We start from the raw sequence: 461,576 nt of genomic DNA, 5'->3' as shown, positions 1-461,576 counted from the left end.
GGGACGTGGCTGCCAACTTGTTTAGTTGGAACTGCTCATGCCTGGGCACACAGACATGGGTATACCTACTCCTAGAGGGCCGTCAGTGACATTTGAAATTCAGATAGTTTCTAATCTAATGCCTGTCCAATTGTCACAGGAGGTGTACTTACACTAAGAAATTGTCATTTATCAGTAATCCAAAGCTAACCAAGAGTCCTAAATTTTACCTGATGACCTTACTTGTAATCGGAGGCTTTTCTCTGTCCTGCATCATCCCATAGCAGTTTCCAAATAATCACTCAGAGGCTTATATTAGTTATAAATGTTTGTCTGATGGCTCCAGCTTATTACTGGCTAGCTCTTACATTTAAATTAACTCATTTCTATTAATCTATGTATCGCATGTGACCCGTGGCTTACTGTTCTCTGACATCTTGTTCCTTGGGTGGCTGGATTGCATCTGCCCTGACTCCACCCTCCTTCCCTCATCTCTCCATTTGGTTCCCACCCAGCCTTATTCTGCCTGGCTATTGGCCAAAACAGCTTTATTTATCAACTAGTGAAAGCAACACATTTTCACAGCATACAGAAAGACCATCCCACAGCACCAACTTGTTCTATAAACTATGCCACCTGGACTCATTTCTCAGGGAACTGGCTAAAGACACTCTTATAGAAAGGGGTAAGCTTAAATGCCAACCAGCCCAATGCAATGGGTAGGATGTTCATATTCCTACACATTTTATATACCGAGACCCCAACTCTAAGGTAGTATAAGAAAGTGGTTGGGTCAGGCATAGACTAGAGTCCTCATGAATGGGACCAGTGTCTTTGTATGAGAAGGCCAGACCCCTAGCTCATTCTCCATTGTTATGTGAGAATACACAAAGCCTTGGTCATCTGTATGGCTCCACTGGAGCCCAGCTGTGCTAGTACCCTGATCTTGAACTTCCAAGATAAATTAATTTATCTCATTAATTAAGATTTAATGAGAGGGCTTGGAAGTATAGTTCAGTGGGTAAGCACATGCTTAGAACACATCAGACCCCCAGGACAAAAGCCAAATCAGTAACAACAACAGAACCCACAAAAAAATAAACTCTCAAGTGGGAAATAAATTTGTTTGGGTTACAAACTACTCAGTTTATGGTGGTGTGCTTCATCTGGCCTAATGGACGCCAAGGAGTGTGGAGGGAGGACATAAGAGAAAAGAGAATGTGGGGGTGGGGTGGGGGATGGGACAGGGGTGGGGGAAGGGCAGCCACCAAGAGGAGGGAGTAGAGTTGGGTTAAGACTAAAGACTGACCTGTGGCCTGGCAGGTGGAGGGGATAGTGACTTTTCTTAAAAAAAAAAAATTATATGACTATGTATATGTATGTATGTGTATATAGATGTATATATGTGTGTATATATATATGTGTGTGTGTGTGTATATATATATATATATATATATATATATATATATATATATATATATATAATTTTGCCTGCTTGTGTATATGTGTATCATGTGCATAAAGTGCTCAAGGAATCCAGAAGGATGTTGGATTCCCTGGGAATGGAGATACAGATGGTTATAAGGCACCTGTGGGTGCTGAGAACCAAACCTGGGTCCTCTGCAAGAGCAGCAAGTGCTCTTAATCACAAAGTCACCTCTCCAGCCCCCCATGGTGTCTTCTTGTGGATAGTGGTGGCCTCAGGGACTAGAGGTTACGGGAGACCCTGGAGAAAAAGGTTTCCACACAGGAGTGCAGGAAGAGACTGCACAGTAGCTCCTGCCCATCATCATGTCTTCCAGTGCAGGCCTCTTTCCATGCCTGGAGACGTAGCACTGTCCAGTCTGTGCTCTAGGGAACGCTGTCCCGGAGATGGGGTCCTGTGGATGCAGACAGCAGGGGAGAGCCTATGAGGCTCAATAGAGCCTCAACTTCCCAGATCTGAGCTGAGGCCCAGAGAGACTCCTTTCCCCACCTACCACCTATCCCTGACAACTACCTGGGAGTCACCCTACTTTCTGGTACTCTCTTCTCCCATCATGTCCCAACCTGGCCTGGCCACTGGGACCCACTGCAGGGATGGGGGGTGGTGGTGGGGTAATGACAATGTCAGCACCCGATTGGCTGGCATTGCTTTGCTGCGGGTAACAAGTGGCCCTGCTGGGTTGGTCCCAGCAGAGGACACTGTAAGCTAGCAAGCTCTGTGGTGGGCAGCAGGAGCCCTCACCCTGGATTTGAACCTGCTCCCTGAAGCTGTTTTCTCCCAGGCTACCCTATGCCTGCCCTAAGAAGACTCAGCCCCTGACGGTCTGCAGGAATCAAGGTTAGCATAGGCAATGCCCTGTTCACGTGACCAACACATGCACGCACACACTGGGGCAGACACGCTGGCTGCCTCCTGAGTGCCACACACTATTCCAAGCCAACAAAAAGGTTCTGCTCAGTGGGGGGGGGGGTACCTGTGGCAGGCAGGTGGGCTCCACCTACCCCCGTGCACAAATCAGGTACTAAGAGAAGCACAGCCTGCCTGTTTCTTTTGCCAATGATTGGTTAAGTTGGGGCATGTGATGCTGTCTTGATCCATGTGACAGAACCCAGGGGGCTGAAGGCTGGGTCTGAGAAAGGCATTTGAGCTGTGCTGAGGATTTGGGACATAAATCCCATGAGCCTGGTTTAGTCTGCCACTAGAAAATCAGATCTCTGCACAGACTCCTGGCTAAAGAAACGTTTGAGATATTAAGGCGAGAACTCATTTCTAGCTGCCACGAGGTAGGCAGGGATTCCATTGTCTTCAAATCAGAAGATGTGGTAAAGGCATCACATGGCATCACCTGAGGAGCACCTACTGCCTCCAGTATGGGCTTCCTTCACCACAGGCACCTGTGATGGTGGAATATGGTGGTGGCTGGGATGCAGGTTTTGGTACCAGATGGCTTAGGTTTAACTTTCTGCTTTGCTTCCCCCAAGCTAAGGTACTGTAAACAAATTATTTAGCCTTTGTAGGCCTCTGTTTGCTCATTTGTCAAATGGACTAGTATCAACCACGTGTACCGGGGCCCCCGCCGTTCAAACCAGTCACTTGCTCACTCACAGTGCCGGTTTTGCAGCTAGTGACACAGGGCTCCAGTTCCATGAAGGTAGGTTGTTTAGGAGGCTGAATCCCAACCTAGGAAATGCATCCGCATGCAGCAGTGCCTTTGGAGGGAGACAGTTCTAGGATGCCAGAACATGGCTTATTCTTAAGGAGGCCACATTTATCCTACTCCAGCTGTTTGGTCAGGGAAAACGGTAACCAGCAGCTGGCTGCTGAGCGGAGGAAAGCTCTCCTAGGAAAACACTGTAGGCATCGGAAGGACGGGGAGGCCTGACAGTGGACCAGCCTGGCTCTTCTGCTTGTGTGGTGGCTAACTCTACATATCGACTGTACCGGGCCATGGTGGTAAGGCATTATATCTGAGTATGCCTAGGAGGGCATTCCTGGAAGAGAGGGGCATTTGGATTGGTAGACTGAGCACAGCAGAGGCTCATTTAGGTAAGAGCCTAAATGGTGCCAAAAGGCAGGAAGCCGAATCTCTCTGTGCTGACCACTGGAGCCAGGATCTCCTTGTGCTGCCCTTGGCGCTCTCGGGTCATGGACCAGAGTCAGCACTGCCCTCTCGACTTATAGGCCTTCCTCGGCCTCTAGCTGGCTGGTGGCAGCGTGAGACTTGTCAGCCTCTGTAACACATGGACCAGATCCTTAAATCAATCCCATTCCATATCTGTTGTCCCCCTGGTCCTGTTTTTCTAGAGAACTCTAATATGCCCTGGTGACTATAACTAGGAAGTAGATTCTACCATTGTTAACGAGGAGACAGAAACAGTGACAGTGGTGTGCAGAGCCGCCACACACTGGTGCCCGGCACAGATGTTCCTCACGTGGCGAGGAACTGCAGATGTGGTTAGGGTTAGCAGGGGTTGTGAGAGGGGAAGAATCATTAATAGTGTGTCTGGAGTGCCCCAATCTACCTATGGACTCTAAAATCAGAGTTTCCCTAGCTGCAGAGGGCCAGGGGGAGACGCAGCCATGAACAACAAATTGGTGATATTCTTCAGTGACATTTTTCTAAACTACTAAAAATATGCCATAAAAAGGTTAGTTTGGACAGGTGAAAGGGATGGCCAAAAGCTTTATCACACATTGGCTTTAAGACAGAGGAAGAGGTCATGAGCTAAGGAATGTGGGAGACCGAGAAAGGCAAGGAAACTATCCTCACCCAGGGCCTCCAGAAGGGGATATTACCCTACCTGCTGAGGCCATTTGAGCTCCAGCTTCCCATGGCTGTAATAAAATACTTGAAAAAATGAACTTAAAGGGAAGAAAGGCTTCACAGGTTTGGGTCCACAGTCACTTGGCCCTGCTACTTTGGCCTTGCAATGGTCTGGCACACCACTGCAAAAGTGTGTGGTACAGGAGGCTTGTTCATGTCACGGCATCTGGGAAACACACAGAAAAGGGGTCAGGGTCTTAGTATCTCCCTGAAGGCCACATCCCCAAGGACCTACCTTCTTCCCACTAGGCTCCACCCCTTAAAGAGGTTGCTGAACAAGTCTTTAACCTACTGACCTTTGAGAAATATTCAAGACCCAAAGTATGGCACCCAGCAAGTCCTGCTCAGGTTATGTCCTAACCTCCGGAACCGTAAGACAACAGATGTGTTGTCTGTAGTAATTTTTTACAGCAGCAACAGCGACAAATACTAACCAACAGCCCAACAGCCATGTCATTGGCATGGTCCTTGGACTCCAGCTTGTGGGAAAAACAGTGCATGTTTCTTTGGACTCCAAAGACCTGAACTTGGCACTAAGAAGGTGGGCTCCAAAGTCAGGGCAGAAGCTGGATATCCTCTCTTGTTAAAGATTCCACTGTGAACATCTACAAAATTGCTTCAAGCTGAACATCTATAAAATTCCTTTAAGCAGGCCTATCATAGCCATATGCTCTCCAGGATGGGCAGAATGTTAGATGGAGTTGATCTGCAGTTACAACCTGTTACACACCAAAGCTCTAAACACGGAAATCACACTCAGGGCCGAGTGACCCGACACCAAGCCACACACAACTGCTGTAGGGGACAAAACAACCGTGTGCTCACTTTGGGCACACGGCTGCAGACTATGAAGGCAGGTGACCAAAGACAGGCCTCCCCCCCCCCCCAAACAAAAGCAGCTGGATTTGTGGGCAGAGAGAGTCTGCAAGGCTTCCCCAGGCTGAGTAAGACACATCCTCCTCATCACTGGGGCTGCCATCCCTGTTTCCTGGTCTGATGCTCTGGGTGGTGAGACTTGGCCTTTCTCAGGATGAGGTCCCTCTCCAGCCAGATGTTTTCTAGGATCAGCCTTCTTGAAGAGTGGCCAAGCCTTTTGAAATCACATGGAGCAGGAAAACTTTTCCCATGTCCTGCTATCTGTTTTGCCTCATTTGTCAGATACAAGGGAAATGGCCACACTGAGGAGGATATAAATAGCAACCCAGATGGACGAATGCGTGTGTTGACAGGCCCGCGGCCAACCTTCTGAAGTGTCCTAGGCAAATAAATCTATTCATGGAATTTTTTTTTTCATGATCTAGAAAATACTCACTGAAGCAGGTGAATTAAGTTAAAATGAATTCATTTAAAGAGCCCAGAAGACTCCAGGGCTCTGAGGGGAATATACTAAGTCATTTCATTCATGAGACCAGACGTAATACTATTAAAGGAAGAAGGGAAGATGAAGGCCTGGGGGAGGTCAGGTTTCAAGTTTCTCCCCAAGGCTTTCTTCCCCACTTATCATCAAGCTGGAAAATACTGGAACAGATTGTTCACAAGAAGGGCCACAGGCTGGATGCTGTGGTATTCATTCCGGGAACTGACCTCCAAGTCTGAGGGTGAGTAACCGGCAGCTAGACCAATTAATCAAATGACCGGTGTAACCACTATTTCATAGGCTCAGGCATCATGAGCACAGAAATCTGCACTTGGCCCTTAAGGAGCTCAGACTGAAGTGTACACAGCCCAAGAGCAAAGTCCTTCTCACCCAGCAGAGGGAAGGGGGCTGGGAGCCCAGGGCTCTGTGCTTAGGGCCACGAATAGCAACCCATGCTAATCATTCATTTAATTCAGCTAACCCATGAGCCTTCTCCCTGCCATTGATGCTGTGTCTTGAATGTATCTCCCCGAAGTTCACGTGCTAGAAACTTAATGGTCAAAGTTCATGCGTTAGCAGGTTTGGAGGTGTTATTTTTGGAGGCAACTGGGATTGAGTCATGAGGGTCAGGCTCCCTGTGGTGGCATTGGTGGCTTCAAAAGAGTTAGGGACCAGGGCTAGCATGCTTACTCTGTCTCCTCGTGTCCTCTGCCAAGTCACAATGTGGCAAGAATACCTTACCAGACAGCAGTGCTGGGCTCCTGGAGGGCCCAGACTTCAGAACTGAGAACTAAATAAACCTCCATTCTTTATAAAAGTACCCAGTCTGTGGTACTGTGTGGTGGCAACAGAGACTACCCAAGACGACTGTATGGGGATCTGGGCCCAGGTTACCCTACCTGTAAAGTGCATGTGCCCACTCACAGAATGCCCATGGATGGTGCTTCATTCATGTAGAGAGTCAAGTCCACAGGACAGAACCTGTTTGATGAGCCTCAAAGATCAGTAAATATGGAGATCATTCCCAAGTGCAGAGTGTAAAGGCCATCTGTGAAATGCTCACTCTGCTTGTGCACGAGCCAGCAGGGATACGCACACATATACAGCCCAAGGCACTCGGTACAAAACAAGATGGCACAGGGCAATCAGATGTTGAGTAACCAAGACCTGGTATCTCCTGGCACAGCTTTTCCTGTCCCTTCAGACCGAGAGGGAAGTGGTAGCCCCTGAGCTGACTCAGTGTTTGATAAGTCTTATCAGTGACCATTACCCTAAGAAGCTGTGCAGGCCCTCAGGAGAAGGCCAGGCACTTGAGAGGAAAGAGCAATAAAGATTTTAGGGTGGCCCTCCTCTTCTGTGGCCTCACTAGTCCATGACTGGTGGCTTCCAGGTGATGCTTAGTGACACTGGCCTGCTCTGCTAGCCACATTTTTAACTGCCTGTCTCTTCAATCTTGTTATAACTTTTAAGAACACTGTGTGTAGTTTCCAGGGTCCAGGCAGTCCACTTCCCATCTTACGCACGTTTGTACAGCTTGGCAGCATCCAGGTGCTGGAAGGTGACCCACGGGTGCTGGAAGGTGATCCACAGCCTGCAGCCACAGCAAGACAGCTGCGGATGGGAAGGTCAGAGGTGCCACCTGTAAAGCAGCTGCAGTGGGGACTGAGAAGGGACAAGAGCATGCAGGGAGATCGCTTTAAGCAAACTCAAGGCAAGTTTGGTGCTTTGAAAAAGATGCTGATAAATGGCACTGGGTGAAAGAATCAAACTGAGATAGAAACAAAATATATTTATTAGAAATGTTACATAGTGGCACACCTCACACTTAGGAGCCCTGTCCGCCTCTGGCAGTACGTCACATCTGGGCAGTGCTTGGCACTGTCTAGGGTGCTCTTGAGGGAAAGGAGGCCACACATGGATCGAGTGCATTCAACTACTGTGGTTAAAGTCAGTGAGTTACTCAGGGTGTTCCAGAGTTGGTCAGAGGACCCAGACGTCCAGGGGCTTCAGCAGACGCTGGAGACACTTCTCTCCCATTGCCAGGGGGTGCTCTCAGATGTCAGTGGCAGGACATCTCACACTGGAATACTTAGGAACTGGTGGATTTGGTGAGTGGGTCTGTCCCTAAGGGTCTCAGCTCTCCATTTCCATTGGCCAGTGACAAGTTGCAGGAGAGAGACAGGTCAGAGACCAGCATGAGGCTGGTGCTCGTGGGAGATAGGAAGAGAATATGGCCAATATTCATTATTGCTAGATGGCTGATTTCTTTGGGACAGCCCCCCACCCTCTCAGGGGCTCTTCTACCCAGACTGGTTCCAAATTCTCAGGCTCAACTGATTCTCCTGTCTCCATCTCCAGGATACCTGAAGCCACGGGCGGTGGCCCTATGCTAGGCAGGACATGGGTTTCTGTCTTCTAGCCATGGCTTGTATTCTGGATGGTCTACAAAAGCTGAGGAACAACTGGATGAAGAATGAGAACTAAGGAAAGCGTGGCTGCTGAAGTGAGAAGGGACTAGGAAGAGGGACATTCCTTGGGACACTGTCACTGTGGGCAATGGCCTCAGCACTGCCACCCGCCAACAGTTCAGACACACTGAGTGCAGAGAACCACAGACTTCTCAACACGTCTGAGCTTCCCAGGGCCTTGCATTTTGCAGTTCTCTTTGTGCTTAGCTGAGGGCAGATGGAAAGAAACGTGGCTATGGAGGCCTCTGATGGCCTCTGAAGGGTGGTTTGCAGAGAAGCAAAGAAAACAGCAAGAACAAAGCACCAAAGCTGGGCATGGAATCCAATGTCAGCACCCAGGAGGCAAAAGCAGCAAGACCAGGGGTTCAAGGCCAGCCCGGGCTACATGGGATCCTGTTTCACAGAACTCAAAACAAAGCAAAACAAATAAACGACAACAAAACCAAACATGAAACAAAAACAAGAAAAAGTAAGGTGCCCCGCTCCCCGCAATGCTTCTGTTCTTAGCTGGTCAGTTTTCCACATTCATTTCTGTTCCCTGGAGCTCTTCCCAGACCCTGCACCTCCACCCGCAGTAGTACGGCACCTTGGCAGAGGGCTGGAACTCTGTCAGGCACGCATCCCTCTGCCTCGCCCCCAACCGCCAGCAACAGCTGCTTCTATTGAGAGGGCATGGTGTCCCTCTTCTGTGCCCCCTGGCAAGAACGGCAGCAGTCAGGGGAAACCCCAAAGAGAACACAGACAAGAGCAGATGTGGCTGGCCGGTCCTCAGCGCCCTGGGGCCCCGAAGTGCCTCTACTTACAGACACTGCGAGGTGTCTGGAGACCAGCATGGGGACGGCTCTGCTGAGAGCTCTAGGTTCTTAGACAGCACCCCGAGAACAGCCAGGGACAGACTAAACTCCCGTGCCTTAACTGTGGCCTTTCCTACACAACTCCAGAGATCACCCCTGAAGAAACAACACCCAGCTGTGTGGGCAGCACTCCTCCTGACCCCACCCCGCCATGATGGCTGGGCAAAGCAGACCCATGGAGGCAGTGGGGAGGGGAGGGGGGCACATCATCAATTATGTCAACACATGGGGATGGGAGGCAGCCCAAGCAGCAGCCTTGGGAGGGACCCATTTATCAGCAAGGAGGTTCTGAGGCCTCAGTTTCCACTTGGAGATGAAGGGACCAGCAGCTCCTGTGGGGAGAATGAGGGGCCAGGAATAGTGTCCTACCCCTCTGCAGGGCTGCCCACCAGTTCTGGAGAACTGTGAGCATGTGCAGACTCCATCTCTGCTCCGTTCCAGTTATTCTAACTCACCTGATCTGAGGGTCAGGCATGCAGTTCCTAGAGGAGTCCCAGGGGATCTGTAGGGAGCCACAGCCAAGCACTTCAGATAGAGCCTGAAGGTGGAGTCTGTGGTCCCATGAGGCTACATTAGCTTGAGAATCAAGCTGCTATACCCAGCTGCCACCCATCAGAGGGAAGGGCTGGAGGGAGGGACAGAACCCAGGTCCTCCAAGGATAAGGGCTGGGCCAGCAGACTGGCTCAGACAAGCAGGCAGATTCACTGTAACTATGGCGGTCATTCTCAGGGGTTGCTGTGAGCATATGGTCCTTTGTCCAAGGGCCAGTTCAGGGCTATTTGGCACTTAGAACAGGAATGGGTGTTTGTGCATACCCAACTGTCTGAGAGAGCGGCACCCTCATTTGCTGTGAAGTGCACATTTGTTTGTCTAAGAAAATAGCAAAAAGTGTCTAGAGCAGTGGTCTCAGCCTGTGGGTTGGGACCCCTTCGGGGGTCTCATATCAGATATTCTGCATGCCAGATATTTACATTATGATTCATAACGGTAGCAAAATTACAGTTATGAAGTAGCAATGACATAATTTTATGGTTGGGGGTCTCCACAACATGAGGAACTCCTAGCATTAGGAAGGTTGGGAACCACTGTCGAGAGCCACCTGGCTTGAGCACTCACGGAGAGGGCCGTGCGCTGCTTCTTAGGGAACCAGCGGGGTTTTGGGGGACAGAGCCACCATCTCCACTCCTAACAGCTTCTTTCATTAGGCAAATGTAAAAGGCCCAACAAGTACCAAGGGTCAAGGCTGTTTGGAGCCAAAACGTGGTTTATATTTCTTGTCCACCCAGGATCCCAAGGGGCGCACCTCTCAGCCTGCGGAACTGTGCAAATGTAAAGGGAGCTCGCCATCACAGGCCGCTTCGCACGCGAGACTTGTGTTGAGTTCTCTGTGTTCGGCAGATGTGTGTATGAACGGGACTGTCAGTCAATAGCAGGGCAGAAGGTGCCGTGGACAATGGTCACAGTTCTCATCAGCCAGGACACCAGCGCTGCACTCAGGCTGTGTGGTTAACGAGCATGCCAGCTGGTCTCCCATGGGCCCTCGGCAAGGTCCCTAAGTGTCCCTTTGCACTTGTGAGGAATCTAATAGGGACAGTGAGATCTATATAAAGTGTTATTTAGCCCTCGGTTATACAGAACCTAGTGAGCATACTATTTCCCTAATCAGTGTGTTTCCAGGTTGCTAAGAAGCAAAAGCTGCTTTTGATTTTGTGTTTTGTAGGGTTGTTCTTTTATTTGGGGGGTTAGCAGCTGATAAGGACAAAGTTTTGAATAAAGCAAAGCTAGAGCGGTTTTAGTGAAGGAGGGAGGAGGAGGAGGAAGGAGAAGGAGAAGGAGAAGGAGAAGGAGAAGGAGAAGGAGAAGGAGAAGGAGAAGGAGAAGAGACACGGTGATTGACGGGCTGTTTGTCAGTGTGTAGGCCACATGTGGGCAGCGAATGGGACTGGCAACACTCGGGAATCTCACAGAGGAGGGCCTGGGTTTGAGACCCAGTGTGTGAGAAGCCAGGCCTGCCTCTCTAGAAACTTCCCATTGGGAACAAGGATTCCTGAGCATGGGCTCCAGACACGTTTGCATCTGAGATGGAGCCAGCTCTGCTTCTCCACGGAGTGCTGGTCCACTTGGCTTAAGCCTTTCTTGGAAATCCAGACGGCTAGGTGGTGGGCACAGCAGGTGTGGTGGACAGTGAGCAGGTGCTTCCGGGGCTAACTTCAGGCCAAGAGGCCGCGGCTGTTGTTGGGTCTTCTGTTTATGTCTCAAAGTACTTGTAGATCTGGGCCACATACTGCATCACGCTCTGCCAGTCAGGCCGGTCCGTGTACAGCATCTCACTGAGCTCCTGCAGGGGAAAGGCAACAGTACAAGAGCGACACCTCAGACCCCTTTTTACCAAGTGACTCTGATCCAGGTCAGGACTGGTATTGACTGGAAACCTTCCGCTGACAGGAACCAAAGTGTAGGCAAACACAGACCACGCTGAAGTGCCGAGCTAGGCTTTTCGGCAGCTTTACCTGGGAGATATGCCTCTTTCAAAGACCAAAGACATGGCTCCCCATTGCTTTCATCTTTAAATACCATCACAGCGTTTTACAATCCCCTGAACTTCCACGTTAGAAAATGGTTTCTAGTTTTCTAATGCACATATGAACGTAAGTCCAGTTTCCTAGGCTCCCACCACAGTGCACATGTTTTCACACACCTGCGTCTTTCCAATGGACATGCTTGTGTATGCTTTCTCACGCACACCGCGCTGTCTGTAGTTTCCTTCGCTTCCACTGCATTGCACTTTGCACTGGGTAGTCTTATCTCTTTCTGTCAAATCAGTTCCTTGAGAGCTAGTCATGGGGTTACCAGAGATGCCTTGAGCCAATTCAAACCATGTGCTTTACTAGTAATCACCACTTAGTGGCTGGGCCTTTCTTTCTTTCTCTCTCTCCTTCCTTCCTTCCTTCCTTCCTTCCTTCCTTCCTTCCTTCCTTCCTTCCTTCCTTCCTTCCTTCCTTCCTTCCTTCCTCTCTAGTTGAGTGAAATTTTTTTTGGCTCTTTATTTAGTTTTATTGATTTACTAGTTTTGGGGGCTAATTTTGCAAGGAAGCTTGCTTAACAAGCACACGTAAGGCAAGGCCAAACGGCGAGAAGACAGGTGAGAGGACTAGGTGCCTGCAGGATACTCACCACGCTCTTTAGAACACGGTTAATTATTAACGCTGGGGTCGGATGTGGAGTCTTTTGTGGCTGTAACAGAACAACAGCCAGGAGCAGAGGTGCAGAGGGAAAGGCGGCTGAGGAGCGCACATCCGCTCCTGGGTAGCCGCCAACTGGCCGCCAAAGGAACACTTCTCCCCTGCTCTGTTCCCTGGTCACGCTAAAATGACCAGCATATCATAACCCACCAGCAAGGGCACTTAGGACACAAGAGGGACCTTCCACACAGTTCTGCCCAGAAAAGTTTTTGAAGGAAAAAAAATGAAGTCTTAGAGCAGGGGTTGCTGACGACAGCACAGACTGTGATAAAGACTGACTGAGCACACAGGGGGGCAGAGGCAGGTGGATCTCTGAGTTCGAAGCCAGCCTGGTCTGCAGAGTGAGTTCCAGGACAGCCAGAGATAGGGAAAAAGGTCTGACAGTGTTGATCTGTTGAGGCAGATGAGCTCTGAGAAGGCATGCCTATGAACTCAGGAGAGACAGAAAACGTTCCTTTCTGTAGAAGAGGCGGTCTGTAGTTTCAGATGATTTGAAAGTGCAGTTACTAGTCACAGTTTAACTCAGACCATTTCACACTAGCAGTTACTGAATCAAAAAATATTTTGTGACATACTTAACATCACATCTGAAAATTTTTGGAGAAATGTTTTGCACGTTTCAGGAGGGAGGGAGGTTGTCTTAGTAATAATTTCACCACACATGAGATTTGCTTAAATTAGCAGATAACAGCCCAAACCCAGGTCCATATGATTCCACCAAACACATAGAGGAGATCTAATACCAGTTATTCAGTTTCCAAAAATGGAAGATGAGAGAATATTTCACAACTCATCCTGTGAAGCCAGATTAGCCTACAATCAGAGGTAGTCAAAGACACTTCGAGAAAACTGTAAGTCAGTTTCTCAGATAAGCAGACACAAAACTGCTAGCAGATTGGAAAAATATTAGTAAACTGAATTCATTAATCTATAAAGTATCATGATCAAAGGAGGCTCATCCAAGGAATGTGAAGCTGGCCCAATGCTTTTAAATCAATATTAACAGATTGAGAAAAAATATGTTCAACAAACTTCAGAATCTATTCATGATAAAAAAAATTCTCAAAAAGCAAAACAGAGAAGTTAACTTATTTTACATAATAAGGGGTATGTACTGCCCCCCAAACCCAACAGCTGGCACCATACTTAATTGTATAAGATAATGCTTTTCCCCTCAAATCAAGACTGAGACAAAGATGGACTCTCTTACTTGTCCTGTTTAATACAGTAGTTGAAACTTTAGCTAATAAGGCATGAAAAAGAAATAAAAAGGCATACAGATTACCAAGGAAACAATAAAACTGTTTTGCAGATGTTGTAGAGGCTGAAAAGCAAGCCTGCACACAAGGCCAGCAAGGTCCCACTACATAGTCCCACAGACGCCAGTCACTTTCCTGTCTGCCAGAAACAAGAAGCAGGGATTTTTAACCAGAAAAAAATAGTACTCACACCCCCTTCTAAGTTTGTTTAGTTTTAATTTTCTGTGTGTGAGTGTTTTCTCTGCATATATGGGTATGTACCACATGTATGCCTGGTACCCAAGATGAGGGCCTTGGATCCTCTAGAACTGGAGTTCCAGGCCATTGTGAGCTGCCTTGTGAGTGCTAGGAACCAAACCTGAGTCCTCTGGAAGAGCAGCCAGTGCTCTTCATCACTGAGCCAGCTCTCCACCTCCCACCCCTACTTTTAAAGCCTAACTCTAACATAATATGTACACATTCTATCTGCAGAAAACTATAAATCATGACAGAAAGCAAATATCTAAATGAGTAGACATGTATTATATATTTGAGTTAAAACACAATATTGTTAAAACTAATTATTCCAAGTTTGATATATAGATATAATATAATCCTAATCAAAATCCCAGAAAATCTTTTTTTTTTTTTTTTTTTTTTTTGGTTTTTCAAAACAGGGTTTTTCCTCTGTGTAGCCCTTGCTGCATTGGATCTCACTTTATAGACCAGGCTGGCCTCAAACTCACAGAGATCCTCCTGAGTGCTGGGATTAAAGGTGTGCACCACCACTGCTCAGCAATCTCAGAAATCCTTAATTTTTGGTATTGACAAATGACTCTAAAATTTATTAATGCAAAAAAGCAGCAAAAACAGTCTAGAAGAAGAACGAAGGGTCAAGATTTCAGCTCTGGGAAGGGAGAGGTAAGGATGCTCTCCTCAGTACCTGGTACTGCACTGGACGGCCCTACCTAAAACACACAGCAAACAAGCAAGTAACGCATACTTCACAGCTCACGCAAAAGCAAATCAGAGACCACAACGAAAGCTTTTGAAAACTCTAGAAAAAATACAAGAGCAAATCTGAGTTTGTAACCTTGGGTTGGGTGATGAGCTTTGAACTATATCAAAACATGGACCTTGAAAGAAAATGAATTATTAAACTGGGTCAAAATTAAAACCTTTGCTGAGGAAGATACTGTTAAGAGAATGAAAAGATAACTCTCAGACTGGGAGAAAATATCTGAAGATCAAGTATGATAAGGACTTGTTTCCAGCCTCTGTGTGTGTGTGTGTGTGTGTGTGTGTGTGTGTGTGTGTGTGTGTGTGTGTGTGTCTATGTGTGTGTGTATGCGTGTGTATCTTTTACAAACCAACAATAAGAAAACAGATTTAGAGAGGAGCAAAGACACCATACCAAGGAAGACAAGCGGCCAACAAAGAACTGTGAGCAAATCAGAGCTCAGCATAGTTTTCCAGCAGAGAAACTCACTGAAACAACAGTGAGGGGTGTGGCCATGCACTCTGATCTCACTTTCTGGAGAGTTAGGCAGGAGCATCAGGAGTCAAGGCCAGCCTTGAGGATGCAGTGAAGCTCTGTCTCAAAGACCCACTCCCACAACAAAACTAATCAAAACAAGACACAACAAGGAGACAGGTGCTACAAGAAGAGCTAAAGCCAAACAATGACAATGACATTACTACAGGCCCAAGTGTCAAAACACTCTTACCTTAAAGGCACTCTAATAAAATGGTCATACCATTTATGAATAACTGCTGTGATTCTACCAGAAAATATTCATTTACCCAGTGTGTGTGTGTGTGTGTGTGTGTGTGTTACATGTGCATGTCATGGCACACCTGTGGAGGTCAGAGAACAACTTGCAGGAGTCAGTTCTTCCCTTACATCATGTGGATCGCAGTGACTGAGCTCAGATGATCAGGCTTGGTGGCAAGAACCTTTACCTACCGAGCCATCTTGCTGGCCCACAAGGCAGTTCCTGACAAGAGGAAACTGGGGGTGTTTTTTGTTTTTCTTTTAAATTTCATTTTATGGTGTTCTGCCTGCATTTATGCCTGTCCTCCATGAGTGTGGATGCAGGTGTTTTTTGAGCAGGAGATAAAAAGGAGCTCCAGGTAGCATTAAATCTAGAAGATATCTTCTTCCCCTACTTAATGCTAAGACAGGCCTTTTTCACGGGGGTTGGGGGGGCGCACTTTTGGCTAAAGGCAGTGGTTAATCCTAGTCACTGAAAGTGAGGGGAATTCAGTGACATTCCTGTACCTGTGTGCTGGACAGCTGTAGATGCACAGAATAAGAACCCTTTGCAACTGGTGGTCAGAAGCAAAGAGATGCTTCTCCCACGTGGTTTGGTGTGACTAACCTAGGGATGGATTACTATGGGTTAAGCACCCAATTAATGGGATGCAGCAGACAGAACACATACAATGGAACACAAAAATTCCCAGCCAGAATGAAAATGAACTTAACTTTGAAAATACTGGATAAGAATTTCTTTAGTACTCTGATGCTGGAGAGATGGCTCAGTCGTCACGAGGACTGGTTGCTCTTCCAGAGGTCCTGGGTGATGTTCCCAGCACCCAAATTGCCTGTGACTCCAGTTTCAGGGGATTTGATGCCATCTTCTGGCCTCTATGGGCATCAGGTACATATGTGGCTACTGCACGCACGCACGCAAGCACGCACACAGAGGCAAAATACTTCTACACATAAAATAAAAATAAATGAATCGAACAAACAAACCAAAAGCCAGAAATGTACTATAGTTTCCTATTTTATTCATTTCCTAGCACATACTTGCTACTAACAGTGTACGACCTGGCACTGTTCTAAGGGCCTTTAGTAATAAAAAGAGAAGGGATTTGTGCATCCAGGCTCACAGCAGCATTTGCTGAGAAGAGCTAAACTATGATGGTACCCTAATATTCAGTAACGAATGACTGGATGAACAGAATGTGGTATAACCACATCATTTACCTTAAAAAGGAAGGGAATTCTAACAGATGAACTTTGAGGACCTTATACTATATCACATAAGCTACACATGAGACGGATATGGTGGAGCAAGTACATTTACATGGGGTGTCTGAACTAGGTGTGTCTGTCTGAGAACACTGGCTGCCAGGCTGAGGGTGGAGGTGGCGAGTTAATGTTTAACAGACTCAGAGTTTCGATTTTGCAAGTTAAGAATTCTACGTGGGGAGGGCGGCAATGATTGCACCACATTGTGAAGGTACTTCACCCCACTTAAAATGATTCAGACGGTAAAACTTATAAAAAGTAACTGACCTCACTTACCGGACTCTCAAATGTTCAGAAAGACAGTGGGTAAGGCTTTTGAGAGTTCAGTCCTGTGCAGTGACTATCCTGTACAGGCCCTGAGTAAGCAAGCATGTCATGGACAAAATGACTAAGGCCACGGTGAACCCTCACCAAGCCACAGACAGTTAGTCCTGGAGGACATGACACAGAGGCTCTGAAGCAGTAACAATGATGCCATGGACGTTTGCCCAATTCTTTCTGTATGGATTGTGACTGGTGGCTCAGCAGGAATGTGTTCTAAAGTTCGGGGTATACTACAGAGCTTCACTTGTATATGCTTATATAGATATGGATACACAGAAACTTAAGGCTTGTTTTTATTATTTTGAACTTTGTGTACCTTGTGTGTTTGAATGTGAGTTTCTGCACAAGAGTGCGGTGACCGCAGAGGCCATTAAAGGGGTGTCAGACTCCCTGGAACTGAAGTTACAGACAGTTGTGAGCTGCCCATCACAGGTGCTGAGAACCGAACTCTGGTCCTCAGCAAGAGTAGTACGCAGCCTTCTCTCCAGCTGGATTTTATTTCTTAAATGTTTAGTATTCTATTTTTTGAGCAAGGTTTGGAGAAAGCGGTTATATGTGATATGTGGAGGATACTGGTATTTCTACAAAACTGTCCATTCTGTTTCAAATTTGCATCGGCATGCTATCGCCGTTCAGAGCACGCCTTTCTCCACAGCTCTTCCACTTCATTCTCCAACTCCTCCGTCCTTGGAAGGCTATGGACTTACACCTCACTGCTACTTCAGCTTGTATTTTCTTGACGGTTTTTTCTTCCTGACTGTATGTGGATTAAAACAACCAAAAACAACTTTGGCCAAGCATAGTGGTGGTGCATGCCTCTAAACACAGCGTTTGGGAGGCCGGGGCAGGAGGATCAGAAGTTCAAGGTCATTCTCAACTATATAGTGATATCAAAGCCAGCCTTGTGTTTTACACACACACCACGTATGTAATACATTGGGTTACATGTGGCATTTTTTAACTGCACCCAACCAGAAGTAACAACAGTAATTAATAACCTTTGGAAAGTTCTATTGAAAGATTATGTAAGAAGTTTCAAGAATGGGAAAGCCAATTAACAGTGGCTTAAATCAGATTTTCGTCGTTGTAAATAAGAAACCCAAAAGCTGACTCCAGGTTGGTTATCACTCAGTACTGTCTCTTTTGTCCACTCCATAACATTCATTCATTCATTCATTCATTCATTTATTTATTTATTTATTTATTATTTTGGAGGCAGGGTTTCATGTGACCTACAGTGGCCTCCAACTTACTGTGTTCATTGGCTTTTCCATTCTAGAGACTGACTACACATTAACCAGTAAAGGTTCTCATGGTTCTTCCAGCCTTTGCTGTCTATTCAGTCTGTGGGGTGGCTTCCTGATGTTCGCTTTCTGTCCACCATCTTTCTCGCTTGCTGTATCTAACCAGTTTGGCAACCCATCCATTGTGTTTTCTTATTCCAAAATTTCATTTCTAATAGCTTTGTAACCGTCCTGGTGGCACAAAAACATTCTAAAAAGATACTTGTGCTGGTCCCTTTGGATATTGGCCTCTTTAAACATTGGTCCCCATGGAATTGTAATTTCTCCAGGAATCTCTTGCTGGGACAAGAGAAGGATCTGGCTTGTCTCAGTGAACTATTCATACAGTTCTGTCAACTTGTGAGACCACCTGGCCGGGGAGACCTGAGACGAGACAATGATGGGTACCGATGGGCAGGACTGCTTAATTACGCATCTCTTGCCCTGTTTAAGTCTAAGCCTCTTGTCAGGGCCTTAAAGATGGACTGGGAGTGTTTGTGTAGGGGTCGCTGCGCCTCTACGTTCCTAGTATGGCCACACTGTATAACTCCCCCCACCTCCTTTCACCATTAGTTATCTGTTTAATTGGCTTCCCAAGGATAGTCAAGCTTAGCTTGTTAGGGCTAGGAGGGCCGAGGCTCTGGTTCTGACAACTTCAGTAACAGGCTTGAGTCCTTCTGAATCTCCCTCCCTTTATATTTATAGCACTGTGTCCCTCCCTGGTTTCTGTTCCTCTTTTTGTCTTTTTTGTGCTCTCTCGCTCTCTCTCTCTCTCTCTCTCTCTCTCTCTCTCTCTCTCTCTCTCTCTCTCTCTCCTCCCTCCCTCCCTCCCTCCCTCCCTCCCTCCCTCTCCCTCCCCCTCCCCCTCTCTCCCTCTCCCTCTCCCTCTCATTTTTTGGAGCTGGAGGAAGTCTCACTATGTTGTACAGCCTGGGCTTGACCTCATGAGTCAAGCTAAGCCTCAGCTCCTGGAAACGAATTAGATATGTGCCACCACATATGTTCTCTTAAACATTTTAGCATGTGTGCATGTGCTGTGTGGGGGTGCATAGGTGTGCTGAGGTCAAAAGTCAACACCCAGTGTCTTCCTCAGTCCCTCTCGACTTTTTTGTGACAGGTACCCTCAGACTGTCAGGAGCTCACGGGCCAGCAGGACCCTCCCGTGCTAGGATTACACACTGGTCATCATGCTTGCCCAGCAGGCTCTTCACCCCCTGAGACAACTCTCCAGGGTCCCTCATCTCCCTGACAGAGTTAAACAGTTAATACCTGTGACCCGGTTCTGGCAGGTAATCCTCTCTCTCACTGGGTGTACCTGCTGGCTGGCTCAAGTCAATCTTTTCTTGTCTGCTCTGTAATTTTGGCTTGTGCATATTTCAGAAGTCATTAAATGTCAGGAGCTTCCTGCACTGCAGTTTTAGCTAGGTGCTCCAGACAGAAATCTGGATTCCAAACCTTATCTGGTCTTTGTACCCCATCCCACCCCACAAGGCAGAGACAAACCTCATCACCTCTCCAGGAGCAGGTGGAGTTTTCACATCTGACTCATAGCTCACAGCTTCACTTTTCACTTTGTTTTAAATTTCTGATATGTGTACACACACACACACACACACACACACACACACACACACACACACACACATACACACATACACACACACACACACACACACACACACACACACACACATTTTTTAATTTTAATTTTTGGAGACTGTCCTGGAACTCACCATATAAACCAGGCTGGCCTTGAACTCAGAGATCCACCTGCCTTTGCCTCCTGAGTGCTGAGATTAAAGGCCTGCACCACCACCATGCAGCTCTTTTTTATACTTTCTTGAGAGCTCAGTTATACTTGATATTTTCTTTTTGCTTTTGAAAAAATTATTACATTTTACATTTATTTTATTCAGTTTGTATATGTACGTACAGCCCAGGCACATAAGGAGAGGTCAGAAGACAACTTTTGGGACTTGGTTCTCTCCTTCCAACATGTGAGAACCAGAGACTGAATTCAAGTCATCAGGCTTGGAGTTAAGTGCTTTTTCCTGGTCCCACTGGCCCAAAATTTGATACTTCTTTATTTTTATTTTATTTTTTTTTTGAGACAGAGTCTCACTACATAGCCTTAGCTATCCTGGAACTCACTATGCAGACCAGGCTGGTGTTGAACTCATAGAGATCTGCCTGTCTCTGCCTCCCAAGTGCTGGGACTAAAGATGTGCACCACAACACCTTGGTGTCATTTTTTTTTTAAAGACATTTCACTGAGATTTCTTGGTGATACAAACAAGAAAATTTTAATAATAATCTAGCTCACTGTTTTGCCAGAACTGAAATTTATTCATAATGAAATCTTAATTTTGAGGACTCTGAGTCTAGAGCTAGAGAGATGGCTTAGCAGTTAAGAGCACTGGCTGCTCTTCCAGAGGGCCTGGGTTTGGTTCCCAGAGCCCACGTGATGGCCCATAGTCACCTCTAACTCTAGTTTCAGGGGATCTGGCATCTCTTTTTTACAGGCACCAGGCACACATGGGATACATAGAATACACGCAGGCAAAACACCCACAAACATAATAATAATAATAATAATAATAACAACAACAACAACAACTAGAAACAAACAAACAAAACATCCTTTTCAGACCAACTGGATCACTTTATATTAGAAATCCTGAATAACAGATCAGCAAATGGATCTGAGTATCCTTTATTGGTTACTCAGTGGGTAGCAGGAAGTTCTTTCTCATGAAGCAGAAAAAAATATCAAAAAGATACAAAATAGGATACTTACCAAGCTGGGTTTGATGCCTACACTTTCAGCTGCTTCAAATGCCAACAAGAGGTTCCTTTTCTGTATTACAAAGACAAAGACAACAGGTGAGAGAAGAGCCAGCCCTGACATCCTACAGACTGCTCACTATGAGAAAACAAGTAACCATGTCAACTGTGCAGACCAGCTCTGTCTCAGGAAGGAAAGGTTAGCAGCTTATGACTACCACTGCAGAAAATGACATCGACTGACTGCTGTGGATTATGCTCATTGTTAATAAAAGGCTGATTGGGTGATAGCTGGGCAGAAAGAGATTGAGCTTGAGAGCCAGACTAGGAGAATTCTGGGAAGAGGAAGGGCAGAGTCAAGAGAGATGCCAGCCAGCTGCAGGGCAAGCAAGATGTGTAGAAAATGAGGTAACAAGCCACGAGCCACGTGGCAAAGCATAAATAGAAATATGGGTTAATTTAAATGTAAGAGTTAGCTAATAACAAGCCTGAGCTATTGGCCGAGCATGTATAATTCATATTCAGCCTCTGAGTTGGCTATTTGGGGACCAGGTGGTCGGGACAGGAAATATCCAATTACACATAGCAGCCCAAACGTGCGGCATGTACATCCATATAAAAAAAGCTTTAAAAAGGGTTCTAGACACATAAAAACAGAGCTGACAGCAGCTTCATAGTTCATGTCTGTTATGTGGGCTGTGGCATGGAGACTTGTGCCCTGGCTGCTGCAGGCAGGCCTGAGCAGCAGCATGGCTAATTCTCGCAGTCTCACACAGGCCCAGTACAGAGAGGTATCTCCCAGCTGAGGCAGCATTCCCAATGGGCTACTCCTGGGCTGGCTCCATAGAGTAGCACCTAGCCCTAATCCATCTTTTGTTCAGCAGCTACCCTTTGTTTCTCTTGTAGCCCTATGTGAATCTTGTCTGAGAGTTTCCCAAGGATACAAATCTATGCAAAACTTGGTTTGGAAACCCGGAAAACTGTGGTACCTGATGAATTAAGAAATTTGCATTTGGCACTGTATTTTTGGAAGCTCCTTTCAGGTTGTTTTGAACATATGGAAATCAACTGGCTAAAGTGTAAATATGTAGAACAATAAAAATGCCTGGGGCGCAGGGAAAGCAAGTCTTTAGTCCTTAGAGGCTGGATCCCCCTGTAGCCGCAAAAGGCTAGCTTCATTCTTAAGGTGCTTCTGAGTCTTCTTCATTCAATGGACCGAAGTGAACTCACACACCCATGCTGCCAAAATTGAACCCCAACTCATAGCTTGAAGAAGGACAAAGGATCCGATAAAGAAGGACAGAGGAGCTGGCCATCTTAAGAACTGGAAGGAAGCGCCCTCAGGGTAAGGGAACTCCAGGATTGGCAGGGTCATGGGAAACTTCCCGTCTCAGAAGCAGTGGTGTGTGCAGTTATTAAAATGCCTGTTAAAAGTAAGCAGAGTGAACGTGAAGGAAAAATAGCTTACAGAGCTTTTATATTAATTAAATGGCATTGCCATTGGTTTCAGGCAACTCCTCATGTTCAACTGAAACCGAAGGTATGGAATGAAGTATTGAAAGCTTTGGGGGGAGCTCATCAGAAAGGAGAGCCCATACCGTTAAGAATTTGGTCTTTATGTATTTAATCAAATTTATGTATCAAATGCTCTGGAGCTGTTGCAGCATGAGGAATCGCTGAAAGCTGTATCTTAAGTAGAACAGGAAAATAAAAGGGAAGACACTCAGGCTAGAAATTGTCAGTCAGCAGAGGAGAATGCTCCTTCACAGATCAATAGGAAGGCTGTTTCAAAGGTCAATAAAACTGAGGAAAGCCAGGACACTGGAGATGACTCTCTTCCTTCATCAGATGAAACAGATTTAGAAGAAAGGCTGAAAGGTTAACTGCACGTTAAATACAAGACCCCCGAGGCAAAAAAATAAAAAAGGAACTCCCCAGTAAAGAAAAGGGAAAGCAAAGAAAATAAAAAAGGAAATCTTCTCAATAGTAAAGAGGGAAGGAAAGGAAATAAAAGGAAATTTCTCCATGGAAAAGGGAGAAATGTTTACTCAAGAAAAAAAAAAAAAAAGGATTTTCCCAGTAAAGAGGGGAAAAATATTGAAACTAGTCCTAAAGATTAAAAGGCCCCATAAAAGAAAAATAAAGAAAAGAAAAAAGCCTCTTCCTAGTAGAAACAGAGGAAGAAACAGCTCTTTCCAATATAAGAAATTGAAGATAGCTAAAACTCTGAGCTCTTGCACCGATCTGCCTGCCAGCACAGAGTGGCAGCATCTGAATTACAAAGAATCGACTGGTGGGCTCACTGCTGCAGCCTGAACCAGCCAGCAAGCCCAGAGTTTGGAACTGGGTTGTCTGTTTGCTTAACTTTGGTTCAAATGTTTTCCGTTTTTCCCTCAGAGCGGAAACAACTCAATATTAAAGATCCTTCCATGGGAAATGTTTTGTTTTTCCCTAATGGTGGGAATAACTCAATATTAGTAGTCCCTTCATGGGAGAAAGAGGAAGTTAAAAAAGGCCCAACTTCTGGTGAAGAATGGTTGCGGTTGGGACATGAAATGCTAAGTCGATGCTGTCTGAATTTCCAGAAATATTAATCATTCATTGTATGGAGGATGTTCTCGTCTTTTGATTGTCTAATAAATGTTTGGATGAATGTTTGATTTCCATGGTAGATAAACTAAAGGAACAGGATTCATAATTTAAACTATATATTGGGTATGCTCTTGTCTGTTGATCATTACTGACAATTTGGCTCTGCTCTTTAAGTTGCTTTCTGAAAATTCTTGGTTAAATTCTATAAAAATGTAACACCTGAAACAGAACGCGTTGTTAGGTTAATAGATAATATGGCTACTAAGATGAAAACTCACGGAAAGTGATCTCTTGCTGATGGAGAGCTTATAAAATTATTTTTCCACTAAATAAAATACAGGTTAATTGTTTGATCCACACTGTTAATAATCGGCAAGTTGCATTAACGTGTTACTTAGGATCTACAAAAAAGGGTTCTCTTTTTAAGATTTTATAAAAATACTCTAAAGTTACCTCTTAAAATCCTATAGAAATTGTCTTTAATGCTTTTATAGATGGCATATGTAAAAAGGACCATGGAAAAAGAAGCTGGTGATAGAATTGCTCAATTATTATTGCTTCCATAAAATATCTTTTTTTTTTTTTTTTTTTTTTGGTTTTTCGAGACAGGGTTTCTCTGTGTAGCTTTGCGCCTTTTCTGGAACTCACTTGGTAGCCCAGGCTGGCCTCGAACTCACAGAGATCCACCTGGCTCTGCCTCCCGAGTGCTGGGATTAAAGGCGTGCGCCACCACCGCCCGGCCCATAAAATATCTTAAAGACAAAGTGGCACCTATATGTAGAACTGGAGGATTTGGAAGTACAGAAAAAAAAGGTTTTGGGGCAAACAGTTATCAATGATGAACAGCCTAAATGAAAAGTAAAATTAAATGGGATTAAGACTGGAGGATTATTGGATTCTGATACTGATATATCTATCATTTCACAAGAATCCTGGGATTCCAACTGGCCTTTACAAGAAGCCTCCACTCAATTTGTAGGCATGCTTGTTAAACAGAAGGGGATATGAGGACCTCAGGGATAGACTGTATAATACTTTACTAAGCTACTAAAAAAATTGGATTGTGGAAAACTGCTAAACTGAGTCAGGCCATGTATTATAAATCTTTTAACATCAAAACAGTCCAGGGACAGTCCTGTGGGATATCTTTCTGTACGCCGTGAATATATGTTGCTCTGGTTGGTTGATAAATAAAGCTGCATTGGCCTATGGCAGGGCAGGATGGAGCCAGGTGGGAAAATCCGAGAGAGAGAGAGAGAGAGAGAGAGAGAGAGAGAGAGAGAGAGAGAGAGAGAGAGAGAGAGAGAGAGAGAGAGAGGAGAAAAAGGAGAAAAGAGAGTGGGAGGAGATGCCTACCTGCCGCCCAAGGAGAAGTAGGATGCCGGCAGACAGGTAATACCACGGCTCTGTGGCAAAACACTGACTAATAGAAAAGGGCTAATTTAAGATGAAAGAGCTAGCTAGCGAGAAGCCTGCCACAGGCCATACAGTTTATAAATAAGATTAAGCCTCTGAATGATTATTGAATGAGTGGCTGCAGGACCTGGGGCCTAGGCGGGACCAGAGAAACCTTCCGGCTACAGGAAAGTGCCAAGTTAGGGTCAAGGTCATGCTTATGTTTCCACAGGAGATAACAAATTGTGGATAACATCAAAAGTGATAAAAATCCGGCATGAGTAAGAGACATCTCCAAGATGCTGTAGATGGAGAGATGCCTCTGCCAAAGTCAAGACACAGGATTCCTTTGGAGCAGACAACTAAGCCCCTAACCCGGGGACAGCTTGAGAGTTTGTGTGACAAAGGGGAGATGATATTTCACATGACTCACAAGCCTTTAAATGCTACAAACTTATTTCTTGGGAAGATATGGATATCTCTGTAGTGGTTAATGAATCTTCTTGGCTACCTGGTCCTTAACAACTGAGGTTCTGCTCAGCCAAATGGAGGAGGGTAAAGTGATTGACTTATTACACTGTTGGAGAACAAGGAATTCCTATTTGATTGGGAAATGGAATTCAATGCCTAAATATAGCCCCTCAAGTATGGCTATCCATAGTCAATACTACCTAAGATTATCGTCGTAAGTTTTATATGCTTCATGCATCTGGTTTTAAAGGACAGAGATTAATGCTACTAGTTCCATAAATCTACTGTTCTGTGAGATGAGGGTTACCAACAAGGAGTCTGACTGGGTGCATTGGCAACAGTGTAAGAGTAGGAGGCCTTGAGTGCTAACTAATACCTCCCAAGGAGACGTCACTGACTGGAGCCCTTATGGCTCCTCTAAGGGAAAATATTCTCACTCAGAGTTAAGATGCAAATGGTATAATTTGAATGGAACTATGGAAATCAGTGCTTCTGTTAATGAACCTATTTGGTAGCATGGAGTTGGAATGGCAAGTCCTCTCCTGCAATTTGGCAATTCAATACAGACTCACTTGTGGAAATTGGAAAGTGCCTTCTACCCTCTTAAGGCGAGGGAAGGAAAATTAAACACTAAGGATGATAAGCACACTCTGTCTTTTAGACTAAATCAAAGCCATTTTTTTATGGCATGTATACCATTACCTTCCTGGCCACTAAAAGGGTCTGTACAATGGCACCATATTCATTACAGCATCACTTGTGAATGCTGTACCCTTCATACCTGTGTTAATTCAAGTATGATTTTAAATTTGACCTTTGAAAGTTTATATATTCTTAGAACAAGGCTAGCAATCTGGGTACTAGTGAAATTGTCAAGGCCATGGCAAGACTCTCCTGTGATGATCATGGTACAAAATCTCTCTGAAAGAATATTAAAAAGAATATGCTGAGCCGGGTGGTGGTGGCGCACGCCTTTAATCCCAGCACTCGGGAGGCAGAGCCAGGCGGATCTCTGTGAGTTCGAGGCCAGCTTGGGCTACCAAGTGAGCTCCAGGAAAGGCGCAAAGCTACGCAGAGAAACCCTGTCTCGAAAAAAAAAAAGAAAGAAAGAAAAAGAAAAAAAAAAAAAAAGAATATGCTGAATGGCTGGACTGGTTGTTGCAGTAATTCTGGGAATCACTGCATTGGCGGCCACTGCAGCAACAGCTGGAGTAGCACTTCATAAAGAAATCCAGACCACTGGATTCATTAGAGGCTGGCATAGGCATTTAGAAGAACTTTGGACTGAACTAAATAAGATTGATAATGAGATAGTGAATGAATTAGCCGAGTTAAGGTAAGCTATTAGGGGATCAGTTAGAAATTCTAAAGGAGCAGATAAAATTACAATGTTATTGGAATGTCTCTTCTTATTATATCATACCCTTAAGATTTAATGATAGCAAGTATGATTGGGATAAGGTTGAGATGCATTTAATGGGTTACCCTAATTCTTCTCAAATAGTTTATGATTCACCGAAAGAAATTAAAGAAACTTTTGCAAAAAATTATCTGGTATGACAGGAATGGACATTATGGAAAGTCTAGCAGATCCCATAGCCTCATTCAATCCTATGAATCACTTTAATAGATTTCTTATCCTAGCAGATGTTGTTCTTGTTCTAGCAATAGTAACTTTATTGGCTTTAAAATGTATTTTGGGGGCTGGAGAGATGGCTCAGCCGTTAAAGGCTAGGCTCACAACCAAAAATATAAAATGCATTTTGGTCTACTTACATAATATTCTAAGACCAATAGAAAAAAAGGCTGTGTATGCTGTGAAGCTGCATAACCTTCAAGATAATTAACTTCTGTATGAAGGAAAGGGAGATCTGTAGCAGCATTCCTGCTGAGCTACTCCTGGGCTAGCTCCAGAGAGTAGCACCTAGCCTTAATTCTTTTGTTTAGCAGCTACCCTTTGTTTCTCTTGTAGCCCTATGTGAATCTTGTCTGAGAGTTTCCCAAGGATACAAAGTCTATGCAAAACTTTGTTTGGGAACCTGGAAAGCTGTGGTACCTGATGAACAGAGAAATTTGCATTTGGTACTGTATTTTTGGAAGCTTCTTTCAGGTTGTTTTGAACCTATTGGAAATCAACTGGCTAAAATGTAAACATGGAGAAAAATAAAAATGCCTAGGGTGAAGGGAAAGTGCTTCAGTCCTTAGAGGCTGGATCCTCCTGTAGCTACAAAAGGCTAGATTCATTTATTTTTAAATTTTATTATTATTTTTTATTCACATGCATTGGTGTTTTACCTGTATGTATGTCTGTGTAGGGTGTTGGATTCTCTGGAGCTGGAGTTATAGACAGCTATGAGCTACCATGTAAGTGCTGGGAATTGAATCCAGGGTCTTCTGGAAGAGCAGCCAGTGCTCTTAACCACTGAGCCATCTCTACAACACTATAGATTCATTCTTAAGTTCCCTCTGAGTGTTTATTCAATGGACCTGCGTGTGGCAGATTTAGGATTTTTGCTCATACAGACAAAAAATGGGTTACAGTGTGTTTAAAAATATATGTAGGCTTGGGAGAGAAAAGAAAATGCACAAAGAATGTCCTTAAAAAGAAATAGAGTAATAAAAAATGTAATAAACCACAAAAACATGGAAAATATACAAAGAGTCTGGATTATGTATATTATTGTGTTGTCTTTAAAATTTTTTGGCTACTAAAATATTTTGGATTATGAAAACTGCTATATTAAACCAACCCATATATTTTAAAATTATCTTGACTTCAAATTTTAAGTCAAAAGATATGTCACTTTGGGGGAGAGGTTATGCTTTTGTTTCCAGAGGAAATGACAGGCTCTGGATTCATTCTGGGCTTAAGAAAAATTAGGTTTGATTAAGGAAGACCCCCTGAAAAATCTCTGATGGGAATGGATGGCCTAGATGATTCAATGTTTCAGAGCACCTCTGTTGTGCTTCAAGACTGCTAGCTGAGATGATACAGCCTCACAGAATACTCCAGTCAGGACTTAACTATAATCCTAATTTTCTCAGGGTACCCCAAAGATTACCAGCACCCTCAATCAATAGGAAGTAGTTTAGAAAACTACACCCACATTCCCCAAAAATGAAATATGGATATTTTCCATCATTTAGGGAGGTTGGTTATAAATTGTTATTGGTCATAGTAAAAAAGAGGCTAAACAAAAGAGTTAAATTCAGAGATCTCTTTCTAAAAGAAGAAAGGGGATATGATATAGAAATGATATGATAAAAGGGCAGATTAACCTAAGAAATAACTATTAATCTTAAATATTTTTATATTAGTATGGATTTTGGTTTATTGATACAAATTTAAAGTTAATTTTGTTATACTGTATGCATTTTTCTACTCTTGTTTAGGGTATTATGTTTATATAGTTTATTTAAAATGTAATATATAATTAAGAAATATAGATTAATAGTCATCTATAATAGCAATATAGTCATATTAAGTATGTTTTCAAAGTCATACAGCGATATATTTCAGATAGATAGGCAATCTTCAACCACTTCAAAGACCTTCAGAATATGGCATTTAAATGTTTTAAGAACTTAGACTTTTCTTGACAGTGAGACACATCAGCTCCTGGCAGCACCAATTAGTTCAAAGAGAATGATGGGCATCAAAAAAACTTCGTATGGAGTTTGTTTTCTTTATGGCAAAAGCTAGCCATGTGGGCAAAGAAACTGCCTTTGCCTCAACTGCTGACAGTTACTGCTGAAACTGACCAGCAGGATGCAAGAAAGGTGACTGATGAACTTTGCCAAGACAAGATAGGACAGTCCTTCAGAATTCCCTGCTTCACAGAAAAAAATCTATCAGATATGCTAAGCCTATAGGCCAAAGTTGGATGCCCCAACATTATAGAGGAACTTTGGGTGACTGTCCAGCCAGCCTGATGTCCCTGTCATTAGGTAATATTTTACCCTTCTGGGGTCTTTGACAGAGTTGAAGACTAGATAGTTATAGCTATAGATTTTCTTAGTTATGATAAAGATAAATTAGATGTGAAACTTTAGACTCACCAAGTTAGGACAGGTAATAGAGTATTTTCTCTAATTTTGTCAAATAGAAATGGATTGGATATTGTTACTGTAATTCTTACTTAATAAGTGTTTTTGTTATATATAATTTTATTATTCTAAGTTTAAAACCTTCCTTTTTAATTTGACAAAAAGGGGGAAATGCTATAGATTATGTCATTGTTAATAAAAAGCTGATTGGGTGATAGCAGGGCAGGAAGAGATTGAGCTCAAGAGCCAGACTAAGAGAATTTTGGGAAGAGGAAGGGCAGAGCCAGGAGAGATGTCAGCTGCAGAGCAAGCAGGACTATGTCACAAATCATAATCAAACCGGGTATGGCATTGATGCACTTCTGACTGAGGCAGGAGGATTAGGAGTTTGAGGCCAGCCAGGGCTACATAGTGAGACCTAGTCCTAATCTAAACGATCAAAGTCATACATGAAGGCAGTTACATATAACCAAATGAGAAACTGTTTCCTCACCAATCCTAGTTCTCAAGACTAGGATTTCTAGTTTGTCTTTATTTCTTCTAGTGATCTCTTGGTGACTGTAATTTTCTTACACCACTGTTTCTTTCTAAAATTTACTTCTGTGTGAGTGTACTCACACCATGGTGAGTCTGTGGAGGTCAGCGGACACCTTGTTGAGACTGAGTCCCCATCTTTCTTCTGAGGTTTGTTTTTCCCTATAGTTTGTGCTGGCTCCTGACTTCTCTTCCTGACAGAACTGTCCCTCATCATCTGGTTTTTGTTTTTGGTGCATTCATTCTGCTGCTTGTGTGAAATTCCTAACTTCCGTAGCCTGCTGCTTTTCTGTCCTCACATGGAGCCTCTGCCTCACATTTGGACAGGGTGTCTTTGTATCCCTTCTCACCTTCTCCTCTGAAGCTCTTAGTCATTACCGAAATCTTTCTACCACCACAATTTTCCAGAACCTCTTATCAGTTGTAGGACTATACCCCATCTCTTTGAAGTATATTCTTGAGAAAGGCCATAGAGAAAACATTGTCCAGATGCATTCATACAGAAAAATCCTCTTTCTACCATCATGCTTGGTTAAGAGAATTCTTGGACTGGGAATTCTAAGCTGAAAATAATTTCCCCTGAGAACATGAATAGCACCATTCCCCGGAGTCACTGAGCCCTACTTTGGGCTTTGTTCCCAGATTCTCCTTGGCTATTCTCTGACATCTCTTTGTACAGATAATCTCAATTACTCGTCATGTCATCCTGCCTCAGTAGTTCATATGAAAGTCATTAAGTTTTAGAAATTTAACTAGATGTTTTAAGTACCAGTGAGAAGCATGTTCATGCTTTATGTCCTATGTATAATTTTGCAATATGATACATATAGGGTTTTTTTCTTCTTCCCCAGTACTGGGGACTGAACCCAGGCCTTATGTATGCTAGGTAAGCACTTTACCACAGTGATATTTAAATTTTATACATAAGCCGGACGTGCATTTGTGGTCCCCGTTATGTAAGAGGCTAAGGAAAGAGGATCACTGGAATCCAGGAGTTCAAGTCCTTTTCTATTTTCTATTTTTCCATTTTCCCATGGTCTTCACTCTGCCTCATCTGAACATCTGGCCCTGGACCAAACGGTTCGGCTTGACACTGGAGTCATCTTGCTGATGTATCAACGCTGTCAGAGGAAAAGCAGACACGTCTCTGCATGCTTTCTTCCAGCCTGCGGTGTCACCTTGGGAAGGGGCTGATCTCTGGTGATAGTGCCCAGTCCGCCATCCTTCTTCTTTGACACTTAGGGAGACTGATGGACAAGAAGTGGAAGCCTTACCCTTGCTGCTGTGATGCTGCTCTGTTTGCTGAGCAGAAGTGAGCAAGTGGGTCCTTCCAGTCCACGCGAGTGGAGCAACCCCCATTTTGGTGCTGATGGGACCTTTGTTCTTATTTTAGAATCCCTTTCGTTAGGCCAGTTTTTAGGTTACATTGCTCAGGAAGCTGAGACACAAACAGTTTTTATGGCTCATGAGATTGCAATGCCAAACTGGTTCCTAAAAAGGCACACCATTTTCAGCTCCAATAATCATGCTCTTTTTTTCCCTTCTGTATCCTTACCTGCCAAATGTGTCAAGCTAAACACTGTATTTTTTTGTTTTAGTTTGTATTATTGGGTTACTAATAAAGTCTAAGGAGAAGGCATTTCTAAACCAAATATTTTAATTAGAATTCTGCTAAGACCCTCTTGTAGGATTCAAATGAAAGTATATTTTCTAAGAAATTAAACACAAAATAAACGGACTGTACTGGAAAACTGCCTCAAAGAGCTCTGAGACAGCATAACATGGAACATGATAGAGGTGATTTTTTTGTTTATAAAAATGATTTTTTGCTCATTTTGATGGAGGCAGGACACTAGTGTCCAGGGGGTCATCATCCTAATGCCTTTCCACTCTGCACTGTTGTGGTTGCTGTGCTGAGGCTAGAGAACAGAAGAGGGCATGCCCAATGAAGAGGCTGGGCAGGAGAACCAAGGTCTTCAGGCTGTGAGCTCTGCCTCAGTGGAGGCTCTGTCATACAGGTGCGGACAGAGTGAGAGGCCATTCTTCAGTTTCTGCCCTGTGTGTAGGGTGGTGTGAGCCTGGACCTACTAGTTCCTATCTGATGCAGAACTTGGTCCCAGCTTGGCTCATAGGACCGTACTGGTGTAGCATCTTTCTGCAAGTAAGTGGGAGAAAAGCTCTGACTCACATTCATATTCAGTTTCAGGTACCAACATAATCAATCTCTACTCTATAACCTGACTTTTGCCTCCATGGAAGAGCTTCATAGGCTGACATCTGAAGACTGTATTTCTAATGAAAACAAAATACCTCACCTAAACCTCCTAGCTACTGTAATGTACACCCTGTGATTACATATCCCTTCAATACCATACAAGATATTCTTGTTTATTTGAGACAGTCTCGTGTAGCCCAGGCTAGCCTTGACCTTACTGTGTAGCTAAGGACAGCACTGAACTCCTGATCTTCTTGTTCCTGCCTCCCAAGTGCTGAGTTCATAGGCATGCACCACTGTGTCCAGTTCTTATTTTTAATTCTGAACTAGTTTTCTTTGGTGCTGGGGATAAAATCCAGGCACTCATCTATGCTAATCACAGGCTCTACCACTGAGCCCAGATCCTTTATCATATAATTTTTATATTTCAATTTTAACAGATTTTTACAAATGTTCTATTTCCCTTAGTGCCCTTTTGGGTATTCCACAAAGTACAACCAACCAACAACAACCCATTCATACTGAGTACATAAGACCACAGGGCAGAGTCTTAACCATGTTAACTCATCCAAAAGGGTCTGTAGTAGTTATGCTCCCTTTGAGGCCCAACCTCAAACATGTCCCTTCAGGGAAAACCTGCCCAGTGGTACTGTCACCTCAGGGAAGTTAACCTCATTAAAAGCTCCATGCAAGCTCAACTGATGCTGCATCAATGGGCTTCTATTGGCACATCATCTTGACAACCCTCCTCTGTAATGGATGGATCTGGCCTCTCTCAGTGCACCCCCACCCCTACTCATGACATCCTGAGCTGTAGCCATTGCTTCTCTACTTAGGGTGCGGCCAGGACGGGGCCAGATACTCCTTCAGGGAGTAGTGGGCCAGGGGTAACTGAGAGTCCCAGGTGCTAGAACTCAAACTCAACTGGAGTTGACAGGGGAGCTGTGAAGTCAGACAGATTGGGACATGACACTCCTGGTACGTGATGCTGACTCCTTATAGTGGTCCTTCACTACTGGCACTTCTTGATGACATCAGCAAAGACCCCCCAAAAGAAATCAACCAGATGTGTGGGAAATAGGGACCCCTGTCCTATAAGGATAACAGAAACAAGAATACTGCTGCCAGCCTACCCTGATGCACATTTGCACATCTGCAGAGGGCCACTAGGCAGCTGGCAGGGTGCCTGGTGTGGGAGTCTCAGGGGTCCAGAGTGAGGCAAGGGGTTTTGGTCACCAGGAAGCAATGCTCATGATACAAAGTGTGAGAGCAAGCATTCGCAGGCCCACTATTTTCCAACAGATCTGACTTGACTGGAGGACAGAGCAGCCAGGCCTGTTGACTACAAATAAACACATCACTTTCAGGAAGACTCAGGTTTTAGAATGTGTATGGCCATTTTAGGAAGATCTGCTGATTACTTTGAAATTTGTTATGCTCATTATTTACATAATTATTTTTGTAACATCACACCAGAAAGGAAGGGAGTGGAAAATCAAGAGAGTGGGGAAGGAATGACTCCTGGGTCACAATCAGATGCCCTGCTGTGCCCCTGGCCTCTGTGATGGCTGATGGTCCCGACTCTGCTCCCCTCTAGGTCCCTCTGCTGGGCCCGCTCTGTGCTTCTACTGTGCTGTGGGCAGGGCCTGAGTGTGTCCCAGAAGGTTCAGGTGCTGAAAGCTCGGCCAACAGTGTACGTGTTAAGTGATGGAACCTTTGGGATGCAGAAGCAAAGCAGGTGTCTGGAAATCTTACTCTGAAGAGATCAGTGCAGTTCTCCTGGGATGCTGATTACTTCCTGTGAGAAGAGCAAAGCTGGCATCTGGATCTCTCTGGCTTCCTGCCTCACCCTGCATTCCCCTTCCACACATGGTCTCACTGCTGGAATGCGACCCACTATGAGACCCTCAGGAGACTGCCTCGATTTTGGATTTTCAGCTTTCAAAGCTCTAAATGAATCTCTTTTCTCAACAACATACACAGTCTCAGGTATTTTGCTATAGTTATGAGAGTTGCTTAAGTCCCAATTAAGACCAGGGGGACTGGCGAACCCTCAATTTCACGGCTTCATACGCCATCTATATCTGCCCTTCCAACATTACCGGGAAAATTCAGAACACAAATCTTCCTGGATTCCTCCCACACCATTCCTCTTGCTCTGATGTCCCATCTGAACTCCAGCTTTGCTGTTTGCCTGCCTAACATAACACTGGAATCATTTTAGACCTCTCAGCCTTAACATGATGCACTGTGTATTTTTTCTCTTAAACATTACATGACTTTACTCAGCTTGTTTCACACTTTATAAAGCACTCCACATGGAAATGCTTTGAAAAAAAAAAAAATCACGTTTCAATGCCAGAGATTAAACCCGGGCTTTTACACTGCTGGATTAATGCTCTGCCATTAGCCACACCGCCGGTCCTGTAAGATACTCTGGGATGGTTATTATTATTTTTGTGTGTGTGCTAACTTGGCTATGTCTGGTATCCAAATATTTAGCCAAACATTCTTTCTTTCTCTATTTAAAATGTTTCTCGCATGTATTTATCGTGTGTGTGTGTGTGTGTGTGTGTGTGTGTGTGAGTGTGTGTGTGTGTGTGCAAGCGTGCGCGCGCACGAGGACTCACGTGTGGAGACTAGAGGACACTTGTGGGAGTTGCTTCTTTCCTTCCACCACCCCGGTCCCCGTTACTAAACCCAGGTTGTCAGGCTTGGGAGCAAGTGTCTTTACCCACTGAACCATCTTGCCAGCCCTCTAGGCAGGCATTTAAAGGATGAGATTAGGTGAGACATGGCGTCCCATGCCTTTGACCCAGCACTTGGGAAGCAGAGACAGGCAGGTCTCTGTGAGTTTGAGGCCAGCCTGGTCTACATAGTTAGGTGAGATTAACATTTACATTGGTGGACTTCCCATAAAGCAAATGATTCTCTGGAATGTGGGTGAGTCTAGTCCAGTCAGCTTAATAGAAAAAAGACGGACCTCCTTTAAGAGAAGGGAATTCTGCTACCCCTCCTAACTCCCCTCTCGGCACTGAAAGAGACTTTGAAAAATGAAGGTCACAGCTAAACCAGGGTTTTCTGTAGAAAGCAGGCGATAGGATCTTATCAGCAACCACAGCAAACTGGGATTCACTGTTTTTCTTGGTAACAATTGCATTGAGAAGGGTGGCTGACACATTTGCTGAGGATAGGACCCCACACTGCAGTCACATTCTGTCCCCTGTGCCCTTCCTGGTGTCCACTTTAGCTCTATTAAGCCTCCCTCACTGTCTCAGTCAATGTCCTATGGCTGTGAAGACACTATGATCACAGTAAGTCTTATAAAGGAAACCTTTTTGTATTTTTTGAGACAGTGTTTCCCTGTGTAGCTCTGGCTGTCCTGGAACTCTCTTTGTAGACCAGGTTGGCCTTGAACTCACAGAGATTCACCTGCCTCTGCCTCCCAAGTGATGGGATTAAGGGCATGTGCCATCATACCCAGCTAAAGGAAAACATTTAATTGAGGCTTGCTTACAGTTTCAGCGGTTTAGTCCGTTATCGTCATGGTGGGACATGGTGGCATGAAGGCAGACATGATGTTGGAGAAGGAGCTGAGAGTTCTACATCTTACCCACAGGCAAGAGGAAGTGAACTGTACTATACTGAGCACAGCTTGAGCACAGACGATCTCAAAGCCCATCCCCGCAGTGACACACTTCCTCCAGCAAGGCCGTATCTACTCCAACAAATCCACACCTCCTAATGTTTGGGGGCCATTTTCTTCCAAGCCACCACACCTACCCTCCCAGTTATACACTGCCTCAGAAGTTCTGCTGGCTCTCCCGGAGGAGAAGTGGGTGGCATAGGCAGTGACTTACTTTCTCCTGACTGTTCAGCTCCTGGTATGGGATGTGGGCAGGCAGGTAGGTATGGAGCAGAGCACAGAGGGCCAGTCCGTCACTCCAGCTGCTGCTGAAATTGGTGATATCAATGTTCTGTGGAGAGAGAAAAGCCAGTGTTAACCCACACTGCACTGTCAAGGACAGGATCCAGACAGTGAGCCAGTGTTAACCCACACTGCACTGTCAAGGACAGGATCCAGACAGTGAGCCAGTGTTAACCCACACTGCACTATCAAGGACAGGATCCAGACAGTGTGCCAGTGTTAACCCACACTGCACTATCAAGGACAGGATCCAGACAGTGTGCCAGTGTTAACCCACACTGCACTGTCAAGGACAGGATCCAGACAGTGAGCCAGTGTTAACCCACACTGCACTGTCAAGGACACCAGACAGTGAGCCAGTGTTAACCCACACTGCACTGTCAAGGACAGGGTCCAGACAGTGAGCCAGTGTTAACTCACACTGCACTGTCAAGGACAGGATCCAGACAGTGAGCCAGTGTTAACTCACACTGCACTGTCAAGGACAGGATCCAGACAGTGAGCCAGTGTTAACCCACACTGCACTGTCAAGGACACAGGCCAGACAGTGAGCCAGTGTTAACCCACACTGCACTGTCAAGGATAGGATCCAGACAGTGAGCCAGTGTTAACCCACACTGCACTGTCAAGGACACGAGCCAGACAGTGAGCCAGTGTTAACCCACACTGCACTATCAAGGACACGAGCCAGACAGTGAGCCAGTGTTAACCCACACTGCACTGTCAAGGATAGGATCCAGACAGTGTGCCAGTGTTAACCTACACTGCACTGTCAAGGACATGAGCCAGACAGTGTGCTACAGGTGTCTATCTTTATGTTTGAGTAAGGCAACATAATGAACTGGATTTTTTAGAGTGTATTTAACTTTGGTAGCAGGAATGGCTTGTTGTGGTCCACATCCATTTATAGGAATATGTGTAGGGAAGATGAGACCATGGGGAATTCTTGCTTAACCCCTGGGGGAGCCATTAAAGCCTCATATAAATCTTGTTTCAAATTACTCCCCAGATGAGCTTTGTATATCCAGCATTTCCCAGACTTACTGGCCAAGGGAGCAATCACCACCACCACTACCACCATCATCATCACAATCATCATCACCACCACCACCATCATCACCACTATCACCACTATCATTACCATCACTACCACCACCACCATCACCATTATTACCATCACCATCATCATAACTACATACAACCCAACAACATGCAGACCAGACAAAACATGACCATAGAGCCCAAGCTACAATTGCTTCTGTTCTATATTCCCTTCCTTAACTAGAGAAGCTTCTTAGGGGCAAGAGAAGCCTCAGGCTCAACAGTCTCCCTGCCAACAGAGAGAACAAGCAAGAATCATTCCTCTGGAAGGGAATGAGGCTCCTTCTGCATTACAGCCAGTGAGTGGGGGTGGCTGCTTTGCACACAGTGATAAGTGAGGTTATCTTCCCAAAGATTTGAAAGATGTCCACAGGCCAAGGAGTTGGTACTGTAGCATAAATCTTAAAGTATTAGGGTGAATGCTGGAAGATCGGAGAAACAGAACAAGCCACAGCCACTTCACCTTGCCAATTCCTCAGCTGATCCTGTTTCCTCAGAATGGATGCCTCTGAGTCCTCATCCGAATGGGTCTCAGCTGAACTGTTGCTCAAAAGCCTAAAAGCTGAACCAGCTCAAGTTCCTGGTTTTCACGCCTTATATACCTTTCTGCTTTCTGCCATCACTTCCTGGGATTAAAGGCGTGAGTCACCATGCCTGGCTGTTTCCAGTGTGGCCTTGAACTCACAGAGATCCAGATGGATCTCTGCCTTTGGAATGCCAGGATTAAAGGCGTGTGCTACCACTGTCTAACCTCTATGTTCAATATTATGGCTGTTCTGTTCTCTAACCCCCAGATAAGTTTATTGGGGTACACAATATATCAACCACATGGTACAGTGGGTAAAGGCATTTGCAGTCAAACCTGACCACCTAAGTTCAATCCCCAGGAAGCACACAGTGGAAGGAGAGAAACAATTCCTGAAAGTTGTCCTCTGACCTCCACACACCTACAGTAACATACCCATAATTATAATAACAGTAATGGAGACAAGGGTTTGAAGTCTGGGATCCCGACCCAATGGACTCAGAGGTTAAAGAGCGAGACATCACAGGAGCACAGTCTGAAATGATAAAAGCCAGGCTGAGTGTGTCCTGAGTCTCTGCCAATCTCTTGGATAAGTTCTTTCCTTTTGCTCTATTAGATCCTGACTGCCCTCATCCTTGCTGTTCATTTACTGTGGACAGACTTGCCTCTATGAGTATGGAAATGATTCCTCTGTAATAAGGCATTTCTCCTGAGCATCAGATTCAAAGGAAAAACCTCAATCCACCCATACTTCTAATCTGTGTGGTCATTTAAAATAAGAAGACCAGGGGCTGGAGAGATGGCTCAGTGGTTAAGAGCACTGGCTGCCCTTACAGAGGACCCAGGTTCAATTCCCAGCACCTATGTGGCAGCTCACAACTAAGGCAAAATATCAATGCACATAAAATAAAAGTTGAATAACAAAAGGCCAAAGCTATTCATACACTAAGTCATAGCTTGTCTAAAATTGTAGCTTCACAGTTCAGACATTGTTTTGTTTTGTTGTTATTTTTTTCTTTTCATTTTTGTTATTTTTTTTAAAGAGCTTCTTAGGATAGAGATCTTATTCCACTGAGGATTTATCTTCAGAGAGAGAAAGAAGCAAATGCAGTATATTTTAAATAATGCCCAACAATGGGGTCACATAGACCCCAAAGCATTCATTATAGGCTTTGCCAACCCCCTTGGTTATATTCCAGAACTTGACATTAAGCGCTATTGCTGAAGACACCACATACTGGAATCAGAACATGGAGAAATCAAGCTGGTACTCAACTGGAAGGGGCTAGGCATACTTTCAAAGGAGAAAAACCACCATCATTCTCATCCAGTTGTGAGCCCCGCAAGCTACAGTGAATGATCAGTCTGACAAAATCCACCTGCTGGTGCAATAGTGGCAGAGATGTTATAGGAGTGACCAACGATTTTCTGATTAGCTCTAAAGCCCACGCCATGAGATGGAAGCCATATCTAACACTGCTTAAGGAACTAAGAACCTGAGGTTGGGTAAGTCACAGGCCTTGGAGACCCAATTCTATTACTCTGCCAAATGGACCTAGTATTACAACAACTCCTAATGGCATATTGCTATACCCACAGATCAGAGCATCTCTCAACCCTCATCAGAGAGGCTTCCCTTTACAGTGATGGCGATAAACACAAAGACCCTCAACTGGTCAATGTGTAGAGAATAAGAAACTGTGGAGTGCTTAGTGCTAAATGGGACATACATATCATACCCTACCTCCAAAGCTCAGGGTCTTCATGGAAGAGGAGGTGGAAAGATTATAAGAGTCAAAGGTGATGGATAACATCAAGAAGACAGTGTTTCCCAGACACAACAGGGCAGCTGCACACATGAACTCAGCAATTATGACGGCATGAATAAGATCTTCTCAAGGTCCAGCCAGACAAAATTTCAGCATGGGGTTGGGTGGGCTGGAAAGTAGGCATGAAATCCCACCACTAGCTGAAGAGTTGCAGGTACTGGCAGCTGCTGGATGAGGGAGAGTCAGTTTTCTTTAATGATGTGAGCTCTGGTAGGTTGACTGTACCAAGGCAGGCCCCATTCCCAGGACTAGCTAGGCAACACAAACCGGACTCCATGGGGAAAGGGGGAGGGGGGAATCTTTGCTGGTTGTTTCTCATCAACTTGACACATACCTAAGAGTTATCTGGAAGGAGGAAGCAGTTGAGACAATGCCTTCATTAGACTGACTACCTGTAAACAAGTCCGTGAGAAATTTTTTTCTTTTCTTTTTTTGATGAAGGATTGATGTGGGACAGCCCAGCCCGTTGTGGGTGGTGCCATCCCTGGGCAGGCGGTCCTGGATTATATAGGAAAGCAGGCTGAGCAAGGCAGTAAGCAGTGTTCCCCCACGGCTTCTGCTGCAGCTCCTGCCTGACTTCCTTGGATGATGGGCTGTGAGGAGGAAATACGAGCCAAATGGACCCTTCCCTCCCCCAGTTGCTTTTGGTCATCGTTTTTATACAGCAATAGAAACCTAACTTGGAAAAAAGATTTCTCAAAGTTGGGTGGCAGGGTAGAAAAGGTAATTATGGGATGAATGGAAGAGGGTGGTAAATGTTCAAAATGAATTGTATGCAATTGTATGAAACTCAAAGATTTAATAAAAATATTGTCAACCCCTCCCCCAAACACACACACACACACACACACACACACACACACACACACACACACACACACAAACACACACTCAAGATATTTTGGCTGGAGGAAAAGTAAGACCAAGAGCATTTGGAACACAGGCTAGTTTTCTTTTTAAAAACTGTCTTATTTTCTATGTATTAGTGTTTGGCCTGCATGTATACATGCATGCCTGGTGCTTGTGGAGGTTAGAAGAGGGCATATGACCCCTAGAACTAGAGTTATGGATGGTTGTGAGCCACCATGGGTGCTGGGAATCCAACCGAGGTCCTCTGTACTGTAAGAACAACAAGTACTCTAAACGACTGAGCCATCTTTCCAGTCCACAAAATCAGTGTTTCTAATTCTTTTGTAGCTATACTCACGTGTGCCTCCACAGATGCTTGGGGACAGAGTGTGATGACAGGAAGTGGGGTGCTCTGCCTGGACTCTCTGAGGAGGCCCCTTTCCAGTCCACTGGAGATGCTCTTCTAGCACTTGTCTCTATCTCCTTAGGATCATTCCGGGAAATTTGCCTACATATCATTCTGGGAAATCTGTCTTCTATTTCCTTGGACTCCAAGCTACTACATAGCCTCAAGAGTTGGGATAAGCTTGACCCCAAGGAACAACAACAACATAAAAAAAAAAAACCCAAAAAACAAAAAACCAACAACAGAGGTTAATGTTTTACTGGAATACTGTCTGGCCTCAACACAGAGAGAGGGGGAAATCAGCCAAGAGATAAAATCTTAAACTCTAATATTATCCTACAGCTGGACCCACTTTATAAAAATCAAGGGAAGTGATCTAAAGTGCCTTATATAAGGGTCAATATGGCTGTTGGTAAAATTCCTCCCTGGAGGAGATAAACAATGTCTACCCCTCCTCCAAAGATCCCAATAACACATTAAGAAGGTGCGATTCCACCAACACTTATTACGAGAAACCAATAAGTTAATTAGGCTTGCTTACAGAGCAATGTGTGAGGGGTGGTGGGCAGGAGCCACACTGGGAGGTCTGCACCCAGTGGGGATGACCACTCTTCTATGGCCACTTACATGGAGCCCTCCTCCCTAAGTCCTCTCCAGTCCTATGTACTACTTGCCCTTCCCTGACGCCACATGCAATTAAGGCAGAATTGCCTTCACCTGGTTGGGAGGAGTGGCCAGCTACTCCGATGAGGGTCCCCTAGCCCTCCCTAGCCCTCCTTCTATAAGGGAGAGGCAGCAGTCCATGAGCCCAGCTGGAAGGATCCTCTGCAAGCAGGCACAGCCGACCTCATGGGGAGGGTGGCAGTCTGGCTCCGAGGACGGCTCTGTACAACAGTGACTCCCCACCAGGATTAGTGACAATAAAGAAAGTGACGAGAGGAGAACACCAAGCCTCACAGGGCACGCAGGAGTAAAGCTTCTTGTCACCTGTCCACTCTTAGGTTTACGGCATGCCTCTAAGGACAAGGCTGCGACATTCAGGAACCACCGGACTCCACGTTCAACCACAGACGGTGATCCTTCTCTGGGGACCCCTGAAACAGCACTAGGAAACGAGTACACCCTGGGCATGCCTGCCTGTCTCCCATGTGGATTCTATCTTGTCTGATGGGGACTCCCAAACCCGACTCTGTCCTTCTTTACAGCAGCTCTTGTCTTCCCGCAGCCTTTCTGAAGGAACACAACTTTCACGTATGTCGGTCCTATTGCTCTGTTTTTCCTTGAAGAATTATTTCCAAACCTTCCTAACACAGAGAGCTGTCAGCCTAAGAACTTTCGATAGTACGGGAACCTCAGGCTCCACACACTCAAAGAGACCTGGAGGACCCATCCCAGACACACCCACCTTACAGGACTAGAGGCCCTCAAGGCAGGCTGACAGATGACCAAAAGGCAGACAGACTGACCGACCCCTTTCCAAAGAAAGAGATTAGGGAATTTCTTACCATACTATGTAATTATGTCATGAGTGTTCATATGTGTTTCCACGTAATTCTTTACATATCCTCCTATGTTGGGACAATAGGAAATAGGACTCAATCTGACCCAGAATTTCCCCCAAATAAGTAAACCATTGGCACTAAATGTTTGAGACAGGGTCTCTATGTAGCCTTGGCTGTCCTGGAACTCACTATATAGACCAGGCTGGCTTCTAACTACCTTAAAAGTGTATGGAAATGTGACTATTTGGGGGATGTATTAAAAAGTCTTACAAGCATATACTTACAAAGTAAGGCATTAACTTTCTTTCTTAAAGCCCATTAAAATAGTTTCTCTGAGTCTATTAAATGTTTCATAAAATCTTACAATGCTATTTGTTTATATAAAGCAACTTTTATTGGAGTCATAAGATAAAAGTTTCATTAGGTTATAAAATTTGATATTGGATACAGAGATTTTAAATAATGATTTCTTTCCCCCAAACCTCTTTAAAATAGTATTAATCTTAAAACACCAACAGCACAGACCCTGAGCACAACAATTAATAAATGGGACCTCTTGAAATTGAAAGCTTTTGCAGGGCAAAAGACACAGTCAATAAGACAAAAACACAGCCAACAGAATGGGAAAAAGATCTTCACCAGCCCCACATCTGACAGAGGATGATCTCCACAGTATATAAAGAACTCAAGAAACTAGACATCAAAATACTGAATTAAAAAATGGGCTAAAGAGCTAAACAGAGAAGTCACAAAACAAGAATCACAAATGGCTGAAAGACATTTAAAGAAATGCTCGACATCCTTAATCATCAGAGAAATGCAAATCAAAACGACTCTGAGCCGGGCGTTGGTGGCGCACGCCTTTAATCCCAGCACTCGGGAGGCAGAGGCAGGCGGATCTCTGTGAGTTCGAGGCCAGCCTGGGCTACCAAGTGAGCTCCAGGAAAGGCGCAAAGCTACACAGAGAAACCCTGTCTCGAAAAACCAAAAAAAAAAAAAAAAAAAAAACGACTCTGAGATACCACCTTACACCTGTCAGAATGGCTATGATCAAAAATACCAATGACAGTCAATGTTGGAGAGGATGTGGAGCAAAGGGAACACTCCTCCACTGTTGGTGGGAATGTAAACTTGTACAACCACTGTGGAAATCAGTATGGCGGTTTCTCAGAAAATTAGGAATTGAACTACCTCAAGACCCAGCCATCCCACTCTTGGGCATATACCCAAGGAATGCTGATTCATACCATAAAGATAAATGCTCAGCTATGTTCATAGCAGCACTATTTGTAATAGCCAGAACCTGGAAACAACCTAGATGCCCGTCAATGGAAGAATGGATGAAAAAAATGTGGTACATATACACAATGGAGTACTACTCAGCAGAGAAAAACAATGAAAGCATGAAGCTTGCAGGCAAATGGATGGAACTAGAAAAAAATCATCCTGAGTGAGGTAACCCAAACCCAAAAAGACAGTCATGGTATGTACTCACTCATAAGTGGATTCTAGATATAAAATAAAGAACAATCAGACCACAACCCATAGAACCATGGAGGCTATATATATAGCATGGAGGTCCCTAGGACAACTGTGGCTTATAATAAATTTCGGTTTTACTCAATTATTGAAAAAAAAAATAGCCAAACGAATGGAAACACATGAACTATAAATCAAAGGCTGAGGGGCCCCCAGCTGGATCAGGCCCTCTGAATAGGTGAGACAGTTGATTGGCTTGATCAGTTTGGGAGACAACTAGGCAGTGGAACCGAGTCCTGTGCTCATTGCATGAGTTGGCTGTTTGAAACCTGGAGCTTATGCAGGGACACTTGGCTCAGTCTGGGAGGAAGGGACTGGACCTGCCTGGACTGAGTCTACCAGGTTGATCGCAGTCCTGGGGGAGGCTTTGCCCTGGAGGAGGTGGGAATGGGGGATGGGCTAGGGGGAAGGGGAGGGGGTGGGAAGGGGGAGAACAGGAGAACCCATGGCTGATATGTAGAACTGAATGGTATTGTAAAATAAAATAAAAGGAAAAAAAAAAAAGAAACAAAAAAATAGTATTAATCTTATTCCATTTGTGAAATAGTCATAGGTAACAAAAAATAATAGGACATAAAAATGTTTCATGTTAGTTGAGATGCCCTGGGTAAAGTACATTGTAAATATGTACTGGACTAATTATAGTGGATTTCTTTTTCAGAAACATTCTTAATATGTTCAATGTATAATACAATGGCTAAATTATTAAATATTAAGATGATGATAACATCTTACATTTCTAAGATGAACTTTAATTTACAGTTATAACATTGAGATTAAAATGTATTGCCTTAGAGCTGGAGAGATGGCTCAGCACAGGCTGCTTTTGCGGCGGACTGGGTTTGAGTCTCAGCACCCACACAGTAGTTATCAATGGGTCAGTAACTGGAGCTCCAGGAGGTCTGATACCCTCTTTGGTCCTCCAAGGATACCAGGCATGCATGTGGCAAATATGCATAATGTTAAAACACTCATACATATAAAAAAATAAATAAATCTAACAAAAAGATTGCTTATTCTAAACAAACAAAAACAACCCACTGCCTTTCTACGCTCGTGCTCTCCACCTTCAAAAAGAGGGTTTTCAAGATCTTTATCATGTGCAATCTAAACTAAAGGTTTAATATTATCTTTTTTTTTTTTTTTTTTTTTTTTTTGGTTTTCCGAGACAGGGTTTCTCTGTGTAGCTTTGCGCCTTTCCTGGGACTCACTTGGTAGTCCAGGCTGGCCTCGAACTCACAGAGATCCACCTGGCTCTGCCTCCCGAGTGCTGGGATTAAAGGCGTGCGCCACCACCGCCCGGCGGTTTAATATTATTTTTAGCCAGGCAGTGGTGGTGTGCGCCTTTAATTCCAGTGCTTGGAAGGCAGAGGCAGGCAGATCTCTGAGTTCGAGGTCAGCCTGGTCTACAAAGTGAGTTCCAGGAAAAGGCGCAAAACTATACAGAGAAACCCTGTCTCAAAAAAACAAAACAAAACAAAAAATAGAAAAACAAAAAGTTTTGATTTGTTTTTTAAAAACCAAGCCATTGGTGTCTGCTTGGCCTGCTTTAATCCTTATCAATAATTGAGCTAAACTCCATGTCCTTAAATTATTGATTTTCTAATTTATACCAAAATTATTTAAAAATAATTTTTAAAAAGTTTTTAAAAGTACAGATTTTTATGTCAGGTATAGTGGCACGTCTTTAATCTCAGCACTCAGGAGGCAGAAGCAAGCAGATCTCTGTGAATTTGAGGACAACCTAGTCTACATAGAGCGTTCTAGGCCAGCCAAGCCCACATAGTGAGATCCTGTCTCAAAAAAAAGGTACAGATTTTGGACTAAGAATTGCTCATGCTTTCATAAAATAGGATCTAACCAACTGTCTAACCTAAAACTGACGACATATACAAAATCCTTAGCATTTTGAAAGAATCTATGTTTCTATATGACTATATTTATATATATTATTTATAAGTTTTTATGTTTACATAAAAACTAGATTATAAGTAAATGGTTATATTAATTAAAATAGCCAACTTAGCTCCCATTCCTTTTAGGGCATAGTGCAGTTAAAGTTTTAAAATAAACAAGTCCCATAAGCAGTCTTTGTCAGGGCTGACACAGTTCTGATCTACTAGTGGGACAAAAACATCCTGTTGCTTGGAAGAACTGATTGGTTACTACATGATGGCTTTGGCTCAGGGAATAAGCCTCACAGGCACAGACAACTGCCTGCATCCAGGGATGATCCTTTAGGCCAGTGGTTCTCAACCTTCCTCATGCTGTGGTGACCCCAACCATAAAATTATTTCCTTGCTATTTGATAACTGTGGTTTTGCTGCTGTTATGAGTCATAATGTAAATATCTGTGTTTTGAGATTGTTTTAGGTAACCGCTGTGAAAAGGTTGTTCAACTCCACCAAAGGGGTCAGAACCACTGCCCTAGGCTCTGCTACTCCTGGAAGCTGAGGAAGGGAATAATGACTTAGCCCTGTGCATTCAACTTTCTTTAAGTAAGGTTTTTTAAAAAAAGATTTTATGATTTATCAAAATAATTGCACATAGTTACTACTAAGTGTGTCAGGCTTCTCATTAACAAACTGAGTGTTACATCAAGTTTATTAACATTTGTCCCTGTTAGGCTTTATCTAAGTGCTATACAACAGCTAAATTTTAAAGAATGGTTTGCTCTCCAGTACTGGTGTAATGGGCTTTCTGGGTACTTAAACATACTTGGAGACCTATGTTAATGTGGAGAGAGACCAATACTTTGACCCTTGCCCTATAAGGTCAACCTGGTCCCAAGGGCACTTCCCAAAGGGTCTTGCATCTCTGGGAGTCACTTGTCCTCTTGACCAGAGAGGCCATGGGGAACTAGACGGCAGACTCTCACCAATGTACACTCTGCAGAGGGGAAAGTCAACACAGGGCTATGTTCCCTGTGCTTCCAAAGGCCAGGCCACGGTCAGCAAGACCCTGGTTCATCCCAGAAGATGGCAAACTGGTTAAACAAAAGATGAGAGGAGCCAGTCTCCTCCCTCTCAAGTGGCCCCGAGAACCAGATTCTTAACTGGTCTAACAGTTAAAAAATTAACTTTTGGATACCTATATGGTCTTATTAAACACCCAGCAGGAAAGTACAGGAAACAAAATGATCGGCACAATAAAAAACTCAAAGGTAAACTAAACTTTAAAATATGGTAACCAATAACTCAGGGTTCATATCGGCCTTCCCATGAAATCCTGTATATGTGTGACTGACATACCAGATGAGACATCTGCAGCCACCCAGCTATAAGACAAATGCAGCTAGCTGTATTTATGGAAATCTGCTTAGGTAAATGTATGTAAATGTATTAGCAGTAGTAACCTTGCTTCATGCTCTGATTTTCTATTTTTCTTTTGATACTGTTGGTTCTCGGTGGTTACATCCTCACACTACCTTCTTTTTATTCTATTCACTCTCACACTCACTCTGTTTGTTTGTTTGTTTGTAGACAGGGTTTCACATATAGACCTGGCTGTCCAGGAACTCTCTATGTAGACCAGGCTGGCCTTGAACTCACAGAGATCCACCTGCCTCTGCCTCCTGAATGCTGAGATTAAAGGCCTGTGCCACCACACCTGGCACATTCATTCTTAAAATATAACCATATATATATATATGGTTATATTTTATATAAATAAATATATATATATTTGGTTTTTTGAGACAGGGTTTCTCTGTGTAGTTTTTGGTGCCTGTCCTGGATCTCGCTCTGTAGACCAGGCTGGCCTCGAACTCACAGAGATCCGCCTGTCTCTGCCTCCCGAGTGCTGGGATTAAAGTCGTGCACTACCACCACCAGGCCATAACCATCAATTTTTAAAAATTAATATAAGAGCAAGCTACAAAGGATGCTTCTCCTGGGATAAGCATGGCATGGCTTTCCTGATCATCGCCTTTTCTGAGATCATGGGTTGGCATAATCATGTACTTACTTAAAACTTGTATTTTATTCTTGTAGAATGTGTGTCTTCTCCAATATACAAACATTTCAAAGTAAACTCCCGTGACACAGGGATTCTAGAAACTCCTATTGCTGGAAATCCAAAGTCTATTCTCCAACCATCAGACATACCTTTGTGGTCCCTTTTAGGTGGGGACTATGCCCTCATCAGCATGAAAGTAGTATAGATAATTGACTGATCATCACTATTCTGCTCACCAAAAAGATTTTTGGGACCACAGCTCTGGAGTGGGAGTGCATTGGGACCGTGGCAGGCAAACAGACTGAATTGTAACACCGAGGTTAACACACGAAAGAAGAAAGCTTGCAGAAGATTGAAGCCTTCACTGATCTAGGCTTGTCTAACAAAGCATGACCTGGGAGAGGGGAAGCACCCCAAAATACAACCAGAAAACCCTTAGGAAAGGTGGGGCTATGCCGGCCCGAGAGAGACTCTAGACCACCAGTGTCACCCGGCTTTCCCCTCGGCTCATAGCCTGTGTGCATTCTTGGGAGTGCTCTCCGTTTCTTCGGAAGCTGTCTCTATTTCTATTTCTGACCACGTGACAGTCCTCTGCCCTTGAAAACAAGGGCCTGGGTGCTCTCTGAACTCAGATCCTCTGCTCGGTACTCCTAAATCTGCTTTACCTGACACTCTGGGCTCTCTCAGTGTTTCTCTGACCTCCATGGCTGAAAGGCATGTCTGTTTCCATCTTGTTCTGGTGAGGACCAGGATTTTCAGCTTGCCTGTACTGATGTTTTCCCCTTAAACTCTAATAAAATTGTCCTCAAGCTTCCTTCTGAGTCCATAAATTCTTTTATTACTGAGCTTAAGAACTCAAGGCAGCTTAGTTTTCCCAGTTACAATGTGAAGAATTGGGCAAGTGTGGAGACCCTTTTTAGGATCTCCCTACAGACACTGTGGATTACAGGGAGGCCTACTGGCTCCCCTTCAGAACACCCTAACTCTGGAGAAACTGAGCCCCCGAGCCAGGCAAAGACCAAAAGGGGTGATCGTGGCTTGTCGTAAGAGAGCAGACTCGGGCGGCCCCTCCCCCACTCTGCACATGGGCAAGGGCAGTGCTGGCTTTGGTCGGCTCTGACTGCCCTGGATAGCTGGCCTGGAGTGCTTCCATCAGAAGCACTGTGAGTCTTAAAAGGAGAGGACGGGAGAACACGGAGTTAAGCTGCAATAGGGGAGAAGGCTCCGTGGGATTCTTCTCAGAGTGAGGGAGGGCAAAGACGACTTGGAGACTACAGTGTGGGCGGGACCCTGAGGGAAGACACAAAGTTCTACTCCTGTGATGTTTAAGGCCCTGGGAATACAGGGCTGTGGCTGCAGCCGAGCAGAACCCAGGTTTCTAGTGTCTGGACTAGTCAGTGAAGCACTAAACCGATAAGGCTAGTCCGAGGCTTTGATTGACAGGTCAAGAAACCAAGGCTGGAAGAGGTGGTGAGTCTGTGGTTCATCCAACATCAGAGACACCAGAAACTCAAGTCCCCAGATTTCTGTCAGATTGCCTCTTTCCACCAGCCCGAGTCCAACATGAGCCTAGTGGTCCTAGATGTTTCCCTCCCAGCACAGGCTGTCAGGGGTGTTCTCCAGTCTCCCCCGAAATTACACTCAGTCAGGATAGACATCTGGCTGAAAGCAACAGGCTGCCATGGCAATCCCTCTCCATGCTGGTTCTTAGGACTCGTGCACTCCTGCCTCAGAACAGCTTCCGGGCATCCCTGCTGCATAACAGTCTAGAATGGCCTTGTTGCAGGGCCCGTCTCAGTTCTCAGGTCAACTGGGTAGTAGTCAGGGCCACTGGAAAGAAGAGCATTTGGACTGCTGACCTCCACATCTCTCTGAGTCCAGGCTACCCACTGAGTCTGGAAAATACTTGGGTTTTACATTTTCTAAAGAAATGTATGTGCTACAAGAGCAGAGAAAAGACACGGGCCTTGGGGTTGGGGATTTAGCTCAGTGGTAGAGTGCTTGCCTAGCAAGCACAAGGCCCTGGGTTTGGTCCTCAGCTCTGACCAAAAAAAAAAAAAAAGACAGAGGCCATGACAGTATACACATCTACTCACCCTAAGACTGAGTATTTAAACCCTGCATGTGGCCAACAGGCCAGGAGGGGAGCTTCAGGAGACACACAGGCCAGCCCGGGGAAGGCAGAGAACCACTGCACTCAATCAAATCCCCTTCCTTTTCTTCTTTGCCAGGCAGTCACATTTATTTAGACATTTATTTATTCATCTGTGTGTGTGTGTGTGTGTGTGTGTGTGTGTGTGTGTACACACGTGTACGTGTGTGAACATGTGTACGTGTGTGTGTACGTGTGTGTGTGTGTGTGTGTGTGTGTGTGTGTGTGTGTGTGTTAAAGCACATGTGGCACATCATATGACATGGTGCACATTTGGAGGTCAGAGCACAAGCTGCAGGACTCAGATCTCCTTTACTGTGGAATATTCCTTTACACTGTGTGAATACGTGTCACTGGGATTGGTTAATAAAGAAGCTGACTGGCCTATAGCTAGGCAGGATAAGGGAGAACCAGACTAAGAGGACACTGGGAAGAAGAAGGGCAGAGGCAGAGTCACGAGCAGAAGTAGAGAGAAGCAAGAGGAACGTGCTGTGTTGAAAGAAGGTACCGCCACGTGGCAGAGGGTAGCTAAGAAACAAGGGTTAATTTAAAATGTAAGAGCTAGCTAGGAATAAGGCTGAGATATCGGCTAAGCATTTATAATTAATAATAAGTCTCTGAATGGTTACTTGGAACTGGCTGGTGGGACAGAAAAGTCCTCCTACACTTTACCATCTGGGGATCAAGCTCAGGTCATGGGACGTGGCAGCAAGTGCCCTTACTCACTAAGACATCTTGCTGACACAGTGTACAGCGTTAGTCTGAGCCAGGTGAGCCTTTAGCCTTATACTTAGAGCTTCTAATTTTTTAATTTATTTTTTAAAAAGTTAAAGTTTTTATTTCGTTATTTTATGTATGTGTGTTTTACCTGCATGTATGTATGTGCACCGAATGCATGCCTGGTGCCTCTGAAGGCCAGGAGTAGGCTTTAGATCCCCTGGGACTGGAGTTACAAATGGTTGAAGCTGTAATTTGGGTGCAGGGAATTAAACCCTGGTCCTTTGGAAGAGCAACAAGAACTCTTACCGGTGAGCCAACTCGCTAGTGCCTACTTAAAGCTTTTTAAAACTTGCTGTATCTCTTTCTTTTCCAAAGCACAAGAACATTTTATACACACAGGTACCTGAGACCACAGCTCCACACCCATCTCATGTGCCCACGACTTGGAGGAAGGAAAGCCAAGGGAATGAGATGAAAGCAAAGGAAAGCTTTCATTTCAGGAGACTTCTTGCTCATTCTTTATGATGACCCCCGCATCTGAGTCAATGGGGGCAAGCAGGACAGCACACTGTCCTTCCACAGGCAACACTACCACCCACCACATCCTTTCCAACACAGCATGTCCATCCGTGAGGACAAATGCTCAGTGATCAAGGGAAGAGCCGCTTACATCTCAGGCTCCAAAAATGGAGGAATGGCCAGGGTAATAACACAAGTTGAGCCTCTGATGTGCCTGCCACTGATCACATTCTCCTTTACTCTTCAGAACTGCCATATAGAGTAAGTAGTGTCACACACATTTTATACACACAAAAGCTGAGACACAAGGAAATATTGCTAGTGTCAGAGCCAGACCGGAATTCCAGGTCCACGGGACTCTGAAATTCACGTGCTATTTGCCATGGACACCACCCTGCACAATGGCAGTGGGCCAGGGCGAGGGCAGGTCGACCTCTGCAGGGACTCTGCCTGCGACAACACTGGCAGCAGACCCAGCAGCTTGCTCTACTCCCATGCAGGAGAAAAGAGAACAGAACGTGGAGATGGGAGAGGGTCTACCCTGAGCATTCGTTCTTTCATCCTGTGAGTTAGAGAACTAAGAACCATGGCCGACCAGAAGCAGGCTGGTGGGGTGGAGCACAGTGGTCTGCTGTGGTGAAGTTCACCTGGCTGAGGAACAGGTGAGTCCAAAGTGGCCACATTCTCCGTCTGCCTATCTGTCCTTCCTTCCCAAATTTATACCTAGATTTTAATAAACTTGGTACATCTTTCTCTTCCCGAAATGCTACGTTGATTCACATGTATTTTATGCCATTTGTAATTCCGTGATGCAAGAAACAGATTGAGATGGTCCATTTTCAATAGGAGGTGTGTTTAAGGGTTCCTCAGAGTCGCAGAGAAGCAGGAGGCCCAGGCTTCTCCCTCCCCTGGCTGGTGGCTGGCACTGGCTTGTCTCAGAACTCCGAGTTGGAAGGCTACAGGTACTCAGCTACATGACTGAGCCCATGATCAGAGAAGAGGGTGCCTCAAGCCCCAAATATTCATTAGACAAGGTCGTATGTTCTAAACCAATGAGATGGGGAATTTGGGGAGGGACAAGTTCTGGACTATGAGAGAAGAGGACAGGGATTTCTCCAAATCTGGAGACTTTAGAAACTAGTGCTGCACCAAATCTGCACAGCAGCCATTTTTGCCCTTTCTCTTTGATGGCATCCCTTTCTGCAGAATTGTGTATTAAAAACTCTGTTTCCGCCGGGCGGTGGTGGCGCATGCCTTTAATCCCAGCACTCGGGAGGTAGAGGCAGGCGGATCTCTGTGAGTTTGAGGCCAGCCTGGGCTAGAGTGAGTTCCAGGACAGGCTCCAAAGCTACACAGAGAAACCCTGTCTCGAACCCGCCCCAAACAAAACAAAACAAAACACCTCTGTTTCCACTGGTCTCTTGAGTTTGTTGAAAAGCACTTACAGTAGGTCCCCGCAAGCACTAGTTAAGTCAAAGAGAGACAACCACCCAGGGGCTTCCCAGAAAGAAGGCCTGCAGTGTTGGATGTCAGTGCCCGAGCACTGTTGTTTACACTGGTTCCCCTGCCTCGGTTCCACCTTACACAACCACCAGTCTGCCCATGCGGCTCGTGCTCTGTTTTGAAGAACGGAGACTGTTCTGAACAAAAATGGGTTAGTTCTATAATGACATTGGTGGTAATTGTGTCTTTTGAAAGACAACAATATGAAACTTCATTTTTCCTTCATTGGCATAGTCTTCAGAAGCATTCTGAGAGGACAAATACAGCCCAAAGTCATCCAAATACTAGGTTAATGAGATCCCAATTAAGAACAGCTCTTGATCTATGACCATGAATGAGTAATACATCAGGACTAAAACTTCACGAGCATTTTCTTTCCCTCAGGAGAGCGGGGCTGCAGACATTTCAGAACAGACCTGGCCAGCAGACCCTCCTGGGGAGACGAGGCGTGTTTTGTTTCCTGGATTGATGAACCGAGCGACTGTACTGGAGACGGAACTCAGAGCTGGGGTGGTTCAGTGATAAACTACTTGCCTCTCATGCATGAATCCTCAGGTCCTGGCCCCAGGGTTGCCCCCTAACCCTCACCAAAAATAAATAAATAAATAAATAAATAAATAAATAAATAAATAAATAAATAAATAAATAAATAAATAAATAAATGAAAAAAGAAAAAAAGAAAAGAAAAAGAAAAAGCAAACCCTAGACATTTTAATGCAGACACACATCAGAGCAGGTAGGTATACATGGAAACCATGCATGAAGAAGTGTCCCTACCTTTTAAAACAAGGGCTTGTTTTAGAAATTCCAAATCTAGTCAGAAGTCAAATCCAACATCTGGGCCGGGAAATGTTTTCCTTACATGTAAACTGTTCCCCATGTTTGAGACTTTTTATTGTTCTGACACTGGTAGAGATGGAGGCAATGCAGCTATGGTGTATATTATTATTTATACACACTCCAGGATCATCAAACCATCACATAAAAACCTCATCCTTTTTATTACCAGGAGAGCCTCAATCCTTCCCTGAATGCTTTTTGGAATGGTCCTAGCTTTTAGGAGTTTAAGAGAACTGAGAAAGTGGGTTTTTGTTAGTGATGGCTCTGTGTGTGTGTGTGTGTGTGTGTGTGTGTGTGTGTGTGTGTGTGTGTGTGTGTGTTTCTTTTCTTTTCTTCAGTTCTGGATATTGAACCCAAGACCTTGTGCATGGTAGGCAAGTGCTCTACCACTGAGCTATACCCCAAGCCCTGAAATGGTCTCTAATTCCATTTGAGTACTAAGAGTGTGAACAATCCCCAATCCAGCATACTAGCTAAACAGCTGAAAAGAGGTTTATTTATATATATATATAACTTAATAACGAGATGACCATCAGCCTGTGAAGAGCAATAGGCATCTCAAAGGTTCCTTTCTGTGATCACTGCAAAAGTGGCCTCACTACCAATCACTGAGGCAGGCTTCCGTGAATGAGGCAGCCCTTGGTGTGGTGTGGCACAGTTGGTTCATGTTATCGCTTTATGTGGATGGGGATAAATCAACACAGGTGAGCTGACGAACGCTCTGTCAGACATTTTCCCTTTGTGTCCTGTTGGAAGAGCCACAAGGCTTGCACGACTGTCCCCTGTGGGTCCATCTACGGACTGCTGTGAGCTGTAGCTCTCAGTGAGGCCTGGGGGGCAGAGGATAGGAATGGGTGGTCCTCACTGAGCAGAAAGGAAAGGGAGCAAAATAGCTGGGTGTCCTGGTTACTTTCCTATTGCTGTGATAAACAACACGGCCAAGGCAACTTATAAAAGAAAGCGTTCAGTTGTGCTTATGGTGTCAGAGGGTTAGGGTCCATCATGGGAGACAAGGAACAGCTGAGAGCTCACATCTTGATCCACAACCACTTCATATTGGGAAGCATTCTTTTGAAAGACTGGCCCCAGTGACACACCTCCTCCAAGGCCACACCTCCTAATCCTTCCCAAACAGTTCTACCAACTGGGGACTGAGCATTCAAGCATGACCCTGTGGGAGCCATTCTAATTCAGATTACCACATTGGGCTTCCTGAGGTTAGTCCAGTTTTTATTTTCAGAGCTAGAAGCTATATAATTCTGGCTTTCATGGAACTTCCTATGTCTACCAGGCTAGCCCAGAATTCACAAAGATCTACCTGCCTCTACCTCCCAAGTGCTTTTTTGTTTTGTTTTGTTTGAGACAGGATTTCTATATGTAACCTTGGTTTTCCTGAAACCCTCACTCTGTAGACCAGGCTGGCCTTGGACTCAGAGACATTTGCCTTCCTCTGCTTCCTGAGGGCTGGGACTAAAGGTATGCACCACCACCATCTGGTTTCCAAGTGCTTATCTATGAAAGAAAATTTCAGATGTAAGAAGAGTTAACATTCCACACATCTCCAAAGTAGGCTACTTTTCTAGAGATTCTTTTTAAAAGATGTAAAGTACAGAATTGTTCTCAGTGAAACAAAAACATGAGGAAAATGAACACACTGACTATACACAAGAGGCTAAGACCCTAACTAGTATCCAAGGGCTGCCCTTGGAGCAGCTGAGTGTGGTCCCAATTCCAGAAGGGTGAATGCAGTGGGAAAGCAAAGCAAATCCTACCACCCAGACGGTGTGCTCCAACAAGATTCAACTTACTTGCTTTGTGTTGCCTAGAAACACCAACATCTGGTGGAAACATTAGCCACAGGGAAAGAAGCTGCAGAACATGATTGAAATGTGCCCTGAGCTCAATTCCACTGAGGACACAGCTGTGTCCTTTTTCTCCACCACATCTTCTCTGAGGAGCTCGAAGCTCCTCCCCTTGATTCCTATGTATGCACTGTGTGCACCATTAAGGGCTGAAGCTGAAAAATGGACCAAAAGAAAAGAGCAAAGCTTCTGCGGGGAAGGCAGGAGGCAGAGTAGAACACACTGTACACTCATTCCTCAGCAGCTGGCTATCTCAGGCCTGTGAGCTAAACGTCCTCACTCCTGGCATGTCTCAGGGAGACAGAACTTCACTGCCACAACCCTGCTAACGGACTGAGTGATTTTATCTTGGGGTCTGTAAAACTAATACTTTATAGATATAGATGGTAAAAGTTGTCCAGTCCTCCCTGAGACGGAACATATATAATAACAGCCTAGGGAGACCAACCCTACTTTGAAGATGCAGTAAGAAGACAGGGTAAGCACAAATAGCTAGCCTCCTGTGAAACAGAAACCAATATGGCCTACACGTGTGTCAGCAAGCCAGTCCTTGTCTTGGAGAAATGTATGTGTCTGTTCAACTCTAGTTCCTCTGCTTCAGTCTTGGGTTATCTAGAGAAGAGTGAACCTGCCCTGCACATCTATGACATAGCCCTTTGCCACGGACTTACGGACAGCTGTGTGCCCCCTCTCCGCATGGCCCCCTCCTTTTGACTGGTCCTCCCGTACAATGAGCCGCCCTGCTGCCCCTGCTGGCTATAGTTTCTTCTACTACCTTGTCTTGTTAGGCTCCCATGCCAACTCTCCACGCTACAGTGTGGAAACTGGCCAGGCAGACAGGAGTGTCCCTTCTCTTGCTTAGCAGCAGGCTGCCAGTGGATAAATTTTTAAAAACCCGCCGGGCGGTGGTGGCGCACGCCTTTAATCCCAGCACTCGGGAGGCAGAGGCAGGCGGATCTCTGTGAGTTCGAGGCCAGCCTGGTCTCCAAAGTGAGTTCCAGGAAAGGCGCAAAGCTACACAGAGAAACCCTGTCTCGAAAAAAACCAAAAAAAAAAAAAAAAAAAAAAAAAAATTAAAAAACCCAAATTTCAGTGTATTAGGAGAAAACCATTAGCTTCATAATCCTAGGGAAGTAAGCCACTGAAAGCACAAAACTGTAACAAGTAAAAGGTCTGAGAAGTCTGACTATATAAACTATATAATTTTCTGTATAACAAAAATTAAGAACAGTGTAGGCAGCAAATGACTAGTAGCTAGAACATTTCCTTGTAAGTGAAAGCCAAGTCAAAATTGGCAGAATGAACCAGTGATACACCAAAGAGACAATCTGTTGAAAACACAGAAAGTGATGTTCTGTCTCATGAGGGGCGAAGACTCATGGTTACAGAATCGGAAACCGACAGTTCAGAAGCACAACATCACTCTCCTTGGATCTAGAATGGCCTTAAGTAATGGGTCTGCGTATGCAGGAAGTGACTCCTGGGACTTTCCAGGCAGATCATAAGAAACCTTGCTGTTTCTACCCAACACTCATGGAAAGCTCTGTCTGGGTCTCTGAGGTGTGAGGAACTCTTAGGAGGCCAGCACAATCTAACTGTCCTAGCCTCTGGCCATGGAGGTTCCAGACATTGTGGAGCAAAGAAATCAAGTCTAAATTGTGGATTTGTTGGGAAAAAAAAAATCAATACTGGTGTTTTTCTAATCCATCAAGTTCTAGGTGGTTTGTGATTCAGCAACAGATGACTAGAACACGTGTACTATGCTTCCTTGATACTTGATACAACTTAGAATCATCTGGATCTCAGTAAGATTATCTGCAAGGGGCTGGCTTGTGGGCCTGTCTGTGGGAAGAGCTAGCCCATGTGGATGGCATGGCAGCAGGGAGTCCTGAACTGTGGCAGAGTAGAGGAATCGAGCTGAATGTAGGCAAGCCAACAAGTGGGCACACATGCATTTATTCTCTCTGCTCTTGACTGTGGGTATGACCAACTCCCTTAAGTTTCTGCTGTACTGACTTCCCCACATGTGGAAACCCAAGGCTGATGTTGGGAATCATCCTTGAGTGCTTTTCCACCTTATTCACTGATGAAGGGACTCTCGATTAAACTCAGAGCTCTCCGATACAGCTAGTCTTGTCAGTCAGTTTGCTGTGGGAATCCCTGTTCTTCGCTTCTGAGGCTGGAATTGCAAGCAGGACACTTCTCCAGCATTTATGTGGCTTCTGAGGATCTAAACTCTGGTTCTCAGACTTGCAAAGTGCATGATTTAACCTCCGAGCCATCTTCCCGGCCCCATGGTGTAGCTCCAACCAAAGTAGGGGGAGACTACGTCCATCACAATTCTTTTTAAAAATGTATTTACATGTGTATAAATGCGTACATCTGTGTGCTGCAGCACGTGTAAACTTGTGGGGATTAGTTCTCTCCTTCTATCATATGGACTCCAGGGAATGAACTCAGGGCACCAGGCTTACTGGTGAGTGCCTTTACCCACTAAGTCATCTTGCCAGCCTATTTTAGCTGCCCCCCCCCAATAAATTTTTAAAACAATTTTGTTGAATTTGAGAAGGAAATTATATATCTATATATATATCTATATCTATATATATATATATATAGTCAGAATTGCATTAGAGTTAGAGGTTAATATGGACAAGCTCACTGTTAACTCCTCTCAGTCTTTGTTCCCATTGGAGGAGCAGAGGGGCTGAGGCCTGGGAGAGCTGACCACTGAGCACAGCAAGTCAGTCTAGGAAGGGCTGTGTGTTTGTTGCCTTACAGGGCAAGAACCGGCGGGCTAAACACAGGAATTGTGGAGAAGGGACCCCCCACTGAGGATGGTTCTGTCACTAGAGATGTTTAGAGATACTGCACAGCCTATCACTGAGAGGGGAGCAGTGGCTGAATGGTTGGGATAAAATGGTTCATTTTAGATGGCAGCTTCTGGAAGTTTGCCCGATGAACCAGTGGGCATTACTGCTGAGTGTTCCTGGTGTTTCAGAGGAGACTGGTCTGTGAGTGGAGATCTTCCCTCAGCACAGCTGGCACCACCTAATTCACTGGAGAACTAAGGACAAAAAAAAAAGTCCAAAGAAAAGATCAGTCTGTGATCTATGTGACACAGGAAGTTTTCTTTTTCTGCCTTCTTCTGTGGGATGCCTCAGTAAGAAGACCCCACTGGATGCTACCATGGTGTGCGTGTACACGACCACTTCTAGAACTGTGATTTAAAAAAAAAAAAAAAAAACAAAAAAAAAACAAAGTGCTGGGAGGTGGATCTCTGTGAGTTCGAGGCCAGCCTGGGCTACAGAGTGAGTTCCAGGAAAGGTGCAAAGCTACACAGAGAAACCCTGTCTGGGGAAAAGAAAAAAAAAAACAAAAAAACCAAAAAACAACCCCCCCCCCCCCCCCCCCGCCCCGACTGTGGCTTAAAAATAGCGCCATGGGTGGTATTCTGATGAAGCAACACAGAGGGATTAAGACAGGACTCCAGCCTTCTTACTTCTCCCTCAGGTTCCTCCTTTGACTTTAAAACCAGCAGACCCCACCCCCATTTCCTTCCTGAGGTTCTCTGGCCGCCTCAGCTTCTCACAAGCTGAGTGTCACCGTAAGCTCTAGGCCCTGCTGTCCAGTCACTCCAGACCCATACGGCTGGTCCAAACACTGACAGTGCCGCCTCTCCCTGTGCTGGCTGCCTCTGCACAGCCAACCCTGGTGAAGGAAGATGACAGGTCTGACCTAGGGCATCCTAATGATTTTCTACAAGGAATGCCCAGGCTAGACCATGACCTATGCCTCCAGAGAAGCCTGGGATTTTCTTCCCCCCCAATTTCTTTCCTCTCTTACTGTAAGGATTAATCCTGATTGTGAACTCGATGAGATTTAGAATTCTAATGGAAACAAATCTCGAGGCAAATGGGTGAGGAGCTTTCCAGAGCAGGCTTACTGAGGTGGGGACAACCCTACATCTGAGCGGCACTGTTTCCTGGCCTGGGGTCCCGGTGAGAAAGAGCTAACAGCGGCATTCATCCCTCTGTTTCCCAACTTTGGACTGAGTGTGAGCAGCTGCCTTCCTGCTGCCTTGACCCCACCATGACGGACTGCACCCTCGCAGTGTAAGGCGAGAGCAAACCCTCCCTCCCTTCCTTTACTTTGGTTAGGCGTTTTGTCAGGGGAGAGACAGTAACTAACACAGCCACCCTTCTATGAAGTCAGTTACCTAATTTTCGCTAACTTTCCTCTTCTTTAGTTCCTCTTTCTAAAAACCACACGGTTATCAGTCCGCTGTACTGGTCTCCACCTTCCAGGGTCAGTTATGGGCTAGCATCCCAGAACTCCGAAGCACCTCCTATCCGAGGCCTACCTCTACATCCACTAATTCACCCAAGGAATGGAAAAGGAATCTTAGGAACCATCTTCACTAATGACTCAACTCTCTAGGCGGGGAGTATTCATCGGTCAGCTTTAACGGCGACATAATACTGGAGAAAACAATTTAAAGGCACAAAGGTTCGCTGGGGCTCATGACCTCGGCCCACTGTTTATGCCTACGGCAAGGGTACAGCAGAGGGAGAGCTACTCACTTCTGGGAAGTCAGGATGGAAGGGAGAGTCCAAGGTAAGGACAAGCTACACTCTTCAAAGTCCCGCCCCCATGGCTGACTCCTCCCACTAGGCCCTACCTCCTAATGCCCACTCAGCCATGAGCTTGGCCATACGTCCATAATTCAATCATTACTTAACAGCACCACCAACTGGGCCACAACCATTCACACTTGAGCCACTGAGGACACTTAATATCCAAACCACACAGGGTGGAATCTGCCCGTGGCTACTGTATCTGTCGCTATAACCAGCCTCTTTGTGTATAAACATACAAACATAATGAAACACGGTCCCTGTCCTGTATGGCATACCAGATGAGAGACAGTAGGCAGGACAAGACATACTGGAGTCTGGAAAGTAGAGGGGACAAGATGTGGCTGCCCTCAAAGAATGAGCGAGTCACTGCCAGGGTTCCCTGCACAGTTCTGGGAACCAGGAGACAAAAGTCTAGGCTTGCTCTTTCTTTCCTTTATTACCTAAATGAGGGAAAAAGCGACTCAGATTGTGACCTCTTTCCTCTGCCATAAAAGCAGTGGTGTGACTATGACTCCAGGAAGATGACTCACCATTTCTGGCCGTCACTGTCCTGTCTCTTACCAAGTGGCTGGGTTCTATCAGTGGTTTTGAAATAGCTAGAATCTATTCCTCCAACTACCATTTCTGCAGAAGCTTTGTAAAGGTAGAGTTGGAAAGCCACACCATTCAAATCCAGTCTTTTCTTTTGCTTCCATGCACACTGGCCAATACAATAGTCACTAATTAATTGAAATTATCACATAAAAATTTTAATTCCTCAGTCCCATTAGTCACTTTTGAAGTGCTTAGTAGCCTCATCTCCCCTATGGCTCATAGGGACACTGAGGATAAAGACCATCATCCTATGTTCCATGAACAGCACTGCTTGGTGAGCATGGTTCTCTCTCTCTCTCTCTCTCTCTCTCTCTCTCTCTCTCTCTCTCTCTCACACACACACACACACACACACACACACACACACCCCTAGCTTTTGTGCAAATACTAGCATGCTTTGCATGCTTATCTAGAGGTAGGTCCTTTCACTACACATGGATAAAACACTCCAGTGAAGAGCCTGGGAGAGTGGACCCAAAGCTTTGTCACTTATTAGTGACTCTGACTCATTGTTTAACCTTTTAAGCTTTAATTCCCACATCTTTGAAATGCACATGTGTGGTGCTTAATTTTGATTGTCAACTTGTTGGTTTAAGAAATGCCCAGGGCACTAGTGAAACACACCTTTGGATGTGTCTCTGAGGATGTTTTAGAAGAATTTTGAGGAAAAGTCCTACTCTGAACATGGGCAGCACTGGTGTCCTGCACTGAACAAAAAGAGAAAAGAGAAAGTCAGCTAGGCACTGGCATGCCCTTCCTCTTTTTTTTTTTTTTTTTTTTTTTTGTTCCAGAGATGTAAGGAGGTAAGGGGCCCTAGTGGCATGCTCCTACCCCCACGGGCTGCCTGTGGCCATGGTCATCACAGTACCCTTCCTCCCTTAAGTGGCTTCTTATCAGGCATTCTAGCACAGTACCAAGAAGAGCAACACAGTGTGGAACACAGGGGACTGTAATCAAGATAACACTTGATTACAGTCAGCACAGTGCAGCACAAAGCACTCAGAGCAGCATCTATCACGTGGCCGACAGCTGACACCCTCTCTCCCATCACCAGTGTGCACCCCATCCCCTTCTGATAACAAGAAGGCCCGCTAAGCATGCTCAGAGCTGCTCCTGTTGCTGCCAGGCTCCCCTAGAGGCACTGTTGCAGTAACTACCCTGACATGCACAGGTTGCTACGTATGTAGAGTAACTTTTGATGGACTCTGCTAAACTGCCCTCAGAGGTTCTTCCACCTTCTACCCAACCTTCAACAACACGGAGACCATTTCTCTCTGCTACACAGTATGTGTCCTTCCGAGACTGGATGATTTCACTTAGCATAATGTCCTAAGGCTCAGCCCACATGTGTCAACGGTTCACCTTCTTCCTCCACACATCCCCTACCCCATGATGGTTCAGACATCATCTTTCTCGAGGGTGAGTTCACAGTGATGGTACCACAGGCTTCCAGAATTAAAACTCCACTGGAGCAATGACCTGCTATTACAGCCTTAAAAACCCTTAAAGATCTCGGATCCAAATGAATTAGACCCACATTGCTGGCTTGTGTGGAAAGACAATTTTGTAGAAAACAACATAATTTGCTCAGATTATGAACTAGAACTTCAACTTGGATAACCTTTTCCATCTACACTGTGTGTGCGTGAATGATGTGGAAATCAGAAGACAACTTCCAGGGGTCATTTCTCCTTCCACCATGCAGATCACAGGGCCTGAACTCAGGTCAAGCACAAGTTCTGACCACAAGAACCTTTACTGCTGAGCCATCACACTGACCTTTGAGGATTTAGTAAGAGAAAAAATACGTGAAAGTAATCTGTTTGTGATGGTCAGTTTTAACCTTCAACTTGACAATATGGAATCACCGGAGAAGACAGTCTTGATGAGGAATTGTCTGGATTGTGTTGGCCTGTAGGAAGACCTGTGGGAGACTTTCTTAATTGGGTTAATTAAACTAGAAAGACCCACCCTGAATGTGGGCCTGGATGGAGTGTAGAGGAGAGCCAGCTAAGCACAAGTGTGCATGTATTTATGCATTCTTCTCTGCTCTTGACTGAGGGTGTGATGTGAGCAGCGACGTCACCTGTAATGATGGCCTATAAAACTTGGACTTAGGAGCTAAAACAAACCTTTTTTCCCCCTAAACTGCTTCCATCAAGGTATCTTATCACAACAGAAATGACACTAATACACAGCTCTTCTATATTTCTGGGCATGCTTACCAGGAAAAGAGTAACAGCTGAAGAGTTTTAAGAAATTTGATTGCAGCCAGGCAGTGGCACGCCTTTAATCCCAGCACTCAGGAGGCAGAGGCAGGTGGATCCCTGAGTTCAAGGCCAGCCTGGTCTACAGAGGAATTTCCAGGATAGCCAAAGCTACGTAGAGAAATCCTGTCTTTAAAAACAAACAAACAAAAAATAATACAATAAAAAAGGTAAAAATAAAATAGAAAAAATGTTCAACACAGATTCATTCAGGGCGGTTACTATCTAAGCAGACACATGCACTCAGAAGGAACAGTGACAAGCATCAGACCTTTTTAAATCCCTGACAGTGGCCTCTGGTCTTTGATAATGTCAGGCTACATACCAGTGGCCCACATACGTGACCTGCAGTGGCATTAAGTCCAGGTCAAGTGGCCCATGGAAAGGACGAAAGTAAAGGCACTTTAAATCAACTTTAATTCCTAGTAGGAGATTGCATTTTTTGACAACATTTTCTTTGACTTTTTAAATTTTTTGTGTGTATGGGCATTTTGCTTGCATGTATGTCTGTGTACCAAGTGTGGACAGTGCCCATGGAAGCCAGAAGAGAGAGTCGGATCCCCCGAGACTAGAGTTACAGATGGCTGTCAGTTGTCATGTAGGTGTTGGGACTTGAACCTGGGTCCTCTGGAAGAACAGTAAGTGCCTCTGAGCCATTGCTCTACCTAACATTTTCTTAAATACTTTTTTCTCTGCTTGAGACTGGCATCATGTCCAAACTTTTGTATACATGCAGAAAAATTCACCAGAAATTCAAGTTTTGTTTTTTGTTTTACTTTTTTGAGATAAGCTCTCATGTAGCCCAGGCTAGCCTAGAACTACCTATGTAGTTGAGGATGACCTTGAACTCTTGATCTGCCTCTTGCTCCCAAGTGGTAGGATTACAGGGGTAAGCCACCATGCTCAGCAACATTGGTGATTATCTGTCTATCTGTCTGTCTGCCTGCCTGCCTGCTTGTCTGTCTATCTTTGAAGACAGGGTCTCACTAAGTAGTTCTGATGGTCCTGGAACTCCCTAGACAAGAGATCTGCCTGCTTCTGCTTCTCAAGTGCTGTGATTAAACACCACCACACCCAGCATTTAAATTTTATTTTTAACTCCTGTACCTCCTTATGTGATGCCTATCATAGAGTATTGATATATTCTGTGTGCTCAGATCATGAAAAGCATACCTACCTTCTCCAATGGCTATCTTTTCTATGAGGTAAACATATTAAAAAAATCTTTTCTTCTTTCTGAAACATATAGTGATACTCCCCACCATGAGGCCTTTAGCAGACTGAGCTAGGCTGATGCTGGTACGTTCTGTCCCTCCAGAAGTAAATAAATGAACTGCTTCTGTGTGTGCTACTTGTGTGCATGCATGTACACATGTGTGTGTATGGAAGCCAAAGACTGACCCTGGATGTCTTCCTCAGTCATGTTTCATCCTTATTATTTTTAAAATTCTATCTATCTATCTATCTATCTATCTATCTATCTATCTATCTATCTATCTATCTATCTGTGTGTGCGCGCCTGTGTGTGTATTCAGACATGTGTGCACCATGGCATGTAAGTGGGGGTCAGTGGAAAACTCTGGGGACCCTAAAATCAACTCAGGCTGTCAAGCCTGTGCACACTTGTCTCTACCCACTGAAGCATCCTGCCTGTCTATCCCCCCGCCCCCTTTTTTTTTTTTTTTTGGTTTTCCGAGACAGGGTTTCTCTGTGTAGCTTTGCGCCTTTTCCTGGAACTCACTTGGTAGTCCAGGCTGGCCTCGAACTCACAGAGATCCGCCTGGCTCTGCCTCCCGAGTGCTGGGATTAAAGGCGTGCGCCACCACTGCCCGGCCCCCCTTATTTTTAAGACAGTGTTTCTCGCTGCACTCAGAGTTCACTGATTTAGGTAGGTAGGAAAACTGGCTGGTGAGCTCCAGAGACTCTCCTGTCTCCATACCCCTGCAATACCTACCTCCTTGCTTTTCTTTATAAAGTGCTCAGTCTTGGGTATTTTATTATAGTGACAGGGAATGGACTAATGGACCTGAGGAGAGATGCCTGTTGATCTGGCATAGACTCTAATTCATCTTCCCTGGAAAGTATCCTTGGCAAGAGCCTAGGTTTTGCTTGCAATTCTGATTTCTGACTACAACAGGGCCAGCTGAAATAATAGAGACCAAAAACCAGAAAAATAAATAAATATGTAAGTAAGTAAATGAGGAGAGAGAGAGAGAGAGACCATTTCTCATTAATGCACTGGCTCCACAGATCTACACACAAAACAAAATGAACAATAACTGCTTGATTAGAGAAGACCTGCTTATTCCACACAAATTTGACAAAAATTGAACATCAGCTTTAAACTTCAAAATTCCTCCCCAGGGTCCTCAGCTTCTCAGGCAAGACTGCTTAGACATTCCTTCCCTCTCTCCCAGCTCCACATCTCATCACATAACTATTGGATGAGTAGAAATCAGGAAAAAGGAAACCAGTAAGAATGCTAAAAGCAGAATTAAGATAGCAAGAATTATAGAAGACGCATTAATAGCCATAAAAATATGAGTGAACTAAGCTTCACTTAGAGGGATATTCAAGTTAGCTGTTCACCAAAAATAACTGTCGGAAGAACACCAAAAACAAGTGATCGGGATAGGTGACAATAAGTGAAGTACCAAGATGTCACACAAATGAAGCACAGATGACAGTGTTCGTTTGGTGCTGTAGACACCCATGTCAGAAGTATTCACTGAAATGAAGGATAAACCCACAAGGAAGCTATACAAGCTAGGAATCTTTAAATGTAGTTGAAAGTATCTACAGCAAAAACTCTAGAAATTAAAGATTAAAAAAGAAACCAAACTCACAATCAGAGTAAAAGACCTTGCCACACCTTATTCAGAATCAATGGGTCACACCATGACAAGGTCAGATGCCACTCCTCCAGGGACCATGGGAGGGTGGGACGGAGGGGCAGGCGCTTCCAGCACACGTGGGGACAGGTAGGGTATGTCAGGGATCTGTGATATTTCCCAGAAGAAAGGATATTTAGTATCAAGCAGATTTTAAGTCTTGAGTTTTAGAGAAACACCAAAACTGTCTGGAACCTTCAATTGAACCTTCCCAACTGTTACCAGAAGAGAGAAAAACAGAACAAAATAAAAACAGCGAAGAGTTTCTCAGGCTGGAGATGGCAGTGGACACTGGCACTCAAATGTGAAGAAGACCCAAGTTTGAATTTCCAGAACCTATTTAATGCTAGGCACGGCAGTGTGCAACTGTAGTGTCCAGTACTCCCATGGAAAAACGGGAGGAGGTGACAGGAGGCTCCCTGAAAGCCTGTGGGCCAGCTGGCCTGGGGTACACAATTCTCAACACAAGTGACATGCGGTGTAGGTAAGGCACCTCTTTATTCCTTGACACAAGGTCTCACGTATCCCAGGCGTATGTAGCTGAGGATGACCTTGACTTTCCTGATCCTCCTGCTTCTGCTTCCTGAGTGCTGACATTACAGGCTATGTCATCATGCCTGGTTTATGCAGTCCGGGAGATCAAACCCAGGACTTTGTGTACAGCAGGCAAGCCCTTGACCAATGAGCTGCACCCACCAGCCCACAAATTAAATTCCTATCATCTCACTTTGCTATGCTGACACAAGGTCTGGGCAGCCCAGGCAGGCCTTGAACGAAGTGTGAAGCTGAGGTTGGTCTTGATCTGATGCTTCTGCCTCCACCTCCCAAGTGCTCAGACTCCAGGCCTGGACCACCAGACCCTGTTCATGCTGACCATCTCCATGTGACCTCCATACAACTGTGAGTGGATGAGATGCTAGGAGAGCGGCGACAGAGAGATCAGTTCTCATCTCTCCTAGGAAGAGATCAAGAGACAACTAAGAGAAAAACCCAGCTTTGCGCACGCTATGTGGCAAGGTGAAGGTGACTCTCACAGAGCCAGCGGGTGGGCACAACAGTGCTGCCGCCCGGGAGTGGCAAGTGGCTCCGAGGGCAGTCCAGATGCTTGCTCCCGGGGGCTTCTTCAGATCTGACTATAGATGCATGGAATGTTGACAGACATAAAATAGAAAGTAAGCCACAAAGATCGCTTACAAATTTTGAAGAAAAAAGTTGACCAGATGAATTTTTCTAACCTGCCAAGCAACTATACCAGCATCTCACTGAAGCAATATATAGAGGACCACACGCCCAGGAAAGAGGCCCACTTCTACTAGCAAAGGAAAAACTAAAAGCAACGTCACTTCCTCAGGCTGCACAGATGGGGTGAGTCCATCCAGATATACCGGAATACGGTCTGGAAGACGCAGACAGAAGTGTGACAAGAATGGCTGTACAGGACAGCAACATGAAAACGTGTATCAAAACAGAAAAGACAGCATACTCTTCAGAAAGCAGGTTTACCAGGAACTTACTTTACTAAAACTAAGGACGATTTCAGACTTAGTGCAACCATCAAAACGGCCGACAAATGATAAACACCATCAAAACACTTCAAAAAGGGTTTGGGGTTTTTGTTTGTTTGTTTTTTGAGATCAGTTTTTACCATGTAGCCCTGGCTGACCTCCAACATAGCAATCCTCCTGTCTCAGTCTCTTCAGTGTTAGGATTACAGGCATGTACCTATCATGGCTTTTTAAAAATTGAGGTAAAATTCATATAATATCAAATGTATCATTTAAAATTAGTTTCAAGGGTCTGGAGTGGTGGCTCAGTGGTTAAGAGCACTTGTTGCTCTTCTAGAGGACCCAGGTTCAATGCGCATCACCCACACAGTGGTTGACAGCCATCTGAAACTCCAATTCTAGGAGATCCAATGCCTTCTTCTGGACTCAATGGGCACCAGGCATGCATGTGTTGCATAGACATACACTGAGGCAAAACATGATACACATAAAATAAAAATAAAAATACATCTAAAAAACCAGAACCACCACCAAGTCGTTTTCATGGTAACTTAGTGTCTATCACTACTATCTAATTACAGAACAGATTTTTTAAAGCCCAATAGGATTCTCTGTACCTCTTAAACATTCCTTCCCGCCTTTCCCCTCCCCCACTCCCCCACAAGCTCTTGGTAACCACTAATGCTGTTCTGTGATTTTCCCATTCTAGACCTTCCATGTAAACACAATCATGTAACATAGTTTTGTTTTTTTTTTTTTTTTGACTCACCTTGAATTCACCTGGTATAACATCTTCAAGCCACAGCATGGATGTGTGGCCTGTATTGGCGCTTCACTCCTCAATATATTTAAATAACAGTGATCACCAGGAGGACTCAGGCCTCAAGAGAGTCCCAACCACTCACAATTACTTCTAGTTACAGAGGTTTTGTTTGTTTGTTTTATTTTAATTTTTCGAGACAAGAGCCTCACTGCCTGGTCCATGCTGGCTTGGAACTCTCAATCCTCCTTCCTTAGTCTCCCTAGTGCTGGGATTTTAGGCTTGTACCACTACACCTGGCTCCTAGTCACAGATATATGGCTGAAAGGCTACAAAGCAGAATGATCAGAGGGGGAAAATGGCTGATGGGCCAAAGTCCAAAGGAAGGCAGGCTTCCCCAGAGGACAGGCTTCACCCTTCACAATGTGCAGTGAACGGTGCCAGCCAGGGAACCGCACAAGAGGTGCCATGCCTAGGGTTTTCCTGGGGCCTGGTCACACAGGAGCCTTTGCCTAGCACAGGCTACATTGCAGGTACTCAGAAAGAGAGGAGGTGTTCAACATGAACCAGTATTTGCAAGAACAGTGCAGACATGGTGAGCTACTCTTATCTATCAGGGTAGGAGGGGCCCTCCTGAAACCTAAGCTCCCCAGTGCCAGCCCAGGGCCAGTCTTGTTCTCTTTTTCTTTTTCTTCTTTTCTTTTCTTTTTCTTTTTTTTTCTTTTTTCTTTCTTTTTTTTTTTTGGTGACAGGGTTTCTCTGTGCAGCTTTGGTGCCTGTCTTGGATCTTGATCTGTAGACCAGGCTGGCCTCGAACTCACAGAGATCAGCCTGGCTCTGCCTCCTGAGTGCTGGGATTAATGGAGTGAGCCACTGCCACCTGGCCTGCTTCAGCTTTTAAGATTAAAGCCTGGGCCATTTCACACATCTTCACAACCCACTGTATCATAGATCACAGGCGATGGGTGAATACAGCTCTCTGGCAAAGACCATATGGTTATTTTCCACTGGGAGTCTTTTTTTTTTTTTAAGTTTTAGTTTTATTTATATTTATGTGTGTAAGGAGGGGTGTGTGTGTGTGTGTGTGTGTGTTGGGGGTGTCCAAAGAGGCCTGAAGAGGGTGTTGAATACTTAGCACTAGATTATAGGCAGTTGTGAGCTGCTGAAGTGGGTACTGGAAACCAAATTTACTTTCCTGACACGCACAGAACCATGTCTGCAGCTTCCTGGGAATCTATATTTATAATGAAGTCAAGAAAAGAGTCTCTCCGAAGACAATAAATAAATCAGAACATTTTACATTCTTTGAATTGTAGCCCTCAAGAGACCTGTCTCAAAAAAGAACACACACACACACACATACACACACACACACACACAGACCTCAAAATGGCCTGATATTTCAGAGGCTGCCTGCTACTGGATTAGCATGTTGCACTGCTTGTCTGTGGGAACTCAGAGATGCAGTAACAGAAGTCGTCTGCAACGTGGGTGTTCTGTCCAGATTCAAAACCAGATGTTTCCAGACTGACTTTTTTTCTCCAAAGGAGAAGATGAAGACCTTAGTTAACAAGTCCAAACATAGCTCAAACATAGCTATCTGTCTGTCAATGACTGTGTGTGTCTGTCTGTCTGTGAATGACTGTGTAGGCATCTTCTGCTTCTTGAATTCCTAACAATACAAAACAAGAAACAGAATGGATTCAGATAAAACTTCAAGCAAATCCAAGACACTTGAAGCCTTGTTCCTTGCTGTTTGAAATGCAAGAACCAAACAGGATTTGAACAACGAATCTTTCATGGCTTTATCTAAGCCAAGGGTCAGCACACTTCTGTAGAGGCCTGGGTTGGAAACAACTCTGGTTGAGCAGGGTGTCTAGCTAAAGGTCTCTGTTGTGCTATGTGACCCCAACATGTGCTTTAGAGGATGGACCTGGAACTTCTCTTAAAAAAAAAAAAACACACACACACACACATGGTTGGCTAGAGTTGACCCGTTCATCTGAGACAAGATTTCGCTCAGGTTCAGCAGTGTCAGCCTGATGTTATTATGGTTTAAGGTGGTAAGAACTTTGATGATAAAAGTTCATCTTGACTGTCTTTCTAAAATTAAGGACGATGAGAAAAGGAGCAAACTGAGTTACTCACAGTATGTATAAATCACAGAAAAGACATTGGAGTCTTTTTATGAAACATGCTTTATTAATACTTTTATGTCTATATATTATTTATTTATTTGAGACAGGGTTTCACTATGTAGCTCTGGCTGGCTTGGAACTCACTATGTAAATCAGGTTTCTGTCTCTGTCTCTCCAAGTGCTGGGATTAAAGGTGTGGGCCACTATTCCCAGTTTATATATTAATTTTGAAAGGTACAGTTTAAAAGGAAATTATTAGCTTGTTAACTGCCTCACAGCCTTGAAGCAGGAGAGCCGAGGTGAGAATGGACCCAAGTCAACAGAACTCTAAAGTGAATTCTGAGTGCTGTAGTTCCAAAAAACATGCTTCCAATTGTTTTCCACTTTAAGTTTTTTTCTTTCCAGAAAAGACCTGATTTAATTATTGACTGTAATGCATTTTTATGGCCTTTCCCTCAGACTTCCCATCCCCAAATTACACGCCATAATATAACATTCAATACAAAGAATATGTTCATTATGAATCATAATAAGAAGATGAATATTTGTGAAACTCATGTGTTAAAGAAACTCTAGATTAGCAATCCCTGGCCTGTTTTACTTTATTGCTTCATTTCAATGAAACCAAAAAGCTTTTGCACAGCTAAAGAAACAATCAACAGGATGAAGAGGAAGCCTGGTGAATGGAAGAGAATCTTTGCTAGCCATGTATTTGACAGAGGTTTAGTACCAAGAATATACAGAACTCAAAAACAACCCCCCCAAAAAAACCCAAACCAAAAAGTCTAAAAAGTCTCTCCCTCTCTCTCTCACTCTCTCTCTTTTCTGAGACAGGGTTTCTCTGTGTAACAGCCCTGGCTGTCCTGGAACTTGCTCTGAAGACCAGGCAAGCCTCCAAGTCCCAGAGATCCACCTGCCTCCTGAGTGCTGGGACTAAAGGCGTGTGCCACCGCTCTCCAGCTTCATGGGTATTTCTTATAGCTGTAGTTTTTAATTAGAACTGAATTCAGTCCCTATCTTGTTCTCACCTTCTCTCGTCCACCATCCCCCAGTCCCTGCTTTTGAGCTAGTCTACCTGCCTTTATTTTTAAGACACAGTAGCTTACTGAGATAGCTCGCTTACCATGAAGTTTACTGTAAGCATCACTATTCAACACTTTAGTACATTCACGAGGGTGTGCAATCAGCCCCACTACTTCCAGAACTTGACTTCATATCCAAAGCCACCCAATCCCCTGACCAGTCATCTACTGTTCCCTCTCTTTCCCTCTGAAAGCACTAACTTACCTTCCATCCCTATGGATTTTTCTAACGCAGAAATGAAATATAAATGGAAGCACACAATATGTGTCCTTTGTGTCTGACTCTTTTACTCAAAGAAGACATTTTGGGGGTAGGGTTTAGCTTGGTGAAGAACCCCTGAGTTCAGGACCCAGTAGTGCAGCTCATGTTTGGTGTGAGCGAGGCTTCATTCAATCCTCACCACAATACAAAACAAAGCCCCCAAAGACGCCATTTAAAATAACTGTTTTCTAGTAAAAATGCTGCGTGCTCATTTAGAAGACATTTTTAAATGCATGAACAAATTTTAAATACCCAGAGATAACCCTGATTATTCACATGTATTATTTTAAAAACTGAAGTACTATGAAATTGTCTTAGGTTGGGTGTGGTTGAACACATCTATAACCCAGCATTTGAGAGGCTGAGTCAGGAGGATCGCAAGTTTGAGGCCAACCTAGGCTGTATGATAAAATTTTATTTTAAAAAGAAGTGACTTCCTTTGGCTGCGTCACTGGGTCTTCCACGTACTTGTGACCTGCACACTGCTGGAACCACATCCTTTTCTCCCAGAACTGGGAGGACGTTGGTGTGGAGGACATTTACTATTGTGACTTCCAGTGCGGTGTGGAAACTTCAGGTGTGAGGTCTTCTGGCCAAGTGTCTGCAGGTTCATACTGTTGGTGTATTCACTGTGGCCCTGGGAGTTGAATTTGAAGATACAAGGAAGGTTGGTATCTTTCAGAGGGCAAAGTGATTTGAGAATGTAAAGAATTCTTTGGATTGAGCTCCACAGAAGTTCATCACTAACCTGTGTTCCTGAACTAGGAGACATGAACATGTGGACTAAGAGTACTTTCTCTCAAGAAATAAACAATTAAGAATTATATGGACAAGGAGGAGGAGAGGGGAAAAGAATTATGCTATATGAGAATTTGTTTCTTTTTCTTGTTTTTGCAGTGCTAGGAATGCAACCCCAGCCTTGTACATGCTGCACAAACGTTCTCCCATGGAGCTACACCCTAGCCCTTTCTTCAGACACGATGTTTAAGGGCTTGGTAATATCCGGTCACACTCATACCATAGTCTATTTGATTCTCCACTGTAAGCAACTTTTATCTTTTCTGATTTTTAAAAGAATTATAAACAAAAGTATAATAAATCTGTAATTACATCTTTATAGGCATTTACTACTATTCTTTGACATAAATATCTAGGTATGACGTGTAGTTTTATGTTAAAGGGCATAATTGTGTTTATAATACCTGCACACATTTTAAACTTCCTTTCCCAAGGCTGGTACTCATCTGCTTTGGGTAGGATTCTCATTCTGACTACTTCATCATAAAAAAAAAAACAAAAAAAACAACCAACCAACCAACCAAACAAACAAACAAACAAAAACTTCCCACGTGGTAAGTAAAGAAATGGTATCTCATTCTTCCAATTGTACTGCTTTGATGCCCAATGTTCAGTTTTAAACATTTAGTTTAAAACACAATGCCAAGAATGAGTTCTCATGTGAGGAGAATTCTGAGTGCTTGTGAGAAAACTCCAAGAAATAAGACAAGAATCTTGTGACCTCAATTTCTTCAAAAACATGGAATTGTTCTTGGCATGTGCTTTCCTGCCCCTTCCGAGTGTAACAGACAGGAAGGAGTGAGTTCACTTTAGATTATTCATTAAAACTGGCTACTGTTATTTGTTTATATGCCTATGGTGGAAAAATACCTTTTGCCATGTGTGGTTTGTCCTTGTGATTGTATACTTTACTCAGGTGACTCTTCTTAACCCTCACAGTATAAACTGTCTGATGTTCTGAATAAAGTTGGCTATTGCAGGAGACTTTAGTCTGTTTCATTTTTAGGCTTGACTCCTAGGTTTACAATGCCAACTAGAGCAGTAATCAACACAATGGTAGTATTTTTTGAGTACCTGTAACTTACTTATTTATTTACTTAATTACTTACTTACTTACTTATATTTTTCAAGATAGGGTTTCTTTGTGTAGCCTTGGCTGTCCTAGAACTAGCTCTGCAGACAAGGCTGGCCTTGAACTCACAGAGAGATCCACCTGCCTCTGCCTCCTAAGTGCTGGGATTAAATGTCTGTGACTTATTTTATTAGTTTGTTTTTGAGTGTGGAAGTAAGACCCTCACAAATTAAGGCAAAAACTTTCCAACCTCCATCTCCTGCTAGATATTTTTTGGATATCCTAGAATTCTCTATGTAGACCAGGCTAGCCTCTATCTCACGGAGACCCGCCTGCCTCTGCATCCCTAGTGCTGGGATTAAAGGTGTGTGCTACTACACCCAGACTGCTAGAGATTTAAAAGAAGCCATTTACATGCAGCTCACTCTACTGCGCTCAAGGATCTGGAGCCACAGGTGATCATCAGGGCTTGTGCTACAGAACAGACACTAAAATCTCTGGGGAGGCAAGAGTCAGTTCCCTTCTCTTGGAAACAAGTGAGGAATGCAAAGAAAGGCACAACTATGCTGTGCACATCTTCACTGTACATACATCTATGTACACATCTTTAGTAACCACGTTCCAGCTGGGACACAGCAGAGGCCAATTACCATCTCTCCTGAGTGGGACCGCCTACACTAGCTGCACTTCCAGCAGAAACAGCCTGTCAATTGCACCTGGACTGCCCCTCGCCCCAAACATCATCCTCTGCTCTGTCCTACCTCAGCCCTGTGCACCAACTGTTCCTCTGATTGGGACCCCTCCACACCTGTCTGCACAGGCCGACTGACTGACTAGAACTGCAGTGATATGGGGAGGTTGAAATGTTGCAGGTCCAGAGCCTAAAGTTTACTTCCTCTTGGGCTAGCTTTAGCCCTCTAAATAGCCATTCCTTGCCCATCTCTGTGTCAGACCTAACATCCTGTGATTAACAGACAAAAATCTTTTGGAAATTACTGACTTTCACCAACCCAAAGCTAAGAATGTCATCGGACAGCATCTGAGGCCTATAGGAGAGATTCCCCCATCTTGTTCTAACTGCCTCTCTGATGTTTCCACCAATGTATTTTCAAAATACCTTGATTTATAACGCTCTTTGTTTTGTTACTATAAAACTCTATTGTGGGATAATCTTGTAGACTGTGAAGATGGGTCTTTGCCAAGGCAACTTCTGATTGGTTGAATAAAGAGCTGAACGGCCAATAGCTAGGCAGGAGAGGTTAGGTGGGACTTCCGGAGAGAGAAAGGAACTGGGGGGGTGTTCATGGTAATGAGCCATGTGGTAGAACGTAGATTAATATAAATGGGTTAATTAAAGTTTTAAGAGCTAGTTGGGAACAAGCGTACGCTAAGGGCAAGCTTTTATAATTAATAAGAAGTCTCTGTATTATTATTTGGGAGTGCTGGCAGCCCAGAAAAAGTCTGAATATAAAACTCTTCCACCCTAGAACTTGGAACCTGGGGTAGGGTAACTGAGTTCTGTGTTTCCTGGGACATGCTCACTCAAATTTGGCTGTGGGGTTTTTTGTTTGTTTTTTCCATCAACAGTATGACTTATTATTTGGGTGACCTTCTACATGTAACCTAAAACGAGTTTCTTTACTTCATGTTCAATACTCAATTGTCTCCCAGATCAGGTTGGAAGTTTCCCTATGATACTCCACCTCCCCCGTAATCACCATGAATCAAAACTATCAGAAGTGCTACTGATGCTGCTGGCCTCAGGCTGATGCAACACTAGTCTCTGCTGAGGGCAACATTCAGATCCCCTCCTACCAAAGTGGTGCTGGGGACTGAACACAGGGTCCTGCATATGACACCACATAACATCCAAGACACAGCATCCAGTTTTTAACTACTGTTCTCTCACAGTCTTTCAGTCTCACTCCTCTCTGGTTCCAGCACCTATGAAATAAGCAGTAAACTTTGCCTGGGCCTTGGTGAAATAGGAAGCTAAAATGTGAACCATGGTGACTGTGGTAGAAGGCCCTGGGAGGAAACGATCTTGGTGATGGAGTTTTCTCACCTTTCGTAAGACATCTCAAATTATCCCACTCTGCAGATCTCCACAGTGATGATTTTAGTAGGTGGGCCTTTGGAGATGGTTGGGTCCCTGATGGGATTAGTGTCCTTACAAAAGGGAGCTGAGAATTGTCTCACCACTTCCACCATGCAATGACACCACCAAAGGTGTCACCTATGAAATCGGAATAGGCTTTCCTCATCACATATCTTCCTTGATCTTTGAGTTCTTAACCCATAACTGTGAAAAGTAACTTCCTATTGTCTGTAAACCATCTCATCTGTGGTATTTGTATTTTGTCGCAGCAACCTGAAAGGGCTAAGACAGGTATTCAGGCAATTCCAATATGTGGGCAGCATGGAGAACCACCGTCTAAATGGTACTCTTGACAGTCCCTCAAGATGCTAAGAGCCTGCATGCTGAAAAGAAGTAGCATATACATGAATGACAGGAATGGCTAGAAGACAAGACTGTCACCTGCCCATCATTTAGTGGAAGCAAACGTCTGAATCTGCAGGAGGAGCTGTGAGGTTCGTGTGTGACCTGACTACAGACGGAGCAGCTTAAACAGCATTTGCTTAGCAGCTTTCTCTGTTTCCACACACTGGGAGCAGGGCTCTTACCTAGAGGCTCTGGAAGAAATCAGCTTCCAAATTCAACTAGCCTTAGCAGACTTCACAACTTGTTAATTTTGCCTTGACCTGGACTGAATCGCCAGCGTCCAGGACACGGCAGGGCCCGAGGAACACAGCCAAGGTCCCTGGGAGCCAACTATGCCTTGTGCTGCTTAGGAGGTAAGCGAGGACGCTGCAGAGATGTGGGGTGAATTCCATGCAATCCAGGTCGAGGTTCTTGGCGAAGGAAGGCGGAAGAAAAAGCAACCTCACTCCTCAGCCCAGCTGGCTGCACCTGTAACCACCAACCTCACAAATACAGAGCACCCCAGGAGGCATGCTGAGGGTGCCAAGGAGACCTCAGTACTCTAAGGCTTAATGTTATTTAACGGCTGCCGGACGGGATCCTGAGCCAGAGAACTGGTGTTGAAAGGCCTCCCTTCCGCACCGCCCATTTCAAAGCAACACCTGGCCAGGTAGAAAGACATCAAGGTAGAAAGTTATTTGAAGTAAAAACCCATATGGCTATTGGTCTTCAAAGAGATTACGAACCATCTGAACTTTCAACAATTGGTTCTGGCCTCTTAATTCTGAGAGGGTAAGTACGGAACAGTCCAGAGAACAATCCATACAAACTGGTCTAGCTAGAGAATAGTTTGTCAAAGGTGTAAGAGAGACACATGTGTGATTTATACTTCTTTCTAAACTTATGGACATTTAACCATGAGTGAAAAATATTCTTCACACACAATAAGTTGTGGGTTCATCAAACATAAAAATATTTTGAAAACTTAATCCAAGATATTCACAAAACAACAAAAAGTTTTCTGTAGCAGGAAATGCTTTTCTCTCAATTGACTGGAAATATACTGTTGATCTCCTTCCCTCCATCTACTTATCACATCACACCACAAACGGCCAATTTATTCTGAAACTTGAAATTGCCTTTTACCTCCTCTCGGCTCTTCCCTGGATCCACTTCTGTAGTAGGGAAATGACAGCACCCAGCCAGAGGTGACCGCGCTGGGCTCAGCTGCAGTCGAGGCTGATGACTCTTTTTGATTGTTTTCTTCCATTTTCCGTGACCGTATTTTTTGATGTTAACACACACCTCCCCCGCCCACTGCCACACACAAACCGTCAGCACTCTCTGGCTGCTTTTGCTGTCCCATTTCCTCAGCAGCAAGGCTGACACGTGGAGAGATGCTGCCACTGGAGTGGTTCCCATCTGTGGGACAGTTCATCCCTTAGCACGGGCTTACATGGGGTAAACAGAAACGCTAAAAGAATAAGAATGGGCTAGAAGAAAGTGTGCCCTCTGGGAACCTTAGTTAGTGGTCATGAATATGACCATGTTTTAAATTCTGTGACATAAAAGGAGAATTTTTAAAAATACCAATATAAAGGCAATGTGATTCTTGGGTAGACTCTGATTTTAAACTATTGTATGGTTAATAGGACAGAGAGAATCTCAGCTCTGCTTCTCAGCCACCTGAGCTGATGAGTCTTAGCCAAGCCATGGTTTCTTCTAGTTTCTTTCTCAGTCCTGGCTGAGAAAAGCTTGACCTTAGGAAGGTGTGCTATAAGGTCAGAATCTTCCAAAGTTTTAGCAAAAAGGAGAAATGAAATCAAGGAAAAGAATTTAAAAGGAGTATCCACTTAGTGTTAACTATAGAAAAATAAAGCTTCACTATGTATTCCTGGCTGGCCTGGAACTCAGAGATCAGCCTGCCTCTGCCTCCAGAGTGTTGAGATTAAAGGCGTGCGCTACCACACCTGGCCCTCGGAAAAATGATTCCTAGACAGAACACAAAAGCACTTAACCACTAGGGAAAAGGTTAGTAGAAATGGAGAGCTCTGGGCTGGCCAGAGACGGCTTGGCAGGAAAAAGCACTTGCTTTGATTCTTGAAGCTCACATAAAACCGGAGAGAACCACTCTACAGAGTTGTCCTCTGATCTCCATGGTGCACTGTGGTGGCAGGCATGTGTCCACATACATGCACACATTCACAAACGGAAAAAATAAACACAAAAAAATTCTACTGAGAGTTTTGCTTCTCAAGAGTGAAATATCAAGTAACATTAAAGAATCTGTGATACATCTATTTAACAAATCACTTATATACAGGATATAGAAAGACCTTTTAAAAATTAGAGCTTATGTTTTACTTTATCTATAGATGACTGTTTTGCCTGCATGCTTGTATGAACATCAGAAGGTGTCAGATGCCCTGGAAAAGAGGGTTGTGAGCCACCATGTGGGTGCTGGGAACTGAACTCTGGTGCTCTTAACAATGCAGCCATCTCTCTAGACCATATAAAGAACTTTTAAAAATAATAAAGACAAAAAAAAAAACAGAGAAAACTATTTAAAAAATGGGCAGCAGGAGCTTGGCAAGCAGCTCAGTGGCAGAGTGTGTGCTTTGTAGGAGGCTCCATGCTCCATCCCGAGGACCAAAAATCAATACAAAGTAAATAGATAGGGATGAAAGGCCTGATCAGGTACATCCCCTCAGAGAGGCTGTCCAAATGGCCAGTTAACATAATGCTCAATCTCATCAGCCAACAGGCTAACAAAAATCAAAACCATATCGAGATACCATGACCCCTTTACCCAAAGACTGTGAGTGAGGAAGGCAGAATGCTGATGAGAACTCACAGGAACAGATCTCCCCTAAACTGCTGGTGGGCTGGACCTAGCAATCTGCTTGGCATCCTCCACTCTATTTGAATATGTGCGTGCAGTAAGGCCTAAGCACTCCAGTCCTACGAGCATATCCAGCAGAGGTAAGAATATCAACAGAGTGGATAGTAAAGACAAAAACCACATAGTGTCTTACTAAGTAGTAAGGAAAATAAATTGTAGCAATAAAGGACAAATCTTACTAGCAATACTGTATGGAAAGCCAGATGCAAATCTTATACAGCTTTTTGTTCCTTTCTCTAAATGCTGAGAAAAGGCATCACTATTCCAGCACTCACACTTCCACAGAGAACCGCAAGGAGAAGAAGGGAGGCAGACAGGTACGTGGGGGAGCGGCGAGGGGCTGGCTGGAGAGTCATGACAGGTTTGTGGGACCCGGAGATGCTACTTCAGGATGGGGTTTCTGACTGGGTTTTCATTTCACGATTAATGAGACTAATTCATGCACTTTTATCTTAGTGTATGTTATTTCATAATAAAAAGTTTAAACCTGTATCAGGTATCACTTCCTTGTCTGCTCATCTCAGAAAGTAAACACCACCCTAGACAAACAAAACTAGACTAAATGAAAACTCTTAAAGGTACAAAAACAGAAAAAAACGGAAGACCTTTGGAGGGCTTTATGCAAATGAGGAGGAGCTGCCCTCTTTGGGGAGATGCTTTAGCAGCAGCTCTGTCCAGGGCGGCGTGAGGGAGAAGGCTCCCTTCCTGCAGCAGATGTGAGTACTCACAGTCTGTGGGGTGGGCTGCAGACTGCCCTTCTGTCCTCCCACCCCCTTCTCCTCATCGAGGCCTTTGCATAGTACAGTACACAAATATCACACCCTCTCTGGAAGTCACGGCTGAGAGAACAGAGATGATACTCCATGCAAACCAAACACATGCCCACATGGAACATGTCCTGGCAAAGGACCACAAATGCCCAGCACCGTGCCTTACCGCATAACCTTCTGTCTTCTTCTGACACCATTTCAGGAGTGCATTACGCTTAGAGCCGCCGTACTCCCGGGCCAGGGCTGCCAGAGGGTCTCTTCTTTCAACACTGATTACAAAGAACAACACACAGTTAAGGAGGATGCTGGTTGAATGGTTGTTTCGTTTTTCTTTTGAGACAAGGTCTCATAATGCCCAGGGTGGCCTTGAACTCACTATAGGCAAGGATGACTCTGATCTTCCTACCTCTACATCCCAAGTGCTGGGATTACAGGTGTGTACTACCACATCTGGCAAGATGCTGGCTTTTTTGTTTGTTTGTTTGTTTTATTTTTCAAGACATGGTCTCTCTGTATAGCCCTGGCTATCTTAGAACTTGTTCTGTAGACCAGGCTGGCCTAGAACTCACAGAGATAGGCTGGCTCTGCCTCCTGAGTGCTGGGATTAAAGGTGTGCGCCACCAACTGCCTGGTTAAGGTGCTGGCTTTTAAAACCCTCAAATATATATACAGAAAAAGCCAAAGTGTAGGTTTATTCAAATAGTACTCTAAAGAAACAGCCAAATTAGTCACATTAAAAATACATTATGTCAGCCAGGTGGTGGTGGAGCACACTTTTAGTCCCAGCACTTGGGAGGCCAAGGCAGGCAGATCTCTGGGACTAGGAAGATGGCTCAGTAGGTAAGTACACCTGCTGTGAAAACAGAGGACCCAAGTTCAAAACCCCCAACACCAAAATAAAGGGCAGACATGGTTGATCATATCTGTGACCCCAGGGGTCGGAAATGGAGACAGAGGACTCCTAGAGCTTACTAGCCAGCTAGCTTGGCCAAAACGGCAAGCTTCAAGTTCAGTAAGAGAGTCTGTCTCAAAAATAAAGTGGAGAGCAAGAGAACACCACCCAATGTTACACAATTAAATGACTGCCCTCACAAGAAATTTAATAATAGAGACTGAAAATTTATTTTGAGACAGGGACTCATTATGTACCCCAGGCTGGCCTTGAACTCATCTTCCTGCCTTTGCTTTTTTTTTTAGACTAGGTTTCTCTGTGTAGCCCTGGTTGTCCTGGATCTCACTCTGTAGACCAGGCTGGCCTCAAACACAGAGATCCACCTGCCTCTGTCTCCTGAGTGCTGCGATTAAAGACGTGTGCCACCTCCGCCTAGACTGCCTCAGCTTCTTAAGTGTTGGAATTGTAGGTGTGCATGACTATGCATAGCTATATAAAGACTGAGTTTCTAATGCAAGGAATTCCAGGGCTGGCAACACAATCCAGCAGGTAAAAGCACTTGCTGCCAAGTCCAGTGACCTGCATTCAAACCTTGTTGATACTTATGTTACAAGTTATATTAGGTAGAAGTTGTCCTTAGACTTCCACATGCACATTGTGGCACATGCACACACAAATAAAAATAAATGCAATTTTAAAAATCTAAAAAATTCTATTCTGTCACAGGTTAATCTTAATAATACTAATGTAAAAGAAATAAGAAATTGCCGGGTGGCACACACCTTTAATCCTAGCACTCAGGATGCAGAGCCAGGTGGACCTCTGTGAATTTGAGGCCAGGCTGGTCTACAGAGTGAGATCCAGGACAGGCACCAAAACTACACAGAGAAACCCTGTCTCAAAAAAAATAAAAAATAAAAATAAATAAATAAATAAATAAAGGTCACTAATCTGACCTTTTATGAAGAAAAGTATACTATAAATAGCATATTAATATACATAAATTTCCTGTGTGTTTATGGCATTGATTTGAGAGTAGCACTAATTCTGGTCCTTCAAACTTGTTTCTATGCAGTTAATATGCAGATGATCTATATCTGGGACTTTTATAAACCTCTTGAAATATCTGGATTTACCTATTTGGGATCAAATATCAGTTATATCCAAAGATACAAGATACATCTGATCTGAATGTGTTCAGACTCAAAGCCCTCCCCTAAGACATTCATGGATGCTTATACTACCTACTATAAAGCTCTTATCCCTGAACTAGACAGCTTCTTAGACTCATCTGTGGGTAAACTGTTAGGTGGAGCACAAGACAAGGCACTGGGAAAGATACCCAAATGTAGGATGAAATATTTATTATCCATGAAATGACAGCAAGTTATTCATACTACAAAAGAAGTGCTGGAGTTACACACACAAATGAGTGGAAGACACCAAAGTAGAATTTCAACTAATGTCCTCTGCTTTCACAGGAGATGGTCTTATCTACTGAGCCACCTCATACTTACTACTTTTAATGGTAAATTCTTTTTTTTTTTTTTTTAAGATTATTTATTATGTATATACTGTTCTGTTTGTATGTATCCCTGCAGGCTGGAAGAGGGTGCCGGATCTCATTACAGATGGTTGTGAGCCACTTTGTGGTTGCCTGGAATTGAACTCAGGACCTCTGGAAGAACAGCCAGTGCTCTTAACCATTGAGCCGTCTCTCCTGCCCCAATGGTAAATTCTTTAGTCTTCCACTTATCCAGGAGTGAAGGGTGAAGCCATCATCACAGGTGAGTGGGATGGAGCTAAACTATGCAGACCCAGAAGAGCAGAATGCAGAGTGATGACTGCTACAAGGGCTTCTGGGAGGTCCACAGCAGGACACTAGGTGCTTCATTCAGAAGACTAACAACATGGGAAAGCAGGGAAGACTCCAGGCAGAAGAGAAACAGATGGGATAAGTTTGCCGGGACCGTGGTAGCCAAGGGCACTGGCAGGGGGAGGTGGCAGACACGTGGGGGCAAAGACAGGCTTTTGGCAACCATCTAGGCCCACTGTTCATTTCCTCCTCTGCTAACGCCCCTTTAAAAGCTGATCTCAAAAACGTCTCTAATCCTCCTTCTATGCCACTGTGTTCTCAATAATCTTCCTTAAATAGCAGGTCTGCTCTTAATCACTACTCAAAAACAAAAACACAATCCCACAGACTTAGTGGTTCCCCACTGCCTTACCAAAATAAGTATGAAGCTCTTTTTGGCAATGCAGACTGTTTGCACCAGGGCTCCAACCTGCCTTGACGGCTGTAACTCCCCAGCCGTCTACTGTGCTGGCTGGGGGCCTGCTCTATGTTTGGCAGGGCCTTCTTGAGGCCCTGGGTTGAGTTCCATCGCTCACTCACCCTGGCACCTTTACAGCAGGAATCCTACTCCTCTCTAGACTTCCTGATCCAAACAACCCCTCAAGTACTTTTGCTTAAACGTTAAAGATTGATTGATTGATTTTATGGGTATATGTGTGTGCCTGAGTATCTGCATGTTCACCACATGTGTGCATGTGTTTCTGGAGGCCAGAAGAGGATGGAGATCCCCCTGGAAATGAAGTCTTAGGCAATTTAGAGCCATCTGATGTGGGTGCTAGGAACTGAACCTGAGTTCTCTCTAAGAGCAACAAGTGTTCTTAATCACTGGGTTACCTCTCCAGCTCCTCTTTGCTAAAATTTTAACTTTTAAAAAACTCTACCATTACTGGTGTGTGTGTGTGTGTGTGTGTGTGTGTGTGTGTGTGTGTGTGTGTGTGTGTGTGTGTGTGCTGGTCAGAGGACAACTTTGTGGAGTTGGTTCTCTCTTTCACATGGGTTCTGGTGATTGAACTCAGGCTTGCATAACAAGAGCCTTTATTCACTGATCCATCTCAGGGCCCCTGCTTAAAAAGGTACAGCTCTTCATTTGATTTTGTCCCAAACCACTCTGTAGCACCTTCTTATCAGACCTGTTGAAGGTGTCTTCTATATCTTAATCACTGTCACTCAGAAGGAAGCTGACTGGATGAGACAGAAGGAAGAGGATGTTCATCTCATTTCTCAGACTTTAAAATTCATTACCTGAGCTTGCTTGGTTTCAGACCCCCGGTGGACGCACTCAGCAGTCTGGTGTTCCCAAAGCCCAGGGAAGGGGGTCTGCTCAGGGACTCCAGTGAGGGACTCTTTCGGAGGTAAGGGTCTGACTTCCGGTCCTCGGCCCTTCCCTTCAGAAGATCTGTGTGAATAACAACATTGTCACCCATTTCTAAAGGGGAGAAATCTGATTGGTTATCATACTTTATTCTCAAGTACGAAGACATATCTACATAGGTATATGCATATGTTCCTAAATATACATATACACACAATTTTTTTCTTTCTGGAATAATAAAAATGTAAATAGGGACATGGTATTTTCTAGAAAGAATTCTCCGGGCAGGACTACCTATATAATCTATAAAACCTTGTACCAGGGTGGATGGATGGCTCAGTTGTTCAGACTACTTACTGCACAATCGTGAGGACCTGAGTTCAGATCCTAGCAAGCTAGGTGTCCTGCGCACATCTATAACTCCAGCTCTGATGAGAATGGAGACAAAGAGAATTGCCGGTGCTTATTAGCACACAGCTTAGCCAAGAAAATGAGAACCGCAGCTTGAGGGAGAGACCCTTCTTCAAAAGGATTACGTAGTAAATAACAGGAACACTCAATATCCTCGTTTGGCCTCCTCTTCTGTTCACAGATGCACAAATCCACACTCATATTCACACACACAAGACAAACAAATATAAAATATATCTTTAAAAAAGGATCTACTGGGGCTGGAGAAATGACCCAGTGGTTAAAAGCACTGGCTGGTTTCAATTCCTAGCACCTGCATGGTAGCTCACAACTGTCTGTAACTCCAGTTATGGGGGCTCCAATACCCTCTTTTGGCCTCCACAGGCACATAAGTGGTGCACAAACATACATGCAGGCAAAACACCCATACACAAGAGAATAAAATAAATAAATAAACAAACAAACAAATAAATGAGGGAGAGAGGGAGGGAGGAAAGGAAGGAAGGAAGGAAGGAAGGAAGGAAGGAAGGAAGGAAGGAAGGAAGGAAGGAAGCCTAGTGCCAAGGCAGTCCTTTGTTCAAAAATGATTCTAAATTTTCAGGCAGTGATCAGAGTATTAAGTATGGCCTTTCTAAGAGCCTTGTGCAACTCCCCAGTTAGGACGCCCACTCCTCTCGCTCTGTCTCTAGCTAGTGTTGTTTGCATTATGCTGTGGATATCGGAGGAAAAGCTGGTAGGAAAATGTCTCATGTGACTGTCAGGTCACAGACAGCAGCAGACAAAAAGCTGGGAACAAAGAACAACAGCCCATAGGAGAAAAAGTTGCTCCAATTACAGGCTTATCGTTCACTAAAAACTGAGCACAACCCCCTCTTTTTAAGGCGCCTTTCCTGTCCTATTAGTATTAGTGAAAACAGGCACAAAAATGAGCGGAAGTCTCCAGATGTCTCTGAAAGGGTCACAAAAGCAGAGCAGAGGACATCTGAGGCTGGCTTATACAGAGTGGGAGCTGGAGCTGTGAGACTTAGGTAGTTGGCTGAATATCACAGGACAGCTGGGGCCAGGCTGGGGCCACCTCCTGTCACCCACAGTCACAGAAGAAAACAGTAACCTCTTCAGCTAATAGCCACCAATTATGGGCATCAAGTTGGGGGTGAGGCCAATTAGGTCTAAATAGCAGAGAAAAACAGTTCTACATCACCGAAGAGCAAAACAAAAACAGAACATTAATCTGCAGTTAGGGATGACCTCAATGTTGACAAGCAGTTGCTGGAAATGGCTGGAAGCAAACACTTTTCACTAGGCAGTCCTTTATTACAGTAAATAGAATCATCACCAGGAGACAGGTGCCTGGAGGGGAAGGAGGAGAAGGTCAGCCAATGAGCTCCACAGTGATAATTGTGGTCTCAACTTTATTATTTATCTTGTCAATCAAAAGAATGGTTCTTTAGATAATTAGCAAACTTGGAAGTTAGTAGAATAGCCTGAAAAAGACATAAAAGCTATGATCACTCATAGAGTTCTAAGTTTTATGTTGTATAGCTTTTCCTGCAGTTAAAAAAAATTCACCTAGCACTATTCATGCGAGGAAGTTACTCCCTATTTTATACTGCATAATGAGTGTGTGCTATGATATTACACAATGATGCATAGATTTAAGCCAGACAGGTTTTCAATCTTATGTTTTGGCCTCCACCCTGCATTTCTGGGAAAGAGGTGCTCAGACTTGAATGCCTTGAAGTTGCATGCAATATTCATTTACCAAGCCCTAGGATGCTTAAAAATGATATTAGCTCAATTCTGCCTATACTCTGTAAATAAAACAGTAAAGACTAGAGGGCAATGCATCTCTTTACAACACTATGTATGAAAATTTTAAAGTCCAATGCTAAGACCTACGACTCTCAACACACAAAAATTCTTTTCAAAACTTCTCTGTGGTGCTGGGGAGATAGCTCAGGTTAAGAATACTAGCTGTTCTTATGGAAAACCTGAGTTCAGTTACCAGCATTCACACAGCAGCTGTACCAGTCTGTACCAGTTCCCTGGGATCTGAGCCCTCTTCTGGCCTCTTAGGGCACTGCACATGTGGTGCACACATACACAATACATACACATAAAATAACAACACTCTGTCCTGGGCCTACAGGATATATGAAGCAGACTTTCTTTTGGGCCACCAACCAGCTCCCAAATCATGACATGGAGACTTCTTATTAGTTATGAATGCTCAGTCTTATCTTATGCTTGTCCCACTAGCTCTTATAACTTAAATTAACCTGTTTCTTTTCATCTATGCTTCGCCTCGTTCTGGGCTTTTTACCTGTCATTCTGTATGTTCTACTTTTCCTGCTTCTACCATGTCTGCTGGCTGGTGGCTGCCTGGCTCCAGGCATCTCCCTCTTTTTCCCCTCGTTCTCTTTGCCCTTCTTTATTCTCTCTGCCCGCCAGCTCCACCTATCCCTCTACTGCCTAGCTATTGGCTATTCAGCTTTTTATTAGACCAATCAGGTGCCTTAGGCAGGCAAGGTGAAACAGTAACATATCTTTACACAATTAAACAAATGAGCATAAACAAAAGCAACACATCTTCACATTGTTAAAAGTAATATTCTACAACAGATATATCAGTGAGTAAAGGTGCTGATGACCTGAGTTCACTCCCTTGAAACCATGTAAAAGTAAAAGAAAACCAACTCTGAGAAGGTGTTTTCTAACCTCCACCTATGTGCTGTGGTACATGCATATTGAAATAGCCATTACCCACATGTACAGTAATAATAAACAAAATCAACAACACCACCCTCACTGCTCACTGAGATTGCACCTGGTTGATCACTCAAGAATAGTGATGGAGTTTTGTACAAAATTAATGTTCTTTTATTAACTAACTTTTTTTTAAAATCTCCTGACACAGAAGCCATTGCACAGTCTAAGGATCAAGGAGCAATTCTCATCGAATGTTTATTAAACAAACATTTCACAAGCTGTAGCTGCCACAAATAATGATTCCTCCCACAAATCTGAGCAAAATAAATAGAAAGCTTTCTGAAAAGATTCAGGACTCCAGATGCCACTAGGAGCAGAGTAATTCATGGGAAGAAGTAAAAATGTCAGTATCAGTGGGAGTTTGGAAGCAGTGGATCCCAGCCCTCAGTGATGACTTTGAGAGTTTCCAGATGTCGGTGGTGGGGATCACTGCAGGTGTGGAAACAGCAAAGGCACTAGACTGGCAATGGAGGGGGTGACTGAACCGCCACCATCTCAGGAAAAAACATTAGTGGGTGGTGAGTTGTTTCTTATGGAGGAGCAAAGAAAGTAATTCCTTGAGACAGAATCCTTACCTGGTGAAGGTGGTGTGAACACTCGAAAGGATAACAAGGGATTCAGAATATGACATGAACTCAGGGGGAAAGCCATGTTTTGAGAGGAGTGAGTCTGATTTTGAAGGAGGTGCTATGTGGGAGAAAGCCCTTGGGAAAGGCAAGGTAAGGAGACTTGGTAAACGTCACTGGTATCTTATTTTAAGAATTGCCACCATTAGCCCAGTTTCAGCAGGCACCACCTGACCAAAGTCAGCAGACATCAACATCAAGGCAAGACCCTCTGCAGGGAAAAAGGTGCTAAGTTGCTGAAGGCTGAGATGATTATCTGTGATAATGTAACTACTAAGCAAGCTATGAATATTTTTAGATGTAATGCTGTTGCATACTTAAATTACAACACAGAGTAAGCATAACTTTTTGTGTCTTCCCTCACTGTGATATTAGCCTGGTACAGGGGACTGGAACCAAGCTTGCAGAAAACTCATTAACATTTACTAGACCAAAAGCACTGTTGCTCTTTTCTCTGAGCATGCTAACAGGCTCAGCAGACACCAGCAAGGAAAATGATTAGCAGCAAGTATTTCTATGATGCCCAAGGCACACCAGGCAGTGTCCTGTAGGGAGCCGCCATTCAAAGATGGTGCTGGCTTCCTGGTAGCCTAGTTGTAAACAACTCCATATTTGGCTATGCTCTTGGGACTACGTGTCCTGTGACCTGCGCATGCACGGGTATGGTAATTGACCTTATATCCTCAGCCTATCCCGTGGCTCCCCGTGCTTGCATTCTGGCGGGACCCAATCACAGTACGGCACGTTTGCCTGATTCCCTATATAAGCAGCTGCAATTTAGTTCTCGGGGCCCCTCACCTCCCCGCTCTCCCTTAACCAAGAGGCGCTCCAATAAAGTGTGATCTGAAAAGAATCCTCGAGTGGTGGTCGTTCTTCCTCGCTGGCCGAGGGGCGCGCCGCAGTGTCCTCAGTGTTTTAAATGAATTAATTCAATCCTTCAAACGACTCTATGAAGTAAAGTTGTTTCTTTTTCTTTTTGACTTTTTTTTTTTTTTCTTTTTTTTAAGATTTATTTATTTATTATGTATACAGTATTCTGCCTACATGTGTCCCTGCAGGCCAGAAGAGGGCACCAGATCTCATTACAGATGGTTGTGAGCCACCATGTGGGTGCTGGGAATTGAACTCAGGACCTCTAGGAAGAGCAGCCAGTGCTCTTAACCACTGAGCTATCTCTCCAGCCCTCTTTTTGACTTTTTAAAATTAAGTTATGTGTATATGTGTGAGTGTGAGTTTGTGCACATGAGTGCAGGTGCCCGCAGAGGCCAGAAGAGAATGTCACATCCCTGGAGTTACAGGTGGTAGTAAGCTACCTGATGTGAATGCTGGGAAGCAAGTTCAGGCCCTCTGAAAGAGCAGCAAGTGCTCTTAACTGCTGAACCATCCAGCCCCAGAAATGTTTCTATCTTAGAGATGAAGAAACCAAAGCACAATAAAGCTAAAGCTGGGGTGGAATGGCAGGGCCAAGAGACTCAAGGCCAAGCAGGGCTTCGCTTACCTCCCTTTTAATGGCTACAGCTCTGCATCATCATCACTGGAGGCCCAGCAGGAATGAGAATGTGACCTATGAGACCCACTAATTACAACCTCCACTTCACTGTCACGATTTGAACTTAAAAGGGACACTGTGCAACAAGAGGAAGAGGGTAATACTCAAAGGCCTAAATATGGTGCATTGAAGGACTGTGGAATCAGTGAACAAACACAAAACCAGACAAGGGTTTTGTATAACATAGTAATTTTTAAAAAAGAATAGAATATACTGTCTTGAGATTCAGTTTACTAAGAAGAAGAAGGAGAAGGAGAAGGAGGAGAAGGAGAAGGAAAAAGAGGAAGAGGAAGAGGAAGAGGAAGAAGAAGAAGGAAGGAATGAAAGGAAAGGAACAGAAAAGGCCAGGTAGTGGTGGCGCATGCCTTTACTCCCAGCACCCTGAGGCAGAGGCAGATGGATCTCTGAGATCGAGGCCAGCCTGGTCTACAGAGTGAGTTCCAGGATGGCCAGGGCTACACAGAGAAACCCTGTCTCGAAAAAACCAAACCAAAGCCAAACAAACAAACAAACATAAAATCAAATCCAGCCAAGTCGGCATCTCGTTTGCATCCACACACACTGAAGAAGGAAGCAAGCAGGAGGCATGTCTTCTGGCATGAGCTGCTCATTTGCATCTAATGGGCAAAATGTGCACCTTGAGGGGATGAAATCAGTAGAAATAAATACCACCAAATTCAAGTTCATGCAGCAAAAAGTGAACACCACTAAAATAGGACAAAAGTATTTGTGTTTTCAGTCATCTACCTGAGAGGGGAAGGTCCGGCAGATCCAAGCGCTGAGCCATCCCTTTGCTGGCAGGCCGCATGGTGCTGTAAGTCGAATGTCTCTGTCAAAACCAAAGGGCACCTCAGCATGATGAGCTTGCAGTGTGAGCACAGCAGAGCACAAGGGTACACTGCTGTGCCTGGCCACAATTCTTAAACACATCGTAATGACCTAGGGAGCTTTTAAAATAACTTATCTTTTCAAACGGTATTAAGTCCAACTGGCTTAAAGAGAACATTAATGAAAGGATAATCCCCAGTTTACTTCCACCACCTATTTCTTTTTCCCAGTGGCAATTGTTACTAATCTGCTTCCTGAATATCCTTTCTGGAATATTCCATACATTCTTAAGGATATCTTAAGGATATCTGTAAACATAATGTTTTAATGTTTAAATGAGGTGGAACAGCATGCCTATGATTTCAGCACTGGGAAGTAAGAGGCAGGAGAATCCTGGAATGATGGGGAAGGGTGCAGAAAAGGGGGAATTGGTTGGCCAGCTAATCTAGCAAATTGGTCAATTCCATGTTTACTGGAAGACTCTGTGTCAAAAATAAGAGGGGAAGCTATGAGGAAGACACTTAATGTTGACCTCAATTCTTCACACATACACGCACAAATATGCACACCTACAGACAAACATAGACCACAAAAGCACATACTACACACACACACACACACACACACACACACACACACACACACACACACACACACACACACCTTTTGGATTTCAATGGTCAAAGAGTATATGCAAAGATGATCCACATCACCAATCAGGAAAACACAATCAAAACCAGGAGACACCATTACATTCTAACTCTTAAGACCATTATCTAAAAACAAAAGAAAAAAAAAGTAGCAAGTACTTGGTGACAATATGAAAAAATTAGAATCTGTGTGCACTATTGGTGAGAATATAATAATGCTAGAGAAAATAGAGTGAAGGTTCCTCAAAAAATTCAAAATAAAGTCACATGTGGTGGTGCACACCTCTAAGTCCAGCACTTGGGAAGAAGAAGCAGGCAAATCTTTATGGGTTTGTGGCCAGCCTAGACTTTGTTTTGAGTTCAAGTTCAGCCAGAATTGCATAGCAAGACACTGTCTCAAAAAATAAAATAAAACTTCAAAATAGGTCTATCATATGACTCTACTTGTAGGTTTTTAACCAGAAGAATTGAAATCAGGATCTTCAAGAGGTATCTGTATACTCATGCTGATTGCAACATTATTCACAACAGTCAAGAGGTGGAATCTGCCTAAATGTTTGTCCAGCAAATGCTGCTGGATGGCAGAGTCTATCCTACTTCTGGAAAAAGTTCTGGTGATCTGCAAACCAACAACTCATTTATAGTTAGCAATACTTCGCTGAACACTAGAAAACCCCAGAGTGTGATTATTCTAATCCATTTGACACTTGAGTTAAATACCTAGTATCATCCCCATAGATACAAGTGCAGATTTCATCACACACACACACACACACACACACACACACACACACACACACACCACCACCACCACCACCTACTACTATTACTACTACTACTACTACTACTACTACTGTAAACAAAAACACCATGTCTATAAAAACACAAATGTTAACACATCACTATACTTATTGGGTGCCATTTGGTTTTGTTTGTTGAATATATCTTGGAGTTAATTCTATGTGGGCTTGGAGCTGCACTGGACTCTGCCAGGCTGTATCCACCACCCTGACAGATTTACATGAGAACTGCAGTATGAATGGCCATATGATCCAGAGGGGCCTCTGCAGCCTGAATTCTACCAACGGCCATGTGCCTTTGGGCCATGTGGTTGATTTTCTGTGCTTTAGCTAGGAAACGATGTGACATTGATAGTCATGGAGATTGCTGAGAGGATTAGATGACTAAAAATTAATTCAGAATAATTCAAGCATCTCATAGGTTAGCCACTATTGTTTTGAAAGTTCATTTGACCCACCCTCAGTGAACAGCAGTACTGACCTTGATACCTGTGTTATGAACACTGTCTATACACAGGGTACACAGAACCGTCTTGAAACTTTCTAGAGCACTGTTTAGGGGTCCCACTCTACATTGATAATAAGCATGAAATGTATGGTTCCCAGTGGTCCTCATAAATAAAAATGTTGTAGAATACAATTTTCAAAAAACATTCTGAAATCTCATTTTGAAGTCAGTATGTGAAGTAAAAGTTTCCCTAACAATTTAGTGTTATGGAAAAGCATCCAAAATTTCCCCACTAAATGTTATTACTGGCAATATATCAAATTAATGTATTTCCCAGAGAGGGGCTAGAGATATTGTTCAATGGGAAGAGTACTGGCTGCTCTTCCCAGAGGAGCAGGATTCAATCACTAGCACCCATATGGCGCTCACCACCACCTGTAATTATAGTTCCAGAGGATCTGACACCCTTTTCTGGCCTCTGAGAGCACTAGGCATGCCCATGGTACAAATATATAGAAACATGCCAAACACCCATACAAATAAAATTAAGAGAAAACAACTTGAGAGAGAGTTGCACATGAATTAACACTGGCACCTGTATGTCACAATTAGGAAAACATAGCTTACATAACTGACTGTGCTGGCTAGTTTTGTGTCAATTTGACATGAGCTAGAGTCATTTAGGAAGAGGGCACTTCAGCTGAGAAAACGCCCTCACCAGATTAGCCCATGGGCAAGCCTGCAGTGCATTTTTGTGATTAATGACTGATGTGGGAGAGCCCAACCCACATGGAGTGATGCCACTCCTGGGCTGGTGGTCCTGGATGGCATAAGGAAGCAGACTGAGCAAGCCATGGAAGCAAGCCAGTAAGCAACACACCCCCATGGCCTCTGCAAGGTTCCTGCCTTGCCCTGAGTTTCTTCAATGATGACTCCAAGCTCTAAGATGAAATAAACCCTTTTCTCCCCAAGTTACTTTAGGTCATGCATGGTGTTTTATCACAGCAATAGAAACTCCAATTAAGACACTGGCATAAAGAGAAAGTATGGTGATCACAGGACAATATAGCACATGCAGAACCACAAGGCTGGTTCTCTCCTACCACTGTGGGTTCTAGTGATCAAGCTTGGTTAGGCTTGCAAGGCAAGTGCCTTTACCCACAGAGCCATCTCAACAACCCAGGGATTTTCTTTTTTATTTGTAGAGCTGGAGACTGAACCTGTGACCTTGTCTATACTAGGCAAGCACTCTACTACAGAACTATACTCCAGTTCCTAAGGTTTTTCTCTTTGTTTAAATCAAGAAGAGTAACCAAAACTCATGGTAACCCCAGCTACTCAGAAGGTTGATGCAGAAGGATTAAAAATTCAAGACTTATCTGGGGCCTGGGCAACTTATCAAGACCCTATCTCAAAAAACTAAACAAGAGCTTGGGACTAAACAAGTGATAGAGAGCTTGCCTAGCATGTTCAATTGCCAGTGTCACAAAGATATTTCCCAAATACACTTGGCTGTTACCCACTAAGATGAGAATACATGTTTTCTTTCTTTTTTTTTTTTTAAAGATTTATTTATTTATTATGTATACAGCATGTATGACCAGAAGAGGGCACCAGACCTTATTACAGATGGTTGTGAGCCACCATGTGGTTGCTGGGAATTGAACTCAGGACCTCTGGAAGAGCAGTTGGTGCTCTTAACCTCTAAGCCATTTCTCCAGCCCCATGTTTTCTTTCTTTGTTACTATGGTAAGTTCCTGATTCTTCTCAATAGTTAAAACCTTGCATTCTTGGAATAAACCCCCTTTGACATGTTTTTCATATGCTGTTCAATTAGGTTTGACAAAATTTTATTCAAGAATTTTACATGGAGGTTAATGAGAGACTCGCCTTTTAATTGTCTTATCTTTTTTGTTCTTACCAAAAATAATAAAACTACCTTGGCTCATGAGTTGAAAAGTTTATCCCTTTTTTTCTAGTCTTTGTTTGAATTCATGATTAACATTGATGTTATTCCCTTCCTTAAGAGTTTGAGATTTTATTATTAAGCATTCTGGGTCTGGTGTTTCCTTTGTAGACGTAATTTAAACTCCAGACTACTAAAATAAACATAAACTTTTTCTAAGACTTTTTTCAAAGTTATCAACACAAACTAATAATTTATAATATTTCATTCTTATGAGATTTTTTTTAAAGATTTATTATTTAGTTGTGAGTGTGTGTGTGTGTGTGTGTGTGTGTGTGTGTGTGCGCGCGCGCGCGCGCGCGCGCGCGCACCATGTGTGAGTGGAGGTCAAAAGGAGTCCCTGAAACCAATGGTTCTCCTTCAGTTGCTTTGGCTTCTGGCTGCTGTCACTTTATGGAGAAGCTGTGGTCTTGTCCTGGCTCCCTTGACATCAGAGGCCCGGCCCTGAGTATCCTACAGTGCTTCTTTTTGTCTCTAGCAGTTTTAACTGATGTGCCCACTGAGGCTCTCTTTGTACACTTCTAGCTTGGGTTCACTGTCATTCTTGCCTGTGGCTGGACTCTACCAGCCCTGGAATCTCTTGGCTTTCTCTCTTCACATTGCTCTCCTGCCAGATCTAATCCCAGGAACTCCACAGATCTTTCCATTCTTCCCTTATTATCTGCATGCACTTCAGCTGAAATAGTTCTGCCATCTTGTAGTCAGTCCCTCGAAAGTCCCTAGTAAATGTTTAATTTATAACTTAATTTATATACTTGAGTCTTTAGTTAAGTCATGTGTTTGTTTGTTTTTTAAATAGGGATTCTCTGTATAGCCTTGGCTGTCCTGAAACTTAGTCTGTAGACCAGGCTGGCCTCAAACTCAGTGATCTGTCTGCCTCTGCCTTTATACCTGAGTGCTGGTATAAAGGTGTGTGCCACCACACTCAGCCTAAGTCATGTAATTTTTAGTGGGTTCTTTTTCATAATTGTTCTTTGTGCTGGTATGTATTTTCTTGACTGCATTCATCTCTTCTTTTAAAGTCTGTGTCTAATACCATCAATATATGGACCTTCCATGCCTGCTTCTGTTGTTTATTGTTTGCTGTGAGTTTTATATAGTCTTTTGGTGTCACTTAGCCTATGTGCCTGGGATTCTATAAACTGACTAGAGGACTCTATATGGAAATGAATAGCTGTGCCAGGTGGTAGGAGCATATGCCTTTAAACAGCAGCACTTGGGAGGCAGAGGAAGGCACATCTCTGAGTTCAAGGCCAGCCTGGTCTACAAAGCAGAGCTCCAGGATAGCCAGGGCTACAAAGAGAAAACTTGTCTCAAAAAAACAAAACAAAAATACAAAAAAAAAAAAGAAAAGAAAAGAAAATAGCTGTAAGATAAGATTCCCTTATGAGATTACCTTCCTCAAAATATTTACTTCTGCTTCCAGGAGGTGGTGAGAGTGGGGGAAGAGCACCCAGACACAAACTCATGGTTCTGTGGGTTTTTAAACTCAACAAATAAGCCAGCATGGTGGTGTACGCTTTTGATCTCAGTACCTAGGAGGCAGAGTGGGCAGATCTCTGTGAATTCAAGGCCAGCCTGGTCTACATAGGAAGCTCTCGGCCAGCCAGGGCTACATAGTGAGACTCCCCCCTCCCCCCCAAAAAAAACTTTTAACAAAATAAAAGGCTTCTTTGATACTAAGGAAGAATATTTTAATAAGCTAATAGAAAGATATTTAAATGATGCAAAAATCTTAAAGCCATGAAAGAAAACACAGAACAGTATTTTCTTAAGTAAAACATTTCAGGAAAAACAAACAAAACCACCTCTTCGGTAAAAGGAAATTATGATGTTGCAAGATAAAACAGTCACTTCTAAAAGTCAGGTGGTTTGCTGTGTGTGTAGTACACATGCATGAGTATAGGTGCCATTGAAGGGGCCAGATTCATCAGACTCTTGGAGCCGGAGTTACAGACGACAGTTGTGAGGCTCCACATGAGTGCTGGAAACCAAACCTGGTCCTCTGTAAGAGCAGTAAGTTCACTTAACCACTCAGCCATCTCCCAGCCCCTAACAGAAGCATTCTGTATAAAAATAAAGGTTAAAGAGAATGCATCAAAGTGTCTCACATCAACAGGAAAAAGCTGAACCCACATAGAAAAGTGCTCAGCGTGAATGTAAGTACATACGTGGAATATGTAAAGCCACATTACATAGTCATGTATGAAGAAGTGCACAAGCCCCAAAAGTGAAATCCTCAATGTGTATGGGATGTCAAAATTCTCAGGAAACAGCACTTTCTATGTGAACAAGTGTATGTGGAAGGAACTCATCTATCAAGCGTTTCAATGTGCGAGGACAGAGCCCATCCACCTTCCCGTTTTAGTGGTACTCTTCCCACTTCTAGGGATCGGTTTCTAGAGCTCTAAGGACTAGCTCCCTCATTGCTCACAGTTAGCAGAGACTGGAAAGCTAAAGGGTATGCTTCCTAAACTTCTTAAAGCTTGTTCACCATGTCACTTGGCTTCTGTCAGACAGGCCCACTCTCAAAACTCTGCAAGGTGCCAGGAGGGTGCGGCTGCCTGCTCCTGCTTCTGCTGGCTGTGGATGCATTTGCTTTCCCAATGCAGAGGAGCTCTGGGGTCTGATCCCACGGCTGTGGTATTACGAGGCATGTGTTTTGCTGTCCTGGATGCACATGTGGAAGTAGATAGCCCTGAAGCATGATCTTTAGGCCATGGTCCTAAAGAAGTCCTTAGTGAAAGGTGTTCTGAATCAAGCAAAAACAGAAGCACGTTTAAGGGCCAACTTGAGATGTTAGAAAGCCTTTCCCACGAGCTCACCAAGGCTTTAGTTATCTCTTCTAGTCCCGAAGTACCAAAGTCTCTGAACGAAATTCCTTTCTAACTAGAGCAATTTCTAACATTTTGAAATGAATCCCGATATGCACTCATACAGAAATAGTGCCTCAAGAGGTCAAAAGTTTGCACAAGGACCTTTACTGTATTGTTTTTGTACTAAGTTAAATCTACAGTGACCGAAAGCCATCAGGTGTGACTAAATAACTGTGTATGATGTAGATGTGGGCTTTAAAAAAGAATTGGCTATGTCAACGGAGATTAACATCTGAAGTTCCTTTGATATATTCCTTCACGGGATCAACAGAACTTCATTGAGCTCTACTGTGAAGTGATGTAATGACTGTCACCCACTGCTCTAGCCAAGAGACCTAGTAGTGAGCAAAATACCAAATATCTCTGTAGTCACAGGTCTTATACTCCAATACTTAAGTGGAATGAGTATTGGAGGGATGTACGTTCCAATTTATAAGTCCTCTTGCTCCATAGGCACACACTCATTAAGTGTTAGGAACACCTGGAAGGTTACATGAAGAACCCTGCCTGTCTCTGGGTTCTTCTATACCTGCATTGGAGAGACAGCAGCTGCCGGAGCAGTCCTCACTGGGATCCCACTCAGGGGACTTCTGGGAGTCTTGTGGACGGAAATACTCTGTCCAGCTCCACCTGCCAAGAAGAGATTGGAACATAAATACTTAAATCCAGTTCAAAACTGCAAATAATGTTTTTTGATCTGTTACCCCTTTTTGGTGACTTAAAAAATCTCATGATGAGCTATGTGTGGTGGTGTACACTTTAGTCCCAGTACTCAGGACTTGGGACTGGGGAGGGAGGCAGAGGTCAGCCTGGTCTACATAGTGAACTCCAGGACAACCTGGGTTATGTAGAGAGACCCTGTATCAAAGCAAAACAAAACGAAACAAAGCAATAAACCCTCCCCACACACACACATACACAATGTTAGGTGTAACATTTACTCTAATATCTTTTTGTCCTCTTCACTAGAGCTGGATTGGAGAAATAAAAGGGGGAGAGTTAGCTGAGCAAGAACTGGTCTCAGATGTTGATACTGGAGGAAGAGGAAAAGGAATATGCGATGAGGTTTCTCTTGGTGGGGAGTAACAGGAACGTTAATGCACAAATCATTACTGATGACTCATGTGCTATCTACAGACTGACTCACTGGGTTTTCCTGCCTCTCAATATATTGTCTAATCTTAATCTAAGCAATTGGAAACTATTTTAGCAGAGACAACCAGATCATCTTAGAATTAGCCCACTATTCCAGTTTTCCAATACATTTGTGGCAGTCAAAACAAGCAAGTTATCTCTATTATGAACAGAAGCGCAATGTTTCTTCAACAGACTGTATTTGTGCATATGCTTAAGGTCTGAATGTGTAATTGCCTCCTGTGTGGAAGATGCACAACCAAAGGGAAATTGTGAGTCAGACTACAGCAGGAAAAGCTGGCAACAAACCCAAGATCAGAAGCAACAGACAAATCAGTAGGAAAGCTCACATGTAAGACTAAGCAGAAAGATGTCTAACAGCATATTGCAAGTGAGGATGATTGAGACTCCTAACAAATGCACACAGGTGATGCTCATTTCCTGGGCAATAATGCTGCTGACTCTCCTTGCCAGTTCTCAGAACACAGGAAGGTGGCCCTGAAAGTGATGACTCTGTGAGGTAGGAAAGGCATGAAGAGGTATGACAGCAAGTGGAAGTAGGGACGAGGCTGCCTCAGCATTACCCATGGCCTCACAGCCTCATCCTGGCTCCCTGCAGAGTGAGTGGCATTAGCTAGAGTGAGCCCTTGGTTCTATCAGCTTGGGGCCAGTGTGGCAGAAACGGGCTTGCTACGTAGGCTAGGGTTTGAATGTGTAGTTCTGTAAAATACCTGAGTGTCCTAAGTCAAATGACTTGATCAGAGACTTCACAGTGGTTGCCGAGTCTGAAGGAGCTGGAGGTGTTCTGTTGATGTAGACTCCACGCCACCGGCCAGCAGCATCAACCTCCGAGGGCTCTGTCCCTTCATTCACAGGTCTGTATGGCAAAGAGCACACCAAATTGAAAAGGTGGAGGGTGCCCTCACAGGGGGAAAGACAGATGGGAACAAAACCAATGTGGATAAAATGCATGAAGATGGAAGGGGAATCCCAACTTTAAAACTAGCTTTCTGGATTTTAAGTTATCTTTTATACTTTCTTAGTTAACAGTCAGAAATAACATATTTATAAATCGAATGATATCTCTAGGTGGAAAATACATGACTATCTCTGCAAATGTGAAGAAACATGTAAATGTTACTTATCATAAATAACTGTCAGCAGTGTGCACAGTGGACTGGCCTGTTGGCACGTGCTCCAAACCTCACGTGGCACACTCAGAGGATGGAGAGGTGAATCCCAAGACTCCTTTTTAGCTAAGGTCTTAGCTAAAAGTCTAATGACTTAGACTCCCCATGAGAGACTTGGCAGAGCCAGGACATGAGGCCTTTACTATGTTGACTCAGATTGTAACAGAGACAAGGTGCTCCTAGGTTAGGAGCTATAGTTGCAGCTTTCTAAATAGGCAGGCAACCTATGGTTTAGGGTTCCCATCACGGTGAGGGCCACAGGTCTTCTGGTAGCCTGGTTGTGTTGTAACTTCAGACAGCTGTTCCTGGAAGTTCAGTCTACAATCTAGTTGATTCAGTTTTCTCAGGAATTCCGCAAGTTACTTAACACTTTTCTGCCTAAGCCAACTAAAGTGCAATCCATTACATACACCAGAGCCCTTCTTCGTATGATACTTGCCCTCTGAGAGTAAGACGGAAAATTCTGTGCGAAGCTTCCACTCTCATGCAAATTTTCTAGTATGTTGTGTGGTTTCTAAACATCAGCAGAGACTCACAGGGTAGACCATTACAAACAGATCATATGATTCAGCTCTCATGTGTGGCTTTCTTATCTAGAGGATTTTAGGATGTCATTTAATCTCCTTGTGAATGAGCCAAGATGAGAATTCCCAACCTCCCTGTTGCTAAATCACTGCACTTTTTATTATATCATATTGCCACAGCTGTTATGCAAGATGACTAATTCATGAGAAAGGCTTAAACAGAATATTTCTGGAAATATATTTTAATAAGGTCAGTGACGGTTTAAAATATTTCCCAACTTTTTGAAACTAATCTAGCTATGCCTGAGCACCGATGGTTGAATTTACTTGTCCTTAATTCTCTTAGCTTTCGTCTACTGCTCTATGATCTACCCAAATAGGCTAAGTTTAAGTGAGGCGCAATTAAAGCACGTCAACTGCTCTGCCGTACACTCCTCACTGCATTGTGATTCTTTTTGAGGGAAAAAAACAATCAGCAAACTGAAAACTTCCTTGGGAGAAACTACTAGGTATTTCAGAAATGGTAAGGGACTGATTTTTTTTTTTAAGTAATTTCTAGTGATTTGATGATGCCAAGAGGTGGTTGTTTTGTTTCGCACCTTGTGTTGCACGGTATAAAATCAGATGGTGAGCCAGTGTGCTCATGTGACCTGTGGCCCCAATACTTAGGAAGCCAAGGGTCACTTGAGCCCAGGAATTTGAGGCCATGCTGCACAAAATGGGAAGAGTCCACCTCAAAAAAAGAAATAAATAAAAGAATTAAAGAACAAAGGAAAATCAGCAGGTAGATATGCAGAAAGAAAATGAAACCAGGTTAAGAGATCAGGTCCGGATAGAAAAAAAAAATCTTACTCCCACATTAGTGACTCTCAAGCACATCAAACAGTGGGTCACCATCCACACCATTTACCTGGTTTATTGCCAAGGAGCAACCAAGGCAGGTCATTTTAAAAATTTTACTTAAATGTCATTCCTTGTTAATTTTATAAAATGGAGGCTCCCACACACTGCAAGTTATTCTTTTTAGGTGTCTAAGTTTCCCAGTGATTTGAAACATCAAATGGGTAAGTGGAAAGATTCATTTAGGTCTCATAAGGACATAGCAATACAAATTAATGTAAAGGATGCCTGTTTTCACATATCCAAAAATGATACTCACTGACCAATCAGCTGTCTTGGCTTTAATAGTAAGAATAAGTCTAAACATTATCATCTGAAAATCTGAAATTTGAAATGATCAAACATCTGAAATTAGGGACTAGAGAGATGGCTCAGCTCTGACTGCTCTTTTGGAAGACCCAGGTTTGATTCCCAGCACCCACACAGCAGCTCACAACTGTCTGTAACTCCAGGCATGTGGTATATATACATACATGTAGAGAAAAATTCATATATATGTATATATAAATCTATGTATAGATAGATAGATAAATATTCTTTACAAAAATTCTGTAGTCTTTTGAATGTCAATATGGTGCCACTAGGAAATTCCGTACTTGAACCCATATGTCAGATTGTGGGTACATTAAAGGCATAATACAAAGTCACCTTCAGGCTATGTAAAGTGTATATGAAACATCAGTAAATTTTTTTTTTTTTTTTTTGGTTTTTCGAGACAGGGTTTCTCTCTGTAGCTTTGCGCCTTTCCTGGAACTCACTTGGTAGCCCAGGCTGGCCTCGAACTCACAGAGATCTGCCTGCCTCTGCCTCCCGAGTGCTGGGATTAAAGGTGTGCGCCACCACCACCCGGCATGAAACATCAGTAAATTTGAGGAAAGGGAATGGGTCACAATCCTCCAGCTATCTAATTATACATATGTAAATATCTAAAAGAAAAAAAAAACTAAGAAAAAAATCCTGTAATGTAAAACACTCAAATAGAGACTACTTGACCCACACTTTAATTGTAAATAAGCCTGAAATTCCTTTTACTAGATTGTCTAAGAGTTATGACCTGAGCAATAAATAAATGATTTATTGTGTTCCCAAGAGGAATATGAATTCTGGATCTTATAAATGATATTAAGAAATATTTAATCATACAGCCAGGAATATCTTAGCAAATTCTGTAAATAAAGGGGAAAGTACAAGATTACACACTTGGCTAAGCCAACTGTTCAAGGCCAACTCTAGCCTCTAGGTTGTATCACATGTGGAGTCAAATATGCCTTGAAAATCTAAGTCACCCAAAAGCTCAGCTTCTGATGGTTTCAAACATGAACACAAATACTCCAGTGTTCAGGAAGTCCAACACATTAGTTTATAGCAGTGTGTAGTTTGCTCTTTTCCTTAGCCATATCCTGCAAGAAATGGCCAGCTTCTGTGCTGTGGGATGTTCTGTATGTCCTGTGGGAGCCTGTTCTTGGGTTCCTTGTGGCTTTACCCAGCAGGTCCACATAGAGGATGATTAGGACCATGGGCCTGAGTGCAGGTGTCTGAGATGGTCTGCACTTGGCTGTGCTGGGGGATGGTCTGTATGTCAAATTGCTCTGATTGGTCAATAAATAAAACCTGATTGGCCATGGCTAGGCAGGAAGTATAGGCAGAACTAACAGAGAAGAGAAATAAAAGAACAAGAAGGCAGAAGGAGACACAGCCAGCTGCTACCCTGACAAGCAGAATGTAAAGATGCCGGTAAGCCACGTGCTGCGTGGCAGGGTCTAGATTTGTGGAAATGGATTAATTTAAGCTATAGGAACAGTTAGCAAGAAGCCTTCCATGGCCATACAGTTTGTAAGCAATATAAGTCTCTGTGTTTACTTGGTTGGGTCTGAGCAGCTGTGGGACTGGCGGGTGATAAAGATTTGTCCTGACTCTGGGTCAGGCAGGAAAACTCTAGCTACACATCTGGTTAGGAATCCCATCTAAAACAGAAACAAAACATGTCTGCTACCACATAGAAAGCTGTAGTAGCAACTTTAGTAAAACAAATGCACAATAGATCTCTACTGCATATGCCAGGAAGTGTAATGTGTCACAAAAACCATTATCTAAATCCTAGCCCTGGGGAAGCTGAGGAAGGAGTATCTGAAAGCTTAATTTTCTACAGAAATCCCTTCTATTATTAATTTTTTAGGGAAACCTTGCCAAAAGCTACATGGTACCTAAGTGGTGAATCCGGGCTATCCACTGATTGTGGAGTAGTATGCTTTTGTCAAATTCCCTGTAGTATGTGAATGTTCTGGGAGAAGTACACACATTTTATTTCAAATATACCTAAGAACAAAGGCTACCGACATTCATTACAGTACTCTTTTAGTTCATTACTCTGCATGTAGGAGTTGGCAGCCCATAATCTAAGAACAGAAAACCAGCAGCCAGATACTCTGGTGCATGAATGCAAAAGGGTTATGTCTTTGTCAAAAGGCAACATTTCCCATCAACCACTGCAGATGCCTGATCGGGTCCACTGGTTGGCTGCAGGTCCACCTTTGTGTCTCATGTTGTAATTTAACATATGTATACATACATCTGTGATGACTTTCCCTTCAAATCTCCCCCTGGCCTCTCTAACCCACTGCTTATCTTGTGTGGCTGTGGGACAGAGCTTTCAAAGGGTGTTGATTTTCTGTACCACTTGGTGGCATTGTCTATTTTGGTCCAAGTACAGGTGAGCTCTTGAGGATTATGATTTTTTTAAGTATTTAAATGTTAACTCTACTTGGCAACTATCACATCACAAGGCTGATATGCTTTCCCAATTAGCAGACTGTTTGTAAAGAGGAGTGGTCCTGTCAACCACAAGCTTGCACCTGCCAAGCTGGAACAATAGAAGAAGGGAGCCTGGCTCCAGGCTTCTCACAGCACCACTGTGGGCTTCTATTATTCCCCTCTGTCCATCTAAGCTTTCAGGTTTCAGCTCAGCCACTGAAGTTTTGTTCCTTTTTATGTCCTGACTCAGTGCCTTGGTTATTCTTTGCCCTTATCTGGGATGTCATTTTCTCAAAATTATTAGTGCCTGCCTTCCTTCCTTCCTTCCTTCCTTCCTTCCTTCCTTCCTTCCTTCCTTCCTTCCTTCCTTCCTTCCTTCCTTTCTTTCTTTTTAACATGAAGTATTTGATCTCAGGCATCAAATGGTATCTTCTGAAATTCACTTTTCACATTTCAGTACTAGCACACGGAACAAGAGAAAAATACCAGGTAAAATGGTAACGTAAACACATCTTACTTTCCAAATCCCATCAAGAAGAATCAAAGCAGTTAAGCATCTTCCATCAGCAATGGAAACTAAGGAAGGGTACCATCTCCATGGCTTAAACTTGATAAAAGGTGTTGTGTACACCTTTAATCTCAGTACTCTGGAGTCAGAGGCAGAGGCAGGCAGATCTCTGAGTTTGAGGCCAGCCTGGTCTACAGAGTGAGTTCTAGGCCAGACAGGGCTACATAGTGAGATCCTGTCTCAACAAACAAACTTTTAAGACTCTCTGCTACATAGAGAATAAGGGTGTATATGTGTATGGGGGGGGGCGTGTACCAAGGGCTTTCCCCCAATCCCCTTACAAAGAGAAAAAAGACAGGGGTCTACCTTGCTAGGATCCTCTACCTACAAGGCCAGGGCTAGATAGGAGGATGAAGCCAAGAACATAAAGCACTTCCTTACAGAGCATCAGAGATATGAGCACTATCTGTGGAGTCCATGGAAGGATGATCCTAGGCACAGGTCAGGAAAAGCTATGGACTATATCTAACACAGACAATGACTAAGCAAAAGCAGACCAGAAATATGGCTTCCACATCCAGGTTTCTCCAGATAGGAAACTACTCACCAAGAAATTTATTATTCTTTTTCTACTCACTATGTAGACCAGGCTGGCCTCAAAATCATAGAGATCCACCCGCCTCTGCCTCCTGAGTGCTGGGATTGGAGGGGTGTGCTACCACACTCTTACTGGGCACCTTCTCCCATTGCACACTATTTGAACTTCAGTTTACTTGGAGAGCTTTACCTCTAGTTTATGAGAGAGTTGATGATCGGCAGCATCGATAGGCAGAGTAGTGTATTCAGGCATAACCTACAAATACTCAGGGAAAGGTCAGGCCCTGATTTATTTGTAGCTATTTAAGCAAGAATCTATGATGAACAGAAACATCCCTTCACATAAAAACATTAAAAAATAAAAAAAAAAACTTTAAAGTCCTAATCAAGGAAAATATTTCATAAATAGAACAGACCTTCAAAAGTTTATGAAACAAAAGAGGCACTTGATAATATCCACTTTAAAATTTCATAAAATAGAATAAAAGATGAAATAAGACAATTTTACTTATTGATGTTTTGTTTTTTTTCTTTATTTCTTTCTTCCTTCCTTCCTTTCTTTTTTTTTTTTTTTTTTTGAGATAGTAGTTCTAGCTGGCTTCAAACTCATTGGGTAACCAAGAATAACCTTGAATTCTTGATCCTCCTGCCTCTACCTCCCAAATGCAGAATTTACAGACATGTAGCACCCATGGCTAGCATGCCGATAATTTTAAATGAAAGGCTGAGCTTAAATATGTGTGTGCGCGTGCGCACACACACACACACACACACACACACACACACACACACACACGGTATAATAATCCCATTAAAATATTCTGAAGCAGAACTAACTCAAAAGAAAACCAAAGAAGGGCATATTTGGAAAGGCCTCCCTGAGCACAGGAGGCACAGATGAAATCAACAATGAAAAGTGACATTTCCATTCAGTAGGAAAGAATTATTGTGGTAATAAACTGTGCTGGTTGGACTGGCCATGCATATGGAAGAAAAAGGATTGCATGTTACAGCAGGTGCAGTAAACACAGGTGGATCAAATGTCTGGGTGTAAATGTTCACATATGTGTGAAATAAAGAAAACTCAATAAACTATTTACAAATACTGGAGTAGAAAAAAAATCTTACACACTCTTACACACACACACACACACAACCCCACCCAAGAAACAAAGGAAAACACAAACAGACTCTATTCTATTCTATGAACGTATTAAGGGCTTCAAGTGGTGAAGTGCTTGCCATACACGTCAGTCTCTAGATTTATTCCCAGAATCATAAAACAAGAAAGGTTCTGAAATTATATTCAGGGAAATTTTTCAACAAAATTTATCACAAGAGCCCTGCAGAAATGCAACCAGTGATTAAAATTCAAGCCACAGACTCCTCTAAATAATGTTTATTTAGCACATCATAAACACTTACATATAAAAACATTCAATAGTATCCAGAGTAAAGACAGATCAATACACAACTGCAAATATAGTTGCGCACTTGAAATTGAGGCTGCATTTTTCTCAGTTTAAATATGAAAACATTCGGCACGTAAATTTTAAGTCATTTTAGAATTCCCAATCTGAGGAAAAGATCTTTCAGAACAAATTCCAGTCCTACGTGGACAAGCCCAGCTAGTGTCTATATTATTTTTATAGAAGATATCAATGTCTTTTCTCTCTCACACCAAGGTAAATTTTTCTAGTAAAATCTGTGCTCTTGAAGTTAATAACCTCAAAATGTCTTCCTGAGTTTAAGAATAATTCTACATCTTAATTTTCATTTTATTAGAGATCAACTCATGTCTTCTAGCCAGATGTAGCTAGAAACCCTACATGGATACACTGGAGCTATCCCTCACTTGAGAGTACAGCAGGTAGACTTCCACTTTAGTTGCCCTTCACATAAGAAGCATGGTAGATTTTCACTGGAGCCGCCCTCCAGAAAAGAAGCACAGTAGATTTCCACTTTGGCTGCCCCTCACACAAGAAGTGCAGTAGGTTTTGCCTGATAGATTTGCTTAATCAGATACAGGTCTTGACACATACATACATTTCCAAAAGTCAGATCATATGCTGCATTCCAGACCACTCTGAGCTGCGTGCTTCTGCACTGAAAGTCTTTTAGGTTTCCAGGGTGAGTTCCATTGATGAGGCTTTTGTTGTAAATTGTCCTTCATTAGTTTGTTATGTTTCTAACTACATCTTTATCATCAACCAAACATGTTTATGGTTAGCCCATCAAAGACTCTAGAAACCAATCAAAGCTTAGGGGCGGCTTCCTTCAGATGAGGTAATGAAATGAGACCATGGCTTGAAAAAGGCCCAGGGAAGCCTCAATGTTAGGAGCAGAACTGTAACTTCTCTGGTCTAAGGCATCATGCAGATGGCTTTTATTTTGCTTTAATTAGCATGAATTCCAAGACTACTGGATCCTATACTCAAGTAGGCAGCATAAAAGTAAACACCAGAAAGCAGAGTCCACATGGGCTGCATTCACCAATGCCTGGGGCTTGCTATGCCACTATTCTCTTTATGTACTCTAGTTACATATAAAATACTTTTTTTCCACAAGACTTGTATTCTGTTTTTTAGAACTTCATTTTGTTCTCCAGAGAGAGAGAGATGGAAGGAGAAAGAAAGAAAGAAAGAAAGAAAGAAAGAAAGAAAGAAAGAAAGAAAGAAAGAAAGAAAGAAAGAAAGAAAGAAAGAAAGCGAGCGAGAGCGAGAGAGGGAGGGAGGGAGGGAGGAAGAGGAGGGAGGGAAGAGGAGGGAGGGAGAGAAAGAGGGAGGAAAGAGAGAAGGGGAGAAAGGGAGAGGGGGAGGGAGGGAGGGGGAAGAGAGAGAGAGAGAGAGAGAGAGAGAGAGAGAGAGAGAGAGAGAATACTGAATTTTCTGAGGGAAACAAAAAAGGAAGTAAACATTTCTGAACATGTGATCATGCAGTGAGTTGATTCCAACGTGAAGGGGGAAGCTAAAGAAACTGGCTGTAATGACTTTATGTGGAATAGTGAATGGCATGGACACAAGTGAGCTCTTTACACAGTGGCAATCTCCTCTACAGATTCCCCCTTTCATATAGAAATGGCAGTAGTTTCCAATCATGGCAAGGGCTGGGCTGTCTTTCTTCCACCAAATGCTCTGCTAGCTGACAGAGACCATGGAGCTGTGAAGATAGAAATGGGAGGGAAGGCTGGTAAAGGAGTTATATAAGTCAATGGGATCTTTGCTTACAAACGCAAGAGCTACCAGCTTATCTGTCTCACAGGGAGGGGCTGATACCCACAATATGGCCACCATGTTTTCACGTCTATTGCTGCAATTTTTATTTTTTTGAAGCCAACGCTCTTTGGACAGATAAAATGGCAAAGACTTCAAAATGCCATTACTCGGCTCCTTCCACTAGACCTTCTCCAAGAACTGTCCTGATGAAGTAGAGACATCAGAATGCACACCAGCCCCTGACATTTGTAGAGTTTCATGCGTCCCTCCATCATCAATGCAAAAACAAACATACAAACAAACAAAACCAATTTTTTTTCTTTTTACTGTTCCAGTCTAAATATTCTAAAGACTCAGGGAAGAATACCTCTATATTTTTCCAAAACAAATCTGTAAAAATAGGGGCCAGGGAGCAAAGAGGCATACATAGCCCTTTAGATTATAGTCTAGGTTAGGCTGTTAGCTCAGTGATAGAGCACCTGCGTAGCATGTGCAAGGTTAGGCTTAATCCTCAGAATCACACACACACACACACACGCACACGCACACGCACACGCACACGCACACGCGCGCACACACACACACACACACATATCACTGACTATGTATCAAAAGTCACAACTGTATATCTTAACTATGAAAACATACACAAGTGACTGTATTATGCTTGCTGAGAAGACCATAGGAGATGATCAATTTCTACTTTAAGGGCCAAATGAAATGCTTGTAGCCCCAGGAATGCTAAAGTAAATAAGAAACAGCTTAGGAATTTCCATGGGAATTGGTCTGTCCACCAAGGCCAGAGACTCAGTATCACAGAGAGTTCCAAGAGACATCTTTGTCACCCAAGAACATTATACTTCCGTCATATGCACTTCTCTTCCAGAAGCAGCAACAGAAAGAACACATGCTGTGTGGCTGTGAAATGTTAAGAGCTTTAAGGACGACACAGGGCGGCACAGGTACACATAATGGACGTTAGCACACAATGCAGATGTGCACACTCAGTTAAAAGCCAGCTCCAGCAGAGTCTGTATGGGACAAGCTACAATGCTGCTCACTCAATGACAACAACATGTGCACTGAGGACAATGTGTGATCCAGGGGAGATTCAAGGATCAACACACATGAATCTGAAACATTTTATTTTGGAAGTTAATACTATACATTACAAGCAAGCTATTTAATATTTTTAATAGGTTCTTTCTTTTGAAGATGTCTTCCATGGGTGCCTATTGGTACTATTATGATAAACTTTATAAGAATGGGACAAGTCATCCTAGAAATAATTCCTGCTATTATTCATGACACCTGTACATGTCCTGTTCATCATCAACACCTTTTGTTAGAAGGGTTGTATATGGCTCCATGAAATCCAGACACTGAGATGCCTATGTGTCTCCCTGTATCTGCTGAATTCCAGCACTCAACTTCTTAGGAAACAGATATGATGGCTTGCTTTATTCATCCATCCATTCATTTATGCTGGATATTAAACCCAGATCTGATGGCTTTATTTATTTATTTGTTTATTTATCTATTTATTTATTTAGATGCTGGAGATTAAACCCAGAGCCTGGTACATGCTAAGCAAACAGTATACCAACGAGGTACATCCTATCCTAGACATGATGTTTAAATTTCAATGAGTTTTCATTTCAATGCCTATCTCCTAATTGTCCAAACATAGAAGAAGCCATGACTGAGAAAATTAACTCTTACACTTTCATTCATTAATTTATATGTCCAGTAAAACAGAATATTTTCATATCCATTAATAAAAACACATAAGCTTATTCAAATTCTGGAAGAAAAATATCAGGCCTGAAAGTCACAGCTAACATTTGGAGATGGCCATCCTTGAAGTTCCAAGGACTGCACAGGAGAGATGGCAGGGCTGGCCCTTGGGTTTCTGACTCAACAGAGAAAGGCCAGCTGACCAAGCAGCCTCAGAATGGGAGAGCTTGAAAAGTACCTCAGAACACTGCCTACTCATAGTTCCTAATCTAAACAGAGGGTAGAGCCACACAGGAAAGGGGACAGTGCCAGCTGGTTGCAAGAATGAGTTTACAGAGTGTGATTACTCTCCGTGACTTTTGCATTATTTCTCTTTATAGCTCATGCAATTTCTGTCTTATGATTGACTATTGCTGTTAGAATAATTCATGCATGAATAGTCACAATTGCTTTATCTTATGCATTAAACCCTTTGGCATCATAAAGAAAAAGGAATGAATTAACAACATCAATATATTAGTATTAAGATATTGAGATATATGGGGACAACTATGCATGCATGTATGTATATATATATGTGTGTATATGTATATGTATACACACATTTGAGGGGTAGCTGTATGTGGTGTGCATATATGTGTGTGCATATATGCTCATTTGTGCTTATATGTACAGAGGCTAGCAGAGATGTCAAGTGTTTTTCTTTATTGCTCTTTGCCTTACTCTTGTGAGACAGGATCTCTCAATGAACCCGAAGCTTGCTGTTTCAGCTAGGCTGGCTAGCCACTGAAGTCCTGGGATCTACCTGATTGCAATCCCCCACTTTTGTCCATGACCAGCCTTTTTACATGGTTACTGGGACTTTGAATTTGGGTCCTCACACTAATAAATCAAGCATACTTACATACCAAGCCATTTTTATAGGCCTTCTTTTTTTTTTCTTTTTTTCTTTTTAAGATAGGGTCTCATGTAACTCGTGCTAGCCTCAAATTCACTATGAAGCCAAGGATAATCTTGAACTACTTATCTTTTTGTTTCTACCTCTGAAATATGGGATACAGATGTCACTAGCATACCTGGCAATTCCCTGCACAAGATAAATTATTCTGACTCTAAAGAAGTGATGGCATGTGCCTATAGTTCTAAATACTAGGGAAGATGAGGTGGGAGAATTACTTGAGTTCAAAACAAAACACTCTCAACCCATTCAAAGCACTGGAAAAAAAAACACATTTGAAAATGTAATGGGACTAAAGATTACTAGTGAGTTAAATAATATCCCACTTGGTTGCGATATTACTTAGTTGTAGACAACATGCTGCTCTGGACTCTTACACGGGCTTTTCATTTGCTCCCCCTTCAGCCTCGTTCTATAGTGATTCCTTTGAATGCCCACTTACACAGAACGAGAGTATGAATGGCTAGCTCCATGTTACAGTTGTGCTGCATTTTGGATGCTCTTATCCTCTCTCAGCTGTGCTTGGAGGACCTCATCAGAGACCCCTCTGCCAGTTCTTTGGCTGTATCTCATTCATGACTGAGCCTTGGGTTCTTATGAGATGACTGCCGAAGTCAAACTGAATGCCAGGCAAGAACTGATTCCACCAAGATGGAAACATTAAGTTGCTGCAGAAGCTTTGAGGGTGGGCTGGCTTCCACTTTTGCTCATATGGTAGGTTCAGGAGGGAGATAAGTTACCAGCACACAAAAGCATTTTAAAAAAGTCAATTCTTCAAGGCTTGTGAGAAGTACAAAATCAGATAAGAACCTATCATCAGCAGTTGTCCTATGTCTTGTGAAATGCAATGACAAGCAAGCCCACTCTGAAACCTAACGGTTTTCAGTAACATGTCCTCTCTGTTGTCAGTCCTAATGTTTTTAAAGGTTTTGTGATAAGTTGATAGATTTGGGTGGTTGGTTTAAAATATTTAGGAAAATAAAACACAATTCGTATTTTTAAGGGGACAGAATGTAGGATACGGAGCCCTACACTGTCAGGACACAGGCAGAGGTTTCCTATGACATCAGAGAACCTACACAAGAAATGCCACATCTTGTACAATAATTCATGCATAGTCACCACAGAAATGTAGAGCCTGTCTTTTATAAAACATTCATCTTTAAAATAACACAAGTGGTAAGCAATGCAAGTTAGGACATGATTCCTCTTCCAAAGACACACAATGTGGAAGCAAAGCAGGTAACAAAAGCAGGCACAAAGGCAAACAGAAGGATCATGTGATCATCTCAGTAGGGGACATCAGGAAACCTCCATTTCCTATTCTCCTTCTGACCTAAATTAAACAAAACAAAACAAAACCTCACATTCTTTGGTAGCCAGAAAGTAAAGCTGCTACTATGAAATAATAGTCTCGACTTTTCAAGAGAACTGTAGATCTTACTACAAATCCTTCTGTAGCCAAAGGAACAAGGCATAACTGGAACAGATTTGACGGGCAATCCAATAGAATTCTAAGGAACAGAATTCTAAGGAGAAGAATCTAACTTGCCCAGTGTTGTCAAACTCATGATCACTGATCAGACCCTAAGGCTCAGAAGCAAATCAACAATCCAGGGCAGCACAAAGATTAAGGCAATCTCCATAGACTAATATTTAGAACCCACTAAATTTTATTTTAAAAGACAGTATTTTATATGTGAAAGACATTTGGAAATTCAACATTAATTTCTGAACACTCAAAATTCTCTAAGTTAAAGATACTGACTCCCAATTAGGGAAAGATACCACACTACTGAATGCCAAAAATGCTATTTATAATTAATTTTGTCTGTAAATTCCATGTAAACTTTAAATTTTATTTTATTTTATGAGTATTTTATCTGCATGCATGCTGGTATATGTGCATGCCTGATACCCTCTGAGACCAGAAGAGGGCATCAGATCTCCCTTGGGGCTGGAGTTACAGATGGTTGTGAGCCACTGTTTGGTTGTTGGAAATCCAACCAGGGTCCTCTGAAGAGCAGACAATGCTTGTAACCACTGAGCCATCTCTCCAGCTCCCCACTTAAGTTTTATGTAATAATCAACTTCAAGTTTGCTTTAGGGACACCTTCCTCTTAAACATGGCTGGGCTAACGTCTTGTGAGTCACCTGATACTGGTGCTGGGAACCACAAGCTCAGTGAACTCACTATGTAGCTGAGGGTGACTCTGACTCCTAATTTTCCTGCCTCTGTCTTTTCGGGATTCCAAGTGCTGGGATTACAGGTGTCAGCCACCACTGGCCCCAGCAGAAACATGACTTTTGTTGCTTCTTTGTTTTTGTTTGAGGCAGGGTCTCACCATGTAAGGTAGCCTTGGCTGGGCTTGGACTCGCTGTTTAGACCGCGCTAGTCTCACACCTGCTTCTACCCTTGTGCCTCCACCTCTGGAGCCAAGGCCTTTTTGAAATAGCCCATGATCTCCCAGCAGGAGGCACAGCCCTGGCTGGTAGGAATGACTCCTTTATCTGGTGGCATTTCTCCTTCAAAGTCATTTTAGCTTTTCCTGATGGATGAGACCTAGGCAAATTAGTATTCATGAGTGTGTTCTCACATATAAGTGAAGCATTTTTTTTCTAAAATCCTATGCAGAACTTTGACAGAATGTCTTTAGTTGTATAGTGCTGATGGTAGTGGTATAGTGATCAGTGATCCTAGAAAAGACATAACAAAACCTGGCACAGAGAGACACGAAAGCATCCCATCCCTCCATGACTCAGCAGCTTACACGCATTCGTGCACGCACACACAGATCGAAAGAGAAGCAAAGCACTGGCTGTGTGCTGTGTGCCCATTAGACTCACAGAAGTGTGGCTCTTCCTGTGACCCACCTGCTGTGTCCCTGCATGTCCCCCAGCTCCTTCTGCAGCCTGGCATTTTTCTCTTCCTCCTCCAACAACCTCCTCTTCACAGTGCGCAGCTCCTGCTGGGCCTCACACTTGATGTCATTGGCCACCACCACTGCAGTCTGCAGGTCTGCCTGGAACCGCCTCCATTCCTCAGTTTCCTCCTAAGAAACGACAGAATCCATATGTCCCTCAGACCTGGGCTGGGTGCTGGGGTCCTGAATCCTAGTAGCAGTCACTAAGGAAGAAGATTAAGCAGGAAGACTTGGCTTTCATGGTGTCTCACTACTTGGAAGAGACACAAGAAATAACTCCTTAGAGTCATCGAGTTCTTTAACTGAAAACTGAATGATTGCTTTAGTTTCATTTCCTGTCGGAAAGAATGTACGACTCAGGTTTATGGCCTGGAGATGTTCTAGGATAGTGGTTCTCACCCTGTGGATTATGACCCTTTGGGGGGTTGCATATCAGGTGTTTACATTACGATTCATAACAGTGGCAAAATTACAGTTATAAAGTAGCAATGAAGTAAGTTTATGGTTGGGGTCCCCACCACATGAGGAACAGTATTAAGGGGTTGCAGCACTAGGAAGGTTGAGAACCACTGTTCTAGGAGAAGCTGGCTGGAGAGAAGGACAGGGTACTTTCCCAATGTTTGCGACTCAAGCAGGAATAATGTCCAATAAGAGACTGAGGAGGCTCCTTGTGGTGGCTTACCTTTATCTGTTTTGTCAGGGTCTTCAACTGCCGTTCTAGGTCTGACTTCTGCTCCTCCAGCTTGATCACACTGCCTAGAAGTAAATGAGTTAGACAGGAGTTAGAAAGTTACAAGGCTCCTGGACAAGCGAAGCTGCAAAACAAGAGGACAGCTCCAGAGACCACAGGCTTAAAGCCCATCCCTCTACAGTACGCTATGTTGTAAGGACTCTGAAAACAGAGCTAGAAGCAGAGGCCTCCAAACGGCATCAGATGACGTGTCCATGGTGCTCACTTAGGTTATAACCTCGGAAGGTAAGCTGTACATACTGTCATGTAGCACTATGGGAGGAGGCTTCAGCAGTCATACAACTGACACTCTGGCCTCAGGCTTCCCTGACAGCCTTTATTACTGAGATTTGGAGGGCTTTGGTGTAAGAGAGGAGTCTACTGGTGACTACTCCTGTGACTTGGAAACTCACTTCTAGAGTCACCATTCTTAACCGCAGTTAACCCTGAGACTCATGAGACACAGGTGTGCAAGCATAAGCGCTCGATGGGTTCAGAATCTCTGAAGACAGCCAGGATCTGGGCCCACATATACCACAGCTCCACAGGTGGCACAACCACCTGTCACTAATGAAGAACACATTCTGACCTCTGTTCTCCCTGCCTCTAGCTCTCTCCACACTGCTATCAAAGCCATTTAAATGTAAGTAGCAATGTATCAATCACCAAGCAAAAATTCCAAGTATTTGTCTATTCAGGATATGAATTAAGCCAGGCATAGTGGTACATACTTGTAATCCTAGTACCTGAGTCACCAAGTGACTCTGTCTGAAAAAAGAGTAAGAACCCCCTCCTTTGTTTCTGGTTGTTTTGTCTGTCTCTTTCAAGGAGCTCATGGCAGGAAAGGATTAATCTAAGGCTGGATTTGAGTGTCCCTGTCTTCCTGACATAAATATACTTTAATAATACCTTGATATTCCTAGCAGGAGTTTAAAAGCTTCTCAGAAGACGGTCCGTGTTATTTTCAGTCTCAGATATATTATGATATAATCACTAGATGTGGGCCTGAAATTTGCTCTGGACATTAATTATACACTGGTTTTCTTAAAGTGTCTGGGCTGACTTTGAAGGATTTAGGGACAATACAACCACATTCTCCACAGTGCTAAATCACAAAGCAAAACAAAACAGGACTTGTCTCCTTTGACCTGATTCTTTATAAAGAGGGTGCTATGTTTGGAAACAGACAGTGGCCAGATATTTAATTGTGTTCTCAAGGATGACTATTAAGCCTGGGTGACACTGAATGTCAATGCTCTACAGTCCGTGACAAAGGCAATGGGCACTGTCACTCTGACACTAGCCAGCTAATCCAGGCACAGAACACACAATCAGCTCCCCTCAGAAACCACCATGCTCATTCAACTAGAGAACCCTGAGCTGCTGCTTTCCAAGGAAACACAATATTGGACTCCTGAAAGCCTCCAGTCATATTCTTCATCACCTGAAATACTATTTACATGCTATAGTTCTGCATGCCAGAGTCCTTGTAAAACAAGCCAGTCCCATAAGCATCAGGAACCTCATCTGCCATCATTTTCCCCCCAATACCAAACAGGTACTTTTTTTTTATTTTTATAATTAATTTAATTTTACATATCAGCCACAGATTCCCCTGTCCTCCCTCCTCCCACCCCCCAGTCCTCCCCCCCCCAATCCACCCTCCATTCCCACCTCCTCCAAGGCAAGGTCTCCCCTGGGGATTCAGCCCAGCCTGGTAGATTCAGTTGAGGCAGGCCCAGTCCCCTCTTACCTACACCAAGGCTGAGCAAAGTGTCTCAGCATAGGCCCTAGGTTCCAAAAAGCCAGCTCATGCACCAAGGACAAGTCCCGGTCCCACTGCCTGGGGGCCTCCTAAACAGTTCAAGCTCATCAACGATCTCACTTATCCAGAGGGCCTGGTCCAGTTCCATGGGGGCTCCTCAGCTATTGGTTCACAGTTCATGTGTTTCCACTAGTTTGGCTATTTGTCCCTCCAAACAGGTACTTTTAACATTTTTCTGTAGCTTCCTAACCTATGCAACCTTCTTGTACTTTAAGTATCCTTTCTCTTATGCCTTATGAGTATACAATGAGAAGGATTTAACATTCTCCTGGCCCTGGACTATGTGAGAATGAATTCCTTTGTCTTTGGCATTCAGACACTGTTGTCCATGACACAGTCGGCTACTGACCTTCATTCCATGAATTTATAAGGCTCCTTTCCTTCCCATCCTTTCCATAGCTTCAACATCAATGAAGATGTATCACTGTGCATAACGGATATCACCCTAGCACTTTTCAGAGAAGCCTTAAGTTAGGATTGGAGAATGACCTTCTCCTCTCTCTGGATACTGGACTGCTGACTGGTGACACTGAACTCACATTCACCATCACAAAAGCTCAGACCTGACCACGGTTCTCTAACACATCTATATTGCTGCAAACCACAAAAATATATGAAGTAGGATTTCAGTTGATTATGACAAGCTAATATCTGGAAGAAGCCAAGGGCCTTCCAAAGGTCAAGCTGAGGCTCAAGGAGTCTTGGTGATATTGGCTTTCAATTATTAGTCATTTCCTACTATGAATTTCCCGTGTGCTACTGTAGCTTTTCCATCATTCTTTGGGCACAATTTCCCCTCTACTAAGGAATATTCAGATAACCTTCTGAGCAGTAACGCAGCCAGGATCCCTAATTTCAGGTATTTCTGTAATTATTGTCATTAGCAGCATCGGGCCAGGACCATCCCCGGAGGGACAAAAGTATCTTATCAGAGATACCTCTGTACTTTCTAAGAACAGACATAAGCATCCAGACTGTTTGAGAAGACCTGGCAGATGTGCTAATTAAACTTAACCTTCTCCTTTCCAAAGTCTTATCTCTAGTTTTAGATCCACCCTTAACAATTAACTCAGAACTAAAGGGTTCCAACTTACAGGTACATCTAGCTGTGATGGAAGTTGCCTAGCCAAGTTGCCTAGTGACCGGGCACACTTGCCAGAAATGGCAGAAGCAGAGATAGCTTGGAGAGATAAGGGCCAAAGGGATAAAAGGGCAGTTTTATTTTCAGAGAAGGATAAGATAGAGAAGAGAAAAGAGAATGGAAAAACTAGATGGTTAAGAACTGGAGAGGAACGAACTGAGATGGGAAGAACTAAATTGAAGAGATGAAAGAGAGTACTAGAGGAACAAGATGGAAGATGAGGAAAAGCCAGATAGGGAAGAACAAGATGAGAAAGAAGGAGATAGGAGAGGAGCTGATGTGGGAAAGAACTAGATGGATGAGAACCTAGATGGGACAGAACTAAGATGAGAGAATTAAGACAGAACTTAGAGGACAGCAGATAAATGTAGAGAGAAATCAGGCAAGAAAGAAGCTAGGCACGAGAGCAGAATAGAATCAGTGTAGAGAAAAAAACTGACTCAAAAGAATAGTGTATGGGCTAAAGAGTTTTGTGTACGCAGATTCATTTCTTATCATCAAAGATTAAATTATCAGCTGGTTTTAGATTCTTCCCAGACCCTGGGAGGCAACTATCGAGGGGCTGGGCCCCCACAGTCACCAATACTATTTCTGTAGGTATGTCACAGCCTTCCTGCACTTAGGGACAGTAGGCAGCAATTTAGCATCATAACAGAGTATTTAAAATATCAAAAACCATGAGAAACAAGTACAGATAGGTTTTTGTTTGTTTCTGTTTGTTGTTTCTGGGATAGCATGTACAGAACACTTGTGGGCTGGTGAGATGGCTCAGGGTAGCGGCACTTACCACCAAGCCTGACACCTCTGGGTTTGACCCCTGGGAACCACATGGTAAAAGGAGAGAACCAATACCCACAAGCTCTCCTCCGACCTCCACACCCCAAATAAATAAAATGTAAAAATGTTTTTTACCCTGTCTCGAAAAGCCAAAAAGCAAACAAACAAACAAAAAACATTTTTTTTAGGAAAAAAAAAAAGACACTTGTACACAGATCAGAATTCAGACCAGAAAGCAGACGTCTCTTTAGCTGAATCTCTGCTAATAACAGAGATTTTTCTGACTTTTTGGCTGACCTTTCACCTCTTTCTGCATGTCCCCACACCAGGAAGGTGTTCTGAGTGCCAATCTGGCGAGTACACGTACATCTGAGTGAGTAGGTGAATTCAGGAACGCAGAATCTGTGAGTAATGTGGAGTCTGGCTGTGTATGCATGGTAGCAAAACTCAGGCAACTAAGCAACTAGTAATAACTAGTGCTACACAAAGCTTTGTTAATTAAGTGTTGTTACAAAAGGCAAAACTCATTAGATGTGATATTTGATAAGGATGATCTGAATAAAAGCAAAGCATGTTTAATCTCTTAAAAAATGTCCATGTTGTGTCATGGTGTCGTAGCGGTCCCCACCCCCCCCCCAAGGTAGTGGTGGTGCAGGCAGATCTCTGTGGGTCTGAGGTCAGACCTGGTCTACAAAGCAAGTTCCAGAACAGCCAGGGCTGTTATACAGAGAAACCCTGTCTCAAACAAACAAACAAAAAAGGCTCCATATTCAAAGCAGTGACTTTACAAAGCCATATACCAATACCTCTTTGGAAACCAAGTGTCTAACATCTGTGAGAAACCCCATGTCCCTCCATCAGTGGAAAGCACGCTGGACTTGACCACAGGCACATATTATTTGTTTCACTCTGGGCAGATCACCTAGCTCTCGTGCATCAGATCCTGAAGACAGCATACCATAGACACAAAGGCCGTTGACAATTTACTCTGAATAACACTCTTAAACCCTGAAGGTCATCCTTAGGTAAAAACGCCTCTCACAGTCACAGCTGAATTCAAAGTAGGTCTGGTTGTCTAGTGACGGAGGCCTCAGGATGTTGCACACGCACATTTAACACTTCCAAAATGCACCTGCCCTCTTGCAAGAGCTGTGGTCATCTATCTCCTGTTACCCAGCGTTTTACTTAATTTCAGAGATTACTGCTTGTCTCAGAAGTGCTGCTCTCTGGGGAGATTACCGAGTGCTCGAAAGGGGACTCTCCGACACCCTGGCCAGCACCCATGTCCTCAGAAACTCCTCCCACCTGTCACCCACCCTGACAGCGTCCACTCACACCACTGCACTTCTCCAGGCTTGACTTCACTTACTTTCCAGCTCGCTAATGAGCTGATTGTTGTGTAACTTGACAGCGCGGTGCTGTTCCACCTGATCTTCCAATTCAAATATGGTGTCTTTCATGTCTTTGATTTCTGCGTCGCTCTCCGAAGCTTTCTCTTGTAATTTTAGGCTGGTTCTGCTCAGTTGTTCTGCTTGGTGATCACAGACCTCCTTCAGGTAAGAATAATCTTTTTCCATCTAGAGAACAAGGAGCACTGTCAGTTTAAAAACAACAACAAAACACTCTCACACATCTGAGGAAGACTTGCTGGATGCTCTGGCATATGCCACTATAAATGTTAAGAGAGACACAATGTGTCCAGAGGGCTAGATTGATTCTGTGCCCCTTTTCACAAGCAGAAAGAAAAGGACTTTTAATATATGTGACTTTTTCCTTTACCAGGGCAGAGCAGGGAATCATGAAAACCTGAGTGGCCACCCTAACCTCACATTCTCTATAGAGCAGCGCCCTCTGCTGGTGAAATTCAACGTCCAAGAAGCCTGAGCCACAGAAACCTCAACCTTAGGACACTAGATTATGTTTCTTTGGAAGACACACTACATAGAAATCTGAGTGCCCCAGAAACAGAAATTCATCCCAGCAAACTAATTTCACCTGCTCAACTTTAATTACACACTTGCATAGTAAGAAACAATATAACGATGCACTCAAACTTAACCATTAAATTTTGCCATATTTGCTAAATCTTTTAATTCAATAAAATGTGTTAATGCCTGAACCTTTCCTTCCATTTCAGCAAGTAACAGGCATTGTTCTCAAGCTGGTGTGTACTCATTCCTTGAAGGTTTTCCCACACTTACTACATATGTGTTTAAGTCCTTGATAATATACAGGCTTATTCTAGTTATTTTGAGACTTTACACAACTGATCGTATGTGTGCGTTGATTTGGAGGCATTACACTGCAGTATGTAATATGCCTTTGTCTTGTACTAGACAATGCTTACTGCACTATTTTAACTTAATTTAAATGTTAGTATATACAGATCGATACATATTACAACATGTTATTGTGTGTGGTTTGTGCATTTTCGCATGTGTGTGGGTGTATGTGTACATGTTTGCACATATGTATGGAGGTCAGAGTCTGACATCAGTGTCTTCCTTATCACTCTCTGCCATAGATACTGAGGTAAGATCTCTCACTTGAATCCAGAGCTAGCTAATTCAACTACTCTAGCCAGCTGGTTTGCTCTGGGGAGTCCCTGTCTCCACTTTCTGAGTACTGAGATTAGGCAGGCTACTATGCTTGCCCCACTTTACCTGGGTGCCAGGGATTCAAATTCTGGTCCTCATACTTACACAGAAAAGGCACTAGATTATTTTAATTACTACATACTGGAAACCCACTGCCTGAAAACACTATTCTGTTATTATGAAAAATGCTACAATAAACACTGTCCTTTTTCTATAGCAACTTAACTGACATTAATAAATAGGTATATATTTACCAGGCAATATAAGCTTGATATGCAATAGATTTCTTCCTTTTCTTTAAGTGGGGGGCATGGCGGTAGTCTTCACATCTAATTTTGTTTCCAGTTGCAGTTCTGGCTGGGGACTCTATAGGAACAGGGACCTGGTCTACTTTATTCAGCACAGTACCCAGCACCCTCTGCACCTGTAGGGGGCTCGGCATGGAGAAACTACTTAATGCGTATTTGATGAGCGAATGAATAATATACTACAAGGCGGTTCTGCAGTATTTTCCACTTGGGAAGGTGGGATGGATAGACAGATGAACGGATGGATGGGAGTAGGAAGAGCAACCTCAGTATCAACACAGGTCATACTGCCTGAGTTAAGGACCCACATTGATTATGTAGAACTTGTATTTCAGTTACAAAAGTGTGTGTCTCTGTGTGTGCTGTGGATATACATCACTGCAGGCTACTGTCAAAACTGAAAGCTGATGGAGTATACCGAAATGGCTCAGAGCACAGAATCTGAAGCTAGACTGCCAAGATTTAAATTCCAAAACTATCAAATCAAGATTTGTGGGGTTTTATTTTTTAATATTTTATTATTGTTATTTGGACAAGGTCTCTTTATGTAGCTCAAGCTGGCTTGGAACTCAAAATTGTTCTGCCTCAGTCCCTCCCCCTAGTCATGGGATTACAGGCATGCAACATACACAGTTGAACCTTGTATTCTTTTATTTTCCTCATTTGAACAATGGAGGAGGTTTAATGAAATAATGTATTACAGTTTAACAGTGCCTGGAAGATAGTAAGCACTCAATAAAAATTCCTCCCTTCTTCCACAATGGCCTTATGTATTATGCATAAGACATTATAATGTGAAGAATAATATAATACAAGTTCATTCAACCAAAAAGTTACTTACAATTAGTAGAAAATAGAAGTCTTCTATCTTATCAATAGTTACATTATAATATATAGAAAATGACTTTTTAAAAAATGAGACACATTCTGGGGGCTGGAGAGATGGCTCAGCAGTTGAAAACATTGGCTGCTCTTCCAGAGGACCCATGTTCGATTCCTAGCACCACATGGCAGCTCATAACTGTCTGTAACTCCTGTTCAGGGGGTTCAACACCCTCACAACAGACATACATGCAGGCAAAACACCAATGTATGTAAAATAAAAAAAAATGTTTTTTAGATGAGACAATTCTATTATATTTTCTTTTTTAAAAGATTTACAGAGGGTTTGATGCACTGTGTGGGTGCTGGGAACCAAACCCAGGTCCTTTGAGAGAGCAGTAAGTGCTCTTAGCTCCTGAGCTATCTCGCTAGCCCTAAAGCACTGCATTTTAGATGCTGGAAAGCTAATACCTGAAAGGCAGCAATGGAAGGCAGACTTTTGAGTCCTGCAGGTTCATGGCTGGACTTCTCAAGCAGAGGCATGTCACCGGAGCCCAGGTATATGCATATGACTAGTGGGAAATACTATGGGTGTATAAACAAAATGGGAATATGATGAAGGGAGTGGTTAAGCGTCCTGAATGAGGTGAGACTGCTGACCCTCAGAGACTCTGGTTTTATTTCCCATACACTGATTCATCATGCATCGGAGGGGACAGATATGCAGACTGTGATGAACCTACAATCAGTACTATCTCAAATGCACTCATTTCTTCTTTCTTGATATAAAATTTATCCTCCAAGTCTAATGAAATAGTCCAAAAAACGTTGTTGTTTTTGTTTGGCTGGTTTTAGGGTTTGTTTGGTGGTGGTCGGGTTTTTGTTTTGTTGTTGTTGTTGTTTTTGTTTTTTTGTTTTGTCATTTATTTATTGTTTTTTTTGAGACAGGGGTCTCATTTTCTTATCTACATAGTCCTGACTGTCCTGGAGCTCACTATCTAGACAGACCAGGCTGGCCTCAAACTCACAGACAGCCACCTGCCTCTGCCTCCTGAGGGCAGAGATTAAAAGCGTGTGCCACTATACCCAGCCAAAAAACTTTGTTTTTTAAAAAAGTAGTTTTACCATTTCATCTCCTAGGGACACTCACTGGATCAACAGGAAGATGTTAATTATTTTCAGGTTATATTCATTTTATGGACTGACAAACATATATAGGGGAATTACTCAAAAAGAAGAATGTGGGCTGGAGAGGTAGTTTAGCAGTTAAGAGCACACACAGTTCTTCCAAAGGCCCCGAGTTTGTCTTCCAGAACCCACACTGGGTGGTAATTCCAGCTCCAAGGGATCTGATGCCCTCTTCTGGCCTCCATGGGCACATTCACATAAGTGGCATGTCCATACTCACAGACACAAAAAGAAACTATTTTAGAAAATTCAGCATACCAAGCAGCAGAGAACAAAGCTCCATGTTTTATGATTACTGGAGTTCTAAGATGCTTTTTTTGTGTGTGTGTGATGCTGGCCTTCTGCTGCCCAGCAATGCAAACTTTTGAATTTAGTTTTTCTCATTTGGGAATTACACTATCAGAAACCCAAACATGTTTTTTTGGTGTTTCCCTTGAAAAAAAGAAACCACTTCTAAGCACTGCAAGCATCTTTTATCTTCTTCAGTCAGATTCAAACACACAGATCACCAAGATTTCTCAGAGAGAGGACATCAAGAGTCCCCCTGGATTCACCAACAATGACAAAATCCAGGTAGCAACCTAGTCAGCCACGATCAGACCAGGCTAGAATCCTAGCAAGTGTCACCACCTCTTCCAAGCTTGTGACATTGAACTTGGGGGAAATGCACTGCTCCAGGCCAGTGTCCTTGGAAATGCTTGGAGAAGGGCATGTGCACACAGGACATTCTTTGAGGAGCCCTCCCAATCCTCACTGTGGGAAAGACAGGGAAGCAGGAAGGCAGAAGCAGCTCTCCACTGACCCCTCTGGGTGAGGGCCACACCTAGCGTTCCCTTCATACTGCACCAGCTGCAAAGGCCTGGTCTTTATTTTCTCAATGGATTAGCCATGTGAAGCACCACCCAGGGAGGGCCATCTTGGAAGGGGCTCCAGTTGGGTGCTATCAGCTGCCAATGATTCCCAAAAGCTGGAGTAAAAGAGGGGGCTTTGGACGTGGGAGCCCTGGGTGCAGATATCAGAGGGTTGTATTGCCATATACATTATCTGGAGTCTCTCCTGCAGGAGATGTATGAATAACTGGCTATGATGGCTTTAGCACTTGGTAAATAGGATTACATGGAATAACTATTTCTATATGGTGAATCCATATAGTCTTCTTTAGTTTATCATGGTAAAAAACAGCACAAAGAATATCAAGAGAAGATAAACTATGAACCCAGGCCTTATTGTAACACAAATAATCCCCAAGACAGAGAATGCTGAATAAAGCGAATAAGGAAACAAATGTTTAGCCAATACAACAATATCACCAATCCATAAGGAAGCAAGAATCCAGTACATTAAAAGTAAAAACACGATGTGAGGTGCAAATGGAGTCATTTTAGTTTACAGCTGTGTTTAGTAGGTTCTGAGGGCAAAGATAGCATCTTGGAAAATCAGGCCCGCCTTTGAGAAATCATTTTCTCTCCTACTCAAATAGTGACACACCGATAACAGAGACCAGGGTAGGCATAGAGCTAGGTCAATCAATTCTGAATGAATCCCAGCAACACTGAAGTTGTTCTGTCAGAAATGAACACAGGGAGCTGGTGCTGCCCAGAGAGGAAGCCTGGCTTCTAAAGCTACTGCTTCTTGGGTCACGGTGCCAGCTTGGAGACTGTTTTGGCAGTGTTGAGGGTGAACCCAGGGCCCTGAGCATGCCAGGCAAATAACCTACCACTGTGCAACACACCAGCCAGAGTTGGTCATCTTACTGAATTTGGTTATTATACTGTCCATTAAATAATTGTGAATACTAAAAAAAAAATTAAGAATGGAGAACAGTCAAAGATGTTAAGAGTCCTCCCTACCCTCTTCTCTTCTTTAAAAATTATTTTATTTTATGTGTATGGGTATTTTGGCTGTATGTGTATCTATGTACCATCAACATGCCTGGTGCCTGCAAAAGTCAGAAAAGGCTATCAGATCTCCTCGAACTGAAGTTACAGACAGTTGTAAGGACCATGTGGGTGTTGGGAATTGAACCCGGGTCTTCTGGAAGAGTGGTCAAAGCTCCTTCCTAACTGCTGAGCCTTCGCTCTAGGCCTCATCTGCCCTTTTCAATAGTACTCCTCCAACAGAGTAAAACGTTATAAAGCTAAGAATGTGCATGCATCAGGACATTATCGTTACACACATTTTACTATGTCTAAGGGAAGGGGGGCAGAGGGAGACAGAGGTCTTGACCTAGGACACACTTGGCCTAGAAACTGAGCAGCCATCAATATCATGTCAGGCAGGAGTTGATGAAAGCCTTGGTGAGCAGGTCTGAATGTTGTTCCTGCTCCCAGATAACTCTCCTCACGCTGCTCTGGGGTCTCTGTGCCCTCTCGGGAAACAGCGCAACCATAGATACAGCCACCTAGGCCTGAGTCTGTGCAGGGAGTGAAAGGCCTCTTTCTGCAATCCCCAATAACCAACCAGTACTCACCAAACCCTACTGGATCAAACTCCTAATCATCTAAATGTCTCTCCATTCCTTACCCTCCCATCCCAACCTGGTCAGCCCTTGGCTTTCTAGTCTGTGGTCAGATAATCTTTCTCAACTGTAAATGTGACTCTATAATTATTTTTTCAGATTCCTCAGACCAGGCCATCATCAAGCCAACAGGCAGGTGAAGGTACCTGCCACCAAGCCTAACCTGAGTTTGCTTCAGAGGCCCCACAGAGGAAATAAACTCTGACCTCCACATGTAAGCTGTGACGCATGCACCCAAAGCAAAATAAATAAATTAAAAATGTAAAACAAACTCAAACCAAAAGATTTAAACAACAAAACAAACTGAACTTCATAAAATTAAATAGGAAAGTGTGACCCTCAAGAGACATTATATAAGACAGTGAGAAATAACCCTAATTATTGAATGGAGCAGTATATCTGTACAATGCAATATTAGCCAGAAAAAATTCTGACACATGACACACATGGATTTACCGTGAAAAAACCATGCTAAGTGAAGAAAGGCAAAGGCAAAAAAGGCCCCATGATGAATGATTCCTTGAAACGCCTGGCAGAGTCAAATCTGAAGAACCAGAAAGCAGACTGCCAGGGACTAGGAGGGACGTGACTTGGGGAGTCAGCTGTCACTAGGTTCAGTTTCCTCATGAGAGTCATCAATCAGACCGGGGTGGGGCTGCACAACCACTGATTTGTTCACTTTTGAATTACAGTTCAATAAATGGCTTTTAAATCCCTTCCCTTCCCCTCCTCTTTTCCCTTTTTCATCCCCTGTCCTTTTTTTTGGAAACATAGTATTTAGCTCAGACTGGCCTCAAATACATAATCCTCCTGCCTCGACCAACCAAGTACCTGGGATTACAGGTGTGTACCATCATGCCCAGCCAAAACCACTTTCTTCATGGCTCTGTGTTTTGCTGCAAATTTCCCCCACCTTACCAAAACAGAGTAAAATTCTCCTAGTATTGGGGCTTTGCTTTCTCTGAACCAAAGGCTGTTGGTTTTAACAGCGGTATATAAGTTAGATCTGTTCTGTGCACATTTTGTCTTTCATTTCTTTTCTTTTCTTTAGAGACAGGGCTTCTGTGTAGTCCTGGTTCTCCTAGAACTTACTCTGTAGACCAGCCTGGCCTTGAACTCAGAGATCCCCCCGCCTCTGCTTCCCAAATGCTGGGATTAAAGGCGCGGGCTACCACCACTTGCTGTCTTTCATTTCAAGAAGCAGTGTAAGTCCATGTAGGTATGTGTAATACATATGGTCTGACTAGCTTTGAACCCTAACTTCAGTAATTAACAAACTGGGCTAATAATTGTTCTCTGCCTTGGTCTGTACAATTGAAAAAAAAAAATAGATAGGGGCTGAAGAGATGGCTCAGAGGTTAAGAGCACTTGAAGTTCTTCTATAATACCTGAGTTTGGTTCCCAGCACCCACGTTAGGCAGCTCATAACAGTCTCAATCCAGGTCCAGGGTATCTGACACCTCTGGCCTACATGGGTACCTGCACTTATGTGAATAGACACACACACACACACACACACACACACACACACACACACACACAATTTAAAACAATAAAAATAAATCTTAAGAAAGAAAAAAATAACGTGGTGTCTACAGTAAAAGCTATAGTTAAATGATCCAGAACTTTTTTTACTCCGTTGGGACAGAAATCAGGAACAGACAAGATGCCTGTCAGACCTGACATCAGTGGCTCTGGACTCTCCAGTGTACAGTATGCTCTTGATGTCAGCAGCTCAGGATCTAGCCTCTGCTGGCCAGTCCTCAGCAGTCAGAGCTCCTCGATCTTGGGGCCTCTCTGGAGCTCTCCCAATGGTAGGGGCACTTGTCTCCCTGCAGCTCCTCTACAGTCTCCCTCTTCGCTCCTTGCCTTTCTCAGTTCTCCGTTCTCTACAGTACTTCACCGTCCACAGCTCTCAGCTCTCCTCTGCTCCCAGGAGTCCTTTAGACATTTTTAGCAGCCCTTGGTGTGATCTGCTCCTGGTGCAACTACCTCAGCCTACTCTACCCAAGATAGAAGCGTGAGTAGCTAATAAAATGACAAAAGCTTCACTGGAGACTATGCTGCAGCACAAGAGCACACACAGTGTAGAAGAGGGAGGTCTCCTGGACTACCCTCATAGACAGAGCAGGGAGGACTGTGCTTACAGTTAGAGAAGGAAGGGCAGGACCAGACCCACATACAGTCGCTGGTCCACCAGTCTGCGCAGGAAGGCCTGTTTTAAGGCCAGTGTGTAAGTTGTTAGATCTGCCTTAGGTAGAAGTGTTCCTCCCTGACCAAACTGGGAACATCTGCAAAGTGGGTGGAGATAGAAACAGCAGCTTGCACAGCAGCCGTGACAGAGGAGGCTGTCTTTGCAGCTGGAAGAAAGTCTCTCTCAGAGTTGTCAGGATGACGGTCTCCAGGTAACTGGAGAAGTGGCTGCTTGATGGGCAGCGGCAGTGATTTCCAGAAGTGGTGGGGAGGGTAAGAGGGGCAGGGGGGAAGACACTGAACCTCACCACAAGAGGACAGTAGTCACCAGCTGGCTTGGGTCTCTGCCCAACCTTGAACTGCTGCTTTGCTGAGCTTCAGGACAGGTGCCACTGCGCTGGTGACAAGGGAAGGGTTTGAAAGCTGTCAATCAAGCAGCTCAGCTACTCATTTTTACCAACTCGGGCAGCTTTAGTCATTTAAGAAGTGTCTGTAACCAATATCCAGCAAAATTAACATTCCTCTCCAGTAGACTTTATCTAGTACTTAACTCATAGCCATTGTCCTTGTGGGAAGAAAACAAAAAAGATAGTCTCAAGAGTATCTAGAACACACAAGAACACTACAGTATTAGTTGTTATTAAAATATTATAAACTTTCACCCACCTATATGACAAAATCTATTAAATATCTAATATGTGGAAAAACCATAATGCTAAAGAGTATAAAGTATACAGTAAAGCACAAGAATGACAGCCGGAGAGTTCTGCCAGGAGGAAGAATATGTGTTTGCTGTTTTTATTTTGACAGCTAGTATGGCTTCTGCAGAACTCTTCTGTTTTATTCTACTGAAAACAGAGGCAGCCATATTGCATCATATTGCATCCTTATTGACCTAAATCTGGTGGGGATTTTGTTGTTGTTTGGGTTTTTTTTTTTAATGCTATTCTGCTTAGGAATGAGTTATGCTAGTATATTTATACTTCTGCTATTTAAAAAAAAAATGGCAGGCCGGAGAGATGGCTCAGCAGTTAAGAGCACTGTCTGTTCTTCCAAAAGTCTTGAGTTCAATTTTCAGCAACCACATGGTGGCTCACAACCATCTATAATGAGATCTGATGCCCTCTTCTGGCATGTAGACATGCATGCAGACAGAACATTGTATACATAGTAAAATAAATCTCTTTTTAAAAAGGCTATAGAAAACCCAGAGATGAAGCTAGAAATTTGAGTTTTGCCTTGAGAACTAATATACAGCTGCAAAAACAGGGCTGTATCTAGAGAAGCTGTAGAGAGTAGGTGCTGCCGCCAAGCATACAAAGGGCAAAGAGGTGGAGGCATCACTGCTCTCACAGACGAGTTCTGAGGTCAAGTTCAAGGAAGAGAATGGTGCAGTGTGTGACCTTACCTCACTAGAGATCGTAACACACCTAAGAAAATAAACCCATCACCAGAAAAGGAGGTTAGAGAAGGAAACTGAGGTAAGGGGTAGCCAAGATCTGTCCCCAGGGAGAAGTAGCACTCTCCAGTGGAACTACATGTAAGCAAAGGAGCAGAGCCCCAAAGAGGATCTGGCTCCCACTGACAAAACCAACCTTCCTTAATCCACCACTTTTCACGGGGCTTTAAGATCAGAGACCTGCTGGGGTAACCAGGCCCAAATGTCAAAAGGCATGTGATGAGGGATGCACAGACATGCTGGCTGTAGTTTAATCTTCATGTTCTGTTTTCCTTGGGGAATGGGTTCCTTCAGTATCATTACTGGAATGCATGGTTGTTAGGGCTTAGTTGATATTCTGCCCTGGGGACATACTGAGTCATCAGTCTGTGCTACAGTTTAGATATGGTTTGTCTTCACCCAGACTTATGTTGAAATTGTATTTCCAGTGTGGTGGTATTAGGAGGAGTTATGAATAATCTTAACTGTCAACTTAACTAGAATTGAAATCACCATGGAAACACATCTGGTATGTCTATAAAGACATTTCCAGAAAGGTTTAACTGAAGAGAGAAGACCCATCCTAAATACAGATGGCACTATCTCCTGGGCTGGGTCTAGGGCTGAACACAGGGAAAGCAAAATGAGCAACAGCATTCATTCATCTTTCTCTGCTTCCGGATCACGGGGTGAGTAGCCATCGCAGGCTCCTGTTGCCATGCTTTCCCTCTTGTGATAGACGGTACCCTCAAACTGTGAACCAAAATAAATCAATCTTTTCACACAGCCACGAGAAAAGTCATGAATAGCGCAGGTAACGCCGTTTGGAGTGATTAGGAGGGGGTACTACCCTCGTGAGTATACAGGTGCAGTCTCATGGGGTCTCTCTTGCTCAGGGGACGGTTATAAAGGAAAGGGGCAGCTCTGCTCACTCTCTCATCACATGAGGTAGTGTCTCCTTCCCATTCTACTGTGAGTAGAAGCCACACGGAGCCCTCACCACACACAGTTGCCTCACTTCAGACTTCCAGCATCTTGAACTAGCACCTTAAATAACCTTTCTTTTCTGAATTACGGAGCATTACACTAAATATGAATGTTAAGTAATTTGACATCTTAAATAGCTTATGTTTCTAAACAAATGATTATATTCATTATAGAAGATTTAATAAAGTACAGAAAAGCATAGAAAAGAAAACAAGCATAGTCATTTATCCTACCACTTGGAGGGAAATCTGCCAACATTTTGCTGTATATCTTTTAGACATTTTTTTCTCAGTTGATATATACCAGGGTATGTATACAAACCTATATGGACAGAATTATAATATTTCACTTTCTGTGTAAAAGAGCAGAGTACGTGTGGCACAGTCCACAAATACAGTGAACTAGTTAGGTTAATGTAAAAGTTCCACTTGTAACCTACCTCCCCCAACCCAAGACAGAATTTCTCTGTGTAGACCTGGATGTCCTGGAAAACTCGCTCTGTAGACCAGGCTGGCCTCGAACTCAGAGATCCACCTGCCTCTGCCTCCTGAGTGCTGGGTTTAAAAGCCTGAGCTACTATCGCCCAGCTTTGTAAAAGAGTTTTTATAATTTGTTTTCCTTCCTGATTTCTTGAGTAAAATTCTTTAACTTTACCCTACCCTGTTTGGATTTAGATGTATAAATTTGGCCTTTCTTATTGCTTATTCAAAGTAAAGGCAAGAAAATCTAAAGTTTCTTTTATAAATATAATCTATTTGGAGGACAGAGAAAATGCATGTTTTCTGTGGAGCACAACACACAAATGCACACTTCAAATAAAGCTGTTTTTAAATAATTAAACTGTTATCCACACAGCCCATATATTTACTGATTTTCTGCCAACTAGAATTATTATGTACTGATTGTAGGAGTCTAGCCAGTGTTTAGTTAAGAGTCGAAGGGAAAAAATACATGAGCTGTAATGCTACTAACACAGGGTTCCTTTTGTAGGTCTTAAGACTCCAGGTCTGTGATATTGCACTGCCATGTACACAGAGTACTGATCTATAAGTCTTTTACATCAACACTGGAAAAGCAAATCCCAGACCTCTTAAACTTTGTTTTCTGTTGCTTAAACAGATACTTGGCACTCAGTAATTCAGAAAGAGAGAAGCTGCTCAGCATTCAGCAGCAGCTGAGGAAAGACTTCAAGAAGATAAATGGGGAGCTGGAGGTAGCTCAGCATTTTAGAGTACCTGAGAGGACACAGGTACTATTCCCAGCATCCACATGGCAACTCACAACCATCTGTAACTCCAGTTCCAGGGGATCTGATGCCTTCTTCAGACATCTATGGGCATTAGGCACAAGGGTGATGCACATACGTACATACAGGCAAAACACGCATACAAATTAAAATAAGTCTAAAAAAAATTTTTAAAGAAGGTCCATCTGGGAGATTAAATATTTTATAGAACAGGTAATGAATGATCTTTAAACAACAAAAGAGAACATTCTTACTTTACAAGGTGACTTAATGCAAAGCTTCATTTGTCAACATACAATTCAAACGAGCATCTGGCTCATGACCACTAATGCTTCCACTCCTTCAATAAAATACCTGTGGATTTACAACACGGACACCACAACCTACACAACCTCCCACCAAGACCATAAGACATCTGAGTACAGAACTGGGTTGCAACTGACTGACCCTAAGACAGACAGGCAACAGGTAGAAATCTCCCCAGGAGCTCACAGCTTTAACTGCTTTTTGGAACACCAGCAGCCATGAAATAAGGTGGGAATGCTTTCTCCCTCTCTCCCCAGCAGCACCCCAAGTCATGGACCCAACGCTGGAAAGACAGGGACAAGAAGCCAGCACTGTGAGGCAGATGACTGTCACACAATCACCACCAAAAGGCTTGGATCATCACATAACAACATTCCAGCCAAATCAAAGAGTTATTTTAAAATGAAAGCCAGGACCACTTATTTCCTCTTGGGCTCTCCGTTAAAATAATTTCAGGAAATGATTAACAGATCTGAATGACATAATTTAGTACCAAGTTTTGGCAAGGGCTCAAGGAAGCAAGTACTCTCATGAACTGGTGGGAACAAATTGGCATATTATTTCTGGCGGGCAATCTGGCTAAATGTGATGAAAGTCTTTAAAATGTTTATACTCTTTGACTCACTAAGTCAACGTCTAGGAATTTTTCCTGAAGAAATAATCAGAGATATAAAAAATTTACTTTTAATATTCCAAGACCAGAAAGAACATAAACAACCAACAATACACACATGGCAATAACAGTGGACTAGTGAATATATAAAACAGTTACATGATAAATACTAGCTGGCATTTAAAACAACATTTAAAAGAGCCAGTGCTGAGAATATGCTCAGAAAGCATTAAATGCATCAAAAAGTCAATCAATGTATACAGGATGGTTCTAAATTTTATTTTATCCTATTTTTGTGTGGTGCTAGGAATCAAATCTAAAGCCTCAAGGATGAGGCCATGAAAGGGTCTACCACCGTGATGCATCCCACCCCTGATATTCTTCCTAACTACATCACACCATCTGATATGATTCACTATACTTCCATTAAACTTTGAACTACCTGTACAGGAATCTGAGTGTTTTCCCTTGGAATCCCCAGTGCCAATCTGTCTAAATTCTAATAGATCTTCAAACCACAATGCTGGATTCACAAACACATTTGGACAACTGATTCTCTTTGCTCCATGATTTTAAGGTCTTGAAGAGAAATGTCAACAAACACTAGTGGAGAGCCCTCTCCTTACCTTCGCTAGCAGGCTGGAAACGTGTTTAATTTCACCATTTGCCTTTAGCAATTCTTGTCTGAGCTCCGTGCAAGACAGTTGCAATTGGTCTTTCTCAGCTCGGGCCGCCTTCAGCATTTCCTGAGCCTCGAAGCTCTCTGCTGTCTGCCCCACGGTACCGCTGGCCTCTACGGCCTTTTGCTTATCAGCCTCCAAATGAGCCTTCAAGGACCCATTCTCCATTTTCAAGCCTTCCAAGGTAACTCTACACTCCTCCAAAGTTTTGGCCATCACACTATTATTACACCGTTCGTGTTCTAGGAACCCATTCAGCTTCTCATTTTCCTCCTTCAGGTGCTTGATCATGTCTATAGCTCCTTGGTTTTCTTCCTCAACCTTCCGTAGGCTACAGGTCAGCTGCTGCTGAATGTTGAGCAGCTTCTCTCTTTCAAAGCGGCTCTTCTCAAGAATATCCGTGCACTTCTGCTCCAGCTCAAGGATTTTTCCTCCTTGGGCACTAGGCTCCTCGTTCTTCACTCGCTCTTGTAAGAGGTTGATCAGTTTCTCGTTTTCCTGACTCAGTTGCTCTGCCCTCTCTCGGTGCTGGTGGAAGGAGGTCTCTAAAATGGTCTTCTCATCCACCAGCTTCTCGTTCTCGGCTGTCAGCTCCTGCACCATCTGCTGCTGGTCTGATAATTCCTGCAGGGTGGCCTGCAGCTCTTCCGCGGTGCTGTGCTGATTCTCCTCCATCTTCTGGATCTTCTCAGTTAGCGATGCCAACGACAGCTCACTCGCATTGTTTGGGGAGCTCGCAGCAGGGGAGCCCTTGGAGCCCTTAAAAGAGTTGCTGGTGGCCGACAGGGGCCGAGATGGGGTGTCTGCAGTGATGTGCTCAAAATCCGAGGCATCTGGTGACAGAGAGGCTTTAGTGACATCACTGCTTGAAGACCCCGATGTCCGTAATGCGCTGCCATGTGCGCTTCTTCTATACTCATCGGCCTCACTGGACAACTCATTGCCAACTGGGCTTCCGAAGCTGGACTCCTGGGTTATAGAGGTTGGGCAGCTGCTGTCACCAGTGTGACTTGCTGCCCCTTCTGAATTTGGTGACTGTTCAAGGTAAGTCAGCTTCTCCTTCAAGGCCCTGTTTTCTTCCTCTAGGTCAGCAAGCTCTTTCTGAAAGGTCTTGTTCTTCTCCTCCAGGGTTCTTATCAAAGGTTCTGTGTCGCCTACTGGGGCTGACGTTCCCTCTGCACTTGGGTCTGATGCACTGGTGTCCTCAGTGCTTAGGGCCCACCTTTCTTTACATTTTTTTAGTTCGCTTCGAAGCCTGTTGATTTCACTGTCTTTGGTTTTGGCTTCTGCCAGAAGTTCCCGAACCTGAGACTCGAGTACAGACTTCTCTGTGCCCTCGTGCTCTTGCTTAGGTTTCGCGGAGGTGCTCCTCAGGTGCTTGGTGGGAGTGGGAGTGCAGGAGGAAGTTGGACTAGAGCCCAACTTCTTTGAGCTGGAGGGACCACGTGGCACAGACCTCTCTCTTGAGATAGTTACTGAGAGTTCCCGTGGGGCTGGAATGCCTGTCCGTTTGGTTGTTGGAACTGCCCCTAGAGACAAAAGACAAAAAAAGAAAAATTGAAAAAGAAAAAGAAAAGCAAGCATTTTCATAATGCAACTCAAATGTCTTCAAAATATGGCTGTCACCATTCATCCAATTCTTCCTCCTCATAGGTAGTTGCTCTGTCTTGAGTAGGGTTTTTTATGGGCTTGTGTATCAAGGAAAGCAGATACACAATCTGCTGAGCAATCCAGAACAATCCCAGCTGGTGGTTCAAGGCAGAGACATATAGCTCAATTAAGATCTATGGACACAACCAGGAACCCATAACTACCACACTAGGCAGGGACTCAGAGCAGAGAACTGCTTAACCCTCAACAGAGATGCTTCTTCCTGCAGTAGTAGATGGTAGTTAACACAGAGACCCTCAAATGAACAATGTGCAGAGAGTGAGCAACTTTGGAACAGTCGGCCCTAAACAGGATGTCTTTACCAAACCCCTCCCCTCAAGGCTAAGGTATCTATTCGAAAGAGGAGGTGGAAAGATTTTAAGAGCTGGAGGTGGTGGATGACTCCAAGAAAATGTTTCCAGATCTAACAGGACTATTGATAGACATCTGAACTCACACAGAATGACAGCAGACATAAGTTCCACACAAATTCAAACCAGACAAAATCCCAGCACTGAAAAGGAGAAGTGGGCACAAAGTCCCACCCCTAACTAAGAAACTATCTGCAATTGATATCTGCTGGGAAAGGGCAAATTAGTTTTCTCCAACACAATGTCCTTGGGCATATCAATCACACTCCAGAACAGGCTCCATGACCATGAACTCCATGTTTTTTTCATATACTTTTTTTTTGTCTTAATGACTTGTTTGTTTGCTTATCTGTTATGATTTCCATTTTCATTGTTGTTTTTTGTTTGTTTGTTTTGGTTTTTGTTTTGTTTTTGGAGAGGGATCTGGGAGGAGCCGGGAAGGGGAAAGAATATGATCAAAATGCACTGTATGAAAAATATATAAAAATTTTCAGAAGATCTATAAATACTAGAAAAAAAGATATTTTTAAATATCTTGGCCTATTGCTGATCTTTCAGTTACAGCAGCTGATTTACAGGTTTCTGTAAGTCACTCTGAACTAGGCCCTCTATAACTTGCAGCTTAATATAGCTACACAGATAATGTTGCTGGGATTAAAATACAAGCCTATTTACATTTCCCAATGACATACTTTAACTGAGTGCAGCTCTGAGGCAGGAAGAAGGGCTGGAGATAGCTGAGCAGTAACAAACTTGCTTAGCAAGACCAAGGTCCTATATTTCATCCTCAATGAGGAAGTGAAGGCGGGGGAAGGAAGGACTCTAACAAGGAATTAGAAAACAGAATTGGCACTCAGGGGGCAGAGGCAGGTGGATTTCTGAGTTTGAGGCCAGCCTAGTCTACAAAGCAAGTTCCAGGACAGCCAGGGCAACACAGAGAAACCCTGAATTGAAAAATCAAAAAGAAAAAAAGAATAGGAAACAGAATTGGTGTGCTCATTTATATTCATAGAGAGACAAGAACAAATGGGATAAGGATGTAGAATAGCTACAAATTTGAAAGAGATTCATAAAACAGGGAAATGAGACAGAATTTAGAATATTATTATGAGAAAGTTAAGTTCAAGGAGTTTTTTTTTTTCTATATTCTAGAGAATGCCAATGATATCTAGGGGTAAAAACATTAAAGTTCACACAGGGGTCACAGGGAAACAGACTCTGGACTTAAACTCACTTAACAATTGCAAAGACCTCTGGAGTCTGGGCTGACTGCTATAGCCTGGTCTCTAATCAGGAAAGATCCCAGATACGACCCATCTTTCCCTCTCTGTAGTCTAGAAGGGGGTGTAGAATGCACCCTTGGCTGGTCACAGCCTGGTGTTAAGAGACTCAGAGTCCATCCTGGCCTAGGCAGCTAATCAAAACACAGCAATGATGATGGGAAGCAATTGCTAAGTCCTGGAGAGGCTCAGCCACGTTACAATATAGAAACCCTGGTTCTTTAACTTTGAAATTATGTTGGTGCCATAGAGATGGATGAAGACATGTTGCTCTTGCAGAGGATCCAGGTTCAGTTCTCAGTACCCACATGGTGGCTCACAACTATCTGTAACTCTAGTTCCAGGGGATCTAACATCTTCTTCTAACTTCTGCAGGCAAAGCACTAGGCCCTCATGTGATGTACATTCATGAACATAAAATAAATCTAAAAAAATTAAATTATGCTCTTCAGACACTGAGTACTGTGACAGACTTCTAAAACTTGTACTCATCCAGTTAATTTGCTTACATCACACTAAATTACTCAATAAAGAAAAGGTTTAATTATTCTTATAAAATGAAGATTGTAACCACTCAGCAATAAAATGTTTTTGTAACACCAATCCTCTAGAATGAGGTCATCTTGGAGAGGGCCATACTAAAGACTGGAAGATCACTAATGTTTCATAGTAACTGCGTCCATCCAACAGGCAGACCTGCAGATCGAGGATTATCACAACAGTATCTGCCATTCCTCAAACATCACATAAGTGAGGCTCCTCTTCCTTCCTCCCCCCATTCTCTTTCCACCTTTAGTCATTTGTTGCTTTTCCTTCCTTTTGCTGCCAAAGTTTGGTCTGTTCTCCTTATAATTATTACCTGCGCCTTGTACAAACCACTCCGAATTAACAGCAAACCAAAGTTTATTTATGAAATATACCCAGTATGTTGTGAAACATATAATGCAAATATTTGTTGCATCTGTTTTTTTTTTTCTTTTCTTTGTTAAAACTGCACTGCTCTTTTCTCTAAGGCTTTCTGAACCTCTGTATTCTCTCCATTCTGTCTAAGGGCCTTCAAACCACATTTAAAATCTCCTTCCTCTTTTCTTTCTGCAGCCAGACAACTAGCCGGAGAATCCTATCAACAGCTTTGGAAGTGTTGCTATATTGTTCCTTTCCTTTGTTTTGGTCTGAACCTAGAATATTTTATGTAAATGTCTTAGACCTCTTTTTCTCAGGTCTTCTCGACTCCAACCTCCCATACCTTTGGGACAAACTATCAGTTAAGCATCTCATCTGTATTTCTGTCCCAGAATCTGTGTTTCATTTTTGTTTTGTTTTCAGCTAGGATCTCACTATGCACCCCCTAGCTGGCCTTGAGCTCTCTATGTAGACCAGGCTAGCTCCAAACTCATAGAGATCCCCCTGCTTCTGCCTCCCCAGTGTTGGGATTAAAGGTGTGCGCCACCATGCCCAGCCAGAATCTATTTCTTATCCAAGTCTGTGCCAACAGCAGACTTCTTGTCCTGACCATTATACTCAACCTCACTCACTTCTCCTTGACTCTTAACACACCCAGGAAACTCTAGTCAGTATCCTCAACATTATGCATGGGCTGCTTTTGGGTACCCACCCTCCTGACAGTAGCCCCTCACCCAGGCTTGGTAAATGAGCCCAATAAACTCATCAGTTTCCTAGGGTGAACGCTGATGTCTTTAGGACTTTATCAGAGGGGACACATATTGCTTAGCTCCTCCTCCCCACCTGGGAGAAATTTCTCACAACAAATAGTAAATTCACTTGTTAATGCTATTATGTCTTATGATATTCATAAACAGTAAACAAAATAAAATGGTAGAAGGATGTAATAATGTAAACTGTTTTACTAAAGAGGAACTTAAATATATGAAAATTAAGATGGCTGGATGTTTTCAGAATGGAAAACTAGGAAGTTTACACAAATTATGAAGGTCTGAGTAAGTTATTTAAGGTACATAAAGGATGAAACTTAGAATGATGTATATGGTTATTAAAAATTTCAAAGATCAACAATTAGAAGGACTGGTTAAAATATGCATGTCTAATCAAAGTTTATTTAGAAATGTTTGGTTATTGAAATATTATACAGTAGTTAATGTGGTGATATTGTGTTCCCCAAAATGCTGTGCACCCTAATAAACTTATCTGGGGTCAGAGAACAGAACAGCCACTAGATATAGAGGCCAGAAAAGGGTGGCACACACATCTTTAATCCTAACATCCCGAAGACAGAGATCTGTCTGGATCTCCTTGAGTTCAGTGTCACACTGAAAAAATAGCCAGGCATGGTGACACACGCCTTTAATCCCAGGAAGTGAAGGCAGGAAGCAGAAAAGTATATAAGGTGTGAGGACTAGGAACTAAAGTCTGTTAAGCTTTTAGGCTTTTAGCAGCAGTTCAGCTGAGATTCATTCTGGATGAGGACTCAGAGGTTTTCAATCTGAGGAAACAGGATCAGCTGAGGAATTTAAAAGGTGAGGTGGCTGTGGCTTGTTCTGCTTCTCTGATCCCAGATAAGTTTATTAGGGTGCACAATATTTTGGGGAACACAATATCACCACAAGTTAAAAGTACCAGACTGGTGTAACTGATCTTCTGGCTGTTCAATAACCAGACCTGAGGCTATACTAATGTGGTCAGAGGAACTAAAAAGGAGAATAGTTTCTTCTTGCCTTCCAAGGTCACTGAGGTCTCAGGGGACTGTGAGCCAGCTCTTAAATGTAGAGTTACATGGTCTCTTGTTCAGGGAAGCCTTTGTATTCTAACCAGCATCAAGTCTACAAAGAGGAGGATCAACACAGAGAAAACATTTCCTCATGTTTCCCTTCCAAGGGAAGGCATAGTTGGCTAAGCCAGGCCTTTGACTTATCCTCACAAATAAGGAACAACTGGTAAAAGAAAAATTAGAGGGGCCAGAGGTTTCTCTCAAGCCCATACGACCCCTGAGGGCTAGATCCTCAACTAGCCTTGACAGTCCAAAAATAAAATTAATTTTGACCACGTGCATGGTCTTAAACATTCAGCAGAAAAGAATAACCTAGGTTTATTGGTACTAGTCTCCAAATACCAGACATAGGTCTACATGAGACATTATTTACACAACTCTATCTAATCATTTGCTTCTTGATTAAAAAAAGAAAAATGTTGCCCAGATACAAGATTCAGAGCACTGCTCACTGCAACACCTGTCTATAGCCAAGGAAGACTGGTCCTCTCTTGTTTAGAGCTCATAGCCTGGTCGCAGTTCTAGCTGAGTCTGCCTCTGCTTCCCATCTGGCACTGTCATGTAAGTAGCTGAGGCCAGGGCCCCAACCACCATGCCTCCCTGCTGTGAACCTGGGGGCTATGGTAAACCCTTCCCCTCAGTTCTTCTCTTAGACATCTGGTCAACCAGCCACGTGCAGAAAACTGGTACCACTGCTATGATAATCTGACCACTCTGCTTGAAAGCTTTTGGAACTGGTTTGTGGGAGAAATGTGGAAGAGTTTGGAACAGCAGGCTAATGAGAAGCTCTAGAATCCAGTCAGTGATTAGTCAGTGATTTTAGTGGACATTTATATGACCAATATCAAAAGCAATGCAGACAGTAAACTATTTCAGAGGTTTCAGAGTGGAACATGGATTCTATCAGGACCTGGGCTAGAAACCATTCGTGTTCCATTCTGGCAAAGAATCTGGCTGCATTCTGCCTGAGTCTTGAAAATTTGAGTAAAACTGAATTCAAAAACTTATGGACTAATTTGTTTTGTGGGGCACATTTCAAGAGATCATAGCATTCAGATGGTAGCACAGCTACTGCTCACTGCATTTACCCAGATTTATAGTGAGTGGAAAGTGGAGAGGAAAGGAGTTCAAGTTTAGGACAGGGAGGAAACTGACAAGGGGGATGCAGTTGTTTAAGACCAAGATCAGTGACAGCAAGAAGAAGCTTCTGGCTTTGTGCTGGGACAAAAGGGGAGGAGCCCTACCTCATCAACTGAGAGCTCTAAGGCATAATGTAAACTTCTTTTGAGAGTGCCTGCAGAGCCTTCAGGGTACCTTGGTGGAAAATGGCTGCCTAGGGAAGTGTTTGGGCAGGTCTAGCTAGGAAGGCAGAAGCTTCCGAGGACCCAGCAAGCCAGGTTACATCTCAAGCTCTAAGCAGCTTGTCATTAACAAGTGGTGCTGGTTTTGCGGACATGCAAAATGCAAGAAGGCGGGGAGGATCATGATGGCTTGTACTGAGATTCCAGAAAGTTGCCCAGGCAAGTGATGTGCAGCAGGGTCAAATTCCCTCCATGGAGCTCCTGAACTGTCTGTGAGTGAAGCTGTGAAAGTGAAGCCTGAGTCACAAAAGTTGTGGAAATTCTGGGATGTTGTGAAGGTCAGGAATGTGGGAAATTCACCAAGGAAAGCTGTAGGTACCAAGGCTTGGAGTCAGGCTTGGAGACAGGCCACATGTCCCCTATACCCCCACAATAGACTTGAAGAGGTAGGGCTATCCAAGCCCACTGGAGCCCCAAAGATGCCATCACAAACCCCAGATACAAGACACAAAGCTACAGGTTTGTGGGTCTTTTGATCCTGTCTTTCCTTGCTGTGCCCTGCCCCCCAATTCCTTCCTTTTAGAACAGAAATGTTTACTCAGTGCCTTTGTACACTGGGTGTAACTTTTTTTTTTTAATTTTACAGAGGCTCAAAGTTATGAGTTTACCATTTTGGACCTTTGAACAGTATCAAAAATATAAGATTATGGGGACTTCAGAGAATGAACTGAAAGCATTATTGTATTATAAGCTAGCTGTGAGCTTATGGGGGCCAGAGGTGGAATGCTAGGTCTTAAATGTAAAATGCCTCCCACAGTATCATGTGTTTGAACACTAGGTCCTCTGATGGTAGTTCTGCTCTGAGAGGCTGTGGCACCTTTAACAGGTGTGGCTCAGCTAAAAGAAACAGGTCACTGGGGACAATTTATGGGCTATATGGCTAGCCCTGGTTTGGCCTGGCCCTTCTTTCTCTCTCTCCCCTTCTCTCTTCCCATCACTAGTGCCAAGTTCAAATGCCAAGGCTAAAACTAATAAACCTTCCCAAAAGCTGTTTTCAAGTATTTGTGAAAAGAAATGACAATGAAACAGTCACAAGAAAAATAACTACCACAGATACGCAGACACAGGTATGGAAGCCATGTCTAGACCAGTTCAAGGGGTCGGAATGCCACAGATGGAGTTTCTTTTACAGAATATCTAATTGTATGAAAAGCATGAAAAAAAATTAAGATAAAACAAAAATGGTGAAAAACTAAAAAAAACTTTACTCAACACAAGAGCTATATAAAATAGGCAACAAAACTATAACCCATGACTTCACCCTGCAAGAAAGAAGAGACAGAGTCACAATAACATCATTACTGCATAAACTGCCTAAACACAAAGCACAGGAGACTATTCCCAAGGTCATTTGAATATTATGCTTAAAGGTGAAAAAATGAAAGAATAGATAAGGAAATTAAGAAGCAGGTGACAAGGTAGAGTTGGCAGGCAGAGAAAATAGTAGCATTAATAGCTACTCTGGCCTTACAGATACAGAACCAAAGATACTACATACAGTTGACACAACTAGAAATAAAGATGTAATGCATTATTAAAAGTGACAACCAGCTGGGGGGGGGGGTGGCACACACCTTTAATTCCAGCGCTTGGGAGGCAGAGGCAGGCAGATCTCTGTGAGTTCAAGGCAGCCTGATCTACACAGTGAGTTCCAAGACAGCCAAGGCTACACAGAGAAACCCTGTCTCAGGGGCTGGGGGAAAGAGTGACAACCAAAAAAGAAAAAAAAAGACTGAAAACAGTGAGATTATGACATTCTGAGAAGGTACACAGTTATGAGTCAAATCCTCATCTATCATAACAAGAAAAAAATCATAAATTTGAAACTTCAACAATAGCAATATCAAGAGAAAACAAGCCACAGCCAGAGAGATAATATTTGCAAATGACATCTGATAAAGGATGTTATTCACAGTATAAAAAGAACTTTTAAAGCTCGATGAGAAAAAGCCTGCTTAACAGTGCACGAAAGATCTGAGTAGATACCTCACCAAACAAGATACACAGGTGGAGAACTAGCATCCAAAAAGCTCCACAGAACATTATCAGTGGATTGCAGATCACAGCAGTGAAAGCTGGGCGTGGGTGTTCACACCTGGAATCTCAGCTCCTGGGGCACTGACACAGGATGCCTGCCTGCCAAGTGTTTGAAGATAGCCTGAACCACATGTGAGACCCTGCCTTATAAAGAAAACAAAAACCCCAAGCAACAGTGTGATACCATTATGCACGAATCACAGTGGCTAAACTCTCAATCAGTGAAAACACCAAATGCTGGCGAGAGCATATATCTTAGTTTCTTTTCTGTTGTGACAAAATACACCGATGAAAAGCAACCTAAGGGAGAAGAGGCTTATTTTAGCTCACAACTCCAGGTTACAGTTCATCCTTGTGGGGAAGCCAAGGCAGGAACTTGAAACAGCTAGTCATATCCACAGTCAAGAACAGAATGAATGCATGCATGCCTATCCAGGTTCAACCCCCTCTCTACACTTACACACCAAGACCCAACCCCTGAGAATGTAGAATAATCCTTTACACTGTGTGAATATGTCACTGTGATTGGTTTAATAAAGAAGCTAGGGGTTAGGGATTTAGCTCAGTGGTAGAGTGCTTGCCTAGCAAGTGCAAGGCCCTGGGTTTGGTCCCCAGCTCCGGAAAAAAAGAGAAAAAAAAAAGAAGCTGAGTGGCCAATAGCTGGACAGGATAAGGTTTGGTGGGAGAACCAGACTAAGGATACTGAGAAGAAGAAGGGCAGAGTCAAAGGAGTACCCAGCCAGACATGGAGAGGAAACAGAAGGTGCAAGATAAAAGAGAAGTAACACCATGTGGCAGAATGTAGATTAATGTAAATGGGTTCATTTAAATTTTAAGAGTTAGCTAGTGAAGCCTGGCGGTGCACGCCTTTAACCCCAGCACTCGGGAGGCAGAGCCAGGTGGATCTCTGTGAGTTGGAGGCCAGCCTGGTCTACAGAGTGAGACCCAAGACAGGCACCAAAATTACACAGAGAAACCCTGTCTTGAAAAGCCAAAAAAAAAAAAAAAAGAGTTAGCTAGTGACAAGCCTGAGCTATTGGCAGAGCATATATAATTTATATTAAGTCTCTGTCAGTTATTTGGGAACTGGCAGGTGGGAAAGAAAAGTTTGCCTACATGAGAATGCAGCAGCCCACTTTTAGGCTGGAACATAAAACAATCCCCCACCCCCAAACATGCCCAGCTGAGCTAAATAATCTCTCATTAAGACTCTCAGGTGATTCTAGACTGTGTCGGTTGACAAAAGTAGCCATCACAGTGTGGAAACAACAGCAACTCTCATTGCTGGTAGAAACCTAAATGTTACAGTAAAAGATACCTCAGTGGTTTCTTACAAACTGTATTAAATTAAACAATACTTAAAATTATGTAGTAATTGTGATCCTATAATACACTCCCAGTTTAACCAAAACGTTAAACCCATACAAAACTCATACATAGATATTTTTAGTAGCTTACTCATAATGACCAAAACTGGGAAGCAATCAAAATATCCTTCTGTGAGTGAATGTATACTATTTAATATTATATAATGCTTACAAAAAAAGAGCCATTGAGCTGTGTTGGTCAGCTATCTGTCACTGTAACAAATCCCTATGATAGTCAACTTATTAAGATAAGAGACTTATTATGGTTTAGTCTTTGGGGTTTTGGTCTATGAGAGGTTAGCCCTATTGGTTTTGGCTCTGGCAGCCTGTAACCATAATCTCAGGTAAAAACATTCATCTAGATAGAAAACAAGTGAGAAGGGTTAGAGAACAGGGCCCACAATCTCCTTCCAGGGCACACCCCCATCACCTGAAGGCCTCCTACCTTTTCAGTTTCCACCACCTTTCTACCAAGCTAGGGACTGGGCCTTCAACGTGGAATTTTAGGGGACAGTTACCCAAACATGAAGCACATGTCAAGAAAGGGCATGGGAGAACTTGTTAGGACACACCAGTGAGTAAAAGGAGCCAATCCGGTAAGGCTGCATTCTGTATGGTTGCCATATTTAACATTCCAGAAAGCACAAAACTATGACAGCAGGAAACAACAAACAAACAAAAGCCCTACTATCAGTAGGGCTTAGGAGGAGGAACAAACAGGCAAAGCACAGAAAATGTTCTGCATGTGCTAAAATGATGGATACACGTTATTCTACATTTGTTCAAGAACCATATACCACCCCAGTGTAAACTATGTGATGTATCAACACAGGCTCACTAATATACTGGAGGCTGTATACATATGTGAGCAGGAAGTGCTGTGCTTAAAATTGATCTAGAAAATAAAATGTATGTGCACATTTATTTATTGTATTGATTTTTTTACTCATTTATTTATTGGGGTGCACATGCCACAGCATAAGTGTGGAGGTCAAAAGACAAATTTTAGGAGTTTGTCCTCTCCTTCATTTGAGACTTATAAGGGGTGAGTGTGTTCCAGGAAGCAAGCTCAGGTCATCAGGCTTGGTGGCAAGGGTCCTTCTCCGAGCCACCTCTCTGGCTGCCTGTGTAAGTATTTTAAATGGCAGTAATCAGCATAGTCAAATAGATGCCTCCAGAAAGGACAAGACATGAAAAAGTAAGGCAGCTCTGCTCTGGGTTCTCATCAGCTCCTGCCCTCTTTCATTCTGACCTGTGCGTACATCACCTGTACAATCAAATTAAGGAAAAGCAATGTGAGCACTGGAAACCAGTGTAGAGGCAGGCAATCAACAATCATTGGTTTTACAGGCAGCACTGAGCCTTTGGACTTAGAACAAATGAGATTAAAAAAAAAAGTCTGAGACAATTCAGTGGACACTCTGCTATAAGGAACTACGTTATCACCCTGCAGCCCCACCTTAACTTTGTAAGAAGGGCTTTTCCAGGGCTGGACTGCCTTTCAGGAGTCTTCGTGTAGTGCTTTCTAGAGATACACATTCTCCAACTAAAGTTAGTAGAGACTGCTTTGAAAATCAAACAGAAGGGTAAGCATAAGAGTTCTACATTCATCTAAAAGAGCTAAATTACTTTCTCACTTTGTTAAAAGCAAACAGTAGCTTCAAAGTTTAGAGTTGGTTTTATAAAAAGATAACTGAATCTTTTTTATGAATGCAAAACTAATTTCACTCATTCTGCTTACACAGCAATTTGGGTTAGAATGTAAAACACTTGTAAATCTACATGCTTCTCTATACCAAATGCTCACTCTACACCGTGGCCACTATGCCAGCACAGCACTCCAGAAGCAGGGGGGTGGTAACACAGCTTCTGAACAAAAGACCCCTAACACTCAAAAGGGGGCTCCAGTCTGAAGAGGACACAGTGACTGCTCTGTGCTGGGTTACAGTAAGACACAGGAAGACACAAAGCAGCAGTGTGTGAGCAAAGATAATGCTATGGTCTGACCACTCACAGGGAGCCCACACACTGGCTGCTCTTACTCATCTCCAGAAGCCAAAATGCAAAATGGCTCTGGAAAAGCAGCTTCCAATGTGCAAAAGTCTGAAAAGTGCAGGGGCGCCTAGCCCCACAATTCACCCTGCAAGGGCTGGCCCTTCCTGAGCACTGTGTAGGCCAATAAGATCCTCATTGCCTGACTCTAAAGCTTGGCACCTCTGAACAGAAATCCCTCAGCATTGTGTCAAGATAAAGCGCATGGTCTCCAGGCAGCAAACACCAAGAATAAGGGGCTGTGTGTTTGGGGGTGGGGGTACTTTAGTAAATGAAAAGATCTGCTTCTCCACATGCAGCCTTGCTTTAAGGAGAGATGGGAAAAGCCTGACCCCCAGTTTTGTGATGCTCCATGCAAGTCAGAGCTAACCAGTATAGATAGATCACAATGGAGTTCTATGCCTCAGCTCACAGTAGCTATGTATGTCAAGATCACCATGAACTACACCCCGTCTGGCGCTTTGGTTTTCAAAGCATTTCACACACACACTTACTTGAGGCTCATAAAATCCAACTGACAGAAGAGATTTTTGTCTTGCTTGGGTTTGTTTTTGTTTTGAGGCAGGATCTTGTTAAGTTGTCCAGGCTGGCCCTAAAACTTTTAGGTGCATATGATCCCCTGCCTCAGATTTCCCAGGAGCTGTGATTACAGACAAGACTACCATGCCTAGTTTTAGAAAAGCATCATTAGCATCATCTTACAGATGATAAAATTGGGGCATCTAAAAGGTTTCACCATTTGCCCAAGGGCCACACAGTAAGTCTTCTGATACCTAGGAAAGTATAAAATTGTGTTAAGTTCAGAACTGGAAGAGACAGAAATAGCATAGCCCCATCTTTCATACAAAGTAGTATCAGTGCATCTAACTTCTGCTATTTGCTGAACCCTCATGGTCCAGTAACCACTGAGCACTGTGAGTGAAAGAGAACCCAGCCTCAGGTTTGTCCAGCTCACAGTTGGACAATCCTTCTTTATCTGAAGCTGAAATCTGTCTTCCTTATCATGGTACACACTGGTTCCAGTTCTGAAAGAACCTGGAACCACAAAGAATTAACCAACTGCCTCTTCCATATGATCTCTGGGTTTATGGAGGTAGTTTTGTTTCCTGTTCATCTTCTACTCTTCAATCAAAGCAAAGCATTCCTAATTCTCCCCATAAGACCTCACAGGACCCAAGGTTAGTTCACTGAACTGCCTAGAGATTTTTTTTTTTTTTTTTGGATTTGCCAAAATCCCTCCAAAACTACCCAGAACCTTAAAATGCTTCTGATATAGTCTTTCTGAGTTAGAAATCTTTTACAACAGGAAACATTAACAAGCTTGCAATAATACAAAGAGAAGGTTTATTTGGCACAACTGAAAGTCTAGCATCAGGACAACTTGAGTCTGCTCAGTAGGTGTTCTTGAGGTCAGTTTTTCTCTATCTCTTGCTCTGGCCACCTCCCACAGTCACCTTTATTAGTACACTGCCTCTCCTAACAGCAGAGATGCAGTTCCAGAAGCACTAAGTTTCACACATTGTAACGCAGCAATCAACTGAACAAAGGCTCTTCTGAAGTTTCACCAACTCATTCTCTTGGACCTGAGACATCCTTTAAACAATTAACATTGAGGCCAATGTTTAAGTGTTACCCATTGAAAAGAAGAAAACTATTAGTTATCCAAGAATTTCAACCCTGGGAAGAAAGTGAGGTAGAAGCCAAGAAATGAAACAAGTATTCAAATAAGGTCTGACCAAGGCTAAATCAGTTCTCTATTACAGTCTACTAACAGTAATACAACAGATAGGAAATGGGACAGTAATGTATTGCCTCTAGACTCCCTTTATCGATGAGACCATTTGGCGAGTGATTGAATCCACAGATACTGAACCCTACTTATGCTCTCCCCGCCCCAATATACATACAGTCCTATAAATTTAATTTGTAAATCATGCATAGTAAGAGATTAACAGTAATAAAAACAACTATGACAATATACTGTAATAAAAGGTGTATGTGAATGTGGTCTCTTTTTCAAAATCTTGTACTCTTCCTTCTCATGATGACTTGAGATAATACAATGCTTACACTATGAGATAAAGGGAGGTGAAGAATGTGGAGACTGTAACAGAACTAGGCTGCCAGGCAAGGGTTATTTCAACACCCTCATAAGTCTGCAGTTCATGCGACAACCAAGATGTAGATGAAGTGACTAACGGGAGGACAGGTGACACAGCATGGCTAAGGGAATGGTGAACATCCAGGTAGAACCGAGTACGATAATGGGAAATCCCATGGTGAGCAACTAAAACTTGGGGTTTCTTTCTGTGATTCTCAAGAGTATTTGGGACCAAGGTCAACTCTAAGTAGTTGACTAAAAGCATGGAAAGCAAAATCAGGCTTAAGGGGGTGAGGGTGGGGAGCCACTGTACACTAAGCCAATAGAAAAGAAACAAAGGACTTTAGGTTCCAGTAGACACTATTAAGCAACAGCTGAAAAGGAAAATTATATAAGCTATTTAACATATAACACAACAATTAAAAGACATTGTTAAATATGGAATGGCAGCCGGGCGGTGATGGCGCACGCCTTTAATCCCAGCACTCGGGAGGCAGAGGCAGGCGGATCTCTGTGAGTTCGAGGCCAGCCTGGGCTACCAAGTGAGTTCCAGGAAAGGCGCAAAGCTACACAGAGAAACCCTGTCTCGAAAAACCAAAAAAAAACAAAAACAAAAAAAATATGGAATGGCAGGATGCTAACTTTTAAGACTATTAGAACTGTGATTAGGCCAGCATTTCTGGGTGCAGTGAACAGCTGGGGGTGTCTATGAAGGCTCTTCCAGCATGAGTGAATGGTCTCACCATGGCTGCATTGCTAAATCTACATGTCTCATCTATTACCACTGTTTGAGAACAAGCGCCCATAAATTCACAGCTTAACAGAACTATCTTGTGTTCTCATGATTTTAATGTGGGGAGAGCTTGGTTAAGCAGTTCTCAGATGCTCATGTGACTTCAGTCTGAAGTTAACTGGCCTATCGTCATCTGGAGTTGTGGCTGGACTGTACATCCTGTCTGCCTCACCAACATAGTGGTGTCAGATGGAGCTCAGCTAGGGGGCTGTCATGGTGACCTCTCCAGTATGGTTGTCTCACAGGAACTACATTCATTACAGAATGTCTCAGAGCTCCTGCAAACAAGAAGCTGCATGCATGGCCTTTCACAGCCAGTCTTAGCAGCCATTTCTGCCCTATCTGTCCAACTCAGACAATCCTAGGCCTGCAGAGATTCCAGATGCACACCCCCCCGTGGGAGAAACGGTGAGGTGACACTACAGAAAAGCATGTGGTTACTTACGGCTGTCTCTGGAAAATCATCTGTCACACTTCACTGGACATCCATTGTGCCTCTACTTCCCAGAATGAAGTCTGAATCACTGAACACCCAAACATGGAAGCAGACGTGAATTCTATTGACACCAGGACAGTCCCAGAGATACAGTAAGAACTGTTATTAAGTTTCCTCCTGGCAAATACAGGATCAGCAGTGTTTTGTATTCTACAGCTAGCTGGGCCCTCTCTTCACTCCAGTGCCAAGGAGGCAAAGGAAGTATGAAGAAACACTTTGTGTACCAATGTATTCTTCAAAACCAAGCTCTTTTCCTAATGAAATGTCTAAGGGGAAATTAGTCTCACATCAGGCCAAGTGGAAAAATGGTAGAACATTAATTAAACCCGCACGTCTTGGAGCCCTGTGTAGCTTCTGCATTATTCCAGCTCTTCTAGGACCACAAGCAGCTCTCTCTAATACATTTGATCTTCTACTGTGTGATATCTAGTTAAACGTACACCTAGTTCACTTTGGATTTGTAAACTGGAATGGTTTTTTTCCCTTCATTTCCCAGTGCTTGCCAGTTGCCACTAGTGCCCAGATACACATCTCTCATCCAAAAGCCTGAGATGCTCCAAATCCCAAAGTGGCTTACAGATTAAGAAATCTTACTTGGTAGAGGTATACTTGTTTGCTCTGAGTCTAATGTAGCCCAGGCTGGCCTTCCAACTCACTCACTATGTAACCGAGGCTGGCCTTAGCCTCCCAAGTACTGGGATTACAGACATGCACCACCACACTCAGCTTACCAGATAAAGTTCACTTACGGACTTCAAATTTAGAAATCAGGAACACTTTTCTGCATTTTATAAAAGGTATGCTCAGGCTGGAGAAATGGCTCAGAGGTTAAGAGCACTGGCTGTTCTTCTAGGTCCTGAGTTCAGTTCCCAGCAACCACATGGTGGCTCACAACCATCTGAAATGAGATCTGGTGCCCTCTTCTGGCATACAGGCACACATGCAGACAGAATACTGTATATATAATAATAATAATAATAAAAAAAAGAAAGATATATTCAACCAGAACAGGAGAAAAAACTATTTAGATTTTTATATATTTATTTTGCCATAGCTTACAAATTCTTACTTTCAGAATAAACTTTCTTTCATGATTTAAGCAAAATAGAGAATTTTTTTTTTTTTTTTGAGACAGGTTTCTCTGTATATCCCTGGCTGCCCTGGAACTCACTTTGTAGATCAGGCTGGCCTTAAACTCATAGAAATCCACCTGCCTCTGCCTCCCGAGTGATGGGATTAAAGGTGTGTACCACCACTGCCCAGCTATTTTACTTCATTCAAAATAATATTAAATAATAGCAATAAGGACCAGTAAGATTACTCCAGAGGTAAGGACTCTTGCCAGAAAATGTGACAACCCATGCTTGATCTCTGAAACACAAAATGGAAGCAAAGATTCCACTCCCACAGGTTGTCTCCTGACTTCTACATGTGCAGTGTGGCGAGCACACACTCACATACATACAGACATACAAAAAATAAATGTAAAATTAAACCAATATATAGGACTACACTACAGTTTTTATATTTTCTTAGAAATAATTTTGTGAATTTATATTTTAAAAGAAAATTGCCATTTCCTAGTTTTCCAAATGAATTATTATAGACTTAATTCATTTTTTTTCACAGATACGCTCATTGGTGCTTAGTATTTTTCTTTTAATTGTGGTTAATTTTCAATTTCTGTCTTTTCAACCAACAGTATTTGGGTTTACTTATCTATCCTCTTGTTTCTATTTTATTATTTTTACTATTATTAATTTACTATTTATTTATTATTTATTTATTATTAATTTACTATTATTAATTTCCTCTTGCTTCTTTGTTTTATAACTGGATAGTTCACTCATATATATACTGTCTTTCTTATAGCAATAAATGCATCTAAAGTTAAGCATTTCATCACAGCTTTGCTTTCTTTCTGAAGATTTTGCTACAAACTCAATTTATTACAAGGAAATCTATAACTCCTATTTTGACTTCCTTTTGATACACAGATTATTTAATAGAGTCTCTTGATGCCAGGCTGGACTTGATGAGGCACACCTTTAACCCCAGCTCTCTAGAGGCAGGCAGATCTCTATCAGTTTGAGGCCAGCCTGGTCTACATAGTGAGTTCCAGGACAGCCCAAGCTACATAGTGAGATACTGTATCAAAAACCAAAAACAATCTCTTGGAGTTCAAGGCCAGCCTGGTCTACATAGCGAGATCCAGGACAGCCAGAGCTACACAGAGAAACCCTGTCTCGCAAAAACCAACCAAACAAACAAACAAACAAAAACAAAACAAAAAAACAAAAAAAGAAAGTGTATCTTAATTCCAAGGTACTTTCTTCATAATCATTTTTGTTATTAATTTCATTGGATTAAGATGAAAGTATTTGCATACAATCATAATTTTTATGTTTTATTTTTGTTTTCTGTGACAAAGTACATGATCCAATTCTATAAACACCTCCTAGATCTAGGACAACGGGTATACTCCTTGCTCCAAATGAGCATATTATTTATGCTGTCTATATTTTGTGTTTTAAATACACTTGCAGCAAAGAGTGAAGTTGGTGGTCTACGAGACATAGGAAGGTTTTGTCTTAAAAAATGTTTGCTTCAAAATGTAGGGATCTCACTACCTTCAGGCAAGGGGTGCTTCTTCCAGTTCATGGTATCTCCCTCATCTTTTCTGTCTTCAACATACTCTTGCTACCCACGAGCTCCTGTGTGCATCCAAATTCACAATCAGGCCGGGTGGTGGTGGCACATGCCTTTAATCCCAGCACTCGGGAGGCAGAGCCTGGCAGATCTCTGTGAGTTCGAGGCCAGCCTGGGCTACAGAGTGAGATCCAGGACAGGCACCAAAACGACACAGAGAAACCCTGTCTTGAAAAAACAACAACAACAACAACAAAATTCACAATCAGTGTACTTGACTGTCAAATTAGGGAAGATGTGTAATGAACATCTCCTTAGTATTGTATGTTTTTGGACAAATTCTCTCTTCTCTCTTTTTTTTTTTGTTCTATTTTTTTGGTGCATAAAAGTTAATGACAAACGTTTTGGGGTTATTGTATCAATTTATGGTGTAGTTAATATTTCTATTTGTTCTGTTCAATGCTTCTGTTCTTGAATTCAGCTTCTTCTGGTACTAATATTGCTGATTTTGACTTGATAGGGTGGAATTAGCTTAAAAATATTTATAACAGTACTAATATTTTGGCTTATTTCTTCCACTTTATTTTATTTTCTGTTTATTAACTCAGTTCAACTTTTTCCTCTCCTCATTTTGCTGTTTGGTATGTTTCTTTCTGGCCTGTTCATTATCATAGTCAGTCCCTGGTATTTGGGAAATACAGTCTGAGTGTCCCTTATCTGAACACCAGAAATGTTTCATACTTTATGACTTTTTGGAGTTTGAAATATTTGCAAAGACTTTACAGGTTGAGCAGCCCAAACCAGAACAGCTAAACCCCAAAATGCCCTGAGAAGGGTTCAGTCTTGGATTTTTGATTTTCAAGTTGGAGAGGTTTAACCTATGCTATGTTGGAATGTACCACTCCTAACAGCCATAGCCAAACCTTTATCAATATCCCCAGTCACATCAACAACAAAAATGATAATTTTTAGAGAAATTTTACATCCCAAGGTCTGGAGTGTTCTCACCCTCAAGCCTATACTGAGACTGTCCAAGTTTAGCCAGGCTAATCCCTGGGTTTTCCCTGCTAAGCCCATCCTTCTCAAGAATCCACACTTTACACCACATCTGCATTTTCATCCACTGGTGAATATAATTTACACAACTTATTCAGTGTTTCCCGCTGCAAAATTCATGGCTCACCACAGTGTCTTACAGTCTCCATTTTTCTCAATTTCATATTTCTATTCTGACCCAATGGCCAACATCTAGTTTGATGTTTAATTATTTCTTCAAATGGGATAAACAGTTTATGTCTAAAAAGATCTCTTGGGCCTTAATTCACTGAATAGTATCTTGACAGGGGTATCTGATGTCTGACATATGATTATCTAGTGAACCTTTTTCTTCCTGTTTGTGATTCCCACCTCCCATACCTTATAAGTCTCAGCAGAAGGCAGATTCCACCTCCCACTATAAACTGAACCTGCTACCTCCTTGCTCAGTAACTCCTGGCAGCCAAGAAGGCTCCTTTACTTTGCCTGGCCCCAGGAACTAAGGCTACAAGCAAGGATGACCATAGGAAATGTTCACTAGCAGCGATGGAGGTTGCACTATACCAAAATCCTGGTGCACAGAGGACCAAGACACTGAGAATGTCAGTGCCAGTTAGAGGCGGTAAAGGCTGCACCATCTGTGACCCTGAAGCAGTGAGTCCTCTGCTTGGGTCAATTCTGCATGAATGTGCAGCATTGCAGCACTGTTCCTGGCTGCCTGGCCTTACCCATGCAGCTAGTAGCTTAGCAGCAGCTCTCCAGCCCTCTTGACAATTCCCTTTTCTCAAAGGAATTATCATATCACACAAAATCCTTTTTCTCCCTAAATGAACCAAGACCAGCTCCTGTGACCTACGGGAATGCAAGCTCATATGGGTAGCTAGAAGACCTGTATTTTGTTTTTATTCCCTACAGACTTCCACTTTCTTCTACTCTGGCAAAGATGAAAATTCCAGTGCCATCGTACTTCCTCCAAACTCTTCTGCCTTTCCCCTTAAAGTCAAACACACTGTTTCTTTGCTAAATATGCCTTTGGCCTGTAGTATCCTAATAAATCCTCACACAGAGGAAAACTTAGAAGTTCCTATTCTAGAGCCCTGGAACGAATGAACTGGTTCTTGGACCCTTTTCCTAGATGTAGGGGAATACTTCTGTCTGGTATTAGATCTCTGAAAATAAAAAAAAGGGAGATGCACTCCTAACCGAAGGAAATATTTAAACATATAAGCACATTTTCTGCATTAGCATTATTTAAAATAGAGACACATTAGAATCTAACAATAGAAAGATTACATTATGGTAATATTATATACACTAGAATGTTAAGAATACTTGGGAGTATTTACAAGAAGAAATGTTATGATACACTGTTCCAATTTAAAAACTGATTTTGAATATACAGTGATATATATTTATATTACAATTTACTTATTTTTATGTTTTATGAGTTTTTTACCCAATGGCGAGAAGAAGGTGCCAAACTCCCTGGAACTGGTGTTACGGACAGTTGTGAGCTGTCATATGGGTGCTGGGAAATGGAACCTTAGTCCTCTGCAAGAACAGTGAGTGCTCTTAACCACCAAGCCATCTCTTCAGCCCCCATTACAGTTTGATGATGTAAAAGGGTCTATGTATATCTGTACATATACATAAACTGGAAATACACACAAACATTAATAGTCATTATTGCTGGGTGGCAAGATTATAAAGAATTTTATTTTCTTGGTACATTCCTTTGGTTTCTTCATTTTCTACTAGAAAATGAGCATGTATTACTTCTGTCATTAGACAAAAACATTGAAAACCCACTCAAGCCGGGCAGTGGTGGCACACGCTTTTAATCCCAGCACTTGGGAGGCAGAGGCAGGTGAATCTCTGTGAGTTTGAGGCCAGCCTGGTCTACAGAGCTAGTCCAGGACAGGCTCCAACACTACAGAGAAACCCTGTCTCGAAAAACCAAAAAAAAAAAAGAGAGAGAGAGAGAAAAAGAAAAAGAAAGAAAACCTACTCAAATAGTCCACTGGTCTGCCCCTCTTCACAGTATTGATTTTCAATCTGCTACCTGACACCTTCCTGTTTAGCCTATCAATTTTCTTGCCTGCTGCTCCCCCCAGTATACTCTATGTCCTGACAACATCAAAGATCTAACTACTCCAGTGAGAAATGGTGACACGTACCCATAATCCCATCAAATCCCATCATTGTGAGTTTGAGTGCAGCCTAGGATGCAGAGTGACATTCTGTCTCAAAACCCAAGACTTAATCACTCTTCAAAATGTCTAGATTCTGTCACACCTTGACTTCTCGGTAAGTACAGTTTCTTCCCACTCCCTAGCAAACCCCTTTCTATTCTTCAACACTTGGTTCCCAGTCTCCAGTTCCTATGTAACTTTCCCCAATGCCATGGGAAGAAACGATTCCGGGTTCACGTCTCTCTGTTCAGGGCACTTCTGTGGAGGGACCACCTACTCTGTACTTCAGTCAGTCTTACCATGCCCCTCCCTGTGGTAAACTGAGCGGCGGCTCTCTGAGGAGGTCTATAATTTACTCTCCCGCGCCCTTATCACCTTGCACGACCAAGGAGTTCTGCAGACGTGGTTGAGGAACTTGAGAGACCGAGCCTACGCTGGATTGTCTGGTGGGTTCAATGTAACCGTGTAAGTCTTTCTTACCACAGTGGGACAGCAAGAGTAACAACGACAGCAGAGAGACGTGACAAGGCCAGAGGCTGGAGTGCACAGCACATGTGTGTTTGAACCGCTGACTATGGTCGTTTGTCACAGAGTGAATAAAAAATACATTCCATACCAATAGTGGCTTATACCGGCAAAGAAAGACACATGGAAGCAGAAGCACAGGTAACATCTGGTGAGAGATGAAGTGTCCACATCAAGGAAAATAATGAAAGGATGATGGAATCCAAGGGAAAGCAGAGACAAGGAAAAAAAGAGTGTTGGAACATATCTGCAACTTCAACGTTTGATGTTAATTTCTTTAAATATTTGTTGAGAATCTACTAACTTACATTGTTCCAGAAACTCTCATAAGGAAATACTATTACCCAACTTTACAGAGGAGGGAAATAAAGCAAGAAATTTTGTAACTAGCCCAAGACCCCTCAGCCAGTAAATAAGGAAGCCAGGATAATAATCCAAGGATAATAACAACCATCCAGAAACATGCTCTGAACTAGTAAGAAGAAAGTGCTTATATACTGGAGGATTTGCAGAAATTTGCCCATAGCTATAAGGAGGCTGAATGTAGTCTTTTTTAAAGACTTATTTTATGTGAATGAGTTTTTTGCCTGCATGTATATTAATGTACCACGTGCATGCAGAGTCTGCTGGGGCCAGAAGTCAGCACTGGATCACCTGGAGCTGGAGTCACAGACAATTGTAAGCCACAATGTAGATGCTGGGAACCCAACCCATGTCCTCCACAAGGGCAGCCAGTGCTCTACATCACTGAGCTATCACTCCAAGTCCCTTGAATGCAGTTTTAAAAGACTGAATTTACCAAATGAATGCTCTTGATGTTCAGTAAGGCTGTCTCCCAAGTTGTGGAACTCATTCCTGACTTCAAGTCCCGTGATGTGCTGTGAAGAAGGAGAGCTCAAGGCTCATCATGCAATGGGGTCTCTCCCTCTACACAGACAACTCACACCTCTGGCCCGAATCGGTGGCCTGCAGATGCCTGCACTACACACACAGCCTGCAGCAGGGCCTGAGCCTGGTAGGGTTAAAGGAAGTCCCAGCAGCTATAAACCATTTATCCACTGATGTTCCTCCTGATTAGACTGCTGCTGGGAGGGGGAGGGGGACAAAAAGCAGGCAACTGCACTTAATTTCAAGATGCAAAACAGTTATGGCTCTAAAATACTCAGCTGTCTGGAATATGGTCTTTCGAAAAGTTTCTTACATATCTGCAGTAAGATATGAAAAAAAGACACTCAATAAAAGAGAAATGTGATTTCAGGAAGGATTGTTTCACACTTGCTATAGTTGGATACGGTCCCTTAAAGGCTGTGTTAAAGACTTTGTCTCTAGTCTGACTGTACTAGAAGGGCATGGGGCTTTTAAGGGACAAAACTTAGTGACAGGCCTTGAGGTCATTGAGGACATGGCCTTGAAGGTCACTGTGAGATACTTGTTTCTTCCTCTTTCCCCTCCTTCACACCCAGCTATGGTGAGTGGCTCTGCTCCACCATCCATGCTGTCCCATAACGATATGCTGTCCCAAAACGACTGCTGCCTCGTCACAGGCACAAAAGCAATGAGGACGACTGACCACGGACCATCAAAGCTGTGCACTAAAAGAAATATTTCCTCTTTGTAAGTTCATTGTGATAGTAATGGAAGCCTGCCTGACAAAATGTGCAAAACATCATTGATCACTTGCAATACCGAAAATATGTAAAATCCTGTCAACCAATAGTACACATTCACTCAGAGTATCCCCAAAATAATTCTGAGAAATAAAAGTATTTTTAATTTAAGATACACAAGGACTAAAAAGATTCAGCTCCAAGTATAGGAAAAGCTAGATACACATGCAGGGAAGAAAAAGCAATAGGAGAAAAAAGCTCAAGGTGAAGAAAGTGCTAAACTTTAAATGGATCACAAATAGTACTAGACAAAAGTAATCAAAAGAGATTCACAGCCAGACGTTCCATCAAAGGGCTGAGTTCCAAGCACTGTGCTGACTTAGAGCAAATGTTTTCAAAGGGGGTAAGGCGTTTTGAGGGTACAAGAACCAGGAACCAAGGGATGCCTGGGTCCTGTTTAGGGGCCTAAGACTAAACGTGGTAAGCCCATGGTAAGTGAGTCACATAAGAAACAGAGAAGCACTCTCTTCATGACTCTGCCTCTCCAAGGCTAAACAGAAGTGGCGGGGAGCCCAACATATGTGAGAGTCCACTGACCTCCACTTAGCCCTCTGTAAAGCAAGCTATGACCTGGCCTCCCCACCCTGATATCTGCACAAAAGAGGTGGGGAGAAAGGCCTGGCCCGATGAAGTGCAAGGAAACAGGCCCCAGCAAGGTCTACAGCCAGGAGTGGGAAAGAATGAGTGAGGCCCGGGCCTGACCTCCTGAGTCAGCCAGGCTGTGTGAGGGTAAGACCTGTGGTCAGCCATGGAACCAACTTCCTGAGTGCAAACATTTATAAAAAAGAAAATACTGGAAAAAACAATTTGTTTTGAGGCTATCAGAATTCATAAAGGAAATGAAGAGAACAATTGCTAGAAAAGGTAAATTCTCCCTAAACTTTCCTAATTTTTACAACTGCATGATGGAACAGAGGAGTCTGAACACCCAGACTCCGTGTGGGACGCTGTGAAGGGCTGCCCTGGCTCGAGTTCTTTTGGGACGAGGTGGCTAAGTATCCCATTTCAGCACCACCTGCTTCCTTCACCAACACATATAGACTATTCCCATAGTCACAAATCTGATCTCAAGACCTATTTCCCCAGGCAGCAACTAGGACCATCAATTATAACCTCATTATATATTCATTTATTTTTTTTTGATTTTCTTTAAACCTCACCTTTGAGGGCTGAAGAGATGACTCAAACGTTAAAAGCATTTACTGCTCTTGCAAAAGACCTAGTTTTGATTCCTAGCCATACATATGGTGTGGCTCACAACCATCCACAACTCCAGTTCCAGGAGATGTGATGCTCTCATCTGACCTCTGTGGGTATCAGGCATACATGTTGTTCACAGACACACATGCAAGCAAAACATTCATATACATAAAATAAAATAAATAAATCATTTAAAAAATAAAGCCCAACTTTAATTAAAATTTAATTCCCCTATTAAACTGTATTTATTTATTGTGGTGCTGGGAATCAAATCTAGGATTGTAAATATGTTACATATGTGTTCAACCATTGAGCCCCTAGCATTTATTTTAGGTTTTAAATCAGCAGTCAAAAATTCAACTGTGAGCCTTCAGGGTGGTTCAGCAGGGAAAACATTTTGCCATGCACTCTACCCTGTTCATTTATCTGAAGAGCATTTTCCCATTCCTGGGTATAATCCTGACAATCACAGTTTGGTCCCCAGAACCCACAATGAAGGTAAAACCTGCTCCTGAGAGTTGTCCCCTGACCTCTACATGGAATGCACACTTGTATGAACACATAACACATACACAAACACACACACACACAAACACACACCTCCTTTCCTCCCTCCCTCCCTCTCTTACACACACAGATATACACACAAATAATAAAATATGCTGTTCAAAAAAACAACTGTATAAAGAATCAGACGGGCAAATAACCATAAAGGGCCAAGTAAAGAACCAAGTGAATGGTAGGAGCTGTGACACATAGAGATCTCAGGCCCAATAAAGATCTCATTCAAAAAAGTAAAGACCAGCCGGGCGGTGGTGGCGCACGCCTTTAATCCCAGCACTCGGGAGGCAGAGCCAGGCCGATCTCTGTGAGTTCGAGGCCAGCCTGGGCTACCAAGTGAGTTCCAGGAAAGGCGCAAAGCTACACAGAGAAATCCTGTCTCGAAAAACCAAAAAAAAAAAAAAAAAAAAAGTAAAGACCTTCTGTAAGACAGCAGGCTATGCCAATTTGTGTTCTCTGGGTTACCCTTTTACAAAAACACAATGAGTATACGTATCACTCTACACTCCTCCCTGTTCATTTATCTGTAGAGCATTTCCCTATCCTTGCGTATAACCCTGAGAGTCACAGTTTAAAATGGCAGTGTGCATATTATCAGTGAATCAAATTGCTATCGTTACTTCACCATTCTTTTATGTTTAGATGTCCAGAAAACTATGCAATGAGGAATGTTTGTGCTTCTATTAGATAAAAGTATATACTGACTGTCTCCCATGGTCATTGTGAGCTTAGATTAATTTCTCTGAATTTAGTTTCTCAGCACTTTTCATACACACAATTAGCTTTATAAATAAAACTGACCACAGTGCTGCAAAGATAATATAATCATCTTAACATTGTGTAAATATTTTAAAGTCTTAAAAGAAACTTCTTTGGAAAACACGGTCAGAGCTGACCGTTGCACCTAAATATGAAATAAAACAGAAACCTTTAGGTCAACCAACAGACTGCATTCTTTTCATTCCAGGGCAAAGGCTAGACTTGCTTTTTAGTTATTGTTTCCTTTTGTTCCCCAGACTCATAGAGCCTTATTTGGAAGTTTCCCTTCCTGGCCTGCAATTGTCAGAGGGGTATGATGGAGATACAACAGTACTACGTAGAAATTCTGGAATAATCTGGATTCCCCAAAGCATAAACACAATCACACACTTCTTAAAATTGGAAGGGTCTTTATGATGTAAGTGTAACTCAAATCCTTGTTTTATCAACAATGAAAACCTATCAAGTTGAAGGAAGAAGAAAGGAGCTGAGAGTGTCTGAGTCCAGGGTTTTGTCTCTTCGTCCACCCTACTGCCTAGAGAAAACAGGATCTGTTTATTTAGTTGAATCCATTTCTTATTCCGCTTTACCAGAAGTCTCCCCCAGCATTCATCTCTTCAGGCTAGTCCACATTCCATTTTTCAAACACACACCTCTGACTCTTACAGCCTTGAGGGGTGGTGAGCAGACAAGACTCCTCCAGGGACCAGGAAAGCAATCACACTGTTAAGCCCCACACTGTTAGGCCCTCCCGTGCTTTCAAGCCTAAGCAATCTCTGGGCTCTCCCTCCCCCTTATCTGCTCACCATCTCTCCCCAAGTCCTCCTTAAATGTCCTCCTTAAACACTTGACTGCCTTTTTTATTTTATTTTTTTCTGAGACAGGGTCTTACTATGTAGCTCTGGCTGTCTTGGAATTCACTATGTAGACCAGGCTGGCCTCAAACTCACAGAGATCCACCTGCCTCCACCTCCCAAGTGCTGGGATTAAAGGAGTGCGCCACTACACCTGGCTACCTAGTTGCCTCTTAATAAACGTTCAGGGGCTGGAAGACAGCTCAGTGGTTAAGAGCACTGGCTACTCTTCCAGAAGACCCAGGTTCAATTCCCAATACTCACATGGCAGCTTACAACTGTCTGTAACTCTAGTTCCAGAGAATTCGACACCCTCACACAGACATACATGCAGACAAAACACCAATACATATAAAAATAAATTTTAAAAAAGAATAAATGTTCATTGTGTTCCCCTGAGTAAAGTGGGAATAATGGTCAACCTGTGGAGGTTCAGCTATAAAGGATTGTGAGGAAAAATGTATGAGTCTAGAGACAAGAAGTACAGTATGGTGTGTAGGGACAGAAGGGCGGCCCAATTAGCTTCCCTGGGTGCTACAGGAATGCCACCTGACAAGGCACATGTACAATAACGCTAAGGAAAATAAACAGTTATATGAGCTAATCCAAGCCAGGGACAGGAAAAGATCTCCAGGAAAGGCAAAATGTCTATGGTCTAAACATTACACCTTTTTGTCTGTGTGTGTGTGTGTGTGTGTGTGTGTGTGTGTGTGTGTGTGTGTAACCTGCACTTTATTGTAGTACTAGGGCTAAGATCCAGGACCTCACAAGCATCTCTAAGCCAGTGTTTCTCGATCTTCCTAATGCTGCAACCCTTTAATATAGTTCCTCATATTGTGGTGGCCCCCAACCATAAAATCATTTCATTGCTACTTTATAACTGTAAATTTTGCTACTGTTATGGATCATAATGTAAGTATCTGATATGCTACCCCCATGGAGGTCTCACAGGTTGAGAACCACTGTTCTAAACCATGTAACTGCCATCATAGGGAGTGCAGTTGCATCCCCTTGGAAAAGGATTATCCCAGCTGGCCTTGTTATGTTTACTTCTCCTCGTTGAGGGGCAAAGAGGACCACTAGACCCTCATCTATATGCTCCCTACTACCTGTTGTACACAACTCTGCGCTAATTGCACATGGCCTTGGGGATGGGCTAATGCATATGGACTGAGGAAGATTAGGGGAAGGGGGTTCCATCTATGTGGCTGATGGAGGGCAAAGCTTTTCCAAGTGTGGCCTGTTGTGGGAGGAATACCCACACTCCTGTAAGTAACCCCTCGCCTATGTTCTGTTAGTTCCTCTGAGTGAACTTTGGCAGAATCATGCTTCAGTTTGTTGTTGGGTCCTTAGTTTTAGGAGAAGGAATAGACTTTGTTTATGTTTCCCCCGGAAAGAATTTTAACAGCATGCTAGGTAAGCACTCTGCCACTGAGTTTCACCCCAGCCCTATATTTTCTTTTTATAAACAGGAGAAACAATAACTGGTGTATACATAGTCTGGCAGGTTTGGTTACAGTTTCCAGACACCAGGAAGAGATCAGGAGCAAGGGAGAGGTAAGGAAGGTCCAGAATGCTGACAAGCAATACAAGCTGACTCCAGGCATCAGGAGGCTCTCGAGCTTCACAAAGTCAAGACCAATGGCAGAATTAGCATTAATAATGATGACATAAAAGGGGATAAGAAAACAGTTAATGAAAGAGATATCTTGCTTGGTGGTGGTGCAAGCCTTTAATCCCAACACTTGGGAGGCAGAGGCAAGGCGGATCACTATGAATTCAAGGCCATCCTGGTCTACAGAGTTAGTGCCAGAACAGCCAAGGCTGTTACACAGTGAAACTCTATCTCAAGAGAGAGAGAGAGAGAGAGAGAGAGAGAGAGAGAGAGAGAGAGAGAGAGAGAGAGAGAGAGAGAGAGAGAGACCTTGCAATACTTAAGGACAATTTTATATACAAAATAGCTAGCACAAAGTTCGGGATACCACAATGATATAGAAGATGTGAAAGTGAATATTCCAAGTACCCACATCAGACAGCTTACAACCTCCTACAACTCTGGTTCCAAAGGATCGAATGCCCTCTTCTGGCCTCTGCAGGCCACCTGCACACATAGCGCACATATACACATGCAGGCCCACATACACATAAAACAAAGTAATGCAAACCAAAGCATAAAGCACAAGAACAAAATGCCCCAGAAAATTAACATGCCAGGGAAGTTGTGAGGAGCACACACACAATCACACAATCATAATCACAAAATCAACATGTAAGCACAGAGATATGTATCTTCCCCATACACTTTGTTTACCTACAACAAGACTTTCCTTTTATTAGCCTGAGGTCCATTTTGTAAGCATATAATTCCACGTAACTTTGGCACACTGAATGTTTTCAGATTGAAGGAAAATGACAGACCAAAATATAACTATCATCAGATAATTTCCTAATACTTTTATGACCACTGTGAATAGTCTCTTTGTTTTATCTATTTTAAGATCAGAAAGTTAAACTGCTGATAATTTGACCTTCAATATTTTTTTTCTATTTGGCTGTTAATGTTAGGGAGAAACACAGGACCTATCAGAGAAAAGAGATGAGTTTGTTGGCACATAAAACAAAGAGGATTTTTCAGGGCTTCGGAGGTCACTGGCACTAGTTCTTTACTAACTATAGTTTTGGGTCAAATTTGTGAGTTCACTTTTCCAGGTTTATCATAAGCCCTTATTGTTAATATTTATCCACAATAAGGTTACATTTGGGACAATCAGACAGAAATGAGGGGAAGTTGGAGGAGACAGGACTAACTGTGCTGGACATGAAGGTACATGCCCGTAATCCCAGCACTTAGGACACTGAAGCAGTAGGTTTGCCAAGAGTTCCATGCCAGCTTGGTCTATAGAGCAAGAACAGGCTACCAGGGATACAGAACAAGACCTTGTCTCAAAACAAACTCACACTCATTGTTCTAAAGTAAGAGGATTAAAAAAAAAAAAGAAGAAGAAGAACAGAGGAAGACACTAATAAAAGGGCATCTCTAACCAGCATGAGTTACCAAAACCCAGGGAAGCAGGGGTCCTCTGACAAGGATGAGAGGCAGTGGGCAGGTTACTCATGACAAAATAAGGAAAACCTACTACACACAAGCTTTTCTGAAAATTGTAATATTAGAGCATCTTTTAAAAATCTAATTTTAAACATCTGGCCAATCACATTAGACTATCTTAAACCTACCTTCTTTTCCTGGGAATGCAAATGTTTCCTAGGAATATGAGGGAGAGTTGCCATCAGCTCCTTCACGCTCCACCCAGAGGACTATGCGGAGAATTAAGGCCCCACTGGGCACTCCATGGGAAGTAGGTGCTGAAGGTGCAGGTAGGAAAAAGATGGCCAGCAAGGAAGAGACTAACAAGAGGCTGAGCTAGCTGGGGTGTGTCCTGGGAGAGACACTGTCACAGCAGCCTTCACAAGGGTCCCGAGCCCTGCGTATGCTTCACAGGCATCAAAAATGCTGCATAAACCACTCTGACCTCACTACAGCTAAAGGAAAATTTCCTTAAAGTAAAACAATTTGGGGATGAAGAATTGGCTCACTGCTTAAGAACACTTCTTGCCCTTGCAGAGGGCCCAGGTTTGATTCCCAGCACTCACATGGCAGCTCACCAATGTCTGTAACTCCAGTGCCAGGGGATCAGTGCCCTCTTCTGACCTCCAAGGACACCAGGCACACACGTGGTACACATATTTATACATAGGAAAAACATTCATACACATAAAATAATAAATCTCAATGAAAGAGTTAAATAATTCAAAGGATTATAAATATCCAGACAACATTTCTAAAAGCAAAATCCAAACCCTTCTTTGAGTTAGAATGTATATTAGTTACTTTTCTGTTGCTGTGATAAAATACCATGACCAAAAGCAACTTCAGAAAGAAAGGATGTATTGTAGCTTATGGCTCCAGGGGAATAGAGTACATAATAACAGGAAAGGCCCATTAACTCATTTCCCTTTTTATCTGATTTGGTCCTACACAACAGATATAAATTTGATGGTCATTATAAGCTTTCTGTTAATACCAAGTAAGAAATAATTTACATATATATTAAATCATTACTTGCCCCCTCTGAAAGACATCTTTACAAAAAGTGCCACACTACTTTTTAGCATAGAAAAGTCCATCTTCCTCACAAGTGAAAAATCTCACCTAAAACCATCTGGGCTCAGGGTGTTTTGAAGTTATTTTCTGATATCTTCCAAGATTCCTTGTGTGTACAAATATTTAATTTCTTTTCTTTTCCCCCAATCTCCTTCCCCTCCCCCTTCTCTCATAAGGATCAAATCCAGGGTCTCACATGTGCTACTCACAGACTTTCTCACTGAGCTCTACTCCCAGGCCTGTTTCTTATCCTCATAAATTGATTTTTGTTAAATTTGGTTTTTCTGTAAAATTTTGATTTTGTCAAAATCCATTTTTATTTTTTATTCTACCTAAAACAAACAAAACCTGGCTCCAACATTCCTTATAACGTGAATTCTGTGTGTGTGTGTGTGTGTGTGTGTGTGTGTGTGTGTGTGTGTGTGTGTATGCACACATGTTTAGACCACAGGTCAAGATGACCTTGTTTTCTGAAACAAGATCTCCACTTTGGGACTCTGCTCTCCACCTCAATTTTTGAGACAGGGTCTCTCACAGAGCTTGTGGACTCAGCTGGACTGGCTGGTCAGCAAGCCCCGGAGACGTTTCTGAACAATCTTCCCAGTGCTGGGACTGCCGGCGCATGCTGCCATGCCCAGCTTTTTCGAGTGGGTGCTGGGGATCTAGTCAGGTTCTCATGCTGTAAGCACTTTACTGACTGCCCCTCCCCCGTGTGTTCTTATACAGTTAATTTGGGGGTATTTTTTCTGGATGAATCTAAATGTAGCTTTACCTACTTCATTGTTTTAACAAAAACTCACTTCTGCATTTTTTTCACTCCAGTTGTTTTCTCTTTTGTTCTTTTATATTTATTCAACAAACACTAAGTGCCATCCATGTGCTACATGCTAAGGACAGAGAAAAGCAGAAAGGACAGTCTTTTCTCTGCTGTCCAGCCTGGCTTGCAGCTCCTGGGCTAAGCAGTCCTCCCGTTGGCTGGGACACAGGTTCTGCAGCACCGAGCCTGCTCTGCCGGCTGTTTCCTGATGTTCTAGTACTGACTTCATTCCTTTCCATTTTTTCTTACTTGTTAATAAAACCTTTCAGAAGAATGGATCTGCTTATTGTTTGTAACTCCATCAGTATTTCAACTACTTTCCTAAATGACCTGAAAGAACAGTTTTCAACTCCTAGTGAGTCAAAATTTTCCAAATGGTTTTTAAAATTTCAACTTTTATTATTTAGTTTTATTGCATTATGATCACAGAGTGACCAGTAAAAATTCCCCTAAAGATTCTAATGATGTTTTCTGTCTTTAGAACAGGTCATCATTTTAACCATTCTATGAACATCCTGGAAAAATGTTTGTGTATGACACATGGGTAAATTCTTGCAGTGTTTTGTCAGCTAGCATACTAGTTTAGGATTATGATCTTACGTTGGGAAAGGTCTACCCTCTCATTTGAGAAACTTTGTGTCCTGTGTTTTTAACTGACCCTTTCTATTATTTCAGTAGAGTGACCTTATTAGTCAGATGAAGCCAAGAGAGAACCACAGTTAAATCAAAACTCACGTTTGCTTTACTATCAAGAAAGATACTGACTTAAGATACAGGAAAACATACAAAAAGTAGGCAATGTGTCAAGTCAAAGGTCTTTGGAGTTAGGCGGGGAAATATCAAGACAGTGTAAATGCAAAAGAAGTACAAATTCATCGAGCGGCATGCAGATTTCAATGTGGGAGGTGACCAGGCTAGGCAGAGAAGAGTGGCACAAGTCTTGAAGCCCAGCATGTGGGAGGCAGAAGCAGTAGGTCTCTGTGAGTTTAAAGTCAAGCCTGGTCTACATAGCAAGTCCAGGCTAGCCAGAGTTACATAATAGAGACTGTCTCAAAATAAATAAAGTAATGACCAGAATTAAGTAAAATATAACTTGAATCTAGACAGAGAAATGTCATGACCACCTCCTTGTTTAAGTTCTGATATCTATACTATGAAGAATTTTAAAAATCTGAATTTAAGTAGGGCAGTGGTAGCATACACCTTTAATCCCAGCACTCAAGAGGCAGAGGCAAGCAGATCTCTAAGTTCAAGGCCGGCATGGTCTACAGAGAGAGCTCCAGGCCAGCCAGGGCTACACAGAGAAGCCCTGTTTCGAAAAACAATTAAAAAAAAAAAAAAAAAAAAAAAAAAAAGTTGACTGGGAACTAGTGAGGCAGCCTAAGAAAAAGGAACTGGAGAGTCACAAGCACCTAGTACAAAGCCAAGCACACTGCCTAAAGTTAGTCAAGAAATATAGATGGTGAAGAGTAGATTGTTTTTTTTAAAGTTTTTAAGTTTTGTTTTAGGCCAGGCGGTGGTGGTGCACGCCTTTAATCCCAGCACTCGGGAGGCAGAGCCAGGTGGATCTCTGTGAGTTAGAGGCCAGCCTGGGCTACAGAGTGAGTTCCAGGAAAGGTGCAAAGCTACGCAGAGAAACCCTGTCTCGAAAAACCAAAAAAAAAAAGTTTTGTTTTGTTTTGTTTTGTGGGAGGAGGAGTCTGTTGGGAGTTGAAACCAGGGTCTTGCACATGTCAAGCATATGTTCTTACAATTAGCCACATGCTTTACCCCTTAGGTTTTTAAATATATACCAAAGTTTATAAAAACAAATTTGGTATAAAAATATACCAAAATTTAGCAGTGAATATCTGTACAGACACCATGTGTATTTTGATACTAACAATGAAATTAGATTTTTTCCCCTTTCAGACAGGGTCTCACTATGTGACCTTAGCTGGCCTGGAATTGCTATATAGTGAAATTACAATTTATATATGGCTTAATATATAATATAATAGTGAAATATAATAGTGAGATATAATAGTGAAAATTTAATTCCTCTACTTTCACAGCAAGGATTAGTGGAGAACCATGAAAGTTAATTAAAAACAGTAAAGATACAGAGTATTATGTAGATTTGTAGAGATAACCACAATGTCTTTGAATTATATCAAAAAATAAAAATGGAGCCAGGCACAGTGGCATACAACATTAATCCTAGTACTAGGGAGGCAAAGGCAGGCAGATCTCTGAGATCAAGGTCAGTCTGGACTGTGTAGGGAGACACTGTCAAAAAGAAAGAAATAGGGAGGGAGGGAGAGAGGGAAGGGAGAGAGCGAGAGGGAGAGGGAGGGTGGGAGGGAGGGGGAGGAAGGGGGCGGGATATGGTTGGGTAGTTGGTAGTGCTTGCTTATCATACACACAGCCCTGGGCTTGATCCTCATCACTGCAAAAAACCCAGAAGTGGTAGCATGCACCTGTAAGGCCAGCACTTGGGAAGTGAAAGCAGGAGGATCATAAGTTCAAGGTTCAGCTACACAGTGAGCTCAAGGTGAAGCCTATAGGACCCTGTCTTAAAAGCAAATCAAAACAAAAAGAGGGGCAGATGAGTAGACAGATGAATAGATGGACAGAGGAATAAAACAAATGTGGGTAAAGGAGCATTCATGATGCCTTTCAGCTATTTAGATTTTTTTTTTTTTTTGGACAGGGTTTCCCTGGCTGTCCTGGAACCTGCTTTGTAGACCAGGCTGGCCTTGAACTCAGAGGTTCTCCTGCCTCTGCCTTCTGAGTTCAGATTAAAAATTTTATAATAAAATATTGACACAGATACAGTTGAGAATGTCCATGCTTGCAAAGAGACTTCGAATGTTCACCACTGGCCATGCTGTCCAGAGACACTTCTGGTCTCCTGGTGTCTGGAGCTGTGTGGCCGTTGAGCATACTGAGTGTAGGTAGAAATGGCATGTACCACTTTCATCCTTACCCCTAAAACCTCCTGCAGGAGCCACCATACTCTCTGAGTGTGGACATATCCATAGCAATGCAGGAGCCAATAACTTCCTTTAGGGTCCCTAGATCACAGTTTACTAAGACAGGAGAAAAAAAATAAACCAGTTGTCTTAATGGTTATTTTGGAAATTCAACTATAACAATAGTTAGCAATACCTATAGTAAACAGCATGTGACCCAAGAAAGGTGCTACAGAAGGAAACTTCTTTTATTTTAGACCATTTATATTCATTTTTAAACTCTCAACGCAAATTTAAAACAAATATTAAACAGATACCTCAGCTTGTACTATGACTAGGAAAAGTCTTCTCAGCTCACCTTCGAGGCACAATTATAAAATGGCACCCCTCCCTCTGGGTCAATACAACTCCAAGCTGGCTGGGCTTGTCCATCGCTTTACCCAGAAGCCTTTAAACAGTACACAGATGGTAGCCCTATGGCAACCTGCCTGGAAACAGAAGGGCTGTTAACTAGACCCTGTAGCAAGTAAGTGATGTAGCCTTCATCTTTTAAGTGCCCTTGAACATGGAACTTCTGTCATTTATTTTAAATAAACTTTTTAAAAAATTTACTTTTATTTTATGTGCATTGGTGTTTTGCCTACAGGTAAGTCTGTGTGACAGTGTCAGATTTTGGAATTATAGACAGTTGTTAGCTGCTATGTGGGTGATGGGATTTGAACCCAGGGCCTTTGGAAGAGCCATCCGTACCCCTAACTACTGAGCCATCTCTCTAGCCCCAGGAACTTCTGTCTTTAACATGATCATTTCTCTTACTATCCTGCCAATACTACAGTTACAATGAACTAACTCAGAAGACAACAGACAGAAGGAGAACCTTGTGGCCATTGTGGCTGCCACAGAGCTACAGAAGCAGCAGCCACAGCAGCTAAAGAGGTGGGTTCTGTCTAACCCACCCACCCCCAGGAGGGAGGAGCACCGTCTGAAGAACGGGCCTATACAATCCGCCCTCTCACGCCTGCAGAAGGGGTCTGAGAGAAGAATGCGTTCATCTACTCTTTATTAATTTATTTGTTTACTTGTGTGTGGTGAAGGGAAGGTCAGAAGACAACTTGCACAAACTTGTTCTCTCCTTCCTCCATCTAGATTCCAGGGACTGAACTCAAGCTGTTTAGACTTGGTATCTAGCCGGGCGGTCCTGGCATACTTCTTTAATCCCAGCATTCGGGAAGCAGAGGCAGGATGAAGTTTGAGGCCAGCTTGGTCTACAGAGTGAGGGCGTTCCAGGACACCCAGGGCTACGCTGAGAAACCCTGTCTCAAAATAATAAAACTAACTAAATAAATAAAAATAAAAATAAGACTTGGAGCCGGGCGTTGGTGGCGCACGCCTTTAATCCCAGCACTCGGGAGGCAGAGCCAGGCGGATCTCTGTGAGTTCGAGGCCAGCCTGGGCTACCAAGTGAGCTCCAGGAAAGGCGCAAAGCTACGCAGAGAAACCCTGTCTCGAAAATCAAAAAAAAAAAAAATAAAAAAAAAAAAAAAATAAGACTTGGTATCTAGCACTTTCATCCCCTGAACCATCTCACTCACCCCATTTACCCTTTAAATAGAACCTCCTCGTCCAAACATCTGAGGTACTGTTGCCAACTAGCCCTAAAGGGACATGACTAAAAGCCCTAAGAAAGAACATATCATTCAAATGCCACCAGGATCCTAGGATTCCACTCGGTGCACACATGTGTGAAAACACACACACACACACACACACACACACACACACACACACACACACACACATACCAAGCAGCTTCTGGTCAACGACCTCCCATAGACAGGTGGGTAGAAAACTTAAAATCTCCTCCAGTGGTCAGCATTGCTGCAGACCCCATCTGCAGGCTAAGACTTCATCTGATCAGCATCATTCTGAGGCTCTCCCTGGATCTGTATTACCCTCTGAGGGTTTCCTAACCAATTCTGCTTCCTCTTTCCTTTGTCTTCCTTTGGTCTTCCTTCCTGTAACAAATCTCATGCAATCCTGAGTGTCACTTCCCAAAGGATACAACTAACTCGGTGGCGGAACTTGGTGACATTCAGACTCAGGAGTTCTTGCCTCCTCCAGCCTCCCAGCTCTCTCCTACCACCCCCACCCTTGTCTTTGGTCCTCTGCAGAAGTACTTGTTCACATTCTAGCTCAAAGCACCAACAACTGCACATTCATCCTGCACAGAACTCTGCTTTCTAGAGTCTCACTGGTAAGTTTCACAGCATTTCATAAAGGCGTTGTTGAAGTTACAGTCATCCTTTCAGCCAGAGTCCAGGATTTAAAGCCTTTGCCAAGATTCCCAATCAAGTATCTTTCCTTGCGGCAAGCTAGACTGAATTCCCATTCTGAAATTATACTCACTTTGAAGACCCACAACAAAGGGCTGGGGATGGAGCTCAGTGGTGGAGCATGTGCTTAGCATGTGCAAAGCCCTGAGTTCCATCCGAGGGATACAAATATTAAGATAAAATAAGCCACTGGCATACACATATCCTTTGACTTCCTAGTCATTGGAGAGCTTTAAAATGTAAGGGCACTTGGAAATCTTAATACCAAACAACTGATCAACAAAAGCAACAGTCTCCTCATATTTTTTTAAGTAAAGGAGATAATAGTCTCTCACAATTACTTGGCATTGACAGGTAATTTTTAAATGTTGTATCTCCTTTACCTAGTTCATCAGCAAGTTAACTCATCCAAACTTTTCTCAGTAGAATAAACAACAGATTACCCTTATTTTCATTTATTGGTTATTCTTGGATAACTGCTGTGTGAGACTCCTATGTAATCTACACTGTAACCCACCCCTAAGAGTGTTCTTTCTTCACCCTCAGATTCCAGTGTGGCTGTCAAAGTTTTGAGTAGTGGCTGGTCTAACAGTCCAATGTACCACAAGTGTCAGGAAGGCAATAGTGTCGGTCCAGATCCAAAGGGGCTAAGGTGTGAGTGAAGAGCTATGGATGGAGGTTAAGACGACTGGGTCATACATGGAGCACCGCTCCGGAGTCAGAGAGTAAGTCATTGGACAAGTCACTTCCCCTTAGAGCCTCTATAACGTCCTCAAGTTAAAAGTTTCAGCCTTGGTGATACAGTGGGAAGCATAACTGCCTTCCAAGTTAAACACTTGAAAATTGCTACTGTGATTGCTCTTCCTTTTGCAGGGGGCTGCTTTTGAGGCACTGAGAAGGGTCCTGTGTTGGACACATCAACCTGGGCTTTCCTACAATACAACCTCTGACAAGACTGGGCTGTCTCGAACCCTTACTCTACCTAGTAAGGTCAAAATAGCACCCAAATTTGCATGTGTTGTGTGCCCAGACAGGGGGGCTCCCGCTGTGAGACCTAAGTCTAAAACCAACAGAAAATGAGTTAGCGCCGCCTAAGGAGGTTTCATGTGCACAAAATGTGACCCAAGGGTGTATTCCTTCCTTCCTAAGGAACAGTAAATGGAATAGTGGTGAAGGCGTAAGCGGAGTCAGAAAGCTGAACAAACGGGAAGCTTTTTTTTTTTTCCAGATAGTAAAAAAAGGCTTGATCTATGAAAAAAAAAATCACTACTACTTTGAAAAAACTTTAATAGCTCTGACTGGTCAACCTGCCACAAAATCTTCCCAATAGGCCAGAGTGCCATTTTTGCGGCTAAATTAAATCCCATTTAATTCACATGACAGTTCTGCTGTTTTAAATACACCCGTGGTGTTCAGCATCTAAACGTGAGCGGAGGGAGTCCCGTCAGAGCAAAGAGAGGATGAAAACCGGAATCCAGCTGACTCCCCACCGAGCTCCCTTCAGCCGCAAGCAAATAAAAAGTTGATACACCGGTAAGTTTCTGGCATCCTAGAAGAGACCCAGATTGTTTTGGGTCAGAATCAAGTCACAATCAAGTCCTCGGTCTGAGCACGAGGAACAAAATCAGCTGACGGGCCGCCACCTTCCGTGGGACTCCAGAAAGTGAGTGGTATGCAAATGGCACACTGCAAAATGGACAAAGAACCAGAAAAGCACTGCCAAGTCACACTTTTCATCTCGGATGCCCCCCTAGCTTGTGGGGGGGAGGGGTGGGGACCAGGGACACAGGGAGGACCCCCGCCGGACCGCCGCCGCCTGCAACGCCCGCCCCGCCCCGGCTGGTGGCCCGGCGAGCACAGGTAATTTCACAACCCCATTAGCGCATTCCAGAGCGGAGACTCACGGGCCCGGGGAAGTTCACCTTGCCCCGCGCCCCTGCGAGGCGGGCCGCGCGCGCGCGGTGGGGGGAAGGGCGTGGCGCTAAGGGGGCGCGACCCGCACCCCACAGACCTGGCTCGGGCTCCTCCAGCTTCGCCGAGTGGTTGCCCATGGTCGGCAGACTCCGATGGCCGCGGGCTGGCGGGCCCCGGACCGAGCGGCTGCCGTGCCGTGCCGCAGCGCGCGCGCCTGCTCGGGCGAGGGAAGCCGGCGGCGGCGGCGGCGGCGGCGGTGGCCGCTGGTCCGCTCCAGTCAAAGAAAGAGCCGAGCGCCTTCCAGTTCCCGGCGGCCAGGGAGCCGCTCCTCGCCCGCGGGCGGGCCCCGCCCCCTCATCTGCATACGCCACGCCCTCCGGGTGCCTCGCGACCCGCCTGGTGCGACCCGCCCACCTCATCTGCATCCCGCCTGAATGACTCGACCCGCCCGTGTCCCACCCACCCCCAACTCCTTGTAGTCTGTCAGGCGAGACCCGCCCCCCCCTTGGGCTCCTCCAAGTCGGCCGGGCATGGCCCGCCCCTCTCATCTGCATCCTGCAGCCCGCCCCCTTCAACTCCTTGCTGTCTGTCAAGCGAGGCCCGCCCCCTCATCTGCATACCGCTCCTAGTGTCCAAAGAGCCCTTCCAGGCCCTTTGTGGGCTGACCGACTTCAGGCCTCTCTCCACCCGCCCACGCGGAGAACTGCGGCTGGACAAGGTAGGCTGGAAAAACCCCAGTGTGGAAGGTTGGAAGCCAAGTGCCATGGGCAAGGTGAAGTCTTGCACGTGAGAAGTAAGATCTATCTGAACAAGAAAGACCTAGAGTCGACACACAGGGCAGACGTTCGATAAATATTTCTAATCGGAGCGAATGAATGAGTTTGGAACAACTCTCAGCGACCAAGGGAAGAAAAACCAAGCGGACAGTCCTGCCCACGATCCAGGGCCAATCAGTAGCAGAAACTGGTATCAGAAATGAATGGTTTTTATGGAAATGACCCTGTCCATCTTCCCTCCTACAGTTGAAACAGTCAGACCTAACCAAACCTCACAGTGACAATACTCAGGAATAATAAAGTAATGAATAGAATGACTGGTCCTCTCCCCTGCCTGACTGAACATAGCTTGGTTGGTTGGTTGTTGGTTGGTTGGTTGGTTGGTTGGTTGGTGGTATTTTGTTGTTGTTTTGAGACAGGGTCTCTGTCCGTAGCCCTGGCTCTCCTGAAACTTGGCTATATAATATAAACCAGGCTGGCCTCAAACTCAGAGATCTGCTTGCCTCTGCCTCCCTAGTGCTAGGTTTAAAGGCCAGAGCTACCCATACTCAGGGGACATGGCTTGGTTGGGTTTTTTTTTTTAACTTATTTCTTATTTTTATCAATTCTCTGAGAATTTCATTCAATGTATTTTGATCACATTCACCCCACTTCCCTACTAAAGTCCCCTAACTTCTCTTTTGTCTTTTCTTTTTTTCTAATAATCCGTCAATTTGTACCGCCCGTGTACTTCTAGATGTGGGGCCCCCATTGAAGCATTTCTTCAAAGGCCACACCCTTAAAGAAAGCCATCTCTTCCTCCCCTTGAAGCTATGGACTGTCTGTGGTTTCTCAGCTGGGGGACCAGCCCCTCTCCCCTCCCCGCTAGAACGTTGACAGGCTTGATCTTGGGCAGGCAGCTATAGTGCCTTGAGTTCACGGGTGTCCAGAAGCCACTGTTCTCCCTTGGTCCTCCATGACTGACCTCCAGCTCTCAGACTCTTCCCACCCCTTCTTCTGCCAGGGTCCCTGAGCCTTGGACTGGGGAAACACGGACGTCTTATCTTCCGCTGACGCTCTGCACTCTGATCAGTTTTGAGCTTCTACGTTAACCATCATCCACACAGAGAAACGTCCCTGGTGAGGTCTGAGGGCTGCGGACCACTCTACAGATATAGAGATGTGGGTTTAGAGAGCAGTTTGACCCTCTGTCCACCTGGCAGAATAATATGTTCACCCCAGCATGGGTTCTTCCCACCCATCTCGTTAGGGCACTCTTGGTCACTCTCTGCATCTCAAAACTCATGTGTTTTCGGGCCCTACATTCTCCTAGGTTGCAGCTTCTGGGTGGCCTCATTCTTTCTGTTGGTCCTTCTCCTCTGTCACCTCCAGACCCTGGAGCGACCCAAAGCTCCACTATATGACAATTCTTCCGCTCTTCACTTCCCGACTTGGTAGTCTTTAAATCCCACCAGTGTGGGGCCAGCCTGGCCCCTCTTCTGAACCAGACTTGGGTGAGTTCACGGCCTCCTTGACGCCACCTCTTGGCAAGTGTTCCGAAAGGTCTAAGAAGCAACTCGACTTTACCAGAACAAAATGGAATGTCTGGATTTTTTTTGCCATAGACGTGTGTCTCTTGTAGTTTCTTATCTCCATATTTTAAAAACTCCATCCTTCCACTCACTCAGGTCAACAACTTCAGTTCCTCTCACATCAAGTCTATCAGCAGGTTCTGTCATGTAGACTGGATATTTTGTAAAGCTCACCATGTCTCGGGACTCACCAGATCCCTGCTACCTCACGGTCTCAGCAACTGTCAGCTCCTCCCAGCATTTCTGTAACTACCTCCTAAACAGTGTCCTTTCTTTCTCCTGCCCCTGTTTGTAATAAGGACATGGCACCTTTTCAGCCTAGCCAACTTGAATAATTCTTCACTCTCCCCTGCAAGGGACCCCCTCCTCCGCCTCTTCACCACTCCCCAAATCACCAAGCATGCTCCCACCCATGGGGCCTGCATTACTGTTTCCTTTTCCTGGACCGCACTTCCCCCAGACGCTCCTGTTGCATAGACCCTATGACTCATCTCCTAGATCTGGGATTGAAAGTCCCATTTGGAGAGGCAGCTCTCCTCACACCAACAGCAGACCAATAACTGCACTCCCTCACTTGGTGAACCCCCGTGGGTATAGTAGCACTTATCCCATGGAGGGATAAGTTTCAAACCTCCAGTGAACGCCTGAAACTGCAGGTGATACCAAGTCCCATTTATACTGTATTTCTTGTAGGACAAACACTTCTGATAAAACCTTATTTATAAATTAGGCACAGTTAGAGACTGACAATACTTTATAACCGTAGAATATGTTTTTTTTTTCTGTTCTTATTGGGAATTTTCAATTTTTTATTTAAGGGAAGGAAGCGCTTTATTGTATCTGTTTGGCATATCCATATTACCAATGTCACTACTCTCAGGCTTCTGGGCCATTATTAAAATAAGGGTTACTTGTACACAACATTGTAAAGCTGTGACAGAAGATCTGATAAGGAAGATGGCTGCTAATTGACCAACAGGAAGGCAGTATAGGGAACATGGACATTCTGAACAAAAGAATGATTCACATCCTGGAGTTGTATGCCATGAGACTTCATTGTGTTTGCTACTCAGGACACTGCACAGTTTAAAACGCATCAACTGTTAGTTTCTGGAATTTTATACTTCATATTTTCAAACGATGGTTGACTATAGGTAACTGAAATTTAAATAGTCCCCATCCACAAATGGTGAGGAGCCCTGTACACTAATTATTATCCTCCCACTAAACTAAGTTTCATGATATCATTGAATCAGTGAATGAATGAATAAATGAATGAATGAACATATAGGCTCTACCGTACATAAATCATCCCTTAAATATATAGTACTTTTTATTAGTGTTTACTATTTACAAAAAATATTACTTCTTTTTAGTGGTAATGCCATGAACTGATTTCTTCAACAAAACCATTTTGTCGAAGACAAGCATCACATTTACTTCTGTAATCTACAAAACTTAGCAGAGCATTAAGATACATGGACTAAGGAAAATAAATTATCCAAGACAATGTTGGAGCAAAAATCCACACAGGATCATGTTCAAACCCCCCTCCCCATTTTTAAAGAGGTGAAAAATGGATGCAGAAGAGATGACCAACTTCTCCAAATCATTCTCTAATGAGAGACAAACCCTGAGACTATGAAGATTTTAAGAGTGATACAGCTTCTGTTTACAAAGCAGTCCCAAGCTTATCCGAAGAGTCTGGAAACGGATGAGTCATTTTATTAATTCTGTAAAATGTCAAGCACGCCATTACCAAACCTCTTTATGAGAGCCAGACAACAGCCCAACCTGGCCTCCTCTGGTTCTCTCAACTCCCACATCTGGTCACATCGGGTCAGTTCTGTATTTCAGGTTCCCAACGTGGGCTAGCGTTTACCTCTTTGCTGGCTTTCCTGCCTTCTGTTCAATGCAGGCCTTGCTTTCAAGACTGACTGCATTAGCTTTGCAGCTCCAATTGCTCTTCATTCCACTTTTAAAAAATGCAAATGCTGGAGAGGTAACCAGTTGAGAGCACTTAACGCTCTGGCAGAAGATCTGGGATCCATTCCCAGCACCCATATTGCCGGTTCACAACTATCTCTAACTCCAATCCTAGATGATCCAATGCCCTCTTCTGAACCCTTGCTGGCACCAAGGACACACATTGTATATAAACATACATGCAGGCAAAACAGTCTCACATGAAATAAAATATATAAATCTAATTTTTAAAATTAAAAATAAACTAATAAATTAAAAAATGCAAATCTGACTTAATGTCGTCTGTTTAAAAGCTCCTCATGACTCCTGGATCTCACTCTGTAGACCAGGCTGGCCTTGAACTCACAGAGATCTGCCTGCCTCTGCCTCCCAAGTGCTGGGATTAAAGGCGTGCACCACTGCTGCCCAGCAAGTCCTTCTTAAATTCTAGGACTTCACCCGTACAACTCTAGCTCCATCTTTCAAAAGTGTGACATGCTTTCTACTTTATATTCCAGCATCTTCAAGCCCAGTTGTAGCTCTAAAAATATAGCCTGTCTTAAGCCTCTGTGCTTTTGACCTGACACTACCCATCCATGGCTGCCCAGCAGGCGCCTATTTATCTGCTATGAACCAAATTGTGGCCCCCATCCCCACCCCAAAGGAGCCTGCTCAAGTTGCATCTCCAGTGTGATAGTCAAATGAAGCCTTAATGGTGGGACCCTCCTCTTACTGGTAGCTTAAAAAGGAGAAAGACATCTTCCTTCCTCTGTCATTTACAGACATGGTAAGAAGTAGCTTTATTTAAGAAAAGAGCCATCATCAGAACTGGGACTGGGACCTCAGACTCCCAGCCTCTAGAACTATGGGAAGTTAATCTCTATCAATTGAGCCACACAATATAAGATATTTGGTTATGGTACAATTTTATTTACTAAGTGGGCACAATTTAGCACCTTTAAAATTCTTGCTCAGGCATCTCCATGGCAGAATTCAGTATTTCCTTTCACTGGACTTATGGACTTTGTAAATGCTTACATTCCCCCCACATCCCTACCCTATTCTAACCATCTTTCCTTGTGAGACTGGGGTCTCTCTGAGCAGCAATGACCCCTTGGAATCATCTTTGCATCACCAACACCTAACACGTAGTCATTCAGTTATGTCCTAATTGGCTCTTCTGTTGATGTGTTAGAACAGTGAACAAAGGCAACTTGAAGGAGGAAGGTTTATTTGGCTGCACTTCCGGGTCACAGCCCATTCCCGAGGGAAGTCTGAGGAGAAGCAGAAATCATTGAGGGACACTGTTTACTGGCTTGTCCCCAAGCTCGCATTCTACTCCCTTTTTTATATAGCAGAGGTCCACCTACCTACAGATGGTACTGCCCACAGAAGACTAGGTTCCCTGACATCAATCAGCAACCAAGGCAATACTCCACAGACAGGTTCACAGGCCAATTTTATGGCAACAGTTCTTCAGTTGACGTTCCCTCTTCTTGGTGTGTCAAATTGATAACTAAGGTTAGCCTCACAGGTTAGCAATTTATTTACTCACAATTTGACTAAAGCATTAATTTCTCAAACAAAAACTGTCATGAGTATTTGAATCTCTAAAGAATTATTTGAGGCTGGGCGGTGGTCGCGCAGGCCTTTAATCACAGCACTTGAGAGGCAGAGCCAGGCAGATTTCTGAGTTTGAGGCCAGCCTGGTTCAAAGTGAGTTCCAGGACAGCAAGGACTAAACAGAGAAACCCTGTCTTGAAAAACAAACAAACAGACAGACAAAAAGATTTGAAACTAGGTATGATGGCTACATCTGTAATCTCAGCAGCTGGGAGACTGGAGCAAGAGGGCTGTGATGCATTCAAGGCTATCCTGGGCTCATAGTAAGACCCTGTTGTTGCTGTTGTTACTTTAAAGTCTTTGCTATCCATAAAACTTCTGTTGTTAAAATGAGAAGAAAAAAAAATCAATCTATAATTTTATTTGCTTATTTTTGAAACAGGTCTATCTATGTAACCCTGACTGTCCTGAAACTCACTAGACTGTAGGCCAGCCCGGCCTCAGACTCACAGAGATCTGCCTGCCTCTGCAGGCATTAAAGGTGTGTACCACCATGAAGAATGGAGCTATATCTCTTTGAAAATGGGCAATAGATCTGAACAGACATTTCTCAAGAGAGATGAGTAGCCAACAGACATTTGACAAAATGCTCAAATCTCTAACTACCAAGAAAATGAAAATTAAAACTGTGATATATCATCACATCTCTGAGGATAGCTATTATTACCAAAAGGGTAATGTTAAGTGTGATAAACCACAGATGGTGGTGAGGATACAGATTAAAAGGAACCTTATACACCTGTTGGTGGGGTTGTAATTAGTATAGCCACTTTGAAAATCGTATGGAGGTTCATCAAAAGCAAAAAAAAATTGAGTTACCACATGACCCACAATCCTATTTCCTGGTATGCAAATAGCTGAAATTGATGTCTTGAAGAAATATCTGTACTCCATGTTCATAGCAACTATACTGACAGCAGCCAAGGAATAAGAGTCCATCGGTGGACAAAGGAACTGTGGAAAAATACCTCTCTATGTAGCCTTTAACGAACTAAATTCTGCCATTAAAAACGGAACTGTAGAACTGGCACATTATGCTAAGTGAAGCAAGCAGACACAGAGAAATGCTGCATGATCTCACTTCTGTGTGCAATATGGAAAAGATGAGCTCAAAAGAACGGAAAACAGGAGCTGGTTGGTGGCTCAAAAGAAAAAGCCTGCTACAGGCTGGAGAGATGGCTCCGTGATTAAGAGTGCTCTTCCGGAGGCCCCAGGTTCAATTCCCAGCACCCACATGGCAGCTAACAACTGTAACTCCAAGATCTGACACCCTCTCACAGACATTAACTGTCTGTAACTCCAAGATCTGACACCCTCTCACAGACATACATGCAGGCAAAACACCAATGAACATAAAATAAATAAATTTTATATATATATATATAACAAAAAAGTGGTTACCAAAGGCTTCCCCAGACTTGAAACCTATATACCATTGAGAAAGATGTTTAGAAAAATAATCACCATGTTTTAATACAGGTTACTCCCAAAAGGGAGTCTTTTAGATAATGTTTTAACTTTAAAAACACTGTTTGGTTTTTCCCTACAAATCTCTTTTCAGAATTTATCTTATATATAGGAGTGTTTTGCCTGCACGTATATAGGTGTACCTTGTGTATACCTGGTGCCTGCTGAATTCAGAAGAGGACATAAGGTCCCCAACAACTAGAGTTACAGATGTCTGTGAGCCACCATGTGGGTGTTGGGACCCAAACCTGGTGAACAAGTGCTCTTAACTGCTGAGCCATCTCTCCATCACATTTTTCAATCTCTTTTTCATTTATTTTAGAAATTAGGGTCAAACCAGGCAATGGTGGCGCATGCCTTTGATCCCAGGATTCGGGAGGCAGAGGCAGGTGGATCTCCATGAGTTCAAGCCCAGCCTGGTTTACAGAGTGAGTTCCAGGACAGCCAGGGCTACACAGAGAAACCCTGTCTTGGAATAAAAAAAAAAAAGGAGGTAAAGACACATACCATCTTACCCATGTTTAACTGTGTGCAGTTCCACAGTCTGTTTACACGGTTGTGAAATCTCCACCACTGGCCATCTCCAGAACGCTTTTCATCTTGAAAAACTGAAGTTCTCTAGCCGTTAAACACCGACCCGCTGTTCCTCCTCAACAACCCTTGCAACCACTGTTCGACCTTGTGTGTATAGATTTTTCTCTTCTAGGTACCTCACAGGAGTGGACTTACATCACATCTGCCATTCTGTAACGGATGTGTTTCAAAACAATGCCTTCAAGGCTCTTCCATGTTATAAGAATGTGCCATGATTTCCTTTTTTTTCTTTTCAAAAATTGGGTGTATGTAGGCCTGATAAGGCAATACATACCTTTAATCCCAGCATACAGAAGGCAGAGGCAAGCAGATCCCTGTGAATTTGAGGTCAGTCTGAATTACAAAGCAAGTTCTAAGCTAATCAGGGCAACATACTAAGAACCTGTCTCAAAAAAAAAAACCCACAAATGCACGTGTGTGCGTGTGTACAACTGTCTGTAATCCCAGTTCCGGGGGACCCAACACCCATGGCAAAACACCAATACACATTGGAAAAAAAAAAAGGAAATAGTTAAAAAGACATTATTTTGTTCTATACTTTTCAAGCTATCAAGCATGAATTGTTTTAGTTAAAAACTATGCCATTTTCCTTATCAAAATTAAAAATAATAGTTGGGCCATAGTTGGGTGTGGCAGCACACACCTTTAATCCCAGCACTTAGGAGGCAGAAGCAGGCAATCCCTGTCTGTGAGTTCAAGCCCAGACTGATCCACATAGTAACTTCCAGGACAGTCAGATATAGAGAGACCCTGTCTCTAAAATAAAATAATATTAAAGTATCTTTATGTGTACTATGCTCAAAATCCTAGAAGGTAAGATAGTCCACACCTTAGAGGCCATGGATTCCTTTATTTAGTAAATAATTTTCAGTATCCATTTTGTACATAACATTATTCAAGTTTCCTACCTTCTGGAGAAGGGAAAAAAAGCTCAGCTTTCCTAATGAGCCTAGCCACCTTGTTGAACAAGGAGCAGGTTCACACAAGAAGAAAGCCAAGAGAAGCTTGAGCATGAGCAGAAGGTGGTAAAGTCAAGTGACCGACTCAGACAGAGAGCTCCCTAGGTGAATGCCTGCACACTGGACCAGAAATACTCCAGCTGTAGGAAAGTGTCAGGTAATGAGCAGGGGGGTTCTATCCGGACAAAAGCAGATCAGTGGCTGGCCTGAGCTAGTGGTCAAAACCGGGTGACTAGAAACAGAAGGGAGATTTGAGGACTGACAGCGTGTTTTATCACAAATAAGTTTTAACATTCATAACTTGGCCATTTACTAAAAATCACTGGCTTGCACACCTTAGATGAATTTTATATGTTAGTGATTTTTCCCCCCAAACAGTCAAGTAAGATAAGTGCAAAAACCTTAGGACTGTATTGTTTTCTAGCTAAAAGAGGCTGAGCCCTCACTGAATTTAATCAGCATGATTGCAGCCTGGCAGTCTGTGAAGAAGAGAAGGGGGTGGGTGATCTGACCCAGGAGGTGCCTGGCTCCACAACTGGACTTTATTCAAAGCAATCAAGGATTATTAAGCAGGAAGGAGCAGCAGGCAGGGCAGGATACAGTGAGTGTGATTTTAAAGGGAAAAGCACATCCTGTCGTGGGGTGACTCTTAGGAGCTGATCTCTTCTCAGTGAACCGCATTTCCGTTCATGTCTGCAGTAGCAGGAGGGCACGGAGGGACAGAGGGACAGGGAGGCACTTGGCGGGGACACCCGCATCCTGAACAACAAGGCTCCCGCTCTGGGCCCTTCTTTGTTCAGGAGGGTGAACAAAGGCTTGATTGTGAGAAAGTCACAATCAAAGCACCAACGGGGGAAGGAGATACGGGTGCAGAGGGATCACATGAATCTAGGCAAGAGGTTGTTAAGGTGTCTTACCTAGTGAGCAGGCCGCTGAGCAGGGAAATGGTCTGGTGAGGGGTGTGGCTGGAGAAGACAGTCTGTTAATACATATACCCTCATTGAACACTTTTCTGATGACCAATCCACCAAAGCCGCCAACAAGCCCCAAGTATTCAGGGATACTCACCCTTGGCAAGGGGAATACTTTGGCTGAAAGTAGATTCCCCTCAAAGGCACCTGTGAACTGCTGCCCCCAGCACTGAGCTGTCTGTGTCTTAAGAGTCAGGTGTGTTTGTCCCCAGACACATGCTAGTTGTATTTAAGTTGTACAACTCGATTATCACATGAACTAATGAAAAATGAATGGGGTGGGGGAGGCAAGAATACGCTGGATTTGTCAAAAAGGTGAACCACTAAAGATGCCTGCCCGCTCTAACTATAAACTATGAGGAGGTGTCAATAAGTAAGTGAAAGGGTTCCACATTAACCATATGCATCTCTAGTCTTCCTCATGGTTGAGAAGAAAACAGGCTCAGCCAGCAGCCTGCCTCCAGCAGTGGTGACTCCCACACTCTAAGCTATGGCTTTGCCTGTAGCTGGGAGCAAAATTCTATGTCTTAAATGTGTGAAAGGGTTCTACATTAACTGTATGTATCTATATTCTTACTCATGTTTGAAAAAAATGCCTCTGGCCGTAGTGACTGTAGCTGGAAGTAAAATGCTAAGCCCCCTCCAAAGCTAAGTCCCCAGCCTCTCAAGCCTCGCAAGCCAAGAACAAGAGAAAGAACACCCAGAAGTAAAAGGCAGATGAGAAGAAAGGTACTACCTCTTGGAACCAAGAAAACAGCTGTTGAGCTGGACTGGGTCTGTGTTGCCCCTGTTGCGGCACCATTTAAACCCAGGGCAGTACCACTACTGCGACCTGCTCGAATGGGCTAGCCTCAGCAAAGGAGAGCCCCTAATTTCCTGCATTTGACTCCTATGGCAACTGGAGAACCCTGTGGGCTCATAAAGACTTCTGTCCAAGTGGCCAGCAATAGCGTAGCCATGAGAGAAAGGAAGCATTTCCAGTTGAAATAGACACCGCGGAAGCGTGAGCATTAACCGTAAAGTATGGCTTCCACAATGGCTCAAAGGAAACAGCAGCCGCCAAGAGAAAAGGAAGACTGCTCAGCAAAATATAGACAGGGCATGACTTCTTCTCCAGGCAAACTATAAGTTCTGAATCAACTTCTGGGCCATGGGTATTGACCCAGGTCCTCCCGAAGCTGTCCTGTGTTTCCGTCTGTCTCCTCTCTGCTCTCTCTCTCTATCTAAAGGTTTCTTATTCCTCTCTCCTCCTCATAGGAACCCTTGAAAAGGTGGGAGCTGGCCTCTCACAGATGGTCCCCTGGACAGGGACTTAGGTTCAGGGACCCCCATAGTACCCTTAGAGATACAGGTCAGTCAAGGTATTTATATAAAGTACTAAAAATTGTGTTCTTTAACCACTGTCAACATATCTGATCTAAGCTGAGGGTGTCCTGGCTGGTAAAATGAATAGAAGATGATGGTGTCACTGCCTAAAACTCACATTTAATGAATATCATTGAATGGTACATCAAGACGGTAAATTTCCTCAGGGCCAAGGCAATAAGTCATTGTCAACTCCAGGAAGCCTTTAAAACAAACAAATAAAGAAGTGTTGATGCTGACTATGGCAACATCTTTACTTTTCAGAATATGGCTAAATCAGGGTCAAATGTTGGTGAGATTTTATGATTTGTGACCTGACTTAAGTCATTTATGGTATCAAAAAACAAAATTTGGGGTTGGGTGTGGTGTCACATGCCTTTAATCCCAGAACTCAAATTTAGAGTTTGAATTGAGGCCACCCTAATCTTCATAGTGAGTTCCAGACCATCCAGGGCTATATAGCGAGATCCTGTTCTCCCACTTCCCCCCACAAAAAAAATATTGTACCAAAAATTGACAATCTTTTAAGTGGATTTAGCTGCTCATTTGGATGAGTTAAACAAGTATCTTCAAGGTGAAAAACAATTTATCAATGCAATGTTTCAAATCATAATACTTTCCAAATAAAATTAAATTATGACAAACTCAGATAATTTTTATGTATTTCTACACATTGGCTAAACACAGTCCTATAAACAGCAGAAAATATATATCTCTCATTTTTTTATTTGACACAATATGAAAACTGATTTCAAGATTTCTGGGAAAACATTTGAGACTCAATTTTTAGTCAACAAAAAATATATTACCTCCCAATCTTTAAATGCAGAGCTGAAATCTCATATTCAACTTGGAGGATAATTTGGTCACATCTCTTTTCTAGACCTTTGCAGGTAGGTCCTTTCTCCCCAAAGACAAATATCCCCCATTTCAGAATCACGTCTGTCATCCCATCACTCTTTGGCCGTACCCACATATGTGAACAACTATTTTCAAGCACACTAAGGGAACCAACATTCAGACCAGAATACCTAATGAGCACCCTGAAAACACACTGAGAATCACAACCACTTCCATCGAACCAGGGATCGGTGCATTGCTTTTCAAATACAGAGCCAAGTATCCCGCTAATGTTAGGTTTCTCGCTTGTTTCTTTTTTATATCAAAAAGCCATAAACCTGGAAATTATAGAATATGCATTCCAGTGTGGAAAGATATCAAGCTACTTCAGCAAGCCTAGTCTAAGAACATGTCTGATCCTAACTAAAGATCAGGAAACAAACTCACAAGTTAGTATTTGATGGCAAACAATGTTTAAAATCTGTTTATCATCCTTTCTCGGTCCTCCACCCTCCATCCCTCCTTCTTTCTTGATTGAACAAGTTTTTCCAGTTAATTGACCCCAGATGGGCCCCAATTCCACATAGTGAAGGAATAATAAACTGTTCATGTCCAGTGGTGACGGAGACCAGGAAGCTGCTGTGGTTGAGGGAGGTGCTGTGTGGGGGAGGGCCAGGGGAACCCCAAGGAAACAGACAGCCACATGGAACTGCTAAAGATGATCACATGTGGAAGGAAATTCGCTGCTGAAGAAAACTCAGAACCAATCTGGGCAACTAAAACGTAACTTCAACTAGGAAAAATCCAGATGCCAGGTGAAGTCGCTAAGGGACTCTAATGAGGATGCTGAATTTAGTTAGAACTTGTTGAAAAGACTTGTAATCCACAAGAACAGGGACTTCCACTGTCTATTCATTGCTGCTTCCCTAATGCTCAGGGAGAAGCTTGGAACACGGTGGGTAGACACTGATGACTTATGAATGAATGTGGATGTCAAACATCTATGAGTCATTTTTCAGCCAACACTTGGAGACAAATCAGTTTTAGGACTAAGAGGAGCAAGTTGAGGCAGGCACCCACTCATTAGGAATGGAGTTTGTCTATCTTGTAGCCCTAGGACTGGGACCAGTAGTATCTTCCACATGAGGGGTTAAAAGATACCTACAAAAAAGTCTTCAACCTTAAAAGAAATGGAAATGATGAACTTTTAACCCTATCACCCACAATGCCTTCATCTATTTAGCAATAACATGGATTTATTTCCAGTATGCTTATCTCTGAGTTTCTAGAGCTACTAGGAAATTCTTCCAAACATTTATTTCAAATCTGGTCCTAATTTTCATGCTGGGAACCAAAAAAGAAAAGTTTCATTTTGAAGGAACTGGCTGATAAAGTGCAAATAATAATAATAATAATAATAATAATAATAATAATAATGATCCTAGAGGAAAAAAATATCTCAAGACAAGGCTTCATGGGTATAACTAAGTACCTTTATTCATAATTGCTAAAACTGAAATAACCAAGTGAATGATAAGCTGTGGTACATCCAGACAATGGGATATTATTCAGCCCTAGAAAGAAAAGAGTTACCAAGCATGAGAATACACAAATAAATCAATTTTTAAAATTTATTTATTTTTATGTGTGTGGGTGCACGTGTGTCTGTGTATCACATGTGTACCTGGTATCTGGGAAGGGCAGAAGAAGGTATCAGACCCCCTGGAATTGGAGTTGCAGAGGTTGTGAACTGTCAAGTAGGTGCTGAGAATTGAACCTGAGACTTCTGAAAGAACAGCCAGTGCTTTTAACCACTGAGGTTCTTTACATAGCCCTGGCTGTCCTGGAACTCACAGAGGTCTATCTGCCTGCCTCTGCCTCCCTAGTGCTAGGATTAAAGTTGTGCACTACCATGCCTGGTAGCCTGGAGAATAATGTACATTACTAAGTGAGAGGAGACAATCCGGACAGGCTGCCTGCTGTGTGGATCTAGTTGTCCAACATTCTTAAAAAGGTAAAACTGTGGAAACAGAAAGTAAACTAATGGTTGCCATCAGTTAGGTGAGCGGGACAAACAGGCAGACCACAGAGGATTTTTTAGGACAGAGGAACTACCCTGTATGATATTGTAATGGCAGACACATCGTTTGGCATTTGATCCCCAACCTAAGTTATAGGATTTGGGTGATAAATGAGTCAATATGGGTGTGCTGTAACTTGAGCTGCACTGTGTAGAGGTGTTGATAACAGGGGAGGGGAGGATGTCTGAGAGACACATGAGGAGTCTCCGTACCCTGCTCTCCACACTGCTTTGAACCTCAACATGCTCTAAAATAATAAAGACTTCAAAGAAGGAAGGCAAAGCCTGAGAATTCTGGGTGAGATGTTCCAGAGTCGAAGATGTGGAGTTTTGAAGTTTGGTTTTTGTTTTCTGCTCTAACTCCAGGTGTGGTGACATACTACTATAATTGTAGCTACTCAGGACTGAGAGTTTGAGGCTGGCCTGGTCTGCACAGTGAGACACCAATATCAGGGAAAAGAATGAAAGCAACATGGAGGGCAAAAGCTACCCAGTGCTCTCTCAGCCCTGATTATATTTTGCTCTTCTCTCAGGCATGTGCCCCCAAATGGCCTTTGCCCTAGACAAGCTTTAGTTGGGGAAAGCCAAAGTTCAAGTGAAAGTTTCTAGGCCCAGAGACTCTGTACCCCAAAGTCCCAAGGTGACCTGCAAATGTGTAAGAACTACTCTCACACTACCAGGAACTATGGGACAAGTGCCAGAGATGGAAACCAGAGTGAGAAGGACACTTTGTTATCTGTCCCCTCCCCTACAGGATCTGACTGTGAACCCCAGGCAGGTCTTGAACTGAGTTCAAATCTCAAGTGATCCTCCTGCCTCAGTCTCTTTGGTCCAGAACCTGACAGCTCCTGGCCCTTTTCACTAGCTTTCATCTAGGAACCCACAGGCACGGCTCTCCCGGCAGCGGTGGACAACATGCTCGGAGTCCTACTGCCAGGATGTACCGAAGGGACAGGCAAAGCTGTGCCTGTGCCTCCCTCACACTTCACAGGTGAGTATTCTCACAATCTCCACATGGCTGCACTGGCTGCGTGCAAGTCTGTTCTGGACATCAACCCTGAACACAGTCCTTACCTGATACCCTGCACCCTTCCATCCAGTGTGACGATTCTGAACCAGACCCAGAGAAGCAGAACTTACAAAGCCAGTTCTTTGGTAGGACTCTACAATTCTCTCTGTTTTCTCCTCTTCCATAATGCAGCCTGGAGAACTGGCACCATGCAATGTTCAGAACACAAGCCAGCTCAAACAGAGGAGCTACATTCATGATCACTGTCTTAATGAATTAATAAATCAACATACATGCAACACATACAACATTCACATGCAACATTATTCAATGTGTTGATTTAATTTAACATAGGTCTCTTGGCTTAATGTTCCAAAACTTCTTCCCACCACATGAAACTGCCTTTACTGCTTTGTCTTTTGGGGTTGAGCATGTGAGGATAAAAAGCCCATCTGGAGAGCATTATGAAAACTTCAGCTTGAGTCCACTGAGGAGAGGTGAGCTAGCAACACCACACACTTCTATTTGACCATCTGTGTTGTGATTTGCTTAGGAAAAATACTTCCCATGATGGCAAGTTAATTTTTGAAGTAGAAATTAATAGGCAAATGAAGACAATTCAACAGTAAACCCAGTCATCCAAACAAGCACTCAGAAGGGTCAGCATAGCACTGAGAATCCACTGTGTGCCAGCAGCCAGGAACAGCAGTGCCTGATCTGATCATGTTTTCCATTGGGGGCCTTGAACATTTCAGAAGGTCACAGCCAAGTTCAAGGGCTGGAACTTTATAATATTCCATGAATTCAGTGGAAAGACTTCCAGTTTCCCTTCCACCCAGGGTGATGATTCTGAAGCAGAATTTTTCATCTGGAATATAAAGCCAGTTCTTTGGTAGGACTCTACAATTCTCTCTGTTTTCTCCTCTTCCATAATGCAGCCTGGAGAACTAACTGGCACCATGCAATGTTCAGAACACAAGCCAGCTCAAACAGAGGAGCTACATTCGTGATCACTGTCTTAGCGAGCTAATCAACACACATTTACAAAAAGAAGCAAATCATGCCGGGCGGTGGTGGCGCACGCCTTTAATCCCAGCACTCGGGAGGCAGAGGCAGGCGGATCTCTGTGAGTTCGAGGCCAGCCTGGGCTACCAAGTGAGATCCAGGAAAGGCGCAAAGCTACACAAGAGAAACCCTGTCTCGGAAAACCAAAAAAAAAAAAAAAAAAAAAAAAGAAGCAAATCATGCTCAAGGACTTTAGTTCCTGATGTCCTCCAGGAACAGTTGCAGTAGAAAACATCCTGTATCTTTAGTGCTACAGTCACACAGAACCTCCTGAGTTTTCACAGTGCTACTTGGCATATTAATTTGCAATGCTCCATCTATATGCATTCCAATTAATAGATGCTATTTAGTTAATACAACCATCTATTATTGGTACTATGTCCATCCTTGACATTTATTGCTTTATTATCCCACCAATCTCCCGATTCTTCCTATTCAAGCACAACTCTCAGCCCTTACTGCACTATGGTTCCAGCATACCCTCAGCCTTTCTGTATTGTGCAGAAAGGCCTTATATATTATCACTCCAGCACACCTTGCTGGAGCACTTAATACTTGACTGTACTGCTACTTCAGTGCATTCCATCTTATGCATGTTGATATTATTACTCCAACACACTCCTCAGCCTCACTGTGTTACTACTCTAGTATACCTATTAGCCTCACAACACTATTACTTCAGTGCAATCCATCCCTTACTATGTTACCCCAGAATATCTCCAGATTTACTCTATTATTACTCCAATGCATCCCCAGGCTTACTATGGAGTAGCCCATAAGTCCCGTGTGAAAGCAGCTGGTTATTCCCATAACAATGATGCCACTATTGCCAAAGTGGGTATATCTTGCCAAGGAGGTTGGTATGGAAATTCATAGATTTCACAGCTGAGTAAGGCCATTGATGTCTTTTCTCCTCACCAGTCTATATAGTATCTTCCAGCACTATGAAAGCTTGTCAGCAGGAAGTTTGTAGCTCATTCCCACCTTGATTTCTCCAAATCTTGTAACTGAGAAATGAGGTGTCTGATTCAGCAATAGGATCTTATCATTGGGTTCTGGTGGGAATGGAAAAAAGGCTGTATTGTTTTGGGGGCTTCGGATAAGTTTCCACACAGCTGTTTCACACAGTCTTGGATACGGTTAGTCCTACCCCCCTCTCCTCTTGTATCTTCCCACTTCCCTCCTCCTCAAGCCTCTTCATCCCCAAGATTCCGTCTCTATTGTCATTTCAGCTATGTTCTATTATCCATCCCCCCATGACACCTTTATAGTTCAGCCGGGTGGTGGTGGTGGTGGTGGTGGTGGTGGCGGCGGCGGCACGGCGGCGGCGCACACCTTTAATCCCAGCACTCGGGAGGCAGAGGCAGGCAGATCTCTGTGAGTTCGAGGCCGGCCTGGTTTCCAAAGCAAGTTCCAGGAAAGGCACAAAGCTACACAGAGAAACCCTGTCTCGGAAAACAAAAACAAAAACAAAATTGAAGCTAGAATTTGTATATAAGAGAAAATGTGAGGCATTTGTCTTTCTGGCCTGGGTTACTACATTCAATAAAAATTTCCCAGTTTCATCCATTTACCTTCTAATCTCTTTTCTGTTTATTTGTTGTTTGTTTGTTTGAGACAGGGTCTCTTTATGTAGCCTTGGATATCTTAGAACTCTCCTGGAACTCACTATGTAGACCAGGCTGGCCGTGAACTCACTGAGATCTAATTGTCTCTATCTCCTGAGTACTGAGATTAAAGGCATGAGACACCATGCTTGGCTCCAATCTCATAATTTTATTTTTTATACATCTAAATAAAATTCTATTGTGTATATGTGCTGCATTTTCATTTTCCAGACATTAGTTGACAGACATCTAGGCTGATTACATTTCCTAATTTCTGTGAACAGAGCAGTAACGATCGTGGATGCACAAGTATGTTTATGTAGGACACATAGAGTATATGGAGTCTAGGCCCGGGACTGGTATAGCTCAGCCAGACTGGAGTTCTAATTCTAGGTTTTGGTAGGGTTTGTTGCTATTGTTTTGAAGGTAGCTTCACTAGTTTACACTCCCACCAACAGTGTGGTCCCCTTCCCCACACCCGTACCAGCATTTGTTGTCATTTGTATTCTTGATGGTGGCCATTCTGACTAGGGTGAAAGCAGTTTAAATTTGTATCCCTCATGGCCCCTTCCCACATGCCAAGAGCTCAAGGAAGAGGCGCCCGGCCCCCAGCCTAAGCCAAGTCTCTGCAGAGAGAATAGCATCATGCTCTTCCTTCAGCCTTCACTGTACCTGTGTTCCCAGCTATGAGAAAAGCTTTTGCATCAAAGGAGGCATGGCAGCCAGCTTTTGACAATGAAAACAAATAAGGGACAGACCTGACTGGCTGAAGTACTTATCATACGGGGAACACTCCTAGTTGGACTAGATAGGGCCCGTACCTAGCAGGTATGAGATCTTGGTTTGAATCTTCAACACTGGAGAAAAGAACAGAAAAACAGGGAGGGAGGGGAGGAAGTTTGTCTTCCTTCTGGTCCCATCTTTCCCTCCCTTCCCCAAGTGAAGGGGGGAACATGCTAAGTATGAAGCAGGAGGTCAGGGAACCATGAGGACATGCAGGGTAGGGCTTGGAGGCTAGAGGATGGGCAGTTGGGGGAAGGATTTGAGAGGATAGTTACATTAAACACATATGCAAATAAACTGAAGATAGACAGAGTAGTGTTTATCACTCCCAGAAACGACAGGGGGCAAAGCAAGGAAGAATCTGACATATGGTATTGAAATTAAAGATGTGGCTCCATAACATACACTGTATTGACATATTTTATAATAATTCCATATGCTCAATGTATAAATAAAATTGCTATGTATTTATAACATATAAAGATAACATTTATATTACATATATAAATATTCTGAGTATATATAATACATGAATACATATTTACAATGTGCTGTACATGTATCTGCACAGCAAAACATGTAACCACCCACATGTAACACCACCATGTAGACCCCAGCTAACTATCTCACATCTTGTTTCTTTGTCCTTGAGATAAGAGGAGGTTGCATCAGGATGCTACAAAGGCCTGCAGGTTGTACTGCAGCACACACTGAAAAGGGAACCTGATTCACAGTGCCAGGGAAAAGCTTCCTGAGCTAACACAGATGATTCAATATGCTGAACTGGTTTTAGATCAGATAAAGCAGATTCTGCCACTCAGCCAGGGCGCCATGTGTCCTGTCCAGTGTCCAATTTCTTTCTTTTCTTCTAGTCCATGCGGGTGGTTCTTGAATGCTTATAACTCTCTATGCTCTCTGCAACAGATGTCGGGGCCTGGGGAGCATTTATAAAACCAAACAATTCTTCTATTGATGGCTCAGTGCTTAAGAACACCTGCTGCTCTTGCGAAGGACCCAGCACCCACATCACAACCAGCTGTTACTCCAATTTCAGGGGATCCAACACCCTCTTCTGGCCTCTGAAGGCACCAGATATGTGAGTAATGCGTAGACATACATACAAGGAAAGAACACCCCCACACATAAAAAATAATTAAAGTAATTTTTAAGGGAGAACGGGGAAATCTGTGGCTGATATGTGAAATTAAGTTAATTATAAAATAAAAATATTAAAGAAAAAATAATAATTTTTAAAAGTTTATATATACTTAAATTTAGACATGAGCCAAGTATTGTAATTTTGTGGAGAATTTTTTTTTTTATAAAGGCAAAGCCTGGCAAGGTGCACTACACACTAAGGCAAGTTTTCTAACTATAAGTCCCGAGAGAGAGAGTCTACTATGGGAAATAGTTCAAAGGGAGAAACCACCAAAGTTATAATCACATCTACATTCAGGCTCTGTGCTAAGTACTTATCTATGCCATTTCATTAAATTCTTGTGGTTATATATTAGATAAGTCAGATAGCTTCATCATACAGCTAAGGAAATAATATAGGGCAAAAATCAATGAAGTCACAAACAAAAAGCAATAGAGAAAAAAATTAATGAAAATGTTGATCATTAAAAAGTCAGTAAGATTGGCAAACCTCTATTAAAACTAACAAAGAGATCAGGATGATGCCTCACTTCTATAATGCCAGCATTTGGAAAGCTGAGGCAGGTGGACTGCTGTGAGTTGGAGGGAAGTCTGGGTTCCATAGTAAGGTATGGGCCAACCTGTGCTTAAGGGAAGCCCTGTTTAAAAACAACCACAGCAAAAGGACTAACAAAAACAAAAGAAAGAGAAGAAATACCAATGATCAAAATCAAGAGTTGAAGAGAAGACATTGCCAAGGCCCCGTGGACTCAAAGCAGGCAGGGCAGGATGAATAACTGCACTCCACGCCCAGAGAACAGAACAACGGAGAAAGAGCTGACTGTTCTGTACGTTCGCCGCATTCAGCGTGGCATGGGCAATCGGGACAGTCCTACAAGCATTAGGCAAGTTTGCATTTGTGGTTTTAAAAAGAAGTCTCCCTCTGACTGGGGAGGCAGCTCGGTTAGTAGAGCGCTGGCCTCAGATGCACAAAGCCCTTGGTCAACCCCTAGAACCACATAAACGCAGCTGGTGCTGTGTGCCTGTAATCCCACCTGTGGGAGGTGGAGGCAGCAAGATCAGAAGTTCAAAGTCATCCTCAGCTACATACAAGTTTGAGGACAGCCTGGGCTACATAAGACCCTGTCTCAGAACAAACTTTAAATGTCCTTAATTTAAAAACAAAACAAAACAAAAAAAATGAAAAACAACTCTAAGCACAGAAAGTTTTATCAGAGAATTCGCCAGTTAATGAGGAGTCAACACCAACTCTAGCAACTTCTTCATGAAATAGAACGGCTTATTTTCTGAAGTAGAAGAATCTGATACCAAAACCATACAGAAAATGAGAAAACAGACCCAAGAACCATGGAGAAAAGAATCCCTTTGGTTGTTGTTAAATCAGGGTCTCACTAGTAGCCCTGGCTGGTCTGGGACTGTATACATAGATCAGACTGACCTCAAACTTGCAGTGATCCTCCTGCCTCTGTCTCCTAAGTGCTGGAATTATAAGGGCACAACACTCTATCAGGCTTGCTATTTTGAGATAGTTTTTTTGTTTGTTTGTTTTTGTTTTTCAAGACAGGGTTTTTCTGTGTGACAGAGTTGTTCTGGAACTTGCTTTGTAGACCAGGCTGGCCTCGAACTCACAGAGATCCTCCTGCCTCTGCCATGCCCGGCTCTTGAGACAGTATCTTGATACATGGATACTCTCTCCCATCTCTCAGGACAGCCTGGAACTCCTGTACCCCAGTGTCGTACACACAGTCCTCTTAGCCCCAGTGCTGAGATTACAGGTATGTGTCATTATGCTCAGATGGTGAAAATAAAGATTCTCAAAACACTATTAGCAGGGGTCTGAAGAGACAGCTCATCAATTATGAGCACTGACTGCTCTTCCAGATGATCAGTGTTCTATTCCCAGCACCCCATGACTGCTCTAAACTATCTGTAACTTTAGTTGCAGAGGATCCATCACACTCTTCTGACCTCTGCACTCAAGAGGCATGCACATGGAACACAGATGTTTATGCAGGCAAATATGCATGCACATAAAATAATTTAAAAACAAACATTACTAACAAATAGAATTTGGCAATATGAAAAAAATATATAGCATAACAGATATGCAAGGCAAGTTCAAAACCAGAAAAGTAATTAAATGTAATGTTTTATATAAACAGGCAAAAAAGAGAATTTTTTTTTAAAAAAAGAGAAAAGGAAAGAAAAATATAAGATCACATTTATTAAAGCAAAAAAAATAGTTCACAAAATTAAAATCCCTCTCATGATTTTTAAAAATTACAGTAGGGAATCTTTGTGAGTTCTAAGTGAGCCTTGTCTACATAGTGAGTTCCAAGCCAGTTAAAGCCACATAGTAAGAACCTGTCTCAAAAAAATCAAAACAAAAATGGAATAGAAAAGGTCAGGTGGTTCACACCTGTAATTCCCCTCTGGGGATTTAAAGACAGGAAAATCACAAGTTCAAGGCCAGCCTAGGCTAGGAAGTGAGTTCCAAGCCATTCTGGGCTACCTAATAAGACCTAGTCTGAAAAGAAAAAAATAAATAAATAAAATAGAGAAAAATTCTTCAGAAAAGTCTCATGAAAACTGGGTTAGAGGGGAAAGTATTGGATGGATAAAGAATGTCTAAAATCTCCTACCCCAAGGCTAACATTAACACTAAAGAGTAAATGCTTTCAGCCTGGGATCAGGAACAAGGCAAAGGAACCCATTCCGTCCAGCCAATGCAGTAAAGCAAGATAAGACTATGCAAGGCAAACAGATCAGAAAGGGGTAGATAAACATGTCTCTATTTGTTGATGATTCCTTACATAAAAATTACAAGGGATCTAAACAGATAAAAAAAACCTCCTAGAACTAAGAAGTTTACCAACGTTAAAGACACAGATGAGCAGAAGCAACTGCCTTCCACTGCACTAGCAGTGACACACTAATCCCACAATACAGAATCAACGACAGTTCTTCACAAATTAAAAACAAAAAGAGATATTTATAATATTCAGGTGTAAACCTTTTTTTCTTTATTTTCCCTCTCTTCCTCCCTCAGGTATAAATCTAACCAAGTACAGGTTTAAAACATTTTTTACTTTTACTGATTTATTTATTTGTGTGTGTGTGTGTGTGTGTGTGTGTGTGTGTGTGTGTGTGTGTACATGTGCCATAGCATCTCTGTGAAGACCAGTGTGTGTGTGTGTGTGTGTGTGTGTGTGTGTGTGTCTGTGTGTGTGTGTGTCTGTGTGTATACATGTGCCATAGCATCTCTGTGAAGACCAGAGGCAACCTGAGGAGTCAGTTCTTTCTTTCTTCATGTGGCTTCCAGGTACTGAACTCACGTCCTTGGGCCTGGCGGTAAATACCTTTACCCACTGAGCCATTGTGTCGGTCTAAGCACAAGATTTGTACATTGAAAGTTACAAAATGTTAATGAAAGTAATCAACCATAGTAAAAAGATATCAAGTCCCCATAACTGATATACAGGCTGAAGGCCATTCCTATCAAGTCCCAGATGTTTTTTTTTCTAGGCACAAATAAAATTATTCTAAAACTACTATGGAAAAGAAAAATAAAGTAAGGAGAATAAGTCTGCTTGATCTTTGGAGGTATGATGGAGCAATGAAATCAACACTATGAGAGATAATGGCAGAAGACAGAAAAAAAATGGTACAAAATAGGAAACTCAGAGATAAACCTATACCAATATGCTCAGCTGACTGATTACTGATGAAAATGCAAAGTAACTCTATGTTTTCGGCAAATGGCACCTCAGCAATTGACTAGTCAGAGTCAGAAAGTGACCCTTGACCCACATTTCACAACCTATACAAAATTAACTTAAAATGATCACACACATAACCTAAGGGTAAGTGTATGACATGTTTAGAAAAATGTATAGGAGATAATCTTTTTTTTTTTTTTCTTGATTTTCAAGACAGGGTTTCTCTGTGTAGCCTTGGCTATCCTAGAACTCACTCTGCAGACCAGGCTGGCCTCGAACTCACAGAAATCTCCCTGTCTCTGCCTCCTAAGTGTTGGGATTAAAGGTGTGTGCCATCATCATCATCATCATCATCATCATCACCACCACCACCACCACCACCACCACCACCACCTGGCACAGGAGATAATCTTAATGGAAGGCAAAGTGTTTTAAAAATCTAATACCAAAAGCACAATTTATAAAAGTAAAAAGTTAATAAGCAGAGTTCATAAAAATGATGAACTTTTGCCCTGGATGTCATGCCTGTGACCTCAGTTACTTGGGAAGCGAAGGCAGGATCACAAGATCAAGATCTGATGGTGCAACACAGTGAGTTCAAGGTCACTCTGGGTAACTCAGAGAGACCCTGTTTAAAAGTAAAAGGTGGAAAGAGGGCCGGGAATATCACTAAGTGGTAGGAAGTGTCTGACCAGCATGCTCAAGCCCTGGAGTAAGTCTCCAGAACTGTAAAAAGGAAAAGACGGTTTGAAAACAAAGCACAGGCTGGGTGAGCACATTTGCAAACCACACATTGAGCAAAGAACTAGTACCTAGACTATCCAAAGAACTCACAGAACCCTGCAGAGAAAACATCACGTTATTCACTCAGAAAGTAGGCAAAAGATGTGAACAAACACTTCACTGAGGAAGACACACAGGATAGGAACATGAAAAGATCATCATTAGCCAATAGGGGATTGCAAAGTGATATCAATGGGGTGCCCATCCTAAGGGCTAAAATAAAAACTAGTGAGAATCAGGGCTGGAGAGATGGCTTAGTGGTTAAGAGCACTTGCTGCTTTCGCAGAGGACCGGAGTTCAGTTTCTAGCACTCACAAGGTGACTCACAACCACATATAACTCCAGTTCCAGGGAATCCAATATCTTTTTCAGAACTCCGTGGGTATGTGGTGCACATACATGTATTCAGGTGCACATACATATGCACAAATTAAAACATAATAAATAAATCTCTTTTTTCTTTGAGCCAGGTGTGGTGACTCATGACTTGGGAGGCAGAGACAGGCAGACCTCTGTGAGTTCCAGGACAGCCAGGGCTACACAGAGAAACCTGTCACCCCCTACAAATCTCTTTTTTTAAAGCAGTATAGTGAGGACCGACTGCTGACAAGTTTGAATAAAGCCTGGGCCATCTACACACTGCTTATGGTATGGATGCAGAAGAGCAGAGCAACTAGGGGTACACATAAGGCAATTTCTTAATAAACTATATGTAACAGGACCCAGAAATTACACTCCTAGACATTTTCCATAGAAATTCTCCTGCAAAATGTTCACCCCGCCACCACCACCAAAAAATGGCTGGGAATGGAACTCAGTGTCTTAACATTTGCAGAGCACGCACATGGCTCTGTATTAGATCCCCAGCACAAATGAGATTTTTTTTCACACGAAAACCTACACACAAATGTTTGTAACAGCTCAATTCATCACAGAAAAAGCCTAGGAAGAACCCAGATTCAAGGAGCGGACAATCAAAGAAACCGTGGTGCAATTCACACTGCAAAAAACTGGGAAGTAACAGATGAACAATGTTCAACACACTGAGCAGCCTGGATGCGTGTCCAGAGAATTATGCAAAGTGGAAAAGGCCAATTCCAAGGCCTTACATGCTGTGTGGCTCCATTCACAAAACCTCTTTGAAACAACAGAATTACAGAAGCAGAGAACAAGCTGCTGATAGATGCAGAGGAGACGGTGTGGCTGTGAAAAAGGGTCATGTGAGGAGTCCTTGTGCGGGTGGAAATGTCCTATGACCTCATGATATCGGGGTCAATGCCTTGGTTATGAGGTGTTCTATCATTTTGCAAAATGCTAACATCAGGAAAAGCTGGTAAAAGCCATGGGGATCTACACATATCACCCGTTATAACTGCGTACAGATCTATGACTGCAAAATAGAAAGCACAAAGCACATTTAACTTGGTAACACATAGACTATATTTTTCTTAAATTTAAAAACATATGAAATATATTTCAACATTCATATTGATTTTACATTTTGATTTTAAAAGTGTTTATTTTGGAAACCATTTTCCAAACTGGAAAGGGTCACAAGTTGCAAAGTGACAGAAACGAGCAAATAGTAAAGCAAAACGCTAGGAGAAAGCTGAGAGGTAAAGGTTTGGTACGTAAACTACATCCTCCAGATGGATCTCCGTGAGTTCAAGGCCAGCCTATTCTACCCAGAAATTTCTAGCCAGCCAAGGCTACACAGTGAGTCCCTGTCTAAAAATAAAGGTTTTTTTTTTTAATAAATAAAATAAAATGCGTGGTCCAGGATTCCTTGGCTTTTGACTACACTTCATGGAAGATCATGCATGGGAAATAGCCATAGCTGACTAATGAGAAAAATACAAGCTAGGGCCAGTGAACACCAAAGGTAGAGAGCACCCCCCCCTTCACCCTCCACCCCAGATTAAAGAGGGAGGATATCCTGACACAGGTGATAAGTTGGATGGACCTTGAGAACTTTAGGTCAATCACAGAAGGACATACAGCATGATCCCAGAAAAGCTAGAAGAACATCCTCACAGGGACAGAAGATAGACCAGGGGGTGAGGGGTTGTGAGGAGGAGACAGGGAGCTGCAAGTCAGTGTCAGTGAAGCCGTGGCCGCAGGAGTCTGAGGAGGCCGCTGGTCTCACTGCATCTGCAGGAATGACACAGAGTGCCGGGCTGGAGAGGCAGCAGTTCCGAGAGAGCTCACCCCACAGTCCTGAGGACTGGAGCTGGCACCCCAGCACCATTAACAAGCCAGGCACCCCACATATGCCTGTACCCCAGCTCCAAGTGGCGTGGGAGATAGGAGGGTTGCTGAGGTTGGTTGAGTTCCAGGCCACCTAAGAAAGCACGTGCTCCAGGTTCAGGGAGAGCCCTTGCTTCAAAGGAATAGGCAGAGAGTGATAGAGGAGGTCACCTGATGCCTGCTTCTGATCGCTACAGGCCCACAAGGTGTGCTCATGCATACACATACAGGCACACACACTCCAGAGAGCCACAGTCAGTTTAGATAAATACATCTTTAAAAACAACAATAAAAAGAAGCAGAGAATGACCAATGCTTGCGTTCAGCGGCTTTCCCCTTTTTAATGCAGACCAGAACCCAAGCCCAGGGAACAGTACTGCCCACTTTCAGGGCGAGTCTTCCTACCTTGGTTAGCCTGATCAAGATACTCACTAATGCCTAGGATCCTAACAATCCCTCAAGGGTGTGTCTGGAGGCTTGTCTCTAGGTGATTCCAGATTCTGTCACAAGAATTCGGGTCTTGCCAAGTATTCTTCTCATAATTCGAGGACGAATCAATTGTAGAGAAATGAAAATACTGAATTTGAAATTTTTACTTCTCCGTAAGATATATTCATGAATAAGTGGTCTCTCTGAAGTTACGAAAACAACAAACTCATTCCTAACACGGCTATTGTGCAGACTTTCCAGATGGACTATGACCCTTGACCCCGCCCCACCCTCTCCCTCAAGCCTGCACCAGGGCCCCTTAAAGCTCAGAATGAACTCAGCAGGGCATGTCCTCCAGCTGAGCTCATATCTGCTCTGAGCCCAGGTCTGTGCCTGTGCGACCCTATCACCACCGCCACTGCCTGTGACCTTCCTCTGCGGCGCTATCTCTTCCGGCTGCTAAGTGGATACCTTCCATTTTTCACATTCCTAGAGCAGAGCCTGGTTCCTCTTCTCCCTGTCGTCCACTGCTGGCCTCAGCAAAGTTCTTTACTGCCGACACCCCTGCCTCGGGCGCTCCTCCTGTGGGGGGGGTTCTAGGGTCTGGCTCCCCACCTCATCCTATGGTCTGTCACCCCCAAGACCTCCGCTGTCATTTTTTCTACACCTGCCCCTGCAAGCTACCATGCCCTGGTTTTCTCTCAGTGTCTGTGGCCTGGTCTCAGCACTTCCTGAATGTGAAGACAGTCGGCTCTTTCTGATCTGTCTTCTGGTCCAAGGGACGGAATGGCACCGCCCCATGGGGCTACAATAAAGGAAAACAGAGGCGGCCCACAGTAAGCAGCTTCGGCATGGGGGCATGGGAGTAGCGAGTCTACCGCAGGGGAAGAGAATCAGGGTCCCGCCCTGCAGTGACCTCGGCAGCAGGAAGAACCCAATTATCAGATTTTTGGCTCTGAGTCTGGGAGTGCTACCCAGCCTGCCTGAGTCTCTTTCTTTACTCCTCAGGGGTGGCGAGCATAGCTACCTGCTCCGGGGAAGGGATCAGCACTGCCAGGAGCATAGGCCAGTCCTCTCCCTTCGTCAGCCAGGACAGGCATCACAGGTCAGAGCCAGTTCACTACAGAATGATGGGCATGTGTTCTTTGAGGCCACGGATACCTCCTAAAAGAGGGCTGGTGAGATGGTTCAGCAGGGAACGGCACTAGCCACTAAGCCTGATCACCTGAGTTCAATTCCCGGGACCCCCATGTAAGAGAGAACTGACTCTCACTATTTGTTCACGTACTATGGCAAATGCATGTACACATTCACAAAATAAATGAACAAGATGCGATTTTTTTTAAAAAAATGTCTAAATGAGCGAATTTTATGTGTATTTTACTACAGTAAAGAAAAGGATCAGGGCATTAGGCTGGTTAGCCTTCAAAATATACCCAGAACCTGCCTGCTGCCCCCAGCTCCCAGCCTAGCCCAGGCAATACAACTTATTTCCTCATTTATGACAGCGGCCACCCATCATGTCTCCATCCCACCTGTCTACTTTCAACAAGCAGCCAAAGAGTTCCACAGGGAATGAACTCGGAAGCTGTCCCTATTCCAGAGAACCCTGCAGAAGTCACCCACGCCTGCCTACCCAGCTGTTGGCTCGCCTGTGGTCTGTCTCTCTGCCCCCAGGCTGTGCTGGACACTGGTGGGCACGGGCAGTCAACCCTGCCACAGTGGCCCTGCCCGGTCACCACCTGGCCTCCTGTCCTTCTTGGTCATGATCTGCTCAGGTGTCTCGATGCAGGCAACGGTCTTTGTCCTGGTACCTTTTCCGCAGGACAGTGCTTGAATTCACATGGAGTAAGTGTTCAAAATTATTTGTTGGATTAAAGAAACATCATTTCTGAGGTCAACAGTTCTTCATCAAACCAAGACTCCAGCACCTCAGTATTTTGGACAAGGCTGCCACCTGGTGGTTATATTCCACCACAGCAGGCTCTTCCCCGCGTCCTGTTGACTTGAGAAGCCCGCTCTTGCCAGAAGAGCTCTAAAAACTCCTTGCTTTGCCATCTGCGTGGCTGGGGAAGAAGAGGCACATGTCAAGGGCACCCCAGGGAGAAGAGGAGGAGGAAGACATGACTTACTCAGAAAGTCCAAAAGTGAGCACCCAGGGTGGACATGACATGGGCGAGGCTGATTGGAACCCCAACCTCTCTGATGGTTCAGACCCAACGAAACAGTTAGAGCCCTAAGTCTGTCTGAAGAAGAAGTGCCAACAGGCTTGAGAGGCCGGGGACCGAGGGGAGGCGGGCAGGGCAGCAGGAGGCAGGGCAGCAGGGGGCAGGGCAGTAGGGGGCAGGGCAGCAGGTGGCCGGCTTGGCCTAGTAGATGCTGCATTCTTTGTTCCCGTTGAAACAAATTCTGGCCATGCACCAGGGCACAGGGAAACTAGACAGTCTTTGAAGGAATGAGAAGGAAGGCTTCTAGGGGCCCCTGCTTCCTTCCCAGCTTGAGCAGCTCCCCTCCCGCCTGCTTGAGATGGATGCTGGCCGAGTGCAGGTTTAGAATCACAGCGCATGGCACACCTAAATAAGAAATGACTGGCAGTGCAGGTGATAGGCCCGTGGCCAGATCTGATCACATGGCACACGTGAGCGGCCTCTGCATCTGTATCAGCAGTGGCTTTCCTCGTCCCTGTGACCAGAGGCCTGACAAGAAGCCACTTAAGGGAGAAACGCTGACTTAGGCTCAGGCATTGCATGGGCGGTCCATCATGGCAGGAAGGCACGGCAATCGGAGCGCCAGGCGGGCACGCTGCCCTTGGGAAGCAGCGGGATGGGTACCGAAGCTCGGCTCCACTTTCTTCTCTCTCCCTCTGTATTTAGCAGAAGACCTCACCCCATCTAGGTGTCTCCCAGATTATTCCAATCCAGTCAAGTTTGACCACAAACATTAATCATTACATTACTCCATAGATGTGTGTGTGTGTGTGCGCGCGCACACACACACACACAGAGTTTAATTCCAGCACTGGGGCTATAGGTATAGAAGAGTCATTGGTGCTCACTGGCCAGCCAGCCAAATGAAAAAGCTTCAGGTGTCACCAGGTTGTCCAAACTGTTCCTAAGGAGTGTGTCTTCTCCTATTACCCATAGTAACAATAGTGTTGCTTACCTATTTTGATTTTTCTAAGTTGGGGGTATCACATATAGGATTTTTGTTCTGATTAATAGCTCCTCAGCTACAAATGAAGCTTACTGTTTTTCTATGGGATATCTATTTCTTTTTATGTGAGCTCCATATTCTACAGTTTTCCTTATGGGTTTGAATAGTCTTTGTAAACTTGCGTGTATTTTGAATAATCCCTTCAGCATCCTTTAAAAAGTATATATATGTATATATATATATTATGTGTATGAGTGTTCGCCTTCATATGTGTGTGTGTGTGTGTGTGTGTGTGTATGTGTGTGTGTGTATGTGTGTGTGTGTGTGTGTGTGTGTGTGTCTGGTGCTGGTGGAGGACAGAAGAATGTATCAAATCCCTTGGAAACTGGAGTCACAGGTGGCTGACAGCTGCCATATGGGTGCTGGGAACAGAGCCCAGGTCCTCCGAGAGAGCAAGCGTTCTTCACTGCTGAGCCATCTCTCTCGTGCCCTTAGGAGCTTGTTAACGACGGAACACCTCTCTCCATTTCCTTAGTGCCTACTACAGGTTAACTCTCTGGTGTCTCCTTTATTTTTATTTTTCAAACTTTCACTATATCTATGTATGTACAAATGTGGATGTGTTGTATATGTTTGTGTGCGTGTGCATGTGTGTGCAGATCAACACTGAGTGTCATCTGTGTTCTCTCCACCTTGTTTTGTGAGACAGGGTCTCTCGTTGAACCTAGGACTCAGCACTCACCAGGCTGGCCGGTCAGAAAGCCCTGGAGATCCAGCTGCCTCCACTGCCCCGGGGCTGAGGTCACAGGTAAGCGCCTGCCTCATTTTCCTTTGCACATGGGCACTAGGGATGGAACACAAGCCTTTGTCCTTGCACAGCAAGTATTTTACCCTCCCACACACCCCTGTGACTTATTTCTGTAAGGAAGAATGAGATAGGATCCAATTTTATTTTTCAGAGTTACCTGGTTTTTACTTAACTTACTTTAACTTCTTTTTTCAGGGATTGAACTCAGGACCTCTCACCTGCTGAATTCGAGCTTGACCCTAAGCCACGCCCACAGGCTCCAACTTGACATAAACCACCTTTACCCTATACCAAATGTGTGTGTGGATCCTGGCCTTCCTCCAGGGCTCCACTGCGCTGTCTTCGATTGCTCTTCTCCAGACTTTCCCTGGTTATCCCGGGATGAGACTAGATCAGGGCTTCCCAGCAGCAGGTCTACCCAGTCAGGCAGGACACTCCTGCTCTCCTGCAGGCTATGACTAGCAGCATCTCTGTCTCTATCCACTAGGTGGAAATATAACCTCCCAGTCAGGACAACCCAAAATACCTTCCCCGGGGCCTAGTGCTTGCTGGCTGGTGACTGAGTCCTCAGTATCATTTTACTCAGGGCTGCTCCCAGTTCCACATTGATATGCTAATTAGGATGAAAATGAATTGATGGAATAATTTAGACACCCTTATTACATTTAATATATGACACGACCGAATTTAGTCTCTACTATATTTAATCTTCCTATCCCAAACCCACACATTTCCTCCCATTTATTCACAAGGACATAGCAGTGTTCTTCAAAAGAGCGTTAGATTTCTTTTAATATACAGGCTCTTACTTACCTAAGTTTATTGCTAAGTGTTTCTCCTTTCTTTCCTACTTTTTTGTTTGTCTGTTTGTTTTGAGGGAGGGTTTCTCTTTGTAGCCCTGGCTGTTTTGGAACTTGCTTTGTAGACCAGGCTGGCCTCAAACTCACAGAGATCCACCTGACTCTGCCTCACAAGTGCTGGGATTAAAAGCGTGCGCCACCATGATTTGGCTCCACATCCTTTCTTACATGAGATCATTTCTTCCAATATTATATTTTCTAACCAGTCACTAATCAGAGAACTATTTAATCTTTTTCTTTCAGACAAGGTACCGTGGAACCTAGGCTGGCCTGAACTCCCGATCCTCCCGCCTCCACCTCCACCTTTACTTATTTTTTGAGATGAAGTCTCTGTCCTGCTTAACCAGCCTTGAACTTGCGGGTTCAGGTGACACTCCTGTCTGAGTATCTGGGACCACGGTTAAACGTTGCCGAGTGCAGCCAGATAACATACTTCTTTGCTAGAGGTGCCCCCCCACCCCCCCACCACACACACTCTCATTGTCTATCAAGAGTTTGTTACTAAACTGACATGGTGGTTAATTCTGACAGTTCCATTGCCCAAATCTATCAAGATGGCTATGTGGTTTTTCTTTGGCCTATGATATGCCTGGCAGGCATATAATGATAACATTCATTCATTTACTCATTTAAAAAAAGATTTCATTTTATTTTATGTGTATAAGTATTTTGCCTGCATGTATGTCTGTGCATCACATGTGTGCAATCCCCATGGAGGCCAGGAGAGAGAGCTGGATCCCCTGGAAATGGAATTACAGACAGTTGTGAGCCACTATCTGGAATCGAACCTGGGTCCTCCGGAAGAGCAGCAAGTGCTCTTAACCGCCCAACCATCTCCCAAGTCCCTCATTCATTCATTTTTAGATGGCACAACTCCACTTGGTGGTACTGTCCGCTACTGTCCTTCTAAAATTTCTTGGACAGCATCTGCTAACATTTTAATTTTTTTTACATTAATATGGAGAATAAGGCTGGCATTAATTTTTAATTAATGAACGGCATCTGTTAACTTTGGAATCAGTAGGAGAGGCTTGCTTGGTGAAAATAAGCTTTACTTTCATCTGTTGTCTTTAGTATGAATTCAGTCTTTAAAACAGCTAAGTCATCCCGTAGAAACACAGGCCCCTCTCCTGACGCCCAAAGCCACATTCTGTCCTCACATTAAACTTCTTGAAGGCCAAATAAATGTCGATATATCTTTGGAATGTGATGTTTTTGTGAAATGGGTTGAAAAGCGGTAAGAGGAACAACCATGATGCTCAAGGAAGACCTCAGCTTTTCCTCACCTTGGGCCTTTCCATGACCCACTGCCATCCACTGCCATCACCCAGGATGACTCCGGAGCTCCACCACCTTGCTAAGAGGATTCCGCACACACTAGTGACCAGCGGACTCCTGGGGCGACAGGGCAAACCGCTGCCTTTCTCTCCCCCCACTCCCCGGCTGTACAGTGTCTCCCCAGTGCACGAATTCCACAGGTGAGGACTACGCCCCCAGAGCAGCTCCAGGCCAGGGTGAGCGGAGGAGGGATCATGAGTCAAAGGGAGCTTCCACAGGACAGGAGGCCACGGAGGCCCTTCCTACCTGCGGTGCTTCTCAGGCGGCTCTCAGTGAGCTCGGAGATGGCTCCGGAGGTGGAGGTCTTCTTCAGTCGCACTGCCCCGGCTGAGGCGGTTCCAGGTTTGGTGAGCATGTCCTCACTGCTGGCCCTCTTGAGCTAGAGAGAAGTTGGAGGGATGTTGAGAGGACAAAGACACAGCGAGGAACGGTGTACCCCACCAGCGCCCAGGAGTTTAGAGAGAATCACAGGAACTGCATGGAGGTGCAAAGGCTCTTAGCCCAACCCCTTACAGCACGGAACAGCTGTTATTGGACAGAGGCGAAGAAGAGTGTTTATCCTGGACCAGGAAGTCACTCTCTGCCCTCACTGAATAAGCCAGGGGGCTAAAGACATTATAACATGCCCTGCTGTGTGTGCTCTGACACACTAACACTGACGTTTAAACCTATAAAACCTAACACAATGACTAGAACACACGAGGAAGAAAAACCTCAGGTGACTCCATCAAATTCCTGCATTCAAGATAGAAATAGCTCCTTTACCAAAATGTGCCCAGGGCCCTGTAGCTTGAGCTCAACAAGCCACCCGGTTCAGCACAACATAACCATTCATATATGTGCTCATGGCATTCAGTCCCAAAGTATTAACAGTCCAAAAGTCTGAAGTCTTTGCTGAGATCTAGGGTGCTCTCTCTAGCTGTTGTTCTGTGCACATGTTCATGTTTGTGCACGAGAGTGCACATGTATGTGGAGGTCAGAGGCCAACCACTGTGCACTTTGTTTCTGTTGGGGGGTCTCTCACTGGCCTAGGACTTGCCAAGTAGACTAGGCTGGTTCATCTTGGTTGTCAAGTTGACACACCCAGAAAGCAGGGCCCTCGACTGGCCCATGAGCACGCGTGTAGGGCATCAGATTGGCCCACGGGCATGTTTTTGGGGGGGCATTGTCTTGATTGCTAGCTGATGTAGGAGGAGCCAGCACACCACGGGCAGTGTCGTCTTTATTCTGTACATGGCCCTGGGCTTCCTAAGGAATCTAGCAGAGCAAAGGCCAGGGGGCAAGCCAGCAAGCAGCATTCCTCTGCCGTCTCTGTTTTAGGTTCCCACCTGCAAGAGTTCCTGTTCTAGTTGAGCTCCGGCCAGGACTTCCCTCGGTGATGGACTACAAGCTGTACTGAAATAAACCCTTTCCTCCTCAAGTGGCTTTTGGTCACGGTGTCTACTACCACGGCAACAGGAAGCAAACCAGGGCAGCTGGCTGTCCAGCAAGCCATCGCGGTCTCCCTATCTTTGCCTCCCCAGCATGGGGATCCCTACCACCTGCCTCATTGTTTTGTGTGTGTGTGTGTGTGTGTGTGTGTGTGTGTGTGTGTGTGTGTGTGTGTGTCTTGCATGTGTTCTGGAGCTCAAACTCAGCTGGGTCCTCCTGCACAGCAAGCACATTACTGACAGCCATCTCTCCCCACCCCACCCTGCTGCCTGTTTCTCTGAGACAGAGCTTTCTCTGTGTAGCCCTGGCTGTCCTAGAACTTCCTCAAACTCAGAGATCCACCTGCCTCTGCCTCTCAAGTGCTGGGATTAAAGGTGCATGCTGCTGCCACCACCTGACTCTTTTTATTTTTAATTAGTTAATTAATTTTTTATTTTTTGTGTAGGAGTAGTTGCCTGAATGTGTGTCTATATGCACCACATGCGTGCTTGGTGCCCATAGACGTCAAAAGAAGGCATTGGAGCTCCTGGAACTAAAATAATAGGTGGTTGAGAATTGAACCCATGTAGGGGCTGAGAATTGAACCCAGGTCCTCTGGAAGAGCAGCTAGTATTCCTAACTGCTGAGCCATCTCTCCAGGCCCTTTGCAAAATCGAACCACAAGTAGAAACCTCTACTATACAGTGACATGAGCATCACTAAAGGGAAGGGATGGGAGAACAGCAAGGCTTAAGGACCAAAGAAAACCAAAACCTGGCAAGGCAGACACAACCCTGTGCAGCGCCATGGCTGGCATCTCGGCTTCTGCTGGCATCACTTGGCCTCCCACAGGCAGCCCAAGCCCTCCAGGTCTGACGACTTGAGAATGGAACTGTGCCTCTGTCTTGAACTTGCTTCACCGGGTCCCTGAGACTTTTCTCAGCAGTCTCTCATATCCCGAGGTCTCTAGAACCGTAGATGTTTCACCTTTACAACTTCCCACAATCAACTTAGGAGCTCTGTGCAGCGACTTTGACCCCACGGCACATGGCCTGGCCTCTCCTAGAACCTTGGTACAAGTCTCCAGGACCCCTTCACTCTGGCATCTTCTGTGTCCACAAAACCAGCACCACCAGGACGACAAGTTCAGCGGCCAGCCTGAGAGGCAGCCTGGCCCTTCTGGGCAGCTGCAGCAACAAAACGCGCTGAAGGCTCTACCTTTCCAGCACTCTGAAATGAGTTCGCACTGCTACACCCTGCAGCTCTCAGATGAGTGGGGTCTTCCCTTCATGGCACTTGCCTATTGTTCAACTTGTCTGAACCCATCCATCCTCAACTTGAAGCAGGTTCAAACTACTTCCCTTGCAAAATGCACATCTTCACATCTTTCTGCTCTCATTGCACATCTGGGTAGATGCAGAAGGTAATAACCAGGCTGGTAGGAGCCATGTGTTCCCCCAGCCTGCCTTCAGCAACTCAGTGCCAACAGCCATGTCCTTACTTGCCACCAAATGGGACACATTTCCACTCTTGTCACGAGTTGCATACCCTTCTAAGGCCTCCACCACAGTGGCCCCTTTCTCTCTGTCTCTTTCTTGTCTCCGCTCAGAGGTGGCCTTTTGCCCCCACCCCCAATAAATCTCTTGTATGAGATCTGTTGTGTGGTATGATCTTTGTGGCATTCTTTGTCCCCCATCTGCTAAGATACTCTTCCTCTGAGAAACTCTAACACAGGGCACAGCTTGCACGTTGTGCTGGCTTAAAATCTCCTCTGTCAAACAGTTAGCACATTAGTTTGAATTTAACCTTGCTCAAGTTTTCAGAAGGTGGGCAAAATACAGCCAGATTTTCTTGCCAGAATATAACATAAAGGTCCCTAACCCAAATCCTAATAGAGTCCCTGTTCCTCTTTGAAACCCTGTAAGCAGGGTCCTTACTGTCTACATACCTGCCAGTTTTCTGGTCTCTGAACTCCCCACCAGACTGGTTTATTAAGCTTGCTTCTAACATTTGAGGGCTTCTCTAGCTCACATCTCCAAACTCTTCCACATTCCTCCCACAAAGCAGTTCAGAATGCCTAGGAGCCACACGGTCAGGTTCCTCACTGTGACCCTACTTCTCGGTACCAATTTTACGAATAAATGACATTTTCATTGCCATGACCAAATAACTGGCTAGAGGAAAATTAAGAAGGGATTTATTTTGGCTCACTGCTTGGGGGATACAGTCCGTGATGGCTGGAAAGGACCAGCGGCAAGAGGCTGCTTGCTTATTCCTCAGCAGCTCCGTGTGGGGAGGGGGGGATGGTGGGAGAGGTGGAGCTCAGCTGCCTCTCCCCTTTCTTATCCAGTGGGCCTTCCTTCCTCAGTTAATCATTTCCAGAAAAGCCTTTACAGACATACCCAAAGGTGTGTGTCTCGTTAATCTCAGGAGTGCTCTAAGCACTGGAGGCTGTCCCCTCCGTGTGCAGGTACACAAGCTTGGTTGCAGTGACACTTGCCCAAGATGTAGGACATAAAGATTTACAAATGACCCCACCACCCCTTGGAAAGGAAGCAGCGAGTTACTGGTGTAGGAAGCATAAGCTGGGAGAGCACCCGATCCGGTTACTGCCTCATGTTCTTTCTGCATTTTTTGGCTTTGTTTCCTGTTACCCAAAGGCAGCTTGGCACCTGTCTAGGTTTCTGGCTTGCTACGGAAGATCCCCATGAAGGTATGTGCTCAGGTCGGTGTGTGTAGTCAGTGCTCTCACTAAGGGTTTCTCTCGGATTTAAGCTGCTGAGCACCTGAGCTCACAAAGGAACAGGTTTAAATGCCTCACTGATCTAAGTAACTAAGAAACTCCTCTCCATTTCACAAAGATGAGAGCAAGACCTCAAAGCTCCATCATCAGCTGCAACAAAAGCTAGTCTCTAGCAATAGGTAACTCTCTCTGTTTGTGGTCCTCAAAGACAAGCTGCTATCAATTATGGCGAGGGTTTGTTTAAATACAAACACCTGACTATATCTCTTCTTTTTCTTATCTATCTATCTATCTATTTATTTATTTAATGTGCATTGGTGTTTTGCCTACATGTAGGTCTGTGTGAGGGTGCTGGATCCCCTGGAACCAGGGTTATAGGCAGTGAGCTGCCATGTGGGTGTTGAGAATTGAACCCGGGTCCTTTGGAAGAGCAGCCAGTGCTCTTAACCTCTGAGCCATCTCTCCAGCCTGTGACTTCATCTCTTCTTGAACTCAACACCAACCACCAAGTTGCTGAGTCCCCAGGTCTCAGGCAGACATTTCTAGGGACCGTGACAATGTTTAGAGCAGCCTGTCTGTGGAAATCGAATAGGACTCACCTCGTAATTTTACACTGTCTGAGAGCTACATTCAAAAGTAAACTAAAGCAAATAAAGGACCTTATGGCAGCCTGGAAGATGGCTCACTGGGTAAAGTGCTTGCTACACAAGCCTGACAATCACCTGCCAGAGCCATGGTGGCAGGAGAGAACAGACTCCCCTCCAGACTCCACACACCTGTCCCAGGACCAGCATCACCATCACCACCACCATGACAATAATATACAATAACAATAATTTTTTTAAAATTAAACTTTATACAGCGTGTGGTAGCACATGCCTTTAATCCCAGTACTTGGGAGCCAGAGGCAGGCAGATTTCTGTGTGTCTGAGGCCAGCCTGGCCTAAACAGTGAGTTCCAGGACAGCCATGGCTACATAGAGAGACCCTGTCTTAGAAAAGAGAAAGACAGACAGACAGACTTCATAGGCAATGGCTATAGGTGAGGATTATGTCAGTAAAATCCCTGCTGCACAGGCCTGAGGACCTGAGCTCAGAACCCCAGCATCCATATAAAAACGCAGCAACATCCTTGGGAGAAGAGAGACAGGTGGATGCCTGGAGCTCATTAGCCAGCCAGCCTAGCAAACTAGTGAGCTCCTGGTTCAGTAAGACTGTATTAACATGCAAGGTAGACAGCAATCTAAAGAGATCCCTAATGTTGACCTCCGGCCTCCACACACACATGCATGCACACCCACATGTGCAGCCAAACGAATAAACACTCATACAAACAAGGGGAATTTATTTATTTTTAAATGAATATATAAAAATAGTATCAATGTGATCAATATAAAATGCTCATAGTCATTTAATGAAGAGATATTCTGAGAAACGCACAGCTAGGCAATTCTTTCATGGTGTAAACGTCACAGAATGTGCTTCCACAAACCACTGCACAATAAGTTATACAGTATATAGAGAGATTATAGAGATAGTATACATATATGCATGTATGTATATAGCGACATTGTTTCTGGGGTCATGATAAATAAACAGCACATCAAGACAAGAGAAAGGACCAACTCAGCAGATGTGGTCAGCAGCACTTGTGAACGAAACACCTGCAGCCTCACACAGCCTCACACAGCACATTTCTGTCTTTGTAAGTAGGCACGCTCCAGAATAGTTATTAAAGGCATGGCAAATACATAAACCAGGGACACAGCTGGTTACCAGCTTTTCAAACTTTATCATACTGATTAGAGAGCTGGGTATGCCGTTCCCTCATAGGACTGGCAAAGCAGTCACACAAACATGTTACCACACACACATGAGCAACGCACTGTGCTCTGACCTTACAACGGCTATGCCACTAGGGTATCGAAAGTCCTCAAGCCCACTATAATGTTATAGAGCCATTGCACACGTGTCCATCACTGGCTGAAGCATCATCTCATGGCTCATGCCTGTATGTTAGTGGGATCTCCTGAATTTCGGGTACTAACTCTTTAAAGGGCTCCATGCCACAGGTGGCTAGGGGCAACCATATTGAGAGCATTTTATAGGAACTATCACAGAACACTACTTAGGACTCAAGACTCAGACAATGAGCCCATGCTGGAAGACTGCTCTTCCCTTCAAGGATGTAGTACTGTTACAGTACATGCTGGGAAGATTCGACGTCCCCAAACAGGTCCCTAGCTGCAAGGCCCAGCAGCCTGTGCAGGGCCAGCATGGGACCAGCATCTAACCACTCTCAGTTATGGGTTTTTCTTTCTTATTTTTCTTTGTTGTTCTCCTTTCCTTTTATTAACAAATAGGAAATGGCCAGGTGGTGGTGGCACACGTCTTTAATCCCAGCACTCGGGAGGCAGAGGCAGGTGGATCTCTGTGAATTTGAGGCCAGCCTGGTCTACAGAATAAGATCTAAAACAGGCACCAAAACCACACAGAGAAACCCTGTCTCAAAAAACAAAACAAAAAATAAAATTAAAAAACAAACAAACAAATAGGAAATGAAGAAAAAGGCGATTCAGCCTTCCCAGAGATGCAGGAGGTCAGCAGACTGGCCATATACTTCACATATGTTCTGGACCAGGCTGGGCATCAGGAGATGACACAGAAGCAGTGGGCAGAGTGGGCAGAGACCAGCTAGAGAGTCCAGTCCTCTTGGACCAGCCTCTCAGAGATGCAGTCTTGAGCCCTTGTCCCATAGAGATGTGGGAACCTTAGGATATATTCATTTTACCATCATCCTTGGGCTTATCCAAACTATACTCAAAAATAGTAGGAAAAAAAAACAGCATCTGTTCAGAAAATACAGATTATTTTCCTCATCCTTATTCCTAAAACATCACAGTGTGACAGCTAATTTATGCTCAATTAGACATTATAAGTAATCCAGAGATGCTAGAGGCATCCAGGGCTCACAGGGCTCACAGGTTCTATGAAAATACTACCCTGTTTCAGATGAGGCCCTAGAGCACCCACAGGTTTTGGCATCCACAGGAATCCTAGAAGAAGATGCCTGTGGACAGTGAGGTACAACTCAGATTTCTTTTCTGCTCATACAAACTCAAACCAATGTTTTGTCGACTGTAACCAAGTGAGCTCTGACTCACAGCCCTGGGTTCTTTGGTGCGGCTGGAGTGATGTGGCCTGTTGAGGCCAGAGCATGCATGCTGCTGCTTGCATACCAAGAAGAAGGTTTACAGCAGCATCCCTGCCTGTTCTTCCTGCATCTCCTGCAGCTCAGGCAGCATCTGAAATTAGGGATTCAGCTCGATTTTGGGTGGGTTTGATTCCATTTCCTATTTGTGAACAGTTAAGACGTCCACATCCACTTACTCTCAAACATTACCATGTTGACTAGTCCAGGCAGGGCTCTAGGGATATTTGCTATGGGTTGCAACTTCCCTATCGGCTTCTAAGTTTTCACTGGGGAAGGAAATCTACTTGCTTTTCTGATCATCACCATTTCCTCCTCTTCTCTTCTGCTCTCTGGAGTTTCAGTGATCCACTGCCCACCCTCAGCTGGAAAGGACAGGGCTAGCAAGATTCAGGCATAGTTCAAGTCCTCCTACCACCTTTCCCAGCCCCTGGTAGCCTTGTCATAATACCAGGCCAAGAAAGCTCATGGCTCAGAATGGAGAACAGGGAGCCTACCACATGAGTGTGTGCTTCTCCTTAACACTCTCCTATGGCAGGAGCTTCTGAAGCAATGACCTTTGCTGTTGGAATGGCCAGCATCACACTGTCCCCAGAAACACTCTTTTTTTTTTTTTTTTTTTTTGAGACAGGGTTTCTCTGTGTATCTTTGCGCCTCTCCTGGAACTCACTTGGTAGCCCAGGCTGGCCTTGAACTCACAGAGATCTGCCTGGCTCTGCCTCCCAAGTGCTGGGATTAAAGGCATGCGCCACCACCGCCTGGCCCCAGAAACACTCTTGTACCTTCCTTAAATACCGTCCTGACACCCAACTTCTCTATCTAGCCCAGCATAGTAGATCTTACACCTGGGCCCAGCCAGGTAAATGGGTGGAAGTAGAAAATATTATCTCAGCCAGGTGGTGGTGGTGCATGCCTTTAATCCCAGCCAGCACTCAGAAGGCAGAGGCAGGTGAATCTCTATGAGTTTGAGGCCAGCCTGGTCTACAAAGTGAGTTCCAGGATAGCCAAGACTACACAGAGGAACCCTGTCTCAAACAACAACAACAACAACAAAAACAAACAAACAAACAAAAAGGAAAATATTAAACAAAAAATCAAAATATCAAACAAAAATCTTGAGTGAGATAATCCAGACACAGAAAGACAAACAGAGCTAAAGTTCCTAGCTCCAAATATTCAGGTGTGAGTATAAAATCCTCACAGCCCTGCCCTGAAAGTCTGTACCTTACTAAGCCGAGACTCAAAGGCCAGCGAGGTTGAAGACTTGGAACTCTTCATGCCGGAAGGGGTCCCAGGGAGGGGCCGGGTGCGATCAGGGCCATGGCTGCCTGCTTTGGCAACTGGACTCCAGGGCTTGGTGGCACTCCGCATGATGTCCTGGAGAGACCTTCTCTCTGTAGAAGGGTACAAAGGAAAACACTTGTTTCCAAAACAATACTTGTGAGTGACATGATAAAGCTTTACAAACTCCATTCACTGAGCTTACAGTTGCTACCACAGAGTGAGTGTTAGGATTTAGCCAGGTATAGAACACTAAGATGCTACTTTTGCATGCTGCTCATTTTTATTACCTCTGAACGGGTGTTTACCAACTTATTATAATGTATATGCAATATGATTGATATTCTGATATTGCTTTCCAGCAAATGATACCTTATTCTTGTTACAGACACCTAACAGATCCGTGTCACACTACATATCTATAAACACACACATGCACACGCGCGCACACACAATCCAGCAGCTTGCATCAAGATATAAATGCCCCCATGCTTTGCAGCTTCAGAACGATCAAAACAATCTCCTTAATTTTTAAACACATATAAATGAATTATGGAGAGTTAAATTTCACAGAAATACAAATGACTCCTTTTTGATAAAAATGAATACCATTTAAAAATTAATGAAGTGCATTTTAATTGGTCAGACCTGACATGCAGGCTTATTTCCTTAGTTAAATAATTTATGAAAGAAAAAAATCATTCAAAGTATCAGACTGCAAAACTAAGCTATGTACATCTTTAATCCCGGTATTCTGGAGGCCGAGGCAGATGCTTCTCTGTGAGTTCAAGACCTGCCTGGTCTACATAACAAGTTCCAGGACAGCCAGGGCTATGTAGAGAAACCCTGTTTCAAGGGGGGAAAAAAGTAGCAGAAAGACCTGGAAGAAAGCTTGACTCTGGGGACAGAAGAGCCGGCAGCCCAGGTCCAGCCATCAGCTGTCATTTATGACCCCTTGCATCCTCCAACCCTCAGCCTTGCTGTCAACATCTCAAGGCTGGATCAAAAGTTCCGGTATCTTTGTACAGCCACCCTGCCTCTGTCTATCCCTGTGGGCTCTGGTATGACAAGACACTAAACCACAGTGTTCTATCCTCTCAAAGGACACCCACAGATGACAAGCAATTCTGAAGCCACTCTCTTATGGGGCACAAAGGCTCTGGTTAACCTAGTTAACTCTAGCTGGTGCCAGAGTAGAGGGCCTCCTCTGCCTCCTAACATCCTAGGGCGATCTGCAGCCCAGGTCAGGCTGCTACCACCTCATGCTTCTGTCCCTTCCCCGACCAGAAGAAACCATCTCAGCAGACAGTATCTGTCTCTCCATGAGTCACTGGTTCCTCTTCCTGTTTAAGCCAAATGATTACATAGAGACATGTGTCCTATCTAGCTGCGGCTACGTGGATGTGGCTAATGATTAGAGATTCAGCGGTACTGCCTGAGCATGTCCATATGTATAGCATGAACCAGGCCTTAGGTTCCATTCCTAGCGTGCACACACACACACACACACACGTACATCTGAGTTCATTATTGGTAAAAAAGGAAAAAAGGGGGCTACTATTTGTTTTTCATAATTTTTCCTAAGGAATGGTATATGATTTCATTACATGATTCACTCAGAACCTTCTCAGTCTCAGCATGGTTCCAGGTCTTGTGATTTCTTAAAAATTCAGTATTAAAAAAAAAAAGCAGCTTATTGCCAATGTATTTTGCTGATGTTTAGCACTGATTATTTTTCTTTCTCGACCCGTGCTTTTTCTTTCTGGTTTCCACAGCAACAGTGAAAGAACACTTAGGTTAAGACCTGTGCAGTGACTAATTTCATTGGGATGCTCTCTCCCTTAGTATAGAGTGAACTAACGCAGTCCAAACGATTCAAGAGAATCAGTGAATTTTGCCCCCAACCACAAGATACCCAGGACCACGTCAAGCTGACTCATGCAGATCATTTTAATAAAATATCCACTTGACCAGCATCCCCTTTTATGCTATTAGAACTACTTAGAAATGAGCATTGTAGGGCTTACTGTCTGAAAGCACTGGGTGTGTGCTTTCCAAAACCTGCCAAGGTTACCCTTAAAATAAAAATGCCTCTAATCTACTCCCCAGAAAAGAAAACCATGAAGCTAGAAGCAGCAGGAAAAGGATGGACATTTTCCCTGTCGATCATTCTCTTGACATTTTAGGAGGACTCAATCAGTTAACCAATCAGTATTGATCCAAATTCAAATATATAAGCTCGGCTCTTAATTTCTGGAACAGATCTGATGGGCTGGATGGAGTTTAACTTTTCTTTTTTTTAAGTCAGCAGGTTTCTTGCTGTGTTTTAAAATTCTCTGGTCACTTCTTGCCATATCACTTTATGTACTCTCCTCAGATGTTCTGAATTTGATAAAGTTGTTCACAAATAAATGTCCCCAGGTAAGGCACCCACACTACCTTCTCCGCGAGCTTGTCATTCTGTTCCCTTATATTGTCTTCACTGGACTCGGGTCTCCCTGCTGTGCTTACCCACCTGCTAGCCTCTTTCCTTCCAAGTCCATCTTTCAGAAGTCAAAATGCTCAATAATGAATCATTAGTGTCCTACCCGCCATAACCAAGAGTCATTTCCAATGATGAGGGCAGAATATCAAAACTGGCAGTTTAGAGATAGGAACCACCATTCTTGTCCTCGGCCATAAAGCCCACAATGTCTTTGGTCTTGTCCTGGCTAGAGGCCAGAAATGCCAGAAGGGGGCTCTGTTTCCTGGTCTGGTTTCTTGTCAGTTTTCTTCCCCTTTTACACAATTGCAATGAGCCCTATTGCCTGGAAACTATACGTGAAGACATAATGGAAACTATGAAGCATAGACATCTCATAGGTAGGTCAACTGGACTGACCAGCTCACCTCCCCGTGCAGTTTCTGCTCTAAGTTCTACAAGAAGCCCTTGGCCTAGCAGCTTGATGGTGCCCCATTTTCTGGGATCCCCTCCTGCTATACAGGAGTTCTGCCTTCCTTTTTTCTCTTAAGTTCCCACCGAAAATCCTATACTAACACTGCTTTCTAAACTCAACCTCCCATTATCTGTGAATTTCATTCTTTGAGTTCATGAGAAAAGGGACCCGGAAGCCATTGGTGTAGGATAGCTCTGCTGTTCCTTGGTCTGTCTGGTACCTTAGCTCTACAAACCAGGCACACGTGAGGTGGGAAATCCTCCATCACTTTTAAGGACCTTCGCTGCTTTGTGTTTTACAAGTAGGGCAAGTGCCAGATGGGATGTCCAGGAGTAACCTCTCACCATCAGCACAGAGAATGGACCACTCAGCTCTGTGAGATCCAAACAGGCACGGCAAGGAGTAAGTGAGGAAGGAGGATCGGTCCCTGTGCCGCCTGGTAGAGAGGCCGCCGTAGAGTCTGTCCCTCAGGCTCCGTGTCTTAGGAACTTATTTAATTTCACCCTGTCCTCCACTCCAACCCTAATGAAGGTCCTCTGTGTCCTGGAATCCTGGCAGTCCCTGGCCACTCCTAGCCTGGGGCTCTTCTGAAACGGACTTGAGAGAGATGTATCCCCTGAGCTGTCTGTATAACTCAGGCTAACATTGGCCTTGCCTTCTCTTCTCTTGCAGGAAGGCAGGCCTCCTGCTGGACAGGGAGCAGGTGCACTCCAGGTCCATCCTGTCCACAGGCTTCCACCCACCCAACCTCCCACTGCTTCTATTGCCACCCCACCCCACCCCGCCCCGCCCCAGCACCCACCCTATCCCTGGCTCTCCGACACACAGAGAACTGGCTAGCTCCATAAATGCTGCAGTGACTGATAGCATCTATCCCATTCTACTTTGAGTAGAAGGTGCTGGCAAATGCCCCGTGTGGATGGTTCCTTAAATTACCTCAACCCTGGGAGGTGTTGTCCTGTGCTTTAGTCGGAATATTGGGTATCCCCCAAATTCACATGGCGAAACCGAAGCCCCAGTGTGGTATCGTTGGGAAGTGGGACATCTGGGAGACAACTGGGTCAGGACAACAGAGGTCTTTCAAAAGGGACTATTGCTGTCCTTGCAGAAATGGCCGAGGGAACATTTTTGCCCTTCTACGAAGTGGGGACACATGAGAAGGTAGCACCATGAACCAGACAGAGAACTCTCACTAGACATTGAATCTGCTGGCCCTGATCTCGGGCTTGCCAGCCTCCACAGCTGTGAGCAGTAACTGTCGGATCTTTATGAGGTACCCACTTCAGCTCTAACCAACTAACACCCTCCCGTGTCTAGAAGATGACATTTCCTTTGACTCAGTGAGGTCATGCTACTTGCCTAGAACACAGAACTCATCTGCAGCCAAGATTGAAACCAGGGGCAGATAGGCCATCCGGATAACCTCTGCCCGCATGAGAAACAAGAGGGCTGTGGATCGAATCCCCCAGCAGGTCTAGCTCCTTGATGACGGGGAGCCTGGGCACGGCTGTACTCTATGCCTCTATGTCAGATGGCGTTACAAACGGTGACTTCACAAACCAGTGAAGGGCTCAGGAGAAGATGTACATCACCTGCAGGGCACACAGAAGACTCTTCACAAATACAAGCTGCCTTCTGTCAACGATGTCAATCAGGCCACCGCTTATTAGCTCAACAATACACAGCCACGAATCAATTAAGTCTTTGGGACTGTAGGCGGCCAGGCATACCAGGCAAATGTTCTTCCTGTATACAGAGCAGCCTGTTTTCAACTGGAAAAATGGACCCGGAGAAGCAGAGAGGAAAATAAACACCGAGGCGGACGCCTTACAGTCTTAGGTTGGGTTTTAGAAACTCTGGGCTGCCGCAAGATAAACACAGGTGGGCACAGTCGCTGAGTAATGGCTCTCTCCCGAATGTGAATTAGTAACAGAAAGAGAAATAGGTGGCCTCTGGCCAAGCACAGAGTAGCCAGAAGGAAAAAGAGTTTCTAGCCTTAATTCTCTGATTTCTTAAAGTCCTCATAAACAACACAAAGGGCCAAATCAATTAAGGAATTTAGGGACTCATTCGAAAGAAGGGATGGGAGACGGAAGGAGGGCGTGGGGGGAGGGTCTTCCCAGGAGTGTTTTCTTTTTAAAATGTTAAGCGTTTTTACTGTGATGCCAAGCTTCATTCCTGTTCGGAACAGCGTACGACTTCCGTTTTAACCATCTCCCATGAACTGCACAGCATAAAGCAGTGAAGGAAGGAGAAAGGGAGGCGAGGGGGGAGGAGGGGGTGGGCAACAGGGGACTGCAAAGGTTTAGGAACTGCGATCTTCCCACTGTGTGCTGGGGTGAGCTGGGGGGCTTATCTCGATTTCCCTTTTAAGGCAAGAAAACTGGAAGGCGACTGGGAAGGCATTCTGGATGAACAGAAAATAACGAGTCTCCAAGAGTGGGAGGGCATTCGGGTCTCAGCGGCAAGCACAATAAGCTGTAGGAAGCAGAAAGTTAAAGCATTCAATCTGGAGAACTAGGAAAATAGGAATGTGCACATAGCTCAATTACCATGGGACCTGGCAGGAAGTGCAGCGCCAGGGATCAACACACTGAAAATATCTAGCCAAAGACTATTCGGACAGAATTAAACTTGCTCCAGACACTTGGATGGGCCTGTTCCAGGCCTGAGATAATTCTGCCCCCAGGGCACACAAGGCATCGGCAATGGCACACCTTGGGGTGCCACCGCCTACAGAGGCCAGAGGTGCCATTGGGCATCCTCCCCACCAAAGGAATCCTGTGACCACGAAGCATCTAAGCCAAGATGTCAGTGATGCAGTGGGGGAAGAAGCAGTGTCGGGGTGGCAGGGTCTTGGACAGGCACCTGCTGAGCTTCCCATGGAACACAGAACTGTGAACTGCCCTCAGACTTCAGTGGCGGTCACAGGAAATGCTTCCCCAAATGATTATTTCCTGTAGCCTGGAGATGAAAGAAATCATCCCAACAGCCTCAAATGCCTTCGTGGTCAATAGGGGAAAGAAAAGCTTTCCACACAGCATCAGAAGAGACGCTGAAAACTAGGACTCCCTGGCCCCCATCCGCAGGCAAAAGCTACAGCGGGGCATCTGGAGCGTTGGCATATGACAAAAAATTAATGCTGTCAGGAACTCAGAAGTCACGGCGCTCTGCCAAGGGTGGGAACCAAAAGTAACAACAGAGACAGGGCATAACCTGGAATGAGAAACCAAGGCAGGGGCAGTCAAGATTATGAAATGCAGGTGGCGGAGGCCGTAATCTGCGGCTATATTGAGATCAAGCGTTCAGAACGACTAGTCTGGGGTGTCCTTCTGGCTCCAGAGCCAAGCCAAGAAGCTGGCAGCCTGTAGAGTGGGGTGACCACTAATGGGCAGTTATTTCCTTACTTATCATGTGGCTTCACAAAAGAGACTTGAAGTGAGTGAGCCAAAGCTGCAGGAAAAGGAGAAGGAAATAAAATCCCTCAAGAGCCCTTTCTCTGGGAACAGTTTCAAAGAACATACACGGCAGAAGAACAAAGCAAGAAGAAGAGAGGGAGCCGGAGGCTTTCATGCTTATTCAGGCTGAAGCATCCTGAGTCATATTTGTTCCGTCCTGGTTTGGGGCATCTGGTGCAGGCCTCCACCTCTGCTTGGAATGCCTGCTGGGAAACTGAGTTGAGCTATGAGGAATGAGGGCATGGCAGAGTTTGCAGAACCCAGGGGCTATTAGCACCTCTAGCCTGCAGGGGTCAGTGGAGGAGGCAGCTAGGACCCAGAGGGAGCTGGACCAGGATCCAGTGGGCGCAGAGGATGCAGCTGAGGGAAAGAACCCCTTGTAGAATCCACTTCTCCCCTCCCCACAGGGTGCCAGCGAGGCTGGAGTGTGAGCCCAGTGTCTCTGGTGGCCTTGCATGGCACAAACACAGGAAACCAAGGACACCCGCCCAGCTCCCTTGGCTGGCTCCCTTAAACACTACCTTCCAAAGTGAACTTAAGTCTCCTCTCCCTAGAATCTGTTTCTCTAGCCACAGAGGGCTCCTCAGGGCTCCTAGGCAGTCTGTCCCCTTACCCACCTGCCCAACAGATCTGCAAACCTACCCGGAGGAAATCCTCGTGGGGATTGAGTTTACCACAAGCTTTAGCAGAGTCCTGAACAGCTCCTCATAACCAGTCTCACTCACCCCGATGTCTCCATTTGTCTTCGGCACCGTCTTTCTCTGAGCCACCCAGTCTCAGCCCTCAGCATCATTTTGCACTCTGCCCTGGGCTCTCACTTCTCAAATCCATAGCAGTGCACATGGGCAGACTGGGTCCCTGCAGTGTTTCTGGTGGGCCTTTATACCCAGCAGAAACCTCTGCCAACACCCCTCTTGCCCCGCCTTGTATCCCTGCCAGACTTCTACAGGTTCAGGTGGCGTCAGTCACTTTCTCTTAAAAAACCCGTCACGTTTCCTTATTTTTAAGCCGGTATTTATCAGCACCATGCGCCAGCATAATGAGCCACGTTTCCTTTTACTGTCTCTCGTGTTCCTGACTCCCTTGCTGGGGAGCCACCAACATCTACCATTGGCACATCAGAACTAAGGAGTAAGAAGGCTAACTCCCTGAGGCCGGCCAGGCTGTGCCACCTAATCTGTGGGCCGCTGTTCCTCCTCACCGGCCGTCTTAGTCCATTCCAGGCATTACAACACAGTACGTCATGGCTGGGCTGGGGTGCAGCTCGGGTGTAGAGTGCTTGCCTGCCATGTATGAGGCCCTGGTTCAAGCCCCAGCAGGGCTGAAAGGGAAAACAAAACAAAAACCCCTTACACTGGGCAGTTAAGGGGCATTTTTATTTGCGAGGGCATTTCCAGACACTGGGCACATGTGGGAACACAAATGGGGGGAAACCATTCGGAGTAGGTGGCGCCATCCAATAGGCTGGGCGTCTGAGGGGACAGACCTGGGAAAGGGAAGCCAGCAGGTGCCGGTGCCTCCTCTGACACACACTCCCAGCACTACGGTGCTCTGCCAAAAGCAATTTAGCCAACCAACCATGCCTGGAACCTCTGACGCTAGGACCCAAAATAAGCCTTTCCTCTCTGTCCTAGTCAGGGTCACCATTGCCGTGACGGGACACCATGACCAAGGCAACTTGGGGAGGAAAGGGTTTATTTCAGCTTACACTTCCAGGTGACTATGCATCACTGAGGCTTTGAAGTCAGGGCAGGAACTCAAACAGACCAGGGACCCGGAGGAAGGAGCTGATTGATGCAGAGGCCATGGACGGGTGCTGCTTACGGGCCATGTCCTCGGGGCTTGCTCAGCCTGCTTTCTTATAGAAGTCAGGACCACCAGCTCAGGGGTGGCCCCATCTACAATGGGCTGGGCCCTTCCACATCACTAATAAAGAAAATGTCCTACAGGCTTGGCTGCAGCCCAGTCTTTTGGTTTGGTTTGGTTTGGTAAGGGTTGTTTTTTGGAGACAGGGTTTCTCTGTGTAGATTTGGCTGTCCTGGAACTCACTCTGTAGACCAGGCTGGTCTTCAACTCACAGAGAAGGCCTGCTTCTGCCTCCCGAGTGCTGGGAGCATGTACCACCACCACCACCACCACCACCACCACCACCACCACCACCACCACCACCACCGCCTGGCCTGCAGCCCAATCCTACGGAGGCATTTTATCAACTGGGGCTCCTTCCTCTCACATGACTCTAGCCTGTGTCAAGTTGACATAAAATTACCCAGCATAGTCTCTTAAATTGTTTATCTCAGGTGTTTTTGTGACAGTAATGGAAAACCTAGCCCACAAGGGGGCTGGGGCTGTTGTTCAGCAATAGAGTACATGCTAACTGTTTACACGCAAGATCCCGGGTCCAGCCCTAGCAAAGAAACACACACACCACACACACACACACCACACACACACACACACACACACACACACACACACACACACACACTACATTGTGTCACATCCTACACAGAACATGCTGGCCTCTCACTTCTCATTGCATTTGGAATACAAAGCCAAGCCCTGGTCGTGACCCCCACGGTCTTAGGCCGTGTCCAGCTCTCTACCTTGACCCCAGTGCTAGACAGCTCCTGCTCACTCCATTTCAGCCAAACAAGTCGCTTCAGCTCCTTGAGACATCTGCTCTCCCCCAGTGAACTCTGTGCCTGCTGCTCCCCTGGGCCTGCTGCTCCCCCTGTGCCTGCTGCTCCCCCTGTGTCTGCTGCTCCCCCTGGGCCTGCTGCTCCCCTGGGCCTGCTGCTCCCCCTGGGCCTGCTGCTCCCCCTGTGCCTGCTGTTCCCCCTGTGCCTGCTGCTCCCCCTGGGCCTGCTGCTCCCCCTGGGCCTGCTGCTCCCCCTGGGCCTGCTGCTCCCCCTGTGTCTGCTGCTCCCCCTGGGCCTGCTGCTCCCCCTGGGCCTGCTGCTCCCCCTGGGCCTGCTGCTCCCCCTGGGCCTGCTGCTCCCCCTGGGCCCGCTGCTCCCCCTGGGCCTGCTGCTCTGTGTGAATGTCCCCCAGATGCTCACATTTCAGGGCTGCTCATCCTGGCCCCCATCTCTGTTTAAGAACATTTCCTCTGAGAGTGTCTACAATAGTTCTCCCACCTAGCTGACGGCCCCCAGTTTCTCTTTAAAGCCTTTATTGACAAACCACAACTAGCGCCGCCATTGATCACCTCGCACTGGGCCCCACCCCTATGACAGGGTGCTAATCTCTGGTTATGAATGCACACGAAAGGTCTGTGTGTTGAAGGCCTGGTCTCCAGCCTGTGTTCCTACTGGGACATGGTGAGACCTTCCTGAAAAAACACGTCACTGGGAACATGCCCTGGATGGGGCCATTGGGACTTCTCTTTGCTTCCTGGACACTAAATGGACAGCTCCCTCCTCCACATGCTCCGATCATGCTGTGCTGAGCTGCCACAGACCCAAAAGTAACAGGGCCACACAATCACAGCCTAAAAGAGGATGTGCAGGTGAGTGGCCCCCTGTTCTTGCCCCATTCAGCTCTCAAGCTCCCAGAAAGCACACAGGCCCTGCATAGGGCACCGCAGTGGGACAGGGTCACTAACTAAGGGACCTAAGGACAGGGTGCTGAATTAGCAGGAAAGTACAAACCAGAACTAGAAAGCACTAGCAAGCCTCTTCTGAAAGACTTAGGAAAGTCTCCAGACAACCACCCAGAAGGAGGCCCAAACGGCTCTCTGAACAAGAACGCTGTTGCTAAAGATCCGGTGTTCTGGTACCGTCGGCAGCAGTAATATCCACGTGGATACACATCCGTGTACATCCTAAAACTTAATTCCAATCACTCATTATTGGCAAGGTGGCTCAAAGGGGGAGGACACCTCCCACCAAGACTGACCACCTGAATTTCATCCCCGGATCCCACACGATGGAAGGAGAGAACCGACTCCCACAGTTGCCCTCCGACCTTCACAGGTACCCCACAGTCTGCAGCACACACACAACCTCCCACAGCGCACACACAGAGGTAAGAAAAATACTTAAAGAAAGTGGTTCCTAAAGTTAGTCAGGGCCAAATCTCTAAAAATAACCCACGGTTCCTTATCATTTCAACAATTTAGTTTATGGGGTTTTAAAAGTTCTTTTCTAAATTACATTTTTATCTGTTGGTGTAAGGACAGGCCACAGTGCATGCCTTGAGGTCGGAGGACAGCTTTCAAGAATCTATCCTCTTCTTCCATCGTGTGGATCCCAGGAACTGAACTTGGGTTCTCGGCCTGGCTGCAGGGACTGGTATCCTGGGTCCTGTAAGTCTGGGTACTGTGTCCACACTTTTCTTCGTCCCTGAGACCCCTGTGTAACTGGGTCAAGTAGCATGGCTTCTGAGACAACTGAGGCCAATTCTGTCTCAGTTCGCAGTGTTTCCTCTTAGAGACAATGCAAGGACTTCCAGGCACACTGCCCCACCCAGAGAAAACCCTGCGCCCTCCTCCTCCACCTGAACTACCGACACTCAAGAGCGAGGGGACAAACCTCACCCACTGTGCTGCTGAATGTAGACCCTCCGTGGCAAGAGCCCCCACCTAGGAGGGGCAAGGCCACCTGCCCTCACCACATCCACTGTTTTTTTCTTTTTCTTTTTCCATCAATAAGAAATTTACTTATAGCCAGGCTTGGTGGCGCACGCCTTTCATCTCAGCACTCAGGAAGCAGAGGCAGATGGCTCTCGGTGAGTTCGAGGCCAGCCTAGCCTACAGAGAGAGTTCTAGAACAGCCAGAGTTACATACCAAGACCCTGTCTCAAAAAGAAGGAAGGGAGGGAGGAAAGTGTGTGTGTGTGTGTGTGTGTGTGTGTGTGTGTGTGTGTGTGTGTGAGAGAGAGAGAGAGAGAGAGAGAGAGAGAGAGAGAGAGAGAGAGAGAGGAAAAGAAAACAGAAATTTAGCTTTTTTTTTTTTTTTTTTTTTTTTTTTGGTTTTTTCGAGACGGTTTCTCTGTGTAGTTTTTGTGCCTATCCTGGATCTCGTTCTGTAGACCAGGCTGGCCTCGAACTCACAGAGATCCGCCTGCCTCTGCCTCCCAAGTGCTGGGATTAAAGGCATGTGCCACCACAGCCCAGCTAGTAATTTTTTAATTCAAATTTAAAATGCTGGCATTGTCTAGAAAATTTTACCAGGTTTATTTATAGCTGTTACACAGCTGAACTATTGAAATGCATTTATTAAAACATTCTGACTTGTATTAATCCTTTATTTACATCCCACACATATACTAAAATTTAACACAAAGATGAAAACAGAAAAACAGCCAGTACCTGACCCCTGTCCCTTTCCTGCTCACAATTGTATACTTAGGTACCTTTTGACCCCATGGGGGGAAAAATGTAACATTCAGAACTATTGGAAACAGGAAGAAGGGGCAAAAATTTTTTTCAGAATGAAATGTTTCCCCTCATAGTGGATTCTTAAGCATGTGTGTGCAGCATGCTAGCTGGATATGTTCTGAAATGATTGTTACCTGTTTAGCATGGTTAGAACACAGTTTGGAGTCGGTGGCCTTTCAAGAGCATCCGACTTCACAAGTGCCACAGCACCACACATCCACTGCTTTCGTCTTTCCCCACGGCCTCTCTGACCACAGGCAGACATCCGTAGAGAAATCAACACCAGTCCCGCAAGCCCAGAATGGGCAGGCCTCCTGCCACGTGCCTGCCCTGTGCTGAATATATTGCAAAACTATATTGCAAATGAAGATCACAAGAGAGTTCACAAAGATCATCCAGACTGCCTTCAGAGTTAAAGGAAGCAGGGTACTATAGAAGTATCCCACCCACACCCACACCCACACCCACACCCACACCCACACCCACACCCACACCGTGTTGTTGCTGGAGCCCATACTGACCTCAAAACCACTGTCTTCTCAGGGCGTGGTGGCCCCATGCCTTTATTCCCAGCACAAAGGAGGCAAGGGAAATCTCTGAATTTCAAGTCAGCCAGGGCTATCTAGTGAGACTGTCGGTGGATGGACAGACAGACAGACAGATGTCTTCCTGCCTCTGGAATGCTGGGATTGTAGTCATGCACCACTATACCCAGCTATAACCTCTTCAGAGTCAGAGAGCTGGGGTCAACTTGTCATCATGGAGGGAGCATGCTACCGAGACAGTAAGCTCCACAGGTCACACGACGAGACAACCTCAGATGGTTCATTGAGTCTGACACTTTAACCATGACTACCTTCTCTTCCCCAGGAAGGTACATACTCAGCTCCGCTACCCTCCCCACTCATCCGTACCTTACATCAAATGCAGGCAGAGAACGCAAAGGAGAGGGTTCGCTGAACAAAGGCCCAAGCGAACTGACTGCTGACTTTGTGCCCGCATATCCACACATCTAAGCTCACACAATCCACGTATCCACACATCTAAGCTCACGCAATCCGCGTATCCACACATCTAAGCTCACGCAATCCATGTATCCACACATCTAAGCTCACGCAATCCATGTATCCACACATCTAAGCTCACGCAATGCTAGGCATCAGGAGGAGATATGCAATTGAATAAAGTACACGCTGAGCATGGCGAAAGTCAGAACTGTAAGAGAGAAGGACCAGACTGGCCTTCGGCTCCTCCTGCCTCCTGCTCCAGGATTACCATTTCTTCGACACGATGCCTTCAGAGTCCTACAGTCTCGGACCCATTCACGAAGGCCTCCTCCTATCAAGTGGGGAAGAACCTTCAATGGCATTTCCGTATTTGGCAAAGCAGCCCAAGGTCCTGTAAGCTTGAAGGGCTCACCATTGAGGGTCTCAACTGAACCCCCACCACATGGCATGCTGTGGCCCAGTTGCCAAGGAATCTGTCTGTCCGTGTGAGGCTGCAAGGCTTCTTGGGAGCACTATCAGTCTAGGATGAGAAAGGGAGGTAGGAACTGGGTTGCAAGATACTGAAAGACTCTTTCCTCGGGAGAGTCAGTGCTCTCCCACCATACTCTCTAGGCCTGCTGCGGCTCCTTGGCAACCTGGCTCCAACATCTCGAAGCTACAAAGGAGCATTTCGGCAACAGTGGCACTGCCCAGGTGGTGGAGGTAATATGCCCGGGGCTGGCTCCCATCTGTGGTCCCCAAAGCCATGGAGATAGATGCCTGTAGGACTGTGAACAGCAGAGGCCTTGGGTGCAGTGGTCACAAAAACAGCATCCACCCCAGGAAGTGTGCTGGCTGGGAACAGAAGCCACATGGAGCCTGTGTGGTAATTAACATCACTCCTGGGATCGACCTTAAACAGCAGGGGAAGGCAGAAGATAGCTGAAGTTTCTACGGACATGGAGGATCATGGGACCTCATTTGCAGCTACATTATCACCATGGTGCCCCAAGTGCCGAGGACACCCACCATTCCCTGATGAACCGTGAAAGTCTAGCCCTCACACACACATAGGGCTGTGGGTGGCTACCATTGCTCAGAGCACCGCGAGTCCTGGATTTCTTTATTGTTGCCGGATTAAGTGAAATCAGCGACACAGCTATTTCTTTTTTGTTCTCGCATTCCTGAATTTCTTTTTTCTAACCCACGGGCTTTAGCGATCTTCCTGGAGTGCCAGCTGGCTAATGAAAGCAATTGCTGTGCTTTGCAGGGTTAATGCATTCAGTGCCTGCAATATGCCCCATCTCAGCATCAAATGCTTCTCAGATTGTGTTTTAAATACACAGAAAACCCACACTGGAGGCATGATTTTGCCGGCTGCTCCTGGGATTACCTGGTTGTAACCCACTCTTTGCCCAGTCCCCAAAAGTAACTACAGGGGGAGCAAGTACAGCAACCAGCTGCTCGATCTGTGCCCAGAGTTATGTTACAGCCCTCTTTCCTGAGGGTGGACTTGTTATGATAGGGTCGCACCTAATCTTCAATGAGCCACCCAGCTCTTCTTCATTTCAGGATAGGGGACACTGAGTGTTCCACACGTGGCCCCGGTTCCCTCTGTCCACTGCTCCTGGCACACAGACCCCAGGCACAACAGTTGCAGGGCACCATCACCCAGACCCTGGCCTCCCTAAGGCCACTTAAACCCTAGAACACCAGGCTTCCCTTCCCTGCATCCTTTCTTCCTGACTCCCTTCTCTGGGGACAGTGCTGAGACAGCCAGTCCTAACAGTGCCCTGTTCCCAAGCTCCCAGCCTCACTTCACCTCAGGAAGGTCCCCACCCACGGCCCAGACGCCCTGGAGGGAAGGCCTCTTTAGTGGTGCAGCCTAACTGAGCCCAGCTTCTGCTCCACAGTACATTTTAAAGATGGATCACAGACTAAAATGTGAAATCTAAGACCAGAAAATATATGAGAGAACAAGAGGAAATCTTCGTGACCACGAGTGAGATAAACGTTCCTTTGATATAAGGTAAAATAAAATCTGGGACCCTCCTAGTGCCCGGATGGTGGAGACAAGGAGGACCAGAAGTCCAAGGTTAGACTGGCCACATAGTGAGGCCAGCCTGGACTACATGAGACCCTGTCTCAAAATACCAAAAAACTAAAACAAAAACCCTCACAGATTGGAATTTATCAAATACAAACTTCTGTTCTTCAAAAGATGCTGCCAAGAAACTAAAAGCCACCCAACAGGAAAACACAGACCTGGAAAGGACTTCAGTTTTAGGTTTGCAAAGAGCCCATGAGACTCAATTATAAAAACTAAAAGCTGTAAGAATAACGGCAACACGCACAGTTCAAGAAAACATGATCAAAATGTAAACAAGCACTTCAGCAACGAACATATCTGGTTTGTTTGTTTGTTTGTTTTGTATTTGAGATAGGGTCTTTCTATGTAGCCCTGGCTGTCCTGGAACTCAATCTGTATGTAGACCAGGCTGGCCTCGAACTCACAGAGATCCTCCTGCCTCTGTCTCCAGAGTGTTGGAATTGAAGGCACGTACCACTATGTCTGGGCTGCAACAAACATACCTGAATGGCAAACAGACATAGAAAAGATGCTGAATGCCACTAGTCATCAAGAAAGGGCAAGGGAGAGAGGCTGGGGACGAGCGCTCATCCTCCTAGCTGAAATGGAGGAACTCACATCAAGAGCAGACATGGATTGTGGGAGGTGCAAACTGACACCACCATAATGCATCAAAAGTAAAAAGATAACCAAGCTCTGGCAAGGCTATGAAGCCGCCACGGCCCCTGATCTGCCGCCCATGGAAAGGGAGGCACTTCTGGAAAACAATGAAACAGTTCCGTAAAAACTATACTCCGACATAAAATCCAGGAATCCACTCCTTGGTGCTGACTTAGAGAAATAAAACTTTCATTTAATTTAAACAAATGTCCTTGGCAACACTGATATCCAAAGAAGCTTGATTCCCATCATCAAACCCCAGAAATAACCATGTTACCCTTCAGTGGTAGGTAGAGAGAGAGACTGGCATATCCCCACAGTGGAATACTACAATAAAAAAGAATGAAACGAAATGAAATTTCTCAGTGGTAGGGGAAAAAAAAAGCACTTCTAAGTAAGGCCCATGGTTCAATATCCACCACCATACCAGTTGATAAGAAAGAACAAACTGAAAATATGACAATCAAAAGCAAAGAGACGGGGGCTGGAGAGATGGCCCAGTGGTTAAGAGCACTGGCTGTACTTCCAGAGGACCCAGGTTCAATTCCCAGCATCTACATGGTGGCTCACAACTGTCTGTAACTTCAGTTCCAGGGAATCCAATACCTTCATACAGAGTATATACAGGCAAACACCAATGCACATTAAATAAATAAACAAGTCTACCTTTAAAAAAAGTAAAGAGACAAGATACAGCACAGGAGAAAGTATTTGAAAACTATAATGAACATACAATAATCCAAGAAGGCATTAATGTCCAGAATACACAAGGAACTCAATTCAACATCGAAACAAACACCAAATAATCTGATTAAACAATGTGCAAAATACCTGAAGAAATATTCCTCAAAAGAACACATACTTGAGAGGCAGAGACAGGAATATCTCTGTAAGTTTGAGGCTAGCTCTACATAGTGAGTTCCAGGACAGTCAGGGCTCTATAGAGAAAACCCATCTCAAAGAATAAATACACACACACACACACACACACACACACACACACACACACACACACACGGCCAGTGGTTCTATTTTAAAACACTCAGTGCTGGACAGATGGCTCAGTGGATACATCGCTTGCTGTGCAAGTGTGAAAACCTGAGTTCAACTCTCCAGAACCCAGGTCACGCGTCGTAAGCGATGGGAGTCAGATGAAGGCGAATCGGCTCCTACTATTTCCTGTGCTCTGGTACACGAGGAGATGGGAGGTCGGGCCCTAGAAAAACCCAAGAGCTGGACGGCTTCATTCTTTCGCCTGTTCAGCAAGCATTCTGGGACTACCTCATGTACCTCAGACACCGTAGCCGGCATCATGGCACAAGGGCAGGCAAAATCAGCCCCACCCCTCCCACCTAGGTTCATGGTCCAATACAGGGAACAGAAAACACAGATCGCCAAAAAAAAAAAAAAAAAAGGGAAACAGCCAAGAAGGGACCTGCCCAAATCAGGAGGGGAGGCCTCTGGGTGACAGTGTGGTGGTGGCAAGGGCGGGGGGGGGGGGGGGGGGGGGGGCGGGGGGGCGGGGGAGGGCTGAACAGCATTAGGGACTGAAACATCAAAGCCAGAGGAGGGAAGCCAGTAGGTGGGACTCGGTGGACCTGGAGCATGCTGACCACATCATCTATCTGTCCTGTGTGCCAGGCAGACGCAGCCCTCTCCTCAGGGACGGTCTCCGAGACCATCAAAGCAAACATCAGCACAAGCTGGGTCACCAAAGCTGCCGCACAGCATTTCTCCATGGAGGGTCATTCTCCACCAAGGCTCCATGTACCATGCAAAGCCGGAAGGATTTACTTTACCTCATCAGAAAGAGAGACTGACCACAGTTCCTTGGAGGCCTGAGTATCCCAGAGGTCCTCACAATGCTGGACTCAGTGGACCCTTACTTACAACCTAAGAGCATCTCCCAGGACCCCATCCTTTCACCTGCCCCTCCGTCCCCTCCCCAGCTCCCCTGCTCGCTTCCCCTAGGGGAGGTGGGAAAGGCCCCCTGTGGCTCGTTCTTCTGAAGCAGAGCTGCCTATTTCCGGCCCTTGCCGTTCTTCTCGTGAGGAGGCCGTTACCACAGCAACCAGGTATGGCTTCCACACACACCTGCCTCGGGGGACCCCAAGTTGCTCCCCAAGTTGTAAGGCATTACTGACTTACCTCATGCACTCTCAGAATTACCCCAAATCAATCCGTGTCCCCAAGTCTCTCTCTCATCTCTCCGGCAGCCTTCGTACTGACAGCACAATCAGTTTCTGCTTGTTAATGTCTCAGCCTGATACATTTCCTTCCTCCCTATAAACAGCGGTCTCTGTGACCTAACCCACCCTGCTGCAAGCCTTCCCAACAGGGCGTTTTAAATCTTAATTGTTACACTTGGCTTCATTTCACTCTCCAGGTTTCTTACCCAGTCATTTGGCGTTTCCGCCTGTTAATAATGTAAGCTGGTTTGGGGGAACTGCAGAAGTCTTGGTGGCTGGGGATGGCAACGACTATGGGAAAAGGAGCTGATGACTAAATTCTGTAATCCTGGAGGAAAAGAACACTGAGGTGGGAGCAGAAGAAAAGACAAGGCAGGAAGGACTGGAGTGATGATGGAATTGGCACGGGGTGAAAAGGGACTGGATGTTGGCCAAGGAGGGGCCCCAACAAAGATGCAGACACTCTGCAGGTGCTTCCCAGAAGAGCCACAGTTTTACGTCCCTCCTGGCCCAGTATCCAAAGGACCCCCTCGCATCCTCAGGGTGGCTTCATAGCTACACTCACAGTCAGTGACATGACTCTTGCGTGTGTGTACGTCTCTTCCTCATCATGGCCTAGACTCCCCCGGTTGGCATCTCTGGCACGTCCTTATCTCCCAGGAGCATGCTGCTGCCTGCTTCTGATTAGGTACTGATGGGTATTTAACTAGATGCTACAGTTTGCAAGCATCCTTCAAAGGTCTGTGTGCTAGAAGCTCGGCCCCCAGTATGATGGCATTGAGTTGGGGGGATCCTTTAAGAAGCCGGGTCTGTCAGGGGTGATTCTACTACAATCATTCTGCTCAACAGACACAGTAATCCAACCGCCCTCCAGACTTAGATCTCTTTATTAATACAGGCCTCATCAGAGTTTCTTTGTGTGGTGGACAGCAGTTAATGTAGAAGCCCACAACTGACCAAAATGTAGGGAATAAATGTCAGGGAATTGCTCATCCACAAATGGGATCATATAGAAGAGGAGTGGGAAGACCCTAAGAGCCAGAGATTAGGGAAGACCAAAGCAGAGATGTGTCTTCTGGATGAGTTCATGGCAGCTGTGGTGCCTACACCAGACCAGCATGAGATCAAACTAGTCAACACTGGGGCATGGAGGGGGAGGGGTGCATAACCCACCCCAGTGTGGAGTCATCTAGACAGCTGATGACTTCCAAGGGGAGGAGACTCAGTTTTCTTAAGGGTATAGACTCTGATGTGTTGACTATGATCCAGTGAATGGCCCCACACAGGAGTGTGTAAGCCGCACAAATTGGACTCAATACACAGTTGTTTTGTTTAAAGAATTAAGGCAGGCTGGGGACCAGGACGTTAATCCTAGCACTAGAGAAGCAGAGGTAGTTGGGCCTATGTGAGTTCAAGGCCAGACTGGTCTACAAGTGAGTTCCAGGCCAGCCAGAGCTACACAGTGAAACTCTGTCTAAAAAAAAAAAATGGAGGAAAGAAAGATGGATGGATAGATGGATAGAAGGAAGGAAGGAAGGGAGGGAGGAAAGATGGGAGGGAGGGAGGGAGGGAAGATGGGAGGGAGGGAGGGAGGGAAGATGGGAGGGAGGGAGGGAGGGAGGGAGGGAGGGAGGGAGGGAGGGAGGGAGGGAGGGATCTTAAAACAAAAATTTTAGGAAGTGGGGCCTGGTGGGAGATGGCTAGGTGGCTGGAGGTGCCACCTCTAGAAGCAATTGGCATAGCACTCCTGGGACTGTCCCACACCCTCCGTGATGCTGTCCTCTACCATGCTGTCATCTGAAAGCCCTCGGCAGAGGCTGAACACACAGGGCTGCACATCTTGTACTTCTGCCTCCAAAACGATGAGCTAAGAACTGCTTTTGAATATATAAAGTACTTGGTGTCCCTTCTTCTGTTATACCAACAGAACACAGATTAAGAAATCGGATGAAAGGTTATTTTGAGCCTTGGCTGGCAGCTTTGAACCAATGAGATAAAGGACACGGTGACTCTGGGGGGGGGGGGGCACTGAGCTCAGAAGGTCGTCACCACATTAACCCCGAGAACAGGGACAGAGCAGGGAAGAGACCAGCATGCATCGGTCCAGCAATGTTTCCTCCAGTACTTGGTGCTCAGCTTTCTCAACAAGTTTCATGCCTCTTCTTCTATAACCTAATTCAGGCTTCTGCTGCCTCGCAAATACTCAGTGCTGTTAAAATCTGTCATCTACTTTCCCAACTCTACATCTGGGATCCTGTTCCCAAGAATCTTCTCATCTGTAGGTCTGGGACATTTCCTGATTATCTATTTATGTTACATGAATGTACGAACACAGACTCACAAGAAATTCTAGCACTGAAGCATATTTACCCCCAAAGAGAGACAGGCCCTGCCCTGGGTCTATGTCCCTTTTTAGGGGGGAACACCACACACAGCTTGGTATCACACACCCAGTGCCTTTTACCATGAGTTTGTATGTATATATGAAATAATTATGATTCTTAACACAACAGTAAGAATTTAAACATCCGTTTGATCACACTGTATATTCTTACTTTAAAATGTGCACTCTTGAGTAGGAAGATGCCTCATTGGGAAAGTGCTTGGCATGCAAGCCTGGGGACCTGAGTTCAGATCCCAGCTCCCGGGCACAGTATCATGTGCCTGGAATCCCAGTGCTGGGGGTGTGGGGACACGTCACTCTGGGGCTTGCTGGCTATCCAGACTAGCTGAATCAGTGAGCTCCACATGCAGTGACAGAGCCTGTCGCCGCTGAGGAAAATACTTGATGCTAATGTGTGGCCTCCAGATGCCTATGCAAAGGAACCTACACACACACACACACATATGCACATGCGCACACGCACGCATGCACGCGCGCGTGGACACACACACACACACACATGCACACGCGCACACATACACAATCACACAAAACGTATGGTCTTGTCTTTTTCTTTTTGAGATGGGGTCTCACTATGTAGCTATGACTGTTCTGGAACTCACTATGTAGACCAGGCTGTCCTTGACCTCAGAGATCTGCCTGCTCCTCCAGAGTGCTGGGATTAAAGGAAGGCCTGTGCCACCATGGTATTTTCTAAGACAAATCAAGAAGTCCGTGGTATTTCCTAAGATAAAGCAAGGGTGTGCATTATGCATATTTTACATTTTGATCTATTTTGTAAATTCATCAAATACAAACATTTCACTCATTTTTGTTCCTGTGCATTAAGATTGCTAATCTTCACTTCCATATGTTCTTGTCATTGGGTATGACTCGCGTTGTTAGTGGTTTGCCAAATGGCGTTGCATGCCTGTGCACACCCACTATGACTGTGAGACTGAACACCGTGTACTTATCGGCCTCCTGTATTTTTCCAGGAGTCACCTGTCTAGAAGCTTTCCCATTTTTCTAGCTTATTTTTTTTCTGATACGTGGGAATTCTTCATTACACAACAGTCTTTGTAGCAAGTGTGCCCCACATGCTTCTCTCTACCAGCCATTAGCCTGTCTTCACGGTATAGCAGTTCCTAACCTGTGGAGTCTCCAGGTTCCGTTCCTAACCTGTGGAGTCTCCAGATTACAGGAAAGGTTTTCTTAAGCCAAAAGGATGACACATTTGACTCTATAAAACACATACAATGTACATTTGTACATACAAAATACATATATTTACACTTTACATACTCTATACATCTACACACACCAGACACTTTCTGTGTGTGTTTGAAAGTGTAGTTTTTATTTCTTCACCTCCCAAAATCCACCTTATCTAGTTTCTTCTGACAGCTACTTTACACATTCCACTCTCCCTATATGTCACAAAAGAATAAATTACCATGATGTGCTAATGAGACAGAAATACACCCCCACACACACACACACCAGATTATCCCAAATCTTACAATGGAAAATGTTGAAGACATAAAGATGATTATGAAATCCCAGCACTTGGGAGGCAGAGGCAGGTGGATCTCTGAGTTCGAGGCCATGCTGGTCTACAGAGCGAGTTCCAGGTCAGCCAGAGTTGTTAACACAGAGAAACCCTGTCAGAAAACCAACCCAACACACAAAGATGATGAGACAATTAAAAAGTGGGGCTGGAGAGAGCACTGCCTGCTCCTACAGAAGATCCGATTTCAGCTCCCCGCACCCACGTCGGACATCTCACTACCGCTCGTAACTCCAGCTTCAGGAGACGCAAGCACCCCTTACTGGCCTCTGCAGACACCACACTCACATGCACAACCCCTCCCCCCACATATATACACAGATACAAAAATCTTTTAAAATATATCTGAGAGCATGGGGTTCCTTATAAATGATACTCGAAAAACAGTTTAGTATTATTATTAAATGTCACTCAAATCCAGCATCCACATCAACCAGCAGAGTAAATGGTAGAAGGAAATAAATCCCATAAAGGAGAAGACTCAGGGGGGAAAAAAAAGTAGGACAGATTCAACTGTGGAAAAAAATACTAAATAGCACCATGTTTTTCCAATAAGTCATTTTTATTTTATTTATTTACTATTTATTTTAGGGGTTTTAGGGATTAAACCCAGGGTCTTGTATATGGCTAAGCAAGCATCTACCAAATTCATTTTTTCACCCCTTTGGTTATTCGAGACAGGGTTTCTCTGTGTAGTCCTGGCTGTCCTGGAACTCACTCTGTAGATCAGGTTGGCCTCTAACTTAGAGGTCTGCCTGCCTCTGCCTTCCCAAGTGCTGAGATTAAAAACGTGCACCACCCCCACCACCCCCACCCCCTACCCCCCGGCCTTCCCAATTCAATTTTTAAGATTTATTTTATTTGAATTATGCATGTGTGTGTAGGTGGGTGGGTGTGTATACTTGGGTGCTGGTGCCGGCAGGGGTCAGAGGGAGGTATCAAATCCCCCGGAACTGCTGTTCTAGGCGGTTGTGAGCTACCTGGAGTGTGTACTAGGGGCTGGAGCAGAGGAGGTGAGCAGAGCCCTCAGCAGGGTCAAGAAGTGCGCTTCACCACTTGGCATCTCTCCAGATCCACGAACAGCCTTCAGAAGGTTAACAATGAGCTGGAGAAAGTAACTGGCAAAAACATGACAGACATCATGCTGTGAGCGACAGAAACGGCCTCAGGCCTCAGGAAGGAAGGCCTCTCTGTGCACTCATGGCTTTGCAAGTTTCAGACTGGGTTGGGGGTGGGCGGGGTGTGTGTGTGTGTGTGTGTGTGTGTGTGTGTGTGTGTGTGTGTGTGTGCGCTCCTCTCATGAAGGAATCACAGCAAGGGTGACAGGAAAGGGCCCCTGGAGTGAGGCACACCTCAGGCTGTGGTCCTCCAACTAAGCCCACTTCCCACCTTCCCACCAAAGCCAATGTCTCCTCAATTCTGGATCTACCGGTGGATGAAGGCATGGGTTAAGTCTGAATCCTCATCTAGTCATCTGTGGGAACGTCCTCACAGAACGCCTGGAGTATTGCTTTATGAACCCCTTAGGCATCCTTGGTCGGATCAAGTTGACATTCAAGATTAACCATCACGTATAGTCCACTAAAGCCTCATGAAAATCAGCAGAGACAAGATGGATGCAAGACCTTAAAACACAGTCCAAACAAGCATGTGAAAATGGAGGTGTTCAGCCTCACACCTTGTTATCCCCATGGTGGCAAATAGGTGAGATTAAGATGGAATGCTCGCACACAGTGGGTAGGAAGTAACCCAGAAGTACCTATCAGGCACCATGAAAAAGCTCACACCGGGTCTGGAGCAGCTCGGGGGTACAGCCTGCGCTTCATGCTAGGCTCTGTGTTCAGGCCCCGTGACATACACCAAGTGTTCACACCCTTTGACCCAGTGATCCCACACTGTCAAGTTTTCAGATGTAACCCATAAACATGGGAAACATTCTTTGACCAAAGAAAGTCACCAAAGTGTTATTTATAATGCAAGAAACGGAAGGAATGAAGAAGAGGGGGAGGGGAAAAGACAGGGTGGAACGGAGGAGGGGGGGAGACGGGGGGGGGGGGGGGGAAGCAAAGCAACCTCATTTTTTAGTTTTAAATTTTTTTATTTTTACAATTAATTGATTGATTATTGAGACAGAGTCTCACTATGTAGTCCTGGCTGGCCTAGAACTCACAGCGATCTACCTGCCTCTGCTTTTTGAATGCTAGGGTCAAAGGCACGAGTCACCACACTTGCCTTCTTTTTTTTAAACCTAATTTTTAGAAACAGACTAGTTAATTTATTGGGTGATCACACAACAGGATGCTATGCCTTATTTAAAACAACTGTAAGAGCACACCACACTGAAATGCTCTCAGGCTCACTTACAAGCAGAAACAGGGAGACACTCACAGCTGACTTGGAGTGAGGGCAAGTCACTGTTCTTGCTAACTTCCAATTGCTCACGGTTGTATCGGCACATAGCTCTGGACCAGGAAGTCAAGACAAGGCTTCCCACTTTGCCTGCACCATCACCTGCCTGACCTTGCTGTGCCTCCACCCCCTCACGTATGAAGTAAAGGCCACAAAGCTAGCTACCTCGGGAGCGACTGTGAGCCATGAATGGCTGGAATAGCACAGGACAGCATTGCCTGTTCCAGGGTGAGAACTCCAGAACATTACTTTTGTCGTTTAACATTTGAAAAATAAAACTGAAGTGAGTTGTTTTTTTTAAAAAAAGGATGGCTTACATGCAAGGGTTCTTTTCCAATTCCGGAGTTTTAAGTGAAAGCCGAGCGCGGCTCATTTTGCATTCTCCTCTGCCTTTAAGGGGTTTCTGTCTAGATGGCACTTGACAGTAACTTGCTTGGCAATGGGAAGGTCCTGGAAAGTGCAACCCAGCTACTCTAGAAAAGACCCCTGGCCGGGCAGCGGTGGCACACGCCTTTAATCCCAGCACTCGGGAGGCAGAACCAGGCGGATCTCTGTGAGTTCGAGGCCAGCCTGGTCTATAGAGAGATCCAGGACAGGCACCAAAACTACACAGAAAAACCCTGTCTCAAAAAACAAACAAATAAAAAAGATCCCTGTGTGACATAGGGAGTGTAGAGAATGGAACTTTCCTGGGACAAAAGGAGCCCCCTGGATGAGAACTCCAGCAGAGACTGCAGAGATACAGCCTTCACCTTTGCATTCTGAAAGGGAGGATACACTTTGCAACTTAGATATGAACCCCTCCAATTACTGAACTAAACCATTCCAATAAAAAGTTAAGAGTCGACCGGAAAAGAAAATCAAAACCCAAAGCCCAGAAAACAGAGTAGAAACTAAGAATAGAAATCCAGGCTCCTTTGTAAGATATATCAAAGTATTGACAGCCTTCTGCAGGGTCTGGGAAGAGGGTCACAGAAGAAACCACAGAACACATAGCTTCCTAGAAAAGCCACGACCATTGTCCTGTCTTTACTTTGAAATTCTCCCATCTGGGATTTCAGACCCCAGAACAAAGTTTGGCCCAGATGTTGAGCACTGGGATAGAATCCACCCTCCGCTAGATGCAAGGTCACACTCCACATGCTGATGTCCTCCAGGAGAAATGACTCTAGATCCTTCTGTGGACCAAGAACCTTAGCTAGAGGTTTTTCTCCACAGGACTTTAGACTTCTACCCCAACCAAAAGAACGCACCAAGCAGGCCTAGTCTCCGTCCTTATGAGGAGACCACTCTGCATTTCTAGTGACTAGCACCCAAGGAGAAGGCTTCTCCGGAGAATTTTATACAGTAGCTTCAGCATGAATCATCCTGACTTTGCACGATGGAAAAAAAAAAAAGTGACTCACAAGAAGACGGTTCCTCCCAAGATAGTATATGAGTTTCAAATGCATTTTCAGCCCCCAAAGCTCCTGTGGTCCACACCCCCAACAGAAGAAGGCAGTGCTGCTGTGTAAGTGGCGACCTCTTCCCCAGACAGAGCCATCTCCTAAGACTTTCCACCCCCATCTTAAACGATAACCAGCTTCGTACTTACTGCAAAGCCCCTGAGTCCTGGGAGCCGCTGGCCTCAGTCAGGAAGCCCTCTGCACTGTTCTGAACCAGTTGCTGCCTGGGAGGAAAACCACATTCAGCGAGCACTTGGGCAAGGCCTGCTCAGGAAGCAGGCGGGCTCTGCTCCCCACGCCACTCCCTCCCCGCCCCCTAACACACATACTTACAAGTTCACATCTATACGTGATGCAAAATCAAATTTCTCTCTGACTGACTCCCACGCACTTAATTTAGACTACTCCAAAATTAAAAATGTAAGGATGTTGGCTGGCTAGGAATAAAAGGGAACTCCAACCCACAAGGGACACAGATACAAACACCCTGAGATATCTAACCAAAAGAAAAAGCCAGTCTGGTCTCAAGCTTCAGCAGCCCCCCCCCCCATGAGTGCGGCTGGCTGTAGAGTTCTAGGTTGAGAGGAAGTCAGGAACCAGGAAGCTCTTCAAAGCACGCTGCTCCCAGGAGCCAACTGAAAGACCTCAGCAGCCTCTTAACCACTGGGCTTTCAGTAATTTGTTATGATTTCCTTTTTTCATCCTAAATAAATAGGTTCATACTTAATTTTTAACTCAGAAAGCTCCACAATGATACACCCACTCTCATAAGACCTGGCTGGCCTGCCCCCTTCCACTCTGTGGACTCAGCAAACCCCTGTGACCACTAGCTGCTGCACCAGGGGCAACGACACTTTGCAGGAAACATGCGCAAGAAATTCTATGATGGTAAACACCAAGGAAACAGCCTGGGAAAAGGAGGCAGAATCCACTATAAATAAAATGTAAAAGCCAATGATGGGCGAGCGTACCGGTATAGCCTTTGGTTCCGTTGTCTGCTGGTACAAGGCAGACTAAGAAATAATCACAAGCAAGCATGTCATCACCTCAGTGTGAGGTGTCCGCTGGAGGCTCCTGTGTTTGGGCACATGGTCCCCAGCTGGTGGCGATGCTTTGGGAGGGTGTGAGACCTGTAGGGCATGGACCCTGACTGGAGTCACTGGAGGTGGGTCCTTGAACGTTCTACTGTATTCTGGCTCCAGATGGAGTGTTCGCTAACACTTGGTCCTTACCATATGGAGACGTAGCTATGGGCTCCTTCTGTGCCCACCCTTGATGAACTGAGACCCTCTCAAACTATGTGCTAAATCAAGGCCTTCCTCCCCTCAGCCACTTCTATCAGGCGTTTTATCACAGATGTGACCCCAAAAAATAAAACAATGGGGGTCAGGATAACCTTGGTTACAAACAACAATAAGTAAAATACTTAAAAGTCTTATTGGTCACATTACAGTGTGTCCAGATCATTCACCCTTACGCCACGGTCAGCCACGATACTTTACCCTCTATCTGCACTGAATGCGTTAGTCTGCTTTCCATCCTGTCAAAACACCCGGCAAACTCAAATGAAAGAGGGAAGGTTTGCTTTGACTCAGGGCCCTAGAGGAGTCGATCTACAGTTGCTTGGAGTCATTGCTTCTGGTCCTGTGTGGTACGGCCCACCGTACATGGCAGAGCCAAGCAGCTCACCTCATGGCAGCTGGAAAAACCAGAGAACCAGAAGGGCCAGGGTGAAAATGTATCCTCCAAGAGCAGGATCCCAGAGCCAGTGAGATAGCTCAGCAGGGAAAGGCACTTGTCACCCAGCTTGACAGGTGGATCCCCAGAGCACACACATTGGTGGAAAGAACGAACCAAATCTACAGCATTGTCTTCTGATTTCTATCCCCTCCAACAGCATTAGCATGTACACACTCACACACATACACACACATATAAATACATATACACTGGCACACAAACATACACAGAGACATACACATATAAACACACCACTCACATATACATACATACACACTCACACAGATACATACTCACATACACATTCATACACACACAAACACAAATATGTATAATAATAATAAATGACTTTTTAAAAGAAAAGAAAGTGCTGTTAATGACCTAATTTTTCCAATGAGGATCACCTCCTATATTTTCCACTATCTACCAGAACCTCTTCAGTTATCAAAGCACAAATCAACTGATCCATCCACAAGATCAGAGCATCCACAACCCAATAAACTCCCAATAAACTTCTGGACTAGAGGTGAGGCTTTTGACACGTGAGCTTTTGAGGGTCCTTTAAAATCCAAAGAATAGTGGCTGGGGACACAGCTCAGTGGTAGAATATTTACCTGGTGTGGTGGTTTCAAAGAAAATGGCCCCCAGAGGGAGTGGCACTATTAGGAGGTGTGGCTTTGTGGGAGTAGGTGTGGCCTTGAAGGAAGTGTGTCACTGTGGAGGTGGGCTCTGAGGTCTCATATGCTCAAACCATACCCAGTGTCTCAGACCACTTCCTACTGCTTGCAAGTCAAGGTATAGGATTCTCAGCTCCTTCTCCAGCACCATGCTACCTGCATGCCATCAGGTCACACAATGATGATAATGGACCAAACCTCTGAAAATGTAAGACACCTCAATTAAATGTTTTCCTTTATAAACATTGCCATGGTCCTGGTGTCTCTTCACAGCAATAGAAACCCTAAGACAGAAGTTGGTACCACTGATTAGGGTATTGCTGTGATAGGCCTGACCATGCTTTTGTTTCAAGAAATATGGACCTTGGGACTGTGGATAAGAAAAGCAGTTGAACGCTTTAAGTGCTGCTTAATGGGCTGTCCTAGTAGGAACATGGAAGTCAGTGGTGCTGAGCATGATTTGAACTGTGGGTGCCTGACTCAAGATGTTTCAGAGGAAAGAATTTTAGTATGTTGCCTAGACACCATTCTTGTGATATTTTGGTGAAGAATATGACTGCTTTTTGCCCTTGACTGAAGAGTCTGCCTGAGGCTAAAGTGAAGAGTTTTGGATTAATTCCATTGGCAGAAGAAATCTAAAAAAAATCCAAGTATAGATACTGTGGTTATTAGTGGTAACTCTAATGAAGATTGATAATGAAAAGGAGCAAGCTGAGCAGAGTAAATTACAAAATGTAGAACAATTTGAGGAGAAATGGACACCAGGAGTGGAGTTAACTGGGATGGAGCTAAGTCCTGTGTTCCAGGAGATAAACAGATTAAGAAATGAAATAAAGAGAGTGATGACCTTGGGGCAAGATCCCACCCAGTCAATTTTCGACTTGTGAAAAGGAATTAAAGAAAAGTTTAGAGCCAGCACTGGGAAGGCAGAGCCTGGTGGATCTCAGAGTTTGAAGCCAGCCTGGACTACAGAGCAAGTTCTAGAATAGCTAAGCTTAGGTAGTGAAGGACACTATTGAAAACAGAAGGCTGGTGAAGATGTAATTGAACAAGGGGGCCATGTTCTAGCCCCAGTAAGCAGCAGAACTTGTCAGCTTCAGCCACATAGCTCTGGCTTCAAGGATAGAAGAAAGGCGTTATGGAACCTTTCTCCGTGACTATGGAAAGCCGCTGAGGTCATATGTCAGGGGTGTCCCTGAATGGAGCCTACAGAGGCCACTGTGAAGCTGTATAGTTGAAGCCTGGATTGTCTTGGAGACCCCAAGATGTTGGAGATATCAGAGCCATGGGATATCTGCTGAGGAAAATCGCTAAAAGGGAATAGAACCAGCCCAAGGGAAAGAAGTGTGTTGCATTCAACAGAACTGAAAGGAGTTGGAGATCTGAAGAGCCCTTTGACATCAGACATGGAAATGCAGAGTTTGGAGCTTGCCCACCTGGTTTTTGGTCTTCCTTGGTCCAGTATTTCCTCACTTTCTTTGAAACTGTTATAGACTATGGGGACTTTTGGAGATGGACTGAATGCATTTTTGCGTTTTAATATGGCTATAAGCTTTTGGGGATCAGGGAATAGAAGGTGGTAGTTTGAAAGAAAATTGCCCCCAAAGGGTGTGGCACTATTAGGAGGTGTGGCTTTGTTGGAGGAAGTGTGTCACTGTGGAGACGGGCTTTGAAGTCTCATATATGCTCAAGCCACACCCAGTGTTTCAGACCACTTCCTGTTGCCTGTGTGTCAAGACGTGGGATTCTCAGTTCCTTCTCCAGCACCGTATCTGCCTGCACGCCACCATGTCGCACAACGATGATAATGGACTAAACCTCTGAGGATTCAAACCACAGAAATCAAATGTTTTTCCTTTACAAGAGTTGCCATGGTCATAGTGTCTCTTCACAGCGATAGAAACCCTATCTAAGGCACCAGGCATTCACAAGACCCTAAGTCCAATCCTTAGTACCTAAAAATAAATCTAAACAGTAAAACAGACTCTTTAATGGAACAAGAGTAAATTAAATCTAGCAACACATACAAATGATGCTATGCCATGATCAAAGGAGATTTACACCAGCAATTTTAGATTGATATCACAAATGAGAACCAGACAACATAATTCACATTAAGAGAATAAAAGAGAAAACCCACACAACCATTTCAACAAATGTAGAAAAAAAAAAAACTTGACAAAACCCAATAGACTTTTATGATTAAAAAAACATTTAACCACTAGGAATAAAATGGAATTTCCTCAACACAACAAAGGGCAACAACAAAATGCCCACAACCAGCATTGTATGCAATGTGAAAGTCTGAAATCTGTCTCTCGAGGCCAGAAATAAGACCAACGTTCTCTGCTCTCCTGACGTCTAGTCAGCACTGTCCAGGAGACTTTAGTCGGGGCATTTAGGCAAGAGAAGGAAAGAGAGGGTACCGAGAAGGTTAGAAAGCTAAAACCATCTCTACTAAAATAATGGGACCTTGCGAGATATAAAAGGGGATGTCTACGATTTAGAAGGGGATACCTATGATTTAGAAGGGGATGTCTCCAGCTCAAAGGCTAATGAGAAGGGACCAGCAAGTTCACAAAAAAACAAGATCAAGGCACAAAATCTATTGTGTTTCTATACGCTTGCAGGAGTAACTCCTAACACACCCAGAAAACAATTCCATTTTCAGCAGCAGCCCCACAGTAAAGCGCTTGCCTCAAAAGCATGACAATCCGAGCCTCATCCCCAGAGCCAATGTACAAATCCCAGGCATGCTGGCTAGTGCTTGTAATTCTAGCACTAGAGAGGCAGAGACGGGAGAATCCTTGAGGCTTGCTGGCCAGTTAGTCCAGCCTAACTGGTGAGCTCTGAACTAATGAGAGACCCTGTCTCAGAAGAGGTAAACCATGCTCCTAGGGATAAAACACAAAGCTGTCCTTTCACTTCCACATTCATGTGTACACACCATACACAAGCATGTGCACTCACACATGAACATTCACATGTACATACATATTCATGCATGAAAAAACTCTAAAGTGTTTACAAATAAATAAGCAGAAGATGTGTTCACTGCTAAATGCAAAGCATCACTGAAAAACCTGAAAGGGTGGGCCCAGCATTCAGGGTTAAAAGGCTTGCCTGATCGCCTGAGATCAATTTCCCAGAAGTCATCTGGGAGAAGGAGAGAACCAGTTCCTGCAGGTTATCCTTTGGTGTGCATGTGCCTATACACATATACATACTCACCTAAAATAAATGTTTTTAAAATTAAAATTGAAAAACTAAGGTACATGGACAGACATTGGTATGTGTCACGAAACAGGAGGAGCTCTGTGAGGTCCAGGCCAGCCTGGTCTACATATCAAATTCCAAAATAGCTAGGGCTACATAAAGAGACCCTGATAGTTTTTTTTAAATCCAGTTATGGGCTCTCTGTTGGAGGTCACAGGGTAGGTCTAAATCTGGGCCCTCTTGGGCTTCTGAGATGGATCCCTGACCACCTCCCACAGATGGGACAGTTCACAGAGTAACACAGCTGCACAGAGCTTGGGAGGCACATAAAGGCTGAAGACACTTGCTTTGGGAATGTTCCTGAAGATAGGAGCCTTAGTTGTGCTCTGACTGATGAACTGTTTTTAAAAAAATTATTTATTTTACTTTTATGTGTGCATGGGTGTTTTGTCTGCAAGTGTGTCTGTGCATCATGTGTGTAGTACCCACAGAGACCAGAGGGGGCGACAGATCCTCCAGTCTTGGAGTTACAGTGGTAAGCTGCCATGGACAACACAGAAATGAACTGTTTCACTACCAGCAGAGTATAACTACAGCCTGTCTGTGTGGACAGTACGCAATTCCTGCACAGACCTGCTCTGCACTGCATCACAGAACACCAGCCAGAAATCTCGCTCTCATAAAAAAAAAAAAAAAAAAAAAAAAGAAAGATTTTTAAAGTATGAATTACTTGGCAAGTAATTTAAAAGATAATATTGGAAGTAGTTTATGATATAGAACAATGACTACATATTTTTGGAAAATACATATCATAAATGATTAGAACCTACATTTATATTTATTAAGAATTATTTTCACTGACTAGTAAGATGACAGAAAATTTTAAGTTTCTTTATGTTTTTTAAATTTTCTACACTACAGTAAATATTTGACAATTTGGGGAGTCAGCATAAAATAACATTTATTTACATAATTTTTATCTACAGAACATGACTGCTTGCTTGCTTTTTGTTTTGTTTTGTTTTCCTTTAGTTTTTGAGACATTTTAGTTTTCTCTCTTTAGCCCTGACTGTCCTGGAACTTGTTCTGTAGATTGGGCTAGCCTCAAACTCACAGAGATCTGCCTGCCTCTTCCTTCTGTGTGGGCCACCATGCCTGACAACTGCTTTCTTTAGAACAAGAAAATCTACAAATGACAGATACTGCTTCTTTTGTCAAAGACTTCTTCAAGAAAGGCAGTATGCATGGTCATTTGCATTTACAATAATATAGTGGTAAACAGTGGATATTAATATTTTTATCTGTCTCTTAATCAACACTTAGACTTCTAAACCACGGTATTGGCCACTTTCTAAGATGTAAGTGTTCAAGAGGACCAACAATTTTGAAACAGTGAAAACTATACTGGAAGCTTGCGGTTGTGCCCATGTACCCGACAGCATCAGATGCTGTTTGTACAGTTCCACGGCTTACACCACAGAAAGCAAGCTCAGCCAGACTAAGAAAGGCTTTCTTAATTGTAGCTGTAGCTGATTTCCTCTGCAAGCACTGCAATCATGTTCTGGATCCCTGAGCAACAGAGTGAGGAGACTGATTACCATGCCACTCAAAGGCATCCATGAGCATGGAGGCTGGAGAGTGCCCTAGAGGCCAAGCCCAGATGCACCCTGCAGAAGGAGGAACCTCCACCTGGGCTACGTTCATGTCTCAATGAGAAACCTGCCAGCTCTCCAAAGAACAAGAATTCCCTAGATCTTTGCCCAAACCAAACCTTAAAAAAAAATGCTCTATTTTGCTGCTGAAAAATAAATTTATCAACCCTAAAAATAACTAGGACAAACTCAAGAAATGAAAGTGATTCTGAATGAGTGTCAAACAGATGTTGGACTAATTTTACAAAGACGGAAAAAGTGTCCTGGAGAATTATTCATGACAGCAGAGGGGAATCGAGAAGAATCTGAGGATATGGGATGGCAGGGCACACTCGGGGTAGGGGAGCAGAGTAAAAACCTTCGTGAGCTGCTAGGTTTCATCTAGTCCGTAATGGATCTGGGGTTTATTAACAGATGATGGTGAGCAGATCACAATGGTCACCCTAATATACTAAATGAAATCTGGAAACTGACAGAGTATAGAACGAGGTTTGTTAGCCAGCGTTCTGTTGCCATAACAAAATACCCAAGATAATCAACTTAAAGGAGAGAAAGGTTGACCTTTGGAGGCTTCAGCCCATGGTCAGTGGGCCCATGGCTTCCCAGCCTGTGGCAAGGCAGTGAGGCATGGTAAGACCTTATAAGGGAGCATTGCTACTCCCATCACAGCCAAAATGCAAAATGGAGGAAGAGTAGGAGCTAGGGCTTCTCTAGGGCGTGCCCAGTGACTGGAAGACTTCCCTGCCTCTGGGTTTCCCTTTTCCTAACAGTGTCTGTCACTCTCACAGCCGTCAACACAAGAGACTTCGGGGGACATTTAAAGATCCAATTACAGCAATACTGCTCTTTGTGATATCCATAATGTCTACCTACAAACACTTGTTCTACTAAGAGGAACTTGACTTCTCCGTGAACCAAAACATCTCTTCAGATCACTTTAATTTCATTCTAAAGCATCACATTTCATGGTACAAAATTACATAGAGAGGACTAATTACAGAGGGAAACGCCCCACACTGGGCAAGGGATGGCTGGTGAAGCCGACGTCTGAAGAGCTAGGAGACGGGGTTCATCGTGCAGGCAAAGCTCTCTCTATAAATACACGACTAGGAACAAGAAGTATGTCTACTGACAAGCCACAATATGTTGGGAGGTTTGCATCTTTTAAAAGCACCACTGTAATGTTAGGTGAATTCCCATACTGAGGTCATGTGGCTAGCACTACCTTCAGAGGTCATGTGGGGACCTCCCACCCAGCGGGGGCCACCCTCTGCTCCTGATAATCCACACCTGCCACCTACACTAAGCTCATGTCCCAGGCTATGTAGATTTGAGGGTTTGTTTGTTTTTTAATTAGCCAGGAATAGGAGATCAGCTACTTTTTTGGATTCTAAAACAGATGTTGAACTAATCTGGGGAGAGGGCAAACTAGAAAGGCTCAGCCTGGTCATGTGACCACCATCACTTCCTGACTTTTAGATCCGGGTCTGGGATGCCTCCCTCTGCCCTCCTGCTGTTTTTCTTACCAAGTCCCATACACACCCTGAGCCTGGATGGTTGACCAGACTTGTGGAGTTGAAGCCTCTGGCCCCTCCCTCCGTCCTGGTTCTTTCCCTCTCCTGCGGGACCCACATACCTCCCTGATGACTCCAACTCGAAGATCGCCTCCTTCCACCAATATGGCCTCATTTGTGACCCCCACCCCTTTTTATTGTTTATTTTTATTTTTATTCGGGTCTCCAGATAGAAATGAAAGGTCAGTCCTCCCCGAGGTTCTCTTATCTCAGGGGAAAAGCCACCCACTTGCTGTCGCAGGTCAATCACTATTTCAGAGTTAGCCTTATCATCAGTGAAGACAATAGTCTCACCTCAGGTTCTCTGGCTCCCGACACCTCATGTCGTGATTGATTCTGAACTATCTGTACTTGTCCAGAGGTTGGTCAACTGGTTGTCTCCTGTCTCAGGCTCTTGAGTGCTGGGATGACAGGTGTGATTTAGGGTGCTAGGAGGGCTGGAGGAAGGAGAGGGAGAGGGAGTGACCTAACACTGTTCCTCTCAATCAGGGACACCTGTATTTGTGCCTCTGCTCACACCTGTTGACATGCAGAAAGGGACTTCAAAACCCCCAGAAAGGACCAGAGCCGAACAAGGATGCCGGCAGTTATTAACAAAACAGGATGAGATTTTAAAAACACTCTTGGAGATTAATAGAAGGACAGGCTGCTTCAAAAGGATTAACCAGAGATTACCTCTCAAAAATCTAATCAAGGAAGAAGGAAAAAAAATACCCAAATTAGAAACAAGAAAGAAGGCATAATTATATACATGGATTTTAAACTAAGCAAAGCTAATCATTTTCTATAAAAACATAGATTACCAAAATTAACTCAAGAAGAAACAAACAGTCCACCAGAAAAAAAGGCAAAGGATATAAAAACAAAAAAGTACAAACGGTTACCAAGTATACAGGGACCTGTTTTGCCAATAGCCAACAAGCTTGAGCTAAGCAATAATACACTTTAAAGTCTTTAGCATGGGTTAATATTTTTAAAAGAAATAGCAATGTTAACAAAAATGGGAACTAAGTCAGTCACACCTATAAACCTAGCACTCAGAAGGCTGAGGCATGAGGGTCCCCATGAGTTTGAGTCATCTTGGGCTACATACAGAGTTCCAGACCAGCTTGGGCTACAAAGTAAGATCCTGTTTCAAAAAAATAAATAAATAAGTAAAAGAGAGAGAGACAGAGAGAGAGGCATCAGGCTCTCTGATGAGCTCATCTGTGTAGACTTGGGGGTCAGTCAGAGCAAGATTGGTAAAAGAGACGTTTCACATTTCACTGTTTCTATATTTGACTTGTTAAAATTTTTATTTTTTTTAATTACTTTAAATATTTATTCATGTTAATTTTTTTACACACTATGGTAGTTTGAAAGAAAATGGCTCCCAAAGGGAGCGGCACTATTAGGAGGTATGGCTTTGTTAAAGTAGGTGTAGCCTTGTTGGAGGAAGTGTGTCACTGTGGGGGTGGACTTTGAGGTCTCCTATGCTCAAGCTACATCCAGTGAGACAGTGCACTTCCTGTTGTCTTCGCATCAAGATGTAGAACTCTCAGCTCCTTCTCTAGCACCATGTCTTCCTGTATGCCATCATGTCCTGCCGTGATGATAACAGACTAAACCTCTGAAAATGTAAGCCACCCCAATTAAATGTTTCCTTTTATAATAGTTGCTGTGGTCATGGTGTCTCTTCACAGCAATAGAAATCCTCCCCCTCTTACACACACACACACACACACACACACACACACACACACACACACACGTATTCTGCCAGCCTATATGTCTGTGTACCATGTGTATGCCTGGAGGCCAGAAGGGCTGCTGGGTCCCCTGGAACTGAAGTTAAGGACAATTGTGATCCAGCATGTGGGTGCTGGGGATTGAGATTGGGTCCTCTGTAAGAGAACCCAGTGCTCTTAATCATTGAGTCATATCCCCAGCCTGTATTTTTGAATTTAAAAAAATGTGTTTTCATGATTTGAAACTGAAAAAAATAAAATAAAATAGAACTTTTAAACCCTTGTGGAAAGAACTGATGCCACAATTGTTACTATGTTCACACTGGAGAACAGGTTCGGGAAATAGGAAATATTTTCACATAGACTGAAAACAGTTTGTGGTACTGAAACACAGTGGGCATGAAAAACAGAAGAGACAGAAAAGTAAGCACCAGAGAGCAGAGTGAAAGCCATACAGTGTGATAGCCTAAGGGCAAAACTACTACCCTGCTTCAGCATGCCCAGCGCTTTGCAAACCTACTCAGTGTTTGTTGAATAAATGAAAGAGAGACCAAAATCAGTGCTCTATATGTCGGAAAGTGTTGTATGATCAGTACTAGGAAAAGCTTCCAAAAGATTCTTAGGGAAAAAGTCTCAGGGCTGGAGAGCTGGCTCAGTAGTTAAGAGTATATACTGCTCTGCCGGGCGGTGGTGGCCCACGCCTTTAATCTCAGCACTCGGGAGGAGAGCCAGGTGGATCTTTGTGAGTTCAAGGACAGCCTGGGCTACCAAGTGAGCTCCAGGAAAGGCGCAAAGCTATGCAGAGAAACCCTGTCTCAAAAACAACAACAACAAAAAAAAAAGAGTATATACTGCTCTTCCAGAGGACCGGGGTTCAGTTCCCAGCACCCACCCTAGGAGGCTCACAATGCCTCCAAGGGGGTCCATTGCCTTCAGCTTCTGTGAGCAGCTGAATTTACCCCCCCACAGACACACACAGACACACACACACACACACACACAGACACACACACACACACAGACACACACACATAATTAAAGAAACAAAAGCCAGTCAGTCCCTCACAGCCTTGCTGGTGAGAGATCCTGAGCAATGACTGACTAGGCTGTTGACTAGATAACAGCTGAGGACCTAAGGATCCCAAAGGGCATCTCTCTCAGAGTCTACCCAGCCTGGCACAGATGGCCGGGGTGGGGGTAACTGAAAACCTAAAAAGCACAAACTCACAAGCCATAATCCTAAGTGCTGGCCTTGAAAGACCAAAATCCCAGAAATCCCCAATCTCAACTTCCTGTTTGTAGTTCAAGGTGTGAGCTCTCAGCTGCTGCTCCAGCCAACAAAGCCTGCTGCTTATGTCCCTGCTAAGATGGACTCCTCTCCCTCTGGAACCATAAGCCAAATAAAGCCTTCCTTCTATAAGCTGCTTTGTCATGGTGTTTTAGCAACAGAAAGTAACTAATACACCCAACTATACAGTGAGACTCTGTCTTAATAATTAAAGTATGAATAAATAATAAGTGGTATGATGTGAATTTCTGTTCAAAAGAAACGTGTGAAACAAATTCGTTCACACATATTTCACATATTTAGGTGTAAAATTTAATTCATTTGAATCTTGTTATACTCTTTAAGTGTTTTTCATTATGTTCAAGAATTTCATACATCTGCCAGGTGATGGTGGCACACACCTTTAATCCCAGCACTCAGGAGGCAGAGGCTTGTGTGGATCTCTGAGTTCAAAGTCAGCCTGGTCTACAAAGTACATTTAGGACAGCCAGAGCTGTTTCACAGAGAAATCCTGCCTTGGGGGAAAAAAAAGACTTTCATACATCTATACAATGAAATATGATCAAATGTAATCGCCATTCCCCGCCCCCTCCCCCCCATCCCACTCCAAGCACACACACACTCAATGTTATGTCTCTCTTGGAAGAGAGACATTGCTGTTGTGTCCACAGTCTTTATTGTGTGTCTATTTAGGGTTTTTTTTTTTTATATGTGTGGATGTTTTGCCTGTGTGTGTGAGTGTGTGTGTGTGTGTGTGTGTGTGTGTGTGTGTGTACCATGTACAGAAGCCAGAAGACCAGTGTTCAAACTGGAATTACAGGCAGTTGTGAACAGTCCATTGTGGTTACTAGGAACTGAACCCAAATCCTCTGCAAGTGCTTTTAACCATTGAACTATCTACACTGTGAATATAACCATTATGTTTAAAGTTTAAAGTCACATTACAAATATTAGTCATTTGTCTACAGCCGAGCTAAAATGATGTGGTCATAATATTTGTTCACTGGCATTTACATATGAGTTTGTATTCATGTTTGTTAAAATTCATTGTTTTCAACTCGCAATTTTGCAGTACTACATCAGTTCAGAAAGACTACAATGTGCCTGGGTGTGGTGACGCATGCTTTTAATCCCAGCACTCAGGAGGCAGAGGCAGGCAGATCTCTGTGAGTCTGAGGCCAGTCTTGTCTACATAGAAAGTTCCAGGACAGCCAGGGCTGTTACACATAGAAACTGTCTTGGAAAAAAAAAAAAGACATCAATGTGGTTGACAATGTATAAAAGTCACATCGAGAGTAATAAAATTACAGTCTTACCATGTGTAAGATCACTGTTGACTAGAACTCAAATGTGATGGCTAATCTTGGTTGTCAATTTGACTGCATCTAGAATCAACTAAAATACAAACCACTGGACACTCCAGGGAGACGTTTTCTTGATCAGATCATCTGAAGCAGGAAGACCCACCTCAAATGTGGTTGGTACTTTCTGATGGCCGCCCTGATAACAGGACATGGAAGAAGGAAGCTCTTGCTCTCTGCCTGTGTGCCCTCACTCTCAGGTCAAGTTCACCTCTCCAGATGCTGCATCATTCCTCTGTTGCTATTAGAACCAGTGTCCTCAGGCTTCCAAAGTAGACTGAAGATCAGCAGTTCTCCAGAATCCTCTACTCCTTCAGCGGCAGAAGGGTACCACTGAGACAGCTAACCTCATAGACGAAGCAACTACCAGATTCTCAACCTCCGTAGTATGAGACAACCATTGCTAGATTACCTGGACCACATCCTGTAAGCCAACCTAATAAATCCCTTGAACGCTCACACACACACAAATACACACACTCATTCTATCAGTTATGCTACTAAAACGGGGTACATCTCTGTGTATCTCCAAGTGACACATCAAAGTACTGGAAGCCACTAAATGAGACAGACACCCGTAGCAGAAAATGCTTATGCTAACATACATTTAAAAGGCTTTTTTTTTCCTTTTGTTTCACCTGAACCTCTCAGAGAAAAGTGAACATGTCCAGAGGCATTCTTTTATTATCCCTATAACAGAAGCTAAAAATGCCCCGAAGTGTTCTTTTCCACCATTTTAATCTTTCAAAGGTGTCACTGACCTAAGCATGTGTCTGCCATCTTGCGTTCTTGAACTATGACCTTAAAATGAGCATGCAGTCATGTATATATTACACTGAGTATGTGCAGGCATGTTCCTGCCCCTAACCCACTTTCCTAAATGAACATGAGTAGGTTCCTTCAGGAATGCCCCCACACATCCTTTGAGAGCATTGCTTTGGAAATAAGTCCTGCACTCTCTCTTGCCACTGAAGGCAATACATTTTCTTCACTCTTATGTCTTGGCCATGTTTGTTTCTGGCTTTTGTGGTATGATAGAAAGTACTGAAAAACTGGGACTTCCAGGTAAGAGGGCAACCTACAAACTGCCTCCTTGTGACCTGCTGAAAAAGAGTCAGAAGAGAAAAAAGCAATTCTGTTCCAAAGAAAGAAAGAAGGAAAGAGCCTGGGAATGGGATGATAATGATGGGACAACGGATGAGTGCCTAGAAGAAGCCAAGCCCAGCCCAGCTCCAGCCACACAGTTCCCTGTGGGGAAGGGAAACAGAAACCTCATCCACCAAGTCAGGAGGCCCTGGTCCGAAGAGATGGGCATTTCTGTCCCTGGGACAAACCCACAGCCCTCATAAGCCTCAACCCCAATCGCAGGTTTTGGTGAAAGAGTGATTCTCTAAAGGCAGATTCAAGCCAAATTAACAGATCCTCCTGGAAACAACAGGCCTGGGCCACAGGTCGGATCCTGTGCAGGAAAGAGTTTATCAGTGTCAATGCAGTTTACTGGGACTGGAAAAACAGTTTGTCAGTCATATGCAGTGGTTAGTTATTGCTGCGTAACAAATTGCTCACAACCTTTGACAGCTTAAAACAAAGTATACAGGATCTCATAGTTTCTGTGGGTCAGAATCCTAGGAGAGGCTTTGCTGACTGGGTCAGGGTTTTCTGTGATGCCATTCATACTCAGCGGCCTCATCTGGAGCTGAAGGATCAATCCAAGTTCACATGCCCATAGGTAGTGCTGGCTACTGGGAGATCTCAGTCTCAACTGTGGTTGTTGGCTTTAATGTCAACTTGCTATAAATTAGAATCATCTGAATGGGGATCTTAATTAAAGAATTGTCCTTTTTGCCTTAATTACTGTGGGGAGACCCACCCAAGTGTGGGCAGTACTTTTTGGCGGCAGTCCAGATCAAGAAGGGCCAAAGAGGAAAATGACTGTCTTTTGCTCACTTGACATTCCCTTAGCTCACTTGACCTTCCTTCAATGACAGAAGAGCCAGGCTTACAATATTGGCTGAGGACCAGTGGCTCTCCAGAAGCCCTCCAGGTTTTCAGCTGCCAGACTGGGACTGCTGAGACACCCAGGTCCATGGACTAAGTCATTACCAGGCTCTTAGCGTCTCCAGCGAGAAATAGCCACTGTGGGAACTCTGATTGCTGAGGTACCTCACCTGTGGACTGAGCAATTCCTGGGTAGCTGTTGCTACTATTTCAGTGGAAGCTGATTTAATAAAGTGTGTGTGCCTGTGCGTACGTGTGCGTACGTGTGTGTGTGTGTGTGTGTGTGTGTGTGCGCGCGCGCGTGTGCGTGTGCATGTGTGCGTGTGCGTGTGCTGTCGGTTCTGTTCCCCTGGAGAACCCTGACTAATGCGGCAGCCGGGAAAACCTCCCTATAGGGTTGCTAAGCTGGCATCTGTCTTCCTGACTGGCACTTCACTTCCCAGAGACAAAGATCTAGAAGAGCCGAGAAAGCCGCCATGGCATAATGGCGGAGTGCCTAACGCTTGCTTCCACTACTTTCTATTTTCTTTTAGATTTGTTTGCTTTGATTTCCTGTGCATGGGTATTTTGCCTGCATGCACGTGAGTGCACTAGGTGACCTTCTCAATCTACTGAAGCTTGCTCTGACGTCATGCTCCGTGTAAATGTAGCGCCTCTCTGCTGCTATGCAGGACTGCAACAAAATCTGGCCAGCACGATGACATGGGCGCCAAACTGTGACGACTCACGGAAATGAAGATGCTGATTCCAGCAGTTCGCATCTTAGCAGTTCCCATGGTGACAAGTGGCACCAACAGCTGTCTAAAGGAGCTGTCTTTGAAACAGCACATCTTATTAGCCTCATATTAAACATATAGAAATCATGGAGTAGTTTTTATTTAAGAAATTTAATGAACAAAGCAATTAAGCTAGCAATATTGTAATTAAAAATTAATAAAGTAACTGTTAAGATCTAACGCTTTTCTGGTTTTTTTCCCTCGTGTGGTCACATCTAATTATTTTTAGAAACAATATTCAGTCTTTACATTAATTTGTGGGAGACGTGAGAGTGTACATTCATGCCACTGTGCAAGTGTCGAGGTAGAGGAATTAGTTCTCCATCATGTAGGTCTGAGAGTCAAAACCAGATCAGGTGGTCAGGCTTGGTGGCAGGTCCCTGTAACCACTGTGCCATCTTTCTGGCTCTCACATTAAATCCTTAACAATCTACTAGGAGCTACATATGATGTCTTCCCCTCTGAGCTATTGAGATCCTAGAGGTTAGCAATCTGCTGAAGGCCACACAGCTCGCACCTAGATAACCTGCGATAACAGGGCTCTTGGGGAAGTAAGATCCGTGCTTTTTCTTTCTCCCCAGGCTCTCTTGATGATAATGTGCGAGATGCTAACTAAAGTTGATTATTAACTATGTCAACCCCTTACTAGACTTGACCCAGGGTGCTCCAATATAACACCCATGATGATTCATTTCTCTACAGCGCTGATTACAGCCTGAGGTTATAGTGCAGAGAGAGCATGTCCCCCCTCTGATCTGTCTTGTTCTCTAGCACACATTAGTACCTAGAACACTGCCTATCATGGGTCAGGTATCAATCAATAGTTGTTGAATTAAATGAATAAAAGTATCAAAGGGGGCCAGGCGGTGGTGGCGCACACCTTTGATCCCAGCACTTGGAGGCAGAGGCAGACAGATCTCTGAGTTTGAGGCCAGCCTGGTCTACAGAGTGAGATCCAGGACAGGCACCAAAACTACACAGAGAAACCTTGTCTCGAAAAACATATATATATATATAATATATATATAATATATTATATATATATATATATATGGGGAAAAGCACTGAAACAAATGTTCATATAAACATCACAGTCTAAGAAAAAGAAGCCGACAAGCTCAAGATGGAACTTAAGAAATAAGCAAACGTCGACCAGGCACAGCGGTGCACTGATGTGGGATGCCTTTCTGTATGCTGTGAATATATGTGCTACCATTGGTTAATAAAGAAGCCGCTCTAGCCTATGGCAAGACAGGTTATAGCCAGGTGGGAAATCCAAACAAAGAGACAGGGAGAAGAAAGGTAGAGTCACGGAAGACGCTGCAGGCTGCCAGGGGAGTAAGATGCAATGGAACACAGGTAAAGACATGAGACACGTGGCAATACATAGGTTAATAGAAATGGGTTAATTTAAGATGCAACAGCTAGCTAGCAATAAGCCTGAGCCATAGACCAAACAGTTTGTAATTAATATAAGCCTCTGTGTGTTTATTTGGAACCAAGCAGCTGGGGACACAAAAAAATTTCCAGCTACATTTGGCGCCCAGCATTTGGCAAGAACTTCCACATAAAACCTGAGAGCTTAAAAAAAGGTTCTAAGCCGGGCGATGGTGGTGTACACCTTTAATCCCAGCACTCAGGAGGCAGACGCAGGTCGATCCCTATATGTTCGAGGCTAGCCTGGTCTATAGAGCAAGATCCAGGACAGGCACCAAAACTACACAGAGAAACCCTGTCTTGAAAACAAACAAACAAACAAACAAAAAAAAAACAAAAAAAAAAAAAGGAAAGAAATGAAATATAGGGAGGGGTGACCTCAGGGTAATCAGTGATGATCCCACACAGCTAAATTTTCAACTTGTGAAAAGGAACTAAAGAAAAGCTTAGAGCCAGGTGTGGTGGTGCAGGCCTTTAATGCCAGCACTGGGAAGGCAGAGGCTGGTGGATCTCTGAGTTTGAAGCCAGCCTTAGAGCCACCAGAGAATGGCACTACTTGAGAAGGATTAGGAGATGTGGCCTCGTTGGAGTAGGTGTGGTCTTGTTGGAGGAAGTGTGTCACTGGGAGTGAGCTTTGAGATTTCAGAAGTCCAAGTCAGGCCCAGTGTCAGTCTCTCTCTCAGCCTTCACATCAGGATGTAGAACTCTCAGCTACATCTCCAGCACCACACTTGCCTGTCACTGTGCTCCCCACCATGATGATGATGGACTAAACCTTGGAAAATGTAAGCCAGCTCCCAGTGAAATGCTTTCTTTTGTAAGAGTTGCCTTGGTCATGGTGTCTCTTCATAGCAACAGAACACAGACTAAGACACTAAGGGCCGGGAGATGACCCCTTTTGTAAAGTGCTTGTCCCATGAGGACACGACTTCAGTCACCATCAGGCACATAAGAGCCAGGGATAATTTCAAACATTTGAAACCCAGTGCTTGGGGGTGAGGTGCAGGTGGGACATGCTGACCCCTGTTGCTCAGTCTTGCTGAATTGGTGAGTCCCTGAGTCAATGAGAGACCGTGTCTCAAAAAATTAGGAGCAGGGGCTGGAAAGAGGACTCAGCAGTTAAGAGCACTCGCCACTCTTACAGCAGGCCCAGATTCAGTTCCCAGCACCAACACAGTGATTTACCACCATCCACACATAACTCCAGTTCCAGGGGGACAGAGCACCCTCTTCTGGCCTCTGCAGGAACCAGGCCACACGTGATGCACTGACATTCATCAGGCAAAACACTCATATAAAATATGAATGGATCTCAAAAATGTAAACAAACAATAAAGTGTCACTTCTGGCCTCCAGATGCATGCACGCACCTGTGCTCACACTGTTTCACACACACATACAAGCACATATAACACACACACACACACACACACACACACACACACACACATACAGACAGAAATAGAGAAGAGTGGCACAATCGTGTCACCAGGAAGGAAACCTACAAAGGAACACTTAATTATTTATGTGCAATTCTGACATGTGTGACAGAGAGGAAGACATGGTGCTTAGCGAAGGGACAAAGGAGAGAGCTGTAGTCTGATGGTCTGAGATGAGGAATTCCCTCAACGTCAGCCTGTTAGGAGAACACCCCTACATATCCTAATATCATCAAAATATCCCTAATCCCTAAATATCATCTCTGTGATGCCCCCTGTGATTCCTGCTGCCAGAGCACGTATGTGGCCCAACGCAGACACAGTGATGTGTGCAGTGGTGGCGTTTATAACAGCAACAATATGAGAAGGAACAAGTGTCCATCAACAGGACACTGACAAAATGAGAAATGAACAAGAGAATTCAGTCATCAAAAACAGAGCCAGGGCTGGCAGTGGTGGTGCACACCTTTAATCCCAGCACTCGGAAGGCAGAGGCAGGCAGATCTCTGTGAGTTCTAGGACAGCCAGAGCTATGAAGAGAAACCCTGACTTAAAAAAAAAATTGAAAACTGGCCAGAGCTTGGCATCTCAGCTACTTGAAAGACTAAGGAGGAAGGATCGACTGGACCTTAGCAGTTTGTAGCCAACCAGAGGCACACGGTGACTGCCTGACTCAAAGAGAGAAAGGGAAAAGCTGGCATGTGTGAGGCCCTTTGTCTGATTACCAGCACTATAAGATTTTTACGTATTTATTTTTTGTTTTTCTAAGATAGGTCTCACTATGCCTCTTGGGCTGTCCACCTACTGACCCAGACATTTGTGCTCATGCTAGTATGAGCAATTTTTCTACAAAAAGAATTCTAGATCACAAAAGAGACCTGAAAGAGTAGGGATGATGGGCTAATGAGATGACTCAGTGGGTCAAGGCACTTGTCACCCAGCCTGAGGACGTGAGTTCGATCCTCAGAGCCCACATGGAGGAAGGAGAGAAACAACCCCACAACCTGCCCTCCAGCCTCCACACATGTGCTGTGGCATGTGTGTGCACCCACAAACACATATACAAGCAACAACTAAATTAATGCAAAAAAAAAAAGAAACAAACAGAGAAAAATCGGGAGGGGGGTTGTGTGAGGTTTTTTGTTTTTTTTGTTTTTTTTTTTTTTTTTTTTTTTTTTTACCAGAAAGCAAGAATTAAATATTCTTTTTCTCTTGAAACAGAGTCTTCCCTAGACTGCTTTCAAGCTCCTAGGCCTAATGATCCTCCTGCCTCAATCTCCCAAGTAGCTTCAGACAAGAGGTGAAATCACCGTTCCTGGGAAAGAATGCCATTTTGTGGGGGTAGGGTGCTGGGATAGACCTGGAGCCTGGGGTTTTGCACATGTACACCAGCACTCTGCCCTCCTCCCTTTGAGAGGTACTTCTTTCTTTGTTGTGTTGTGTTTTGTTTTGTTTGAGACAGGGTTTCTTTGTGTAGCCCTGGCTGTCCTGGAACTCACAGAGATCCGCCTGCCTCTGCCTCCTGAGCGCTGGGATCAAAGGCATGTGCCACCGCCACCCAGCTGAGAGTTAGTTCTTGAAATAAGAAACTAAATTTAGGAAACAAATTTTTTCTTTAAACCTTATGTTTAAGCTAGCAGTAATGAAATGAACATGTTCCTCCTGACCATGGACCTACACATGCATACATATACATACATGCACACACGCATTCATACACCCTCACACACAAATACACATATATGCACACACATAAACAGGAACACATATACACATGCGCACACATAAACAGGAACACACATACACACGTGCGCACACACACATACCCCTTCCCTTATGAGTGTTTAACATTCAGTATTTCCTTGTAGGTCTGTTCCTTTGGGCAAATGCACTTTGTTAATAAGTCTGCTTTTCCTGTGCCCTCTGTCTAAACCCACTTAGGGTTTGAAAACAACACCGCCTGACAGTCCCATTGTCATCACGGACTCGACCCAGGCTCAGCCCAGAACGAATCTTTCATTTCTTTCCATTCTTACCACAAACCACTTCAACTCCTTCCTGAAAAACCAAACCCTGGAGGCGGAGTGAGGATCCCTCTCTGCTGTCAAAACGACCGAGCTCTCTACTGCAGCGCGGCTGTTATTTAATCACCGCACGGCACAGGGCTAGACACTTTTCTCCTTACTCCTTTTTTGTTTTTTTGTGGGATTTTTTTGTTGTTTTTTTTTTGTTTGTTTGTTTTTGTTTTTTTTTGGTGGGTTGTTGTTGTTGATGGTGGTGGTTTTGGCTTTTTGAGACAGGGTTTCTATGTGTAGCCCTGATCGTCCTGGAACTCACTTTGTAGGCCAGACTGGACTAAAACTCACAGAGATTCGCCTTCCTCTGGGATTAATTTTTAAGCCAATATGTGCTGGGATTAATTTTTAAGCCAATATGTGCTGGGATTAATTTGTAAACCAATATGTGCTGGGATTAATTTGTAAGCCAATATGTGCTGGAATTGATTTTTTGTTTGTTTGTTTGTTTATCGGTTTTTCGAGACAGAGTTTCTCTGTGTAATTTTGCGCCTTTCCTGGAACTCACTTTGTAGACCAGGCTGGCCTCGAACTCACAGAGATCCACCTGCCTCTGCCTCCCAAGTGCTGGGATTAAAGGCGTGCGCCACCACTGCCCAGCCTGGGATTGATATTTAAGCCAATATGTGCTGGGATTAATTTTTAAGTCAATATGTAAACACAGCAAAGACGTACATATTAATGGGGTGCCATGCATCTTTCCACCCATCAGACAACGGTGAAGGGTCTCACCGTGGTTCACTGTGTCTTGGTATGGTTTGTTTGGGATACTATCATACTCTCCCAAGTTAAAAAAATGCAGAAGAGAAATTGAATGACTGATTGTCTTGAAGTTATAAGCAGTGAGAGAAAAACCACAGGTCTCCCGAGAGGAAGCTAAATGCCATTTCATACCACTCACCATTAAGGTGAGCCAAGGGCTTTGAAAGCACCCTAACAAACATGCAAACAGCATCGTATCACACCACCTTACCAGCACTGGGGAGAGCAGAGCTTGTAACAGCCTCTTTCAGGATGCTGAAGCCAATGAGACATCTCCCACTCAACAGGAGAGGCACGCTCTGCCCATGGCCCATGAAGATTTCCATGTGACTCTACCGTCCTTTATTAGAAAAATAAGAGAGTTGGCCTGAGATGTGTAGCGCTCCACGGTGAAGCATGTGCTTACTATGTGCAAAGCCCATATTTGATTTCCCAGTGCCAAATAAAGAAAGAGGAGAGGCAAGCTGAGGAGGGGGGAGATTTATACCATGGTTGGGGTGGAATCTACTTAGCACAATTTAAGTACATGTCTTATATGTTTGTTTTGTTTTGGATTTTGTTTTGCTTGTTTGTTTTTGAGATGGTGTTTAGCCCAGCCTACCTTCCTGCCCCACTTTCCTAAATGCTAGCATTAGAGGTATGTGCCACTGTGTCTGATAAAGTCTAAATCTTTATTGTCTCCTGTGTTCCACAGATAGTGCTAAATAGCATGAATATAAATATGGAAAAGGCACCACCCAGCTTTCCATGAACTTCTGAATGACTAGAGGGACTAAACTCTACCCAAATGGTTTTGGAAAAAAACCTAAGTTAACTGAGCCAGATATAATACATGTAAAAACTCACTGACATCTTGGGGTGTCCTGGAAGGAAGGAAATTATCAAAGATTTAAAGTAGTCATATTGGATGAACTTGGGAGTTAAAAGGAAGCAATTTGAGATAATTTCAACAAATAAAAATAGAATGACAATAAATTCTAAATGCATATTGATAATAACAAAAGAATAAAAGTTCAGGAGGGGATGTCTCATCTACAGAATATTAGTTGACAAATGTAAAGAAAACAGAATCAGGGGGGAAAAAATCACCATTTTGCAACCTTAACATAGTTGCTAAGGTTTGCTAAAACCACTGAACGAAGGTGTGGAAAAACACATAATATCAAAGTTTTACCCCACAGGCAAAGTTACTAATTGTAAAGGGGAAGCCATGATCAAGCTAGTCCTCAACACCACTGGGCTGCCTATCATTCTGGGCTTCCAGGCACGACATAGACAGACACGAATCGTCCCTGAGACCTCTTCCAGTTCAAAACACTGCAAGGCGAGATGTGGGACTGGAAAACTTGCCTGGCCGCTTACAGGAAATTTGTTCATTCTCAAACTGTCCAAGTTTCAAAGGACAAAAGTATATACGAAGAGCCAGGAAGAGCTCAGACTGAAAGAACAGCAATCAATAAACAGCAACACTGAGAACAGAGCTAAAGAGATCTGACAGATTCCAAAGCGACCGTCAGAAAATGCCTCAAATGAGGTGTGGTGACGCACACCTTTAATCCCAGCACTTTGGGAAGCAGAAGCCGGTGGATTTCTGTGAGTTCAACTCTACATAATGAGTTCCACCCCCAAGGCTACATGGTGAGACTCTGTATCAAAAAACAAAAACAAAAAAAAAAAACAAAACAGAAGTAAAATAAAATGTCTCATAGTTAACAAATGAAAATACAGTCTCAGCAAAGAAATGGAAGACGTATATTTTAAAATGGAAATTTTATAATCAAAGAATGCAGAAACCAAATTCTAAGGATGATCTACATACAGAATGGAGGAGGCACGGGGAATGATGAGTGAACTTGACTCTAAGTCCCTTATCCACCATGAGCAACAGAGGCTGATGGAGAAGGGGGACAAGGAGGTGGGCAAGAAAAGCCTCAAGGACAGGTGGGACCAGACTAAGGCTCTAACCCTTGACATCAGGGGCCAAGAAAGAGGAGATAAGGAGGGAAGAGCTCTTAAAAACTCAGAATACAGTAACTGAAAACATCCCAAGTTTGGCAAAAGAGATAAGCCTATACATCAAAATGCTGAAGCACAAGGTAAAAGTCCAAAGAGGTCCATGACAAGATAGATCAGCGGCGACAAAAACAGAAAAGACAAAAGTGGAAGCTTCGAGGGAAAACCCTGCTTTACCCACAGGGGAAACAATGCTTTCATGGCAGACCGTCAACAGAAACTGTAGGCTGGAAGGAAGAAACACATTTTTCAAGTGCTGAAAGAAAAGAACTGTCAAGCCAGAGCCCGAAGAGCCTGTGAAAATATCCTCTAGGACTCAAAGGGAAACCAAGGCTTTCTCAGAAAAGGGAAAACAAGAGAGAAGGCTGCCAGCACACCTACCCTAAAAGAATGGGGGAGGCCATAGATCTTGTAGTGTGCTTATGTAGCATGTGTGAGACCCTGCACCCCAAAACAACCTGCAACAGAAAATCCACTCAATGGGAAGGAAACAAATGGGGAAGTGATGTAGGATGTCTTTCTGTATGCTCTGAATATGTGGGGTTCCCATTGGATAATAAATAAAGCTGTTTTGACCTATGGCAAGAAAGCTTACAGCCAGGCAGGAAATCCAAGCAGAGATAAAGAGAGAAGAAGGCCGGATTGGGGAGAGATGCCAGCTGCCACCAAAGGAGCAACAAGATGCCAGCAGACCAGTAATGCCATGGCCACATGGCAACATGTAGATCAATAGGAAGGGGTTAATTTAAGATGAAAGAGCCAGCTAGCAAGAAGCTGAAGCCATAGGCCATACAGTTTATAATTAATACAAGCTTCTGAGTAATTATTTCGGCTCTGGGACCTTGGGTGGGAGAGATTCGTCTGGACAGCTAGGCAAGGCAGGATGGGAGAAATTTCCATCTACACAACACTGAAGAGTATATGGGAGGAAGAAGTGACAGGAAATGAAGTTTCACAATGCAATCTCTAACCTCACAATTTCTAGATGGCATTTAATCCTTAAAGCAATAAATAAATAAATAAATAAATAAATAAACAAACAAACAAACAAACCCCCATCTGATGTGCTTCCAAACGTATGTATAGCTTTATAAACGGGGAAAGTAAAGACAGGTGAAGTTCCAACACTTCCCTGAAGTAACAAAATAACAACACAAGGAAAGATAAGTTACGTACAAAGGTTATATACACAGCAACTACTACTAATACTGTACAACGAACCCATCAACAATAATCCCAAACAGGCTGGAGAGATGGCTCAGATGGTTAAGAACACTAGCTGCTTTTCCAGAGGATCCAGGTTCGATTCCCAGCATGTCATACGGTGATTCACAACCTTCTGAAACTCTAGGACCAGGGACTCATTGCCCTCATCTGGCTTCGCAGGCACTGCATACATGGTGCACAGATAGTCATACAGGCAAAACACCCGCACTCATAAAAATTTAAAATGTCCAAGGACCAGGCAACTCTAATCTCAGCACTCAGGAGGCAGAGGCAGGCGGATCTCTGAGTTTGAGGCCAGCCTGATGAGTTCCAGGCCAGCCAGGTGTATATAAGGCTACCCTGTATCAAAACAAACAAACAAAATCCCAAATAGGCCGGGCGTGGTGGCGCACGCCTTTAATCCCAGCACTCGGGAGGCAGAGCCAGGCGGATCTCTGTGAGTTCGAGGCCAGCCTGGGCTACCAAGTGAGCTCCAGGAAAGGCGCAAAGCTACACAGAGAAACCCTGTCTCGAAAAACCAAAAAAAAAAAAAAAAAAAAAAATCCCAAATAGTTCATAGGAAAAGGAAATAGACATAAAACAGAAATCCAAAAACAAATATTTAAATTTGAAGACATGGTAGAGTCAATCTCTGAACTGTCAGTATGTGTACATGGACATGACCTGAAAGGACAGATGGCAAAGCGGATTTAAAAGCATGTTCTAACAAACATCACGCTTTCTCTCATGTGTGGAAACTGAGTTTAAATTCTGTATGTGGGTGTGGGTGCGTGTTTTACAAAGCATGAACTAGAAAGCAGATAATGAGAGAGGGAAGAACACTTAAGGGAGGTGCAAAATAAAATAGCAAGGGCAATGGGATGTACGTAGTAAGAGAGCAGAACGGGAAGCTGCTGGGGTGGGGCCGGGAGCACACTGGGAAAGAGCAGGACTGTGAAAACGAAGCGTGATGGCACACATCAGTGGAGATGCTGGGGAAACTGCCTGCTAACCCAAACAATTTAAAAACGACAAGAAAAAAAAATGTATGTAAGAAACCCAGTTTAAACATCAGTCAGAGGCTGCATGAAAATAAAGAATGGTTAGCTATATCCTACATTATTCATGAAGAAAGCAGGGTAGCTAAGTTGATAACTAACAAAACAGACTTCAAAGAAAATTTGCAGATACCGAATCCCAAGCATGTGTGGGGCACAGCCAAAGCAATGGAGAGGGGAAATGCCACACAGATGTGCTCACATTAGAAAAGGCACCGTCTCAAACAGTAACCCTGGCCCCCACCGCAAGAATCTAGAAAAAAAAAGAGGAAAATAAACCCAAAGCAGATAGAAGAAAATACTAAAATAAACAAATGAAACTGAAGAACAGAAAATCAATGAGATAATGTGCCAGTTCTTTGAAGATCAATAAAATTGAAAAACCTCTAAAAGAGAAAAGATAAGGGTTACTGTTACAATAGAGAAACACATCACTAAGCCCTCTATACCAGAAGATAAGAGAACACAGCAAGCCACATGGCATGTCTCAGTTTGATGACTTGGATGAAATGGCCTAATTCCAGAAACAACAACAACAACAAAAATGACTGCCTCACCCAGCGGGGAAAAGGTCATTTGAAAAGCCCTGTACTATCTAGGACATTGAGAGTATAATTTAAAAGCTCAAAAATAGGAACATTAACCTTAATTATGCCCTTCCCTAACAAATAAAAACAATAGCAAATGATTTTGTAACTACATCAAAATGTTTTGTATTCTGTGAAAAAAAACCTTCAGAAAACGAGAGTTTTATTAGAACACTAAACTCTTGGAAATATTTTAACCTCCATTCAAGAAATCTCTGAGCCAAGAGCTTCACTGAGAAATTCTGCCACATTTAAGGGAGAATTTACTATCTACTGAGAATCCGTGAGACAGCAGAAGAGAAGGAAGCATGCAATTCATTTTATGCAGCTAGTGTCCCATGCTACTAAAACCGGATAAGAACCGTACAAAAGTGAAAACATTAATAGGCCTCACAAACAGAACACAAAACTCCACAAATCCCATAACAGAAAGAATATCAGCAAATGCAAGGAACACATAAAATAACTACATACTATGATGTAACTGGGTTTATTGTAGAAGTGTAGAGTTGGGTCAGTATTTAAAAATTAATAAATATAATCCATCATATAAATGTGTTAAACATGGTAATTCATATGATCACCTCAATTAATACCAAAAACAACAACAACACTTAACAGACCACAGGAGTGTAGTCCAGTGGTAAGGAATGCTCTTGGCATAAACAAGGTCCTGGTTTAATCCCCCACCCCCACCCAACACACACACACACACACACACACACACACACACACACACACACACACACACACTAATAAGACAATAAACTTGACAAAAATCCAACACCCATTCATGATAAACACTTTGAGAAAAACAGCAATAAAGGGGGACATTTCTCAACTTGATAAAGGACATTTATAAAAGCCTAAAACCAACATATACATTTGTGAAAAACCAAATGTTGGAATGGCTGAGCAGGAGAATTCTTCGAAGGTGGCCCCACTGCAAGCAGAGTATTTGAGAGCACTCACTTCAAAGAGAGTCTTTCAAAGGAGTTAAAAAAGTTCACAACTTAGGCTGAGCATGCCCCATGTGCCTGTGCAGTATTCAAGAGGCAGAGAAGAAGAACAGGAGTTCAAGGCCAGCCTTGGCTACATGAGATTCCTCTTTAAAAAAAGAAACAAAGAGGCTGGAGAGATGCCTTAGTGGTTAAAAGCACACTGTTGCTCTTGCTGAGGACCAGGGTTCCGTTCCCAGCACCCACATGGTGGCTCACAACCATCTGTAACTCCAGTTCCAGGGCATCTGATGCCCCTTTCTGGCCTCCTAGGGCACTGTGTGTATGTAGTGTATGGGTGGTATGTGTATGGGTGTTTTGCCTACATATAAATGTAGGCAAAACACCCATACACATACAATAAAAATACATACTTTTTTTTTTTAAAGAAAGAAAACAAAATTATTAGAACATTTATCTGTGGTGGGGTCTGGCCAGTTTCTGAGAGGCTAAGTGGGTGTGGCCATTCGGCAGCAAATAAGGCAGAGAGGGAAACAACCACAGACCACAAGATACACAGCACTGCACACCCTCCAGGACAGCGGAAATGTCAGATCATATCCATGCCGGCAAGGATAGGCAAAAATCAGAACCATCGTTCACTACTAATAAGACTATAAAATACACAGCCAGCCTGAAAATGCTCCCTGTCGGTCTTCAGTGATTAAATGGAGTTCCCTTCTGACCCAGACACTCCACTCAGAAGAGTGAGAATACATGTATACTAAGAATATGAGCGCTTACAGTGGTATTATTAATGTCTGCCAACTGATGACGGGCAGATAACATGTAGAATATTCACACACAAGGGCTGGAACTGCAGCTCAGGGGTAGCCGCTAGACTTTCCACGTGAAGCAATGGCGTGAGGCTACATGCTACAGCAACGATGAACCCTGAAATTATGCAACCAAGTGAAAAAAGCCAGTCAGATGAGAATGCAAGCATGATTCCATTTATAGGAACTGTCCAGAATAAGGGAATCTCCAGGGATGGAGCAAGGAGCAGCTGTCCAGTAGTGGGGGACATGGATGCCTCCATTTGCTGGGCTGCCCTAACAAAGGACCAAATCCTGGGTGGCTAGCATGGTAAAAATGCCTCTTCTCTTAGCTCTGGAAACCAGAAGGCTGACGTGAAGGTGTGAGGCTGTTGGCTCCTTCTGCGAGCCGTGAGGGAATTTCCAGGCCCCATTCCGTTGCTTGCATGTATGTAAGCCATATGCATACGCATACACATACACACACACACACACACACACACACACACACACACACACACATATGAAAAAGAAAAGAGAAGGGGGAGCATTGAGTGGACGCAACTTGTAGTCATTCTAATGCCTGTTTTTCCTGAGACAGTATCTTCTCCCTCATCACTTCATCATCCCCCGTACATGACTGTGTCCACTTTTGGACTGACTCATTCTGGTCAATTCCTGCGCCCAGAGTAAAGTCTACTTTCCAAGAGAGTGAGGTGAGGAGACAATTCGGACGGTAAAATGCTCACTGTGCAAAGCATGAAGACCTGAGTTGGATTCCCAAATCCCCACAAAAAGGCAAAAGCATGGGGCTGGAGAGATGGCTCCGTGGCTGACAGTACAGCTCTTACAGAAGGCCCAGCGCCCATGTGGTGGCTCACAATCATTCCTAACTCCAGTCCCAGGGGGAGCAGATGCCTTCTTCTGACCTCTGCAGGCACCAGGAATGCACACGGTATGCATATATACACACAGGCGTAACATTTATCCACATAAGACAAGTTAAGTCTAAAACAAATTCTTTTTAATGTCAAGCATAGTGGTACACGTTTGTAATTCTAGTATTGGGGAGATGGAGACAGGAGGATGCCTGGAGCTTACTCGCCAGTCAGCCTAGTCTAATCAAAGAGCTCAGGCCAGTGAGAGACCTTGTCTGGGGCAGTTGTGGATGGTGGGGGGGTAACAAGGTAGACAGCACCCAAGGAATGACACCTGAGGCTGAAACTCTAGATGCTGTGTGTGTGTGTGTGTGTGTGTGTGTGTGTGTACACTCATACATGTAGACAAACAAAAAAAGAAAGAAGCATCATTACGGAATGGACACAAATCATAGTCATTCCAGTGTCTGCTTTTCCCATGAGTGTGAGCACACAGGGAGGGTTTTGTCTACACCAGGCAGCATCCAGTGATGTCCTCTTGAGCGTCACTCAGGAGAAGCAGTTTAGTAGAGGGAACTTCATACAGTGACCGATCTCAAAGTTGGGGGAGGGCTGAAAAAACCAGCAGGTGGTGAACCAGCCCAGAGACTTGCCACAGCAGGGTCCCTCTACCATCTGTAAGTCCAGAAGGGCCAAGTTAAGAGGACCGAGGACAAGGTGTGACAGTCCACACCCTCAATCCCAACACTAAGCAGGCAGAGGCAGGTGGATCTCTTGAGTTCTGGCCAGCCTGGCCTACAAAGTGAATTCCAGGCCAGCTAGGAGTGCTTAGTGAGACCCTGTCTCAAAAAGGGGGGACGGGACGGTGAATGATGCCAGAGTCCAACAGCTCCAGGCTGGGACCACCCCAGCACCACTGTCCAAAGCAAAAATTAGACAAGAAATACTCTGGCCTCTCCCTGCCAGCACGTTTCTAACTCCCACAGGTGCCTCCCACTGCCTGGCCAAAGGCAGCTGGCAAAGGAGGCTACAAAATGATGTTTGTAGGAGAGAGGCGGGGGCGGGGGGGGGGGGGAAGGGGGAGAAGAAGAAAGAAAAAGGAGAGAGTGAGAGAGGAAGTTAAGGGGGGAGAAGGGGGAAGGGAGAGTGAGGGAGAGAGAAATGGATGGGGCAGAGACTCTGAGGGTGCAGAGCTTGTGACTTGCACATCGTCTTACCTCTCTGTGTCGTCGTCGTCCCCCCCCCCCCCCCCCCCCCCCGAGACTGGCCAGCTCAGCTATGGAAAGAAGACACTGGGTGCTGAGATAACTGAAAATTTCTATGGAAATGCGAGAACACAGCGCTGCCAGACCTGGGGGATGAGAATAACTTACCCCACACAGAGGCAACCAGAACAGATGCACAAGGACAGAGAATGCAAAGCGATGGAAATAATGAGAAATCAAAGGTAAGTAGGCAGGGAACACTACCAATTAATGCCAGGGATGAGACAAATGAGTTCTACCTTCCAGAACCTTCCAGCACCTCCAGGGATGATTATGAAACTTCCCCCACTTTAATTAGAAAACTGCATGAAACTAATATATGTCCTAACATTAAGACATTCTGGCATTTCTGGAATGAAATTTATGTTCTCTGGGTTTCCTATCCTTTGATAGCCTGCTGAACCCATTTTGCTGTTTGTTATTCAGGATTCTGGTGCACACACACATCATATGGAAACTTTGCCTGCGGCTTACTTTTATGGGCTTCTGATCTTCCTCTCAGGGTCACTGCTACATCATAAATGTGTTGTGATGCTTGAGAGGTTCTTATGCTCTGACATATCTCAATGGCGAAGGCACTGTCATGGCCAGGCTCAGATATAAGCATCAGGATTCCGTGGCAGGGCTGTTGGTCACACTTCTACTTTTTGACAACTCACTGCCCCTGATGCATCCATCCTGATCCCCCTCAAGACCACAGACCCCTGAGAAACCCTGAGCTCACCCCAGCCACACTGGATCTTTCAGGTGAAGTACAAAAAAGGCCTTGCTTTCTCTCCCCCGACCCCAAGCTCCTCCCCTCACTCAGATCAGCTTCCAGAACATGTCATCTGGCATGCCCAGCTCACTACCTGTCTAGCCTTGTGGTCACCCTGTCCTGGTTTGTCACCCTCTTCGTTACTGACGGCTCTCTCACCTGTCTCCTGACCCAGACATGAACCTTAAGAGCATGTGAGTCTTGTCCTTCAAGCTCATCTCAGTACCTACAACATAGAAGGGTCCTTACGATGTGTTCATTAGCAGGATATCATAGGGTTTAAACCTCTACTACAAAACTTAAAAGTCCAAACATCAACATCATTATTATTATTATTATTATTATTATTATTATTATTATTAGGGGTGTGGTTTTTTGGTTTTTGTTTGTTTGTTGATTCAGGGTTTCTCTGTGTAGCTCTGGCTGTCCTCTAACTCACTCTGTAGACCAGCTGGCCTCGAACTCAGAGATTCTCCTGCTTCTGTCTCCCAAGTGCCAGGATTAGGGTGTGTGCTACTACCACCCAGCATCAAATTTTATTTTTTGAGTGCTGACATGAAAATCATGGAAAATCCCAAGCCAAACAACAGTTGCAGTAAGAATGTAGAAAACTACCTTCAGGTGATAAATACAAGTTATACATGAAACATAAATGATTTCAAGACTTGGTTCCTGTCACCAAGATAGCTCCTATCTATGCAAATACTTCAACATCAAAAGCATTTCAAGTAAAAGTTACTCAAACCATATATAACCTTGACCTTAGCAACAAGAAAAAAGGAGGGGAAATCCGAGCGTGCTTTGGCGGGCAGACAGCATGGTGCAGGCCATCTGGAGAACAAGGTGTCAGAACTGGGGTGCACGTAGCATGGTCCAGGCCATCTGGAGAACAAGGTGTCAGAGCTGGGGTGCACATAGCATGGTGCAGGCCATCTGGAGAACAAGGTGTCAGAACTGGGGTGCAGGTAGCACGATGCAGGCCATCTGGAGAACAAGGTGTCAGAACTAGCTACATTAACACAGTCATCCCTTAGTAGCCACAGGGGACCCCCCCCCACCTGCCCCACCACACACATGCCAAGATTCACAGATGCTCAAGCCCTCATGTAAAATGATGTCAGATTACTGATCATCCCTGGCATAATGCAACGCTGTGGAAACATTGATGTGGTGTTTAGGGGATAATACTAAGGAAGAACAGCTGTACAGATAGGACCCCTTAAGGGTTTGTTGTTATTGTTGTTGTTTGGGGGGAGTTGTCTGTTTGTTACTGTTTGTTTGGGTTTGCATTTTTTGGTTTTCATGCACAGTTGGTTGAACCTTTGATTACAGAGGAGTAAACTGCAGATACATGTCATGACAAGGTGTGTGTGTGTGTGTGTGTGTGTGTGTGTGTGTGTGTGTGCGCGCGCGCGCACGCAGGGGGTGATATCATGTTTGAAAGAAAATGTATGGAATTAGAGACCATCAGCTGGGTAGTGGTGGTGTACAACTTCATTCCCAGCACTCAGGAGGCAGAAGCAGGAGGATCTCTAAGTTTGAGGCCAGCCTGGTCTACAATGTGAGTTCCAGGACAGCCAGAACTACATAGAGAAAACCTGTCTCAAAAAAAAAAAAAGAAAGAAAGAAAGAAAGAAAGAAGGAATGAAGGGAAGGAAGAGAGAAAGAAATTAGAAATCATCATATTAAGTAAAATAAGTCCAATTCAGGATGGCAAGTACTGCAGGCTTGTTCTCAAATAGTGTCGGCAGGGTAGGTAGAAGGGAGACTGCTGGAGAAGAGGACCAGGGCGAAGGAGGGATAAGAGAGAGTAATAGGAGAAATGGTCAAAACAAATCGTGTACTTTATATATCTGAAAATGACTCAGTGAGAACTGTTACTTAACAAGATGGCTTAGCAGGTGGAGAAATTTGCCAGCAAGCCTGAAACCTGAGTTCAATCTCTGGGACCCACATGGTCCAACAGAGAACCAACTCCCATAGTGTCCTCTTATCTCTCCACACATGCCATGACACAGACACACAGACCCACACAAATAAATAAATAAATAAATAAATAAATAAATAAATAAATAAAACTTAAAGATTCTTTTTAAAAATTACTTTAGCTGGGTAGTGGTGGAGCACACCTTTAATCCCAGCACTTGAGAGGCAGAGGCAGGTGGATCTCCATGAGTTCCAGGCCAGCCTGGTCTACATAGTGAGTTACGCAAAGAAACCCTGCCTGGGCCGGGGGGAGGTTTATTTTAGCCAGTTTTAGTGTCACATAGCTATAATGCCAGCACGCAGCAGAGGTAAGAGGATCACTGCAAACTGAGGCCAGAGGTGGGTGTGGTGGTGCATACTTTAGTACTAGCACTTTAACCCTGAGTCAGAGGCAAGATGGATCTCTGTGAGTTCAAAGTCAGCCTGGTCTCCATGGCAAGTTCCAGGCCAGCTAGGGCTACAGGTCAAGCTCCTGTCTCAAAAAAGAAATGGAGGGAGGGAAGGAGGAGAAAGACACCACTCTGTACAATTAATACACATTGATTTTTTAAAATTATGATTTGACGATCTAAGGCCGTACTTAAGTTATATGACCTCAAGAAGCCTTTCACACTCAAACATTTAATTAAACCATCTGCTGCAGACAGAACCCAGACAACTGTCATAGACAATGTCAGCTTAGTGCTTTAAATCAGCACCCTCAGCACAAAGTAAAACTCAGGTGCACACAAGGCACAGAATGGGGAGGGTACTGCTTCCTGCTTCCTTTTAGCTGTTCTATCAATTAACATCAATAAACACCAACTGTAAGCCAAAGAGACACAGTGCTATGTGACCTGGACCAGCAGGTTGTTGTTCAGCAACAGGGTCCTGAGAGAGAGGACCAGGGGATCAGAAAACAAGGGGACAGATAAGTTTGGGATCTGGAGGTCTTGTACAAGCTATGTCTAGGTCTTGTACAAGCTATGTCTACGCCAAGCAAGCTTAATAAGGCACAACATCTCAACATCTTACACACTATCTCCAGAGGAGAAATGGGACCGAGTCAGCAGAAACTATCACACAACCAACCGAGGCAGTGAAAGCTAATCAAACTATGTTGCACAAGGGTGACTCAAGGTATCTCAAGAACATTACAGACTGAGAACAAAGCAGCCTTGGGACTGATAACCACAGCCCCATATGGTGGGAAGAGTTGAGGGCTCCAGTTCTGAAGCCACAGCTCCCCCAAAGCCCTGGCCCCAGGCCAGTACCAGCTTTACCAAACATGTGCCGGGTTTTAGAGAAGGAACAGTGTTCTTTCTCTGTATATCAGGGCTTTGGGGAAAACGTTCCAAGGCCCCGATCCCAGGCTATTACTGGCTCTGCCAAGCATGTTCCTGGTTTTGAATGTTCCTTCTCCATACATCAAGGCCACAGGGAAAGCTTCAGTTGACCCGTCCAGCCCTCAACCAGTCCGACCTGCTGCTCAGTCCTCAAGGATTCCCAATGTAGAGAACAATCAAACTCAAATATGATCGATCTACTACAACCAGAAGGAAAGAGGGGAGATGTCACATGACCAGAGACTGGGCCGAAGTGTGGGTGAGTAGAGATCATGATGGGGGGTGGGGGCAATCAAACCGTGGAACAGATATGACCAAAGCTGCAGAATGCTGTGCTGGGTGAGGCTCTTGACGAGACTGTAGACAAAAAAGGGAGCGATCAGGTTAAATGCTGGCTCCTCTGTGCTCTGCGCAGCATGTGCCAAACTATAGAATTTTTTCCGAGTCAAGAAATCATTCTTTAATCATCAGTTTGCATCTTGTTTTGCTTTCCCTTGGTGTTGGGGATCAAACACAGGACCTTACACACTAGAGGCAAGTGTTCTACCACAGAGTTACACCCCAACACAGGCGCTAATATTTGCAAGTCTTAATGTTTACACCTAAATAGTTACAAATGCTTTTCTCAGAGAGGGTGAAAAGCATTGGATCATCTGCAGAAGTCATGTCCAAGTGTCTAGCATCCATGTTTCTTTGAAGGAAATAGGAGTGAATTTTTGCAGAAAAGTCAGCATAGTAGGGCCTGGGCCTGCTGTTCTTTATGGGGTCCTTAAAAGACGAAGTTGGTATCAAAGAAAAGAAGGAAGAGATGATGCTGCGGGTGTAGGAAAATGCGCATCCTTCCTTCTTCCCTGTCAGTAGGAATGCTAGCTGGTATAGCCACTATGAAAATCTGAGCAGAGGCTCCCCCTCTCCACATACCCAACACACACACACACACACACCTAAAAAACAGGGGCTGGAGAAAAGGCTCAGCAGTTAAGAACACTGGTTGCAGCCGGGCGGTGGTGGCACACGCCTTTAATCCCAGCACTCAGGAGGCAGAGCCAGGCGGATCTCTGTGAGTTAGAGGCCAGCCTGGGCTACCAAGTGAGTTCCAGGAAAGGTGCAAAGCTACACAGAGAAACCCTGTCTCGGATAAAAAAATAAATAAATAAATAAAAAAAAAAAAAAAAAAAAAAACACTGGTTGCTCTCCCAAAGAATCAGGGTTCAATTCACAACATCTAAATGGCAGCTCACAACCACCTGTAATTCTAGGGGAATTCAACACTTTCTTCTGGCCTCTGTGGGTACCAGGCATGCACATGGTACACAGACATACATGCAGGCAAAAATACTTATACACATAAAATAAAAACTGTTTCAAAACTAAAAATAGAACTCCCATACAACCCAACTATACCTTCTGGCATATATCCTAAGAACTCTCTATCCTACCACAGAGACACTTGCATATCCTTGCTATTCTATTCACACCAGCTGGGAAATGGACCCAGCCTAGGTGTCCACCAGCTGAGGAGCAGATGATGAAAATGTGGTACACATACACAATGCAGTTTTACTCTCTGTAAAGGAAAGTGAAATTATAAAATATGCAGGTAAATGGATGGAACTAAAGAATACACTAAGTGAGATAATTCAGGCCCAGAAAGACAAACACTGTGTGTTCTCTTTTAATATATTAGTTGGGAATGAGTGGTGTGAGAATGAATGCCAGGAAAGTATAAAGGGGCCCTGGAGAGGGGGGAAGACGAGGTGACGAGGGTAGGGGGACAAATATGGCATGAAAGTCGAAGAGAGATAAGGACACAGCAGGGTTTAAACCAGGATGGGGGTGCAGGGTGGGGGAGGTTTTATCAAACTTATATATAAGATACCACAAGGAAATTTGTTACACTGCATGCAAATTAAAAAATAAAGAAATAAAGGCAAAGTTGACCCTTGCCTGGCATCTGGGAATGTAAAGTTCTCACCATCCTATCTGGTAAGAGCATAAGAATTTTTGTTTCAGGGGCTTTTGGTTTTTTGAGACAGGTCTATTTAGCCCAGGCTGGCCTGGAACTCACTATGTAGACCAGTTGGTCTCAAACTCACAGAGATCCACCTGCTTTTGCCTCCCAGTGATTAAAGGTGCATTCTACCACACCAATGGCAAGATTTTGTAACCACTAGTTTATGTGGTTTCTTCTGGGCTGGAATATGTTGTGTGATGGACAGGACCAATCCCCAGAAAAACCCTCCCTTAAAACTAAGCATAGTGAGCTTCCCTAACAGATATCATTTCACAGCTTCCTGCTGGGGAGTTAAGTACATCTTACATGACCAATGGAGAGAAGACTCTTCTCCAGACATAGTTCCTCCTTTTAATGTTTCTTTGTGATCTCCTACTAAACTAAAGTATAGCCATACTGAGTCTTTGTGAGCCATGGTGAGTCACCAAATCTGCAGATGACCTTGGCTCACAGAAGAAATAAATTCAAAATAAAAGATTGGACCAAGATAGTGGACTAAGGATATTCTTCTGCCTTTGAAGTGGCTTCACATTACCTGGAATAACAGAAGTATTATTTTTAAAACACTCAATCAATAATAAACCTAGAAAACAGGAAACAGTGCCAGTGGCCAACTTAAATGCCTAAGGAATTCCGGCAATGTCAAGAGTACTCAGAACCAGACCATCTAGGCAAACCACCAAACCACACCATGAGCTTGGGAGGAGGCTGTCGGGCAGTGGAAAACAATAGCGCCATCCAGGCTCCAAATATGTAGACAAAGACAAGGATAGAATCCAGCCACCCAGTCACCAGGAAACAGCAGCTGGGATCTCTAAGAGTGTTAGAACTGAACCCCACAGCTTGAGTCACCCACAGTCCACCAAACATCCCAAGGACAATCCCACTCAACAACGGAGGAAAAAGTCAGCGATTCTGAGATGAGGCTACAGCCAATGGGACAGGCAGGAAACAAGAATTATCAAATTCGAGATAAGGTGCTCTCGCTTGAATTCTACCCCAGACATCATGGGTCTGTGTTCTCCACTCGGGTCCAAAACAGAATCTGACAGTGACGTCTGTACCAAGGCGCAAGGAACAAGATTCCACTCGAGTCCAGCTGGCAGCAGCCAAAATCCACAAAGGAAAATGGAGTCAGTGTGAAAAAAAGGTAAAGAGGACAATGCCCAGACTGGCCAGCTCACAAGGAGGGCAATGCCCAGACCGGCCAGCTCATAGGGAGGGCAATGCCCAGACCGGCCAGCTCACAGGAAGGGCAATGCCCAGACTGGCCAGCTCACAGGGAGGGCAATGCCCAGACTGGCCAGCTCACAGGGAGGGCAATGCCCAGACTGGCCAGCTCACAGGGGTTAGTAGAATCACTATCTGAACATCTAAGAATGTTCTCTTTGTCATCATAAAACCAGATGACCACAAGAGCCCTGCTCTAGATACCTATATAATTTTAGGGGAAGCCAAGAAAATATCTCAGCAAAAGCATGTTTAGCAGCTGCTGAGAAATCCAAAGTTCAAGGAAAAGCTGTTTCAAACATACAAGAAAATGAGCAGAATGAAGAGAAAGAAGCTGATGATCCTGGGTGGGGCATACGTGTGTGCACGCGCGCGCGCGCGCGCGCTAAGATAATAGAACTGGTCAAGTCACAAATGTGTGGTGAGCAAAAGAGCCCTGAAAAGCAAAAGTAATAACATGTAAACACTACTGTTAACAATATAACCATCTGAAAAACAGGACCCTTTTATACTGTTTCAAAGAGTTTAGTTTAAAATCTAAACTGTTTCAATCATTAATAAATTTATGGCTTCTCATCAGATGGGGTAAGAAATTTCAAAGATGAGGACATAAATACTAAGAATCACCACATTTTGCTTTGGGGGTTGCCTGGGGTTTATTTACCATACCAGGGATGGAATTCAGGGTTTCTCACATGCTAGACAGTACTCTACCACTGAGCTACATCCCCACACATGACGTTGGTTTTTCTGTTCTGGTTTTGTTTTGTCTAGTTGTGTGTCTACATGTGTTTGAGGACTTTTATTGTTTTGGATTTTTGTTGCTTTTTTTTTTTTTTAATTTGGGGGACAGAAAATCTATGTGGCTCATACTGGCCTTGAATTCCTGGGTGCAAGCGATCTCCCTCCCTCAGCCTCACCACCATACCCAACACTGTGAGAGCAATGGCTGCCTTCAGACCCATCATCTGACCACTCAGTGAGTGTATCAAGGGTCCAACAGACAGAGGACTCCTCACTGTCCCAGGAGGTTCAGTTCAGCTCGGTGCATACTGCTGAATATGGTCTGCTTGATCTGCCATCTTCTAGCATAGGGGCTGGAGAGATAGCTCAGCAGTTAAAAGCACTAGCTGCTCTTCTAGGGGACTATGGTTCAATCCCAGCCCCAACACAGTGACTTGCAACCATCTGTAGCTCCAGGCCCAGTGGAGCGAACACCTTCTCCCGGCCTCCATGGGCACCAAGTATGCACATGGTGCATGGACATATATGCAGATAAAACATTCATACACATAAAATAAAACAGAAGTAATTTTTTTAAAAATGAGCGCTGGTGATAATATGGCTTATTGGGTAAAGGTACTTGTCACTAAGCCTGACCACCTGAGTTTGATCCCCAGGACATAAATGGTAGAAGGAGAGAACTGACTCCCACAAGTTGTCCTCTGACCTTCACACACACAGTCATACAAATACAATTTTTTTTAAAAGAATGGAAATAAAAAACTTGGTCAGCTCAGGCAGGGCCATCAGAAAAGTGTAAGTATCCGGCACACCCCTGCCAATGAAACTGCCATACCATATAAATTTACTGTCATTCAGTAAATTCTGACACTAGAGAAAGACACAAGCATCTTCACCCATTTTCCTGACAGCATGGACTTGCCACAGTCACTGTTGAACACTGACAGTATCAGGCCGGAAGTACACATAGTGCTATAGAGCTCGGCTAGCATAATAAGAGATGGGGGGAGGGGCAGGAGTGCTAGGCAAAGTCACACCAAGTAATTCTGCTCCCAGATTCATCTGTGCTCAACAGAAATGCATGTATTCATCCAACAAAAAAGCAAGAACTAGAATGTCCATAGCATTGCTGTTTGTAATAGTCCAAAACTACAAACAGCCCATGTCAATCATGGTAGAATGCCTATTGATTTTACGGATGTATACACATGTGTAGCAGACCTTTTTCCTCTAGGCACAATGTGTTCACCTCCCTGCCATATTGGAACAGAGAAGAACATGGCCTGGTAGCCATGGCAACACCTGAGCAAACACAGTACAAGGATAGCCAGGTCGATGGTAACAGCAATGGAGATCCTGAGATTCTGTTTAGATGGAGGAAGGGAAAGTCATGGATCCTCACTGGGAAGTCTAACTATCACTTCTTCCTCTGCAGAGATTTTGAAGTGGAAGATGAGTTGAAAGGGATCCACTATGCAGCATCCATGAGGCCATCATCCCTAAAGAAGTAGAGCTTAGCATGGTCCAACTGCTTTGGAGTCACCTGGACTCCTGTACATAACCCCTCGCTGTAAGTAAACCCAATAAACTCATTGGTTCCCCAAGGTGGACTTCCGGTGGAGCCATGCTTTGGTCTGTCACTGGTGCCCTATGTAGAGTGAATGTATATTTGAGTCTCTCTAGGAAAAGTCAGCGCAACAACACAACAACACTAAGAACAAACAGACCTCATCCCCTCTACAGAACATGGACAAATTCCACAAGAGGTAATGCTGCAGTCAGGCACAGAGGGGCATAGATGCTCTGCTTCCATGAACACAAAACGGAAAAGCAGGCAAAACTCAACCACTGTATTAGAAATCAAAATTTGTGATGAGCTGCCCGAGGAGGCCATGAGAGGAAAAACAAGAGGAGCCCGTCACCTTGGAGCCAGACTAAAACCCCTCAGCAGCTGAGACGCAAGAATCCCAACACAAGACCAATGCCTGTGGTAAAGGCTGCCAAAGGCTGAAGCCTGAATGCACAGGATGCTGAGTATGCCCCCCTCCCCAGCCGCTGCCAGAGGCTCTCAAACAAGATTTCACCTTATTTATGCAAGGACACCTTACCTTCCTGCATCCCGATGGGCTAGACTTTAACCTCATCAACTGTAACCCCGTCAGGTGCTCCTCAGGAACCACGTAGTGAGAGGACAGAAACTGCAAACCCACCAAAATCCTAGCTATGACTTGTAAAAGCAGTGAGCTGGGCTCTCTCCTCCCTGAAGTCACAGCCACGCCTGGGTGTGTCCTGCTTTCCTATTTCTCATACCTAAGCCTATATAAAAATATTTTTAATAAAATATCCAAGGCTAGTCCTGAAATTGTTTTTTTCTTTAGTATCAAAACCATGAATGCTGATTTGGACCTGAGTCTGGGTCTCTAAAACTCAAGAACGGCCGGGCGGTGGTGGCGCACGCTTTTAATCCCAGCACTCGGGAGGCAGAGCCAGGCGGATCTCTGTGAGTTCGAGGCCAGCCTGGGCTACCAAGTGAGTTCCAGGAAAGGCGCAAAGCTACACAGAGAAACCCTGTCTCGAAAAACCAAAAAAAAAAAAAAAAAAAAAACTCAAGAACGCCTCAGGCTGCTGAGGTGCAGTGGGAAGCTCTGCCTCCTTTACCCCCAAACGCTGATGGAGTGAGGAAGGACTCAGGAGCACAGGAAAAGTCGTTTCTTATTTTGAGGGCTGGTTCTGGTTATTGAAATTCATTGAACTACACATTGGTAGTTTGCATACCTTTATGCTTGCATCTCAATGAGCAGTTGCCACAAAAATACACGGGTACTTAACCATATATAGAGTAGAAAAATATATTTAACTTTCAAGTCTTGAGTCAGATAAAAATGACTCAATGAAAACTCAATCCAGCCAGCTGTGGTGGTGCATGTACTTAATCCCAGTACTTAGGGATCTCTGTGAGTTCCACGACATCGTAAGGCACTGCCTCAAGATAAAACAAAAACAAAACAACAAAACTTCAATCAAACAAAAAGTAGGCGAGGAGAAAAAGGGGTGGAGACTAGCAATAAATAAGAATAAACAACAGAAAAAAGTAAGATAGTAGAAGTAAGCCCAAAATATCAATAGTCTCTAAACATTGGCGGGTTACATCAGAGGCCGACCAGATGGTTCAGTGAGTAAAGGCGCTAAACCTGCTGGCCGGAGTTACCGTCCTAGGACACATGTGACAGGGCAGTAACTGCTCTGACTAGGTGTCCTCTGACCTCCACATGAACGTCCACATTCTCACACACACACACACACACACACACACACACACACACACACACACGTAGACACACAAAAGAAATAAATATATAAGATAAAAACAAATATGTACACACTACATATATATGACAAAAGCTGCCTATTGAAAGGCAAAAATATGCATCTGTCAAGATGGCTATATCAAGAGAGAGGGATGAGCATGTGGTTAATGGGAATGTAAAAGGAACAGACTTTATGGAAAACAGTGTGGTGAAGTCCCAAAAACTTAAAAAAAAAAAAAAACCCAACAAATTAGTGTATAAGCTAGTAATGCCAACTTCTATTTGTATTCATTTCCCGAAGGAACTGAAAACAGATCACTGAAGAGAGACCTGTGCACCAATGGTCATTTACAGCAGCTAAAATGTGAAAGCGACAAGTGTCCACTGACGAAAGAAGAGATGAACAGATAAATGCTGTGGGGCACACACAGAGGATGGAATATTACTTAGCCTTGAAAAGGAAGGAAGCAGTGACAGGCACATGGTACAACATGGAGTCTTTGGGAAATCAAGCTAAAATAAAATAATCCTGTCCCTAAAACCCAGGTATCATATGAAAAACCACATGAAGTACCTAAACCCAGTCACAGAGACAGAAAGAGTAACAGTTCCGAGGCTAAGGAAGAGATAATAAGCTTTCAGTTTCCGTTTCCAAGATGGGTGGGCTCTAGAGATTGGTGGGGCCACAACGTTAACACTGGCAGAGCAGGTGCCTAAAAAACAGTACCCACTATGTTAAAGGTCACAAACTACAAAATGCCATCTTTTTGCCTCTCCTTTCTTTTTCAGTAATACGGGAGGCCAGAGATCCCCAAATCTCCCAGCTACAAAAATCTTTCAAAAATGGTAACACACACACACACACACACACACACACACACACACACACACACACACACACGTAGCAGGAATCTTAAAGGTTCTTATTAATAAAATCAAACCCAGAGCCAAGTATTGGGGTAAACACTGGAAGATCAGAGAGACAGAACAAGTCACAGCTAACCTCACCTGGCCAACTTCTCAGCTGATCTTGTTTCCTCAGACTGGAAACTTCTGTGTCTTCATCCCAATGGCTCTCAGCTGAACTGCTGCTCAAAACCTAAAAGCTTAACCAGCCAAATGCTTCTAGTTTCTGGTCCTCACGCCTTATATACCTTTCTGCTTTCTACCACCACTCCCTGGGATTAAAGGCTCCCTTTCTGGGATTAAAGGAGTGAGTCACCATGCTTGGCTGTATCCTTGAACACATGGATTTCTGCCTCTGGAATGCTAGGATTAAAGGCATGTGCTACCACTGCCTAACTTCTATGTTTAATATTGTGGCTGTTCTGTCTCTGACCCCAGATAAGTTTATTAGGGTGTACAATATTTTGGGGAACACAATACCACCACACACACTCGAAATTAGTTTAAATAAAGAAACATGGGGAAACCCAAATCCAAGAATGAAGACAAAATAAAGGTGTTCTCAGATATTATCAACACAGTTTATCATGACTGGATGAGATTTTAAAAGTGTACTTGAAGGAGAAGGAAAACAGGGTGAAGAATGTGGGGAATGACAGACAGGTAGATAGTTAGTGTAAGCCTTGCTAAATGCGATGAACACTGACTTACAAGACCAGAGCAGCAGCATGTCTAACCCAAGGGTTAAGGTGAAAATACAGCTCAGGCCACAGCTGAAACAGGACATCCTGGACATGCTCAGCACAAGAGCCAAATGATGCTTTCAGTCCAAAAGGATCAGAGCTTGAACACAGTAAATTCAAGTAAGTAGAAAGAAGCATAAAGTTTAGTAACAGAAATTAGTAACATAGGAAGATAAAAATCAGCAGCATCAACCAATAAATCCAAAACCCAATGCTTTGAAAGGATCGAGAAAGGAAGCAATCACAAACCTGACCAATAAAAAGGAGGAAAGGTGGGCGTGATCCATGTACATCATACACATTTGTGAAAACGTAGGAAAGCCATTGTTCTGTACAATTAACACATACTAACAAGAAGAACAAGAGAAGCCACAAAGCATTCGTATTAATTAGAAAAAATATCATATTTACATGAGTTTATCTGCTGAAAGTGAATAGGTGCCAGATGCAAACATATATTATCAATAATGCTAATAATTTCCCGAGACAATGAAGGGTATTAAAATGACTGCCGCAATAGGCCAGCTGTGAACCATCAATGCTTATGGGCACGAGAGAAAAGGTAACTGGATGATGGTATCAACTTCCTAAAGCACCCAGTGGCAGCCCAGGAGGCCTGCAGGCAAATTCTGCCAGACTTTAAGGAACAGATCATTCTTCTGTTCCAAAGCACAGAAAATGATAGAAAGTTCCCAGCCGGTTCAGTGTGAACAGCACAAGCATAATAACAGGACAGGAAGAATCGTCCACAGCAATGCCACTTACCAACCCTTAAGGAAAATGTTAGCTTTGGGATCTATCAAACAAACCAAATATTCATGGTGTTTTGTTGTTAAGGGGCGGGGGCGGGTGTCCGGTGTTTCTGTTTGTCTTCAATTTTTTTTGTTTTGTTGTTATTATTATTGGTTTTTGTTTTGGTTTTTCTTTTCTTTTCTTTTTTTTTTTTTTTTTTTTTGAGACAGGGTCTTGCCATGTAGCATAGGCTGGCCTCAAACTCGTCCTCTTGACTCAGCCTGGAGTGCTAGAATTACAGGCATGAGCCACCATACTTAGCTCCAAAAAATTCATTTTAAAGTATTACAGGATTCTAGTGAGAAGATCCAGCAAAATAATAATGTGTTAGCGATGTTTTTAAGGAAGGAAATCTACATGGCCATATCAATACACGCGGTACAAAAGCATGGAGGGGCACCCAATCAGGTATGAACAGAAATACACTTAACATAATAGAGTACACTTTCAGAAAACACGGAGGAAACACTTCCCTAAAACCAAGCAAGGCAAAAAACGTCCCATGGGGCTTCTTAACAAACAATAGTTTTCTACCTGGCACATCGGCAGATCAGCTTAAGAACTAGCATTAAAACTGATGCAGGCTTGAGAGGGGCCGCCCCGTCGCCACATAAAAATGCTCTCTTTGACCAAGTGTGGTGGCTCACTCCCGGAATCCCAGTGCTCAGGAAGTGGAGGGTGGGGGGACGTTCAAGCCCAGACTGGGCCACATAGCAATTCCAGGCCAGCCAGAACTGCCTAGGGATACACTATCTCGAAAACAAAAATAAAATAAGCGCGGTGCGGTGGCTCATGTGAGTCCCAGGCCACTCAGAGATAGTTAGCGAGACCCTGTCTCAAAATAACCAATAAAGAAACTTGATGGCTTTGAGTTAATCACGCAAAGCCATTTCCCTTAGACTAGGGAATTAGGGTGGACAAGCCCCCACCTTCTATCTCCGTCTTAAACGTTGAAAGAACAGTGTTTGAAACTGGATAACCAAATCTTACGACACCAAAAATTGATCAGAAGGGCTCGGTCGTGACTTCACTCAAAAACACTTTATCTCTCGCTTCCAGCCACCGCAGTTACTAATGGATACCCATGTCAACCAGTCCGACATAATTCATCCGATAGAGGGCAAGGAAGAGCACCTTCATGGGATTTTTTTTTTCTCAAAGCGTATACTGCTTATTATATAAACTTGCGTGCTGGCGTATGGAGCTCCCACAAAATCAAACTAAGATATTCAGAGTCAAACTTGTTTAAAAAAAAAAATAAGCACATAAAACTAATTTTGTTCTAAGGGCGTTAAGAAAAAGAGACCGGCACTGTTGCACTCGCGCCAGGCTGCATATTGCTGGGACACGCACTAGCATTCACACAATTCCTCTCACTCCCAGGCGTCCTGGAGACCCGCAGCCCAAGCCCTAGGCGATCACCTGGACCGGACCAGGGCGCAGTGGATGCACACTGAGGGCCACCGGAGTCCGGCCGGCGCGCACGCACCTGTCCCGGGGGCGGGGGCTCCCCAGGGGCACAGCCGCCCGAGCCACCTGGCTCCAGTGCTAGGATGCTGCGCCAAAACCGAAGGGAGGGCCGGCCACCTGCGGTCCCCACCTGCAGCGCGATCCCTGCGCTGCGAGCCGCCTGGGTACCCAGGACCGCAGCGCGTCTTCCCAGGGGGGCACCCCGTGTCCCGGTGCCAGGACTCCTGCACCCGCGTCTTGCCCGCCAGACCTGAGACAAGGCAGCTCAGGAACAGAGGAGCGGGCGGCCCAAACCCAGACTCACCCGCCGTGGTTCACTCGCGCCGGACTCCCGCGCCGCCGCCGCAGCCCGCAGCTGCCGCGGCTTTCTGCGCTCACGGATGCTACCGGGAAGGTCCCAACGATCCCGCCGGCGCCTTCCCGGTGGCCACCTCCAGGGGGCGCCCGCCTGCCAGCGCGAGGCTTCCTGGGAGATGTAGTCCAGGAGCCTCGGTTCTCGATGAGGGTAGTTTCTTTCCTGCAGCATCCCCTGTGTTCTCGTCAGCTCAACCTTCACAGATGGGTCATCGATGATGGAACATCTCTCTGGGAGAGAGAGATCCCCTCTCCGCACTGCAGACCGTTGTTCTTAAAGCGGGGAGTAGGGGAGTGTTTCGGACCAACACCGTCAGCGTCGAATGGGAGCTGGATTAAAGTGCAGGGTCTTTATCTCCCAGACTGTTGGGTTTTGGTTTGGGACAGTTTTTGCGGAGCTGGGTGTGGAAACTAGGGCCTCATACATGCTAGATAAGCGTTCTACCACTGAGCTACTACACTCACAGCACTATTTGGTTTTATTTATTTATTGTGGTTTAAAAAAAAAAACTCTGAAGGTGGGATCCAGCAATTTGCTATTTTACATACAACCCCCTCTTTCCTCCCCTCCCTTCCCCTCCCTCTCCTTCTCTCCTCCCCTCCTCCTCTCCTCCCCCTCCTCCTCTCCTCCCCCTCCTCCCCTCCTCCCCCTCCTCCCCCTCTCCCCTCCCCCTCCTCCCCTCCTCCCCCCTCCTCCCCCTCCCCCCTCCTCCCCCCTCCTCCCCCTCCCCCCTCCTCCCCCCTCCTCCCCCTCCTCCTACCCCCTCCTGCAGATACACTGCAGGGGCCGTTTATATTCCAGCCCAGACCTCCCCCTCACTTGAGCCCTCCTCCCCCCGAGTCCCTAGGATATCTCAGAGACCCTGGAATTGAACAAGGTCAAGACCACATTCAGGATTGTCACTTCCCTCAACCTGTTTCTGCCCTGAGGTGGCATACCTTATGTCCAGGGGCTGAAGAACATCTTCCATAGTTATTAACATAAAAGTCATCTAAGACTGTTAAATATGCATGGGCAGATGACAGGACCATGAGTCATATTTGAGGTAGTGAGAATAAAACCTAGCCAATTCTTTTTAGATGAGGTGGGGAGGCGAGACAGGCCCGGTAATAGAGGTGGAAGACACCGTTCTAGGAGGGTTTTGTGGGTTGAGCTGGTTGGTGTCAGTGTTTTGCTTTGTTTTTATGGTGGGAGCAACTTCAGCATGTTAAAATATTTATGAAAGAATACCATTGATGGACAGTCAGAAAAAAATCTAATACTGCATGACTCCCCAGCAGACTGTGCATATATAAGAAGGAAAAAGTGAAGCCAGGTGTGGTGGCACATGCCTTTAATCCCAGCACTCAGGAGCAGAGGTAGGCAGAGCTCTGAATTCAAGGCCAGCCTGGTCTATCAAGCGAGTTCCAGGACAACCAAGGCTATTACACAGAGAAACCCTGTTGTGGAGTAGAATATTTGTTTAACTATGTAAAGATGTGTTGCTTTGTTTACATTGCAGAATAATTGTTTTTAACTATGTAAAGATGTGTTGCATTTGTTTACATTGCAGAATAATTGTTTTTAACTATGTAAAGATGGGTTACATTTGTTTAATTATGGAAACGTGTGTTGTTTTTGTTTATGCTGCATTTGTTTAACTGTGTAAAGATGTGTTGCTGCCTTTGGTAGACACCTGATTGGTCTAATAAAAAGCTGAACAGCCAATAGCTGGGCAGAGGAGGGATAAGCAGGGCTGGCAGGCAGAGAGAAATGGGGGTCCAGCCCGACAGAGGCCAGACAGACCCCAAGGAAGCAGGAAAGCAGGATGGGTAGTATGCAGATGAGGTAAACCTGCCTCAGGGTAGCACATAGATTAATAGAAATGGATTAATTTAAGTTGGGGGGAAGCTAGCTAGAAACAAGCCTAAGCTAAGGCCAAGCATTAATAATTAATAAAAAAGCCTCTGTATCATGATTTTGGGGCTGGCAGTCCAAGAAAGCACACTATAAAACCCTGTCTCGGAAAACCAAAAGAAAAGAAAAAGACCCCTGGCTGGGATGGTAGCAGCCCCTGTGCTGTAAGACGAGGGAAACACAGAGGGAGGAGATGATGGTTTCCTCTGGTAGAGGGGAGACAGTCAAAGGGGCTTTCCCTGGAAAGGAAGAGAGAGAGGATGTTATCTGTGAGGATGGTGTGTGTGTGTGTGTGAGAGAGAGAGAGGGGGGGGCGGGTGCTGTAGAAAAAAAAAGAAAACAACGTCCTGGTGACATGGAGTGTTGACAGTCCCCAGGTCAGGCAGGGCAATTGGAGGGTGCTCTGGACTGGATGACCACGTCCCCATTCAGATGTTGTAAAACAATCCCCAGTGATTATGTTCAGTGTTTGCAGGTGGAGCCACTGCGGGGTAATGAGGCAGAGACTTCAGGAAATGGATTGTTGCCTTCATAAAAGAGTTCCCTTGCCCATGATCATGCCCTTGATCATGCCCATTTGATCATGTGAGGACATAGCAAAAAGTTACTATCAATTAATCAGAAAGGGAACTTTTACCAGATACCAAGTCAGCCTTGATCTTAAACACCTGGAGGCCCTTGAGAATCCATCTCCAGTGTCTAAGCCACCCAATCCATGGTACTTTTCTTATACCAAACAGACAGTGAGATGGGTGGTAAGCATGGAGTCCAGTTAGGTCCACCATGTCCCCTCTGTGAGTTGGACAGTAGCCGGCTGTCCTGGATAGAGAAGTAATTTGAGAAATCCACAGAGTCTATTCAATGAGCAAAGGAATTTCTTGGAGGGTAACTCACTACAGCACTGGTATTTATGGCAGGGTCCAGGAAAGTCGAGCCATGTCCCACGCTGATCTTCTGCCTGGTTCAAGATCTGCCTGGTCCATCCCAGCATCCACACCACGGAGGATCAAAGAGAGTGCCGAGTACATGCATCCCAGGTCTTAAGGGTTCCCGAGCGGGCATGCCCAGGGGGCATGCACTTCAAGGTCATAGGCAGGTGTAGCAGTTACCTGCTGCCTCATTAGGGGCGGTGCTTCAAGGTCATAGCTGGACCAGCTACCCACTACAGAGAAGTACAGTGGCAACCACTGTAATCGCTGTCTTCAATTAATAAGAAGCAAGCAGGCATTGGAAAGATGGCTTATGTGTGAAGCACCTGCCATGAAAGCATGAGGAACTGAATTTGAACCCCCAAACCCATGTAAGGCCAGACTTGGAGGCACATATCTGTAATCCCGGTGCTCTTTCAAGGATATTAGAGGCAGACAGGAGAGCCCTACAAGCTTGAGCCAGGTAGCCTGGTGTTCACAATGGCGAACACCAAAGAGACCCTGTCTCAACGTGGAAGGCAAAGACTGACACCTGAGGCTGTCCTCTGACTGACCGAATGCCATGCTGTGACACACTTGCATCAACACTTAAACACACACACACACACACACACACACACACACACAGAGAGAGAGAGAGAGAGAGAGAGAGAGAGAGAGAGAGAGAGAATTTTGGTTTTTTGTTGTTTGGCTTTTGTTGTTTTGGTTTTGAAGGGAATTTTTAAAGCCCTGGATGGCCTGGAACTTCCTATGTAGACCAGACTGTCCTTGGATTCCAGAGCTCAGTCTGCCTCTGCCTCCCAAGTGTTGGGATTAAAGGCAGTGCACCTCCATGCCCAACACACATAAAGACTTTTTAAATGGAAATAAAGCAAACAGGAAGGAGAGAAAGGGTGATAAAGTTGACATTTTAAAAAAGCAGAATTTTGACTAGAGTGAGAGAGGTATGGCTGGCCTTTGGGAGACTGGGGGCTCAGACGTGACTGGACCCACAAGAAGAGCTGAAACTTGGACTGTGTTTTGTGAGGTTTGGACCTGAAGAAGCTTGAGGGAAGTTTCAAGGTTCACAAAGGCTGATTTGCTTACCTTTATGCCAATGCTCTTGAAAATTGGGAAGAAAGGGATAATTGGGGGGGGGGGTGCTACTTTTGTATGTATGTGTGTGTGTGCATAATTGTGTGTGAGGTACACATATGTATGCAGATTTATACTCGTGTGTATGTGCGTGCACGTGCATGTGTGTTCATACATTTGGAGGCCAGAGGCTAACCTCAGGTGCTGTTCCTCTGGTGCCATCTGTCTTTCTTTTGACATTGGCTGTGATTGGCCTGACATTTGGCAAGTAGTCCAGGATGGTTGGCAGCAAGCCTCAAAGATCAGACTGTCTCTGCCTCCCCAGCACTGAGGTCATAAGTGCATGCTCCCACACCTGACTTTTTCACACGGGTTCTGGGGGCAGAACTTAGGTCTCTGCTAGCAAAGTGGGCGCTTTATTAACTGAGCCAGTTCCCCAGCCCTGTCTGTGTACTTTGTTCGAAAGAAAACATGCTTTATCACAACCAGTTCTTGGAGTTTCGTTTTGGGGACTTTGTTTTTGTTTTTTGTGTTTATTTGTTTATGGTGTGAATAATAATGTAGTACACAGCCCTGTCTGTGTACTTTGTTGGAAAGAAAACATGCTTTATCACAACTAGTTCTTGGAGTTTCGTTTTGGGGGCTTTGTTTCTGTTTTTGTGTTTATTTGTTTATGGTGTGAATAATGTAATAATAATAGTGTGAATAATAATAATAATGCACGTCATGCACTTGCAAGTGGATGTCCTCATACTTTCATGGCAGGTGGCTCACACAGGAGCCAGCTTTCCAATGCCTGCTTACTTCTTATTAATTGAAGATAGCAATTACAGCGGTTGCCACTGCACCTCTCTGTAGTGGGTAGCTGTTCTAGCTATGACCTTGAAGTGAGGCAGCAGGTCAGACTCACAGAGGGGACATGGTGGACCTAACTGGACTCCATGCTTACCACCCATCTCACTGTCTGTCTGGTTGCTGTATAAGAAAAGTACTATGGATTGGGTGGCTTAGACACTGGAGATGGATTCTCAAGGGCCTCCAGATATTTAAGATCAAGGCTGACTTGGTATCTGGTGAAAGTTCCCTTTCTGATTAATTGATAGTAACTTTTTGCTGGAGTTAGTTCTCTCCCTCCACCACGTGGCTCTCTGGGATCGAACTCATGTCTTCAGGCGTGGCAGCAAGCACATCTACACAGTAAGCTGTCTCCCTGGCTTTTGTTTTTACTTTTCAACAGGTTCTCACTGTATAGTTCTGACTGACCTGGAGAGTCTAAAGCATACACACACACATACACACACACACACACACACACACACACACACACACACACACACATATACCCACACATATACATACACACACACACATTTTAGACTGGGAAGGGTAGCACACACCTGTTTTAATATGAAAGGAGAATGAAAGCCACCTGTTTTTTGTTTTGCTTTGTTTTGTTTGTTTGTTTGTATGACAGAAGCATGCCATTGACTCTAGAACTAAACACCACCAGACATTCAAAAAGAAAGTATTGCTCACTCCACATTTGAATACCATTTTGAAAGTTGTAAACAAAATAGCAACAACTGAATTAAGCAGTAGTATTTGAAAAGGGCTAAAGCATAGGTCGGTTTATTCTAGGAATGAATTGGATTTTTTTAATTAGGAATTAGTTGTAATTGGGACTCATTATTTTAGCATCAGAAAATCCCTTGTCAGATGGGTAGTGGTGGTGCACGCCTTTAATACCAGCACTCGGGAGGCAGAGTCAGGTGGATCTCTGTGAGTTCGAGGCCAGTCTGGTCTACAGAATGAGATCCAGGAAAGGCACCAAAACTACACAGAGAAACCCTGTCTCAAAAGAAACAAACAGAAAAATAAATAAATAAATAAATAAATAAATAAAGAAAGAAAGAAAGAAAGAAAGAAAGAAAGAAAGAAAGAAAGAAAGAAAGAAAGAAAGAAAGAAAAGACCAAGCTCCAGGCAGCCGCTGAAAGCCAGTCCCCAGCCTTGGCCCGCTAGTGTGTCCAGAAGCCAGTGAGCCTTGGAAAGTAGCTGCCACATGGGATCTCACCTGGAAGCCTGGGTCTGTCCATTTCTGAACATTGCTAGTAGAATAAACAGTTGACCAACTCTGAAAAAAAAAAAAAAAAGAGAGAGAGAGAAAAGAAAATCCCTTGTCTTGGAGTGCACAGAGACTGAAAATGACCAGTGTGTCTTCTCACCCCGCATCCTGGGGAGTATGGTGAGTGTTTTGGTCTTAAGGTTTAATGTTTTTATAAATAAAAGTGAGAGAGAGAGAAAAATATAAGTGTGTGTGTGTGTTTGTGTGTGTGTGTGTGTGCGCGCGCGCGCGCACGCATGGGGTGAATCCAAGGGCTGTGCATGTTAGGCAAGTGCTCTCTCACCGAGCTATATCCCAAGTCCTAGATTTTTTGGGATACAGTCTCACAATGTAGCTAAAGCTGACTTCAAACTCCTAATCCTCCTGCCTCAGCTTCCTGAATACTGGAATTTCAAATGACTGCTACTGTAACTGTCTTGGTCTTCATTTATTGTTTGTTTACTTATTGGAAGATTTAATTTTAGTTGATTTGTTGACCAAGTTTTGCCTTATAGCCTTCATTGGCCTGGACTGCTGTGAAATAATCCTTCTGTATATTGTGTGTGGTGATATTGTGTTCCCCAATATATTGTGTGCCATAATAAACTTATCTGGGGTCAGGGAACAGAACAGCCACTAGACAGACATAGAGGCCAGAAAGGGTGGCACATACACCTTTAATCCTAGCATTCCAAAGGCAGAGATCCATCTGGATCTCTGTGAGTTCAAAGCCACACTGGAAACAGCCAGGCATGGTGACATACACCTTTAATCCCAGGAAGTGATGGCAGGAGGCAGAAAGGTATATAAGCCGTGAGGACCAGGAACTAGAGCCTGGTTAAGCTTTTAGGCTTTTAGCAGCAGTTCAGCTGAGATCCATTTGGATGAGGACTCAGGCTTTTAGTCTGAGGAAACAAGATCAGCTGAGGAATTGGCAAGGTGAGGTTAGCTGTGGCTGGTTCTGTTTCTCTGATCTTCCAGCGTTTGCCCAATACCTGGCTCCGGGTTTGTTTTTATTAATAAGACCTTTTTTAAGATTCCTGCTACAACTGTGTGAATATATGATTGGTTTAATAAACAAGCTGACTAGCCAATAGCTGAAGAGGATAAAATCAAGTGGGAAAGCCTGAGAATGATGGGATGAGGAAGGATGGAGTCAGAGGAGTCTCCAGGCAGATGCAGAGGGAGCAGGAGATGAACATGCCATGCTAATAAAGATAATGCCACATGACAGAGGAATATGGGTTAACTTAAAATGTAAGAGTTAGTTAATAATAAGCCTGAGCTGTCAGCCAAGCGCTGACATTAATATAAGCCTCTGTGTGGTAATTTGAAAATGGCTCCGGGGAGGAAAAACTACCCTACACTGAACTTTATTATGGAGAGGAGGCTGGCCTCAAACTTGCGGTGATCCTCCTGCCTCTGTGTAAGTGTTACAGCTCTGAGGGGAAAGGCTTCCCCATTGAAAGTGCTGCAGCTCTGAAGGGAAAGGTATCCTGGCAGTTGGGAGCCAAGGAATACCATAAAGTCACACCATACAACAAATCTCACACGGGATTTATTGAAAGGGAAAAGGCCAGGATGATGGCTGTCTCTGCTTGGCAAGAAGCAATAGAGAACCAAGCAGAAGACAGGGATTTTAGAGGATTTCTTGTGGGGTGGCACTTTCCAGCGTGGGGATTAGTGGGTTTTCAAGTCCTGAATCTGGGCTTTTTTCTCTAGAGAGTAGAAGTTGGCTGGCTGTGTCTGGTTAGGTGGGTCCCACTATTAGGGCTTTAGGGTGTTCAGTGGGCAGAGCCTGGCAGTTGTATGTAGCTGGAGGGCTTCTCTCCAGGTTCCCCAAGGCCCGCAGTCCCACAATCCACTTATAAAATAATCACTCAGACGCTTATATCACTTATAAACTGTATGGCCGTGGCAGGCTTCTTGCTAACTGTTCTTATAGCTTAAATTAATCCATTTCCATAAATCTATACCTTGCCACATGGCTGGTGGCTTACCGGCGACTTCACATGCTCCTGGTCATGGCGGCATCTGGCAGTGTCTCTCTGCCTCAGCCTTCCGCTTCCCAGAATTCTCCTCTCTCCTTGTCCCACCTACTTCCTGCCTGGCCACTGGCCAATCAGTGTTTTATTTGACAGACAGACCATCCCACAGCAGTTGTAGGTCATCAGGGGAGGGGTCTGGATGCTCTTGCTCCTTAAGGGACTTAAACTTTGCCTTCTGAGTGCTAGGGTTTCAGGCATGTGCCTCCATGCCCAGCCTTAGTCTTCCTTTTTTTATTCTTACTGTCAACAGCTGTCCTCCAAAGTATGACACTGTTGGGGACCCTGCGAGCATCATGACAGACAAGGAAATGATCCATGAGAGGTAAAGAATGAAACTCCAGATCTGCCAAGCAGATCTCTGTGAGTTCAAAGCCAACCTGATCTATAGAGCGAGATCCAGGACAGGCACCAAAACCACACAGAGAAACCTTATCTCAAAAAACCAAAAATAAATAAACAAACAAACAAACAAATAAGAAATAACCCCATTCAAAGGAAAGAGCTCTGTGCAGTCATCTAGTGCCCCCAAAATCAAGAAATGAGCAGCAATAAAAGCACAACCAGGACCAGCAAGATGGCCCAGCAATAAAAGCACACAACAACAATAGTAAAATTTAAAGGCACTCCAGTATTTCGGCTGGTGACAAAGACGTGGGGGAGTTGCTGCAAGCATGTGGTAGTTCCTAACTCTTCTAGGGGCTGCAGCAGGGGAAACCATCCCTCTCTTCACACTTCCGGTGCCCCAAGCTGCGATATCCGCCTTGTCAAAGGATGCGCCACCCAGAAGTTTGGAATGCACGATACAAAGGCAAAGCAAATTCTCAGTCATGACTCATTTTGCTAGACAGGCACGTGGCGGCAGTGTCGAGGACCCTTGCCACTTTGCTTGTGCTGAGAGGCCCTGTGGGAGGTCCTTCCCTTGGCCTATTTGATGAGCCTGCTGTGGGCGTCCGTGTGTGCTATCACTGTAACAAGTACCTGAGATAATCGACTTACAAAGAAAAACAGTGATATTGGCTCACTGCTTTGGGGGTTTCTGTCCATGAGCTGTTGGCCTCTCTGTTTGGGTCTGAATGGAAAGGCAAAACTGTTCACCTAAGGTCCAGAAAGCAAAAGAAAAGAGGAAGTGTAAGATCTCCCCTTCTACAGGCATTCCCTCAATGACCTGAATGTTTTCCATAGGCTCCACCCCTCAAACGTTCAGCCCTTTCCAAAAGTGCCAAGCTGTGGACCAAGCATGTAACACAAGTACCTGAGGACACTTAGGACTAAATATCACAGAGCTGGAGAAATGGTTCAGCAATTAAGAACACTGGCTGCTCTTTCAAAGGACCTGGGTTCAATTCCTAGCACCCACATGACAGCTCACACCTGTCTGTAACTACAGTTCCAGAGGATCTGACACCCTCACACAGACATACATGCAGGCAAAACACCAATGTATATAAGATAAAAATAGATAAATCATTAAAAGAATTTTTAAAAAGACTAAATACTGCTTTTGAACCCTGAACAAATGGCTCTCATGCAATTCAAACAAATTCTTTTTATGTTTAAGAGAACCAGAGATTATACCTGTTACTACCAACAAAAACACTTGGTGAGTGTACCAGTATATTGGTGAAATTATTAAGGCCATTCCACGTAGTTAAAAGGGAGATTTACTTAATGGCGTAACTTACAAATGACCGGATAGGTAGGTTGAGGGTTCTGGGAAAAACGCAGCGCAGTCCAGCAGTGTTCTCTGGAGAACTCTCCTCAGTCTACCTCTAGCATCCGGGCTCCCAGCAGGAAGAGAGGGAGGTGCATTCTGATCTCGGGTCTTCAGGGCCCTCACTTGGCCCCGCCTTGTAGGCATGATAGTTACCGAAGCCTCAATGGGGGTTGGAACTTCCAGACCAAAGCTGGAATGGCTACCCACTACATCTCCCCCTTTTTGTCTAAATAAGAAGGTTCTAACTTAATACAAGACTATATACAAAAGAATGGTTATCAAATATTGTCCAGGAGTAATGAGGGATAATGACCTAAATAATATGGAACTACAATCAATGCGAACAATATCAAGCAAGAAACATGTACTAAAATCCAGAGAAGTCTAGAGTGTAGGTAAATGGTATGTTACAAAGATCATTCCAAAAGGTGTCCTATCCTAAAGAACCTGAATCTAATACTTAATATGTTCTAGCTAAAATTATATATATATATATATATATATATATATATATATATATATAGAGAGAGAGAGAGAGAGAGAGAGAGAGAGAGAGAGAGTAAGTTATAACTATAACTGTTAGTCTTTAATCCCATCAAAGACCTGAGAAGGAATATAATGGTACCTGAGAAATGGTAGATGGATGCAAGCAACTTTCGGGAATCTTTCAAGAGTAGACCGAGACAACTGGCAGCCTGGACAGTCACCTAACGTTTCTCAGCATTGTTGGTGCGTTCAAATTGGCTACAGGCTTAGAGTATCTGACAGACCATTTTCAGAGGCAGGAATTCTGAAAGACCATCTTACCCTGTCTTGGCAGAGTACAGTGGTCACTTTCCTTGTGTCCCGTTTGTTCAGAAAGGACAGCATTGCATTGTCAGCAGTCGAGGCAAGAGCAGTTCTTTGCCCAGTAGGCCATTTTGTGCCAAGAAGACAAACTTTCAAATGGAAATGTCTTAGAAGCCCAACATTCTCTCGGGATCAATTCTCTGTGCTCTCATGCACAATAGAAATTTAAAGCCTCCGGACGGTGGTGGTGCACGCCTTTAATCCCAGCACTCGGGAGGCAGAGGCAGGCGGATCTCTGTGAGTTCGAGGACAGGAAAGGCGCAAAGCTACACAGAGAAACCCTGTCTCGGAAAAACCAAAAAAAAAAAAGAAAGAAAGAAAGAAAGAAAGAAAGAAAAAAGAAAGAAAAAAAAGAAATTTAAAGCCTTCTCTAACCAGTGGTAAATTGTTTAATTCTTGTATAACATAGCTGTCCTGGTTAGTTTTATGTCAGCTTGACATAAACTAGAGTCATTTTAATTGAGATTAGCCTGCAGGCAAGTCTGTGGGGCATTTCCTTGATTAATGATTGATGTGGGAGTGTATGTATGTATGTGTGAATGTATATATGTATATATATATGTGTGTGTGTGTGTGTGTTTGTGTGTGTGTGTGTGTGTGTATACACACTGAAGACCACATGAAGCTCTCTAGAAAAGAGCTTCTGTCCACAACGGGAATAAACTAAAACCTCAGAATAGTAATAGTAATAAAATAGTAATGCAATTCAATTCAAAAATAAAATTTAAATTAAAGATGGCTCAAAATCTATCTATTTGTAAAACACGTATATAATGCATGCATACATACGTACATACATACATACATACATACATACATACATACATACATACATACATACATACAAACATAAATACACTCTCATTGTGATCATTAGCTTTTAAAAGGAAGCTGGGTATGGTGGCATACTCCTAACACTCTAGAGAGGCTAAGGCAGGAAGATTGCAGTGAGTTCAAGGTCAGCCTGGTCTACAGTGTAAGACTCTGTCTCAAAGCACAAACAAATAAAGCACCAAGAACAACAAAGAGCACAAACAAACAGACGTCCCCCCCCCCCATTCCCCATTCCACCCTCTCAAAAGTCAAGTCCCCCAGGTCAGATTTAGATCCAGGACTTTGCTGCCACCTAGGGGATTTGTCTAGTAATGACCCATTTGCAAAATTCAGAGTCCCCGTGGCTAGAGGCTTTTAATTAAATAAAGCAAAATTCCTTGGAGTTTTGAGCAAGAACTTTTACACATACCTTCTGACGGGAACTAATAATATTCCAGGCCATGGGCACATTTTAAGAAGTGATTAAATAATCGGCTCTCTCAGAGACATCACTCCTGTTAGGAGTCTGAGAACACTGAAGACCACACTGGCCGTTAGTCCCCAGGAGAGAATCTCTGTTAACAGGGGATTATCTAGAACCTCAGAGAACAGACACAGTTTAATTTTTCATTTTATAAACTTCATTATTTAAAAAAAAAACCTATCAAATAGGGCTGGGCAGACAGATCTCTAAGAATTCTAGGACAGCCAAGGCTACATAGTAAGACTCTGTTCCCCCCCCACACTCCCCTGCACCCCCCCCAATACATACACAAACACACACACACAAAAAAAAAACAAAAACAAAAAACAAATCCTACACTCAAAAGAAAACAAAACCTGCAAATAAATAAAAACATCACACACCAGATTAAGCAGACCCACCCAAGGTCTATACAACTCAATGCCCTTCTGTGCACTTAGGGCTGGCATTCAGAACAGGCGCTGTGTCTATTACCTGCTTTCGGTCCCTCCTCATCCCTGTATACCAACCTTTTTGTTCCTGTTCTCTTTTCTTCGTGTTATACTGCACCCACATGTACATTTGTCTGCATACATTATTGGTTAGATTCAACACCCTAGAAAGAACGTGAGGTTTATTTCTTTCTCCGATTGTGAGATCTCATTTAATGCTACACATTTTAAGTCTATCCATTTTCCTACAAACTTTTTAACTTCGTTTTCTTTACAACTGAATAGTATTCCTATTATATTATATTTATGTCCTAACATATACTATATATTCATTTATAGTCATCTGTTGATGGACAACTAGGTTGATTCTGATTCTTTGCTATAGTGAATAAAGTAGCAACAAACATGGGGGTGCAGATATCTCTATGGTGGGGTATGGAGCAGTCATACAGTGTTTTTGTTGTTTTGTATTTGACAGGGTCTCTCAGCATAGCCCTGGCTGTCCTGGAACTATGTCGACCAGGCTGGCCTGGAACTCACAGAGATAAACTTGTCTCTGCCTCCAGAGAGCAGGGATTAAAGGCATGCCTGATGGTGGTTGTATTTTTAATGTTTTGAGAATCTCCGAATTGATTTCCATAATGGCTGTATTAATATACCCCTACCAACAGTGAATAAGGGTTCTTTGTCTCCACATCCTCTCCAACATTATTGTATGCAGTGGTATCTCAATGTCATCTTAATTTACATTTCCCTGATGGCTAGGAATGTTGGACTGTTTTTAAAACAGTTATTAGCCTTTTTTTTTTTTTTTTTTTTTTTTTGGTTTTCCGAGACAGCATTTCTCTGTGTAATTTTGACTGTTCTGGAACTAGCTCTGTAGACCAGGCTGGCCTCAAACTCACATAGATCTGCCTGCCTTTGCCTCCCAAGTGCTGGAATTGAAGACGTTTGCCACTGCAGCCCAGTAGCCATTTGTATTTTCTTTTTTAAAATTTCTATTCCGTTCATTTACTTGTCTGTCGATGGGCTGGTTCATTCCCTTGGTGTTTAATTTCTGCAGTTCTGGTATTTAAGTTCCCTCCCATTCTCTGGGCTGTCTGTTAACTCTGCTGACTGTTTCCTCTGCTGTACAGGAACTTTTTCTCTTCACATAGTCTATCTGTTGATACTGGGGTTCGTTCCTATGCTGTTGGTGTTCTGTTTAAAAAGCTCTGGCCTACCCCAGTATCTTGAGGGGTGTATCCTCTGTGTTTTCTCTTTCAGTGTTTGGGGTTTTTATTAAAGTATTTGATCTATTTTGAAATAATTTTTTTTTTTTTTTTTTTTTTTTTTTTTTGGTTTTTCGAGACAGGATTTCTCTGTGTAGCTTTGCGCCTTTCCTGGGACTCACTTGGTAGCCCAGGCTGGCCTCGAACTCACAGAGATCCGCCTGGCTCTGCCTCCCGAGTGCTGGGATTAAAGGCGTGCGCCACCAACGCCCGGCTTTGAAATAATTTTTATACAAGGTGAAAGACATAAATCCAGCTTCATGTTCCTCCAGACAGATAGCCAGTTTTGACAGCACCAGGTGTCAGATGGGCTATCTTTTTTCCAGCGTATATGTTTGCCTCCTTTGTCAATGTTAAGGGTATCTACAGGCCCCTCTATTCTATTCCACCTGGTCTTCCTCTCTGTTTTTATGCCAGCACCATTTTGTTTTGGCTATTCATGGTCGTTTGTGGTTCTATATGAATTAATGTATTGTTTTTTGTCTAAACCTGTGAAAGATGACATGGGAATTAATAGCTATTACATTAATTCCATAAATTAAATTTGGTAGAATAGACATTTTCACAATATTATTTTTTTCCTATCCAGAAACATGGAACATTTTTCCATCATATAGTACCTTCCATGATTTCTTTTGTTAATATCTTGAGATTTTCACTATAGAAGTCTTTCGCTTCTTTGGTTAGATATATTCCTAAATATTTAATGGGGGACTGAATTTTGAATAGAACAATTTTTCTAATTTCTTTCTCAGAGCATAGACTATTAGCATAAATGATTTTTTACATTGATTCTGTATCTGCGACTTTACTGTGTCTGTTGGGTCCAAGTGTTTTCCAGTAGACTCAGTAAGGTCTTTTAAGTAGAGAATCATGTGATCTGCAAATAGAGATAGTTTGACTTTTCTTCCTATTGTCACCTTCTTTATTTCTGTCTTTTGTCTAATGGCTGTGGCTAAGACTTTGAACACTGTATTGAATAACAGAGGGGAGTGTGGACATTCCTGTCTCATTCCTGGTTCTAGAGGAAATGCTCTCAGTTTGTCTCCATTTAATAAAATATCAGCTACAGGTTTGTTATATATACCCCCCCTTTTGAGGTATGTTCCATCTATTCCTAAAGTCTCCAGAAGTTTTCTCATGAAGGTATGTTGAACTTTGTCAAATGCCTTTTCAGCATCTATTGAAATAATTGTGTGGTGTCTTTCCTTGAGTGTGTTTATATGTTGCGTTACATTGATTGATTTACACATGTTGAGCAGAACTTGCCTTTCTGGGATGAAGCTCACTTGATCATAATATATAATCCTCCTAATGTGCTCCTGAATTTGGCTTGCAAGTACTTTGTTCAGATTTTTTGCATTTATGATCATCAAATAAATCGTTCTGTAGTTTTCTGTTGCATCTTGAACCTGGTTTTGATACCGAGATGCTAATGTCTTTGTAGAATGAGTTTGGTAGGGTCCTTCACTTTCTGTTTTATGGAACAAGTTGAAAAGAACTGATCTGAGGTCTTTCTCAAATGTTGAGAGAATTCAGCAGTGAAACCATCAGGTCCTGGGCTTTTCTTCAAGGGCAGGCCTGGAACTTTCTACATAGATCTGGCTGGCCTGCGATTCTTAAGAGCTCCTCCTGCCTCTACCTCCCAAGTGCTGGGATCAAAGGTGTGTGCCACCACACTCGAGTGGATATAATGTTCTTGGCTCACAGTGGTTTACTTCCAGAGCTTGAAAAGTTATATTCTGTGTTCTTCTGGCTTTTCTGGTTGCTGATGAAAACTCTGGGAAATTCTGATATTTCTGCCTTGACAGTTGTTTTCTCCTGCTCTTTTTAAGATAAATTCTTTACATTTTTGACACCCCAACTATAATACACCTTGGATCATTTCTTTTTCCCCCTCTGGTCATGTCTGTTTGGGGTTCTAGGTGCCTCTTGTGTTTGGAAGCCTACTTCTTTCTGTAACATTGGGAAGATTTCTGATATAATTTCATCAAATTGCCTGTCTATTCCCTTCGGTTTTTATCTCTCTTCTACATCATAAATTCTCATATTTTGCCTCTTGGATGTGTCCAGACTTTTTGGAAATATTGTTCATGCTCCTTAATTTTTTTTTCGTTTTTTCTTAATTTATTTTATGTGTATGGGTGTTTTGCCTGCAAGTACATCTATGTACCGTGATCATGTCTGGCCCCTATGGAGACCAGAAGAGGGCACCAAATCCCTTGGAACTGGAGTTATAGATGGTGGTGAGCCACCATGGGGATGCCAGGAATCAAATCCTCTGGAAGAGCAGCCAGTGCTCTCAGCCACTAAGTCATCCCTCGAAGCCCCATTTTTTCCATATTTATATATGCTTTATTAATTTCTCAATTTTGTCCTCCACCCCTGAAATTCATTCTTCTGCATGCTCTTGTCTGTTAATAATGATGTTTGCTGTATTTTTTTGTTTAATTAGTCATCTCCTTCATTTCAAGTATTTCTGTTTGATTATTTTTCAATATTTCAATCTCCTTGCTAAATTTTTCCTCCATATTTTAAACTTTTCCCCACCAATTTATTAACTGTTGAATGAATTTTGGAGATTGTCTTGTCAAGGTCTTGCATAGATTTCCTTGACTCATATGTCTGTTTGTTTGACTCTTCTATATGATCACTAATTCTTTTGTTGTTGTTGTTTTGGTTTGTTTTTTGGTTTGTTTTGGGGGGTTGTTTGTTTCTTTGCCATCTGAGACAAGATTTTTCTGTGTAGCCCTGGCTGTCCTGGAACTCACTCTGTAAATCAGGCTGGTCTCGAACTCAGAGATCCACCTGCTTATGCCTCCCAAGTGCTGGGATTAAAGATATGGGCCACCACCGCCCAGTTACTAATTCTTTTGAAGAGTAAGACTCTAAATCATTTCCCAGACATTTTTGCTATCACTGTAATTTTGTGTTCCTTTTTAAGGGAGTTGGGTTGATTAGTGTCTGTGTCATATTCCTTGGGCTGCTTTGTCGTGTTTTACTCATCTGTTGAAGTGGGTTTGTTTTGACCTCTTCTCCCGAGCCTATTGGGAGTTGTAGTTTCAGCTCCTCTTAGAGTGATATCTGCAAGAAGTTCATCTAAGAGGACTGGGGAAGCCTAGTTATTGAGTGGCTGATGTTCTCCTGTCTTGGCTATGGGCCAACAGGACCGAGGGTAGAACTGCACACTAAGCACCAGAATGAGCAGATGGAGCCTACACCTTGGTCACCTCTGGCTTCTGTGAACCTGATGAAGGCAGACCTGTTGCACGAATCCTAAATGGTCTTATAAAAAAAAAAACCCAGATATTGGAGTAAATGCTGAAAGATCAGAGGAAACAAGCCACGGCCACTTCTCACCTCACCAAGTCCTCTACGAATCCTCAGACTGAGAGCCTCTGAGTTCTCCAGTTCCTGCCTCCTTGCGCCTTATATGTCTTTCTCCACCCAGCCATTTCACTTCCTGTCTCAACATTCCTAGTGCTGGGATTAATGGTATGTGTGCTTCCCAAATACAGAGGTTAAAGGTGTGTGCCACCACTGCCTGGCTGTGTCTCTCCTAGACTGGATCAGTCTCTTATAGCCCAGTGTGGCCTTGAACTCATTTCTGCCTCCCCAGTGCTAGGCTTAAAGATGTGTGCCACCACTGCCTGACCTCTGTGTTTAATCTGTCCTCTGGGCTTCAGGCAAATTTTATTAGAGTACAACAAGATATCACCACACAGACCAGTGAAGCCAATCTACTACCAAGGGGCTGTGGTTAGAGCCACAGGTCCAAAGGAACCTCAAAGAGCACAGAAATATAGACTCTGGGACCTGCGGGTCATTTAACATCTCAGATATCAGAACCCCATCCCATATTGACCTCAGAGACCACTGGGACTAAACTTGATCTCTCAGAGGATCCTTGGCACAATAGAGCCAAAGCTGAGCCCCACACTGACCTCTGAAACCACTGAGCTGGAGACTTGGTCCAAAGAGGCTCTCTGGTCCTGGAAAAGGCAGAGACTTGGCCACCTTGGCTCTCTGGTCCCACAGAACCACAATTCCACAATTCAGTTTCTTAATGCAATATAAATCAAAGATGGATCAAATTTTGTATCTTTACAAAACATTCCTGAGCAACGTTTTCCACCTCACAGTGAGATGTTGACCCAGGCTGAGACTTGCTCGGGTAGGAGAATAGAATACGATCCAGGCAGGCCAAGCCAAGTGTCCTCCACGGCCCAGTACAACCTCCTTGTTCTACAGCATGGGCAGTAGTGACCAGTGGGCAAGCTCTGGAGTTTGGCTATAGGTTCACCAAGCATCTAACTTCAGTGTATAACAATTGGATTGGAGTGAAGATTAAATGAAATAAAGAGCCAGGTGGTGATGGTGCACGCTTTTAATCCCAGCACTCGGGAGGCAGAGACAGGCAGATCTCTGTGAGTTCGAGGCCAGCCTGGGCTACCAAGTGAGCTCCAGGAAAGGTGCAAAACTACACAGAGAAACCCTGTCTCAAAAAACCAAAAAGAAAAAAAAATTAAATAATGAATATAAAGGCTAAGTCTGGGGCCTGATAGATAATAAACATTTAACGAGTCTGCTACTTCTTTCTTCCTTCCTTCCTTCCTTCCTTCCTTCCTTCCTTCCTTCCTTCCTTCCTTCCTTCCTTCCTTCCTTTCTTCCTTTCTTTCTTTCTCTCTTTCTTTTTCCCTCTTTTGAAGAGACAGGGTTCCTCTATAGTATAGCACAGAGTCTAGGCTGTCCAGGCTGGCCATGAACTCCTGGGTTCCAGTGAGTTTCTAGTCTCAGCTTCTCAAGCAATTGGGATTATAGATGGACAGCACTGGATCCAGCTGTTTCTTAGTCAAGCCTCAGGGCGGTACAGGCCTGGAATCCAAGCTCTTTGGAGGCTAAGGCAAGAGAATCTTAAGATCAAGACCAGCCAGGCTACATAGCAATTCAGCACCAAACTGGGCAACTTAATAAGACTGCGTCTCAAAAAACCACAAAACAAACAAACATAAAGGAAATAAAGAAAAGGGAGGTCTTAGGAATATAGCTCACTAGTTAGAGTGCTTGTTTAGCACACACAGATTCAGTCTAGTGGCAAATTCAGTCTCCAGTACCAAAAAATAAGAATTCCAATAAATTTGTTTTTTGGTCAAGACCAAATAGAACATCACACAAAGCTCTTCTCTTTATAGCGGGTCTCTTAAAATTAGGCAAGCGAAGAGATCCAGGTAAGTACAGACACTACTTGTAGAGAGCAGAGGGAAGCCCTGAGTGAGTGAGGTCCTGAGTGTGCTGTTGACACAGCCATAGCCATGTCAAGGACTCCAGTATCTCAGCCCCTCTGGAATGGTAAAGCCTAACCCTGTGGGGCTCAGAGGGATGGCAAGGCTTTCCTCGGGGATCTGAGTGCAGGGAAGTGACCAGCATGTGCAAAACTAGCAAGCACAACTTCCTATTCCCTAACGTTTGCAGCCTTGGAAGGCTCCCTAGAGACCTCCTACCCAGACCACCTAACCTTCCCCTGTGCCGTACATAATAAACACCCTGGGGTTAAGGCCGAGGTAGGTGCCACCGTGGTGGCCGTAGGTGCCAGTGTGGTGGTAGTCAGTGCCACTTCTTCAGAGTCCATACACCCCACCTGACCTCAGCTTTTCTGTACATGTGTCTATGTGTCTGTCCTTCTGCCACTTTCTTTTAGCCCCTAGTCAGGGTTCCAAGACACAAGTTTCTCAGGATGGAGAAACTACTCCCAGAAAATCCTTTATTCAAAATATACTAAAAGTAACAAAATATAGAGAGGAATTGGTCATAAATTCACAGGGGCTGCCCAGCAGGGTGCCAACCTGTAGTCTCAGCTCCCCAAGAGGCTGAGGCAGGAGGATCACTTAAGCCCAGAGGGTCAAGGCCAGCCTTAAAATAATGACAAAAATCCTATCTACAAAAAGTAAAAAGAAAGTCACAGTGGCAGCCAGAGAAGAGGATATAATTTTATTAGTAAACTTTAGTGGAGTCAGAGAAGAAACCAGGGATGCTTATAAGAATTCACACGGTTCTGTATGGGGTGAGGTTCTCAATGCCACTCTGACCCCTAGACAAGGTGGGGAAAGGGGACACTCAAGAGGGTATGTCAGCAGATATGGTGGTCCATAGAGCTGCTCACAAGTATACCTTATTTTTTCCCCCAGACTCGTGGTCAGATAACATTTCTCAGCTTTATTTGAATTCCACCTTTGAAGTAACCTTCGACATTGAGCATAGCCCTCTGAGTGCTTTGGCAGATGCAATGTGAACAGACGTTCTGAATCAAAATGTGTGCTTTGATGTGCTACTTAGCCACAGATGCAGTAGTATTGGAGCCCCTGTGGCAATCACGTTACTGTGCACTGTGTCCTTTCGTATATCACAGTGAACAAAAACCCCTCGTGGTCCTGTGTTAGAAGTACTAGATGAATGATAGTAATCTTTATTGTCTTTAGTGACTAAGCTATTGAACTTGCTTGTTACAGCAGCATAACTTAGCCTATACTGACAGACTGCAGCCCTGGAGAAGTACAGGTTCAGCTGAGAGTGACAGTCTTGGCAATAGACATGAATGGATATGAATTTGTTCCAACACAATTTTTTTTTTACAAAAATAGATAGTGAATGGGGTTGTGTTTGACTTGAGGGCTTTAATTTGCCAAATCCTACTTAAGAATCACTAAGGTGTAAATTGGAATTCTGGCTGTGCTGCTGATTAGCTGTAGGGGTTTGGCAAAGCTTTCTAAGTCCGAGATTCTCCATCTGTAAAAATGGGATTCAAATACCTTCTTCTGAAGAGCATGAGAAAACGGAGATAATGCATAAAGAGTACCGTGAGCACAATATGTGTTCAACAACCCATAGCTGCCTTGTGCTAAGTATAACAGGTTAGAAGTGATTAAGCCAGCAGAAGTTGGCTAAGTCGGGGAGGACTGGGGACTGGAGGTCGACTTTTAGCTAGTTCCTAAGGAGAGAAAAGATAGGAATTGGACAGAGGAGACCAAGAGAACACTCTGCGATTGTTACTATTCCTGGGACAAATGGTGGCTGAGTTGCACTTCCTTCCTCTCCCTCAGATCCTCTGAGGACAGTTCTATCTTCAGGGACCTGTCCCCTCGGTGAGTCTGGTCATATTAAGACAGCAACAGGCTTTAATCGTCTCTACCCTGGAGATCATAAGACAGCCTACATCTTCAACACACAGAAGCTACAGAAGCACTGCAGCCATCGCACAGGTGGCTCCATCTGTGACTGAGACATTCTGGAGGATGGAGTTCTCTTCCAGGTACTCCCAACACTGCGTGCTGACGCTTGTTTGTGTTCTTCCTTTACACGTATGAATGTTTTGTCTTGATGTATGCTTTTGTCTGCACCAGATGGATGCCTGGTGACCAAGGGGGCAGAAGAGGGCATCAGATGCCCTGGAACTGGAGTTACAGACAGTGTGAACCAGCATGTAGGTACTGAGAGCCAAAACCAGATCCTCTGCAAGACAAACAATGCTCTTAACCACTGAGCCATCTCTCCAGCCTCAACATACTGTTTTTAAATGCAGCATCACATAGGAGATGAGTGAGTTTTCCAGATTACACATGCCACTCTCCAAGGTTAGAACCTTACCCATGGGTAGATTTCACTAACCCTCACATTTGCCAGGTCAGATCTTTACACAGTGTGGTATAAAGAAAAGGACTTTGGAAGCAAGAGAAATCTATTTCAATACTTGCCTCTGCCTTTATTCACAGAAAGATCTTAGGCAATTTATTTAATCTCTCAGAAGACTCATTTCTCCATCTTCCAAATGAGGCATTTAATAATAGTATCTACCGTTCCAGGTTGTTGTGAGAATTGAATGCACCATTACATTTAATGAAATGAAAACTCCCTTGGATGGTTTCTAACATGCGGTACACACTTGATGAGAATAGACTTACCTCTCTCTCCCTTTAGTAGCTACTTAGCATCTGAGAACTGGCCCTAATGGAATATTGCCGAATTGTCATCCAAATTTACTAAAAAGTATTGTGGGCAGGAGGGTAATTAAAGGAGGGGGAAAGGGTGGTTTATAAAGTTTAAGGTCACCCTACTTCCTGCTTCCTTCCTCTGATTCCTGTGTATGGAAGAAAATCTGGTCAGCCAGCTTCTTGCTCCTGTCACCATGCCATGCCTTCCCTACCATATGGACTCCATCCCTCTGGAACCATAAGCTAAAATAAACTCTTTCCAAGTTGCTTTTGGTCAGACAGTGTTTTATCGGAACAACAGAAGGGCAACTAATATAGCATCTAAGCAGCAGGCAGCTCACAGACAGGATTAGTGAGCAGAGGTACAAACAACCTCTAGCAATCAGCAACATCGAAATTCGTCAGTCCTTCAGCTATGAGTAATTGATGTAGCTTTGGAGACACTAAGAGCTGGGGCACTCAATTGTCTGGAGGCACTATGTGTATTCTCAACCCAAATTCATGTATTGGAATCCTAATACCCACTGTGATAGGATTATAAGGCAGGAGCCTTTTAAGAGGTGATTATGTCACAGTAATGGAGCCTTCATGAATGGTAGTATGAAGGAGAGACCCTATCCGCTATTGCCTTGTGAGGACACAAGAAGGTGCCATCTGTGAACTACGCTGAATCTCCCAGCCCTCTACGACTTTTTGTTTATAAACCATTGGCCTTGGGTATTTTGTTATGTGGGGTCTAACAGATGGGAGGTGATGATAGTTTGAAAGAATAGGTGATGATAATCTCAGTGCAACTGTGAGAACAACACAGGAAAAATCGACCTTGCAGGTTAAGAGCTCTGTGTGCAGTTAAGGACAAGTTCCTGTTTGTCCTGTGTTTGACTCATCTGCACCGGAAGTGCTTGGTTAAATGTGGGCGGGAAATATGTTAGGATGTACACTTGCCCCTGATTAGACCTGGTGGGAAATGCGGTAAATTCTAGGTTTTGCCTTTTTAAAGCCCCTGCAAAACGTGACTGAGGCCATTTTCTGGAAACCCAGCGGGATTCACACAGCCAACTGCCAATCTCGTATTGAAAGCCACATCACCCCTTAGCAGCTTCTTTCTTTTTTTAATGGGGGAGATGGGGATTAAGTTGGGGCCTTGGGCCTGCTGAACACATGCTCTGCCCTTGAGCTGCATTCTTGGCTCTCTGGAAGCTTTAGACAGTAGTTGCAGAATTGATCTTGGTAGTTATCAGACCCAGAGTCTAATAGAAATATCAGGAAACTTGAAAAAGAGACAGAACACAAACTCTTAATCAGGCTCCTGGCCAAAGCTGATGGATGGTTGGACCTTAGCACAGATTGAACCTTCAGAGTTCTCCAGTCTCTCCATTACCCCCAGAAGACACAGATGTCATGCAAATTGCTACTTGCTTTGCTGGAGTAGACCTCCACACACATACTTCAGATTATGCCTGGGTAAATAACCAGAGCTGGGCCACTGGACAGCTGATCAAAGAAGTCAGTCCTTGATGGATAGAAAATATCACATTTATCAAAGACTCTGATGTGGGAGAAACCAGGGTGACTTGAGTGTTGATTTAAAAACAGCTGCATTAGATGTTAGCTGAGTATGAGCAAAGCTCCTCTTCCTTTTGTTTAATATGTGATGGTTAGTACTGATTATCAACTTAATGGACTCTAGAATCACCATGGAGACAGCCACTGGGCATGCCTGTGATGACAGATCTGGATTAGGTTACCCTCTTGGCTGTGAGGGATTATCTTGATTAGGCTAATTGAGGTGGGAAAACTCATTCTAAAAATGGGTGGCACCATTGCCTGGTGCTGGACAGCAGGGGTGTCTGGGGGACGGGGGCTAGCTAAGCACCAGCAATCGACTGTTCTCTGCTTCATGACTGCAGATACACAATGACCATCTCCTACTACCAAGACTCCTCTGCCATGATGCACTGTGAGCCAAAATAAGCCCTTCTTCCCTTAAGTTGTTATCTTGTTAGGCTTTCTATTGCTGTGATAAAACACCATTGGCTGACATCAACTTAGGGAGGAAAGGGTTTATTTCCTTACTCTTCCATGTTGCAGTCCATCAGTGAAGGAAGTCCATGCAGGCACTCCAGGCAGGAACCTGAAGGAAGGGGCTGATGCAGAATCCATGGAGGAACGCTGTTTACCGGCTTGCTCCCATGGCTTGCTCAGCCGGCTTCTTATAGCATCCAGGACTACCAGCCCAGAGCTAGCACCGTTCAGTAAGTTGGGACTACCAATATCAATCACCAATCAAGAAAAGTACAATAGGCTTGCCCATGGGCCAATCTGGTGGGGGCATTTTCTGAGTTAAACTTCCTTCTTCCCAAATGACTCTGGCTTGTGTCAAGTTGACATAAAACTAGCCAGCACAGTTGCCTTGGTCAGGGGATTCTACCACAGTAACAGAAAAAGTAAATCATGAAGTGTGTGTGTGTGTGTGTGTGTGTGTGTGTGTGTGTGTGTGTGTGTGTATTTGTGTGTATGGTGCTGGTGTGTATAACCCTCAATGTGCACGTAGAGGTCAGAGGGCAACTTTCAATGTTGTTACTCACCTTCTACCTTGTTTTAGATAGGGTAGTTTGTTCTTTGCCTCTGTATATACCGGGCTAGCTGGGATCCTCCTGTCTCCAGCTCCCATCTTTTTTTAAAAAATAATTTTATTTATTTTTTATTTTTTTATGTGCATTGGTGTTTTGCCTGCATGTCTGTGTGAAGGTGTGATATCTTGGAGTTACAGACAGTTGTGAGCTGCCATGTGGATTCTGGGAATTGAACCTAGGTCCTCTAGAAGAGCAGTCAGTTCTCTTAACCACTGAACCATCTCTCCAGCCCTCCAGCTCCCATCTTGCCTTCAGAGCCCTGAACTGTAGACATGAAGTTCATTCAGCTTCACACAGGTTCTGATGTCTGAACACAGGTCTCTCTCTCGTGTCTGGAAAGTTCTTTTACCCATGGAGCCACCTCCTCAGCTCCCTTACTGCATCTTCCAAGTGTCCTTTTCTAGCTATTTTTTTATTTTAACATGTGTATGCATGTGTGCATGTGTGCATGTGTGTGTGGGGGGTGTGTGTGTGCGGGGTAACCAATGTGCTCATGCAGAGGTCAGAGGACAAGTTGCAGGATTTCTTTCCTTCCACCATATGGATTTCAGATATCAAACTCAAGCCATCAGGCCTGGTGGTTAAGTGTCTCTACCTACTGTGATGATTTGAATAAGAATGGTCCCCATAGGCTCATATATTTGAATGTTTAGTCATCAGGGTATGTAACTCTTTGATAGGATTAGAAGGATTGGGAGGTGTGGCCTTGTTGGAGAAAGTGTATCACTAGGGGTGGACTTTGAGATTTTTTAGTTTTTGTCTATGGATCAGGATGTAGCTCTCAGCTACTGCTCCAGCGACTTCCTGCATGCCACTATGCTCCCCACCATGGTAATCATGGACTAAACCCCTGCAGCTGTCAGCAAGACCCCAGTTAAATGTTTTCTTTTATAAGAGTTGCCTTGGTCATGGTGTCTCTTCACAGCAATAGAACACTAACTAAGACACCTACTTAGTGGCCTTGCCTGACCTCCGCTAAAACTTTATGATGCAAGATAAGCATGATGTATTTCTGTTCATCAATTTAGTATTTTAAACATGTGCACCATGACCTGGAGATAAACATGGCAATAAAAAAAGAATAAGCAAAGATGTTTCTATCATCTCTCCTTCTTACATCGTGGCCTTTTAACCAAGCTTCCCTAAGTGTGAACTCTTTCACTGAGCATACTCAGGAAGTGTCTACCCCGAAAGGACTTTCCGATATGAATACACACAGGCTTTCTGAAAAAAAAAAAATTCCCATGCTTCTTTCATTTGAGAAGAGCACTGCTTTGGAAGGAACACTGAGGCTTTCCCTCACCTGCTGCACATGATGCACCTTCCTATGTCTCGGCCATGTGTGTTTGGGCTTTGCACTCGCCGTGATGGAAACATACTGTTCAGTTACAGTTGTATGGAGTGGACTTTATAAACCATCAGAGGATTTTTTTCCCCATTTGGGGGCCTTCTTCCACAAATCAAGATCCTCTGTCAAGAACACCCAAGACTGCTCTTAATAGATTGTTAGAATGTAATTTGTCCTAGGGTAAATGAAAAAAAAAAAAAACTATCTCAGTATTTTCTTGATGTGGTATTAAGGAAGAGGTCAAAAGGCTTAAAGAAGGAGGAAAAGTGAGAACTCATTCTCTATGCCAGACCTGGGCAGTCTTGCCATGAGACTCTCTGAATGGCTTCATGGTGGCAGCCATCCATTGGTGAGAGTGAACAATGAGAGCACTACTACCGCTGGGCAGTGGTGGCGCACACCTTTAGTCCCAGCACTCAGGAGGCAGAGGCAGGCAGATCTCCATGAGTTCGAGGCCAGCCTGGGCTATAGAGCTAGTTCCAGGACAGCCAGGGCTGTTACAGAGAGAAACCCGAAACCCTGTCTCAAACAAATAAAACAAAACAAATAAAAACAAAAACAAAACAACAAAAAAAGGAGTGCTACTACCTGCCAATGGAGATGATGGATTCTGTCAAGGATCAGGCAGCTGCATTTAAGTGAAGGAAAATCAATTAATTTAAACATCCCTAATCTGAACATCCAAAGGCAAAAATACTCCCAAATCCTAAACTATTTAAGGATTAACATGATGTCATAAATTGAAAATTCTGCGCCTGACCTCACGTGATAGGTCACCATAAAAACACACTAAAATTGGCCTTAGGTTCTGTGTATAAGGCTATAAGAAACATAAATGTATTTTATGTTTAGACTTGAGCTCCATCCCCAAGACATCCCACTCTGTGTGTGTGTGTGTGTGTGTGTGTGTCTGTGTGTGTGTTAGTTTTCTATTGCTATGATAAAACACCATGACCAAGAGAACCTATAGAAGGAAGAGTTTATTTGGGCTTATGGTTCCAGAGGGAGAAGAGTCTATCATGGCGGGGAAGTGGCAGACATGGCACCTGGAGGAGCAAGCTGAGAGCTTACATCTTAAACCACAACCAGGAATCAGAGAGTGAACTCAAAGTGGCATGAGTCCTTAAACTCTCAAAGGCTGTCTTTAGTGACAACAAGGCCACACCTCCTAATTAAATGACTAAGGTAACTACATCCTGTCCCAACTCTACTTTATGTCTGCCTGTCACTTCTCAGCCTTCCACCCCCAATATCCACCTATGCCTTGACAACACTTCAGGCTGGCCTTGACCATAGTCTAAATGTTTTATTCAGTGTCTGGAAGATGCCTCTGAACCTTGCCAAGAAAGCAGATGTTACTAGGCAACTCTAAATCCCTCACTAATGTAAACCCTATCACCACCACCATACACACCTCAAGCACTGATGTAATTATGGATTTGTCTATAAAAATGCTGTACCCCTGAGCTTGAACATAAAGAGACTTTTCAGAGGCACAAGTCCATTCTTGGTCTGCCCATTAATAAAAAAAAAAAAAAAAAGGACTCAGCAGAACTTTTAGTTGGCTTAATCAGATTGGTCATCAGGAGCTCTCTCATATGGATCATTTCACTAACCCCCCTGTCTTAGTTAAGGTTTCTATTGCTGTGAAGAGACACCATGACCACAGCAACTCTTATAAAGGAAACATTTAATTGAGGTGGCTCGCTTACAATTTCTGAGGTTCAGTCCATTATCATCATGGTGGGGAGCATGGCAGCATGCAGGCAGATGTGCTGGCTACATCTTGGCTTACAGGCAATAGGAAGTTGACTGACTGTCACACTGAGGGAAGCTTGAGCAAAAGATACCTTAAAACCTACCCCAATAGTGACACGCTTCTTCTAACAAAGCCATACCTCCTAATAGTGCTATTCCCTTTGGGACCATTTTCTTTCAAACCACCACACCTCCCAACCATCAGTTAGGGACCAAATGTTCAAACGCCTGAGACTACGGGGCTCACTGTTGTGGAATAACCTTTTTGTACACTGTGAAGATGTGTCACTCTGATTGGTCTAATAAAAAGCTGAATGGCCAATAGCTAGGTAGGATTTGGGGGAGCAGAGAGGATGCTGGGAAGAAGAAGGTGGAGATGCCAGGAGATGCAGAGCAAGCAGGATGGGCAATATAGAGATGAGGTAGTGAAAGTTCCTGCAGAATTCTGCAGCTGTTTTGATTCTGGAGTGTTAGCACCTGGCTTTGATCTGCCTTTTATGACCATTACCTTTTGTGTCTGGTACCTTTTGTTTGAAGTATATAAATCTTCTCTGAGAGTTTCCTAAAGGTTCAAAGCTTATGCAAAAGTTGGTCATGGGGGGACTCAGAAAACTGAAATGCCCTGTGACTGGTAATTACTATGGCATTTGTCTCTATGGAATCTTCAGATATGGTATACGGAAACTGACTTGCTAAAAGTATAAATTGTATAACAATAAAAATGCCTATTGCTAAACTACAGTCAGTTAGTTCAACAGAGGCTGACTCTCCTGTTGCTGTGAAGGCTAAAATTCATCCTAGAGTGACCCTGTTACTTCCATGGACCCATGTGAACCCAACACACAACAAAACAAGGTAATAAAGCCACGAGGCAGAAAATAAATTAATAGAGATGGGTTAATTTAAGTTATAAGAAATAGCTAGAAACAAGCCTAAGCTATCAGCTGAGCTTTCATAATTAATAATAAGTCTCTATGTCATTTTTAGGGAGCTGATGGTCCTAACAAAAAATACACTGAAATATGGTGCTCATGTAGAAAAGGTTTCTGAATTGATTCTGAAAGGAAAATTAAGACTTCATCAATTGGCAGGAATAGACCCCGAAGAAATTGTGGTACCTTTTACTAATGCTGAAATTTCCTCATTATGGGCAGAAAATGAACCTTGGCAAAGAGCTTGCAGTAATTTTTTGGTAGAGATTAGCAACAAATGTCCCAAAGCAAGAGACTTCAGTTTATAAAGAGAACTAATTGGATCCTTCCTCACACTGTAAGGGGAACACCAATTTCTGGAGTCCCTACATTCTGTACTGATGCAAATAAATCAGGAGAGGCAGGTTATAAGTCAGGAAATTTAAGTAAAGTGGCTCAAAGCCCTTTGATTCTGTTCAAAAATCAGAATTATATACTATTCTCTTGGTGTTATTAGATTTCCAAGAACCTCTTAATATAGTTATTGACTCTCAATATGCAGAAAGAGTTGTTTTACATATTAAAACTGTAGAACTTATTCCAGATGATCCAGAATTAACTTTGTTATTTACTCAATTACAAGAAATAATCAGAAATAGGAATTATCCCTTGTATATAACACATTATCAGATCCCATACAGGTCTACCAGGCCCTCTAGCACAAGGTAATGATGAAATTGATCAGTCATTGGTAGGAAGTGTGCTAGAAGCCTCAGAATTTCATAAGGAACACCATGTTAATAGCAAGGGTTTGAAGAAAGATGTTTCTATCACTTGGCAACAAGCCAAGGAAATTATAAAGAAATGACCTACTTGTTCTTTGTATAACCAAACTCCACTACCTGTAGGAAGTAACCCAAAGGGTATTCAAAGAAATGAAATTTGGCAAATTGATGTTTCATTTTGTAGAGTTTGGAAAATTAAGGTATGTACACCATACCATAGATACATATTCAGGATTTCAATGGGCAACTGCTTTGAGTTCTGAAAATGCTGATTCTGTAATTACACATTCATTAGAAGTTATGGCTATATTGGGGAGACCTGTACAAATTAAGACTGACAATGCTCCAGCACATGTTTCTAGTAAAATGAAAGAATTTTTCATATTACAATAAAAAGCATATTACAGGTATACCACACAATCCTACAGGGCATTCAGTTATAGAAAGATCTAATCACACTTTAAAAGATATGCTTAATAAACAGAAAAAGGTAATAAAGACCCCCAGAGATAGATTACACAATGCTTTATTAACCTTAAATTTTTAAAATGCTAATGAGAAGGGAATGACAGCTGCAGAGAGACATTGGATAATAGAAAAAAAACTGCTGAATTCAATCAGCCTGTATACTTTAAAGATGTGCTGACCTCAGAATGGAAACCAGGATATGTGTTACAATGGGGAAGAGGTTTTGCTTTTGTTTCCATAGGAAAAGATATAGATACCATCAAAATTGATAAAGATTAGATTTGAACAGGAGAGACATCTTGATTAGAAGAGGTGATAGTTCATCAAACAGCGTGGTCATTCAATCTAAATTAACTTATAAGACTAACAAATGCCTTTCATTGATCAGATATAACCTGCCAAAAAGGAAAAGAAAGTTAGGGTTGGCAGGGATTTGTTTTATATCTTTCCAGGATAATGAAGGCTAAGGAATCTGAAGACCACTGAACAAATGAGACATCTGCAAAAAAGGGACAAATCATCCAGAGAAAATGTCCCAAGAAAAAGAGTAATTTGGCCTAATGGTATTGCACATTTCCAACAGAATAAAATTTCATAAATCTTCACAAATGTTTGTTTCTGCTGTTCTCTACAGACACAAAAGGTAAATGGTCTTTTTGCAGTCCTAGTTCAACTAAAAATTAAAGCTGGCTTTGGAGTTGGAGCATAGCTCTCACCTTCTCTAAACCCAAGCACACTTGTTAAAGGAAAATCCAAAATTTCTATCTCATGTCAGAATAGCCACCTGGTATGGGACAGAAGAAAAGTCAAAATTAAGGAACTATTCTATTGCCACTAATCTCATAATCCTTTGGTTTTATTTTGACTCTTTAAAACTTTTCTTAGGGTATAAATATTATCTCAAAATTTATAAGATTAATATAAATATATTTAAATTTCTGTCATGATATTAATGGTTATATAGAGTACTAACTAATTCTAAAAAAGAGGCTTTATCTAGCTTCCTGTACATGATTTTTAGGCTTGAGTCTAAGTCAGGTAACTAGGAATTAAATTTGTGTACCCCAGATGTACTTAACAAATTGTGGTCCTTTAACCTCATTGAGATCTGCTGCATATGACATCTAACATGTGTAAGTTTTCTTCAGGGAACCATGACCATTCCTAACAGCAACCTTTGAAGTCTCCAAAAGGATGATGGGACCCCACAACAACGATTCCACCTGGATTGTGGTAATGCCACTAAGCTGACAAACACCACCCAAAGATCAGCCTTGCACTGCAAACTTCTCAGGACAGTTTCAAAGTGACGGCTGAGGTGGTTCAGCCTCACAGACCACTCCAGCCAGGACCTGAGATAAGCCCTGCCCTTGCCCATCACACAGAGACTGACAACAAATGGTAATGCTAGCTCTCCCAGGACTTGATCTTTATCTCAATTTTCTCAGGGTCCCTTAGAATTGCCATTGCCTCCCCCGACCCCCACCCCCCGCCCCAACGCCACACAACCGGAAGCAGTCTAGAGAACAAGATACCCACATTCCTAAGAGGTGGGGTGGGTGGTTTTTGGTCATTCAGTGGGTTATGGCTATTTGTCATTGTTTAGGGGGTTGGTTACAAGTTGTTATTGGTAATGGTCAGGAAAAATGCTGAACAAAGGAGATTAGATTCAGGAATCTCATTCTGAAAAGAAAAAGGGGGGATATAGAAATGATAGGATAAAGGGGTAGATTATTGAATCTACTTTTAAACCAAAAAAAGCAATTACTAGGGGTTTTGTGTTTTTTTTTTTTTTTTTTTTTTTTTTTTTGCTTTTTGACACAGGGTTTCTCTGTGTAGCTTTGGTGACTGTCCTGGATCTCGCTCTGTAGACCAGGCTGGCCTCAAACTCACAGAGATCCTTCTGGCTCTGCCTCTTGAGTGCTGGGATTAAAGGTAGGCACCACCACCACCTGGAGGCAACTACTAGTCTTAAATATTTTATACTGGTATGGATCTTTATATATTGATACAAATTTAAGGTTATTTTTGTTATACTGTATACGTTTCTACTCTTGTTTAAGATATTTTTGTATATTGATACAAATTTAAGGTTATTTTGTTATACTGAATATATGTTTCTACTCTTGTTTAAGGTATTGTATCTATGCAGCTCATTTAACAATGTAATATAAATTTCTAGTCCTTGAAAGTTATTATTACAAACTATTTAGGATAATAAAGAAAGGCAGGTTAATAGTCACCTATAACAATCAAACTTGTAGTCATGTTAGGCATGTTTTCAAGGTCAAACAGATACATTTTAGGTGATCTTTAAACACTTCAGAGATCAACAGAATATGGCATTTAAGATGTTTTAATAACATAAGGCTTTTCATGACAACGAGACACATCTGCTGCTGGCAACACCAATCTACTCCAGAGAAGATGATGTGCATTGAAGAAACTCCATATGGAGATTTGTAACACGAAGCTTAAAAATGTCTTACTAAATAAAAAACATGGAGCCAGGGTGCTGGAGAGATGGCTCAGTGGTTAAGAGCACTGGCTGCTCTTCCAAAGGTCTTGAGTTCAATTCCCAGCAACCACATGGTGGCTCACAACCATCTATAATGAGATCTGGTGCCCTCTTCTGGCCTGCAGGGACACATGTAGGCAGAACACTGTATACATAATAAATTAAAACACACACACACACACACACACACACACACACACAAAATGGAGCCAAATATAGGGGTTGCCTGTTTATTTTTACACACAGAATTAAATATTGGCTAAATATTTGCTACTTTAAGACACATTTTTTATTTATTTATTTATTTTTTATTTTTTGTTTTTTGGAGTCAGGGTTTCTCTGTGTAGCTTTGGCACCTTTCCTGGAATTCACTTTGTAGACCAGGCTGGCCTCGAACTCACAGATATCTACCTGGCTCTGCCTCCCAAGTGCTGGGATTAAAGGTATGCACTACCACCGCCTGGCTGAGTTGAATGATATTTTGATTTTTATAATTGTCACTGCTGACGGTGCTGCTTTGCCTAAATGCATAATACCACGGAGTATGTTTGGAGCCATTTCAGAATTTTTGGGAATTTCTCTGGCCTTATCCCAAGCAAAGTTTAACAACTTTTAATGAAACCCAATCGAGAAAAATCAAACAGAAAATTTAAAAACCAAACATTCTAACACAGCGCAATCCAAGGACACACTAATTTGATGCTTCTATGCTGAGGAATGGTGGTAGGAAATATTGAATGTTTTGTTTTCCACAGTGAAAGCATTGTGTTTCTATAGCATCAGGAAACTTGATAAGTACGATGAAGAACAGCAATTCACAATATACAGTAGTCTCAACTCTGATCTAAGGTTTTTCAGGCATCATTTGCTGGTGTTCTATGAAGGGACAGTCCCAAGTGCACCGTGTTGTGTGTTCAAAAGCAAGGCTGCATAAAAGTTGTATGATACATCAAGGCAAGTGTTGACTGAACTATCTTGGGGACTTATCACACCTTTGATTTTTTAAATTTTATTTTTAACTGATTTGTTTGTTCATTTATATGTGGACCTGTGTGTGTGTGTGTGTGTGTGTGTGTGTGTGTGTGCGCGCGCGCGCACAGAGGCCAGAGTAGGGCATCAGGTGTCCTCCTCTACCATTGTCTGCCTATTCTTTTGAGACAGGGCCTCTTCCTGAATCTGGAAGCAAGCAAGCCCCAGCAATCCTCCTGCCTCTGCCTATCTCAGAGCTGGGGTCACAGGTGTGCACAGGACACTCAACTTGTTATTTAGCTTCTGGCACCCAAACTTCACGTCTCACGATTACACAGCAATGCTTTAAACTGATGGCCATTGCTCCTGCCCCCCCCCCCGTTGTAAATTTTTAATCATTATACATTCAGAAACCTTTTGCTATAGCCCCCCACATTGTTAAGTGACCCCATATGGGTCACATTTTAAGAAGCTGGGGTCTACAGTTCACATAAGCTTATCTTACCCAGAGTGGAGTCGCCCAAAGCAGGTGCAAGTTGCCTAGAGTGGTCATAACTAGAGCAAGACTTCCTGAAGCAGAAGTCACAGCTTCTCCAACAGTCATGATTGTGTGGTCCTCGCGGCTGGAGTAATACTTTCCAAGTGATCGTGGAGTGCTCAGAACAGCCAGACTGCCCCCTGCTGGCTGTCAAAAGAGGGGCAGCTTGGCTGACAACTCAAAGCAGCCAGGTGTTGGCCGGGGTGGGTGTGGGGGGGTGGGGGGTGGGGGGAGGTAGTGGGGGGGTGAGGTGAGTGAGGTGTCTGTCAACTGTCACTCAAGAGACTAAATTCTTAACAATCCTACCAGTTTAGCTTAAATAAATAAACAAACAATAAATGCGTAACCAAGTGTGATTATGATAAAAAACCAATTATAGGATTACCATTCTCAATAGTACTTAACAGTGTTAAATGCTAATAGAGGTCTGAGTGCAAAGCTCTAGCCACATATTCTTTGGGGGAGGAGACCCCTAGGTCTGTCTCAAAGGATAGGAAGGGTTGACGTTCCATGATTCCCTTCAAGGTCCTGCTCCCAAAGGGCTAGTGCAGCCTCTCTTAAAGTTTCCTCCACTTCTCAGTAACACCACAGGCTGATGACCAAGCCTTCAAACAAGAGCCTTTGGGTAGGCAGTTCAGATCTAAACTGTAACAATGGATATGACTCAGAAAGCACCTGCAGCATCTGGGCTGCTAAGTATTGCTCATCCTCTGTGCTCCATCAAAAGGCATCTGTTCTTGAATACCAGATACAGGAGTATTAGCTAGAGGTGGAAAGTGTCAGCCCCCAAACACAGTTTTCACTTCAAAAGGAGTAAGAAAGAGTTTATTCTGGAGCCAAATTCAACTGATCATGGCCTAGGAATACAGATTCTGGTTTCTTCCAAATACAATGGTCCATTGTAGCAGTTACATGAGGCTTTTATTAGTTACAAAACAAAGTTGTAAATCTACCTGTAGGTGGGTAACAGCAAAGCAGGAAAGCTCTGCTTCAGGTTTGAGATTCTACCTGATGACATTCTTAGCTTTTGATTGATGAAAGCTGGTAGTCTGTTAAGAATACATTTCAAGGTTTTGATAGTTATAGGTTGTTAAATAAGACACAGAGATGGGCAATGGCTGGTTTTCAAAGGGACTAAAAATAGCTCAAGATATTTTGGTTTTGGTTTCGTTGTTGTTTTTGTTTTGTTTTGTTTTGTTGAGTAGGTGCCTGTCCTGGATCTCGCTCTGTAGACCAGGCTGGCCTCGAACTCACAGAGATGCACCTGGCTCTGCCTCCCGAGTGCTGGGATTAAAGGCATGCACCGTCACCACTCAGCTTCATATTTTGGTTCTTGTATGCAACATCTTAACTGCGCCAAAATCTTGAAGTTAGTCACTTGGCCTTAAAGAATTTATACTTCAGGGTTAACCTACCTTCCTTCCTTCCTTGCTTCCTTCCTTTCCTTCCCTTCCTTACTGGTACATCAATTGAAATCTTGTCTCTGCCTCTTATTACCTTTGTGATCCTAGGTCATTACAAAGAACTCCAGACCATCATCTATAAATAGGAGGCAGTAATGGCAGGGTCTCCTGTGGGGTAGTAGTGGTAGGGTGGTGGGATGTGTGTGTAAAGGATAAGTGAGGTCTTGATTGTAAAGTGGTAGGCACATAGAGACCACATCATAAGTACTTAGTAAATGATGATTATGATTAGCTGACTGCTGTATCTTTAGCTGTCTGAGAGATGCTGTAAATAATATAATAATTTATTCAAGAGACTAATACAATGAAGCAGTTTTTAATAGACAATTTGGCCGAAAGGGATGCCACCAAAGAAAAGGCAAAAATTGCTGGTGCAATGCTTTGGTACAAGACACTGGTTTTTTTTTTTTTTTTGGTTTTACGAGACAGGGTTTCTCTGTGTAGCTTTGCGCCTTTCCTGGGACTCAGTTGGTAGCCCAGGCTGGCCTCGAACTCACAGAGATCCGCCTGGCTCTGCCTCCCGAGTGCTGGGATTAAAGGCGTGCGCCACCAACGCCCGGCTGACACTGGTTTTTAAGGTACCCCAATCTGGAGAAATTCCTGTCTTCGTCTCCATTGGCTGGAACTTGCCCCTTTCCCAAATTCCCCATTTTCTTAGTTTAGGACACAAAGCCTTATCTAAAGAATAGTTTGGGGCTTGAGACAGCCCTGCCCTCTCCCCCCTGTTTGTGACCATGGGCTCAGTAAGGCAGTATAGACTACCTGTAACTTTCTTAAGAGTTCTGTGACAAGCCACCACCAGCCACCAGCTAGTGGGCCTGTTGTGTCCTGCTTATCTGTAGCTCTGATGAACTCTAGGTGCCTCTCACACTGAAAATGGACCAGAATAATCTTTTTCTTACAGAGTATAAAGGCAACTCCAGAATTTCTGGTAGGAGGGACTTCGAAGGATCAATTTTACTGGAAACATTCCCTCAACACTGATCTATGTTCAGCCAGAGAGAATGAGTAAGGGTTCAAGAAGATGTAATGGAACCGGAGCCCTTTCCTCAACTCCTTTGGCATTTCGTTCATTCAAGGGATTTTTCACTCACCCCTCCGGTGGGCCTCCTGCCCTGGTCAACCAACCAACCAGACAACAAATACAAAACAGTCCCGGCCAAGATTGGAACTCCAGAAGGGAGAGGAATAAGAGAAGCACTACACATTCTCAGAGAATGCTCTAAGTGGTGCTCTAACTGTGACCCTCTGCAAGTATTGTTTATGCTCCTAGTTGCTAAGCCATGCCTTCAACACCTTGTTTTGTTTTTATCCTTTTGAAACAAGATCTACTACATATCCCTGGTTGGCCTGAAATTCCCCAAGTAAATCAAGCTGGCCTCAGACTCAGGAAATCCACCTGCTTCTGCCTTCCAAATCCTGGCATTAAAGGCTTCGGCCACGACACCTCGTCTTAACAGTATTAGGCACGAAGGACGCACAAGGGTGAGAGGTGGATCTGCATGGGGTTGAAGGTACATTCAAAGTGCAACGTTAACTCCCAAGTGAGCCTCCAATCTTCGCACAGCTAACTCTTCCCACCGTTACCTCACTAAGGACAGTCACACCCTCTGCTCTTCTTTCCTGCTCCTGCTCAGCATTCCTAGAAATGTTCTTTTTACCTGGAAGAGTTTTGACCTTGAAACCTGGGTTTCACTTCTAGCTAGCTGTGACCTTGCGAGGATGGAATGTGCCCGGTTTCCTCCATACCAAGAACAAGCTTAATGACTGTTACTAACCTGGAGGGTTTAGTACAGTATCTATGCACGGTGTGTTTTTAAGAATTTAGCTCTGGTGGTATTTCATGTCTTAGCAAACGGGCAGAAACCAAAACCGGCCATTGTATTAATTAGCTTTAATAATACGGTAAAGACTCCAGGCTTTAGTTCCTGTTTTACACACCGAAGAATCAGGCAAATTGCATCTTCTGAACTTGTTTCTCCTTTTGCCTCAAGTAGACTTCACTGATGCAACATAAAAAAAAGCGAAAATGTGCGTCATGAGTTCCTGGTTCCTTTCTGGCAGGAGCTATAGTGACCATCCACCCAGGGCACTAAAGTGGGGAGGCTTTAAGGATTGAAGGAGGCCAAAAGATTCATAGGGAGTTAGCATTCGAATAAGAACGGAAAAAAAATGGTTCACTGTCTAGGTTTTTAGGTTGCTGGCCCTTCCCGTTGTGAGCATCTGTAGGGATCTCAGTCTGAAAATAAGCCTACTACTCTTTCTCCTTCCTTCCCGAGGTCACTTTGAGGGACGGAGCCTCAGGAACCCCGTAAGAAAAGATAGCTGCTCTCGATTCCTCGTCCTGCTGGCTCTCCGGGGTGTCTGGGAGACCTGGCAGGGTAAAGCTGCCAGTCAGTCCCTGCCATTTAGCAAAACTCAGCGAAAAGGCGGCGCTCCGTCTCTGCAAAAAAGGCTCAGCGAAGAGACACCACCACCACCCGGAGCCACCCGCGGGAAGGGTTCCGGGACGCAAGGACGCCGGGTCACGTGGGCGCGGCGGGCGCGCGCCCCGGCCCCGCGGGAGGAGGTGCGCCGGGGAGGGGGCGGGGCCGGGGCCTCCCGTGAAGCCCCGCGCGCGGAAGGACCGGAACTCCGGGCGGGTGGCTTGTTGATAACATGGCGGCAGCAGCTGCCCGGGCATCCCGAGGAAGCGGCAGCGCCCACACCCGGAAGAAGGGGCTGTTTTCTGGCTAGTGCGGCGGCTCCTGCGGACCCGGAAGTCCCAGCCAGCTGCTGAATGAGGGGAGCCGGGCCCTCCCCGCGACAGTCCCCCCGCGCCCTCCGCCCCGACCCGGGCCCCGCCATGTCCTTCTTCCGGCGGAAAGGTAGCCGAGGGGTCGCCGGCGGGGGGCGAGCCGGGCGGCGGTGGGGCGGCTGGCCTGCAAGGGCTTCGTCAGGGCGGCTGCGAGGCTCGCGGTGAGCCGCTCGGCCTCGGCGCCGACAGCCGCGGATGCGGTGCACTGCCCGGGACTCCGCAGGGTAGAAGGTGGCCTCACGCGAGGTCGGAGGGGCATTGTCGCTCTGGGCCGAAAGTGCTTGCTCAAACCCAGAGAAGTTTGCACTTGTTGGCTGAAGAACGGCCTTTCTGGTGTGCTTGGTTTCCAGAGGTTTGTATGTGTGTGTGTTGTCTATGTGCAAGAGTGTACTGTGGCTCAAGATCAAGGAAATCCCTTTACTTAGAGGAAGTCTGACTTTTCCGAATATTTGAGGGACTTGTACCTAAAACCACGTGAAACGGTTGTTTCTTCAACCAGCGCTATTTTCTAGTTTCTTCTTTTGGGGGCGGGGTTGGAGAGCGGAAAGGGGCCCACTGTTATTCCCAAAATAAAATTTCTTACTACTGAAGTTCCGTATTCAGAAGACTACTGCTTTTGATGATATAGCAAGTTTACTAATTATTGGAATCGTTGCTGTTTTTATAAATGAACTACTTAGATTTCTGATGTTCGGTTGTAAAAGCTTGCTTAGTTTTAAAGTAAGAGGCAGGGTGATTTTGATCCTGGAGAAGGTTGTTGCATTTCATTAAAAATACACAAATTGAACAAGCAAAATCTCTTTAGATGGTGATGGTTTTATGTGTCCATTCTTGTTGCTTCAGAGAAGATATACCAGACAGATTAAAAAAAAATTACACTTAATCAGACTCGTATTCACATGACAGCGTTTTCATAAACTCTGTAACCTGGAGCAGCCAGTTAACCCACTTTTCTCCCAGCTGAGAATCAGGTGATTCCTAAAGGCCTCATAGGACTGAAACTGACTGTTAATGCTAGATGGTGAATGAATGAATGAAACTGTTGAAATGGTTGGAAGCTTTTATCAGTAAAGTGTCTTAATACCTCTGGAGTTACTAACTGTGTGACAGTGTTGGGTGCTTACTTGTTAAGGGGGAAAATACATTCTAAGTATGGGACTAATTTCATGTTGCACGACAACAGACTATTATTGTCTGTTTATTCAACACACACTGCCAAGTGTCCAGTCTGCCAGACACTGCTAGGATGTCATTGAACAGTCATCTGGACATAGTCTCTGTACCTATGGAGCTCATTGATGCTATAGGCAGAGAATAAATAAGCAAAGGAATAAAATTTTTTTAAAAAAATGTGTGTATATCTTTACAAACTGAGTGATGTGTAATGGAAGAGTAATTTATGAAGAGAGACCTATTTTGGTTGGGTGTTAGAGGAAGAGCTCAGTATGTAACCTTGAAACATAAAGCTAGTGGAGCAGTAAGAGGATGTAACTTTAGAGAGGTCAGGAAAGACACTGTAGGTACCAGGAATAGAGAGCTGGTGCCCTTCAGGAAAGGCACGCAGCTGCTGTGAGTGAGGCATACAGAGTAGTGGGCAAACACATTATTGAGTTTTATTCCAAATACAGAAAGAATAGATTAAAACTTTTGGAGAGGGATAACCTGACGATAAAGAGTGATCTGATTATTTGCGTGGGAAGCTAGAGTCAGGTGGCTCAGCAGGTAAAGACTCTTACTGTGAAGCCTGACCATCTGAGTTTGTGCCCCAGGACCCACAATGGTGGAGGGAAAGGGTGACTCCCATAAGTTGTTCTCTGACCTCCATACATGTGCTGTGGCATGTCCACACCCACAAAGTAAATAAACGTGCTTTTAAAAAAACATCCTTCCAGATGAGTTTTGGAGACTGGATGTGGCAACTGAAGCTAGAAACAGGCTTTTTTGGAGTGTTGGGTTGAGGCAGTCTAGCCTTGTAGCCTGGCCTTAGCATTTACTGGTGTGATCAGGGTGCCCTCAGACTTGTACCGTTATTCTGCCTCTGTAGTGTTGGGATTGCTGGCATGTATCACCACATCTGTCTTCTGAAAACCATCTTATAAAGAGCTTCCTCACTTCATTTTCCTTCCTTGATAGAGGTTGACTATGCTACATTTCATTTAAAATGGTAAATCTGAAAGCAGGAAAGGGGGCTGGCGGTAGCTCAGCCCTTCAGAGCATGTGTCGTTCTTGTACAGAGGAACCCACATGGCAGCTTATAACCATCTGTAACTCCAGGTCCAGGGAATCCTGTACCCACCCACCCTCCTCTGGCCTCCTTGGGCACTAGGCATGCACATGGTATATATACATAGAACAAGTAAAACACAGCAACAGCCAGGCGGTGGTGGTACACGCTTGTGCCACCACACCCAGCAGTAAGTAGTATGTGCCTTTAACTACAGAACTTTAAATACCATTTTTAAATTTAAATTTTTTAAATACCAGCACTTGGGAGGCAGAGGCAGGTGGCTCTCTGTGAGTTCGAGGCCAGCCTGGGCTACAAAGTGAGTTCCAGGAAAGGTGCAAAGCTGCACAGAGAAACCCTGTCTCAAAAAACAAACAAACAAACAAACAAAAAAAACCCAAAGAACATAGCAAAAACAAACCAGGGGGAAATGATAAGAATTACCGTAGTGTTTTCTCATTTTATTTTGCCTCTCTATCTATATTGTATTAAGTTTTACTTTTGGATCTAAGTCTTTTGAGAGGTGCTGTTAGTAATTCTGTCATGGCTTTCATCTTTTATTTTAAGGGGGGGGGGTTCAAATTAGTATCTTGATATGTGGCATTACTGGCCTTAAGCGTACAGCAGTCCTTTCTCAGTCTCCTGAGGACAGGATTACAGGGATGTAATAGAGCATGGCTTGTCTGTCTCTTCTGGTGTACATACCCTGGAATGGATAGAGTTACAAGATTCTCATTTGTCTTTGAGAATATCTTAAAGATGTCTCTCCTAGTCTTTAATCTGAGCAGTTGGGAGACAGAGGATCTCTGAGTTCAAGGCCAGTCTGGTCTACAGAGAGAAACCCTGTCTCAAAAAAAAAAAAAAAAAAAAAAAGGGTCACGATGGCCCTTTTATTTCTACTTTGACATAGAAATGTTCCAAAGGAATTAGCAGTGATTTTTTTTATTTGTATGGGTGTTTTGCCTGTGTGTGTGTGTGTGTGTGTGTGTGTGTGTGTGTGTGTGTGTATGTGCACTGTGTGTGCGCCTATGCCTGAACAGGCCAGAAGAGAGCATCTGATCTTCTAGAACTAGTTACAGATGGTTGTGAGCCACCAATATGGGTGATGGGAATTTATTGTAACTACTTGATTTCTTCATAAATACATCTCTGTTTACATGTTTTCCTAGTAATAAACTTGTTTTTTATTTTTTACTTACAAATATTGACATTGATAATTATTCAAGTAGGTATTTTCCTATGCAAATATGCAAGAATATCGCCTGGCTGAGATAACAAATGCAAAGTGGTTAGAACAATTGCCCTACTGTAGCCATGCTTTTCCTATTCTCATCCTTGCTATTTTTAACTGTGGCTGGCTTTCTCCTTTTGAAATGTTATTGATAGGCACAGTTGCACACTGGGAAGCCGAGATCTAGCTCTCAGAACATAAACTATCACACCTGGCCACTTGGCACTGTGCTGAATATTCCAACCAGCTGAATAGCTCATGGCTCTGAAACCCAGAAGACACAAGCAGAAAGGAGAGTCCTTTTTTCATTACAGTGACCTCAGCCTTCAAGGGCAATAAAGATCTTGCCGTCATTTGCTGGACCTACAGAAGAGAGCAAATGTGTGAACTAATTTCAGCCCACTCCAAGACACTCAGAAACTGCATTTGAGATGGAGCCTTTTCCTTCTAGAAATTTGTTTTTTCAATTCTTTAAATTACAAGTGTGTGTGAGTGTATGTGTGTGTACATGGGAATACAGGTGCCCTGAGTTCAGAAGAGTGTCAGATCCCCTGGAGCTAGAGTTACAGTCAGTTGCAAGCCACTTGACACTTGTGGTAGTATCCAAACTCAGGTCCGCTACAAGAGGAGTATGTGCTCCTCTCCTCCCCCCCCCCAAGAAAGGATTTCTCTGTGTAGTCCAGGCTGTCCTGAAACTCACTCTAGACCAGGCTAGCCTGGAACTCAGAGATCTACCTACCTCTGCCTGAGCGCTGGGATGAAAGGCATGTGCCACCACCATGCCCAGCAGTATGTGCCCTTAACTACAGAACTTTAAATACTATTCTCTACCCCAAGAGATGTTTGTTTTTTCTTTTCCCTCTAAATCGTTTCAAGTTTTGTTTTATTCACCAGTTGTACTCCTTTCCATTTGGAAATTTTTTTAAACATATATTTTATTATTTTGTGTGGGCAAGGTGTCACTGGGCACATAAGACTGAGTACAACTTTGTGGAGTCAGTTCTCTTCTCCCAACTTAATGTGGGTCCTGAAGATCAAGTTCAGGTCAAGCAAGCTTATGTGGCAAACACTTCATAGGCCAAGCCATCTCTCTAGTCCCTGGAATTTATTTTTGTATTTCAGAGACAAGATATACCATTGATCAAATCTCCCAAACCAATTTTTTGGTTTTTTATATATATATGTATGTATATATACATATATATGTATATATATATACATGTTTGTATGTATACCGTGTGTGTGTGTGTGTGTGTGTGTGTGTGTGTGTGTGTGTGTGTGTCTGGTGCCCTAGAAGGTGTGAAGAGGAGGTTGGATCCTGTAGTTAGGGAGAGCTATGAGCCACATCATGGGTGCTGTGGAACCAATCCCGGGTGGGTCCTCTGGAAGAGCAGCACAGACTCTTGACCACTAAGCCATCTCCGCAGCACAGTGCACCACCAGTTACTGTAACACAGACATGTTGGTATGTTTACTAGTGCAAACAGAGACCTTTGAGGTCAGCAGAAGTTAGCAGGTTACAGCTGGAGACTTGTGGGATGGCTCCTCACGACAAAGTGCTTGCCGAGAAGTCTGACAACTTAAAAAAAAAAACCAAAGCAAAAAACAAAAAAAAAGCCGGGTTGTGGTGGCGCATGCCTTTAATCCCAGCACTCGGGAGGCAGAGCCAGGCGGATCTCTGTGAGTTCGAGGCCAGCCTGAACTACCAAATGAGTTCCAGGAAAAGGCGCAAAGCTGCACAGAGAAACCCTGTCTCAAAAAACCAAAAAAAAAAAAAAAACCAAAGAAGTCTGACAACTTGAGTTCAGTCCCTGGAACTCATGGTGAAGGTAGAAAGGACTCACAAACATCATACTCTGATCTCCATACACATGTGTGCTGACATAGACACACACAGTGCAACAGATAAAATAAAAGATTTGAGATTAAAAAGATGTGTATGGGTGTTTGGCCTGATGTATGTTTGTTCATCATGCTATGCTCTTGGAGGCTGGAAGAGAGCGTTGATCACCTACAACTGGAGTTCCGGTCAGTTGTGAGCCACCATGTGAGTGCTGGAAATCAAATCTGGGTCCTCTGGAAAAGCAGCCAGTGCTCATAATCATGGAGCCATCTCTCCAGCCCCAACTAAAAATTTTTTTAAAATGTCTAGTGCTTATACTCTGGTGCTTTTCAGAATAAGTTTGTGAACCTTTAATATAGATACAGGTGTATAGATACAGTTATAGAATAAAAGGTAGGAGATATGGAATTTTTTTTCCCACTAGATAACTATTCACTCCATAAGCAAGGTGATAGCAAAATGCTTGTGCTTTCTCAATCTTTATAAAATCAGCTCCCTCTTGACATTTAAGCTGAAATCCAAATAACATCTCAGAGGACTTCCTTAGGTACCCAGTCTAGACAGAGGCACCGGCCTCAGCCAGTGTTAACTGTCAAGAGTGGTGATACATGCTGAATTTAGGTTGTGTTCTGGGATAGACCGTAACAGACCTGCTGAATACAGAGCAGGAAAGAAAGACGTTCAAGGATGGACTGAAGTTTTACCCTGAGAAAGTCAATACTAAAAACCTGATGATTGGTCTACACAAGCCAAGTTTGGAGTTGAGTTTCAGGTAATTTAAGTAAACCTGTCAGAGATAAAAAGTGGACCACAGTTAGCTACAACAGTCTGGATTTAGATAAGGAGCAAAGCCGAAGATGTAAAATTGGGAGTTAGGAATATACAGGTGATGTTACAAGATGGCATTGGCCCTGTTTCCTGGCTGTCATGAAGTAAATGGTCTCCGCCACTTTCCTACCCCTGTTTTACCTTTTCACAAGCTCACAGCAACAGCAAGCAATGGACTGGGGCCTCTGAGAGCCACCCCTCAAATGACATGATGGAAACAGGGTGATTAAAAATCTGTGGCGCGCCGGGCGGTGGTGGCGCACGCCTTTAATCCCAGCACTCGGGAGGCAGAGCCAGGCGGATCTCTGTGAGTTCGAGGCCAGCCTGGTCTCCAAAGTGAGTTCCAGGAAAGGCGCAAAGCTACACAGAGAAACCCTGTCTCGAAAAACCAAAAAAAAAAAAAAAATCTGTGGCTCATGCCTTTCATTCCAACACTTAGGAGGCAGAGGCAGGGGGAGCTGTGAATTTGAAGCCAGCTTGGTCTACAGAGTGAGTTCCAGGACAGCTAGGGCTGTTACACAGAGAAACCCTGTCTCAAAAAAAAAAAAAAGTACTTAAAAAAAAATCAGTGCTAATTCTTATGGGGCATTTTTGTGTGAAAATATAAATAAGGACCATCATAACAGAACTTAAGATATTATTTAAAAAGAAAATGAGAATCTTGTAATTCCATCCACTCCAGAGCACAGTTTTTTTCCATCTCCTTATATCAGAAGAGACGGATAGGCCACAGTGTGATGGTGGGTGGTGCACTCACGCAGATCTAGCACTTGGAAGGCTGAGGCAGGAGGACTGCTGTAAGGTACCAGTCAGTCACTCTGTCACATATCCTTGTTTTCTGTTACCAATGGCGGTGACTAGTACCAGCAGCCAGCCACCTTACCTTTTCTCTGTTGATGCCCGCATGCTTGGAAGTAGATTTGCTGAAGGCAATGCCCCTTTTCTGATGCGGGAGAGTTGGGCACATGCCAGAGACTCGGTTGTTGATGGGTTGACTCTGAGAGCCAGCTGTTTTTGGTACTGGCTTTTCAACTTTAATATTTCAGAATATAAAGACCTGGCCCATTCTGAGATTTCTTACTTTGATAAGCCACTCAAGATGAGTCCAAGGAAATTTAATGTTTAAAACAAACACAAGAAAAGGAAAGCAGATTAAAAAGAACCTCGTGTCAGGTCTTAGAATAGAGTCTACACTTGCCTAGAGCATTTTCAGCTTGCTTACTTGCTGTTGTGAGCTTCTCTGCTATAGAATTTTCACTGTTTTGTGTAATAAAGGAAAGATTATGTAATCATTTTAGAGACAACTTGTGAGACCTGAGACTTAGGAATTGAGGTTGTAAGTTTGAGATGTTTGTGCTTCTTACAAAAGAAGTAAGATGCTATACATAACCCAGAAGTCTTTTTCTTTACTGCACTTGTAGGCAGCATGGCGGATGATGCCGTGGTATTAACATCCTAAATTCATTTCAGATGCCTTTTACAAGTGTTCCACTTTTCATCAGCAACCCTCTAAATGAGTTTTATTAATGACCTGATTTTACTATTTGAGGAAATTAACATTCAGTGAAATAAAATAACTTGCCCAAGATTACATGTCTGATAAGTAGCAAGAGGCAGAACTTGACTGTAGCTGTTTTGACGGTTGGCTCTTGAGAAGCCCTCCCAGAGGTTTGATCAAGTACTCTTCAAGGGTTACTTTCTCAGAGAATTCCTTTCTGAGATCTGTCCCGCCCCAGGGCACATAGTTCATTGTTTTGGAACTTAGAATACCCGACTGTTAGATTCAAGAGTCTGATGGTGACAATTTATAGAATGGATCTCTTTGACTGCAGAGGTTGGTCATGATGCCTTTTTGTGTTCTAGTGAAAGGTAAAGAGCAAGAGAAGAGCTCAGACGTCAAGTCCATCAAAGGTGAGTGAGTTCTCCTCTGTATTCACAGCGATGGGCTTTGGGGTTGGGAGCGCTCTGATTTTTATCCCCTCTCTTCTTGTGACAGTAATCATTCTTCAGTATTATGATTATTTATAATTATGACTTATTTCTCTCTTTAACATGTATACTCTAACAGGCTTTTACTGGCATTTGCTGGCTGCTCTAAAGTGAAGCAGCTCCTTATTAGTCAGACATTTGATTGTTCCCTAACAGTAATTCATTGGCTTTGTTCAGTAAAACAAACACTGAGCTGTGACAGCTAGAGAGACTCCCATTTACAAGGCTGGTTTTCTCTCTGCTCAGAAATGTGGATGAGTACAGTTTTCACTGTATTAGAATCAATGGCCTTCAGTTAAGCTTATTCACAGTACTTTGTGAATGTTAATGCACTGTTCTTATTTATGGGCTTAAGTATGCTTTTCTTTCTTTCTTTTTTTAAGTTATCTCTTCTGGTTTTTTTTATTCAATGTCTAGCGTACTGAGAGTGGGATAAGAAATTTTACAATAGAAAATGATTTCCATAGCCAGTACATACAAATTTCATTGTATAACATAGCTAAAATATGCAGAATACTGCTTAGATTTTTCTTGTGTTTTTTGATATGTGGCCAGCATTGAGTGTTTACCGTCTGCTCAATTTGCCAGAGAGTTTAATTATAACATTTACAAGGTTTGCAAGATTAGAGGAAAAAATGCCCCTACAGCCTTATTGTAAACTTATTACTGATAATTTAAAGTAAGTTGGATTCTGTGCTCAACTATTTTCTTTAAGCCAGCTGTGACTGGCATTTGGTAAAGGTGAAAGGTCCTAAGCGGACGCCTGTGAAGCAGATGTTTCTGACTGTGGTAATAGGAAGGGACTAGCACTTGAGGCCATCAGAACAGTGAGGAGATGGGCAACATTTTATTTTCCAGTGGGTTTCTAGTTCTCCAAATTAAAATTGAGCTTTAGATACTTCATGATAGGTGGGTGAGGTGAAACATGCCTTTAATTACAGCACTCGGGAGACAGGCAGGCAGGTCTTAGTGAGTTTGAGGCCAATCTGGCCTACTTAGCCAGTTCCGTCACAGCAGGACCCTGTCTCAGAAAAACCAAGTTTTGTCCCCTTCCCTCCCCCCCCCAAAAAACCCAAACCTCACAAATAATATATAAAAATAAATTTCATGCTCATAATCTGCTAGTGAGAGCATGTAATCTCTGCTTAGCAGTTATAGGCTTGACCTTAGGATAACAACAGAAGCATTAAAAGAAACTGCCCTTCCAGAAGTTTGTGCTCTGAGGGCCCGCGAGAGACTCAGCGGGTGAAAATGCTGGTGGCAGGGGAGAACTGATTCCTGGGAGTTACCCTCTTATTTCCCCAAACACCCCCTGCCGCACATGCACTCACACTTGCTTGCATGCATGCATGTGCACAAATATGCATACACACAGACGTATGTAGGGATAAAAGTAAAGTTGCAGTGGGAGTAGCAGGACCCACTTAGATATACAGTAGCAAATAGGGCAAAAATAGTCATGGCCTCCATTTATAGAGCACTTTTAATTCCTTTCAGTTTGCGTTTTTCAAGATAGGGTTTCTCTGTGTAACAGCGCTGGCTGTCCTGGAACCTGGGTGATTTGAACTAGTGGTGGTAACAAAGAGATCAGGACAAAATTGAAAGTGCAGCAGGTAAAATGAATTGAAGTTTGTTATTGATTAGCTCTGAGATGCGAAGGACACGGATGTAAAGTTTGTCACTTGCTACCTTTCTGGCTTGCCTCGCAGAACCAAGCTAGGGAATTACATGTTCAGTTGTAGTATATTGCGTGGGAAGCACTTTTGAGTCATTCATTTTTATATGTTTCACACACAGTAATTCTAGGTTCTGAGGTTTTAACCAAAGATATGAGACTCTAGGTGACCTAGGTTGGAATGCTGCCTATTGAAATGGCCCTTCCCAAGTTCATAGACCTAGGACAAAGTATTTAACTTTTCTGTGTGTTTGCCTTTACCTATAACATGGAGGAAATACCGGTCTTGAAGAATTGTCCAGAGAGGCCAAAACAAGTAACAAGCCATAGACAAAGCAGCAGAGTGCCTGGTCTGTCACAGGTGCCCGATGGCAGTGATTACTGCCTAGTGTTAACATAGTGAGCTGACAGGAAGGATTGCAAGGAGCCCAGAAAATCTGAGGTCAGTCAACTTTAGGGAAGATTTCATGGAAATGATTCGGTCTATAGACACACTGAAGAGTAAGAGGATTTAGATGAAAGAGAGAAAATTGTTTATTTTGTCCCTACCAGCCTTTAATTTTTTTTGAACATATATATATATGGGGTAGAGAAGCCTTCAGCTAAGTAAAGGGAAATTTTTACAAAACGATTGAAATGAGGTTATACAGAGCCATAAAGACCAGAAAATAGGCCCTAGTCACTGATTTGCTGCTAAGAATTCAGCTACCTCTCCCTCCAACCCCCTTAATTCCTGATGCTCCAGTGCTTCCCATCTGTCCCGCCACGCTCCTTTTTCCTACAGCTCCCTTCCTTAGGCCATTTCCACCAAGGAGGAGGAATTGTATCCAGTTCTTGCTCTCTAGAACTTGAAAGTTGATGGCCTACTTCCTACTGGCACTCAGGAGTATATTCATGTAAGAATCCAGTTGGCAGGAAGACCCTTCAACTGCTATCCTAGGGATCACTGATGATTAGGATAAAAGGAAACTAATAAGGCATTTAAGAAGAAATTTGCCTTTGTTACCATTGTACCATAATTGAGCATCTCGAATGTGGAGATATAATTCATCTACAGAACATACAGCAGTGCCTAATAGAGACTGGACTGGCTAAGGGTGATTCCCTGAAGGTTCATGGGTTTTAAGTGCTTATGGCTCCCAGGAGCTTAAGTGAGGATTTCCTTCCAATGAGTAGAATTTCCCTTCTGTCCCTTGTCACAGTTTTAAAAAAACCTCACATCTGTGTAATGTATCCATTTGAGGTCCACTCATACTAGTGCAACTCTTTCATGCAATAAATGAAAAAGAGTGATGCCCCCCCCCCCAAAAAAAAAAACAAAAATCGAAAAGCCAGAAAAGAAAGTTGAGCCAGATAAATGTGGGCCTTTGAGCAGGATACTGATGTCATGTGGTTTTCATGACAGGTATACCGGAAGAATTTTAAGAATGAGACCCAGAACTTCTTTTGGAGAGTTTAGTCTTAAAAATAAATAATAAGAAAGTAAACTACTCCAAGAAAAAAAAGAAAACAGATAGTGAAAAAAATCAGATAGTGAAAAAGAATGAGACCATACTTTTGAGCTTTGCCAACTGGTGGATCTGAACAGTAAGACAGAGAAATTAGAAAGGAGAATTGGTTTAGAAGAGGTGACGAGTCTTATATTTGGACAAATATGTCCTGATGTGGCAAAGCCGGAGTGGGAATCCCCAGCAATAAGTAAGAGTGTAAGAACAGAGCCCATATCAAAGGATAGATATGAGATCAGGCCAGGGGTTCTTCAGCTGCTCCCCGAGGCTTCTCCAGGAGCTGTTGCCAAGGAAACAATAGAGGCACACTACTTACTCTACTTTTATTGGTTTTGTAGACATGATTAGGTCTGATTTTTTTTTTAAGTTTATTTAAGGGGTAAGAGCTTATAGTTTAAGGTTTGCAAACTTTTGCTTTAGTAATAACAGAAGGTTTGAAAATAAATGTACTTTCTACTAGAAAGCAATATAAAATATCTTTAGGAAGAAGAGTCAGGGAAGGAGGCCATTTCTGACAGTGGACAGTTAGGAGATGAATTTTAGAATGAGAAGGATAAACAGACTCAAGAGGAAATTAGGGAATGCAGTGCCATGGAGTCCAAAGAAAGAGACTGTTGGGAAGGAACAGGGGCAGATGGGAAGCATGAGTTCTGACAGAATAGTGAGGAGGGGGAGAAAGTCCTTGTGTTTTCCCTGCATGGATATGTGTGCACCATGCATGAAGAAGGGATAGAACTAGAGTTACAGATGGTTGAGAGCCACCATGTGGGCGCTGGCAACAGAACCCTGGCACTCTTTAAAAGCAGTGAATACTAACTGATTGACCACTTTCCTCTCCAGCCCCTAAGAGAAAGTACTACACAGATTAATTCATAGTATTTTTGTTATCATGGATTTCTAATTAAGATATGATTAGAAAGAAAACATTCACATAGAATTTTCTGTGTAGCTATTGTCTGGATTAAAAAACTAGCCAGGCATGGTGACATGGCTCCGTGGGTAAAAGTGCTTGCCAATGGCAAGCCTGGAGACCCTGGGTTTGATCTCCTGGAACCCACATAACGGTGAAGGAGAGAACCAATTCTACAAAGTTGTCCTCTGCATTTCACGTGTGCACTCTGGCAGGTGTGCCCATACACATAACACATACACACACGCTTGTAGATAAATACATTCTTTTAACCTAAAGCTGGCTGTGATAGTGCACACCTGTAATCCCTACACTCTGGAGGCTGAAGCAGGATTGTGAGTTTGAGGATGGCCTGGCCACCATAGTCCGAAAATGTATGTCTCAAAAATGACAAGTAAAAAGCAAAACTATTATTTATAGACTTGCTAACATGGTTTTACTTCCTTCAATTTAACATGAAAAAAAAATTCAGATGACCTTCTTTTTTTTTTTTTTTTTTTTTTTTTTTTTTTTTTTTGGTTTTTCGAGACAGGGTTTCTCTGCGTAGCTTTGCGCCTTTCCTGGAACTCACTTGGTAGCCCAGGCTGGCCTCGAACTCACAGAGATCCGCCTGGCTCTGCCTCCCGAGTGCTGGGATTAAAGGCGTGCGCCACCACCGCCCGGCTTCAGATGACCTTCTTTTAAAGTTGAATAGTTTGAAGGCAGTTTTTTTTCCATTCCACAATTTCTGAACTTTTGAATGGCTGACAGATTTACATGTTTGGTAAACGGCTGTGTATGTTCCATTTGTACCTGCTGTAGCCTGTAACATCTCAGAGAGCCGTCAGTCGGGTTGTAGTACTCTGTATCCATCATAAGAAATAGTTCTGAGGGTTACTAGGTTTGAGCACTTACAGGGGTACTGGGAGATGCAGCTTAGTTACTTGAGAGATTCTTGAGGCCTGTGCCATTTCTCTTTCCTGTTGTAGCAGTGTGATACACCGAAAACTTTTTTGGTTTTTCAAGACAGTTTCGCTGTAGCCCTGGCTGTCCTGGGACTCACTCTGTAGACCAGGCTGGCTGTGGACTCAGAAATCTGCCTGCCTCTGCCTCCCGAGTGCCAGGATTAAAGGTGTGCACCACCATGCCTGGCTTTCCAAAACTTACTCAGAACGTCCTCTAAGATCCCTTACTACTTGTGTGAACTAGGTAGGACAAACAGAGTGTTAGCTCGGCTTCAGCAGCAAGTTTAAGTGCCACTCTGACAGTGGTGCAGTGTTGAGTCAGTGTTTCCTGCCACTGCGTTGGTAACTAACTTCCACTCTGGGAACTAAGCTCTTGTTCTTTAGCAGCTGAGCACTCTCTCCAGCCTATAATTGAGGATGCTGAAGTCAGACTACTAAAGAAATACGTTTTCTGAACAAAACAATTTGTGGTATTGAGGATCAAACCTAGGGCCTGCTTGACACATGCTAAATAAACAACTCTACTACCCAATTGCATCTCCATTGACTTTGTAAATTTGAAGTGTTTTTATTATTATTATTATTATTATTATTATTATTATTATTATTATTATTAGTTTTTTGAGGCAGGGTCTCATTATGTAACTGTAGCTTGCCTGAAACTCACTATGTTGACCAGGCTGGCCTTGAACTCAAGAGAGATTTCCCCCATCTCTGTCCCCTTGTGCTGGTATCAAAGGCATGGGAGTGCTTAAGTAGCTTGAACTTTAGTAATCAGTGTCTTTATTAGATGAATAAACTTTGTTGCTCAATTAAAAAAGTAAAGTATTGTGATGGACATTTTTCTAGATTTTTTCTCTCAAGAATTTATTCTAAATTCAGTTTTGTTTGTGAAGCAAGCAAATATTAAGAAATTGAAAAGGTCCCCATTTCAAAATGCTTTCTAGATTTTTATACTTTTCTCTTGGAAGACAGGTTTTGCCACGTTGCCCAGACTAACCTGGAACCTGACTTGACTTCCTGGCTCCCTGCTGGAATTGTGGTTATATACCACCAAACTCAGCTTGCCTTCTATCCTTTTAATTTTTCAGAGAAAGAGCTCTCTAAGTTAGAGTTTTGGTGCAGTATTTTGAGAGTTATAAATTAGAATAGATTGTTTTCTTTCCACTTTGCTTGCTGCTTGATAGAACTATCTTCTGTTTGTTTATTTATTTATTAGAGACAGGCTATGAAGGCCTGGGGTCCTGGAGCTCTCTCTGTAGACCAGGCTGACCTTGAACTGATAGAGATCCACCTGCCTCAACCTCCCATTTGCTAGGATTAAAGGCGTTTGCCAACATGCCTGGCTTATTTTATTTAAATTTTATTTATTTAATGAGTATGGATGTTCAGTCTGCATGTGTACCATACATGTCTGTGCATCATGTGTGTGTCTGGTTCCCCACAGAGGCCAGAAGAGGGCACCAGATCCCCTGAAACTGGAGTTGCAGGTGGATGCTGGGCTTGTACCTGGATGTTCTGAAGAGTAGCCAGTACTCTTAGCTACTGAACTGTCTCTTCAGCCCCTTAGCCGTTTTTGAGTGTTGCTTAAGTATTAGAAAGTTAGTTTTTAAATTTTCTTAAAGCCTGCTCATGGGTTTCAGATCATCAAATTGTGTTTAACTTTAAACTTTTTTTTTTTTTTCAAATTTATAGCTTCAATAACAGTACATTCCCCACAAAAAAGCACTAAAAATCATGCCTTGCTGGAAGCTGCAGGACCAAGTCATGTTGCAATCAATGCCATTTCTGCCAACATGGACTCCTTTTCAAGTAGCAGAACAGCAACACTTAAGAAGCAGCCAAGCCACATGGAGGCTGCTCATTTTGGGGACCTAGGTAAGTGACCACTTCTTACTAACGCCTAATCAAGGACAAACTTAATGAAACATGAGATTCCAGTCAAAGGATATTGAACTCCATGATTGGAATGATAGACCCCAAAATCTAGGGTACTTCTCGAGTGGGCACCCCAAGAACCCAGAGCACGAGGTTTATTGAAGCGACTGTACAGATGGGCTACTCTTGTCCTGAGAGCAAGAGTCGCATCACACTACAGCCACATAGGTACTTTTAAAGGAAAACCCCACAAAAGCCACAAGATTACAATTCCCATAGGAAAACCCCACAAAAGCCACAAGATTACAATTCCCATACAATTTCATTTCGATTGATGATCATGATCTAATCACAGAGTGATCACAGAGTGGGTACAGTCACGTCCGCATGCACATTCTTCCTGAAACCTCAAGGGGGTATCAGGGCAGGAGTGGAGTTTACACAGAGGTCACAGTGGTCCTTCCTGGAACAATTACAACTATCCCAGTCACAGTTGAGTGCATCTCTTAACAGAGATCTCTTTATATTGTTACATTGTGGCAGGGGTGGTTGAATAATGGCTGAGTCAGGTTGCCCTTGGAACTAGATTTTTAGTTTCTCATTTCCTGGGGCTTGGGGGTGTAAGCCTGAAGGGTTAGGGTCTTTCAGGAAGAGACTTTGAAAAAAATGCATCAAAAAAATAACCACAAGAGTAATGAGGTAGTGCTGTATTGTGTTCATGTAAATATAAGAAATGTCCAATAGAAAAATAAAGAGGTATATTTGAGCACTTAATAAGAATGCACAAAAAAGATTACTTATTTCAGTAGTACTCAGGGAGATACAAATCAAAATCGTAAGTTGAAATATTAAAATATATTCAGATTTTGCTAATTTGAATGTTAAGTGGAGTTGAAGGAAATGGCCACTCCTAGTTAGCAGTGGTGTAAGTGAGTAAAAAAGACTATTTTGGAAAGCAGTCAGTTTGGAAGTACTGTCTGATTCCACTGTTAGAAAAACTGGTAGTCTGTCTTTAATCAGGAAATTGTTACCAAATGGCTTATTCATTTGCTTCTGTCTTTTAGGCAGATCCTGTCTGGACTATCAAACTCAAGAGACCAAATCCAGTCTTTCAAAGACCCTTGAACAAGTCTTGCGTGATGCTATTGTCCTCCCATATTTCCTTCAGTTTATGGAACTTCGGAGAATGGAGCACTTGGTGAAATTTTGGTTGGAGGCTGAAAGTTTTCACTCTACAACTTGGTCCCGAATAAGAGCACACAGTCTGAACACAGTGAAACAGAGTTCACTGGCTGAGCCTGTCTCTCCATCTAAAAAGCAGGAAACGGCAGCATCTTTTGTAACTGAGTCTCTCGACAGGAGGTTGGGGGATTCTAGTTCAGCCCCACTGCTTCTGACTCAGCCAGAAGGAGTTGCCCTGAGTAGTAGAACTCAGACCACTCAGACTCACTTGCTGCTTTCACAGGAATGCCACAGTGCCCACTCTCTCCATCTTGAAATGGCCAGAACAGGAACTCATCAAATCTCCACAGACTCCCGAGACTCCTCTTCCAGACTTCCAGTAGCCAGTAGAAGTAGTACCTCTTCTCCACTGAGAGAACTATCAGGAAAACTAATGAAAAGTAAGTAAGCGCAGGACTTAAAACAAGGAATGAAAGGGTCAGAATAGTGTCTTTGTACCTCTAGCTCACAAATGGATTTGGAGGATTTGGAGGGTTGAGTGGAGTCGGTGTGCAAAGGATCAGGAAGTATATCTGAGTGACGGCCTTGCTGTGTGCTAACAGCAGACCGTGCGGCAGGACAATGTGCTGCTCTTGTTCACATTTGGAAGGGAAGCCGTTGTCCAAGGAGATGACCTCCTCCTGGTCTCGGTCCTCATATATTACTACTGTGAACTGCACCTGGTAGGTTAATTCTTTTCATTTCATGTTTTAGATTGCTGGTAGGTATCATTTATTGAGTTCTGTATTAAGTATCTATTTGGCTTTCATCTAATTGTCATAACAGCTGTGTTAAGTAGGTATTAATATCCTGTTTATCCTTGAGAAGACTGTGGTTTAGAAAATTCCTTCCTGGTTGTCTAGTAAGTGAGGAGCTAGAGTTAAACCCAGGCATTTTGAAAATAACACTTTTATGCTGGGCGGTGGTGGCGCACGCCTTTAATCCCAGCACTCGGGAGGCAGAGCCAGGCGGATCTCTGTGAGTTCGAGGCCAACCTGGGCTATCCTGTGAGTTCCAGGAAAGGCGCAAAGCTACACAGAGAAACCCTGTCTCGAAAAACCAAAAAAAAAGAAAATAACACTTTTTTATTTCCTGTTCTGTTAGTTCAGAAATTGCACCACATTCTCATTTTTGTAATTCTTGCTCTTTGGAATTCTTATTACCCAGACTTTTTATCTTTTTTATCTTCTCTATTTCTCAAAGGTTGGATGATTTCTTCAAATGCTTGTAGCTTACAGAGTGTCTATAAAGACAGGTCTGGTTTACTAATGAATGAATTTTAGTGTGTTGTTTAATCTTGGAAAGTTCCGAGTTTTTGTAAAATTTTATTTTACTCTGTGTGCATCTGTGTGTGATTGTGGGCATGCGAGGTCTGTCATGCATGTAGAGGTCAGAAGAGAGTTCGGGCTTCCTTCCTTCCAGTCGGCTGCAGGGATTGGCTCTCAGGCTTGTGGGACAAAAGGTTTTGCCCGCTGAACCATTCCTTGAAATGCTTTCTTTCTGACTTTGTTGTTGTTGCTTGTTTCCTTTGCTTTTATTTCGATCCTGTCTTGATCTTCTCAGATCTATTGAGCACAGTTGACTGGTATTCCCGTCTACAGTTGTGGTGGGTCTGAGTCAGTGCTGTTTGTTTCGTCAGAGTCACACACGTGGTGTGGAATGTGGGTTTTCAGGGGTGGGTGTGTGAATATAGATTTGGTCAATTTTTACCACAGTTTTCTAGCTGACTGACCTCAACCAGCCACCTGCTTTGTGAACCTGTGTATGTGGACAGTGTTGAGGCCCTGTAAAACTAGAGTTACTCTCTCTTGCTGCGGTAAAACACTGGCCAGAGGCAGCTTAGAGGAGGAATGGGTTTATATCATCTCACACTTCAGACCACACTCCACAATTGAGGGAAGTCAGGGCAGGAGCTCAAAGCAGGAACCTGAAGGTAGGAACCATGGAGGAATGCTGTTTGCTGACTCCATCACAGGCTTACGCCTTCTTATACAGTACATGATCACCTATCTCGGGATGGGATGGGCCCTCCTGCTTCAATTAAGACAATCTACATAATCCCTCACAGACAACCCGATACAGAGTTACTCAGTTGAGACTTTTTGGGTGATTCTGGGCTGTTTCAAGTTGATAGGTAATATTAGCAAGCATGGGTAGTCTGTTTGAATAATGTTGGTTCAGAAGTATTTGAATTTGCTTTCCCCATGCACCTGGAACCTGTTTTACTATCTTAGCATTACTTAAAACTAGTTTTATTTGTGGATTTCAGGCCTAAAATCCATATGTGAACAATTTTGTAGACAAGTATTGTCAAAGGAAGATTTCCCCACCTCCACCTTTTTCTTGAGCATCAGAACACCAGAGCCTCTCTCTGAGAAGTCTTTTTTTTTTTTTTTTTTTTTTTGCTATTCAGTTATGTCACCGAAAATATGTCCCACCTTTGTGTTTTCTGCCCTTAGTGGTGACTTTAGTCCTGGGCAGCTTCCTTTAAATGTTAAGTACCAAATCTGGGAGTTGCTGGAGGTTTTTTTCCAAGTAAATGTACTTTTATTACCTGAGTTTACATTCATTCTCTTAAAATCCAAAAAGCTTTGACTAAAGTTACGTGAATAAAACATGACCTGAGACACTGTGAACTTACTGTAGAAATATAAGTGTGTTTAGTTATGTAGTAACATCTAGATGATGCTATGATACTAACTAACATATTGTATGTTAAACATAATATGTTGTCCTTGTAATAACCATCAGAATTCTGAATTTCAGAGTACCGCTAGCTCTAGAAGATTAAGGTAAGGGATCACCGGATTCTGCTCTTCTTCTCGGCACTGTGGCCAGTTATGAGTCTCTGCATTAACTGCTACCAAGTGAAAAGGAAGCTTCTCTGACTAGGGTTGAGAGCAGCACAGATTTATAGATATAAAGTAATTAGGAGGCAGGCTGATGACGTGTCTATTTAGTGTAGTTGGTTTTTTGAAATTTCACGTGCATGAGTGTTTTGCTTGCATGTATGTCTGTATACCATGTGTGTGCCTGGTACCCATGGAGGCCAGAATAGGGCATCAGAGCCCTTCAGCTGGAGTTACAGACTATTGTGAGCCATGATGTGGGTGCTGGGAACCAAACTGAACCAAAGTTTTCTTCAAGAACAAAAAGTGTTCTTAGCTGCTGAGCCATTTCCCCAGCCCCCTCATGTCCCTTTAACCAAACGGCAGTAGTAGGCTCCCTTTCATCTCTGGGCCTTTACGGTGTCGGGCCTGAGTTCCTCCTGTGGAGTGTGCCTCAGGTCTTGTCAGCAGTTGGTTGCCTCCATAATAGTCATACCACTATTGACCAGTGAGCACATATTTCCTGGTTGGTCAGTACTGTAGCATGCAGGACCCTCCTTTGATGACTTTTCTCCTCAGCAGCCTGCATGACACTTTCTGACACTGCAAAAGCTAGTCATCAGAGAAGCTTCTGGACCAGTTGCATCTTGATTTCTATATATCCCACAACCAAAATGAGTGCTATGTGTAGCGACAGGATAGAGTCCTACTGTGTAGCTGTGATGGGCAGTCAAGAACAGTGGCAATATCCTGTATTGTTTGGGGGGCTCTGGGGTCTCCCTGACCAATAACGTAGAGGGAGGTATCTCAAGCCTGATACTGAGATCTTAATCCATGGCTTCGGTGGTTGTCCACCCATTCTGTTATGTTCAAACTCCTTTATGTTTTAAAATAAGCTTTTAGAAGTAGTAGGTTTCCATAAGGTCTTTGATTCCCTCTCCCTACATCCTCTGGTGTACAATGTCTTTGGAGTAACTTCTTTAGGATAGACTAATGTTTTCTATTTACCTTCTCCCTTAGTGTCTGTCAGAGATTAAACACAGAACTTCAGATTGGGCTATATCCTGTAGTCTGGACTTCATTTAAGAAGATTATAAATTTGGCTTCAGGATCTTAGTTTATGTTGTCACGGGGAGAAAACAAAGTAATTTTTTTTAGCTGACTTTGATAAAGATACTTAATTTTCCTAATATATATGTGTCTTTATAACTACCTCCCTGGCTTCCTGGTTGGCTTTGCTGATAGCCCTGTCCATTGTGGCTCTTGTGGTTGGGTCACACTTCCATTGACTAGTTCCCTTCATTGTGTTAAGCTTGGTTTATCATCCAGAATCCTCAGCTTGGGGTTACTGACCTTCCTGACCTCAGGGCTTTTGTGTGTGTGTGTGTGTGTGTGTGTGTGTGTGTGTGTGTGTGTGTGTGTGTGTAAAATCTACACCACAACTATGAGTTACAGACAGTTGTCAACCACCGTGTGGGTGCTGGAATTGAACCAGGTCCTCTGGAAGAGCAGTTAGTATTCCTAACCACTGAGCCATCTCTCCAGCTTCATGACCTCAGGTTTTTTTTGTTTTGTTTTGTTTTGTTTTAAAGATTTATTTATTTATTTATTTATTATGTATACAGCATGTATGACTTCAGGCCAGAAGAGGGCACCAGATCTCATTACAAATAGTTGTGAGCTACCATGTGGTTGCTAGGAATTGAACTCGGGACTTCTGGAAGAACAGCCAGTGCTCTTAACCTCTGAGCCATCTCTCCAGCTCCAACCTCAGGTTTTTTGACTTTTGATTTTGTTCATAAGAATATTGTTAATAGGGGCTAGAGAGATGGCTCAGTGGTTAAGAGCACTGGCTTCTCTTCCAGAGGTTCTGAGTTCAATTCCCAGCAACCACATGGTGGCTCACAACCATCTCTAGTGGGATCTGATGCCCTCTTCTGGCATAAAGGTGTTCATGCAGATAGAGCACTCATATACATTAAATAAATAAATAAATCTTTAAAAAATTGTTAATAACTTAAAATAATAGAAAAATTTGGTTACTTCATGTGGTAAATTCATTCTTTCAGTAAGTAATGATGGTAAATTTGTTCTTGAGTTCTTACTATACATCTCATTTCTAAGATACAGTAATAAATGGAATAGTCACAGGCTAATCACTCGGAAATTTTTATCCAATTTATGAAATATCCGAGGAATTTTCTAATATTTAAGCGCTCATCTTTTATATTTTAATTAATTTTAAATTACTTTATATACCCTGAATTTCAAGACTTTGTTCTTAAAATTTAGTGATCAGAAATCTTATCATTTCTTTAAAAAATGTTTTTAAGATGTATTTATTTTACTTTGCATGTATGGATGTTTTACCTCATTCATATATGTGTGTGTACCACATGTATGCCTATTGGATCCCCTGGATGGGAGGCTATGGATGGTTGTGAACCACTATGTGGTACTTATAATTGAGCCCAGGTCCTCAACAAAAGGGACAAGGGCTTTTCACCTCTCAGTTATCTCTCCAGTCCCTGAAATATGTCATTTTTCAGAGAAGCACACACACACACACACACACACACACACACACACACACACACACACACACACCAATAAAAAAATCCTTGTATTTTAGTTATAAGAAATAATAAAGTTCTAGATACATTTATTTGTATGGTCTCATGGAGTCACTATTTGAGTTTTGTTATGGTTGGTTAAAGACAGGTCTAAGGAGTCAGATCTTTGTGTGTGTGTGTGTGTGTGTGTGTGTGTGTGTGTGTGTGTGTGTGTGTGTGTGTGTGTGTGTGTGTGTAAATGAAGGCATACTTGTGGAGGTCAGAGGACAACTGCTACTATATGGGTCCCTGCTGAGCCATCTTTCAGGCCCCCTTTATTATTTATTTAGTTGGTTAGTTTTGTTGTTTTTTTCTTGTCCTCTTTTGATACAGGCTCTTTTTATGTGTAGTCCTAGCCTGGCCCCTTTTTTCTTTTTTTTTTTTTCCCCCCTTTTTTCTTTTTATTATAGAGTATTAAAGTTAGTACAACCTAAGTTGTTGTGTAGTATATGGTTTTGTTGATTTTGGCTGATTGGCATTTTATTACTAGTATCTATATTGCCCGACTGGCCCCAAATTCCCTTGGTATGCTTTTAGAATAATCAGCCTGATTCACTCTCTGAAGTAGCTGGACTACAAGTGGTATAACTAAATATAGGTTGTCTGGCATAGTCATTCATTTCCTCCCGACACCCGAGACAGAGTCTCACTGTGTAGCTTTAGCTGTTCTAGAACTTATTACGTAGACCAAGCTGGCCTAGAACTCAGAGATCTACCTGTCTCTGCCTCCTGAGTGCTGGGATTAAAGGTGTGCGCTACTGTGTCTGGCTTCATTGATTTTAAAAAAAAAAAAGTTTTTATTACTTCTTTGAGAATTTTGTGTTTTGATTGTATTCAACACCCCAAACTCTACTCAGATCCATACTCCCTTCTCTACCCACCCAACTTTGTATCACTTTTTAAAAAATTATCTTTTTATTTAAATCTATCAAGACTTGTACTATCCAGATAGTCTTATGTATGTGGTCTTCAACTGGAGCGTGATGACATAGCAGTGACTAGCTATACTCTTAGAGAAAACTGACTCCGCCTATCCCAGCAAGTATCAGTTACCAATAGTTCCTTAGCTAGGGGTAGAGTGGGACTTTGTGCCCCCCCCCTTGGAGATAGGGTTGTCTTGGAACTCATTATGTAGACCAGGCTGACCTCAAACTCACAGAGATCTGCCTGCCTCTGCCTCTTGAGTGCTGGGATTAAAGGTGTGCGCCACCATACCTGACTTACCAACTCTTCTCTTTGTGCTAGAATTTGAGCTGGCCTGGGCTTGCACAGGTCTTGTATATATATATGCTATCATAATTGCTATGAGTTCATGTGTGCAGCTGCCCTGCTATGTTCAGAAGACACTGTTTCCTTGTCGTCGTCTGCTCTTAAACTATTCCTTCCCCCGCTTCCACAATGATCGCTAAGTTTTGGGATAAGGGAGTATGATATATATGTTCCATTGAAGACCAAACATTCCACAGTCTCTTAGTTCTCGCTTCCTTGGCCATTTGTGAGTCTGATGAAGACTGAGTGATGCATCAATCTATGGGCATCTAAGTAAGTCACTGGTGTCAGTTACTGTGTCCAGTTAGTAGTAGGTTCACCCTGGGGCCCATGACTTATCTAGCCATAGATTCTCAGACCAGTAATGGTGCCAAATACGGGTTTCACATGACATCCGATCTGAAAGTGGTTGGTTGCATCTCTGATTGTCCTGCCAGCGGTGCACCAGTGGCCATGTCTTGCCAAGCCATCCGTTACTGCAGTAGACTCTTACTGTCAAGTTTCAGAGGTAACTAAGAGCTTAACAAGGGCAATGACCTTCAGTGTCTTGTAGAGTCTGTGGGACCTAACTTGCCAACAACTCTGTCATCTCTGGTGTTGTCTAGAAGGGCATTGCTACCTCATTATATATAGGGCGACTCACTTTTAACTATGTATGTGTATATTTTAAGGAAGCTTCTTTTAGCAGTTGTTTTCCATATGGCTTTTTCAAAAGGTCTTTAGTGGAACTTACCCCTTCCTATTCCATTTTCTGCCCTGTCCTCCCTGCCTCACCTCAATTTAACCCTTCCTGTTATCACTAGTCTTTTTTAACCCCTTATAACAGTATATTCTCTCTCTTCTCCCTTAAAAGCACCCCTCCCCCATGGCCCCTTATTAATATTCTGACATTTGGGTATTCCAGATGAAACACATATATCTGAAGATTCAAAGCTACAACCACAAATGAAAGAAAATGTACACATGCTGTTTGTCTTCCTGGGTCTGGGTTACCTTACTGAGAATGATCGTTTTCTTCCCCATTTACCTGCACATTTCACTTTTCTTAATAGTTGAGTAATATTCCCTTGTGTAGGTGTACCAAATTTTCATTATCTGTTCAGCAGCTGATGGACATTTACGATGTTTCATGCAGATCTACAGAACATTCCACTCAAATACTAAAGAATACATGTTCTTCCAAGCAGCCCATGGGACTTTCTCCAAAACAGATCACATAGTAGGACACCAAACAAGTTTCAACAAATATAGGAAAATCGAAATCACATCCCGCATTCTATCTGACCACAGTGAAATAAAGCTGAATGTCAACAATAGAAGTGATAAAAAGTACACAAATTGAACAACACACCACTGAATCAACATAGAGTGAAAAGAGAAATAAAGAAAAAAGTTTTCAATTCCTCGAATTGAACTTGTGAAAATGGAAACACAGCATATCAACATCTAGGAGGCCTAGTGAAGGCAGTGCTAAGAGGAAAGCTTATAGTACCATGTATGTACATAAAAATATTTGGGAAATGCTTCCTACTAATTTAATGATGCACAGGGAGGCCTTCGAGAACCAAGAGCCATCAGCACCGCAAACAAGCAAGCAGGAGAGATCAAAATCAGGGCTGAGGGAGGCTATGGCTCACCACAATGAGGGCTGAAATCAGTGAAGAAAATACAAAGAATGTTCTTTAAAGGACTGACATGACTTTAGCTAAATTAGGCAGAAGAAAGAGAGGATCCAAATTTATTAAGTAGAGATGAAAAGGGAGACAATACAACAGACACTGAGGAAATTCAGAGAACCTTAAAGACATACTGAAAATCTGTATTCCCCTGAACTGGAGAATCTAAAATAAATGGGTGACTCTAGAGATAATCTTGACCTACCAAAGTGCAGTCAAGATGAAGCAATGATTTGCTTTCATCCTGTTAACAAGTGCTTAACAGTAACAAACTGAGGAAAAGATGATCCCCTTTGGCCTCAGTTTTAGAGGGTTCGGTCCATGGTTCCTTGGCTCTGTGTTTAAGTGTCTCAAACATTATTTATAAATATAGATTTATAAAGATTTTTGAGCTTCTGCGGTTATATTACTGTGCAAATAATTCAAACTAAGACTCGGGAGAAGAGATAAAAAAGAGATCATTGTTACTAGGGGGCTTAGTAGCTCCTACAGACATTGGAAGAAATAACTGACACAAGGTTTTCCTGTTCTGTGAGAACCACACAGTAAAAGGGCAGTTTTATGTGGAAGTTGACTTGCAATAGCACCACACAGTAAAAAGCCTCCTGGTGTTAGGAACACACTTCATTTCAATGGTTTGGAGTTGTCCCTTTCTTCTTTTGCAGGTATAGAACAAGATGCAGTGAATACTTTTACCAAATATATATCTCCAGATGCTGCTAAACCAATACCAATTACAGAAGCCATGAGAAATGACATCATAGGTAAGTAGTGGTTGGAAGTCATTGGGAAAAGAACTGACTGGTTTATTGACTAGGATTTTTTAAATTAACATTATTATTGGTATTTGGTTGTTTGTTTCAGACAGGTTCCTACTATAATGCCATGGCTGGCTTGGAACTCCATGAAGCAAAGGCTGGCCTCGTAGAATCCATCTGCCTCTGCCTCCTGAGTGTTGGCATAAAGGCATGCACCCCCACACCCATCCAAAAATTATTTACTATTTTTATGTGTATATATGTGTGTATGCATGAATTTATGTGTATCACATGAGTGCAAGAGCCCATGGAGAACAGAAGAGGGCATTAGGCCCCTGGAAGTGGAGTTACTGGTAGTTGTGTGTAGCTGTGTGGGTGCTGGGTACTGAACCTAGGTCTTCTGCCAGAACAGCAAGTGCTCTTAACTGCTGAACCATCTCTCCAACCCTGTGTGTGTGTATGCGCGCGCGCGCGCGCGCGTGTACACATATGTGGAATGTAACAGTTCTTTTCCTTGTTTGTTTGTTTTTTCTAGACAGGGTTTCTCTGTGTAGCCCTGGCTGTCCTGGAACTTGTTCTGTAGACCAGGATAACCTCAAATTCAGAGATCTACCTGCCTCTGCCTCCCAAGTACTGGAATTAAAGGTATGTGCCACCACCGCCCAGCTCCTAGTCTGTTTTCAAAGTACCTTTTTAAAAAATTTAATATTTATTTTATTTGTATGTGTGTGTGCTTATGTATGAAGCATGTACATGCAGGAGCCCACAGAGGTCAGAAGAGGTGCATTTGATCCCCTGGAACTGGAGTTATAGGTGATTGTGAGCCTCCATGTGGGTGCTGGAAACTGAACCTAGGTCTTCTGCAAGAGCACTAAGTACTCTTTAGTGCCATTTTTTTCTGCCCCTCCCCCCCCCACACACAAGGTACTTTCCTTTTATCATTTTAGCTCACTTCTCTCTTGCATGTTGACCCAGATTCTTGGCCTGGGACCAGTAATAGCAAGCACAAGAATAATCATTTTTTATTGACTACTCTTGTGTGTCTCAGACAATATTCTGAGTATTTTCCTTGTATAAATATATTTAATAAGAATCTCATGGATCAATACAATTACTGTTTTGTAAATGAGGAAGCTTGAGAATACAGAAGTGAGGTGCTTTCAAGGACATGACATGAGGGTTTGTGTTTAGTTTTTATTTAGAGACAGGGTCTCACTGTGTAGCACTAGCTGGCCTAGAACTTGCTATGTAGACCAGGGAAACTCAGATTCTGCCTGCCTCTACCTTCTGGGGGCTGGGATTAAAGGTGTGAACCAACATGCTCTTCAGTGACAGTGTGTTCATTCTGTAAGTTGATATTAGCCTTCTTTTATGACCTCACATCCCTGCCAAAAAAGACTAGAAGAGAAAAATTAGTATTTCCATCATACATATATCTGCATAGACAAAACTATGTCAGCAGCTGCATTTCTCCGTGGCTCAGAGTTTCCAAATGGGGAGGAGAGGCACTGGAGAAAGGGCTAAGAGGCTACGAGTGCTTCCTGCTCTACCGGAAGATCCATTTCAGTTCTCGGTGCCCTGTAACTCCAGCTGCAGGGGACTCATGTTCTCTTCTGGTCTCTGAGGTTACCTGCACACATATTCTCTCTCTCTCTCTCTCTCACACACACACACACACACACCCTCAGAAATAATAAATAAATAAATTAAATTAAAAAAAATTTTTTTTAAAGAAAACTCTTTATTGGGGCTGGAGAGACGGCTCAGCAGTTAAGAGAACTGGCTCCACTTTCAGAGGCCCTGAGTTTGATTCCCAGCACCCACAGTGGCTCACAACCATCTGTAACTCCAGTTGTAGGGGTCTGGGCTTCCGTGGGCACCAGGCATGCATGTGGTGCACAAAAATAAATGCAGACCAAACACCTGTTCACATAAAATAAGTTATTTTTTTAGAAATTGAGACATCTGAGTGTTCTGTGCACAGCTGCAATCCCAGTATTGGGGAGGAAGAGGCAGGGGAGAAAGATAGTAAATGATGCTGAGAGGTTAAATAAGATAACCACTAAGAATCTGGAGGATCTGGCACCTCCACATACCCTCCTCATCTTAGTAATAGTAGACCGTAGACAGAACTTGATTTTAAGAGCCTTAAAGGAGCCAAACCTGGTGGTGCATGCCTTTAATCCCAGCATTCAGAAGGCAGAGGCAGGCAGATCTCTGAGTTCAAGGCAGCCTGGGCTACAGAGCAAGTCCAGAACAGACAGTGCATAGTGAGACCCTCATCTCAAAAGAAAATAGACTACTTAAAGAAAATGAAGAACAGAGTAGAAAGTATTAAAAATTCTTATGAACTATATTGATGTGAAGAGTGAATTAATTAAGTCAAGGGACAAGGTCTTTGGTTTTGTTTTTAAAGTAATGCATTACAACCATATAAGTTTGTTATCACGTTCAAACAAGAGTATGTGTTTAGCATCCTGCAGGGAGCTGATGAAAACGAGATAGCAGGGAAACAGAAGGTGAAGGGAAAGGCTTGTGGTGGTGTAAAGGATGGAATTCCAGAGCTGGAATGGAGGGTTGCTCAGATAGGAACAAGATTGGTTCATCTGGGCTGGGGAGTGGCTTAGTGGTTAAGAACACTTGATGCTCTCGCAGAGGATCCGAGTTCGAGTCTCAACACCCATGTAGCAGTTCACCACGGTAATTCCAATTCCAGGTGATCTGATGGAACCAGGCATGTGTGTGGTGCATATACATACCTATGCGGGCAAAATAGCAAAACACATAAAACAATTAAGAAAGAAAGAAAAAAGGTTCATCTGTAGTGATAGGAGCGAATGTACTCTGTGGAGGGGAAAGAGGGAAGGAATCTCATTGCTCTGGCTTTTCAGTGAAGTAGGAAGCAAAGTCCTCAGCAAAGAGAAGAGAAGAGGTGTTAGATGCTCGAGGGAGAAGCGTGCTGTTGTAAGGATACAGGAAACACTTCGTCTCTTCTGCTGTACTCTCACAATTGTGAGACTAGTCTGTGACCCTGGATAAATGGGGCTTTCCCCATTAACAACCAGTTGTGCAAACGGTTCTCTAGCAGGGGCTACTTAAATGTCTCCAACTACAGACTGCAGACTTGGTCCCATAGTGCGTCCCCCTTCTGAAAAGGTTGTGGCCTACGGTGCTGCTTCTCATTCACCCTCCTCAGGTTTGGCTAGTGTGCTAGAGCAGCTTGTAGAGTTCAGGGAAATACTTAGATTTTCTGATTTGTAATAAAGGGCAGAAAGGATGCAGATGCATAGTCAGTGGAAGGCTATGTGCAGGGCAAATGAGAGACGGGATGTGGAGCTTTCACGCTTTCTCCACATGCACACCACCCTGTGTGTGGTCATTAATGTGGAACTCCTTTCTCAGGCCCGTACTTAGGTTTTAATAGAGGTTTCATTGTGTGAGCATAACTGAGTATGATTATTGGCCACATGTCATCACCCTGCCTTCAGTCCCCTTCACTGAAAATCCTACCTTCTCACAGGCCATGGTCATAGGTCCCAGTCGTTCTGGTGACCAGACCCCTTCCTGAAACTCTCTAGGGGTTCGTAACTACTGGTTATCCCATAGGCATATGATACTCTCATAACACCAGAGACTCCAAGAAGTTTAAGAGCTCACTGCTAGGAAATTGGTCAAAGACCGCACACATATCCCATTATCACAGCTTAGTATTGTCTGGGAGAGTGGTGAATAAAGGCATCAAGATGTGACCCTTGAGTTTCATTGAGTGGAACAGACTGTTGCTTCAGAGTTTTCCTTGTGATACTGACAGCCAGCTAAACTGCTTATGAATGTACTGTATTTTATTTAGGCAGCTCTCTCCATAACTCTCACTTCTAAACTTTTAAATCCATAATTCATTAGGTTACAATCTTATAAATAGTATTGCTGATTAAAAGTAGTTTGTTTTTCCAGAGGCAGAGGCAGGTGGCTCTCTGAATTTGAGACCACCCTTGTCTACAAAGAATTGCAGACCAGTCAGGCTACATAGTGCCTGTCTCCAAAAAAGAGCTAATGTAGAAACTGTCAAATTGCCCTGTAGAAGATCACTAGTGTATCCACCTGTTAGCAGTGGTATCAGTTTTCCTCTACCCTAGTTAGCTTAAGCATATACTATTAAATAATGTGTGTGTGTTTGCTGAAGCAGTTTTATGCTGATTTTTTGCTTCATTTGACAACTCACAAGTTTATGTATCTCCATAATAGCCATTTTATGCTTTTGTTATTGTTTTTTATTTTTATTTTTTATCTTATTTATTTAGTTTTTTGAGACAGGATTTCTCTGTGTAGTTTTGGAGCCTGTCCTGGATCTCACTCTGTAGACCAGGCTGGCCTCGAACTCACAGAGATCCGCCTGGCTCTGCCTCCTGAGTGCTGGGATTAAAGGCATGTGCCGCGCTGCCAGTTTGTTTTGTTTTTTAAATAGAAGAAAACTGGTAGTGGCTGGATAATGACAAGGGGGCTGCCCTCCTCTGTTCTTTTGGAGTCATCTGTCATGTAATCTGTTAATTGTCATACATGTCCTGATTGTTTTGTTTTGTTTTGTTGTTTTTTGAGACAGGGTTTCTCTATATCACGGCTCTGGCTGTCCTTGAACTCACTTTGTAGACCAGGCCGGCCTTAAACTCACAGAGATCTGCCTGCCACATGTCCTGACTTTAAGAAAATATTTATAGCTGGTCAGTGGTAGTGCATGCCTTTAATCCCAACACACAAGAGGCAGAGGCAGGTGAATCTCTGAGTTCGAGGCCAGCCTGGTCTACAGAGCGAGTTGTTGTTTCAGGACAGCCAAGGCTACTCAGAGAAACCCTGTCCCAAATAACCAAAACAAAAAAAATTTAATTATTAAATTGTGTGTGTACATATTTCTGTGTGTGGGTGTACACACGTGAGTTCAGCTGTCTGTGGAGTTCAGAAGAGGGTCGTATCCTCTGGAGCTGCAGTTAGATATGGTTGTGATCCTACCTCCCATGGGTGCTGGGAACTGAACTCAGACCGGAGTCCTGGAAGAGCAGTGCGTGCTGCTAGCCACTGCTCCGTCTCTTGTCCTGTACCCATTTGTTTTATTTGCCTTCTCATTTTGTTTTTGGAGCAATTTAATGGATAGAGATGCTTGTCTTGTTCAGTGTTTTGATCTGTTTTCCATCTGCATACCTCAAAAGATTTTTCCTGTCTAAGACGTTACCTATATTTTCTTCTCATTCTTCTTATTTATATATTTATTAGTTATTTATTTGGGGGGCAGTGCATATACCGTGGTGGAGGTTGGCCGACAACCTGTGGAAGTGTGTTCTCTTCTTCCACCACATGGGTTCTGGGTATTGAACTTGGGTCATCAGGTTTGGCAGCAAGTGCTACTGAGCCATCTTGCCAGCTCTTTTAGTTCTATTGGAAGCCTCATGTGTATGCCCTAACTATTATTTCCCAATTTGGTTTAAAGTGGGTATAGCTTAAAATTAGTAGAAATTCAATTGCTATTTCTTTCACAGCAAAAATTTGTGGAGAAGATGGACAGGTGGATCCCAACTGTTTCGTTCTGGCACAGGCTGTAGTCTTTAGTGCAATGGAGCAAGAGTAAGTTCATATTCTCACATTAGCATTCCTGGGAATTCTAGCTCCTGGTTAGAAAATGGACTTCACTCAGTTGAAAACAGTGTACTTTTGGAGATAAAGTCATTTGGGGTGATTGAGCTGCAGTATGTGAATGACTGAGAACTTGTTAGTTTAGTAATGCATGTCTTCAGATGGACATCTGTTCAGTTTATGCTCTATTACTAATAATAAGCTGCCTCCAGACTTTTTAAAGTTATTGCTGTATGCCTTTAAAAATCTATATATTCATTCTTTTACTCAGTATTTATTACGTGCTTTGTACAGAGCCACAAGTAGATACCATGCCTGCCTTGAAGGAAGTTATAGCTCAATAAAAGAAACAGTCCGTGTTCTCTTTGGTTACCAAAATATGAGGTAGCATGTGTTAACTCTCAGGAGAAAGCCACAAACCCATTGAGAGATGGGGAGATGGCTTACAGCTGAAAGGAATCAGGAGCACCACCTTGGGAAATAAGGTAGCCTTGACCCAGGCTTTTAAGATTTTATAGGAATAAAGCCAGGCAGCAGTGTCACAGGCCTTTAATCCCAGCACTTTGGAGGCAGAGGCAGGCAGATCTCTATGAGTTCAAGGCCAGCCTGGGCTACAGAGCAAGTTCAGGACACCCAAGGCTAGACAGAAAAACCCTGCCTTGAAAAAGAAAAAGATTTAATAGAAATAGTTTTGGAAAGAGTGTTTGTTTGTTTGGTTGGTTGGTTTGATTTTTTTTTTTTCCAGTTCCACTCTTTCCTTCAAATATCCTCTTTTTGTCCACGTGCAGGCACTTTAGTGAGTTTCTGCGAAGTCACCATTTCTGTAAATACCAGATTGAAGTGCTCACCAGTGGGACTGTTTACCTGGCTGACATCCTCTTCTGTGAGTCAGCCCTCTTTTATTTCTCTGAGGTAAATTCTGCATTTTCTTTTATATTCTGCTAGAGCATTCCAGCCCCATGCTGGGGCTCTGTTTAAACAAAATGACATAGAAGAGACAAGTCATTTCCAAAGTGATTGTTTTAGGGTGTACTTTATGGCAAAAATACTTTAATGGCATATTCATCGATTAAAGAGAAAACTCAGTGTAAAATAACCTTAATTTTAAAAAAGCACTTTAGTTATGCTACCAGAGAATAGATTATAAAAAATATTTTGAACTATTTTAAGGCTATGGAATTGGAGGCTAGGAATATAGCTCAGTTGGCAGTGTGCTTGCCTAGCGTGCATGAAGCTCTGGGTTTAGTCTCTAGCACCACGTGGAGCTCGGCATGGTGGTGCACACCTGTAACGCCAGCACTCTTAATTGGAAGCAGGAGGATAGAAATGTAAGGTTATCCTTTCTTCGCTCCATAATGACTTCAAGGACATCCTGGGCTACTTGAGCCCCTGCCTTAAAAATAAATAAATAGGAGCTGGAGAGATGCTCAGTAGGGAAAGTGCTTGCTGCATGAGCACGAAGCTCCGAGTTCAAATCCAAGAGCCAATGAGAGAAGCTGGGCGTGGTGGCACAGCTCTGTGCTCAGCGGTGGGGTGACTTGCTGCTGGTCTACTCGGTTGGTGAGCTTCGGACTAAGAGACCTCGTCTCAAAGAATAAGGGAGAGTGAAGTAAAGGAACACGTCTGATGTCAGTCTCTCTCCTTCATATGCTCACACGTGAACACAGGTACCCGCACATAAACATGCATACACACACTAAATAAAAATGAAGTAATGCCATAGAATTATCTGGTTCATTCCATTGTGGTAAATACCAGATTTCAGAAGAAGGAAAGAAAAGTAAAGTTTTCCCATGTTCATTTTTATTTTTGCTACTTGATAGAATTTTTCAGTATAATATTTGAAGCAAACTGTAAATCTGTTAATCTCTTTGAGCTATATATGGTATTTTTCAATATTTATTCATCTTATGAGTCTTAAAAAGTTATTAGCATTTGATCATATATAATAATGAGCTTTATTATGACATTATAGATGCGCATAATGTATTTTGATATATTCACACAAATACCTTCTTATCTGCCCCTCCCTCCTCCTGATTTCCTTCCTTTCCCAACTGCCCCCCTCTTCTGTTTGCTTATGTTTTTGATTTTGTGGGTTTTGGGGGGTGAGTGTGTTTGTGTATGTATGTGTGTCCAAGTGAATTTCATTAGGGTTGTTTACAGAAACATGGACACCTTACATTGACTTTACCACTAAAGAAAATGTCTCTCCATCCCCCATCTATCATTAGCTTCATGCAGATCTTTGGGGAGCTATGCAGCCCCGTGATCCCTTCCCCCTTCCACAACAAGGTTGTTGATGGGCCTAGTCTGCAGAGATTTTTGCAGGTAATCACAGCTGCTGTGAGTTAACAGGGGAATAGCCACATTGTGCCTGAAATTCAATGTTCCTCATCACTTGTTCTCTTCCTCCATCTCTTACATTTTTTCTCACTCTTCTTCCATGATTTTCCTTGAGCCTTGGAGGGAGTGATACAGATGTCCCATTTATAGTTGCATATTCAACAGTCATTTATGGGGTCTCTAATCATCACTGTTCACTGCAAAAAGCTCTTCAACCTGACATGGTGCCACATGCCTTTAATCCCAGCACTGGGAAACAGGCAGGTGGAGCTCTGTCTGACATAGTGAGTTTCAGGCTAGCCAGAGCTACATAGTGAGAGACCCTGTCTCAAAAAAAAAAAGTCTCTCATCAAAACTAATAGCACTATTCTGTGTGTATGAACATGTTATTTAGAAGGCGGCTTGACAGGCACATCATATCCATTTAGCAAAACAACACAGTGTCTTCCCCACTAGGACTTATGTATGGCCTCCTCAGCCTTGAACTTTTGACTGGATTTAAACTGCCAAATGTGGATTCCTTCAAATATAATCAGAAAACAAATTGGTTCACTCCATAACAGACTTGCCACTTTTGTACCAGTGGGCATATCTTGCCTGGCTGGTCAGGAGCAATAAACACAGAGACAAGTAAGATTGTAACAATTCTCCCCTAGTACACTCCATGGTGCCTTCCAGCTAACAAGGGCTATTCAGCAGGGAAGAAGCTTCCATTCCATTTCCAGCTTGATTTCTCTTTGTCATGTGACCAAAGTGATTTCTTCAGCAAGTGGGGTCTTCCCATCTAGTTTTGGTGGGCAAACAGCCACAGTGGCAATTGCCTGTATTGTTCTGAGGGCCTTGGGGGCCTCCATACTCAATAGCTGGTAGGAAGATAGCATGCTCTGGCACTTAAGTTTGGTTTAATGACCTGTGGCTTTTGGGAGCAATATATCCACCTAAAGCAGGTGAGGCATACAGGTTTGTATAACTGATTTTTAGGCTTTAGCAAATGACATTTTTTTATTGCAAGACAAATGACTATTATAAAGATTCCCGTGGTAGGTTCGGGTTTAACCTCCAGGAGGCCATAGGTTCACAGTCCCGGGCATCACTTGGCAAAACAACTCCCAGTTTCATAAAGCAGCAACCTATGTGCTTGAATTGTGCCTTTTTGCAAGACTGCAGTAAACACACAGTTGACTGCCTTTTTATCTTTTCCCTTTTTGATCATGCTTGAGATCAGTATTTACTCAGATTGTCTTCCTGAAGTGTCCATGTGTCCTCATGGAATGGTAGCCGTGATTAGGTGTAAAAAAATTAATTCAGTTAATTCATTGTCATTACTGGTAAGGAAGTATTGAGTCCAAAGTAGTCTGTTTTTTGTTTGTTTATTTGTTTGTTTGTTTGTTTTTAAACTCCAGTGAACTGAAGTTTGCATCTCCTCATATGTGGTATGGGGTTTTGTTGATGTTAATGTTACTCCCCTCTCCCCTGAAAGAATATTTAAAATTTGTCTACTTCAAGTTTCTGTATGTTGCTGAAGGGTGTGGAGTGAAGGGGATCTTTTTTTTTTTTTTTTTAAATTTTTTTTTTTGGTTTTTCGAGACAAGGTTTCTCTGTGTAGCTTTGCGCCTTTCCTGGAACTCGCTTTGGAGACCAGGCTGGCCTCGAACTCACAGAGATCCGCCTGCCTCTGCCTCCCGAGTGCTGGGATTAAAGGCGTGCGCCACCACCGCCCGGCCTGAAGGGGATCTTTTTTACTGTATTACTAACAACATAAATTACAGGTGGTGAGGGAACTGCTTCTTGTCTTACTCTTTCGTGTTTTTCTTCCTAGTACATGGAAAAAGAAGATGCAGTGAATATCTTACAATTCTGGTTAGCAGCGGATAATTTCCAGTCTCAGCTTGCTGCCAAAAAGGGCCAGTATGATGGACAGGAGGCCCAGAACGATGCCATGATTTTATATGACAAGTGAGTTTGTTTGGTCAGTGTGTTCAGCAGGGGTTTTGAGCATTCGCTGTACACTGTGGTAGTAATGTTGACAAGGGTCCATCTCCTGTCAGAGGAGTCCGCTGGACATTGCGTAAACACTGATTGGATGTGTCGGATGCAGAGCTCTCCAGTCAGAACAAAAGTCCCTGCTGAGGAAATCGAGGATTTCTGTAGAGCAAGCAGGGTCAGAGTGGGGCGCTCAGGGGGGCTGCACAGATGGAAACTGGGTGGCTCTGGGTTTGATTAAGAAGTCTTACCTTGGGGCTGGACAGCTCAGCCACTAAGAGCACCACTGCTCTTCAAGAGGATTGTGTGTGCGTGCCCAGCACACACATGGCAACTCACAAGCACCTGTTACTTCAGTTATGGGGGACCCAGTGCCATCTTTCCGGCCTCTTCAGGCACCAGGCTTGCACATGCTGCACAGACATACATACAGGCAGGATACTGAAACACATAAAATAGTATTAATAATAAAATCTATATAGAACGTCATCTTAAGGAAAGAAAGAAACTCTGCTTCAAAGAAAGTAGATGAGTTATCAGTGAAGACTCTCAGCATCACCCTGTGGCCTCCACACACATATGCACACACATGCAAGCTCACTTTCACGTGTACATGTGACCATACGTACATATGTATGTGAAAAGAGAAAAAAATAAATTGAATTTTGCCAGGCAACAAAAGCTTGAAAGCAAATTTCACACAAAAGCCTTGACACAATTATAAGAAGTAGAGAAGTGTGGCACTTAGAAGAAACTGAAATAGAGATAGAGTGTATAGAGCCCCGTGGACCAGCACCTGGGTTCCATCATCTCCAGCATCAGAAAAAGGAAAGCGTTTGGATAATAAAAGTGATATTTCTAGAACATAATAGGAAGTACACTAAACTATTTGGAGCACATTAGAAAGGGTATAGATGTATTATACATTCTATCTACATTAATAATAAAAACTAGTTTTTTTTCAGTAGTTTGTGGATTTGTCTTCAGTGGTGGGAATTGAACCCATGGCCTTGTACATGCTAAGCATGCCCTCTACTTCTGGACTACATCAGCCAATTTCTCACTAGTTTTCACCAAAGACAAGAAGTTGAGGAGGAAAAACCATACTGTAAATAAACTAAAAACATCTGCTTGGGCAAGTGAGAAAACTGGCCAGCCCCATCACCATGTCGCCTTTACGTTTATCTTTTCTCTCTTGTGAGGAGATTTGTTGTTTGTGTCCATAGACAAATGTAAAGAGGTGACTTGGGACTAAAGAACCTCACAGGCCTGGGGGCTGGAGCAACGACTCAGCAGCTAAGAGCACTGGCTGCTCTTCGGAGGACTCAGTTTCTGTCCCCAGCACCCTCAGGCAGCTCATAACTGTATGTAACTCCATCTCTAGGGGATTTGACACCCTATTCTGGCTCCGTGGGTACCTGTACACAGTTTGCACATTCACACATAGAAAGAATTAAATACAAAAGCAAGAGTTCTGTGATGTTAGAGTGAAAGGGCCAGGCATAACTAGACCAGTGGGTGCTAAACATGGGACCACAGGTTTATGTCAAGCTGTCTGTATAATATTCATCTAGGAGGGGCTGGCAGGATGTCTCAATGGTTAAGAACACTGGCTGCTCTTCCAGAGGACTGGAGTTCAGTTCCCAGCACCCATGTTTCAGTTCACAACCATCTATAACTCCAGTTCCCTGGAATCCGAGGGCACCAGGCACCTGTGTGGTGCGCAGACACACTTGTAGACAAAACACTCAAGCACAGAAAATGAAGTCAATCTTTAAAAAAAAAAGATTCATCTAGGAGCTTGTTAAAAATTCACTTCTAGGGGCTGGAGAGATTGCTCAGAGGTTGGGAGTACTGACGGCCCCCCCAGATTCAGTTTCCAGCACCCACACAGTGGTTCACAACTGTCTGTGACTCCAGTTCCTGCGGATCTGACACCCTCATACAGACAGACATACAGGGCAAAACCCCAATGCACATTAAATAAATCTTTTTAAAAAATCACTTTCAGTCCTGCGTATTAGATTCTCATTCAGCAGGGTTGAGGGGGGACCTCAGAAATACTCACTCTCTTGAAAACATTTGATAATTCTGATGGATAATCAGGTTGGGCATCTGGTCTGATTTTTCTGTTTTGAAGGTAAGGAACTAAGTCCCATGAAGGAAATTGTTTCTCAAGATTGTAGAGCAGGGTAGCGGCAGAACTTTAACAGAGATCTAATTCTTCCTGTTCAGCCCAGTGCTCCCTGATCTCCCTGCTGTGGTGGGCCAGTGGAAGGTATTGGGGAAGGACAGTGATGGCTGTTGAATGGGAAGAATGGACATTTGAAGTTTGGTCTGGGGTGCCTAGAAGTTGAGCTCATGGAAGAGTGCTTGTCATCGCTTACAGCCCAGGAGAAGTGCTTTTGGCTATGGAAATGCTGACGAAAAGAGAATAGTTTGTGACCGCTGGAGCAGAGCAGTGGCCAGGGCCCCACTCGGTCCTGGCTGGAGCTCAGCAACTGCCCAGAGCAGATGGAGTGTTTCCACTGAGTCCCATTTTCGCTCTGGGAGTCTTTCTCTGAAGATGGACATCCTATGGGTGCTGCTGTTTTTGTTAGGTGGCTGTCCGGTTGGACTTCGTAGTTTCCTGCTTGTTTGTTCCTCTATTTCCTATGCATCATCACCCCTTCTGTGTTTCTGTCATAGATGGACAGACGCCACTAGAGTATTTGAAAGTTTTCTTTACTCCTGCTTGTACTCTTTTGTGTCCAAAATCCAAGTACCAAATATCAGTTGACTATATCCCATTACATTCAAACACTTTTGGGTTCTCATTAACTACTGTTTCCTTTCCTCTCTAAAGTATCAGCAGGTCCTTTGAGTTAACTCCAGTTATCCACCTGCTTCATCTTATTACTGTTCATTTTGGATTCCCACGATTATTACTATGCTTTGTAGGTATGGTGGCATGCTCTCACTTTATCTTGTGCACAAATCTTTTTTCAAGGAAAATGATAGTCTTAGGAAAATTTCTTAAAAACTCCTTAAGTCCTAAACAGAAAACAAGTGCCCATTAAGTGTGTGCAGCTGGTTGATTTCTTTGCCTCTGCATAACCTGACTCAAACTCAAATAGCAGAGCTGACTGGGCAGGAACTAAAGGTGTTTGGAAGACATGTGGGAAGGAGCAGATTTCCTATATGAAGTGAGAATTATAAAAGGCTACACAGTGGCACTTTCCTTACCTGGTTTGGTAGTTGAAAGTCTGGAACAGAGCCATGTAGCCTCAGATAAAAATGTCTAAGTGTGGACAGCTGCTTCAGTTTGTGTATCATTTGGTTTTACTTGGAATCTCTTTCTGCCATAGGTACTTTTCCCTCCAAGCCACACACCCCCTTGGATTTGATGATGTTGTACGATTAGAAATTGAATCCAATATCTGCAGGGAAGGTGGGCCACTTCCTAACTGTTTCACAACTCCATTACGTCAGGCCTGGACAACCATGGAGAAGGTAACTAACGTCTCCCGATATTAAACTACAACAGCAGTGGGAAACTGAAGTGATATAGCATAGTGATTAAGAGGCTTTGAATCTTGACTTGATGTGTATTAACCTCATTTTTATAGGCTAAGTGGCCCAGGCAGTTACTGAACTTCTCTATTGATCATTGCATTGAAACACTTAATTTTATGTATTTTGATCACTTTTGAGATATCGCTAACAGCTTAATCATGGTGTTAATGTTTGAAATAACGTATTCTAATGAATTAGAGCAGATTTGACAGGAGTTGTACTGAGTCCAGAGGAAACTCATAAGTTTATGTCACTGAAATGTTTCATGTTTATCCAGGTGGAAAGTGATTGATTAAGCACTATTATGAAATGCCATACACACACACACACACACACACACACACACACACACACACACACACACCAAAAAAAAACAAGCCAACACTGAACTTAGACTTTAGAGAAGTAGCTCAGTCAAACTTGAGTTAGGATCCTAGGTAATTTCTTAAAAAGCCAGGTGTGGAGAGGTGGCATCTGTAATCCTAGCACTGAGGACCTAGAAACAGAATCCAGCCAATTGGTGAGCCCAAGTTCAGTGAGAGACCCTGTCGTAAAAGATAAGGTTGAGAAGTGATTGAGGAAGACACTTAAATTAGCCTCTGGTTTTCATTTGCATGCATATTCACGTACACACACACACACACAAAAAAAAAAGACTCAATTTAAAAGAATTAGTATAAAAGGCAAATTATAGCAAAGCTAGAGATAATGTAATAACATATCAATAACAACACAAGATAGTAACTTTTTCATGATTAGAATGAAAAATTTTCTGGTTGAAAGGAAAGTCCAAGTCTAGGGGGAATATAAAAAAATAAAAACTTAATGAGAAATAAAATACGGAGAGATAGGATGTAGTTGGGTATGGCGGCACACAGCCTGCCGTCTCAGATGGTGAGAAGATTGAATGGTCAAGGCTGGGAGGTGGGGTGGCTTGGTTGGTCACGTGCTTGCCGTACCAGCACGAGGACTTGAATTTGGTCCTCAACTCAAGTAAAAAAGCTGAGTGAGTGGCACACATCTGTACTATCCTGTGCTCAACAGGCAGAGACAGGAGGTCCCTGTGGCTCACTGGCCACCAGTGTAGAGTCATTGGTGACCTCCAGACCAGCAAGTACCCTGTCTTAAAGGAGTAACCCAGTTCCTGAGGATGACACACACATAAACTGACATAGGATAGAAAAGAGAAGAGCTGGCAGGATTTTCAGAGATCGCTTCCCAGAACAGATGGTAGAAACAGAACCGACACCCGAAAGTTGTCCTCTCACCTCACATGTGTGACATAGACCATGGACACCTACTTGCTCATAACACATGTGTATGCATGTGTGCAACAATAAATAAAATTGAATTGAAGAAAAGAGAAAATTCAAGACCATCTTGGGCACTGAGGGAAATCCTGTCTCAAAAAATAAAGATGGACTATGTCTGTAACTCAGTGATAGGGCGCTTGACTGTCATGTGGGAGATCTTGGGTTCTATCCTCAGTTCTATCCTCAGTACTTTGGGGGGAAGGAGGACAAAATAGGTCCGTGTCGTCCCCCCCCCCCCCCCCCCCCCGTCTTCCCCCCTCTTTTTTTTTCCCCCAGGGCCTTGCGCTTGCTAGGCAAGCACTCTATCACTGAGCTAAATCCCCAACCCTAAAATAGCTCTTAATAAATGTTCACTAGTAAGGAATTTGTACTAGGGTTTTTTGGTTTTGTTTTGTCCAGAGGGATGGGGGAGTTGGAGACTCTCCAAGACGTTTGATCATGTGGCTCAGGCTAGCTGTGAACTCATGATCATCCTACCTCCACCTTCCAAGTGCTGGTTATAGACATGAGCCACCATGCCCCCACTACCCTGCAGTATATTATTAACAGTAGCAGGCCCTAGCAGGTAGATGAAGAAGGGATAGGAGACATGAGTGATGCATGCAGCAAATACTTTTGAATATTTCTGTACTGGTTATTGGTCTCACAGTGGTAAACAGTGGGGCTTTTGACCTTTGAAACTTAGGTCTCTAAGAAGACATTTTAATCATAGACAGACATATCCACAGTTGTGCTAAGTGCTGTGAAGGAAGTCTGTAATGGAAAATGAAAATGATAAACATGAGTACTTATTCAGTAAATTCAGCACCATTAATAATTCTTAAATAACTATAAAAGCATGCTCCAATTGGCATTTATTCTACAAGTGCCATTAGTTATTTGGAAACAGATGAAAAACCAGCATTGGGAAGCTTGTGTAGGTATAGATAATCTGATGTATTGCCCGTGATATAAATTGATAACATCCCTTTGATAGATACATTTGCCATATATTTGAAGGTTAGAGTTCACCTTAGCAGTCATAGTTCTTGTAAATTTTTTTTAGTTTTAGTTTTCATGTCTATGTATAGGTTTGTATATACCCCTGGGTGAAACTGCCCATGGAGGCCAGAGGTGTTCTATCCACTTGGAGCTTGAGTTACTGACATGGGTTCTGGAAACAAAACTTGGTCCTTTTCAAGATCAGTTCAAACTCTTAATCACTGAGCCATCTCTGCGGCCTCCACTCCTTATCATTTATCTCAGAGAAGTCAGTTCAGAATTAAAATCACTGTGGTGGAGTCGGACTGTTTTCTTCCCACTGTGTAAGGTCCATGGAAGGTGTGGGTGGACAAGGACCCTGTAGTGGCAGTGGAAACTGGGTAGTGGTGTAAGAGGGAGAAGTGCAAGTGCTGCTGTGAACGACAGGCTATGTGTAGGTAAAGCTGTTTAAATTAAGTGCTAGGTGTGTTTGCTTGTTTTTAAAATGCTGTTCCTCTTTCAGGTCTTTTTGCCTGGTTTTCTGTCCAGCAATCTTTATTACAAATATTTGAATGATCTCATCCATTCAGTTCGAGGAGATGAGTTTCTTGGAGGGAATGTTTCACTGGCTGCTCACGGCTCTGTCTGCCTTCCTGAGGAGTCTCACTCAGGTGGTTCAGATGGCTCCAGTGCTCAGGTATTAGCTAATTTCAGTCTATCAGTGGGAAGGAATGCACACAGAGCCTTTCCTTCAAATGTCAGCAGCAGATCATATTTATATGTTTTAAGTAGTACAAGAAAATAGAATCGCCGGGCGTGGTGGCGCACGCCTTTAATCCCAGCACTTGGGAGGCAGAGGCAGGCGGATCTTTGTGAGTTCGAGGCCAGCCTGGGCTACCAAGTGAGCTCCAGGAAAGGCGCAAAGCTACACAGAGAAACCCTGTCTCGAAAAAACCAAAAAAAAAAAAAAAAAAAAAAGAAAATAGAATCAACTTACTTATAAATTCTAATCAGACTACCAGTTGTGATTAGGTTTATGCTATATTGTACCATGCTCTTTCATTAAAGCTTTCATCTGCCTGACAACCATGCTTTTCGTTTTAGTAACCAGATGTGCTTGCATTCATGCACAGGAGTGTGCCTGCTGTGTGTGTGTGTGTGTGTGTGTGTGTGTGTGTGTGTGTGTGTGTGCGCGCGCGCGCAGAGGCCAGAGGTCAGACTTGGAAGTTATTCCTCAGACATTATTCACCTTGGTTTTTGGGATAGCATCTCTTACTGGCTCAGGACTTGATACTAGGTTAGGCTGGCTGACCAGCAAGGCCCAGGAATTTGCCAGTCTCCACCTTCCCAGATGCCATGACCTGCATGGCTGTCAGATTGACCTGACTATGTTTCAGTGACAGTAACATATATAGAAAAGCTGGGATCGGGTGAGCTGTGTACTCTGATGGAGATGCATTAGCAGCCCAGAAAGTCAGTGTATTTATTATATAAAGCTAAATCTCAGTAGGGGGCCTTAGTAGGGGTGCGGTCATCCAGGAAGAAGCAGCAATGGTTGATATTTTCTGCAACACTTGTCAACATCTGTACTTAGACCAAGGGAAGGCCTTGCTATTCCATGGTTCTGAGGCACTGGGGTCCTTGACATGTTATAGTCATGTCCACCATAGACATTCACTCAGGATATTCACTCAGGACTGCATCTGTTCCTCACATCCCAGGGGCTGGGATTATAAGCATTTCACCATGCCCAGACTCTGTGTGGGTACTAGTGGTGGATCTTAGGTTTTCATGCTTGTATGGTGAGCACTTTACCATCTCCTCAGCCCAGTAAAAAGTATTTTATAACTCTGAAGAGCTCTTTTTACAATTATTTGAGAAATTTTAATAACTAAGTTTAGCATACTTTTTATTACTAGTGAACTCAGATTGTTTTAATTTGTTTAAAACAGTATATGTATGATGTGTGTGTGTTAGTGCAGGCACACAGTTAGTGTGGGAACCAGAGGATAGCCTGCAGTGGTCAGTTCTCTACTCCCCCCCCCCCCCAACTTCCATGTAGAGAACTTGAGTCCTCCTACCTCAGGCTGGCCTTCCTTGTTTATTTGTTTGTTCTGTTTTGTTTATTTGTTTCACTTGCTTTTTGAGCTGTTTATTTTTTTAAATGTTAGATAGCATACCTTACCTGATTCTCCCTAAAATCATAGGAAGTGGGATGTTCCCAAGACAGCAAATCAAAAGGAGGCATTAAGACGTTAACTGAGGGCAAGGAGATAAGTGCAGTCAGAAGAAATACTTGTCATGCAATCTGAGTTCAATTCACAAACCCACATAAAGGTGGAAGGAAGAACACACTCCACTGAGTTCTCCTCTGGCCTCCATGTGCACACTGTGGCACATGTTGCCCACTCCCACATCATGCAAACATGGGCATGAACAATCATTTTTTAAATTAACTGATTTTTAAAATTTATGTGCTCTGTTGAAATTTCACCTGTATATATTGATCAAAGTCCTACCCATTATCCTCCCATTCCCTTCCACCTTGTAAAGTTGTGTCTTTCAGATTTTTATTTATTTTTGAGACAGGGTCTTACTACATAGCCCTGGCTTTCCAGAACGTATCCCAAAAACCAAGTGTGTAGACCAGGCTATCCTGGAACTCAGAGATTGACTGCCTCTACTTCCTGAGCACTGAGATTAAAGGTGTTCTCCACCACCCACTTCCATTCTAACCCCCTTTCTCTTCCCTTCCCAGATAATTTAGTAACCAAGTATGTCTGTATTCATGCACAAGAGTGTGCCAGCTGTGTGTGTGCAGAGTCAGCCTTGGGTGTGATTCCTCAGACATTATTATGTGAGTGCCAGGGAGAATGTTCACTGGTTAAGAACATTGGCTGCTCTTGTAGAGAACCAGAGTTGATTGCCAGCACACACATCAGGCAGCTTACAACTGTCTGTAAGTCCAGCTCCAGGGGCTCTGATGCCCCCTTTTGGCCTCTGTGGGCATTCTCACATGCATACGCATAAGTAAATAAATCTTTAAAAAAAATATGTGATGGGACATGGTGACACATGCCTTTAATCCCAGCACTCAGGAGACAGAGCAGGTGATCTCTGTGAGTTCCAGCCAGGGCTACATAGTGAGATCTTGTCTTGTTTTGTTTGTTTTGTTTTGTGTTTTTGAGACAGGGTTTCTCTGTGTAACAGCCCTGGCTATCCTGGAACTCACTTTGTAGACCAGGCTGGCCTCAAACTCACAGAAATCCACCTGCTTTTTCCCACCCTCCAAGTGCTGGAATTAAAGGCATGTACTTCACTTGGCATGAGAGCCTGTCTTAAACAAACATGGAGAGATGGCTCTGTGGTTAAGAGCACTGGCTGTTCTTCCAGAGGACCCAGATTCAATTCTCAGTACCTGCATAGTGGCTCACAACAGTCTATAACTCCAGTTCCAGGAGATCTAACACCTTCTTCTGACCTCTGAGGACACCAGGCAGGCATGTGGTGCACAGGCGTACATGCAAGCAAATATTCATGTACATTTTAAAAGTCATTGCCAAATCTAAAGTAATAAAAACTTAGAACTTACTGTTTTCTTCTAAGAATTTGGGGTTTTGACCCACTTTAAAGTTGATTTTATATATGGTGTAAGATAAATGGTTAACTTCACTCTTTTATTTTATAGAAATTGTTGTTGTTGTTGTTATTATTATTATTACAAGCTCTCACTATATAGCTCTGGCTGGCCTAGAACTTGCTATGTACACCAAGCTGGCCTTAAACTCAAAGATCTACCTGCCTGTGCACCTCCACACCCAGGACCCAGCTTCATTCTCTTTCCACTAGATATCCACATATTTCAGCAACATTTCTCAAATACAAAATACAAAAACAAAAAATTCTGTCCCTTTGGCGCACTGTATTGTGTTAATTAATTCCCTTTTTAAAAATCAGTTGACCAAGATGGAAGAATGGTTCAGTGATTAGGAGCACTGGCTGCTCTTCTGAAGAACCAGAGTTCAATTCCTTGCACCCACATGGTGTCTCACAGCCATCTGTAACTCTAGTTCCAAGACATCCTAAACCCTCTTCCCGTTTCCTTGGGCACTGCATACACATGCTGCACCAATATACATACAGGCAAAACATCGATACACATAAAACAAAAAGAAATTAAAAAAAACCGGTTGACTAAGTATGTATGTTTTTCCACGCTTTGAGTTCTAGTCTATTGAATGTCTATGCTTATGTCAATCCCATTATTATTGTTGGATGGGAGATGGGCTTGGACGTGCCGTAGCTTGCTTGTGGAGGTCTGGACGGCTTGTGGAAGTTGGTTCTGTCTTTCTCCCATATCAATCTTTTTTTTTTTTTTTTTAACATTTATTTATTTATTATGTATACAGAAGAAGGTGCCAGATCTCATTACATATGGTTGTGAGCCACCATGTGGGTGCTGGGAATTGAACTCTGGTCCTCTGGAAGAGCAGTCGGTGTTCTTAATCTCTGAGCCATCTCAACCGCCCCCCCATTTTTTTTTTTTATTTTTTTTTTTTTGCTTTTTCGAGACAGGGTTTCTCTGTGTAGCTTTCCGGGAACTCACTTGGTGGCCCAGGCTGGCCTCGAACTCACAGAGGTCCACCTGCCTCTGCCTCCCGAGTGCTGGGATTAAAAGGCGAGCACCACCACCGCCCGGCCCCTATCCATCTTGAGGCTTGAACTTAGGTTGTCAGGCTCGGCAGCAGGCCCCGTTACCCGCTGACCCGCCTCACTTGCTCTAGTTCTGTTGGTTTTAATGCTGTAGCGTTGGCAAGTTAGGATGTATGCATCTTCTTTTCATTTTAGCTCTTAGAGTAGTTTGATATGGGATTTTTGAGACATGGTCTTCCTGTGTAGCATGTCGTGTCCTTAAACTCTTTATCTTACTCCTTGGCCTCCTGAGTGCCAACACACCTAGCCAGTTTGGGTTTTGTTTTGTTTTTTATTTTCAAGATTGTTTTGTCTATTCTGAGTCTTTGCATTCCATATGAACTTAGAGATTGGCTTTTAATTTTGGCCAGGACTGCATGAAGTCAGTAGATACTTCTGAAGTATTACCATTGTAATAATACATTTTCTAGACTATGAAGATAGAATTTTTCCATTTATGTCCTTAAGTTTCTTTCGACATTGTTTTATAATATTATATATCCTTGTTCATTTATTCCTAGATTTTTCCTATTTATTTTATTTCATGTGCATCGGTGTTTTGCCTGCACATACGTCTGTGTGAAGGTATCAGATCCCCTGGAACTAGAGTTACAGACAGTTGTGAGCTGCCATGTGGGTGCTGGGAATTGAACCTTGGTCCTCTGGAAGAGCAGCCAGTGCTCTTAACTACAGAGCCATCTCTCCAGCCCTAGAGTTTTCATTTTGAGGCTATTAGAAATATAGCTGGTTTCTTAATTTTCTTTGCAGGTTTTTCATTTAAAGTGCATAGAAAAACAATGATTTTTGGTATTGATCTCATCCTTTTAGCTCTGTTAAGTTCATTTGTTAGCTCTAAGGGTTCATAGCTTTAGGAGTTTCTGGGTTATCTAGAAACTGTAGTAGTTTGCTTTCTGCCCACTTGGGATGCACTTAGATTCCTTTCTTGCCTTAACTGCTCTGCTGCCTGGAGCTTCTGCTGTAGTGTGGACTAGAAGTGAGAAGAACAGGCAGAGTTGCCTCTTTCCTGACCCCAGAAAAGCTTTGAGCTTTCTCCCCTTTACTGTGCTGTTCAATCTAGATCTGTAGGGTTTAGGTCTGTTCATTTTGTTTTTAATAGATGTTCTCTATAAGATTAAAGAAATTGATTGCTAAATGTGATTTGTATTTTTTTTAATTGCAGATGAATATGTTAGATATTTTAACACTTTTTTTTTGTACTAAGATGACTATAAGTTTGGGAGTTTGATTTTGTTGACATAGTGTATTAAGTTTCTCATGGTTTTCAGATGCCTTGTGTTTCTAGGACAAATTCTACTTGCTCTTACGGCTGAATTTCTTTTTACTGAGGATTTTAGATCCATAAATAATGAAATACTGCCTACACTCTAGATAAATGTTGGTCTGGTGATGTCTGGTCTTATAGTTAAGAGTATGTGAGTTGCTTGTCTCACTCATTGCTGGACTGTACCAGACAAAAGTACCTTCAGGAAGGAACGGCTCTCAGTTCCTGAGTGCTTCCGTCAGCTTGATGCAGTTGGGCACTTGCATCCACAGTCAGGAAGAAGAGAGTGAATGCTTAAGCTTACCTTATTTTCTCCTTTTGATTTTTGTCCTGACCCCATTCCACTGGAATGGTGCCACCCAGATCAGGGTGGATAACCCCTCACAGGTGTGCTAGAAGCTTTTTGTTTGCTTGTTTGGTTTGTTTTGTTTTCAGGTGATTCTAGATCCTGTTGACAGTACTAACCATCACACTGAATAACAGTGCCTCATAGACGTTAGTCCCTTGAACATATCCCAGTGTCGCTTTCTAAGTTAATTATATATTTGGAGGCTTTCTTTCTCAGTATATTGCCTATTCGGTTATTTTATTTAATCTCTCTCTTAGTTACAGGTTAAGCTTGTTCTTCCCAGTTGGCATTTTAAATAATGCTTCAGTGACTGATGTTAACTATTAAGTCATTTTGCATACGTGTGAGCCTCTCCATAACAGCATTTTGTTTTGTTTGAAACAGGGTTTCTCTGTATAACAGCCCTGGCTGTTCTGGAACTCACTCTGTAGACCAGACTGGCCTTAAAATCACAGAGATCCTCCTGCCTCTGCCTCCTGAGTGCTGGGATTAAAGGCATGTGCCGCCACCACCCAGTCATAATAGCATTTTTAAGATTTGAATTTCTGAGTCAGTTGAATAGCTCTATATTTCAGAAAAATGCCAGTTCTGACCTGCTTAGCCTTTTGTTTGAATTAGAATGCTGGAGGGACCTGACTGTACTCGGTCACTGTAGGTGGGGCTCTTTACCTTCTCTTTTCATTTTTTTTTTTTTTTTTAGTTTTTCGAGACAGGGTTTCTCTGTGTAGCTTTGCACCTTTCCTGGAACTCACTTTGGAGACCAGGCTGGCCTCGAACTCACGGAGATCCTCCTGCCTCTGCCTCCCGAGTGCTGGGATTAAAGGCGTGCGCCACCACCGCCCGGCGTACCTTCTCTTTTCATACGGCCTCATTGAAAATACATTCATTTACCCTTTAAGAGTTAGGCGTTATATTTATTAGGTAACATACAGATGCCTGGATGGCTGAGTTTTCCATATTAGAAAAATAATGTCTGAGGATAGCGGAGCATAGGTCGTTGGAAAGACAGGTTTGGTGTGCAGATGCATGCTGTGCGTGTGGTCTTGTGCTTTCCTCCTTTCATGGAGCTGTAGACTGTGTTTCAGAATCGCTGCCAGTGCACTCCTCAGTGAAGGAGGTGGGTGATAAACAAACGACTCTATCCTAGTCTAGCTTCTCCCAAACTCAGGACTGTGTTTGTTTGTTTGTTTGTTTGTTTACATAATTTACTACTAATTTTATAATTTCTGTTTTAGTCTAGTATGAAAAAAGCCAGTATTAAAATTCTAAAAAATTTTGATGAAGCAATAATTGTGGATGCTGCAAGTCTGGATCCAGAATCTTTATATCAACGGACATACGCAGGGTAAGTTTAACTCGTGTAGAATTTAGCATCTTTTGAAAATTAAAAAAAAAAATTTAAATACCCAGCATTTTCATATATCATGTAATATAGTGATTATAAGGAAGCCAAGCATTGTGGCCCACCTTTAATCCCAGCATTCAAGAGACAGACGAATCTTTGTGAATTCAAGGCCAACTTGGTCTCCATAGTGAATTCCAGGCCAGCAAGTCTGAAGACCTAAGTTCATTCAGTTCCTGGAACCATGGTGGAAGGAGAGAATCAACTCTCCAAAGTTTTCTGACCTCTCCATGCATGCTGAGGCACATGTATAGCTGCATTCACATACATGCTGGGTACATGCATAACAACACATTGGCATTTGGATGGCTGATAAGTCTAGAAAAAACTTTGAGGAAAACAAAAAGTTTAATCACATTATCTTTGAAAGTGCACATTGACTGTGTTGGCTTGTAGTAATTTTTTTAATTGTGTGTGTGTGTGTGTGTGAGAGAGAGAGAGAGAGAGAGAGAGAGAGAGAGAGAGAGAGAGAGAGAGAGAGAGAAGAGAAGAGAAGAGAGAGATTATATGAAATGTCTGTGTGGGCACATGTGTCATGTGCAGATGTGGAGGCCAGAGGACCCACTTTGTTGTGTGGTTCCCTGTTTTCACGGTTCTTTGGGCCTGAGCGCCAGTTTCCAGGCTTGCTGCTGAAAGCACCCTTACCCATTGTGCCGTCCTGCCTGCCTGCCTAGCTTTTTTTTTTTTTTTTTTGGTTTTTCGAGACAGGGTTTCTCTGTGTAGCTTTGCACCTTTCCTGGGACTCACTTGGTAGTCCAGGCTGGCCTCAAACTCACAGAGATCTGCCTGCCTCTGCCTCCCGAGTGCTGGTATTAAAAGGCGTGCGCCACCACTGCCCGGCCCTGCCTAGCTTTTGAGTAATGTTTAATGATCATAGTGATCTTTTAAAAATGGTAGACAAAGTGCTTGCTGTGTAAGGATGTGGACCTGAGTCTGACCTCCAATCACCAAATAAAAAGCCAGGCTTGGCCTTGTGTTTCCAGACTGGAGAGGCCAGACATGGGCTTGTATTTCCAGACTGGAAAGGCCAGGCATGGGCTTGTGTTTCCGGACTGGAGAGGCCAGGCATGGGCTTGTGTTTCCGGACTGGAGAGGCCAGGCATGGACTTTTAGTTTCAGATGGGAGAGGCCAGGCATGGGCTTGTGTTTCCAAACTGGAGAGGCAGAAGGATCCCTGGGGCTCATTGGTCGTCCGTCTGAATTAAATCAACGAGCTGCAGGTTCAGTTAAGTTTTGAGGCCTGGCTCAAAAAATAAGGTGGACAGGGCTGGTAAGACAGCTCATTAGGCAAAGGCACTTGCCAATTCCGACCACCTGAATTTAATCCCTGAGACCCACATGGTAGAAGAGAGCTAGCTCCTGTGAGTTGTCCTTGGACCTCCACACAGATGCTACAGTGTATGAGCTTCCCCTGCCACTACATAAATAAACACATTGAATATACGTTTAAAACAATGATAAATACAGTGAAGAATAATTGAAGAAGATGCCTAAAATCAGCCTCTGGCCTACACACACACACATACACATATGCACACACACACACACACACACACACACACACACACACACACACACACATGAACAAGTATACACACATACATTTTAAAAAAAGAAAGAGAAAATGGTGGACAAAGTCCAAATAAGTTCTTTCTTGAAGATGAAATGTACGTAAGAAAGTCAGTTGATGGTGACACACGCCTTTAATCCCAGCACTCGGGAGGCAGAGGCAGGAGGATCTCTGTGAGTTCGAGGCCAGCCTGGTCTACATCGTGAGTTCTAGGACAGGCTCCAAAGCTACACAAAGAAACCCTTTCTCAAAAAACAAAACAAAACAAAAAGCAAGTTGGTTGGTAGTCAAGCATGATGGCTCACACTTTTTGTTACAGCATCAAATCTCTCTCTAGAGCAAGTTTCAGGACAGCCAGGGCTACATAGAGACCCTGTCTCAAAAACAAAACAAAACAAAAAACCCCACCAGTCTGTAAGTTACAAAATGTTTTACTTAGTTTTTTATGTATAAAAAATTTTAAAATAATGTATATAAAATGATTTTTTTTCACTTTCATCTTTTAAAGGTTTCATTGTTTGTTTTAGTTTTATTCTTTTAGCACCTAGAAAGTTTTTCCCAAGGCAAATACATTTGTGTATGTTGGTATTCTGACATAAATAAATGCCATATAAGATGAGAACTCCTAGAATGTCTCTAAAATAAGACCCTTTTCCAAAGTAAAATAATACATAGATACCAGCTTCTCTTGTTTTAGCTTCTCTTCTTTTAACTTGTAATTACAAATAGATAGTTTTGGTTTTTTTTTTTTTTTTTTTTTTTTCTTCGAGACAGGGTTTCTCTGTGTAGCTTTGCGCCTTTTCCTGGAACTCACTTGGTAGTCCAGGCTGGCCTCGAACTCACAGAGATCCGCCTGCCTCTGCCTCCCGAGTGCTGGGATTAAAGGCATGCGCCACCACCGGCCGGCTAGTTTTGTTGTTTTTTAATAAAAAAAAAAATAATAAGCTTTGGCTAGAGAGATGGGTCAGCGGTTAAGAGCACTGACTGCTCTTCCAGAGGACCCAGGTTCAGTTCCCAGCAACCACATGGAAGCTAACAACTGTCTGTAACTCCAAATTCTGACACTTTGACACAGACATTCATGCAGGCAAAACACCAAAGCAAACAAAATAAAATAAAGAACTTGTTGCAATAAGTGAGCATAAGCTTATTGTCCCCTTTAATCACTCACAAGGGATTATCTTCTTCCCTTCCTGCTCACATAATCACTGTTACACTGTGTTGGTATTATACTTCGTTCTGTGTTTGGTGATTTCACTCATGAGTTTAGGAGAGGGTTTTGGTTGTCTTTGTTTTGTTCTGTCTTCAGTACTGAGGATTGAGTCCAGGCAGACCTCATCTCTGCTAGCACACACTGTACTACAGAACTACGGTTTCATCCCTGAGTTGTCATGTATTCTGATCATGTAAACCAAATCAGGCTTTTCTATTTCTTCTTTTGCAAAATTGTCTTGGCTAGTCTTATGTCTATTCTCTGTATGAAATTCAGAACTTGCCAGCTGGTGGTGGCGCACGCCTTTAATCCCAGCACTCGGGAGGCAGAGCCAGGTGGATCTCTGTGAGTTTGAGGCCAGCCTGGTCTACAGAGGGAGATCCAGGACAGCTCCAAAACTACACAGAGAAACTCTGCCTCAAAAAAACTTTAAAAAAAAAAAAAAAAGAAAGAAAGAAAGAAAAGAAAAGAAAAAGAAAAAGAAAGAAAGAAATTTAGAACTTGAATTACCTACTGTTACATTTCATAAACCTTTTTTGGGGTTTTAAAAGGAATTCCATTGAATTAGAGATTGTCTCCATGAAAAGAGGTTGTTTCAAATCTTCCTTTGAATAACTTGAATTGCTATGAATTATGTTTCTAGCTTTTGAGCTATAGATGAGCTACTTAAACTTGGTTTTGAATTTTAGAAATTACATTCTTCTTTTCATCATGTTTAGGAAGATGTCCTTTGGAAGAGTCAGTGACTTGGGGCAGTTCATCCGAGAATCTGAGCCTGAACCTGATGTAAAGAAATCAAAAGGTTGTATTAGTATTTTTTTATTCTTTATATTAAGCTTTGGCTCACATTAGATGCTAAGTATAAGTGAAGGATTATTTAAGGTTTACAGTGGTTGTGACTTCTAGGTGTTTTACTGTGTTTATAGATACACCTGAGCGTGAGGACATTGTGTACCATACCTCTACAAATCCCTTCCTTTGAATAAAAGGTTATTGCACTTGACTTTGCTACTACAGAAGGCACAGCAGTAGGGATATACTTTTTCCTTTTTATTTAAAGGTATACATTCAGTTTAGGTTGGCATGTGGCTTATCTTGTGATCCTTTGGTTTATTAAAGTTCCTCTATTACTGAAAATCGTTCTGAAATATGTATAGAAAATAATAAGTTGAAATCCAAATCCTTTGTCTAACAGTTAATAGAAGAGTGGCTTGGTCAAGTCTTAGGATTTAAAGTTTTTTTTTTTTTTCATTTTGTGTGTTTGTAGTATATATTCATAGATTCACTCACCCACACAGGCATGGGTTGAAGCCAGAGATTGATGTGGGAATGTTCTCCTTAGTCATTTCTTCACCTTATATTTTCCTTTTTTGTTTTGTTTTGTTTTGTTTTTTGAGACAGAGTTTCTCTATGAAACTTTGGAGCCTTTCCTGGAACTCAACTCTGTAGCCCAGACTGTCCTCAAACTCACAGAGATCTGCTTGCCTCTGCCTTCCGAGTGCTGGGATTAAAGGTGTGTGTCACTGCCCGGCTATATTTTTGAAACAAGATCTCTAACAAAACCTGAAATTTGCCTTTCAACTAGACTGCCTGACCAATCAAGCCCTACCCCCAGCCTGTCTCCACCAACTCATATCACAGCTGTGAGGTTGCAGATGGACAGTTACACCCAACTTTTTAATGTGGGTTCTGGGGATCTGAACATAGCAAGCACTCTGCCCACTGAGCCCTCTCCTTAGCCCCTCAAGTTTGTCTGTCTCCCCACTTTTTTTTTTTTTTTTTGAGACAGTATCACTGTATATCCCTATCTGGCCTGGAATTCACAGACATCTGTCATCTTCTGTCTCTTGAGTACTGAGATTAAAGGCATACATGCACACCTAACGGTTCCTTTCAAGTCTTTTTTTTTTTTAATTTTATAAAAATGCATTCTTTGTGACTGATTTCAGTTCCAAATAATTGGTTCACACAAGAAAATTTTGGAAACAAATGTGGATCCATTCAGATGACATCTAGAACTTGTCAGTGTGGCTGGATCAACTGTACTGCATTGAGTAAATGATACCAACTTTGTAAAAGAAAGTGCCCTGCTTGATTATGTTTAAAATAGGAGCTGTTGTTACTCTTCCTTTTGGGTTTAATAGCACTGGCTTCTTTATGCTTGATCTATTTTTAAATACACACACACACACACACACACACACACACACACACACACACACATATATATTTTCTTAATGTAGGTTGTGTGTGTAATGTTTAGATGTATGAGTGTGGGTACCTCCACCTCCTCTCTACCATAGGAGTGCTAGGATTGCATTCACACACCACCACACCTGACTTTCTGGTGGGTGCTGGTAATTGAACTCAGGTTCTCACACTTGCACAAGTGCTTTACTTGCTGAGCCTTAATGCAGTTATATTTTGATAGAGAATTTCACCACTCTTGATAAGTGATCTACTCTTAAGTCAGATAGACATTTTTAAAGAAAAAAAGCAAAAGTTATTGAAGTAATATAGAACAGTCTGCTTTCTAGTTGACCTTATTTACCCATTTCATCGATTTATTTCCTGTCTCATCAGACATGTCTAAGGTGTTTGGCTGAAAAGAACATAGAGAGTAAAGAAAATGTAACACTTTTTCAGTGCTGGGGTTACACCCAGTTCCTGGTACATGCCAAGCAGTGTTCTGCTACTAAGCTGTGCCCATAGCCCAGTAAATGACTTTTGAGTTCTCTGTTTCTGTTCATCTTAATTACTCAATCTCTTCATGCCATTCATTCTAAAATGTAGTAAGTGTCTACTGTGCATATGACACTCTCAGTGCTTAGGAGAAAATAGGTACCGTTGTCTCTGTGTGACTCACGACAGTGAGGAGACAGTAAACAGATAAGCACAGCTTATGTATAAGTTCAGTACTTAGCCATAAGTACTAATAGTATAAACTAAATGCAGGATAAGGGATTGTCAGAAAAGTGGGAAGTAGTATTTGAAAAGTAATCTTCAGAATGTTTAGCTTAGGTTTAGGAAGAGAGGGATGTCAGTCCAGTGGTGTCTAAGCTGAAGGGAGGAGGAGGAGGAAGAGGACTGAATTGGAGCACACCACATGATCAAAGGACAAGACCAGTGTGTTCGGAGTAGAGGGATCAGAAAAAAGAATGGTAGATGGTGGTAAGGACCACTGCAAAGATTAGAGAGGCCGATGGAGAGTCATGGCAGGTTGGGTTAGAGAAGTGATGGGACATGACGTGTTGAAGGAATTGTTCTGGCAGCCATTTGGAAATAGAACACAGCAGTTGAAGAGAAGAAGTAAAGGGGCTTCTTGTCAGAGTCTAGTCAGGAATGGTGGTGCTCATGAGTGAGGCACAGAGTAGAAGAGCAGTTTCGTTTGTGCTACATTAGAACAGGCAACAGGATTACATTTCTGCCAGCAGTTCTGTCCATTAAAATCATTATGGTTGGTTTGTTTCAGTTTAAGGTTTATTTTATGTACATGAGGTTTGGTGTGTGTGTGTGTGTGTGTGTGTGTGTGTGTGTGTGTGTGTGTGTGTGTACACATGCACACGCGCCCATCATGTGCGTGCTTGATGCCCATGGAGGAGGGCCGAAGAGGGCTCTGTCTTTTGAAATTGGAATCACAGATGATTGTGAACTACCATATGGTGCCGGGAACTGAACTCAGGTCCTCTGCAAGAGCAACTCGTGCTCTTAACCTCTGATCCAACTCTCCATCCTGTTACTTGAACTTTTAATCAAGACACATTACATGAAATCATGACTAGTAGTTTATGCTATTTGATTAAGCACATCTGTACGCCCCTACTTCCTTTGGTGGTCATTGCTACATTCGGAAAATACTTCAGTCATCCTGAGCGCCAAGAACTATGCCAAGTGCCAGAGCTATAAATAAAGGGTGTAGTCTGTCAGTTTTTCTCTGGCTTGGTTCCTTTCTTAGGCCTCTGACTTGTTAAACATATCAGGCTAATTCCAGAATTCTCTGCCTTCTAGATTTTCCTAATTATGTTACTCAGCTAATTTTCCTTGGCGTTTCTTGTAAACTGGAAATTACACATTTTGGTAGGAAATATTTATAGTTGTTCAACAGACTCTCTGTGTTGTTGTGGTGGCATGATCCTTTAATCCCAACATTTGGGAAGCAGAGAGGCAGAGGCAGGTGGATCTCTGAGTTTGAGGCCTGTCTGGTCTATAGTGGTGTGTCCCAGGCCAAAAAAAAAATTGAGACTTTCCCTAATATTGAAGTTATATATTAAAATACCACCTGAAAAGATGTACAGAAAGTTTAATAGCAATTAAGCATACAAAATGTAGGGCCGTGAGCTTTTACTTTTCATTCCCCTTATCCTCTTCTGTGAAACAAGAATTGAGGACTGAGCCAGAGCATGATCAAGGGGTCACACCCAGCTTCTCTACTGCTTCATCATGCACGCTCTTCCTTCCTCCCGGCATCCTACTGCACTTGAAGTAAAATCTGTCCTCCCTGCTGGACCCTCCGATTGCCCCCTCTGGCCTCTGTAGTGTTACTTTGAACCACTGTCTTTGACAAGCCAAGCTCTAATTGAGCTGTGCTTTACAGTTGTAGTTTCTTCCTTCAAAGCGCCTTCTGTAGCTGCTGCCCTGCTGCGGTCTGTGTGCAGTGATTGGATCCTCCTCCTCTTCCTTTTCCTCCTCCTCCTCTCAGTATTACCCCTCAGACAAGCTTTCCCTGTCCACATGAGCCACCAGCTTACTGTTGTATAGCTTTCCTCTTGTGTAACTGTGACATTAGCACTGTGAACTCAAGGCTGTTGTCTTATCCTTAATTGCCAGTATATTCCCTGTTTCTAAAATTGTGCCTAGCAGATATTAGTCAACCTTTGTTGATAGATTAGTTTTTAAATTCCATTATGTGATTATGTGAGTGATAAAATTATGGGCTGTATTTTATTTAAGAACAAAGTTATTTTTAAACTTGGTTGCCTTTTGAATAGACATGTAAATTTTCCTATATGTAACACTTTAGTCTGCAGATACCCAAAAAAAGTCCTTCCTCCCTGCTCAGATCCTATATAGTGACTACTTGAGGGAGTTTTCAGGCTTATGTAGTTCTTTGATGATGCATCTGTGTCTATACTTACCTCTTCTACAAATGAAGAAACTGGGGGCTCAAGAAGTTGTGGTTTTAGCAGATTAATTGTTTTTTCTGTAATAAAATAATCTAACCAAAGCAACTGAAGGGAGAAAGGGCTTATTCTGTCTCACAGTCAAGGGTCCAGTTTATCATGGCCGGGAGCTTGAGGAGACAGGAGCTGGAAGCAGCCAGTCACATCAGTCCAGAGCAAGAGCAGAGACTGATAAATGTGTGTGGCTGTTCAGTTCCCTTTCATCATTTATAGAATTCAAAGCTCCAACCAGAGAATGGTGCCACCCTCAATGGGCAGGTCTTCCCCAGGAAGTCTAGATTCTGTCAAGATCAAGGCTTAATACTAGCATCACAAATAGCACGCCAGGGGTTTGACTCAGACTATCCTTTGGCAAGAAGTTTTTGTAGCTCAGCCCCCCTCCTCTGCCTGCCTTTGCTGTGGACAGCTGATTTTTTTTGTCATTTGCTGCCTATAGTTCTGATTTGGCTTTTGAAACCCTGGTAATAGAGCACAGAGAAAAAGATTGAATTTTAAGAAAGATCCTGAGGCTGGCAACAAGGCTCATTGGGTAAAGGTACTTGCCATGTATGCCTAGCAACCTGAGTTCAGTCCCAGGAACCCATGCCAACTCCACAGAACTGTTCTCTGATCTCCACACTTGGGTCAGAGCACATTCATGCCCCCCCATAATATATATATATATATATATATATATATATATATATATATATATATAATAAAATATATAATATATATTATAAAAAAATACATATATATATATGTATTTTTTTTAAAGACTTGTGAATATCTTATTAGAGGTTTCTGAAACCATGAGAAGTTTTATCTCAGTAAGTTATATTTCAAAAAATAGCAAGGAGCTGGAGAGATGGCTCAGCAGTTAAAAAAACTTTCTACTCTTGCAAGAGAAGTCAAGTTTGGTTCCCAGCACTCAAGGCAGGTGACTCACAACCATATATGATTTCATCTCCAGGGCAGGCAGAAACAGGCAGATCTCTGTGTTCGAGGCCAGCTTGGTCTACAGAGTGAGTTCCAGGATAGCCAGGGCTACACAGGGAAACCCTGTATTAAAACAACAACTGGCAGGGGCTGGAGAGATGGCTGAGCAGTTAAGAGCACTGGCTCTAACCCAAGAATGTTCTGGTTTTTAAGGATGCTTAGCATACAACACTGTATTCCTTATTCCTTTGTATAAAAACTGTTAATGGAGACTTGAATTCTCTCCACCTGTTACTTGTTATATCACTATGATTCATCATGACAAATCTTTGAGAGTCCCTGCCTTCAGTTATTTGGGTATATGACCAGACCCAGTAATACTTAGATCATATTATATTTTTCTTTAAAAAGAAATAGTTAAGGAGCTGAAGAGATGGCTCAGTGATTAAGAGCACTGTCTGGTCTTCCAGAGGGCAGAGTTTCAATTCCCAGCACCCACATAGCAGCTCACAACTGTCTGTAACTCCAGTTCCAGGGAATCTGACACCTTCACACTAATGCACATAAAATAAATTAAAATTATTTTAGAAAAACAACTGGGTGGTAGTGATGCACACCTTTGATCTCAGCACTCTGGAGGCAGAAGTAGGTGGATCTCTGAGTTTGAGGCCAGCCTGGTCTATAGAGCGAGTTCCAGGATAGCCAAGGCTACATAGAGAAACCTTGTCTCAAAAAACAAGCATAAAAATAATAAATCTTAAAATAATAAGAAGGAATTACAAAAAGATGTGAGCATGTGCCCCTCCGGTGGCACCCTCCCTGTGCTGTCTTTGGAGAACCTTTCTATGCCTCCCAAATTAAGGAGATTGACGTGTGAACTCTATGGTACTGCATTTCAGAGCTGACTGCTGGCCAGAAGCATTTCTCTGGCAGTAAAATTTGAAAGAAATAGTGTTGGAGAGAGAGAGAGAGATCAAGAAGACTGTCAGTCTGTAGGACTGGAACTGAGAAGAGGATTTAAAGTGGGATAAGGTGCTAGCAGGAATTAGAGGGAAGAGTCCAGACTGAAGGTTAAAAGTCAAGCAATCGCAGGAGAGTAGTGTAGTAGGTAAATAATTCAGCAGCCATGTGACTCTGCTTGTAATAACTGATGATCAGACCAGTATCTAAAACCTTAAATGGAGGGCTGGAGAGATGAGATGACTCAGTGGTTAAGAATGCTTGCTGCTCATTTGGAAGACTGGAATATAGTTCCAGCATCCACATGGGGTAGCTCAAAACCACCTGTAACTCCAGCTCCAGGGGACCCAATGCTCTGTCCTCTATGGGCTCCTGCACTCATGTGCACAGACACATAATAACAAATAAATAAACCTTTTTGTTCTTATTTTGTTTTTGAGACAGGATATTCATTATGCAGTTCTGGCTGTCCCTGAATTCGCTCTGTAGACCAGGCTGGCCTCAAACTCACAGAGATCCACCTGCCTCTGCCTCTGAGTGCTGAAATTAAAAATGTGTGCCACTACCGTCAGGCAATATTTTTTTCTTTTTTTTTTTAACCTTCAATAATAAAAGTTATTGAAGGAAAAAGATCTGGGTTTTGTATTTTTCATGAATGGCATGTCTAGGCTCATCTCAGCTGCTGAATTAATTAGAATCTTACCTTAAGAATTAACCTGGGACTAGAGAGGTGGCTCAGGGAGTAAAGGCATTTGTGACCAAACTTGACAACCTTAGTTCAGTCCCCAGGACACCCAGGGTGGAAGGAAAGAACCAATTCCTCTGAGTTGTCTTCTGATCTCTACACTTACGAATTCCCACTCGTCCCCAATAAATAATTGGTTAAAGTTTTGTTTTTGTTTTTGTTTTAAGAAAGACTGCCAGGCGGTGTTGGCACACATTTTTAATCCCAGAACTCACTCAGGAAGCAGAGGCAGGTGGATCTCTATGAGTTCGAGGCCAGCCTGCTCTACAGAGTGAGTTCCAAGACAGCCAGGGCTACACAGAGAAACCCTGTCTCAAAAAACTGAAAGAAAAGACAAAGAAAGGGAATACTTGAAGGACTCTTTCAGACTGAGGAGAAAAACAGATGCATCCATCATCTCCTGATGTGCTGGTAGAGTCTTACACCAAACCATTGTATTGGTTAGGGGTGGGTTGGTTGGTTTTCAGGGTTAGCTCCAAGTCCAACATTAATCTTCTTCATCTGGTAAAAAGAGTAGAAGGAAAACCCAGAATTTTAAACTACAATTTCCACAAAGTGATTTTAAACACTCTTATAGAAGCAATATAAACTGTTCTTATTAATGTTTTTAATGGGACACTAGGAAAGAATATCTATGTCTAAGTGATATCTCCTAAAAACATTAGTAATGTAAAATTACACTTAAAATCCATACTCACTTTGGCTTTGTTTGCTAGGATTCATGTTCTCACAAGCTATGAAGAAGTGGGTGCAAGGGAATACTGATGAGGTAAGTCTTGAGTGTGTTCTTACAGAAGAAGAAGGCCTGCCTTGGCTCAGGAAGGCTCCACGTTCTCTTCCTTCGCTTTCCTTGTTACACAGATGACATATCAGTGCCCTCTTATCCTGTCTGTAACAGGAGAGGCTCCTCTTAGCATTTAGTAATTGCCCAGTGTTAACAGTGAAGGTATCTTCAGAGACTGTGGCCACTGCAGCCACCACCAGGTCATTAGTGTAGAGACAGAAGTGGAGATGTTTTCTTCACCAGTTTCAGTTGTGGTGTTAGCAGGGAAGCTTGTCTTTGGAATAGTTAAGTACATCGAGAGATGGGAGTAGGAGAAAAGTGTTCTCTTCTGACCAGCAAACAAAGTAGTCATGATGTTGGCTACTCAGTAGCTGACTCTGTCAGACAGTGAATTACATGTTAATATGTCAGAGCCACAGGTGCCCAGATTCTTTTATGTATGGGAAGGTGCTTTTTATCCAAAGGACAGGTGTGTTTGGAAGACTGGTTATATGTATCTTGATCCTCCTAGTGAATGGTCATTATCAACAGTTTGAATTCCTTCTTTCAGGCCCAGGAGGAACTGGCTTGGAAGATTGCTAAGATGATAGTAAGTGACGTTATGCAGCAGGCACACTGTGATCAGCCATTAGAGAAATCTACAAAGGTAGGGTGACTTCTGCTCTGACAGCCTTTTGTCATGGTGGTGGTGGTGGTGGTGGTGCTGTTGTTTGTTTGAGACAGGGTCTTAATGTAGCCCAGGCTAGGCTCAAAGTCTTGTGACTAATGTCCACCTAGAACTTCTGATCTTCCCACTTCCACCTCCCAGCTGCTAGAATTAGAGGCTGTGCCATCACACCTGGCTTGTGTGGTGCTGGGAGCAACCCTCGGGCTTTGTGACTATTACCAAAGCACTCTACCAACTGAACTGTATCTCTGCCCCGACCTGGCTTTTGTAAGGTAAATAAACAAACACAGGCACGCATGCGCGCGCACACACGCACACATTTTGAGTGTTTAATAATAATTTTAAAAAAGCGGGGACGGGATCTGGAATTAGGACTCTGTGGTTAAGAGTGCATACCGCTTTTGCTCAGGACCTGAATTTGGTTCCCCGAATCCACAACCACCTGTAACACCAAGATCTGATGCCTCAGATACCTGCACTCACATGTGTACACACACACACACACACACACACACACACACACACACACACACACACACGATATTAGAATACTTCTATACTTGCCTCTCAAGTATTAACTGCGAATTACCTTTCATCATAAGGAACTGCAAGACCGGTGAACAAAACAAAGTATGTTTCCAGGCAGTGGACATTAGTGGGTAATCTCTGAAAGCAGTAGAACTGAAGTGATTCCCTAGCCCTCTGTTGACAATTGGCTTCTGAAGTAAAAGAAGGCAGGTCTGAATAGAGCCCACGAGATTTGATGAACTGAGGAATGAAAAGGAAGATTTAGAGAGGAAAAAAAACACATAATGATTAATTTTTTTCCAAATTTGATTAAAACTGTAACTATATACAAAAGCAAAATAAATGTAAAGAAAACACTAGGACACATAACATAAATTCTGGATTCCACTAATAAAGAGAAAATCTTTAAAATGGCTGGAGAGGTTATTACATATAGATAAGGACAGCAATCATCTTGGTTTCAAAGTACCTGAGTAAAGGGCTTTTTTATAAGCCAAACAAAACCTGAGAGAATTCATTTCCAGTGACCAAACAACTGAAATCAATCTTAAGAAGGTTCTTTTAAGCTGGGTGTGGTAGTAGAACCTGTAATCTTAGCTCTCAGGAGCCTGGAAGTGGAGGATCATGAATTTAAAACCAGCCTATACTCTATAGGGAGCACAAAGAATGCGTAGCCACACAATAATACTCCAAATAAAACACGACAAACGACCCAGCTTTGTTTTTAATGGAAAATGTTTTGACACTTACTGGATGAATTTTTTTTCTAAAAATTTTAAGTGTGTGTGTGTGTGTGTGTGTGTTCACATGTTCATGTGTGTGCATATAGAGGCCATCATTTAACATCAGGTGTCTTCCTCAGTCTCTCTCACTGACCCTGGGGTTTGCAGGTTCTTCTGGATTAGCTGTTCAGCAAGCCCCAGGGCTCCTCCTGTCTCTGCCCCCCCCCCATCCCATGCCACCGTGCACGCTCATCTGGGTGCCAGGGTCCGAATGCGGGTCCTCCTGCTTGTGCGAGCACTTGACCCCGTGAGCCGTCTCCCAGCCCCACCTGACACAGTTTTTATGTGCACAAGAATCATCTGCCAGGATATACCATATCTTCAGCCATAAAACAAATTTAATTAATTGTAAATGATTGAACCCTACAGTCTATTTCCTGACCAAACAGGAATAAGCCACAAAAAAAATATGGATGGATGGAAGAGCACTGTCCCCACCCCACGTACTTGAAGATGAAACAACACTTAGCTTAGTTAGGTTTCTATTGCTGTGACGAAAATGACATACATGCTAGGCAGTGGCAGTGCACGCCTTTAATCCCAGCACTTGGGAGGCAGAGCCAGGAGGATCTCTGTGAGTTCGAGGCCAGCCTGGTCTACAGAGCGAGATCCAGGAAAGGCACAAAGCTACACAGAGAAACCCTGTCTCGAACCCCCCCCCCCCCCAAAAAAAAAAGAAGGAAAGAAAATTACATACATGTAGGCAAAATACCAATGTGCATAAAATAAATGTTTTTCCCTTTTTGTTTGTTTGTTTGTTCGTTTTTACAAGACAGTTTCTCTGTGTAACAGCTCTAGCTGAAATAAATAAATTTTTAAAAAATAAGAACATTGCCAGGCAGTGGTAGCACACACCTTTAATCCCAGCACTCGGGAGGCAGAGGCAGGCGGATCTCTGTGAGTTTGAGGCCAGCCTGGTCTACAGAGGGAGTTCCAGGACAGGCACCAAAGCTACACAGAGAAACCCTATCTCGGGGGAAAACGAAACAAAACAAACCATTGACAGACTATAGAGATTGCTCAACTGATGAAGTACTTTGGACTTGAGTTTGGTCCCTAGAACCCACATTAAAAAGCAAGATACAGCAGCGTTTGTTTATAATTCTGGTGCTTACAAATGGATTCCTAGGGTTCAGTGCCTAGTCTGGATTCTTAGGATTCACTACCTAGCCTGCGTAGTCTAATTTCTGAGCTTCGGGACAGTTAGAGTCCCTGCCTCAAGAACAAGGTGGACAATCTCTGAAAAATGGCACCCAGAGTTCACCTCTGGCTTCCACACAGTGTGCACACAAGTGCACATACATACATACATACATAATACATACATACATACACATGAACTCACAGAGAGAAAAATGAATGGTTTCATTCTAATAACCATTGCCCAAACAGAAAAGTAAAAGCAAGTTCTTAGCTTCTTTAAGCTCCAGTTGACTTGGGATATCTGAGCATGGTTAATGCTTTGCCTCACAAGAAAGTACTCAGCTGTGCCCTAAGCTCTGGCACATAGGAAGCACCGTGTACATGCTGGGCACTTCTTTTATCTGTGCTGATAATATATCACTTACTCCAGAAATGTACCTTACCTTTTTCTTTTTGTTTTCTTTTTTCCCAGCTGTGACTCAAAACCAGAGATAAGAAAATGTGATTTTGAAAAATAAGAACTTTTCCCTTTGGTTGGATTCTTCAACACAGCTGATGAAAATGGAGCACTGCATTTCTTTCCACTTCTAGATCACTGTTGTTTCCAAGAAAGAATGCAAGACAGTCCAAGATCTGTTGTTAAATGTAGACATAGATGCACATGATGGTAACACAGTGAGTCACAAGATATAGAGTGGCATTGGTGACATTACTAGACAATTCGTTTTCCAGTAGCTGTAACCCGCTATGAGAGAGTTACCCACTGGAATAGACAGGGACCACATCCTGTGAGGCAGAGAAGCGTGAGTTGGTGTGTGGTCCACATGCTTGCAGCCGACTCCATCCTTAGCAGTATCAGAAAGCACGAGACAGAGGTGCTTGTTTTTGTCCTAAAATTCACAGGTGAGTCAGTCCTACCTGGAGCATACAGCTCCAAGTGGCGATATGGGCCAGCAGCTTGTGAAGCAGGTGACGAAGATCCCTTGTGTAGTCTTCCTTCACAGAGGCATGCATTTAGAGAGAAGCTGACAAGTCATGGGTCAAGCCTCAGTGATGTCATCCTTCTCTTTGGTGACAGAACACAATTTTCACATTTCACTCACTCCTGTGATGTTATTATATCCTTAAAGCTAGTTTCTCCTCTGCTAGCAAAAGGGCACATTTAGCTTACTTTGAGCATCAAGACCCATTCCTCCATAGGAATGCCGTGCTCCAGATACTTTATTCCCTCTTCGGAATACACATGGGAAAAAATTAAGTATCACTCCAGTTTTTGCCATGTGGTACTTGGAACACATTCTCAGATTTTATTTTTCTAATAAGGTGGGGGAAAGAAGTACTCGCTTTGTAGTGTCTCCCCAGTTCTTCACTGTGAGTGGGAAATGTGCAGTTGCCTTTTCTCTTTCTGTCTTCAGACAGTAGGAAACTCACTCGCTGCCCTGCCGCTTAGTTGGCTCTGCACCGGTGGCTCTGCCATTGGTGGGCCACCCGCTGGCAAGCACACTCCCCTGGCCACGTGATGCTGCCAGTGCTTCCTGTGTGTGAGTTTAGAGAGAACGGAAGTTTTCTTAGGTGTCATTGCTTTTGCTCAGTGTGCAAAAGAAAATATATATATATGTGTGTGTGTGTGTATATATATATATATTATTAATCACCTCTGTCCTTGGGAAAGTCTTGAATGAATAGAGAATTTATTTCATTGCAATATTGATTGTATAGAGGCACACTGTTTATCAACAGAAGAAGCAAAGAGGCTGTGTATAAGTTTTTGGTACTATGTACCAACTCTGTTATTCTGAAGTATTCATGTACTTAAACCATATTCTATTTAATTGTGTTTGATTTTAAATATATATATATATGAATTATATTTAAAATGGTGTCAACTTCCTGCTTTCAGGGCATTTATGGCTCTTCTATTGACCCTTCCTAATATTTCCATTTGCTTTACAAAACCTCAGAATATGCTCTACTACTGGACATAGTCTTATATTTGGATGTAGGCATAGGTAAAAGGTTTTTATCAATATATGTGCAGTGGTGGTTTATTTTGTTCTTTTAGCAAAGTATTTCTACCCATTTCACATTGCTTCAAACTTTCAAGTGAAAAGCAATATAAAGGTCATAGAGTAAAATGTGATTCTGGGTGACTCCTCCTGCCTCTGCATGTTTTAGAGTAGAAATTTCTGTGATACTCTAGGCTATTTAAACTAGTGGTTTTTGTTAAAATACTTTCTAGTGGTTTCTTTGTATGTATTTTGTGCTTCTGAGCTAGAGATGTCGGTATTTATAAGCTATGTCTAAGGGGAAATGAGCAAAATTGAGGTTGGTTTTATTTCTGCTCTGTCTATTGTGAGGTATGGAAGCAGAGTGACTCAAAGAGATTAGACCAACTATATATGTTAGATCCTTATTCTCATTTTAAAATTAGCATAAGATTGACCTAACATTGAACACCCACCGGGTTCCAGGGTCTCTGCACTGTATCCACAAAATGATTCCCTGGCAGGATTTTTAAGTCTAAAGAGGCAGGTGAATGTCAGCAGGTTGTTAAAAGTCAGCGTAGCAGTGCCGGTGTGACAGCATTATAATTGGGCCTTTCTTCATCATTCCTGTAGGATATGATGAGCGTGAAAAGCAGGCGTCAGCCAAGTCCCGTGAAGCAGTGAAACAGGAAGCAGCCTTTTCTGCTTGGGTTCCAGTATGCATTCAGGCTTCCTGACGTGTAAATGGTTTACACTGCTGGAGCTTTTGCCTTGTTCTGTAGATACTTTATGAGAAGGGGGTCACACTGAACTGTAGAAAGTTACACACTTCATTGCTGCTGTTTTCAGGTTTTTGAGACAAGGTTTCACTTTGTAGTCCAGGCTTCAGTCTCCCAAAATTTGGGGATTACAGGCCCAGCCTCCACACCAGGCTTCTTTGCTGGTTCGTTTTAATATCAACAGTTAAGCAGCTGATGTAGCAACTGTGTCTCTAAAGGCATCGTGGAGCCTGCCTGACTCAGCACCTCAGTGGCTGTCTTGTCTCCCCCTGTACACTCTTCTCCAGCATGCTAGCTGGTCAAGCTGAGGTGAACTCGTTGAAATGCCCCAAGATGATTCTGTATCTTAAGGCTTTTGCATGAAGGAGATGTTGGTCACCATGAGGAAAGATGACCTGGAGGATGACTTAGATGGGTACTTCACATGGCAGGAGTTGGCACTGGTGAACAAGCAGGAGGCTTTGTTAAGCCTGGAAATTGCCTGGTTTCTTCCTCCAGTCCTGTATCCCTTGCCTTGGTCTTCATTCATCCTTGGGGATGCTTAGAGTGCATCTGGATTTTTCTTTAACATGATCTGAAGTGACTTGTTACTACATGCAACAGAAAGGCTCTTGATTAAAGTACTACCACAGCTCTCTAAATCATAATTACTGTGACATTTTGGAGCAGAATTTTTCTGTAATAAGCCTTCCTTAGTCATCTCATGTATACTGTCAAAATGGAATCCTAACCTCCTGGAACTAAGACACTCGATCCTTTTAGTGAGAAGGTACTCCGGCCTTAGAAAGGCCCCTGGCCTATTGCAGCATGGTCCCCATCAGAACCCATGTTTCCTTGGCCAGGGCCTCTTCATGTTTCCCCATACTCTGCCTGAGAATAAGCTTGACTCCGCACTCTTAGCTGTATACTAAGTCCAGAATTAGGAAGCGTTTCAACTAGTATGTGCCCAGTACACACTTGGAGTAGGAGTAGTGGCAACTCAAGATGTAGGTGTTGGGCACATCTACATACTAAGCCACACCTTTGACCTTCGGCTGAAGCCATAAAGAAGTAAACTGCTTGCTAAAACCCTTCAAGGCTAAATCTTGGGGGGGGTCATATCAATAGGTGTCCTACCCTCTGAGTCCTTTCCAGGTGGGCACTAAGGAACCCTTGCTTGGGCAGGGGCTGGAGTGGCTCAGAGTAGGAAGAATGGTGCTGTGCTCTGGACGGGGGAAGACCATAGAGGGCATTTAAGGTACTGGTGTGAGCGAAGGTTCCAAGGATGTCTGGTTAGGGAGGGCCTACCTGGGTACACAGGAAGATCAGTGTTCTTGCCTTGGCACTTTGTGCATGTATCCTTGGTTCATTGTAAAGTGGCCTAATCTGATACACTATAAAGATGCTGTAGAACTTGAACAGGATGCATTAAGCCCCTTGCCTAAAGGTGATACATTGATACCCAAGGAACCTGAAGCTTGGGTAGGAGGGTGCAAAGAAACCTTGGAGTTGGTTAAGCTATTTCCCAACGATGAATGAGAGGTGAGGATCTCATTCAACTGGCTTTTCTTCTGGTGTCAGGTTTCCAAGACCACTTTTGGAATGTGCCTTCAGGCTGGTCCCTAATAATGATCCCAAATCGACCTCTGCCTGAATCATAGTAAGAACCCATCCCCCAGTTGTGAAAGAGGCACTAGCCACCATGTGTGCTGGCACCTGTAATCCCAGAACACAGGAGGCTAAGGCCCGAAGGATCACAGATTTGAGGCCAGCTTTGTTTTGATAAGGCTCAGCAGTATACTGCCCTTGTCAAGTGACTCACAACCACCAGCTCCAGGGGGATCCCTCACATCTAGCCCTCATGGGTTTTTTTGTTTTTTTGTTTTTTTTTTTTTCGAGACAGGGTTTCTCTGTGTAGCTTTGAGCCTTTCCTGGGACTCACTTGGTAGCCCAGGCTGGCCTCGAACTCACAGAGATCCGCCTGCCTCTGCCTCCCGAGTGCTGGGATTAAAGGCATGTGCCACCACCGCCCGGCACATCTAGCCCTCATGTGCACCTACATTCACATGCACATATCCACATACAGATAGACATATGTACACATAATGTAAAATGAGAATAGTTTATAGCTAAAAGAAATGCCTGCTGGGGCTGGAGAGATGGCTCAGCAGTTAAGAGCACTGACTGCTCTTCCAGAGGATTCGGGTACAATTCCCAGCGCCACATGGCAGCTCACAATTGTCTGTAACTCCAAAATCTGGCACCCTCACACAGACATACATGCAGACAAAATACCAATGCAAATGAAATAAAAGTAAATAAATTATTTAAAAAAAAAAAAAGAAAGAAATGCCTGCCTGAGACCCTTCAGACTGCAGTAGCTCTAAGTGGTAGCCACTGAAGCTCAGCAAAGATACCCCGATTTGAGCAGCTTTTGTTCCTCCTAATGAACTACGAGTTTGGTGAGTGCTTACTCAGTAGATACTATTTATAGTTCAGTGAGAGAGGAGAAAATAAGATTAACTTCCCTGGAGCTCAGATTCTACTAAGAAGGAACCAGAAGTTGAAAGTTGCATCAAAAACATGCTGGCCTAGGGTGTTTCTCCCCACCCAACCCCCCCAGTGGTAGTAACCCATACTTAGTATATATGGGGCTCTAGGTTTCATCCCTAGCACCAATTAATAAAATACATACTAGTATTTTTTACTTCGGTGGCTTTTTGGATCAAGATTTAATTCCTTTACCACCTAGAACCCTATTGGGAGTCAACACTCTTCCATACCTTCCCAATTTCACCACTACATGAGGACCAGTCACTACACTACTCCATTTACTAGCCAAAGGGGTATATGTTTGGGCGCTTGAGCACGTGTTCAACAGGTTATAAACAGCCTTATGAACAGGACAGTGAACAGAGAGTGTAGGATTGGCCTTGACCTTAAGGTTCTTTGCAGAACTTTGGGACATGTTAATTCTTAGAATCTAGAAACATGAAGACTAATATAAGTGTATCACGTACACATGATGCAAAATCATGGACTTGGAGAAACCTAGCTGGGAATCGAACTACTCCATGAAGTGGTGGGCTTGGTGATACTTCTTTATTGATGGTAATAATAACTAGCGTAATTGACCACTTAGATATGCTAAGCATGGTCTGATCCTTATGGCAGTCTTATAAGGTAAGTACTTTTTTCTCTCTTACATTAATAAATGAAACTAAAGCTGGAAGGATAAAGGAGTCTCTAGGATCACACAGCTAGAGACAAACCAGGTAGCCCTCTTCCCCATTGCTGTGACAGAAGCCGGCACTCATCACTGACTAGTATAGCAGATGTCAAAGGTTAAAGAAGAACTGAAGCTGGGTGTGGTAGTACACATCTGTAACTCCAGCTCTTAAGAGATAGAAACAGGAAGATCTAGAGTTAAAGGTCATCCTCAGCTGTATAGCAAGGGCATCCTGGGCTGTAGAGCCCTTGTCTTAAGAAAAGGAAGGGAGGGACGGAAGGAAAAGGATTCCATCCACACCTTAAAGCACTGGGTTGTTTTGTTTTGTTTTTTATTGTCTTGAGGCAGTCTTAAGCACACAGGCTGGCTTCCAACTTCCTGTGTGGAAGAGGATGACTTGGAACTCCTTAATCTCCTGCCTCCCAAGACAGCACTGCAGGCATGTAAAAACACACATTTATGGAGTGCTGATAATCAAGCTCAGGGCTTTGGACATGTTAGGCAAGGCTGTCCCCATTCGAGCTGCATGCCCAGCCTGAGGAGCACTGTTCTTAAGCTTTAGTGTGCACCTGAATCCCCAGGAAGACTTGGTAGCGCATTGGCTGCCTTTTCTGACTAACCTTTCAGGTTTCTGATGTAGTAGGTCTGGGTGGGACCTGAGAGTTCTCATTCTCAGCAGATTGTCATTCCAGCTGCTGCTGCTAAGACTACAGTTTTGAGAATCTCTGCCTTAAAATCACCGCAGCTAGGGAAATAATTATTTTCATTCTGGTTTTTTGAAAGTAACATGCTACACAGAAATGTAATATAATTCCTACTCTTGACTCCCTGAGGAAGGCACCTATCATCTTTCGTTAGTGTTCAGATGTTTATCAAAGCCAAGAACATCCAAACATCACTCCTCGGTCTTTCTTTCCTGTTTGTCTCTCAGCTCCTTGATTCTGTCTGCCCTCTGAGATCTTGCCCATGCTTCCTGGCCTGTTCTCCTGTGCTGACTATCATTCCATAGACAGCTGGTGTCTCATTTTCCTTTTCCTCCTGCTCTTCATCCTCTTCTCCAGTTCTTTACCCTTGGGGCTATTCTGTTTCCCAGCTGTTCATCAGTTCCCTGGGCAGACGTCCCACAGCCTAGAAAACAAATATTGACAATTCAGTATATGTTTTGAAAGAGGGAGGAGCCTGTTGGGGATTTCTCTATCTTTTCACTTGTAAACTTCTAACCAGCTCAGTCATTCTCTAGAATCTGCCCATTCTGCACATCGCTCCTCTATTTGATTCCATTTTTCTCACAGTCCTGATGCGCTTAGACAATTCCCAGCTCCCCTTACTGAACCAGGACTTAGCATCAGCATGCTGAACATCCATGAACACCTTTTCCTGATTGGTGAGACATACACATTCAGGCCCTTGCTGCTTGGGAGGCTGCCCTCTCTGCGATCTGGCCAGCTCCAAGCTACTGCAGAATAGAGGGAATGTCTCTCTCCCCTTCCCCAAAAGAGTTTTTGATACCCTTCCCCAAAAGAGTTTTTGATACACCATTCCCAGCTTTCTTCACAGTTTCGTTTACATCTCAAGAAACATCACAGTCTATGACAGCCCAACAGTTTGGTCTCCACCTCTACCATGCTCCTGTAACTAAGCCTGCCATTTCCTGAAACTGTTCCGCCTCTGGTGACTGCATATTTTTAGCCCACACTGGCCTCTGCAAGGCAAGTTTTGTGTAGGTTCTAGGTTTTTCCTACAGGAATGAATTGGGAGGGGTGTTGTGTTTTTGTTTTTGTTTTGTTTTGTCTTGTTATTTGTAAAGGCAGGGTAGAGAGACTTATTCCAGGGAAACATCCCTTCGCTACTACAGGAGTACATTTTCAAACCAACCTTTCAAAGAGCTATTTCAAAAGCAATAAGCAAGTGGTTTTGTGATGAGGATTACAAATACCCTCAGGATAAGTCAAGGGTGAGGAGGAGAGTTCTGATTGACAGCTTGGTCCAGACTCCATGGAAGAGTGTCAGGCATGTATCTTTAAGGTGTTGTATCTCCGAATGACTTCGATGCAAGCCAAGGAGATCTACTTCAAGAAACTAGCTGCAAATAGGAAGACACTGGTGCATAAGATGCTTATGGAGTTTTGAAGAGAAATGTTATTTCATGTGAGAATGGGGGAAAGCAATATTTTGTATTATTGTATTATACATATTGTTATTTTAAAATAAGCATGTATAATTAAATAAATTAGATATTATAAATAGACATCTGACTGATTGCTATTCCTGAAAGTTTAAGTACTCAAATTAATACATTTAATTTTTTAAAAAGTTCCCAAATTGACCAAAGATTTTTATTTTAAGTTTTAACATTCATTTTCATTATAATACTGGATAAGTAGGCCAGGTGTGGTGGTGCACACCTTTAATCCCAGCACTTGGGAGGCAGAGGCAGGCTGGTCCACATAGTGAGTTCCAGGACACCTGGGATTACATAGTGAAACTCTGTCTGGAAATGCAACAGCAAAATACTGGGTAAGTTAATAAAGTAATAGCTACTAACATGAGGAAGGATGTTTGAAACTATGTTACTATTTTAGCATTAAGATTTCAGAGGTAGAGATAATTCTGGACTGTGTTTTCCTTAAAAAAAAAAAAAAAAAAAAAAAAAAAACAAGCTCTAGTAGACGCTAAATAATTCATTTTCAAAGTGTGATGTTATAGTTACAATGTATGACCTAGCTTATTATTTAAATGTATATCTTATAGGTATTCTGTTACTGTGATAGTATATTTTGCTGGGCTGGTTGTAGTTTGTGGTGGAACCACTAGGGTAAACAAGGAGCAGTGGAGGCAAGACCAAGCTCCTCCCCCTGCGTCAAGGCTGGGCTGGGCATCCTTCATGGGGAATAGGTTCAGAAAAGCCAGCTCATGCACCAGGGACAGGTCCTGATCCCACTGCTGGGGACCCCACAAACAGACTAAGCTACACAACTGTCATCTACATGCAGAGAGCCTAGGTCAGTCCCATGCAGCCTCCCTAGCTATCATACAGAGTCCGTGAGCTCCCATTAGCTCAATCAGCTGTCTCTATGGGTTTCCCCTTCATGATCTTGACCCCGCCTTGCTTGTACAGTCCCTCCTCCCTCTTGTCAACTGGACTCCAGGAGCTCAGCCCAGTGCTTGGCTGTGGCTCTCTGCATCTGCCTCCGTCAGTTACTGGATGAAGGCTCTCTGTTGACAATTAGGGTAGTCACCAATCTTATTACAGGAGAAGGCCAGTTCAGGCACCCTTTCCACTATTGCTAGGAGTCTTAGCCGAGGTAATCCTTGTGATTTCCTGGGAATTTCTCCCTAACCCCTAAATGACCCCTTCTATCAAGATATCTCTTTCATTGCTCTACCTCTCCGTCCCTCCCCCAACTGGGCCAAACTGATCCCTCATGTTCCCATCCGTCTATACCTCCCTCCCCCCAGTTTACATAGGAGATCTTCATCTCTTCCCTTCCCAGGGAAATCTATGCGTCACTCTTAGGGTCCTCCTTGTTACCTAGCTTCTCTGGGGCTGTCTTTTTTTTTTTTTTTTTTTTTTAATTCTCATAGCTACTGCCTTTAAAAAATAATGTATACAATTGAAAATGTTTTCCCATCGCCATGTGTGGTGTTGCTCACCTATAATCCCGACACTCAGGAGGCACAGATGATTAAAGATTTAAGACCAACCTGGGCTACCTAGAGGTCTTTGTCCAAAAAAAAGGAAATTCTCTTACTCGAGCCCAGCATTAATAGCACATCCTTTGTGGATTTTTAGCATCCCTCAGACCCTCCCTGGAGATCTATGAGGTTATGGCTTTTCATAGTACGATATCATGGATTGTTCTGTCTCAGCCCTCAAATGCATATTTTTCAACCTTTTGACAAACAGCAAGACCACATAGACCACACCACTTCTGCATGCTACAGCACTGCCCTGTGTCCAGGGAGAGGTTGTTTTGTTGTGTTGTGTTTCGGTGTGTGTGTGTGTGTGTGTGTGTGTGTGTGTGTGGTTTTAGTTTTTCAAGACAAGTTTCTCTCAAAACAGCCCTGGCTGTCTTGGAACTCACTCTGTAAACCAGGCTGGCCTCAGACTCACAGAGATCCGCCTGGCTCTGCTTCTCAAGTGCTGTGATTAAAGGCGTGCGCCACCCCTGCCCAGCCAGGGAGAGCTCTTGGTGATGGCCACTGTTTTCATAGAATCTACTTACATGGACAAGCCAGCTATTCAGACTTGGTATTTAAAAAACATGTTCTGGAAAACAAAGGGAAACCTGCCATATCAGGAGAAAACTACAGTGACATTATTTATTACCAAGGTGAAATTTTGAGTTTTCAAGTAAAAATAATCACTTTGGAAAACTAGTGTTCACCACAGTGAATTTGTTTTTTATAACTTGAGAGATTTTTGGTAAGATCTGGTTTACAAATGTGATTTTTAAATGTTGTGTAATAAAATTTGGAAGGTCTGAATAACCAGTGTACCAGAATCTTCAAAGTGCAAAGTAGATTTGGGTAGTGTGGAAAATATATTGGTTTGGCTCAGGGTCCCCCAGTAGATCTGGATAGAGTGTGATAGGAGCTTTCCTTTGGTTCAGGGTCCCCCAGTAGATCTGGGTAGTCTGCAAATTATGTTAGTTACGTTCAGGGTTCCCCAGTAGATTAGTGCATAGAAAGTGTTATGAATTATTGCTTGGGGGAACCCTGAGGGTACCTCACGAATGCAGGGCTAGGCAGATGCTGCATCCATGTGGAGAGTTTATTATAACAGAGAGATGAAGAGAAAGATAGGAGAGAGAGAGAGAGAGAGAGAGAGAGAGAGAGAGAGAGAGAGAGAGAGAGAGAGAGTGAGTATGCGCCTCATGGGAGGAAAAAGCAGAAGTGAGAGAGAAAAAGGGGAGGAGTTTTTCCTTAGAATGAGGCTTCTACGTCAGGACACAGGGCAGCACCAAGGGGGTGGGATTTCAAGGGGCGGATCAGAAGATTAACATTCCTCCATTTTGATTACTATAAAAAGAGGTGAGTTATGGAAGCAAGTGGGGGAACAAGGGCGCTGAATTCTCGAGGCTACTTCAAGCTGACGAGGGGTGAAGTAGGGAGCGGGGAACCGGGAGTCACACACAGTGGAAGATCTCAGAGACATTCCATGAGGGAGCCAAGGAGACAGGTTGCAGCAGTGGTGGTCCGGGAGCTTGGGGGAATGGGAAATGGCATGCCAAATCAGGAGTAGAGAAGCCATGGCATCTGCTGTTTCTCTGGAGGTGAGGTGGGAACAATGAATCTGCAAAATATGCTTGAAAAATAGGTGGGGTCAGAAATGGGCTCTGGAGATGTTAGTTTTCATCAGAACAGGTTCCTTGACGCAGTAGCAAAACTTTTCCCAGGAGCCTGTAGGTGTCTGTAAGACAGCTGGAATGGATTTACATCGTGGCAAAAGGGTTAAAAATCCATTTAAGGACTCTTAAGAACTCTTTGTCTATCCGTGTATCATTTATCAGTATTAAAACTTTGAACCTCTGGAGTTATATCTGAAACCAGTCTATCCTGTACCATGAAGTCTGCGAATGAGGCATAGCTGTCTGTAATTATATATGCCCCAAGGCAGCAGTTGTTCAGCTGATAGGCCCAGAAGATCTGACAGATTTTTTTCTGTCGAGTAGAGATTTGAGGAGACTGACCCACCTTGGCTTTGCAGTATGGGGCAATCCGTCCTCCATTGTTCCACTTATTCACAGTCTGGACAGGATCTCAGCTTCTCACTGCATGGCCGGCCTTGCCATAAGCTTCCAAGTGGAAGTTCTTCTGTGGCCATCCATCTTCTTGAAGGAAATAAAGGATGCTGCCAGGAGCTGACATGTCTCTTTATCATAAAAAGGCTTTTATATTAAATGCCATATTCTCAGATCTCTACAGGTGTTTGAGGACTAGGGGAACAAAATCTGTTAGACATATAACTTTGAGAGCATACATATGACTTAAATCTGAATATACAAGTTTTCCAGTTAGTTACAGCTTAATGAAATTAGCAAGGACAGGGAGGTTCACATTCTTAAGCCTGAATAGACCTTGAGTAAGGAGAGACATTCTTTAAGCTGTTGGCAGTTATATCTGAATCTATTACCATTTTTAAGGACCTGTAGCTGTAGTTCTGATCTTTGAGTACAGCCAGATTACAATCCTGAATGACTCATATAGAAATAATCATTTCTTAAGCTGTCTGCTGAGAAGGAAAAAAAAAAAAGAGTGACAGGGAAAGATCCCAAGGCCGAATGAGAACAGGAGAAAGGGGGCTTGTGAGTCAGGGTGCAGCCCAGCTCTGAGACAAGGACCCTCTTGGTGGACTCCATGCTGGGGTTTCCATCCCTAACCTAGCCCTCCAGCCTGTCCTGGGAACAGGGAGCACAGGATGACACATTCTCCATAGTTGCTCCAAGCTGAAACGGCACAGGTGGTCAGGAGGACTCTGACTAGTTAAAGGTAAGGGGAACTCAGGCATGTGGTCATCTGACCCGGTTGTAGAGGCAGGGAACAATTACAATTGGCTGGGCTGGGGTCCACATCACAAGGATAAGAGTCTCTGCTGACATCCGTAGCAGGGAAAGCGCTGCAGGTTGTGGTCCACAACTGCTGCTTCAGTGTTTCTGACAGCCTGCTGAGATATAGACTGGAGATGAGATTTAAAATTTATTAATTTATTTGGAGCCTTTTGGCCCATGGTCTTAGTAAATTGAGAAGAGCAGGAGTCCCAAGACCAGGAGAGAGAAAATTACCATCGTTAGGAATAGACAAGTGAGGAAAAAAATAAAGTTTTAGATAAATTAGTATTATCAATCAACACTGAAATCTGAATCATGGAAAAGCAGGTAATGAGTAGCCAAGGAAAATTTAAAATCCTGAGCTTGTGCCCCAAAAGTGTATCAGAATTAATGTTTAAATCTGAAATTTAATATCTTAATACAATGATACTGCCTGTGTGTGGTAACACGGATGCCCCAGAGGGGAGCGCATATGTCTCTGGGCCCTGCCCACACAAGCAGCTGTGGAGGAATGAACAGCAGGCTTCAACTGAACTTCCACTGCACCCAGAAGGCTGGAGCCTGAGAGGCAGCTGGGGAAATCCAGGCCAAGGCCGGAGGACTTTTCCTCAGCCTGCAAAACAACGATGAAACAAGGTGGGAGGCGATTCCCTAACCTCCCTCCATACTGACTAAGCCCATGCTGCCCTCAGTAAAGAAGACAGGGAGGTAACATGGCCTGCCTGTTTTAACATTAGCCAAGATGGCGGCTAGACCATGTGGTTGCCCTTATTTAATGGTGCCTTGATCATGTGATTGCCCTTATTTAAGATGGCAACACCTGATCATATGATCGCCCCTATCAAATATGGCGCCTGACCACATGTTCATGTGGGGCTTTGTTTCCCAAAATAAACTGAGCAGATAAGGAAGAGATAAACTGAAGCTTTTAAAAGTCAGGCCATGCCGGGCGGTGGTGGCGCACGCCTTTAATCCCAGCACTCGGGAGGCAGAGGCAGGCGGATCTCTGTGAGTTCGAGGCCAGCCTGGGCTACCAAGTGAGTCCCAGGAAAGGCGCAAAGCTACACAGAGAAACCCTGTCTCGAAAAATAAAAAAAAAAAAAAAAAGTCAGGCCAGGCGGTGGTGGCACACACCCTTAATCCCAGCATCTGGAGGCAGAGTTGGGCGGATCCCACAGGGGAACAAACCCAAGCCATGGGTCGTCAGCAGTGGGGGTGGGGTGGGGGGAGGGTACAGGAGCATTTTTCCACAAGGAGGTAGAAGGTCCATCAGACTGACCTCAGGCATCCCAGAGGGTCATCAAGGGCCAACGATAATGGCACAATATAGCCAATGGACCTTTGTCACAAAGGCTATGGTCGTGGAATTGAGAGGGCACAGGCCGTCTCCATATGCCGTCGCATAGGGATGGGGCCAAAGGGGCATGAGCCCGAAAGACACGTGAAACCAGCAAGTGACACAAGACAAATCTGACCTCCAGCGTCCCGGAGAATCTGCAAGGACTAATGAACGGCGCAATGGACTGTCATCACAAAGGCTATAGGCTGCGGAATACAGTGGGCACAGGCCATCTCCATATGCCCAAAAGACATGTAGTACCACCGAGCTAAACAAGACGAGTCCTCACTTGTGGGGAAAATGGCCGGAAGTGGAGGGAGGAATCTTGCCGATCCGGTGGGGTGAAGAGTCCCCAAGAGGTGCTCCAGCCTGAAAAATGGAAAAATGGCGGGTGGTACTGTTGTGCCCAGATCGTGACCCCCAGAGAGACCACCAAAGACGAGCATGCCGGAATGCAAAAGCAAGGTTTAATTCTGGATATCCAAAAGCAATACAAGCCTAGGCAGGGACTTCGTCCAATACATCCAACGCAGTGGAGGCTGGAGGAAGCCCCCACCTGTCTGCAAGCTCAGTTTTTAAAGGGAAAAGTCACAAGGTTACATCATTTAGGGGTGCTAGTACAGGTACAATTCTGATTGGCTCGCTTCTAGGGACTTCTAGAAATTACTTCTAAGGGAGTGGTTGCCCGCCACCATTTCTCATTGGCTGCCCTCAGGTGGGGGCATTTCTGTGGTCAGTTACCCTGGAAACCAGGAAGAGGACATTCCATAGTCGGGCGGGCAGGCATTACCTCGTGACTATCTTGTACAGGATCCCAGAGCTCCTCAGACTGCTGGCAGGCAGGAGAAAGCGGTAGGATTGCCCAGCGACATTGGGTGTCAGTGTTATGAAAAATTGCATAGGGGGCCCCCAAGGGTATCCCATGCGTGCAGGGAAACATGCTGGGCAGATGCAGCAGCGGGATGGGCAGATGCACGCCATGCATGGCGGTGGCGGCAATGGCCGGTAGTAATTCACAACCCAGACGCTGCATCCACATGGAGAGATAATTGTAATAGATGAAGAGAAAGACAGGAAAGAGGAGGAGAAGAGAGTTCCAGGGTGCACACCTCATGGGAGGAAAAAGCACAAGAGAGAGGAAGGAGAGTAGATTTTCCTTAGAAGAAGGCTTTTACATCAGGACGCAGGGCGACAGGCACCAAGGGGGTGGGATTTCAAGGGGCGGATCAGAATATTAACAAAGTATATTAGTTTAGTTCAAGCCCCTCCCCCCCCAGTAGACCTGGGTAGACTGAAAATTGCGTTAGTTGGGTTCAGGGTTCCCCAGTAGATTAGGGTAGTATGTGGAAAGTGTATTGGTTTAGTTTCAAGTCCTGCCTTGTTAAATAATGTTAAGAAGTCATTACTAGACAAATTACAGTGCATTATCAAAGAATAGTCACGATATTTGAGAGGAAATTATGAAAAAGGAGTAGAAAAAAAGGAATGAGTCTGATGTGGAATACCTATTATCCTCACTTGAGATGAGGAGCAGGAGGATCCAGAGTTCAAGGTCATCCTCAGCTATATATTGAATTTGTAGATAGCCCTGCCCTGTGTGAGGCTCCAGTATAATATACATACACACACATACACACACACACACAGAGAGAGAGAGAGAGACAGAGACAGAGACAGAGACAGAGACAGAGACAGAGAAACAAGAAATGCATTTCTAAAATTTAAAAAGATGTGTAGAGAAAGACTGTTGCTCCAAGTCAGCAAGCCCTTGAAGTTGAACATGTGTTAAGCAAGAGTGAGCTGGTCAGAAATAGGATAGAGAATAAAAATAAGGAAGAATAAAAAAAAGAAGTGCTCTTGAAGGGATCATAACTTCTCAAGAATTTTGCATCTTTTAAAAGTGGAATGAGACCAACTGGGAAAGTGTAGGTTAAGGTTTTGTTTGCTGTGGCACAGGTAACGCCTCCCGTGTTGCCGCGGTCAGCAGAAAACGTTTGCTCTGATTACTGTTTACTCTGGAAGCTTTGCTTCCTCTGTAGCCTTGTGGGCCTGAGGGTATGTACTCATCTGTTATAAGCATTTGACAATGTTCACTCACTTGACGAGTTTTAGGATTTTACTTCCTTCTTAATTTTTGCTGAAAGGAGACAAATCACTAGGTAGCCCTAATTGGCACCTCAAAGTCCTAGCTGTCCCAATTCGGCCTTCCAAGTGCTGAAATTACAGGTGTGTGCCAGCAGGCCTGACAGTATCGAGGACAGAACAAAACAGGGAAGTCTCTCTCTTCAAGGAGCTTATTCTCTATTGAAGGTAGCAGACCATAAACAAGAGAAGGATTACAATAGATGGTGCATTTGATCTTAACCCAGAAGCCAAGAAGCAACAGAATGAAGAAATGGATGTAAGCTAGTGTAAGGACTAAGGACAAAGCTAAATCTGGGCCTGGAGATGGAAAATATAAAGGGGGGGAGATGACTTTAGAACAGGTGACCAGGGCTAGCAAGTTGACATCTGCATCAAGGTGAACCTTGGAAGAAGTAACAGCGTGCTCTTTCCAAACAGGACATCTCGGGTCAAGGAATGGTGTGTGCAAAGGCCTCCAGACAGGAGCCTACTTGTAGCTCAGGGTCGGAGCCAAGTGGACCAAAGGGAAAGTGACTGGAGACATCACAGAGGAAATGGGCCAGATACTGTAGGGCCACAGCTCTGATTTCTCCCCTGAGTCCAATGAGAAGGCGCTGTAGGTTTTTTTTTGTTGTTGTTTTAAGCATTATAATCTAGGTTACTTGGAGGGAGGCTTTAAAAAAGCAATTGTAGGTTCAAAGCAAAACAGCAGAAAATTCAGAGAACTGGAGCTGGAGGGTAGATCGGCAGCAGGGCACTGGCTGGCTTATGCGGTTGCCTTAGATCCAATCTCCAGCACTGGAAAGGGCACAGAGGATTCTTGTCTAGTGGCTGCCCCTGCCCCAGGTAGTCTTCTCAGCTTCTGAATACACCATATACACACAGAATGCTATATTGGTTGTGCCCCGTGAAGCTGATAGTATACCTAGTCATCTGAACTCCGCAATCTGTGGATGCTGACAAAGGCCAGTCGTTCTCCCCACCCCCCCCCATGAATAGATAACTGGGAACTCCCCCACCCGGCTCCCGCCTCATGAATAGATAACTGGGTTTTTCAAGCACCTCTTCTGGTTTACCTTTCCAGCAGTTGAATGTTCACTCATGAGTCAATAAATTGACCCTCTAGAGCATGCCTGTGTGTCACCACCTCTGTGTCCTGCTATGACCTGCTCTTGCTGGAGCAGACAGTAGAGCCACCATCCTCTCCCAGTGCCCCTCCACCCCGTGTTTGTAGGACTGCCACAGCAGAGTTCAAATTGGTTCCTGTCTCTGTCTCTTTGTCTCTGGTGCTGGGGATAGAACCCAGGGCCTTGCCCAAGCTAGGCGGGTGTCCTGCCGCAGAACTGCCCTCCAGTCCCTCCCACTTCCTTCAGTGCTGGGATGGCCCACTGGCTTTTAGCGCTTGTTGCCAGTAGGTTTGGCTATTTCCTTGGTGGAAGGCTGGCCACACCCTGTGCTGCTTCCTGGAGAAGTGAGGATGTCTGTGTGGCTGACCGGCAAGGTTGGGAGCAGGTCCCCAAGAGGCAGAAGAGGCTTCTTTGTACCCTGTGGTGAAGACAGAACACTTACTTCCTCCTGAGCTGGGTGAGGATGCTGGATCAGCAGTTCTTACCACAGTGGGGAGAAAGGGAAATGGGTTTCTCCATGTTGGCAGTTATACACTAAGTAAGTCCCGACTAGCCATTGTGTCTGCACTAGGAGAGATGCTTTGGGAATAAGAAAATAAGATTATGGCTGACTTGGTAACACACACCTTGGATCCCAGTACTCCAGAGGTAGAGGCAGGGGGATCTCTGTAAGTTCAAGGCCAACCTGGTCTACATATGAAGTTCTAGGCCAGAGTCAAGTCAAGTTCTAGGCCAGAGTCAAGGCTATATAGTGAGACCCTGCTGAGAGAGAGAGAGAGAGAGAGAGAGAGAGAGAGAGAGAGAGAGAGAGAGAGAGAGAGAGGGAGAGAGAGAGAGAGAGAGAGAGAGGAGAGAGAGAGAGAGAGAGAGAGAGAGAGAGAGAGAGAGAGAGAGAGAGAGGGAGAGAGAGAGAGGGAGAGAGAGAGAGAGAGAGAGAGAGGAGAGAGAGAGAGAGAGAGAGAGAGAGAGAGAGAGAGAGAGAGAGAGAGAGAGAGAGAAAAGAAAATATGAGCCGGGCGGTGGTGGTGCACACACCTTTAATCCTTTAATCCCAGCACTCGGGAGCCAGGTGGATCTCTGTGAGTTCGAGACCAGCCTGGTCTACAGAGCGAGTTCCAGGACAGGTTCCAAAGCTACACAGAGAAACCCTGTCTCGGGAAAAAAAAAAAAAAAAAGGAAAGAAAATACGATTACTCAACAGCCTTCCCTTGAAATAAAACAAAGTTCAAGCCTCTGTGTGGGAGTGTGTTTGTTCTTGAGTTTACTTTTGATTTGGTTTTTGAGACAAGTGTCTCCTAGTCCACGCTGGCCTCAAACTTATTTTGCTTTAGCCCCCAAGTTCTGGAGTGACAGGTGTGCCCCACCAGACCAGCATCATCCTGTTAAAAAAAAAAAACAAAAAACAAAAAAAAACGTGTTATGAGGACTTCTAGATCCTATCACCAAGTATTTCTCAGGTCATCAGACTTTTCTCTCTGCTGGCAGTAGCCTCCTCATTATCTATTTCTACAGGTGGCAGAGAGGCCCAGAGAGGAAAGGGGAAGCCAAAAGTCCTGAGAATTCACAGTCAACCTTGGCTACGTCACGAATTTGAGGCCAGCCTGGGCTATATAGGGAGACTGGTCTCAGGCTTGGGAGGACCTACATGAATGTAAAATGAAATGTCTAGCAAGTCGGAGTGGCCAGCTTAACAGCTGTCCTTGCCATTAGAGATGATACTCTGTGAAAGTGGCAGGCAGGTGACAGAAAAGACAGGGCAGTGCTTTGTCATGCAGAAGTGCTCTGCGTGGACTTCCCTTTGTCAACATGATGTTCAAAAACATGCACTTAGGGGCTGGAGAGATGCCTCAGGGGTTAAGAGCACTGGCTGCTCTTCCAGAGGCCTTGGGTTCAGTTCCCAGCACCCACATGACGGCTCACAGCTGTCTAACTCCAGTTCCAGGGAATCTGACACCCTCACATAGAGGTGAACGCAGGCAAAACACCTATGCCTATAAACAAACAAAAACATATACGTTAGGGCTGAGATCTTCCTCAACTTAGTCATTGTTGCTGCTGCACAAAGGAAACTTAGGAAAAACTGGAGTCGGTGTTTTCTCCTGGCTTGCTTGTGAAGCACATCGTGGTGACCACCGAGTTCAGTCCATCCAGGTTCCTACCAAGGGGCCAGGAGTTTCACCAACCACTTCTTTTACGCCTTTATCTCAGATATTGACACAGTAAAAAGGCAGTTTGTCTGTACTGCTATGAAAGCATATTTGACTTCACAGCACCCCTGGCATCATCCAGATTCCTCAGAATCCCCAAGTTGAGAACCATCATGCTAGCCAAGTGTGGTGGTGATTATATTTGAAGCATTTCTGGACTCAGTCAAATGACTTAAGAAAAAGGGAAAGTTGAGTTGATCTACCAGCTTACTAATTTGTGTGTGTGTGCACACGCCTGTGTGTAAGTGTGTTTTGCATGTATGTGTGTGTTGTATATATGTATGTATGTATGTATATGGTGTGGGATGTGTGTGTATGTTTGTGTGGTATGTGTGTGGTGTGTATATGTGTGTGTGGTGGATGTTTGTGTGTGTATAGGTGGTATGTGTGTATGTGGTGTGTGTGTGTGTGTGTGTGTGTGTGTGTGTGTGTGTGTATGTGTGTGTGATGCTGGGGATGTAATCTAGGGCTTCACACATCCTAGACAAAAGCTCAAGCACTAAGCTTCAGTCTCAGGCCAACCTAAGCTTCTGGGAAGGGTTAATAACTGACTTCTTAATGCTGCTTGTTAAATCTGAGTATGCAAATTTTACACATTACCTTTTTTTAGCACTTTAATTTTATGATCGTGCCCGGTGGTGGTGGCACATACCTTTAATCCCAGCACTCTGGAGGCAGAGGCAGGTGCATCTCTGTGAGTTCAAGGCCAGCCTGGTCTACAGTGTGAGTTCCAGGACAGCCAGGGCTACACAGATAAACCCATCTTAAAAACAACAACAAAAACAAATAACAAACATTTAATGTGAAATAATAGACATGGCATGGTAATGGTGGAAAATTACAGCCTGCTCTAGAAATCTTCCAGTTGGCATCATAGCCTCAGAGATGTGCTGTCCAGACTCCCCTGAGATGAAGGAGCTGCTACACTCTGGGGCTGCAGCCATCAGCTCTCAGGACCTCAGCCTCAGGCAGCAGCTGCACCCACCCTTCCATTAGGAGATGTGTTGTGGGATGTTTGTACTCTGTGTGAAGACATTGCTGTGGCTGGTTTAATAAGGAGCTTTACGGCCAGTACCTCGACAAGAGATATAGGTGGGACTTCCAGGCCGAGAGAGAGAAGTAGGAGATGAATCTAGGAAGAGGCCAGGAAGATTGAAAACGAGTTGGACACACAGAATGGGAGAGAATTAAAAGCCATGTGGTAAAATGTAGATTAATAAAAATATGGGTTAATTTAAGTTATAAGAGCTAGTGGGAAGCCGGGCAGTGGTGGCACTCGCCTTTAATCCCAGCACTTGGGAGGCAGAGCCAGGTGGATCTCTGTGAGTTCGAGGCCAGCCCGGTCTACAGAGCAAGATCCAGGACAGGTACCAAAACAACACAGAGAAACTCTGTCTTGAAAAAATCAAATAAATAAATAAATAAATAAATAAATAAATAAATACATCTCCATGTCATTATTTAGGAGCTGGCTGGCGGGGACAGAAGAAGACTCATTACAGAGATGGACTCGGTGCTGGACAACTGATTTCTTTTTGTTTTGTTTTGTTTTTTAAGACAGGGTTTCTCTGTGTAGCTCTGGCTGTCCTGGAACTCACTATGCAGACCAGGCTGACCTGAAACTCTGAGTTTGGCCCATTTCTGCCTTCCAGTGCCAGGATTGAAGGTGAGCACTACCACACCCAGCTGGCTCCTGATTTTTCACTTCAGAACTTTCTGCTAGGGAGGCTCTCATTTGGTCAAGGTTATAATATATTTGACCTCAGTTGGTTTCTGTTTCTACCCTCATCCATTGGTGGTAAGCCCTCCAGGTCAGAGAACCGAACCTGTAGGGGTTCAGTGTTGGGGTTCAGCCCCGACCTATCAAAGGGTCCTTTGAAGCGGGGAGTGAAGAATTGAGAAATGCTAGATAGACATATAGATGAAGAAAAAAGAGAAACACAGGAGAGCTTCAGGAGGGCCCAGGGTTAATACCCAGCAGCCTCAAGTTTATTTCTAATGGGCTTTTTATACACTAGCAAGGGGAGAGGCAAAAGACCTCCCTCTTTCAAGATCAAAGTACAACCAAGTGTAGACCCTTCAAAACACTTGGTAACCACACCCCATGGCAAAGCATCTTGTGGTTAGACCTTGAAGTATAAGACACCCGGTAACCATGCCTTTGCACCCTGTTACACAGCCTTGGAGAGTGATATAAACTCTGAGTCTCTGACCTTGAGTCAAACCACAAGTTGGAATCTTTGTGGGCTCCCACATGAGCCTTGGATACTGTTTGATCATTTCAGTAGATCTTTGTTTAGAGAAAGCACAGATCTAGATATTTATGCTAAGGATTGATCCTAGGGTGTTATGCATGCTAAGCAAGTGCTCCTACACCTGAGTTATTTATCATATGTATCAGTGTTTTCCCTGCCTGTTACTTGCATGTATGCACATGTACTACATGAATGCCTGATGCCCACAGAGGTTAAAAAGAAAAGGCACCGGATCCCCTAGAACTAGAGTTAGAGAAGATTGCGAGCCACCATGTGGGTGCTGGGAACCAAACTCAGTTCCTCTGCAAGAGCAAGAAGTGCTCTTAACCACTGAGCCCCTTTTTATTATTTTTTTTTAAGACAAGGTTTCACTCAATCTTTCAGGCTAGTCTTCTGACGTTCCTAGTATCACCACATTGTGCCACTAGACCTAAACAAAGATTTTACAGATTTTGATGGTATATGTCTTATTTTTTTTAAAGTTCTAACAAATCAATTATGACTAAAAATGCTTTACCCCTTTTAAACTAAATAACAGCATGCTTAATTTTTTTTAAAATTTGAAATGTTTCTATTTTTCTTTCTTTCTCTTCCTACAAATAGTATTTATTTTAACGAAACTGGTACAATGTCCCTAAACCAAAATTTACAAATAAAATTAAAAGATACAGTATTGTATTATAGACACTTCTGCATGAATACCTTTTCTGTTTTTTTGAGATAGGGTTTCTCTGTGTAGCCCTGGCTATCCTGGGACTCGATCTGTAGACCAGGTTGGCCTCCAACTCACCTGCCTCTGTCTCCCAGGTGGTGGGATTAAAGGTATGTGCCACCACCAACTTATAACTTTTCAAACTGATAAAGTTAGAACTTCCCTGGCATCTTCTAAGGTGGGTACATATCTGTGTCTGTGTGTGGGTATGTACATGTGAGTACAGTGCCTCAAAAGCTGAGAAGAGGGTGTCAGATACCCAGGAACTGGAGTTGTAAGCTGCCTGATGTAGATGCTTGGTTCCAACCTCAGGCCCTCTGCAAGAGCAGTATGTGTTCTTAACTGTCAAACCCAGCCCCTTGACAAGACTTAACTTTAAAATGCCTTCTTGCCCTCTGGACCTCCACTTCAGGCCGGGGCATTTCAAAATCCTCATCAGAGAAGTTTGTTTGCAGTAGATGATGAACACAGAACCCACAACTGGCCTAGATAAAGAGAGTAAGAGACTTTGGAATGTTCCACCCAGAACGGAACATATACATCTCACCCCACCACCAAAGAATCAGGGATCATTGCAGAAGAGGGCATGAAAAGAATGTAAGAGCCAGAGAGGGTGGGTGACTATAAGGACACAGTGTCTTCTGACACAGCAGGGCAGCTGCATGAATGACGTGTGACAGCATGCACAAGACCTGTGTGTTCCCAAGCAAGACCAAATCCCAGCATGGAGAGGGGCGTTAGGCGCAAAGTCCTGCTTCTAGCAGAGGAGGAATTGGTGACTGACAGCTGCTGATTGGGTGTGAAGGGAGGTGAAGAAGGGTGGATCTGGGAGAGTTGGGGGAGGGATTGCTGTGGGCCGCAGGAATATATCATAAGAACTCAGCTGGTTATGGCAAAGTCACTACCTGGAGGAATCAGGGAATTCCTCCAGAGAAAGCCAAATCCCAAGGAGTTTTTGGTGTTACTTGGCTTGTTATATATCAGCTGTCTTCTGTTATGAAAATGTGTGCCTTCATAGTTTTTCCAATTGACTTTCCCCTAAGAAGGACTAACAGTGTGGACTGATCACCTCTGGACATACACATTCCAGGTATTTGGAGAACAGCCTCAGGAAAGGCTTTCTCTGGAATCAGATTATCTATCTCCCTTGGCCACTTTCAAGGACTACAGGAAACACCACCCAGGTGGGCGCCCATTGTTAGTCCCAGGTGGACTAACAATGGTAACAGCCCACATGCAAGTCTCCTGACTTACAGTAAATTCCACAAGGGGACACCGCCTAGGAGAGGTGGACATTAAGTAATAGCTTTACACAATTTAGCTCGGACCCTCCCTTTATAGACCGGGACTTCCAGGGCATAGTGAAGAGAAGAGAAAAGAGAATGGAAGAACTAGATGGATAAGAACTTGAGAAGAACAAACTGAGATGGGGAAGAACTAGATTGAAGGGCTAGAAGAGAGGACAAGAGGAACGAGATGGAAGATGAGAAAGAGCCAGATGGGGAAGAACAAGATGAGGAAGAGCCAGATGAGAGAGAAGGAGACGGGAGAGGAGCTGATAGGAGAAAGAACTAGATAGATGAGAACCTAGAAGGGACAGAACTAGATGAAAGAATTAAGATAGAACATAGAGGGGATCGCAGACAAGTGTAGAGAGAAATCAGGCTAAAGATGACCTATATATGAGAGCAGAATATAAGCTTGTAACTGTCACAGAATAATAAAGTATATGGACTAAGGAGTTTTGTGTACATAGATTCATTTCTTCCCATTAAAGATTAATTATCAGCTGGTTGTAGATTCTTCCCGGACCCTGGGAGGGGACTATTGAGGGGCTGGACTCCCATAGTCCCCGATAAGGGATCTAATCAAAACATACTGAACTAAAGTCTCAAAAGCTAACAATAATATAGAAAATCAAACATTTTCTCTTCAGTGAAGCTACCTTTGGAGTTAGCCATTTGTCTCAGTCATTACTGGCATCATGATGTTAAGCTCTTTGGGGTCAGACATTCAGGTTTTAAAAGTAGCTTCAATTTGAGAGAAGTTTGTTTTTCCATGGTTTGTTTCTATGGCATCTCCCATCTCCCACTGTTGCGGTAACGCCCGCGTTACCGCTAACCGTTCACCATGTCTGAGCGAAGGGCTGCGGATTAAAAAACAGAGACAAAAGACAGCGAGTCATTCATACGATTAATGCCGTTTATTGAAAGAGGGGAGAAACCTTAAATACGTACAGGCTTACAGCACAAATGGAGGAACCCCCGGAGGGCAGAAGTTCGCTGTCAATGGTCTACATTCCAGACTCAATGTTCTTGCATCTAAGTAGTTAACGCCCAAAATGCAGGATACACAACAAGGAACTTCCCTCAAGCATTCAGAAGGGTGGATACCGGCAGGGAATCCGAATAGGGAGGACATCTGATCAAGGTCAAGCAAGCAAGGCCGCAGCCACTCCCAGTCAGGGGCCAGGGCCCACAGCGCCCACATCCCACCTCCCACCTTAAGCCAAGGAGTTAAGCAGTTGTACTAGAACTCCAGGGCCTAGTAGAAGATCACTGTGAACACACTCCAGTGGATCCTCCTGGTCACCACGAAGCTGAAAACATACAATCTTGAGAAGACTGCCTCTCTGTGCACACTTGTGATTTTTCAAAGGAGTAGGAAGTGTGGAGAAGACTGTGGTCTGACCGCCAAACAGCAGCTCAGTGAAAACAGCAGGAAACGAATACTCAGCGCTGAAATTCAGATGACCAGATGTGTAGAGTGCCAGTGTCGAGTTCCATTTTGAATACCACATTACAAATAAACTATTTTTAAAAGCAAAAACACAATTAAGCAGAAGGGGGAAATTATCTGAACAGTTGAACGACACCCCCATACATATTAGTTCCTGATAAATTTCAATCATCTCTTTTTCCTCTATCCCCAGTTCATTTAAAGTATCACCAGCAAATCTCTGACCTTCAGAGAAACCCAAGTGAGTGAACTGGAACCCTCTGTCTTTAACAGTAGGGCTTGGGGTTTCTGGAGGTGTGTGGTCATTTCCTGTCCTGTTCACTCAATGACCTGAATGTAATGTAAGCCCCTTCTTTCTTGTCTCCACGCCTTTGATGGAAGGGTTTTCCCTCCTAGACAGACATGTTGAAAGGGGCTTCATGTAGGGGTTTCTGCACAGCAGAGGTCTCAAGCGAGCAATCTCTCACTCTGGGGCTTGCAAATCCATCTCTCATTTTCTTTTATGTATCATTAAAAATGATTATTGTTTAGAAAATTTGATATTTCAAATAGTTTACTTGGGAAACATGCTCTTTTAAATGTATCTCAGTGATTTTTGTTTGCAAATATTCTTTATTTAAACCATTATGAAAACATTGCCTGTCTTGCAAAAGAGATACTTTTTTGAGCTAACAAATATGGCAATGGTAAAAATAAGCCATTGTATTGTGAGATGAAATACTCAAATTACTGTTTTATTTATTTGTTTATGTTTTTGTTTTTTAAGACCTCATGAAGTATGAAGCTTTGCTTCCACACCCCTCCCCCAGAATGCTCTGCCTCATTAAGAAACAGTAGAGCCGGACGCCTATGGACTGGAACCTCGAAACCAGGAGCCAAACATAAGCCTCCGCCCTTTTAAGTTGGTAGTTGGGTCTTGTCACAGTGATGACTGGCTAACGCCCGGAGTCTGGAGGGTCTTCGCCAGGACTTTTTGTGGGTTGTGAATTGTATCCTACGACAAAAACAGAGACAAAGATGTGTGTACACCAGGCATTCGGCCAGCCAGTGTGTCCTCATCTGGACCTCGAGGTGAGCGGCTGGAGTGGAGTGGCGGGTGCTACTCCTGGGGAGTTTGGAGGCCACAGGAAGTGCCTCAGCACACAGCACCGAAGCTGGCTGCTTCCGGGTACAGGGCAGGTTCTGTGTGCCCTGCGATCCCGCTGCAGTCACACACTGTGGGGGCTGCTGCCAGCCCCACTCCAGCCCTGTCGTCTCCACTCTGTTCTAGTTTCTTTTCCTGTGGTGGAAATACCCTGACAGAAGCACTCTGTGATGGGGTTAACTGTCAACTCGGTAGAATCTAGAATCACCTGGGAGATGGGCTGCGGGGCACACCTTTGAGGCCCTGATGTGGGAAGACTGAAAAGGAACAGAATCGTTCCCTGGACTTGGGAGCCTGCACTGAGTAAAAGGAGAAAGCGAGCTGAGCACATGCATTCGGGGCTTTCTAATGTGGATGCAATGTGTGACGGAATGGCTCCCTCGGGCTCCCTCTGCGGTGACTTCCCTGCCAGGATATACTGTAGCCCGGAACTGGGAGCTCTGGAAAGCCTTTCTCACATTGCGTCTTCAGTCAGGAAGCAGAGAGTGATGACTGCGTGTGCCCGGCTGCCTCCCTCCTGCCCGTTTGAGAGTAGGTCTCCCTGCTTCAGTGAACCCAATCACGATATGTCGTAGAATATTATTTTAGGGTGTGTTACTTTTGTTTGTGTTGCATTTGTTTAACTCTGTGAAGCTGTGTTACTGTGCCTGTCTAAAACACCTGATGGTCTAATAAAGAGCTGAACGGACAATAGCGAGGTGGGAGAAAGGATAGGCAGGGCTGGCAGCCAGAGAGAAAAAAATAGGAAGAGAAATCTGGGAGGAAGAAGTAGAAGTAGTCGGAGAAGGAGAAGGATTTCAGGGGCCAGTCACCCAACTACACAGCAAGCCACAGAGTAAGATTCACAGAAGTAAGAGAACAGGAAAAGCCCAGAGGCAAAAGGTAGATGGGATAAGTTAAGGAAAGCTGGCAAAAAAAAAAAAAAAAAAAAAAAAAAAAAAAAAAAAAAAGCCAGACTAAGGCCGGGCATTCATAGTTAAGAATAAGCTTCCATGTGTGATTTATTTGGGAGCTGGGTGGTGGGACCCCAAAAGAGCGAAGAGTAAACCAACCAACAACAACGATACTCCCAGGCCTGCCCAGAGGCTGATCTAACCTAAAAGCTCCTTCTAGGCATGCCTAGAGGCTTGTCTGTCTCATAAGTGATGTGTCCTGTCAGGCTGACAAGCGGTACTATCACACCCACTGCTTTCCTGCACCCAGACACCTTACACGCACCTGCTTCTACCAAGATTGTAGTTAGCGACCTCTCCAGGCATTTGTATTTGTTGGGAAACCGCCCTTGGTGGATCTAGCTACATGAAACTAAAACATTTGGGGTCAGTTTACTTGAAAACTACCTGAGGAATGGTTGGAGAAGAGGCAAAATCCTGAAGGCCGTGGTCTGTGTTGAGGGAGTACCAAATAAAGTGGGCTTTGATACTTTACTTTTAAACAATCTTTAAATAGTAATTTGTATGTGCTTGATAATATTCCAAATAGTTCATACTTTGAGCTCATTCCTAATATGTGTATGTTGTGTCGTGTGTGTGTGTGTGTGTGTGTGTGTGTGTGTGTGTGTGTGTGTGTGTGTTGGGGGGGTGGTGCCTGCAGAGGCTAAAAAGGAACAGCTGATCCCCTGGAACTGAAGACACAGGCAGTTGTGAGTCACCTGCTGTGGGTGCTGGGAACTGAACTTGGGTCCTCTTGCAAAAGCCTTACATTCTCTTACCTGCTGAGTGGTCTCTCCAGCTCCCATTATTTAATTTTCTAGACAGTCCAGGGAAATAGTAGCTGTCCTTGTCCCCAAATCATTGATGAGGACACTGTAGATTGGAAAGTTGAGGAACTTGTACAAGGTCCCATAGCGTCTCAAAACCCAAGAGCTACCCTTCAGTGAGTGTCATCAAATTAAATTTATATCCTATGAAGTGCTCACATTACAGATAAACTTCGGAGTCTTTCAATCAGGCAAGGAATACACTCAATTTTGTAGAGTTGTTTAATGTGGCCTCTGCTTCTGAAGGCTAATTTTTGTATTTAACACAGCCACTGGGCCAGTGTTTACAGTAAGGATAGAAGTGAGCAGTCAAGGAAGCAGAAGTCCAAAGCCCCACACTTGGGGAGGATGAGGAAGAAACATGCCGTGGCTTGGGTATAGTTGGTTCCTTCTGAAACAGTAGATTTAATCTCCCTGAGAAGAGGTGGGACCAGGGACTGTTAAAGGGTGACTATGGGTCTGTCCTCACATTCACTCATGAGATTACTAAGCTAACATGTTGTTGCCTTCAGAGTGGGTCTGCTGTAAAGTAGTTGGGGAGGGCCCGTGATTGGCTCATCTGACAGGATGGAGGTGCTTGCTGTCACCAATTCTGCCCATCTGTGTTGCACGAATCCTAAAGAGTCTTATTAAAAATGCGGAGCCAGATATTGGGGTAAGTGCTGAAAGGTCGGAGAGACAGAGGAACAAGCCACTAGAGACACTTCTCATCACTACTGAATCCTCAGGCGGAATAGGTGAGATCCTATCCCCATGAATCCTCTGACTGCAAGCCTGAGTCCTGAGCCCAAAAGGCTTTCTAGTTCCTGTCTCCTCACGCCTTACATACATTTCTCCACCCAGCCATTTCACTTCCTTCCTAGTGCTGGGATTAATGGCCGTGTGTGTTTCCTAAATACTGGTAGCAAAGGCATGAAATCTCAAGTGCTGGAATTAAAGGTGTGTGACTCCCAAATACTGGAATTAAAGGTGTGTGCCACCACTGCCTGGCTCTGTTTCTCTCCTAGACTGAATCAATCTCATGTGCTGCGGGCCGCAGGAATATCATAAGAACTCAGCTGGTTATGGCAAAGTCACTACCTGGAGGAATCAGGGAATTCCTCCAGAGGAAGCCAAATCCCAAGGAGTTTTTGGTGTTACTTGGCTTGTTATATATCAGCTGTATGAAAATCATGTGTGCCTTCATAGTTTTCCCAATTGATTTTTCCCTAAGAAGGGTTAACAATGTGGACTGATCACTCTCTAGACATACACATTCCAGGTATTTGGAGAACAGCCTCAGGAAAGGCTTTCTCTGGAATCAGCTATCTCCCCTAGCCACTTTCAAGGACTAAAGGAGACATTACCCAGGTGGTCACCCAATTTCCGAGAACTAACAATGATAACAGCCCACCTGCAAGTCTCCTGACTTAAATTCCACAAGGAGACACCGCCCAGGGGGGCGCCCAACTTCCGAGGACTAACAATGATAACAGCCCACATGCAAGTCTCCTGACTTACAGTAAATTCCACAAGGAGACACCGCCTAGGAGAGGTGGACGTTAAGTAATAGCTTTACACAATTTAGCTCGGACCCTCCCTTTATATACCGGTACTTCCAGGGCATAGTGAAGAGAAGAGAAAAGAGAATGGAAGAACTAGATGGGTAAGAACTTGAGAAGAACAAACTGAGATGGGGAAGAACTAGATTGAAGGGCTAGAAGAGAGGACAAGAGGAACGAGATGGAAGATGAGAAAGAGCCAGATGGGGAAGAACAAGATGAGGAAGAGCCAGATGAGAGAGAAGGAGACGGGAGAGGAGCTGATAGGGGAAAGAACTAGATAGATGAGAACCTAGAAGGGACAGAACTAGATGAAGGAATTAAGATAGAACCTAGAGGGGATCGCAGACAAGTGTAGAGAGAAATCAGGCTAAAGATGACCTATATATGAGAGCAGAATATAAGCTTGTAACTGTCACAGAATAATAAAGTATATGGACTAAGGAGTTTTGTGTACATAGATTCATTTCTTCCCATTAAACATTAATTATCAGCTGGTTGTAGATTCTTCTCGGACCCTGGGAGGGGACTATCGAGGGGCTGGACCCCCATAGTCCTCAATACTCATGTAGTCCAGGGTGGCTTTGAACTCACAGAGAGCCAAATGTATCTCTGCCTCCTGAATGCAAGGATTAACGGTGTGTGCCACCACTGCCTGGCCTCTATGTTTGATCTAGTGCCTGGCTCTGTCCTCTGATGCTCAGGCAAGCTTTATTTGATACACAGTATGTCACCACACACCTGAGTTCCACTTCCAGGTTCCATGTGGTGGAGGGAGAGAACTGACTCCTACAAGTTACCCTCTGACCCTCACATGAGTGAGCAAAAGCACACACAATAAATACATATTTTTTTTTAAGTAGTTAGGTGTTCAAGTTATATAACTCGTGGCAGAGCACTTTGCTTAGCATGGGTGAGGTCCTAGGTTCGATCCTCAACACCCAGAGAAAAAAGTTTTGGCTTGCCTAGGTCCCCTCAGTAGTCCCTGGATCTCATTTTAGGATGCCTTGTGATACCTTGTGCCACTTCATGACTCTGCCAGTAAGAAAGCCATCACCAGATATAACCCCTCCACTGTGGACAAGAACTACAAGCCAAAATAAACGTTCACGATTTACGGCTATGGTTTGTGTCCCGCAACGTTCCTTGCACTGGATGCTCGGTCTTCAGTGTGGTAGGAAGTGAGTGGAATTGAGAGGCCATCACGGGCAAGGCCAACGAAAGGGATTAATGTAGGGTCTCCTGGTTCTTTGCAGAGTTGTGATAAAAGAGCAACACCCCGGTCCCTTTCCACACTCTGGCTTCTTTGTGGTGTGATCTCTCTCTGTCCCATAGTCCCCTGTGAAATCTTTCTCCACGAGCCCCGTGTCAGAGCTGGTGCTTTGCTGTTTGGAGTTTCAGCCTCCAAAGTTGTGAGTTGCATAAACCTTATGTCTTCATAACGTACCCAGCCTCGGGGATTTGGTTCTGACAACAGAAAATGGACTTATTGAGTCTGTGGTATTGTGTTCTTAGGAAGAGAAAATCGACTAAAAGAGACATTGCTTTCATTCCTGACCTGTCTCAAAGCAGGAGGTTTTTTAGGGTCTCTACCTGGTTGTCAAAATGAGTTTCAGGGGGTCTGGAGAGATGGTATAGTGGTTAAGAACCCTGGCTCCTCTTCCCAGAGGACCTGAGTTTGATTCCCTGTACGGTGACTCACAACCACCTGTAATTCCAGTCTTGGGATTGATACCCTCATCTGGCCTCTGCAGGCACCAGGTACACCTGTAGTGCACAGACATACATGCAGGTAAAATATCCACACACATAAAGGTAGAATCTTTTAAAAAGAGAGATGATTTTCAGGAACAGGCGATGAAACTGAGGTGATGAGATAATTGGACAGCAGCAGCCCAACACACGCTTAGGTACAGAGTCACCCGTATTATTTACCACGGTTTTGGAAGATACTTCCTTGAGCAAAAGTTGACAGTCATTTGTCACTTGAACACTCATAAAAGAGGAGGGAAAAAAAAAGCCAGAGGCACAGTGGTAGACGGTTCTCTTTAGAAAGGCGCACAGTACTGAGTCCAGACAATTTCTCTCAAAGGAGTTTCTGAGCCTTCCACAGAAGTCTGGGGATCCCCCGAAAGGCCTAGATCCCGGTCAGACTCTATCCCCTCAGTGGGAAGGCTGGCAGCATGCCCTGGGAGTTTTTGTCTTCCCTAGACCCTGGCTGTCTGCACCGCATCAGCCATTCCCGGGGAGCCGGAGTTCAAGATCCGCCCCTTAGAGGGCGGCTTCAGGTCAGGGCGTGGCAGGCTCCAGCCTGCCCCGGCGCCGACCCGGAGTCCGCAGCCGGTAACTAACCAGCTGTGGCCGCACCCGCTCGCCCGCTGGCTTCGGCGACGGTGGCCTCGCCCGGGTGCCCGGCGCCGCGTCCCGGGGCGCGCACTCCTTTTCTCGGCGGAGGGAGCAGGACTGGGGCGCGTCGTCCTACAAGACGCGCTGACGTCGCACTGGGCCGGTAGTCGGCGCGGAGCGGCCGGCGCGCGCGCGTGCGTTGGGCGCTCCCGCGGAGCAGGCAGGCGCTGCCACCGCGGCTGTGCGGGTTCCAGGGCGGCGGCCGGCACACAGCAGCGCCGCGGGCGCAACCGAGCCGAGGCGGTCGCACCTGCGGGGATGGCGCGGCCCCGGCCCTGCACCGCGGCCAGGCGCGCGGGTAGCTCCGGGTACGCCCAGTGACGGCGGCGGTGCCCTCGGCCGGGCAGCGCCCAGGCCGCTTGGCCAGAGCCCCGCGGCCGACGGCCGCCCGGGCCATGAGGAGCGGCCGGGCCCAGGCCTCGCTGACCCCGGCTCCGCGCGGCGGCCTGTCCCGTTTCCGCTCCGGTCTCTCGGCATGAGCGTCCGTCCGGGCCCGGGGCCGTGGTTGCCCCCGTCCCGCCGCCCGTGGGCGCGCTCGGGGCCCTCGGGCCCGCGGTGCTGATCCCGGCTCTCCGCCAAGCTGCCCACCCGAGCGCTCTATGTCCCGGGGGCGCGGCCATGGAGGTGGTGGGCGACTTCGAGTACAGCAAGCGGGACCTCGTGGGACACGGGGCCTTCGCTGTGGTCTTCCGGGGGCGGCACCGCCAGGTGAGCGCCGCTCGCCCGCTGTCTAGGGAAGGCCGGGGAGCCGACGCCCCGGTCCCGGCCGCTGGGCTGGGCGCCCCGGGCCGGCCTGCCTTTGTGCTTGCTGTCACTGTCTCAGGGTTTGTTTTGGAGGCCGGAGCCGCTAGACTGGGCTCCACCTACCGACCGGCGGCGGGCCACTGATGTTCTTCGCTGTCAGTGTGCTGGGTAACCGGAGTGCGCCCAGGGACTTGCTGCTCCGGGAAGCCAATGGTCCCGAGGCGACTTAGGACCCCAGTGCTTGCAGGGTGCAGCGTGCTTGTCCGGGTTCATGTTTGGTGGACCTTTGTCCCCTCCTCCCCCGCCCAGGGCTTTCTGGAGCTTGTCACCTTTAAGGTGGATAATTGCACACCCAGCGGAAAACGGGCGAGTTTCCCGTTAGCCCAAGGCTTTCTCGGACTGGGAGGTATCACTTTCCTCTCTGTGCCTGGGGTGCCCTGTACTGTCTCTCCGCTTCTTGAGTTAGACGAACTCCAAAGTGGGAAAGATAGTTTGACTCTAATCAAATAATACAACGTGGATGCAAGTTCAAACCTCAAAAAAAAAATTTTTTTTTCAAGCCGCTGTTTCACAAGTAGGGACACACGGGGTTTTAGAATCTAAAGAATTTGAGAAGGCACATAGGGAGTGGAAATAATTTTTTTTAAAGGCCTTGGTTTTGACTGTTGCCAAAGGGCCTATTAAAAAGAGTACTGTCGTCTGTTTCTCATTCATTATAAAATAACTTAACATTCAAGAAAAAAAAAGTGTAATCCAGTCAGGCTAATTTTTCACCGAACTCTATCACTTTTCCAAGTTTATATATAAATATATACACACACACATACATACACATTTCTCCATAACTCCTATGTGGTTGTAAACCTTTTCCAACTAATGCTGTATTGTGTTTACTACTTTTAGTGCCTGTGTTGTAGGACATTACCTTGGTATTGTGTCGTTTATCGAATCATATTTTAGTTTGAGATTTGCGATTTTTGTCATGTTTCCCCAGTACTGTATGTACACTGATTTGCTAAAAGTATATTTATGCTTAACAAGTTTTTATTGTTTTTGAGTCGTTTCTGTATTATAATTTTCAGGCATAACACTGTTTTTCCTTTTTCAGAAAACTGATTGGGAGGTAGCTATTAAAAGTATTAATAAAAAGAACTTGTCAAAATCACAAATTCTGCTTGGAAAGGAAATAAAAATCTTAAAGGTATGCTATTTTAGAATACAATTACATATTAGATTAAAAGTTACCCTGAGTAAAATGAGCATGTGATGACATCCTTTGAAGTTTGATAAAAGTTTGGAAAATTTTAGTTTCTCATTTTTGCATGCTCAGTTTTATTTTTGAAATATTGAATACTCTGAAGCTATTTTCAGGGGTTTATTTATTTATTTATTTATTTTAAGGCAGGGTCTTAGCATGTATGTGGCCTTGGTTGACTTGGAACTCACTGGGTTGTTGAGGCTGGCTCCAAACTCACAGACAGATGCCAGCGTCTGCCTGAGTTCTAGGAAAGGTTTATTTCTATTTGTGTGTGTTGACAGGCAGGAGAGTGCAGTGGCTAGTGGAGGCTTTTGGAATCCCTGGATCTGCATGTGAGTGCTAGGAACGGATCTTGGGTCCTCTGCAAGAGCATCAAGTGCCCTTAGTGACTGAGCCATTTCTGCAGCCCCCTTTGAAGCTATTTTTAAGAATAGATGTTTGTGTCTCTTTGCCAAACAGAGGGATTCTATAAAGAATGATTTTAACTTCTTATGATTTCTTCTAGTTACTGTGTTAATGTTTGGATGCCAGGCAGGTATAATTGGTATATTGTTCTCTTCTGTTGACATTCTTTGTATTTCCCTAAGTGTTTGAGGAGGAACAGGAGAACTTGGTGTCCGTCCCTTTCCCATCCCCCTCACCCCTACCCGTTATAGATAGCAGAGAGTTCTTTTTCATAATCATTATTTTAGGTTTGTTTATTTTATTGCCTTATGTGTAAGTGTTTGACCTGTACTGTGTAAGTGTCTGGTGCCCAAGAAGGCCAGAAGAGGGTGTCGGATCTCCTTGGATTGGAGTTACAGGCAGTTGTGAGCTGCCATGGTGGGTCTGGGAATTGAACCCAAGTCCCCTGTAAGAGAAGCCAGTGCCCTTAAGCACTGAGCCAAATCTCCAGCTCCAGAAGGAGGTTAATTTTTAGATCTGTTCACAGTCTGTAGCATCATCAAAGGTCTTGGTTGAGTTCCTACTTTCAGGGGAATGGTAAAAGAGTCCATGGTCAAATAAATTTGGTAAACTTTGTTTACTGAATATTTGTATAGTCACAAACATTTGGCTCACTAAAGAGGAAAATTTTCTACTGGTTTTTGTATACTTAACCCAGTGCTTCCCAGACTGATTTGATCATGGAAACTTCATCCAGCATCTGCTTTCCTCAAAAGTATTCTGTGGCGAACTTTTAGTAAGAATTACAGTTCCTGAGATGGGAGAAATGGCGCAGCAGTTAAGATCACACACACACACACACACACACACACACACACACACACACACACACACACACACACACATCTCTGAGCTGTGATTTATGTTCCAGGCAGATAGTGCTTTTTCAGAGCACTTTGGAATTTTATGTCTTTATTACTATTTGAAATGTTGACGACTAGTAGCCAATCTGCAACCAAATTAATTGTGGCATTTGTTTGGCACACAGCACTCATTAGGAGTCTAAAATGTACAGTGACGGGCTGGAGAGAGAGCTGCTTTTCTAGAGGGTCTTGGTTGAGTTCCTGCCAGCCACGTGGCAGTTCACAGCTAGACATAACTCCAGTTCCAGAAGACATTGATACCTCTGGTCTCTGCACCCATATGGTGCACAGACCTACAAGCAGGCAAGAGCACCCACACACATATAAGTAAATAGATAAATAAGATAAAACGTTAAAAAAAAAGAACTGGTGGTAAAAAAATAACATTTAGGCCTCAAGTAGTCTGATCAGTAAGTTTTTATTCTGTGAAAGGTCAACTTGTTCTAAGCTGTTAATAAAGGTGTCCTGTGCTACAAATAGTATAGGTGTCTATAGAAATGGTTTTATTTGCATACTAGAAATATATTAAGATTATCAGACTATGTAATAATATTTTAAATTCTTTATTTCCTTACCAGGAACTTCAGCATGAAAATATCGTAGCACTCTATGATGTTCAGGTACTTTATTTTAGATTTTTTTAACTTGAAATTTAAAAAAGTTTATTGTATGTAAATTTAAATGGATTTTTTTTTTTTTTTTTTTTTGGTTTTTCGAGACAGGGTTTCTCTGTGTAGCTTTGCGCCTTTCCTGGAACTCGCTTTGGAGACCAGGCTGGCCTGGAACTCACAGAGATCCGACTGCCTCTGCCTCCTGAGTGCTGGGATTAAAGGCGTGCGCCACCACCGCCCGGCTGTACTTTAAATGGATTTTAATGGAAACTTAAATTTTTCTTAATTTATGTTGAAAAGACATACAATTGAATTGCATTAAAATTTTTTAAAAATTTTTAATTTTTAAAATTGGATATACGTGGGCTAGAAAGATGACTCAGTGGTTAAGAGCACTGGCTGCTTTCCAGAGTTTGATTACCAGCACTTACTTGGAGGCTCATAACTGTCTGTAACTTCAGTCCCAAGGGATCCAAAGCTTTCTTCCAGCCTCCCTGGGAACTAGGCATACAAATGATGCACAGACAAAACGCCCATACACATAACAATGAATGTAAAGGTAGCAAGCTTTCTTCTTGGACTATCTTTGGACGAGAGCCCACAAATAATGACCTGGAGACATTATTAATTATGAAAGCTTGGCCTTAGCTTAGGCTTGTCCCAACTAGCTCTTATAACATAAATTAACCCATTTATATTAATCTACGCTCTGCCACGTGGCATTACCTCTCTTTCATCTTGCACCTCCTTGTCTAGCTGGAAACTGCTTTTCTTCTTCCCAGAGTTTTCTCTCTGTTTGGAAGTCCTGCCTATACCTCCTGTCTTGCTGTTGGCTGTTCAGCTTTTTATTATACCAGTCACAGCAATACATCTTCACACAGTGTACAGATATTCTGCAACATATAAGTTTTTAAAATTGCATTTATTTCATGTGTCTATGTGTGTATTATGTATATGTGTGGGTAAATACATGCCATGGTGTATATGTGCTTGGTGGTCAGTGCCTTTAGCCTAAGAGCTACTCACCAGCTCCAAAATTTTTTAAAAATAGCATAGAGCCATAGGTTAAAATAAATGTGTTGCATGAGTAAATATAAATAAACTGTAGGGTGGTATTGCTTTAGAGGAACTCGTGGTTTATGACAAACCTAGCATTTGCTTGTTTGGTTTTACAAGACAGGGTTTCTCTGTGTAGCTTTGGCTGTCCTGGAACTCTATTTGTAGACCAAGCTGGCCTTGAACTTGCAGAGATCCACCTGCCTCTGCCTCCCAAGTGCTGGGATGAAAGGCATGTGATACCACTGCTAGCTTCTAGCATTTCTTTAGTAAATGTAAAGACTGCTGTGGTCTACTTAAAAATTAGTTAAAACCCTTTTTCTTATGAAAGCAGAATTTGTAAATCATAGTAGTAGGAAATAAATAAAAATAAAAACAAGGATGCTGTGCATGTTTACCGTGTGTGTGTGTGTGTGTGTGTGTGTGTGTGTGTGTGTGTGTGTGTGTGAGAGAGAGAGAGAGAGAGAGAGAGAGAGAGAGAGAGAGAGAGAGAGAGAGAGAGATCATGGCATATGCTAGAACTGAATTCTAAGGTCATTTTTTGTTTTTTTGAAACAGAGTCTAAAGTCATCTAAGGCAAACTTTGTAGTCAGAATCATTCTTGGAAATCTTTGGAGAAAATTAGTTTTCTGATGAATTAGTTGGCTTGCATTTAGATGGTATCTGATGCTTTTTTAAAGTCATGGTTTACATACTAGAGTCATGTATGGCTAGTGTGTTCAGTGTGAGAGCACAGGGACTTTAGAGGGAGTAAAATAACATGTTCTTAAAATCCTTACTCCAGGGAAGACCAGTGTTTAAAGTTTGCCGTTATTTTTATTGTTTTGCTTCCTTTGTGACAGTTGAATTCCAGGAAAGTAAGTGGATGATTAGATGATTCTGCTTTATTTCTAGTTAAAAACATTTCTCTCTGTTTTTTGTTTTGTTTTGTTTTGTTTGTTTGTTTGTTTTCTCGGATGCATTTGTTTTGCAAACCTTTTGAGTGGTTGCCATACACCAGGCATTATTCTGAGTCTAGTAATAAAGTGATGGACAAAGGTCTTGACTTCACTGTGGGATGATACAGAATGGACTTATACATGCTTATCTAGTCGTATCATATCACAAGATACTTAACTAAACCCATGCTATAAGATGTTTAAGTTTTTTTTTTTATACAGAAACAGCAGTAATATATCCCTTCTGAAAGTATCTTTGACTTTGGGATTTAGAATGTCCAGCTCAAATACCATGAACAGTTTTACACATTTTGATTATAGAGTATGATTGCTCTCCAAAAAAAATCTGCAATATAAACTCCCGTGCACAGAAAATAGGAGTATCAGCTCGAGTAGATATAATTCACTCCTTCATTTATGAAATTCAGAGCAATATAGAAAGGGCCAAAAAATTCTCAAGTCAAAACTAAATTCATATCACCATCCCTCACTGAAATGTCCATTCTCCTCAGCTGTTTGTGTAGCTTGTGCTCTCTGTGGATAGAGGGCACTGGGTGGTGCAAGTTGGTGCCTAGTACAAAACTTGTTAAATGATATTGACAACTCATTTACCATTCTTAGAGAGTTGGAAAACCCTGGCAATAGCAGAGCAGGTTTGCTTTCAGAGTAGTTTTACTTAGATGTCTTTTCTCTTAGAATGAAAAGTATTTTTTAGTATCAGTTTTGATTGTGGAATGAGATATCATTAGAAATAATGCAAACAAAATCAATCAAAGTTATCAATCTTTGAATTTAAGGTGGCTGAATAAAAATGTTTTATTACCAATTTTGTACTCCTAGAACTAAGGTATAAAATAAACTTAAGTATAACGTTTGGCTACCAAGTAAACAGGCTTGACCTAATAGTTTAGATTTGCTTCTTTGATTCTGTTTGTTCATAAGGGGAATAGTTTGCTTAGAAACTAGTATAAGACTTTATATAAACAGGAACATCACTTTTATTGACCAGTTTTGTAGAGCTGTTTCTGTTTTAAAAGTTGTTTTTTTGGTTTTTTTTTTTTTTTTTACATTTTTGTTTGTTTGTAGGTGGGGGATCAGGTGCTGTGGTGGGGTTTTGGAAGTCAAAGGACAACTTTGAGGAGTTGATTCACTTCTACCATGTGGATCTCAGGTGTTGAACTCAAGTTGTCAGTGCTTGGTGATAGGCACCTTTCTTTACCCACTGAACCATCTCATTGGCCTTTTTTTTTTTTTTTTTTTTTTGGTTTTTGGAGATGGTTTCTCTGTGTAACCTTGGCTGTCCTGCAACTCACTGTAGACCAGGCTGGCCTTGAACTCACAGAGATCTGCCTGCCTCTGCCTCCCAAGTACTGGGATTAAAGGCCTGCATCACCACCACCACCACCACCACCTGGCATGTATATGCTTTTATAAATTACAGATTTTCCTTTCCTCATTCATCTCCTTGCATCCCATCCTTTTCTTATTCCTTGTGCTGCTGTTCAAACACAGTTCATCCTATATGCCGTGTATATGATCTACCCCAGGTCCTAAAGTTAGAACTTGTGACGTTGTTGTAGTTTCCATGACACATAAGGAAACACATTTTCCCTCTAATGATGTTAAAACCATCAGACATTGTTAGAATGACAAATTAGGAAAAAATGGCAGTTGTTGGATATAAGTATTGTTTGGTATATTTCTTTTACAATTTTATGGCCTAGCAGTGGTAGTGCATACCTTTAATCCCAGCACTCAAGGAGGCAGGTGGATCTCTGTGAGTTCAAGGCCAGCCTGGTCTACAGAGTGAGTTCTAGGATAGCCAAAGCTACATAGAGAAATTTGTCTCAAAAAAAAAAAAAAGAAAAGAAAAGAAAAAAAATGTTTATAAATAACACATGCTAAACTTAGTTTTTATACTTTTGTGGTTGTTGTTTTGTTTTGTTTTGACAGTACTGGGTTTTATTAGGAATCTTATTAAAGTTAAACCTCTAGGAATGAGGGAGTCCTAGTTAGAGGGCACAAAAGCCCACGAAGCCTCCTCAGATCTCATAGTGTACTACCAGCTCAGGTTCTTTGGTAGGATCACTCTCTTGTTCAAGATACAGATTATTGTAGGGGCATTACTTTGTTCTCACAGGTTGGTAGAAGGGGAAAGTCTCCTCAACCCAGAACATGAAAACCATGAAGGTCACGAAGCTGAAGAAACAGGTGTAGGGGACGTGTCCACGCAATTCCTGATACACGTGTCTAGGTCCCAGTGCATTGGTTCATCCCAGTTCAACCTCAGGTCTAGGTGGCCCCATTCATACTACCGATTCCTCGCATGCTTTTAGCCGCCAGGGAGCTTCAGGGAGTCACCATGCTCCATCCAGAGTCTTCCACACACAATTTATACTTCTTGGCAGCTGCAACCTGTTCTTCTGGGGTCCTAGGATAAGGCCCCAGCAGCATACCTTGGTCACGGGAAGGCTGTGGCGCCCCCAGTGGCACCATGCTTCGAGTTGCCTTTTGCAGCCACCAGATTCCCAGGGCCGCCTCCCCGGCTGCAGCCATCTTCACTCAGTTCCTACACTTTTAACTGTGAGAAATGTTTTAAGAGTTTTTGTACAGAAATTCAATGTGTGTTACTCAAGTGCTGTTCCCCTGCCCGCTCCTTTGGAGACAAGGTCTCTCAGCAAGCTCTCGTGAGATGGGCAAGCCTCATTCCCTAGGTAGCAAGTCCTGCCTGTTGTTGCTTTCTCCCTGCACTGGGATTACACCGTGGGTTCTTGAATTCAGGTCCTAGTACTTGTAAGGCCTTTACCAACCGAGCCACTCCCCGGCTCACTTTGTTTGTTTGTTTTTTAAGTCTCACTATGTAGCTCTGGTTAGCCTGGAACTCACTATGTACACCAGGTTTATCTTGAACTCACAGAGACCCACCTGCCTCTGCCTCCCTAGTGCTGGGACTATAGGCGCATGTCTGGTAGGATTCTGTCTTTCTTGAAGTGGAATTAGTTGTTTAAAAAAATGTATCATGCTGGCTCTGAAAAGATTATACCAGTTTATTTCAAGCAGTAGGACACACACACACACACACATACACACACACACACACACACACACTTGATAAATACTGTAGGAGAAAAATATCTGAATTAAAAAATTTATTTCATAAATCATTAGTAAATGGATTGTCTTATTATATTTGCTCTTTGTTCATTTGGTTTGTTTGTTTGTTTTGAGTTTTCAAGACAGTTTCTCTGTGTAACAGCTCTTAGCTGTCCTGAAACTCCCATTGTAGACCACATTGACCTCGAACTCACAGAGATCTGCCTGCCTCCAAGTGCTGGGGTCCAAGCCGTGTGCCACCACTGCCTGGCTGCCCTTTGTTATTTCTTTCCTGACTTTCCCATTGCTGCCTCTGGTGTGTTTGTTGCTAATTTCCTTGTGATTAGTGTTTCCTTGAGCCAGTTAAGGAGATGAACAGAGTATAGTGGTGAGCAGAAAAGTGGTTCTCGTTTATGGTTTTGTGCGAAGGTGACATTAAGCAAATAGTTTCTAATTGTAAGCGTCCCAAAGACTATATGTGAAGAACTGTTGCAGAGCTTTGGAGGATGGGGCTAGGGAAGGCTCCCTAAAGAAATGATTTGATTAGGTGGTGGGAAGGCTAGGCTGGAGTTGGTGGGAGAACAGCGGGGAAGCATCCAAAGGACTTCCCTTGTGAGGACCACAGCAAAGAAGAGCTATTGCACTATTAAGCTTGATGATCAAGGAGAAGGCTTTCGTGAGCAGAATGCAGAAATGAGAGCTCATGGTGCTGGAGAAGTTAGGAGGAGCCAGGTGGTGTAATCTTTATTCTTTAAAAAAATCTGTTTTTGTGACTTTTAAGAAGCAGCAGACAAGGTGGTAGAAATGAGGAGTCAGGACAGGACTTGTTGGTGGGAGGAGATGGCAAAAAGATGTCAGGGAGCTTTATAGGAGGGGGGATGTTACATGTCTTGATCTGAAGGGCACACATTTGTCATGATTAATTGAACTATTTAATGTTAATGTGTATAAAGTATATGCCAGTTAAAGGCAAAAGAAGGTGATTGACATTCACAGTTTGAAGAAATACTTATAACAAAGTAAATTTCTATTACTAAGCTACCCAGACTATAATTGATTATTGTAGCAGCCAGAAGGCGAAAGATTTATACGATCTGAAGAGAAACCAGAGTTTGTAGCAGCCAGAAATGACCAGAGATGATGAGCCCTGAGTGTGAGGAAAGCTAGATGAGAGTGTTGTTTGTACAGCAAACTCATTCAGGTCCACACTGATGCTATTCCCCTTGTCACTATAATGGCATGAGTGTACCTGGAGGAGACTCTGCAGGTGTCCAGTGCCAGGTAACCACAAGGGAAATAACACTAAGGGCTATAGGAATGACATTATATTTCTTCTTTCCTGTGAGATAGCTCATGGAAGTTGCCTGAAGATCAGAGAATGAATTAAGAAATGTAGCAGAACCAGATGTGGTGGTGCACATCTGTAATCCCAACAATGGAGGCAGAACAAGTGGATCTCTAAGAGTTTAAGACCACCTGGTCTACACAGCCAGATCCAGGAAGGCCAGAGCTATGTAGAGAGCCCCGTCTCAAGACAAGCAAACGTAGCAGAGGAGCTGGAAGATTGGGTTTTAGGACTGTCAGTTTCTCTTCTCCTCTTCCTTCGTTAGTAAATTATTTCTGTTGCTTCTGTATCCTGTTGTTTCCTCCATTTCTTCCCCGAGTCATGTCAACTCTGCTCCAGAGAACACTTAGTCTTGCTGTCCAGTTGTAAAGAACTCATTTTTTAAATCAAGTAACAGATCCTTAGTGTAAAAACAATTAAACTGCTGGGCGGTGGTGGCACAAGCCTTTAATCCCAGCACTGGGGAGACAGAGCCAGGTGGATCTCTGTGAGTTCAAGGCCAGCCTGGTCTACAGAGTGAGATCCAGGACAGGCACCAAAACGACATAGAGAAACCCTGTCTCGGAACAAAACAAAACAAAACAAACAATTCAACTGTCTAACAATACATGAAACAAATGTACTTTGTTCTCGACTCATGTACTTCTAGAAGAAACCTCTGGTGTATCATATGTATATAGCTTTCTCTTTATAATATTCATTTTACTTTATGTGTATATTTGCTGGTATTAACATATATATGCACCACATGTGTGCCTGGTGGTGGTGGTGGTAGCCATCAGAAGAGTATGTCAGATCTGGAACTGGAGTTACAGGTTTTTTAAACCTCCATGTGGGTGCTGGAAAACAAACCCAGGTCTTCTGCAAGAGCAACAAGTAATGTTATTCAGTGAGCTATCTCTTCAGCCCCAGCTTTCTCCTTTTTTACTACATGCATGCTTGTATACATACACTCAACATTATTTGAAAATGTTGCATTTTTTCCCCCTCAAAGTGCTGGAGATCCAGCCAAAGGGCCTTACATGTACTAGGAAGAACTACATCTCTAGGCTAGCTTTCTTCTCCCTCCTTCCTCCCTTCTTCCTCCTCCTTTCTTCTTTTTTCTTTAAAGATTTATTTATTTATTATGTATACAGTGTTCTGCCTGCGTGTCAGATCTCATTACAGATGGTTGTGAGCCACCATGTGGTTGCTGGGAATTGAACTCAGGACCTCAGGAAGAGCAGCCGGTGCTCTTAACCACTGAGCCATCTCTCCAGCCCTCCTCTTTTCTTCTATTGGCTCTTTTTTATTTGCTTGTTTTTGTTTTGTTTTGTTTGTTTGTTTGTTTTTGAGACAGGGTGACAGGGTTTCTCTGTGTAGTTTTGGTGCCTGTCCTGGATCTCGCTCTGTAGACCAGACTGCCCTTTGAACTCACAGAGATCCGCCTGGCTCTGCCTCCCGAGTGCTGGGATTAAAGGCGTGTGCCATCACTGCCCGCCTCTATTGGCTTTTTATTGAAGCTATCTTTCCAAATCTGGAGTACCTCATTAATTGTATATTACTTTCACATGTTTCCACCAAAAACACTTCCTTTAGAGACTGAAAGAAGTGGAAAAGGCTTCTTGTGGTTTCTCCTTCACATTGAAACAGGTCTTGCCAAGGTGTTCTCTAGAATGTCTGGTAGGTGGGTAAGTACAGATCATCTAGTAGACACTGCCAGTGAATTGCTTCATACTCTTGCCAACAGCATTTGAAGGTTCCATTTGCTCCTTGTTTTTTACTAATATTTGGCAATTTTAGTTATTCTGGTGATTGAATTTAGTTAGGATTTTTTATTTTATTTTATTTTGAGACAGTTGCTTAAATAGTCTGGACTGGTCTCAGACTCAGCATGTAGCTCAGAGTGACCTTGAACTTCTGATCTTCTGCCTCTACCTCCCAAGTACTAGGATTACAGGGGGTGTACAACTTTGCCTAACTTCTAATTATGGTTTTAATTAGTATTTTCCTATTGTCTCTCGTTTGAATGTGATTTATATGTTTATTAACCATTTAAATATCTTTTTTGAATTCCCATGGAAATTTTTTGCTTGTTTATCCACTGCATTGGCTTTTTGTTGTTTATTAGAAGTTTTTTAAGAATTTTATTGGCATGACTTGTGTGTGTGTGTGTGTGTGTGTGTGTGTGTGTGTGTGTGTGTGTGCGCGCGCGCGCAGGTACCTTAGAAGGCCAGAATAGGTCATATATCCCCTGGAGCTGGAGTCACAGGTGCTTGTGACCTGCCGGGCATGAGTGTTGGAAACCAAACTCATGACTTCTGGAAGGGAAGAAAGCACCCCACCCCCCACCCCCACACCCTGAGACAAGGTTTCTCTGTGTAACAGTTATGGCCGTCCTGGAACCCACTCTGTAGACCAGGCTGGCCTCGGATTCTCTGAGATCCACCTGCCTCTGCCTCCTAAGTGCTGGGATGAAAGGTGTGCACCACTACCACCTGGCTTCAATTCTTTTTATCTAGTTCTCTTGGGAAATAAGTGAAGCATATCATTCTAAGTCACTGACTTTATTGTAGATATAACTTCACATTCAGATCTAGCCTTGCAGTGGGCAGCCCCTTGGTAATGGCAGCAGAACAGCACTGTGGCAGCCCCCCTTGTGGAACTCAGTGCTGGGGTTAATGGTTGCCTCTGGGAAGGGACTGCTTGACTTCCTGACCTAAAGCACTAGCTTTTATTTCTGATGTGGGTGAACTGAAACTTAAATTTAGTAACAAGTTACTATAAATTTAGGGAATGAAAAGGGGACTGTGAATGGACATCCAAATTGAAGGAAGGGACTTAGTTTATTCTGGTCTGGATCCTGAACATAGGGCTCATGTATGCATACTAGGCAAGTATTTTGAGTGATAAATACCTCCAGGTCAAAGTTCATATTCTTAAGTTCAGCAGTCAAAATTATTTTGTAGAATTGCTTTTAAGTTTGTTTGTTTGTTTGTTTGTTTGTTTTTTGTTATTGTTGTTTTGAGACAGGGTTTCTCTGTGTAACAGCCCTGGCTGTCTTGGAACTCACTTGTAGACCAGGCAGGCCTCGAACTCACAGAGATCTGCCTGCCTCTGCCTACCGGAGTACTAGGATTAAAGGCATACACCACCACCACACCTGCCTTTTCAGATTCTTACAACAGTTAACTTCTCTAATTCTCTGTTGTAGACGTAATGTGGACAGTGGAAAGTCATTTTCTAACTAGAATTGGTTACTCCCCTTCTGTAATGCCCTCTTTTGTTTCCCACGGACCACCTTGCCTTTGAATTTGGATTTGTTGAGGGTAATTGCTGCCTGTGAAGTATTGCATTTTGAGTCATTTCAGCACTGGCTTATGTTAAGCTGTAGGGCCAGTTCAAAATAATTTAGCATTACAATTTTTTTAAAAAGCAATAAAAAATTGCAGTCTATTAGTCTCTGAATGACTAACCCAACAGGCTTGAAGCTACATCAGTGTGATACTTTGTAAAAATATTCCAATTAATTTTCTTAAGTCTTTAAACATATCTTTGTGTAATGTAATAAGACATCTTCATTTTGCCAACAATTTTCTGATAATATGATTGCCCTAAATAAACAAAAACCCCCAAAACTACTTGTCCTAGTTACTGTGTTTCAGAAATCGGAGCGTTAGTCTAGATAGGAAAGAGTATAAGCCATTTGCCACCCATCTGGAGCTGCTTTCCAGGGAGGAAGCACTTCCGTGGGGACAGATGAAGCCTGCCTTCTCACAGTTGGTGACTCCAGCATGGCTTTGGTGGGGGGTGGTAGTTGGCCACAGGATCTTGCTGTCGATGAAGCCTGAGTTTGTGGTGCTCTTCGTGTGCCTAGTCAGCATGCTTTATTTTACTGTTTTCCAGAACCCAAAGCTGGTTTATCCTTTAGTACTCTGGAAACAGAATGGAACTTCTTGATGCCTGCCTTAGTGTCGTTAAAATTTAATCAGGCTGTGCAGAACAAATGGGTAAAGCATTGTGTTGAGAAGTTTAGAGCTGGAGGTAGAGCATAGAGTTGCTTTCCTAGAGTGGCCCAAGCCCTGGGTTCCGTCCCCAGTAGTGCGATGAAATAAAAAACAAAAGACTCCTCTTGCCTGAGAAGTTTAATGTCACTTCCTGATGTATTTTCTGAGTTTATTAGTTTAATAATGAATAAGTATATTTTTTATTAACTCACCATTTTTAAAGTTAGTGTTTAGTTTTTTGTGATATTTATATTTCTTTTCTAGGAATTACCCAACTCTGTCTTTCTGGTGATGGAGGTAGGTATTCTACCTGTATTGACAAGTAAGTATAATAAAGTTAATAGAGTGATTTAGCGTCTACTTCATAAAGAATGTACATTTTAAGTGTTTTAATTAGATAATTAAAATACTTTAAAATTAGATTTTGTTTTACAAATGATTTTTAAATTAAAATTAACAATCATTAAGTTCACTTTGAATCAGTGTTTTTATTTTAATTATTTTTTCTTTTTTAAAATTTAACTACATTTTATTGGCTGGCATGGTGATGCATGCCTAAAATTCCATTAGAGTCAGAGCTAGGAGGATCTCTGTGAGTTTGAGGCCAGCCTGGTCTATAAGGCAAGAGTTCTAGGACAGCCAGAGCTACATAGTAGAGATTCTTTCTCAACAAGAATTTTTAAATTACATTTTACTTATTATTTATTTATGTATGTATTTATTGTGTATCTGTGGGGGAGAGGGTGGGAACTCTCTTGGAGATCATAGGGAGACTTCAAAGCATTGGCTTTCTCCATTCTCCATCCATCATGAGGATTTCAACTCAGGTCACACTTGGTGGGTCATTTCAAACACCTTCCTTATTTCTTTTCAAACCTAAAATATTTTTGTTGTTGTTTTTTTTTTGAGACAGATCTCATTGTATATCTTAGCTGGCATTGAAATCACCTTATAGACTAGGCTGTCCTTGAACTCACAGAGATCTGCCTACCTCTGCCTTCTAAGTGCTGGGATTAAAAAAGTATACTACCTTGTCAAGGTACAAAATACTTTATTTTAATCACAATAGCAATATTTTTTGAAGTTAATTACATTTTCTTTTACTTATCAGTATTGCAATGGTGGAGACCTGGCAGATTATTTGCAAGGTAATTTTGTTACTATATTTACTTGTATTTGTGTGTGTGTGTGTGTGTGTGTGTGTCTGTCTGTCTGTCTGTCTGTCTCTGTGTGTGTTCGTGCGTGTGTACACATGTGCGTACATACACACCATAGCACATGTGCAGTCAGAGGACAATTGGTGGGAGTTGATTATCCCCTTCCACCATGTGGGTCTTAAAATGGACATCATGTTGTCAGGTTTGGTCATAGATACTTTTCTTTACTTGCTGAACCATCTACCATGCAAGGTAAATTTAGGTTTATCTGTTAATACCCAGTAAAGAGCAATCTGTTTTATTCTGAGATGTGTTTCTGAAACTTCTCTCAAATTTGTATAGAAATACTCAATAAATATTTGTGTGCTGTTTAACTTGTAGTCATTTTGCTGATCAGCTGGATTTTATTTTCATTTTATTTATTTATCTATCTATCTATCTATTTTTTTATTTTTGGTTTCTGGAGACAGGGTTTCTCTGTGTAGCTTTGGAGCCTTTCCTGAAACTCACTCTGTAGAACAGGCTGGCCTTGAACTCATAGAGATCCGCCTAGCTCTGCCTCCAGAGTGCTAGGATTACAGGCGTGTGCCGCCGCCACCACCACCGCCTGGCCTGGTTCTTATTTTCTAAACTCACACAAGGATTGAACTTTTTCTGACAATAAGGAAGAGGTTTAGAGGAAGGGCTTTCCCTAGGAGGGAAGAAACCAAATGGATTTTTTTTTTCTTCAAAAGGTACAGCTGGCTTGCCATCACTGAGCCAATCAGTTCCTTTTATTTCTTTAAAAATAAATTTTTTTAGCTGGGTAGTGGTGGCGCACACCTTTAATATTAGCACTTGGGAGGCAGAAGCAGGCAGATCTCTGTGAGTCTACAGAGTTGCAGGACAGCCAGGACTACACAGAGAAACCCTGTCTCGGAAAAAAAAAAAAATTTTTTTTTAAAGCCATGAAAGTAGAAGGGAGGAGTGAGTGGAGGAGAAAGGGAATGGGAAGGCAATGAGGGGTGAAGTGATCTATATGTATGTGTATATACAAAAAGTCATTATTATGTATAATGAATATATGCTAATAAGAGGTCAGAGACGTGGCCCAGTGGGTAAAGCTACTTGTTGCCAAGCCTGACAACCTGAGTTCAGTACCCTGGGTTCCACATGATGAAAGGAAAAACTATATTCCCTTAAGTTATCTGCTGACCTCCATATGTGTGCTCCCTGCCCACTAAAGGAATAAGTATTATTTTAAATTTTAATATATGCTAATAAAAACATTTGAAAAATTAAAATCATAGTCAGTGGGGCAGGAGTGATGATGACCCAGTAGTTAAGAGTACTGGCTACTCTTCCAGAGGACCTGGGTTCAGTTCCCAGTATCCACATGGCAGCTCACAACAATTTGTAACTGCAGTCCAGGGGATCTGTTGTCTTCTTATGGCCTCTCTTAACACCAGGCTTGCATGTGGTGTACATACATTCATGCAAGCAAAATACCTATATACATAAAAACTAAATTTAAAAAATCATAGTCAAAGAATATATTTATATGGATATTTCTTATAATTTAAAAAGCCAGTAATGTAATAAGAAATTTAAAATATTGAAATTATTTTGTGGTAGATTTTAGTACTAAATGATATTTGAAATTCTGAACCCCCAATGTGTGCAACATATATATGTGTGTGTGTGTTGCATATCAGATATCCTGCATATCAGGTATTTATATTACGATTCATAATAGCAAAATTACAGTCACATAGTAACAACAAAATAATTTTATGGTTGGGGTCACCACAGCATATGAGAGGGTCGCAGCATTAGGAAGGTTGAAGACTGTGATCTAACATTGATTTGACTCACCCACTAACATACAGTAAGAAACATATATCTTAGCATTTACAGGAAAGTAGATGTGGAAGAATGTATTCCAGATTTTTAAATTTTTATTTATTTTTTTAAGATTTGTTTTTATTTTATGTGTATTGGTGTCTTGCCTGCATGTGTGTCTATGTGATGGTGTCAGATCCCCTGGAACTGGAGTTACAGACAGTTGTGAACTGCCATGTGAGTGCTGGAAACTGAACCTGGGTCCTCTGGAAGAACAGTCAGTGCTCTTAACTGCTGAGCCATCTCTCCAGCCCATATTCCAGATTTTTTGAAATTTATTTTTGTTATTATTATTTTATATGAATGGGTTGTTTTGCCTGTTTATGTTTATATACCATGTGCATGAAGTACCTCCAAAGGCCAAGAAAGAATGTATACCCGGGACTGGAGTTACAGATGGCTGTAATCTACCCTGTAAGACCTAGGGATCAAATCTGAGTCCTCTAGAAGAGTAGTAACCAGCGAGTGCTCTGAACTGTTGAACCATCTCTCCAGCCCCAAACCCCCAGATTTTTTTTTTTTAAAGAGTTGCACGTAACTTAGGCTGGCCTCAAACTTACTATTCTATGAGAGTGGGCTTGGACTCATGTTCCTCGTACTTCTCAAGTGCTTGAATTGTACGTATCGGCTACTATGCCTGGCTAAGGACTTCAAATACTGTTGGTTTTCAGACAGGGCATCACTATTTCTATACCAGGATGGCCTCAAATTTTGCAGAGATCTACCTGTCTCTGCCTCCTGAGTGTGTGCCAGCACACCAGGTACTACTTGAAATTGTTTACTTTTCATGATATAGGAGATTTTGCTTTATATGCTTAAATTATTTAAAAAAATTTGGGGGGGGGTTGGTGGTTTTCAAGACAGGGTTTCTCTGTGTAGCTTTGTAGCCTCTCCTGGAACTCACTCTGTAGCCCAGGCTGGCCTCAAACTCACAGAGATCCTCCTGGCTCTGCCTCCCTAGTGCTGGAATGAAAGACATGCACCACCATCACATCACCAGGCTGAGTGTAATGGTGCACACCTTTCATCCCAGCGCTGGGAGGCAAAGGCAGGTGGAATAGTGAGGTCTAGGCTAGCCTGGTCTTACATAGTGAATACCAGGACATCTAGGGCTCTGTAGAAAGAACCTGTCCAAAAAGCAGCGGGGGGTGGGGGGATCAGAAAAAAGAACCTCAGAGGAGAAGATAAGAACAGCCCTGATGGGAAAATAATTTCTTAATTTTTAAACCATGGAGATTGACTTTATTTGATCTTAAGGCCATAATGTCAACAAGTTTTTAAAGAGATTTTAAACCATGAAGTGGCACTTGACATGTTATGAAAATAATTTTAAAACTACAGCTTTTCACTTGTTAAAGATGTTGATGTTATTTTTACCTTTCTTGTTACACATTTGAAAATACTATAGAATGTATTCTAAGAATTGTATGGACAGAAATACACTCACCAAGTAATGATTTAATGTGTTTGGGTATGTTTGTATGAATGTATGTCACATATGCAGCTAGATGTGGGGCCAGAAGAGCTCACTGGATACTTCTGGAACTGGAGTTAGAGGTAGTTTTTAGTCACATGATGTGGGTGCTGGGAACTAAACTTGGTACTAGAAGCACTCATAATTGTAAGCTGTCTCTCCAGCCCATCATGAAGGTTTTAAATCTTTCATGTAGATTCAGGAGATTGCACTTGTAATATTTAGATTCATTGCTATAGAAAGTTTATATTTACATACCTAACTATATTTGTGTGTACATTATATGGTAGGCCTTTTTGAAGTTTCCAATACTAAATTTATTGTTGCGTATTATCACAACTACTTTATAAAGTCAGTCTCATCAAATTTATAGAGAAGAGGGATTGTCTTCCAGAGTCACACATGGGCAGGAGCTGGGATTTTAAAAGCCCTACACCCTACACCACGATATTAGCCTATACCCTCTCCAAATGCTGTGATAGTTACTGAATAATGATTACAGGAGCAGAAACAGGACTTCTTAAAGGTCTCTTCACTTACGAGAGATCCTGTGTGGGCAGGAGTACTGTGGTTAGGAGAGGTAAGGGTAAGAGACAGTAGAGCTCTCTGGCAGTGGGTTCCACGTAAGGATTTCATTTGTCTTTAGTTTGTGTTTATGAGCTGCTTGCTACTGAACTTGAATATTTCTCCTAAGTATGATAAAAGGGAACTTGTTTTTTGATTTGTAAAAGACATTGCATTTGTTGAGTACCTCTTGTGTTCAGAGCTGTACTACAGGAACCTTGACTAGTAAAAACGGGAAAGAAAAAAGACAAGACATTAAAAACAAAATTGCAAATCAGTTCTCTTTAACAGATCAGTTACTGTTTTTTTTGAGAAATCTTTTATCTCTTCATAGATTTTGGTTGTTAAATTAACAAAAGGAATACATATGAATCCCAGTTTCTTATTTCCTACCCTTCTTAACAGCTGAATTCTTGTAGTAGGATGAAAAGATAATTGATTTTGTGTGTTTAAATATTAATGTGACTCCTCTTCCACCAGCTAAAGGAACTCTCAGTGAAGACACTATCAGAGTGTTTCTTCATCAGATTGCAGCGGCCATGCGAATCCTGCACAGTAAAGGAATAATCCACAGGGATCTCAAACCACAGAATATCCTGTTGTCTTATGCCAGTCGAAGGAAGTCAAATGTCAGTGGTATTCGTATCAAAATAGGTAAACAGCCATATGTTGCTTTGTGGAAAGGACATTTTCAGACAGTACTTTTAGATCATTTTAATTCAGATTTGTTAGACTAATGGATTTTATTAATGCTATTTTGAAATTGTTACAGGTTTCACTGAGATCTGTTTAGATATGTGAAACTTTTTCCCAAATCTAAGAAGGGCCAGATCCCAGCCTGCTTTTCTGGGAGAGGAGCTGATCTAGTTTGCTTACAGCAGCAAGTCGCTGACAGGACAGATGTCCAGAGGCCCCCCCTCAGCCTGGGCTGGTGCTTTAGTGCTCTTGTAGTGTGTGAAGCTGTTGGTATTCTGAATGTGATGTTGGTGTTTGGTGAGGGCTGTGCTCATTCATAATTCATCGTAAGCAGCATCTTCCCTGGCAGAGAGTGCGGATCCTTGGTTAAAGAGCTAGTAAAGCAGTGAGTACACAGTTGACTGCTGCTGCTCTTCCAACTTCTTTGAATTGAGATAGCTGCTGTTTTCCTTGGGTGTATAGACTTTTCAATAACACTTTATTTTTCACAGTTCTTTTGTGCCTTATGTGTCTTACAGAATTATATTGTATTTGTAAAGTGTGAGCAAAGTGTCATTTGTTCTCTTATTTTTTTTTTAAATTTTGTAAAACAGCCGATTTTGGTTTTGCACGTTACCTACATAGCAACACAATGGCAGCAACCCTGTGTGGATCCCCAATGTACATGGTGAGTGAGAAGAACTTCTGTACTTGATCTGAACAGCGACTGATATTGTTGTTGTTAATTGTGTTAGCAATAATTCAGTCACACAGACAACCTTGCTTTAGCTTAGAGGACTTAAAAGTTGTTCAACATTTGTTTTTGGTTTTTGAGTCTTTTTAAATTTTATTATTTTGTGGGGATGAATATTTTTCCAGCACATATGTCTGTGCACCATGTAAATGCAGTGCCTGAGGAGGCCAGAAGATGGTATCAGATACTCTGGAACTGGAGTTACAGACAGTTGTAAGTCATGTGGGTGCTGGGAATTGAACCTGGATACTTTGGAAGAGCAGCCAGTGCTCTTAACTGTTGAGCCATCTCTCCATCTTTCCAGCCCCCTGTTTTTATTTACTTATTTGGTTGGGTTTTTATTTTGTTTTGTGTGTATGTGTGTTTGTGAAATAGGGGCTCACTGTGTAGCCTTGATGGCCTAGAACTCACTTTGCGACCAGGCTGCACTCAAATCCACAGAGATCCATCTGTCTCTGCTTCCAAAGTGCTAGGATTAAAGGTGTGTGCCACCATGCCAACCCCTGTTTTTATTTATTTTTTTAAGATCAATTATGATAGAAATCCCTAAGTATTGGTTAGTTTGTTGTTGCTGTGATAGAACACTATGAGCAAAAGCAGCTTGTAGAAGGGAGAATTTGTTTTACTTTGGCTTATGGTTCCAGAGAGATAGTAGTCCCTAATGGCAAGACAAACACGGCAACAGGCAGCTGGAGCAGGAAAGCCAGTAAGTTAGGGAGAACAGGAGTGGAGTGAAGCTATAATCCCTCAGTGCCCACCTCCAGTGACATACTTCCTCCAGCAAGGCTTCAACATGAAAGTTCCATAACCTCCCCAACAGCACCATCATCTGGGGACCAGGTGTCCAAATACATGAGCCTGTGGGGACATTCTCATTCAAACCATAATACCCGGTTAGATTCAATTGAAATAAAAATTTATATAATACTGTCATAGTATACTTAATCTGTAATAACTAAGAATACTTACAGAAAGCTGGGCAATGGTAGTATACACCTTTAATCCCATTATTCAGGAGGCAGAAGCAGGCAGATCTCTTTGAGTTCAAGGCCAGCCCTATCTACAGAGTAAGTTCCAGGACAGCCAGGACTACACAGAGAGACCCTGTTAAAAAAAAAAAAAAAGACTACACAATGCCTTTGGGGGCACCTCCTCCTCTATAAAATATGCCTATCTTTTACATTGTCTGTCTTAACAAGTTCCCTACATTGTAGAAGTTGTTTTCTTTTAGCTTCACACTTAATGCTGAAAAATAATCTTAACTTCTTATCCTTTGATATATAGTGGGTTATGAGACTTATAAACTAATGTGAAGTATTTAACTTAATTATAGAGCTGCTGGATTATATGAAATAAATAAATATGCCTCTCATGAGGAAGAAGCAAATAGATCTCTATGAGTCTGAGGCCAGCCTAATCTCCATAGCGAGTTCCGGCCAGCTCAGGTTACCCAGTGACACGGTGATAGCCTGTCTCAAAACAGACATGCCCATTTACGCTCTAAGTCTGCACCCTCTAATGTAAACTCAGCTTGAGTATTGGCATGTGTCTAATCTCAGAATCCAAGAGAGTGAGGTAGGATGCTCGCGAATCCCAGGTCAGCCTGGACTGATTAGCAAGATCTCATCTCATAAAACCAAAACAAATCAAAACAAAACTTTGAGGTCAAAGGAACCAGTAATCAAAGGTCTAGGTTTGTTTGTTTGTTTTAAATAGGATTTACTTTTTAAATCACAGTTTTATTGCTTGTATATAATAAACTCTACACTTTAATAGAAATTTAAAAATTGTAAATCTTAAGTATGAAATTAGGTCAGGGACAGGGCTTGGTGGCATATGCCTATAATCCCAGCATTAGGAAGTGGAGGTAGGAGGATCAAGAGTTAATTAGGGCCAGCCTACACTATGTATAGCAAGACTGTCTCAAAAAAGACAAAAGAAATTTTAGCCCTAAACAAAGTCGTTTGGCTGTTCATTAAAGAAAGTTGACTATCTGGGGAATATAACTCAGTGGTGCAGGCCCAGGGTTCAGTCACCTGAGCCATGAGTAGGGGAAAAAAGACTCAGTTGAGAAATGTACTGGGGGAGCAGAACGAGAGGACACACAGCAATTAAGAGCACTCACTCCGGCCTGGCGGTGGTGGCGCACACCTTTAATCCCAGCACTCGGGAGGCAGAGCCAGGCGGATCTCTGAGTTCGAGGCCAGCCTGGTCTACAGAGTGAGTTCCAGGACAGGCACCAAAACAACACAGAGAAACCCTGTCTCAAAAAAAAAAAAAAAAAAAAAAGACAAAAGCCCAAAAAGAGCACTCACTGCTCTTGCAGAGGACTTGGTTCAGTTCCTAGCACCCTTCAGTGGTTTCTAACCATCTATAACCTCAGTTCCAGGGGACCTCTGAGGGTACTGCACACATGTACACAGACACACGTGCAGGCAAAACATCCACAAATATAAAATAAAATGGAAAAAATTTAAATTTACTAGGAACAAATGTTATGTGTGGAAAATAGTTTCACATTAAGTGTAGTTGACCTTTTTACCAGTTATTCGGTTGAGTTTTTTTATTTTTTAGGGGTAGGGGTGGGTCTTATTTTGAGACAGGGTCTCTCTATGTAACTTTGACTGGCCTGTAGCTTGCTGTATAGACCAGACTGGCCTCAAACTCAGAGATATGCCTCCTGAGTACTGAGATTAAAGGCGTGTGTCACTGTGCTAGGCAGAGGTATGTTTTTTAAAAATACTTAATGAGATTAACAAACCACTTAAAGTGCCACTGCTTTTTGTTTTTATTGTACCTTTTTTATGAGTCAGGGTCACTCAAGCTTGTGAACCCTCAGCCTCCCAAGTATTAGGATTATAAACATGTATTTCACAACTGACTGTCTTTGATTTATTTTGAGGGTCGGGTGGGTTTTGAGACAGGGTTTCTCTGAAGTTCTGGTGCCTGTCCTGGATCTTACTCTGTAGACTAGGCTGGCCTGGAACTCACAGGGATCTGGTTGGCTCTGCCTCCTGAGTGCTGGGATTAAAAGCATGTGCCACCACTGCCCAGCTATTACAAAAGTTTTTAAATTACAGAAAAAATATAAAGGGTAATGTAACAAACATTTGTGTACCTACCATCCATTCTTAACAAAACATTTTGCTATTTTTGCCTTGATCTTTTTTTAATGAAAAAATATTCAGGCAATTCAAGTCCCTTTTGTACCTTCCCCTGATCCTATTATGTTCTTATCTCTCACCCTGAGGGAACCTCTGACCTGTAATTAGTATATATTTTCTTTATTGCTATAATACTCTTACTATACTTTGTATCCATTATAAAATAGACATATTTATTTATTTTTCATGCAACATTGTATTGTAATCCTAACTTCATGGCAGTATCATTCTATCAGGGTAATATCACAGTATGCTAACATTTTTATTTAGTAGTATGATCATATCATTATCAGTGAATCAACATGGTGCACATTAAGGCTGTAACTAACATAGTTCATGTCTCTTGAATTTTTGTGAACAGGCTCCTGAGGTCATTATGTCTCAACATTATGATGCTAAGGCAGATTTATGGAGCATTGGGACAGTGATCTATCAATGCCTAGTTGGAAAACCGCCTTTTCAGGTAGCCTGACTTTTTCTTATGTCCTTGGTTCTCGGATCTTCTAGCTTTGCAGTTGCCTTTGGTTATACAATGAGGAATCCTTTGGTTTGTTACCGGTGGTCTGTGGGGGGCCAGGGTGTTTGCTTTTCCTCTCTGTCTGCTTGCCTTTGTGGTTGGACCAGCATGAAGCCTGCTGGAGGTTTTCTAGGCTAGTGGAGCAGAGTCAGGACTAGCTAACCCTGAGAAGAATGGTAACCAAAGCTCTTCCTGCTAGCCTGGTTTGGGGTCATGGAATCCAGATGAGCTGGGGCTGTTTTGATGAGTCATGGGAATCTCATTTCCAACTCTCCATTCCTGGCTCTCTCTGGGTGAGAAGGGAGCCGTTACTGAATTTTTGGTTCTCTTGTCCTCATCTCCTTTTTCTTTTTCTTTTTTTTTTTTTTTTTTTTTTTTGGTTTTTCGAGATAGGGTTTCTCTGTGTAGCTTTGCGCCTTTCCTGGGACTCACTTGGTAGTCCAGGCTGGCCTCGAACTCACAGAGATCCGCCTGGCTCTGCCTCCCGAGTGCTGGGATTAAAGGCGTGCGCCACCACCGCCCGGCAATCTCCTTTTTCTTTTAAGAGGCTGACCTTCAGAGGATAAGCCAGCATCCCTTGAGTTCATATTATCATGTTGTAATTTTTTAGTTTTATTCATTTTTTAACCTGAAAGTTGTAACGGAGTGAAATTCTTTACCCAGCATGGTATAAAAAGAAGTCAGTAATGCAATCCAGTAGTTCTTTGCCTTCCCAGTGGTCCGTATGTAGAGGAAGTTTGACTAATGCAGCCGTCCGCTCCTCCTGTAACCAGGCCACTGTTAGGGAGAGACAGTATTGGCAATGTGCTTGCTTTGTTTTCCCTTGAGTCCCTTAAGTCATGGAGTGAAACACCTAGAACATACACAACAACAGTGTACTTACTGTGGGCCATGTAACCTGGGTCAGCATCATATACATTCTACAGTAGGAATGAGTATTAATCATGGGTTTGGAAGTTTTGTTCCACTCTATTTAGAAAGTTAATTTGTTATTTTTCTTAAATAGGCTAATAGTCCTCAAGACCTAAGGATGTTTTATGAAAAAAACAGGAGCTTAATGCCTAGGTATGTGATTAAAATTTATTTAAATTACACTGGGTTTTACTTTTTAAAAATGTTATTTTCTTGCTTATTTAGGTAGTAGTCTTTCTCTGTAGCCCTGATCCTGATCCTCAAACCCACACCCCTACCTTACCTTTATAAGTGCAATTACAGGGGAATAACTATCACTCCTGTCTAGTCTGGGCTCACTGTTTGTGAAAGCAGTGTTACGTATTTGAATGCCATGTTTTGTACATTTCTGTTGATGAGTCTGTTTCAATTTATAGTAACGTTATAGTAGGAAATTAGAAAGTTGCTAACACACCATAAATACCTAGGTAGTGCTGTTACTTGTTTTTTATGGGCCCAGCATGCTTCCACTGCGCAACTATGCTTGTTACTTGTTTTTTAAAATGCAAATTTAAGAGAAGACGCTGGGCGGTGGTGGCGCACGCCTTTAATCCCAGCACTTGTGAGGCAGAGGCAGGGGGATATCTGTGAGTTCAAAGCCAGCCTGGGCTACATACAGAGTGAATTCCAGGAAAGGCTCCAAAGCTACACAGAGAAACCCTGTTTCGAAAAAAAAAAAAAAAAAACAAAACAAAACAAAACAAAATATTAAGAGAAGACATCACAGAACCTGTATGTGTTCCTGTGTAGAGGCAAATAGACACAGGTTCATAAAGCAGAAAGTAAATTCCTACCTAGGCTGTGGACATTCCGTAGTAATAATAAGAGTTATTGTGTGTTTTTCCAAATGTTCTTTGTGGGAGTTCTTTACACATGCTTGAAAGAGAATGTGTGTGTCCATGTCCTTGCAGTTTAGGATAAATTACATTTTGAGTTGTACTTTCTTTTTAAGATTGGCTCTTGCTGTGTAGCTCAGGCTCTCAGGCTGACCTCAGCTCAGCCTGCTGAACGCCAAATTTACAGACATGCATCACCATGCCTGGCTTTCGTTGGTTTTTATGCTGTATTTTAGATGTCCGGCAACAGTATGTTCATCCCTTTCTGATAGCTATGCAGAGTCTTACAAAATTAGATGTTCTCTTTTATTTAATCACATTCCTGACCTTTTCATTTTTTGCTTACTACAAACAAGCTTTAGTGAAAGTGTGGGGTATCATACACCGCTGTGCACTTCTTTTTAGAATTAATTGCTAGAAATGGAGTTGTTGGACTGACAGACAGGTGTACTCTAAATAGTCTTTTCTGTTTGGTGCAGCAGTATAAAGAGAAGAGCTTTCCCATAAAGGGAAGAAGACCAATTTGATATTTTCTTCCTTTCTTTTTTTCTTTTTTTAATTTAATTAATTAATTTATTTTTTGATTTTTCAAGACAGGGTTTCTCTGTGTAGCTTTGGTGCCTGTCCTGGAACTCACTCTGTAGCCCAGACTGGCCTCGAACTCACAGACATCTGCCACCAACTAGCTATTGTAACTTATATTATTCTCCTCATTAATGATGTTGGCTCATCTTTATTTGCCCTAGTATCTTTTACTGATATGTATCCCCTGGCACATATATTTCTGTTCTGTTCCTATTTTTCAGCTGCTTTGCTATTTTAATACTGGCTTTTGGAATTGTATTCCCTGTCAATTGTATTTAATTAAGCTTTGCCCTTTTCTAGACAGACCTGGAGGAGTTTTTTTTTGTTTTCTTTAGAGACTCTTATAGCAACTGTTAATACAAGTTGTGTTAAAACTCAGGCTCTCTGCTCTAGAAGATACTTGTAAATAACAGTGTTCAACACATGGAGGGATCTGTTCAAGTTGCTGGTAATGATCCAAGTTAGTATAGTGCCTTTTCCCTCCCTCACTTGACAATATGCAGCTTCATCGGGGCTTCTTGTTATAGATGTAATATTTGTGAAGGTGTATATACATTTTTATACATATAAACTTACCACTTACATTTTCTTTCACTTCAGTATTCCCAGAGAAACATCACCGTACTTGGCTAATCTCCTTTTGGGTTTGCTTCAGAGAAATCAAAAGGATAGAATGGACTTTGGTAAGTAACAGCTTCAAACTTTGCATATTTTCTAATTTTATATTTTCTGAAGAGACTGTATAATTTACATAGAGATAACAGTAAAATAAAAGTCCATTTTGCTTTTGTTTGTCTTTTTTTTTCTTTCACTATTTTAATAAAGAATCATCAAGTGCTTATTATGTTCCAGGAATGTGAGATAGAGTAGTAAAGAAAATCTGTGTCTTCATATAGTCAATAGTCTAGAGGAGGAAAGAGAGATAATAAATTATAAACTGTATTGTATGTTGTGTTAGACAGTGCCAGGTACTGTGCATAAATAGAAGGAAGAGACGTGGAGTGAGGAACTAAAACTTTAAATAAGGTAGTCCACTGTCATATGAACAAAGAATCAATCAACCCTAAATGAAGATCTCTTGTGTGGCTACCTGTGGGAGGAGAATTTCCGGCAGAGAGAAAAATCGTTGGGGAGGCTTTGAGCTGGGATCGTGAATGGAAGCTTGAAATACAATGAAGAGGCCACTTAAAGACGGAATGTGGTGGAAATTATTCGGTTTTGAGCAGGGGAAAATTGATCTAACTTTTTTGTTTTTGTTTTTTTTAAGTATCAATCTGGCTATTTCTGTAGAACAAACTGTTGCAACAGGAAAGTAAAAGACTGAGAGTGAATTCATTTGAGAGCAGAGTGTAGCTTAAGTTGGGATAATAGCAGTGAAGGATGTATGAAGTAGTTGGGATTCTGGACCTTTCTAGATGTAGAGTTTCAGTGTTTTTTCTAATGGTTTGATAAGAAACAAACTTAAAGATGACTCCATGGGTTTTGGCCTGAGCAACTGGAAGAATGGCCTGTCAGTTACAGAAATAGGAAAGCTGTAGAATCAAGGGGACTGTGGGGACCAGAAGACATCTGATTAAACCTGTTACATTTATGATAACCACTGGATAGCTAAGTGCAGATGTCAGAGAGCACTTGGGTATTGGGCAAGAGCTAGGTTGAGGATAAATCTAGGAAACGTCAGCCAATGAGTGATATTTATTAATCATATATTTTTAATTACCACTTTAATTCCTTTATTGGCTTATTAAATTTATTAGTTATTTTCTTAATGATTGATACAGGGATTATGATGTGTATCTTATCACAGTCTACTTCATATAACTGGTAATTGAATTCCACTAAAGACAGAAAATTATTTTCTGTTGTAATTCCATTTTGTCCTTTGTAATGTGCTGTAATTGTCACACAGTACACCTATGTTATTTAAACACAGTGCAGAATATTAAGTATTGTGTTATGTAGTCTTATATAGAAGGAATGAAAGAAGAAAAATATCTATATAGAGTCTTAGTAGTAACATAAATATTTACCACTTCTGATATTTGAAGTTACTATTCCATATCATTTCTTTGCTCTGATAAATTTATATTTCTTTCTGCCTCTTTTGCGGTCTCATTGTTAATTCATGTAGTTGTCAATATCTTTTAATTGTGAGCCTTAGCCTTTAATGGCTGAGACATCTCCAGCCCTAGCCAATGACTTTCTGAAAGGTTGTGTTCTCATGTTGCATTACAGAAGCATTTTTCAGCCATCCTTTTCTTGAGCAAGTTCCAGTTAAAAAATGTAAGTACCCATTTTTACTTACAGAGAGCATGCAAGCTGAGAGAAAAACATTAATATTTTGGAACACAAATTTAATTTTTCATTTTGTTTCTCAAAAATTCCTTGAGCATTCCCTAGATACCTATAGTTGTCTGATCAACAACAGTTTTTTTTCTACATCCAAATTGAAAAAGGTTTAGTGCATTTTTATTTAAAATTTTAAAATTATGTTTTATGGTGTGTGTGTGTGTGTGTGTGTGTGTGTGTGTGTGTGTGTGTGTGTACATGCCCAGAGGAAACTTGCAGGAGTCAGTTCTCTCCTTCTACCATGTAGGTCCTGCTGATCAAACTCAGGTTGTCAGGTATGCTGACAAGCACCTTTACCTGCTAAGTCATCTCTCTAGCCCAATTTCTGTATTTTTAATTAATTTTTAATTAAGATATAAAAATATTTCTCTTTGTTATTTTTAAGCATGTCTTGTGTCTGTGTATGGATATGTACACATGAGTGCAGGGGCCCAGGAAGGTTGGATCCCTTGGAGATGGAGTTACAGATGGACATGAGGCAGCTGATGTGGGTGCTGGGAACCAGACTAGTGCTCTTCCCTGCTCTTCCATTTATTCATTTATTGTGTGTGTTTGTATATTTGTGTATGTGCACACATGTGGAAGTTAAAGGACAACTTGATTGGGTTCCTTCTACCATGGGTTTTAGGGTTTGAACTCAGGTTGGCTACAAGTACCTCTACCTGCTGAGCCATTTGCCCAGCCTTTTTATTTTTTATTTTTTATTTTTTATTTTTATTTCTTATGTCCTGAGATAGGGTTTCTCTATGTAACAGTGTGGCTGTCCTGGAACTCGATCTGTAGACCAGGCTGACCTTGAACTCCCAGAGATTCACCTCTGGATCTGCCTCCTGAGTGCTGGAATCTAAGGTGTGTGCCACCACCACCTGGCTTTTTTCTTGCTTAAATAGTTTGTTGCATTTTTTTATTCCATGCATGGAAGCACTAATGAATAGATGAATGCAGATTTGGGGTTAAAATGAGGTGGTTGTTGTTTTTTGAGAGCTTGTACTATTAGGCAGATCTTACAACCCACTATAAAGAGATACAGTTTTTTGACTGTGTTCTTCCCCAGCTTGCCCAGTCCCAGTGCCTGTGTATGCTGGCCCTGTCTCTGGAAGCTCGTGTGGCAGCTCACCATCTTGTCGCTTTGCCTCTCCACCAGTAAGTTGGGTTTTATTAAAAATGATTTCAGAATTAGGGCTTTTGTTCTTTTAGTGAGTGTGTTTACTATGCAGCTGAGGTCTAGAAGAAAGGACATCAGAATTGGATCAAGTAGACCAGAAAGGCCTTTGGCCCTTTGCTCTCTTAGCTGTGTAATTTCAGTAAGAACAGTAATTGTTGCTACCACCTTCTTGTTCCACATGGGAATTTAGGGGTACATGCAAACAAAGAATGCTCGTTAGAGGTGGATAAGCAATAAATAATTACTGTACACTGTAAGTGCTCAGATTCCATAGGGTTTGAGGAGTGGGGGAATAACCTTGGAGCTGGATGTCACTGGCTTCACAGTGATCACTAGCCCTGCCACTCAAACCCCTTAAGTCTCCTGAAGTTTTTCTGCTAATCCTTCAAGGCTGTGTCCTCTCCAGTTTAAGTGCTGCTTCCTGATTCCCGAAGACTTGTGATTCTCTGGTCATTTCTTCTTCCTGTTCTGTTCTGTGTTACCTAGTTCTTTTCTACATGTTGTTAGGCTGATCTCCAAGTCTCCTTTACAGCCTTGTGATCTTGAGACTTCACAGCTGAAGGCCTGAGGGTTCTTGTGTCTGCCGTTGTCTTTCACATATTAGACAAGTAGACACGAAGTCGGGCAGGAAGATAGGGGAGCCATAAAAGGAGGCAACTGTGTTAAGCGATATGAGAGAACTTAAAAGTTTAAGACAAAGCTTGAAAGCTCCTGTATCCCATATTGACATGGTAATGGGATGAGGGCCTTAATCTCTCTGAGCCTGTTTCTTCATATGTGAAATGAATGCTGTTTACCTCAGAGATAATTGAATGTAAGCCTTACCATTTATCTAACACTCAGTAAATTTACAGGCAGTGACAACCACTATTTATTATTTTCATGAGAAACCCAATAGCCATAGATAAAATAGATGGGGGAACAAAGCTTATTGCTAAAAAATGAGTTTTAGTTTTAAAACCATTAAATAGGGGCTAGAAGCTTCTTCAGTGGTCAAAGTGTAGACTGTGTAAGCATAAGGACTTCAGTTTACCTCTCCCACATCCATCTACACTACAGGCATGATGGCACATGGACCTATAACCCTGGCACAATGCAGTTTCACAAACAGGTAGATGCCCACAGGCTTGCAGAACAACCAGACTGCAACCTGGTTCAAAAAATGTGACGAATGATAGAAGAAGGGATCTGAAGTCAACCTCCAGATGCACACACACAGACAAGAACACCTACATACATGCTTGTGCACACATATACACATACCAAAAATAAAATAGAAAAAAGACAAACAAAAACCGGAAAAAAAACCCTTTCTTTCACAGCTCTGCACATATAAACCAAATAGAAAAAGTGATGTGTTAATAAGGCTTACATTACATTTCTATGAATTTGATAATTTAAGAGGAGAGAAAGAATGCATGTTTCTATATCTGTCTGGAATACTTGGGGTGGGGAACCAAACACTAGACTTATTAGTTACTTTTCCTGCTGCTGTGATAAAATGCCTGGAAGAAGAGGGAGTGTTTATTTTTGCTCACAGTTTAAAGGGATACAGTTCATTATGATGGGAAAGATGGTGGCAAGAGTTGCCTAAGGCTGTAGCCACTGGAAAGAACTTGACCAAGGTTGTGTGGATCAGGAAGCAGAGAGGGCCTTGGGCCAAACTATAACTTTTAAGAGCTCACCTATGGCCTACATTGTCAGCTAGGTCCCATCACCAAAAGGTTCCACAGCCTCCAAAGACAGTGCCATCAGCTAGTGCCCAAGTGTTGAAACATCAGCCAGTGGGGGACATTTTACATTCAAACCATAGCATTCTACCATTGGCTCATAGTCATCTCTTAATGCAAAATACTCTACCAAACTTTAAAAGTCCCCATAGTCTTAACATTTCAACACTGTTCTGAAGTCCAAAATTCTCTAAGAATCAAGGCCCCCGTGAAATTAAAAAAAAAAAAAATGTTAGGTGCTTCCAACATATAATGACCAGGGTAAACATTCCCTTTTCAGAGGAAATACATGAGAAGATCAAGGAACTAGGGGGCCAAAGCAAGGCTCAAAGTGTCAGGACAAACATCAAACCCTACAGCTTCATATCTTTTATCTAGGGTTCATGTGGTACCGTCTGGGCTCCATCAGAGCTTTACTTTCATGGCTTCTTCATTCACAGTCTCCTAAAGAGCTCCATGCAGGGAATCCGACTCTTCTGTGTATTGCCTGGGCCTCAGCAGCATCCTTTAACCTTGCCCAAAACCTCCTGTACCCACTCACTCTTGCCTGTTCATGCCTGAAAAACCAGTAGCATGTGGATGATGCCAACTTCAGTGGAACCTGTACCCTTGGACCAGAGCTGTAGTGGCCTCTGAGTGTCTGGCTGAACTTGGGAAACTATTTCCCTAGAAGGCCCTACCTGAACAGGATGTCCAAGAGGCTCTCTTGTTCAGTTGTTCCCTTTAAAGAAGTTTTTCAAAAGGGTTTTGCATTGTTACACCATGTAACTTTTGACAGATAGGATCTTTCCCTCAAGTTACATTTCCTGTTTTCCAAGTCTAGAATGTGTGAGGTGAGGAATTTGAGTAAGTGAAGATTGATTTACTGAAAAATTGTTAAAAGTGAGGAGGGCTGGCTGTAGCCCGTGTAGAGCATTTAGCATGCATGGATGAGGCCCTCAGTTCTATCCCTACCCCTGCAAAAACAAAATGAAAAATAAAGAAGAGGTGACTTTAAGAAAAAAAAAAAAACTGGGCACAGTAGTACACACCTTTAATCATAGCACTTGGGAGGCTGAAAGCAGGCAGATCTTTCTGAGTTCGAGGCCAGCCTGGTCTACATAGTGAGTTCCAGGACAACCAGAATACATAGTGAATAGTAATCAGAGGAGGTGTGGGGATTTGAGATGAAAAAAAAAAATGAAACATGTTTATATAAAAGCTGGGATCTGCTCTGTGCCATGAGGAGGTAGATAAAATGGAATACAGAGCAGGCTAGACAGGTAAGCTTTGGATATAAGAGAAGCATTGCTTTGAACAAGATAAGAAAGGAGGACAGGGTGGTTGTGGATGCAGGTGCTTTTGGATAGCAGAGAAAGAAATTCCAATGTTTCAGTCTAAGTCACTGGCAAGAAATCAGAGTTAGGTACTTAATTTCACTGACTTTTAGTTGTGTAATATTGGTGAGATTACCTAATCCTCTGAGGTTTCATTTTTTAGTTTATTTAGTTGTGAAATGGAGTTCAGAATACAGTTAGAATTAAAGCTAAGCTGAGCAGAGTGTCTGGTTCATAAATAATGCTTGGTAATGTTAGTCCTTCATCTTCCCTTCACTTTACCACCTTCAGACGGAGTCTTCAAAAGAGTGGCAAGGGAAATTTTCATTACGTACATGAGACACACAAAATGAGAACATGGGGCTAGGGAGATTTGCCACAGGTCTCAGCTAGAGACCTTGTTTCAGACAAAACAAGGTGAGAGAGCTGGAGAGATGGTTTGGAGTTAAGGGCACTTGCTCTTCTGAGGACCTAAATTAGATTGCCAGCACCCATGGCGGGCAACTTACTACTGCTTGTAACTCTAACACACAAACACACATACACATAAATCTAAATAAGTAAATAGTCTTTTAAAAGAATAAAATGAGGGTCAGGGCCATGCCTTTAATCCCAGCACTTGTCAGGCAGAGACAGGTGAATTTCTGTAAATTCAAGGCCAACCTGGTCTACGTAGTTCCGGGACAGCTGATGAATGGCTCTTGGGGAACAACATTAGAGTTTGACCTTTGGTCTCTTGATACGTGTGCACTTGCACACACAACTTCACATGTGTCCAAGTGTACACACATAAACACAAACAGATGTGGTGAAGTGCTTTGAGACTTATTTCCTTCCAAGTGATATTCAGAGTCTCAGTAGAAGTGAATTGGGCATTTAAGGCTTGAGTTTAAAGAGCATGATGTAGGGTTGTTTTTTGTTGTTGTTGTTTTCCTTTTCTGAAATACCAAGAGTAAACAGGAATCATAGCGACCTAACACAAGTTATTAAATTAACTGTTTTAGAACTTTTGTATAATCAAGGCATTTCAGTAGCATTATCACCAGAGTCTTTGAACTTGGCAAATGCCAAAGATACATACAGCTTATACCTAAGTCATTTAAATGTAATTGTATACTTCTCTTCCTTTCTTGTCCTATTTCCCACAGACAAACCACCTCCTCCTTTAAAAACAAACAAAAAAGAAACACACCCATATGCTAGGTTATCTAAATCTTTCTGTGAGTGTAAACTTGTAGTCTAACAGACATTACCCATATTGGTATGTCTGTTCTTTTACATAATATGGTCTTTTGCTTCTCTGTGTACAATGTTTTCTAAAGTATGTCTAGACTTTTTATGCACAATATGGGATTAAGTTACTAGACATTTTATGTTGTTAAGTAAATAGTTACTTAGTATCTGCTTTGTGAGGCCATGATCTGAGACTGGGGAAGTTGTAGTGATAAAAAAAAGTTGTAGTGATAAAAACTCAACCTTCTCAAAGCTTCAGGCAATTTAGACATGTACATATGATAAATGCTATGTTTTTAAGAATCATTTTTGGAATAATGTCTCAGAGGTCTTTTTGCAAACATTTTAAACTGCTTTTCTAAAAGAAAGATTTCTGAAGAGATTTTTTTTTTTTTGTGAAATCTTAGATGGAAATTTATTCCCACTTTCATAAAAGCAATACTCTTTAGGCTATTCTGACTTGCATTTGTTTATTAGGACAGTGTTAATTTTATGTTGTTAATTTTAGTCCCTTCCAGATATGCAGCATATTCAGGAAGAAAACTTATCCTCCCCACCGTTGGGTCCTCCCAACTATCTACAGGTGTCAAAAGATTCTGCCAGTAATAGTAGCAAGAACTCTTCTTGTGACACGGATGACTTTGTTTTGGTTCCACACAACATCTCGTCAGACCACTCATGTGAGAATCTTTTCTACTTGTACACATTATACTTTTTAATTTACTAAATTTAAACCTCTATATTTAAACTTGTTGTGTAGGGCACCTTTACAAATGGGCATTTATTTAGTTGTTTTGAATTCTCAGAATTATATACCTACTTTCCTAAAATATGGTTAGTGATTTTCTATAAGATAGTATTTTTGAATTCTGAAGGTAATGAAAATGTGTGAAGAAATAATCTCATTATGTTTACATCCAAAGAGAAAGAGAAGCAAGCAGAATGAGCAAGTATCTTTAAAGAGATGAAGTAAAGGAAGAATCCATTTGAGGGGAAAGAGAAATCTAAAAGTCAGAGGGGTCTTTTTGTTGTTATTGTTTGTTTGAGAGACAGGGTTTTCGCCTAGCTGATATCAGACTTGCAATCTCCCTGTGTCAGCTTCTTGAGCCCTGGGATTATTATGGGTATGTACCACCATACTTAGTTTTAGAAGAATCTTTAGGAAGTAAGTTCTGGAGAGAATCCAGATTAAATAAACCTAGCCAGGGCTGATTAGAATGGTGAAGAGTGTCAGAAAACCCATGGAGAAGAGAAGTTAGGCAGAACTGTTGACAAGGTAAAGAACCATGATGGTTGTGAAGGGGTTAGGTCTGGGGAGGTGGAGATCGATGCTGCCTGTGTGCAGAAGAGGTTTGCATTGGGTCTGCTTAGTTGCTTGTCACCCACTTAGTTACTAGGTGCTTCTCCAGGCCTTGTGCTTGCATGTGCGTTTGCAAGGTCATAACCCCAGCCTGGACAACCAAAAGGGAAAGGAAAACACGGGCCACAGAGGGTGTGCAGTTTAGAATCAGTGCTGTGCAAATTAGGGTTACCTTTAAATGTCATTCTGTAGTCCAGGTGTGTTCTTCCTTTATTAAAAGTAATTAAAACTTTAAAGTTATGAAATATTTCATTCAAAACAATACTACAGCAGAAACTCAGGTCACCCACCATGACATACTGCTTCTGCATGTGTCAGTATTCTGCTGTATTTATTTTAAACTACTTTTCTTTCTTTTTTTTTTTTAAAGATTTATTATTCATTCATTCATTCATTTATATGGGTACTTTGTCAGCACATATACACATATACATCTGTACACCAGAAGAGGCCATCAGGCAGTTGTGAGTTGCCATGTGGGTGCTGGGAATTGAACTCAGGACCTTTGGAACAGCAGAGAGTGCTCGTAACCACTGAGCCATCTCGCCAGCCCTTAAACTATTTTTCTAAAGATATGCAAGTACTACGAGTACATGTAAGTCCCTTTCCTCTTCTCAGTTCTGAGGATGTGTATTCTTCCCGTAGATGTTCTAATCCTTTAGCCTGCACCTAGACCCATATAAAACACGGTATTTCTGTCTTTTTTCACTTGAAGTAAATGTTATACAGTACTTATTTCTCTAGTTTTTGTTCCTATTTTTGTTATGCATCTGGATGCATGTCTAGTCATGTGATTAGTTCATTTTATGCTTCAGTTTTACAGGACAACTCAAACTCCGTTTGACTATCTCCCTGCTGACTTACAGTAAATTATTTCTGAAATTTCAGTATTTAAAATGTATGATAAGTATCTGTGTACAGGCACCTTTATAAAATATGAGTGGGTACCTTGTAAATTATGAGTGCAGAATTTGTCTCTGTGAAGTGTCAGTGTCAAGAGGTTGTGCCTCTGATCTCTGTTATGCTGTCCAATTTATGATACTTTTTTAAAAATCTATTTTTTTTGTATTTATCTTTACGTCATGCAATTAATTTGTAGATCGAGTAAATGGAGGGATCTGATAATTACTATTTATTTAGTATGTGTGCCTGCAGGTCAAAAGACAACCAACCCTTAGGAGTCATCTCTCTCCTTCTATCTTATGGGTCCCCAGGATCAGACTCAGGTCATCGGCTTTAGCAGCAGGCCCAGTTTAAAGTCTTAATTGGCATGAGCTGGTCTGGTGGCACATATCTTTAATCCCTTCGAATACTTCAAATTCTCTATTATTTTTAATGATTTATTTATTTTTATTTCATATGAATTGGTGTTTTGCCTGCATGTATGTCTGTATGAAGACATCAGATCCCCCTGGAAGTGGAGTTATAGACAGTTGTGAGCTGCCATGTGGGTGCTGGGAATTAAACCAGGGTCCTTAGGAAGAGTAGTCAGTGCTTTTATCTGCTGAGTCATCTCTCCAAGTACAGCTAAATTCTCTATTTTTTTTTAAGACTTATTATTTTTATCTTTTTTACTTTGTTTGTTTTTCGAGACAGGGTTTCTCTGTGTAGTTTTGGAGCCTGTCCTGGAACTTGCTCTGTAGACCAGGCTGGCCTCAAATTCACGGAGATCCACCTGCCTCTGCCTCCTGAGTTCTGGGATTGGTGTGTGCCACCAGCACCCGGCTATTATTATTTTTATTTTATGAGTATGAATGTTCTGACTGGTACATTATATATGTCTGGCACCTACAGAAGCAGGAAAAGAGAACTAGGTCACCTAGAGTGGAGTTAAGGATGGTTGTGAACATGTGGGTGCTGGGAACAGAATCTGGGCCCTCTGCAAGAATAACCAGTGCTCTTAACCACTGAGCCATCTCTTCAACCTCATAAATCCTCTTAATTATGAGTATACAACAAAATATTGCACTGTGAAATAAGAACTCCTATAATTAAAAATCTGACAAGTAAATAAAGAACTCAGCAGAAAAGTGCTAAATCTTACAGGAGGTCATTGCTTTGCACAACCTGTGGACTAGGACTCCGTGAATAATCAGAATGAAGTCATTCACACTGAAGTTTCACAGCATCATTCTGAAACTGATCTTTTGTGAAATCAGAAGTACTATAATTGCAGAGATAACAGCTAAATTTCTCAAGCAATCCAGTTTCAACTGGCATCATAATTAAGCTCCCTTTTCCTGGTCTTTTCACAGAGAGAGTTATACAAATAACCCAATGCTAAGGAATTACTTATTACTTCCTATGCTCTGTCACCCTGTTCAAACCTTACAAGGAATGTGACTTATAAATAACCATGGCTCCTTGTTTTTTGTTTGTTTGTTTTGTTTTTTCCTTCTTCAGCCCTTTCTGACTGTAAAACCAACTTTCACTACTCAGTCTATGGAACGCTTACTCTGCTTCATAGAACAAAGCAAAGCATTGGCTAATTCTACAGTAGAAAATAAACGCAATTAAGATTTTGTTTTGTTTCTCTGTGTAGCTCTGGCTATTCTGTAATTTGCTTTGTAGACCAGACTGGCCTCAAATTCAGAAATCTGCCTGCCTCTGTCTTCCAAGTGCTGGGATTAAAGACCTGCCCACCAATGGAAGCTTGAAAGCTCTGTTTTAGTCAGGCATAGTGATGTGCACCTTTATTTATTTATTTATTTATTTATTTATTTATTTATTTATTTATTTATTTATTTATTTATTTATTTATTTGGTTTTTCGAGACAGGGTTTCTCTGTGTAGCTTTGTGCCTTTCCTGGGATTTCTCTGTGTAGCTTTGTGCCTTTCCTGGGATTAAAGACCTGCCCACCAATGGAAGCTTGAAAGCTCTGTTTTAGCCAGACTCACTTGGTAGCCCAGGCTGGCCTCGGACTCACAGAGATCCACCTGGCTCTGCCTCCCTGAGTGCTGGGATTAAAGGCGTGCACCACCACCACCGCCCGGCCGATATGCACCTTTAATCCCAGTACTTGGGAGGCAGAGGCAGGCAGATCTCTGTGAGTTCAAGGCCAGCCTGGTCTACATAGTAAGTTCCAGGACAGCCAGAGCTAAATAAATAAATAAACCAGGTGGCAGTGGCACACGCCTTTAATCCCAGCACTCAGGAGACAGAGCCAGGCAGATCTCTGTGAGTTCGAGGCCAGCCTGGTCTACAGAGCGAGATCCAGGACAGACACCAAAAACTACACAGAAAAACCCTGTCTGGAAAAACAAACAAGTAAGTAAATATAAAAACACACACAAGAAAGGAAAGAAAGCTGTGTCTTACCTCAGTGTCTGTACTGGGTGGTATATATGGCTGTGACATCTCATTGGACTATCTCCTTTGTGGAAGCCTGCTCTGACATGGTCTTCTGCCTAAAGAATATAATCCTGGTAGTATTTTAGTGTATAATAAATGCCTGTAGTTTCAAGAGTTAATATAAAATTTCACTTAATAACTTATTTGTCAGTCATTTTAGCTGTAGTACTCTTTTTTTGTTTGTTTGTTTGTTTTTGGTTTTCAAGACAGGGTTTCTCTGTGTAGTTTTGGTGCCTGTCCTGGATCTTTCTGTAGATCAGGCTGAGGCTGGCCTCGAACTCACAGAGATCCGCCTGGCTCTGCCTCCTGAGTGCTAGGATTAAAGGCGTGCGCCACCACCGCTGTCCAGCAGCTGTAGTACTCTTACTTTAATTCTTCGTGGCATTCTGTAGTACAGGACCAGTCTGACTCTGTCTCAAGTGCATATGTCCAGTTTTCACCCTTAGCTGTGGATGAGCATTGCTGCCTACAGAAAACTGGAGTGGACTGCTTCAACTGCTCTTTCCTCTGTACAGTTTAAAATAAATGCAATCGTTATATTTAAGGTATAGGATATTTGATGGTAAGCGTACCTAGTAAAATGGTTACCATAATGAAACATAACTAGATTCTCACAGTAACATCTTTTCCTCCACAACTCTGCTCATTTATCAAAAATTCTAATATGCTATTATTTACTGTATTCTAACTTTAGTTTTTGTTTGTTTGTTTTTTTTCAAGACAGGATTTCTCTGTGTAGCTCTGTCTGTCCCAGAACTAACTCTGTAGCCCAGACTGGCCTCAAACTCAGAGATCTGCCTGCCTCAGCCTCCCAAGTGCTGAATTAAAGGTGTGTGCCATCATATCCTGCTTTGTTTTCTATGGAATTTATTTATGTATTTATGTGTGTTTGTGAAGGTTGGGGTACAAATTTCAGAAGTCAGTTCTCTCCTTCTATGTGGGCCCTGGGACTTGAACTCAGGTCCTCAGGCTTGGTGGCAAGCATTTTTACCTGCTGAGCCAACCTGCCAGCCTGTCCTCCCCCATTTTTATTTATTTATTTTTCTATTATCAGCTTGATACAGTGTAAATTCTTATCCTAATAGTGAAATGTTTGATTGAGGCTTGCCCAGTAATTGAGTAAAACCAAAACTTAATTATAAGCCACAGTCATCCTAGGGTCCCCCCTGCTGTGTAGCTTCCCTGATTCTGTGGGTTGTAGTCTGATTGTTCTTTGTTTTATATCTAGAATCCACTTATGAATGAGTACATACCATGTCTGTTCTTCTGGGTTTGGGTTACCTCACTCAGGATGATATTTTCTAGTTCCATCCATTTGCCTGCAAATTTCATGCTGTCATTGTTTTTCTCCATTTTCTTAATCCGTTCTTCAATTGACAGGCATCTAGGTTGTTTCCAGGTTCTGGCTATTACAAATAGTGCTGCTATGAACATAGTTGAACGCATATCTTCGTGGTATGATTGAGCATTCCTTGGGTATATGCCCAAGAGTGGTATGGCTGGGTCTTGAGGTAGATCAATTCCCAATTTTCTGAGAAACAGCCATACTGATTTCCACAGTGGTTGTACAAGCTTGCATTCCCACCAACCGTGGGAGTGTTCCCTTTGCTCTGCATCCTCTCCAACATAGACTGTCATTGGTGTTTTTGATCGTAGCCATTCTGACAGATGTAAGGTGGTATCTCAGAGTGGTTTTGATTTGCATTTCTCTGATGATTAAGGATGTTGAGCATTTCTTTAAATGTCTTTCAGCCATTTGTGATTCTTCTTTTGAGAATTCTCTGTTTAGCTCTTTAGTCCATTTTTTAATTGAATTGTTCAGTATTTTGATGTCTAGTTTCTTGAGTTCTTTATATACTTTGGAGATCAGTCCTCTGTCAGATGTAGGGTTGGTGAAGGTCTTTTCCCATTCTGTAGGCTGTCTTTTTGTGTTATTGACCGTGTCTTTTGCCCTACAAAAGCTTCTCTGTTTCCAGAGGTCCCATTTATTAATTGTTGTGCTCAGTGTCTGTGCTGCTGGTGTTATATTTAGGAAGTGATCTCCTGTGCCAATGCGTTCAAGAGTACTTCTTACTTTTCCTTCTATTAAGTTTAGTGTAACTGGATTTATGTTGAGGTCTTTGATCACTTGGACTTGAGTTTTGTGCATGGTGACAGATATGGATCTATTTGTAATCTTTTACATATTGACATCCAGTTATGCCAGCACCATTTGTTGAAGATACTTTCTTTTTTCCATTGTATAGTTTTGGCTTCTTTGTCAAAAATCAGGTGTTCATATGTGTGTGGATTAATGTCAGGGTCTTCAATTCTATTCCATTGGTCTGTATGTTGGTTTTTATACCAGTACCAAGCTGTTTTTATTACTATAGCTCTATAGTAGAGCTTGAGGTCAGGGATGGTGATGCCTCTAGAGGTTGCTTTATCATACAGGATTCTTTTAGCTATCCTGGGTCTTTTGTTTTTCCATATGAAGTTGAGTATTTTTCTTTCCAAGTCTGTGAAGAATTGTGTTTGGATTTTGATGGGGATTGCATTGAATCTGTAGATTGCTTTTGGTAAGATTGCCATTTTTACTATGTTAATCCTACCTATCCATGAGCATGGGAGATCCTTCCATTTTCTGATATCTTCTTCAAATTCTTTCTTTAGAGATTTAAAGTTCTTATCAAAAAGGTCCTTCACTTGTTTAGTTAGTGTTATCCCAAGGTATTTTATATTATTTGTGGCTATTGTAAAGGGTGATGTTTCTCTGACTTCTTTCTCAGCCCTTTTATCATTTGTGTATAGGAGGGCTACTGATTTTTTTGAGTTGATCTTGTATCCTGCCACTTTACTGAAGGAGTTTATCAGCTATAGGAGTTCCCTGGTAGAATTTTTGGGGTCACTTATGTATACTATCATATTATCTGCAAATAGTGAAAGTTTGACTTCTTCCTTTCCAATTTGTATCCCTTTGATCTCCTTTTGTTTTCTTATTGCTCTAGCTAGAACTTCAAGTACTACATTGAATAAATATGGGGAGAGTGGACAGCCTTGTCTTGTTCCTGATTTTAGTGGAATCACTTTGAGTTTCCCTCCGTTTATTTTGATGGTGGCTGTTGGCTTGCTGTAAATTGCCTTTATTATGTTTAGAAATGTTCCTTGTATTCCTGATCTCTCTAAGACCTTTATCCTGAAGAGGTGTTGGATTTTGTTAGAGGCCTTTTCAGCATCTAATGAGATGATCATGTAGTTTTTTTCTTTCAGTTTGTTTATATGGTGTATTTATTACATTGACAGATTTTCGTATGTTGAACCATCCTTGCATCCCTGGGATGAAACCTACGTGGTCATGGTGGATAATTTTTTTGATGTGTTCTTGGATTCGGTTTGCCAATATTTTGTTGAGTATTTTTGCATCAATGTTCATGAGGGAGATTGGTCTGTAATTCTCTTTTCTCTTTCTTTGTTGCATCTTTGTGTGGTCTGGGTATCAGGGTAATTGTAGCCTCA

General features: G+C 43.4%; 3 protein-coding genes, 2 long non-coding RNA genes and 1 pseudogene across 16 annotated transcripts in view; 2 read left to right on the top strand and 4 right to left on the bottom strand.

Moving 5' to 3' along the window:
- Window positions 1-7,420: 7,420 nt before the first annotated feature.
- On the bottom strand, window positions 7,421-285,683 carry Specc1 (sperm antigen with calponin homology and coiled-coil domains 1). Of its 8 annotated transcripts, XM_015992424.3 has the most exons (16): window positions 239,851-239,890; window positions 239,667-239,741; window positions 213,953-214,122; window positions 205,612-205,744; window positions 132,266-133,848; window positions 118,793-119,000; window positions 113,633-113,706; window positions 112,901-113,079; window positions 98,378-98,523; window positions 97,042-97,142; window positions 89,692-89,773; window positions 83,520-83,673; window positions 79,697-79,799; window positions 35,995-36,111; window positions 20,894-20,953; window positions 7,421-11,307 (listed from the first exon to the last, which is right to left on the bottom strand). In XM_015992424.3, exons 3-16 carry the CDS (start codon window positions 214,097-214,099, stop codon window positions 11,218-11,220), a joined length of 3,177 nt encoding a protein of 1,058 aa, XP_015847910.1. In that variant the 5' UTR covers window positions 214,100-214,122; window positions 239,667-239,741; window positions 239,851-239,890; the 3' UTR covers window positions 7,421-11,217. The 8 variants fall into 8 exon arrangements, with proteins under 8 accessions (XP_015847910.1, XP_006973622.1, XP_015847911.1 ...); XM_006973560.4 differs by lacking the exons at window positions 239,667-239,741; window positions 239,851-239,890 and adding an exon at window positions 285,579-285,683; XM_015992425.3 differs by lacking the exons at window positions 239,667-239,741; window positions 239,851-239,890 and adding an exon at window positions 231,670-231,778.
- A 37,549-nt stretch (window positions 285,684-323,232) lies between these two features.
- Window positions 323,233-388,681, top strand: Akap10 (A-kinase anchoring protein 10). 4 transcript variants are annotated; one of them, XM_006973562.4, is made up of 15 exons: window positions 323,233-323,486; window positions 331,406-331,453; window positions 338,264-338,446; window positions 339,511-340,068; window positions 348,718-348,816; window positions 354,339-354,423; window positions 355,221-355,344; window positions 358,598-358,734; window positions 362,109-362,253; window positions 365,113-365,286; window positions 372,148-372,257; window positions 375,817-375,899; window positions 383,617-383,669; window positions 384,235-384,330; window positions 387,277-388,681. In XM_006973562.4, the coding sequence occupies exons 1-15, from the start codon at window positions 323,399-323,401 to the stop codon at window positions 387,280-387,282; spliced, it is 1,989 nt and encodes a 662-aa protein (XP_006973624.1). In that variant the 5' UTR covers window positions 323,233-323,398; the 3' UTR covers window positions 387,283-388,681. The 4 variants fall into 4 exon arrangements, with proteins under 4 accessions (XP_006973624.1, XP_042140099.1, XP_042140097.1 ...); XM_042284165.2 differs by lacking the exon at window positions 323,233-323,486 and adding an exon at window positions 323,609-323,768; XM_042284163.2 differs by lacking the exon at window positions 323,233-323,486 and adding an exon at window positions 330,864-330,913.
- LOC143266878 (uncharacterized) lies at window positions 326,208-331,484 on the bottom strand. Its single transcript, XR_013041679.1, has 2 exons — window positions 330,426-331,484; window positions 326,208-326,346 (listed from the first exon to the last, which is right to left on the bottom strand). It is a non-coding gene; the product is annotated as an uncharacterized LOC143266878 (long non-coding RNA).
- Window positions 388,682-393,625: 4,944 nt separating the features above from the next.
- Window positions 393,626-401,033, bottom strand: LOC121831638 (uncharacterized). Of its 2 annotated transcripts, XR_013041678.1 has the most exons (3): window positions 400,607-401,033; window positions 398,474-399,455; window positions 393,626-398,072 (listed from the first exon to the last, which is right to left on the bottom strand). It is a non-coding gene; the product is annotated as an uncharacterized LOC121831638 (long non-coding RNA). The 2 variants fall into 2 exon arrangements; XR_013041677.1 differs by lacking the exon at window positions 400,607-401,033 and having other exon boundaries at window positions 398,474-400,258.
- Window positions 401,034-419,254: 18,221 nt separating this feature from the next.
- The window catches only part of Ulk2 (unc-51 like autophagy activating kinase 2), an 86,047-nt gene continuing 43,725 nt past the window's right edge, over window positions 419,255-461,576 (top strand). Inside the window, exons 1-13 of the mRNA XM_006973563.4 lie at window positions 419,255-419,388; window positions 420,533-420,625; window positions 422,568-422,609; window positions 433,283-433,315; window positions 434,130-434,166; window positions 438,575-438,748; window positions 439,384-439,457; window positions 443,049-443,150; window positions 444,211-444,269; window positions 446,177-446,259; window positions 447,812-447,859; window positions 448,980-449,068; window positions 453,878-454,049. Coding sequence (XP_006973625.1) covers window positions 419,299-419,388; window positions 420,533-420,625; window positions 422,568-422,609; window positions 433,283-433,315; window positions 434,130-434,166; window positions 438,575-438,748; window positions 439,384-439,457; window positions 443,049-443,150; window positions 444,211-444,269; window positions 446,177-446,259; window positions 447,812-447,859; window positions 448,980-449,068; window positions 453,878-454,049 — 1,096 coding nt within the window. The 5' untranslated portion in view covers window positions 419,255-419,298. The remainder of the gene's footprint in view (window positions 419,389-420,532; window positions 420,626-422,567; window positions 422,610-433,282; window positions 433,316-434,129; window positions 434,167-438,574; window positions 438,749-439,383; window positions 439,458-443,048; window positions 443,151-444,210; window positions 444,270-446,176; window positions 446,260-447,811; window positions 447,860-448,979; window positions 449,069-453,877; window positions 454,050-461,576) is intronic.
- Window positions 426,596-427,150, bottom strand: LOC121831825 (NADH dehydrogenase [ubiquinone] 1 beta subcomplex subunit 8, mitochondrial pseudogene; annotated as a pseudogene).

Source organism: Peromyscus maniculatus, chromosome 8 (genome assembly GCF_049852395.1).
Source record: "Peromyscus maniculatus bairdii isolate BWxNUB_F1_BW_parent chromosome 8, HU_Pman_BW_mat_3.1, whole genome shotgun sequence".
NCBI lineage: Eukaryota > Metazoa > Chordata > Mammalia > Rodentia > Cricetidae > Peromyscus > Peromyscus maniculatus.
The sequence above is the reverse complement of the archived record's forward strand: the minus strand, read 5'-3'. Positions and strand labels throughout refer to the sequence as shown.

Coding starts and splice junctions, on each gene's coding strand:
- Specc1 (XM_076542530.1), bottom strand. Junction 113,707..118,792: donor GCTCATTAGCGAGCTGGAAA/GTAAGTGAAGTC, acceptor ATTTACTTCTAG/GCAGTGTGATCAAGCTGGAG. Junction 20,954..35,994: donor AGCTGAACAGTCAGGAGAAA/GTAAGTCACTGC, acceptor TTTGTAATACAG/AAAAGGAACCTCTTGTTGGC.
- Akap10 (XM_006973562.4), top strand. CDS start 323,399: ATGAGGGGAGCCGGGCCCTCCCCGCGACAGTCCCCCCGCGCCCTCCGC. Junction 354,424..355,220: donor TTTAGTGCAATGGAGCAAGA/GTAAGTTCATAT, acceptor GTCCACGTGCAG/GCACTTTAGTGAGTTTCTGC. Junction 355,345..358,597: donor CCCTCTTTTATTTCTCTGAG/GTAAATTCTGCA, acceptor TTTTCTTCCTAG/TACATGGAAAAAGAAGATGC.